The sequence below is a fragment of the Trichosurus vulpecula genome, chromosome 4, assembly GCF_011100635.1.
Source record: "Trichosurus vulpecula isolate mTriVul1 chromosome 4, mTriVul1.pri, whole genome shotgun sequence".
NCBI classification, from domain to species: domain Eukaryota; kingdom Metazoa; phylum Chordata; class Mammalia; order Diprotodontia; family Phalangeridae; genus Trichosurus; species Trichosurus vulpecula.
Window position 1 is genome coordinate 291476724 of NC_050576.1, and position 576716 is coordinate 292053439.

General features: G+C 37.3%; 6 protein-coding genes across 19 annotated transcripts; 2 read left to right on the forward strand and 4 right to left on the reverse strand.

Moving 5' to 3' along the window:
* The first annotated feature begins 2261 nt into the window (after window positions 1-2261).
* Window positions 2262-161720, forward strand: KANSL1L (KAT8 regulatory NSL complex subunit 1 like). Of its 3 annotated transcripts, XM_036753199.1 has the most exons (15): window positions 2262-3394; window positions 47069-47210; window positions 66413-66610; window positions 75847-75968; window positions 101888-102092; window positions 125133-125298; window positions 129805-129915; window positions 131254-131391; window positions 140887-141005; window positions 143192-143316; window positions 145367-145418; window positions 152659-152771; window positions 157046-157249; window positions 158398-158575; window positions 160084-161720. In XM_036753199.1, exons 1-15 carry the CDS (start codon window positions 2286-2288, stop codon window positions 160312-160314), a joined length of 3213 nt encoding a protein of 1070 aa, XP_036609094.1. In that variant the 5' UTR covers window positions 2262-2285; the 3' UTR covers window positions 160315-161720. The 3 variants fall into 3 exon arrangements, with proteins under 3 accessions (XP_036609094.1, XP_036609093.1, XP_036609092.1); XM_036753198.1 differs by lacking the exon at window positions 157046-157249; XM_036753197.1 differs by lacking the exons at window positions 131254-131391; window positions 157046-157249 and having other exon boundaries at window positions 2263-3394.
* Window positions 15645-16764, forward strand: LOC118845967 (BCL2/adenovirus E1B 19 kDa protein-interacting protein 3-like). The gene is given in 2 exon segments (XM_036754072.1): window positions 15645-16315; window positions 16317-16764. Coding segments are annotated over 2 exon segments (744 nt in total). The 3' UTR covers window positions 16390-16764.
* On the reverse strand, window positions 49803-50261 carry LOC118845309 (60S ribosomal protein L31). The gene has a single exon (XM_036753204.1). The coding sequence runs from the start codon at window positions 50225-50227 to the stop codon at window positions 49850-49852; it is 378 nt and encodes a 125-aa protein (XP_036609099.1). The 5' UTR covers window positions 50228-50261; the 3' UTR covers window positions 49803-49849.
* Window positions 161721-161919: 199 nt separating the features above from the next.
* RPE (ribulose-5-phosphate-3-epimerase) lies at window positions 161920-185496 on the reverse strand. 4 transcript variants are annotated; one of them, XM_036753203.1, is made up of 7 exons: window positions 185350-185489; window positions 181678-181741; window positions 179225-179304; window positions 173579-173718; window positions 172807-172941; window positions 170001-170087; window positions 161920-163887 (listed from the first exon to the last, which is right to left on the reverse strand). In XM_036753203.1, the coding sequence occupies exons 4-7, from the start codon at window positions 173714-173716 to the stop codon at window positions 163765-163767; spliced, it is 483 nt and encodes a 160-aa protein (XP_036609098.1). In that variant the 5' UTR covers window positions 173717-173718; window positions 179225-179304; window positions 181678-181741; window positions 185350-185489; the 3' UTR covers window positions 161920-163764. The 4 variants fall into 4 exon arrangements, with proteins under 4 accessions (XP_036609098.1, XP_036609095.1, XP_036609096.1 ...); XM_036753200.1 differs by lacking the exon at window positions 181678-181741 and having other exon boundaries at window positions 185339-185496; XM_036753201.1 differs by lacking the exon at window positions 181678-181741 and having other exon boundaries at window positions 185350-185429.
* A 10628-nt stretch (window positions 185497-196124) lies between these two features.
* Window positions 196125-424082, reverse strand: UNC80 (unc-80 homolog, NALCN channel complex subunit). The gene is made up of 65 exons (XM_036755726.1): window positions 424033-424082; window positions 423649-423697; window positions 420398-420554; window positions 417659-417960; window positions 407025-407148; window positions 406189-406262; window positions 402396-402535; window positions 378890-379151; window positions 377306-377440; window positions 376403-376625; window positions 375389-375529; window positions 372625-372893; window positions 370005-370424; window positions 365593-365724; window positions 360111-360258; window positions 355707-355855; window positions 352736-352902; window positions 350581-350673; window positions 343593-343801; window positions 343119-343225; window positions 338521-338617; window positions 334808-334980; window positions 323939-324151; window positions 318503-318638; window positions 312629-312762; window positions 304800-304965; window positions 300194-300397; window positions 299116-299216; window positions 297851-298051; window positions 291162-291269; window positions 288405-288543; window positions 280194-280375; window positions 277812-277943; window positions 275478-275664; window positions 274528-274656; window positions 273354-273497; window positions 271359-271459; window positions 269105-269191; window positions 266126-266309; window positions 264760-264854; window positions 262141-262230; window positions 261539-261640; window positions 258979-259159; window positions 257805-258073; window positions 256326-256460; window positions 251987-252125; window positions 250342-250438; window positions 248656-248826; window positions 246811-246903; window positions 244897-244932; window positions 244300-244518; window positions 236677-236877; window positions 233952-234075; window positions 232879-233004; window positions 231513-231636; window positions 230528-230734; window positions 227958-228142; window positions 226482-226647; window positions 225343-225522; window positions 213261-213399; window positions 208559-208615; window positions 200327-200408; window positions 200121-200232; window positions 198846-199051; window positions 196125-196764 (listed from the first exon to the last, which is right to left on the reverse strand). The coding sequence occupies exons 1-65, from the start codon at window positions 424080-424082 to the stop codon at window positions 196489-196491; spliced, it is 9981 nt and encodes a 3326-aa protein (XP_036611621.1). The 3' UTR covers window positions 196125-196488.
* Window positions 424083-452537: 28455 nt separating this feature from the next.
* On the reverse strand, window positions 452538-550388 carry MAP2 (microtubule associated protein 2). 9 transcript variants are annotated; one of them, XM_036753765.1, is made up of 14 exons: window positions 550106-550388; window positions 515862-515975; window positions 512564-512641; window positions 498614-498871; window positions 492569-496396; window positions 492143-492349; window positions 491832-491966; window positions 486917-486978; window positions 481144-481291; window positions 473929-474269; window positions 455960-456052; window positions 454076-454157; window positions 453374-453486; window positions 452538-453208 (listed from the first exon to the last, which is right to left on the reverse strand). In XM_036753765.1, the coding sequence occupies exons 1-14, from the start codon at window positions 550365-550367 to the stop codon at window positions 452993-452995; spliced, it is 5937 nt and encodes a 1978-aa protein (XP_036609660.1). In that variant the 5' UTR covers window positions 550368-550388; the 3' UTR covers window positions 452538-452992. The 9 variants fall into 9 exon arrangements, with proteins under 9 accessions (XP_036609660.1, XP_036609653.1, XP_036609652.1 ...); XM_036753758.1 differs by lacking the exon at window positions 498614-498871 and having other exon boundaries at window positions 492569-496384; XM_036753757.1 differs by lacking the exon at window positions 498614-498871.
* Between the last annotated feature and the right edge of the window lie 26328 nt (window positions 550389-576716).

Consider the following 576716-nt stretch of genomic DNA (forward strand, 5'->3'; position numbering starts at 1 on the left):
ATTTAACAAGAAGATTGTGTGCACTTTAAAACAGATTTTGCTTCGGCCTATTTTATATGATAAAAGTATGAGAAAATAAAAGCAACTCAGACATTGCAGTGCATGAGGAATCTTTCCCAATATATTCTATGATAACTGATGCCTTAGAATATATATGCTCAAAATGAAATCTAGACCTGTTTCTAATTTATTGATACTTTAAAGCCTAAATGTAGAGGGATTGTAAAATCCTGTACACACATATATTATATACCTTTATATACAATATACGCCTTTAAGAAATGCATCATGTGTTAATTATATATACATATACATACAAACAAATATGTGTGTATACATACACACTTATTAAAGACATGAGTGGTTTTGATTTGGGGAGGTAGTACAGGAGGAGATAGAAGGCCAGGATGTATGCCTGGATGGGATATGCTGCTGAAGCATGGTGAGAGCAGGAGTAGTCAACATTCCCCTGGGTACCTAACCAGGAATGCTAGTGGAAGTTGGAGAAGTAGCCCCTGAGGGGATGATGACACTGTCAAGGTTTAAGCTGATATCATTTTGGGACCTTCACATTTGCAGGGACCCATTGTAGGGATTCTTAATCATTAAACTCTCATTTTTGGATACATTAGATAAAATTTAGCTTTTGTTTCTCTTTTGTTTGGGGATGTAACTGGACCATCTTTTTTTTTTTTTTTTTTTTTTGGGCTGTGCTTCCTTACAAGTCAGACCAGATTTTATGTGATATCTTTTGCTTGTTTGTATGCTTAAATGCTAGTATTTATTGTGTTCCTGTACCATTATGAGCATTTAGGCAAGAAGCTGTATAGATATTTGCATCTTTAAAATGCCAGTGCCTAGCAATTCCCCTTGAGCGCTGTATAATAGCTCATACCATAATGATGTATTGCTTTGTTAAAATATGAGCTTATGTCCATCTTATGGAGGCAGTGTGGATTAGTGTAAAGCATTCACTGGGCTAGGAGTTAGGAAACCTGAATTCTTAATCTGGAGTCTGCCACTAACTAACTTTTCAATTTCTTTATCTATACAATGAAAGTGTTGGATTAGGTAATCATCTAGGCCCCTTCCAGATCTAATATTTTAGGATTTTAAGTAATTCTTTCTGAGAAGTAAAATGTACTTAGAGGAAGACAATATGAATGATGAAGAGCATCCAGTTTTTGCCAAGTCAGGATCAGTTGGAGAAACTGGGGATTTTTTTTAAGAGATATTAGGAAAGACTTGAAGGGGTATGTAACAACTCCCTTTAATTATATGAAGGGTTATCACATGGATGGATTGTTCTTCTTGTCATAGAGAGTAGAACTAGGACAAACAGATAGAAATTGCAAAGAGGCAAATTTAAGCTTGATATCATATAAATCTTTCTAACAATGAGGGCTGTCTGAAAGTGAAATAGGCTGGCTCTCTCAGTAGTTAATTAATAGGTTCTATTTCATTTGAAAACGTTAAAGGCTAGATTTGTTGGTTGTGTGGTAGAGGCAATTCTTGTTTAAGTATGGTCTAGAAAAATTTGTACATTATATGGAATGGGAGAGTTTCTTCCAAAGGTTAAAATATGTTGGTTCATAGGTTCTAAGTTATGAATATTTTCATCGTCATTTTGTGTTTAGTGCAGATAGTTATTATAATAGAATATTTTGAGTTTTAGATGTTGGTCCAAGTGATTAAAATTAGTTTTAAAAGGGAATAGTATACTGATAAATGTAGGAATAAAACAATTCTATATATACATGCACACATATGGGTATTTTAAAGTATTTAATTCATGCCTTTGTTGAAATTATGTGATTACAGGTTATGTCCCAAGTAAAGGCCTAGATTCAGAGATAGAACATTTTTCCTTTGTAACTTATACAAGTTTGTTTAACTACAAAAGTCTTGATATATGCTTTCATGCATTTATTAATTCATTTACTCAGATATTTCTTGAATACCTGCTATGTGTGTGATATCTAGTTGCTTTGAAACTTTATCTGAAGTTTTAGGCCTCAGTCTTACAGAAAGAACAATACTTTCTGTCCATATTGCCACCCTTGTGAGCTATTTAAAGTCTTGCTAACATAGAAAAACTGAGGATGAGGGGGAGTTAGAAAAGGGGAAGGAGCTCCATTCTATTCTTTTAAATCAGAAATGTATATTTCTGTATCTAGAAAAGTTATGAGCTAGTGAAAAAACTTGATGTCTAAGTATGTAAATATTTAATTATTCATTTTCATATTTTATTTCCAGGTTTCCTACAATTACCCATAGGAGTCGCCATGACCCCAGCTTTGAGAGAGGCTGGAATGAAGGGACATGGTATCCACTTGTCATCTTCTCTGTCTAGAACCATGGAGTCTGACACAGTGCTTTGTATGGAAAATCCAGAAACTGTTGAAGAAAAACTAAAGGGAGACTCCATCACACAGATTAATTGCTCAATGCTGGGGTTTCCAACTCCTGAACCTGGCCTTAATACTAACTTTGTGAATTTAAAGCACTTTGGCTCTCCTCAGCCTTCAAAACATTATCAGACAGTCTTTCTAATGAGTTCTAATTCTTCATTAAACATGTATAGTGAAAATTATAAACAGAAGAAATTAGGGGACCCTAATTGCAATAAGCTAAAAAATGCGCTGAGAAATGGCACCAGCATTAGGTTCAGTAGAATTCGTCCTCCTAATTCTGAAGACTTCATCAAAAAGGAACCTTTATCAGAGACCACAAGCCAATGTATGGCTGATTTGCCAAGTGTTTTGGATTCCAATATAACCAAAGTCAGCAGTGTAGAAAACGTAGAGCTTCCAAACTGTAAATGGTACCAAAAGAATGGTCTTTTGGATAAAACTTCTGATGCTGAGAGTAAAAAGAGTTTTTTGCAGTGTGCTCAAAAGAAGGGTTGGCCTGGGCCCACAGATGTACTTATTACCTCCCCTGCCACTGAGAAAGAAGAAGAAGTGAATACTCGTTTACTTCATTGTGTAAGCAAACAAAAAATTCTCCTTAGCCAGGCCAAAAGAACTCAGAAACATTTGCAGATGCTACTGGCAAAACATGTTGTTAAACACTGTGGTCAACAGATGAAATTCTCTATGAAGCATCAGTCCCAAAGAATGAGGATCTTTCATGAACCTGCCAGAATTCTAGACAATAGTTTCCACAGATGCACTGAAATTAAACCAGAATTTTGCTTATCTAATTCAGAGAATGATTTGTGGAAAGATACAAAAAATGGTTTTGCGAGGTGCACCGTTGCAGAAATTCAGAAGTTTGCACTATCGGCTGCAGGATTGTTATCTCGTATTGAAGAGGGTTTAGACTCTGATGCAACTGACAGCAGCTCAGATGAAGATTTGGATGAGAAGCCCATTAGAAACAGTGTCATGGTGTAAGTGTGAAATTGTTAGATTTTTGGATATTTAGCAATTGTTTGGTACCCAGCAATGATATACATTAACTTCAATAATTGAGATATTATAGCAAACTTTTTTCTAAATTAGATCAGCATTTTGTATCCTTTAGGTGGTTAAGGAAAAGTATGCCCTTGTGTTTACGTTGTCTACCCAGTAAAGTTTGGTACGTGTATATACTATTTGCCTTATGTTATTTAGCTTCTGGTGATACAAAACAACAATTTTTTTTGGCAGTAATGAAAACTCTATGTAAGTGGATTTTTCTACCCTTTTAGATATTAATTTGTGTTTTATGTTATGCCAAAGGTAATCCAATCTGACTATTTTATATCTCGACTAAGATGACTCGCCAGTACTCAGGCTAAATTATGGGCTTAGGTGATCCAGAATTTAGTTTACTTAGGGCTCTTCTTTCTGGTTTATGAAAATTAACATATCAGCATTTTAACTAAATTCTTTACATCATTCTCTTCCTCTTCTATCCCGACTTTCATTTTTTTTTAAACAAGATATAAGCATTTATTAAGTGTCTACTATGTGCCAGACACTGTACTAAGCAGAAAAAACAGTCCGTGCTCTCAAGAAGCTCATAGTGTAATGGGGGAGACAATACAAACAACTGCATACAAATGAGAGAAAGAGATAGATGTGTGTGTGTGTGTGTGTGTGTATACATATACATATATATAATGTGTATATAATATTTTTTCTCACTTGCGTGTAAAAACAGTTTTTAACATTCGTTTTTTTTAAATATCGGGTTCAAAATTCTCTCCCTCCCCTCACCACTTCTTGATACAATAAGCAATTTGGTTTAGGTTATACATGTATACTCATGCAAGACATATGTCTGTATTAGTCATGTTGTGAAAGAAAACAGACCAAAAAAAACCCAATCCACAAAACAATAAAGTGAAAAGTAGTTTCCATCTGCATTTAGACTCCATCAGTTCTTACTGTGGAGGTAGATTGCATTTTTCATCATGAGTCCTTTGGAACTGACTTGGATCATTGTATTGCTGAGAATAGCTAAGTCATTCACAGTTGATCATTGTATAGTAATTGCTTCTACTATGTACAGTGTTCTCCTGGTTCTGCTTACTTCATTCTGTATCCACTCATATAATTCTTTCCAAGTTTTTCTGACATCATCTTGCTCATCTTTTCTTATAGCACAATAGTATTCCATCAAAATCGTATACCACACCTTGTTCAGCTATTCCACAAGTGATGGACATCTCAGTTTCCAATTCTTTGCCACCACAAAAAGAGCTGCTATAAATATTTTTGTACAAATAGGTCTTTTTCCCTTTTTTAAAAAAAACATTCTTTTTTTTTCAGTCAACAAGCATTTATTAAGCACCTGTTGTGTGTCAGACACTCTGCTAAGCACTGGGAATACAAAGAAAGGCATAAAAACAGTCCTTGCTCTCAAGGAGTTCACAGTCTAATTGGGGAGACAACATACAAACAACTACGTACAAACGAAATACAGATCTAGAATAAATTGGAGATAGACTCAGAAGGAAGGCATTCACATTAAGGGGGACTGGGAAAAGCTTCTTTTATTTCTTTAATTTAATTTATTTAATATATTTAGTTTTCAGCATTGATTTTCACAGCAGTTTGAATTACAAATTTTCTCCCCATTTCTACCCTCCACCCACTCCAAGATGGCATATATTCTGGTTGCCCTGTTCCCCAGTCAGCCCTCCCTTCTGTCACCCCACTCCCCTCCCATCCCCTTCTCCCTTCCTTTCTTGTAGGTCAAGATAAATTTCTACGCCCTATTGCCTGTGTATCTTATTTTCTAGTTGCATGCAAAAACTTTTTTTGTTGTTGTTTTTGAACATCTGTTTTTAAAACTTTTAGTTCCAAATTCACTCCCCTCTTCCCTTCCCACCCACCCTCCCTAAGAAGGCAAGCAATTCAACATAGGCCACATGCATATCATTATGTATAACTCTTCCACAATACTTATGTTGTGAAAGACTAACTATATTTTGCTCCTTCCTAACCTATCCCCCTTTATCCAATTTTCTCCCTTGACCCTGTGCCTTTTTGAAAGTGTTTGTTTTTGATTACCTCCTCCCCCATCTGCCCTCCCTTCTGTCATCCCCCATTTTTTATCTTCTTCCTCCTTCTTTCCTGTGGGGTAAGATACCCAATTGAGTGTGTATGGTATTCCCTCCTCAGGTCAAATCTGATGAGAGCAAGATTCACTCATTCCTCCTCACCTGCCTTCTCTTCCTACAGAACTGCTTTTTCTTGCCACTTTTATGCAAGATAATTTACCCCATTCTATCTCTCCCTTTCTCCCTCTCTCAATATATTCCTCTCTCATCCCTTAATTTGATTTTATTTCTTTTAGATATCATCCTTTCATCTTCAGCTCACCCTTTGCCCTCTCTCCCTCTCTCTCTCTCTCTCTCTCTCTCTCTCTCTCTCTCTTTCTCTCTCTCTCTCTCTCTCTCTCTCTCTCTCTCTCTCTCTCTCTCTCTCTCTCTATATATATATATATATATATATATACACACACACACATACACCCACATATATACATACATACACACACACACACATATATATATGTGTATATATATATATGTGTGTGTGTGTGTATATATATAAATATATATGTGTGTGTGTATATATATGCATATTGCCTTCAGCTACCCTAATACTGAAGTCTCATGAATCATACACATCATCTTTCCATGTAGGAATGTAAACAAAACAGTTCAGCTTCAGTAAGTCCCTTGCGATTTCTTTTTCTTCATTACCTTTTCATGCTTCTCTTGATTCTTGTGTTTGAAAGTCAAATTTTCTATTCAGCTCTGGTCTTTTCAATGAGACAGCTTGAAAGTCCTCTATTTTATTGAAAGTCCATATTTTGCCTTGGAGCATGATATTCAGTTTTGCTGGGTAGGTGATTCTTGGTTTTAATCCCAGCTCCATTGACCTCCGGAATATCATATTCCAAGCCCTTCGATCCCTTGATGTAGAAGCTGCTAGATCTTGGGTTATTCTGATTGTGTTTCCACAATACTCAAATTGTTTCTTTCTGGCTGCTTGAAGCATTTTCTCCTTGATCTGCAAGCTCTGGAGTTTGACGACAATACTCCTAGGAGATTTCTTTTTGGGATCTATTTGAGGAGGCGATCGGTGGATTCTTTCAATTTCTATTTTACCCTGTGGCTCTAGAATATCAGGGCAGTTCTCCTTGATAATTTCTTGAAAGATGATATCTAAGCTCTTTTTTTGATCATGGCTTTCAGGTAGTCCAATAATTTTTAAATTATCTCTCCTGGATCTATTTCCTATGGTTTTTCCAGTGGTTTTTCCAATGAGATATTTCACATTGTCTTCCACTTTTTCATTCCTTTAGTTCTGTTTTATAATATCTTGATTTCTCATAAAGTTACTAGCTTCCACTTGCTCCAGTCTCATTTTTAAGGTAGTATTTTCTTGAGTGATCTTTTGGATCTCCTTTTCCATTTGGCTGATTCTGCCTTTCAAGGCTTTCTTGTCCTCATTGGCTTTTTGGAGCTCTTTTGCCATTTGAGTTAGTCTATTTTTTAAGGTGTTGTTTTCTTCAGTATATTTTTCAGTATTTTTGGGGTCTCCTTTAGCAAGTTATTGACTTGTTTTTCATGGTTTTCTTGTATCTCTCTCATTTCTCTTCCCAATTTTTCCTCTACTTCTCTAACTTGCTTTTCCAAATCCTTTTTGAGCTCTTCCATGGCCTGAGACCAGTTCATGTTTTTCTTGGAGGCTTTTGTTGTAGGCTCTTTGATTTTGTTGACTTCTTCTGGCTGTATGTTTTCTTCTTCTTTGTCACCAAAGAAAGATTCCAAAGTCTGAGACTGAATCTGGGTACGTTTTTGCTGCCTGGCCATGTTCCCAGCCAACTTACTTGACCCTTGAATTTTTCAGCGGGTTATGACTGCTTGTAGAGTAAAGAATACTATGTTCACATTAGTCCTATTGTAAAGAAGAATTAGAACCAAAGAGAAAAACCACAAGAAAGAAAAAAAAAACAATAAAAAAGAGAAAATAAAATAGTATGCTTCAATCTGCATTCAGACTCCATAATCCTTTCATTGGATGTGGATAGTATTTTCCATCATGAGTCTTTTAGAATTGTATTAGATCCTTGCATTGCTGAGAAGAGCTAAGTATATCAAATTTGATCATTGCACAACGTTGCTGTTACTGTGTACAATGTTTCCTTGTTCTGCTGACTTCACTTTACATCAGTTCATGTAAATCTTTTCAGGTTTTTCTGAAGTCTGCCTGCTCATTATTTCTTGTGGAACAACAGTATTCCATTACATTCATATATGACATCTTTTTCCCTTTTTAAATTTTTTTCTTTAGGATACAGACCTAGTAATGGTATTCCTGAGTATGTACAGTTTTATAGCCCTTTGAGTATTGTTCCAAATTGCTTTCTAAAATGGTTAGATCAGTTCAGAACTCCACCAACAGTACATTAGTGTCTCAGTTTTCCCACATTCCCTCCAACATTTATCATTTTCCTTTTCTGTCATATCGACCGATCTGATAGATATGAGGTGGTAGCTCAGAGTTGTTCAGTTTGCATTTCTTTAATCAATAGTGATATGGGCATTTTTTCATATGACTGTAGATAGCTTTGATTTCTTCATCTGAAAATTGTCTATTCATATTCTTTGACCATTTATCAATTTACGAATGACTTGTATTTTTATAATTCTAACTTAGTTTTTTTATATATTTGAGAAATAAGGCCTTTATCAGAAGCATTTGCTGTTAAATTTTTTTTCCCTAGCTTTCTGATTTACTTCAAATCTTGGCTAAATTGATTTTGTTTGTAAAAGGTCATAAATTGTATAAATGAAAATTATCCATTTTACATCTTGTAATGCCTCTGTCTCTTGTTTGGTCATAAATTCTTCCCTTGTCCATAAATCTGACAGTTAAGCCATTCTGTGTTCCCCTAATTTGCCCATGGTATCACCCTTTATGTCTATATACTGTACCCATTTTTATCTTATCTTGGTATACTGTGTGATATGTTGATCTGTATCTAGTTTTTGCCAAACTGTTTTCCAATTTTCCCAGAGGTTTTTGTCCAATAGTGAGTTCATGTCCCAAAAGCTCGAATCTTTCAGTTTATCAAACGCTAGGTTACTGTGGTCATTTACTACTATATACTGTGTACCTAATCTATTTCACTGATCTACCACTCTATTTCTTAGGCAGTACCAGATTATTTTGATGATTACTGCTTTATAATACAATTTGAGATCTGGTAAGGTTAGGCCACCTTCTTTCACATTTTTCCCATTCATTTGTTCTTCTAGATGAATTTTATTATTTTTTTTGAGCTCTATAAAATTTTTTTTGGTAGTTTAATTGGGATGGCACTGAATAAGTAAATTTAGGTAGAATTGTTATTTTTATTATATTGGCTCAGCCTACCAATGAGTAATTAATATTTTTCCAGTTGTTTAAATCTTACTTTATTTGTGTGAAAAGTATTTTGTAATTGTGTTCACATAGTTCCTGGGTTTGTCTTGGCAGGTAGACTCCTAAGTATTTTATATTGTCTACAGTTATTTTAAATGGAATTTCTCTTTCTATCTCTTGTTGGTGGATTTTGTTGGTAATATATAGAAATGCTGACAATTTATGTGGGTTTATTATATGTCCTACAACTTTGCTAAAGTTGCTAATTATTTCAGCTAGTTTTTTAGTTGATTAGGATTCTCTAAGTATACTATCACAATTTTTGCAAAGAGTGATAGTTTTGTTTCCTTGTTGTTTATTCTAATTCTTTCAGTTTATTTTTCTTCTTTTATTGCTCTAGCAAGCATTTCTAGTACAACATTGAATAATAGTGGTGACAATGGGCATCCTTGCCTCACCCCAGTCTTACTGGGAATGCTTCTCATAATGCTTGCTGATAGTTTTAGAGAGAAGCTACTTAGCATTTTAAGGAAGCTCCATTTCTTCCTATACTTTCTAGTGCTTTTAGTAGGAATGGGTGTTGTATTTTGTCAAAAGCTTTTTCTACATCTATTGAGATAATCATATGATTTCTGTTGGTTTGTTATTGATATGGTAAATTTTGCTGATCGTTTTCCTAATATTGAACCAGCCCTGCATTCCTGTTATAAATCTCACTCGGTCATAGTGTATGATTCTTGTGATACATTGCTGTAATCTCCTTGCTAGTATTTTATTTAAATTTTTGCATTAATATTCATTAGATAAACTGGTTTATAATTTTTTCTTTGTTTTGAGTCTTCCCCGTTTAGTTATCAGCCCTATATTTATACCATAAAAGGAATTTTGTAGGATTCCTCTGTTTTGGCTCTTTCTGGTTAAGCTATCAGCACAATGTTTATATTATAAAATGAATTTTGTAGGGCTGCTTCTTTGCCTATTTTCCCAAGAAGTCTATATAGTATTAGAATTAATTGTTCTTTAAATGTTTGGTATAATTCACTTGAATCCATCTGGCCCTGGGTATTTTTTCTTACGAAGTTCATTGATGGCTTATTCAATTTCTTTTTTTAAGATTGTGCTATTTAAGTATTCTATTTCCTCTTCTGTTAATCTAGACAATTTATATTTTTTGTAGATATTCATTGATTGTGCTGAGATTGTCAGCTTTATTGGCATGTAATTGAGCAAAATAGCTCCAAATAATTGTTTTAATTTCCTCTTCATTGGTGGTGAATTCACTCTTTTCATTTTTGAATACTAGTAATTTGGTGTTCTTCTTTTGTTTAAAAATCAAATTAGCCAATGGTTTATCTATTTTATGGTTTTTTCCCCCATAAAACCAATTCCTAGTTTAATTTAATAGACCAATGGTTGTTTTTCAATTTTATTAATCTCTCCTTTGATTTTCAGGATTTCCAGTGTTTAATTGAGTATTTTTAATTTGTTCTTTCTCCAGTTTTTTTTAATTGCATGCCCAATTCATTGATCTGCTCTTTCTCCATTTTTAAAAAATTGAAACTGTATTTAATATATTTTTAAATTATATTTTGTCTTACTAAAGTAAGATTTTTCTTTTTCTTTTTTAATTTATTTTTTATTTTCAGTTTACAATACTCAGTTCCACAAGTTTTTGAGTTCCAAATTTTCTCCTCCTTCCTCTCTTTTCCCCTTCCCCCCCCCAAAATGGCATGTAATCCGATATAGGTTCTACATATACCTTCATATTAAACTTATTTTCACAATAGTCAAGTGGTAAAGAAGAATTATAACCAATGGAATGAGCCATGAGAAAGAGGAAACAAAACCAAAACAGAAAAAAAAGAGAGCAAATAGTTTGCCTCAGTCTGCATTCAGACTCTGTAGTTCTTTCTCTGGATGTGGATAGCCTTTTCCATCATGAATCTTTTGGAGCTGTCTTAGAACCTTGTTTTGCTGAGAAGAGCCAAGTCTATCAAAGTTAATCATCACAGATACCATGAGTTTGTAATCATGTATAATGTTCTCCTGGTTTTTTCCTCTATTTTTTGATGTAATCATTTAGAGATACAAGTTTTCCTAAGTACTGCTCTGGCTGCATCCCATAAATTTTGGTATGTTGTCTCATTGTTGTCATTCTCTTTAATGAAATTATTGATTGTTTCTATGATGTGTTCTTTGATCTATATATTCTTTTTTTAATATGTTATTTTCTTTTTAAAAATTTATTTATTTTATTCTGAATTTAAGAAATAAAACATGCATTTCCATAGCAAATGGAATAGAAAAACAGAGGATTGCACCTGAAATTGCAGGTCCATTATGTGTAACTTGCTATTCCTTTCAAATATACAACAAAGTTGTTATATAGCTTCCTTTTTTTCCCTCTCCCCAAACTTTGAGATGGCTACTATTAGAAACAAATCTGTGTGTGCGTGTGCGTGTGCGTGTGTGTGTGTGTATGTATGTATATATGTCAGCTCTTCTTTTGGATATAAACAGCATCTTCCTCATAGGATCTTTGTGGTTAATTTGGGTATTTATAACAGTCAGGATGACTTGTCATTAAAAGTTGTTCTTAAAACAATACTACTGTTACTGTATACAATGTTCTCTTGGTTCTGCTCATTTAGCCCTTCATGATTTTGTGGACAGCTCTCCATACTTTTCTAAAATCGTTGAGCTCATTGTGGCAGAGTAACATTACATCATGAACATATATCACAGTTTGTTAGCCATTCCCCAATTGATGGGCATCCCTGCAATTTCCAGGACAGCTGCTATATTTTAGAAATATAGGTTTTTTCCTTTTTCCCTAATCATCTTGGGAAACAGAACTAATAGTAGTATTGCTGGGTCAAAGTATATAAGCAGTTTAATAACTTGATTCATAATAATGATGGGGACCATGGATATGCCTGTATAGTGCGGAATTGCAAAGTATAAGAGACTCTCTGTATTGAAGGCAGAAGAAGTAAAACATTTATTCAGATACCACAGGATCAAATCCCAGAATCAATAATCCCAATTCGACATAGCAGTAATTGTATTACAAAACCAACAAGTGCACCTCAGTATAACAGCAAGGAGATTAAAACATAGTATCACAGCAAAGAGCCAAGCCATCCTGTAACCTTCCCTTCTGCTAGGGCCTTCCCATAAACACTTACTCATGAATCCTGTCTGCTTGCCTGCATCCTCTCCTTTTGAAGTTATGAAAGCCCTTGCAGTTCTCAGAGCCCTTCCAGTTCTCTCTTTGTCTCTCCATCTCTTCCAGTTCTCCATCCTCTCTCACAGTTCTCTCTTCTTTGTTTTCTTCTTCTCACAGCTCTCTGTCTCTGCAGCTATCTAGTCTCCGCTCTCTGCAGTTCTCCAGTTTGAGCTTAATGGCTACCCAAGGGTATATATACTCTGTGTAGGCCTGCAGTTTCGCACCTATTTAGCAAATGGGCCTTCCTACAAATGGGCCTTTCCTAAGCAAGCTTCCCTTAACTAGCTCCACCTGAGGCCTATTAAATGGGTGGGTGGGTAGAGGAAGATCTTTGATCACAATAGCACACTAATCAGCAATGATTTAGAGCATTTTTTCATATGACTATAAATTATTTTGATTTCTTCATTTGAAAACTGCCTGCTCATATCCTTTGACCATTTATCAATTGGGGGATGACTCATGTTCTTATAAATTTTATGAAGTTTTTCATACATTCGAGATATGAGACCTTTATTTGAGGAACTGTCTATAAAATTTCCCCTAGTTTTCTGCTTTCTTGGATACATTTGTTTTACTTATATAAAACCTTTTTAATTTAATGTAATCAGAATTATCCGTTTTACACATCATGATTCTCTCTGTCTCGTTTGTTCATAAATTGTTCACTTATCCATAAATCTGATAGGTAATATGTTCCATGTTCTTCAAATTTTCTTGTAACATCTCCCTTTATTTCTATAATGATAAGCAGGGTGGGACTTTTTTTTTCCTGTTTTCTCTTTTGGAATGCTAAGGCAATCAAGTGCCTTTAATGAGTCTTGACATTGTTTGAATAGGGCAGGTAAAGTGGGACCTTTTGTGTCTTTTGTTTTAGAGTGCTTCTTAGCACTGTGGCAGTTGGGTGTCTTTGAGGCTTGCATTTGTTTGAATCAAGAGTCCTTGATTGGAAACAATGTATATGATGTGGTGCTAGCAATTAAACATCTTTCCCACACCCTTTTGCTAAGTAGGTACTGAGCCCTCAGGTCCCTGAACAGGGTATATGTGCTCTGAGGTTGGCACTTTGCTTTTGGGGGCATACTCACTGGATAAGTGTTGGTGATTTGGCCAGATGAGACTCTGGGTAGCTGTTGGACCCCCCTCCCCCTTTGAAAACCCACATGTTGGTGCTTCTCTCTTTGGTAATTATGTATGTAATGTAGAGAGATAGAAGCCTATCTGTTGATTTGTGTTACTTTGCTCTGTTTATAATTTCTGCTTGTAATTTCTTTTTTTTTTTTTTTTGCTTGCTTCTAGGGCGGTACATCTTGTACCTTCTTTTATTTAATATATTTAGTTTTCAGCATTGATTTTCACAGGAGTTTGAATTACAAATTTTCTCCCCATTTCTACTCTCCCCCCCACTCCAAGATGGCATATATTCTGGTTGTGCTGTTCCCCAGTCAGCCCTCCCTTCTGTCACCCCATTCCCCTCCCATCCCCTTTTGCCTTTCTTCTAGGGCAAGATAAATTTCTACGCCTCATTGCCTGTGTATCTTATTTTCTAGTTGCATGCAAAATCTTTTTTTCTTGTTTTTGAACATCCGTTTTTAAAACTTCGAGTTCCAAATTCTCTCCCCTCTTCCCTTCCCACCCACCCTCCCTCCCTAAAAAGTCAAGCAATTCAACATAGGCCACATGCGTATCATTGTGTATAACCCTTCCACAATACTCATGTTGTGAAAGACTCACTATATTTTGCTCCTTCCTAACCTATCCCCCTTTATTGAATTTTCTCCCTTGACCCTGTCCCCTTTCGAAAGTGTTTGTTTTTGATTACCTCCACCCCCATCTGCCCTCCCTTCTATCATCCCCCCCTTTTTTATCTTCTTCTTCCTCCTTTTTTCCTGTGGGGTAAGTTACCCAATTGAGTATGTATGGTATTCCCTCCTCAGGTCAAATCTGATGAAAGCATGATTCACTCATTCCCCCTCACCTGACTTCTCTTCCCTTCCTACAGAACTGCTTTTTCTTGCCACTTTTATGGGAGATAATTTACCCCATTCTATCTTTCCCTTTCTCCCTCTCTCAATATATTCCTCTCTCATCCCTTAATTTGATTTTATTTCTTTTAGATATCTTCCCTTCATCTTCAACTCACCCTGTGCCCGCTCTCTCTCTCTCTCTCTATATATATGTATATACACATACATATATACGTACATACATACACACTCACATATATATATATATACATAAACATATATCTGTATATCTATATATATGCATATTCCCTTCAGCTACCCTAATACTGAGGTCTCATGAATCATACCCATCATCTTTCCATGTAGGAATGTAAACAAAACAGTTCAACTTTAGTAAGTCCCTTGCAATTTCTTTTTCTTGATTACCTTTTCATGCTTCTCCTGATTCTTGTGTTTGAAAGTCAAATTTTCTATTCAGCTTCGGTGTTTTCACTGAGAAAGCTTGAAAGTCCTCTATTTTATTGAAAGTCCATATTTTGCCTTGGAGCATGATACTCAGTTTTGCTGGGTAGGTGATTCTAGGTTTTAATCCTAGCTCCATTGACCTCCGGAATATCGTATTCCAAGCCCTTCGATCTCTTAATGTAGAAGCTGCCAGGTCTTGGGTTATTCTGATTGTGTTTCCACAATATTCAAATTATTTCTTTCTGGCTACTTGCAGTATTTTCTCCTTGATCTGGGAGCTCTGGAATTTGGCGACAATATTCCTAGGAGATTTCTTTTTGGGATCTATTTGAGGAGGCGATCGGTGGATTCTTTCAATTTCTATTTTGCCCTGTGGCTCTAGAATATCAGGGCAGTTCTCCTTGATAATTTCTTGAAAGATGATATCTAGGCTCTTTTTTTGATCATGGCTTTCAGGTAGTCCAATAATTTTTAAATTATCTCTCCTGGATCTACTTCCTAGGTCAGTGGTTTGCCCAATGAGATATTTCATATTGTCTTCTACTTTTTCATTCCTTTGGTTCTGTTTTATATTATCTTGATTTTTCATAAAGTCACTAGCTTCCACTTGCTCCAGTCTCATTTTTAAGGTAGTATTTTCTTCAGTGGTCTTTTGGGCCTCCTTTTCCATTTGGCTGATTCTGCCTTTCAAGGCATTCTTCTCCTCATTGGCTTTTTGGAGCTCTTTTGCCATTTGAGTTAGTCTGTTTTTTAAGGTGTTGTTTTCTTCAGTGTATTTTTCAGTATTTTTTTGGGTCTCCTTTAGCAAGTCATTGACTTGTTTTTCATGGTTTTCTTGCATCCTTCTCATTTCTCTTCCCAATTTTTCCTCTACTTCTCTAACTTGCTTTTCCAGATCCTTTCTGAGCTCTTCCATGGCCTGAGACCAGTTCATGTTTTTCTTGGAGGCTTCTGTTGTAGGCTCTTTGACTTTGTTGACTTCTGTAGGCTGTATGTTTTGGTCTTCTTTGTCACCAAAGAAAGATTAAAAAGTCTACGGCCCTCCGGAGAGAGAGCGGATTCGGAGGCCCCGGCTAGTCAGTGTCAGGGTCACGGTCAGTGTCAGTGGCTATGCCGGCCGCAGCCCGCCCCCTCCGACGTCACCGCGGCCCAGCAGCGGCCGCTGCAGCAGCAGCCCAGGCAGAGGCTGCCGGGGCGACCCCCGCGGTCCCCCGCAGTCCCCAGCGGCCCCGGGCCCGCTCCGGCCAGGCCCCCATAGGCTTGCCGCCAAACCCGCAGACCCCGGGCCATTGCGCATCCGAGGAGAACCTGCAGGGCTCTTGGGTGGAGCTGCACTTCAGCAGTAACGGCAATGGCCACAGTGTTGTGCCAGCCTCAATCTCAGCCTATAATGGCGACATGGAAAAGATTCTTCTGGACGCGCAGCATGAGTCTGGATGGAGCAGCTCCAAGAGTTCTCATTGTGACAGCCTGCCTCGTTCACAGACACCCCAAGACATTAACAGAACTTCTGAAATGGATACTCACAGCATTGGAGAAAAGAACAGCTCCCAGTCTGAAGAAGATTATATGGAAAGAAGGAAAGAAGTGGAGAGCATCCTGAAGAAGAATTCAGACTGGATCTGGGACTGGTCCAGCAGGCCTGAAAACATCCCCCCAAAGGAGTTTCTTTTTAAGCATCCAAAGCGCTCAGCCACTCTCAGCATGAGAAACACTAGTGTCATGAAGAAGGGAGGCATCTTCTCGGCAGAGTTTCTGAAGGTTTTCCTCCCGTCCCTGCTGCTCTCACTTCCTTGCCATTGGGTTGGGGATCTACATTGGAAGACGCCTCACCACTTCCACCAGCACCTTCTAAGGCAGTGGGCCCAGGAGTCTCGCCAAGCAGCAGGCTACTGTCTGAGCATGCAGAATGGTTACTGGAGGAAGTCCGTCCATTCACCCGTGATGGCTCCTGTGACTTGTTTTCATTTGTTGTGTAAATGTCGTGTTCCTAGTTCAGTAGAATGGGAGGGTAGATACCCGTATTCACACCTGGGCACCAGCCTAGGGAGCTGGTCAGACTGATTTACCTCTCCTCTTTGTAGCTCTTTGATGACCACCATTCCTATCCCAATCCTGAGGCTTTCTGGACTTGGATGAAATCCCCAAACTTCCAGGTTCCCCTAAACATTGCTACTCCTTTGAACAAGTGAATCATGTCGTTACTAAAAAGCATTATGTTTAGGGGCTTGTTACATATGGTCCCAGAAAACCCCCTGTGCCCATTTGCCCTGGCTGGAGCAGCCACTTGTTGAACTCCCCTCTGTTTTGCTGGGTGGTCTTTCTGGGCAAATGAGAAAAGAGAATGGAAACTCTCATTGTGGCTGACTCAGCTTGAGCCAGTCCATCCATCACTGACATTTGATGTCTCCTTTGGCCTCCTCCCTTTGCCCCAGAACTTGATTGGTTTCCTGTGTAGGGCCTGATGTGGCCTGTAGCAGTACCAGACGACTGCCCCTGCTAGGCCTGCTTACTTCCCCATGCTCTCTGCTAGGCCCATGCTCTATGCTCCTTTACCCTGCTCTTTATCTAGTTCAGCAACTGAAACCAGAATGGGAATAATTCTTTGTTTGCCAAATCCTCTGAGATGGCCTGTGTTTAGGTCCAGTTCACCAGAGTCTTGTGAGCCCATGAGAGGTTCACATCTTCTCTGTTTTCCTTGAGGCAAATATTTTCTGAAAAGAGGCCATGTCTTTGCTGTGCTGCACACACTCAACATTTGTTTATATTTGGCTCTGACATTCCTCCCTACCCCCCACCCCCACCCCTTCATCTGGACTAAATAAATGCAGCCTTCTAATTTGAAAAGGAAAATCTCTCCTTATCTGCCATCAGCCCCTTCTTCACGTGGAGAAACATGGCCCACGTTGGTTATCATCCTTCTCAGTGTATCCACGTTGGCTCCCCTTCTTTGGCCATGCCATGAGCAAGCACCCTCTGAGGCAGGTAGCACAGTCCCCACAGAGTTTGCCTCAGAGACTCAGCCCTATTTGCTAAGATAAGGAAGAGAGGTTCCATTCTGTGGCTAGACCTGTCCTTAGCCACCCTGCCGATCATTAAGCTAAGTTAACAGTAATTGCCATGTGCCCAAGCACCTTAAAAAAATGAAGGATCTTTTGTTTTTATATCCCCTTTACTACTGAGCAATTCCCTTTCCTGCCCAGCAAACCATTTCTTGTAACATAATAAAAGCATTTCAGCCAAATTAACACAAAAAAAAAAGATTAAAAAGTCTGAGACTGAATCTGGGTGTGTTTTCGCTGCCTGGCCATATTCTGAACCAACTAACTTGACCCTTGAGTTTTTCAGTGGGGTATGACTGCTTGTAGACTAAAGAGTTCTATGTTCCACGCTTGGGGGGGATGCACCAGCTCTGCCACACCAGCACTCCTCCTTTCCCAAGTACCCCCAACCTGGACTGGGCTTAGATCTTCAGCAGGCTCTTCACTCCCACTCTGATCTGCCACTTAATTCCTCCCACCAGGTGGGCCTGGGGCTGGAAGCAACTGCAGCTGTAGTTCTGTAGCTGCCCCACCTCCGCTGCCCCTGGGGTAGTGGCCTAGCCGCGAACTCCTTCCGCTTCTGCAGCTTTTCCCACTAACCTTCTCTGTTATCTTTGGTGTTTATGGGTTGAGAAGTCTGGTAACTGCTGCAGCGCACTGATTCAGGGCGCTAGGGCACGCTCCACCCGGCTCCTGGTCTGGTTGGTTGTGCCGCCCACGCTGGGCTCTGCTCTGCTCAACTCCGTGTGGGATAGACCTCCCCCAGAGACCATCCAGGCTGTCCTGGTCTGGAGCCCTGCTTCCCTCTGCTCTTTTGTGGGTTCTGCCTCTGCTTGTAATTTCTGTTCATATTTGCTCTGAAGTTCAGGGTGCTGACTTTTTCCCCTGAACTAAGTGAATGATATATGTATGTTTAATTAAAGTGAGATTGTTAACCCCTTAAAATTGGTTTTCTTGGAAAAGCAGATCAAAGAACATGTGCTAGCAGCCTTCCTGTGTGCTCTTGTTGGTCTTTCATCTCCACAGCAGCTGGTAGCAACATCGTTGTTACAATTTCTGGTTAATGTATCCATTTTGACCTTATCTTGGTAAATGATATGACATATTGGTCTATGCCCAATTTCTGCCAGATTGCTTTCCAGCTTTCCCAACAATTTTTTTAAGTTAAATAATGAATTATCTCTAAAACCTATGTCTTTACACTTGTCAAACACTAGGTTACTATATTCATTTGCTGCTATAGATTTTATGTCTACTCTGTTCCATTGATCTACCTTTCTTAGCCAGTACCAGATTGTTTTGATAATTACTGTCTTATAATATAGTTTAAGATCTGATACTGCTAAACTGCTTTCCTTTACATTATTTTCCCATTAGTACCTTTGATATTCTTGACCTTTTGTTCTTCCAAATGAATTTTGTTATTGTTTTTTCTAGCTCAGTAAAATATGGTTTTGTTAATATTTAAATCCCATTTAAGGGATGACATTGAATATATTCATTAATTTGGGTAAAATTGTCATTTTTATTATATTGACCCTGCCTATTTTATGTACTTTTTTTTTAGACTTAGATTACTTTGTTTCCAATTAATTTTTAATCCATCTTTCCATGGTCCTTTATTGAATGTAATTTTTATTGCCTTATGAACAGAAAAGGATGCAGTTAATATTTCTCCTTTTCTGCCTTTGGTTGTGAGTTTTTTAATGCCATAATGCATGGTCATATTTTTTGTAGGTGCCATGTACCCCTGAAAAACAGGTATAGTCCTTTCTATACTCATTCAGTTTTCTCCAGAGGTCTATCATATCTAACTTTTCTAAAATTCTTCACCTTCTTAACAACTTTCTGGTTTATTTTTTGGTTAGATTTATCCAGCTCTGAGAGGAGAAAGTTGAAGTCTCCCATTAGTAGAGTTTTATTGTCTATTTCCTCTTGTTTACATGGAGTATATGTCTGTCTGTGTATGTATGTATGTGTGTGTGTATGTATGTACATATGAATGTATATCTAGTTTGTTGTATAGACTAGCATTTTCTTAATTTAAAAAGCCAGGTGACATTTTTTTTCTGAAATTTTTTCTTTCTGAAATAAATGCAATTAAAGCAGTCATAGATTAAGTTTTTTGATTCCTCCTCAGTGCTGTTTTACTTAGGTCTTTAGTTTTTGCTATAAAAAAGAGTCTGTGGTCCTGATCTCAGGTATTAGTTTTCAAGTAACAGTTGCTGGTTGAAAAAGGAAATGTACTCATATTACTCTTTTAACTTTGTCATTTTTTCATTTAACAAACATTTGTTAAGTTCCTACTACTTGTATTAAGTACTGGGAGAGAGAAAAAAAAATAAGTTCCGTGTTTCTTGTTTTCTTTTAAATGTATTTTAATTACTGTATTTTAAAATCCATAAAATTTTGGTAATTTATTTAGAATATAAATTCTTTGAGGGCAAGGGGTGTTTGATGTTTGCATTTTGTGTCCTAAGCCTTTAACACAGTGTATTGCCCATAGTAGATATCTAACAAATATTCATTGAATTGAATCTATAATACTACTAATTCACTGAAAAAATCAGTTTATACTTCTGGGGATGGAGCCAAGATGGCGACTGAAAAGCAGGGACTTGCATGAGCTCCCCGCCAGGTCCCTCCAAAAAACTATAAAAAATGGCTCTGAAAAAATTCTAGAACTGCAGAACCCACAAATTAGCAGAGGGAAGCAGGGATTTAGCCCAGGACAGCCTGGATGGTTGCTGGATGAGGTCTATTGCGCATGGAGCAGAGGGGAGTGGAGCTCAGCGTGGGTGGCGGCAGGACCAACCAGACCAGCAGCAGGCTGGAACAGACCCTAGCGCCCTGAATCAGTGAACTGTGGCAGTTACCAGATTTCTTAATGCACAAACACCAAAGACAACAGAGAAGGTTAGTGGGAAAAGCTGCGGGGGACAGAGTTTGTGGTTCGGCCACTACCCCGGGGGCAGCGGGGGAGGTGCAACTACAGAACTACAACTGCAATTACTTCCGGCCCCAGGCCCACGATGGGAGGAATTAAGTGGCAGATCAGAGCAGGAGTGAAGAGCCTGCTGAAGATTTGCATCAGGTCTGGGTTGCTGGTTCTTGAGGAAGGAGGAGTGCTGGTGTGGCAGAGTTGGCTGTATAGAAATAGCTCTGAAATCAACAGCGCATCCCCTCAAGCTTGGAACAAAGTACTCTTTGCTCTACAAGCAGTCATACCCCGATGAAAAACTCAAGGGTCAAGTAAGTTGTCTGGGAATATGGCCAGCCAGCAAAAATGCACTCAGATTCAGTCTCACTCTTTGGAAACTTTCTTTGGTGACAAAGAAGACCAAAACATACAGCCTAAAGAAGTCAACAAAGTCAAAGAGCCTACACCAAAAGCCTCCAAGAAAAACATGAACTGGTCTCAGGCCACGGAAGAGCTCAAAAAGGATTCGGAAAAGCAAGTTAGAGAAGTAGAGGAAAAATTGGGAAGAGAAATGAGAAGGATGCGAGAAAACCATGAAAAACAAGTCAATGACTTGCTAAAGGAGACCCAAAAAAATACTGAAAAAAATATTGAAGAAAATAACACCTTAAAAAATAGACTAACTCAAATGGCAAAAGAGCTCCAAAAAGCCAATGAGGACAAGAATGCCTTGAAAGGCTGAATTAGCCAAATGGAAAAGGAGGTCCAAAAGACCACTCAAGAAAATACTACCTTAAAAATGAGACTGGAGCAAGTGGAAGCTAGTGACTTTATGAGAAATCAAGATAATATAAAACAGAACCAAAGGAATGAAAAGGTAGAAGACAATGTGAAATATCTCATTCGAAAAACCACTGACCTAGGAAATAGATCCAGGAGAGATAATTTAAAAATTATTGGACTACCTGAAAGCCATGATCAAAAAAAAAGAGCCTAGATATCATCTTTCAAGAAATTATCAAGGAGAACTGCCATGATATTCTAGAGCCAGAGGGTAAAATAGAAATGGAAAGAATCTACCAATCACCTCCTCAAATAGATCCCAAAAAGAAGACTCCTAGGAACATTGTCACCAAATTCCAGAGTTCCCAGGTGAAGGAGAAAATACTGCAAGCAGCCAGAAAGAAATAATTTGAGTATTGTGGAAAAACAATCAGGATAACACAGGATCTGGCAGCTTCCACATTAAGGGACCGAAGGGCTTGGAATAAAATATTCCGGGTGTCAACGGAGCTAGGATGAAAACCAAGAATCACCTACCCAGCAAAACTGAGTATTATGCTCCAAGGCAAAATATGGATTTTCAATAAAATAGAGGACTTTCAAGCCTTCTCAGTGAAAAGACCACAGCTGAATAGAAAATTTGACTTTCAAACACAAGAATCAAGAGAAGCATGAAAAGGTAAACAAGAAAGAGAAAACATAAGGGACTTACTAAAGTTGAACTGTTTTGTTTACATTCCTACATGGAAAGATGATCTGTATGATTCATGAGACCTCAATATCATAGTAGCTGAAAGGAATATGCATATATATATATATATATATATATATATATATATATATATATATATATATATATATATATATATATACGTATGTGTGTATCTATGTATGTGTATATGTCGGTGTGTATATATATGTGTATATATGTGTGTATACACACACACACACACACACGGCACAGGGTGAGTTGAATATGAAGGTATGATATCTAAAAAAATAAAATCAAATTAAGGGATAAGAGAGGAATATATTGAGAGAGGGAGAAAGGGAGAGATAGAATGGGGTAAATTATCTCCCATAAAAGTGGCAAGAAAAAGCGGTTCTCTAGGAAGGGAAGAGGGGGCAGGTGAGGAGGAATGGGTGAATCTTGCTCTCATCAGATTTGACCTGAAGAGGGAATAACATACACACTCAATTGGGTGTCTTACCCCACAGGAAAGAAGGAGGAAGGAGATAAAAAAGAGGGGGATGATAGAAGGGAGGGCAGATGGGGGAGGAGGTAATCAAAAACAAACACTTTTGAAAAGGGACAGGGTCAAGGGAGAAAATTCAATAAAGGGGGATAGGTTAGGAAGGAGCAAAACATAGTCAATCTTTCACAACATGAGTATAGTGGAAGGGTTTTACATAATGATACACATGTGGGCTATGTTGAATTGCTTGCCTTCTTAGGGAGGGTGGGCGGGGAGGGAAGAGGAGAGAGAATTTGGAACTCCAAGTTTTAAAAACAGACGTTCAAAAACAACAACAAAGAAAAAAGTGTTTGTATGCAACTAGGGAATAAGATACACAGGAAATGGGGGATAGAAATTTATCTTGCCCTACAAGAGAAGAAGGGAAAGGGGGATGGGAGAGGAGTGGGGTGACAAATGGGAGGGCTGACTGGGGAATGGCGCAACCACAATATATGCCATCTTGGAGTGGGGGGAGTGTAGAAATGGGAAGAAAATTTGTAATTCAAACTCTTGTGAAAATCAATGCTGAAAACTAAACTAAATATATTAAATAAATTAAATAAAAAAATAAATGAGAAAAAAAAATCAGTTTAACCGAGAAATTAGTAACCAATAGTAGAAGGTCAAACATTATTGGGAATCATGTGAAATTTTTAGGGTTATTTTGGATTTTATATATAGGCTACATATTATTATCATCTGAACATGCCTTTTTTTTTGGATGGCATCTTGGACAGTGCTGTTTTTTGCCACATTTCCCCCACCCAAACACAGCTCAGACTTTTTGTGGTTGGCTAGCATTCTCTAGCATCAAGGGTTCTAGAGTTGGAGGAGACCTTAGAGGTGAGGTTGTTCACAGTTAATAAAGATATCAAGACTCCTAGATGGGAGTTGAGTTGCCAAAAGCCACGCAAAGTTCTAAGTCTGAGAACATGAGTTTCATGCAGCTCTTCTGGCTCCAGGTTGAGGAGTCTTTTCTGTCATACTCTATGTAATTGCAGTGCAAGTCATGTCTTATCTGGAATAATGTAGTAGTACCAGAAGGAGGTAACAAGTGAGCCAAGAAGATTTGCTTGATTGGTATGGGGAGAGGGATAGATTTGGAAATGAAGGTGATATAAAAACAAAAAACTAACAATAAAAAATCTTAAACTCACAAAGGAAACTAAATGAAAGGTTTTGGCATATAAGGAAGAAAGGTTTGCACGCTCTGGCTTGCAAGGAATTCTTAGATCCTAGAATTTCAAAGTCTATTACTTAGATAAGCTCTGAGATCATACTAAATTAGGATTTGGCAGTGTTTGTTAAATATATTTGAGTAGTGTTGTGTTATAGAAGAAGAATTTTAATAGTTGCATACATGTGTCTACATGACATTCTCAAGTAGAATCTTTCCCTTTCAGTATTAATTGTAAATGAACATTTTCATGCCTTTTTTGTTTTCATATAAGTTTATATTAAACCTAAATCCTAAAATATAGTACATATATCTCTTATTGAGTCTTTTAAAATTATACATCCTAAAATAAAAGTATGGTAAAATCTGGTCTACCTTACATCCAGTCTTTCTGGAATCCTTAGAGGCTGCTGGGGAGTGCCATACTACACAAAAGTGCTAGGCCTGGAGTCAGGAAGACTTGAGTTCAAATATGGTCTCAGAGACTTAGGTGTGTGACCCAAGGCAAGTCACTTGACTTTTCTTTGCCTTAGTTTCCTCAACTATAAAATGGGAATAATAATAGCACCTACTATCCAGGGTTGTTGTGAAAATCAAATGAAATATTTGTCAAAGATTGCTCAGCATATTGCCTGGCACATGGTGGTGCTATATAGATGCTTATTCCCTTTGCTAGGTGAGACTTGAATCCTCAAGGATATGGAAGAACTAAAGTAGAGCCAATATATGTAACAATAAAACAGTCTCTGAATAGTAAGCAACAGTAAAACATCCAAGAAGGGTGGAAAGACCCAAGGTTTATACATAATTCTTATACATTGGTGAAATATTTTATTTTTATTTTATTTAAATTTCTTTTTGCATTTTGAACTTAAATACAAAAAGACAGAAAAAGCATTTCCGTATGCATAGCACCACACAAAAAGAGGATTCAATATGAAACATAAATCTCCATTTCACATTGTTTACTTTTTTTTGAAAAACTATGTGATAAATGCTACATATTATTTTCAAAGCTCCCCTGCTTTTATGTGCTTCCTTCTGAGTTTTCTTTTGTTTTCTGCTGTGTACTTTTTTAAAAAAATTTTTTCTCCCTCCTTTCCCACTCCATACTAGGGAAGGCTATCATTTGACACAGATCTGTGTGTATATATGTGTGTGTGTGTGTGTGTGTATACACACATATACACATATATATGTATATAAAATATGTGTGTGTTTGTGTGTGTATATAAAACCATACTGTACATACTCCTATTTATCAGTTCTTTCTCTGCAGATGGAGATCATCTTACTTCAAAGGTCCTTTGTTTTGAGTATTTACATCACTCAAAATAACTTAGCCACTCACAGTTGTTCTTTAAACAGTATTGCTGTTACTGTATACAATATTTTCTTGGTTCTGCTCATTTCATTCTTCACTACTTCATATTTTTCTAAAAAATCAATCATCTCATCATTTCTTATACCACAGTAATATTCCATCACAATTATATACCACAACCTGTTTAGCTACTCCCCAAATTGATGGGCATCCCCTGAGTTTCCAGTTCTTTGCCATCACAAAAAGAGCTGCTTTAAATACTTTATAATATATAGGTACTTTCCCTGATGACCTTGGGAAACAGACCTCATAGTGGCTTTGCTGGGTCAAAGGGTATACACAGTTACAATTACCTGATGATTTAGCCTGTGGTTTTGGGTGATCTTCAGAATGTGAAATATTTTTAATGTAGAGATTTCTTTAAAAAGCAAAGCCTGAATTAGACCTTTGAATCTCCTTAAAATGTTAGAAATGTAGTTTAAAATACTTTTTCCTAGAATTCTAGGCAAAATAATGAAATAATAAAAGAACACCTACAGAAAATTATGGCCTGGTATCATTTAAGAAGTCTCATATTCATATGGTGATAAAAAATTGGTGGTTTTTGTAAATTCCCTAAAATATTCTATGCAAGATTTAATTTTTACAAAGTTGTCATTGATACATATTATTTTCTTACATCAGTTACATCCCATCAAACAACACCCCCATAGTGCTTCCCATAAAAAAAATCAAGCAAAACTGCCCAATTGTTGTGGATAGTACACATTCCATTATGATTTTGTCGTTTATCATTTGTTAACAGTAGTTTATTATTTGTTAACAGCAAGGAAGTATGCCTAGCGCAAATCATTGAAGTGGCAAGGGGACATTCTTACTGTATTTTTTATCCACTAAATTAATGTAAGAAAAATAGAAGAAAAAGTGGGAGCCGAAAGGTGATCCCTTGTGTTAGTGATGCAGAAATGTTTTGGTTATGACTGGAAAGTTACAGAATACTGATAATGACAGTGAAGCTTAAGATATTTTTCTGGAGAATGAGAAAATCACTTGCAAGGTGGCTTTGGCTTTTAAATAAGTAAAATTTCAAAATTACTGGTGGTCATATAGCTGTGCTGCTTTCATTGCACTGTATTGAAAAAGAAGCAAATGACCATAACTGGACATCAGAAACATTTTAGCTAATACTAATTATAGTTAGCATTTCAATAGTGCCTACTATGTTTCACTCACTGTCCTAAGTGCCTTGCAACTTAGAAATAGGCCCAGCATTATCCACCATGCCTCTTAGCTTTCCATTTTCAAATACACAAGGTCTAAGGAAACTCCTGGGGTTAACTATTGATTCACCCTTTTTCTTATAACATTACATCTTTAATATTATAATAATAATAACTAGCATTTACATAGTGCTTTAAAGTTTACAAACCTTAAAAAATCTCATTTGATTCTCACACAATCCTGAGAAATAAGTGCTGTCATTATCCCTATTTTATGGTTAAGGAAATGGAAACAGGTTAAGTGACTTGTTCAAGGTCACACTTACTGAAGGTCACACAACCATTAAGTGTCTGCGGTAGAATTTGAACTCCAGGTGTAGCACTTTATTCACTGTATAGTTTAGTTGCTTCTCCTTGAGTCATTGTATGGCATGGCTAATTTAGACCACATAAATATTTATAGAACTTATTAATTTACTTTGTGTTTTGCATTATTTTTTTCTTTAGTCCTAACCAAACTACCCTTTAACAGTCCATCCCTGGATTGAATATCTATAGGATTAAATAGCTGTAGTTTATCTCACATGGTACCAACTCAAATCAGCACTTCAAGGGGCTGACTTGCCTTTTTTATTATTATGCTGCTTGTAGTAATATCACATTACTAATATCGTAAGATCATTTAAGCAGATATGGGTTGAATGAATTATTGAGCTAAAAAGCTGTATATTCCATCAATTTGCAATAAAACATGTATACATACATATGTATTTCAAAATACATTTTGTTGATATCTTTTGTTTTTATACCACCTACATTTCACCATAACAGATTTCTTTTATTACAAAGAATAAATTCAAATTCATAGTCTCCAACCTTTGCAAAGAGGAGAGGAAGATATTCTTCATGTTTCTTATCTGGTACAATTATAATTTCACAACAGTTTCAAATGTTTTGCTCTCGTTGTTACTTCCATTTGTATTGTAATCATTAAATCTGTTTTCTGGTCTACTCACTTCATTTTGAATCAATTTATATGAATCTTATATGATTCTTTATATGGTTTTTCTGCATTCATCTTTTTTTTAATAGCACAGTAATATCAATGGGCATCTTTGCTACTATAAAAAATTTGGTATATACAGGCTCTTTATCCTAATTAATGATCTTGTTTTGGTAATTTTTAAAATTTTAAACTTAAATACAAAATAGGAAAAGAAAAAAGAAACAAACTTAAGTACAAAATAAGAAAACAAAGCATTGCCATATGTACAGTAGAACATGAGAGGATTCACAATATAAAGCAATAAATTTCCCTTTCAAGAAGGCCTATATAATAAATATTACACATTGTGTTCAGAGCTGTTCATCTTTTCTTTACTTCCTTGTAGGTTTTATTTTGTTCTCTGTTGTGCACTTTTTATTTTGTTCTCTCCCCTTTTTCTCCCCTCCTCCCCAAGAAGGCTACAATTAAGCACAGATATACACGTGTGAGAGCATACACACGTATGTTTGTATATATACATACACAGACATACATATATACACATATACACAAACATAGATATACATACACTTAAGTGCACATGCATATACATAGATATCTATAATCATACACATATGCATTCATATATATCTATGTGAGACCATACAATACTTGTTTGTGCTTTTTCTCTGAAGGTGGATAACATCTTCTTTCATAAGTCCAAGTCTTTCCATATTTTAAAAATCCTTCAACTTATTATTTTCTACACCACAGCAATATTCCAACCTTACACTGTCTAGTTATTTTAGTCTAAAACAGTATCGATTAATATGGCTGACATATAGTGTAGTTTCCCTATTTTTCTTTTGATTAAATCTATTTTAGCTTTAACTTTGAGATCACAATTACTACGTCTGCTTTTTTTCCCTAATAAATTCTACTCCTGTTTATTTCATGTTTGTGTGTATCTCTTATTTCCTATCCCTCCTGACTCTTCTACTTTACTTCTACCTACTACCTTCCCCTCCTATTGTTTAACCTACTGCCCCTTGAAGGATCCCTCCCAATGATCTTAGGGCATATGCCTAGAAGTAAAATTTTTGAGGTCTAGGAATTTGGTTATTTTAGTCACTTTCTTTGCATAATTTCAAACTGCTTTCCTAAGTGACTGGACAAATTCAGTGCACTACCAGTATTAATGTGCCTACCATGTTTTATTTCTCAATCATTAGTTGGTATTCATCTAAAATTTAGAATGGGCTCTCTTTAAGCCCAAGAATTGTTTCTGCCTTTTTTAAAAAAAAAAATCTCTAGCATTTAGCACAGTACATGGCACATAGTAAGACCTTAATAAAAGCTTATTTATTGTTGATTGATTCATTGACCATTCTTTTTTAAAAAATGCTAAGTTAGGGATGTCCTCCTACTAAAAATTCGCTTTTAGAGGGAGGTGTCAGAACTATTAGTGACTCAAAACATTGTACATCCATATGATAGCAGATCATCTAGTCCAAATTCCTCCCAATAGAGTAATCTTTGACATATAGTCATCCAGCTTCTATTTGAGTATATCTACTGATAGCTTGCTAATTTGAAAGGCAAGGAATTACATTGCTAGACAACCCTGGATGTTAGAAATTCTTCCATGTTTTGAACCCAAATCTTTATTATATTGCTGTTTTTGGCTAGAGGAACAAGTTAAGAATAGTAAATAGGAATTTGAAATGGAGCGGAACGGCCAGAATCACTATATACTGTCCAAATAGAGCAGGATCAAAATCAGGATGGTAATGAATTAGATGGTGAGTTAGACATGAGACACAGGATTCTCTGCAGTAGTTCTGCACCTTGGTAATCAACAAGACATCAAGCCTGAGAAATAATTTTTTATGTTAAGATTTGTAAGTATTTGTATATTTTTTGTCATCATGTGTTATTAGCTCTGCTGTCCAGCTTCCCATGAATTCTTTTGGGCTTCTGGTAACTCCCAACCTCATTGTTCTTTGGGACAAAGACCTCAGATACCTTTCCTTGAGACAAGAAAACTGGGGCTTCAGACTAAGACCTAGTGCTGTTTTTTGTTTTTTAAATTTCATTTTTCTTATCTTTTTTTTTGTTTTTTTTTTTTCATTCAAGCCAAATTCTTTTTTTTAAGTTTTTTTTATTTTATTTAACATTTTCAGTTTTCAGCATTGATTTTCACAAGGGTTTGAATTACAAATTTTCTCCCCATTTCTACCCTCCCCGCCACTGCAAGATGGCATATATTCTGATTGCCCCATTCCCCAGTCAGCCCTTCCTTCTGTCACCACATGCCCCCTTATCCCCTTTTCCCTTACTTTCTTGTAGGGCAAGATAGATTTCTGTGCCCCATTGCCTGTATATCTTATTTCCTAGTTGCATGCAAAAACTTTTTTTTTGAACATCTGTTTTTAAAACTTTGAGTTCCAAATTCTCTCCCCTCTTCCCTCCCTACCCACCCTCCCTAAGAAGGCAAACAATTCAACATAGGCCACATGTGTATCATTATGTAAAGCCCTTCCACAATACTCATGGTATGAAAGACTAACTATATTTTGCTCCTTCCTTATCCTATCCCCCTTTATTGAATTTTCTCCCTTGACCCTGTCCCTTTTTGAAAGTCTTTGCTTTTGATTACTTCCTCCCCCATCTGCCCTCCATTCTATCATCCCCCTCTTTTTTATCTCCTTCCTCCTTCTTTCCTGTGGGGTAATATACCCAATTGAGTATGTATGTTATTCCCTCTTCAGGTCAAATCTGATGAGAGCAAGATTCACCCATTCCCCCTCACCTGCCCCCTCTTCCCTTCCTACAGAGCTGCTTTTTCTTGCTGCTTTTATGTGAGATAATTTACCCCATTCTATCTCTCCCTTTCTCCCTCTCTCAATATATTCCTCTCTCATCCCTTAATTTGATTTTATTTTTTTTAGATTTCATCCCTTCATATTCAACTCACCGTGTGCCCTCTGTCTCTCCATATATGTATATTCCCTTCATCTACCCTAATACTGAGGTCCCATGGATTATACACATCATCTTTCCATGTAGGAATGTAAACAAAACAGTTCAACTTTAGTAAGTCCCTTATGATTTCTCTTTCTTGTTTACCTTTTCATGCTTCTCTTGATTCCTGTGTTTGAAAGTCAGATTTTCTATTCAGCTCTGGTCTTTTCACTGAGAAAGCTTGAAAGTCCTCCATTTTGTTGAAAGTCCATATTTTGCCTTGGAGCATGATACCCAGTTTTGCTGAGTAGGTGATTCTTGGTTTTAATCTTAGCTCCATTGACCTCTGGAATATCATATTCCAAGCCCTTTGATCCCTTAATGTAGAAGCTGCTAGATCTTGGGTTATTCTGATTGTGTTTCCACAATACTCAAATTGTTTCTTTCTGGCTGCTTGCAGTATTTCCTCCTTGATCTGGGAGCTCTGGAATTTGGCAACAATATTCCTAGGAGTTTTCTTTTGGGGATCTTTTTCAGGAAGCAATCGGTGGATTCTTTCAATTTCTATTTTGCCCTGTGGCTCTAGAATATTAGGGCAGTTCTCCTTGATAATTTCTTGAAAGATGATATCTAAGCTCTTTTTCTGATCATGGCTTTCAGGTAGTGCAATAATTTTTAAATTATCTCTCTTGGATCTATTTTCCAGGTCATTGGTTTCTCCAGTGAGATATTTCACATTGTCTTCCATTTTTTCATTCCTTTGGTTCTGTTTTATATTATCTTGATTTCTCCTAAAGTCACTAGCTTCCACTTGCTCCAATCTCATTTTTAAGGTAGTATTTTCTTGAGTGGTCTTTTGGACCTCCTTTTCCATTTGGCTAATTCAGCCTTTCAAGGCATTCTTGTCCTCATTGGCTTTTTGGAGCTCTTTTGCCATTTGAGTTAGTCTATTTTTTAAGGTGTTATTTTCTTCAGTATTTTTTGGGTTTCCTTTACCCAGTCATTGGCTTGTTTTTCATGGTTTTCTTGTATCTCTTTCATTTCTCTTCCCAATTTTTCCTCTACTTCTCTAACTTGCTTTTCCAAATCCTTTTTGAGCACTTCCATGGAGGCTTTTGATGTAGGCTCTTTGCCTTTGTTGACTTCTTCTGTCTGTATGTTTTGGTCCTCTTTGTCACCAAAGAAAGATTCCAAAGTCTGAGTCTGAATCTGAGAGTGTTTTCACTGCCTGATCATGTTCCCAGCCAACTACTTGACCCTTGAGTTTTTTGTGGATGTATGACTGCTTGTAGAGTATAGATTACTTTGTCCCAAGCTTGAGGGGCTACACAGTTGTTTTCAGAGCTATTTCTACACAGCAAGCTCTGCCACACCAGTGCTCCTCCTCCCCCAAGAACCACAAACCCAGACTGTGACTCAGGTCTCAGCAGGCTCTGCAGTCCCCCTCAGATCTGCCACTTAATTCCTCCCACCAGGTGGGCCTGGGGCTGGAAGCAACTGCAGCTGTAGTTTTGTAGCTGCACTACCTCCACAGCCCCCCGGAGGGGGGGCGGCGGGGGCTGAATGGTGAACTCCTTTCACTCTGTCCCCCCAGTTTTTTCCCACTAACCTTCTGTGTTGTCTTTGGTGTTTGTGGGTTGAGAAGTCTGGTAACTGCCACAGCTCGCTGATTCAGGTTGGTCCGGGAGCAACCCATGCTGGGCTCTGCTCTGCGCCGCTTCCACCTCTGCGCAATAAACCTTACCCAGTGACCATCCAGGCTGTCCTGGGTTAGAGCCCTGCTTTCCTTTGCTATTTTGTGGGTTCTGCAGTTCTAGAATTTGTTCAGAGCCATTTTTATAGGTGTTTGGAGGGTCCTGGGGGAGAGCTTTAGGCCAGTCCCTGATTTTCAGACACCATCTTTTCATTTTTATTTTCTGTTACAATTTTTTCTTTCCTTCCACTCTCTCCCTTGCCTGCTGAGAAGGCAAGAAATACAATACTAATTATACATGTGGAGTCATGCAAAACATTTTTATATTAGTCATGTTCTGGGGGATGGGGAACAAGAAAAATAAAGTGAAAAAAAATATGCTTCAATTTCTATTCTGAGTTCATTAGCTCTTTCTCTGGAAGTAGGTAGCATTTTTCATCATCAGTCCTTTGGAATTGTGGCAGATCATTGTTCTGATGAAAGTTACTAAGTCATGCACAATTGATTATCTTTACAATATTATTTACTGTATACATTGTTTTCCTTGTTCTGCTTACTTTACTTTGCATCACTTCATAGTCTTCTCATGTTTTTTCTGAAATCACCTCCCTTGTTATTTTTTATAACACAATAGTATTCCATTACATTCATATACCAAAACTTGTTCAGCCATTCCCCAAGTGATGAGTGTCCCCTCACTTTCCAATTCTTTACAAGCCCAAAAGAGCTTCTATCAATATTTTTTTATGTAGGAGTCCTTTTTTCTTTTTCTTTGATCTCTTTGGGGCGTAGATATAGTATGCAGAGTTTTGTAATCCTTTGAGCATAGTCCTAAATTGTTTTCCAGAATGATTGGATTAGCTCACAGCTCCACCAACATACTTATTTTCCCACATTCTCTCTGGCATTTGTCACTTTTATTTTCTGTCATCTCAGACATTCTGAAGGGTATGAGATACTTCAGAAATGTGAATTTCTCTAATTATTAGTGATTTAGAGCATTTTAATATGATGATTGATAGCTTTTATTTCTTCCTCTGAAAACTACCTGTTCATAGGCTTTGACCTTTTGTCAATTAGGCAATGGCTATTTTTATAAAGTTTGGTCATTTCCCTATATATTTGAGAAATGAGACTTATCAGCATACTTTGATATAGTCCCCACCCCACCCCCCAATTTCCTGCTTTTCTTTTAATTTTGGTTTGGTTTTGTTTGAGCAAAAACTTTAAAATTTAATGTCAATCAATATTATCCATTTTCTTTCCTCTGAACCTCTCTACTTCTTATTATTGATAAACTGCCTATCCATAGATCTCACAGATAATTTCTTCTATGCTCTACTAATTTGCTTATGATATCAATCTTCATGTCTAAATCATGTCATGTTGTGTGCGAGATGCTAGTCTATGCCCAGTTTCTGACATACTACTTTCATTTTTCCAATGAGTTTTTGTCACAGAGTGAGTTCTTGCCACAGTAGCTGGGATCTTTTTGTTTATCAAACACTAGATTACTGTGTTCATTTGCTTCTGTTTGTTGTGTACTTAATCTATTCCTTTGATCAAACATTATTTCTTGGCCAGTGTCAAATTGTTTTGATGATTACCATTTTGCAGTATAGTTTGAGATCTGGTACCTATAGGTCCTGTACCTATAGGTCCTTTCCCTTCACATTTTTATTTTCATTAATTTCCTTGATATTCTTGACCTTTTGTTCTTCCAGATGAATTTTGTCATTTTTTCTAGCTCTTTAAAGTAACTCTTAAGTAGTTTGATTGGTTTAGCACTAAATAAGTAATTTATTAGTATTATCATTTTTATTATATTGGCTCAGTCTACTCATGAGCAATTAATATTTCTCCAGTTATTTAGATCTGTCTTTGTGTGAAAAGTTCTTTGTAATTGTGTTCATATAATTCCTGTGTGTGTCTCAGCAGGTAGACTCTGAAATGGAATTTCTCTTTCTATCTCTTCTTGCTGAGTTTTGTTGGTAATATATAGAAATACTGATGATTTATGTAGGTTCATTTTATATCCTGAAACTTTGCTAAAATTGTTAATTGTTTCACTAGCTTTTTAGTGGACACTCTAGGCTTCTGTAAGTATACTATCATATCCTCTACAGAAGGTGATAATTTTGTTTCTTTGTTGTCTATCTTATTCCTTCCATTTCTTTTTCGCGTATTATTACTATAATTAGCATTTCTGTACAATATTGAATGATGATGGAAACAGACATTCTTGTTTCACTCCTGATCTTATTGGAAGGGCTTTTAAGTTATTCCTGTTACAGAAAATGCTTCCTCTTGGTTTTAGGTAGATTCTAGTTAACATTTTAAGAGAAGTTCTATTTATTCCTATGCTTTCTGGTATTTTTAATAGTAATGAGTCTTGTATTTTGCCAAAAGCTTTTTTTTTCTACTTGTTGATATAATCATATGAATTTTGTGGTTTTTTAAATTGTTATAGTCAATTATGCTTGTAGTTTTCATAATATTGAACCAGCCCTGCATTTCTGGTATAAGTCCACCCTGAACATATATTTGTTATATATTACTGTAATCTCCTCGCTAAATATTTTATTTAAAAATTTTGCATCAATATTCACTAGGGAAGTTAGTCTATAGTTTTATTTGTTTTTGCTGGCCCTGGTTTAGATATCAAAGCCATATTTGTGTCATAGAAGGAAGGACTTTGGTAGGACTCCTTCTTTGACTAATTTTTTTTTTCAAACAGTTTATATCATGTTGGAATTAATTGTTCTTTAAATGTTTGGTGGAGTTCACTTGTAAATCCATTGGGTCCTGGAGTTTTTTCCTTAGGGAACTCTTTTATGGCTTGCTCATTTTCTTTTTTCTAATAGAATTATTGGAGTATTCAGAAATTTCCTCTTCTGTTCATCTTAGTTTATATTTTTGTAAATATTCATCTGTTTCATCTAGATTATCAGTTTTATTTACACATAGTTGGACAAAATAACTGCTAATAATTGCTTTAACTTTCTTTTCATTGGTTGTCAATTCACTTTTTTCACTTTTAATACTGTTAATTTAGTTTTCTTGTTAAAAAATCAAATTAGCCAATAATTTATCTATTTCATTGTTTTTTTCCCATAAAATCAGCTCCAAGTTTTATTTTTATTAGTTTAGTTTTTTAAATTCAATTTTATTAAGCTCTCCTTTGATTTTCAGGATTTCTATTTTGGTTTTCAATTTGTTTTTCTAGCATTTTTGTTTTTGTTTTTGGCTTGCCCAATTTGTTGATCTATTCTTTCTCTTTTGATGTGTATAGAGATAGAAATTTTCCCCCAAGTCCTACTTTGGCTACATCAAAAATTTTGGTTTGTTATCTGTTGTCATCTTTCATGAAATTTCTATGTTTGTTCTTTGATGCACTCATTCTTCCTGCTTAGTCATTAATAAATTTTCTTTCATCCTTGATTTTTTTTGCACTTTCAGACTGAAACGTTTTCTTTGAATGACGCTGAATTAATAGCCACCCTCTCTGTTGCTGATTGTCCCTTTTCTCATGATGAATTGTGCCAAGAGAACCTGGCATTTTCTTTGCTCCACAGTGCTAGTTCTAGATCCTCCCTTTGCCAACATTGCCCAACAATCTTTTTCTTTGAGGTTCACTTCATTCTTCTGTAATAGTTGGTCCAGATCCTTATTGCTCTTGTAGCCTGGACTCCATGTCACTTATTTCTCAAAGAATCCAATAGTTGGCTTACAGCCTTTCTTTTCATTCTGCTCTGTGTCTTTATACTTGGGGACTTCAGTATACTTATTGCTAGTCTCCGAAATCATCAACCTTCTTAATTCCCATAATATATCCCTTTATTCTACTTCAGCTACCCACAATGACGGTTTCAGTTCTCACTACCATTCATAACCGCCACATGTGTGATTTTGAACTCTGAAATTTTACTCTGGGATCACAATTTTCTATTCTTCCCACCCTCCTACCCTCCATTTCTCTCCCCTGCCCCATATAGTCTTTGTCTAAACCATAGCCACAAATGCCTCCATTCCCTAACTGTACTAGTCCATTACCTCTGTTTTCACCTTACTTTTCTTTCTTTAAAATCTTTACTTTGTAGTTGTCTAGTTCAGATATAAACCATTTTCCACTCTTGATTCTCACCTTACCACCATTCAGATCCTGCTGGTCCTCAAATCTAAACCATTGCTATTGTCTGCTTTCTTTGCTCATGCTCCAAGGCTCCTGAAAATTCCTGGAGAAGTAATTCCATTAGGTTGTCTGGCCACACTGCTAACTACAAATTAATCTCATCTCTTCTCAACTGGGGCATCACTGATACCGACTAATGCTTTTATTCTTCCCTAAATGACTCTATCCCACTCTTTTCCCCAGTTATTCAGACTTTTTCTCTTCAAGACACTAATACCTCCTCCACCTACCTATCTTTCAAGATGTTCTTGCATTTTATTTTAAGGAGGAAAGAAGTCCATTCCTCATGAAATTACCTCTTTCCTAAACTATAACTTAAAATCCTTCCACATCTCCCCCGTCCTATCCTTCTTTATTCCTGTCTCAGAGGAAGAATCAGAATTTCTTGTCAAAACTTGACAAGAACAAAAACTCTGACATTGTGCCCTCAATCCCATCTTCTTTCATCTCCTCCAAGAGCTTGCCCCATTGATAATTCCCCATGCCTTATCTTCAGTTTTCTCCTTATCTATTGACCCTTTTCATCTTGCCACAAACATGCTCCGATCTACCCAATCCTTTAAAAAGCTTCACTTGCTCACAGGGTCCCTTCAAGTTATTGTTCTATATTGTGTCTCCCTTTTACTGCCAAAATCTTAGAAATAATTATATATATTCCCTCCCTTGCTGCTTCCCAACTCTTTAGAATTTGGTGCTTAACTCTATCACTAAAATTGCTTTCTCACAGGTTAGGAATAGTCTTCTAGCTACTAAATCCAGTGGTATTTTTTTTAATCTTTATCCTTCTTGACTTTCTGAGGTTTTTGACAATGTTGGGTTTACCTTTTCTTGTTCCCCTGGATTTGGTAACATTGCTTTCTTCTGGTTCTCCAGCCTCTCTGACCACTACTTCTCCATCTCTTTTGCTGGATTATCATCTGCCTCTGATCCCACTTAGTAAGAGTGTTTCTCAAGTCTCTGTCTTGGGCCCTTTTCTCTCTATTCTTTCTCCCTTAATGGTCTCTCAGCCTCCCTGAGATTGTCATCTACACAAATGACTTCAAAATCTACATATCCACCTATAATCTCTGTTCTGAACTCCAGTCTTATATCATTAAACTGTCTGCTTGGATTTTCTAGAGTATTCAAATTTAGACTTGTCCAAACTAGAACTGATTATCTTTTTCCTTTAAAACTTCCCTCCAAGCTTTCTTATTTCTTAGGTACCACCATCCTCCTCATCACCCAGATTTGCAGCCTTGGAGTTATCATTGATTCTTCCCCTTCTCCCTAACCCTCCTTATGCAATTAGTTGCCAAATTTTGTCTCTTCTGTTTCCCCAGCATTTTTCACATCTGCGTCCTTCTCTCAACTCACCCTACCACAACCTTATTTTAATTCCTCATCACTACTTCTCTGGTTTGCTATAATAGCCTCCTAACTGGTCTCCTCTTCTCTTCTGTCTCCAGTATATTCTCCAATCAGCTGCTAAAGTAATCTACTTAAGGCATGGAACAACTTGTTCAAAAGCTTTAGTGATTCTATACTAAAATGTAATTTTATTTTTAGTCAGGCTTTTAAGACAGTATACAAGTTGGCTCCAGCCTACTTTTCTGGGCTTATTTCACATTCTCTGTACCAGCTAAACTGGCCTATTTGCTGTTCTGTGTTGTCCATATTGAATTTTCATATTCAAATTGTTCTTCATGCTTCCTTGGCTTATGGGCCAGGAGGAAGAGTAGGCAAACTCCTTATTCCTCACTCCCACTTCAGACCAGCACTGTCATCCTTTCCCTATTCTAGTTGCTGCTATCTATCGTGTCTCTCTCTCCTACTTTTCTTTTCTTCCTTTATGCCCAAATCCAATCATTCTCTGAACTTCCTCAAAGAGTTCACTGCCTGGCTCACAATCTTCATATCTACTACAATTTTTGCCCTCATACTTGAGGACCACAATACTCAGTTCAACAATGTTTATTCAGTGCCACCTGTATGCTCTTTGAGGCACTGAGTGATAGTGGTGGGGATACAAAGACAAAAAGGAGATAGTCACAAATCTCACATTCTACTGAGGGAAAATAACATGGAATAACAAAGGGCCAGTGGTAGTTAAGTGCTTTGTCCAAAATTAGTAGTAGTAGTAGTAGTAAGTAGTAAGTCAGTAAGTAAGTAGTCAATGTCAGAACCAAGATCAAAACTGACATCCTAGAACTCAAGTTCCCTGCTACTTCCACCGTACCATGCATTTCCCACTGTGGTCACACCTGGGCTATAAGAATATTGGTGGCACCTGTGTGGAGAATGAATGGACAGAAAATAAAGACAGAAAAGACTTGAAGTAGGGAGATTATCTAGGAAGCTCTTACAATGGTTCAGGCAAGAAATGGAGGAACTAAATTTCAGCGAGGACCGCATGAGCAGAGATTCTATGATCATGTATAACATCCCCAACGTGTTGTTGTGTAACCTCTCTTTGAAGCCCTCTAAGTGATGCTGCCTCTTGGTGCATCTTACTTCTCTACTGCACAGATTTGATTCTGATAAAATTTTTTCCCTTACATCAAGCCTAAATTTATCTCTTTGCAACTTCCACCCCATGCTCCTAATTGTTCCTGTGCTCTGAGGCAAGCAGAACAAGTCTAATCCAAAATCCTTCAAATACTTGAAGACAACTAATATGTCTCCTCTGAAGCTTCTCTTTGCCAGATTTCTCTCTCTAGTTCTTTGAAACAGTATGAAGGAATAGGTTCTGGAAATCAAAACAAATAGCTAGGGACTTAGATATGAGTGTGTGTGTGCGTGTGTGTGTGTGTGTGTGTCTGTGTATGTGTGTGTTTGTGTGTGTGTACATACATACAATAATATATACATATATGCTTCCTCTTGCTGAAAACATTTTCTGGTGGTCTTTCTGCATTCCTCACCCTGTTGCTCCCTCCCTCCCCAAATTATATTGAATTTATTTATTTGTGTACATGTTGTGTTCACCTTGTAGGATGTAAACTCCTTGAGGGTAATGCCTTTTTTCATTTTTGTCTCTCTAGCCCTAGTACAGTGCCTGACACATAACAAGAGCTTAATAAATAATTTCGTTGTTGAATGTTGCAGCAGAAAAAGCTAATGTGATCTTAGGCTACATTGAGAGGTGTACTGTATAGGATTTGGGAGGTAATATTCCTACTGAACTTGATCTCGGTTGATCATTTGAAGTACTGTGTTTGGGTGCCAAATTTTACAAATGAAATTGATAGTCTTGATAGAACCATGGCCATTCTAAATGACATTTGTTGAAAGCAGTGGAATTATCCAAGATAAAACAAGGCTTGGGGTGCAACATGATAGTGGTCCTGAAATTTTATGGACTTTTATGTGGAAGAGTAGTTTAATTTATACTGTTTAGCTCCATAGGGTAGTTAGTAGCAGGAGCAATGGGCAGGCATTGCATTGCAGAGGAACAGATATAACGATTATGAATGGACTGGCTCAGGGAACACAGGTTTACTCTCAGATACTTTCAAAGGAAGGTTAGATGACATCTACTTGGGTATGCTGTAGAGGTCATTTGTGTTCTGTTATTGGTTAGACTGGATGTTCTCTCAAATCTCTTCCAACTCTGAGATTTTGTGATTCTATAATTCTGCTAAGTCCTACTTATTACTGATGTTCTAGTGAGGTCACATGTGATTGCCTTCCTCCATGCTGATATTGTTATAACCTGCTCTCAACAACCCAAGAGTTTTGGAGGTGAAAGGGACAAGTCAATTTTGAATTAAAGACATCTACTTTTGTTAATAATAGAAAGCTAACTCCTTTATCCTATCATGACTTGTCTCCCCATTTCTGTCTGGAACTGAGTAGAAGGGCAAGTTATTGTGACACTGTCCTCCATTCCAGAGTGCTAGAAATCACTGATCTGTCAGTTCATAATTACAATGTTCCACGGATTGCTAAGCATGTAAGATCCTAACAGAGGGGACATTTGACCTAGGACTTCAACATTGGGTAGGGAGGCAACTAGGTGGCTCAGTGAATAAACTGTTGGTCCTGGAGTCAGGAAGACCTGAGTTCAAATCCAGCCTCAGACACTCACTAGCTATGTGACCCTGGGCAAGTTACTTAACCTCTGTTTGCTTTAATCTGCTGGAGAAAGAAATGGCAAACCACTCCAGTATCTTTGCCAAAAAAAATTAAAAACCTGTACGGAGTCATGAAGAATCCAACACGACTGAACGACTGAACAAAACAAGATTTCAACAGGTAGCATTAGAGTGATGTCATTCTAGATGTAGAGAATTATGTGAGTAAGGGGAATGATGATTAGCTAGTTTGAGATGTGTTTAAGCAGTGCTGTGAATAGTCCAGTTTGATTAGAACATAGTAGAATACACAAAGTGGAATGGTGCAGCATAAATGAGAAATTAGCTTTGAGCCTCTTGAATGTCATTCTAAGTAGTTTTGGTTTCATTTGGTAGGAAATGGGCAGCCTTTGAAGGATTTTAAGCCTGGAATGATTCTTAGAGAATAGTCAAACCTGTTCATTCTATTGATGAAAAACATGAGGAAAACATAGGGTATTAAAGTGAATGGTTAATCTTTTAGTGGGGTGGTATTGGGGAAATTTTTTTTCGTGGTTATTTAAAGTCTTTTTAAGCATTTAAAATCAGTTAAGCAATTTATGTTTCTGTTACCAGTACATTCTAAGAAACATTAAGATGTCAAATACATGTGGAAAAAGATGGAAACAAATTGAGATTTTTTTATGTCTACATTCATATGTTCAATGAAGATGCATATAGACTGTGTATATCTACAGAATACTGAAGATCTGGATGAAAAGTGCAGTTAGTTATTTAGTCTACTGAAATGAAAACATCCAAATAATTGACAATTCTTACTTTTATCTATTATGTGCTGACATCACATAAATGTAGCTAAGGTCAGGGTTTTTTAATGTAACTCTCTGGTGTTTCTGGGGTTTCCTCTGGAAAAGAAATGGGAAGCGACAGTTGACTGTTTGTAGAGGTAAAGTATTCCAAATTGTTTGTCATGAAGGTATAAGCACTGAAGAAAATTATTTCATGTTTAGACTCTATCCATCCACCCTTTCCCTGGGATTGTATTATTTCTACTAATAATCATTACATTTCATTATTGTCTGAACCTCAGTTTCCTCATTTATAAAATGAGGACATTATTAGTCTCTATTTCATGGCATTGTTGAGACATCACATGAAATAATCTATGTAAAGCACTTGGCAAACCTTAAAATGCTATATAAATGCAGGGTATGGTTGTTATTATTAATACTGTTATTTACTTTATACTTCAGCCAAACTGAACGCTATCTAGAGTATCCTTTCCCCAGAAGGAAATTTTCTTTACATTTTCATTCCTTTATTACGCACTTACATTGCTCTGTTTTGTTTTATACTTATTTGGGTCCATGTTATCCGCCTTACTAATTTGTAAGCTGCTTAAGTATAAGGGATCATCTTCTATTTATATTTCTTTCTCTTTTAATTCCTGGCACAATTCTTTGTGAGAAGTAGCCACTAAATAAACATTTATAGAACTTTTGGTTGTGATTGAACCAACACTGAGAATGATAAAAATCATCTAATCCCAACTTAGCATTAAATATCAGCAGCATTACAGTTATTTCTATAAACATTTTATGCCAAGTACCCAAGCATTTAATAACAGGAGATAAGAATTAGGTATCCTTGACATTATAGGGATTTTATAAGAGTAATTCTAAGTGAATAGTCTGCCTTTACACAACTAAACTTGTTAATCCTTGTAAGACAGTGCAGGAATATCTGCGAAATAATGATCTGTTCTTTTCAATCAATGGGAAATCAATAAACATTTGTGGAATATTTGTTTTGTGGCAGACACTGTTTGGCACCATCAAGGACTCATCACTGTCTCTCACTCCCACGTCCGAATTGTTGCCAAGACCTGTTCATTTCACTTTTGTAGTATCTCTCAAATATGCCCTCTTTTCTCCTCTAACATTATCACCGCTCTAGTGCAGGCCTCTATCACCTCACACCTTGATTACTGCAATAGCCCCCTGGTGGGTCTGCTAGCCAGAAATCTCTCCATTCCAGTTTATCCTCTATTTAGCCGCCAAAGTGATTTTCCTTGAACATGTCATCCCCATACTCAGTAAACTACAGTGGCTCCCTATCACCTTTAGGATAAAATACAAAATCCTCTACTTGGCATGCAAAGTAACCTAACACCCTTCTCCAGCCCACCTCACACACTTTTTCAGTCGTCTTACATATTACTCTCTACCACATACTCTTCAATCCAATGACACTGGCTTCCTTGCTGTTCTGGGAACAAGTCACTCCATCTGGTAGCTCCAGGCATTTTCTCTGCCTCTTTACCTGAAATTTTCCCTATACCTGAAATGCTCTCCTTTCTTATCTCTATCCCCTGCCCAACTTCTTGGAGTTCTCTCAAGTCCTAGATAAAATCTCACGTTTTATGGGAAGTCTTTCCCAATCCCTCCCAAATCTAGTTATCTGAGAGTAGTAATAGCAGCTGCCTTCTGGGGACCCCTTCCTCCAATTTGAACAGAGGTTGGGAAATGATACTCTTCTGCTTCTTCTGCTTTTCTTTTTCCTCTTCCTCCTCTTCCTCTTCTTCTTCCCCCCACCCCCACCCCAGCCTTTTACCTTCTTCATGTTTTTTTTTCCAAAAGCTGGGACAATTTACTTTTGTCCTGTGAAGATTTCATTTTTGATATCTTGAAATGTAGCTCTGGGAAAACAGGCTTTAAAAAAGGCCCATTGTGTTTTAAATGGAACTACTTGACTATACCTTTAAACCCAAATCATTCTGGTTTTCACTCAAAGGCCAATAATAGGTCCAGCCCAAGCCTCTGGGGCTCATTATTTAGATTTGATAGCTTAGAATAAATTTAAGTAGCAATTGTTTTCTCTTCTAGCCAGAAACTCTGAGAATCTTCCCCCCTCTGATTTAGAAAGGCCAAGGTGATCCATTGCATCCTGGGTTGATATCAGTTGTCTTTACCTTTGTCTTTCCACTGGATTCCAATGACTTGGGAAGAAGAGAGCAAGGCTGACATCTTTGCACTTTCTGCCTCACATAGATCCAATTCATGGGCAAGTCAAGAAATCATACTTGTGATGTCATTGGTCTTTTTTGAGAATTAGGATGAACTACAAGTCTAGTGCCTTCCCATATTAATTATTCCTCTTTATCCTGTACGTAGGTTGTTTGCATATATTTGTTTGCTTATTGTCTCCCCATTAGATTGTGAGCTCCTCCGAGGAGAGGACTCTCTTTTACCTTTCTTTTTTATCCCCAGTTCTTAGCACAGTGGGCCCCCCACCCCAGCCATGTCTAGGATGAAGTTCTTTTTCCCCTCAGCCTCTTAGAATCTCTCATTTCCTTCAAGATTTAGCACAGGTGCCACCTTTTACAGGAAGATTTTTTAAAATTTCCTCCACTTGTTAGTGTTCTACTCAAAATACTTTATTTACCTGGGTATATATTGCATCCTCCCAAGTAGACTATCAACTCCTTCAATCAGTCAATCCGTATGAAGGGCCTGCCACATGCCAGGTGCTGTTAAAAGTATTGGTTGCTAAGAATACAAATACAACTAATGAACCAATTCCCACTCTCCTGGAGCTTACATTCTAATGGGAGAGACAATAAAGACACCATCATAAAGAAAATTAATATAAATAAAAACAAAGTAGCTAAATACAGGCTAGATTGAGAGTGGCAAATCCAGTTATTGAGGGGAACAGAAGAGAGGCTTCAGGTTAGAAGGAGGTATCTTCATTCCTTCAAGGTGAAGACTCACTTTTGTCTTTGTATCCCCAGTGCCTAGCCCATAGTAGTAGATGGTTAATGAATGTTTGTTGATTTATGGAATTAATTAAAATTTAGGTTCTCCAAAACAATATGGAACCAAATTCTTTCCAGAGAAATTAGGTTCGTACTTTTTTTCCAGCTTGACTCAGTATCATTAATGTGGTATAAGTGCATATGTAAATGCTACTCCTTCCACTAAATCATGTGACTGACTTAGTTGCTAAGTCCTAGGGAGTCATGAATCACATAGAATTCAAGAGGCTTGCCTAGGGTCTGCCTACGAGTAAGTGTCAGAAAGAGTGTTATGTTTATACATGTAAGTTAATAAATGAATTTTTAAAATCCTCATTGTAAAAATAAAGGTTTGGGGGCAGCTAGATGGCACAGTGAATAGAGTACTGGCTCTGGAGTCAGGAGGACCTGAGTTCAAATCCAGCCTCAGACACTTGACACACTTGCTAGCTGTATGACCTTGGGCAAGTCACTTAACCCCAATTGCCCTACCTTCCCCCCTCAAAAACAAAACAAAATAGTGCAGTGGATATAGTACCAGGCCTGGAGTCAGGAAGACTCATCTTCATGAGTTCAAATCCAGCCTCAAGCACTTAATTAACTGTGTCACCCTGGGCAAGCCACTTAACCCTGTTTGCCTCAATTCCTTATCCATAAAATAAGCTGGAGAAGGAAATAACAAACCACTCAAGTGGGAAGACTGAACAACAAGGAAGCCCTACCATTAGTGCTCACTTTTAGGGGGCAACTAGGTGGCACAATAGATAGAGTGCTGGGCCTAGAGTCAGGAAGACCTGAGTTCAAATCCAGTCTCAAACACTTACTAGTGTGACCCTGGGCAAGTCACTTTAACCATGTTCATTTCAGTTTCTTCATTTATAAAATGAGCTGGAGAAGGAAATAGCAAATCATTTCAGGATCTTTGGGAAGAAAACCCCAAATGGGGTCACGAAGAGTCATACACGTCTAAAACTACTGAAGAGCAACAACAGTGTATCAATACAAACTTCAAAAAAAAACCTAATCTCTTTAATACCCATGAGATTATTCTTGCTCACATGTTATATTTGGCAATCAGCTGGCCATCTTATGAGAGCCAAATAACATTTCATCTTGGTGAATTTGTAGTGATATTTTAAAAATACTGAAATAATCTTTAAGACTGAGCATTTAAAATTGTGGGAGCCTTAGCATTTAGTCTCATTTCTAGTACAGAATCCTCAAGTTTGTAATCAGTTTATTTTGATAGGAATAATGCATATTAAGTTTAGCAGAGTTATGCCACCTTTATTAATACATCAATTCTTGAGCATCTAAAATTGATGTTATCCAAATTATCAGATTGCATGTATCTCAAATTGACAAAGACTAGAACAAAGGAAAATGAAAATTTTGAGTAGTACACCATTCTAGTGTCATCATGACATGTTTACTGATTCATCTTCTCTGTGTTTAAAAATTTTAGTAAGATGGCATTTAGGGAGCATAAAAGAATATTAGTATAGGCAAAAACTTATAATATCATTAAAAACATTTTATGTAAGAAAATTGTTTACAAAAGTGTGACAGGATATTAGAACTTTAATGAATCTTAGAGAACACCATGTCAGACCTCCTCATTCTACTAATATGGAAAGCCCAGAGTGCTAAAATATCTTGTTGAACTGAAGTGTTTTCTGTCTCCAAATCCAGTGTTTTCTTCATTCTGCCATGCTGCTTCATATCCATCTGCTTACACAAATTTTCTAGAGAAAATAATCATTTTATTGCATATTATTGTCATATACTTTCTTTTGTCTTATTTCCATGTAGAGGTTACCCGGTGGCTCAGTGGATAGAGTGTTGGGCCTAGAGTCAGGAAGAGCTGAGTTCAAGTGTGGCCTCCAACACTTCATAGCTTTGTGACTCTGGGCAAGTCACTTGACCTCTGTTTGCCTTAATCCACTGGAGGAGGAAATAGCAAACCATTCCAGTATCTTTGCCAAGAAAACATTGGACATTATTGGCGTTCTGTGGTCCATGGGGTCACAAAGAGATGGACACGATTGAATGACTGAACAATAAAAACATTTCCACATAATAGGCACTGCCTATGACAAAGTGATTAGATTGGGCAGAATTGGATTCTAGCTGAGGCTCTGATAATCTTAATATTCTTCTATCTAATAGCTGTCATTCTTCCCAACACCAACCATTTTACAAAAAGTACTTGTAAAAAAAAATTCACCAAACCTACAGGTCATCTAGTAAAGCAAATTAACAGCAAAAAGGTACAGAAGGAGAAACCTTTCCCCAAGTTTAGTATACTTATCTCCATTGGCTTTTTTATTTTTATTTTTTAAATTAAAAAGGGACTAGACGTTAACTATTTCATTTCTAAATCTTGTAGATTAGGATTGGTATTTCTAGCATTATGTTATATAGCTCAGTTTCATCAACAAAGCAATACAGGAATTTCACCCTAGTAGATAATCAGAATTTAGATAAACATTTAGAGTTGAAAGCAGAGGAGTGTTGACCACTTACTGTGTATGTTTTAGTAGGCATTCATTTAGGACTAGGAATATGCATTTTATAGGATGGTCATTGAGATCCCTTCAATACTAAATTTTGTGATTCTGAGCTTTGATAGCAAAATGTGTAGTTTGAACTTAAGACTCAGCCTGTTTAATATCTTAATAAGGTTATGTCTATTTTACCTTAAAATATGTATGGAAGAAATTACTATACCTTGCTAAAACTATTTGGGTCTAGTATAGGTCAGATAATATGCTTGAAAACTAATAAACAGTAAAACACTGATATAATAATTTTTAATATTTTATTAGTATTATAGCCCCTGTTTTCTGTCCTTTTTTGTTTTTCTTCTCAGAAATTCCTCTATAATATTTAAAAAGATTTATACTGCTGTTGTACTTAGAAAATGGCACATTAGGGAATACTAAAAATACAATGCCTTTAGGCTTTTAAGGGGTAGCTGGGAAAAAAGTATATCTTTTACATTTTTCTATATTTGTATGCTATTCAACCTAAGTGTTTTTTAAAGGAAATTTAGAATTAATGTTAAAAGTGAAATGTTAAAGGTATTTTTATGAAAATGTAATTGTATTTTTTCATTGGCTAACCTTGTTTTATCTTGTTCACAGTAACTATAGTACTGAATGGAAGTGGCTTGTAGACAGAGCTAGAGTTGGCAGCCGCTGGACGTGGCTTCAGGCCCAGATTTCGGAGCTAGAATACAAAATTCAACAACTAACTGACATTCACAGACAGATACGTGCCACCAAGGTATTGTCTATGTGCTCATAAATGGGCTCTTTTAAATGATTAATCTTTTGTTTATATAAAGAATAATAGAAAAATAAAAAATGATTAACTGAAATACTGTTAAGGAATTTTATAAAAATTGACATTTTTAATAGGTTTTCTAAAATTATGTTGTCATATTAATGTAAATTTAAACTCTTTGTATACTTTTTTCTACAGAAGTTTCTGTTACCCTCTCTGAATTATTCCTTGCTTCTTCAGTTGATTCTGTTTAGTTGAATTAGTAAATATTTTAATGTTATTCTTAAGTATCTACTTTATTGATGTTTAGTTTTGAAAGTTATTTGTGGGAAATTGTACAGAATATATTTTGCTAAACTATATTCCTAAATTTTTTAACAGCAAAGAACTAACTTAAAAACAATCAACTTAAAGGAGAATATACTTTAATATACTATTTTTATTTTCAGTGTTTAATTTAGAAAAGAACTAGAACTTAAATTTTAAGAACTAATAGTTTCCTTGACAACAGTGCATTTCCATCTGGATATTCAGCTGGCACGTCAAAATTTAAAAGCCTAACAGCGTTTTTTGTGTTTTTATACATCTTAAAATGTATAATTTCCTTGGGTACAAAATCCACGAATCACTCGTATTTAATCTTTCCCTTCTAAACCTGCTCCTCCTTATGATGTCTCTAGTTCTGTTTTGGCAGTGAATTTTTCTTGGTAGACTCCTTGGAATTATCTCGAACTTTGATTCATCTTACCTCATATTTCAATAGTTATTAAACTTCCACATATTTATCAAATCTCTGCTCTCTTCTTGTTTTCCCACTGCCGGCACACGAGCATAGACTCCCAGGACCATCCTTCTGGACTATTGAAACAACCTCCTAGTAGTCCTTCACACATTTCCTTTCCCCACTCCAATGTATCTTTCATACCACTGTCAGAATCTTTCCTTTACATGTATCTATCTGGTCTTGTCATTCCTCTGTTCAGAATTTTCAGTGGCATTCTACTGTTTGTCAAGAAAGCTTCAGTGCCTTTATCTGGACTTCTGAACCCTGCTACAGTCTGGTGCCTTCAGACTTATTTCATATGACTCCACTCCAGGTACTCTTTACTTAGGCCAGATGTACTAATATCTGCTCCCTGAACATGCCTCCACTACTGTGCTTATGTTCACAGTGTCATCTGTGCCTGAAATGTCTTCCCTCTTCTCTAGTCCTAACCATCCTTTTAAATTAAATGCACTAGTCACCTTCTCCATGATGTCCCCAGATGGTAATGACTTTTCCCCTTCAGCATCACATAGCATTTTGTTTTGCAATTCTCTATAAACCACTTAGAGTAAAATATTGTATTTTATATTTACACACTTGTGTATTATTCTTCCACTGTAAGCTCTATGACAGCAGGAACTATGTTTTATCTAAATTTTGTATCTGCTCCAGTGGTTAGAACAGTGATTAATAAATGTTTGTTGAATGAATTAATTCTCTGACTGTGCTTTGCATGTATGGGGAAGAAAATTTGGTCAAAGAACTCACAAAACATTACTTTTAAAAAATCATTTCTGTTTATAAAAATGTCTGTATGCTTTGGGAGCATCTTCCATCTTTTGTGGATATCAGTTACTTAGAAGTTAATTGTAATGGTTTAAAGCAATGACAGAAAATGAAAAGGAACGGTGTTTCCCAAGGAAAAGGTCCGAGTTCAGCCAGACAGAAGAGAATTCCTCAGATTATGAGTTTGGCCAAATCATGCTATTCTCTCATTTTTCACACACACACACACACACACACACACACACACACACACACTTATGATGTATAATCACAAGAGTTATGGTTAAGAGAAGAATAACCACCTGGCAAGAAGTCTTGAAATTATGCTATAGAATAAAGCTTCTTAATTTGGAGTCCTTGAACTTGTTTAAAAAACATTTTTATAATTGTATTTCTGTCTAATTGGTTTCCATTATAATCCTGTGTGTTATATTTTAAGCACTTAAGACATGATTCTGAGAAGGGATCATTAGGCTTCACCTGACTGCTGCTGGAGGGGTTCATTGTGCAAGAAAGGGGAAGCCCCCCCACCATGAAGGAGCTGAGGCTCTTTAGCCTGTAAAAGGGAAGATATAGGGGGAATTGTGATCATTGTCTTCAATACTTGACGAGCAGTGGTGCAGAAAGACTTACCTGTGCTTAACCCAAGAGGCCTAATCTAGGGAGAGTGGGTGGAAGTTGCACAGAGGCAGATTTAGAAATTGTAATGGAATAAAAACTATGTTCTGTTAAACAGGTCACATTGCTCAGATCTTTATTAAAACAGCTGGTCAGCTGGGGGAGAAATGTTTCTTTAGGAAGTGGCTCCTACCTCATAATAGATCAAAGAGAAAATGTTGCAATAGGAGGGGGCAGGATATCTTTTAGATTCAGGCTTTTCTAAAATGTCTATGGTGGAATATCCTCGGGTTGTGGAAAGAGTTAAAAAAAAAAGTTATTGAGATGATGGAATACTCTTAAGGGTCACCTAGGAATCCGTTGGATTAGGCTACCTTCACCAGCTGGATATCAGCTTCCTGGGCAAAGAAGAGTATAACAACTTTTTTTTTTTTTGACATTTTATAACTTTATTTAAACGAAGTTCAATTTAGTTTTCATCCACATTGACTGTCTGTAAGCTTTTGAAAGTGGTGACAGGTACATAAGTAACCAAGGTATACAGCTTGTTAGGTGAATCTTCATCCTCATTGCGTTTCCTGGACAAACGCACTCGGATACGGTATGGGACATTCCTTATTCCTTTGGCCCAAACAGCTTTGTTGAGTCTGGTGTCAATGCGTACATCTGGAGTTCCCATTTCTTTCATGGCAAATTTGCGAATTTCCTTCAGAGCCCGGGGAGCTCGCTTTTTGAAGCCTACTCCATGAATCCTCTTGTGAATGTTGATGGTATACTCCCTGGTCACCACCTCGTTGATGGCGGAACGTCCCTTCTTTTTCTCTCCACCTTTCTTCGCGGGAGCCATCCTGCCGGGGACCAGGTCGGAAAGGAAGGGCGCAGTGAATTGTGGGAGAACCTGATACCCAGCCCCGGTACTGCTTCCGGGTCGCGCGTCTGAGTATAACAACTTAATGGAGGAGGGAAGGTGAGGACTAGAATATGTGCTTCCCCATTTCAGGCTTAATGAAAATGAAAAAGATGATTTTAAAATGGCAGTACTTAATCTAAGCTGGCTTCTACAGTTTGATATGAAGAAAAAATTCCTAACAGTTTTAGCTCCCCAAAAATGGATTGGGAAAGGCTCCTTGTAAAAGGTAGGATTTCATCTAGGATTTGAAGGAAGCCAGGATGAGGAGTGTGGGAGAGGTATTCCAGGTATGAATATGCCAGCCAGAGAAAATGCCTGGAGACGAGAGATGGAGTGAATTGTTCCTGGAACAGCAAGCAAGCCAGTGTCACTGGATTGAGGAGTATGTGGTAGCGTGTAAGATGTAAGAATACTGGAAAAGGAGGCTGGAATTTAAGTTATGAAGGACTTTGGAATTTGTATTTGATCCTGGAGGTGATAGGGAGCCACTGGAGTTGATTGAGTATGGGGATGACGTGGTCACACCAGCACTTAAGGAAAGTCGCTATGGAAGATGGACTAGATTGGGGAGATTTGTGACTGGCAGACCCAACAGGGGGCTATTGTAGTAATCAAAGTGTGAGGTGATAAGGGCCTGCGCTGGAGTGGTGGCAGTGTCAGAGGAGAAAAGGGGGCATATTCAAGAGATGTTGCAAAGATGAAATCAAAGTTAATTCCCTTAGACATCTATGTTTTCATTGTGTGAGTACTCACTCTACTGATGAAACAAATATTTATTGAATCACTTTCTGTTAAGGATTTTGAAAGGTTTGTGATTTCATCGAGATCTGGATTGGACTTCTTTCTATTAACGTTCTTCTTTTCTGTCAGGGTACCACTCAAGTACCTCTTCCTTCATGAAAACTTCCCTGACTCTCTTAGAATATTCCCTTCCAAGTGACAATGATACTTTTCTCTTCAGATTCTCAGTTATCCTAGCCATCTCCTTTACTCTCTGATGCTGTAATTGATAGAATCCTAGTTTAAAGCTGGAATGACCTTAGAGATCAAATTTAACCTTCTTAATTTTACAGATGAGTAAGTTAACAACCAAATAAGTCAGGTGATTTGCCTGAGGTAGTTATTAACAGAACCAAGATTAGAACTCAGGTCTTTGGACTCCAAATCTAGCGTTCTTTCCTTTGTATTCAACCATGGATGTACTCTTTCCCTTCTATTAGATATATTGACAGTGCCTTGCTCAAAGGAATTTAATATTTATTGAAACAAACGCAATCATTTCTTACGTACTTTAAAAGACCTATGATTTCGTTATGTAGACATTGTTTCTACTGACAGAGTCCCCTTGCTTCTTAATAGACAGTCTTCATGAGTTGCCGTGGTCGAAAGAATTCCTCCCTGGTACCAATCTTCTTTTGATGATCCTCTTTATTTCATTAGACTGTTGAATGGACTAGCTTGAATTTTTTGCAGCCTTGTAGAACCCAGTCACTTGTTTTTCCTTCACTAGATGATACTTCAATGAGAGTGGAATTGATATCTCATCTCTTCTTTAAATCTTAGATAAGGACAAGAACTTTTTTTTTTCACTGAATGTGTTCTAAATATATGCTTTTTAAAAATAGAATTGAATTGTTGAGGCATCAGAGTAGTACATCAGTAGAAAATTATTATTCAGTTTCCAGTCACAGGAATTTAGAGATGGAAGAAACTTAGAGATCATCTTGCAGCTTGCATTGTACTTTATGGAGAAAATAGAGGCCATCTACCATGAGCACTTTTCTGAGTGTACCTCAGAGCCCTTCTGTGCATATCTTCTGAACTCTCTTCCTTTATTCCCATTTCCAGGGAATCTATCTTTGTCCTCAGTGTTATCCCCTACCATCTCCAAGACCTTATCATATCTTTTATTTTTTCTATCTCATCTTCAACTTCTCTCTGTCTACTAGCTCTTTTCCTACTACCTACAAACATACTGAGGTTCAACAGTTCTCAAACTTTTTGGTCTTTATACTCTTAAAAATTATTGAATTCTCTCCCCGACACTCAAGCTTTTTTGTAGATTACATTTATTGATATTTACCTTATTACAAATTAAAACATTTAAGTATTGTTATAAAAATAGTATTGGCCTCACAGACCCTCATAAAGGGTTTTGGGAACCTTCCCCTCTTCCTCGTCCACAGACTACACATTGAGGACCAATGCTCAAGTGTATCCCATTCTTAAAAAGCCTTCATTTAACCCTTTTATCCCTCACAAGCTATTGTCCTATCTCTCCTCCCTTTCACTGCCAAACTTGTAGAAAAAAAATCATCTCCACTCACAAGTCTAGTTCCTTACTGCCCTCTCACTTCTCAGTTCCTTGCAGTTAAATCTATTGGCCTCTCAGCCCTTATTCTACTGACACTGTTAACCACTGTCTCCTCCCAGATAATTCCTTCTGTTGCCCTTTAACTCCATGAAACTATACTCCATGCTTCCCTTTTGACCTGTCTAACCCTTCTTGCTAAGTGGTAAAGTGGATTGAGCACCAGGCCTGGAGTCAGGAAGACTCATCTTCATGTGTTCATAAATGGCCTCAGACACTTACAAGTTGTGTGACCCTGGCCAAATCACTTAACCTCTGTTTGCCTTAGTTTTCTTATCTGTGAAATGAGGATAATAATAGCATCTACCTCCCAGGGTTGTTGTGAGGATAAAATGGGATAATAATTCCAAAGTGCTCAACACAGTGTCTGGTACATAATAAGTACTTTATAAGTGTTAGCTACATTATTAATGTTGTTCACTAGATCCTTTGCTATAAAATCATCCAAGTCCTGCCTTCTTTGCTCTCTGTGTGTTTTAAATATCTTTCCAGTTGCTAACTATGACCTCTTTTCAGATGACTCCTAAAGTCGTATACTCAAGCCATAATTTTGATCCTTAATTCCAGTTCGCATCACTGACTGCCTGTTGAATATATCCTCCTAGATATCCCATTGGCTTACAAAACCTAACATATCCAGAATGGAACTCTTGTCTTTCCCCCTATAAACCTGTTCTTTTCTGTTTCTGTCTAGGGTTCTTATGAGTCATCTTTGACACTTCTCCCTCTCTAATCATTCGCTTAGTTTTTATTCTACCCCCACAAAATCCCTTTCATTTGTTTTGGCACAGCAGAAAGAGTGATAAATTTGGAGTCTGAAGATGAAGGTTCAAATCTGAGGCTCAAATTTTACTTACCTGGGGGCAGCTAGGTGGCTCAGTGAGTAGAGCACTGACCCTGAAGTCAGGAGCACCTGACTTCAAATCTGGCCTTAGACACTTGACACACTTATTAGCTGTGTGACCGTGGGCAAGTCACTTAACCCCAATTGGCCTGCCTTCCCCCCTCCAAAAAAATGAAATTATAAAAAAATTTACTTACCTGTAAAATTAGGGGGTTAAATTAGATGTCCCTTCCAATGCTAATTCTATGCCACTGTGAGAGACCTTAGTATCTCTTTCCTTCACTTACAGAACCATTGCCCTAATTTAGGCCCTCATTACCTGTTGCCTGGTCTACTATGATATTGTCTAAATTGGTCTCTCTGTGGCCCTTTCTAATTCATCCTCTACATAGGTGCCATCAGGCCTGGCCATATCACTCCCTTTTTCTAAAACATTCAATGACTCTCCATACAAATTTGTTAGGCTGACATTTGGAGCCCTGAATAATCTGCTGTTCCTGCGGCTTCCTGTCATTCCAGACTTAGACTTGTTTTCACACATTCACTGTCCTAGCTAGACTGTACCACTAATTGTTCTCTGAAACTGATCTTTTATCTCTAGTCTCCATGCATTTGAATATGCTGTTTTCTTTGCTTGGAATATACTTGCTCATCATTTCTGCCTCAAAATATCGTTGTATTCCTTCATTGCCCAACTCAGGGGCTGCCCCACAGTGAAGCTCCCTGTTAGCAGTCTCTTAGCAAAAGGAAAACCAGCCAAGTCTTTCTTTTACTCTACCCATTTGTATACACATTGTTTCTCTCCAGTAGAGTGTAAACTCTTTGGGGGCACAGACTGTTTTTCACTTTGTATCCTCAGTGCTTTACACCTAGAAGACATTACAATTCTCTGGTCATAATTGGCTTATTTGTAAAATAGTAATAAAAAGTGTCTTACTACTTTTTAGGATTGTTTTGAAGAATTTGCTTTATGAACTTTTAATAACATATAAATGTGAGTTTTTATTAATTGACTACTCACTATTTCAGTATTAAAAATGTCAGTTCTTTCCCTTCCCTATGCCATTGATCGTGTTTCTTGCCCCTCCATCTTGGGTATTAAAAACCCATCTAGCCTTCAAAGTCTTAACTCACATGCCATATCCTTTTTGAAATGTCCCCAGATTCCCAGATAATAGCTTTCAAGCAGCATTCTTTCCAGGTTGAGAGTGGCCAGAAGATATTTGATGGCTGCTACCCATTGCTCTCTGTTTTAAGCATGGAATCCCGAGCTTTCAGTGTGGAGACGTTAGCCTTCAAAAACAATTCAGTAAGCATTTATTAAGTGCCTAGTATGTGCCAAGAACTGTGCTAAATGCTCAGCATACAAAGAAGGTCAGAGCATACCACCTGCTTTCAGGAAGCTCTCACAGTCCAATGGGGACAACAACATGCAAAAAATTATATACAAACCATATATATCAGTATGCCTGTTCCTCTATCTATCTATCTTCTATCTACCTACCTATCTATTTATCTATTAAATCGGAAATAGTAGACAAAGAAAGGGTTTTTGCAGAGAGAGTTTAACTGAGACTTGAAGGAAGCCAGGAAAGCCAGTCAATGGAGAAGGGAAAGGAGTGAATTCTAGGAATGGAGGATAGTCAGGGAAAATGTTCAGATTTGGGAGATAGAGTGTCTTGTGTGAGAAATAGCAAGGAAGACAGTATCTCTGGATTACAGAGTATGTGGAGGGTAGTAAATTGTAAGACTAGAAAGGTTGAAAGGGGCCAGATCGTGAAGGGATTTAAAAGCCAAACAGAGGATATTATGTTTAATCTTGGAGGTAATAGAGAGTCACTGGAATTAATTGAATAGGGGGAGTGACATGGTTAGAAATTATTATTTATTTATTGAGATTAATTTAAAAACTGGGTGGTGGATAGAATATAGTGGGGAGAGATTTGAGGCAGTTAGACCAACATTCAGGCTTTTATAATAAGCTGTGAATGAAGGGATGAGAGCCAGCACCAGGTCGACCTACAAAAAACTATTTAATGCATGATATGGCTAAACTATGTGTTTCTCAGAATCCTGTTGTCATCAGAGGTCTTAGAAGAAGGCCTACTAAGACAGAGGCCTGGGAGTGGTTCTGTTAGGTTTTGATGGTCTTGAAAGAAGAAGAGAAAGAAGGAAGGAAAGGAAGACTAGGATGGAAAAGGGGAGAGAAAGTAGGGAACTTTTTCTTACATAATCAAGGTGTACAAGGAGGGAAGGATGGGAGGAGCAGACAACACTTGAACCTCACTCTCATCTGAACCAGTCAGAGGAAGGAAGAATACTTACATACACACACACACACACACACACACAAAATTGCATACAGAAATACATTCTATTCAACAGAGAAACTGGAGAGAAAGGGACTCATAGCGACAACTATTACAAAGGAGAGAAGGGAATAAGAAGGAGGGCGTATCAAGGGAGGGATTCATGCTGACTACTCATGGGAAGGCTGAGCCCATATAATAAAAATGAGAATATTATCTAAACGAATTTACTTATTCAGTACTATGCTAATGAAGCTACCAAAGGATCACTTTATAGAGCTAGGGAAAAAAATAACAAAATTCATCTGGAAGAACAAAAGATTAAGAATCTCAAGGTAAACAATGAAAAAAAATTGGAAGAAAAGGGGCCTGGCAGCACTAGATTTACAAAGCAATAATCATCAGAAAAACTGGTTTTTATTAAGAAATAGAGATATCATCAGTGAAATAGTAAATAGAAGCAAATGAGCTGATAGCTGACTAATATTTGAAAACTCAAAAAGATCCCAGCTATTAGGATAAGAACTTATTATTTGAGAAAAACTATTGGAAAAACTGGAAGGCATTTGGACAGAAACTACAAATAGATCAGCAGCTTATACCATATGCCTACACAATAGCTAGATAGTTCTTTAAAGTTTACAAAGCTCTTTATATACGTTAATTCATCACGATAACCCTGGGAAATAGGTGCTATTGTTATTTGCATTTCACAGATGAAGAAATTGGGGCACAGAAAATTTAAATGACTTGCCCAGAGTCACACAATTAAGCAGCATATAAGACAGGATTGAAACTCCGATCTTCCTGTCCTACACTTGATCCACTATATCATTTAGCTATCTCTAGATATGGATAATTGACTTAAAGTGTTACATCATAAACAAGTTAGGGGAGATGAAAGAAATTTCCTGCCAAATCTGTGTGTAGAAGAAGAGTTCGTGATCAAACAAGGGACAGAGAGGATCATACAAGGTAAAGTGGATAATTTTGATTACATAGAATATAAAAGTCTTTGCACAAATAAAACCAATAGAGCTAAAAGTAGAAGAGAAACATGTAAATGAGAATCAACTCAAAGACCAGCCATGATTCTAGAGGACTCATAATGAAACATTTTTCTCTACCTCCTGACAGAAAGGTGACTAGACTCAGGGTGCATATTAAAACTTTTTTGTTTGTTTGTTTGCTTGGACATAAACCCAGTGTGAGAATTTTTTTCTTAACTATGCATGTTTCTAACACAGTTTTTGTTTTTCTTTTCTTTCACTTGGGAAAAATGAAAGGGGAGTGGGAGAGAAGTTGAATTTTCATTGACTAAAAAATATCTTGGTAGCAAATTTCAAGTTTCATTTCTAAGATACATAGGAAACTGGTTCGAATTTTTAAGGCTAAGAGCCATTCATTCCCCAGTTAATAAATGCTGAAAGAATATGGATAGGTAGTTTTCAAAGGAAGAAATCTAACTATCCATAGGCATATAAAAATGCTTTTAAATCATTAATGAAATGAAAATTAAAACAATTCTGAGGTCCTACCTCATGCCCATCAGATTAGCAGTCTTGACAAAAAACGGAAAATGATAAATGCTGGAAGGGCTATGGGAAAACAGGTGCATTAATGCACTGTTACTGGAGCTATGAACTGGTCCAGCCATTCTGGAAAACAATTTGGAACTATGCCCCCAAAGCTAGTAACCAGTAATACCCCTGCTAGGTTTATGCCCCAAAAGAGATCAAAGAAAGAGAAGGGAAAAAACACATAATAATATTTATAGCAACTTTTTGTGCTGGCAAAGAATTAGAGACTGAAAGAGTGCTCATGAGTTGGGGAATGGCAGGACAATTTAATAGTATATTAATGTGATAAAATACTATTGTGTTTTAAGAAATGATGAAGGGGTTGATTTCAGAGAAACCTGGGAAGATTTATATGAACTGATGCAGAGCGAAGTGAGTAGAACCAATCAATTTATAAAATGATGAACAACTGAGAAAAACTTAGACACTCTAATCAACTCGAAGACAGCCATGATTCCAGAGGACTCATAATGAAACATTTATCCCCACCTCCTGACAGAAAGGTGAATAGACTCAGGGAGCAGATTGAAACTTTTTATTTGTTTGTTTGCTTGGACATAAAAGTGTGAGAATTTTTTTCTTGACTTTGCATGTTTCTAACAGAGTTTTTGTTTTTCTCTTTTTTCACTGTGGAAAAATGAAAGAGGAGTGGGGGAGAAGTTGCATTTTCATTGACTAAAAAAGAATTTTAATTAAAAAAGTTGCTTAACTAAAAAACAATAAAATAATTATATAGCTAAACCATGTAGTAATAACCATAGTTTAGAATCTGTCATGTATAACATTGTTTTTATTGGAATATAGGTCCCAAGGAGAACCCAAGGATATTATAGAACCAGATATGGTAATCACTGGTCTGAAAAGATAAAGATAAAAATGGCACATGACCAAGTTTCATGAACTTGCAAAAGGCGTTTATGTTAAGGGCAAATATGATGAGTTAACTAAGTCATCTCAAAAGGACAAATATTTTAGGACAAGTAAAATAAAGTTTTACTTTATGTAGCAGGTAATTTACCTGGAGGATAGCTTCTATCTTCCATAAAAAAATTACAACAGGGAAACTCTAAGATAGAATACTAGGCTGAACACATCATTGTCTTCATTTAGTATATCTTTAGTATTTTAACATTCAAATTTAAAGCTATTTAAGCCTAATCGCTAATGAGTAGCCAACTGCCTTATGCAAAAAAAAGTGTAATATGGGGAATGTAGCTTAGCATGTGGGAGAAATCCTAGGGACTGAACATAGTACTTAAAATCTGCACAAGTTGTGCATCTTTTATATGAATAAAGGGGGTTCCCATACCATATAAATTTATAAAAAGTTTCTCCCTAATTTATAACTCAGAGAATTATACTCATTTTTGAGGGAGACGGTTATGGGGGTTGAGACCAAGTCTCCGTATTTTGCCCAGAATCAAAGTGCAGTGGCCGGATCCCAACATGGGTGATTTGATCTGCTCCTTTTTTTGACCTTGGTTGATTTGCCCCCTTTTAAGAAAGCTGATGGCCTCCCACTTCTGGGGGTTCAGCATATTGGCGATGGACCAACACAGACACCCAATTGGCCTAACACACTACAGCTCATACCTTCTGAGCTCAAGCCACAGCCTACCCAGCAGCAGGGAGGATAGGCATATGCCACCACAATTAGTTTGCATTAACTACCCTAAGTAACTGCAATCTTTAGCAATCATCATAGTAATTAGTAATAATTTAGTAGTCATTATGGTGAAATGTAAAGAGCATTATCCTGGAAGACCTTGCCATTGTCCTGGCTATGACTAATGATTAAAACTTACTTACCTTTATGTAGTACTTGAAAATTTTAAAGTACTATGAGACAAGTTTTAAAGGTATTTTCATGTACATTTTACAGATGAGGAAACTGAAGCTAGGGAGAGGTTAAATGACTTGCTCATGATGGTAAGGCTATTATTTGTCGAAGGCAGGATCTGGATCTTAATCTTTTGATTCCAAGTCTAATGCTCTGTGTACTCTCATGTGATGAGAAACAAATCTAACATTGGACCTAATTTTTCTCATAAATAAAGTGAGAAAGACTAGATGATTTCTAAGTTTCCTGAAAGCTCTAAAATGAGTTCTTAAAAAAGCACAGAAGATATGACAAAAGCAGCAGCAAGTGGTAACAACTTAAGTGTTTTGGTAATCGTGATATATTAATAATGCATGAAAATAATCTATTTTGTTTTCATGGTCAACTCCTGATTATATTGAAACTAAGGACTTCTTTATTAACTAAACTTGTTGGTTAATACCACATCTCTATTTTATTACGTGTTTTCTGACATAGTAATACTAAAGAAGGAAGGACAGATGTAAAACCTTTGCAATTATTTTTATTGTGAAATTTTGTGTCGTTTTATTTACTTGTAGTTCCCTGATGGAGGTTACAGCTTAAATTACTGTAGTCATTTCTTTTCCTCAATAGATCTGTACTCCAATGAGATCTACAGCCCTGGTGATTTGCTTACTGTAAAAGATGAATTGATTGTATTAGCAGAAATCAGACAAGGGGCAGATAGTGCAGTGTTCTAGGAGTAAGTGAATTAAGACAATACATAGCTTTTAGCTATGAATTGCATTTGTAGACTGGTTTGTCATTATTTAGTTTGAGGTACATTTCCCTTGTAAGACCATCTGATAATCATAAAAGATTACTCTTTTTAAGGAAGCAAAATACTAAGAGCTTATTTGGATGACTAAAATTAAAAATAATTTGCAAGTAATCAATAAAGGAGGTTCTGAGTTCTCCAGTTTCTTTGGGACAATTTATAATCATCAATGTACGACTCCATCTGGGGCATCTGGCAGGTCTATTACGTTCCACCTCCAGAAATTTTTGCATACCTTCAATACTCTTTATCCTATAAGTTAAAATAAGTTGTTATGTTGAAATAAATTTAAACAAAAATGTGTATATCTCTTGATTTCTTTAGTGTAGGACAGATATGAGTTTGGCATTTTATTCTCTTTAAAAAGAAGCTTTGTGGTTTTTTTTTCCAAAATGCTAGACAATCACCTAGCCAGGTTTTTATATTCCTTTTTCTAGAATGATGCCTTTGATAGTTGCTATGTCTTTTTCTTTGAAATTAGCCAAAACTCCTTATTGGCGTTTTTACACTTCTGTGTAAGTTTTCACTTTTTTACTCCTGAAGTGGTGACTTTATTTAATTGTGCTACCTAGCATTTATCTAGCTCTTGAAGGCTTGCAAAGTGCTTTACAAAAATTGTCTCATTTTCTCACAACAACCTTGTAAGGTAAGTGCTATTATTATTATTGCTATTTTACAGATGAGGAAATTGAGGATGACAGAGGTTAAATGACTTGCCCAGGGTCACACAGCTAATAAGTGTCTGAGGCTGGATTTAAGCTTAGGTCTTCCTGACTCTAGTTCCAGCACTCATTCTCTAAACAAAAATATTCCTTGATATACTTAGTAAGTTCAATATGAAGGTAAACTATGGGGTGGAGAGGAAAGAGGCTGATGAAAATGTGGTTATATAACCAAGAAATGAAAAAGGCTAATACTATGTATGTGTATTATATAAATACATATGTGTGTTTATATATGTATGTATAAGTGTACATTACTATTACTATACATTCATATGTGTACATTATTGTTATTCTCTTTAAGAAGAGTGTCAGTAGGTGATGGAGATCGGTCATAACAAATATCAAAACAAAAAAATGAAATTGCATTTTGACAGGAAAGAATGGTTGTTGACAGGAGTGATTTTAGAGTCCTGTTTCTCCTTGTATAGTTGGAACATTGACTTGACAGAACACAGGTCAAAATCAGCAGAGTACTAGAAAAGAAAATGAAGATGAGATGTATGCTATATCTATAACATACAGTTTTTATAGTTTAATAAAGCAAGTAATCAACCTTGAGAAATGGAAAATGGATAAGTAAGGACATTGACTCTGATTCACCCTTTATTTCATTGAGAAATTTAACTTATTTTAAAAATTATTACACTAAAAAGACCCAAAGAATCCAGAAATCCTTAAGCCAGCAAATAATTAATCTTGCCAAGCACAGAAACCTGATGGATAATGGTAACACATCTTTAGAGTGCAAGCTTATTGGGCAGCCACCACAGTGGGGAGGATGTCACAAGCATTATTGCCTAACGGAGAGTAACAAACAAATAAACAAGCCTATAAAGGGTTTGATGTGAAACCCAACCATAAGCTAAATCATCTTCGAAACATTTTTTAGAGGATACTGGGATTACAACAAATATATATATATATGTGTGTATAGGAAAAAATCATCAGAACTGAAGGCATTTCTATTGTAATCTCTTTTCACCAGCAACAATATTTGTTTGAATTCTATCATCTTAGTAGCTGAAATACTAGGTGAGACAGTGGTAATGACATTTTTAAAGATGAATTTAGGAAGAGGGATTGGACTTGACAAAATCCATCTAGGAGTATGCTGGAAGCAACGTAATTTTAAAGCATGACAGTATGTCTTTTATGATAAATCAAAGAGACGATGAATGGAAAATATTACAAACAATTATAAGAACCCCCAAAAGATAACCAAGAGATGTCAGTAATTACTGATATACTTTCTCATCTCTAGGCCAACTTTCTCATTTTATGGAAATGGACTGTCTGTGCAAACATCAAAGTTGTCTTTGATGAAAGCATGAGAAAAGACCAAATAGATTTTCATAGATGTTTTTCTATAACTGAACTCATTTTCACAATCATATAACTTGACAGAAAGATGCAAAAAAATATAACATCCTACTTTGCCTACTTGTTGATTGAAAAAAAAGCATTTGACTTGGTAGAACAAAATGCAATCATAAAGGTTCTTCTCAAGAAACATGGCTTCCGCTCATAGTTGGAAATCAGATAAGAGTCTATGAAAATAACTTTATTCAATGATGCATTGATTACTGCTCTTAATCAAGGAATAAAATAGGAAGATATATGCATATCTATACATGCATAGCCAATGTCATAGATTTCTTACGCAGAGTCCAAATAGAAGACAATCTCCCTGTCAACATTTAGATTCTCTAAATGTTTCTATTTGTACATGACATTGTATTTTCATTGAGATATGGACTATTACAAAGCTTTCTTAATTAAAGGATTTTATGTACATTAGTTCATTTGAGCCTTACGTCCCCTAGAGATATTATTCTAGTACTATACATGAGCAAAGTGATACTCGGGTTAAATGAGTTGCTTGTAGTCACACAGCTAGCAAATGTTCTTGGTGGGATTTGAACCTAGGTCTCTCCTAACTATAAATCCAGCACTGTTGCATTATGACATTCAGAGATTATTCTAAACATCAATACTGAGAAAACAAAATGAATGACAAATGTATTACAATGTTCTTTCCTCACTTCTCAGTGAAGTAGTATAAATATGTTCAACCCATTTTACAGATAAGGACAGTTTCCATAATGTTATTTGTCTTACTACTTACTACACAGCTAGTAAGTATCAAAGTCAGGATTCAAAACCAGTTCTCTAATATTCTTCCACTATACTAGATTAGAGCATATCGTTAAATGGGCAACTTGTTGAGTTATTTTGTCAACATGTATTGTATGGATGTCTTAGACAAGCAGTCCATATGAACAGTGACCTAAAATACTTAATTTAATAAGAAGGTAATCAGACTGGATGGCATTTAGGGAATTTAGCAATACTTTAAATCATCCCAAGCCGCTCACTGCCACAGAATCCTATCTTTCTAATAATTACCCTCTGGCATCAAAGTATCAAGGACAAGTATAACCAGAAAGGAAAATGAGCCAGTCATATAATGAGAGTGAGGGATAATACTAATGGAATGGAAACCTGAGTGCTAAACTGATCCTCCGGAAATATTCAGAGAACTAAAAAAATCCTCTTGTATTATGTGGCACATCAAGGGAGACTTTATAGAAAAAACACGGACAAGAATTGTAGAAGATAAGGTATGTGGGATGGCCTGATATGTGGAAGATGTGATCCTGATCCATCTAAGCAATGGTGTTGACATAACACAGTTGTTGGCATTAAATGAAGTGACACATTTAACAGTACTCTGTTACTGTGAAGCACTATATAAATGGAAACTTCTTCTACCCATTGTAAGAATCCCCTCAACATCTGAACATTTGAATGCTTTGAGTGATGAAGAGAATAATTAAATTCAACAAACATTTATTAGGCAACTATTACCTGTCACATGTTGGGCATACAAAGACAAAATTGAAATAGCTTCTGATGTCAAGAAACTTACATTCTATTCACAGATATGCAGATATAAAATATATTCAAAGTAAATACAAGGTAGTTTGGCAGAAGAAGCATCAGCACTCTGGGAGAATCAGGAAGAGCCTCCTCTAGGATGTGGCATTTAAGCTGAGCTTTGAAAGAAACAAGGAAATATTCTAAGAGGTGGAAGTGAAGAGGAGGTACATTTCAGGCATGAGAGACTATCACTAGTACAAAGGCATACAAGCAGGAGGTGGCATGTTGTCTTATGAAGGACAGCTGGTAGTACACTTTGACTAGGCAGAAAGAGTGATTAAAGGAGGGTTGTAATAGGTAGTTTGGAGCCAGATTATGAAGGTCTCTAAATGCCAAATGGAAGAGCTTATATTTGATCCTAGAGGTAATAGGAACCATTGGAGCTTATTGGATAGGGAAGGGACAAGGTCACATTTGTGCTTTAGAAATATCACTGTCAGTTGTATGGAGTATGGATTGGGGAGTTTGAGCAAGGCAATAAGAACAGTTAAGAAGGTATGACAGTAAACTAGATGAGAGGTGATGACAGCCTAAAAGAAGACCTAGACTAGAGTGGTATCTGTGAATAGAGATAATATGATGGATATGAAAGTAGAATTAAAGCAGACCTCAAGTGGAAGTGGTGACCCATGCCTGTAATCCCTGCTCTTTGGAAGGCTGAGGCTGAAGTTGGTGGTTCATTTGAGTTTGGGAGCTCTGAGTTGCAGTAAGACTAAAGCCAATTTGGTGTCTACACTCAGTTGAGCACCAACAAGGTGCCCCCCTGAAAGAGGGGGCTTACCAGGCTGCCTAAGGAGCAACAAAACAGTGCACATAGGAAATGGATCAGGTTAAAGCTTCCATGCTGATCAGCGGTGATTTGGGCCAGGGAGTGGCCTCAGCACTTCCAGCTTGGGTGAGACAAGAAGAGCCAGACATTAAAAATTAAGCTCCTACCCACACATACACAAATTAGCAACTGAAAATATATGACGAGTGAGAATAAAGAGTTAAGGACAACTCTGAGATTGTGAAATAGGGGACCTAAAAGGATAGTGCCCTCAACAGAAATAGAGCAATTCCAAAATGGCATAAGTTCAGGGGAAGCTTATCAGTTCTACTTTGTACATATTGAGTTTAAGCTGCCTTTGGAACATATAAGTCAAAATATCCAATAGGCAGTAGGTGATATACGCCTGAAACTTGAGAGGAGAAAACGTTGAATGTATAGATATAGGAGTTATCTATATAGAGATAATACTTGAATCTATGGGAGCTGATGAGATCATCTAGAGAGAGGGAGGGAGTGTAGTCAGAAAGAGAAGAGGGCCTAGTACAGAACTATACCCACAGTTAGAGGGCAAGACATGGGTTCATGAACCAGGAAAGAAGACAGGGTCTGCTAGTCAGGTAGTAGGGAAAAAGAGAGTAGTGTCATGAAAACCTAGATGGGAGAGTACCTAGGAAGAGAAGGTGATTAGCAGCATCAACTGATAGAGAGCAGTCAAGAAGAATGAGGATATAAAAGGTCAATCAGTCAACTAGCATTTATGAAACTCTATGTACCAAGTATTGTGCAAAGTACTTAGACCTTGGATTTAACGATTAAGAGACAGTCAATCTGGAAAGAGTAGTTTGTATAGTTAAGTGATGACAAAGAATCCATATTGCGAGAGGTTGAGCAGTGAGTGAGAGGTCAGGATCACATTCTAGAGATGAAAATTACCTTAAATGTCATCTACTCCAAATGCCTTATTTTTGCAGTTGAGTTAATTGATACCCAGAGAGGCGTAGTGATTGGCCGAGGTTGCAGAGAGCCAGGATTCAAAGTCAGTGTGATTGCAGGTTCAGTGTTCTTTCTACTGCACCATGCTTTCTACTGCACTGAAGCAGTGAGAGGAGACAGCTTTGTCTAGGAGTTTGACTGTGAAAGAGTGGACAGATACAGGTGCTTACATTCTACTGGCAGAATTCAACATTTGCATAGATAAGTAAATATGAGATAATTTGGGGAGAGCAAGAGTTTTGATAACTAGGGAAAACTTCCCATAGGAGTTGGTCAAACTGAATTGAGCTTTGAAGAAAGCCAAGAATTCTAGGAGATGGTAGTGAGGAAAGAGTCTTGCCTCCATATAGGGAAAGCCTTTGCAAAGGCTTAGAAGTAATAAGAGATAGAATGTTGAGTTAAGGGGCGAGCAAGTTTGGCTGGAATGTAAAATATGTAACTAGGAATAATATGTAATAAGCCTAGAAAGGTATCAGAAGGGCTTTAAATGCTCAGCTGAAATATTTGTATTTTGTTTCAGAAGCAATAGGGATCCTTGATTAGGTGAGTGCTGTGGTCAGACATGCTTTGGCAAGATAATTCACTTTTTTTTCACTTTTTGGTAGTCACTGGTGTGGTGAATTTTGGCGAGTCACGTGACCTGTCAGACTCACTTTCCTTATTTATAAAATGAGACAATAGGACCAGATGTGTTTCTGGAGTCACTTTCAACTCAAAGTCCTTTTTTTGCTGATTATGAAGAAACAAAATAAATTACACAAATGATAGTCTGATTTCTTTTTCATTACATATGCTTTAATACACTTCATATTTTCAAAAAAAATATACTCTCTAAATTTTCACTTTCTATTGCTTCAGTATTAAGAAGTCTGCATTTATATGTTATTCTAAAAATCATATGGAATGAATTTTGTCCTTAATTGAACTATGTTTAATTGCTGTTATTTAGGGAACAGTGGTCCTAGAAGAATGTCAACTTCCAAAAGATATTTTGAAGAAGCAGATACAATTGACAGACCAAGGAACTTTATTAAACACCACAGGGAATTCTCAGGTTCCCCAGGAGAGACAAGATTCTTTACCAGAACAAGATTTTGAAATGTCACCAAGTAGCCCTACACTACTTCTTCGAAACATAGAAAAACAGGTAAAGTGAAGTAGGAGTAGAATTTCATGTGGAGTCAATTTTTTATAGCTTTGAAAGCATTTAAATATACTACAGTATATATATACACATATGCACATATATAATATATTATAATTAGAGATCACACTTTTTATATCAATTTATTAAAATTTCCATTTAGCATGTTGCTATAATTCAGATGTCTATAAATCTAAAATATAAATAAATGACAAAAAGCTGCTATGTGGTAGTTCTTTCATACTGGAGATGAAAATCTGTTTTCTTCTAAACAACTCTATTTCAGAGACTCTTTTCAGGCAATAGGCTGTTTTCTATACCTTACTCATTAATTTTGCCAAACATTGAATAGGCATTTTTCTTACATGAAATACTTGTGTATAAATAGAAGGTAAAGATGTGCCTTCTCTAGGTCATTTTGATTCTGAAGTCTCCCTCGTTATTTGGAATCTATCATTGGTAATTTCAGGGATTTCTTTTGATCCTAGGCTTTATCATGCCTGTGATCTTTGAATTAATTTAGTCTTCCTAAGCGGCCCTGTAATCAACCTGACCTTTTAGGGATCTTCAAGTGTAGGCCTAGTCTGAATGAGAATATACCTAGCACAGACCATAGGGATATAGTAGTCCTTGCTGGCGATCTGGGAAAATATTGTGGCTCATGCCTGGACATGTGACATCTTACATATCCCAAGGATTAGTTTCTTGATATGTCAGGTTATTATATCAACTTAAAAATATGTGTATAGCGCCTTTTAATTAATGTGTTAATAAAGCAGAGCAGTAGCACAGATAATCTAAAACTTCAGATTAACAATCCTATATACAGAACCAGATCCCCAGTTTGCCAATTAACCAACACATGTTCATAAAATTTATGTATAAGTCAACTACTTTGAACTATAAATGCATGGCAGCATGGTGTAATGGAGTCAGAACAATCCGAATTGAGGTACATCTCTGACAAAGGACTGGCTGTGTGATCCTGTGTGCCCAGGTAGTTCTCTAAGATCATAAATCACAAGGAAGGCACGGATGTGCTTTGGTCAAGAAGTTCCTTACTTCAGTTCCTTACACCAATGGAATTGTAGGTCCTATAAAAAAGAGAAGAAAAAGAATGCGTTGTCTTATAGAATCTGTTACAGGTTGTGGTTTTTAGGATTGCCTTCAGAAATCTAAGCAATAGTGTCATTGAACTGCATTATTAATAATTCTTAGTCTTTGCAGCAGGTGAAGTATATGATATAGGAAAGGAAGTACGGGGTGTTCCTAAAGTCTGGACATGCAGGCAATTGATGGTGATGTGGAGTTATTGCATCAAGTTCACGTGAATCTTGTGAAGTGCATCAACCTTTGCATCACGAATAAATTAAAGATGTTATTTGTTAATATTCCAATTAAATAAAATGTTGTTGAAAATTTCATTCATTTCTTTTCTTGAAAATACGCATTTTTGCCTATGTGTCCAGACTTTAGGAACACCCTGCAGAAGAAAAGGAGGAACAAGAGCTCTTTTTCTTTCAGAATCTGGAGATACCCACAGGTGGAGTTAGTCTTTGGCATTTTCCTACTTCCCTTTGAATGTCTCTCTCTTGTCTCCTGGTGCCACCCAGTCTCCTTATGCTGCCCAAAGTTCCTACTGTTCATAGTTTTGTCTCCATCCATGCCTTCCATCCTCTGGATATTGCATGTTCCCAAACTGGCTATCATATGCCTTTTTCTCCATTTTGCCTGAATTAACATTCCAGCCTATATCTGCAGCTTATCTCTGCTAGGTAGTAGAAGAAAAGTAAGGTGATGAAACCTTCACCTGTATATTTTCCTTTTAAAAGTAGTTGCTGGTGAACACAAATGAGGTTCAAATTCCACTTCTGATATTTACTATCTGCATGAACTTGGCAATGTCACTTACCCTACCTGGGACTCAGTTTCCTCAGCTGTAAAATGAAGGGGTTGGACCAGATGACTTTTGAGTTTTCTTCCAGTCTTAGACCTATGATCTTGTAACATTCTAATGATGGAATTTTAGGTAATAGATGGGAAGATATTTGAGGGCAATAAAGTCTTGCCTAAGAGTCTGCCCCCTGTTGCCAGCTCTGTAAAATTACTTGGTTTTTTTTAAATCTTTTTTTTTTTTTATTTTTTTTGGAGGGGGGAAGGCAAGGCAATTGGGGCTAAGTGACTTGCCCAAGGTAACACAGCTAATAAGTGCCAAGTGTCTGAGGCCACATTTGAACTCAGGCCCTCCTGACTCCAGGGCCAGTGCTTTATTCACTGTGCCACATAGCTGCCCCCTAAATCTAATTTCTTCATCTTCTTCTGAATCCATAGTTTTACTTCAAAGTTACTTTTTTCCTGTAACTTTTCTTCTCTCTTTGCCTACCCTACTCAATATCACTGGGTTACCTATGTGGTCCAAAGATCACGTCTTCATTTTTTTTTTCCAGATTTCATTGTTTGGTGGCTCTTACAAGAGAAAGAGAGGCATCGGGAAATTATGAGAGGAGGTTTCCCGTCAATAATGGCAGCTCAGGGGGCAGGAGGATGGCCTAAATCACTTAATCATATCAGTGATTCAGAAACTGGAATCTCATAAATCAGGGATTTGCTTACATTGGCTGGATTTACATGGATTGGGTGATATTTAGGTTCTTTATTAGGTGGTCCCATGCAAAGAAATCTTTGGCCAGGGTAACCCATGAAAAAATTACCAGTACTGAAGGGCTCCCAGTCTCTTTTCCAAATTCAACATCACCAATTGCCTGTTAGGCGTATTCAATGGCATGTAATATAGGAATGTCAAACTGAATCTTCAGAACCACCCCTCTCCGCAGCGTTACTATTTCTTTTGAGGGTACCACCATCTTCCCATTCATCAAGCTTTGTAATTTAGTCATCATTGAGCTTTTACTTTCTCTTACCTCCTCCACTCTCCATATCTAGTCAGCGATTAAGTCTTGTCCTTTCTAACTCTGTGACATCTGTCTTGGATGTGTCAATCACATGGCAACTATACTAGTTCAGGCACTTATCATCTCTTGCGTGGACTGTTGTAATATTCTCCTAATTGCTTTCTCTGCCTCAACTGTCTCCTTTGTCCAATTCATTTTCCACACAGATATTCCTAAAGCATAGGTCTAACCATGTCACCACTTTGCTTAACAACTTTCTGTGCCTCCCTACTGCCTATAGGGATAAATATAAAGTCCTTTGCTTAACATTAGCTTCAATATCCAACTCCAGCCTGTGTTTCTAGATTTATTGCACAGTATTCACTTCATGTACTCTATGTTCCAGCCAAACTAGTTTATTTTCTATACTCATACATGGCATTCCATTCGCAAAGTATGTGTCTCCCCCCACCCCACGCCCAGCCAATCTGGAATGCGTCTGCTCCTGATATCTGCCTTTTGGAATCCCTACCATTGTTTAAGGCTAAGCTCAAACACTATCTCTTGCACAAGGCTCTTCCTGATCTTCTCAGTTGTTAGCACTCCTTTAATTTCAATATTGCTTTGTATTTATTTTATACATATGTATTTTGTATTTACTTCTCTGTGTGCATGATTCCCCCTAATAGAATTTAAGTTTCTTGAGAGCAGACATTTATTTTGGTCTTTACATTTCCCAGGGCTTAGTGCAGTACCCAGCATATAGTAGGTACTTAATAAATATTTGTTCAATAAATGTATAAATCATCATGCAATGACCAATGTTAATGGACAAACTAATAAAGGATCTGGAACATATCAATATTGACATTCTTGCTATAAATTAAACCAAGTTACTAAAACCAGTAGTTAAATGGAAAGATGACTCATAGATTCTCTTTGGAGAGGCAAATAAATGAGTTAGCAGAGTTTCTTTTGTCAGATTCTCAAAGACAACAAGCTATATCTTTTCATGGGATGTTTGATCATCTATTGTACAGGGTGTTCCTAAAGTCTGGACACATAGGCAAAAATGCATATTTTCAAGAAATGAAATGAATGAAATTTTCAGCCACATTTTATTTGATTGGAATATTAACAAATAACATCTTCAATATGATTTCCATCATTTTTGATGCAAAGGTTGATGCGCTTTGGAAGATTCATGTGAACTCAATGCAATAACTCCACATTGCCATCGATTTTCCTATGTGTCCAGACTTTAGGGATACCCTGCAGTGCTCAGAATAAATATCTGAAAAAAGACCACATAACAATAATATCAGCTATACTTCATTATCTGTTGCAAGGAAGAATTTATTAAAAGATTTCAAATTAAGTCGACACATAATTTAATACTTGGTAACCTAAATGAAAAGGACAGTGAAAAACGTTAGAAAATGCAGTTCAAGATTAAGAAATAAGAGACACCAAAGAATAGATTCTATAAGACTCGTGTCTGTATATCATGAATAGTTTCCTCAATATAAGAGCTTGGAAGCACTGAACACTGTGAGCACCAAATAAAATCACAAAAAATGAAATTGTTTATATTTTGGCAAACAGGAAACAACTGTTTACTTTTTATGTGGCGGTCATTTCCAATTGAGCTGTCTTTATACTACCTTCTTGTTAGAGAAAGACCAAAATAAAATCCCAGTGAGAAGAAAGAATAAAAATGAGAAGATAATGGCATGCATTTGAGTAATTCCAATCTGACATATTTAAACCCAGTATTAGAGTCCTGACCTGCATTAATGAAGAGCTGAACCATTCAGTAATTCTGTATACAAGTGAAATCACCTCCATTCCCATTTAGGTGCCCATCAATGTCTCAAAATGAAAAATAGATAAAAGAGTGGATATTGGCATAAGCTATCATCATTTCCTCAAGAAAAAAGAAAGTTTAGCTGATGTAGTCATTTGACAAATTAAGAGACTAAAAGAAAATAGAAACCATCTTAATTAGCAAATGCTTGTTCTTTTTGCCAGGAGAGATAGGTGGCTGTAGAAGGCAATAGTGGTTTATAACATAAACTAGTTTGTGAAATCTTACAGACAAAGATGACACAAGATTGAGTTGTATCACCTCCTTAAAAAAGGAGACATATTAGAAGGAAAAAATTAAATCTTGGCAAGAGATCCAACTGAGGCACATTGTTCCCAATGGCATTTAAGAATGAAATTGGAAAAATTACAGTGGAAGACGTCTGGGGATGTTTCCATAGCAAATTCTTCCCCCTCCGTATTTTGATTCTAGCATCACAGTGTTACTTGAGAAAGTAGAAATGGCACTTAAAAACATAAAAATAAGATAGGAAGAACCAGATCGCATCAAATGGTCTGTCTTTCAAGATATCTGAAAGTGAGGATACACCCCTCCCACTTACCTCATACCTGTACATTTTGTATATGTGTACATTTCCACCCCTCCCCCTATAGACTCTTAAGATCTTTGAAGACAAGGATCTTTGCATTCCAGAAGCTAGCAGAGTGCTTGGCACATAATAACTGCTTAAAAATGCTTGTTGATTGATTGACAATGTTCTGATGGGCATCAAGCCCCATCATAGAGATTCCCAAATTCATAATAATTCAAGATGAAACTTCAGCTCAACTTTCACTTCAGTAAGAATGAATAAGAAAGTGAAGGTCTATTGTTAAACACATATAAATATTGTCAAACTCACATAGAAATGAGGCTTAGGAAACCTCAAATTAACTTGCATTTTATTTTTATTTATTTTGATAAATATCTCCTAATTACATACTGGACAACCAAGAAAGTATCTGGGGTGTGAATAGTCTGTAACATATTATGAATGAGGATTTGCTAGAAAAGCAGCATAAAATATGCATCATTAGAGGGAAGGATAAGCAAACAAGGAGATGGACTTCTTGTGTAGATAGGGCAAGAGATAACTTGGTGGACAGCTTGCAGGCTCTGTTGTTATCCATGTTCTGTTGCAAAGACATTGGCCTACTGGGGAAACCCTCATGAAAGATTTACAGGAGGTTTTGAACAGATGTCACAGGGGATGAAAAGGTGTGGGTAGGAATCTGTACCACTAGAGGGAATGTCCATATTCCACAGATCAGGAACCCATGGAAGTACTGGAATCATAGTGGAGGCTATTTGGCTTTGGAGTCATATAGGCCTGAATTTGAATCCTGCCACAGGCAGAATTACTAGCTGTGTGATCCTGGGCAAGTCATTTAATCTCTCTCTGCCTCAGTTTTCCTGTTCTACAAAATGGCAATTAAAAATAGCACCCAATTCATATGATTGTGGTGAGCATCAAATGATACATAAAATGCTTTGCCAACCTTAAATCCCCCCATAAATGTTAGTTTATTTCTGTTAATTTTTATTTGCTCTCCCTGAGCATAGATTAAGAGGAAGCAGCAGAGAAGCATCCTGAGTGACAGAGAAACGCATAGCTAATAATCAGTCATCAATATTCTGATTATCTAGAGATGGTTGTATATAAAATACTTAACAAGAAAGGTCACAAGTTATCTAGTCTTAAGTAATTTGAAAATATATCAAATCAAAGCATTATTCAAAAAATCACTGTGGTCTTTAAATGCAGCCAGGTGTACTACATAATAGGACAAGTGAATAGGGCACTGAACTTGGAGTCAGGAAGTTCTGGATTCAAATCCTGACTTTTAGACACTTAGTATCTATGTGACCCTGGAAAAGTCACTTAACTTCTGTGTGCTACACTTTTATCGTTTGGAAAATGAGAGTGTTAAACTCACTGGCCTCTAAGGGCCCTCCTGGCTCTGCATCTATTGTCCTGTTATCACACCTGCTCTGGAGGGTAGGGTCTGTTTTATTTTTGTCTTTGTATACCTAGTATTAGCCTCGTGTCTTGCATATAGTAGGCACTTAATAAGTTATTAAATATGTAAAAATTTGGGTAACTCAAGAGTATGAGTTAGGGAATCCTATGAGTTGGTTAAATTGATTTTTATTGGAAAATATTCTTGCAAGTGCATTTACCTTCTCTTTAAGAAATTATGCTGTTATGGCTCTCTGATTTGCTTTTTCACTACATCTGCATATTTGTTACTTAGTTTCTGTAGAATAAAATTGGAAAAAAAATTTTTACTCATTTTTTCTGAAATAAAGTATTCTTAAAATATTAAGTTCATATTGGTTATTGATTCATTCTTGAATAAAGTACATGGGTTGAGTTATATCATAGATTTTTGGCATGTGCATCTTTCTATACTTAACTTTATTTATTTCTTGAGTTAACTATTAAAAAAAAAACAAAAAGAAAACCCGGATAGGTGAGAATTTTTGTCATTGGAGGTAGTTTCCTACATCTATGAGTTAACAGATCCATAGAATTGTCATAGAATATTGTGTTCAAAACAAAGAATTTTTATCAGCATTATCTCTGTAGAAGAAAACTTCTTAGGTGCAGCTATTATGTTTCTGAACTTTTATTGTTTCCTTATTATTCATTCCTATGAGTTTTCATTTAGTGATTGATGTAACAAAGTGACACTGTTAAGACTGAAAGTGCTGTTTTTCAATTTTGCTTGTTAAATATTCATTAAGTCTTCTGCGTACAAGGCATTATTCTCAGGCCTTTGTTGTCATGTGTGTGACTAAGGTCTCTTCTCTCTTTAAGATCCTATTATTTTTATAGAGGAATAATGACAAGAACCTGACTTCTTCCCTTTCTTTTGAGAACCATAATCTATTAATTAAATTAAAAGGAGAAATTAATTATAATAAAAGATGTGTTTTTGGAAAGTGGGATTGTTTGTTTGCCAAGAAATTGCAATATAAAATGATTCACTGTCCTTCTCTTGAGGTGATGATCGGTGATCATGACTATATGAGTAGAATTAACTTTTCTTTCACATTCCCATAATCACAGAATTTTTAAAGCTGCGAGGGAACTTATAGATCATCTAGTAAATTCCCTCATTCTTTAATAATGCCATCCCTAAGAACAAGCTTAACTAGTTTCATACACACACTGACTTTCAAAAAGAGGTATTTTCTTTTCCACTCGCTTAACCCCAATTGCCCTGCCTTCCCCTCTCCAAAAAAAAAAAAAAGAAAAGAAAAAATCAAAGTAATAAAGTAATATAACTTTCCTATCTGTATCTGTGGGATTTGGGTATTTTGTTGGCCTTGTTGGAGATAGAGGGATGGGGAAAGAGGTTTGATAATGTGTGCAGGTAATATATTAGATTGAATAAATCACTTAAAATGTTAACAATAAATATACTTAAAATGTGTCAAGATAGCACAAAATCACAGGATTTTAGAGCTAGAAAGGATTCCAATGGCTTCAGTTTATTAAAATCCATATCCTAAAGGAACCCCTACTCTAGTTTGATAAGGTGATTGATAAGCTGTCATCAGCCTCTGCTAAAAGACATTCAGTGACAGGGTACCTACTAACTTCTGGATACAGCCCTTTCTGCTTCTGGATACTTTTCATGGCTGGTAAATTTTCTTGGGATCAAGCCTAAATTTGCTTTTCTGCGATTTCCACTCATCGTTCCTAGTTCAGCCCTATGGGACCAAATAGAGCAAGTCCAATCCCTTTTTCAAATGACATCCCTTTACTTGAATACAGCTACCATCTCCAAGCTTTCTCTTTTCTGGACTAAACATGCCCAGTTCCTTCAAGTGATCCTCATAGCATATGAAAGATCTTTCATCATCAAACATTCTCCAGGCTGTTAATTTATATCCTTTGTAGGTACTATGTAGCTTAGATCTGAACACAGTAGTCCAGAGGTGTCTTCAGTAGGGAGAAGTAGAGAGGAGCTAGCACATCATTTTCAGAACTTATGCCTCTCTGAATTGGGCTGAGATTGCCTTAGCTCTTGTGTCTGTTACTTCACACTGCTGATTGATTTGGAGCTTTTAGTCTACTAAAATCAGATTTTGTTTTCGGTCAAGCCACTGTCTAACCCTAGTGCGTGCCATTCTTACTTGTACAGTTGATTTTTTGAGAAAAAAAGTCTTCATACACTCTAAATAAGATAAGGATCAGCATCAAATAAATACATTTTTTAAAATCCAGCACAAATGTTTGTGGTTAGAGAGGACGATAAACAACAACAATAGCAGAGAAAGAGTAGTAGAAATGAGCTAATGCTTTGGCTGCTTACATTTGTATCAGTATATATGAGAAGATAAAAGCCAGTGCTAGTAGGAATTGTAAGATTGAAACCTTTACTAAAAACGTAAAGTTTACTTTTCCCAGGAGAAGGATAATGTTCAGATTCATGCATCGAAATACTAAAAAGTTGACTGTTTTCTTGCAGAGTGCACAACTGACTGAAATAATCAACAGTCTGATTGCTCCACTGAACTTGTCCCCTGCTTCATCACCCCTTTCTTCTAAGCCCTGTAAACATAAACGACTGGCTAATGGCATTTCTAGGAGGTAGGTAATGGTACGATACGTTTTTTTTTTAAGCCTGTGTCTCATCTTTCTTATTTTATTTTGAATTTTTTTCCCCACAAAATAATTTGGTCTACTTTTCCCTTCTAATTTGGTATACTGTGAAAGCAGAGCAATTATTGATTTAGAAATAATTTTAGATTAAATCAAGGGTTGGCTAATGCCATGACTCACAGGCCAAACAAAAACAGGCAGAGGGTTGAATTTAACCCTTTGACCTACGTTTGCCAACCTGGGTTAAATTAAACTTAATGGCATTAAAGTTAAACCTTTGAAAGGTAAAAGAAGTCTCAGGAATGTTTTAGTTTTCTGATGAAGAAATTTAATTGCTATGTTGGTATCACACTGTTATGCTGGCCCTAAATATGTAACTTATACCTTACCTTATTTATCCATATGTATGTATGTATATGTATGTATATGCATAAATGTATGTGTATGTATATATGTATGTCTGTATATGCATATGTATATATGCATGTGTCTATATATACATATGTATACATACATGTATCTGTGTATACATATGTATATGTATGTGTACATATGTATATATGTAGGTATGTATACAAATGTGGTATATTTGTATACAAATGTAGTGTTTTACAGTCACAAATGGTCGCCTTTCTATTTTGAAAAAGGAAAAAAAAATCTAGCTTCTTCTACATCAGAGGAATGCATAAACTCCTTAAAAGAGAGCTAATGCCATGAAAGGCAGTAGTAAAGGAAAACTGGTAGATATCTTTTATGTTTGGAATTCACTATACTAAAGCAACCTTCTAATTTGGCTTTTCAAATTAAATAGCAAATTTTGTAATGTGCAGTTTTCTGAAAATAGCTATGACAATTCAATTATAAAATACAAACATGAAAGATCTTAAATCATATGGTTATAATTTGATAATATATCAGTATACCTTTAAAAAGGGCATCAAGGATTAGAATTAAAAGTATCATCCAATGATCAGTATGGTCTTTAGAGGCATCATTTGAAAATGCATCAGTGAAAATGCACTGGACTTGGAGTCAGGGAGACTTGGGTTCAGATCCTTTCTTTAGACATTTACTAGCTGTGTGATCCTTAAAAAGTCACCTAACCTCTGTGTGCTTCACTTCTGTCATTTGTAAAATAAGGTTGTTGAACTCAATGTCCTCTAAGAATACTTCCTTGTTTAAATCTATGATCTTGTTATCACACCTATTTTATATTATTCATTTTTCCCCATATGACTTTATTCATAATGCATCTTTTTCAAATTAGTATTAGAATCCATAAGTAGATCACTGTATTTGTGATCTCATTAATGTAGGAAATAGTAATCCTCTCAATCAGTGCTGATTGCAACCTATCAATGCCTTCTTATTTTGTGAAGTTCTTGTCTGTTTTCTGCTTTAGATCCTCCCTACAAGATTTACCCAGCCTCCTAGTGGCTTTTCTCTGTGAATCTTTTTTTATTATTTTGGTTTTCTAGTACAGTATTTGGTCTGTTTAAATGTTATCTTTCACTTTTCCTACATGACTTGCCCGTTTCCTTTTTTTGATTATTTCTTCGTTAATATTCTCATACATCATCTTGTGAATAGAATACCTTTGATGACAACGGAGAAAGAAAATGTGGTGTTGTTTTTCCACAGGCAGATGAAAAGGTGAATAAATAAGTAAATAGTGGAGTAGGCACTTCATGTAGACAGTGAGTTGGGAGCAGAACCAAACATAAAGACAACAGTAGACTGGATCGCATTTGGCAAACTAAGTGATACACATCTCCATTGACATTTGAGACATCTGCAACTTTGATACTTTGGAAATTGGACAGTTCTAAGATTCATAACCATGCATTATTATGGGAGAGGATCTTTGAGTTTAAAAGATGAGTTTTTGTACTGGGAAGCAGTTTGGCGTTATTGAAATCATCTCTTAGTTTGCCAAATTAAATTTCCTCATCCACAAAATGAGCATGATAATATTACAAGTATATATCTCACAAGAATTTTTTTGTGAAAATCACAAAAATTTATGTAAAATGCTCTCAAAACTTTAAAGTACTGTATAAGTGCCACCTACCAGTAATATTTTAATGATATCTTTTGTCTTTATATTGCCTAGATTTCCCCCAACATTCCTCCCTTCCCTCTCCAAGAGTGCCATTTTTTTTTTTACAAAAAGGAAAAGATGAAGAAAAGAAGAAAAAAACCCAGCAAACCTGTCAGTAAATCAAAAAAAAAATGGACAGTGTATGCAGTTTTTCCACATTTGTGGCTCCCCCTACTTTTTGCATGGGAGGAGTTTCCTTTTCCATTGTTGTAGTCTTTGTGTATATTGTTAATATTAAGTTACATGGTTTATTTTTAAGCATTTTCTTTGATATGCTATGAAAGTGAAAATTATACCAAGACCTTAACACCAATTAAAACCAGCCATTAACCAAGCTTTGAAAGATAATCCATATTCTAATTAGTCAATCAAAAAGTATTTATTAAGGACTTACTCATATGACAGGCATGATTCTAGGTATTGTCATCTGCCTTTGAGGAGCTTATATTGTAATGGTGAGATAATAACATGGGTAAATGTGGTTTTATATATATATATATATATATACGTATATACATATACATATATGTATATAATGCACGTAAAAGATAATCTTAGAGGGGAAGGCACCAACAGCTGAGAGACTAGAAAAGGCCTTCTGTAGGAGGTGAAGTTTGACTTGAGTCTTGACTAAGGATTCTTTGAAGAGGAGGTTAAGAGGCAGAAGATTCCAGGAATTGACTACAGCCAGAGCAAAGGTAGCTACAGGAGATGGGGCACAGCAAGCAGTCCTGTATGCCTGAACCAGACAATAAATAGAGGAAGAAAGGGATGTATAAGATTATTGGAAACATAAGAAGGGACTTGAGTTTGAAATGTCAAACAGAGGAGTTTTTATTTAATCTTTGGGATTATAGGGAAACACTGGAGTTCATTGAGTAGGAGGATGACATAGTTGGAGCTGAGCTTTGTGGAAATCACTTGGCAACTGTGTGGGGAATGAATTGGAGAAGTGAAAGATTTGCCACCTATTAGGAGGCAATTACAATAGTCCAAGTGCGAAGTTATAAGGGTCAGAAGTATAGTTATGGCTGTGTAAGTGGGATGAAGGGGACATTCTTTGGGATATTGTGGAGACAGAAATAAAAAAAAGTTATAAATATTTGGGGTGAATCAGAATGAGATGTTGATAATGAGACCAAGATTGTAACCCTGACCGACTGGAAGGATAGGGGTGGGAGCTCTTGACAGTAATAGGGAAATTTTGGAAGAGATGTGAATTTTCAAGTCCTTTTTTGGATTTGATGAGTATAAGATGCTTACAAGACTTACAGTCTGAGGTGTCCCAATAGTTAGTTGATGTTTTGGGACTGGAGAGATCTATGTAAAGATGATAATTGCACCTGTGGGAGCTGATGAGACCAAGTGAAAGATTACAGAGAAAAAAGATGGCTCAAGATACAGTCTTGGGGTATAACTACAGTTAGGGGGCATGACATAGTTGAAGAACCAGCAAAGAAGACTGAGAAGTAGTTATACAAGAAGAAGAAGAGTTAAGAGATTAATATGAGGGTTTCTAGGAGGAGAAGGTGGTTATCATTATCAAATGCTACAGAGAGGTTAAGAAGGATGAAGATTGAGAAAAGTCCATTAGATTCAATAATCAATCAATCAGTCAGCATTTATTAAGCATCTATTATATGCCAAGCACTGTACAAAGTGCTGTGGGGGGAGAGGGAGAGAGAGAGAGAGAGAGAGAGAGAGAGAGAGAGAGAGAGAGAGAGAGAGAGAGAGAGAGAGAAAAGAGAGAAAAGACAGCCCCTGCCCTGCAGGAATTTACTGTCTAATAGAGGAGACAATGTGCAAACAAGTAGATATAAAACAGGCTATGTACAGGACAAATATGAAATAATTAAAAGAGGGAGAGCACTGGGATTAAGAGGGGTTGGGAAAGGCTTCCGATAAAAGATGGGACTTAAAGGAAGCCAAGGAAGGTCAGTAGTCAGGAGTGGAGGAGTAAGAGCTGGAGAAGTCAGGAGTGGATGGGATCTAGGGTACAAGTACAACAGAGGGACTAGCCCTGATGAGGAAATGGACCACCTCTTCTTCCAGACTAAAGGAGGAGATTATGGGAGATATCAGAGTTGTGATGAGAAGAGGGAGTTTGTGGAGACCAGTCTAGATTTCATCACTAAAGTAATAGGTGAAATTTTTAGGTGAGAACAGTGGGAGAGGGATTGGTTTGGAAACCTTGAGAGAGATTTCTAACAGGTTTTGTGGTGAGCGGGTTAGAGAATTAATTAGAGAGGAGTAAAGTGTTATCTTCCTGCTATGAGGGCCCATTTGAGAGTCAATAATTCTGTATTTCTCAAATGTTTCTATAAAGATGCAAGCTTTGAAGGTAACTGAAAGAGGAAGAAGCACAATGATGATTTTTCCCCCTAAATTTAATTTCCAAAATTCTTGATCTTAGATTTATGAGTTTGTTCATATTGCTATTTCCTTAATATGTTATTAGGGGGTAGTGGGCAAAAAGCCTTGTGTTCCATGTCATGTCAAGAAATCTAGAGGAAGTCTTTCCCCCACCCTTTAGTGCCCCTCCAACACTGGGTGGAGCACCTATTGCAGATATATAGGAGGATAGAGATTGTTCAATTCTCTGTTTGACATTATATGAAGGATGGCATTCTGATGATGGCAACTAGAATGCTAAAGGGCCTTGAGTTCATGCCATATGAGGAGCTGCTAGAAGAACTAAAGCCATTTAACTGGGAGTAGAGAAGATTTGAGGGACTACATGGTAAATGGCTTCAAATATTTTAAGGGCTATCAGATGGAAAAAGGATCAGACATGTCCTATTTGGTCCTAAAGGTCAGAACTAGAAGAAATCCAATTCAACACAATCCACATTTATTGAGTGCCTCCTGTGTATCAGGGCACTGTGCTAAGTTCTGGGGATACAATTAATAAAAGACAGTCCATGCTCTCAAGGAGCTTACAACCTAATGGAGGGAGACGACATACAAAAGGAGGCAAGAAAGTGAGGGACAACTGGACATACTTGGCATGGGGGACATCTTGTTTTAGGGAGTTGAAACCAGGCAGAGCAGTAAATGCAAAGTAGAGTGATCTGAGAGTCTAGTATCTGCCCTCTGTAAAGGAAGCTATTGGGAGGAGTTTGTTACTTTCTCCTCCAGCCTTCCAATCAGAAGGAAGAGGAGGCTGAAGTTGCACATTTAGGCTTAATGGGAAAACTTCCTAATTATTAGCACAGTCCAAAAGTGGAAAAGACTGCCTTAGGAATTAGTGGATTCTCGCTCATTGAAGGCTTTCAATTGGAGGTTGAATGGTCACTTAATGAGTATGCTGTAGACAGAATTCTTTTCCAGGTATGAGTTAGACTATCTGGCTACTGAAAACCTTTCCAACATTTAAAATTCTGTGATTCTGATTCTCTCTTATGTTATTTAGGTCCCAACATCAAAACTAAGCAATATTACCAGCCAAAAGGGAATTGACTTAATTCCTATATACTACTTTACTACATCTCAAAATACAAGGTTTATTTAATTAATGTTCATAAAACTTATTGAGATGTTATTCAAAGTATTACAGAAATGTAATGTAAAGTTGTTATAACTATATTTTTTAGAGGTTAGACAGGAGTGTTTATAATTTCAGGATTTTCTGATGCATGGAGGTAAAATCAATCTTGAATTATAATTCTAACTTTAGTTCATTAGCTAGGTTTCCCTCCTGTTAACTCAGTTTTTAGATTCCTACAATAGAAAATGGAGATTTTAAAGTTAACATGTGGGTTTTTTGATAGTATAACATTATTGTTATTATTGTAGTTCATGTTATGTTGAATAATTGTTTGACAGAGTATACCTGTTAATATCAATGCACCTCTTTTCATAACTCTGAGGTTATAGAATTAACCAAAGCAATGTTTTATTTCTTACACCTAGTTGAATTGGAAAGTCTTTTTTCCCCTTTTACTTTTCTCTGTAATTGCACTCATTGTAGGTTGTAAATTTCTGTCAGATTATAAGCTTCTCAAGAGTAAGGACTGTGTGTTTAATTTTATTTTATATATCTCCTAGCAAAGTGTCATGCATACTTGATTGTAGTTGGGAATGCAACATTCTTTTATTTTTTCTGTAATTAGTCTTCAGAACACAGGATATGTTACTTTTTGATGAAATATTTACTCAGAGAACACTTATAAATGATTCTGTGGGTGGATGGAATAAGGAGGAAAGAAGCCCTGAAAAAAGGAGGTCAATTAAAATGATCACAATCAAACACTTTTACAAAGGGTGAATTGAAGTGGTGTCTTTGATGGTTTGATACCCAAGTGATCTGGTCCGTCATAAACCTGTGAGTATGTTTAATTAAAAATGCAAACTTGACTACTCGCATATATGAAAGAAATTAACCATAGTGAAATCAGATTTTATAACAAAGTTAAATTCACATATAGTAATATGATGTCAACCTTTTCAACTTTAAACTGGAAAACAATTATTTTACTGTGGTCATATTACAGATAGTAGTAGAACATGGTAAGACAGTAAAATTGCCCAGTATTTTGTAATGCCTATTTTCTATCCAACCTGCAAATTATAATATTAAGCTAGTTGCTAAAGTAAGTGTTTTTGCTCATGTTGATGAGTCTATGAGTGTATTTGGCAAGGAGTCGGAGAATGATTAAAATGGAGAAGTTGTTTCTGCATACTTTGGATTAGGATATTCCTCTTAACAAATAAAACATGTCATTCAAAGCAGACAGATGATCGTGTCCAAATATGATTTTTTTTTGCATTTATGTTCAGGTGAAATATCATAATATAAATTTGTTGAGAATCACTGAAGAAAATACTAACAGTAAACATACAATGAATAAATTAGTGAAATAAAATAAGGAAAGAAAATGAAGGTTTTTTTCTTGTGAAATTTGCAAGAAATTAAGCAGTAATTTACTGTAATTACATGTCCTTGTAACATGTCCTTATATAATTTCAAGTATGCAAATTATTTAAAAGATTCTACTTGGTCAACAAAATTTGCAGTGCCCTCACCCAAACTCACCCCTAAAGTTTTCCCTACCCTTATATTTTCACCTTATCCAACAACATCATAGCCACCTAAAATGAATTCCTTGCATTGTGAAGTATGATATCCTTTAGACATTACATTAAACAGAGGAAATTTGTATCAAATATGTAAAATTTAGAAAATAGGATAGCCAAAGCATAGAAAATTGATTTTGGATCTGTGATCTGTGTTTTTTTTTTTTTAACGCAATCAGTGTTAAGTAACTTACCCAGAGTCACATGGCCCTAGTAAGTTATCTGAGGCCAGATTTGAACTCAGGTCCTCTTGATTCTAGGGCTGGTGCTCTCTCAACTTCACCACCTAGTTACCCCTTATAATCTGGTTCCATCCCCATCCCCCAGACCTTGGACGTTGCCCTTCCAGATCAGACCTGTAAGGGCAAGAAACAAGGACAGGGACCTCCAGAATAGAATGAGCAGTCCTTAGAGAACAACCTGTTGTAATTTTAAGCCAGGTGCTAAATGAAGTGTTTTTCTTAATAAAAGGATTGATGAGTTTCTGTGTGTATGTGGCAAAGAGGAGGAGAATGATTAAAATGGAGGAGTAGTTTCAGCATGTTTTGGACAACAGTGGGGAACCTATAGCCTTAAAACCACATGTGGCCCTCTAGGTCCTCTAGCGTGGCCCTTTGACTGAATTCACACTTTACAAAACAAATCCCAAAGAAAGTTTAGATTCAGTCAAAGGGCCACACTTGAGGACCTAGAGGGCCACATGTGGCTTCGAGGCCACAGGTTTCCCATCCCTGGTAGGCTATTCCTCTTTACAAATCATGCTGTGCAAAGCAGACAGATGAGCCTGTCCAAATAGGTATATTTGGAGCATGCCTATCTACTCTGTGCCAAATCTCTGTGTCAGTACAAGTGCTTATTTCCTGAAAACAGAGCCTTGTAGTCATACCTCTAGACATTTTCTTGGACTAGACTTTTGATTTTATTTATATAATGAATCCTTGATGAGGAACTTCCTTTCAGCAAAGGAGAGTGTTATCTGCTTCTCAGTTTATAATAGTAGAGAGTTGTGTGAGGTCACAGAGACAATAGGTGTCTGAGACAGGACTTGAATCTAAATCTTCTTGAATCCAAGACCAGCTATATCCATTCTGCTGTGCTGCTTCACCCCTAGGTATAGCCAGAAATTGTTGAATATGGTTCTTCAAACAATGTAAACATACCTTGACATAAGTTTCATGGAAGTACATGGCATCTTGATCATTCTTCATCTTGTGTGTAGTATATCACTGGCATTACTGCTTAAAATTTTTTTTGACGATGTGCTTCAGTAATTACAGGATACACACTTAACACTCTTCATGAGAAACTGAGGCACGTCGTCTTTTTTCTTCCCATGTTGCAGCTTGATTGGCTCTGAAAATATTTCTATAAACAAAATGTTTTATGTAGTATTTTTATATCTGCGATTATATTAGTGGTTGAAGTACATAGAAGATACATACACTTGTATAGTGTTAGATTTGTTAAAGCATTTTTGGAAATTATCCTTGGATAAGTAGCTTAACCTTTCTTGGCCTCAGTTTCCTCATTTTTAAAACAAGAGTGTGGTGAAAGATGATTTCTAAATTGTATTAAAGTTATATGATTTTGTAATTATTACAAAAAAGTGTTTGAGATTTTAATACATTCTGATTTTTTTTCCAGCAAAATGAAACAGGAACATAATGATCCCAGACCTATAGTTTTGAACATTATTAGTTTTTTTTCATGCTTTGAAAAAGTGTGTGTGTGTGTGTGTGTGCATGTTTCAGGCAAGGCTTAACCTGGGGAAATTAATAGCAAAGAAAGAATAACTGACTTATTAACTTTTTTTGAAAAAACTATTAACATTCTTTTTTTTTGAGTTCCAAATTGTCTCCTTCCCTCTAGTCCCTCCTCTACATATTGAGAAGGCAACTAAGATACCCATCATACATATGAAATCATGCAAAACATGTTTCCATATTAGCCATGTGGCCAAAACAAAACAAGAAAAGTAAAGAAAATGAAAAAAGTAGCTTCAATTTGCAATCGGAATTCATCAGTTCTATCTCTGGAGGTGGATAGCATTTTTCATCCTGAGGTTTTTTTTTAATTGTCTTGGATAGGTTGTATTGATATATACATATATATATACATATACATATGTATTTGTTATTTTCCCTTTCTGTCATGTTAGCCCATCTGATAGGTGTGAGTTGTTTTAATTAGCATTTCTCTAATCAATGGTGATTTAGAGCATTTTCTCACATGATTGTAGATAGCTTTGATTTCTTCTGAAAACTTATGCAGTTATTATAAATGGAATTTAATTTTATCTGTTCCTAGGTTTTGTTGATAATATATAGAAATGCTGATGATTTATATGGATTTATCTTCCATCCTTCCACTTTGCTAAAGTTGTTAATTGTTTCACCTCATTTTTTAGCTGATTGTCTAAGGTTCTATAAATATACCCTCAAATCATCTGCAAAGAGTGATAGTTTTATTTTCTTGTTGCCTATTCTTATTCCTTCAATTTCTTTTTTCTCGTCTTAATGCTATAGCTAATGTTTCTACTACAGTTTTTAATAATAGTGTTAATAATGTACATCCTTGCTTCACCCTTGATCTTATTGGGAAGGCTTCTAGTTTATCCCCATTATGGATAATTCTTGCTTTTGGTCTTAACATTTTTTAGAATATCTCCATTTATTTCTATCTCTTCTAGTGTTTTTAATGGGAATGGGCATTGTGTTTTGTCAAAAGTTAATTCTGGATCCATTGATATAATCATATAGTTTTGTTATTGATATAGTCAATTATGCTTACAGTTTTCCTAATATTTAACCAGCCTTGAATTCCTGGTATAAATCCCTCCTGATATTTGTGATATTGTGCTTTGGTCTCCTTGGTAGTATTTAAATTTTTTCACACAATACTCATTAGGGAAATTGGTCTATAATTTTCTTTTTCTGTTTTTGTTCTTTGTGGTTTAGGTATCAGCACCATATTTGTGTCATAAAAGGATTTTGCTAGGACTTCTTTGCCCATTTTCCCAAATAGTTTAAATAGTATTGTAATTAATTGTTTTTTAAAGTGTTTGGTAGAATTCACTTGTGAAATTATTGGTCCTGGTGATTTTTCCTTAGGGAGCTCATTTATGGATTTTTCAGTTTCTTTTTCTCAGATAGGGTTATTGACGCATTCTATTGCCTCTTCCATTGATTCTGGCAATTTATGGGGGGTTTTTTGCAAATATTCATTTCATTTAGTTTGTAAATTTTATTGGCATATAATTGGGCAAAAAAAGCTCCTATTAATAACTTTTATTTAATTTTCATTGGTGGTATATTCATCTTTTTCATTTTTGATACTGACAGTTTGGCTTCCTTTTTTTTAAGTCAAATTAACCAGTGGTTTATCTGTTTTATTTTTTCCATAAAACCAGGTCCTAATTTTATTTCTTAAATTTTTTTTTACTTTCAATTTTATTCATCTCTTTTCTGATTTTCAGGATTTCTGTTTTGATATTTGAGGATTTTTAATTAGTTCTTTTTTCTAGTTTTTTAAGTTGCACGCCCAGTTCATCAATCTATTCTCTCTTTTATTGATGTAATGCTGAGAGATATAAATTTTCCCCTAACTATTGCTTGGGCTACATCTAAAAAATTTTGATATATTGCCTCATTACTATCTTTGATGAAATTATTGATTGTTTCTATGATTTGCTCTTGGACCCCATCATTTTTTAGCATTAGATTGTTTAGTGTCTAATTTTAAATCTCTGCTTCCCAGGCCCTTCATTGAATGTAATATTTATTGCATTATGGTCTGAAATGGGTATGTTTAATATTTCTGCTTTTCTCCATTTGTTTGTGGGGTTTATATGTCCTAATATGTAGTCAGTTTTTATGACAGTGCTATATACAACTGAGAATAATATATGCTCATATCTATTTCCATTCACTTTTCTCCAGGGGTCCACTGTGTCTAACTTTTCTAAAATTTTATTCATCTTAACTTCTCTCTTATTTATTTTATAGTTATATTTATCTAGTTTTGAGAAGGATAAATTAAGGTCCCCCACTAGTATAGTTGTACTTTCTATCTCTTCCTGTAATTCATCTAACTTTTCCTTTAACAATTTGGATGCTTTGCCAGTTGGTTGTATATATGTTTAGAGTTGATATTATTTCATTATCTCTAGTACCTGATAGCAAAATATATTTTCCTTGTTATCTGCTTTAATTATAACTATTTTTGCTTTTACTTTGAGATCATGATTGCTACTCCTGCCTTTTTTACTTCAGCTAAAGCATAATGGTTTCTGCTCTAGCCCCTTGTTTTAACTGTGTGTTTTTGTTTCAAGTGTGTTTCTTGTAAACAACATATTGTTGAATTCTGCTTGAATTTGTTATGCTGTCTGCTTCTGTTTTGAAGAGTGAGTTCATCCTATTCACATTCAAAGTTATGATTGTGTATTTCCTTCCATCCTATTTTCTTTCATTTATTTTTCTCTCTTATCCTATCCAGACTCAAAAATCTTTTTTTTTTTTTTTTTTTTGCTTCTGACCACTGCCTCCTTTAATTGGATTTCCCTCTCACCCCAACCCCACCCTTTGTCTTAGTGCCTTCCCCTCCTACTTCTCTGTTGTGTTGGATGGATTTCTAAACCCAACTGAGTGTTGTGTGGAAACACACACTTATTTATTTGTTTGTTTGTTTGGTTTTTTTCTCTTTGAACCAGTTCAGATGAAAGTGCAGTTCAAGCATTGCTCGCCCTTCCCCCGTTTTCCACTCCATTATAAAAACTCTTTCTTGAATGTCTGTTTTATGTCAGATAATTTTCCCTATTCTTTCTCTCCTTTTCTCCTTCTTCTAGTGCATCTCTCTTTCTCACCCTTCCGTTCTTTTTTTGGAATCCCAACATAATAGACTCACACTTATCCCTTCTATGTAGACTCTTTTACATTTTAGAATTTAAATAGTTTAATCTTATTAAGTGCCTCATTATTTCTCACTCATGCTTACCTTTTTAGAGGCTTGTATTTGAGTCAGATTTTCTATTTGCCTCTTGTCTTTTCATTAGACTTGCCCAGATGGCCTCTATTTCATTAAATGTCCATTTTTCCCCCCTTCATATAGGGAAATACTCAGTTTTTCTGGAAATGTTATTCTTGGTTGTAATCCTAGCTCATTACCTTCTGGATTATCATATTCTAAATCAGGCCTACACAACATATGACTCACGGGTAGCTTTCAGCCTGCCAAAGGATTTCAGGTGGCCCACAAAAAATGTAAGGTTGCTATTGTGCACTCTCCTGTTTGTCATGTCACCCACAGCAATCAACAATTGTCAGTCTGTCTCTAGTCTAACCTTTCTGCAGCCTGAAGAAGCTTACCAGTTGTGCAGGTCTGTTCTAAGCCCTCTACTCCATTATCATGGTAGCTGTGAAATCTTATGTGATCCTAACTGTAGCTCCTCAGTATCTGAATGGTTTTTCTTTCTGGCTGCTTGTAATATTTTTCCTTGACCTGGGGGCTCTGAAATTTGTCAGTAATATTCCTGAAAGTTTTCATTTTCTCTTTTAGGAGGTCATTGGTGCATTCCCTCTGGTTCTAAGATATCTGGGCAGTTTTCCTTAATAATTTCTTGAAATATTATGTCTAGGATCTTTTTTTGATCAAGCTTTCAGATAGTCCAATAATTCCTAAATTTTATTCTCAATCTTTCTCAGGTCAGTTGTTTTTCATTTGAGATATTTCACTTTTCTATTTTTTTCATTCTTTTTACTTTATTTTATTGTTTCTTGATGTCTCATGGAATTGTCAGCTTCCGCTTGACCAGTTCTTACTTGTAAGAAATTATTTTCTTCAGTAAGGTTTGCACCTCTTTCTGTTTGGCCAAATCTGCTTTTTGAGGAGTTATTTTCTTCAGTATTTTTTGTGCCTGTTTTTTTTCAAGCTGTTGATCCTCTTTTCATAATTTTCTTGCATTATTTTTACTTCTTTCCCCAGTTTTTCCTCTAACATTCTTATTTGATGTTTAAAATCATTTTTTGTCTCTTTAAAAAATCTCTTTCTTTACCTCTTCTGGGAATTATTGCTTGGTTTTGTCCAATCTGTATTATTCTTTGAGGCTTTGCTTGTAGGTTTTCTCCTAAGTTTGTGTCTTGAGCTTTGCTATCATGATAATAGCTTTTTATGGCCAGGTTCTTTATTTGTTGCTCATTTTTTCAGACTGTTTATTCACTTTGAACTTTATGTTATGTTGAGCTATGCTTGCCTTTGAGGATGGGGTGTCAATGTCCTAAGCTTAGCACTTTTTCATTTTGCTGTTTCCTTAGCTGGTTCTAAGGGTCTGTAACTTTTGGGAACTTTCAAGGTGGTGTAATCCAGGGAAAGGTCTGATCACCACTCTCTTGTTTTGGGTTTTGATTCTTAAATTCCATTGCAATTGCAAGCACAGTTGCTCCTCCCCACCCTGGAACTGGGAACAGGACCTACGGCCCTTCCTCCCTGTCTGCCCAGAAACTGTGACCCCTAGGGTTCTTGCTCCCTTGTGACTTCAAGTGTTCCTCTCTGCCCTGGATCTTCATCCTGGAAGTGGGTAATGGGCAGGGGAGCTGCCAAATGGTGTCTGGTCTTGTACCTAGTACCTATGCTGGTGTTCCTTATAATCAATTTCTGTCCAGGTGTCCAATCCCATTACTGTCTCTAGGCAGTGAGAGCTCCCAGTATTGCTGTTGTACCTACTGCCTCCAAGGCTCGTAGCTGGTGTTGCCACTGGACTGTTCCTGGCCAGGCCTAACCCCAGTGCCACAGGCCTCTCTTTATGGTCTCTTATGTTGTCCTGGTTGGAAAAATGTTTCACTTTGACCTTTTAGTTCAGGCCTGCTCAGCCTGTGATCCATGGGCTGTAAGCAGCCCATGGGCACACCAAAGGATTCTGGGCTGCCTGTGAAAAATGTAGAAGCTGTTTTCCTCTACATTTTCTGTGGGCTGCCTGAAATTCTTCGGCAGGCTGCAGGTTGTGTGGGCCTGTTTTAGTTGACTATGCCAATTAAGAATTTGAATTGATACATTATTTTTAAATTATTTGGAGGGAAATGTTGGGAAAGTTTGGCTTGAATGCCCCCTCTACTCCACTATTTTGGTTCTGACTCCAAAAAATGTAACTTTGGAAGAGTGAAATTATGAGAAGAGAGATTTGAATAGTGATTAGTCAACAGGCATTTATTAAGCAGTTACTATAGTTATACCCCATGAGGTAATGAGCTGTTCCATATAAGTGCTTTTTCTCTTTTTAATTGAAGCCTGTACATCTTAAATGCCAAAAATTTTTTTAAATATTCATTATTCTTAATGGAATTAAAAATTTTTATTTCTTCTTTTATATATTTAATATAATTTAACCTTGTTTTGATGACTCAGGGTCATCATTATGAACATCAGTTATTGGAATGGGGTGTAATACAGTAATTCCCTCAGAGGCTATTCAGGTAAAACGAAACAGCCATACATACTTTAGTATTAAATGGTACAAACAGCCTTGCTCTTTGAGTTGCTTATGTTTTTTAAGGTTATTCTATTTTTCTCACTGCCAAGTTAATGCTTTTTGCTACTGTTGCTGTGTTAAAGTTGTGTCTAAAATAAGACACATTCTCTCACTTATCCTCAATCGCTCCTTGTCACCTGCTTCCCTCTTGCTTACAATCATGTCCTTGTCTCCCTCATCCTCAGAAAATCTTCCCTTGATCCTCAGTCCCTGCTAACCTTAATTGCATCTCTTCTGCCATTTGTGGCTAAACTACTTGAGAAGGCTGCCTGCAATAGGGGCTTCCCCTTCGCTTCTGCTCTCCTATTGTCTACAGTCTAACTCTCTACTCCTATGATCTAAAACTCTCCTAACTCTCTACAATCAGTTTCTGACTTCATTCCACTAAAATTACTCTCTCCAGTGTTAGCAATGATCTCTCATTTGCAAAAACCAATGGCCTTTTCTCCGTCCTCATCCTTCTTGACCTCTTTGGAGCTTTTTAACACTTGTTGACCACCCTCACTCCTCAGGTTTTTGTATCCTCAGTGCTTATCACAGTCCCTGACACATAGTGCTTAATAAAATGCTCACTGACTATGAAAAATGGACTGTGTGAATATGAAGCCTTGAGGCCTTTGCTGATTAGTAAATTAATAAAGTGAATGGTTTTTGTGGAATCCATTTTGCCCTCAGAAGTTTTATTTTTCTTACAGGTTCGCAGCTATGTTGTAGATGGTTGAGATTGCTAGATGTGATCTGTCAATGAGTGTTATTTTGCTTCTAGTCTAATTCATTAAACTATTTTATATAATAGCATAAGATTAGCATATAAGCACATATTTACATATATACAATTTAATATTTTCTTATACAATTTATACTTTTTAATAACATATACTATATAATTCTCAAATACTAATTATATATATGTGTATATATATATATTCATAGGCAGCCAAGGACTATAGAATTAAATTTTTAAAATTTGTTTTGTGACATATATATACATGTATACATATACATGTATATGATGTTCTTGCATCTAAGGATCTAAGCGGTAAGTACCTGATGAGGACATTAAGGTTTGTAAAAAAAAAAAAAGCATTGTATAACTTATTTTTACCATAGGAAAGAACAAATATGATTAGGATTTATGTTCTAAAATCAGTGAAAATAATGTAAATGACTTCTTCCTTTTGACTTCTATTGCTTCCAAATAAATGAAGTTTTAAACTTTGAAATAATGTTTGACTTTATCTTTTCTTTTGGGTTTAACGTGTTTTCAGATACAACATGAAATAAAAATGAAGTTTCAATGCATCAATCAGATTGTTATTTCTAATCATGATAATTATTTCACATGAGACATAACTATTTGCTTTTTTGAATAAGGTTTAATGTGTCAGAAATCTCAGTTAAACTTTCAAACTTTTCATTAAAAGCAATATATTTTGTTTAATGTTTTTATAATTATACATGTGCTTGTATTTGTCATTGTTGACTGTTTTACATTATAAATTCTCCAAGCACAGAGATATGATAATAAACTAACCTATGATAGATTTAAGTGTGGTAATCTGTGAGGCTATTATAATTTTATTGTGAAATTATGATTCTTCTATTATAAACCATTAAAAAAAACTAAATGTAAGATTAAATTTTGAAATGTTGCATATAGTTCCCAAGACAGTATAAATGTTCTTTGGCCATCCTTAGGTCTGTTTCTTACTTCTTGTTTAGCTTCTTTAGATTCTTGCTGTGGGTTAAGGAAGTGTGTGCGTGTGTGTGTGTGTGTGTGTGTGCGCGCGCGCGCGTGCGTGCGTGCGTGCATGTGTGTGTGTGTTTGTAGTAGTTTCCTTTCTGTGTCGATTAGTGTAGTTTATATGCTAAATCAGCTTCATTGAAAGGAATATAGTTTGCATATGGAATTAGACCAAAATCAGTCATTGTCAGTCACCTTAGGAACTGCAAAATATTGTGAATAATGTTTTATCTTTTTGTTACATGATAGAAAACAGTCTTGGCCATCTAACCCAAACATAAGTAGGGAATCTGTAAATTTGTTTTATTCAGTTACCTTGATTATAGATCTTATAACTATAGATATAGGTTATTGCTCTAGGGGCCATGTCATATAGTGGTTAGAATGCTGGATTTGGAATCAGGAAGTTTTGGTTTAAGTCCTCTCTCTGATAATGACCTCATTTTGTGACCACGAGCAAGTCATTAAATCTCTCAGAGCTTCCATCGTGAGTCTTTTGGAATTGTCTTGAATCATTATATTGCTGAGAAGAGCTACATCTATCGTAGTTGATCATTGCACAGTGTTACTGTAACTTTGTACAGTGTTCTCCTGGTTCTACTCCCTTCACTCAGCATTAGGTCATGTAAGTCTTTCCAGGTTTTTCTAAAATCTACGTGCTCATCATTTCTTATAGCACAATAACATTCCATTACATTTATATGCCACAACTTGTGGCCATTCCCCAATTGATGGGCATTCCCTCAATTTCCAATTCTTTGCCACCACAAAAAGAGCTGCTTTAAATATTTTTGTACATGTAGGTCCTTTCCCCTTTTTTATGATCTCTTTGGGATACAGAACTAGTGGTGGTATTGCTGGATCAAAGGGTGTGCACAGCTTAATTGCCCTTTGAGCATAGTTCCAAATTGCTCTCCAGAATGGTTGGATCAGTTCACAGTGCAACCAACAATGCATTAGTGTCCCAATTTTCCCACATAAAAGATAATGTTCTAACACTTTGGCTATTGGCTGAGTTGCATGTTTTTTTCAGACCCAAAGGATAGCCGGTTGTCAATCATCCATTGCCTCAGCTCCTCATTCTGGTTGCACTGGGTTCTGATGATAGTTTAGAGATATGTTTATACATAAACTAATTCGATCTCTTGACTAAACCCCATCTACATATCCATTTCCCTTCATTCCTAGACCTGTATTTTCATCAAATTATGCCTATTAAGAGTTATAATTTGAGAAAATATTTAATCAGTAGGAAAAGAAAACACAAGCATACCAATATTAGAGCATTAATTGCACATATATCAAACCACAGTTTTCAGTCAGGTCTGCTCTAATCCCTCTTCTTCCTGCACATCACTCTTCTACCCCTATCCCACATCCAAGTAGCAAGAAGGACAAAAACCCAGCAGTTCAGTTCTTGGTGGCTTACGGCTTCTGTCTCTTAGCTCTTCAGGAAGCTGAACAAAGGCAAATTAATACTCAAATGTAGTTTCTGCACTATTGAAAGAAAGAACCATTAGTTATTTGGGTATTTCCCCCAGACTCTTCATCAGCAGGTGCAGACAAGGGCAAGCATCATTTTCCATCTCCATGTCCCAAGACATTTTGCATCTGTAATGTACTTTTGTTAACTCGACTGCTCCTTTAGTGGTGCAATGAAGTCTGTTTAGTCTCTGCAAAGGGTAGTGGTCCTGCCTGGCTATTAAAGCTGAGATAAATAAAAGTGGCTGAATCAGTGGCTTTAGTCCTTATTATGTTTTTTTCCCCATTTTCTTTTTCTGTGTTTCATGATTTACAGTGAGGCAAACCACCTCAAGGCTTGTTCCACACCAGATCAAGTAATGACACGCAGCATTAGAGAGTTACAAAAAACACTGCACAAAATCTGAGTTTGAAGGGATCTCAGGCCATTTGTCCAACCTATACCTGGCATCTGGGTGGCATAGTGGGTAGAGTACTAGGCCAGGAGTCAGGAAGACTCATTTGACTGAGTTCAACTCCAGCTTCAGATACTTATTAGATGTATAACTCTGGAAAAGCCAGTTGCCCCTGTTGGCCTCAGTAAATGAGTTGGAGAAGGAAACAGCAAACCACTCTGGTATCTTTGTCAAGAAGATCCCAAATGGGGTCACAAAGTCAGACATGGCTGAAACAACAACAACAACACATTCCAGAACAAGGTTCTCCTTTTCAACATAACCCAACAAGTGGTCATCCAGAACTAAGCACAATACTCTAGAGTTGTTCTTTGTGCTTTTTATTGCATCTTTTAGATGCCGTCAAGTTCAGTCTAACTTGAGGTTTAAGCATTGAAACTATCATGAGTAAGATTTAGCAAAGGCAGAGTGAGCCACATTCTCTCCAAGCAAGATAAGATTTTATTAATAAGACACTAACCTTCTAATAAGAATGGGTCAATGGCTCTTCCTCAGTTTTAAACCAAAGACCCCAAGAAGAAGACTTAACTCATTTTTATAAGGTGAGAACAAAGAACAGAGCCTAGTAGGTGACATCATGGGGTTGAAGATGACATGATTGGCTACATAGCTGAGGCATGGGAAATAATATGATAGGTTGGAAGTTGGAAATGAAGGGCTGGCAATGGTGCCTCTCCTTCTGTCCTGTGACTAAGTGTTAATTGTTTGAGTTCACCTGCAAGGTTAAAAGGTAGTGTGCAAGACTGCTTTGGATAGCAAACCCGATATCCTTGAAGGATGGTTTCTGTGGTGTAAAGATGCTAGACCCAGCTCCCTGATGTCCACCAGCATCTGTTAAATACAGCAGAATTCCTTGAGGAAAGAATAGAACAGTGATAGCAGAAGAGCTGGAGTTCTGAACTTAACTCACTACAGAGCAGTTGAATTTCTGCACTGAGTTCAGAGACAAAGAACCATGATTTAGGCAGTTATAGAACAAAACCAATTAATTGTAAATAAGATCAATAAAAATGATACAGAATTACTTTAATCCTCTCAAAACTCATTTATGCAGTTCTCTCAGTATCTAGTACTCATTTATGCAAACACTCTGTGGTTTCATGGATATATTCCTTCAAGCAATGCAGATCTCAGCCCATTCGTGCCTATCCATCCTACACAACTCTTGTTAATATCCTTCCCTCAGTTTGTTACAGACAATCTAACCAGTATTCTGTGGGCCTTTTTTACTTTCTTTTGACATTTTGAAGATGCTAGTGCATTATGTAGGATGTCCGTCATGTCTTCTTCACCCTCTCCATGAAATCAGCCTTTCTTCTTTTTCTTATCACATGTAATCTTTCATCATATTCAACATACACCCTTTCTCCTTTGTATTCCCTCATTTGTAATGTAAAGCTACAACATGTTACAAACCCACTTCTCACACCTACCTTTCCATTGCACTTTGGGAGATCCTTAATTATGAATGTTTTGAAACTGTAGTATTCCATGACCTATAAGTATACAACACCAGAAGAAGAATATTGATATTTAAAAAGATAGATCTTTGTTTCAGTGAAGTTGGATATACTAAAATCATTTTGCAGCACCCCAAAGACAATCTAACTTACTCTCCTCAATTCTGGGCCCAGCTGATCTATCATCCATCCATCCATCCATCCATCCATCTATCTATCCATCTATCTATCCCCAATATTTAGCACAATGCTAGGCACATAGTAGGCACTTAATCTGTATTAACTATCAGCTACCTATCTACATAAATGGACAAACTCCTTAGGTTATCAGTTCAACTGCATATAGTCTGGACAATAGGCATTCTTTACCAACTCAAGTTTTCCTGTGTAGATGGTTAGGCCAAACTCTTTTAGACTGTTTGTAGATCTCATTCAGGGATTAATAGAATTTAATTACCACAATATTTTCTGTAAAGAGGAATATCTGGAGAGGTTCATCATCTATAGAAAACTCCTCATTGACTTGAGCAATGTGAGCCCATATTTCTTCCTTATCCCTTGATATTAATGATCAGAGAGTTGTTGAACAAGGCCATTTCTGTTGCTTTATTTTTCACAGAATCTTATGTAACTTTGGTATGTCCATGAGACATATCCTGTTGAATGAGAACATTTAAGGCAACATTTTGTTTTACTGAATCAAATAATTTAATCATCAACAGATAAGCACAGCACAACTTGTATTCTCCATATTTTTTCAGCCAATTGTGTGATGATAAAGATTTGGTCTAGACTCTATAATAGCACTTGAAAGAACATGTTTATTCCCTTCTATTACCTCATCAAGGATGCCTTTGATGTGTGTATAGATTATGCTCAGACAAATATCATAAAGATGGCAAAAGCATTTTGGTCAGTGATTATTATGTTCTCCCAGTCTCCTTTTTTAAAAAAAGTTATATGGTACAACATGTTTTCTGTATCTTCCTGTCTTCCCCTCCTGAATATTCCTTGAAAATTGACACTCTTCAAAACTGTATCATCTTGACACCAATGTCTGTACTTGGTTTAATCTTGATTTTTCCATTTTTAGTTTCTTCCCTGTCCTTTCTCTTTCCTACAAAAGCACTTCTGGGCTCATGATATTAAAATTGTAATTATGGTTTCACTTGATAGTGAAAAGAGTTTGTGATGCCAGTTTTTGAATATCTTTTTTTATCTTTTGTCTCTATGTTATTGTCTTTCAATTTCACTCTTAAGTGCCTTCAGGATGACTTTGCTTACTAAGGTCTTGAAACTGCATTTTCCCTTTATTGCTTATTACTGGTTTATAGGGCAGTATTAGTCATGATCTTCCATCATCTCTTTAAAATTTTATAAGTAAGTTTATATTATAAAGTGGTATTGCTCTTGGTTCCTACCTCTTTTCTTGACAAGTAAATGAAGAGTCTTTTGACTAAGGCAGTTTTTAGGTTCTTTTGGTCTCCTTGTTAAGGCAGTTGGTTTACATCAGTTAATTTCCATGCGAAACTGCTATCATTTGAATTGATGTCCTTTCCTCCTGGCAGCTAGGTGACTCAGTGGATAGAACATTGGGTTGGGAGTCTGGAAGACTCAAGTCTGGCCTCAGACACTTAGTAGCTGTGTGGCCCTGGGCAAGTCACTTAACCTCTATTTGACTTAGTCCACTGGAGAAGGAAATGGCAAACCACTCCAGTATCCTTGCCAAGAAACCCCTAAGGACAGTATGGTTCATGGGCTTGCAAAGAGTCAGATACACAATTAAACAAGAACCTTCCTATTTTTTGTAATCATTAATTTAAATAATTGAAGTTGAGGTTGTTTAAATTGCATACCATATCTTTTTCTCATTTTCATTCTGTCTTTGAATGATTTTTTATCATTGCCTTATCACAATGGTGGTATGACTATATATGGACAACTGATTAAGCAATTGTTCCCACCGCAAGGAGCAATTTTCTGTCAGATAAAATATGCTCAATTTTATTTTATTTTTGATGCTAGATAAAACATGGATTAACCCTTTATGTGCAAGACAATGTACTTATGTGCTGGAGATACAAATATAAACAAACCAGACAGTCCCTGCCCTCAAGGAACTTACATTCTAATAGGAGAAGGTAACACATAAAGGGGAGCTGAAAAGCTGGGAGGCAGGGAGGATAGGCCATTGCCAAGGAAGTCCAAACAGTAGAGTTGTGACTAAAATGGACCCTCTCCTGAAATAGTGTTCTGTGCAAGGATTTCATATCAGGAGAATGGGGCCTTGGAACAGAGGTTGGTGCTATTCAGTGCTTCCTATGTTGAATGCCTTTCAATTATTTTCTCAAAGAAAATATTCCTAATGTTTAGGTGTGAGATTTCTGTGTAGGCTAAAAGTCTTTGGCTTCTCTCATTTCTTACTCTTGAACCATATTTTTTACTAACCTCACCAATTCCCACCTTTGCACTGAAGTTACAAGTATAAAAATATATTTTTATTTCATTTGCAGAGTCTTAGGAAGCTCTTTGTATAATTTCTTTACCTCTTTGTTTTCCTCAACAAATGTTGGCTCGTAAGTTTACATTTGCTTTCATAGTGACCTTTTAGCAAATTCTTACAAGCACAACAATACAAGATAACCAGATTCCCCATGAAATGAGGATTCTTGTTGTCTTTGGAAAAATGATAAAATAAACTCCAACACTTTTATTTAGTTATTTTTCCTAAGAGAAGCTACGATCCCTCCTATTTAGCTATACCTTCCTTCTCTGTCTTCCAAGTTCACTTACAGTGAAAATGTTGAGATTAATATAGTTCATATCCTCCAATAATTTTAAATTTGTTGGTCACTGAATAGAGAGCTTGTGTTTAGAGTATAAACAGCTAAGTAAATGTTGTATGGATGGTCTAGAAACTGATTTTTAGCACCCTCTACTTCCTTTTACACCACTGCAAAAGTGGAAATTGTTTACACAAGATTCCTTTCATGGGATACCACGGCCAAAGAAGTCATTACCAAGTGGCCAATCTACTGGTGATGACCCTTTGCATGTTTAATTAAGCTAGTCAGAGCAGAAATTCTATAATCACATATAGTGTTCTTCTACATTCATAGGATCATAATTCCAAAGCTAGAAGTGACCTCTTACATATTTTCATTCTTCCCATCTAGTATCAATGGGTTTTAACCAGTTGATGGTCTAATTGCACATGATACCTGATTCTAGAATGATTCCTTGGTGTATATATGTGTGTATAGGTATATGTGTATATGCATAGATAGGTATATGTATATATATATACACATGTAGAAAATATATACAAAATTAGTAATTTGGAGGCATGGGGGAGGAGAGAAATAGTAGCAAGAGAGATCAGGAAAGGTTTTGTGTAGGCGGTGCTTAAGTTAGATTTGAAGTGAACTAAGGATTTTAAGAGGCAGAGGTGAGGAGGAAGAATATTTTAGGCATGTGAGATATAGCCTGTGAAAAATATGGTGGTAGGAAGTAGAATTTCCTTTGGGAAGAACATCAGGATGATAAGAGTGTGTGAAGGGTAGAGACATATAAAGAGGCTGTACAGGTAGGTTGGGGCCAAGTTGTGAAAGGCTGTAAATGCCAAACTAGGAGTTTCTATTTGATCTTAGAGGTAATAGAGTTAATGGAGCTTATTGTCCAATTTATTATCCAGTAAGTCAGCAAGTATTTTAAAAACTCCCATCATATGCCAAGCACTGTGATAGTTGCTGACAATACAAAGACAAAAATGAAACAGTCCCTCTCCTCAAGAAGTTTACATTCTAATGGGGTAACAACATGTACCTATATAAACTTAGAGAAGGTTCATACAAATACATACAAAGTTATTTAGGGGGGAAAACACTAGCAGTTGGGTAGATCAGGAAAGGTTTCATTTGTGAAGGTAGTGCCTACCATCTCCCTCCATGCTGCCTGCACATATGGCCATCCTTAAAAATCTCCTCGCTTCTTCCTACCATCCTTGATAGTCATTGTCCTATGTCTCTCCTCCCTTTTGTGGCTAAGCTCCATCCTCTTGAGTACTCTCTTCTCTAGGTTTTCATGACATTGCTCTTTAATGGTTCTCCTCTTGTCTAGCTGACCACCCCTCAGTCTCTTTAGCTGGTTCTTCATCCTTGTCATATTTATTAGCTGTAAATTTCCTGCACACCTCTGTCTTGGGCCCTTTTCTCTTTTCCTTCTATTCTATCTCACTTGGTGACCTCATCAACTCCCATGGGTTCAATTATCACTTCTATGCAGACAGTTCCCATGCATCACCAACCACCCTAATGAATGTCCCATAAATATCTTGGACTCGAACAGAACTCCAAAACAGAACTAATTTTCTTTCCTTCTAAATCTTCCCCTTTTCAAAATTTCCCTATTCCTGTCAAGGGTGCCAGCGTTCTAGTCACCTTGACTCCTACCTTCAGTGTCATCCTTAAATGCTCACTCTCACCCCACTTAACCAAATGATTGGCAAAGCTTGTCAGTTTTTACCTTTACAGCATCTCATTTATATATCCCCTTCTTTCCACTCACACAGCCTCCCCACTCTTTCAGACCCTCATTGCCTCTTGCCTAGATTGTTACAATGGCTTTCTCCCTGGTCTCCCTGTCTCAAGTCTCTGTCCACTTCAGTCCATCCACTACTCAGCCGCCAGGGTGATTTTTTTTCTAGTGTATGTCTGACCATGTTACCCCCTGCTCAATGAGCTCCAGTGGTTTCTGTTACCTCTGGATCATATATGAAGCCTTCTGTTTGGCGCTTAAAGCCCTTCATGTCCTGGCCCTTTCCTACTTTTTTAGTCTTCTTACATTTTACTCTCTTCCATGAACCCTGTGATTCAGCCACATTGGCCCACTGTCAGTTCCTTTGAATTCGACAGTCCATCTCCCATCTCTCTGCTTTTGCACTGGTTGTCCTCCAAGCCAGGAATGCTCTGCTCCTTTCCCTCCACTTGTAAGAAGTCTCTTACTTCCTATAAAACTCAGCTTAAATTCCACCTTTTTCAGTAGGCCTTTCGTTGTTTCTAAGCTTTTAATCTCTTCTCTCAGAGTACCATATGTAGCTAGTTATTGTATGTATCTAGTTACTAGTCTTCTCCATTATAAGGTACATTCTTCAAGAGCAGAAACTTTTTTGCCTTTTAAAAAATTAAATTTGGTTTTAATTTTTTAATAGTGAAAATTTATTTTCTCTTCCCCATTAGAAAAAAACTCACTCCTGACAGAAGGTGGGTAGCTTCATCATAGTTCCCTAGACTCATGAATGGTCATTGCATTCATCAGAGTTGATTAGGCTTTCAATTGTTTGTTTTTACGGCATTGTTGATATTATATAAATTATTCTCCTGGCCTGCTCACTTCAAACTACATCAGTTCATACAAATCTTTCCAGGTTTTTCCTAAAACTGTCCTTTTCATCATTTCTTATGGCACAATAATATTCCTATACCGTAAGAATAATATTCACATACCATAATTTGTTCAACCATTCCCTAGTACATGAGCACTGGCTAACTTAGTTTACAATTCTTTCTTTTTACAAAAAAGAGCCACTTTGCAGGATGGGCCCTTTTCCTCTTTCTTTGATATTTTTGAGGTGTAATTTGCTTTTCTTTGTATCCTCAGCACTTACCACAGTGCCTGGTACATAGTAAGTGCTTAAAATATGATTGTTGATTGGCTGACACATTTATTGTTATAGGAAATAAAAGGAGGCAGATACCCATTTCCATCATTAGCCATTTTTAAAGTCTTGCCATTGTAAGTCATATAATAATTATTTGGTCTAGAGAAGTTTTTGTTTCATAGGAGAAAAAAAGAAGTGGAAGTGATTTTTATAACACCAACATGTCAGTAGTAGGAGTGAAATTGGAATTTTTAATACCTAATTACTTTCTCTCAATTCTACCACTAACCATCATAACAGGATTAACTAGCATTGGTTTTCTGCAGTTGTAATAGAGTTAAGGCAATTTAAATTTAGTTTTCTTTTTCCTTTTTGTCTGATTTTTTCCCCAATTATTTCATGGCATTTCAGTGCTTCAGAGAATTTAGATGAGCTCTCTTCCTCCAGTAGCTGGTTACTTAACCAGAAGCACATTAAGAAAAGGAGAAAAGACAGAACAAGACTGAGATCTCCATCCTTGACTCTCATGAGCACAGCAGCCCGAACAAGGCCACTCCAGAGTTTCCACAAACGAAAGCTCTACAGATTGAGCCCTGCTTGTTATTGGATTCCAAAGGTAAGATTATTTTTGGTGAGAAGACATAAACAGAGATATCAACATTTGTACATATCATATAAGATAGGATACTCATTGTACACAATTTAAAAAGAAATCATTACTCATTCAGCGTGGTTTAGTGGTCAGACTTGGATTTGGAATCAAAGATTTGAGTTCTAATTCTGACTCAGCTACTTACTAACTGTATGATCTTGGGAAACCCTTTTGGGACTTTATCTATAAAATAAGGTTGTTAAACTAGATGATATATAAGGGCCCTTTGATCTTTGGGTCCTAAGATCCAGAAAGGGTTAGCCTTGATTGCCTTCAGAAATCACAGGGGATTCTGATTGGAGCCATAGGCCAGTGGCTGGATAAGAAAGACCTTAGAAAGACCTGGGTTTAGGTCTCACCTCTGAGATATACCGGCCACATGACCCTAAGCAAATCACTCCAGACACATTTCACTTTCCACGTACTCCACATTTTGCAGGAGGACTTTCTTGGTTCTTCCTTCTCCTCCCTCCAGCCACCCTAACAAGTGCCTTGCCTCTGAGACTACCTTCCATCTACTCTTAATATATCTGATATATGAACATTGTGATTTTCATGTTGTATCTTCCATTAGAATGTGTGCTTCTTGAGGACAGGGATCATGTTTTGTGCCTTTCACATGTCCCTGGTAGTGAGCACAGGGCCTGGTACATAGTGCTTAATAAATGCTTGTTGACTTATTGACTGACTTAACTTTTTAATGCCACAGAGATTCTTTCACTGTAAGTTGCAGAACAGTTGCCAGTTTGTATTGATAGAGGCAATTTCTTTTCTGGACCACACCAATGAAATTACAGTTTCCCCTAGACACCTCTTCCCTCCGTGTACTTTCTGTGGCAAAAAAAAAAAAAAAAATTACCACCTCCATTTTGTGTTGAAGTGATTTGCGCAGCACCATTTGTCAGTTGTTGATTGCACAGATCCCTTGCTTGCCCTCCTGGGCACTGTAGAGCACAAATGAATCTGTATTACACTCCCTGTTTCTTCCTTCATCTGATTCTTTTTTTTTTTTTTTGAGGGGGGGGAAGGCAAGGCAATTGGGGTTAAGTGACTTGCCTCAGGTCACACAGCTAAGTCAGTGTGTCAAGTGTCTGAGGTCAGATTTGAACATAGGTCCTCCTGACCCCAGGGCTGGTGACGTACTCACTGCGCCACCTAGCTGGCTCAGCTTCCGCCTGTTTCTTGTACTCAACAGGAAAAAAACTGAGTTCTAGTATTCAGTTTCTTTGCTCTCATTACTACCTGGCTAGTTTCTACCTACTTGCCTCCTACTTTTTCTTCCTAAGTATCAACTTCATTGTTTTTCAGACTGAATGTCTTCCAATTTGCATTCTAGTTGTCCTCGTTGCATCTTTCTGGGTCCCCAATTACCTACCAGATTAGCCATCCTCTGGCTCCTCTAGTAACACTGCTATGTGGACTGTGCCCTTGCTTTCTTGGCCTAGGTGTCAGACAAGATTAGGAAGCTAGTAGAGCACTGTGGAAAGACAGCCCTGGCACCAGCCCAAATGCCATTTTAAAGCAGCTGCCCCAGATTTAAGCCATGTGGCTTTGGAGACCTAGCTTACCATTCACATCAGAACTATGGAAAGGATAGGCAGTGCAGGATGCTATGGCAACAACAGAGTCAAAGGATTGCTTTGGAAGACCTGTGGGTAGAAAGGCTAGCCAGAGGAAGCTGGTGGCTAAGGAGAGGCCTAGTTGAGTTTCCTTATCTTAGTGGTTTCATAATAAGCTGGATGAATGGCACCTGGAGGACATAGGGGGAAATAGGCCTTATCTATACATCTTCATCCAAATATGCAAACACAGACTACTTGAGTGTTTTTCCATAACATGTCCTATTGCTGTTTCCAGTAAGAAAGCTTAAATTAGGGCAAAAACACACATTATAGTAGTAGAATGCAAGGCACTTTGTGAAAGTATGAACTCTAGAACCATGATCCAAGGATTCTTCTTTCCCCACAATGATTATGGATTGATGGGTACTTTTTTTTCTTCTCTAAACACTATCTCATCAGATGGTGATGGGTGTTCTGGCACTGAGCCAAAGAGGATCAGCCTATGACCTAAAGAGATAAAGACCTCACTCCTTTACAAATATAAGCGGTTGATGGAGAGCTTAGTCTGATCATGGGGGTAAAAGTAGGATGGAGTAAGAAGGAAAAAGTGAGACCAAGGGTCTAGAGCAGAGTTTTTAAACCTTTTTTGTGTCATGGATCCCTTTGGCAGTCTCTAAAGCTTATGGACCTTTTTCTCAGAATAATGTTTTAAGTGTATAAAGTAAAATACATAAGATTACAAAGGAAACCAATCATATTGAAATAAAGTTATCAAAATATTTTTAAAAATAATTTAATGCACCCTAGGTTAAGAACCCTATTCAGACCTAGATTAAAAAGAGATCTCTGGTATATGTGCACAGTGACAACAGGAAGCACCTAAAAGTGATTATTTGGTGATTTAAAACTTGTTTATCATTACTTTTATGTTTGGGTTTATGAGTCTAAAAAGCACAATAGTTTATTTTCACCTAATTTAAATAAGCTACTACTGTATGTGACTATAGTACCTGGTTTAAATGATGAGGCTTTACATATTTAACTGAGAATGCATCATCATCAACTTGCCACTTAATTGTATTTTCTTTCTGTAAAAACAAACCTAACGACATATAGCTACTATACAGTGTCCCAAGAGTCTTAGTGAAGTTTTAGTAGCTTAAAATATTAATTTAATGTCTTAAGTTCTAATAGCTTAAAACATCACAAAGACTTCTGGAACACACAAGGAGTAGAATACCATTAGAGCAAGGATTAAAAGAATATAAACACCTCAGTATACTTGTTACATTTATCAGTGATACTGTTAACAATTTCTGCTTTATCTAACCCAAGTAATATTTCTGAGCTTTGGAAGAACAACTCTTTTTTGATCTACCTTGGTTACTCTAAAATTTAGCAAAGGCTTTAAGATCCCTCGCCAACTTTACCAGGTGTCAAAATCCCTTTAATCTTTCATCCTTCAATCCTTTGCAAAATACTAAAAGTTATGCTTAATTCTAGAGCAGTTGAAAAGATAATAATCTTTCATTTAACAATCATCTACTATTTGCAAAGCACCATGCTAAATTTAGGGGAAATGCAAAGGTAATTAAAGATATGTTCCAAGTTCTCATGATGTTCATAATCTAATAGATTTTAGAATTAGTTAGGCATGTTGACCTATTGGGAACTGGGCAAAAATGGGCAGTGTGAAAGAAAGAGGTACTTCTAGTAGAGAAGAGATGATGATAAAATTCTGTATACACTTGAGCACAGTCTTTGTAAGAGAAACTTGATCCTGTGGGCTTTAACTAAGAACCTTTTGCTTTCTGCATTGTAACTCTTAGAACTGATGTCTCTCTAATTCCCCAGTCCTCTCTGCTCTTCATAGTTTGGCAAAGGATAGAAGTAAAGATGATAGCCACACCATGCTTGCCTAATAGTATGGAAATCCCTTAGTGATACTTGTTTAATGAAAAAAAAATAGTCATTTTTCCCTCTCCAGGGAAAGAACTTCTTCATCCCATATGATATTTGACTGGTAGGTATTATCTGGATCTGTAGAGTCTTGGTATGAACACTTCTGGCAGATTTCCATCTAACATCTAAACCGGATACTAATTTTTAAAGGGAATCCTTTTCAAAAAAAATTAACTCATTTAAACAATACGGTGCAATTCTCTGAATAGGTGAAAAGTTGTCTCCTTTTAAACTTGTGTCAAGAAAACAGAACAAAACATCAGACTGTATCTGTAAATTACACCAAGTATATACACAAATATGTGTGTATGATCTTGTAAATCAAAATGCCCAATAAGCTTATCATAGAGTCATTCATTCAACAATCACTTTTAAAGCATTTACTGTACATTACATTCTTAGGGAGATAAAAATAATTAAAGATATTGTTACTATTCTCATGGAATTTACAATCTAAAATAATTTAATTCTGCATGTGAGAGCTGGCATGGTGCAGGGGATAAAAAAATGGCTTTGGATATAGGAAGACGTGGGTTCTAGCCCCGTCTCTGACCTGTACTGGCTGACCCCAGAGAAGTCACTTAATTTCTCAATGCTCTAGGCCTGTGGTGTCAAACTCAAATAGGAACTCTTGCCAAGCATTTTCCTATTATATTTTAATCTGGACGCATCTACTTTAGGAAATTTTTAAGACTAGAGATTGCATAGTTGTTTACCTGCATCGGGAGACAAAATTTCCTTATGTGGGAGTTCCCTATACAAAAGAAATCACAGGGGCATTCCCCATCTCCATCTGTTGTGTATGGGGCAAAAGTAGAGAAAATGGACAAAGGATCATTGCTGGAGAAGAAGAGAAGGTAAGGAAAGCCTGTGAATTCAGGAGTATTGTCTTTGAAGGAGAAATTTGCCCTTATTAGAAGCTAATATGAGCTAATCAAGGTAATGACAGGTTCCTGCCTTAGAGCACCTTATGAAGTGCCCCATTATTTTCTTGAGTTGACTAATCTAGTGAATTGAAGTAGTGTAGGTATCTACTATGAAAAAATCATGGTCAAGGAGGAAGAGAAAAAGAGGAGTACATGGGAAGGGGGAGGGAGGGAAAGAGAGAATGGTGATGGAAGTGCACAAAGTGCTTAGAAAACATTTGAAGAGATAACATTTTTAGCTGGGGGGATCATGAAAGGCTTTCTGGAAGAAGTAGCACCCAAACAGAACCTTAAAGGGATTGCAAAAAGAAATTATGAGGATAGCAGAGAGCATGTAGGAATTATAATTGTGGAGATGGCATGTTTAGTTCAAGAAACAACTAGTTATCCATTTGGTTGGAACATAGAATGTATGAAAGTGAGTAAAGTGAAATGAAGCTGGAAAGATAGTTTGAAGCCATCTTTTTGAGAGATCCAAGTGCCAGGCTAAGGAATTTGCATTTTGTTCCAGGTATGTTAGGGACCCACTGAAGATTTTTGAACAAGAGAATGACATGGTCACACTTGTGCCTTAGGAAGATTATTTTGATAGCTGTTTAAAAGCTGGGTCAAAGAAGAGTAAGACTGGAGGCAGGGAACTCATTTAGGAGGCTATTATCATATCCAAGGGAGTAGTGATGGAGGGCCTGAACCGAGGTGCTGACAGTGTGAAGAGGGAGAAGGGAACAGTGAAAGCTATGTTGTGAAGGTAGAATACACAGGATGTGGAAACTAAAGTGAAGGACAAGGAAAAGAAAAATGTGTCCGAAAATGCTAGCCTCATTTCAGACCTGTGCCCTTTGTGTACTCCTTGTTCTATTTCAGCTAGAGTAGCATATCTGCTCCCTCATCCCTCCTATTCTCTACTTTCTTTGTGATTTGCACAGCCTGGCCATCCCCTGCTCTTAGAAAATACTCTGACTGTTGATAGCCTCTTCCTTCGAGACCCAGCTCAAATTCTGCCTCCTCCTTAAAGTTTGCCCTAATTTCTCCCAACTGGAAGTCATTCTTCAAACTTTTCTTACAGCTCTCTTTTGCATTCTACCTTGTATCATATTTGTTTTAATAATACATGTCTCTCCAAATTCACTTATAAAGTCTTTAGGAGCAGGAAGCAATTTTTTTTATCTCTACATCCCAAATTCGACTACAGTGCCTAGCACATAGTAGGTGTTTATTAAATATTTGTTGAATTGAATGGAATATGTTTAGACCTTGTCAGTGTGTTTTCATTTTCTATGAAATACATAGTATACTGCCATTTTAAACATATTATCATGGTTGTTTGTATGTCTTTTGATATACCACAGGTTTATAAATATGAATAAACACGTATGGCTAAAGTTTTTACAAGCTAATGAGTCAAGGTTTTCACCTGAAATGGGAAGATTATCATCCAAAATAATACTACTGCATGATTCTTATTTTAGATATTAATAATATTAATAATCTTTCTTTCAATCAATATTTCTCATTTATGTAACAACTAAAGAGGAAAACATTATTTACCTAACTGTGAACTTATAATATTTTTAAGGAAGCACCTTCTGTGGATTTAACATAGCACAATTGTCTGCCTTTACTATATCAGGGAATAACATAAAGTAGATAATACCATATGGCAGTTTACTATATTTCTTTTTAGGTTAGGCCAATGAATTTGAACTTTGTTGAAATACGGGGGTGTGTGTATGTGTGTGTATAAATAAGTGTTCAAAAGAGATTAATAACATTTATTAAGTACCTACTATTTGCCAGGTACTGTGGTAAATGCTGAGGATACAAAGAAAGTTATGACAGTCCCTTCCATAAAGGAACTCACAATCTAATGGGGTGACAACACATAAACTGAAAAGGAGAAGGGAGAGGGAGAAGTTACCCAGCACAAGAACATGATGAAGTCATGAGAGGTGGGGAGGTGAAGAAATAATCTGAGGAGGTGTGATTTCTGTGTTGATTTCATCTTGCAGAATGCTGAGTACCTGGAGATGATGTAGTCCAGAAAGCAGTGTGGGAAATGATGAGGAGAAGCATTATTTAAAATGTTTGGTCACTTAGCTCATTAGTTCATATATGCCCTAGGCAAAAATGTGAAGTTTCATTGTCTAAAACATCTCCACTTTCCTTTTTGTATCTCTCTACCTTTTCAGTGTTTCCTTACAACCCTTATGGCCTAGTGTCCTCATGTGTCATCAGATGGCATTCCATTTAAACTTGTCCTCTCAAGCCTTGCCACAATCTGACCAATATATCTTCTTCCCTGCCCCTCCAAATCATAATTTAAGTATTCATTTTTTAATTTCCTTTGGGTTCCAATAAATTGGTTTGCTAATTTAAGAAAATATTCATGAATAATTTTGAAAATTAGTCTTCTTAGGGCACTTTAATTTTAATAAATGACTGCTATGGGAACAGTGATTATTTAACCCAATAAAATAAATCTATGCTAAAGGAAATTCACACAGTAGGACAGAATGATATTTGAAGGCAGGTTGTACAATAATACCATGTAGCTGATTATCTATTTTCTTTCTCATATAACTGGTTAGGGTGGATCATATAACTTGTTTGCAGCATGAAGGAAATTTTGAGAAGAATTAAGAAATGTATTTTACTCCTATGAAATAATCAAAAACAGTTCTTTGGCTTTAAATATCCTCCTCTTTGTTGACCTAGATAACTTAAATTGCCAAGTCATTTTTCTCAACATTTAATAAAATGTCATATGTACTGTTGATGTTCCTTAGATGTATCATACCAACAACATTAGATGGTCATAAAGATAATTGCATAAATTATGAGATTTTATTTTTTTTTTTAAGGATCAGTTAGGGTAAATCAAATGATGTTGCTAAAATTTTGCTTTTACAAGTATAAGCTAATTTTTTAGATATAAATATACACACATACATATATAGATTGTTCAAAAAGTCTCAGTGTGGTTTTAAATTTTAACTTATTATGAATTTTATCTTATTATGTATGAATTTCAGCTGAAGCTTAAAACTACATTAAGACGTTTGGGACAGCACATAAATAAACATGTACTACAGATATAAGTGGAGATATTGTAAGAATCATTTTAAAGAAAAAATGAAGTCTTTAATAACTGACCCATTGAGCCCAATTCTTATAATGCCTAAGTTAATACATGGCACTAGATAGACACATGAGGGAAATGAAGAAGAGAGAAAATCTCTAGCCCATAGGTTTGATTGAGCCCTAAATTTAATGATACCTGTCCTGTAGGGCCATCTAGCAGGTGACCTTGGGCAAGACATTTAGATTCTCTGAAACTGAATTTCTTTATTTTCGAAAGGAAGGGATTGGATTACATGAATTCTAAGCTCTCTTTCTATTCTGGGCCAGGAGTTACAAATAAATTAACACTATTTTTGTTATTTATTTTGTCAACAATGTTTTTTGCTTATTTAAAAACTGATAACATTTCTTTAAAATAAAAAGTCACACATTAAGTTGCTTTTTTAATTATGTGGATATTGTTTGATTCCCTTTCCTTTTCCCCCTACATCCCTCCTTGGTGGCTTCACAGCCCTATAAAAATAAAGTTTTTCCTACCCCTTCTTTAAGAGATATATACATTCTTTGAACTCCTTCAATTCTAAGTGCTCCAGGACTGTTGGGGTATGTGATTACAGACACCCTCGCACCTTCTCCTTTATATGCCTTTATATGGTTTATATGGTTCATGTCTACCTTACCCTCTAAAAAAGTATTTGACTTATTCTCAAGCACTGATTTTGAAAGAAGCGACACTATATTAACAAATACTAAATAATAATTTTCCAAGCATTGGGAAACTTCAAAACACTTGCCAGCAATCTCAGACCTTTTGTTTTTTATCTCTTAGCACGCCGGTTCCCAACCCGGGGATTTTGAACTTGTTCTTAAAAGTTATTTCAATAGCCATATTTTTATATATAAAGTTTTTATCAATGTCTTTTATATTTTATATAATCATAGTTTTCCCTACTATTTCTTTCCTTCTCTCCAGGAAGCCATCCCATTGGTCAAATAATATTTTTTAAAGACAAAAAAAGAAAAGAGGAAAAAATCAGCACAACTTATCAATACATTGAAAAAGTCCAAAAGCATGTGCAGTTTGCAATACCTTCCACTCTTCACCTCCACGCAGGAGTGGATTGGGAGTGGCCTCTGATCTCTCTTTATTTGAGTCATGTTTGATCTATATAATTTTGCAGTGTTCACTTTTGATTTTTTGGATGTGTGTGGTTGTTCTTTCCACTTGCATTGTTGTAGTCATTGTGTATATTGTTTTCTTGGCTCTGTACACTTCATTTTGCCAACAGTGCATATAGATCTTTCCATGATTCTCTGTATTTATCACGTCATCATTTCTTGCAATACAGTAATACTCCATTACATTCATATACCACAATTAGTTTAGCTATTCTCCAGTTGATGGGCACTTACTCAAAAAAGTGCTGCTATAAATATTTTAGTGTATATGAAGACTTTTTTTTATCGATGGCTTGCTTCCTTGTGGTATAAGCTTGTGGTATAAGACAGAGGCTCTAGTTCAAAGTGTATGGACGTTTTAGTCATTATTTCCATAATTATACATTGTTTTCAAAATGGTTTTACTATTTCACAGCTTCACCAACAGTGTATTAGTGTGCCTATAATTTCATAATCCTTCCAACATTGACTTGCTTTTTTTGGTCACTTTTGCCAATTTACAGGGTAGGACGTGAAATGTCAAAGTTGGTTTAATTTGTACTTCTTTTATTAATTATTAGTGATTTGGAGCACTGTTCTTTTGAGAATTGTTCATATCGTTTGACCATTTATCTATTGGAGAATGGCTCTTAGTCATTACCACACACACACACACACACACACACACACACACACACACACTTGTGTATGTGTATTAGTTATCTTGGATAACAACTTTTAATTAGAGAAATTTGATACAAAGGTTATTTTTTCCCTATTCAGTTGCTTCCCTTAACCTAGAGATACTAATTTCGTTTGTGCGGAAGCTTTTTAGCTTCAGGTAATCAAAGTTATATGTTTTCTTTTGTAATTGCCTCTATCCCTTGTTTGGTTAAGCATATATCCCCTGCTGAAAGCTGTGAGACAGCTGCTTCTCTTCTAATTTTCTTAATAGCTTGCTCTTTAATATTAAAATCTTAATTATATAAAAATATATCAGAGTTTTCCGATCAGAAGAATTCCATGGCTGCCTTACTAATTAGATATAACTTTTCCTGTCCCTTCTGACATTTTCCTTTTATCTGCATATGAGCTGGTTCAACTTAATTCACAACTGATACATGTTACCAACACATTTGATGGCCACTTAGGAACACTTAGAAAAACATACTTGACTAAGAAATATATAAACCTGAAGAGACAGGATTGAGGCAGAGAAGCAGTTAGCATGGGTTTTAATCATCTGACATTTCCTGTCACCATAAAAGTTATGGGTACTGGCTGATAAAATAATCAGTGTCAGGCATGCTGCTGATCTGCTGAACTAGTATGCCTGTTTACCTCTGTTTTGGCTGGCCAGGTTATTTTTTAACTTGTTTTTCAATTAACAAATATATAGCCAGATTATTGTTGATAATAAATATTTCACTGCTTCACAGTCAGCGTTTGCCTAACTGTGTGATTCTGGGCATCATCTTACTACTTTTGGGGATACTGCACCCTCTTGTTTGGTGATTTTATATATGTCCCTTGGAACCTGCCAGTTAGTGTCTGGATCTGGTTCCAGGGAATCATGTTTTTTTCTGTATTTTTCTGTATTCCTAAAGAAGTACCCATTTGAAAAAGAATCATAAGTCCTACTGATATGGATGAGATCCAGGGACCTGACCTGAGCAAATCATACTCCCTTATTCTATGCCAACACTCATTCTTGGCATATATTAGGTACTTAATGAATGTAATTGACAAATCAACAGCATTTTAAATATTTTGAATTTAAAAAATGCCTATGGAGAAATGATATAGGCTGCTTGTGGAAGGGAAAAATTAATGTTGTCAGGGGTCATTGATGAAAGTTTCTCAGAAGGGATTGTAGCTTTAGCTCTAACAAATGACCAGAAGGTAGGAATAAAAAAAGAGTAGAAGATGATGGAGCATTGCAGACAGAAAAAGCAAGAACAAATGACACAGAGTAAACATAGTATTTGGGAGAATCAGTAAGGAGAATGACTTGATTAAAGCAGAATTCATTTAAAAGATAATGGTGGGTCATAGAGTTAGATAAATTAGGAGCAATCAGATTATGGAGGGTCTTGAAATGAAAGTAATGCTTAAATTTCTTTTTTTTTCTAGTTCTAAAACCAAGCAAAGACAGTTGTTTATTTAGATCAAATATAGATTCTTCATCTTCCAACTCCTGTACATTAACAAAGGAATTGTCCAACAAAAAGGATAAAATAAGATCTATTTCAGCAAAAAAAAAAACCCAGTTATTCTCTGTTATACATCTTCACAAGTACTAATTACTCTTTGGTTGTCATTTAAAGCTTGTGCAATGAATAAATCACAGAAGTAAATACACTCCTTTTTTAAATGTATAGATTTATTTGAGCATGTTTCCTGTCCATACTGACACCCTCTACCCCTCAAAACACACACGTGCAACATTCATAAACACCAAGATCAGACCACTTTGGAAGGTAAAGAGGTGTATATACAGGCTGGTAAGGGTAATGCTTAGATTTCCTGTAGGTTCTTGAGTAGGCAACTCATTTCACAAGAAGATTAAGGATTTGGTAATTCAGTGTGAGGGTTGAAGGAGAGGGAAGAGTTCAAGATGCCTTCAAAATTTTGAACTTTTGAGAATAATGGTGTCATTAATATAAATGAAGAAGTTATGAAGGAATTTGATTTTTGAATGTTTTAAATGAATATTTCCATTATTGGAAAGTCTCTCTTACTGATGGGAGTTCATTTGTGTAAGCAGCTGTGGTAGCATGGTGGATAGAGTATCAGTCCTGAAGTCTGGAAGACTCCTCATCTTTGGATAGAGTATCAGGAACACTCATTTTCCTGAGATCAAACCTGGCCCTGGATACTTACTAGCTGTGTGACCTAGGTTTCCTCATTTGTAAAACAAGTTAGAGAAGGAAATGGCAAACTACTCCAGTATCTCTGCCAAGAAAGCCCTAAATGGGGTCACAAAGAGTTGGACAATGCTGAAAAAGAACTGAGCAATGACAACATTGGTTATTTTATTAATTCAGGTGTGTAGAAGAGCACCCTAGAGTTAGGGGCTGGGTGGGGGGGCTTTTTCATATGTTATAGACAGTATGACCAATTCCTCATTGATACTTAAAAGCAAAGCTATTTGTATCTTTTCAAATAAAGTTATCTAGCTAGTGATAAATATTTTAACTCTAATGAATGAACAATAGAAAGGTTTAAGGGAGCCATATATCTGATAAGAAAAATACTGTCAAGTTGTTTAAGCCAGAACATCATTGCTAAAGCACCAGCTTCTGTAAGGGATATAGGGAGTCATGTGAAGCAGACCACAGCAGCATGTTCAAAATGACATTAGAGAAAGCAAGCAAGACAGTATTATGATGATTGAATTTGCATATGGGCTAGGATAAATGCAGCAAGGGAACCATGTTTTTAATTGCTGTTTTGATAAACAGATATTTCTCTTCCAGCACCCAGACATGTTTCCCCCATAGCAGTTGGCAGGACTTTCTAGTCATAGAGTGACTACAACTGAAAAAATGTCTGACTTCCCACTTCTGTCACTTAAAGACTGTTAACAGAAATGAAGACTGTGCTTTAATTCTGTAGGTGCCCACCAGCTTCATCTTAGATTTGACCCGAGTTTCACTGACTGTTAGTGTTGTCCCATTCACATGTTGTGTTTAGTGTCCTTTTGGTTCCACTTTCTTCGCTTTGCACAATGCCTTGCACCTCGCACATAGCAAACACTTAGTAAATATTTATTGAGTTGAATTGCATTACTTTGTACATTTTCCATGTTTCCCTGAATTCTTCATATTCATATTCCTTCTGGAGCAATAATCTCCTCTTCTGTTCATACAGTATACAATTCGGTCCACCATTCCCCATAGTCATTTGATACATATCTTGTTTCTAGCATTTTCTTATCACCTACAGGGATTCTGTGAATATTTTGATACAGAAGGGGCTTTTCTTGTTAGCATTAACTTCTTTGGGGTAGAATCTCATTAAATATCTTGAGGCCTAAACATATGAACAGTTTAGTAATTTTTCTTGCATAATTCCAATTGATTTTCACATTGATTGGAGCAATTCATAGCTCCACCAGCAATGAACTAGCATACTTATTTTCCCAAAGCCCAATATTGACTTTATCTTTGTTAATTTCATAGTTTATGGGTATGAGTTTTGATACCTTTGAGTGGCTTTAATTTACATTTCTCTGATTGTTAGTGATTTTGCACAGCTTTTTCATACGGTTATTATTTGTTTGTATCTCTTTTGAAAACTTCATATTCTTTGAGCATTTGCCTTGAATGGAAAGTTGTATTTTTTAAATATTCTTATGAAGAATATGATATCATACAACAGTCATTTATGGAAATGTTAATTATATTCTGCCTTTTCTTACAACTTTTTAAAAATTGTTTTTCTGACCTTGATAGTTCCCTAAGAGTAATCTCCATAGCTCAGGAGAATCTTTTTTGTTCAGGATGTACCTTGGATTTTGAAAGATCTGGTTTTGTTTCCAATTTTATATTACTTTACTACATATATTCTCCAGTCTGTCCAAATTGGCCCATATTCTATTTCCTGTGCATGACAATCCCACCTCCATGCCTTTTCACAGACTGTTCTTCCCATATGCTTGGAATATTCTCTTTCCTCATTTAATGTCCTTTGGAATCCCTAGTTAAGCTGCTGCAAAGAAGGCTTTTCTCATTCTTTCAATTGTTTGTGCTTGACCCCTAAAAATTGTGTGTTTATTTGGTATGTATCTAGTATTTATTCATCTATTAACCTGTTGTATTCTCAGGGAAGGAAATATCGCACTTCTGAATTTTTGTCAGCAATGACTAGCACATAATGAAAGTGCTTTAGAAATGCTTATTAATTGATTAACTTAAAATTTTCTTCAGGCTAAAAGTGTAATGACTATGTTGCTAAAAAAAAATACATTTTCCTCTGCAGAAAACTATTTCTCAGTCCATCTCTGTCCCTGTGTAACAAATTGCCAAATGAAAAGTACTTGGAACATAGTGATAATATAGGCCTTATACATACACATACATACATACATACACATGCTTACATATGTTAATATAGAAAGTCTAGCAGCAGCCATAGTTAACACTGGTTGCCTAAGAACTGACAGAAGAAATGAAGTGAAGGAAATCTTGGAAAGGGAAGAAGGAAGGCAGAGAAAAAGGGCAAAGAATAAGTACATTTTGTGAAAGATGGAATAGTGGCAAATTTCCTAAGGTACCACAAATAATCCACCCTCAAAATAGGAAAAATAATAAAAGATGAAAGAATGAATTCGGAGAAAATCTATCCTGGATCTGATCTTATCAAGAAGGAAGAACTGGTTGCTTTTGTGGCAATTATGGGCACATTGAGGCAAAGTGATCATGTCATGTTAGAATTTGTGGTAAAGGAGAGCAAAGTTGGGAAGTCATATTTTGTCACCTAGATTTGGGGAGGACAGACTTCAAAGGGTTCAGAGAAAAGGTAGGCAGGGATCTTATTGTGTAAAATTCTACAGGGGAAGGAAGCCAAGTAGGTATTTAATGTTCTCAAAAATGAAATTCAGAAGACACAAAGAGAAACAGTTTCAATGTGGAAGAAATATGGGATGAGGTAGAGGTGAGGGGAGATGGATGATCTGGAGAGACTAATGTGGACACATGAGAACCCACCAACCAAAAAAAAAGTTCAAAAGATGGAAATAGGATCAGGTAACAGGATGAATACTCAAAGTATTAGCATAGTCTTATAAGAATATCATCAAGAAGCTCAAAATCACAGGTAGAGTATAGACAGCAGTTTGAAAAGCATAGGTCTTACTGTACCTCTAGCTCAATAGGAACCCATAAAGCTCATGCCACTAGGATTCATTAAAAGAGGCACAGTATCCATAGCATCCAAAACATCCAGCTTTAGAGCTGGAAGAGGACTAAAACTCAATGGACTCTAACCTCCTCATTTTACAGATGAATAAATAGGAAGGAAGGAGGGATAGTTTTCAAATGTTCTGTATGTGAAAAGCACTGTGCTAAACCATAGAAATACGAATAGAAAAACAAAATGTTCTAATGGGGGTAACAAGTATGTAAGAGGTTGAAAACCAACTTGAAAAGGTTCCATTGTCCCTTGACCCAGCAATTTCACTGTTGAGAATATACCTTGAAAGTACTATAAAAATTATATAAGCATTATCCATTATTGTAAAAAACTAGAAACAACCTAATTGTCCAACAAGAGGGGAATGGTTAAAGTGAGGTCATTGATGTATTAAAACAAACAGGTATAAGAGATAAAAAGAACTGAAAATATCTCTACAAAATAATGTGAAACCGAAAGCAGAAGTAGAAGAATGGAGTATATACTATAACCATATAAGAAGAAAAGTGAATGAGAATAGATGGAAAACAAAGAATCCTGATAAGCACTTAAGAGGAGAGGTTCTTAACTTTTTTGTATCATAGACCCCTTTAGTCATCTAGTCAAACCTGCTGACCCCTTCTAAGAATAATATTTTTAAATTCATAAAATAAAATATATAGCATTGTAAAGAAAATCAGTTATATTGAAAAAAGTGAATGCAGCCCAGGTTAAGTACCTTAAGTGGGAGTAATTATAAAATTATTGTGATGCTTTATAAATTGATATTAATTTAAATGTAAATAATTGCTAAGTAATTTTAGCTGTATTGTTCAGTGTTAATCTTTGAATAAAACCTTTTTTAAAAATGTAAATTTTCTTCACTTTTGTAAATTCATGACCATAAAAGGTTAAGCGAAATGCCCAGGTCACACAGGAGGCAAGATTTGAACCTAGGTCTTTCCGACTCTAAGTCTAGTGCTCTATCCATTGCCCTATGCTGTCTCAATTCAAAAATAGTGAGGAGGTGATGATTCTACTCTACCCTGCCCCAGTTAGACCTCATGGAGAGTGCCGGGTTCTTGTCAGTATACCACAGTTTAGGATGGGCATTGAAAAGCTTGAAAGGATTCAGAAAGACATCAGTATTGTGAAGGGCCTTAATTTATGCTACGTGAGGACCAATTAAAGAAACTAGAGTACAATTTTTAGCTTAGCCTGGAAAATAGAAGACTTGGGTGGGGGGGATATTCCTGATAATTGTCTTCAAGTGTTTGAAGGGCTGTCAGGCAGAAAGGAGATCAGGTTTGTTCCCCTTGGCCCTTAAGAGGAGAACCAGGAGAAACAGGTAGAAGTTGTGTTTAAAAAAAAAAAAAGGTACATTCAGGTTTGATTAAAAGAAAAAATTCCTAATGATTAGAATTGTCCAATGACAATTTGAATGGGCTGCCACAGGAGATAACAGGTTCTCCATTCTCAGAGGTATTCAGGCAAATGTGGGATGGCCATTTATTGAATATGTTATAGAGGGGATACTTTTTTCAAGTGTGGATCAGAGTAGATGGCATATGAGATTCCTTCCAACTGTGAAATTCTGTGATAACTCTTAGGTTCCTAGAGCCCTTGCAGTATATCATTTTTTTGTGAGTAATTAAGGATTTTTGAGATTGGGAGTGGTGAGAATAATGAAGGATTATTGTTGAACACAAGATCTCAGAAGCCATATACTTGCTTTTATTAGGATTTTGCCTGTTTGTCTTTTTAACCTATGTACAACCCTCAGCACATTATATACTCTGAGTACCTAAGAAATATTATTTGTTGGTTAATAATAAAATTGTGTTACTGTATAGTCAATGCTGTAATGGAGAGCCTGTCTGTATTCCCATCCTGATGAGGAGTGATCAAAGTTTTTAAAAGTGTTTTTTTTTAATTTGTTAATAAAACCTACTAAAAGGCCTTATTCCAAAGGTAGATTTTTCCATTAGTGGTAATGGACTGTCTAAAGTGTTTCCTAGAGTCAGAAAATTGTATTCAAAAGGTGATGGTCTGAAAAAACAAAACAAAACATGAACTTTGTTTATATTCTGTTTATGGTACTCTTTCCCTCCCAAGAAGGCCTAACATTCTTTCTTTGTTAATTTTAAATCTTATGCTTTGTGCTATGCCTCATGGAAGTATACCACCAAATGCAAAGAACAACTGTGGGGTGAGTCAAAATTGTTAGTGTACCTGTTAAAGAAGAATAGTATTAGGTCCTAAGCATAAATGTCTGTTCATGCACTCCTGAATTGAGCTTTGGAAGTGGCAGATGGCACATAGCAGCAAGGAGAATTTGACTGAGCACGGGAGCTTCCTAACATCCCTTGAGGGTGAAAAATAACTTAGTCAAGGAATGAGTTTATTTGGGTTTGGGGAAGACTTCTGGACAATTCAAGAAATTTGATAAGTCTAAATAAGATTAGTGGTTGAACCTATAATTTTTAGGAGACTCCCAGATGAGGAAACTTCATCTGCCAATAATAGATTAATATCTGTTTCATACCTTAAAAGTTTTAAAGAGCTGTCAGACTACTGAGAGCTTGAGTGACTTGCCCAGGGGTCCCCAGCCAGTAAGCATCAGAGTCAGTAATGAACCCTGGTCTTCCTTTCTATCTACTATGCTGTGCTAGCACTCAAGGCTAAAAGTATTTCAAAATAAAAATTAAAAATATCATCAGAATATGGTTTCATGAAAAAAAACCCCACTAGACTTGGTGTCAGGTGACTTTGGTTAAGTCATTTAATCTTCTTTTTATGACTCAATTTTCTGATATTTAAAAATAATATAATCCTTGCAATGCCTGTGTCAGGGAATTATTGTGAAGAAGTTATTTTGTGACCATTTTTAAATGACAGCAGTCCTGTACAATTAAATGAGAAAATTCATGTTAGATAGATGTACTTTATAGATTATGTAATACTTATAAGGTTTTAATTAAATATAAACAACTTAAAATTTAACATAAATACCTAATATTCTAAGAAGAATATGGTATTGGTGAAACTCTTGCTATGAAATGAAAACTTCATGTTGAAAAACTTAGGCTTCTCAATAATATAATACATATTCATCTTTTGCTCTCATATTTTTATTTTAATACTGTTATGTATTTGAATGTGGTAAACTAGGCATCATTTCAGTGAAGAGATTGCCTGGCATTCTAATTTGAGGATGAGAGAAACTTGAAAGCCACCCAGTACAGCAGAAGGAAGAGTACATGAAGTTCCTCAGGCTCAATTGTATCTCCTGCTCACTGTTATTTAAACTCTGACTTGTTTGTTTAGTCTGTAACCTACTGCTTCTGTCCTGTAGTTCCTATCTACAACACTGCTCCCTCTGCTAAGATTTTCAGAAGGGACAAGGAAGACCCCCCCCCCTTTTTTTCTTTTAGAAAGTATGATTCCTCATGATTCCTAGAAGAGATAGTAAGACTTTCAGTGATTTGTAGGATCATAGATTTGGATCTGGAAGGAACCTTAGAGATCCCATCACTTTTTATGAGTCAGGCTCAGAATGGTAAAGTAACTGACCCAACATCGCCTAGGTATTACATAGCAAAGGTGAGAGTTGAAGCCAGGGCCCTTGATTTTAAATCTAAAGAGTTTAAATACTTTCCTACATTTAATCAGTTAGTCAGAAAATACTTATTAAGTGCTTTCTATATGCCAAGCATAGCTCTAAGGTGCCGATGATATGAAGAAAAAGCTGCTTTTGCCCTCAAAAAACTTATGTTCTAGTCGGGGGTGGGATGGGGGTGGATGTCAACATACACGTAACTAGGAATATAGAAAAAGGTAACAGTAGAGAGAAAGGCACTAACAGGTAGGGGGACCAGAAAAGGCTTCCTAAAAAAGTTGGCATTTTGGCTGAGTCTTGAACACAGCCAAAGTTTTTTTTTTAATAAAATTTTACTGATTTATTTTTTTACATCACTAAAATTTCTCCCAGTACCCCTCTCCCTCTTCCTCTTCCCACCCAGAGAGCTGTAAGAAAGAGGAAGAGGAAAAAACAGTCAGCAAAACAGATTAATTCATTGAAAGAATATGGAATATTCTACACCTCTGAAGGTCCTTTTGATAGAGTGGGTTAGGGACGTCACCTTATATCTCTTCTTCGGAGCCACGTTTGTTCTTGTAATTTTGCAACATTTACCTTTGATTGGTTTTTGGTTTTTGTTCTTTTTATTTACGTTGTTGTCATTGCACATATTGCTTTTTGGCTCTGCTTACTTTGCATCAGATCTTGTGAATCTTTCTATGCTTTCTGCAATCATATTAATCACTTCTTACAGCACAGTAATATTCCACTTTACATTCATGAAAAACAAGTTGCTTAGCTATTCTGTAATCAGTAGGCATCTACTTTATTTTTAATTCTTTGCTACCACCAAAAATGCTGCTCGAAGTATTTTTCTATATGTAGGAGTTTTCTTCTTATTAGTGATCTCCTTGAGAGGCTATGCCTTGTATTGGAATCTCTGGGTCAAAGGCTTTGGATGTTCTAGTTAATTTAACGAAGCCAAAGATTCCAAGTGGTGGAAGTGAGGAGGAAGAGCATTCCAGACATTGGAGACAGACAATCAGTGAGGGAGACTAGTGATGGCTTGTAGTATGAGGAAAAACTAGAAGGCCCTTTTGGCTGGACTGCAAGCTAAGTTGTGAAGAGCTTTAAAAAAAAGCAGGAATTCATATTTGATCCTAGAATTAATATGAAGCCTCTGGAGCTTATAAAATAGGAGAGAGTTGTGGTGCAAACAATGCTTTAGGAAAATTACTTGGCAGTATTTGGAGGATAGATTAGAGTAGGGAGAAACTTGAGGCAGGGGAGACCAATTAGGAAGTTATTGCAGTTATTGCCCAGAGAAGTTCATCAGCACTGTGCAACAATTTCATGACGGCATGCTTGCCTGGATTCTGGATAATGGACAATGCTCTTGTGCCTTTCCAGTTACCAATGGATTGAAACAAGACCGTGTGCTTGCTTCCATGCTTTTTAGCATGATGCTTTTAGCCATGTTGTCAAATGCTTTCAATGAGGATGAACATGGCATCGAGGTCAGCTACCACACTGAGATGAATTCTTCAACTTGAAAAGGCTACAAGCCAATAACAAACTGAAGGTAGTGTTGGTGCATGATTTTCTGTTTGCAGATGATTGTGTACTCAATGCAGCGTGTGAAGCTGATATGCAACAAATTATGGATTGATTCTCTGCTGCTTATGCTAATTTTGCCTTAACAATTAACACCAAGAAAACACAAGTGCTCCATCTGCCACCACCACACCATCCATATGTGGAACCATCAGTTACAGCAAATGGAGAAGTTTCGAATGCTGGGGTTAAGTTCACTTACCTTGGTAGTGTACTTTCCTATCGATGTACTCATTGATGAAGAGGTTGACACATGCATTGCCAGAGCTAGCTCAGTGTTTGGGAGGCTCTGAAGGAAATTATGGAGAGAAGAGGTATTAGACTGACTACCAAACTGAAGGTCTACGAGTTGTTTTTGCTGACCTCATTGTTGTATGCCTATGAAGCCCGGACAGTATACCAGCACCATGCCAGAAAAATGAATAGTTTCCATTTGAATTGTCTTAAAAAGATTCTGAAGATCACCTGGAAGGATAAGGTACCAGACACTGAGGTCCTTACTCAAACTAAACTGCCAAGCATTCAAACTCTGCTTCAGAAAGTGCAACTCCGATGGGCTGGTCATGTTGTTTGAATGCAAAACCTACGCTTGCCAAAAAGACTATTTTATGGAGAACTCCCACAGGGCAAGCATTCACATAGTGGTCAGAACAGGGAAACTCTCAAGGTCTCTCTTAAGAACTCTGGAATTGATTGTGTGACATGGAGACACTGGCTCAGGACAGCTCAACGTGGTGTGCCCAGATCGGAGAAGGTGCTGTGCTCTATGAGCAAAGCAGAATTGAGACAGGTCAAAGGAAATGCAGGATGCACAGATATGGAGTATTCACCCCAAATGTTCACATGGACTGTTTGTGCCTGATCTGTGGTAGACCATTCTGAGCTCATATTGGTCTGATCAGCCACAGTTGAACACATTGAAACTTGACTCTAGTATAGTGATGTCATTTTGGTCCTCTTCAAGAACAAAAGACAATAACCAAGCAACCATTGCAGTCATGCACATAAGAGGTGGTGGAACCCTGAAGTGGGATGATGACTGGACAATGTATTTGAAGAGATTGTTGAGGAAAAAAACAAGATTTAACAATAGATTAGACATATTGGATAAGTGAGAGTAAGAAGTCAAGGAGTCTAGGCACCTGGGTGCCTGGGAGGGTAGTGGTGGTGCTCTCATCAGTAGCAGAGGAATTCAGAAGAGGAGTGAACTTGAGGGGAGAGGGAAATAGTGAGCTTTGTTTTGTTGAATTTGAGATGCCTATGTGGCCTCCAGTGTGAAATGTCCAATAGGCAATTGGTGATGTTTGACTAGACCTCCCAAGAGGGATTAGGGATGGGTATCTAGATCTGAGAGTCCTCTTCATAGAGGTGATATTTGGACTGCTGGAATCTGATGAAATCACCAAGTGAGAGAGGATAGAGAAAAAAAGAGAAGAGGGCACAGGACAGAGCCTTGGGAGACTGAGAAGTGCTCTGACAGGTAGGAGGAGAACTAAGTGAGAAGAGTAATGAAAACCCAAAGAGAAGAGAGTATCCTGGAGAAGGTGATCAACAGCATCAGAACTGGACAGAGGTCAAGAAGACTATTACTTCTTTGTAGTCTGGCTTCTGACCAGATCATTCAGCCAAAGTAGCTCTCTCCAAAGTTACTAATGATCTCTTAATTCCAATGGCCTTTCTCAATCCTCATCTTTCTTGATCTTTGCGGCTTTTGGTATTGTCAATTACCCTCTTCCCCTTGATATTCTCTTTCTGCTCTAGTTTTCATGACACTATGCTCTTGGTTGTCCAACCTATCTGACCTCTCCGTGACATCCTCTGCTAGATTTTCCAGTTCATGACCACTAATTGCAAGTATCCTACAGTACTCTGTCTTAGGCGCTCTTCTCCTTATACACTATTTCACATGGTGAGCTCATCAGCTTCCATAAATTCAATTATTATCTTTATGCTGATGATTCTCAAAGCTACTTTTCTAGCCCTAACTACTCTCCTGATCTCCAGTCTCATATCTCCAATTGCTTATTGGACATCTCAATCTGGACATCCCACAGACATCTTAAATTCAATATATTCAAAACTGAACTCACCATCTAGTCGCCAAATCCTCCCGCCCACCTTCCAAACTTCTCTTCCTGTCAAGGGTATCACCCCTCACTTTCTCTTTCCTTCAAATCTAATCTGTTACCAAGACCTGTAGGTTTTAATCTTTGTAATATCTCTTGTATATAGTCTCTTCTGTCCTCTGAAGTTGCCACCACCTTAGTATAGACCCTCGTCACCTCATACCTGGACTGTTATAATAGCCTGCTGGTTAGTTTCCCTACCATAAGGCTCTCTCCATTCCAGTCCATCTTCCATTATGCTGTCAAAACAAACTTCCTAAAGCACAGGCTGACCATGTCACTCCTCTCCAACCCCCCCCCCCCCCGCCCAACCTTCCCCAGTAAACTCCAGGGTTAAATGTAGAGTCCTCTGTTTGGCCTCCAAAGGCCTTCCTAACATGCCCTACCTTACTCCTACCTTATGGTTTGCTTATCTTTATCACCTGACTGAACATTTTCACTGATTGCTCTACCATGCCTGGAATGCTCTTCTTCCTCATCTTTGCCTCTTTGATTCCTTGGCTTCTTTCAAGTCTCAGATAAAATCTCACCTACAGGAAGCCTTTTCCAACCCATCTTAATTCTAGTGCCTTTCCTCTGTTGATTATTTCCATTTATCTTTTATATAACTTATTTGTATACAGTTGTTTGCATGTTGTTTCCCATGTAAGATTATAAGTTCCTTGAATCCAGGACTTGTCTTTTCTGTTTGGGTGTCCTCAGCCCTTAGTATGTTGCCTAGCAAACAGAAGGCACTGAATGAACATTTTTGGCTAAGAGAGCCTTGGTAAACGTGAAGGAGAGATATCAGTTGAATTAACTGAGGCATTGGCAAATATCAACCCCTAGTAGGTGATAAATTTAGATAGAATGAACCTCAGAAAATTCACCAACTTTTCCTACCTTTTCTAGATTATTTGAAAATAGTCAGTCAATAAACATTTATTAAGTACCTACTATTTACCAACACCATGCAAAGGGATTTCTTAAATAAGCAGGACTCTATTGTTGTATGATACTGTTACTGTCATTTGAAGTTGTTCCTTATTCTGGATGAGTTTTAGAAAAAATTCTTATTTCAATTTATTACTTCATTTTATTTTGTCTTTTTTTCTTTGCAGGCTTTGCCTTCCAAAGAAATTCCATTTCATAATGCTACACCAATGTCTTGCATGACATCAGCTTCAACCTGCAAAAATTGTGATCACACTACAAAGTCTGAAATATTAAAACAACATGTACCAGAGCTAGACTCTTCTTTCCATTCTGTTTTGTCACTCCCATCAGGTAAATGAACTTATATGGAATTTCCAAGTAGACCAACAAAACTTTTCAGTGTTGAAATTTTTTCATCTTAAATGAAATATCTGTAAAATTATTGAAGTTTTCTTCTCAAGAATTCCTTTATCCTTGTTTACTAGTTGTTGGAAACATAATTTCTCAGAAATGGACAAATCTAATTCTTCATTGACTAAGTTAATATTCTAGCTCTGCTTAGTAAATTCATGAAATACATATCAGAAACCAATTTATTTTATTTTGGGTAAAGGCTCTAACTTTTGACTTCCTTTTGAATTAGTTAAATCTTTAACACTTTTTGCTAATGCTATTTACAATAACAAAATGTGTTTCTCAATGGTAGGAAAATGTGATTTTCTTCCTTATATTTTGGACCATTTTCTTTTTAGTAATCTGAATTCTTAATGTAATATTATGCATAGATATACTTTTCCTAACCAAATAATATTAATGGTCTGGTTTTTGCCCTATTTGAGTTTTTCCAAAGATGGAATAAGATGATCTCTGCCATCTGTTATGGTAGATGACAATCTTGTGTTATCTTGGAGTTCTTAAAAAGATTCTCTTAATCATAGGGTCTCTATAGCCTTTGACCTAATAAAGAAGAGCGCTGAGTGACTATTGGATACCCCTTTGTTTTTACTTTTTACTGGTCGTGACTTTCCATCCTGGACCACATTGGAAGTGCCAAGATTAGGAAAATGAAAATGTGTCTTGCCTTCCCTACCCACACTGGCCATTCCCAATCTCAGAGGTTGTATGGCATAGTGGATAGAGTACTGGATCTGGAGTCTAGAAACTAGGGTTTTGGTCTCACCTTATATGTGACCATGGTCAAGCCAATTAATCTCTCCTAGCCTCGGTTTCATTAGCTCTAAAATGAGGATAATAATACTTACACTACCAACCTACTACACAGGATTATTATGAAGAAAGAACTTTGGAAACTTCAAAGCTCTCTAGAAATGTCAGTTGCTACTCAATAGTTTGATCAGATAATCACCATGAGTTATTTATTCTTCTCTGCATTAGGAACTTAAATGTTAATTTTATTTCTCACATTAGGCAAGAGCTCTGATTATCTTCTTAGGGCTCCTTGACCTGGGGGTCCAAACTTTCTTATCCTTCTCTTTCTACATGGGAACTCCGAGATTTTTAGAAAAGGCTTCATTGGCAACTACACCTTACTATTTACGTTTCTCACCTTTAACTTCCTGTCTCCTGAAAAGGCTCTTTGCTAGACTTTCATCCAAGTGAACATCACTTTGATTCTTAACACGTTTTTATACTTGTTCAAGTTATCTCTTCTAGATTTTCTCCATGGTAATCACAACATCTGCCAGAAGGATTAACAAAATGCCAAGCCCTTTTACTTTTTGACAATCTCGAAGAAGAATACTATCCTTAGGACTCACAGTCAGTTCCCTTCCAGAGTAGTTTTTGATATTCATAGCAACTAAAACACAATTGTTCCCTCAGTATTTCCCAACCTTTTCTCTGTACCTCTGATATGAGGAGTTCTTAGTATTTTTTTACCTAAAGAAAGGTGAAACACATTAAGCAGCATCAACATCTCTGTATCCTTTTGTCATAAATTTTGTGGCCCAATTAGTGTCCAAAGTACCTTCTCCCCTGGCTACTAAATTGTAGTTTCTTCTTTGATGAGGTTGGATTTACTTTCTAAAGTCATGACATTCATTTAGGAATGAGTAAAACCATAATTGCAGCTCTTAGGGACTTCCTATTTGAAATCTGCAGGTCAGCCCCCTAGTTCTCCCCTAATATTTTCGTAAAGCACTATTGTTTGGACCTACCCTCCTGCTGAGGATGTCAATATAGTCTTATAGCTAACTATACGATGGTTGTTTTTAGCTTGACCTTCCTTTCAACCACCCTGTTGTCTTTTCTATTGAATAAACAGACATGATTTCAGCCTATCTACTTACAAATAAGCTTTTATCCAAAGATATGCTGTCCTTAATAACTTGAACAGATTCCTTCCCTGCTCTCCTCTTGGGATCACATTTTTAGGTCCCTTTTAACAACTAACAAGGGCATTTTTAGGTTTTCTCTAATCACAAACAAGGACTACTCTTGGTTGAAGAGGTATGTATCCCACAGGCACAAAATGTCTGTGAATTTTACGGAGTAGCATAAGAATGCTACCTCTCAAACTGACTACCACTAAAGATACTTCTTCAGAAAATAAGCTTATTGTTGAGTAATTGGGGAATCAACAATACTCATTGCTTAGTGAACATTTTTAGGGCGAATATAATTCTAATTTTTATTTGATTGCACTTGGGCCCACTAGAACTTGGGATGTTTGCTATGTGGTCTCTGGTGCTGAGATGAGGATCCAGGACTGCTGTAATTATTTTAGCCTGTCATTCTGAGCAATGACCTTTTTAGTGGACACATATAACGTGTGTATGCATGTATATACATATGCATGTATATGTATTGTATACATGTATATGTATATGTACACATGGTAGGCCAGCTAGGTGGTGTAGTAGATGGAGTGCCAGACCTGGAATCAGAAAGAATGATCCTCCTGAGTCCAAATTTGGCTTTAGGCACTATCTGTGTGACCCTGGAAAAGTCATTTAATCCTGTTTGCCTCAGTCTCCTCATCTGTAAAATGATTTGCAGAAGAAATGGCAAACCACTACAGTATCTTTGCCAAGAAAACCCCAGATGGGATCGGGAAGAGTCATGCATGACTGAAATGACCGAACATAAACATACACACACACACACACACACCCCTGCAGGCTTGTTTATTCCTTACCACAAGGCAAACTTCGCTTGGGTTTGGCCTGAGGATAAAGTTTCCTTTATCAGAGAGAGCTCCACTTCTAAAACAGTGCTCACTCTCATTTCTCTTTCTTCCTCTAGTCAACTTTGGCTTCTTTCTTTGAAAATCATTCTCTTAAGGTTAGAATTACACCTACATCATCTTTCCCTTCCCAGTAACTTCAAACAGTCTCTCCCAAACCAAGTACTCTGACAGATTCCCCTATTGGCTCTCCTGAATTTTGGTGTTATACTCAGTTTTTCAAAGCACTATTTCTTAAGTACCATTTTAAAAAATGAATATACATATGTATTCATTTTTCAAAAGGTACATCTCAAAACCAGATTAATTATCTTTGCAAATAAATACTTTTTCATTATTTTACTTTTGCCTTCTTAGTAGGGTAAAATGACTTAATACACAAAATATGTTTCATTTCCTAGTTGGTTCCTTTCTAACTGCCAGAAGACAGGTACTCTTGTATATAATGAAGCATTGCCTTTCTTTGTTCTTCTTTAAAGAGAGAAAATGTATCACTGCAGGCATTTAACGTTTGTAAAGGCAAAGTCTAAATTGTTGTAGTCTCACCATAGTATTAATATAAGTGAATTGTGACATCTGTCATTTCAGTAACTTTACAGTGTTGTAGAAATTTTAGCAAAACTTCATTGATTTAAACTGTAAAGCATAGTGGGTAATGAGCTCTCAGTCTATCTTATTTGCTATTACAAAATGTCACAAATGTCTTAGTGCAGTTTTAAGCTTTAATGACTTCAGAGCATGAATGCTACAAATTTATGAAGAATATCAATTTAAAGTTTACTTAAATTTCATTTAGACTTTTTTAGTTTTGTGAATTTTAAATATTTTTATGACAAACTATGCATTATATAAAATGAATAACAAATTTGTAATTTTAATTTTAGTGTATGAGGCACCTTATCCTTATGTACCACCTCTTGTTTAACCACCTCAGTCACTTTCTGTCTCCATTAGACTCTTTCTTGTGATGTCATGTCAAAAATGTCACACATGAATCAAGACTTCATTATTTGGATGATCTTAAGGCTAAGATTGCAAATGCAATTCTGTCATTCACTGAGTAGCAGCTGATAAGTTATTACAAAGTTCTAAAGTCAATTAGTGATATTTAGCACAAAACATTGGTTATGTTAAATTTTAATAAGAAATGTTCATATTTAAATTTAAATCATTAACATTTCAAATATTGGGGTTTTTTGTATGTTTGTAGCATTTATACTTCCAAAGTTATAAAGCTTTAAATTGCACTAAGACTTTTGTGACATCTGGCATTTTTAGTAGAATCATTTTGAACATTTAATTTTCCACTTTTCTAGAAATCAAACAAACATCAAGGAATTTGGATAACTTTGCATAATAATTTTAAGCTTCTGATATTGGCTTATGGGTTTTATTGTATTTTTCTACATTTATTTAAAAACATTATTGATCTTGAATATCAGGTTAGTAATGTAAATTTAAATAATTTCTAAAATGTTATTAACAACTCATTTAAAAAAGTTTTGTGCCAAATCTGATACTTATAAGTTTCAAAATTATTATTTTCCAAAATACTATGCAGTTTATATAGGGAAGAAAAGAACTAAATTTTCATCCAAAAAATGTAACTTTTAGTGGTGGAATGCATTTTTACTTTCTTTTTCATTTTTCAGATGTTCCACTTCATTTACATTTTGAAACTCTGTTAAAAAAGAATGAAATCAAAGGAGACCCAGCTGAAAGCACGTTGTTGGAAGATGAATGCATCTTATCTCCTTCATCTGGTATGTTCTATGTAAAAATCTTAGAGTTAGAGGTATTTTTGGCTCAATTCTATCCTATTAATTTCTACTTTCTAAGCATATATCATTTGAAGCAGGGGTGACAGTTTTAAGTTCTTTCTTCATTTTACAGACCATAATTATGAACTTTAGGTTATATTTCTGTGAAATATTTTTGTACATACTTGAACTTACTACTTGTTGTAAAGCACTAAAATTGAGGCAGTACAACTGAATTTAATCTGAGTGTTATCAGTATCCTATGACATGACATGTTAGTAATTGGGAAATTAACAGATGTTACTCAAGAATAATAATTTACCGTCTCCGTAGATGTAGTAGTGAAAGGGAAGTAATGTAAATGTAAATGTAAAGAATTTGCTGATTCTGATGAATTATTTGTTTCTATTGGTCACAATTTCCCTGTCAAATTTTCAGTCTTTATGTGCACAGGTAACCAGGATTTTGATTTTCTTTGCTGTTCATTATTTTTAACAGTTTGACATTGGCAGATTTTAAAAAAAATGTTAATATATTATTCTGGATATATTGCTGATACTTTTAGGAACTGAGAAACAAACATTTTGCCTGTGGAAGTCTTTGTATTTCTCTGTGAGCAGCGAAGGCTGACATTTTTCCATTTTGAGCTAAACAAGATTAACCTGCGAAGTGTTTGAAATGAGAAAGGGGTTACTGATGAGCAGAATGGAGATGTAGAAGCAAATTTGGCTGAGTAGTGGGGGTGGTTAGGGAAGGGAGTCTTCACCAATCTGAACTTTGCAGCAGGTTTGAAAAATCTGAGATTTGAATTAGTTGATGCAACGCACTTAGAGGACTAAAGGTTCCTAGTTTAGGGAAGGAACTGAGTTTAACATCAGACAAAGGAACTGGGCAGATTGCATTCTGGGACTTTATGTGCCAGCTGACCAGTCCCTGTCAGGAGGATAAGCTCTTTGCATTGCTTTTCCAGTTTGTTAGGAGTAATAGGCAAGATCTTCTTCCATAACAGTCATGAAAATATAATGGTGAATTGAGATGGGTTTTTTGGTGGGGGAGGGAGGAGGGCTAGGAGAAATCCAAGTAGAGGTGGATATTGCTAATATATACCTCCCCTCCATCTCAATAAACTTTTTGGGTGGATGTGGGCATGAGTTTCCAGATTCTATAGTTTTTATCATCTGTCTATTATGGTATTTAAAAATTTGACTTTTTTGAGCTGGTATATACAAGATATTTTTCAATTAAAGATTTTCATTGAACCTGTCATTTTCTATTTGTACTGATTCATCAAAAGGTCCTACTTGCTTTTTGTTTATTTATCTTTGTATGTTTTTTCTGTAGCACATATTATACAGAGTACTACTCTTACCCCATGGAGAAGTGGCTATTCCCCTGTATGCAAACCTCAGACCAGGTCAGAAACCTCAGCACAATTACTACAGGGAAGAAAGAAAAGGCACTTAAGTGAAACAGCAATAGGTAGGTTAAAGGAATAAAAACATGGGATATAAAGCACCCCAACCCTTTGACCGGTTATGCAGAATAAAGGAGGCCAAGACATACCTGTCTGTCATAACATGAAGAATGAAACTGTTGTCAGCTCTCAATTCTTGATGATTGGTGGCACCTCAGGACTTCCTGTCTTTGTTGCCTGGCTTATATGAGGATCATAGGTTGGCAACAAGTAAGGCTTTTCTTTCAAATGCAAGTGAATGCTGAGGAGGTCCTATTTATTACAGACATCTCTGAGATGTTCTAAAAGTTAATAAGACTCATTTAGAAGTGGTAGCCCCAAAATACAAATTATTTTCTTTCTTAACAGTCCTTGTAACTCCCTGGTCTTACCTGTAGCTCAGATAGCCCTGTGGCTGCTAAGAACTCTAGGAGGTGCAGTCTGGGAGCAGCTAATAGTGATGAGCAGGGATAATCTAACCTGCTGTTTACCCATTTGGTAATAAGCATGCTTTAGTCAATTAGCAAGCATTTATTAAGCACCTATTATGTTCCAGGCATTATGCTAGATGACAGAGATACAAAGGCAAAAATGATGTAGTCCCTGAATTTAGGAGGTTCTGTCAGAATATAATTCAATGTTACACCAATCTTAAATCAACCAATTTTTTGGTGTACTTCACTATTCTATGAAAGTGATTTGCATTTATAATAATTACACTTCAAAACTGTAATGGATCCAAAATTTCACTAATGTGAGTCCTCTTTCCCAAGCTGCATATCATCACCCATGCATACTTCTCATTCTCTAGTAGCTCATAAAATGAAATAAGTTTATAAAGTTCACAAACCTTAAATTCTTATATCCATGTGAACTCTGATTGTGGTAAATCCTCCAGAAGGGAGCATGAGGGCTTTTTTCTAGATCTCCTGCCATTACAGGTACCAGGGTAACATGCAAAATGTTCTGATATGTCAGAATGTCAGAGGTGTCAACTATGTGGCTCATGACACTCCCAAGCCACATTAAAATGAATTGGGAAATTTAGCAAAATAAATAAAAATACAATAAATATAGACATCAAATTTTAAAGCTAAATTAGTATGTGGCTCAAAGGATCCTGATGTATAGATTAAAGGCTCTAATTTCTATTTGAGTTTGGCATTGTTGCTTTACATGACTGGTTTGCCTCCATTTTTTCTGGTCATACATCTCTTTGATTGTATCTCTTCTACTGTTTAATGCACATAATTGATCAATCATAATATGCCGAGGCCTATTTATAGCCACTGCGTATCTCCTTTCCCCTTTCAGTGATCTTCAGTTTTGAATCTTCATAGACTGTGGTATTTAGAGTATATGTATGTGTGTTTGTCTATCTATAGACACATATATAATGTGTATGTATATATATATGTGTGTGTGTATGTATGTATATATTATACTTATGTACATATTGACCAATGTTATATCTATGTCTATTTTTATATCTATTTTTTATATCTATATGATGTAGACATAAAGTTGGTCTCTATGTGTGTATATCAGTACATTTATCTTAGAGGGATATTGTAGGTGGATAATAAACTGAGCTTAGAATCAAACAGAGGAAGGGAGTAAGTTGGATTTCACTTGGGAAATTGCACAACACTTTTAATGACCTCAGATTTTTCCCTAAAACATCTTGTTAACACCATTATTCGTCTGATACTGCTATATTACTGAAATGATGGAATATAATAAGTCATAATAGTAAAAGACCTAAATTCTGTGTTTGTTGCAGTGGTGCTTTGTTATCTATGATAACAGATGATCTATTCTCATCTGTTATCATTATGCCTGAATCCAAGAGATATGTTTAGAAATTAGTATATTACCATCAAGATATTTCTGTTTTGTCTAAAAAAAAAATTCCATATTTCAAAATATCTCTGCTTTCACTAGTGTGATCCCTTCTCTATCAAGTCAGACCACAACAACTCTATGCTTTACTAGATAACTTAATGAATTGCTATTGCCACAAGAATCTATCATATAGTATGTGTTTCTGGCTAACTGGGTAGTTAGAAGATAGAGCACCAATTCTGGAGTTGGGAAGACCTGAATTTAAATCTGGCCTCACATACTTAACTAGCTGTGTGACCCTGGGCAAGTCACTTCATCCTGTTTGCCTCAGTTTCCTCATCTGTAAAATGAACAGGAGAAGGAAATGGCAAACCACTTCACTATCTTTGCCAAGAAAACCCCTAATGGGGCCATGTATGAGTCAGATGCAATTAAAAGGACTGAACATCAACAAAGATGGATAATTATGTTGTTATGAACCTCCACAGACACAGCCTGGTTCTTGAATGACAGACATCCAGTCCTGTGCCAGGCTCGTACTCAAAGATTTCTCAGCTTGCTGACATAAGATGCTTATAATAGTTATGTTTTATTGTCTGCTGTTATAAATTAAGATTCTCTGCCCTGTGGATGTTAAATTAAGGTAGAAATGTCTATTAAGGGCATGTGCAAGAATTTTCCTGGATAATACAATGAAACCTCAATTCAGACTCTACTACTTTGAAATATTTTATGATTTAGGAATTATTGCTGAGAAGCACCAAGAGACTATGAGTTGCCAAGGGTCAGAAAGCCCTTATATGTCAGAGGTGGAATGTGAGCTCCAGACTTTCCTAACTCCAACGTCAGTGCTTGTACCCTATAGCATGCTAATTCTCTCAAAACAGAAGAGGCAGAGGAGTTGCTGTCCTTCATTAGTAGAAGATGTGTTCTACTATGGCATGCCATCTGGGGAGGGGGAGGAGAAGGAGGGGGAGAAAATTTGAAACTCAAAATCTTTTTTTCTCTTTATTATAATTTATTTTTTATTTTTACTTTATAACACTCAGTTCCACAAGTTCTTGAGTGCCAAATTTTCTCCCTCTCTCTCCCCTCCCCCCTCCCCCCAAGATAGCATGCAATTTGATATAGGTTCTACATATACCTTTGCATTGAATGTATTTACACAATAGTCAAGTTGTAAAGAATTACAACCAATAGAATGAATCATGAGAAAGAAGGAAAACCAAAAAAGAAGGAAAAAAGAGAGAGTTTGCTTCAATCTGCATTCAGATTCTATAATTTTCTGAATGTGGATAGCTTTTTCCATCATGAATCTTTTGGAGCTGTCTTTGAACCTTCAAGACACAACAAGAGACAGAGAGCATTACAAAGTGAGTGAGGAGAGCAGAACCAGGAGAACACTATACACTATTACAGACACAAGGTACCTTCGATGACCACTTTTGATGGACTTGGCTCAGTACCCTGTATATTTTAGAGATAAGGCCTTTATCAGAGACACTAGTTGTAAAGATTTTCTCCCAATTTTCTGCTTCCCTCCTAATCTTTGTTGCGTTGGCTTTTTTTATACAAAAACATTTCAATTTAACATAATCAAAATTATCCATTTTGCATTTTGTAATGCTCTCTGTCTCTTGTTGTGTCATGAATTCTTTGCTTTTCCATAAAGCTAATAGGTAAACTATTCCTTGCTTACCCAAATTGCTTATAGTATCAGCCTTTGTTCCTAAATCATGAACCCATTTTGACTTTATTTTGGTATACGGTATAAGATACTGGTCTATGCCCAGTTTCTGCCCTACCATTTTCCAATTTTCCCAGCAGTTTTTGTGAAATAGTGAATTCTTAGCCCAGAAGCTGGGTTCTTTGGGTTTATCAAAGAGTAGATTGATATAGTCATTGACTACTGCATCTTGTGTACCTATCCTATTGCACTGATCCACAACTCTATTTTTTATCCAGTACCAGGTAGTTTTGATATTTGCTGCTTTATAGTACAGTTTAATATCTAGTATGGCTAAGCCATAGTTTCTTCTTTGCCTATTCTAATTCTTTTAATTTCTTTTTCTTCTCTCATTGCTACAGCTAACATTTCTAGTATCAAATTGAATAGTAGGGATGATAGTGGACATCCTTGTTTCACCCCTGATCTTATTGGGAATGCATCTAGCTTATCCCCATTACAAGTAATGCTTGTTGATGGTTTTAGGTAGATGCTATTTATAATTTTAAGGAAGGCTCCATTTATTCCTATGCTTTCTAGTGTTTTTAATAGGAATGGGTGTTGTATTTTGTCAAAGACTTTTTTTGCATCTATTGAGATGATCATATGGTTGTTGCTAGTTTTGTTGTTGATATGTTCAATTATGCTGATAGTTTTCCTAATACTGAACCAGCCTTGCATTCCTGGGATAAATCCTACCTGGTCGTAGTATATTATTCTCGTGATAAGTTGCTGCAATCTTTTTGCTAATATTTTATTTAAAATTTTTGCATCAATATTCAATAGGGAAATTGGTCTATAAGTTTCTTTCTCTGTTTTGACTCTTCCTGGTTTGGGTATTAGTACCATATTTGTGTCATAAAAAGAATTTGGTAGGACTCCTTCACCTATTTTCCCAAATAGTCTGTAAAGTATAGGAATTAGTTGTTCTTTAAATGTTTGATGAAATTCACATGTAAAACCATCTGGCCCTGGAGATTTTTTTCCTAGGGAAATGGTTTTGCTCAATTTCTTTTTCTGAGATGGGGTTATTTGAGAATTTTACTTCCTCTTCTGTTAACCTGGGCAATTCATTTTTTTGTAGATATTTATCCATATCCCTAAGGTTGTCAAATTTATGGGCATACAATTGGGCAAAATAATTCCTAATTATTGTTTTAATTTCCTCTTCATTGGAGGTGAATTCACCTTTTTCATTTTTGATACTGGTAATTTGATTTTCCTCTTTCTTTCTTTTTAATCAAATTGACCAAAGGCTTATCAATTTTATTGTTTTTTTTTTCATAAAACTAGCTCTTGGTTTTATTTATTAATTCAATAGTTTTCTTGATTTCACTTTTATTAATCTCTCCTTTGATTTTCAGTATTTCTAATTTGGTATTTAATTGGGGATTTTCAATTTGTTCTTTTTCTAGCTTTTTCAGTTGCATGCCCAATTCATTGATCTCCTTTTTCCCTATTTTATTCATGTAAGCATTTAGAGATATAAAACTTCCTCTAAGAACTGCTTTTCTGATTTGTTCTTTAGCCCACTCATTCTTTAGAATTAGATTATTTAGTTTCCAATTAATTTTTAGTTTATTTTTCCATGGTTCTTTACTACAAATAATTTTTGTTGTATCATGATCTGAAAAGGATGCTTTGACTACTTCTGCCTTTCTGCACTGGATTGTGAGGTTTTTATGCCCTAGTACATGGTCAATTTTTGAGTATATGCCATCTACTACTGAGAGAAAAGTATATTCCTTTTTATCTCCATTCAGTTTTCTCCAGAGGTCTATCATATCTGCCTTTTCTAAAATTCTGTTCACCTCCTTAACTTCTTCCTTGTTTATTTTGAGGTTAGATTTATCAAGTTCAGAGATGGAGAGGTTGAGGTCTCCCATTATTATAGTTTTGCGGTCTATTTCTTCCTGTAACTCCCTTAACCTCTCCTTTAAGAATTTGCGTGCCATACCACTTGGTACATATATATTAAACAATGATATTGCTTCATTGTTTATGGTGCCTTTTAGCAGGATATAGTGTCCTTCCTTATCTCTTTTAATTAGATCTATCTTTACTTTTGCTTTGTCTGAGATTAGGATTGCTACTCCTGCTTTTTTTTACTTTAGCAGAAGCACAATATATTCTACTCCAGCCTTTTACCTTTACCCTGCGTGTATTCCCCATTTCAAATGTGTTTCTTGTAAACAGTATATTGTAGGATTATGGTTTTAATCCATTCTGCTATCTGCCTCAGTTTTATGGGAGGGATCATCCCATTCACATTCACAATTATGATTAGTATCTGTGTCTTTTTCCCCATCCTATTTCCCCCCGTTGATGCTTTTATTTCTCCCTTTCCCCTTCCACTCCTCAACAAAGTTTTGCTTTTGATTGCTGCCTTCCTCAGTTTACCCTCCCTGTTGAATCCCCTCCTGTATTTTACTGTTTTCCACTTGCTACTTCTCCCCTCCCTTCTGACCACCTCCTCCCTTTTTTTCCCCTTTCCCCTCCTACTGCCTGTAGGACAAGTTTGATTTCTATACTTATCAGGATATGTTATTCCCTTCTTTAACCAAATCCGGTGAGAGTAAAGCTCAAATACTGCTCTTCTCCCTCCCTTCTTTCCCTCTATTACGATGTGTTTTTGTGTCCCTTCATGTGATATTATTTACCCTTTTCTACTGCCCCCTTACCTCTTCTCCCAGAACCATCCCTTCATATCTCTTAAGTATATTTTTATCATAATATTGGTTATTTTATACTGATATCCACAGTCTATGAATATCCCTTTCAATTTCCATAATGAGTATACTGTTCTCAAAATTGATAAATATATATATATATATGTATATATATATATATATATGTATATACATAAAGCATATATGAAACAAAATAATCCTATATAAAATTAATTAGCCTTATTGATTAACTAGTGGGTTTTTTTTCTCCCCCATTTACCTTTTTATGTCTCTCTTGTGTTTTGTATTTGGAGATCAAATTTTCTATTGAGCACTGGCCTTTTCATCAGGAAGGTCTGGAATTCCCTTATTTCATTGAATGTCCATGCATCTCCTTGCCTGGAAAATTATGCTCACTTTTGCTGGGTAGGTGATCCTTGGTTGTAGTCCAAGCTCCTTTGCCTTTTGGACTATCATATTCCAATTTCTCCTGTCTTTTAATGTAGAAGCTGAGAGATCTTGTGTGATCCTGACTGTAGTTCCATGATATTTGAATTGTTTCTTTCTAGCTGCTTGCAGGATTTTCTCCTTGACTTGGTAGTTCTTGAATTTGGCTATAATATTTTTTGGAGTTTTCAATTTGGGATCTTTTTCAGGGGGTGATCGATGGATTCTTTCGATGACAATTTTGCCCTTTGGTTCTAGGATCTCTGGGCAATTTGCCTTAAGGATTTCATGGAAGATACTGTCCAGGCTCTTTTTTTCATCATAGCTTTCAGGTAGACCGATAATTCTTTGATTGTCTCTCCTGGATCTTTTTTCCAGGTCAGTTGTTTTTCCAATCAGATATTTCACATTTTCATCTATCTTTTCATTTTTTAGATTTTGTTGAACTGATTCTTGATGTCTTATAGAGTCATTAGCTTCTACTTGCCCAATTCTAATTTTTAATGTTTTGTTTTCTTCCTTTGTCTTCTCTATCTTCTTTTCCATTTGGTTGATTTTATTTTTCAATGAGACATTTTCTCCAATTATATTCTGAATTTCCTTAACCAATTCCCCGATTTTACCTTTTAGAGATTTGTTTTCCTCATTGAATTTTTTTTCCCATTTTTTCTTTTACCTCCCTAATTTGGTTTTTGAAGTCCTCCTTGAGTTCTTCCAGTAATGCTTTTAGGTCTGGAGACCAGTTCACTTTCCCTTTTGAGGTTTCAGATGTGGGTGTAGTGTCCATGCTGTTCTCTTCTGAATTGGTATTTTGATCATCCCTGTCTCCATAATGTGAATCTTTCGTCTTTGAAAGCTTCTTGCTATTCTTTTTCATGGTGTTTTTTTTCCTCCTGGTTTCTGAAGTGGATCTCTGCTTCTGGGGCTCAGGGGGTCTATCCCAAGTTTCTTGTGTTGGGATCTAGCTTTATGTGCTCTGACCTCTGGTTTCGTGAGGTGCGAGAGAGGGGTGATCTGGCTGCTGGGGCGGGGGGTCTCCTCTTCCCCAGGACTTTTCTACAGAATGGGTGGTCTCAGCTCTTGTCTGTGCTGGTGTCTGCCACTTCCCCCGGCTGTGCAAAGCCAACTCTGGGGTCCTGGTGTTGATGCTTGTTAGCTCCACCCCCCAGGGCTCAGTTACTGCTGTTGTTCTGCTGAGGTGGGGCCTGCTGGGACGCCTCTCTTCCTGCACTAGTCTTCTTCTGCCACCACAGGAAGGCCCCTCTCCCCCACTTCTCTCACTACTGAAGCCCCCCTTCTGGCTCCTCTGTTTCTCCTGAGGTTTTATTCTCTGGATTTATTCAAGGGAGGGATGTGAGCCATTTTACCTGGCCATCATGGCTCCCAGAAGTTCAAGAAGGCGAGTTTCAAACTGTGGGTTGGAGGCCTCTGGGCAAGCTGCTCCCACGGTCGCAGGCTCTGCGCTCCGACAGACTTGAAACTCAAAATCTTGTGGAAGTGAATGTTGAAAACTAAAAATAAATTAAATAAAAAAAAAAACAAGAAGTATCCTACTAGAGAGTCCCCTATACAAATGAAATTAGACATCTGGTTTAAAAAAAAATAAGTCCTTACCAAGGTCCTTAGGGCCCTTAGTTAGTCTGTGTGCTTTGTCATTAGAGTGTTGAGAAAGGAAGTAGTATAAGTAAGGGCTTGGGGAACTTTGGTAAGGACTTTGGAGGTGGGGCGTGAGGGGTGGGGCAGGGAGGCAGGGCTGGACTTGTTAAAGAACTTGACTAAATCATACTGCAGATCAACATGAAATAACAGAAAATATTTCAAATAAACTTGTTCATGTCAAAATGATGTGAAAACTGAAGAACATTCTGAAAAAGCCACTTATTTCCATAACTTGTTTAATACCTTCGGATGACAGGACAGAGATTAAAGAGACCCTACAGATGATCCAAGCCTACCTTCTAGTTTTACAGATAAGGAAAATGCTTATACAAAATAAGTTACCTTGTTATAGTCATTCACAAGTCATAAGTGCTCATCCATTTCCCCACTGCCCTACCCCCCACATAAATCCCATGCAGCAGGCAAGGCAAGTATTATTATCACTAATTTAAAAATGAGGAAATGGAATCTTACGTCACTCCTTGGCCACAGTCACATGGCTAGCAAACTGCAGAGGTGGGCCTTGAATGTGCCTTCTAATACCAATGTACTTGCCCTGGAGCTGGTTGGTTGTGCTACTTGTACTGTACCATGCTGCTTTTTGTACATCTTCTACACCTGGAGGTCTCTCAAGGTTTGGTGACAGCTCTGCATTTGGGACTCCTAGACCCTGGTTATATCACCACGTTTCTCTTTCATATTAACCATTGGTGATTTCTTTGGCCATTAAGATGCTTTTTGTTAAAATTTGTAACTACTGGAATGATCTTAGTAACTAATCTTAATAAACTATAAAGGCTGATTCTTTATACTATTGTCAATCCAGATTAATCTCAGGTATAAAATTGAACACAGTAATTTACAGGTGATAAATATTTCTCTGGAAGCAATTAGTCAGATGGAAAGTATTAGTGCTTTATAACATGTTGCTTACAAGCAGGATTTGTTTTTGGCTGTGACAGGAATTTGGAGAGAGAACATTGACTAACGGCCTCATCAGGTCTCTGCAGTCCATTTGTTCTCTTTTGGCAGTGGTATAAACAGGCTTGTACCTACTTGGTAATTTGGAACAAATCTATAGTTCTGATCTATTACTCTCTTTGAAATGTTAACTGTTTCACCTCCATTAATCACTTTTTAACTTGCTACATTCTTGATGTTTCCTTCTCTGACAGGAGAAAGAAATAGGTTTGAAGAATTTACTTTACAACATACAGCACCAGGATCCCAGAACAGTTTTACTTCGGTCACTAATATCAATGTGATATCTAGGTCAACCCAGAATTCATCACAAGTAGGTATTTTTAGTTGATTACTAGAATTGTACTACAAAGAATCTGAAAAATAAGCTATTTTTGTATATTTTCTTTTTGAGGGCTCTTTTTGTGCATAGAAAAGAGTAGTTTGCTAATCTGCAACAGCCCTCAGTTTTACTTACCACTAGGGTAAGTAGGGAGAAGACACCGTGCCACGGCATATAAAGTCTCAGCCTCTGGGTTAGGAAAACTCCAGGTTCAAAGCTCACCTCCTTTATGTACTGGCTGTATTACCCTAGACAAGTCACTTTTCCTCTCAGTGCCCCAAGCAGTTCTCCCAGATTATAAGTTATCAGACAGTTGCTGATTTGCATAATTTCCCTACAGAGGTGGGAAAAGGTGGGGGGGGGAAGGGTGTTTGGGGTCCTAGCTGATTCGAACTATTTTATTGAGACGTGAATTTGATGAAACCAAAAGGTCCTTTTTTTCTGTGTGAAAAAAGCAGCTCATTATCTTCTAGCCTCTTTTTTGAGATCCTTTTGCACTCAGAATTGGGCTAAAAACTATGGAAGTAAGTTCCCCTCCCTAGGTGCTACCTAGGCCCATCCTAATGTAGCAGCTACTGGAAGTAGACTGGCTGTAGACAAAGAGACTTGTTCAGAATTTTTTTCAGGAGCAGAGGTGGTGCAGGCCAGAGAATAGGAGCCCAGGCCACACTTGTCTTGATGGCAACAAAGTGAAGCTGGAAGGAGACTTTAGAAGTGATCTAGGCCAACCTAACCCTGAGTTTTAAATAAGAAAATAGCCTAGTGAGCCCAGAACTTTCATTACATAACAAACCCCAAAGATAGTAATAACACATATTTACCAAATGCTTTACAAAACATTTTCCTTAAAACAACCTTGAGGGGGAGGTAGTACCCAGTTATATTCCCATTTACCAATGATGAGCCTGAGGATCATGGGGATACACATTCACAAAGGACAAAGGCAATATAGGGTAGTACAAAACAAGCACCAGCTGGGAGATAAGGCCCAGGCTCCACTTACACCACTTCTGTTTGTTCCCTCTATTGCCTTGAGCAGGTTACTTCATCTCCATGGGCCCCAGTGTCCTCATCTATGAAATGAAGGACTTCCAAGAGCCTTTACAGCTCAAAATATATGATATGGAAGTAGGAAATGTAGGAACAGGGCTTTGAACCCAGGGCTTCTGACTCTAGAGCCACCTAACAATTTTTTTAAAAGACAAACTTTTCTTCTTTTTACAGAGTTGTCATATGATGCCCTAGGTCACTCAATCAATTAACATTTATTAAAAACCTACCGTGTGCCAGATACTGTGCTAAGTGCTGGAAGAAATGAATTATTCCAAATAGAAAAAAATGTAGGGATTTTGACTTTAGGTTAGTATCAACTGGCTATGGTAGGACATTCTTCTCCGCTTGATGAAACTTGATGAAACATGTAGCAAGGGTACCATTATCCCTTTCTTTGTTAGTTCTTTTCCCTTAAAAATGTTTTTAACCTACATGTTATTTATTCATATTTTGCTTTTAATAAGCTAACATGTAGTAAATTTGAAATATGGCAAATATCCACTCTAAATAATTGTATTGCTCACCCTATCAAGAGCCTGGACTATAGGACCAATTAAAATTTTAAAATGAAAAATTTAGGGGGAGACTTAGGATGCTTTAGATTTTTAAATGATGTCTACTCTGTTTCCTTATTCCTCTAGGTCAGGAGTCCTCAACTTTTCACAGTGTGGCAAAGCCTATGAACCCTTCTCAGAACAATTTGTCAAAATATATAACACAAAATACAAAAGAAACCAATTATATTGAAATACAGTTACCAAAATACACACAAACACACACACATACACACACCCTTCACGGATGCCAAGTGCTAGGGCTCTTTTGGCTTACATTGAAGGAGCTATGGAAAAAAGGTGGGTGGGCGCACAGAACTGGGCTTGGATTTTAATGTACAGGACAATTTTAATAAATTATTTGATCCAAAAAATTTAAGATATTTTGTATTTAGGTTGGGCTTTCCCAGTTCTTTCTGCTTCAGATTTTAGAGCCAGAGTCGAAAACCTCTTCATGTAACTTACGTAAATTTTAGAAAAAGAGAATCAGTTCCATTAATCTTTAGGTTTATCTTCAGTATAGTAGACACCATTCAACTATAGATTGTTTTGTAAAATCCTATTTTACAGAATTCTACAAGGCGACGATTAAGAAGTGAAAGCTCTTATGACATCGATAATATTGTGATTCCTATGTCACTAGTGGCCCCAGCCAAGTTGGAGAAGCTGCAATATAAAGAAATACTTACTCCAAGGTATATACATTATCTTTCCTGAATTTTAAAAAATTATTCTTAGAAAATATTGCTATATTTCAACAACAAAATAGTGTTATATTTCTTACAAAGTAATGTTGTATTTTACTCTTTTGCTCCCCTTATCATAAATGAAAAATTGAGGGTCAACATACAGGAAACCTCAACCAAATTTAAACATTTTCGTTGGTGCTAAAGTACTAATTCTTATGAAAATGTTCAATTCTTATTAAAGGCCCTTACTTATCTCCAGCTTTGTTTCTTTTATACCTATTCTAAATTTTATCTTTAATCAGCAGTTATTAATTAGTTGACTTACTGTGTGCAGGGCATTTCTACATAGGCAGTAGTCATAGTAGGGAAGGAATGGAAGACATCTCATACTCCTATCTAATAACTTTATAGTCTAAGTAAAGAAACAAGGCATTAATACATAATATTTTAAACAACGACATAAGAAGTAGCAAAAGAAATTGATTACCAGAAAGCCCATTTTCCATTGCTAGATTATTGGTATCAACAGTAAGATAAGTAAGTACTGTGGGTTCAGAGGATCTAGATACCATAGGCAAGCTTCATTAAAGAGGAGGGACTCAGCTTTGAAGAGGGCTTTAAACAAGAAGGACGAGTAGGATCTCTATAGCAGGAGAGAAAGAGGTGGGGGGGGAGGGGGCTGGGAGACATTCCATGAATGGACACTGTGATAGAAATATGCAATTTAGTATACAATGAATAAACAACTTTCCTTGGAAAGATGAGGTTAGGCTGTGGACAGACATCCTTGAATACCAAGGTAAGAAGTTTAAATCTTATGTTCTTGGCAAGGTTTGTTTTTCTGTGGCATTTATAGGGGAAGTATCATGGTAAAAGCAGCATGCAGAATGCACTAGTGGTGGCAAAGTTTAGGGCAAACAGATCAGGAGATCAGTGAAGAGACTATGGCAGCAATCCAAGCATAAGAGAGGAGTTGGAATTTATTTTTGGTGCTTAAGCCTCCTGGGTCTTGGATAGTGTGAATATTCTGGTAAATGATGAATTCCTTGAAGGCAGTGACTGTATCTTATTTACTTATTTATCTCCCTTTCCCCACCCTTCCCCAGCACAGTGCTTTCCACATAACAAGTGCTTAATGAACATTGACCACTGCTTCACCTTGATTTACCTTGTGAGATAATGAAAGAAAATCAGCAATGTTTATAAAATGCTTAGAGATAGCTAGATAAAATAACGTAAGTGGGAAATGAAATATTTCTGGTTATATTTTTAAAGAAGTGCTGACATGCAGTGTGGTTCAAAATTATCTGTGAGTTTAAAAATTAAGCTAGTCAGATTAGGATTCATTCTATTGGCAGAAATGAAGCCTCTACTTCTCTTCCCCAAACTTTCATTTGGAACTTCTGTATCTTTCTTAAAAATCTCATTACTTTTAAAAGGAGACTTGATTATGGAAATAACAAGGGAAGGCACCTATACTTTGTTATTTCTGCTTATATGCTCTGTTTAGCTTTTAAAGCTCTTCACAAGCTAGCCCTACCTGTCTTTTGAACATCATCGAATGTTCCTTCTCCTCCCGTATTCTGGGATCTGGCCAAACTGGCCTTCTTTTGTCTTCCGTACAAATGGCACTTATCTCCAGCCTCAGTAGCTTTGCACTGGCTATCCCCTCCTGCCTGGAATGCACTCCCTCCTTACCTCTGCCTCATGGAATCTCTCTTTCATCAAGATGTCGCTCAGCCATCCTCTATGTGAAGCCTTTCCAGATGCTCCCAAGCTCCAGATGCACCCGCCTTCCTCAACCACCATCCTTGAGCTCCCTTGTATCTCTCTCTGTTCTGCATATACTTGTAAGGACATGTTGTCTCTCCATAGAGATTGTAAACTTCTTGAAAGCAGGAATTGTTTCAGTTTTTGTCTTTGTGCTCCCAACACAGCCTGGTGCCTGGCATGTAGTAGGTGCTTAATAAATGATCATTGATTGATTTATTAGAAGAATTAAGACTTCAGTTTTGGTAAATGAATAATTTGTGAAACCAATTTATATCTTCAACAGCTGGAGGATTGTTGATCTTCAACCTTTGGAAGAATTTCATTTAGGTGAAGAAGTAAGTTGTCTTTTTATTGAAAGGAAAAATGCAAATTATAGTTATACTCTGAAAGTGAATTTGAAATTATAAAGACCTTGGGAGAGGGGTCTGAGGGAGGGGGCAGACTTTTAAACTAGCTGAGCTTGACTGGGAGCTCTTTTCATTTGTTTTGAATGCTAGATAAGCCACTGTTGTACCCAATTCCATTATCCCAGAAAATTCAAATAACAAATATCTATGTCATCTTTCTTTTTTTGTTGTTCTTTCTGAAAATGGGATGATATTAAAATACTTGTTTTTATCCAGGGATATGATAGGCCAGTCACTTTAAGTTTTGCTTTGGTTTGTAGTTCTTAAATTAATAAATCTGATAGAAAGCCACATCTCCTTATTGAACAAAGAATGTGGCAGAGCCTTGTTTTTTCTTAGACATCACCATTCTACTTAAAACAGTTTGAATTCAACAAGTTTTACTAAAGGAGGTTTTCAGAACTCAAGTATTTGCATGAAAGTTAGAAAAAGTAGCAACACCTTAGCAAAGAGAAATTTCTTCAGCAACCCAGATACTTTTCTTCTACAGATGCTTTCTTTCACTTCTAGCATAATTTAAACTATAAAGTCAGAGGCTTCTTTCTTTTGGAGGACACAGAAGTTCATACAGTTCATACTTCACGCTAACTTGTCAGCCAGCTTAGCACTCAAGTGAGTGAATGTCACAGCTGACTGACTTCTCTTCCACTCCCCCTATGCCCAATGAGGCAAGCAGGGCCATACTTAGAGAAAAGCAAAAATAAAACTTTTGGATTGTGTGTTTACTTGAAAAATGAATGGAGATTCTGCAGCCCATAAGTAAAATCATAGGAAGTTTGATTCAGGCATGTTTTGTACGTCAGTTTGCTGAATCATGAAGTTCTTTAGGTGCTTCGGGAATCATACTCCCTCAATGAGATACTAAATGGGCGTGCCTTATAATTAAATGCTTCTACAATGCGGCTTCAGCATAGTTAAACCAAACTTTGCTACCAAAGTTATAACAGGAGTGAGGACGATGATGATGATAGCTAGCATTTATAGAATACCTACTGTGTGCCAGGTACTCTGCTAAGTGCTTTGATCCCCAAAAGAACCCTGGGAGGTAGATGCTGCTATTATACCCATTGTACGCTTGAGGCTGGGGCAAACAGAGGTTATGCGACTTGTCCAGGGTCACACAGCTAGTAAGTATCTGAGGTCAAATTTGAACTCAGGTCTTCCTAACTCCATGCCCAGTGCTCTATCCACTGTGCCACCCAGCTGCCTCAAAAAGAAGAAAGTTAGGACCTACCTAAAGTATAGGTTCTGACTACAGTAACACTTGAGAGAGGCACTCCCCTATTCAATAAATCCCTCTTATCTCCAGAAACAAATAGAAAATCCTCTGGCCTTTAAAGACCTTCCTGTTTGCACATAGTTGTTCACATGTCGTCACCCTCTTTTTGTGAACTCTGTGACAGCAGAGACTGTGTTTGCCTTTTCTTTGCATCCTCAGCACTTAGCCCTGTGCCTGGAGCATGTAATGAATGCACGTTGACTTTCCCCAAAGAAACAAATAATGCTCTTTAAATATCTGAAAAGTATTAATCCCTTAGGAGTAAACCTGTGCCAAACACACACACACACACACACACACAATTTCTGGGAATATAACATATATTTCAAGCAGCAAGATTACGAAAATAAAAAAGTGTCATACCCTCTAACATCTCTAACATCTTCCATTCTTTTAAAAATGCTTTGAAAGAAATTATTTTCTGGTGTTAGAGACTGACAAACCTTTTGAAAGAGGTTTTAGTTGTTTAGTCGTTTCTGACTTTATGTGACTCCATGGACTTTGTCCCTGGAGTTTCCTTGGCAAAGATACTGGAATGTTTTGCAGTTCCTTCTCCAGTGTGCTTCTGTTTTACAGAACTGAGGCAAATAAAGGTTAAGTGACTTGCCCAGGGTCACACAGCTAATAAGTATCTGAGGCAGGATGTGAATTCAGATCTTCCTGACTCCAGGCCCAGTGCTATATCCACAGCACCATCTAGCTGGGTATTAGAGAGTTCACCAAAAATTGGCATTAATGTTAACTATAAAATTTTTGTACTTCTTCAGATTAGATTACAGCAAGAATAAATATAAATATCCAATGTAACAAGAAGACTCTTTGGAAAGGAATATGGGGCGGAAACATGGAATAACGTCTTTGGGTTTTAAAAATTTTACAGCATTTAGTTAAGTGATTAATGATTTATGTTGGTTCTCTCAGTGAAGTATCCTTTCTGCACAGTAAGTTCAGCCTTAAGTAGTAAAGGGTATAGTTCCATTATGGCAAGTGGCATTTCATGGAAGTATGCTATGCTACATTCTCTGAGCTTTAGATTTAGTAACAATATCCTTATGACAGATGTGGTTATTACTTACGTGGACAGGGACTAAAGACAACATCTTATTAACAAAAGCTCCTAATTATATACTTATTAGAGGATAGATAATTTTTCATAACTATTTTCTTCAACCACTGAATAGTAATTACCCTTTAATACGACACATCTCTTTTCACCCTAAATATCCCTAATAGGAATCACTTCCCATTGACACAAACAAGAAACATACAAAATGTACAGGAGTGCAGTGGTGCAGATCTGTAGTCCCTGTTCCTGGGGAAGCTCAGACTAGGGAATCATTTGAGCTCAGGAGTTCTGAGCTGCTGTATGGCTAACGCCAAATGAATGTCTGAACCAAGTCCAGCACCAAGACCAAGATTCCTTGCAGATCAACAGTGGGATCAGGCCCATGAATGGCTGCTGTGCGTCAGGCTTGGGTGATATAGACCAGTAACCCCATCCTTCCTTACCACCCAAAACATGGGCGTTTGGAGGGAAATGGCAGAGGTGAAAGAGTGTACTTCTGCCTTCTCCAGGGTTCAGAAAATTCTTTTTTTCCCTTGCTAATTAACTATAGAGATACTAAGTATCACCTCTTTTATCTGAGAATATAATTTCAAATGGTTTGCACATTAAAACAAAATTCCATCCCAACTCAAAAATGGAATGTTTCAATAGGATTTACCTGTCTGTCTGTCTATCAATCTATCTGTCTATCTATCTATCTATCTATCTATCTATCCTTTTAGAGAATTTCTTAAGACACATTCTTGAATGAATAGGAAAGTAGACAATGTTCAGGGTTATTTGGCATTATTAAAAAAGTTCCAAAGTAGTATTCCTAACTGGGAAACATAATATAGTTTATAGCCTTTATTTCTTATTATTACAGCTAGGTTGCACAGTAGGTAAAGTATTGGGCCTGGAGTCAGGAAGACCTAGTTCAAATCCACTCTCAGACACTTATATTAGTTGTGTGACTCTGGGCAAGTCACTCAAATCCCCATTTGCCTCAGTTTCTCCATCTGTATAATGGGGATAATAAAATGGGAATAGGTAAAAGCATCTCTCTCCCAGAGGTTGCTGTGAGGATCAGATGAGATAATAATTGTAAAGCGCTTAGCACACTGCCTGGCACATAGCTATTATTGTGGTGGTTGTTATTGTTATTATTTTAATACCAACTTTAACTGTTGTACTTCCTTGAGAAGACTAAGGTACTCTGACAGCAGCTTCTTTATATTCCTTCCCCCATCCCCCCTCTTTTCTTCCCTCTCTAATGGCCTCTTCCCAAACATGCTCAGGTCTTACAAATTATTTTTTTAAACCCATTTGCTATCCATTTTTCTGCACCTGTTTCCTTAGCTATGAAACGAGGAGCGGAAGCTCTAAGTTCCCTCTCAGCTCCAAGTCTATGAACCTGAAAGGGAAACGTATTTCACTTCTCATATTCCTTCCTCCCCAAACTCACTTTGATCATTTTCATCTCCCCTAAGTCTGCTTCTCCTCCAAGTTTCTCTGTGTTGAAGGCACCATTTTTTCTATCACTAGTTTTTGACTTTAGAGTCATCCATAACTCTTCTCTTCCCTCACCATATCCATCCATTTACCCTGTCTTATCAATTCTATCTCCATGTCATTTCCCACTTCTATACCCTCTTCACTCATACAACCACTACCTTAGTTCAGGCCCTCATAACCTGGTTGTTGCAATAGGCTCCAGATTTATCTTCCTGCCTTCAATCTCTCCCCTCTCTAATCAGTCTTCTATTTAGGTACTAAAATAGTCTTCCAGTGGTATAGATTTGATAATGTTCTCCCAAATAACAGTACAAATTCCTTAGCCTGGCATGTATAGTCTCCACAATCTGGCTTGCTGCCAAGCTCAATTCTTATTATTCACCTCCATGTATTCTTTTCAGGCAAGTTGGCCTTTCAAGTGCCTTGAGCTCCACAGTCCATCTCCTGTCCTCATGTCTTTGCACAGGCTGACACCATGCACTCCCCCTTCAACAAGAGTGATTAGAATTTAAGGCTTAGATGTGATACCAAATTCTACATGATGTGTCTTCCTTGTTCACCACTTGTTAGTAGTGTGCTCACTCCCTCTTCAAATTACCTTTTACTTAGCTGTATACATATTATATTATCTTCCCTTCCCAACCCCAGTAGAGTGTAAGCTGTTGAAGGCAAAGATTCTGTGTGTGTGTGTGTGTGTGTGTGTGTGTGTGTGTGTGTATGTGTGTGTGTGTGTGTGTGCGCGCGCGCACGCGCACGAGCACCCAGAGCTTAGCACAGTGGTAGGCAGTTATATTTGAACTGAATTTTTTGTTTAATGACCTCCTGACAAAGTAGGCCCTTTTCAGTCTATCTGCTCTTTGGATACTCTCTTCTACTTTGACATCAGAGATAGCATACTCTTCTGATTTTTCTTCCAAGGTTCTCTATCCAGTATTCATAGTCTATACTCTTCCCCTTAACAATCTTATTTCCTCCATCTCTTGCAGATGACTTTCAATTTTATATCTTTAGCCCTTACTTCACCCAAGTTCTGGACCTGTAGCTGTTGCCTACAGGACATGTCTTACCATGCAAGGAGAATATATGCAGTGCCTGATGTAGGCAAGGTACTAATCTAGGTGCTGGCAGAAAAAGTTAAATTAAAAAACCCTCCCTTCCCTCAAAGAGCTTCCGTTATACTAAGGGTGGTTGTGGTGGTGGCGGTGGTGGTGGTGGCAGTGGTGGCAGCAGAGGCAGTGGCACCACTGGCAGTTGTATACAAGATTTAGAAAAATTAATTTTTGGAGGGACAAAGCACTAACAACAAGAAAGGTCAAGAAAGTCTTTCCATAGGAAGAAGTGAAAGACTAACAGGTGGAGGTGAGGATGGAGTTCTGCCAAGCATCTCAATTACCACATATCCCAAACTGAGCTAATTCTCTTTCCATCTAAACCTGGCCTTCCTTCTAACTTCACTCTGCCATTAGTACTACCATTTACCACATCTACTGTATTTGAGAACTGTTTCTTATCTTTGACTCTTCCCTCTGCCTCAATTTATATGCAATTAGCCACCAAAGCCACTTGATTTCTCTCCCCCACCCCTGATGTCTCTGGCATCCATTTTCTCTTCTCTATTTCTATGGCCATTTAATCAAGTCAACGAATGTTTATTAAGCACTTACTATGTGCCCAGCACTGGGGATGCAAAGAAATGTAAAACCAGATTCTGTGTTCACAGAGCTCACATTCTAATGAATGTTAGACCATTATTGTGATATGATTTTTGTAAGAACCTTCTAACAAGATTTCTTACTTCCGATACATCCTTCATACTTAACCTTCCTTGTGTATATAGGGATCTCCTCTGCCGGAAAGCCTGGGCTGCATTTCTGGTTTTTTTTTTTTGTTGTTTTTGTTGTTGTTTTTTTTTTTACCTATCTAGTTTGGTGGCATTATGCAAGTCCATTCTTTGGACTTAACTTTTCTTATCTGTAAAATGAGGTAGTGGGACTTGATCTCTAAGGAAACTTCCGGTTCTTACATCCTCTGTGAGCTTGGTTTTTGGCTTCTTGGTGCCTTTTGAGTAAAGTTTAAACTTCTTTCCCTGGCATTCCAAAACCACAATTTGGCCACCTTCACTTTCTGGTCTTATCTCCTATTACTTCCCTGCATGTAGTCCACTGGTGTCAAATTCAAATGGAAACAGATCCCTGCCTCTGCATATTGACTTACAGTTACTCTGGATTTTGTGATTTGCAGCCACAAGTTTTGACACCTCTGATGTACTCTGTGCTCCCACCGAACTAGATTAGATAATTCCTTACTATCCACCACACTTATGTTTCATACTTTACATGTTTCACATTTTGTTTCACATTTCACATATGTTTTACACTTTGTGCCTTTACTTGCACTGTTCCATATACTTGAAAGTCTCCCCATCTTATCAAATCTTTCTTCATTCTTTAAAGTTCAACTCAAATGCTACTTTTTTCAGGCAATCTTCTCTGACACTACCTCCCCACACACTGACTCCCCAGCAATCATGAATTCTCCCTTCCCTGCCTTCACATATCACTTAGTATTTCTTTTATGCACTGACCATGTATTGTTTAGTATTATGGTTATTTGTGTGTCATATCCCTACCTTGCTCACTCCCATTAGATGGTAAGCTCCATAAGTGCAGAGCCTGAAGTCATTCACAGGAGAACTTGTGGAATCATAGGATCAGAGATCTGGGATCTGAATGCAGGTTTGACTCTAGAATGAATTTTTGAAAGGTAAAAAACTAATATACTTGAGGCACTCAGTTTTCATTAGCTTTAGTAGTTAATGAATTATAAAGTATTGAGTGATGCACACAAAATACCATACTAAGTGTTAAAGGAATATAAAAAAATAGAAAAATGATTCAGGAAGTCAAAAAACTTGCAATTTTGCCAAGTCTGAATATAGCTAAGATCATACAAGTTAAGCTTTCAAACCTCTCCTTTTTAAAGAATTTGAAGTCATCCTTACAAAAATGAGAATAGATAAGGTCTTATCATGTTTTATTTTAAACATATTTATTCTAGAGTTCTGGTATACTGAAAATAATGCTAGTTTTAGAGTCCAATCTGCTATCTGTATGATTGTAGTCAATTTCATTTTATCTAGATGGGTTCCTTTTCTTATCTGTAAAATTAGGAGGTGGGACTAGAAGACCTCTAAAGGTCCCTTCTGGCTTTAAATTTATGGTCCTACTATCCCACAAATTGTCTTGTAAAGGATGCACCAAAGCTCTTATTCTCATTTTTAGTAATCTTCCTCACAGAAGCAGCAGGTAAACGTTCATTTCTAATTCCAGATAGAAGATCTTTCTGATGAAGTCTTCTCCCTACGCCACAAGAAATATGAAGAGAGAGAGCAAGCAAGGTGGTCACTGTGGGAACAAAGCAAGTGGCACAGAAGAAATAGCAGGCAAGTGTTATCAATGAAAACAGACCTGAGAACAGAAGTCATAGAGGATCCCTTAGTGAGTTTAGCAAGTAAACATTCTGGAGAAAAGCCCTTGGCAAATAGGGTAGTCACAACATGTGGACACAACATCCATTCTCCTTGTGCATAAGAGGCAAAGACATTTCACGGCTGAGGTACTGGTATTATGGTTAATGGCACAATGATGAAATCCAAACTTCTGTATTGTCCTTGCCAAACATGCATTCACCACCAACTTCAGTGATAACTGAAGTTTGTATTTTAGTTCTCTGCAAATAAAATAGGATATTTCTTTTTTTAAAAAAAATTTTCCTTGTATGTGTAAAAACAATTTTTAACATGCGTTTTTGAAATTTTTGAGTTCCAAATTCTACCCCTCTCTCACTCCTTAAGAAGGCAAGCAATTTGATACAGGTTATCCCTATACAGTCATGCAAAACATATTTCCATATCAGTCATGTTGTGAAAGAAAACACAGACCAAAAAAGAAAAACCCAAGAAAAATAAAACCTTAAAAAGTATGCTTCATTCTGCATTCAGATTCCATCAGGTCTTTATCTGGAGGCAGACATCATTTTTCATTGTAAGACCTTTGGAATTGTCTTGTTTCATTGTATTCCTGAGAATGGCTTAGTCATTCACAATTGATCGTTGGTACAGTATTACTTTTACTATGTACAATGTTCTCCTGGTTGTGCTGATTTCACTTTGCATCAGTTCATGTAGGTCTTTCCAGGTTTTTCTGAGAGCATCCTGTTTTTCATTTCTTATAGCACAATAGTATTCCATCACAATCATACACCATAACTTGTTTAGCCATTCCCCAAATGGTGAACATCCCCTCAATTTCCAATTCTTTGCTACCACAAAAAGAGCAGCTATAAATATTTTTGTACATATAGCTCCTTTTCCTTTTTTTTTTAACCTCTTTGGGATCTAGACCTAGTAGTGGGTATTGCTGGGTCAAAGGGTATATCTGGTTTTATAGCCCTTTGGGTATAGTTCCAAATTGCTCTCCAGAATGGAGTTCACAACTCCACTAATAGTTTTAGTGTCTCAGTTCTCCCAAATCTATTTTCCTTTCCTGTCCTATTGGCCAATCTGATAGGAGTGGGGGGTGGTACCTCAGAATTATTTTAATTCACATTTCTCTAATCAGTAGTGATTTAGAGCATTTTTTCATATGACTATAGATAGCTTTGAATACTTTGTCTGAAAACTGCCTGCTTCGACCATTTATCAATTCAAGAAGGATTTGTATTCTTATAAATTTGACTCAGTTCTCCATATATTTGAGGAATGAGGCCTTTATCAGATAAACTTGCTGTAAATTTTTTTTTCAGTTATGATTACCATATATTTCCCTCTATCCTGTTTTCCCTCATTTATCCTTCTCTCTCTCCTTTTACCCTGTCCATGCTCAAGAGTGTTTTGCTTCTGACTACCACCACCCCCAATCTGCCCTCCCTTCTATCAGTCCTTCCTCTCCCCCCCTCCCTTATTCTCTTTTCCCCTACTTTCCTGTAGGTAAGGTAAATTTCTATACCCAACTGAATATGTTGTTCTCTCTTTGAGCCAATTCCATTGAGAGTAATGTTCAAGTACTCCCCTCTATATCCCCTATCTTCCCCTTCACTCTAAAAGCTCTTTCATGCTTCTTCTATATGAGATAATTTACCCTATTCTATCTCTCCCTTCACTCTTCTCCCAGTGCATTCCTCTTTCTCACCCCATAAATTTTTTTTTTGGGTGGAGGGATATCATCTCATCATAGTCAACCCGCACCTATGCCCTTTGTCTATGCATACTCCTTCTAACTGCCCTAATAATGATAAGGTTCTTAGGAGTTACATGTATCATCTTCCCATGTAGGAATGTAAACAGTTTAACTTTATTGAATCTTTTATGATTTCCCTTTTCTGTTTACCTTTTTATGCTTCTCTTGAGTCTTATATTTGAAAGTCAAAATTTTGATTCAGTTCTGGTATTTTAATGATTTTGCTGGATAGCTGACTTTTTTTTTTTTTGGAGGGGGGAAGGCAGCGCATTGGGATTAAGTGACTTGCCCAAGGTCACACATCTTGTAAGTGTGTCAAGTGTCTGAGGCCGAATTTGAACTCAGGTCCTCCTGACTCCAGGGCCGGTGCTCTACTCACTGCGCCACCTAGCTGCCCCCTGGATAGGTGATTCTTGGTTGTAACACCGACTCCTTTGCCTTCTGGAATATCATATTCCAAGCCCTCCAATCCTTTAATGTAGAAGCTGCTAAATTTTTTGTTATCGTGACTGTGGCTCCATGATATTTGAAGTGTTTCTTTCTAGCCGCTTGCAGTGTTTTGTCTCTTGACCTGAGAGCCCTGGAATTTGGCTATATTTTTTGGGGTGTTCATTTGGGGGTCTCTTTCAGGAAGTGATCAGGAGATTCTTCCAATTTCTATTTTAACCTCAGGTTCTAGAATATTGGGGCAATTTTCCTTAATAATTTATTGAAACATGATGCATAGGCTCCTTTTTTTTTAGTCTTGGCTTTCAGGTAGTCCAATAATTCTTAAATTATTTCTCTTTAATCTGTTTTCCAGGTCAGTTGTTTTTTTCAATGGGATATCTCAAATTTTCTTTTTTTTTCTTCTATTTTTCATTCAATAAAACAATGCTTTATTCTTTCTTGATGTCTGATGGCATCATTAGCTTCCAATTTTATAGTTCTAATTTTTAAGGAGTTATTTTTTTCAGTGAGCTTTTGTACCTCTTTTCCATTTGACCAATTCTATTTTTTAAGGAATTCTTTTCATCATTGAATTTTTGTATATCTTTTTCCATGTGGCCAGTTTGGCTTTTTAAGGAGCTCTTTTTGGTGGATTTTTGTGCCTTTTTTTTTTAACCATTTGGCCTATTCTGTTTTTTAAGGTTTTATTTTCTTCAGTATTTTTGTGCCTCTTTTACCAACCTGTTGACTTTTTTTTTCCATGATTTTCTTGTATCACTCCTATTTCTTTTCTCATTCCCCCCCCCCCCCCCCCCACCGTTCTTATTTGATTTTTAAAATCCTTTTTGAGCTCTTCCAGAAATTCTTTTTAGGCCTGAGACATTTCCTTTTGTGGCTGCAGATGTAGCAGTTTTGACTTTGTTGTCTTCTTCTGAGTTTGCAGTTTGATCTTCCCTATCACCATAATAACTTTCCATGTCAGTTTCTTTGTTGTTGTTGTTTCCTCATTTTTCCAGCCTATTTCTTGACTTTTAACTTTATGTTAAAGTTGGGCTTCTCTGGGATGGAGAGGGCACCGTTCCAAGCTTCAGGGATTTTGTACAGCTATTTTCAACACTGGTTCTGGAAATCTGTAAGTTTTCAGTTCTTCCAAGGTGGCATGATCTAAGGAAAGGTGTGTTTACTGTTCTCCTAACTTATGCTCCAGTCTGTGAGTGACCACAAGTACTCTTTTCTACCCTGGAAGCCAGGGTCCCTACTTCCCTGTGGCTTCAAGCTTACATGTGCTACTGTTCCTCCTCGCTTTGGGACTATGACCCAGATCCATGTATGAGCAATGCAACAGAGTCTTGTACCCCATCCCAGCAAAGGGACCCCTGCAATCTCCAGTTGTCCAACCTCTTTACCCTCTGTGGGCTGAGAGTTCTAGAAGCTGCTGCTGCTGATTCATTCAGGTGTCCCTGAGGCCTGCTGCTATGCACTGGACTGTGCTCAACTCACACTCTGGTGTGACAGATCTTTCCTACCCATCTTCTAAATTGTCTTGGGCTGGAAAATTTTTTTCACCCCATTCTGCTCCAGAAGTCATTTTGAGGCATTAGTTTAAAGTTGTCTGGAGGGGAATTTGAGAGAGCTTAGGTGAAACCCTGCTTCACCATTTTGACTCCAAAAAATAGGTTCTTTCAAATAACTATTAATGGACTTTTTTAAAGCATGAGTTTGATAACTTATGTGAATATTATTGTTGCATCAGATGTGTTTTTAAGAATATATCTTTAACAATGAACTGGCATAATAGAGAAAGACAATGCTTTCAATTAAAACTCAAATGGACATTAGTATATGAAATTTGTATAAAAATTAATTTTATATTTCAGATACTACAAAAAGGTACATATTTGGTAAAGATGATTATTTTAACATAGTCAAGGTATAAAAAGCAAGAGAATTCCTAGTTCATTATGTATGATATGAAATCAGTCACTTTTATTTAGTCTTAGTGGCATCTGTTAATATGATTAGCATTCTAAAAACATATTCCTTTGTTTAGGTCTCAAGATGTTCAGCCTTGCTGTAGAACTCTCACTCCAAGAGATGTCCTAGCATGTACAAGGCTCAATTCACATCTTTCTCCACAGCCTAGAGATCTATCCCTACAGAGGTGTAGGGGAAGATATGAATTGAGCCCTTCATGGGTGTCGTTGCAACCATCACAGAATACCATTGGAACACAGAGCCAGGCAATAGGGGTCAGGTAATTGCCATTTTAAAAAAAGAGTCTCACAGTATAATTTTAAGCACTTTGATTAAGTTTAGGAAAATTTAAGGAAAAAGCATATTTGTTACTGATTATTAAAGACTATATATTTAGGCAATGAGTATATCTAAAGTATTGTGTTCAGTTCCAGGCACATTTTAGGAAGGGCACTGAACACATTTGAAGGTTGTTAGAGGAAAATGGCAATGTTTAGCCACCTAGTCAGCTAGGTGATGTAGTGCTAGACCTGGTGTCAAGAAGACTTGAATTCAAATCCAGCCTCAGACACTTATTAGTTGTATGACTGTGGGCGAGTCACTTAACCTTTACCTGCTTCAGTTTCCTTATTTGTAAAATTGTAGTAACACCTACCACTCAGGGTTGTTGTGAGGATCAAATAACACATTTGTAAAGCATTTTCCAAACCTTTCAGGCACTATATAAATCCTAGCTATTATTATTCTAGAGAAAATAAGGCTTGGGGGAAATGATAGCTGATTTAAGTATTGAAAGGAATGTCAAGTGAATTTAGTTCTCTTTGACTCTAATCAGAAATAGGAGCAGAGAGGACTTAAGTTTGTTGTAGGAAAATGCTTTCTAGTGATGGAGATAGCCAGAGGTGGTCTGCAATGCCGCAGAGGGTAGTGGGCTCTCCATCAGCAATTTCCAAGAAAAAACTAGATGACAATTTATTTGGGATGTTGAAACCTTTCTATACAGGTATGTGATCGACTAGATAGCCTCTGAGGTTCTGTAATTTTGTTAGGAAAACAGGTGTAAAAAGGCCTTATCCCAATGATATTGGCCAATTTTTGTGTCCCACAGAGGCAGTGAGATCAGTGTAATGGAGTCACCTTGAGATGTGCCATTTCTAACAGTAAAAGGAAGTGATTTGAATAGCGCCCCCCTTGCCCCCACCATTTATCTTCTTTGCACAGTTGCCTACATCTAGTATCAGCTTGATAACTCTCTACTGTATTAATCAAATTGATCTTTATGGAAGGCTATACTTTGTCTAGTCATATTAAATCACTTATGAGATCCCTTGTCTTATTAAACTCTGGACCCAATTTTTTTGCTTTATGTAAGTCAAGGGAATAAGCTACAAATCATATTATTAATAATGATTTTGATTTTCCTGTTAGATCTTATGGCAAATATGCTGAAGGGCAGCAAGGACAAGACTCAGCATTAAAAGAAAACCACAGTGATGTTTGCACTGTTGAGAACTGTGCTTCTGAAGCCTTCCTAGAGTTTCCTGCTGAAATGCACAGCCTGTGTGTTGATGCCTCACCTTTCTTAGACAAAGATCAAGAAGCCAAGGTAGGGAACACATTCCTAGCAAAAGGTTATGTAATGCACACTTTCCCATACTTTTTACATGTATTTGCAGAAGGCAGTTATCTTGGAAACTGTTGTTCTACCTTAATGATTGGTGTTAAGTAGGAGTCATAAGATCTTGGTCCACTATTTGGTTCTGCTGCTGATTACCTGGGTAACCTGAAGAGTAGGAACTTCACCTGTTCTCTTTAGGACAGAGAACTCCTGCATGAGGAACCTCTCTACCACTGAAGTTAGGCAGCTTCTAGTGTTGCAGTGTTGCCTAAAGTATTTAAGTGACTTGTCTAGGGTCACACAGCTTCTGTCAGGTTCCAAAGTTAGCTCTCTTATCCACCATAACCATGCTGCTTCTCCTTAGCAATTGCAAATTAACCTTTCTAAAACTTGATCTTTGTACGTGAAATGTTATTAGCATCAAAAAAGCGATCAGTAGACATAGTGGAAGTTTACAAGCCTCCTAGTCTACGACTCACAGGTCTAAAAGAAAATAGGTGATTCATTATGAAAGTTAATGAAGCAGGAACTTTGTGGATATTATCTTTTTAAAAATTTAGAAAGGGCTTCAAAATTCTTAGACCCGTTTCAGCAAGCACAGTGACTAAGGAGAATATTCCGGTGGCCTGTAGACTATGCTAAGGCTGTGATTCTTCCAATGCCAAATAACACAGGTACAAAATTCAGTTTGGTCTCCCCTCAAGAGGAGTTGAAAGGATTAGAGGATCATCTTCCAGGCAACCAGGTTATCAGGGAGAATAGAATTTCTTGAAAAAATGTAAGTACTTAAATAGAGGAAAAAGAATTCCAAGAGGCAGAAATGAAGTGGTTAATAAAATATGCCACATAGAAAGGATAATTATACCCACTAGTGCATAGCATGTAGTAAATTTGAGTCTTAGAGGACTGATCTGTACCCCCGAAGAAGGTGCAGTTTCTTCTGCTCAAGTCTTAACTATACAAACTTTTACATTTGGTGCAAAATAAGTTGTTTGGTTGTGGGGGGCAGGGTCAGTGATGTGTGCAGTGGCAGTAGAGAGAAGCCTGTTAATAGGTGGGCTCCAGTTACTCTACGAGAATGGGGGAACCTAGGAGTATAGGTTTGATCAGGCAAGGGGATAGCCAAGTAGCTTTAACCTTCAAGAAGCACCTTCTATTCATCTCCCATCCCCACCCCCACCTCCATCATCACTATGTGCTCTATGGAAGTACAACCTGCAGTGCCCACTCTCCAGAAGAAAAGATCCAAGACTTGTAGTTAGTGTTACTTAGGCAGCCTTGACTTAGTGTGAATAATAGGGAACATGCACACTGACTTCCATTTCCTTGCTTTGTGATGTATTTTTCAAGGATTAGTAAAAACTTACGTGGATTAGTAATCCTTAATCTTCCTTTTATTAAAAGAATGTAATAATTCTGTAAAACTCAACATAAGACTTTAAACATAATCAGTTATAACTCAACTGAAAATCATATTTTTTCCCTTTGCTTTTCAGTCAGTGTGGTGGGAACGACGGGCTTTTCCACTGAAAGATGAAGAAGTAGCTTTACTGTGCCAAGATGAAAAAAACTATCAGGTTGAAAGGCCAAGCACAGTTTTCCCTGGTGAAGTCTTCTGTAGCACTGTGTCAGATCATAGTCATTCTGCAAAAAAGCAATCAGTAGACAGACTGGAAGATTACAAACTTCCTGGTCTAGGTCTTAGTAGTCTAAAGAAAAATAGGTGACAGGGAACTTAGTGGTTCATTAAGAAAGCTAATTAAACTGGAGAAAACAAGGCAAGCCCGTCCCCTCAACCCTGTTCAACAACAAAAGAAAACCCACAATTCCAATGCATTAGAGTAACAGCATGTAATGTATTAATCTTTCTTGCTAAGAGACAGGTTAAAAATAAAAAATGACACTTTCTTTCCTTCTTGAACCACAAGAGAAAATAGTTCTTTTGGTCTCCAGACCCCAGGTGCAATAGACATTTGCTCTTATTAAGCAAGGCCAAATCACTGGCACCAAGAAAATGACCTAATTATTTCCTAAATTCTGGTGTTAATGCCTGCTTTTTGGTACCAATACTTTCCTCCCCTTAAGATGTACTATATGGTCCTGGTGTGTCAGATTATAGCATAATGATTTGGTTTTTTTTAATATGCAAGAAACAAAAACACTCTATTCATCAAACTGCCTTAAATATACTACAAGTACTGTTATGTCTACCAACTCAGTTTTAAAATGCACATATGAATAACCCTGAAGATATGAGAACCAATATCTAGCTATATAGATACATAAACATATTAAGATTTTAAGGTCTGTGGGGGATTTTTTTTTACATGCATCACTACCATTAACAAGTGGAAGTCATTTATAAAATTCTTATATACAAATGAAATAATAATCTTTTATTTTTAAATCACTGATTTCTGTTAGACACAACAGGCTGTTTCCTGTTCACTCCTAAGTGAGTTTAATTGGTACATTAAGTCACCATGTCTTTTAAGATACTAACTTTGGCTTCACCTGTATTTACTATTCCATTCTCACTGTGCTACAAGAACCCAAATGGGTCTTTCAAATATATTTAAAATAATTCACTGAAAGGGAAATAACCATCAGTGTGAGCTCAAAAATACTGTTTTGTTATATTCCTGGCTGATGAATTTCTGGATTCCTTACCATACCTTGCTTTAAAAGCAAGTGATGATTCATCCATTCATATCTACTTGTATTCTAAAATGAGGCTAATAAGATTTATATCAAGTTGTATGCATTTTAAGTGGAATCCTTCTTAAGCTACCATACTACTAGTTTTGCTGTGTGGAGCAGTTGGGGACAATTTATAGAAATCACTTTTTTCTCAAGAAAAAGCTATTGCTTCAAGTTGTAGTACCCATATGCACTAAACTAACACTGGCCAGCTGGCCTAGTTTGTGTGATTTGACAGTTTTTGTCAGGGACTGAAAACTGATGCTGGACCCTTTGGGGGGAGGGAGGGAAGTTCAGTCAAATTTCAGCACTGACAAGCCTCTGCTTGTGGTTTCACTGTACATTTATTTTTAAAGAAAAACAAAAACAAAAGCCTCACAAACACAAGTTTGTCCAGAAAATTAAACTTGAATCTTGATGTCATGTCTGATACCATGATCTTCTATGTAAGTTTTTTAATTAAAGTTATTTCTATATGTCTTTTGTAGTGTGAATGTGATTAAAATACTAAAACGACCCATACTACCATACTTTCATAAGATATATATATATATATATATATATATATATATATATATATATATATGTATATGTATAAAAAGGGTCAAGGAAAAAATTTCAAAAAAGTAACATACTTGGTAGTACAATTTAATTTTCAATAGTTTACTTTGTGAAGTTTTGTCCTTTGTTTCAAAATCTTCCTTTTCCTGCTTCCCAAAACAAAGCAAGATAAGAGTCCTATTTTAAAACAAAAAACTACATACCTTATATGTTGCACACACCTTATACGCTAGGCCCCACACCCTATTCATTCATTCATTCAACAAACATCAAATGTTTACAGTAAATATACCTTAATGAAAGCCATAAAAATTCACATCAACCTGAGGATAATTAAAGTTCAGCTGCTCCGGTTTACTTGAAGTAGTTATTACAGCTATTATCTAAATATCTGATTAAGCACAGCAGTTATAAACTAAACCTCTGATTAGTGATCCACAACATCATTACCACCACCTTCTTTAGAGGGGAAAGAACACAACCATGTCAGACATACTCTTCCAAGGACCTAAGTCCATAGTTAAGGCTGTGAAAGACCCTGGAAGAGGACTTGGAGGTCAACATCATACAAGTAATGTAAGTTGACCCCGAATCCTAACTCTAGATCCCTGCACAAGTACCACTGTCTGTTGCCTTAACTTAGCGCTTCTGTGCTTTAGTTTCCTCAGCTGTAAACTGGAGACAGTTAACTGTTCCACTTCCTTTAAGTGTTAGATGAATTAAATCAGATGCAGGATGCAAGAAGTACCTGAGTGCTCTGTTAAGATGTAAGGATGTTGTAGGGTGCAGAGCGAAATGAGATTGTTCCTTACCCAAGCTGGCACTAGCATGACCAAATTATAAATTCTATAAAGAAGTGGTTGATTAAAGTCATTTAGAACAGTCTCCATTAGCTTTTTCCTTGTGACTAGCTGAGGACAGTCCTCAAGAAAGCTAGGTCTTACTCTTGTATTTTTGGATCCAGCCACCTGAAGGATCCTCTGAGGCCATACTTCTGAATCTCTGATCTGGAGAAAGAGACACGTAGGCTTCTGTCCAACAAGTATTGCACATATTTTGCTATAGGCAGACAATAACCTGAAATAAATGTCTTTTTTAATATATATAAAAAATAAACTCTTGTAAACAGTATCATCTTCAGTCGTCTTGTAAGTTTAGTTCCAAAGTAGGATACTGAGGAAAGTGAAAGAAGACAAAGAGGAATGGTTTGTATAATTTGGTCAACTAGGGAAAACATCAAGTAGGGTTGTTAGTAACTATGGGCAAGATAAGCATGAAGGGGGTGCCTGGAAGGGGGAATGGGAAGGGAGAAAGAATTTTAAAAGGAATCATCTCATTCCACTAAAAGCATGGAGCTTGGAATTTTCTCCCAAGAAACCAAGCCCAGTCATAAACAATATATGCAAAAAAATCAACTGATGACACAAACAAAAGGATAACTGTGTTTTTCCTAAAGAAAGCTAAAGAGCAAACCTTTTTATAATGATGCACAAACATTTGAGAGTTCTCTAGGAGTAGCAGTATTACCCATTTCAGTCCTTTTTAAGTTAGCAGCTGCCATTTTTTTTCTTCTGCCTTTGAGATGTAATTTGGCTTTTTAACCTCAGGACAAGGCATCATAATATATTCCTTTTACAAAAATCAAGTCTTCCACTAAAAACGGTGTGTTTTTTGCCACATGAAAATTTAATTCCCACTCTTAAAAACCTATAGGCATTTCCACTCTCAGCACATCTATGTCTATGTTGAAGTCAAGAAAATGAAGACAAACTGCTCAGGACAGACAGCGGTGCCACCTCCACAGCAGCAGCATGATTCTTGAGCTTGTGTTCTTGTGCACCAGGTGAAAATGAGGCTGAGTAAGCTGGTCTAGGAGAAGGTGGACTGGGCATGAGGAGTAAAGCTGCCTGGAAACTTCATCTATCCAGAGAGCGTTTCTGAGCTGCTTCTGAACAAACATTCCTCAAGAGATTAATGACAGATCTGGGGTCTTCACTCCTCATGATGGCACTACCAGACACAATCATATTAGCCCCTGCCTGAAAGAGAGGGAAACACCGAGGTTAATCAACTGCAGAAAAGAAGAGACAGAACCTAAGAGGTGAGAAGAGCTTGTCAAGATGAAGGTTTCAAACCTCAGTATCTGACTGACTGGAACTGATGTAAATGCCACCTTAATTATCTGAAAAAATCACTACATAGATGTTTACAGAAACCTCAAAGTATACAAAGGCCTTCAGGATAAATGGAATATTTTTAAAGGTCTTTCAATAAATATAAAGAAGTAATGATACACTCGCTAAGTAGGTGAATCTTATTTATATGAAGATATGTGTGTGTATGTGCACATGTATGCACACATGTATATATGTCGGAACTTTTTAGTATAAAAAGTCTAGACTATAATGATTGTTTCATATTTGCCAAGAAAGAAATGTCTTTTACTCTTCTACTTTGAGTCCTAAATTCCATTTGCAGAATCACAGGATCCAACAGTTGCACCTCGGAGGCTACTGTATCTGGAAAAAACTACCTGAGCCAGAATGCATTCAACAAAATCTGACCAAGAGTGGCCAGCCAGTGTTTGCTTGAAAACCTCCAGTGAAGGGGAACCCACTGCCTCTCGAGACTCCTCTTCCATATTCTTCAAATCCTCAATCCTCGTCATCTCATACCCACTTCCCTCAGCTATTCCTAATTTTACATGACCTCAAGGTCCTTCACCATTTTGGTAGCCACCCTCAACAATCACCAGCTAATCAATACCCATTTCAATTCATCAAAATTAAGTACTTGCTATGTTTAAGGCTTTGGACTTGGTGCTGGGGAGACAGATAAAAACCGACAGGGCCCCTTGTTCCTCTCAAGGTGCTTATATACTACTAGGGAAGCAACGTGTGCACAGATGAGTAAATACAAAACAGAGGAAAGTAAATACAAAGTGATTCTTCAGGGATGTGATGGAGAGAGAAAGAATAATTAGCTGCATCTAGGAGGTGGCATCGAGAACACTGAAAACAGCTGTAGGTTCTAAGAAATGGAGGTTAAAGAGCAAAGTCATTAAAGGCATGAAGACAAATACACAATCACTCTGGAGAGCTAGGCTGGAACCCGACTGAGTAGCTTTAAATGCAGAATGAGAGTTTGTATTTTATCTTAGAAGCCACAGAGAGCCACTAGAGACTCCTGTGTGGTGCAATGCCACAGACCACTATTTTAGGAATATCAATTAGGTAGTATTGTGGAAGACAGACTGGGGGCAGGGAGACCAACTAGAAGGCTATTACAGTAGACCAAGTGAGAGGTGAGAAGGGTGTGTATTGAACACAACACTACAGATGTGGCCCAACTACAAGCAAATTTAACAGAACTATCACCTCTTTTAAGTCTCCACTGCAGCCTAAGTTCACATTAGCTTACTATCACATCTGAATCACATTCACTGTGCAGTCCATTAAAAGCATTTTACGGGAAATACTATTTAGCTACACTGACCTGCCTGTACCACTGAAGTTGATTTTTTTTTACCCAAATGTAAGTACTGAATTTCTCATCACTATATTTGACCAAACACCTTAGCCTTAGATTCTGCCATCCTGCATATTAGCTCTTGCTCTCAGCTTTCAGTCATCCACAAATTCATCCCCTACCTTGGCCATCAAGTGTGCCTCTAACATTCCATTTCTCCCTATGTCTTATCCTTTTCTAACCTACTCCTCCTACCTAGGAAGGACCTCTAATCCCTCCCTCAATGCCTTTCTAAATCCATTTCATCTGCTCTAGAGTAACCATCCTCCTTTCCCAATCTTAAACCTAAAACTAACCACTTTAACTCTACACCACCCTCTTTCTCAGGTCTCTTTCCCCCACTGATCAATGCTCATACCTTGCCACAGCTAACCTTGGGGTCATTTTCCCTCCTTCCCCCCAACTACTCTGCTCCAATTCATTTGTTGCTGAATAAAACTGGAGGAAATAAGCATGTAGACTAAATCCACTACAAATTTGCTATCTAATCTCAGCTTGTCCCTGGCTGAAAGCAATTTTTTAACTCCTTAATTTATATTTTATCCCTCTTCCCCAGAGGCTGTTCTAAACCTCTCAATCCAACCACACCCACCCCTCCCTTTCCTCTGTCCATTTGTTTCACACTTTACTAAGAAAATATTGAGGCTATTCACTGAGTTCCCTCTTCTACCTTTCTCTACATCTCAGAACTCCTTGACATCATCCCCTGTTCTCTCTTCCACTTTTTCCAGTCTGATGGAGAGAACCTTTCTCACCAGTCAATAATACCCCCTGCATGTTCCTTTCCACACATCTTCTCCAGATTGCTCTTGCAATCCCCTCCCCACTCTAATCAGCAATCTGTTTGTTCCTTCCTTTTGCTTGAGAGTATGCCCCAATTTTCTCAATTCTAAAAACATTCCTACCATCAACCACCTCAAATTATATTCTTCTATTTCTTTCCTTTTAGTTACAGTGGTAGAAAAAAAATCTACCCATATCTTCTTCACTTGTTCTCCTCTATTTCTCTTAAAGTCTCTACAGGCTATGGTCTCTGTGTAACTAAAAGTTAACTGAACTATTAATGACAAGTGTTCTCTCCAGAGTTACCAATGACCTCAACCGTCAATTCTCATAGTCTTTCCTCAATCCTTATTCTCCACCTTTCAGGAGCATTTGACACTGCTCTCCATCCTCTCTTCTCTAGGTTTTTTTGGTGACTCTGGTCCCTCTTGGGTTGCCTGCTAGGCTGACCTTGTTACTATTATCATCTCCTGATCATGAGTTTAGCTGAAAGCTCTGATCTGGACCATTTTCTCTTCCCTCTCTGGGTTTGCTCCTTTGGGTTTCATTATTTTCTCTTTTCAGAAAGACTTGCACATCTATAAATCAAGCCCTAGTATTTCTCCCCTAAGCTCTAGTCCCATCAACTATTTACTGTACATTTTAAACCAGATACCCCAGAGACATCTGAAACTCAACTGTCCAAAAATGGAACTCACCAACTTTTTCCCTTTTACAAATTATCTAAGAGCAGAAATTCTTCCAGCCACCCAGATTCAAAGCCTAAGTGCCTCAACTCTCAACTCACTGCACCTATCCAATTAACTGCCAAATCTTAATTTCTATCTCTATAACAGCTCTTAAATCATTCCTTTTCTCATACATATACAACCATCACCTTAAAGTCCTCATAATCTCTTGCCTAGACTACTGCAAAAGCTTCCTAACTAGTATTCCTTCTTTACGTCTCTTTTCACTCTTACCTATCTTCCACCAAGCTGCTAAAGTGATTTTCCTAAAATGCGGATCTGAGAATTTCACTCCCTTATTCAATCAAACTCAACACTTTGGGGCTCAAATAAAAACTGATCTATTTGACTTTTAGAGGCCTTTTACAACCTGGCACTATCTTACCTTTCCAACTTCATTATATATCACCACCTTTCCCACACGTGGCCTTGTGTTCCTCAAAATGATGCTCCATCTCTCATCGATAGCCTCGCATTATTGGCTGTACCCCAAAACCTAGAATGCAACCCCTCTTCACCTCAACTTCTTAGAATCCCTTATTTCAGATCAACTGCCAAGGCTATGAAGCCTTTCCTCATGGAGAAAAGCTGCTAGTGCTCTCCCCTGCCACAATTACCTTGTATTTCTGTTGTATATAGGCTTATATACATTCGTAGTGTTTTATGTGATAGAATGTAAATTCCTCTGGGACAGGGACTGTTTCATTTTTTATTTTGTTTCCACAGAAGTTGAATTTTAAGGGGTAAGAAGGAGAAAAAGTGAAGGCATCTATTGCAGATGGTCTTTTCAGGGAGTTCAACCACAAGGGGAGGAAAAGATATATGACAATAATGGGGATAGAAGGATAAAGTGAGGATGGGGGAAGAAACAGGCACGTTTGAAGTCAGTAAGGGAAGAACTGGAAGATAAATAACAAAGTGGGGATGACAGAGGGGGCAATATAGTGGAGAAAAGGGGATAGAACAGGATCGCTTTTGCAGGTAAAAAGGTGGGCATTAGTAAAGAATAAGGCCAACTCTTAATATGAAATGAGAGTGAAGGACAGTGGCAGAAGGCATCTGAATGATATGAAAGGAAAGAGGGTGCTCACAGCAAATGGTTTCAATTTTTTCTGTAAAATGATGCAAAGTTCTCAGCTAAGAGACTGAAAGGAGGGGGAGTCACAGGGAGGTCCTGAGGAGGAAAAGAAAAGTGTCTAAGCAGCTACCATGGAGAAAATTTGCCTGGCAACAGTGAGGGCCCAATTGAGGTTGTTCGACATAAATATGCAGTGGACCCAGTCAGGATAGTTGCGTGATTTTCTCCACCTATGTCCAGCAGCATGTTTTTAGGAGCAAAGGCCGTGGAGCAAAAGTGGGAGTCAAAGACTGAGGCCTGGCAGGGTACATTTGGCGATAGGACTAAGCGGGCCAGAGACTCAAGAAAAGGGGACAGTGCACAGCTAAATGGTTCACCAAGGGTCAAGATGGGGAAAAGAGAGAGTGGCTAGTGCAGGGGAGCTAATCCGGGCGAGAACTAAGGGGTCAAAGTACTGAAGGTCACCACAGAGACAAAAGAATAGGGTTTGGTAAGGGAAGGCAGAGGGTGAGGTAGAAAGCCAATAGACTATGGTAAATTGAGGGATTTCAGAATTCTTGAACGTGGAGACTGGGGCAGTGAATACTTGGGTAAGAGTACAACCAAACAATGAACTGGAGGGCAGAAGATACCAGTTAGGAAGATCCTATAATAGTTGAGCAAAGAGGTTACAAGGACACAGTGTGGAATAGTACTGTGTGGAGAGATAGACCTATGTAGCAATACTTGTCAGGGTTTTACAACTGACTGACTATGGTGGGGAGGGAAAGGGAACAGTTCAAGAATCGGTTACCTCCACCAAAAAAAAAAAAAGGGGATCATCAGGGATGGGCATGCTTTGGGGGATAATATATATTCTCTTATATTCTCTTTTATGTATCTTTGATAGAATCAAAATGAAAATAATTGAACTGATAACTGAAGCGATGGCAATAGATATAAGCTCACCAAAGAGAGTGTAGTGAAGAAGAATCAAGGAAAATAACCCACATTTTATAACCTCTGATTCAAGTGAATTAACCATGGGACATATAACCCAAGAAGGTCAAAGACATCAATGTCCTCTATGCACCAAAATATTCATATTAGCATGTTTCATAGTGTTTAAAAGAATTAGTACTCATCAACTGAAGAAAAGCCTCAACAAACGGATAAATATCAAGATTTCAAAGAAACAATGCAGGACTTGTATGAATGGATGCAAACTGAAGAAAAGCAAAACCAGGTGAACAATACACACCATGACTGTGATACTATAAGTGAAAAGAACACTAAAACAGAAGGCAAACTCTGAATAATTGTAGTAATCAATCTTGATCTCAGAGAGCAGACAACAAAACTTATCTTTCTCTTGGGATAGGTAGGGAGTTCTGTCGTAGGAAGTCACCATGTAGTTGGTTCTGCTTAATTGTTTTTCATTGTTAGAAGGAAGATTTAAATGGTGTGATGGAGGATATCTAGAAATAACTGATTTTAAAGCAAAAGGTGTGAATAATTTTCAAATACATATATATATGTGTGTATACACATGCATGTGTATATATGTGTGTGCACATAAACATATACATACATATAGAAATATATATACACGCACATAGATACAAACACACACTCTTTTGGAGAAGGCTTGATGAAAGTGTCATCCTTATCTGCAAGACATAATCTCGGCTTTCAAGGGGAAAACACCTAAAGACTTGCTCTATAAAACGTCTTCTCTTTCTCCAGCAAATGTGGGAAAAGAGCCTAACGCATGGAAACTGTTCCCTCTGGGTCCAGGATGGGTGATGGCTGTCCAAAGTGTTGCTCGTATGAATCTCCTTTCGTATGAATATGAATTTAATTACCATGAAGGTAACCGGCCTTAGAATATAGCTTTGCAGGTTGCACTAAACCAAACCAGTCAAGGTCAGTCTGGAAAATGAAAGAGGGAAATTGGATTTGCTCTAAAAGTTTGACTCGCTTTACCCCTTGGCTACGGTTAGGATTTTTAAACTCCTAATTTATTTTGCCTAGGAACTTTTGAGAAGCATCTTACCTCGGCACATTTGTGAATTGTGTCAGGACCTACTCCACCATCTACCTCAATATCCAGAGAAGGGAACTGGGTCCTCAACCAATGAACCTAGAAACACAGGACAGGAAAAATCTGTGAATTTCAATCTGAAATTTGTAGAAACAGACTAAAACAGCAAATATTTTCCATTAGGCTTTTATAGTCATCAAATTTTCCACAAATTCGCCATTTTGTTTTACTTAGTCTTAGGTAAAAATTGCAAGTATTAAACTCCTACAGAAAAATAACCCAAGATATCGTATTTATCTAAGGTGAGGGGATGCTTAATATGGAGACCATCAACTCAGAAACCCCTCAGAGATACATTTAAATTGCTATTATTTGCAAAATATTGTTTCTATTTTACAAAACTGAAGATAATAATAGTTGACATTTATATAGTGCTTTAAGATCTGAAAAGAATTTTACACATAACATTTCATTTGATCTGTTAAGGAGGAACTGGAACACGGTCTGAACCTTGAAGGAAGCTGGGGATTCTAAGAGGCACAGGGGAAGAACAAGGGGTAGGGGAGGGTGAAAGACTGGGGTCAGGTTAGAAAGGGCTTTCAAAGCTAACCAGGGATTTACATTTTAACCTACCGGCAATAAGGACACACTGGAGATGATTAAATAAGGGAATGAAATGGTCAGATCTAATGTGTTGGAAGAACTAAAGTGAGGAGAGGCTTGAGGCAAAAGGACAAATTAAGAGTCTGTTGCAATAATCCAGATGGGAGGTGAAAAAGGCCTGAGCTAAGATGGAAGCTGGGTTAGGAAAGAAAAGAAGGGGTAACATGCAAGAGATATTTTGGAGGTACAACTAACAAAGTCGACTTGGCAAGTGATTAGATCCAAGTGGCAAGTCAAGGACAATGCTGAAGTCATGAACCTGGCGGAGCAAAGGGTAGTGGTGTTTTCACCAGAAATCAGGATGTTTAAGAGGGGAGGGTTTGAGGATAAAGATAATAAGGTCTGCTTTGAGTATGTTGAGCTTGAAATGTCTCACAGGCAACTGATTATCTGAGAATGAAACCCAGGTGAGAGACTGGGGCTGGATATATAGAGCTGAGTAATCTGCATGGAGATAATTAAAACTAATGAAGCTGTTGAGGTAACCAAGAGATTATATACAGAACAGGGCTTAGGACATAACCCTGTGGACCACCTACAGTTAGTGGGCATAGTTATAGAAGAATCAGCAAAGGAAGTGAAAAAAAGGTAGGAGGAACCAGAAGGAAGCAGTGTCATGAAAACTCAGGAGGGGGTAGTCAGAAGTATTAAATTCAGCAGTAAGGTCTAAGGGAGGAGAACAGGAAAAAGGACAGCAGATTGGGTGATTAAAAAGAGTGTTGGTTACTTTGGAGAGCAGTTTTAGTTGAATGTTGAGGTCAGAGGCCATACTGCAAAGGCAGCTAGTGAAGATAATTTTTCTAGGGGTTTGAAGAGATATAAAACGAGAGCTTGAGGGGATGGTAGGTTCTAATGCTCCCAAATGTGCTGAGTGCACTTGACAAAAAAACCAGACATCCATACACCAGAAGCTGAATACCACTGACCAGACACTAAACAAAGCCATGCCCCCACTTGCTTTTTCCTAGGTCTTCTGTGAGTACATACAGGACCTCACGCAGCAGAGCCCCATGTAGAATGACAATGTGTAGAGTGCCCTAATGTTTGGTCATGTACCACAAGTGTCAATTGTATCTCAACCATTCTACGACAGTCATTAACAGACTACCTTAGGAATTAAGTGGGATCCTACTCCGGGACACTACTACTAATTTACCAGCCCTTACTTGGACACTTGGGTAAAGAGAGCATGCTTGAGCCTGTAAGAAACAGATTTTACTGGCCCTAAATGTCAGCTGATATCTTTAAGTGTGACATCTGTGTCTCAAGTGTTCAAAGGAAAGTGCTACTAAACTTTATGCACCACAAAACTGCTGGAAATGAAAATTATGTGCAACTTTCTCTTTCTGGAAAGAACCATTTAGGTTCCTGATGAGAGAGTGACATGATCAGATTTGTGAAGATTATTTGGGATTGTATGGAGGCACTGTAGAGGAGGAGAAAATGGAAATTGGAATTAAAAAAAGACTGTCCACCAGGAAGAATGAGTGACTAAACTGGGATATCCAGTGGCCTTGTGAATAGAGAAGGGGGCAGATAAAAGAAGTGCTGACAAGACTTAGCAATTGAACATATATGGAGGATGAAGAAGTGTGTGAAGAGTTGAAGATAACTCCAAGTCTAGGAGTGCAAAAGTGTTAATAAAACTTAGCACTTATACATATACGGGAGATGAAGAAGGGTGAAGAGTTGAGGATGACTTCAAGGCTGAGAACTTGGGTGAATGGAAGGGTGGTGGTGGTACCCTCAATAGGAAAAGACAAGAATTTGAAAGAAGAATGGGTTTAGGAAGGGTGGTGGAGGCTACTGTTCATCCCTCAGGGTTTTTGTTTTTTTACAATCTGTCCTAGAGATGATAGCTATGGAGAAGAATCAAGTATGGCTGAATCTGAGGAACAGTTTCAATTAGGTCTCTATTTGGAGGAGAGGCTAAAAAGAGCTAAGGGAGAGAGTGGCTACTAAGAAAAAAAGAATGGGGTCACAGACTCAGCAACAGTGTGTACCCAAAATTTCATTAGCAACAAGGAGGAAAAAAGAAAATGTTCTACTATGCACAAAAAGGCCAAAGAGCAAAACTTGTGAAACACAAGAAATCTTTCTCTGATTTCCAAGACAAAAATAGAAAGCTGCACCTCAGTACCACACCCTTTATTACCTTTGGCATCATATCTTCCATGAACTTTTGCCCTCCAAACCCAGGTTCCACTGTCATGACTAAGGCCATATCTATCTGATTGGCCCACGGTGCCAAATACTCAACTGTAGTGCCAGGTTTAATAGCAAGACCAACCTACAACAAGAGGATACATGTTAACCTATGAATCACTATTCTCATCTTTATCAATGAAGTACTTTATATGTTAGGCACAAAACAAGTCTTCTAGGGCTAACAAGGCTCAACCTCCGTAAGTAATGTTTTGGATACCCATGCCCAGCTGAAAATCTCCAGGGGCATTCTTAATATTTGGGAAGATATAAATTACTGAAGGCAAGTAGAAACATAAAGAGTATTAATCTCAACATTTTCCAGAAGTAATTTTTGGAAAATGTCGCTAGAATAATTTGTGTTTGAAAAAGGATTAAGAAAACACCAGGGAATGTTAAGAGCTGAAAGAAATACTAGCTGCCATGTAACCCTTAACCATTCATTTTATGGTGACCTGTCCAAGGTTGCACCTAATTAATGGCAGAAGATGTACCAAAGCTGAGACTTCCTGAAACACTACAATGTGAATCAAATGTTTGTTAAAGTTTACCTGAAAGACAGGTAGTATCTTAGACACTGGCAAAGCCAAAACAAGCCTTATTTTCTCCAAGTAGCAGATCGTTACTTAGTTACTTATTACAACTTCTTTCTGTCACTTCTTACATACTCCCAAATCTTCTAGTCATAAAAAGAGGAACAAGGACATATCACTGCTTCTTACTTTCATCCCATTCTCTCGAATGTCTTTAATCAGTGCTCCAGGGTTCTCAGTAGCTTCCAGATGAAAGGTATATTGATTTGCTCCTGCGACAGCCATTGGCTTTACCCACTGTTCAGGTCTGGAAACCATCATGTGCATGTCTGAAAGGAACAAAAAATTAAATATGAAGAAAGAGACACAATGATTGATATTCCCCGAGTCAATCTGAAGCTCCAGCTATTACATACTCTGTGTATCACCAAGTAGGGATTATTAAAAGTGTTTTAGTACCTAAGGCTAATGTTATTTCAACTACCTTTGGGGGCTAATAACAGTATGATTTTCTTCCTACTTCTTCATATTCCTCCCTTTCTGAAATATTTTGAAAACTGACATATGGTTTTTAAAACTGTAACTTTCAGCAGAATTTCTTTATATGTACTTAGTTCAGTCCAGCTGCTTTGCCTAACTTATTTTCTCATACAGCACATCAGGTATTAAGGTGTTAGAATCCCAAAAGTATAGTTCCATTATCATAGCTATATAAATGATGGAAAATCTGTTCCATTTTGAATCTCCATGTTGTGTTCCTTTTTGGTTTCATGATCCTAGAATAATCTGGTTTGAATCTCTTGCTAAGAATTTCTCTGGGCTCATTTTCCTCCCTATTATTCTCTAATAATGCTGTGGATAATCTTCCACTATACTTTTTCATAATGGTTCTTTAAATGAATCAATAAGCCAGTGTCTCTCCACTTAACGAATTACTTGCTTCCTGGCAGAAGCAACTGCTGGGCTCTTTGGAACCTGAACTAGTTAAAATGCTCTAAGATATGGTGATAATCAGAGTCAATATCTTTACCTTATTTCGTTTCTTATTTTTTAGCCAATGACTTGTTTAGGTTAGAGCTCTTTTATATGTACAGTGCCTTATTCTCATTTTTATCCTTTGTTCCATTTTGGTGTTGATACTGGCCTATGCATTAATTAATAGCTTGACTGATTCTAGAAAGGAATCTCATGTCAGTAACTCATAATGTCTATTAAGATACAGCAAACTTATTTTTTTGGTGAGGATATTTAGTGTTCACCAGAGCTTTATGACTTACTTCTTGAAGAATTATTATTTTTTTTTGCAGGGGGGAAGGCAGGGCAATTGGGGTTAAGTGACTTGCCCAAGGTAGTACATGTGTCAAGTGTCCGAGGCCAAATTTGAACTCAGGTCCTCCTGACTCCAGGGCCAGTGCTCTACTCACTGCGCCACCTAGCTGCCCCAGAATTAGTTTTTTTATGACATGGCTATAAGGCTTCTCAGTTATCTATGTCTCTGGCCTTTTTCATTTCCTAACCACATACTATATTTTCTTAATATTTTACACTATGCCCACCTTCCTATCACAGAATCTCAAAATAGAAGGGACCTAAGGGGCCATCTACTCCTGCAGAATCCATTCCACAACACAAAAAAACCAGTGATCCAACCTCTGCTTGTGGACAGCAAGGGGGAACCCATTACCTTCTAACGCAGTCCACTCTATCTTTAGACAAAAATTTATTTTTCTTACACTGAGAGAAAATCTGTTTCTTTGCCTCTTCTACCTATTGCTCCTAGTTTTACCCTCCGGGACAAGTGGCACAAAATCTAATCAGTTTTCCACATAAAAGTCTTTTAAATGACTGACTATTGCTATTACCTCCTTCCTCTGCCCCCTTTTCTCTAATCTTAACTATCTCCAGGTCCTTCAAATGAAACACAAATGGCATTGTATTAGGGCTCTTTACCATCCTAGTCACCCTTCTCTAGACAGTCTTCAGTTTGTCAACTTTCCTTCTGAAATGTGACATTTAGAATTGAAGCATCACTGTATGCGATTAAATTCAATAAACATTTACTATGTGTAGCAGGACACTATGCTAGCCATGAGAAATATAAACAAAAGTTCCTGTACTCAAGGAACTTACATTCTATAGGATAATAACACCCATACAAATAAATAAAAAATAATTTCAAGATGTTGGGCAATATTTGGAGGAGGTGGGCCTTGAAGCGTTCACCTAGGTATTCCACTTAGACAGGTCAGACAAGACAGGGTTCCAGGAATGCGGTCCAGGTCACACAAAGGCAACGAGGCAAGAGATAGGATGCTATAAATGGGAAATACCAAGTAAGCCTGTTTGGCAGCAATGTAGGGTACATGTAGAAAAGTAAAATGAACCCCAGTATGGAAGATTCTTAAAAGCTTCAAATGCCAAAATAATTTGTATTTTATCCAAGAGGGAGCCGTTGCAACTTCCTGGGCAGTGATGTGGTCAGGCCTGTGTATGTTTGGATTGTCAATTTGACAGTTACGTGAAGGCTGGATTAGAGAAGGTAGAAACAAGGCAGGGAGACCAACTAGGAGACAAGGGCGATAGTCAAAGCCAGAAATGATGAGGGCCTTAACTAGGGTGGCAGACATATGTGTAAAAAGAAATATAAGTTCGGGTAATACTGACTTGCTTTGGAGGAGCTCTTATAATACAAATTTTTTCCTCCTCAACCACAAGAGATTTTGTTATATAAGTTGAATAATGTTGTTGGGTTCCCCCCCCCCCCCCCCCCCCCCCCCCCCCCCCCCCCCCGATATTTGAGAACTGCAAAGTAAGATGAACAATGCAATTTCTTTTTGCCTTTAAGAGCACAATGAATTATCATACAATTGGGTACTGGCCCTACCAGACTGTTACAATGCCTTTCCCCTCCTCTTATTCCCCTACCCAACTTTTTTTTTTGCAGGAAACAGGGGGAGGGAGTGGAAAGAAAGACTCTTAAAAAAAAAAGTCTCATGCTCTGACCCAGAGAAAACTTGGGAATATCAGTAACTAAGGAGATATCGGCTTGTTCACAAGTCATCAGCTATAAAATAGATTTTATTTAACCCAGTCCCCCCACCCCCCCAAATCACAACAGCTCAAACTGAAGACTCAAATATCACGAAAACCTCTTCTCTCTTTTCCTCCACAGTGTCAAAAAACCCTCCTTTCTGGTGGATTTTACCTTCCCTTGGAATCTATACTGTTCCCATAATTCACAGCACTCGCAAAGGCCTCAGTGTCTAGGCTGCTTCTAGGTTTGCTGACATGCCAATCCTTCACTCTCTCATGGGTCACTCAAATGATTCAGGACTCTTTCCAACTCTGATTGAGACTGAGCAGCTCCCTCTCCTTTCTCTTCTCTCTCATTGAAGTTCAGAGTCCCCTGCATCTGACCATGTGGTCCCTCAGTGAGGCTACGGGTTTTCCTCCCAAGGCCAACAAGTGCTTGTGGCTTTCTGTAGAGGTCATGTGAATGTTTAGGTCTCTTGAAGCCTGCAACCCATGCTTCGTTTAGCTACAACATCTTTGTCTTCTAGTTTTACTTATAGCAAGAATGTCCATATGGATTACTTCAGCTCCTGCAGCAATATGCCATCAATGAATAAAGATCTCATATTTAAAGGTTTGGGGTTTTAAAAAATACCATTTTAACTGTGTAAAGAGGAACTTCCTCTGTCAATACAGAAAAGAGCAATTTAAGGTCTTGAGAGAGGTGCCTGGACCAAGAGGGTGATATGCCCAGGGTCACAGAGCTACCATGTACGAGGGGAAGGCCTTGAAATCAGGTCTTCCTGAATCACAGGTCATTTCTCTCTCCATTCCAGCATGCTGCCTCACACTTAGGGTACTGACAATTCATGCTTTTTAACAGGCTAAACACTGTACAGTTCTTAGAATCCCATATCCTCTTTTCTGCTACTTGGTCTTCAAAACTACAGAAGGGTGCCGTGTGGGACTGAGAGCCTCATTTAATTTTTCATTCTACTTCCACATCTTACTTCTGTCCTGTTCTTGCTAGCAACACAGTCATCACCTGAGTTCAGACCTGAAATGATTATTAATAAACAATAATTTGAGGAGAACCAAAGGTCTCCTCTTCTTCTAAAGACTCGATTTAAAAAGTTCAGCCTCTAGACAGACATTATGGATAACAACATGGAATTAACTCTCCTTGATTTTGGTCAGACCCCTCCCAACCTCACAAGGAATTTAATCTAAGGTGAAAAAGCCCATTATGTTCTGCTCAAAAGAGTGGGTGGAGAAAGATCCTTTTGTCTAGGTAGTCCAAAGCTGGGGCTGGTCTGAGTATAGAGACATTTTCTCTTCCAGGAGTGACATGGTATCACTCTCAGCCACACACTGAAAACTTACTATTTCAAGGATCTATAAACTGTGAGCCTGCCCCCCCGCCCACGACTGTCTTTGGTCTAAGAGAGATGGTCAAACGACCATCCTTTTATTAATAATGTGCTGGTTAGTGATTAATTTACCCAGAGATTATGTTTCTTGGATCTTTTTAATTGTCACAGACTCTGTTTCTGGAATTTTTTTAATTGTCACAGATCCTATGACCTTTCATGCAGACTATCACAATGGCCTTGCAATCGGGCTCTCTCAAAGTTGGCCCCAATCCAATCTATCCTTCACACAGCTGCTTTAAGTTCAAGTCTGATCATGGCACTCTCCAACTCAATGAACTCAATGATTCCCAATTACCTAAATGATAAATTCTAAATTCCTCTGTTTGGTTTTTAAAAATCTTTTATGACCTGACCCCAATCTCTTTTTAAACTCAATTTAGATTACCTTCCTGCCTTGCACTCTATGTTTCAGCTCTGCTTCTTACACACTGCACGCTTTACAAATACCTGAAGAAAGAAGGAAAGTGAAAGGTAAAAGGAGAGATACGCAACTGAATGCAGAATTCTAGAGAACAGCAACACTCTCCCAGGGTTTTCTTAAATGGGCACTGCAAAGAAATAGAAGACAATAGAATGGGAAAGACAAGAGATCTCTTCAAGAAAATTAGGGATATCAAGGGAACATTTCATGGAAAGATGGGCAAGATAAAAGTGTAACAGAAGTAGGAGAGATTAAGAAGCGGTAGCAAGAATGCACAGAAGAACCATACAAGGAAGATCTTAACATCACCAATAACCATGATGGCATGATTACTAATCTAGAGACACATCCAATGAAGTCAAATGGGCCTCAGGAAGCATTGCTAACAGTAAGGCTAGTGGAGGTAACGGAACCTAAAAGATGACGCTGTTAAATGTCAGAAACCTGAGGAATGAAATAAAAACTGTGAAAAGTCTCTTTGGTAACAATCACTAAAGTAATGAGTTATTCTATACAATATCAATGAGCGCAGAATTGTATCCTTAATTTGGGGGGGAAGAAAGGTGTCCTGAAAGTGGTGAGGGAAGACAGAAAACCTATTGTGCTAGTCTGAACATACAACTGAAGATACATAGCCAATATCCGGAAATTCTACATTTAAAAGAAATTTAAAATACAATGCATTGCAAATTATATGACTATACAACCTTAGAGGCTGTATTCCTGATAGGAGACATTTTTGAAGGGTGAAAAATAGAGGCATAGAGTAAAAAGTAACTTTAGGTCCATATCAAGGTTTTATAAACGGCCAGATTTAGGGGAGAATACAGCCTAAATTCAGATCATTACAGTATTTGAAAGCCATCCTTCACCCCCCACCCCCCAAATCGCACTGGATATAGAAGCAAACCGTTTTGAATTTAATTTGATTGGCTATACTACTGTGTTTAAGACTTTGTAAATACTTACCAAAGAAAGGGTCTTGGCCTAGCTGCTTTCGAAGGCTTTCTACCACAGGGTGACCAAAGGTGATATTGGGAACAAAATGCCTACAAAACAAAAAAAATTATTTTTTCAATGGAATTAATTCAATATTCTTAACATTTCAACAGTGAAGACTGGAGGGTTAGGTAGACAACATGATTGAACACATTACTGTATCAGTATTAAACAAAATTAAGCATGCTTAGAGTACTTCAATTTAGAAAATCAATGGTCAATTAGAAACTTTAACAAAGAATACATTCTTAGGACTATTTTACACCTTTCAAATAAAAACAATAAAACAATCCAGAGGCAAGTAGGGCAGGTAAAGAATGACCTTCCTTTGACAGATGAAGAAAATGAAACTTGGAAAGGTTAGATGGGTTGCCTAAGGTCACACAACTAATTAGTGGGCCAGCTAAAGTCCAAGTCCATACTGTGCATACTAACTCTAGAGTACGCTCTATCATGCTGGCTATATACCTATGTGTCATCTATATAGGAATATGGATGCCTACATATTTGCTTCCAAATATAATGCTAACTTTTGACCATAAACTATACCCTCCCATTGACTGGCATTCAATTTCAAAAGATTATCAATGAAGCCAGATAAGATTTTAAATCAGTAATTTACTCAGCAAGCATATGGCTAATGAATGAATTTGGACATTGTAAGCATAAAGGAGACAGCTGAAGTGGTGAAAGCGGGTTACTGTAAAAACAGCTTCATGGACAGTTCCAAACCGGCTAACTGGAGACTGGGTCACTCTGACACTACCACAGAAGTATTGATTCTCAGGGCTGATCAAGTACAAGACTCATATGTTTCTTTATTTAACTTTTAGAGCAAAAGAGATAAGAAGAAGCCGTAAAGTCTAACAATGAATAGTATACTAGAAAGAACCCAAAAATACTAGATTCCAGGCCCTGTTCCTCTAACATGTGGCAAGAGCTTAGGCACATGAACTGCCGTGTCTTTACAAATAAAAAGTGCTTTCTACCTAATTGTTATGAGAATTATTAACTGCAAAATGCTTTCCCCTGGCTGGAACATTGGAATATAAAATAAAGAGGTGCCAATGACCCTCAGTTTGTTGAACACTTGCAGATCAATATAATTTACAAGAACACATTCCAGGTGGTACACTGACAAAAAAGGAAACTAAACTGACCTATCCTCAGGTTAGATAAACTAAGTCTAACATGGATTTTAGGTAAGTGGTTTTTCTTTTGCAAGGTCACACTGGCTTATTCAATGGATGTACTTTATAATTAGCATTTCTGAAGGTTTTTCATTCTTTCTTTCCTCCTTTTAAACAAATAACCCCAAGGGACCAGAAAACATAGGATCACAAATTTAAGTAGGGTATTTAGAAGACTGTAGTAACTGGTGATTCTTAACTTTTCTCCCTTAATATGGTAAATCAGTAGTCATGATATAAAAAGTACTAATCCACTTTTAGGCCCTTCTCTCTAGCAGCAACTGAAAATTGCTCTCCCTTTGCTGAATAAACAACACTTAGAGGATGGGCTGTGAGTGCTCACTCACCCAAGGCCGTTTATGATAGACAGCATTTGAAAACTGATACAACTGAAAAATATACCACCCTGTGGTCAATGTGATAACGTGTCTTTTTGGACCTAACTGGGCTGATCCTCATTCAAAAGACAAAGTTAGTCCACTGTCAACATACATTCTACTCTAGTTCAATAACACCTGTTTACCAAGGGATAGAACTTGAAGAATGTGAAGAAACAAAAGCTCTTCTCCAAGTTATGAGGAGGAATTTTCCTCTCCCTAACTTGACCCTGGGTAATTCCTTGCCCTATTCAACAAGCACCACTCAACTGTTCACTAGTCCAGCCTAATGGAATTTCTATCTGGAAAACTCACTTTACATCTCAGAAACTCCTAACCCAGTGAATGAAATGGGACAAGTCTGCAAAGAAGAACATGCATCAACAATATTTAAAACTGTGTCTAATATGCAGACCCTTATTTTCTTTCAGTAGGTCCATTATGATAAAAATGTGATTGTTAGTCTTGTTTTAAGTTAGATCACTGACATTTTATAGTTTATAGGTCCCTTCAAAGAGTTAACTCTCTTGTCCCAAAATAATAATAATGTCAGATATTTTCCTTTACTCCTGCAGGGGACAGCTTCTCATAATAGAAGAAAACCATTTCAAAAAATATTGAATTTAACTGATTAGCATCCAGGAGTTCCCATAATCCTGCACTAAGCTCAACATGTTCTATGTTTCTGCCACTCTAGAGCTTCTCTGGCCATTCAGACATGCAACTATAATAACAGTTCTCAAATGTTCTCTTTCCACACACACACACACACACACACACCTCTTAAGAGTATTAACAGTGAAAGTGCTTTTGTTAAGTTTTTGTTCAAAAAACCATATGGATGGAGGGGACAGACCTGCAGAGAAGGGATCCAAGTTCTAATGGTGTATGAGGTAATGAAAGAGAATAAGCCAAGGCACCTAGAAGAAAAAGAAAACCACAGCGGCAGTACAGAAGTTCAGCCAAAACTCGGGGTTGTCACACCCACAGTTCATTTCCTAATGTCACAAACTGGTGAGTTGGCTTTAGCAGTGGTTACCTCTGCAGGGAAACACCTGACTAGGTCTGTGCTTAGAAACAAGATGGAGAGAAAGACTGTAAGAAATCCAGAGGATGTAAACATTGTCTCCTCATCCCCTCCCTCGAACCCCCAAAAAACTGCCAATGGAGTATAAAATTATTGAAAGATTATAAAACAAACATCTCTTCTCCTCCCCTCGCTCAGAGTAAACCTTCTTCAGTTACTAACAAATTGCAAAATTATGTGTGATGTTTTAACTGCTTTCCTATGTCTGATACAACACTAAAGCATTTGGGTTATTTCTTAAGTCATTTCAAGTCTATTTGTTGTCTTCAGCAATCTTGTTCCTCTGGCCCCACTCTCCTGAACAGTTCTGCTTTAAGTATAGTAGCCTTTGTTGCTTCCTGTTCTATGTGGGCTCTTACCACAATGAAAAAAACCTACACATTACTTGAATTTAGGGTATGTTACCAAAGACTATCGACTAAATGTGGCAAGGCCACAGGATAGAAAAGAGCCCTGGAATTTGGTAAGCAGGGTTAAAGTACAGGTGGTAATGTGCAGCTATATGTTTAACCATGGGCAAGTTACAACCTCTCTGAACCTCAGTTTCCCTTTCTGCTCGGCACATAGCTTTCAATAAACGACTTTTCATTCATTCCTTCATTGAAATGGAAATAGTACTAACAACTGGGTAGTTATGAAGATACAACGAAATGTGAAAATACTCTGGAAGCTTCACAAAAGTTAAGGTGAATGGAAACACAAGGAAATACATGAAAAAATCTACATAATCTAAAGGTTTACTGTTATTTTTAAAGAGGACTCAAAAAGAAATGTAAAAATGGCATCAATTGCTAGATCACAAAAAGAAGTTGAGGGACAAAATTAATAAAAGTTTTTGAGTATCTGAAAGGTTAAAAGAAAGGTGCTACAAAACATCCTTATGAAACAGTGACTGTTTACCAGTTTTATTTTTACTGAATACAGACTGTTAAATACCTATTGCTACAGCATCCTAATGGGTCTTCAGCCTTCACTTTTCACTCCGCCCCCCATCATTCATATCACTACCAAAATAATCTTCCTCATGCAGACATAGATCTTGTCATTCCTCTTAAAAATATCTTCAGTGGGGGCAGCTAGGTGGTGCAGTGAGTAGAGCACCAGCTCTGGAGTGAGGACTTGAGTACAAATCCAGCTTCAGATACTTGACAGACTTACTAGCTGTGTGACCTTGGGCAAGTCACTTAACCCCAACTGCCCTGCCTCCCCCCCAAGACAAACAAAAAAAAACCTTCAGTGGATCTCTATTGCTGGCTGAGGAAAATACAACCTCCTCTTACCTCCTATGCTATCATCAAAACTGAATACTCTGTCTCCTTAACAATCTGTTGTCTCCCATCTAGGCCTCTTCCCTGTCCCTAAACATCCCCCCCCCCTCTGCTGTCACCTTCTGAAAAGCACACTAGAGTGGAAGGAGGCACTGATCTATAATTGGAGGACCTGCATTCAAATCCCAGCTCTGTAACTTGCTACCTATGTGACCTTAAGCAAGTTATTTAATTCTTTCTGAGCCTCAGTTCCCGCATCAGTAAAATAAGGAGGCTGAAGCAGAAGTCTAAAGTTCCTTCTAGTTCTAAATCTAGTTTTGCAATCCCTTAGGGACCAACCTAAATGTTATCTCCTCCACAAAGTCTGCCCTGATCTTCCTGGTTGGTAAGGACTTCTTTCTCCCTTGGACTTTTCTATAGCATTAGTTGTGAAACTCCCAAATGAATGTATCACTGCAGCTTTTATGTTCCTACCTTATCCTATTACTAGAGGATAACCTCCAAGAGGATTACTGGCTATTTTTTTTTGAGGATAGGTGTTACCTAAACTTTGTATCTTCCTCAGCCAAGTAGTTTGCTGTTTGCTAAATCTCAATCTGTTGAACTCCCTTGAGCGGAAGGTAAACTGCAGAATAAAAAGATGACGGCAGAAAGTTGTCCTTATGTCTGTTCAGGTAAATACAGGCCAGTGAAGTAAGAAAAAGAAAAAGCTACAGGCAAATAGCAGACTTGGTATTATTAAGAGGTTTGTTTTTTTTTTCATATTCACACTGCACATAATATACATGAAACCTGAGCATGGTATAGAAAATGTGAAAACATTTTCCGGAGGATTTAGTTCTCTCAATGTTCAAAAAAAAGAGAGGCATTGCAGTACTGTGGATACAAAATTGACCTTGGAGCCAGGAAGAGCTGAATTTCAAGTCCAGCATCTGATATTCTGAGTCTGTGATGCTGAGCAAGTCACAGGCAAACCATCTAGGGGTATACGTTACGGAAGTGACAATTTGTATTGGCAAAGGGAGTTTCCTCTAGCAAAGAAATCAAAGGACCAGTTCCTATTCCTGTTCATATACCCAGTACTTCTATCCACGATCTTACCGTTAATAATCTGTGGGGCTCAGAGAAGCCATTGACAACCTTAGATGTACATTCTAATTCTGTCAAAAGCTTCAAAAAGAATTATTTCAACAGGAATATGTGTGTGTATACATAGTTTTTTTTATACTTACATATTTATATTCTAGGAGAACTAATATTAACCTCATTATGGTCCAGTGAGTGCTTATTATTTGGCCTATCTAAAATTGCTTAAGAAGCATGGTGGATAAGAGTCAGGAAGACCAGAGTTCAATGTCAGCCTCTGATACATAACGACAATAACAATAATAATAGCATTTATATCTTGCCACTTCATACCTATGAAACAAAGGCAGCCAGGTGGCACAGTGGATACAAGGCCCACCTGGAGTCAGGAAGGGCTGAGTTCAAATCCGGCCTCAGACATTTACTAACAGTGTGACCCTGGGCAAGTCACTTCACCCTGTTTGCCTCAGTTTCTTCATTTGTAAAATGAGCTGGAGAAGGAAATGGCAAACCACGCCAGCGTCTTTACCAAGAAAACCCCAAAGGGGTTATGAAGAGTCAGACACGACTGAACAACAACCTATGATTAGCTCATTGTCAGCTTGTACCAGCATTTTAAGCCTCAGTTTTCTTAACAGCTTAAAACTGCACTAAGACTTTTGGATCCCTGGTGTTGGCAAAGACGGGTGTATAAAACATGACCTCAAAGAATTTTCTGTAGGTGGTTTTTGGTTCGCGTTCATTGTCTTTAGTCCTAGCTGAGAAGCACAGGGAGAGTTCCTAAGCAGGGGCTGCCTTTGGGGTGGGCGCCCGGCGCACGGGGGGGCCTCGGTCTCCTCGCCGGTAGCATGCACCGGTTAGAGGTGTCGGATCCACGTCCAGCCCCTCCAAGCCCGAAGGATATCTGATCCATACGCGGTCCCTGCAAGCCCAAGTGGGAAGGTCGAGGGCCCCGGGCTGCTCGCACGGCCTGGCCCCCGCACTCTCCGCCCAAGCCTCCCGAGGGAGCACGTGAAGCAGCCGCCCCACACCGCCCCGGGCCCTGGCTCCCCGCTCCAGCTCCCCGGCGGAGTTACCCGTCCATTACATCCAGATGCAGATAATCGGCCCCGGAATCCAGCATCCGGGAACACTCGGCCCCCAAGCAGGCCAAGTCGCTGTTGAGGATGGACGGGCCGATTTTGCAGCCGGACGCCATGGTAGGTGCAGGTGCCAGGGACGATCCAGTCACAGCGAACGCAACGACCTCCTTCCGGCCCTCTCCCTCCCCTTCCTGATCGGGTCTTCCGGTGCCGCCGGAAAATGCCTCCCTTCGCGCACAGGAAGTCCTGCCCCCGCCTCCCTGAGCGGAAGCGGAATGAGAGGCGCGGGAGAAGCGCGGTTGCGTGTGCTGGGCTGGGAATGCTGCGACTACTCACCTATACGGGGTTTTAGGTTTATTTATTTTTAGGTACTTTCGTTTAGCTCCCTGTGGTTTTAGGTTTATTGTCATCCTACCGGTTTTCTTTGATGCTGTTAAACACAATTCTGAGAAGAGGCCCACGGGCGCCTCTCGGGGGTCGTGACTGCGGGGACCGTGTTTTCTCTTTTGTCACCCCAGCACTGGGCATGGGGCGAGCCCGCCGTGGGTGGTTAATAAGTGTTGGTCGACCGACCCTCGGTCATGTCAGATGTTTCTTGCTCCTGGATGCCAATTCCAGACCTGCCACAACCATTAAAAAGTTCATCGAAACTTGGCACTTTTTCCTGATGGCAGTTAACTGGTTGTTGTCTTTATTATTTTTTTTCAAGAACTTGCATTCATGAACTGCTTCAAGATCTTCCGCTCTACCCCAAACCTTCCCTTTTTACCTGGAGACTTCGGCATTAACGTGGGCGCTCCTAAGCACCCTTGCTTCTCAATTCTGCCATGATCTCTACTTTGAATCTACATTAACCATGCACTAGAGTGTTCACTTTCAGACTCATCACCCACAAATGTTCTTACTTCTACGTTTGAATCAGAACTCTGAAAATCTTCTGATGTACTCTTCTGATTTTTGCTGAACTACCGGTCTTCAACGTTCCAACTGTTTGAAAAATAGGATACCATCAGACCGAGTCAAATGATGTAAAAGATCCAAGCAAAAAAAAGATTTGTCCCTTGTGCCTCACGGTTCAAAACTTTCCCTGCGACTTCCAGTTCCTCCATTGCTCCCTTGGCTTATCACCTCTACTTTGGTCTTAATTCATACTTTCTTCTTGACCCCATACCGAACCAGTTTAGCTTTATGAAGATCTCTATATTTGAATTCCCTATTCCCATTGTTCATTCTTTTTTTTATATTCTAGCCCTGGATCCCTCCCAAGATCTTTTTTTTTCTTTTACTCTCTTGCTGTGGAATGCAGTTGGAGAAATTAGCTAGTCTCAACTAGGATCTCACTGCTGAAAACCAGTCCTTTTACTCTTCACAGCTCTTTCATTTGTTCCAAACTCCTTTTCTCCTCAAGCCATTTGTTTTCCCCTCATCCTCAACAAAGGAACTCATCAAATACTTAAAAAAAAATTAAGGCTATCCATCATAAGCTTTTTCTTCTTGCCATGATTATACCACAAATCCTGCATCATTCCCCATTCTATCCTTGGCCAGTGTCAAAAAAAAAAAAAAAAAGATGGCCTTCTTCTTTGTCAAAAACAGCCTCTGACTTGTATCCTTGATCCTACTGTGTCTTCTCCAACAGCTTGCCCCCTTAAAAATACCATCTCTCCTTAATTTTTAATATTTCCTTACTGGCTGCTTTTGTCTGCTCCCTTTTCCCAATCTCTAAAAACAAACAAAAAAACTTGTTGACTCTAATGTTTCCTTAAACTACTGGCAGCTAGCGGATGGATTCCCAGAGAAGAATTGAATTCAAATTAATTAGCTCAGATATTTACTAGCAATGTCATCCTGGGCAAATCACTTAACCTCTCTGTTCTTCAGTGTCTTTATCTGTAAAATGAAGAGGTCCCTTCCAGCCCTAAATTTATGATCCTTTATTTCTTTTCATTTTACAACCAAAGTCCTAGAAAAATCTGTCCCCACCTATTTTCTCCATTTCTTCATATCCCACTCGCTTTTCATCCCTTGCAATGTAACAACCTCACGACCGATACTAACATCACCAACTACTTCTTAGTCACCCAATTCAATAGGTATTTCTCAGTCTTCATCCTTGAACTCCGAAGCATTTGACCTTGTTAACCACCACCTCGCCTATATAGTTTCCTCATTGGGCTATCACTTTGCTCTTTCCTTGTTCTCCCTCCCTAACTAATTCTTCTTAGTCTCCTTTTCAGGATCATCATTCATTCACATTCTTGCCCTGGCCCATCTCTCTCTCTTTGTCTCTGTCAGTCTCTGTCTCTGTCTCTGTATCTCTCTCTTTCTCTCTCCTTTTGGTCTCATCTCCTCAGTTCCAATCCCAAATCACTAACTACCTACCATATATCTCTACTTGGATGTCTCATGTCTTCTAAAACTCAACATATCCAAAACAAAATGCATTCTTTTTTACTTCTAAACATGCCCTTCCTCCTAACATTATTATTTCTGTGGATGGTTCCATGGTCAGTCACCTTCTGCTCCTTTCTTACCCACCTCCTCCATTAAGTCAGTCTTGTTGATAGCACTTTTATAACCTTTCTTGAATCCAACACTTTTTTTCATTCACATAGCCACCACTGAAGAGGGTTTGGGGTTGAGGGGTGCTCGACACCCCAAAGTACCGACACACCGGGTCCTGCCGAAAGAATTCAACTCAGGCTTTCTCAGCCAAGGGAAAAGACAAAGTTTATTAAGAGTTAGCCAAATAGGCCTGCCCCAAGAGATCCCACCCCTTGTGACGCCTGTAATGAAAGTGGGCCAGATCAATCTGAGCTAGATTGGATCTGACCACCTTCATGGAGGCAAGATGGAGATTATATACACAATGATTGTGGGTGCTCTGGGGTGACCAGAGGAGGGGTCTAGGGAGGGACTTGAGGAGGAGTCTAAGGAGGAGGTTGAAGGGACTGGGATGAGGTCAGACTCCAGGGTGGAAAATAGCTGAAGGCTACATGGGACATACAGACAATGGAGGGCTGGGGTAAAAGGGATATAGATATTTTGATCAGGATTAAGGGTGGGAACAGCTGGACAATAGAGGGCTAGACAAGGTAGACATTTGGGCCTAATGGTTATAATCTCAGGCCAAGGCCAGATCAAGTGGGAAGATTCAAGGAGAGTTCAAGGGTTCAAGGGGTTCCCAGAGACTGTGCCCTCATCACCACCACAGGTGGTGTCTAATGTAGTACAGGCCCTGATCACCTCTCACCTAGACTTATGTAGCGACCTCTTAATTGATTTCTCTGCTGCTAGTTTCTCTTCCTTCTCTAATTTTTATATAATTGCCTTATTGATATTCCTAAAACTCAGATCTGACTGTATCACTGATACACAGAGAAGCTTCCATGGTTCCTTATTACCTGTGAGATAAAATACAAGCTTCTTTGTTTGGCATTTAAAACTCTTAACAATATGGTTCCGATCTTTTTTTTCAGTTTGATTCCCTGCCATGCTATAATAAACTGATTGCAGCAAACTAATCATTTGATCACTAAACATTTATGAAGTGCCTGTTCTGCACCAGACACTATGCTAAGTGCTGGGAATGCGAATATAAAAAAGAAAGGCAGTCCCTGCCTTCAAGGAGCTTAGAAACTTAAAAAATTTAAATTTATTTTTAATATTCATTTAAAAATTTTTTTGAGTTCCAAGTTCACTCCCTTCCTCCAGCTCTCCCTCCCACCCACACTGAGAAGGCAAGCAATCAATTATACATATAAAGTCAAGTAAAACATTTCCTTATTAGCCATGTGGCAAAAAATAAAAAAGCAAGAAAAATAAAGAAATGAAAAAAGTACACTTCATTCTTTATGCAGAGTTCATCAGTTCTGTTTCTCTGGAGGTGGATATAATTTTTCATCCCAGGTCCTTGGGAATTAATTTGAGTCATTGTCTTGATTAGAGTAGCAAAGTCTTTCACAGTGGGTCCTCTTTACAATATTGCTGTTACTCTGTACAAAGTTCTCTGGTTCTGCTCATTTCAGTTTGCATCAGTTCATATTAAGTTCAGGTTTTTCTAAAACTGCCCTGCTCATCGTTTGCTATAGTACAGTAGTATTCCATCACAGTCATACACCGTAACTTATTTAGCCATTCCCCAGTTGATGCTCATCCTCTCAAATTCCGGTCCTTTGCCATAGCAAAAAGAACTGCTAGAAATATTTTTGTATATATAGGATCTTTGGCTTTTTCTTCTGTCTCTTTGAGGTATGGACCTACTAGAGGTATTGTTGAGTCAAAGGGTATGTACAGTTTGATATCCCTTTGAACATAGTTCCGAATTATTCTCCAGAATGGTTAGACTAGTTCACAACTCCACCAACAGGGCATTAGTCTTCCTATTTACCCCCACCCCCTCCAGCATCTGCTCTTTTCCTTTTCTGTCAAGTTAATCAATCTGAGAGGTAAGAGGTGGTACCTCAGAGTTGTTTTATCCTGCATTTCTCTAATCAGTGGTGATTTAGGGTGCTTTTTCATGTGACTCTTGATAGCTTTGATCTCACCTTCTGTCTCTTCATATCCTTTAACCATTTATCAATTGGGGAATGGCTTATTTTTATAAATTTGGTTCAGTTCCCTATATATTTGAAAAATGAGGCCTTTATCAGGAAACTTATTTATTTAAATTATGCTTATAGTTTTCCTAATATTTAACCAGCCCTACATTCCTGGTATAAATCTCACCTGATGTTTGTGATACATTGTTTTAGTCTTCTTGCAAGTATTTCATTTAAATTTATTTTTGCATCAGTATTCATTAGGGAAATTGTATTCATATAATCTCTGTCACTTCAGTTAGACTCCCAAGTATTTTATACTGTCTGCATTTATTGTAAATGGAATTTCTCTTTCTATCTCTTTCTACTGGTTTTTTTTTTTTTTTTGGGTAATATATAGAAATGCCAATGATTTGTGTGGGTTTATTTTCTATCCTGCAACTTTGCTAAAGTTAATTATTTCAAGTATTTTATTTTAGTTGATTTCTCTAAGTATACCATTCATCACCTGGTAGTGATTTAGTGATGGACCCCTCTATCTTGAGAGTATAGTCCATTGCAGGTTACAATTTGTCAGAATACACAACAAACTCGCACTATTTGGCATATTCCTCTGGCCTCAGACCCTCATCAGCTGTGTGATCCTGGGCGAGTCACTTAACCTTTGTTTGCCTCAGTTTCCTCATCTGTAAAACAGGGATAATAGCACTCACCTCCCAGGGTTGTGAGGACCAAATGAGATAACAATTGTAAGGCACTTAGTGCAGTGCCTGGCACACAGTAAGCACTTTGTAAATGCTATTATTATCCTTATCAGTATTATAATTATTATTGCATTCTTCAAGAAGCCGCATAGTGAATGGGTATAGGCATAGACATGAATTTCAGAGTAGATAATATTAAGAGGCTTTCTAGGCCAAATGCCTTTGTTTTACAGATGGGGAAACTAGCCCCGAGATGAGGTAACTTAGGGTCATAGATTTAGAATTGGAAGAGACCTTAGCGGTCACCTAGTCCAATCTTTTATTTCACACATTAGGAAATTGAGGTCCAGCAAGATGATGTACATTGCCCGAGGTCACAAAGTAAACAACAGAGCCAGGACTTTATTCCAAATTCAGTGTCCTTTCCACCTCACCAAAGAGGTTCTTTTAGTAGCAAAGTAGGGTTTGTTTTTCTCAGTCCATTCTCAGTTTTTTCATCTTTGTATTTTCAGTGCACTGAGTGCTGGTCTTGGTTGAGGAAGACCTGAGTTCAAATGTGGCCTCAGACACTTGCTAGCAGTGTGACTCTGGCCAAGTCGCTTAACCTGTTTGCCTCAGTTTCTGATGAGGGCACAGTCTCTGGGAACCCCCTTGAATCTGGAATACAGTCTCTGGGAGCCCCCTTGAACTGTCCTTGAATCTTCCAACTGGATCTGGCCTTCCCCTAAGGCCACAGGCCTCATATCATCATAGGCCCAAATCTCTACCTAGCCTCACCCTTTGTTGTTCAGCTACTTCCCACCCTTAATCCCATTACCTCACCTTGCCCTCCTTGGACTTCCCCTCAAGACCCTCCCTAAATCCCTCCTCTAGTCACCCCAGACCACCCCTCAATCCCTCCTACATTCTTTGTGTATATAATCTCCATCTTGCCTCCATGAAGGTGCTCAGGTTCAATCTAATTCTGTAGGTTGAATCTGGCCCACTTGTGGAAACAGGCGTCACAAAGGGGGGGATTTCTTAAGACAGCCCATTGTGGTGAATCCCTAATAAATTTTGTCTTTTCCCTTGGCTGAGAAGGCTTGAGTCGAATTCTTTCGGCAGGACCTGGTGCGTCAATATTTTGGGGTGTCCACCACCCCTCAACCTTTTACCTCTTCATTTCCTCAACTGTAAAATGGGGATAATAATAGCACTTTCCCTCCCAGGGTTGTTGTGAGGATCAAATTAAATATACTTATAAAGCACTTAGCACAGTGTCTGGAACATAGCTTGAACTTAATAAATGCTTATCTGTGTCTTTTTCTAGTGTATTCTTCAAAATATATATTTAGTAAGTATTTGTAGAATTCAAGGCACCAAGGTAATACACTGATGAGGTCATATATGTCCATAAAACAAAATGCACTGAGAATGGAGATTTTCTAGGAGGGGTGCTTAACTTGGGGTCTGTGAACTTATTTTTGAAAAAGATTTTGGTAAATGTATTTTAATATGAATGGTTTCTTTTGTAATTCATGCATTTAAAAAACATTGCTCTGAGGAGTCCTTGGCATGGAAAAGGTTAAATCCTGTTCCAGAATGAGTCAGAATTGGTCTCTATATCCAGAAGTAAGGAAGTGAGGCACACTAAGACAATAATTTCAAGTGCTTTTATAATTACTTTATTCTATGTGCATTTTCAAACAATGAATTCTAATATCTTTCATAAACGTTTTTCAAATATTTTTTCATATGGTATTTGTCATGATATTTCTTCATTTCCATGCTCTTTGGTCATTCAATATACAGTCTTCACAGTTATTCATCTTGGGGAAAATAGATTATTTCAATCTTATGTTATTACCTCTAACATAAACCTTTGAGATGGCTAGTGGGAAAATGTTCATCCTATGTTGTAATGACTATAAAAAAATACTCTGGGACAAACTGTGCAGTAATCCGATGGGTTTTCTATTCTTTAATACACATACATTGTTTTCAAACCCACTCAAGTACGCTCTACCTTCAACTTGCTCTTATTCCCCTGAGTGAAAAATCAAAGCTTTCTGAAACATCACCATGTGAGTCTATTTGCTGATACTAGAAGCTGAGGCAAATGAGGAGGATGAAACTGATGAAATACTGTTCATCATAAGTATGGAATTATAAAAGGTAAATCATGTAGACTTCAGCATGAGTCACTGAGCCAGGCAGCAGATTCAGGGGCCTCTTGTTTCTGTTACTCAGATAACTTGAGATAAGCATTTAATCTGTGCATTGAGCTAAAATTGTATTCTTTTTTGACCCTTCCTCCCAGCCCCTTGCTTTTATCTTTGCTGCCTTCTGAGCCAGAAAACAGAGCAGAAGAATACCTCTTATTGACTAGAAGGCGAGCTCCTTTTCCAAAGCAAGGGCCATGTTGTTATGGCTATAATAACTGCTAAAGGCTTAAAACTGGGAACTGTGGATAATAGGATTTAGAACTGGAAGGGACCTTAGAGATCATTTAATTTGCACTCCTCTTGCCATTTTACAGTGAAAAGATGGAAGCCCAAAGATGACATCATCAAAGGGTTTGAATTGGGATCTGCCTCTAAATTCATTGCTCTTTCTACCAAGATTCACCCTGGTTTAACCTGACACTAATGCCCCACAGGATCTTTTCCCTGTTATATTTTGATAACTTTTGATAAAGTATATATTATCAGCATAACTCTACATGCATTACTAGAACCTTTTCTGTGACTCAGTTTCCCTCATTTATAAAATAGAGTATAATATATTAAGTCAACAGATTATGAGGTACATCATAGGTTACAAACATGCAGCCTATGGGCCACATGTGGCCCACAATACTCCCAAGTGTGTCCTGACCCATAATAAAATGTAATTGGGAAGTATTTAACAAAATAAATAAAAATACAATAAAACATAGATAATATAACATTTGCAAACTAAAAAATCAATAAGCCCATTGGGATCCTTAGGTACACTATAGTGGCCCCTGCTTTTATTGGAGTTTGACACCACTGGGGTACATGATACACTAGAGACAAATGTTTCACAATTTGCAAGTACGAGATTCTTATAAAAAATGTTCAACAATCTATCCCAGGTATTTGAACTGGCTAAATTAAATCTAATTGATCTGAATCATCATCTGTCATTATGGAATAGATATGTTCAAGTTCTCTAAAAAATTAAATTAAACTTTGACATTTTAATGTTATTTTAAAAAGCAATTTGTTGAATTTGAAGATTTTTTCATGATGGTGGACTCTTGTTTCCCCAATATAAATCAATAAATATTTATATACATGAATGTTTTAACAAATGATCCCCATACTTAGGAACAGGCTATTTACTCTTTCCAGATAAACAACATTTAGACTTCCATTCAATAAAAGCATCTGTTTTCAAATGTTTTGAACATTAAGCAAATAGTAAAAATTCTTAATAATTTTCTCCATTCTTCTTCCCCTACCCCATACTTTTAAACTCCAAGACAATAATATTCCTGAAAATACAACTGTGACAGTTTATGTACATACATATAAATACCCACACACATAGACATTCAACATAATTAACAGTATTTGGAAAAAAAAAAAACATGGATACACACAGCAGCAGAGATTTAGTCCCAGTAGGACAAAACTTCCTCTAAATAAGGCCATATTTCTCAGGATAGGGGCTCCTTTTTTTTTTTTTACTTAATATAGTGATACTTAAAACACTGAAGAAGTTTCTAAAAGACTTCAACAGTAGAATAGTAGAGAAGGGATTGGAGAATAAGTAGACAGGAATGATGTCACCATTAAAAATAGCTCTGTGCCTTGATAACTATGAAACTTGTACTTAAAGACACCTGTTGAAAGTAACATCATTCTTTAACAACTCACCTCCACCCTACTCCCCCCACCTTTTTTGCTTTCTTGTACAATTATGTTTGATTATGTCTAATCGTATCAATAAACTGGACTGCAACATGCACATAAATTAAGACACTCACACAACCCAGACACTTGGAAATTACATAGACATAAGGCCCCTAACACTAATTGAGCAGCAGCATATTTTCTAAATAGCAGAAATATACCAGCTTACTTAGAGAAATTCACAAAATCATTATAATAGATACATAACTGCATTTGAGGGTTAGTTGGCAGTAAGTGCAAGCTATATCAGAATACTGCAAAATGAACAAGAGTACATTTGGCCTCTCTAGTTTTTGAAATTCTACCTAATCTAGGTTTAGGTGGGTATTTGTCTCATCATTATTAGTGATAGATACCTATTCATTGCACTGTGTTCTTGAACAGGGCTATGAATGACTTCCAATTACATTTTTGACGTCATTCAAAATATAATTTAGGCCTATTCAATAAGTACCTAAAATAGAAGAATACTTTTTCTGTATTAGATTTAGGTTTAATAGGCCTCCTCTGTATATGTAGATACAGTTTATGACCAATAGAAAGTATGGACATACAGAATAATTTAAAATTCATTGTAATATAATTAAAGTCTGTGTTTAACTTCAACTTCAGGATTAGAGTTTGCAGTTATATACCACGTTAGTTTCGGTATGATTAGTCAAAGAATCATAGAAGCATGAGCTTGTGATTTGCCTTATAGATATGTTATTTTCTAATGTAAACAGTTAAATTCAGTTTTGAATTGTGAGATTCATTATCCTATGATCTTATAATGAGATTGACTTGCTAGGGATCTGATTGTCATAATCCCTGTCTTTCATATTTCTTTGAACACTAAAGATCCATGTGAAAGCCACACTAATAGGGGTGATCAGAACAAGGACAACTTATGAGTGGGCCTAATAGATGGAGAAATTTCCTCATTTATAGGGATTTATCTCATATCATGAATGGATGTGCCTTGAGGGGCACCTGGGAACACTACTATCATAAAGGAATGGCTGTTATGCTGTTTCTTATAATCTCAGTACAGTAATAACAGTAGCTATAGGAGAGTAGGTCTTTGAGGATAGGCAATAGATACTACATCTGAGAATAAACACATATTTCCAGTTGCCTGCATGGCCATGCACTGGTAAAATAATTGCTACAATAAGCAATCTCATCCCTTTTTAGCTGCTATTTTCACATTTGGCTTTCATATAATTGTATTCTTTGTCTTTTTGAACAACTTTTAGCTTTGTAAAGAATTGTACCTCTCCCTACTGGTAATACTATATAACCAATTAGCTATATTTCAAAATGGATGGAAGGCCCTTACAACATTAGCATCTTGATTTACAAAGTTCAATAAAAGGAACAACCCAAAGTAAACATTTTTGAAAGCTCTAAAAAATTGCCTTTTTCCTCAATGACCTTACTTTTGACTAAGAAAAATCATAAGTGGACTTGTTTTTCTCTGTATGCCTTTATGGTACTAATATTTTATTTCACTTTAAATATAATTTGCCAGTCACTGATGAGTCATATTATTTATTTTGAAACTATAAAAACAAAAATTCAGGTGAAATGTTAATGTGGCCAACATCAAAGGGTTCATTTCTTTTTTATAATATATTAATAAATTTGTTCATTTTCTTAGATAATCTTTACAATACATTTGTAACAGATCAAGGCTTGATGAATCATAAATAATATGCATTGAAATGGCTCATTTTCCCATTCTTCTCTGCCATTTATGGTCTTCACAAAACCAAATAAGTGTAATCATCAATTTTATGGGTTTTTTCTTTTTGCAATATTCTGCTAATTGGCAGCAAACTGTTTAGATTTGTGTCTTCTATGGATATAAGGTGCTTTTAATTGGCTAAATTTTTAATCGACAATTTGCCACCACAGTCTTACCTAGAGAAAATTTAAATACTTCAGCAAGGTGATTCATTCTCCTTCTAGACCCTCAACCCCTAGTAAATATAAAATTAAACATGAGACTCATCTAGGTCAATATCTGTCTCCCCCAGTTCAATATGAGTAAAACTGAACTGGCTTGTTAGTAGAGGATTCTCCATCCCATTTTCCTCACTGATATGAAGAATAGTGTCATCAGGCTGTAGCAAGCTTGTGGTCTCAAGACCTGCAAAGTCGTCAGTGTCTGAAAGCTGAGTAGATGAGGGGCTGTGTGCTGTAGCTCCTTGTGCTACTTCGGCATCATCTTCCTTTTCCTTTTCTTTCTCTTCAGCTGGATGGGCCTTACTCTAGAATCAATATAACCAACAAGTTTGAGGCCTTCATAAAGCAGAGAAAATATTCTTTCTAAGATCCTTCTAGTGCTAAAATTCTGTATTTTGAAATCAGAGGCAGCTCGGTATAATAGAGAGATTACTGGGATTTGGGGTCAGAGGACATGGGCCCAAATACTAGCTCTGCCATTTACTACGTATAAAACTGGGCCAATCAGTTAGCCTTTTTGCATCTCAGTTTCCTCATCTAAAAAATGAGAGAAGTGGACCGGATGACCTTCCCACTCTAAGATTATGATCCCATGTGTCACAGAAGAGTTTCAGAAATAATTATTCCACCACAGATACCTCTCTAGCTTCCTTAGAATATGACAGAAGAGAATATAATAATGATATCTAGCATTATCAAACCCTTTTATGCAATGCTTTCATAAAAGCATCCCTTTGCTTTTTCCCTCTCTCTTGAAATTACTTTATTTAACATGTGTTTCTGTTTAGCTGTATACTATTGTCCAGTAGAATGCAAGCTCCTTGCACTGTTTCATTTTAGTCTTTATATATATCCTCAATACCTAGTATGGTACTTTACACACACTAGGCACTTAATAAACGTTTGTTGAATGGAATAGACTGGAATTGCTTATTTTAAGTATAAGGTAGAAATTATAAAGGGACCTTTTATTTAAAGGCAACATATATATTAAATGTTTTCTTGACAAAATATTTTCTGGCAAATATTTTTGAGTATATATATGTATATATATTTGTGTGTGTGTGTGTGTGTGTATACACACACACATACACATTGATGTTTGAACCATCCATTTCAACAAAGGCAGTTGTGGACTGGTGAAAACTAGTTTAGCTGGGCCCCATCGCCCCAAGATATATGCATACCAAAGCTAATAAACCCAGAGACCGGTCATTATCTTCTCCTTCCTGTCCCCTTGATCTTACTGGATGGCACAGCTAGAGTTAAGCTCCCTTTATCCTTACACCTCATTCTTCATTCCTTATTAGGCGGTTTAGGAAATACTCTTACTTCACACACCTCAACTATACTTCTGTAGATAATAGGGTAGTCTCCTATTGGTGCCATGCTGGCTCTTTGTCTAAAGATCTAAAAATCTGAGCCCTGAGGGGCTCCAGGCTTGGAGTATAAAAACCATTTCATGGTTACAGGCAATGGGGGCTTCACGTGAAGACCGTTCCCTGGTGACATCTGTTCCCCTCCTCCCCTTCTGAGTAGTAATAAAGTTTTGTCAAATTCTATCCCTGTGTGGCTCTGCTGCTCTTCATCCAAACTCTCCTGTACTATGGGAATCATTTTCTCAGAAACATCTAATATCAAATATTTCTACCCATTACCTCAAAAAGAATAACATTTATGGCACTCTAAATTTTGCAAAGTGCTTTACATACGTTATCTTATTTGAGGTTCCCAACAACCTATGAAACAAGTACTATTATTATTAGGGCAGCAAGGTGGCACAGTGGATAGAGTGCCATGCTTGGAGTCAGGAAGAGCTGAGTTAAAATCCAGCCTCAGACACTTACTGGCTGTGTGACCCTGGGCAAACCACTTAACCCTGTTTGCCTTGGTTTTCTCATCTGTAAATGATCTAGATAAGGAAATGCAAATCACTCTACTATCTTTGCCAAGAAAACCCCGGATGAGGTCATGAAGAGTTGGACACAACTGAAAATGATTAAATAAAAAAACCAACAAAGTACTATAATTATCCTCATTTTACAAATGTGGATACAAATGTGCAGTAGAGCTGGTAAACAATTGAGGTAGAATCCAAACTTGGTTCTTTTGACTCTGGGCCCCCATCTATCCACCATGCCTCCTTGCTGCCTCAAAAGAACATCTTTGAGTTGCATACAAAATGTCCTCTTTCAAAACCTGTACCCAAAGTGTTTCTCATGTGGATTAACCAGTGATTTTAGCTTTACTAGTACTGTTCTCTCCATGGAATTAGTTAGCTCAGACTTGATTATAAAGTAATTCAGGAAACCAATGCATGTTCAAATGATACCTAAAGAACTACACACGAGGGAAGTCAATCTCAACTCATCATGAGAGCCATTACCTGGCAGGGACTCTGGCCATGGAGATCAGCAACTATCATGGCAGGGGAAGATGTGAGGACTGGTTTCTCCACTCCTTCTGATTTACCAGATTGACCAGGACTGCTCTTGCTGCAACACTGTTGCTGGGTGGTGGCAGGAAGGGTGTCTGCTGGGGAAGGTGCTGTCTCTGGCTGAGTTTCTGTGAAGGTCACTGATCGTTTTTGATCTGTTTCCGTGCAGGCAGAAAATGGGGAATGAATAGAAAAACACAATTGATATCTTTGGCTCTCATTTGTCTGAACTAAGTTCTCCCGCCTTTACTGGCATCGCTACTTTCTGTTAGTACAAGTAAATGCTTTGACTTCATGCCTCTTCAATATATCAAAAATTGTTCTAGTCAATATTTTCATAAAGTAAGGCCATTAATGTATAGGTATTAAGGTAATCATCCTTTACAACAATTGTATAAACTTGACTAATTCATAATCTAATTATTTGGTCTTTAGTGTGGCAGATGGACACATATGGCACCTAATACCTCAAGCATTTATGCCTTTTGGTATTTTGTGTGTGTGTTTGCACAATGGACCTGCCCTAGAAAAGGGTCTGCCTTATGTTAATCTTTGTATCCTCCCCCTAGAACAGTCCTAAGCACTTACTATTTTAACAATTGGATCTCCTGTCTCTGTGTCTTTGCACTGGCTAACCTCAACGCCTGGAATTCTCTCCCTCCTCAGTGCTGCCTCTTGGAATTCCTGGTTTCCTTTACTACTTCAGCTCCAGTGCCACGTTCTACAGGGATGCGGTTTTGATCCCCCTAGCTGCTTGGGTCCTCCCTCTCAAAACTACCCTGGATCCATTTTGTATACATTCTGTAAATACTTACATTGGCACATGTAGTCTCCCTCCTTAGAACGTAAGCTCCTTGAGGGCAGGAACTGTCACTTTTTTCTTTGTATCTCCAGTGCTTAGCACAATGCCTGGCACATAGTAGGTGTTTAGTAAATATTTGCTTGCTCATGTGATTGAAAAGGTATCAGCCTTTTAAAAATAAACTCTCTTAACCAAATAGTATATTATTGTCAGGAGGTGGGAGGAAGATGGTTTGTGTACGGAGTCCCCAAACTCCTGGAAAATAATGGTGCTGATACGCCCGGAGCCTCTTCCTCCCATCTCCTTACACTAAGCAAAAGATAACCCTAAACTCTGTATCATCTTATAAAATCTTGGCACCCATTCCCCTTAGTACATATTATTATGTACCAACACTGTTGTGTGAATGAATGTTGCCTTACCTGTTGGCTTTGTTTTAGGTTGTATGCTTCGGCGAGTAGTTGAGAGCCGAGGTCCATGACGGCTTCGAGGTTCGGTCTGAGTCTTTTGACGAGACAGAAGAGGTCGTCTTAGCTAAAAGAGAGGAGATAGTGTCAAGTCAAGGGAAACTTGAGAAAACACATTGATTATATCTTGAACTTGACCATATATGTCCTTAGGTACTCACCTGCCTCAGGCCTCTCTTCCTGCCCAGTGGTTGCTGAATAAGGAGATTCTGTTGGCCAGGTTCACTCTGTATACTTGCCACCCTGTTAAGTATCAGCAGTATGAACAGAAACAAAGAAGTATAGAGAAATGACCCTAGCCAGTGTGATCACAAATCACTAACGTGACACAGTCACTTCAAAGACAGCACTATCTTTGAAGGCTAGGTGGGATAGGCATCCTTAGGTAGGGATTTCCAAATGTTTGAAGAATTAGGGCATTTGGCATAAAGCCCTGTATTTCAAAACGGCCAAAATTGAGATTCTTGGTTTTTAGCTATCGATGCTGTTGCACCCCATATCAAAATTACCGCTTATGTCACCCCCGGTTATGAAGCATACCATATACAGAAAGAGTATGAGATGGCATTTTGTGATCCCAGATTTTGGGAGGGATAGAAAAAGGAAATGACTCTCTCTGATATAAATGCCTAATTTTTTTTAAAATTTCAATTTAAATAAAAATAAAATGAACAAATGTCAAACACAACAGACACAGGTTCCATTTAGGTGAAGGGGCATGACACATGAACAGGGTCTACATTCAATCCATGTTTGCAGCCTGAAGTCTCTTTGAGACTTGTGATTAAACATAGTCACAAGTAGGTACACTCAAACCCTTTAAAACTTTTTGATAAAATACAGTCCAAGTGATTGAATTGACTTATTATTAGAGAGCTTTAAGACCCGCTAAATGCAGTGAAATTTAACATGCAATTTATAATATTGACAACTCATATTCTCTCTTCCCTTCATTTAACTTATCTTACATTCTGATTGTTTTCATAGCATTACTCTTAAACATAAAAGAGAATTACAGGGGCAATGGAATGTTTGTGTGATTGAGTCAATGATTCATGAGGGAAAGTAAAGATAGTGTCCTCTTTAAACTTAGTATCTCTCTCTGTACCTAACACATTGCTGTGCACACAGTAATTGCTTAATAAATGTTTGTTGAATCAAATTGAACCCTTTATATAAAAAAAGGCTTGGCAGTGATCTTTCTTTGTGGATGACTGATGCACAAATGTCAGTTTTTCCTTAAGTTGCATGTACATAGATAGTACTTTTAATAAGAGGGGAAAGTATTATAACCTTGGAATGCAACTTAATTCTGGGAATGAAGTCATCAGTACTCAACTAATATTTAATCTTTTTCATTGTGGCCTTAAAAAAGAGTTGTCACCTAATGATAGTTCAGTTAAGTATTTTATACTGATTCATAAGTAGAAGTGTCCAGGAAAGAGAGAAAACTTTCGCTGTTGCTATTTTCAGACCTGTGATTTCACTGATAAGGAACCAGTGAGAAAACGTCCAGGACCAATGCAGGTTAGTTAATACATTGCAGCTTAGAATTTTAGAGAATTCCCTGGAGCATGGACAAGTGACTTGCCTAGGGTGATACAGCTAGTATATGTCAGAGGCAGAATTTTAATTCATGCTTGAGGCTGGCTCTTTATCTGCTATCTCACATTGCTTTTCCACTTACTTTTCTTTTCTCTAAGGAAGTGGCCAAGTGGAGGGGTGGGAGAAGAATAGAACAAAGGAGGACCAAACTACAAAATGGCCAAACTAGTATTTGGGGTCATGTAAAAAAGACTCATTGTCATATAGTGAACAAAATCAATCCTAAACATGCTCTAATATTCCAAATAAAACATCCTATGGCCATATCAACCATCTTGCTTGCTCTTACTCATAGTTCATCTAAAATAGATCAGTAATTCCCTAGTGAGGCTAGTCTCAAAGTTTCCGAATGAAGAACAAAGTTCATTTATTTGGGGGAATGTTGCAACTGTCACTGAAATAAACAACTGTTGGAAAAAAATTTGTCTGAGGACTAGCAAAGTTCAGAGAGGCTTATTATCATGAGTGGGTAGGTCACCAGGTGATGAAGGTATGAAAGGACTGTGATCTACATTGGGAGAGGTGGTACTCACACTAAGGAGATGATGAATTCTTGAAATGCCATTAAAAAGAATGCTATACAAATGTGAATTGCCACCAGTATTATAATTGGAATAAGCCATATACTGGAATGTGAGAAAAATGTGTGAAATAAGAGAAAAAATCTATCTCATGCCAGGAGTGAAAAATATCATTGTACAGTGGTAGTGACATGATCAGAATTCCAAAATAAGGATCATAAACACAAGACTTGCCTTAAAGAAGTACATCAGGTTTATGATCATAGCAAGTACTTATTTTGTATAAATGATATATTTATCAGAGTTGAAAATATTAGATAAGTCCTTGGAAACACACTCCTGGCTGAGTAAGATAATAAGTGATCCTAATATGGTTATATTCTGTTACCAAGGGACTGACGTGTATACTTATACAGTTTGGACAGACTATAAATAGAGATTTAACAATGAATAAAACCATTTGTGCAGAATAGAATCTAATACCACAAGTTTCTTCTTCAGGGGCTTAAATTAGTCTCACATCAAAAGTAAAAAATGGTTTAAATGTAGGCATATCTATTTATCACATGATACTAAAGAAATCTGAAATAACTTTGTAGAATTTGCAATACCTGCCTAGGAATATGTATAGAACCAGAAATGCCAAGCTAGTGAAGATCAAGGTGACTATACAAACTATCAAGCTCCTGCCCATATTATGTCTTATGTTTCTAAACCAACTTATCTTTAAGAAGTAAAAGAAAATAAATGTATTGAACTCTGTTGATGTTTTTGGCTCTAAGAACTGCGACAACCAAATTTATTTCTTATTTCAAAGAAGAAATGTTACATTTTAAATTTTAAGTTTTCAAGTTAAAATACCTGAGTTCTGGCCATCTGCATAACTGAAATGTAGCTCAGTCATATACTTGCAACAAAAGTCTATAATGTACATCACTACTGTCCCTATCATAAATCAAGAAAGTCTCTACATTTGCACAGTCCCTAACACCAAGGATGCTTCAAAGAAGAGCAGTCAGTATTAATCTCATTAGTGGACAAAAAGCAAACCAAAACAAAACCTAAACCTGAAAACAAACTTTCCCAGAACACTTGTCATCTGAAGTTTTGAATCATAGAAAAGAACAATACCTAATCTCTTCTGCCTTAATGTTTAAAGGGAGAAATATTAACTTGTATGTACTAAAGTTAAAGCCCCATAGAGTTTTCTAACTTAAAGCTTACAACACCTTCAGAATTACATTTATAGAGAAAAATGTTCACTTGTATTTTTGAGGTGCTAACAAACATCACAATTGCAAACCACATAATTAAAATTTTATAGAAGTCAATAGAAGCATAAATCCAGTTGAAGAAATTGCTGGATGACAGATAATCAAACACCCTGGCCACCGAAAAAAATCTCACTCCATGTTTCCCGAAAAAGAAAAAAAAAAGAATAAATTACAGGGCCAGCACTTAATTGCAAAAAGAGCTAAGACAATCTTAGAAGGATTTTGTTATGAATTTTTTCTCCCAGCTGAATCATTCACTGTTTGTATTATTCACTATTCTGCAAGATACTATTCTAGCAAAACAGACACCCTCATGATAATTTTACGTAAAATAAAAGCTAGACAAGAATATGCATAAAGAATTGTTTCAGACTTCAGGATGGTCATCAATTCAGTACAAAATTTAGTTCAGAGATCACATTGCAAACCGCTTCCCCTAACTTAAAGACCACACTTGGCAGAAAGAGAATTAAGCAAACCACTGGGTGGGATCAATGCCAAAAACAAAAACAAAAATTAAAAAAAAAAAAAACAGGCGCTTTTCATTTTTTTTTTTAGTCTCACAGTTATAGGCTGAGTCTTGTGTACACACTGAAAACTCTGTAAATGGACCAGAGCACTTTGTACATTGTTCATTCATTTTCAGTCATGTTCAACCCTTCATGACCCCCATTTGGGGTTTTCTTGGTAAAGATACAAGAGTGGTTTGCCATTTCCTTCTCCAGCTCATTTTATAGGTGTGAAAACTAAGGCAAATAGGGTTAAGTGAATTGCCCAGGGTTATACAACTAGTAAGTGTCCAAGGCCAGATTTGAACTCAGGAAGATTTGAACTCAGATTTGACTCCAGGTCCAGAGCCCTAGCCACTGCACCACCTAGCTGCCCATCTTGTTACATAGGAAATGTTAAGTCTGAGGTGAGCTTTCCACCACAGTAACAACTATGGTGCCAGAGAAAATGGCCTGGGGTATTCACAGAGAAGGGGTGAAACAGAATCCCATTCTTCCCCATAAACAATGCTTCCTGTTTAATATTTATTGAGTACCCACAGTGTACAAGATGTTGTAACCTAAACAACCTATTATCATGGAATTTTGCCACTGGAGAGCTGATAACCTGCTTATTGCTAATAATTAGATGTCATTTCCTTTCATGGCCCCTTATATTTTTAAAACAGCCTAAAGTTTTCAATGTCCTTTTACATACATGATCTTTTTAGATACTCACAACAACTCTGGTTGGCAGGGAATTCACTTTTATAGATGATGGAAGCTGAAAATTAGAGAGGCTGTTGTTGATTTGCCCCAAGTCACACAGCTGGAGCTAAAGTCAGGACTATAATCTAAATCTTACTTCTTATCTCTTTTCCACTGAACACTACCTCTCACATAACAATAAGTTAGTTACCAGACAGATAGGTATGTATTTCAAAAGAGATTTTTAGGCACTTATTGTCAGCTATTGAAAAAGAAAATTCTTTTGCCCTTTATATCTTTCAGATACTTTGAAAAGTTGCCTGATCGTAAGATTTCAGTGGTGTCCAACTCTTTGGGACCTCATTAGGGGTTTTCTTGGCAAAGTTACTGGAGGGGTTTGCCATTTCCTTCTCCAGCTCATTTTACAGATGAGGAAATTGAGGCAAACAGGGTTAAGTGATTTGTCCAGGGTCACACAGCTAGTGTGTGCTTAAGGCTTGATTTGAACTCATGAAGATGAGTCTTCCTGATTCCAAGCCCAGTGCTCTATCCTCTATACCATGCACTAAATAGAAATATTTTTATTCTATCTTGGCCCTTCCTTGATATCTCATTAAACTTGAACAAATGTTCTCCTCCCCAATTATTATATTTTAAATTACCCTTTCAGGAGGAAAATATGTTCATTGACAAGTTTTCATAATGTCCTACTTTGCATAAAAGACAATTTAAAGTCAATAAAGTTCAAATAAACATCTATTCCCACAGGTATTAATAGCACACTAGAATCCTAACATATTGAAAGTGGAGGGAACTCAAAGATCAGTTATCTAACCCAACTCCCACGTTTTGTAAATGAGGAAACTGAGGTTTCTGAAAGTTAAGTGATTTGTTCAAATAGTAGCACAAATAGTAACAGAACTGGTCGTAGAATACAGGTCGGGTCATCGGACAGAGGGCAGTGTCCTAGATCTGTGAGATCTGATAAAAAGAAAATTATCTGCAGGGAATTTTTCACGCATTACTTAAGAGATTACAAGAACAAATAATTATGTCATAAAACCCCCAACTAGGTAAACTTGCAGTCTTCTCTTTAAAAAAATATCAAGTTGCTTATCAGTGGCTACAGAGCCTTCAAAATCTCTGACATTTTATTTTCCAAATGACTTTATTGTTGTTCAGTCACTTCAGTTGGGTCCGGCTGTTTGTGACCCCACTTTAGGATTTTCTTGGCAAAGACACTGGAGTAGTTTGCCATTTTCTTCTCCAGCTCATTTTAGAAATGAGGAACTAAGGCAAGCAGGGTAACGTGACTTGCCCAGAATCACACAACTAGTAAGTGTCAGAGGCCAGATTTGCACTCATGAAGATGAGTTTTCCAGACCCAGTGCTCTATCAACTGTGCCACCTAGCTGCCCTAAAATAACTTATAAAAGAAATGTCATCTTAGTTTTTCTTTGTATTAAAACATCTTGGAAGAAAAATTTCCTCTGCCTGTAAAGTTTTCATTGGTCTCTTCTCTGGACCTAGTTAGTTCTACTGGTCCCTAATGAATATAGTACATATATTCAGTATTTTCTTATAAACAGCCATTTTCATGAAAGTTAATGAAATTATGAGAGTTAATTAATTAGTCATGATGCTTAATAGTTTGCAGGCTCTATAGTCTGATTTTCTTTGGGAATGTTGCTCAATTTCTTTTAGGTTTTGGACACAAGTTAATTAGTGCTTACAAGACATGTGTCTTTGGGAATTGAAGATTTTGCCCCTTGAAGAGATGGCATGCAGAAAATAAGAACTAAGAACATTTAATCAGAAACATGCTCTTCTACCTAAACCCACCTCTTATAAAATGCTAAAAACTTGGTGACATGGTGACGTTCAGGTGGTATGTTGCTTCCAGTGCTAACTTGGTTTACTTTCAGCAAACAAAAAGCATTCCTGTTTTCTAGTTCAAGAGCTGAATCTGTAATTAGCTTCAAACCATGCATATACACAGAAGTGTGAATGGGTATAGTCAGACCATTCAACTCTCTATAACCCAGACTAGTCCAGTTCTAAATATTCTGACTGGTTGGCTTGTCTAGATTATTTTTGCGTGAGTGTAATCTTGGATATGTTTTCATCAGCAGTAGAGCCAGGGAAGACTGCATTGTGTTACTTAACTCCTTTAGAAAAATGCTCACTGCTGACCTAATTCCTGCCTCTCTCACTTTAAATGACATAGGGTAGTTCTTGACCACATAATTCCAGAGCAAATTTCACAGCATGTGATCAAAACAAATTGATTTCAGACGTGTAGTAGGTCTAAAGGAAATCTGATGTAATATACTGTACTCCCTCTAGGTCAGCAAAACTGTTTAGACAGTTATTCACTTTGAATCCACCAAGGCTTTTGTTCAAGGACACTTCAAGAGAGTTTTTCAGGAATGTTATCTTGTTCAAACATAAATGTAAGTGTAAACATATGAATTCTTTAAAAGCCAAGTTGCCTATTTTTAATCCCACTATAGACTATCTGCTTTCTTCGAAAATTGTGCACAATTATATAAAACCATCTCGAGACCTGTTTCTTTTCTGTTATTTCAGTTATGCCAAATAACCATCATTTGAGCTTCTGCCAATGGGAGCAAGCCTTAGCTCTACAGCTATTCCACAAATAGTAAGAGACTGAACTTTTGAGCCTAGGGCTGTCAAACATAAATGAATGCCATGAATCTGGTCTAACAAAAAAAATACATCTGATGATGGAATGAATTTCCCATATTCAACATGAAAAAAAGTGAAATCTGAACAAAACACCAAAAAACCAAATGTGACAAAATTCTAAAAAGGGAAAGTTCACAGGAACAGCCTCTCAACATCTCCTCATCTTTATTGATAAAACAAAAGACACAGGCACGTAACACTTGATAAAGGCAACACATAAAAGGGCAGATATTCACTTGAAATAGAACAAAGACACTAGTGATGGACAGGAAGCCCTGCCCCAACTAATGAGGATCAGTTGAGAGGTATGACTATGAGAGTACAATGGTAGGAACCATTGATGTCATTTATCTGAGTGTTAAAGGTGCAGTCCATCCCTTCTTTACAATCTTTAGATGTAAAACATGGTAACTGTATATTGTGTTGGCATCATGTAATTTTTCTAATTCAGCCAACGAGCAGTTGTCTTCCTGATTTTACTGGACAATTGTCAGTTAGAGGAGTTGGATTAGTTCTGAATTACAAATTCCCTATATAAGTGCTATTTGGACAAGGTTCCTAGAGGAAAATACCAAAGAAATTCCATAAAATAAATTTAAAATGAGAGCTGATATGTACATAAAATTGACATTATTCTTACAGTATTTTTAAATGAGTTATGGTATTCACTAATAATGTGTCTCAATGTTTTAATAAAGTGTTTCTTGACTGTGGAGACCTGTATTTAAATAAGTGAATACATATTGATGATGGTCCTAGAAAATTATTAACAAATGTCAATGTAGAAAGGAAAATATTTAGCAGGGAAAAATTTAACACCTGGTACATCAGACTGGATTGACTTAAGAATTGCCCATAAAACTCTACAGAACTGTTCCTGGACTTTTTTTTTTAATAGACTTGCCATCTATAGCTGAAAATCTAGGAAGGTTTGCTACACCTTTGACTTGCAGACTGGAGTATCCATGAACAACATGGGGAAAGGAATGGAAATAGAGGGAAGGAGGGGGTGAAGAAGAGACAGAGAGACAGGGAACAGGTAGTATCCCAGCACAGACACTGACAGACAGGTAGCATTGACACTGTACCTAGAGAGGCTGCCCTCAGCGGCCAGGCACTGGGAGTCATCGAGGACATTAGGTTCACTGCAGGAGGGGTAGGGAGATGAAGCATTTAGGGAAAGAAAATGCAAAAAAAGCATGCAATTGTTTGTTTTTTCAAGGACTAAAAAGGGAAAGAAAAAGAAAAATCAACAGAAGAAGGAAGGGAAAGGAGGACAATCAACCATTTGGCCTTACACTGGGTTCATCAGGACATGGAATTACAGGGTAAGGAAAAACATTGTCTGGATACTAATTTAGAGGAGCAATCTATCTAGTCAGCTGTTGGGACCTAGAGTGCTCCAAATCAATGCAAGAGCTTTGAAATGCTTTCTAGGAACAATCTATAGAAAATCAAAACTAATACGTATTTTGAAACTGTTTGGTTGAGTTACTTGCAGCTTCATTGAAAATCATCCTCCTTAGGATTATTTTTTTTGTCCTTGGTAATTAGAATTTAGAGAAAAAAACAATCACTTACCATGAACTCTTAATACCAACTTTGAATTCTGACCATACATTTAAAACAAATAAACAAAAAAGCAAAAGCAATATCAGATGCCTAAGTGAACACTATAATGAAGATGCAAGTAAATTGGAGGGAATTGACCTAGGAAATCCTTATGAACTCAAATCATCTTCTCCTTCCTCAGCAATTAAAATTGCATCTATTGTAATGATTGAAAGATAAATGTCTATAGAAGAAAGCTGTCAGATGGGCAAGAGACAAATAAGATCAACAGGCCACGAGTTTACTTGGCTGCAAAGAGACCTCCTTGAGGATAGGGGAGGTGTCTTATACTTTGCTTGTAGAATACAGTGCTGGGCACGTGGTAGGCACTCAGTAAATACTTGTTTGATTGTACTGAATTAAATTACCCCTATTTAGGAAGTCTAGATGTGCTTCAAAGTTTGCACAAATGCACTAAAAAGACAGTATTTTAGGAAATGCTCTACCACTCCAAATATGGGGGGAAAACCCAACCCACTTTCACATGAAATGAATCAAGTAGAAATGAATGAATATAGATATCTCCATCAGCCTTTCCAATTTCAGTCTGTCCAGATTGCAATTCTGTTCATCCATATGTTCAGATGGATGACAATATAACATATTGCCTGCCCCCATTTTTTCTCACTGGGTATAAACTCCTTACAGAAAATGAAGAAGGGAATGTTTGCATTTGTTGAGGACTGTAGAAAACTTTGTATTTTAAGTCTCTATAAAAATGGTTAGTGAAAATGGTTGGTCCTAATCTTCTTTTTAAAACCTTTGTGCTTCAAGTGTTATTCTGAGAGCTTTCATCCCACTGTTTATTCTGTGTTAAAGCATACCTAATTATTGGTGTTCAAAAAAGGAAATGCTAATAGGGTATTGGAACATCAGATTGACCTTTTCTTATTCATTCACTGTTCATACTCAGTGCTCTGATTAGCTCAGAAATCAGATTTTTAAAGACTTACTAAGGAAGCTGAAAAATGGAGAGCACTAGTGCTTATCTCCCAAGGCTAATCCCCACAGGGACAAGCCAAAGTGACATCCTTATTGTATATGGAAAAGGACAAGCAATCCGTTTACCTGGTCAACTTTTGCCAGAGCTCTGATGATTAGTTAATAGTTCATACATCATAGATCTTGAGCTTGAAGGGACCCTAGAGATCATCAAGTTTCACCCTCTAATTTTATATGAAGCTGGAGAGGTGAACTAACTTGCCCCAGGTCATCCTCTGGGTCTTTAGGAGCAGAGAGGGGCCCTTTGACTCCAGATCCCTTCAGAGTTCCTGCCATCACACCATACTTCCTACCCTGTTTACATGAAAAAATGAAACATTACTTTCTTTATGTTTGATCTACTAGGATTTTTCCTTCAATTCTTTTTTAAGTAAAAATCTGAAAAATGTTAGGAAAATGTTAAAAATTAATTGTTGTTAGTCTTTTTTTAGAATAATACATTTTCTCTCAATGATAGCCATAATAACTTACTTTCATATGCTTTATAGATATACAATACTTTATAGATGCAGTCTTATTTAAAAACTAATTATTAATTTTCTCTTATATTTAATCTGCTTTAAAAAATCTTCCATTAATTTGGGCTTCATTTTATGATTTAATTTCATCTTTTTTTTGGTTGGCATTTGTAGAACACTTTATGGTTTGCAAAACACTTTACAAATATTATCTCATTTGATATTCACAAAATAAAACCCCTGGGAGGGAGGTGCTATTCTTTTCTTCACTTTACAGATGAGGAAACTGAGGTAGACAAAGATGACGCCCAGGGTCACACAGCTATTAGTTTTCTGAGGCCAGATTTGAATTTGGGTTTTCTTGACTCTAGGTCTAGCACTTTATTCACTGAGCCATCTCACAGGATTGTAGAAATGTAGATTTAGATCTCGAAGGGACTATACAGGTCCACACTGAGTCCAACCTCCTCATTTTACAGTTGAGGTATCTGAGGCCCAGAGAGGTTAAGTGATTTGCTTAGGGTCATGCAGGTAGTAACTATCTGAGGAATGATCTGGACCCTGATTTTCCTGACTTTAAGCCCAGTGTTCTAATCACTACTGCACCATGCTACCTCATTGGTTTGGTAGAAGCTTTTACAACTTAAAAATATTTGACACCAAACTATGAGAAGTTTCATAATTATATTTAACTAACTTTTAAAAATCTGAATTACCATGTCCCCTGATTTCCATTGCACATATCTATATCTGTATCTATCTATCTATCTATCTATCTATCTATCTATCTATCTATCTATCTATCTACCTATCTACCTATCTGTCTGTCTGTCTGTCTATCTACCATCTATCTATCTAATCCATCTATGGTTAATGCGAGGTCAGAGTTAAAGAGAGGGAGAGCAGAGAGTAATTCAATACCTACTAGACCAATCCTTTGAAAGGTTTAGCAAAATAGAGTGTAATTTGATTTTAAAGGCAGTTAACCTTCTGCAGTAGACTTTTAAATTGTTCAATTGTGCTAGGATTTTTATTGTTTTCACTCACACATGTTATTGACACCATGAAAGAAACGGCTTTTCAGAAATGCTTTTCATCTGGGCCTGTGATTTCATCAGTGTAGGGAACTCTCTTTGTTGTGAAAACTCCCTCCACTGAGACAGATAGACGACTTATCTGCAATTTATAGTCTTATAGTTTGTGGCTTGAGGTCCTGAGAAATTAAGTGACTTGCCCAGGGTTACACAGCCAGTAGGTATCAGAGGCCAGATTGGAACCTTCTACCTACTACAATCTATCATGTCAAATCTCATCTTGAAGAAACGACTAAAAGAAATGGACAGAACCTTAAAGAGTATCTTGGATAATTCCCTTATTTTAAAGATGAGGAAACTGAAATGCAGTGAGGATAGGTAATTTGTCCAAAGTCAGAAATCTATTTAGCATCAAAATTCCTTTCTTGTTTTATTCACTACTAAAGACTGAACACAGGTGCCTGCTAGAGAAGACACACTTGACCAAATTCATCATTCCAAGAAAGTCCTCAGGCATTACACTTCTTATGAACCCTGATACTGAGGGATCACAGATGGATGAGAAAATGTCATTCACCAAGAAAGGAAGCCATGTGCCTATTTGATACAGAATTATTTCAGGTGTAAGGGTGAGGGTTGACTGAGACAAACAATCACACTTTTTCACTCTGATACTTTTGTCAGATTCAAGTAGGATAGAATGATAGGTTGATTGCATCAAGCAAAGTGGGGTAAGGAGATACACTGGTTTAATTGACCCTGCCCTTACACAGGAGCAATGCTCAGAGCAGAAAGTGTGTCTCCATGTCTGTTTAAAGTTAAATTTATAAAATTTAGACAACCACTTTGCAAACTGACACATGCTTATTGTGAAGAATCCTAACTTTAAATTCTCCCTAAAATCATGCTAGCAAGGGTAAAGCAAACATCAAATCAATCATTTTTAAAATTAGCATAACTTTAAATTGAGCTGGATATAGGTAACATACAGTAATAAATCTATACCTAAAGGGATTGTTGGAACTTAATATTTCTAGCAATGGAGTGGAGTTCTAATAAGAGAGACATATATATGTGTACATATATACATATATTTATGAAACTAAAGTGGCAAATACCTGTTTGATAAGTAGGTCTAAGATCCCAATGCACTCTCCCCTTCTCATTTTTTTTTTTGTGCTAAGTAGACCAATCAATCAACAAGCATTTATTAAGCCCTTACTATGTGCCAGGCACTGTCCTAAGCACTAGGAATGCAGAGAAAAAGTGAGAACAGTCCCTGGCATCAAGGAGCTTACATTGTAATGAGCGAAATAACATGCACATATACAGGTATATACAAGATACATGAAGAATAGATACAAGTTGAAATTAGAGGGAAAGGCACTACCATTTGGGGAGGGGGAAGCAGAGCATTCCAGGCATGGGGGATGGAGTGCACAGGCACTGAGATGCATGAGATCTTTGTGTGTGTAGAGGGGATTGATATGTAAGAGGCCAGAAAGATAGGAAGGGGGGAAGTTATGGGGAGCTTTAACTACCCAGCAGAGTAATCTATCTTAAAAATTAATAGGGAGCCATTTGAAGTTTTTCATGGGAGGGGGTGGATATCATGGTCAGAGTAAGTCTCAGAATTTCTACCTTAGGCTTAAAATAGGAAATACACAAAATAAAAGGCTTTTTACCTCTGACTGGGCAACATGCCCACCTCAGCCTGAGGTGCAGACATGCTGGAGACATGACTTGAGAATCGTCGCCTTCCAATGGCGCTCATGAGGTAAGCTTCTTGTTCACTTACCACACTGGGCATGCTCACCGAGTCATCTAAAAAGGACATGGAGGGAAATGAGGTCAGAAGTAGCAAAATTGGTATCAAAACTTTTGTAGAAAACCTCAGACTCAAGTGTTCAGAAAATCAAAATCAGTTACATTCATGTTTAGTTCCTTCATTGTTCACTTGAAGGAACTATTTATGGTCTCTTCATTGACAAATTAGTGATGAAGTTAGCACTTATAGAGCACTTTATGGTTTGCAAAGTGCTTTACAAATGTTATCTCATTTTATCCTCACAACAATCCTGGGAGGTAGGCGCTATTCTCACCCCTATTTTATAGATGAGGAAACTGAGGCACAGAGAAGTTAAGTGATTTGCTCAGGGTCCTAACCAGTTGTGTCTGGGGTAGGATCTGAACTCAGGTCTTCCTGACTCCAGGTTCAACAACTTATCCACTATGTCACCTAAAGCATTTTTTAAAATCTCTACAGAAAGATCCAGTGGTATTCCATTCTCATTCTATCCCCCATATAGCAAAATAACTCATGAGAGTATGTCAATTTCTTGCACAGTTTTTGTAATTTACCAGGAAGTCAATTGGAAATCTGAAAACTAAAGAACTGTGATGTGAAAGAAAAGCTAGACTTGGATTATATTTTTGTAAGATATTTATGGGAATCCTTTATTGAAAAGAATTGTATAAGGTTACAGTTAACAGTTGTTTAACATTTTAAAATAGTTAATTTCCTTGGCATAATTTTGTTAAAACATTAGAAAACCAGGAGTATTAATTATTTCAAACAACTCAAGAACTTTTAAAAATAATTTTTATACTTTTACTATAATTTGCTATAATTACTCCTACCTGAGCAAATACATTTTAAGTACAAGTGATTGTAAGCAGATATTATAATTTTCCTTTAAATTAAAATTGTCACCTTATTATCTCTATATGTGCAAATCCATTGTGTCAATTAACACAGCTTGGTCCTTCTTTAATACATATATATTTAAAGATCTTCTACTGTCTTGGAAAAAAATATTGTCCTTTTTGGAAGCGAAAACTATCAAAACAAATTTTTAAGAGGAAAAAACATTCAAAGCCATAAAACACTTTTATTTTTGAAAAGGTTCATTTTTACCTAAACTTTATGTATTTCTCTGCCAAAATGATAAGGTTAAATAGCTGATTTGAAGTTGGTATTATACATTAAAAATGCTAGCAAAACTGGGATTTGGACCGAGTTACCTCATTGTGCATGAATAAGTTTCTCATTTGTTTTCAAAGACTAAATACATTTAGAATTGTTGTTAGAAGGGAGAAAATGCTCCGAGACAAGTTCATTGGTCTGCCCAATTAGTACCTAAGGAAATTTCACAAATACTTTTCTTTACATTGAATATAGCTTGAATGGTCAATGGATATCTGAAAATTAGTAGAGCTACGAATTTACTGAGCGATGACTATCTTGAAAGTTGCTTTCCTGGTTTGTGTCCAAATTAGAGAATGAGAAATGGTATTTGTAAGCAGGCTGATGAGGGTCACAGTGTGGTTTAAGCCCCAGTTATCAAATACCAGACCAGTGACATACAAAAATACTCTCAAGTGTGGCCAGAACCAGATTAAAATGCAATTGGAAAATATTTGGTAAAATAAATAAAAATACAGGAGAACATATAAAATAATAATATGTGGTTTTCTAAGTGTTATGTGGCCCTCAGGGATCCTTTTATATGTTGCAGTGAATCCTATTGCTGTTTGAGTCGGACACACGTGGTTTGAGCTGTCTTTAGAGAAAGAACTTCTTGTGTGATTGTAGCCCATCATGTTGTCAGTTATTTACTAGAGTCCCACAGCACAGAGGTTTTCAAAGTGTGGACCAGGGATCAGAGGGTCCATAAGGTCAAAACTATTTTCATAACAATATTAAGATATTTTGGTTTCTAATGTAGTAAAATATTGACAGGCATTATCCATATAAACAAAAGTTTTTTTGGGGGGGGGATCTTCAATAATTTTAAAGAATATAGTAGCAACCTAGATGAACTCTCCCGATGTTACCCTACAGACAACTTTAACATAACTCCTCAAATCAAATTTTGGAGCAGCAGAGCAAACAAAAGGTCAGAGTGAGACATTTTTCCAACCTAAGACAGCTTAGGAGGTTGGCAGGAGAGATCTGTAACACCCCGGCGGGGCCGTCCTTGAGCAAGGCAAGAGTATCAGCAGTGGGCCTTGGAGGCAGCTGTGACAGCAGCAACAGCAGCAGCTTTGGGAGCTCTCAGCCCAGAGATGGTAAGGGATTCAGACAACTGGTCAGAAAGAGATTACAGGGGGCCCTTTGCTTGCACTGGGTGCTGCTCGTGCTGATTAGCTACTCTATTGCCTATATGCAGTTCTGGGTCACAGTTCTATGGCAGAGAGGAATGCTGGTGATTGGTCACAATGGAGCCAGGGGCCCTGGTTATAGTTCCAAGGTCAAGAGGGGTACTAGCACTTGCAGCTAGAGGGAAGCAGTGGCCCTTCTTGGGTAAAGACCAAAATGTAGACCAAGAGAGCAATAACCACACCTTTCCCCAGATCACACCACCTTGGAAGTACCAAAAACTTGCAGGCCCCCAGAACTAGCTCTGAAAATAGCAGAACAAAAAAGATTGAAGTTTGGCATAGTGTCTCCAGGTGAGTGGTCGCCAACTTTAACATAAAGTTCAAAGTCAAGAAATAGGCAGGAAAAATGAGCAAATCACAAAGAAGAATTTGACCATAAAAAGTTACCACAGTGGCAGAGAAGACCAAGACATAAACTTAGAAGAAGATAATATTGTGAAAACAGCTATAAGCAGAGCCTCAAAGAAAAATGCTAATTGGAGCCATGACCAACAAGAATCCTAGGAGAGTTAAAGAGATAAGAGTTGTAGGAAAAATTGGGGGAAAAATGAGAGTGATGCAATAAAATTTTGAAAAGAGAATTAACAGTTTAGTAAAAAGGAATAAAAAATACTGAAGAAAATAATATCTTAAAAACCAGAATTGGCCTAACTGAAGAAAAGAACTCCTTAAAAGGCAGAATTGGCCAAATGGAAGAAGAGGTGCAAAATCTCACTGGAGAAAATAATTCCTTGAAAATTAGAATTGGGCAAATGAAAGCTACTGACTCCATATGACATCAAGAAACAATAAAACAAAGTCAAAAGAATGAAAAAAAAATAGAAAAAGTGAAATAGCTCATTGCAAAAACAACTGACCTGGAAAACAGATCAGGGAGTGATAATTTAAGAATTAGTGGACTACCTGAGAGGCTAGACATCACATTTCAAGAAGTTATCAAGGAAAACTTCCCATATATCTTAGAGCTAGAGAGCAAAATAGAAATTGAAAGAATCCATCAATCACCCCCTGAAAGAGATCCCAAAATGAAAATGCCTAAGAATAATATAAGCCAAATCCCAGAGTTCTGAAGTCAAGAAGAAAATATTACAAGCAGCCAGGAAGAAACCATTCAAATATCTTGAAGCCACAGACAGGATTACATGAGATTTAACAGCTTCTACATTAAAGGAGTGGAGGGGTTGGAACATGTTATTCTGAAAGGCAAAGGAGCTAGGATTAAAATCAAGAATAACTTGTCCAGCAAAACTAAGTATAATCCTTCAGGGGGAAAGTGGCCATTCAATCAAATAAAGGATTTTCAAACATTCTTGATGAAAACACCAGAGCTGAATAGAAAATTTGACTTTAAATACAAGACTCAAAGAAACATGAAAAAGTAAACAGGAAAGGGAAATCACAACTTAATAAGGTTAAACTGTTTATATTCTTATATGGAAAGATGATGTATGTATCTTCTAAGAACTTTATCATTGTTAGGGCAGTTAGAAGGAGACTATACAGACAGAAGGCATATGTGTGACTTGATTATGTTACGATGATTCCCCTCCCTCCCCCCTAATAGTGAAGGGGCAAGAAAGAGGGATACCCTGGAAGAAGGGGGAAGGCAGAGATAGAATAGGGAAACTTTTCTCACATGAAAAAGGCTTGCAAGGAAGAGCTCTTATAGTGGAAGGGAAAATGGCTGGGGGTGGGTGGGGGGTGGTGGCAGATGATGCTCAAGCCTTACTATTATCAGAATTGGTTCAAAGAGAGAAGAATACCCTCTCTCTCTCTCTCTCTCTCTCTCTCTCTGTCTCTCCACACACACACACACACACACACACACACACACACACGCACATGCACACACACACAGGTATAGAAATCTATCTTACACAGTAGGGAAATATGAGTAGAAGGAGATGAAAGATATGGGGGGTGATAAAAGGAGGGCAGATTAAGGGAGGCAGATGATCAGAAATGAACCAGACTTTTGAGAGGGGACAGGGTAAAAAGAGAAAGAAGGATAAACAGAAGAAAATAAGATGGAAGGCAATACATGTTTAGTAATTATAATTGTGAATGTAAATGGGAAAAGCTTACCCATAAAACAGAAGTGCATAGCAGAACTGATTAGAGACCAGAATCTAACAAGTATACACACTTGAAACAAAAACACACACACAGAATTAAAATAAAGGGCTCGCTGAAGTAAAAAAAGGCAGGGGTAACAATCATGATCTCAGACAAAGCAAAAGCAAAAAAGAAAATCAAGGAAACTACATTTTGTTGAAAGGTACCATAGACAATAAAACAATATAAATTTTTTTATAGAAAGTTTCTGTGATAAAGGCCAAATTTCTCAAATATATCGGAAAATGAGTCATATTTACAAGAATAAAAGCAAAGGCCGCATTTCTCAAATATATCGGAAACTGAGTCAAATTTACAAGAATAAAAACAGTTCCTCAATTGATAAATGGTTAAAGGATATGAACAGGCAATTTTCAGAAGAAGAAAAAAGCTATTCATACTCATATGAAAAAATGCTTTAAATGACTTGATTAGAGAAATGCAAATTAAAGCATCTGTGAGAAGATGGTGTCTGGAAAGCAGGGACTCACTTAAGCTCTCCCCAAAATTCCTCCAAACACCTGTAAAAAATGGCTCTGAACAAATTCTAAAGCTGCAGAACCCACAAAATAGCAGAGGGAAGGAGGTCTCCAGCCCAGGACAGCCTGGATGGTCTCTGGGAAGTGTCTATTGCACTGTCCTGGAAGCAGACCACAGCCCAGCGTGGACAGAGCAGGCTGCAGGGCCATGAATCACTTAGCTGTAGCAGTTACTAGAATTCTCAACCCACAAACACCAGAGACAACTTAGCAGGTCAGTGGGAAATCTGCTGGATCAGGGTGAGAGCATCCTGCCCCAGCCCCAGGGCGGTGGAGGTAGTGCAGTGCTGCTCCTGCAGCTGCTTCCAGAGCTCCAGCTGGGGCTGCTTCCAGCCCCAGGCCCAGCCTGTGGGAGGTCTCAGTCAAGCAGCAGATCAGAGCTGGAGTGCAGGGAGCACTTTGCTGGCACCGAGGCAGGGTTCTCTTGCTTTGCCCTGCTTGGATCTGGGTTGTAGTCCTAGTTGGCCGTTATTGGAGGGAAGGAGCACTGGTGTGGCAGAGCTTGCCATATAGAAGTAGCTCTGAAAACAGCAGCACAATGCCCCTGAAGCCTGGGACAAAGCATTCGCCATTCTGAAGCCAGTCATACCCTGACAAAAACCTCAAGGGACAAGTAGTTGGCTGGGAACATGGCCAGGCAGTGAAAGATTCAGACTATTGAATCTTTTTTTGGTGACAAAGAAGATCAAAACATACAGCCAGAAGAAATCAACAAAGTCAAAGAACCCACATCAAAAGCCTTCAAGAAAAATATGAATTGGCCTCAGGCCATGGAAGAGCTCAAAAAGGATTTGGAAAAGCAAGTTAGAGAAGTAGAGGAAAAATTGGAAAGAGAAATGAGAGTAATGTAAGAAAATCATGAAAAACAAGGCAATGACTTGCTAAAGGAGACCTGAAAAAAATACTGAAGAAAATAACACCTTAAAAAATAGAGTAACTCAAATGGCAAAAAAGCTCCAAAAAGCCAATGAGGAGAAGAATGCCTTGAAAGGCAGAATTAGCCAAATGGAAAAGGAGGTCCAAAAGACCACCGAAGAAAATACTACCTTAAAAATTAGATTGGAGCAAGTGGAAGCTAGTGAGAAATCAAGATATTATAAAATAGAACCAAAGGAACAAAAAAATGGAAGATAATGTGAAATATCTCAATGGAAAAGCCACTGACCTGGAAAATAGATCCAGGAGAGATAATTTAAAAATTATTGGACTACCTGAAAGCCATGATCAAAAAAAGAGCCTAGATATCATCTTTCAAGAAATTATCAAGGAAAACTGCCCTGATATTCTAGAACCAGAGGGTAAACTAGAAATTGAAAGAACCCACTGATCACCTTTTGAAAAAGATCCCAAGAAGAAAACTCTTAGGAATATTATAGCCAAATTCCAGAGTTTCCAGGTCAAGAAGAAAATATTGCAAGCAGCCAGAAAGAAACAATTCAAATATTGTAGAAACACAATCAGGATAACACAAGATCTAGCAGCTTCTACATTAAGGGATCAAAGGGCTTGGAATATGATGTTCCAGAGGTCAAAGGAGCTAGGGTTTAAACCAAGAATCACCCACCCAGCGAAACTGAGTATAATGCTCCAAGGCAAAATATGGATTTTCCATAAAGTAGAGGACTTTCAAGCCTTCTTGAAAAAGAAAAGACCAGAGCTGAATAGAAAATATGACTTTCAAATACAAGAATCATTAGAAGCATGAAAAGGTAAACAAGAAAGAGAAATCATAAGGGATTTACTAAAGTTGAACTGTTTTGTTTACATTCCTACATCGAAAGATGATGTGCGTAATTCATGAGACCTTTCTCAGTACTGGGGTAGTAGGAGGGAATATACATATATATATAGACAGAGGGCACAGGGTGAGTTGAATATGAAAGGTATGATATCTAAAAAAAAATAAAATAAGGAGTGAGAGACGAATATATTGAGAGAGGGAGAAAGGGAGAGATAGAATGGGGTAAATTATCTCACATAAAAGTGGCAAGAAAAAGCAGTTCTGTTGGAAAGGAAGGGGGGCAGGTGAGGGGGAATGAGTGAATCTTGCTGTCATTGGATTTGACTTGAGGGAATAACATACACACTCAACTGGGTATCTTACCCACAGGAAAATAGGGGGAAGGGGATAAAAAAGGAGGGGATGATAGAAGGGAGGGCAGATTGTGGGAGGACGAAATCAAAAGCAAACACTTTTGAAAAGGGACAGGGTCAAGGGATAAAATTGAATAAAGGGGGACAGGATAGTCTTTCACAACATAATTATTGTGGAAGTGTTTTGCATAATGATACATGTGTGGCCTATGTTGAGTTGCTTGCCTTCTTACGGAGGGTGGAGAGGGGAGACAATTTGGAACTCAAAGTTTTAAAAGCAGGTGCTCAAAAAAAAAGTTGTTTTTGCATGCAACTGGAAATAAGATATAGAGGCAATGGGCCATAGAAATCTATCTTGCCCTACAAGACAGTAAGGGGAAAGGGGATGGTGGGGGGAGTGGGGTGACAGAAGGGAGAGCTGACTGGGGAATGGGGCAATCAGAATATATGCCATCTTGGAGTGGGGAGGAGGGTAGACATGGGGAGAAGATTTGTAACTCAAAATTTTGTGTAAATCAATGTTGAAAACTAAAAATACTAAATAATAAAATATGAAGAAGCAAAAAAAAAATCTGTGAGGTACCACCTCACACCCATCAGAAATGACCAGTCCTGGAGGGGATGAAGAAAAATAGGTTCACTAATGAACTGCTGGTGGACTAGTCAACTGGTCCAACCATTCTGGAGAACAATTTGAAACTATGCCCTAAGGGCAATAAAACTGTGTATACCCTTTGACCCAGCACTAGATCAGTACCAGACCCACTACTAGATCCATACCCTGAAGAGATAAAAGAAAAAGGAAAATGACCTACATCTATAGGATGTTTATAGCAGCTCTTTTTGTGGTGGCAAAAAATTGGAAATTGACAGAATTCTCATCAATTGGGGAATGGCTGAACAAGTTGTGGCATATGATTATAATGGAATACTACTATGCTATAAGAAATGATGAGGGAGGTGGTTTCAGAAAAAAAGACCTGGTAAGACATCTATAAACTGATGCAAAGTGAAATGAGAAGAACCAGGACGTCATTGTGCACACTAACAGAAATGTTGTAATGATGATCACATGTGAAAGAACTGGTTTACTCTGATCAATACAATTATCTGAGACAATTCCAAAGGACTCACGCTGAAAAAATGTTAACCAGCTACAGAAAGAGAACTACTGAACTCTGAATGCAAAATGAAATATAATTTTCGCACTTGATTTATTTTGCCTTTTTTTGGTGGTGGTGGTAGGAATATGGCTAATATGAAAATATGTTTTGCATTTTTCACGTGTATAAATAATTGATATCAATCTGCTTGGTTTCTCAGTGGATGAAGGAGGGGTGAAAGTAAGGAGAGAATTTGGAACTAAAAATTTCAAAAGAATGTTAAATAGTATATTTTTAAAAAGAATATAAGGGGGTCCTGAGACCAAAAAGTTTGAGAAAAGCTGACATAGCACTCATGATTTACTTGCCATTCACTTGGCAATTAATCCTATATTATCTAGCAAAGTTCATAGAATCACAGAATTTGAGTTTCAAGGAACCTCAGAGGCCAACCCCTGCATGAAAGGAACTCTGGCTGTGACATACTCAACAAATGTCTGTCCTCTAGCCTCTGCTTGAAGAAGACCTCCAAGGGGTGGGAATCCACCACCTCTTGAGGTAATCCATTCTACTTTTGGTCAACTGAAATGGTTAGGAAGTTTTTCTTGACTTGAAGCTTAAATTAGCCTCTGCAACTTGTAGCCATTGCTATCAGTTCTGACTCAGGGGCCAAACAGACAAGCCCAATCTGTCCTCTACGTGACTTTGCTTCAGAAGCTTGAAGACAACTATCATGACCCCGAGTCTTCTTTACTCTAAAAATGCCCATTTCCTTTAATCAATCCTCATGTGGCATGGTCTCATGACCTTTTACTATCTTGGTTGCCCTCCTCTTCACCACCCTGGCTGCTGTCCTCTGGATACTCTCCACCTTATTCTTATGTTATTGTCTTACATGGTTAGCTCCTCTCAAATTTCCTTTCCATAAGTTTATGTCTCATTCATAATTCTAAGTGCCCTGAGGGCAAGGATCAAATCTTGTATGTTTTGTCTGATTCCTGTTATCTAGTAGGGAGTCAGAATAGGTAGTCAATATTTATTGATGTGATCTCACCTGATTCTCAATCACCCCAGTGGTCCTCAAATCCTACCCCTGCTCCCACAACAAGTGTGATATGATGGTAAAGGCAGGGTAAGGGCAGCCCTGTATAGAACAGTTATGGGCTGGAGCTTGTCACAATCTTGGGAAAGGAGCATTCTAACAAAATATGTTTCCCCACCCTCTGCTAAGTGTCAACTCTTGGCCTCTTTTACTGCAACTTCCACTCTTCTTTTTCTCCAGTTTCTTTCCTGGGTGGGAGGAAGACTTCACATTCACCAGGAAGGACTGACATTATTAAAAAGAATCTGGGATGACTTCCAGTCTTTCATAAAAAGTGTCAGAATGGTGCTTTACTTCTCCTGCCACCCTTAAATTTCTGATAACAAAAAACAAATAAAAAAATAGCATCTACTTACAAATTCTGAGTATTACTTGGACTAAGGAAAATTATTGTTACAGCCCCAGTGCCTGCCTCTGGGCATCAGGAATGAATAGTTCAGACAAATACCTCTGGGTCAGCTCAAACCCATGCTTACACCATTACCTATCCTTCCAGATCTTGGTCAAGCTGTGTGCGCGCACGTGTGCGTGTGCGTGTGTGTGTGTGTGTATGTGTGTGTTTAAAGCAGCGTCACTGGTGAACATTCAGGCACAAGGACAGAATACAAGTGTGCAATTGCACCACGACTCCCACACTTGACTGGTCTCTCCTCTGCACTCATTTTACTCACTTGCACCATTACAACATGGGCTTATACATACTTAATCCCAATGTCTAACTCCTTCAAATTGGTGGCAGAAATGCTGGTGCAATCAACAGATATGTGATTTGGCTACTTCCAACAGCCTTGGCATTCAGGAACATCACAGGAAAAACTTATTCCTGTATGTGCCCTTCAGTGCCCCATCGTCTTGCCATAACGACAATGACAATTTTAGACTCAAGTAGGTTTGTCAGGGTTTTTCATGTTAGAATTCTAGGTGTTTTTCCATGAGAAACTTCAGAAAGAAATGCACCTATAAGTTTGATTTAGTTTAACATTAAAATATCTTACTTTTTTGGGGATCTGATGACATCTGTTACTGGGTTTTGAAATAAAACTAATATGGATTTTAATACTATATATCTTCCTATCAAACACCTTTAATTCATTTTTGTTACTCAAAATTCAATCTAGAGTCCCCACTTTTAAAGTTTTTTTTAATACTAAATTCACAGAAGTCATACTGGTGTAGTGAATAGAGAGGGAGTTGGGAAGATCTGGGCTCAATCTGCCTTTGAGACATACTGATTGTCTCTATGGGCAAGTCACTTAACCTCTCACTGTTCTAGGCAACATTTTAAGTCCATTAGTTACAGAGAAGTAGTTGACCTACATTAGTAGACAGTGTTTCCTAATTTAGTGAAATCCTAATCTTCTAAATTCAGAAAGGGCTTTTTTCTTTTTTAAGTGTTCTATATTCTGTGCTGGTACTTTGTTTTAATGACATTTCTAGGCACAACTTTCACACTTGGTGTCTTATAGTGGCCTACAATATATCCTAAGGCCCAAGGGTATGATGGAACAGCTCAAAATGGCTTGAGAGAACTGCTTATTAAATTTTAATGGGGAACTCTTACACTTGGGGCAAAGCTACAAATGACCTTGATTTATTGTCTCATCTAGATTCTTTGTTAAGTCTAGACTATAGACTTAAGGAAATATTGGAGAAAATGTTAATGATACAGACTAAACTTTAAAATGTGTCATGTATACATTCTTTTAAAGACAACTGTTAAATATTTACCTGTACACTTCTGCTTACATCCTACTTTTATCATTAAAAACCTTCCCTTATGATGTACACATGAGATAGATCAACCTACTTCATTATGCTGGATCTGTGATACCTACAAAAAGACACTTTCAGAGTTCATGTCCTTGTTTAATGCACTATCTTCCACTCAAACTCATGTTTTATTCCTCCAATTCTTTGCTGGTATCTTATGTTACAACCAGTAACGCTAGCCCCAATTATTTAGGGATTACTTTCCAGCCTCCTGGCTCCATCTCCTCATTTCCTTTGCCTTTTGGGGGGTTATTTTGGTGGTTTTGTGGGGGTACATGCATTTCAAAATAAAAGCTCATGTATAGAACATTTTATGACTTATAAAGTGCTTTCCTCATAACATCTGTGATCTACATAGTGCAAGTATCATTATGGTCATTTTACATATGAGGAAACTGAGGCAAGTTAAAGTTAATCTGCAAGTTAATTAAATTGGCCAATTTTCCTAGTTAGTGTAAGGAGGAGGATTCAAACCTAAGGTGCTTGATTCCCAAGTTCAATGTTCTTTCCATTATATTATACATAGTATTTCAGGAAAGAAAGTGTGATTCAAATTGTTTTACTTTGTTATTTTTGTTTTTAGTACAAAAAACTTATGGTTGGTGGAACAGGTTGAACCTGTGAGCAAAAATGCTGTTTGGGACTTTTCAGTGCATTTATTTTATATACACTATCTCTGGATAATTAACATGAAAAATTAGAATTTAACTACTTGGAACAACTTAGGAATGATAGAAATAGTAGGGTTAATACATGCTGATTACTCTGTGCTGGGACAGAAACAAGAGCTGGAAAATACACAAGGGTCAATACATTCCCTTCCTGCTTTCGATATTTAGCCTGAAGAAATCCACTTTCCAAATCTTGTCATTCTGCTTACTTTCTTCATCTTCCTCATCAGTACGACTCAGGGTGTCCTGGGAAGCCTGCTGGGAAGGCTCACTGTCCTGCTCCCAAACAGTGCCAGTGCCGGTGTTGGAGCGGGACATGGTGGCCAGGCTCAAGCGGTAAGCAGAGGTAGAGGTGCCCACTGTGCTAATGGATGTCTTCCCTTGGTAGGCTGTTTAGGGATGGGAAACAAAGTAAAAAAAAATGCATATTTAGAAATGCTAAAACAAAATACAATATAGGTTTTCTTTACTCAAGTATGTTTGCTTATAAAAGGTGAACAATGCATTAGAGCTTGAATTGAAATGTAAGTAGGAAAAAAGTAAGCGGGAATGAAGAAAGATAAGAAAAGTAAGTAAGTGGGACTGAAGTAAGAAAAAAAATAAGCAGGATAAATGAGGGGGAATATGAAGACTCAATCTTGGATAAAATATGCTTACAAGTATATAAAGTGAAGTTGGCACAGGTTACCTAGGGTATTATCTATAAAATGCTTTCATATTGCTTTCTTCACAGATTGCATTTCTTTTTCTCTGGTTGGTAGGATATTGGTGCTGCCAACTTGCCAATGCTTACCTTACATACCTTGATAAAAATATGTTCAAATTTGTGTTTTCCAATGCAGCTCACATTTAAAAGAATACAAAATCCAAGAACAGCTTCTATTTTTTTACCCCAGAAAATTAATTTTAATATCCCTCAATCCCGTATTGGTCTCTTTAACTTTAAAGCAAAGATCTAAACAGTATGACTATTATGTCACCAAGCCTGGATTTAATTCTTATCATTTTTTTCTTTGCCACATTGTCATATTGAGCAATGAAGGCACAAATGTGTCATTTATTTTCCACATGTGCAGCTTATGGGTGCCCCCTATCGACAGGAAACAATGTTTTCTGCGGGTTCAGTTCTGTGGAGTGCAGGAAATTCTTAGGAAACTGTAGACCAAGAACCTTCTTTATTCAGTTGAAGTATGTAGAAAGGAAATGCCTGATACATAGTTTATACATATTTATAGAATATTGAACCTAAAGAGGTCTTCTTCAGATGAATTAGATTATCTAGATGGAGAGATGTTTTGGAATGACCAAAGAATGTCCAAAGATAGTGGTTCCCACCAACCACCCTTACCTGACCCACTGTGCACAGCCTCTTTTAGAATCTTCAGTTCATTGTTGAATTCAGTAATGAGTGAGCTCTTGCACAGGGGCCGTGGGATGAAGCGCCTCTCCAGCTGGTCAGCGATGTGTTGTCGGGCAGATAGCTCCTCATGGTTCTCGGCAGGTTGAGCTAAAAGCTGAAGGGGGAAAAAAAAGCAACAGGATCTCCTCTGTTCCTAATGCTGACTCATTGTCCCAGGAAAGTTGTGCGCAGAGAAAATGGGAAAACAAGTTACTACTAGGCGTTTTTAAGCTCTAAATATTTTAAATTATTTAGGGCAAGTGTGTACTAAATACTAGCTGTCATTCGTATAGTGCTTTCAGGTTTACAAAGCTCTTTCTAGTTAACTCATTTGACCCTTACAACAAGCTCTAATGGAGATTGCTATTATTAACCCATCTTACAGTTGAGGAAACTGAAGTTTATAGAGGTTAAATGACTTGCCAGGAGTCATATCTCTAGTAATACAGGATTTGAACTCAGCTCTTCCTGACTACAAGTCCAGATTTCTATAGACTTCTATGTCGCTTTGCTTACAATGCAAGGATTCTTAACCTGGGGTCTATGAACTTGTTTCTTTTTTTAACGTTTTTGTAACTACATATCAATGTAATGAGTTTCCTTTGTAATTCTATGCTATGTATTTAAAAACATTATTCAGAAAAGGACATTCTTTAGGCTTTATGGGACTGTCAAAGAGGTCCATGAGGTAAAAAAAGGTTAAGAACCCCTGCTAGAGTGGATACAAGTCCTACCAGAGGAATCAGAAGGCTCAAGTTCCAGTCTCAGCCTCACCTCTGAGGTAGACCTTGCTGGTCATTTGACCTTTCATTTTGTACATGAGGAAATGGGGTCCCAAACAGGGAAAGAAACTCGCCCCAAGTCCCACAGATAGCAAATGGTACATCTGGAGTTTGAACCCAGGTCCATAGCTTCCCACTGGATAGTACCATTCACTCCAGGTTTTCCTTTCTGGCAAGTGGATCTGCTGGAGACTCACAGATTTTTATTTTGTTTGTTTGTTTGTTTATTTATTTATTGAGGGGGGGAAGGCAGGGCAATTGGGAGTAAGTGACTTGCCCAAGGACACACAGCTAGCAGGTGTGTCAAGTGTCTGAGGCTGGATTTGAACTCAGGTCCTCCTGACTCCAGGGCTGGTGCTTTACTCACTCCACCATCTAGCTGCCCCCAGATTTCCGTGACAATGGATGGTTTGTGGAGAAAAGTCAAATTTGGGATGTTAATTCCTTGAGTGTTTCCTGAGTCTCTTGTTAGTTGGCATTCAGGATATATGATACAAAACCTTTATTTCTTCATAGACCCTTCATCTAATCATTATAGTAAAAATTGCAACAGTTTAATAACATTCTTTTCCATAGAGAATGAATGGTCAGCTACTAGATACTATTTAATAAGTTGACCAACTTCAGTAGGAGAAACACCCACCTTACACTGAATAAAGGGCCTTAGGAGAACAAAGATGGGAATCCGAGTTCGAACGATGAAGTCGAGGAAGTCCCACAGGGCCAGCCCTCCCACCTTTCTTAATGCCATCTCTTTGACTTGTAGACTCAGCCAATACCACTGACTGCCAAGCTGCCTCTCAAAGCAAACAAGAATCACCTTCAGAGCTGGAGGTTGGGAAAATCAAAAAATGGCATAATTATCTTGAACTGCTATTGGGACAAGAAAGAGGTTACAGCAAGCACACTTAGTTACCAAATAACTCCTGAGCATTTCAACGAAGTCAGGGACTCAGAGGGAGATTTTTTTCCTCCCTATTTTATAAGTGGTCAAGCCTTTTTGTAAATGTAGCAAGCAGAAGAACTAGATTCTAACTTTTGCACTAAGATAACCCAAATACTCTTCTCTGATATAGTTAGTCAAAATTTTATAAAACCCAGAGGTAAGTAACTTAAGGTAAGAACAGAAGGGGATTTTTCAAAACATGATTTATAATCTTTTATTATCTGAAAGTTGTAGAGCAGCTCTGTCACAAATAGCAATGTTATCATTGACCTCCAAAGCAAAAATGTGTGAGCTCCTTCTAGAACCTTCATTTTGAACAAGAGTCCAGACCAGTCATATTTTACCCTCTGGACTATGCTACCATGTGTCATCTGCCTTTATCTTTTGTCCTTGAAGCCCCCCTTCCCCTACTGGTGAGCTCCTCTCAGGACCTCCATTCTAAGGAAGGGCTCAGACCAGCCCTCTTTCATTGTCTGGACTTTGCTCCCATGCCTTCTGCCCCTTCTTTTCAGCTTCCTTTTATGTATTGTCTGTATTCCCCCATTAGAATAAAATTTCCTGGAGGGTAAAGACTTTCCTTTTGTGCCTTGTCACATAGAAACACTTAATAAAGACTTGACTTGACTATGGCTATTTAATCAATCAAGAAACATTTATTGGGCACCAACTATGTACAGTGTGAAGTGTTGGGGATATTAAGAGCCTTGCGAGTAGTGTTTTTTTCATCCTTTGTCTTTATATTCCTGCTATCTAGCACATATTTGGTGCTTAATAAATGGCTATTGATTGGTTGACTGTTAGAAAGACAAAAATGAAACAGTTCCTGTGCTCAGATTCCTTACTGCTTTTACTTGTGCATCAACTTTTGAAGCCATCCTTTCCTCTCTATTTCTGAGGCAATCATTTCAGTCAATTCTGAGGTTAGCTTCTATCTAGCCCAGATTTCCCAATTGAAGTATGGAAAAAACCTCATTTTAATTAGCAAGATGAGCTTTTTCTTATGGTGTCCTCTGCAAAAATTGTCACTAGGTGAGTAAAATTCCATGTTTATTTCCTTCTTCCCTCTTTTAGCAAATCAGAATCCAGCTCAGCTGAAAACTGGTGGTTTTCACTTCCAATTCTGAATCACACAATTCTATTTTCATGGCAGCTGAGTCACCAATACTGTTTATTTCTGACTATACATACTTTTGCCTTCTCCTTAATTATCAACTGCAAACATATTCTTTTTAAAAAAAATATTTTTAATTAAAAAAATCTATTTTCTCCCTCTCCTACTTTCCTCCACACTGAAAAAAAGGAAAAAAAATCCTTGTAAGAAACATGAATAATCAAGCAGACTAACTTATTGACTATGTTCAAAAAAAGTCTCAATTTTCACCTTGTGTCCATCATCTCTCTGTGAGGAAGAGGGTAGCATGGTTTCACCAGGGGTGCATAAGCATGGGTGGCCAAATATATTCTTTCTCAAAGTGTGCCTACCACAAATTCTCTCAACCATTGTAGCCTTGCCCAGTCTACTGCCCCAACCACCATTTTCTTATCCTTTCCATAAACTCCTTTATCTCCACTAAGTTTTGCCTCAGGAAATGAAAAAAAGTATGCTCCAGAAGGAAAAGTGCTGGATTGCAGCAGCCTTGGCTATTGCACTATTCTCTTCTTGAAACTTCTTTTTTTCCATTACTTCTTGCCTGCCAGTTTTCGTTTTTGCTCCCATACACAGCTGAGTTGTTTAGCGATGGACCTCACTTCTCAAAGCCATAATAGTTGCTTTTCATTGCTATGTGTATCAGTGTTAACATTATAAAAGTTAGAGAGGTGGAGAAATAGCATGGCACGGGTGGTGGGAGATCAGGTAAAATGGCTTCTCTAGAGTGAAGGTTGTGTTGGATCATAAGGAGAGATTAGTTTGGAGAGGCAGGTTGGTCAACTAATAATGAACCTACTATTCTAGACTAGGTTGAGATTTCATATTATTCAAGCTATAACTGATTCTCATTTGTGATTCATTGCTCAGGCATGATGGGGGTCAGGGAGCTCATTTCAGCTGCCTTTCCTACTTTTCCAAATGCCATTTAAAAAAATCCAGCAGGCCTTATATCGTTGAAGATACTTTCACAGACAGTAATTGGGCCAAAAAAAATCTGTTTTAAAAAATATCTTTAAAAAAAAACTACACACTTTGGACTAGTTTGATTTTTATTCTTTCAAGTGTTGTTTACCAATGTGCCAACTCTCTTTTTGCCATGGTAAAGCTGCTTACTTACCTAAATATGCAGCCTGGCTGGTGGACTCAGCCAGACCTTCCCTTCGTAAGTCCTTCCCAGCATCTCCAGGGGTGGAGCAGTGGGCTGGGGAACTCTCCAGCATGAAGTTCTTGCTGCGAGATGTACTAATGATGCGAGGAGGTAGGAGGATATTGATAACCGTCTGGAGCAGCAGAAGGACCTCAGGCTGCTCTAACCATGGGCTATCTGAAGGGGGCAGAATTTGGGGTGGGAAAGTGGAAAGAAAACTAATCAAAATGCATGCTTTTCTTCCCCCATTACACATAGTAAAATTCAGCTCTGTTTTCCAATTTCAAATTAGAACATCTATAACTGAGGACTCATCCTCCATCTCATAAGGTGCACAGCTTCTCCTACGGACAAAGACAACATTATTGGTAGCCAGGCACATTTTTCATAGCAGAAAATGAAAGGCTCAGTGGTCTCAGACAAATTACCTGCTTTCTCCTTTCATATACTCAATGACTGTTTCCCCTACATTTGAGATAAACTCTTCCCCAATAAGGGCAAATCCCCATAACAAGTGGAAGGAGGAGAGAGAGAGAAAGAGAGAGAGAATGCAAAATGATTATGTGACAGTTGCCAGGTTTTAAATCAACTCCTTGGTAGCAAAAACATTAATTCACAGTCTCTTCCCCAGAAAAATCCCACCCTCCAAATTATTTTCCCATATTGATACAAATCTTCAATCAATCTAGTTAAGTTTAAGCATATCCTCCTGACTCCTGAATCATTGCCAAAGGGAAAAATCTCATCCGGAAAGTGAAGTGGAGAACGTTGTTCCATATTGACTCTACTGAAAAGAAAGGAAATGTTTCCTAAGGTATCTTTGGTTAAATACCTCAAGCAACCTCCGGCGAAAGCCTTAGAAGAAACTCACACATTGGTCATTTAGGAAGACAACACCAATAACAACAAAAAAACAACAACAACAATGTATCTCCTTTCATTAAATTAATCAGACCTTTGCTTCCAGATCCTACTGTGAGCACAAATGGGATGAGCAGATTTAAAAGCATCCCTTCCCTTCTCTCCTGATTGGTGAATGGGGAGATCACATGGCTTAAGGGGAAATCTTCTTTTAAAGCCTGTGCAGTAATAATAAGAAAAAGAGATATTAATTGACCTCTGCCCCCTCTTTATTAACAGCACAACACAGGTGGTGATTTCCCTGTTGCTCCTGTAAACTATGAACATGGTTGTGGTCTATGCAGGACACCGGATTCACTCACAATTGGAATCTGACCATGCTCTTGCCATAGTAAGTATTAATATGACTAAAAAGAGAGTGGCAAGAAATACAACTTTGAAAATGGCATGGAAAACAATATTCATGCTGTTGATTAAACTAATTCCCCCCTTACTTTTCCCTCTCTCCCCACCAATGCCCTCCATTTTAGAAGTGAATGAAGAGGAAGAGAATGAGAACTTGCCCCTTGAGAGTCATTCAGGTCAGGTCTGACTAAAAAGTCCTCTTACCCCTGAGCAGGGCACTCTTCAAGTCAGAAACAGCTAAGCAACATGGGAAGAAATAGATAATATCTTCACACTGGCAATTGAAATCGCGTCATTTCAGGGATGTCTATCCCGTTCTAAGTGACAAGGATAGCTCTGTGTTTACCCTCTCCTCTACAATCTGTACATGCTCTGGGTGACTTCAAAGTGGTGGCTGCTGGATGATCAATGCACCAGTGACCCCCTTCACACCGGTTTGTCAGCTATTGGTTGAGCACTTCTTTGGGACAGAACATTCCTGGAAGGTGACTTTGACCTCTCTGTAATTGAATGAAACACAGACAAGCCAAGGAGCTTGCCATTCTGGTGGAGATGAAATAAATAGGGATAAAAATCCTAAGCATACACAGATACTCAACTGACAAAAAAAAAAAACTTTTATTGAAGAAAATTAAAATATTCAAAGTCTGGTGATAATCTCCAAAAGACGAATTATTTTGTAATTATCTTTGAATCTTTTTGCCAGACTTTCAATATTTAGTGCAATAATGGGCTTTTTAAAAACAAACATTGTGAGTTGATTATCTGTGGGTGGTATTTTCTTTTCCTGTGATATCTATACTGGAAAGGATTCCTGTAGTGTTTATAGATCCAAATGATTCTGCTATTTTTGTTTCTTCAGAAGAATGAAAGAAATACAAGTGAGGGCTATGCTCAGGGCTGATTGCTTTAAGCCTACATAAGGTAGGTAGTATTTAAATATGTATTTTTTTCCACAGATTTTGCCCAGCCTTTGCAGCAAAAAAGAGAGCACTCATGATCTGGTGCTTCAACTAAAAAATTAATGAGCCTGACAATAGGCCAGGCAGTCACACCTGTATCTGCAATGCTACAAGCCGGACAACAGCTGTGCTGAAGGGCAGAGGTGGTGAGAGATAAGGGCTGAGATGAAGAAGGGGTAATCCATCAGCAACACTGGAAGGTCCTACTACTCCCATCACCTGAAATACAAACAGAGCACATGACCAGCCTTGACAATTGCATTTTCGTGCAGCTACAATTGAAGGGTTAAATTCATTGGAAAAATAGAATTACAAGGTTGGACATTTTGCTTTCAATTATTCTATTTGCTTTCTTCCTATAGTGTGTAATGTCTGGAGTCTGGTCCATTTATTTCATTCAGTCCATCCTAAGTATTGTACAATGTTTAGATCCAGCTAAATATAGAATGAGATATGAACTGAAAAGCCATCTCATTTTTCATGATGAGGAGGCTGGTCATACTTACTCCTTAATTCAAAACTATTCAAAATATATTTTGTGGTGAATGTAGTGATGAAGGTGATAATGGCAACTGATCTATTTGCATCAGGCATTCCAGCGATACAGAGTTTATTACTCTACAAATGAAGCAACAAGCTAATGTGCTCTTATCTGATGAAATGTTCTAACACGGCATCTACACATTGCACAAAAACTCAAGACCAGACTCTGGATATTACTTAGCTGGTAGCATAATTGGTTTCATTCATATAGACCTTAGCCTGGCCAACTCATAGTGCCATTTTGTACTTTCTCCCCTGAAGAGATTCCTCTGGAGATTTGAAGTATCCCTTCTGATACTAATATTAGCCAGTTGTGCAGTCTCCACCACCCCACTCTCCAACTCGCAGCCCTCAACTCTCAGCTCAACATACCGAGGCAGATTTTCAAAGTAGTGTGTGGGAAGCAACATACCTGAAACCCATTACCACAGGGATCAGTCCCAGCATCTCCCCATGCACTACTTTGAAAATGTACCTTATCATTTACAGTGTCACCTGAGCAGTTTGCTTTCATGGATGGGCAGGGATGGGCAAAGTGATTGATCTGTAATCTTCAGTCCAAAGAAGTCAATAGCAGAGTGAAGTTTAGTAAAGGTTCATAAGATTGCCACTTGGCTACTCACCAGATTGACACAGACATTGATCAGTGACCTAAGGTGAGGCAGGAAGGATATGATTGGCTGCCTCTGAAGTGTCAAACAAACCCCTTCAATCAAATTGCTGGCAGGCTCCCACTCAACCTGTCGCCTGGAATACAACAGTAGGTGCCATTAGCTGCTTGTTCCTCCTTCCAAGATGCTTGGAGACAAGGTGAATGCGACACAGTGGTTCTGACAGGAGGAGGAGACATTTTAAGACAGGATGGGTGTCCGAGACAACAAAGTGCATTACACGGGATGGATTTTACCCATGTTGTTCCAAAAGTACAGAGCACACTGGGAGGGGAAGAAGATATTGGAAACGTAGCAGAGGCACTCCTGCCTCACTTGACTAATGACACAAAATCTATTGAAGAAAAAACAAAGATGATGAATGGGTTGTATTTTAAGTTCTTAATATTTTGTTCTGAAAGAGGGTCCTGAGAATGCCATCATGGAAAACTCATCATAGAGTGAGTCATCAGAGGGGTACCCACTTGAATGTATGTTTTATTTCTGAGCTAGCCTTGTCACACATGGACAGATACCGCTGGCTGATACATTAGGGATTATGAATTTGGGCACATATTAGCTCCTGCTAGCATGAAGATCGTATTCAAAGGCAGTTAAGTTTAGAACTATTATTTTTTTGGCCTTCATAAAAATAATATTTTGGGGGAGGGAGTTACATAAAGTGATTTCTTCATGCAGGTTTTTTAGTTTTGTTTTGGTAAGCCTAGTGTGCATGGTGCCCCAGGACTGAGAAGTTAATCTTCATACTCTTTTACTTTGACACTAGTAAAATAAATGGATTTTGGCTTTGCCAAAATCAACATCAGCTTCAGATGTTCCCATGAAGTGGGGTTACGTGACTTGTCTTTTCTTCCTCAAATAATCAGAATATCATTTGACTGCCTGTCTTGAAATGGAAATGTATGCATTGTGAAAGAGCTAAAACTAACATACGAAGAAGCTGAAACATTCTAGCACCCCACAAAGAACAACACAGTTAATTTCATCCCCTATAAGATCTGGGGGCAAGCTAGGACAACGGTGGGTTAATAGGACCCATAAAGGGGAAAAACTCAGGAAGTAACTTAAGAATTGGCATTACTGGTTTAGTGAAATCAACCAATCCTAGTCTAGCACTCCAGTAATAAAGTGGGAGCATCAAGAAAGTGAGATAGAAGGTGATATGGTAGGTAAAGAAAATGGACAAATTCCAAAGATTAGGAAAGGTTTTTGTCATTTCCTTTTGAAAGTACAGAACTCCTGAAGTTTACCTAAGTGAAGGAAGAGCAGAACCTGAATTAGAGTAATTCTAGATAATGGGAGGAACATGAAAACTATCACTACATTTTGACCAAAACTTTGGGTTTAGTTGGAAAGGAGGAGAAATGCACTTACTAACTTAAATGGAGTTCTTCCAAATCAGCAGGGTGATTTCCATAGTCACCATGACCCTGACTTGCCAGACCTGATTGATGCCTTGCTTGATTAATTGAACTCTCAGCACGAGGGCATAGGATTATTGGAAAGAATTAGGTTTCCACTTGGTTTGGTACCAGAGACATTAATCCCACAAAGGGAACTCATTTTTCAAAGGACAAAGTATTTGTTACCATTTCTGAGGGTCAACCTGTCTTCACTTATTACTTTACAACTTTACAAGGTTATAACTGCACTAAGACTTTTGGGATACCCTGTACTATCATTTGGTATAACACGTTCAATACTTTCACTAAACTTTGGAGAGTTTTTATAAAGATCAAATATTCCTTACCACTGGAAGTGATCCCTCCCTCATCTGATCTCATAGAACTTCATAGTTCCCTTATGCACTTATACTTTCATTTGTATTATACTTGGATTTTACTTTTTGTATTATACTTTGTATTTGTATTTATACTTGGTATTTATTTTATACTATATGTATGGCAGTATGGTGGATGGGAGAGAGATGACCTTGGAGACAATATGACCTGAGTTCAGGCTCCATCTCTGAGATATGGTGCCCATGTGACCCTGGGCAAACCATTTAAATTCTCAGAGCCCCAGGTAACTCTTAAGACTATAAATTGCTCAGCAAATGCTGATCTGCATTGGAAGAGTTTCCACATGGGGAGTTCCCAGTGAAATCACAAATAACCTCCCCTCCCCAAATTGTTTTTACCATTCCAACTAGGCTGGAAGTTCCTTAAGGGAAGATATTATTTCTTATTCATCTCTGTATCTCCCCCAGCACCTAACTAAGGTCTACACAGAGCAGGTGTTTAATAGGTGTCTGTTGTTATTGAAATTGAACTGGCATCCAAGTGGTTCTAATTTCAAATTAGTTTCATTGATGTGGTTAAACATATTTTAGTATAGGATTCAGTCTGTCTCCTAGTATAATTTTGTATATAGTGTACTTCATTTCTTTAAAACATTGTTTTCTTTGTACCAGTAATAATAAGAGGTAAAGAAAGTAGATTTCAGGATTACCACTTTAGCTTCTTTAAGCATTTTTTTCCCTATTCCTGAAGCTGAGAACCTGTCACTCAGGCAATTGTAAAGATAACAGTATATGATATGATGCCAGCAATATTGCATTTGACCCATTGTTTCGATTCAGTGCGATACATCAACATCAATAAAATGGCATGCCCGGACATCAAGGCTTGTCACACCACAGACAGACCAAATATTCGTTCCCATTACGCCTGCTCACCTCAAGGTAGGCATCTTGTGGATTTTATTAAACATACGATCCAGTCTCTTTAAGATGAGGATAAGAGCAGGCCTCACTGCTTCAGCAGTCCAGTCAGTGATTGGCAGCATCTCCATGATGTATCGTCGGAGTCCACGGCTTTCCATCGTCTGGGTGTCATAAGGTGCCAGCTTCAGGAGGGAATGTGCTATTTCTGCCAACCTAAAATTATTGCCCATTAAGATGAAGCATGGGACTCCACAATGTGAGTTTCTCCATAGAGCAGCATGATAACCACCCACCTTTCAGGAACACCCACTTTTTTCATGACTAGTTTAAGTGAACTAACAATACCCCATCTTACACTCTCAATCTATATGATTGTGCGCTCCCGGGCTATCTAGTCTTCCAATAGGTCAGGCTTATATATACATGTATTGTATCCATAGTATACATATATTTATGCCGATAAGTATACATGAATTTATACCTATAAGAATTTACAAGCATGTGCATGTAAATATGTGCAAAATTCATGTGCATGTGCTTGTATCCAAGTAATATTACTTTTCATTGAGTAAAAAATCATATTTATTATTCAAAGAATCAGCATACCTAATTTAATATATAGCAAATTCTTATTCTCCAAAATGTTTGGCAATGTGCTTTCTGGGTAATTTAATATTCTGATTAGTTAAGAGTTGAACATGGATGAATTATTAAACATAACCTGAATTGAATGAAAAACATGAGATGGAAATATAGCTGAACATTACTGAATTTTTGCGGTTGTTGGCCCACAGTCCACAGTAGGATTTTGCAGTGCCACTGATGTACTTGACAATACTTTCTATTGCCAAATCAAGCCTAGGTTACTTTTGTTTGGCATTCAAGACTTTCCACAGGGTGGCTCCAACATTCATTTCTAGCCTTATCTCCCACTTTTCCTGTTTATATACTGTAATGATTCTGACATGAACTGTTCCCCATTTTCTGAACTCTTGCCACTTTTTTTTAACTATGTGGCCCCGGAATCTAGAATGTACTCTACTTTCCTAACTCTCCCACCTGTGTCTCTTGAAGTCCTACTCATCTTTCAAAGGTCAGCTGAGGGACCATCACTTCCATGAAGCTTTTCCTAATCCCAGCCAGTTGAAAAAATGTTTTTCCTCAATGTATCAGTTAAAAGCACTTCTTTTTTGGGGGAAAGCTACCTATCACATTCATTTAATATTATAATATCCTATTTTGTAGTATAGAGTTGGTGCACATAGCTCCTCTAATAGACTGTATGCTTTTTGAGAGTAGGAACTGTGTTTTGTTCATCTCCGAATCCCTCACAGCACCTACCATATATTTGGGGATCAGTACATGATTGTTGAATACCCCAGGTTGGTATTAGTCATAGGCAAAGTAGGCAGTCACCTACATAATATGATCTGAGGGGCAATAAAATGCCTTCCTGTTCTGTACTTCAACTCTTCCACTCTAATATTTCCATTACAAGTTGTAAAATCATAGCATTTCAGAGTTGGAAGTAGTCTCAGGGGCCACTTGGTCAAACCTCTAGGTGAGAGGTTTGAGTCTCTTATAGCACCTACCTGATAAGTGGTCATCCAAAGACTTTCCTCAAAGGCTGAGGTAATATCTAAAATTTCTACATATCTAAAACTTTTGAGTTACTAAAGGCCTCTATTATACACATCATCGCCATTAGACATAAATACCTGTGTGACTAGCTAAGAAGTTACTTAGCAGAGCCCTTGGCAAATGGGGTATGGGGTAGGCAAATTTTGATTAGGAAAGTGACCAGGAAAAGACCAAAGCTGTCTGAGAGGGCTCATATAAGTGCACTGTGATCATGGAAGAACCTGGATAACTAGGTAGGAGTTGTAGGAAGGAGGGTGAGACTGGGCTTGAAAGAGAAGAAAGGGTTCAAGAATGAAAGAATGGCAAAGGCAAATCTTTCTTCATCTACAACTTTGCTGAGGCCAGGTTTTGAATGATAATCCCTGGAAGTCGCTTTTAAAATAAATAAATATTTTCTGGATATTAATTTGTTTGCTCAATACTAATTTCTTATAAATAAATGTGTACAAAATTCTAATTATTTAAGCTTTTTGATGACGTTTGTGATTCCTTTGTTCCTCCACAGAAAAAAAGCAAAACTTTATTGAAAATGAAGTATCTGTTCGCATTACTATCAAAGAATGAAGCCTAGAACATTCAAAACAAAACTGCAAGAAAATAGAACGGAGCAATGGAGGGAAGTTTTCTGAATCCCTATTTAATCTTCTTTTCATTAGGATGACTGCCTTATTTCTTCCACACTTTAGGCATGTTTCAAGATACAATGTGTTTTGAGTTTCAGAATTAAATACCTAATTTTCCTATCAGAATGATGCATGTCTTTAAGATTAGATGATGTAGAAGGTATTAGTCTTTTATTGCATAGACATGGATGAGAAGACATGCAGTCTATCCCTATTGAGATCACATGGAATTCTCTTTCTGGTTGAAAACTACAGTGTTTGCACATTCTATTGCTTTTTGCATCTCTGCCTGGGTATACTGGATGATAAGTTCCTTTAGGACGAGGATCATGTCTAACAGCAAATGTGCCCCAGCTGCTGGTGTTAATGGAAAGAACATCATATTTAGAGTCAATATGACCTGGCTTCAAATCCCATCTCTACTATTGATGACCTATGTGATTTTGGCCAAATCACTTCACTGGGATTTGGTTTCTCCTCTGCATTATGAGGGGGTTGGAATAAATGATCTCAAGGACTTCTTTTGGCTCTAAATCCAATGATCCACACTGTGGGAAAACAGTACTGATTGCCTCAGTAGGTTCATATCATGTATTTTCACTCTCTTTGGGCCACTATCCACCCATTAAACTTTTTTTTTAGGTAGAAAGAACAGGTGACTTGGCAAATTCCCTAAGAAATTAGCTCGAATTGAGCTGCCATATTATTGATGTCCACTTTTGATATAATAATAACATTGCTCAGCTAAATCGTATTACATTATTCCTAAGAGTTATATTTCACTGCGCCCTTGTATGATTTCTTCTGTTCATTTCCCAGTTCTTTGTAATTTTCTTCTACTTGAGATCACCACAAAATGGTTATTTAGAAGTACTGGTGTCACAAAAGTCTCCTTCTCTAGCCTACCAAACCTGAATTTTGAGAAGTTTAGTTTTAATGAATTATAATATAGGATCTCAACATAAGAATCCTTGCTTGGCTATTTGATATTAAATAAGACTCATTTGATATTACAGATGGAACTGAAGCAATTATATGTATTTATATAGGAAATCTAATTCTCAATACTCATGAGTTCTTATTTTAAATCTTTCCTCTTTCGCCCTAATCATTCTGCACTTTCTGTCTTTCCACTATTCTAGAATAACAATGAAAGAGATTCAACACAATTGAATACTATCAAGTCTACTACTATAAATTCCATTGATGCTGGTAATGATAAATAAAATTTTTCTTGCAATTAACAACTTTATTTTTTTCAAACTATTTTCACATTTGATTCTTTAATGTACCATAATGGATTAGTCTAGGGCCACCTAAACCTATGTAGTGATTTGTTATATTCCATGTTTTCAGAAGACATTGAAAATTTAAGTTTGGTCGTAATATGGTTTTGATGATTTTTACAAATATTTCTCTGTGAGATTTACATTATTGTACTGCACTGTGGCTTAATGTTTTCCAGCTAGAGTGTGTAGTTAATAATATGGATGATAAAACATAGGTACCGGTCCAATAGAATTTTGATTTGGAGTCTTTTGTTTTTGATGATCATTGCTTTGGTATTTGCCCAATTTACTTTAAAAAAAAAGAAAACATTTATGATAGATACTAAGGATTACACTTTTGCAATTCTTAAAATAGCTGAAAAATGTCTCATGTCCATTTTTGAACACCAATCATATTCTTCAGGGCACTGACTGTGATGGTGACTGTGAAATCTAGAAAAATGTCATTAAATTTTACACCTTACTTTTCTATATTCATTGATAAAGAATATGAGCCCTGATTATCTGTCTCCAGAACTTGTTTTCCTTCACATATATTGCTCTCCCAATGCAGGAATCTTCCCATTTTGCTGGGATAAAGCATAACATCATAGAAAGCCTAGCAAGATAAACCAGTGTCCCAGACAATAAAATGTTCCCACCAAATCTTCTCATGAGAGGGGGCAGAGCCAAGACGGCAGCAGGAAAACAGGGACTCACTTAAGCTCTACCCCAAATCCCTCCAAACACCTGCAAAAATGGCTCTCAGCAAATTCTAGAGCTACAGAACCCACGAAACAACAGAGGGAAGCAGGTCTCCAGCCCAAGACAGCCTGGATGATCGCTGGGAAGTGTCTATGGCACTGTGCTGGGAGCAGAGCACAGTGCGGTGTGGGCCACACCAGGACAGACCAGGCACTAAGGAAATCAGGCAGAGCAAGCCAGAGGACCCAGAATCACTGAGCTATGGCAGCTATTAGACTTCTCAAGCAACAAACACCAAAGACGACTTAGCAGGTCAGTGGGAAAACTGCTCCAGCTAAGGCTGCTTCCAGCCCCAGGCCCACCTGGTGGGAGAAGTCAAGCAGTAGATAAGAGCAGGAGTGCAGGGAGCACTTTGCTGGCACAGTGGCAGGGTTCTCTTGCTTTGCTCTGCTTGGATCTGGGTCTCAATCCTGGTTGGTGGTTCTTGGGGGAGGAACAGCGCTGGTGTGGCAGAACTTGCCATGTAGAAGTAGCTCTGAAAACAGCAACACAATGCCCCTGAAGCTTGGGACAAAGCACTCATCATTCTAAAGGCAGTCATACCCTGACAAAAACCTCAAGGGACAAGTAGTTGGCTGGGAACAAACATGAGCAACCAGGGAAAGACTCAGACTATTAAATCTTTTTTTTGGTGACAAGATCAAAACATACAGCCAGAAGAAGTCAACAAAGTCAAAGAGCCCACCTCAAAAGCCTTCAAGAAAAGTATGAATTGGTCTCAGGCCATGGAAGAGCTCAAAAAGGATTTGAAAGGCAAGTAAGAGAAGTAAAGGAAAAATTGGAAAGAGAAATGAGAGTGATGCCAGAAAATCACAACAAACAAGTCAATGACTTGCTAAAGGAGGCCCCAAAAAATACTGAAGAAAGTAACACCTTAAAAAAAAGACTAATTCAAATGGCAAAAGAGCTCCAAAAAGCCAGTGAGGAGAAGAATGCCTTAAAATGCAGAATTAGCCAAATGGAAAAGGAGGTCCAAAAGACCACTGAAGAAAATACTACCTTAAAAATGAGATTGGAGCAAGTGGAAGCTAGTGACTTTATGAGAAACCAAGATATTATAAAACAGAATGAAAGGAATAAAAAATGGAAGACAATGTGAAATATCTCATTGGAAAAACCACTGACCTGGAAAATAGATCCAGGAGACATAACTTAAAAATTATTGGACTACCTAAAAGCCATGATCAAAAAAAGAGCGTAGACATCATCTTTCAAGAAATTATCAAGGAGAAGTGCCCTGATATTCTAGAACCAGAGGGTAAAATAGAAATTGAAAGAATCTACCAATCACCTCTTGAAAAAGATCCCAAGAAGAAAACTCTTAGGAATATTATAGCCAAATTCCAGAGTTCCCAGGTCAAGGGGAAAATATTGCAAGCAGCCAGAAAGAAACAATTTAAGTATTGTGGAAACACAGTCAGGATAACACAGGATCTAGCAGCTTCTACATTAAGGGATCAAAAGGCTTGGAATATGATATTCCAGAGGTCAAAAGAGCTAGGACTGAAACCAAGAATCACTACCCAGCAAAACTGAGTATAATGCTCCAAGGCAAAATATGGATTTTCCATAAAATAGAGGGCTTTCAAGCCTTCTTGAAAAAGAAAAGACCAGAGCTGAATAGAAAATTTGACTTTCAAATACAAGAATCAAAAGAAGCATGAAAAAGTAAACAGGAAAGAGAAATCATAAGGGACTTACTAAAGTTGAACTGTTTTGTTTACATTCCTACATGGAAAGATGATGTGCGTAATTCATGAAACCTTTCTAAGCATTAGGGTAGTTGAAGGCGATATATATATATATATATGTATATATATGTACATATACATATATATATACACACATATATATATACACACATATATATACACACATATATACACACACATATATATATACATACATATATGTATATATATATATAGACAAAGGACACAGGATGAGTTGAATATGAAGGGATGATATCTAAAAATAAATAAATGCAATTAAGGGGTGAGAGAAAAATATATTGGGAGAAAGGGAGAGATAGAATGGGGTAAATTATCTCATAAAAATGGCAAGGAAAAGCAGTTCAAATTGGAAGGGAAGAAGGGGCAGGTGAAAGGTAATGAATGACTCTTGCTCTCATCAGACTTGACTTAAGGAGGGAATAACATACATACTTAATTGGGTATCTTCGAAAGTAGGGGGGAAGGGGATAAGAGAGAGGGGATGATAGAAGGGAGGGCAGATTGGGGGAGGAGGTAATCAAAAGCAAACATTTGAAAAGGGTTGGGGTCAAGGGGATAGAATCGAATAAAGCGGGACAGGATAGGATGGAGGGAAATATAGTTAGTCTTTCACAACATGCATAATGATACATGTGTGGCCTATGTTGAATTGCTTGCCTTCTCAAGGAGGGTGGGTGGGGAGGGAAGTTGAACTGAAAGTTCTAAAAACAAACACTCAAAAAAAGTTGTTTTTTATATGCAACTGGGAAATAAGATATACAAGCAATGGGGTATAGAAATCTATCTTACCATACAAGAAAGTAAGGGGAAAGGGGATAAGGGGGGGGGAGTGGAGTGACAGAAGTGGGGCAGATTGGGGAAAGGGGAAATCAGAATATATGCCATCTTGGGGTGGGGTAGGGTAAAAATGGGGAGAAAATTTCTAACTCAGTGTATTAGCAATTTTGATTTGAAGATCTTTCCCACCCATTAATAGGCTATGTGACCTGTTTATGTCACAGGAAACCTAAGTTACATGGTGGGAGGAGCTTCCTGATAGGAAAAGGAAGTTATGTTACAGAAAATGCTGAGAGAGAGAGAGAGAGAGAGAGAATATGGCTGTTGGTGGCTGCTAAGGGCTACCCTTGTGATTGTTAGAACTGAACAGGCTGACTTAGCTGTACTGTGAGTTTGTTTTGGGAAGACCCCAGCAGAGGGTCAGACAGGTTTTGAGAAGTTGAGGCTCCATGCTGTGATTTTCTGTATTGAATGTTTTGGGTTCCTTGCTGTTATGATGAAGTGGACTGACTGACTGTGGGAGCTGAGCATTTGGTTATGGGATATGGTTCTCTGGTATCTGAATAAATGGTTTACTTCTACCTTCTATGTGGAGAGTCTCATATACTTTGTGATACAGAACTACATAGGCATTTTGACAACTATCATCTATGTTGTTATTATTGCCTTTTTCACTCAAAATCTTGTGGAAATTAATGTTGAAAACTAAAAAATATTACATAAAGAAATAGAAATCTTCTCATGAAAGACAGTAAATCATGTTTTTTTACCCCATCCTGTCACTGTGGAGTTTTACATACCCCTAGGACCCAGTTGGACAGTAAGTACCTCATATGAGATTTAACATCTAGCAGCTCCAAGGCAGTGACCCGAGGCTCGCCTGCCAGATTCTGTAAGATCTTTAGTCTTGGTCCACAGTGTTTGTAGAACTCGGTGCAAATGTTTAGCAGAGATTCTCTGGGTCTCCGGAACTCCTCCCTAGCAATTCGTTCGTCCAGCTCCTCCCGGGGAAGACCCTGCCCTTCCTCCAACAGGTGTAGGTTTTCCCTACGGAATAATAATAATAATAATTTTAAAAAGGTTGGCAGAGTGGGATGAGCTTTGTGGAGCAGGCAGCTGCAGGTGACCAAAAAGAATAGATAGTGATGAACCCCTCCTGCTGAACTGACAGAACCACATCTGAGAGAATAATTGTAAAGTGATGCCCATTCTGCAAGAGCAAAATAAGTGAGAAAGCTTAGGAAATGAGGGTCACTCCAACCTGAGAAGTTCTGTTAGTTTTCCTTGTCTTAGACACCTTCCATGGGTTTAACCAGAAAAGGTGTTACCTTGCCTCAAATCATTGAATTTCGATGTACTGCAGCTCAGAGGAGTTCATCCTGTGATGGCAGAGTGAGGTGAGATAGGATACAAGTCTTACTGTACCTGATAAAGTGTAGCTTTGCTCCTTGCTCCTGGTACCTGGCAAGTGAGAAATGTAGCCTGAATCATTATTGAAACAACAGGTCCCTTCCCTGGAGCAACTTAGAATTTGATCAGTGCACACACCTTTATCACCACACACAATGACACATCTATTAAACCCAATGAAGTTTAAAACTGCCTCATTTGGGGAATGTGGATGGCAACTACAACAATTCCTGTCTATTGTACTAGGTCTGTACATTTTGGAAATAAATGTTGCACATACAACTTTAGCCAGAGGGAAGGGCAATTGAGACATTTTGCAAATAAAGTACATCTAAGAGAAGAATTTATTACAAGGTGTTCAAGGGAAAGAGAACTGCTTTGGAGACATTTTATTCACCAGCTGATGATAGCTGATGATAGTAGAGATGCCTGAGGAAATCTTTCTTCCCAAATAAACCCCCTCAAAATGCATTCAGCCACAGCTTCCCAAAAGATCTCCAGAAAATATTATTTAAGTAATAGTAAACTCTTAATTATTTGTATTAGTGAACAGATCAGAGCTTTGAATTATCTAAAATATCAGATAATTTGAATGTCATTTATATTTGGTTTATGAGTGTGTTTTTATATTTATGTTAGGATATAGGTATATTTGATGTTTAGAAAATTAACTCTGTTCATAACAGTTATGTCATACAAAATGATGTTCTCATACATGGAGGTGTGTGACTCTGCTTGGTACAGTGGAGAGACCACTGACTGTGAAGCAAGGGGACCTGAGTACAAATCCTTCTGTTGTCATATGTGCCTAGTTGTGACCTTGGGAAAGGTATGTAGCTTCTTTGGCCTTGCGTTCTACACCTGAGAGATCATAGGATCATAGATTTCAAGCAGGAAGGGACCTTCAAGGCCACCAAGTCCAATCCTTTCATTTAACAGATGAAAAAACTAAAGGTAGAGAGAATGTCTGAGCAAGGACTTGAACCCAAGTTTTCCTGATTTCAAGTTTATTTGTCCAGTATCCTAGGAGGGCTGGAGTAGATGGCCAATGAGGGCTTTCCAGCTCTACATCTAAAAACCTTTGATGATGAAAACATAATTTAGGAGCGAGATCTAGAGAATTTCCATTTCCCCTTATTTCTATTCCTTTGCCACCTTCTCCATGCTAGAAAAAGGCAGGTCTTTCTAAATAATTGTCATCTTTTAAGAAGGGGAAGTGAACACACCATAACTTGCTTTAGTTATTAAGGGCTTCCCTCCAGGGTACTAACATCCTGGGGAACACACTCTTCCATTGGCTCTACCCTATTTCCCCTGATTTGGTCACCTGGAGGCCACCTTCTTCCCCAAATACAACAGCTTGATTAATCCAATAAGAGAGGACTGCCCACATTAATCGGGTTATCTGAGTCTCAAAGGATTTTAAGAGATTGATAAAAATGTGAAAAAAAAACACATACCAAAACAACAACAGATTGGACAGTGGTATGTGTCTAAGTTATCAACAAAATATTCAAATAAAATGCAAGCTGCCAATAAACTTGAAAGCAAGACTTAAGAAGCTAAATCAATATTTGCATGAAGTATAATGTGGTTAATTTGCCCACTGACATTAAGGAATTGACTGTTCTTAGCAGTGACTAGAATTGGGGATCCCCTTCCTGTTTCTTAACCTCTGCCTCTGAGAGGCAAAAGAAATGAACTTAGAAAGGAGACATATTAACCATACATGCAAATACATACAAGGTCATGGAGGCTTAATAGGTATTAATTAAATATCTATTATGTGCCAAGAACTGTCCTTCACATGAGCACTTCCCAGAACTCCACTTAATGAACTACAGGGTCTAATTTAGACTGAACCAATAGCGTGTAATGATGAGAGAGGTTGGTAGAAACAAAGTGGAAGAATAAATCACTGAGAATTACCTTGTATTCACTCCTGATGACATAGTGTGGTTAGCAGTAGTGGTCCCTTTATGGCCTTGATCACACCTGCTCATCTGAGGGGCTGTCATAGGCCTATGAAAAGATCAAGCCACAACCTCTGAGTGGCATCTACATCCAAGGAGCAGCCTGTCTATGGTGGAGAGCATTCTAGACTTGAGGTGAACTTATAAGATCATGGACTTGAGCTGGAAGAAACCTTAGCCATCATCTAAGCCAGTCTCCTCTCCCACCCCTTTATTTTTTGACGGATGAAGAAACTGAGTCGCAGAGAAATTAAGTGACATATTCCCAGGCACATATTCACAGGTTGGCAGGTAGCCAAGCTGGGATTTGAATCTAAGTCCTCTGACTCCAATTGAAGCACTCTTAGGTGACCTAAATTGAGGCTCATTCACTTACCACATGTGTGACCCAGGAAAATATCATCTAACCTCTCAGAGCCCCAGTTTTCCCACCTGTATGATGGAGACAATATTTACCATACCTACTCCACAGCGTAGAAAAAACACTTTGAAAATCTTAATGCACTGTATAAATGTGAGTTATTGTTAGGCTTTGTTCCCATATTGGCAAGATGATAATCTCTACCTTATGAGAACTCTGTAATTTTTACAACTGTGTCATTTAGGTTCAACTATAAATCATGATTATTAAAACAATAGTGAGTTTTAAAATTAAAACAATAATGAATTTAGGTCCAACTATAAAAACATGATTATTAAAACAATGTGAATTTTAAAAACAATTAGGGAAATTTGTATAAATGAACATAAACTGTTCATCTTGGAGGCTTTGAGAGCTAAAAATTCAAATCCCCAGAAACTTCAAATTTAGTGACTCTAGACAAGAAAGAGAAAATATGTGTAGGTGACTCTAGCCATCCATTCTACACTCGGCTCTTCCACTCACTTGTCTTAATAAGTGACTACAGAATAGATAAGTCAGGGAAGAACCATCAGAAATCATATGGTCAATTATTTCTCTTCTTTTAGGCCATGTCTAAAACAACTAGGACAAGTGAACCCTCTAAAATGATAACAAATTAACAGTGTAGGCACTTTTAGGGATTGTAATGATGCACCAATTACTTACTTCATTCTTACTATTTACTTAAAACCTAGGTAAGATTTCCTTCTGAACTGATACCTCAAAGGTGAAAGGGATACATCAATAGGAAAAGACAATGATCTTGGGTTTGTGTGTGTGTGTGTGTGTGTGTGTGTGTGTGTGTGTGTGTGTGTGTGTGTGCTCCCAGCTTTTTAAACCTGGTTTTGGCTTGTTCATTTCTTTTTTACACATGCATTAAGTTGCCAGAGTTTGTATTCCACTGGTATAACCTCTGAAAACCCAGAATCACCTCCAAGTCACGAAGATGCTTGAATAGAACTTTAATTCATCTAACTAGCTGAAGGAAAAAATTCATAACTATGAGCCATTGAAACCCAAGTTTCCATTAACTTGGATATCCGGAAGTGAATCATGGTTTGTGCTTTGTTTTTGAGTCATGGAAAATTGTTGTTGCTGAGTCATATCTTACTGTTTATGACCCCATGAACATGTCTGTGGGGTTTTCTTGGCAAAGATAAACCACTGGAGTGGTTTGCTATTTCTTTTTCCAGCTGATTTTGCAGAAGAGGAAACTGAGACCAAGAAGGTTAAATGACTTGCCCGGGGTCACATAACTAGGAAGTGTCCAAGGCTGGATTTGATTTTCCTGACCCCAGGCCCAGCACTCTATCCACTATACCATCTACTGCCTCATGGCATTTTCTTACTTACTGTTAACATGATTTAAGCCTGGGCTATTTCTGTCAATGGGATTACCTGGTGAGAACTTCCACGCTGTACAAGAGGGCCTGCAGGGATGTAGCCAGAGCAGCTGTGGCTGCAATCTCCTCTCGGGCAGCAGGCACTGTTTCCACTTGGGACGTCTGTCTTTTTAACTTTTGTAGGTAACATGGAACTAAGGCTTCTAAGACCATCAGCATCTGAAGGCTTCATCAAAAGAAAAGTAAATCACATTTCACATTTTGTTTTCATACACTTGCTACGTTAAAGCAGTAAAATACACAAGAACGCTGCAGTTTAAGAGTCCCTAATAATCCTTTCTTAGGATCATAGATCTAGAGTTGGAAGGGAATTCAAAGGACATTTAATCCAAACTCATATTTTACAGATATGGAAACTGAGGCCCAGGGAGGCTCTGACTTGTTCAATCTCACATAGATAGCAAGCATTACAAAGGAATTTTGGACTCATATCCTTGACCAATGCTCTTTTGGCTGCTTCTTACAATACATACAACCTTCTTTAGCTATGATCCTATGCATTTCCATAAATGAATGTCTGAGCCAATTCAGCATTATTTTATCTGTATCGACTCTGTCTATGGCCAAAACTGGGCATTCTGATTTCACATGAGAAATTAATGACTTGTAATGTAGTTTTGATGTCATGAGACTAAGGAAAAACAAAAAAAATATCCAAGATATGAGGTCTAAATCATATTTTGTTGTTTGGGAGTAGAAGTTCATTTGATGGAGACTGCTAGTGAGTAGAGAATTAGAGTGATTCTTCATGGCATGTATGAAGGCTGGGTAGAGAAGCAAATAAAATGAGAAAAGAGTCGATGGACTGATGAAGAGAATGAAGGGAGGAAGAAGTATAAACATTGTGATACAGAACAAATTTAATAGGGGTAAAATAGTGAGGAGAATAGTGGGCCATAGAGTTGGAAATGTGCACAAAATGAAGCTCATAAACATGATATTCAAATGCAAATACTTTCCTAAATAAACATACAACTTTTTGGTTTGGGAACAAAAATAATTTCTAATTGAGGCATTCCTTCACCATCTACAAAAAGTGTAATTTCTTTGCTCCATTTCTTTGAAGTATATATAGCAACTCAAATTAGGTTGGCACAGTTCATTCATTCAAATGATTGCTTTGCTCTTAGAGATCTTTTAAGATGAATAGCCAGTATGGCTCTTTTATTAGCTTGTCACTTATTTTTATGTGAATGGATGTTTCTGTTTGCTTGTATGAATGTATTTGAAAATAGTTGTTTCTCTTGTATAAGTTTAAATTATCCTCCAAATAATCTTATTTATATTAGTAATTTGTGTTATATGAAAGAACTTCACTCAGTCCCTTTAAATTATTCCAAATTTCAAATTAGGGGCATTTAGATGAATGAGGTATTACTAGAATCTCTGATAATTCACCTAATTGACATTAGGTTTTTAAAAAATATTTTCCTCAGTATATAGTACACCAGATATTGAGTCAGTAGAGTCTAAATGTGAGGGTTCCACTACCATGCTATCCAAAAGAATGACAATTTCTGTTATTCCCAAATGTAACCTTGACTTCTTCACTCCATTTGGTAAGCATCATGCCTCCTACATCATTTCTTCCCCGCTTCCCACATTTCCTCAGGTGACCTTAGCACCAGGCGCAAAACACAGAATGGACAATACCAGTGAAATAACAATTAACAGTTGTTACCTTCGGAATGATTCTGGAGCATAGGCCACCACAGTGACACAGAGCTTGATGGCTTCGCTAATAGAGAAAGTCAGATCCTCATTGCCATAGCAAAAATCTGAAGGGGCAAAAGTTGAAGGAACCCAGCTCAGTGAATTCTGCTGGTGATAATGAAGAGTTTGTTTTCCTAACAGAAGATTTATCTCAATAGTTGTGTTTGGATGCCGCATCCCTTTTAGATCTTAGTTCTTAAAAGAAAACACTCCTTCATTTCTTCACCCTACCAGTCTCACAATTCTCTAGATTAGGTGCTCCTTTATTTTTAATTATTTCTCTATGGATTAGAAAAGGGAGATGACACCGTTGGGCATTCTGCAAGTCTAAGGTCTGGTATTTCATTAGTGTAGGAAATTCCTGGTGTGGAAATTCCCTGAATCAATGCAAATTGGCAACTCATCCGTAACTTGTAATCTTAGACATGGGGAAATTAAGTGATTTTCCTATTGTCACATAAAATATGTGCTGCAGGCAAGTCTTGATTCCATGTCTTCCTGACTCCAAGATCAGCATTCTATTTACTATTCCAACCTACCTCTCTAAGTCTAAGGATGAGAAGAAAAGATGATTTGTCTTTTAATCATGTAAATAATTGCCTTCCTCTGAACCAGTTTTTTTTTAAAAATAATATTTTATTTTTCCCTAATTACATGTAAAGAAAAATTTTAACATTAATTTTTAAAAAAAATTTGAGTTCCAAATTTTCTCCCTTCTTCCCTCATCTTCCTCCTCCCTAAGACGGTAAGCAATTTGATATAGGCTATATATGTGCAATCATGTAAAACATATTTTCATATTAGTCGTTTTGTGAAAGAAGAGATAGACCAAAAGAGAAAAAACCCTGAAAATAAAGTGAAAAATAGTGGGTTTCAATATGCTTTCATACTCCATCAGTTCTTTCTCTGGGTCTGGATAGCATTTTTCATCAGGCGTCCTTTGGTATTGTTTTGGATCATGGTATTACTGAGAATAGCTAGGTCATTCACAGTTGATCATCATATAATATTGTTGTTACTGTGTACAATGTTCTTAAACCAGGAGCTCCTAACTCTTTTTGGTGTCATGGATCCCTTTGGTAATCTGGTAAAGCCTTTGGACCCCTTCTCAGATTAATATTGTTTAAAAGCGGAAAATACATTTGATTACACAGGAAACCAATTATGTCGAATGTGATCATCAAAATATTTTTAAAAAATAAGTTCATGAAACTGAAGTTAAGAACCCTCCCCTATATAAGATGGTACTGAACTTTGTGACCATAACAAAGACACATTTTATAGGGATATTCCCTCCAAGCAAACATTCAAAGATGGTTCAAAAGACAAAGAAGCAAAGTATTGTCCAATGTGATTTTTCTTTTCTATAGACTGCAGTGTTACTTAGTAATCCATATTGCATAGTTTATAGAGCAATTTTTCATGGCACAGGCTATATTAACTTTCTAGAGGTGGTACTTCATGGCACTCAAGAGAATACAGGAGAGGTGGAACGTCCCTATCCAATTCACATCATTGGCCTATATGTCTCATGCTGTCTTATTGCCCAACTCTAAATTTTAAAAAATCAGTGCTATGGGAAAAAATGAATTTTAAAGAGATTTGCTTTTTACCTAAAGATTTCAGAGGCTTTTCTGCTTTTACCAGTTCTAAGATGTCCAATATATCAGTGGTTTCTCCCTCCAGAGACTGCAGCAAGTCAAATAAGCATTGTGCTGACACACCTTTACTAGGCCCATTATTGGCAGCATCCTGTGTAAATGACAAAGTTTTTTTTTAATCAAAACCATGGATTTCCACTTTCATATTGAAGTCTCTGTTTGCACAGTATAGTCAAGATTCAAATGTCAAATGAAAAAAAAATTCAAAGCACACGTTTACTTACCCATTTTTATATGAAATAAAGCAGCAGGATGGTTTGGGAGCTATAGTCTTTCCTTTTATTTATTTCTCTTTTAAAAAACTTCTAGGTCATGTTTGGGAAACAGCACACTATTTTCAATGATTGCTACTAATCATTGCTTGCTGCCTAAAAAGACCATTTCAGCACCAATATTTTATTAATGGTGTTAGAAGGCTGTGGATCATAGAACACCAGAAGCTTGAACAAATCAAAATTATGTGTGACTCAGAGGATATATTGTGAGTCTAAGTCAACTGAAGCATTCTTTATCAACTTTGACTTTCACAAAAAATGTCAATAAAAGGCATTATCTAGGACATATAAGACTGGAAAAAAGAAACAGGCCCTTTCAGTGCAGTGAACATGAACAAAAGAGCCATACTGGAAATCTCCAAATTTAAAAAATTAGAACAAGGTCTCCAGCATGTTGCATGGATCTTGTATGAGCAGATTATTGCAAGACATGGCCAAGACCTACACAGAATAAGAAGGGGTAGGGAATGACAATCCACATGAAATTGCTTCTGCATTGAAGTGTTGAGGGACAGTGAATAGATCTCTCCTCATCCTCTCAGACACAGGGCTATCCCTTATAATGAAGAAAAAAACAAGAGAAAAAAGAAAAAGCAGCAGCTTGGCAAAACTAACTAGCACATTAACAAGATCCAACATTGTATAAAGTATTCCATACCTAGATCCCAACTCTACAAAGAAGGGAGATGGCCCATCCTTACATCTCTTCTTTGGGAAAAACTTGGTCATTATAAGCCATTATAATTTCACAGAATTCAGTCCTGATTTTTGTTGTTGTCCTTTCCATTCATATTATTATAATCATTGTGTATATTGTTTTCCTGGTTTTGTTTGCTTCTGTTCGCACCAGTTCATCATGTACATATTCCCATGTTTCTCTGTATTCTTCATATTCATAATTTCTTCAGCGTGGTCATAGTCCATTGCCATCATATGCCACAGCTTCATTAGGCATTTTCTAAGTGACAGAGATCTACCTTGTTTCCAATTATTTGCTACTATAAAAAAAGTCTCTCCCTTTCTCTTAAAGAAATCAGTTGAACACAAAACGGTGCCCAAATAGTTATTGCGAAAAAATGTAAATATACCTTCACAGGGGGACTTCATGGGAATAGGTTACCTTATCTCTCTGGTTCTAGGGAATGGTATGAAGAATACAAGAGAAAAAAAGGGATTTATATAATTGTAGAAAACTGAAACTTAATTCACAGAGAATAAATTTGTAGTAACTACTCTAGAATAATCCATCCTTCAATAATGCCTTCTATGTTAAAGAATGCCTGAATGAAGCCCCTGATTTGCAATTTGAAGGCTATGTAAAAATAAATCTACTAGCTGTTTCTTGACATTTTGATACAGCTGCAGTTTCATGTGGATTGTCATCCCCCAACTCCTTATTCTGTGCAGTTCTTGGCTATGTGTTGCAATAATCTGCTCATACAAGATCCATGCAACATTCTGGGGGTCTTGTTCTGATTCTTTTAAAGTCTTGAGTTTCTAGTATGGCACTCAGGTTACCCACATCTTCTTGAGCTCTTTGCATTGAAAAGGCCTGTTTTCCTTTTCCAGTCATATGCGTCCTAGATAATGCCTTTTATTGACTTTTTTGTGAAAGTCATAGTTGGTAACGAATGCTTCAATTGACTCAGACTCACAATGTGTCCTCTGAGTCACATATAATTTTGATTCATGCAAGCTTCCGATCCATGGCTGTGTAACACCATTAAGAAAATATTGGTGTTGAAAAGATCATTTTGGGCAGCAAGCAGTGATGAGTAGCAGTCACTGAAAGCAGTGTGCTGTTTCCCAAGCATGACCTAGTCTGATCTTTCTCCTAAATGCTGGGAATACTTTGTGGATATCTGTGGCACCTAAGATATTTTTGTTGTTGTTAAGTTGTTTTAGTTGTGTGTGACTATTCATGACCTCATTTTTAGAGTTTTCTTGGCAAAGATACTAGAGTGGTTTGCCATTTCTTTTTCCAATTCATTTTACAGATGAGGAAACTGAGGCAAATAGAGTTAAGTGACTTGCCCAGGACCACACATCTAGTAGTGTTTGAGGCCAAATTTGAACTCACATCTTCTTGGCCAGGCACTCTATCCACTGCCCCACCTAGCTGCTCCTCAGATCTGTATGATATATATTTCTATATGTATAAACATACATTTACATGTACTTATAAACACACATGCATATGTATGTATGTATCTGTGTATGCATGCACACATATATGTAGTGACAAATTTACCAGTCTACCTGTTCATCTAAATCTGGGAAATCTGGGCAATATGCATTTTTATATCTACTTTGTTTATACTTACAGGTAGTTAGAACAATCTCTTTTGCACTGTAGTCCATTACATTAAGGAGTTTTTTTAGTGTTTGGGGATTTAGTGAAGCCCCTACAATGTGATTTGTGAATAAAATCATCAGGAAAGTATAACCATTAAAAGAGAATCCTTTTATTCTTACTTGATGTAAGACAGTCTCCATGATATCAACCTTCAGCGAGTGTGTGTCTCCTCGTTTGATACCTCACTCAATGTCAATACCCAGAGGATCCTTGAACTAAGTTATCTCTTTGGTAATGTCCCTCACAGAGTCTTTTATAACTTTACGATGTTCATGACAGATCTTTGGTTTGAGGAGAGCTTTTGAAAATATTGATCTATTGATTATAATTTTGTGGAAACATAAACAATAAACACAGAGGGATTTTATATTTTTTATACCTTTGTCGGTTGTCCAGCCATAAAGTTGTGGTCTGCTATAGGAATTCATATACAAAGGCTGAGTATATGGCTCAGGTGATGCAGTGGATAGAGCCCTGGGCCTAAGGACAGGAAGACCTAAGTTCAAATCTGGACTCAGACACCTAGTAGCTGTTTGCCTCTGAGAAAGTCATTTAACCACTGTTTGCCTTACAGTGCACCTTGCAGGGTTGCAGCAAGGATCAAATGAGATAATCACTGTAAAACACTTAGCATAGTGCCTGGTACATAGTTAGCACTTCATAAATATTAGCTATTATTATTAATCTCATGCTTTCATCAAAGATTCCTCGATGCATGTGTGAACTTTCTCATAAGACTTTATAGGGATACAAGGAGATAGTTATTGATGTTTTCTTGGTTTTCTCCTTTTTGTTGGGGATGGGCGAGGCAGAAAGTACTGCTTTTCATTTTTTCCGTTCTTTAGGATCTTCCTCTCTTTGAGATATCTTTAAAACTGATCCCAGAGTTCCTTTAAAATTGTGTTTCAAGAACATATTTCTAATATGTATATTTGGTCATATTCAGCTGCTTTCCTCCCTCTTCTACAAGTGTCATTGCTTTACATAATTCATCAGGTACTGAGGAGGTACAAATCAAAGGTAGTGGCTCCACGATAATTTCTGAGGAGATAGATTGCTATGGAGAAATATTAGCAGATCTGTTCTACTTCTAATCTATTTGTTGACCTACTTCTGGTTTCATCTAGAAAAGGCTCTTGGGATGGTTTAGTTTTATAGAGTCTCATTCTAGGTTGCCTACAGACTCATTTTTTTTTCCTTAATAATTTTTTTGTTCTATGAGATACTACACATAGATTTCGTCACTGTCTATTGTGTTTTGCAGATAAACGGACTTTAAACCAACGATGCTCTTGAATGCTTTTCTCAGCTTGACAAAGAGTTTATGTGTTTGACGAAAAAGGCAGCTTCTCAACTCTTTCAACTTTTTTGTTGTGATGACTATTTCTTCAGTTAAGTTTCTTTAGAAATGTGGATAGTCAGAAATATCTTTTCTTTTTGACCAATTCCCTTTTCATAATAATCGATGGTTTGTTTAAGTTGGGTTGGAATCCCTGAAAAATATTCTTATATTTACAATGAGAAACTGCCCTTCTGCAACCTAACGGGGCACAGCAGAAGCCAGCCTAGGCTGTGGGATATGTTTGTCTGGATGAAACAGAAAGGAACTGCTCTATCGCTGTTGTTTCATAGATCAAAGAAAGGGAGAGACTCTACTCACAGGAAATTCTAGGAGAGGTGCCACACTAGCAAATAACTGTAGGACAAATGGCTTTCGATGAAGAATGTAGAATTGATGACAGGCAAATTCAATGGCTTGACGCAGCTGTGGGTTGCTTTCATAATCAGCATACACCTGAGTAAAATAAAAGGACAAAAATAATTGCTTGTAATAAGTTACAGTCTGTAGTATAGAGAACACTGGATTCAATGTCAGAAAAACCAGGGTTATGATCCCTATTCTGCCAATTGCTGATAGTGAGACTTTGCATTTAAGTACCTTAACCCTTCTGGTCTTATGAGGCAGCTAGTGGCCCAGTGGATAGGGCCCAGGACCTAGTGTCAGAAAGATCCGAGTTCAGATCTGACTGGAGACACCTGCCAGTTGTGTGACCCTGGGCAAGTCACTTAACCTCTGTTCACCTTAGTTTCCTTAACTGTGAAATGGGGATAATAATAGCACCTACCTTGCAGGACTATTGTGAGGATCAAATGAGATAATATTTGTAAAAAGTACTTAGCACAGGGCCTGCTATGAGTTGTTGTCCTGTCACTTTTCAGTCCTGTCTGACTTTTTGTGACCTCATTTGGGGTTTTCTTGGCAAAGATGTTAGAATGGTTTGCCATTTTGTTCTCCAGCTCATCTTACAAATGAGGAAACTGAGGCAAACAAAATCAAGCGACTTGCTCAGGGTCACAGAGCTAGTATCTGAGGCCAGATCTGAACTCAGGTCTTCCTGGTTCCAGGTCTGGCACTCTATACACTGTGCCACCTAGCTACCCTGGTACTTAGTGGCTGCTATATAAACGTTTAATACCTCCCTTATAAAATGGGAATAATAAATACTTTACTAACTACATACTTCAAGCCTAGCACTCTTATCCCACAATACCACCTAGCTGCCTAGAATTATAACAATTTATTATTAAAGATGGGAAACAAAAACACAGGGTAGAAGTTGTTCTATCAAGACAAAAGGGGAATACGTGCCTAAGGCTGGGGGAAATCCAATGAGGAAGACCCAGGAAGCCTTTCTTCATCCCACAACTACCAGTGCCCTCCCATTCAAACTACCATGAATCTAACTACTTTGTATTTATTTGTGTTTTTTCTTTGTTGCTATTTTGTTTTATTTATCTAGGGTCTCATATTCCCCTGCATCTCCGTTAGAATATAAGCACCTTGTGAACCGGGTTTGTTTCATTCTGTGTATTTTGCCAGGTCCTAAAATGCTGCCTGGCACATGCTAAACAGTAATAAATGCTTGCTGTTATCAGGAGAACTCTGTAAGGTACCTTATTATGCAGCAAAAGAACAAAGTTAAGCAATTTAAAGCCTTTAACAAAGTTCTTGCTTGAATATCAGATAAAGATATTTTCCTCAACTGAAGTGGGAAGGAGGAGAAGATTCAGATTCACCTGCAGCATGAAAGATATTTTCCTCAACTGAAGTGGGAAGGAGGAGAAGATTCAGACTCACCTGCAGCATAGTAGGGAGGATCCATTGGTATCCACTGAGAGAGAAAAGATGGTTGAAGTGCACAGCCGTGTTGATGACAGTGGCCGCATATTGCCTGAGCAAGGCACTGTCTTCTGGATGTAAGATCAGGGCTCCATTAAACACATTGAGAAAAAGCATGATTTCATCTCCCCAGGGAAATTCGCTAGGCATTCCCAGGAACATCTCCTCCAGAAGCTTAATCCATAGACTCTTCTGAAGAGTGTCAAGACCAAATAGTTCCTTCCCAGCTGTTGAGGGCAATAGAGACAGAATAATGTGCTAGCACAGTCAGCTCGAGAAGGCAATAACAACTGACCTTCAGCGGACTCTTCAGAAGTAGTGTGGCATAGTAGATAGGCAGCCAGGCAGCCAGCCTTGGAATTGGGAAGACCTGAGTTCAAATTCCACCTCTGACATATACTGCTTGCTCATGGCTGGGCAAGTCTCTTAACCTCTCACGGCCTCAGGTGATTCTCTAAGAGTACGAATTGCAGAACATTTGCCAGTCTCTTGGTACAGGGAGTTTTCTTACCATGGGTTTTAAACATCAACATCAATGAACAAATTCTATTTAAACTTACAAACTATTTTCCTCACATCATGTCCATGAAGTAGATAGTGCAAACATCTCCATTTTATAGATGAGGAAACTTAGGCACAGAGAGAAGTGAATTGATTTGCTGAAGCTATTTCTAATGTCTAGTTACTTAATGGTAGAGCCAAGATTCAAATTTGTATCACCTGAGTCCAAGGCTAGGGCTCCTTTTACCATCATGATCCCATTCAGGGTCTTGCTGAAGATACTGGAGTGGTCTGTCATTTCCTTTTCTAGATCATTTTCCAAATGAGGAAACTGAGGTAAACAAGGTTAAGTGCCTTGCTTAGGCTCACACAGCTAGTAAGTGTCTGAGGCCAGATTGGAACTCAGGAAGATGAGCCTTCCTGACTCCAGGCTGGCACTGTATCCACTGCACCACCTAGTTGCCCTTCTACTATACACACAGCTTTTCTCCTCTGCAGTATAACCTTATACATCATGCATTGCTGAACAGGCAATGAGCTTCCTGAGAGCCATGATAAAGCCCCCTGAAATCAAGGAGAGAGGGTGGGAAGCAGGAAAAAAGGAGGTTACAATGGCCTCCTCTGTCTGTACCTTGAGGATCACTGAAGAGTGAGAACTCAGCATCAATAGCACTTCGAGGGAAGGAAGGAAGGCGCAGAAGATCCTCCTGGAGCATTGAAACATGAGATTGCTTGTGGGCGATGGGGATTTTCTGGGTGAGGGATATGAGAAACAGGACTCGTCCTACTTCTTCAAGCTTCCGGGTAAACACCTACTCAGACAAATAACAGAAAAGCCAGAGGATCAGAGTTAAAAGCCCTGAAATGTAAAAAAAAATTTAAAAAAAGATCTTGGTGAAAACATTTTTTCTTATTGTACAGAGAGGTTAAAGAATATCTGTATTGACTCATTTCTTCTATTTCTCTAGCATAGAAGAGAGTTTCTTATATATTTCAAACTCCTATGGGGTACAACATTATACATTAAGATTATGGAATTCCAGCTTCCTTTTATATTTTGTCTCCTAGTAGTAGTAGCTTCTCAGGGGTAGGACTACCATTTTTTTTTCTAGTATTTGTATACCCAGTGCTTAGCACATGGCCTGGCATGTAGTATATGCTTAATGAATGCTTTTTTTAAAGAAAAAAACATGCCATCAAAATGGTATAATTTTGACATAGTGCCATTTTGGGTTACTTAAAGTTTTTTATTAATATTTTAAATAATATTGGGTGTCCCAACAGTTGGTGTGCAGCTTTAAGCTATTAAAGCTTTAGCTGGGATTAAACTTCAGGCTCCCTAATCCAAGTCCATTGCTCCTTCTCATCTCACCACCCTGCCTCTTTTTCTTTTTCACCTAGGTTGATCCATTGCATGGGACTGGCTTTTCTTGTTCAGAGCTATATGCATTCTGGCTTTAAGGAAAAATAAACTATGACAATCCAAATTTAGAAAACAGATAAATACGGTGTGAAGTTATTAAAACTATTTAAGCTATTAAAGTTTCAAATTATACTAAGACTCTTGGAAAACCCTGTATATCACTCTTCCCCCTAGAACCAACTTCTATAATAAAGTATGCAAAAAGAGGAGGAAAAAAATACAGTTCAACAAAATCAGCACATGAAACAAATGTGACAATTTGTAGATGTGCCACATTGGGTTAGGTTTAAAAAAAAGAGTTTTTTTTTTTTCCTGACAATATCTTATCTTGAGTACTCAGTCTTCTATCTATTTTCTTCTTATACAAACCCATACTTACATATACACATGTGTCTGGATGGTCTTTTATTTTCCCTTTTCAAAAATAGTAGACTATGTAAATTAATGGTGACTATGTTAGGGCAGAGGCTCATGATATCAAAGTCTCATTGAAATCCCCTTATAGCTGGCCTGTATTTAATGCTCTAGCTTGGATTCAACTAATTTGTTTTTTTATATGCATAGGATGACCAAAGTGATAAAAAAAAGTTTAAAAAATTTTGACTTCAGCTCTTATTAATGTAAATTTCAATGATATACTCGAGGTGTCACAACAAGGTAGTATTGATACTTAAATATCTGATTTTAATCATTTTATTAAAAAATAATTTTTGGTTTGCTGTTAGAGTTATCTTTTCAACTTATATTGACCCACTGCAGAGCAGTTAAGGGGCTATTAAAAAAATCACTGAAAACCAACCTCATTGGGCTGCTTTTGGTGCTTTCCAATTAGATTTATATATATTTATATATTTTTCAGTTAAAAAGAAATACCTCACATCACATACCAGGATAAGCTTCAAATGGATATCTGACTTAGATTTAAGAGGTCAAATCATAAAAAAATTAGAGAAATAAAGAAGTTACTTTTTGGATCTATGGATAGGGAAAGAGTTCATGACCAAAAAGGATTAAAGAAGTTAATACAAGATAAAATGGATAATTTTAATTACAAAAAATTGAAAAGTTTTTATACAAAGAAAACCAATGCAGCTAAATAAGATTAGAAAGGAAATAATTAAATGGGAAAATGATTTGCAGCACATTTCTCCGATCTCATTTCCAAGATATATAAGGAACTGATTCAAATTTACAAGAATTAAGGGGTCATTTACCAACTGCTAAATGGTGGAAGGAAACCAAGCAGTTTTCAGAGGAAGAAATACAAACTATCACTCATGTTCAGTCATTTTTTCAGTTGTGTCAGACTCTTTGTGACCCCATTTGGGGTTTTCTTGGAGGGGTTTGCCATTTCCTTCTCCAGCTCATTTGACAGATGAAGAAACTGAGACAAATAGGGTTAAGTGACTTGCCCAGGGTCACAAAACTAGTAAGTGTTTGAGGCCAGATTTGATCTCATGGATATGAATCCTTCTGACTCCAGGCCCAGCCACATGAAAAAATAATCTAAATTAGTAGTAGAGAAAGTCAAGTTAAAATAACTGAGTTTCTACCTCACAGCCATCATCCATATGTATGTATGTGTATATACACACATATATAGTGTGTGTATGTATATGTGTGTATATACATACACACACATATGTGTATGTGTGTGTATAGAAATACATACATATTTTTAAATGTTTTATAACTTCCTATAAAGGATCAAAATAGGTGACAAATTTTATGCTTAGAATATAGAAGAACACTGTAGCGTTGAGGAGACCTGTTTTTGAATGAGCTCTTGGCCTTTTTCCGGATGCATATGTACAAGGTTCAGCTGAGGTGATACGGACCTCCGGAAAGGATAAATGTCACGCACATAGGTCTGTAGTGGGAATATATAAAGAAAGAAAAAATAAAAGTTTCAAAAGGTTATTTTTTTCTATATTAAAGAGAAAGGGAAAGTGAAGGTCAGGCAAACAAAAAGCACATTTCTGTGTCTTCCTGTTACGTAGATTCTTCCTGTTCCAAATGAGCCAGAAAAACTCAGGTACCCTCCTGGAGTAAACTGGATTAGCTTTTCCAGGTCACTAGGGGAATATGTCAGGCACAGAAATACCCAAAGAGGTAGGTAATCCACTGAGTGATCATCTCCAAAAGAGGAGATTCACTTCGTTCATATGTTAGTCATTTCCCTGTGGCTTTCTCCCAGCCCACTAGTTGGAAGCATTTAAGTTTAATGGCTTAAGAAAGTGAAATAAGAATTTCACAGGAGATAAACTTATACAAGTTAAAATTTGGTCCATTAGATGAAGGTGAGTTACAAGGATGAGCTATGAGCAGCTTTAAACATTGTTCAAAATGACTCATAACAGCCGTCCATACCTTGTTATAGTGGATAAGGTTCCATCGTTTATCCATGAGAAAGTAGTGTGTTGATTGGGTTTCTGGTATGTTAAAAAACTCTAGACACTCCTAGAAAAAATATATTTTAGTCACTTATATACTTGTCCATATCCTGAGGAAAACTATGTAGGGTAACATGTCATTTATCCTATATGGTTGAGCAATGAGCTATTTCATGTAGATCAATTTTCCAGAAAACTGAGGCTTATCTCTTTAAGTTATAAATATTTAAAAAATATTTCTGTGGAAAGAAAGCCTGGCACATAATAGGTACTTAATGAATGACTTGGAATCTTTCCAAATCTTATGCTTCATTTCCCATCTCCATACTTTTGTACCATCTGTCCCCTAGGTCGGAAATGTTCTCCCCCTCACTTCAGCCTCTTAGAATCTCTGTCATCCTTTAAAACAGCTCAAATGACAGATTTTGTAGGATGCCTTTCTGAGTCCCTCTAATTGCTGGAGACTTCCAATGTAAAATTAACTTCCATTTATCGTGTATGTACCTAGTGATTGGCGTGTTGTTTCCCCCATGTAAGGTCCATGAGGGCAGGAACTATTTTTGCCTTTATTTGTATCCTCAGCTTAGCATTGCCTGGCACGTAGTAAGTGATTAATAAATGTTTGTTAATTGACTGATTAAACAGATAATTCTAAATATAATGAGTACATGAGAACATAATTAGAGAATTCAGCACCTTCACGATAAACATGGATGGTAACGGGATTTAATGTAGAGGCTAAAGAAGTGTCAAGCTGTCTCTACGTGGTTGTGTGCTCATTGCTTTTCTGTCTGCTTTTTATAGTTTCTGTCTCCTTCTATTGAATGCTATCACATTTTAGGACTCAGTGTTTCCTTGCTGTTTCTAAGCCAGTGTTGTGCTTTGTATACAGTTGTTTGGGTGAAGGACTGAAAGTGGTTTCATAATTCTCCAATGAAGTAAAATACATAAGCTTATTTTCCCCTTGGCCAAAAGGGTTATCTATAACTTGCTGTTTTTGAATTCTAATTTGTACTCTGGTTGAGGCTGCTTGCAAGCTGACATCTAGATAACAAAAGGGTTGTTGTACGTAGAGTTTAATCTTGGTTGAATTCAATTAAATTTGACAAAGATCTACTAGGTGGCTAGTCCACTATTCTAGGATACAAAGACACAACAAATCAATTACTGCTCTCAAGGATTTACACTCTTCTAGTGGGTATGACATGTAACCAGAATAGAATATACAGACTAAATTGAACTAGAAAGAGTCCTAGGACTAGGGTGATAAGATAAGGCTTCAAGGACAAAGGAGTACTTAAGCTGAGCCTAAAAAGAAGACACGTATTCTAAGAGGTAGATATGAGATGGTAGTGCATATTCTACACTAAAGGGAAGTAATAAGAAACACAACTAGAAAGGTAGGTTGGAGACACTGAATATTTTTGAGTGAGGGAGTGACATTGTCAGACCTATGACTTAGAAAGATTATTCTGGCAGTCATGCAGAGGATGGATTGAAGAGGAAAGAGGACTGAAGCAAGAAAGCCAATTAGATTTCTAAAAAATCAGAGTATAAATTATATAATTTCAGAAAAGATATAAAATTTCCTTTCCTTCTCCCAGTAATTTTTCCTTCCTTCCTTCTTTCCTTCCTACCTTTCTTCTTTCCTTCCTTCCTTCCTTCCTTCCTTCCTTCCTTCCTTCCTTCCTTCCTTCCTTCCTTCTTTCCTTTTTCTTTCTTCCTTTCTTCCTTATCTTCTTTCTTCTTCTTTCCTTCTCTCTTCTGTCTCTTTCTGTCTCTGGCTCTTTCCTGTCATATCATGGGCTCCAATGTGTCTTTTGTATCTAATGCATTTTTTTCCCTTGTGAGGTGAAATATAGGCTATCTCACATCCAATTCTCATGTGCTTTCTTGGGAGCTTATATGAAGGCTGCAGACCTATTTTATTTATATTTTGGGAAACCAAGATATAAACTATGCCATTAGTGTATTATAAAAGATTTTCCGGTAGTAACTTCAGGTCAGGGCAATGAGTCAATGAGAGAAAAGTGATCCATCGGTCCCCAGATCTGAATCCAATCTATGAGCTCAGAGTTACTATTATGTTGGAGAGTCTGGGTTAACTATCTATGACTATGTCTATGTCTATAGTAATTAGTGATCTGTGTACATGTTTCTCCTTAGTAGGATACAGATTCCTTGAGGATAGTACCTTTCATGTTTCTGTTTTTGTATTTCCTGTATATAGTACAAGGCCTCATATAAAGTGGTCACTTAAAAATATTTGTTGAATTCAATGAATTTAATCTGATGGGCTTAGTATAACCAAAGTGGTTATACCTTGGTTTCTGGATCCATTGTTGCCAGGCTGCTTTTATATCTAAGAGTGTGCACAGGTTCCAACATTCTAATTTAAAGTTAAATGTCAGCAAAAAGTCATATGCAAGGAAAAGCAATGAGCACAGAACATTACAGTGTTTTCTTCCTAAAGCAAATGAATTTAGAGATTTGTGTGAAGTAGCAAGGACACCATGGAATTCTAAGCTAGATTTTCACCGAGATGAGTAACCCACATAAAGAGGAAATTATACACTTGTCAATAAGTCATTTCCACCTTCAAAAGAGCTTCAAATTGTGTATCTTCATGTACAGGTAACTGGGTTGGGATATCACATTCGTTCTGCCCATGTACAACCAAAGTCTTGGTACCTAGGGAGAAGAAAGTTTTCATGTGCTGTCATTTCCATGACAGAAATGGGATATTTCTTCCATACAGGTACATAAGATCAACAAGAGAACTCTAGTCATTAATAGCAATCAGTTCTTGAGAAAAGCTATTTTAATTGTTGGTACTTACATTTCACTTTAAAGTCATTACTCCAGACAAACAACCTATCGTTTAGCACATATGGAACCCTGATTATAAAGAAACTGAAAAAAAAACCCAGACCTAAGCTCTTCTCACAACTAAGGACTTGAAACATAGTTCAAACTAGGTTTTTTCTCTCCTCCTTGGTTTATGAACTTATGCCCATGCACTTCCCTTTCTAACTGTCAATTTTTTCATATAATTGATATATTTTTGATATAATTTTGAGCTATGTTAAAAAGTAAATAGTGTTAATAGCTACAGATTACTTTGCAATAATACCAATTGATCCTTTTCATTGACAATTAATAGTCAGAATATAATTAGAATATTAGAAATGATGTTTTATTTTTCTACTCCAACTTATACAGGATCTCATAATCACTGTGTCAGTGTAAAAGACTTTGTAAAATTCTTCAGAAAAGTAAGTCATCCAAAATGTATTAAAAGTCTAGAGTTTAGGTCATTCTCCTCACTCTTTTCTAACTGTTCCTTTCTTCGTGATTATTAATCTTTACCTTTTTCATTGAGTAGTATGTAGGTTAGAAATCTGTGGGACCCCTGCCGTGGACATAATACTTTACTCCTTTTAGTGCCAAAATTCCAATCAGAAAGCCTTTCAAATTCAGCAGGTCTCCCTGTGATAGACTTTTTAAATGTTCAAAATCAGCAGGTCCTCAAGGACTGATTCACGTGGATCTTAGTTCTCATGTCTCCATTTTGATCTGGCAACTGCTGATTTTTTAAAGGCACTATTGTTATTCCCCCCGGATTGTATTAAACAAGAATTCTTTAATGCGCTGGATTCTAGGGGGATATGACTTGGATCATTTTTGCAGGAAAGGGGCTCTCTACAGTTTCCAATCTCAGGGTTGGTCAATCTGCAGTTTAAACAGAGTAGATATAATCTTAAAAAAAGAAAAAAATACACCTACAGTAATGCAACATGATATTTGTTTGCATGTTGTCTCCCCTATTCCATTGTAAGCTCCTTGGGGGCAGTCACTGTCTTTTGCCTCCTCTTTTCATATTCCCAGTGCTTAGCACAGTGCCTGGCACATAGTTGGTGTTTAATAAATATTGGTTGATCACTTGAGACTGACAGGCTTACCTGGCATGGAAGCTGTGACCAGGAGCTTTACTTCACACTGCTCCTTCTTCATTGTCTGTTTGAGGTCTTTGAAGAACAGACCTTCCACATACCCTACCACTTCCCAAAGGAAAGTCAGAGTGGCAGAAATGGCATCCATTCCCCATTCACAGGGCGTGCGCACAAAATACATGATTAATCCTACCTGGAAGGCATAAAATGCAAAGCATTTACATGATCATGATGGACCTTCTGTAACACATCAAATGATTTCACTGGTGTGGGTAGTGCTCCAACCCACACAAATTGTAGCCTTCTACAAATGATTGTAATTGTGGTTAAAAAAAGGAAAAAAAAAACCACAAGTCTCTGACCATCCAGGCCATGAGTCTCTGATTTTCCTCCCCTTTCTATTAATTATAATCTCACTGGTAAAAACAATACTAGGAAAACTAAAATCTTGTGGGTGAAAGTATATGCCCACGGACACTAGATCTGGTTAGCTGACTGACTTCAGATTATGTTAATATTTCTTCAGCCCTTCAAAATAAAACAACTCTCTTTGTATCCTTCAAACTCTTTGTTCTATGATTTCTTCGATTAGCAGATTTCACTATGGCACTCTAGTGAACTGGTAACTGGGAAAGTGATCTTAGAACTAACCAGTACTTGTCTAGAGAAAAATCATTCAGACAAGAGTAGAATTTCCTGTTTCCCTGTTACATCAAGGTTATTTTAGATGCTGCAGATAGATATTTTGTCTAGACACATATTTGCCTAGATGCGATCAGTGTAGTAAGTGTTCAATAAATTCTTGTTGAATTGATCTGCATTTCAGATTGTGTCTGCCTGTCCTTGGAATGGTTCTGACCGGTGGTGTCAAAGAGCGGCTCCTAATGTCTTCTTCTGTTCCTCCCTTACCTCTCCCCTCCCACAAGATCGGGAAGAAATGTGTCAATGTTGCTTATTTTTCCTTTCTCCATCCTTGCCATTTGTGCAGAGTAACTTATTTCTAAGTTTCTGTGATATAGTGCAAAAAACCTTGACTTTGGAATCAGAAGACATGGATTGAACTCCTGGTGCTCCCACTTGATAGCTCTGTAATACTGAGTAGGTCATTTAATTTCTTACTGCCTTTATTTCTTCATTTTCAAAATGGGAACAATAATGCTCGTACCACATCCACCACAGGTCGTTGTGAAGAACAAATGAGATTAGATCTATAAAGGAATGAGATTAGATACACAAACTGCTCCTTAGAGTTCACACAATATCAAGAAATCTAGAGCAGGGGGTCTGTGAGCTTAAAATATTTTGACACCTGTATTTCAATATAATTGGTTTCCTTTATAATTCTGTGTATTTTATTTTATGCATTTAAAAAACACTATTCTGAGGAGTCCAAAGGCTTCCTTCACTAGACCGCAAAAGGGGTCCATGACATAGAAGGTTTATGAACTTCTGGCCTAGAGGAAAATCCCCAGAATATTGAATGGATTGGTTATGACAAGGGTCATAGAGTCATTAAAGAGATCATGAGATCTTAGTGTTGTAGCTTTTAAACTGGAAAGGACCTCAGAGGCCATCTAGTCTAACCACTTAATTTTACAGATGAGAGGGAGGCCCAAAGGAGTTGGGAGTCAAATGACTTGACCAAGGCCATACAAGTAGTAGGAAGCACAAGCAGATTTTGAACCCAACTCCTCTAACTCCAGAATTAATACTTTTCATTGTGCCATGTTGACTCCCAAGGATAAAACCAAATGGATAGATTGAAACTTGCACTTTTGGAAGGAGTGGGAGTGCTCACACCTGTGAATGCCCAGATCACTGCAGGAGTATACAAATCTCAACATTTATTGTTATTGGCCTTTAATTTTCAGGCATCAGAGGGGAGAGTCCTATTGGTGTTATGCTTCTATTCTCCCTCAATGCTGGTTAAAAATGATGGGGAAAAAGGATATGGGGTACAGTTTCCTTTATTCCTCAATGTACACTAGGCTTGCCACTTGTCTCCCCTCCCATCAATTGCCTCCATTTCTTTCTATAGGTTTCATAGATTCATAAATTGTTAGAAGGAATCTTAGAGGTCATCTAGTCTAATGCCTTAATTTCATAGGAATGAAGAAACCAATCTTCCCAAGTTCATACAGCTACTAAAAGCAGAGTTGTTTTCAGTAGTGAGAACATAGCAGCCAGACAATGGAGGGGTGCCAGTGACAGTGGAAGGAAGGGATCTATAAAAATAACATTCATTTCACATAATCATCAAAATATCTCACATGTCAGTGGTGCTTAGAAGTTTTCAAAGTGTTTTTTTCTCACAGCAATAGATGGTGAAAATAATATCACCACTGTAATTATGAGGAATCTGTGATAGTGAAGTGACTCGCCCAAGGTCATGCCTGCACTATGGATTTGGTGTCCAACTCTCTCTGTCTCTCTGTATTAGTTACCTTTCCAGTCAAAATTACAAAAAGTTATCTTCAATTACTTTAGGTATTATTTTCATGTCATGAATTACAAAGTTGATTTGAGCACCCAATTCCTGCTGCTTGCCCCAAGTACCTATTATAAGGCTGGCTCTGTATCTACTAACTGTATTTCTTTTCGTCTTCGTTTATATATTTTTCATAAGTGTGATGCACCTTAACTGCTAAGTATACTCCTAACTCTCTGTAAAATACTGATAATCCCTCTACCAGTTTTTCCCTATCAGTGATTACCAGTAATCATCATTAGCTTTCTTATGACATGTTCTTTCCATTTACTAATACAAAAAATGAGTAGCAATGTGAATGACATTGTAAATTTCCATGATAATCTTTATTTTGAAAATCAATCCATGATTTTTCCCAAACAGAAAAAATCGTAGAAGCTGTAGTAAGCAAGTGTATTGATGCTGAATACTGAAAGAATATACATCTTTACTGGACCTAAATGCTGCTCCTTCCTAGTGGGAAATGGGCATCCACATACTACTTCACCAACAAAACTCACCAGGTAGTTAAACAGGATGTGTGATGTCTGAGCCGGAAAGTCTCCAATATTCAAAAGAAGTTTTCTCAACATATACATTAACTCATCCTGAAAGACAGAAAGTTGTTCAGATACTAACAAGTTTTAAGAGACTTGATTCTATAAAGAATTCAGTAGGAGTTTTTCCTTACTTTTTGCCACATTACAATTTTACTTTCAACTAATGAATCCTCAAAATAATAACTCACATTTGTATGGTGTGCTCTCACGAACATCTCTTGATATTGGTAGGGAAAATATAACACTCATTTTATAGGTGAATAAACTGATTTGTCCAAGACTACACAGCTAGTGGGTATCAGAAGTGAGTCCCCTGAATACAATGCTATATAGCACTACCTGTCATAGAGAGGTGCTTGATAATCATGAAATAATATTTAGACCTTCTACAGCATTGCTCTTTTTCTAGGAGCTAATTTTTCAGAGCACCCAACCACCAGAGGTAGGTAGATTATTTCATTTTAATACATAAAAGTTAACTGAGGCTATTTATGCTACAGAAAAATCAGACTAGAACAATAAAATATAGTCTGGTTAATTTACTGTCATAATTAGAAACAATACTTCTACTCATATGGGTTAAAAGGACTCAGGAAACCAGGCAGACTGAATTCGATCATCTTGGCTTCGTTTTTTTCATGGCCACACAGAAAGTCACACTCATAAAAGGTTAAATAAGGATACGAGCCCATGGGTTCACAGTGTTTTTCAGAAACCAGATGCAGTCATACAGGCACAATTACTGTAGCCCATCAATGGACAAACAGCTTCTTATCACTAACGTTGAATACCATTGCACAGGAAACTCTCTTTTATTGTTTACCTCAAGGGGTTGTTGTGAAGAAAATGCTTTGCAGACTTTTAAGTTTTTTTATTATTATCTTTGAATCCCCAAAGCACAGCAAGTGTCCTGCATAGACTAGTTACTTAATAAATGTCAGCTGAATTGAATTGAGATTTACAATAGACTGTACAGAGTAGGTATATTGGAAATTCTCAAAAAACATTTAGAAAAAATGTACCTATGATTAGAAGTCTATAGAATACAAATTAATATTTCTCTGGTGATGCTTTATGAACTTCTATGACTCATGTGGCCATCAAGAGAAAAAGAAGGTAGAAGAACAAGTTCTACGGCGTGAGAGAGGATCAGGAATTCAATCTTGGACATGTTGAGTTTGAGGTGCTGATGAAAAATCTAAGCTGGGCTATCCAGCAGTTATTTGGAGTTATGGATCTGGAGTTCTGGGGAGAGGTTTGAGACAGAGATAGTGATTTGGGAGTTATTGCATGAAGCTACAGAAGTTTGTGAGATCACCCAGAGGGAGGGTATATAGATAGAAGTTGAAGATAGACAGAATCTTGGAGGATATATGCATCGCAAAAGAGTGACAGTGCTCTTTTTGAGGAAACAACAACCTAGCAGCAGATAACAGCCACAGCTCAGTGAGGAATATGAAGGCTGGTAACAGAGGGCAGCAGCAGGAGGTTGGTACTTCTCAAACTTTTTCTTCTCAGGACCCCTTTACTCTTAAAAATTGAGGACACTCCCCCCGAAGATCTTTTGTTTATATAGGTTACATTTATCAATATTTATCATATTAGAAATTGAGACATTATCATAAAAATAGTTCTGATCTGATAGGCACCCTGAAAGGATCTCAGAGACCCTCAAGGGTCCCTAGACCACACTTTGAGAACCACTGTAATAGAGAATTAATTTCAGGAATTAATATCAGTAGCAGCTCTGAGCAGCTTCAGAGTCATAGTGGAACATCAGTGAGGCTTTGTTGTCCGAAGAGAAATATTATGGGGTTGCTGAGGGAGTGAATGGATAGAATCACAGGAGCTGTTCCAGCTTGGATGCAACCTGGGAGTGTGAGTTATCCAAAGAGTATTTCCTCTCCCATGGTCACTAGCGGAACTTGTGAGTGAATGTTTTCCTTTTCTTTCCCTTTACCTTGCTAGACCATTTAAATAAATGCCCTTTGCTTTGAATTTATGCAGTATCTGGCTTGGTGTAGGATAAAAAGACATATCATTGGGTACTTGGATTTATGAATTTTTTTTAGTAGATAACAATCCCAACAGTACCATAAGTGGTGCCATAACTTTCAAGGTAGCATGTTGCTATATTAATAACACCTGTGAAATTAGCTTTGTAATGACATATTCTGATTTCCTTTCCTATAAAGACAACAGAAGATTAACTTACCTGTCTATTGCTTATGGTGAGTTTTTCTAGGAAATGTCGAAGGACTGTTGAAGGATCTTCAATTAGACAGTTCCACAGGACCTGCTGGGCTACCGCACTCACTTTTAAAGAAACAGAGCATCATCAGAGGGAGTAATCTGGAGAGGCTTATTAAGATTATAAATACTGAACTTTTTCTATGACATCCTGCCAGTTTTCTTTTTGCCTTTGAAAAGGTCTACAGAATGGTTACTCACCATTAAGTGGACATGCAAATTCTTCTTCATGGAGAAAGAAAGTAGTAGACTACATGACTGCTATTGTGACATGTAATCATTTCTTTTACATGGAAAATATACAGGAACATATGCTTTGTAGATTTTTTATGAAACATGTATCACAGAGGCATTGTAGTAGAGTGGAGTGAGCATTGGGAGACTGGGCTTCAGATTATACCTGTGACACTTATTAATTGTACAACTAGGGCAAGTCATTTAACTTTACTGAACCTCAGTTTCTTCTTCTGTAAAATAGCAATAATATTGGCAGGATCTAGGCAGGTTATGAGAATCAAAAGAGATAATGTGCATAAAGCACTTGGTGAAAATTAAAGCACTATATGAATACCAAGTATTATCATTTTAGAAAATTGTCAATCAGTTAAATGAACACATTAATATTAAGAAATAACTTTAATAAATGAAAATGAAAAAAAACTTTGGGGAAAAGCAGCACAATTAAGCAGAAAGAGGGCTAGACAAATGGTCAAGTACACCTGACTTCTAACTCTTACCAGCCCAGTCACAAATGTTTCAAAGGAAAAGGAAATTCAGAAGTCAGGATGTATCAGTACAAACCCATCACCATCATACCATCACCACCATGAACTAACAGTTCAATAAATATACTCTGCAGATGGTGGAGCCAAGGCTAGGAGTGTTGCCTTAATTTATGGTGAATGATAGCATGATTGTCAGCTACCTTTTGGGAAATTTGAGCCTCTTTATGATTGACTTTAAAGGCTGCTATATAGAGTCCATAGATCATTTTTACTTCTTCCAAGCTTCCCTGGCTTATAACCTGGGCCTCATCTTTGACCCCTCACTCTCATTCACCTCACATATCCAAGTCATTGTCAAATCTTGTCATTTCTTCCTCTGCCACTTCCCCTTCATTCATAAAACCATCACTTTAGTTTATACTCTCATCATCTCTTGCCTGGAAAATTGTAATAGCTTTCTATTTCATCTGCCTGACTCAAGTTTTTCCTCAATTGGATATAATTTTCATTCTGCTATAAAAGTGATTTTTCTAAAGTAGAGATCTGACCATATCATCTAGCCCCTCCACCCCACCCCTAAATCACTAAACCCCAGCGGCTTCCTTTTACTTCTAAGATCAGTTATAAAGTTCTCTTCCTGGAAATGAAAGTTCTTATAAACTGGTTCCTTCCTACCTCTTTGGTCCTTTTATACTTTGCTCACTTCCAGGTATTCAACAATTCACCTACAGTGGCTTATTTGCTATTCTTGAACTCATCTTTCCATACCCCATCTTCATACCTTTGCATGGGCTGTCTCCATGCTTGGAATGCTCCCCCTCCTTACCCAGCTGGACCTCTTGATTCACTTGGCATCCTTCAATATTCAGCTCAAATTCCCCTTTCTGTAGGTCTTTCCCAATCCTGCCAGCTGCTACTGCCTTCCCCTCTGAGATTACCTTTCATCTATTTTGTGTGTATTATATATGTACCCAAGTATTTACATGTAAGTACCTCGAGGGACTGTTTTTGCCTTTCTTTGTATCCCCAAGGCCTAGCACAGTACTTGGCGCACAGTAACTGCTTACTCAGTGATTATTGACTATCTGGCTGGAGGTCACTGAAGAGCTCTACATGAAATCAAGAGAAAGCTCTAAAGGAAAAATAGAAGTGATTTGTGCAAGGCAGGGTGAAAACATGGTGGATCCTTGGCATATTTTTAAGGCACCATAATAGTATAATTTTCCAAATTGTACCTGCTACACCATCTTCCCGAACCTCTCCATCTTCCATCAAATGAACAATGGGCAACACTGCAGCACAGATGCATGCTGGGAATACCGCCTGAGGGGGCTGTGGCACATGGTGGTTTGGAGTATGCTCTGTAGTGTGTTCTTCATCTGAAGGAAGGAAGGAGGCAGGGACATTACATATGTATATACCTGTATCTATATCTACATCTACATCTATGGCCATATCTATACCCATATATCTAAACTTCTCTCTCTAAGTGCTATTCTATTTTTAAAGTACAATTTTTAAAGCAGTGTAATTCTGTGATAACTTAAAGAACATCAGATTATAACAACTTCCTTCTTTCAGATGTTTATAGGAAAAATATTAAAAAGGTAAGTAGTAAGAGCTATTCTTTTTTTTCAGAGATAGAAACAAGCACGAATGAATTTCAGAAGCATTCCTAAGTGAACAGAGGTCAGCTTATAGGAGTGATTTGAGGAGAATGGGATCCAAAATAGAAATGGAAAGCTTTCTCATAGCTTTAAAGCTAATAACAACCGTATGTGCATCTTTTGAGGTCCATAATGCTGCCTTGTGTGACCCTCAGAAGTCAGAAAGGTCTAGTTGCCCACTAACTCCATGTGGTTTTAGATGTTTGAGTGAAGCTCCTAGGTACACAAGCTCTGCCTAGTTTATTGGCGACCACATTACAAATCAGTTGTCAGCTTACTGGAGCCCAGAATTTGGTTTTCCATCCAAGGGACGTAAGATCTATGCACATTCTATAGGCCTTTCTCAAAATAGAAATGTAACTAAGTTTGACTTTAAAAATGTGCAAAACAATGCCAAAACAGAATTCCAGAGCAAATCCTACTCAGCAGAAGTTGTCGTGGTAGTAGTGGAACTGCCCTCAGCAAAGGTGGGCATTCGTTGTAGTAATGGGATTGAGCCCTGTAATAATAATTTTTTTTTAAAAATTGGCTCCACTTGTAAAGGGTGATTGTCAGTTTGAATGAGAAATCATCCTATAGCACAGGATCTTATGTCGTTGTTTCTAGATTACCAAATGTGAAAAATGTTCTTTATCCATGAAAATGCAATAACGAGAAATGAATGAGATTAAATGAGAACATTATAATCCATGAGTATTATGAAGAACAGTAAAATATAAGGCATATTTCCAGCAGGGCTCACCTTCTGCACTGACAGCTGAGCGCACTGACCAAACAGAGCCACGGCGAAAGGAATAATTCCTATGGGAAGTACTTGATGTGCAAGATGGACTGACAGAAAGACGTCGGGATGCCAGATTAGTGACTTCTTCTACTGACAGAGAAACCATAGAATGTAAATTTTGGTTTTCTGCTAATGTTGATATTACAATGATTAGGATTTTCATTTTCATAGTATCCTTCCTCTCCACAAGACTTGGGTGATGTAGTTTGTACTTTTGGGGAAAGCATGCATATGTGCACACATACACACACTAACCCATCTAGACCGAAAGACTAAAGAGTTCTTCCAAAAACTCTGTGCAATATGACTGATCTTAAAGTAATTTGGAAATTGTTCTCCTGCAGCCGTTTGCCATATTTCCCTACATGTTGTTCCCAGATGCCTTGCATAGTTGAGCTATGGACTCAAACTTCTAAACTCAAGGGGGCTGTTCTTCACTAGGAAACCTCTCAGCAATAAGTCGTTGGTTGTGTTTGCTCCATGTGCACCGAAATGGTCTGTTCTGGCTTTACAAATCCTCTATGTTGCTCATATAACTTGGTACATCATCATAAGAGTAGCATTGAATGAGTTAACTAAGACTAGCTCTACAGTATTTCCATTAAACAATAACATAAGCTTTCCATTGCTCCTTAGAGGATTTGGAATTCCTCTCTAACCTCATAAAATTTTTATTAATTTAATTGATTGGTTTCTTCATTGTGGATAACATATTTCACTTAAGACAGAACTACTGGCTCCTTAAAAATTCTTCCATTTCCCTTGAAGAAGCATAATGGAGGATTTGATTCTTTAGCTTCACCTAAGTAGTAGGAAATGGTGAACCATTTTTAATCAAGGTTTTATTCCCCCAATGAATCACTATCTCTTCCCATAGTCTTAAACTTCTAAGAGAAACTAAAGCGCACCTTCTTCTTCCTGCTCTGAGTTGGGGGTGCAGGTAGGCTCATAGCAAGCCTCCTGGGTGATGGGAATGGCGGTAATGAGGCTGGCTTCTCGACCAAGTCGCTTCTTCTCTTCCTCTTGCTGTAAGTTCTTGAGGATGTGCTCTGCTCTCTGATGGGATCTTGATACAGCTCGGGCAGAAAAAGATTTCTGCGGGTAAGTGAAGACAGAAAGAAATTTATCTTACAGCTACTGATGAGAGTTTTGAGAGGTAAATAGATAGCATACCTCAGAGTCAGGAAGATATAGGTTTTAGCCTTGTGTCTGACATACACTATATAACCTCAGGTAAACCACTTAAATTCTCAGTGCCCTACACAACTTTCTAAGACTGTAAATTACAGAACACTTGCCAATCTGCACTGGGAGATGGAGTTTCCTTAATTAGAGTTCCTTACATAAATGATCAATATGTCTGAACAAAAAAATAAATCAGGGTTTCACACAAAGGAATCAATGATAGGCATCAAGTCCAAATGAACCACATAAACAAAATAGCCATGCATTGGAGATTTTAAAGTGATAGCTTCAGTTATCCCATATTTTTCTTTTAAGTACATTTCTAGGTTTTGCACAGGTAAAGCTGTCCCACTTAGTATCATAGGATTTCAGAGCTAAATATAACCTTAGCTGTCATTTAATCCAATATCCTCATTTTACAAAAGAGGACTGAGGAACCAGAATTAAGGAATTTGACCAAGGTCACACAGGTTACTAGTAGGTAGCTTAGCCTGGGTTTGAACCAGGTCTTCTAACCCCAAATCCAGTATTCTTTCCGGAAGAGCTCTTTGGGAATGGTTGTGATTTTCCGACAGCATTCACTTTGCTTTTCACTGAGATTTAATTAAATTAACGACAGTTATTTCTCAAAGCTCACCTTTAGGAAGTTTTTCCCTCAGAGATTACCTTCCTTTTTTCTGAATATGTCTTGTAGGTGCCTATTTATGGATATGTTATCTCCTCCATTAGAATGTGAGCTTGTTGAGGGCAGAAACTGGGGGGGTTTGTTTTTGGTGGGAATTTTTTTTGCCTTTCTTTATATCTTTAGCAGCGCTTAACATATTGTAAGGGCTTAATAAATTCTTTGACTGACTTTTTAGAGGACTTATTCCTACTAACCTTTGAAATCTTACCATAGGAAGAAAAGATTTCTTGTGACAAGAGGCACAATGGTATGCTATGACCTGTCTCTCTGTGATACTTTTTTTTTTGATTGGACCTATGCTTTCATTGTTATAGGCCAAACTTCTAGTACTAATGCAGAACATCACCTTTTCTGTGTCTTAGATTCTTAGAAAACTATGTGAGACATGAGTCAGTAAGTCAAGAAACATTTATTAAGCACCTACTATGTGCCAGGCACTATGCTAAACACTGTGGATACAAAGAAAGGCAAAAGGTAGTCCCTGCCTTCACGGAGCTCATGATCTAATGGGGGAATGAACAAGGAAACAAGTATGTACAAACAAACTATATGCAGGATATGTAAGGTAGTAGAATTAAGAGAAATTGGGAAGGCTTCCTGTGAAGGTGGAATTTTAGTTGAGACTTGAAGGGAAACCAGGGAAGCCAGGATGTGGAGATAAGGAAGAGCATTCCAGCACATCCATAAGACAGTCAATTTTGCATTAGGAAATCAAGCCAACTATTGTGTTGAAAGTTTAAATTTTAAAAAGGTATTTCTTAAAGCTTCTCTAATTTAATATGCAAGGTGTCCCAAAAGCTATTAAAGGTTAAAACTGCACTAAGACCTTTGGGACATCCTGAGTGTGTGTGTGTATTTCTATGTGTGTATATACGCCTATATTTTATATATATACATGTGTATGTATGTGTATACACATAAACACATGTATTTGTATTCTTTCTGAATTGCATGGTTTTCTAAACATATATTTCGTGACATACTATAACTCTACCAGAGCAGAGTTAAGACCTAAGATTACATGGAAGAAGCTCAAGGAACTTTTAAAATAATAATGATGATCCCTGATGGCTACAAAATCTATAGCCATATACTTTTAACATATTCTCTGTGGTGATTATGTGGTTTACTAACTAGAAGAAAACTAGTGTGCAACATTCCTAGGTTCCATACTTAGTACTAGTCTTTTATACTCTCAATAACAAAAAAATTCAATTAACAAAATAAAAGACCTCATGTGCTTACTATGTATTGCTTAATGTGCCTTTTTTAATTAAAAAAAAAGGAACACATTAGCAGAGTTTGCATTTTCATTGGTCTCCTTGTGACTCTGTCACCTGAAGCTATAGCAACTAATTTATGTGTCACTTACCGACTGATCTTCATTAATCGGATCCTGTACACTCCCGCTGCATTGTGGTACCCATGGGGGGTCAAACATGGGGACAGAAGGCATTCCCAGTACTGGTGAGGGCAGGGTGAAATTTATACTAGGAGGAGGAATCTGTAAGGAGACATAAATAGAGACTCAGGTAGGAAGAGAAAAGGTTGTAGGAAGAGGCAAAGTTGTAATGGCTGCCTCTAGGGGTCGCAATGGTGGTGAGGCTCTGGCAGTAGCTCCTTAGCTACTTCAAGATTTTGATAACAAGGAAATATATTTACACATCATCATTAGACATAGGATGGGTCTCTAGTGCCAACTCTGTTAACCAGCTCTGTGACCTTGAACAAGACGTTTAGTTTCCCTGGACTCCAGTTAACTGCTATGTAAACAGAAATTGTTGGACTAAATGCCACCTTTCCTTTGCATGAATTCTTGCAGTTTACAAAATATTTTTCATCCTTTGTCTCATTTTATCCTCCTTATCCCTGTGAGATAGATGGAATCAACATTATCCCTACTTTATAGAGGAAGAAAAAGTAGGTTGAAAAAACCAACCACACTTGCTTAAGGTCATGAAGCATATAGATTTGAGACTTATGCCCAAGTCTTCCAACTACAAGGCCATTGGTTATGGTCACTATAACAAACTACAACAGACCAGATGATCTCTAACTAAGATCCTTTCTAACTCTAAAATGCTTTATTTCTTGTTCAGAGCTCTGGAAGGCTCCATAAACATGGCATTTAAATGTAACTCCAATTTAGCAAAGCCCCCTAATTTGCAGATCAGTTATTCAGATCTACATATCCAACTCCTTCCTCTCTCCTGTCAAATCGATCTTCACAAAGCATACTTCGGATCATATCCCTCCCTGAACTCAATAAACTCCACTAGCTTCCTAGGATCAAATATTAATTCCTGTCTAAGCCCTTCACAATCTGGTCCCCACCTATGTTTTCCAGCCTTATTGCACATTATTCTCTTCCGTGTTCACCCAAACTGGTTATCTTGCTATTTTTCACCCTCAACACACCAATTCCCGCCTCAGTGACTTTACTCTGGGCCATCTCCTGTGGCTGGAATGTATTACCTCCTCACTTCTCTCTCAGAGTTCCTAGTTTTCTTCAAGGTTCGGCCGTTCTTCTATAAGAAACTCTTCTGTCTTCTGTAAGAAGTCTGTCCCCTTAGCTGCTAGTACCTCCTCACTTTGTATCTAGTGTCAATATGTGTGTGTGTGTGTATATATATATATATATATATATACACATATACATATATATGTATATGTATATGTATATGTATATGTATGTTTAGATATGTATATATATATGTGTGTGGGTGTGGTGTGGTAGATATATATACACATATGTACATATACATAAATACATACATATACACACTCATCATATAATGGGTGTACCGAAAATCTTAGTGCAGTTTTAATCTTTAAAAGTTTAAAGGCAGCCCTTGAAAATTTACTTTATTACTCAGAATTTATAGCCATGTTACCAAGGACAGTGGTTTCTGATATAAGAAGAGATTTTCCAGGTGAAATTCATTTCATTCTCCTTAGTATGACACAAGGAGTTAATTTTGGCTATAGCTGAGCCTCACAGAGGGATTACAGCCTTCTGGCTCTTTGTAATGGAAAACTCTGTAATTACAACTATGAAATCAACACTGAGATACCAATGGCAGGTGCTGTGTTATGATAGATGGACCTGGAGTCAGGGGAGACCTGGTGTTGTACTTCTAGCTATATGATTATGGGCTATATGATTATTAACCTCTGTAAAATAGGGATAATAATAGCTGTTGGGTTATTGGGAAGATAACATGAGAGAATATATAAGAAGGTGTTTTGTTCTCCTTAAAGTGCTACATAAATATTGTTATTATTAATGAAAAAGCAGTGTTTAGCTAAGCTCTATTTATAGACCACTGTTTTAGATTAGCAGGTGTCAAGAAGTTTGAATCCTTAAGAATTACTCCATTAAATGTTTTGTATGACTTCATATGTACAATGGATATTATATTTTTTGTCTTCTCAATGGATAAGGGAGAGAGTGGAGGGAGGGAGAGAATTTGGAACTGAAAATAAAAATTTAAAATGTATATAAAAAGTTCCTCCACAATCACTTTCAGCAGATGACCTACCATTTTTTAAATGGAATTGAAAAAAAAATTTGAAATTTGAAATGATTTCATCAAAAAGTTGAAAGCATTTCATCAAAAGAGCTTAAGATTATTTTATTCTGCTCACCAGAGAAGTTTCTGTCCAGGTTATATTGGGTGGATTTGAAAAGAAAAAGGCTTAGAATAAAGTATAGGGCCTAGGAATGTACCTCCCATAACTGACCCATCCTCACCTTAAAAATCTGCTGAGCTCCTTCCTCCATTCGAGGCCATACCTGGTAGCGGAATCTCCAGAGCGTATGGAACTTGAGGATGGCATTGAGCCGTTGCACAGTCTCTGGGTGATGGAATTCTGACATCAGCATATCAGACACAGCCTCTGGGACTTTTACTGCACATAGCAGGAACATGGCAGCTGGAAGAAAGCAATCCAGCATTAATCAGGGACATGTCACTGGGTTTATGTGTCTGGAAAACAACTCTCTGGCTGTGGTGAAAAATTCCCTTAGGGGAAATGAAACCTGTCCAACTATGTTGGCAAAAAAGCACCTTGTTTCAGACAAGGGCACGAGGCACCATCTTTCATTCCACCCACTGGCTTCCAATTTATGGTTTCTTAGTGCGATGACATTTTGACAGGGCCAAATAATGGTGACTTTTGCTAGAACCACTCTATGAGTTCCAGTTAAATAATTCTAGCCACTGACCTACTTAAAGCAAACTTTTACCTGTTATTTCTTTTAAGATTGGATTCCTGTTTCCGTCATTTGATCCAAAGTGAAATTTTATTTCAAATAAATGTTTTGCTGAAATTTTATGAGATTTTTTTTGATGAGACAGCCCTTCAAGTGAAAAAGTACATTAAAAAATACATAAACTTTTGGGAAAAAATTTTAAAATTCCACATTTCAAACTTAATTCAGGCTTTAGGAACATAAAGGAAAACTCATAATTAAAACTATCCAAAAGTGGTAGAATGAGCTGTCTTGTGAGGTAGTGTGCTTCCTCTTTCCAGAGACTTTTAATCAGAGGCTAGATGATGACTTATTAGGTAGGTTGCAGTGGGAATTCTTTTCAGGAACAGATTAGACTACATGGCTTCTGAGGTCTCTTTTAATTCTCAAACCATGTAATACTATTATTCCCAAATAATGAAGAGAGAGAAATGCTAAAAGAGATTTTATGAGTCTTAGTAGTGGCTTTTGATCTAAGAGAAAGCCAAACAGTGATCAGAAACAAGATCATGAGCCATGATAAGTTATATAGCAGATGATAAATCATGAGCCACATAAATCTGAATTGGAAGAAGGAACCAGTGGTTCTGGTGGAAATAGAATTATTTTTATTTTTCTATTGTTTTTACTTTTCACCTACAACTATTGTCAGGGCTTGCTTATCTTAAGAAATTTTCCCTTGACTCTTCTACCTCCATAGCTACAATTTCATTTTACAAATGAGGACCCGAGGATCAAAAAGGTTGACTTGGCCATTGTCATATAGCTAGTAAATGTATGACATGGGATTGATATCTATGTTTCTTCTGGTATGGTAGAAAGAGTACTTCATTTGAAGGCAAGGCCTTTACAGCTTGAGTGACTATAGAATACTATAGGATCATAGAATAACACAATTTCTATGGGGTTCAAGTTCTTAAATTTTTAAAATGAGGGATTAAATGGTTTCTAATGTCTCTTTAAGTTCTGAAATCTATAATATTTTTCCTCTGCCATTAAACTTCTATTCTATCCTCACCCTCCCCACCCCTTCCCAAATTCAAGCAACATCTGTAAGGCATGTATCTGCAGGGCACTGTTCTAGGGACTGGAAATTTATAGGTGAAAGCACAATGATTTTTGAACTGGATAACAATGAGTTGTTACCCAGGATGAGTAAAGAGAGTGCAAGAACTCATACCTATCCTTGATGAATCCAAGTCACTTGGATCAAATGAATTTCATCCTCAGGTTCTTAAGGAACTACTTAGTGTGATTTCTGAGAAATAATGTGGATAAAGATAGAGGAAGCTCAGAAACAAAGAACTCAATTTTCAGCACAGCCTAGAGAACAGAGCCTACAAACTATAGGTTCATGGGCTTGACTTCAACCCCTGGCAAAATTCTAAGATGTATTATTATAGAGATGGTGGTAAATATCTAAAAAAGGAAGCAGTGATCACAAAGATCCAGCATGGCTTAATCAAGAATATATCATGCCAACTTCATACAACTTCCTTTTTATTTTATTTTTTTAATTTTTAGATAGGATTATTAAACTGGTAAGTCAGGAGAATGCTGTAGATATAGGTGACTTAAATTTTAATACAATGTTTGATAAATTATCTCATGCTATTCCTATGGGAAGGATGGAAAAACGTGGAATAGATTATAGTACAATTATCTGAACTAAGAACCTCAAGAATAGTTATTAATGGTTTGATATCAACTTGAGAGGTCTCCAATGGAGTGCCTCAGGGATCTGTGCTTTATCCTGTGCTATTTCCATATTTTTATTTTTAATAATTTTTACTTCTTTATTAAATTTTTATTTTAAATCAGTGATTTGGCCAACAGCATAGATAGCATCCTTGTCTAATTTGCAGATGCAAATTTGGGAGAGATAGCTAATGCAATAGATGACAGAGTCAGAATGCAAAAAGACCTTGGCAGGCTGGAATTCTGGGATGAATCTACTAGAATGAAATTTAGTAGGAATAAAGGTAAAGTCTTACATTTGGGTTCAAGGACTCTCCCCTTCCACCCAGTACAAAATAGAGGTTAGGTTGGATAGCGGTTAACTGTCAAATGTAAGAAATGATTATTTCTGTCTGGCATTAATAACTAATTATTGTGTTAGGACCAATGTTTTTCTCCTTTTCTACTTCCTCATCCAGAAATCAACCAGTGTGGGAAGTCTCTCATAAAGATATACCCAGGCCAAGATCTAACCAGAGAGTAAAAGAAATTCTAAGTTTGGACTAATGGGTGCATTCCTGCTCACTGTGTTTGCTCAGACAGGTCTTCTGGGAAAATGTGGATCCTCCCTTTTGTCAGACAGGTGATATGGAAATTGAGAAGTCTCTTCGACCAAGATTTGGGTGATCCAAGTCATGAACCCCAAGACTCTCACTGTAATATTAATTTTCTCACTAATTGGTAACCAATCAGTGTTGATTGCCACCCTGAGGAACACCTCCTTTTTGAAGGGCATATAAACTGTAGGCCCACAGCCATGAGGGGGTCTTTGGTCTAAGAGAGAGGGCCAAATGACCATCCTTTTATTTATAAATTGCTGGCCTTATAAAATGATTAAATTACCCAGAAGCTATGTCTCTCAGACCTTTTAAAGTGTCACAAAAAGATGCAAGGGCTTTATTGGACTCTAAGAAAAATAGGAGTCAACAGTATGATATGATTGCCAAAAAAGTTCATGTGGTATTAAAAGAAGCACAGCTTCCAGGAGTAAGGTAGAGATTGTCCCATTATACTTTGCCCTGGTCAGACTGCTTTTAGAGTATTGTGTTCTGATCTGAAATATCATTTCTTTCCTTTTTTTTTGGAGGGGGGAAGGCAATGCAATTGGGGTTAAGTGACTCGCCCAAGGTCACACAGCTAGTAAGTGTGTCAAGTGTCTAAGGCCAAATTTGAACTCAGGTCCTCCTGGCTCCAGGGCTGGTGCTATACTCACTGTGCCACCCAGCTGCCCCTGAAAATGCATTTTAGAAAGGATGTTGATAAGTTAGAGAACATCCAGAAACAAGCAACCAGAATGGTGAAGAGTTAAAAGCTTTTGCCATGGGTGAATTGGTTGAAAGAACTAGATCTGGTGAGCAGGAAGGAGAAAAGGATAAAGTGGGTGGCCATATTATCTGTCTTGACGTACTTCAAAGGCTGCCAAGTGGGAAGGAAATTATACACATTCTGTTGGACCCCAGAGGGTAGAACAGAGAATGAAGGGTATAAGTTGAAAAGGGGGGCGGTTGGGCTTGATGCCCTGAAACATTTCCTAAAATCCAGAGCTATCCAAAAACGGGATGGGCTGCCTTGGGAGGGAGAGATTTTCTCCTCGGTTGAAGTCTTCAAGAAAGGCTGCATGACTACTTGTCAAACGTGTTGCAGTAGCAATTCCAGTTAGAGTCTGGGCTGGATTAAGAGGCCACCAAGGTCTCTTCTACCTCTGAAATTCTGTCATTCTGTGACAGCATTGACTACTCTCAAGGCACCCACTGTCAAGTGTAAGAATAACATGTACACAAATAAATATGTTCGAAAGTTATATGTACCTAACAAAAACAGACTGAATTTATGCATATGTTCTATGCATGCAACAATGATACGTTGAATTTATGTAAAGCTTGATTTATGCCATCTCATTTTGTCCTCACAACGACCCTCTGAAGTAGATGCTATTATTAACTCCATTTTACATAGGAGGGGACTTTGATAGAGAGAGACGAAATGACTTGCCCAGGGTCACATATTTAGCAAACGTAAGAATCAGGATTTGAACTCAGGTCTGAGGTCAGATGGGCATAAGAGATTGGAAAGGGAAGGGACCCTACCTGGGGGATCTGACTGTCCTCATTTTACTAGAATTTTTGACTTAAGCTTCTTGCATGTTAAGTTCCCATTCACCAAGGGACAATGTCCCAAAGCTCTAGGAGAATGAGTTTAGTATGGTGTAGTAGAAAAAGAATTCTAATGGAGCCAAGAGATCTGGGTTTTTCACTCTTTGCTCTCTTGCTGAATTTTTATATAGCCTAGAGCATGTCCACCCCCTCTCTGGGATTCAATTTCCTTACTTGAAAAATGATGTAATTAAATTACTCTTCTGACAATTCTCTGAATCTGGTCTCTTCTAGCATTTAAAATTTCCTATTACTAGGCACTCAAATATTCGATTCCCATCCCACTCGGGATGGAGGCAGGGTGTGCTGGAGGCAGCTCTTACTGGTTTGCAAGAGCCAACTGTTAAATTTTCAGTGTGAGTAGTTACACCTCAGAAATGAGCAAATGCTACAAATCAAGGCTTGATTTATTGTCTAATTGTCGAGACTTTAGAGAGTGATTGAGAAAATGTTAACAATACAGATTAAACTTTAAAATGTATTCTGCATACACACATTTTTCTCCTCAAGAACCAACTGTTTAAAAAAATTTAAGCAGCAGACTATCAGGTAGAGGCCAAAAAGCGCAGTACCTTGAGATCAACTTCTTAAAACAAACTCCATTCTCTGCTACCAATTTCCCATTACCCCTCGACTTGTCAATCCTTTGCAGTAGAATTCTTTCCTAACTGCTTTACTGAAAAATGCTCTTTCCAAGGTTCTGCATGCACCAAAATATTTACAGTGGCATGTTTTTGGTGGGAGCAGAGAACTGGAAACAAAGACAATGCTGGTCCTTCTCTTCTTCCAAACTTCAATATTTCAGTCAAAGGCACCATCATCCTTCCAGTCTCTTAGGTTCATAACCTTAGCATTATCCTTGGCTCCTCACTCTTGCTCAACTCACATATATCAATTCAGTTGCAAAAATTTGATGTTTCTGCCTCCACAACATCTCTTGCATCTGGCCCTTTCCACTCACGTGGCTACCACATTATTTCAGCCCTTTGACACCTCTCACCTCGACAATGGCAACAACTTCCTAATTGATCTTGATGCTTCCAGTCTATCCTGCTTCCAAAGGCACTTTCCTTTACACATGATCTGATCATATGACTATCCTACTCCCAATTACTTCCTATCTTTCACCCTGAGATACAGCCAAAACGGCCTTCACTCTGTTCATCATATAACATCTCCTGTCTCTGTGCTTTTCTATTGGCTATCCCAAATGCCTGGAATATTCTGCCTCCTTTTATCTCTACCTCTGTGGTCATTAAGTGGTACAATGGCTAGAGCATTAAACCTGGAGAGAGCAAAAGCTGAGTTCCAATTCTGCCTCTAATACTTATTAATTCTGTGCCAGTCGTGTAACTTCTTTCAGTCTCAGTTTCCTCATGTGTAAGCTATGGTTCATGAATGTAATGGAACATTATTTCACAGTAAGAAAAAGATGAATATGACAAACACAGAAAAGCATGGGAAGACTGCTGCTATAAGATAAACAAAACCAGGGAAACAATATACATAATGATTGCAATAATGAAATGAAAACAAAACAATGAAAGTTAATGGCATGAAATTATAATAACCAAGCTTAGCCCCAAAGAAGAGCTATGAAAAAGTGCCTCCTCCCTTTATTGCAGAGGTGGGGGGACTAAAGGTAATCTATATATACTATATACTATAGTGTAGTGATACTATATGTAATAATGGATTTTTTTGATATGTTGGTTAGTTTTGCAAACTTTTTCTTTTTGTATTCTTTGTAATAAGGCATGGTACTTGAAGAGGGATAGAGAAAAGAATAAAACAAAATATATCAATAAATATTTGTTTTTCTTTAAAAGAAAAAAAAAGAAAAACATTCTTTCTTATGAAAGAGGCATCCTGATTTCTTAATACCAAACCTGTCCTTTCTCATTTCTTATTCTCTTTGACTTCTCTAGCCAATAACACTCTTAATGATCTTCTCCTTGAAACTCTCCTTCTTTGGCTACTATGGAACTATCCTCTTATTCCATCTCTCCTTGGAGGAGCGGTCACCCCTTTTCTTTTCTTTTTTTATTTATTTTTTATTTTTTTTACCCCTTCTCTTTTCTTCCCAATGCCCTCTGCTTATCCTGATTTCTCACAACAGGAATATGTCTCTATGTGGGCATGCTTGAATGCTCAGTGCTCTGTTCTTCTTGCTAGCCTTACCTCCCTTTTTAGGAAAGATTTCATCCATCCTCATGGCTTCAAGTATCACCCACAGACAGGTGATTTCTCAATGTATCTCCCCTTCCTGCCCTCTCTTCCGGGCTTCTGTTCTCTATCTCCAACTCCCTTTTGTACATCTTTACCTAAATTTGCCCTGTCATCCTTTTAAACTCAGAATGTCTAAGATCAAGGTCATCATCTTTCCCCCCAAATCAGTATCCCTTCTGGAGTCTCTTCTTTAGTCAATAATACTATTCTTTTTTCAAGCACTCAGGCTTAAAGCTTTTGACTCATCTTTGACTCCTCTCTTATTTCCTACTACTCCCATAACTTCTCCTCATTGTTCTGTAAACATGCTATACACACTCCTGCCTCTACTCTTTTGCTCACAAGGTTCCCCTAGCCTAGGATGTTCTCCCTATCTTTGATTGGCTAAGTCCTGTTCTTCCTTCATGACTCAGGTCAAGTCCTATCTCTTCTATTTTCATTTTTCCCAACTCTAAGTAATCACTTCTTTCTTTGAACTCCTGTTTTGTTTCTTTGCCCCTTATCCATCACCGAGCTAGCATAGGCTATCTTACATTATTATTTTATTTCTATACATAAATAAAGCATTGGGAATGGAAGGTCAAACTCAAAGATAGTTCTTAATGGTTCAGTGTTGACATGGCAGGAGGTTTTCAATGTAGTGCTCCAAGCATCTGTTGGTAAGTGGATAGAACATTGTCCTGGAGTTAGGAAGACCTAAATTCAAATCTGGCCTCTGATGCTTACCAGCTGCGTAAGCCACTTGACTTCTTTTTGTAACTGTGTCCTCAAATGGGACAGCTGAGCAATGCTAAACTGGAAAATGAGGATAATTATGGAACCTACCTTGTAGGGTTGTTGTGGGGATCAAATCTGGTAATATTTGTAAAAAAAAAGTGGTTAGCACACTGCCTATCACATAGTAGATGCTGTATAAATGGTTATTCCCATCATCATCATCATCATCATCATCATCATCTCATCATTATTATTTTTATCAATGCTTGGCTTTAATATTTTTTGTCATTGACATTTGTGGTCAGAGATCTTTCTCTATCTTGAATACTTTGCACAGTGGCTTGCACATGATTGGCACTCATAAATATCCACTGATGCTGCTGCACAGTAGATACAAGGGAGGGAAAGTCGATTAGAATTGTGTTTTATACGAAAAATACATTGAAAGTATGGCTATAAGGCAAAATCATGTTTTATATCTCCAGAATGTCTTTGATAGGCCAGAAGTGAAAGCCAGTGGGTCCAATCCTTCATGCTGAGAGATAGCATCATGGCCTCCAGAGGCATGGGTTTCAATCCCAGGACTTCCATCTACTTCTTATATGATTGTTGAGTAAGTGTTGATCTTTGAAATCCAGCTTTCTCTTCTCTACAATGAGAGAGTTGGACTAGATAATTTCTAAGGTACTTACAGCTCTAAAATCCTCTGATTCCTAGAACCTAGGAGCCATCTCTCAGCTCACTGCTGTATCTAGAGCAATACGCCATGCTATCTGTTTGATCTAGGAGATCAGCCTGAATTCATAAAACTCTCATTTTAAAACATGAGCTGCCACAATAGATGACTCCCTGGGTGGATCTTGTCTTGTGTTACCTGCAGCTCCAGCCATGTGCTCATCCATACTGAGCAGGAGCTCCCAGGCTGCAGGCTGGATGTCTCCATACATCTCTTCTGTCAGAATTGGTGCTGCCTTGATTAGCAGAGACAAGGGAGCTGGGGACAGGCTCATTACCTTGGGAAAAGAAAAAAAAATCCCATCACATTTCAAAAGCATTTTAAATGAGGGTGAATACTGACAGTCTCACAAATTTGACAGGCTATCTGATTTGCTTTTTCCTTTCTCTAAATGAGAATAAAGCATTATCTAGAAGAGAAGCTATTTAGATGATGAGGTATATTAGGATTCACTATCATACCAAAGAGCAACTAGTTATTCACAGACTGATTAAAAATAAATTTGTATTTTAGATTTTTTCTTTCTAAAGTTCCAGGGTAGAGTTAGTATAATAAACTGTTTTCTGGTTAGTAGAATGATGCTCAGTAAGAGGAAAATATCTTGTGTCCAAATTCTGTATTGCTTTTGGTCAGGGTACATCGAACTGTTATAGACAGTTTTGTACCATATTCCTACACTTCCAGAATATTAGGAATGATGGTCAGATGCAAGGAATAGTTCTTACTGTTCCAATATCAGCATGGCAGGAGTTCTCCAATGTAGTACACCTCAAGGATCTGTGCTTGGCTGTGTGTTGTTGGACATTTTTATAAATGACTTTAAAAGTTAAGTGACATGCTTATAAATTTGTATATGACACAAAGTTGGAAGGGAGAGCTAATGGAGTGGATGAAATATTAGGATCCAAAAGAATCTTGACAAGACAAGCATTGGGTTGAATATAATGTGATAACATTCAATAGGGATACATGTAAAGTCTTGTGCCTGGTTAAAAAAATTATTTCACAAGAATAAGAGCAGTTTTTCTGCTGCCCTCCCAACTCCTTTCCACAGGACTTACTCTATCATGCCCCTGCATACCCCCTCCTCCCCAGCTCTCTTATATGTGTTGTATTCCTCCATTAGAATGTAATCTCCTTGAGGGCAGGGGCTATCTTCCTCTCTGCTTGTATTTGTGTTCCTGGTGCTGAGTATAGTGCCTGGCAAATAGTTATCACTCAATAAATGCTTCTTGACTTGGCTGAAAAGATCGGGGGATTTTAACCAGACTATGAGCTCAATATGAGTCAGCACTGAGATGTGGCCACCCCCCAGCCCCCACCAAAACTAATGAGATCTTGGGCATCATTAAGAGAGGCAAAAAGGAAGATAGAAGTCCTACTGTCCTCTGCTCTTGTCAGAATGCCATGCTCCATTCTGAGCACCATGGTTTAAAAAGGGCCTCGACCAGCTGGAGAGAGAATGGAGAACCACCAAGATGGTGACAGTTGAGCCCAAAGAGTCATCTGAAACCACTATCTTTAGATCAGAGCAAAGAAGACTCAGAGTGGGGCAACGTGATAGCTGTCCTCAAGGATTTAAAGTGCTGTCATGTGAAGGAGCAATCAGACCAGTTTTGTCTGGCCCCAGAAGGCAGAACCAACTGCAATGGGTTTGAGTTACAAAGAAGATAATTTAAGCTGATGTCAGGAAAAACTTCCTGATAATTTGAATTGTCCAAAGAGTTGAATGGGCTGCCTCAAGGTGCAGTGGGTTTCCCTCAGCCTCCTTCCTCCCTTCGAGTACTATCAGCTGAGGCTGGACAACCATTTGTATGTAGGTTGTTTTAGTAGACCCCCAAGGTTCTTTTTAATTCTTAAATTCTGTAATTATATGAATTTATTTCATGTCCTAAAAATACAGGCTGTCTCCAACTTACAAGTGGGCTGTTCCAAAATTTTATTTGTATGTCAGTTTCAGGGTTCAAATGCATTCTCTTATTGAAATAATATTATAAATTTTAATTAGGTACTAAGGGTAATCCATCAAAAAAACTATTTAACACCAGTTACCATTTCTGCTAAGTTTTTAATGGGCTCCCAGGCTCAAAACTTAGGCATCATTCTAGCCTCCTCACTATCTTTCACCCCCATATTCATTCTGTTGTCAAGATTTTACAATTTCACTTTTGCAACATCTCTTAAATATATCCTGTTCTCTGCTCTGATTCAGGGCCTCATCACCCCACTCATGATCTATTACAACAGCCTGCTCGTTGGTCTGCCTGCCACGTCTTTTGCCACTCCAATCCATCTTCAATTCAGCCACCTGCTTTCTTGGGCTCTGAAAAAAAATGAGCCAGAGCTCATATCACTCTCCCCCATACTCAGCAAACTCTGATGGCTCCACATCACCTCTAGTAGTAGATATGAAATCCTCTATTTGGTATTCAAAGCCCTTCATAACTTAACTTCCTCGCCTCCTACCTTTGTAGTATTTTTGCACCTTAATCACCACCACATAGTCTTTGATCCTGTGACACTGACCTTGCTGTTCCATGAAGAAGACACTCAAGCTCTTGACTCTGGGCTTTTTTCCTGGCTGTCCACGTCTGGAATACTTCCCCCCCTCAACTCTGTCTATTGGTTTCCCTTAAGTCCCTAACTAAAACCTTTTCCAACCCCTCTTAATTCTAATGCCTTCCCTCTTTAAAAAAAAACTTTCTCATTTATCCTGTATAAGTTCAGAGGCTTTTGCTCTTTTTATATCCCCAATGCTTCTCATGGTGCTTTATACAAAGTGGACATTTAATAACAGCTTATTGACTGACTGAGTGTATGCTTATATGTTTGTGTATTTTAATTTAGAAATGACTGTAAACATGTTACCAACAAATGTGAGGCAATGGTCAATACCTGATGTCTGATGTATTTTAACATCCCAGAGTCCTTTTTGCCTTCTAGGTTAGTCTCTGTAACTCTCTTCTTCAGAGAGGGTGTCCTCAGGCATGATTTATCTGAGCACTGAAAAGAATGTGAAATGTAAGTTTAAAAAAAAGAAAGGATTTCAGGTGAATGCACATCTGAAAACAAAGTAAAGCCACTCTCCAACATCAACAAATCCCTCAGATCTCCTTCTAGTCCAAAAGTTCCTGAAAGTCAAGAGCAGACATGTTCATTAACAAAAAGGCCACTTAAGATTTACTCAACTTATCACATCTGGGTGAGTTCTAACCTGGTTGTAGAATGCAGAAACCATTTCCTCCCATTTTCTTGCTGAGCAAGCCCTCAAGCCAGGTCAAGTCGGGTTTGATCCTGCCTCAGACATTTAATAGCACTTTCTGGTTGGCAAAGCATTCCACGTTCGATCCTCACGATAGCCCTATGACATACGGGTTATTATTGTCCCAGTTTTACAGATGAAGAAACTGAGGCTGAGTGATTTGCTTAGGGTCACGCAGCCAGTCTAATGCAGGATTGAAACTAAGTGACCCTGATGCAAGTCACATAAACCAGCTGTGTGACTTTGGGTAAGTCACTAAACCTTGAAGAGTTCTTTTCCTCTTCGATAAAACGGGGATAATACTACCACCAGTTTATTTGTGTAGACCACATGAGATATAATAATAATGTATCTAAAATAATGTAAAGTATTTAAAATAAAATAATAATGGATATAAAGTGCTGTGAAGACCTAAAAGCTGCATATATTGTTTCTGTTGCTGTATGTTTTGTTTTTATTCTAGCAGTAGAAAAATCACTGGTTTAAGCTTTGTAACTTTAAAAAAAAATTGTTGGTTGGCCCTACTAAAATCAGAGAAGCTGCTGGAGGTGTTATTCCTGAATGAGAACCTGATCTAAGTCTTTGTGACCTTCAACCATGTTTCAGGGGCTACCTCATGTGGGAAGAGGATAAATAACTCTCCCTCCCCCGAGCTGGTACATGCTGGTCGTTTCGGTATTCATTCTCTTCCCTGGGCGTGGGATGAAGAGGGCCTATCCTTCAACCCACACCAAGGCAGAATTGTGCTTCTGGTTCACTCCTGAATGGGGTTGCAGGCAGAGCTATTGAGAGAAGAGGTAACACTGAGACTTCCCATGAGTTCCAGGAAAGTCTTTAAAGAGTTTCACCCCAAGGGCTTACAGCATTCAGTTTCTGTGAATAGGATGGCTCCATCTTTACCAAAGAGTAGGCTTTGAAACAAGTGAGTCAGAACTCATGCCGTGCTCTCTAAAGACAAAAAGAATGCAGGTGCAGACTTCGGAACATTTATAATTTGTGCAAAGGAGATTCATGTACTGCTTTTTTTCTGGGAATGCAAAAGCAATTTGTCACATAAAGACTGTGCTTACATAAGTTAATTTGGAGGCTGCTTTCAAATCATCCGTATGTACAAGGAGAGTCATTCCCCTCACTTTTGAATAATGGTAATAAAGACAACAGCATAACAACTTGCATTTATAGTACATGTCCCAAAAGACTTATTACAGTTTTAAGCTCTTAAAGCTTAAAACTTTTGGGACACTATGTAGAATTTTATGCTTTACAAAGTGTTTTCCTCGTAATGATACAAGGTAGACAGGACAGGTATTGTTATACCTGTTTTTTGTTTGGATAAGATCTACACTTTCATTGGGTTTCATTGGATTGCCTCGCAAGGAGGCAAGTCTCTGTATCAATAGAGCTTAGCATCGACCTTGAAACTTGGGAGTCTTACAGAGTTTCCTTGGAGGGCCTTGAGAAGTTAAATGACTTGTCCAGACTCAGACATTTAATGTGTGTCAAAGGTGGGGACAGAATGCCACAGTCTTGTTCACTCTTAAATAAAACCTTCATTTTACAGGTGAGGAAAATGAGGCTCAGAGAGGTGAGATGACTTCTCTTCATATTTAAGGAAAAGTTCTCAGGCCAGCCATGTTTTCCTTCCTCTATATGCCCTCTCCACTCCAGAGTTCTCCAGGCCTCCTCCACTTTTTCCCAGCATCCTTGCTCTGAAAGTTCATTCTGGCCCTGAACTTCTCACAGTGGAAGCAACAACCCCTCCTTGCATTCCCTTCCTCTGATTGGTCAGTTCCTCCCAGAACCTCCATTTTAAGGAAAGTGCCCTAGCCTGTCAGGCTTTTGTTCCTCTCCCAGCCCCACACCTGACTCTGGACTTTCTCCATCATGTCTCTACATGGTTACTTTCTCTTTCCACTCCCTTTGCCCTTTCAGCTTTTAAAAAATGTTTTGTCTTGCCTTATTAAAGTGCAAACTCCTTGAGGTCAGGGACTATCTTTCTGTTTGTATTTGTATTTTCAGTTTAGCACAGTGCTTGGCACGCTTAATAAATGCTTGTTGACTTGACTTTTCCCATAATTTCCAAAAGTTTTTAAAAAATAGACAACAGGAAAATACTGAGTGATGATGGAGTTTCAGGAGGGTAGAACAGCCATATATAAAAAAGGTCACCTGCTTAGATTGCCGAAAAAGTTCATCCCTGGCTGTTCTATTGGTGATACAATTCTTTAGCAGGGGTTTTGTTTATTTAAAAATATTTTAATGACTATCTCAATATGATTGATTTCTTTTTTTAATTATATGTATTTTATTCATTTAAAAATATTATTCTGAGAGGGGTTTCTGTAAGCTTTGTCCACATTTGTCTGTCTGTATTTCTCTCTCTCACATGGACACACAGACACACAGACACACACAGACACACACACACACACACAGTTAAGAATCCCTGGTTTAAGGTTTTCTGTTAAAACAAAGTGGTTCTATGAACATCTGGAAACTTCACAGGTGTAGACCAAGCAATGACATGGACCCAGGATATATAGCCAGGATTTATGTCAATGGAGGCCCAAAGTTCAGACATTATTGGACCAATGCTCCCAGATGGGATTTTGGCCCAGGGGGAACCATTTGAGGAAGTGTTCTGAAGAAGTTACAACACATCAGGAGGATACGATACACTGCCCCCCCCCAAAACTGGAACCTTCCTCCAATACTTCAAGAGACATTATGGAATGCTCATTGTGGGATTTTTAGAGAACTGTGTTTTGGCTTTTTGCAGAGGGCTTAGTAGTTAGGATCTTGGTTTCTAAAAAAATATAACTTCATTTTGGAACATTGTGACTAGGATAATATCGAGTGATATAGTTGCTGCCAGTACTACTTGACTTGAGGATTTTCCCAAGTTCTTGTGGGGAGTTGAGCCAAGAGAAATGTTATAGCCCTAAAAGATAATATTGGTCTTCTATGGTATGGTCATCCCTAATGCAAGTGTTAATGTATGTTTTAATGAATCATTAAAGAAAACTAGTGGATATTTATGCTGCTCTACCATATTTAAAGCTAATGTGGATAATATATCACTTAAACACAATTTTCAAAAATAATTACATCTGCAAACATTTTGTTTGATTTCTGTAATATGAATTGTTCTTCCCAGTAATGACCAGCACCATTTTATCTCTTCCTTTGTAATCCTCAGCAACTTCAGCCCTTCCCCATATTACTATGCCAACAATATTGCCTCATATTTATATTGTACCTCAGGGTTTGCCAAGCACTTTCCTTTCAAAAATCCTGTGAGGTTGGCAGTGTAAGCATTATTATTGCTTTTTTATAAATAAAGAAAATGAAGCTCAGATAATTTTGATGATTGCCAAAGTTCACACAGCTGGTAAAAGTATCTGAACTGGTATTTGAATTCAGTTCTTCTTACTACTTGGGCCGAAAGTCTTTTTACTTATTCAATAAATATTTATTATGTATTATAAAATGCAACATTATAATATATAATGTTATTATTAATTATTCTATATTAATTCAATAAATGTTTATTATAATATATTAACATGCTATATATTATAATGTATTATATATAAATATATAATATTAATAATAGGTATATTATATATATACCTATTATATCTAGAGCTCTATACAAGAATATAAAAGAAAGAGAAGAAAAATCTTGTGTTTGAGGAGCTTCCAGACTAGTGGGATAAGTGAAAGACACCGACAAAATGACAGAAGTAAAATGAGGCTCCGAGTGCAGAGATGTGAATTAGAGGAGTGATCAGAACCAGATGGGTTAGAAAATACCCTCATTTTCCTCATAAATACAGTTTACTCTACAAATATGTCTGAAGAAGAGCAAGAGTGAGAAACAGAGTGATGAATAATCTATTGCTCATTAGACCTTTGCCTGATTCTTATTAGCCCACTGCTTTATTACTTTGCTGTCCTGTTTGCATTGAGGGTCCAGGCACATAGTCCAGGGTTCATTTTTATGGTTGATGCAGAATGGATAAATGTGAGAGTATCATGAGAGAATAGATAGATTGTGAGGAAGGATATCAGGATTTGGAAAGACTCAAGCGAGAAACGAAGGACCATAAATGCCATATGGGATTGGTTTGGGAATGGGCTCATAAATGCTGTCGACAGCTTTTGAAAAGAATCAGATAGAAATGGTTTTGTTTTCCTCTGGGGAACATAAACAAAGATCTAGAACCCTTCCCAAGTTTCCTGGAGCCCAACTCTTTCTTTGTGAGAATGACCCTGAGGTCAACATTGGATGAGAGGCACATATAGGTAATCCACGGCTCCTACTGCTGATCATCTAAGAACAAACAGGAAAGAAAAGAATTTTTATCACTAGTCATAGACTGGTTAAAAATAACAACCACCACCAGGAAGGTAATTTGGTTTTTGTTTATACGTGTGTTTAATGTCAAACAAACCTCTCCATCTCTCTATATTCTATAAACTTTGGAATAAACAACACTTTTTTTCCCTTTAGCTCCTGAAACTCATTGGTAACTCATGATGCTATTCTTCTTGTTTTCTGTTCCCTCTGAATTTAGGTACATTTTGTCCTGTGATATCCTGCATTTTCTAAACTGTTCTCTCATAGCTTGATGTGGGTGTGTTTTTCACTCTCAGCTGCATCATAAACTTCAGGGCAGGCTCTGTCTTCTCTTTTGTACTCCCCACAGCTCCTGGTATAGTGCTGAACCTTTGGCAGGTGAACAGTAAATATTAATTGAATTGGATAATTGATGAAGGAAAATCCTTTGGTGAAGCCACTGGACAAACGCAGATGTATTAACAGAGTTTGTAATGGCTAGGGGCAAAAAGCAACCAGTATTGGCTGCTTTACCACTAAGCAGAAGACCTCCTACTTTTCATGGGGAGGCTTAACATTTTTGAGTTTCCACTTTTGAAAAGTTCAGCTGCTCAAATTTGGTGTTAAAATGAGATTAATATTGAGAAAATATTCTCTTTATATTCTTCATAGTTATATTTAAAGAGAATATTGTATTCTTTTTAAAGCATTTCTTTCAGCTCAACCAGCATTAGATACTCTATCATTTGTCAGTCAACAGTCAAGCACTTACTGGCAGCATATAAGGGGAAAAACACCCCTCTGATACAGAGAGAGATGCTTCTTCTTGTTTGTGGAAATGAGGACAAAAACTTTGTCTTTGTTCAGAATCATGCAGATATTATTTAAATTGTTGTTATGATCTATAAATCCCAGTTCATTTATAAAGAAATTTCTAAGGCAGGGGTACATAAGCATTTTAATGATGTCTGGTGAAATGAATGGATCCCTTTTCACAATAATGTTTTTAAATGGATTAAATGAAATACGTAGGATTACAAAGGAAACCAATTATATTGAAACATAAAATTTTAAATATTCATTAATTATTATTAAAATTATTAAAAATATTCATTAATTATTATTAAAATATTAGATGTTTTTAAATAGTAAGTTCGCAACCCACTAAAATTATCCATGGTCTCTTGGGGTCCAAGGACTGCAGATTAAGAGTCTCTCTTTTAAAGGCTTTATGTGTGTTTGATTAAAAACCTAACATGGAACTTCATTAAAAATAACTAAATTTGCTTAGTAACAACTTAAGTGAATTTCAGTGCATAAAGTATTATAAGATTTATAGTCAGTCCTTCTAAAATCCTGCCAGAATCCATTCTCTGTCCATTAATTTTCATTTACATATGTCACCGTTACATGAGTGTTGCATTCTTCTCATTCTTCTTTTTTCACTCTGGATTATTTCATGAAGATCTTTCCAGATTTCTTTCATTACATTAATGTATCACAGCTTATTTAGTCATTCTTCTGTTATTGGACATTCAGGTTGTTTCCAGTTTTTGCAACCACAAATAATGCTATTGTAAAATCTTTTAAAGGACAGCTCCTCTTTGTTTGTTCATTTTTGATTATGCTTTCCAGGGTACATTCCCAGCATCAGATTGGTAATGGGTCAAAGAATATGACTATTTTTTATAACCTTTACTGGGTACTGTCAGATTTACTCTTCTTCAGAAAGAGTCCTACGAATGTACAATTCCATTAGCAATGAGTGAGAGTACCTGTTTCTCCACAGTCTCAAGAGAAGTGAATTTTGTTGATTTTAATCTTTTGACATTTTTTGAGTTTTAATTGAGTCAGAGTTTTAATATGTTAATATTCATTTGGAAGAATGCTCTACCTCACAAATTATCAAAGAAATATAATAATTATAAAATAATATAAATTATAACATATGCCATATTAATTGAATTTTAAGTCTCTCACCTCTTTTTGCTTCTTGCCCCGAAAGGCCACATTATGAACTGTGTTGTCTTCCCGAAGGGAATCCACAGTGTCTCCATATAGCAACTTGATGGCCCGTACCAGGCGAGCACAGGAACGACTGTGATGGAGATAGCAGTGAGGGTGGCAATAGTCGATGTGTGTGCAGATGAAACTTTGCTGATTGCACAGTAAGATCATGACCTGAAACACAAAGAGCCCACAGATGTGTCCCAACAGCCAGCGAATGTTTGGAAAGAGAAGCGGCAGGTGTTTGGAAGAGAGTTAATGAGCATGCCATCTTTCTGGCGATAGAATCAGTTTCTATAACTGTGTAACTAGTTTGTTTTTATCTTTCTGCATTAAAACTTGATCCAAGAAACCATGTGAAGAAGCAAATGAAGGCTTGTAGATGACCTTCAAGAACTTAATCCATTCAATCATCCATCTATAATAGATTTATATTATTTATTATTTTATTATTATTGTTACTTATATTATATATGTATGTATATACTGGTTTCCAAGTATTGATAGAGAGCTTAAACTTAATCCATTCAACAATCCATCTAAAATAGATTTATCATTTTTACGATCATATTATATATATTTATGTATATACTGGTTTTCAAGTATTGATAGAGAGCTTAAACTTAATCCATTTAATAATCCATCTATAAAAGATTTACATTATTTATATTATGTATATATGTATGTATATACTGGTTTCCAAGTATTGATAAACAGAGATCTTAAACTTTGAAGCACACACTTGACCTATAATTGTAGAAGAAACTATGTGAAAAAGTATGAAAATGACCATAATCAAGCAAAACTTAAAAAAAAAACCTCAGGAAAGGATTCCTAGAGACTGGAAAAATCTGGTCTTTGACTTCTTGTGTTAAAGCATATTTCCTATTTCTATGTACTGGTCATGATACCCAGTTTCTACTCCCATTAGCTCTAGGTGGTTTATGACATTGGCCTGTGGGTTGATCTTAGAGTCATAGCTACTTCAAGCTGAATATGTCAATATAATATCAGCTTCAACTATTCTCAGGTCTTTAGCTAAAATAGATACAACAGATATTTTTTGCCACTGTCTGGTCTATGGTGGTGATAAAACTGGACAGAACATCTCAGTGAAATTTCTTTCCTTTCAGTAGAAGGCCAAACAGTTGATTTAAAAAAAAAAAACAAACTACTACTTACAACACAGTGCCTAGCCCTCTGTAGGTGCCTAATAAATGCCTGTTGACTTTACTTACATGAAGCCATGACATGTTCCTGTGGTAGTTTTCTTCAGTGCCAGTGTTGCTCAGACCCTCAGGCTCAATGCTTGGCTCACTTGCACTCCAGGGGCTCCCTTCTTCAAAAGAAAAATACCAGAAAATATTTTATTTTTCTCCTGTTGGGGTGAGTGTGTGTTTGTGTATGTATTTAGTAGAGCTGTCCATGCTTGTGAATCCAAGGGAAAACACTTGTAGTCAGACCATCTTTGCCCAGCTGGGTACCAGAGAATCCACTGTTTTTAGAGATTGTAAGGAGGATCTCCCCACCCTTGGCCACCAACATAACTGGCAGTGACAAGGAGAGTTCAAGTTCATGGTTACCAGAAGGGTAGGCCATGGCTCACATATGGAGAAAAGGTGAAGAAAGACAAAAAAATCAATCCAGTTCCTTGTGTTGTTGAGATGCACAAACTATTAGAGTTCACTGTGATCAAATTAGTCATTCATTGGCCAGGCTTTGCAAGCTGAAGTTGAACAAGAACACCAACCCTCACACAGTGGCCTCATAGTCTGCTGCTGCTCCTGTTCCTGCTCCTGCCCTGACCTCTTTGCTTATTGTGTCTATGACGAGAGCTATCACCCCAGATGGCCATCAATGCTGGAGTACACAGAGCTAAGTAGGGAAATGAACCCTGTACTTAAACTCACCAGGCTAGTCTTCTCCATGGGAACTTGTGAGGGAGAAATTCTCCTAAAAATATACTATTCTAAAACTTTCTATGTTTTAGCTCTTCAACTTCTGTCAGGTATCTCCATTAGTGTCCACACAATGCTTTTAGGTTGACTCTTGACTGAATCATCTAATGAATCCCATCAAACAACTGGTGAAGAGTCCAGTAATGAGTTAACGGTAGGGCTGCTTTCTTTACACTGGATCAGCTGTCTCGCTGTGGTGCAGTCAAAGTCTCAGACTGATGCCTAGTACCTAATCCTCCATTATTAAATTACTGCTATTTGTTTACTTAGGTATTGGCAACCTCTTCAGACAAGAGGTATTAGAGGACACTGTCTTTTCTCCTCCCATTTCCCTGTCCACCCATGTCCTCTATGTTACCTATATCAGTGACAGTGTCCCTGCTCTGGCACAGCTGCAGCTCCTCATTCTCAGACTCTGAGTCCTGCCGTGATAGCTTGGTACTCTTTAAGCTGCCGGCCCGGCGAATACTGGATAAGGAACCCCCCTTCTTCACCCGGAAACTGCGGGTTCCTTTAATCTGGAGCAGGCGGGAGCCTCCTATCCTGATCTTCCTGCTGGGAACTGCATTAAAAGAATAAGATAGGACTTCCCCCACTTAGTTCTCTCCATTCCAGGTTGAAATCCCTGCCCTCCCCATTTATCTCCCTGCCCTGCCCCTTTCTGTTGGCCTGTATGGAAAGAAACTTTTCTCTTGGCTAAGTGGCTTCCTCCAAAGTCATTGCCATTGAAGAGCTTGTGAATCAGACTTATGGCAGGGTCTACAGTGATGATCTGGGAAAAAAAAAAGTTTTCCTAGGAAACAGTGCTTATCAATACAGGACCAACCTGTCCTCTTCCTAGCCACGGGTTCACAAGCATGAGTTTGTCTTTTGCAGTAGAGTTATCTAGGATATTTAGTAGATTCACATATCATTATTGTTCTATCCAAGAGAATGAATGATAACCTTTAAATAAAATGTTTGTAATGGGACTTACACGGTTTTTTGAGCTGCCATGTAAACCCATTCATTTTGGAATACCTTAAGTAATTAATACCCCAAGTGGTTCCTCTCTCTCCAAGCCAGCAGTAGGTCTCAGCTTTGACTCTTCAGCAAGGCCGCTAAAGGATCTGTTTTCGTTCTGGTGTTTTGGGTGAGCATGAATATGAAATGGTTCCATTTCCAATGCCCCTAGTGATTTCCCATGATCCTCCTCTCAGTCAAAAGGCTTGGTAGCATGTGAGTCCAAATGTTGCAACACCCTGAGTCACCCTTATAGTCTACATGTACTGAGAAGAACATGCATTATTCATCTTTTAGTGTTCTGTGAGTAAGAGAAATTGATCAGTAGAGGAAAAAAATAAACAACTTTAGACGTGAAAGCCTGACCTGTGCATTCAAGCCTTCTCTTAATATATATGTATATGTGTATGTGTAATATACATACACATATACATATGCATTTTATATATATACATATATATATCTTTTGAAAGCTTTATCCCAGTTCTCATTAATTCTTCAGAAGGATTAGAGGGGAGAGTTTTCAGAATGATGGTACATTAATGAACCAGGTGATGAGTTATTCCTCTCAAGGAACAAGGAGAACCAGATACTTAACTAATTATTGAGATGGATATACAACTACAAACTAACTGAACCGAATTTAGAGTCACATTTTTCTGTTGAGTTCAAATCTAACAAAGAACTGGTCAGAAAAGTGGCATTTTTTTCCCATAGCTATCTACCACATAGGCAATTGTATAAGGTAATGTAATGGAACTGATACTAAAGTGCCAGTTAGATATACAGGTTTATTGGCATATAGACCACCCAGAGAAATTACTTTGTACCAATGTGGATACTTTCTTCTCTGATTCATTCTTGCAGATGACTAAAATTATCTCTATACAGCTGGCAAATTCCTTGGGGGACTCCTTTAGCACATCTGGATGGAGCTGGAGAAGATTATAATTCCCATAGCACAGTTGGATATAGCCAATGAAGACTTTATAACATCAGGATACATTTTAATTATAGCACAAAACCCTCCAGTGTATGTTTTCCACAGTGTTGTTTAGGCTTAATTACTATATCTTTGTTTCTACCTACCTGCAGCAAGGAGAAACAGAATAAAATTGTAATTTGCATCACTGCTAATACATGCCTCAGTCTATCAAAGCAGTTTTGCTACAGTGGATTTGAAAGGAAACAAGTAGATTTGTAGGAATTCCTAATAATGGCAACAACCCACTAGTGTTTGTTTAATTTCATAGAATCACTCAACCTTAAACTTCACTGTGATCACTTAAAGAGAATTAAAATATGCTTTGTTTTGAGGATTGGGTGATATCCCATAAGATAAAGAGGGATTCTCTTGGGCATCCCAAAATAAGTATTTCAAATTACTGAAGTGGTAATTTATAACTGGGAAAGCAGGGACTTGCTTGCATGCATGCTCTTTTCTTACTCCGAATTGCACATAAAAAAGATATGATTATGCTCAAGCAAGATATGATGAAATTTAATCTTTCTTTTTATGATAGCAAATAATCAGCAGGAATGTGAAAAAGAAAAAACTCATTGAATTGGTTAATACAGGGGTCTTCTTAATGAACACAAATGAATTAATTTACTCTTAAATGTCTACTTTGACCATGAATTCTTAACTAGGTTCAGTGGATCTTAGGCATGTGTAGACAGATCACCTGAATTTAGAATTCTTTTCCCTCTGGTACATGTTCTTACGCATACTACCTAACAAAGTGATATTGGATCTGACTAATGGGTTCCCAAGGGTGATTAGGAGCTACCAGATCTAATGCCCACCAGAAAGGATCTACAGTGACCACATGACTACATCATTATTACCACCCAAGCTTTCTGTCATTTATTCTCAGAGGAAACTATAGCTGGTGGTATTCTCAGGAGAGGAATTCAAGGTGGGCAGTTCTGAAACAATTTGCTTTTCTAAGAATACCAAGGTAGATTGGGCAGGGTCATGGTTGTCCACACTGGAACCATTTGAAGAGCTCATTTTAAAAATGTAACTAAAATATAGTTTGCCCAAAGCAAACCTAATTTGGGATCACCAATTTGGAACTGACACAGACTTGTTCTCTGCAGCTAAAATTTCCTTATGATTGACCCCCCAGTAATTACTTCTTAATCATTCTACTAATTAATCACAATCATTGCCACAAAGGCTGGTATTGCAAACCACATGGAATGACCCAATGGACACTGGGATGTGACCTGGTTTGACAGTCACAAATCTTAGGCAATTCTTATCCCTAAAGAGGATCTCCCATTACAACTGTCTTTGGTAGGATCAAAATGGTCATCAGAAGCAGTTTATTCAGCCATTAATCCTATCCAGTGCTTAGCTTTTGAGAAAACAGGTGGTATGGAATCATTTAAATCATCAGGGAGTTCTGGTCTTAACCTTCAAGTTGGTTTTAGCAACTGATAACAAGAGCCTGCAAAATAAACTAATGGAGGTTTAAAGTTTTTATCTAGTCTGCTTGATAAAGAGAACCTTTAAAGAATACTCTTTCCTTATGTGTGTGTATATTTACATATACACACATATATATTTATGTGTGTATATTTACATATACACACATACATATTTATGTGTGTGTTTATATGTATGTATAGTTTAATTTTGATGTTATATATGTATATATATGCATACATATATTTCATTTTTATGCTAATTATTTCTTGAGTAACCTTCCTATACTGATGTACCAAATTTACAGGGGAGAGGAAATGGGCATTAATCATTATAGGGTAGGTATCATGCAGATTCATCCTGGCAAAAATCTATAATGTTTTAGTGTCCTTGATGAAAATCATGAAATTAAAATAATCTCTAAGATAATACTACCATAATAAAAAATTATTTTAAAATAGCTTAGCCTTTACATAGATTTGTACAAACTCATTATGGGATCTTAGGATCATAGGTTTAGAGAGAGAAGGGTCCTTAAAGGCCACCAAATCCACCTCTCTCATTTTATAAATAACAAAACCAAGATTCAAAAAAGTTAAATGAGACCAATTGTCTCACTACAAAGTAAGAGTCTGAGGCAAGATTTAAACTCAGGTCTTCCTGAATCTCAGCCTAGCGCTATCTATGGATATCTTTCCCTCCCCTTCCTCCCCACTACTCTATCTAGTTTAATTAACTGAATCACTATATAGTCTTTGAGAGAATATACCAAATAATCGTGACTGCATTTTGTATTGCAACACTTGTATTGTGACAGTGTATGGAGAAATTAGCATGAGATGTGCTTAAAAAAAAAGATGGAAGGCATTCTGTTGTCCTTACCAAATATAGTTGAGGCTCTAACCTCAACTTTATTTTTAAATTAAATTTTCTTATTTTTTTTAAATTAACAAGCTTTATTTTCTCTTTCCCACCTCTTCCTCCTCACCTTAATTTTCCATTTTCAATGATTTATGAGCCTTTAGGTACACTATAAAATCCATAAATGTCATACAACAACCACATGGATTTTATTGTATGTCACCAGCTTCTGATATACACAAAACTTCCATCTTTTTTTTCCCCAAATAACAGAGTTATCCCTTATAAACAGTATGGCAAAGATGGCCCAGGACCCTATTTTTTACAACAGACACTGAGAATACTGTTTCGAAATAATGCAATGTTTTCTTGTTTTCATTTATGGAGGAAACCTTGAAAGGGCAACTGAGATTAAGAATAAATGCTAGCCTTGCCTCAGTTTCCTTTGTTTTTACTTCCACCACTGGGAAACAATTCCTGATCTCAGTGTGCCCATGACTTGGTAAGCAGCATTGGTCTCCGCCATTATACAAGGCCAGCCCTAGAGACCAAAGACAAATAGTAGCTTCTTGGGAACATTCATGGTTTCCTTTTGGTACACGTTTCTTGTAAGCTATATGCCCCACAAGAAATACTGAAACAAGAAAGTGTCTGGTTTTTTACCTACCTTTCTTCTCCTCAACACCTGTGTCAGACTTGAGGGTATGACTGCTGCTGTGGAGGGAGTCCTTTGGGTCTTCATTGTCATCCAGGATTCCAGCAAAGCTGATCTTCCTCTCATACCTGTGCCGGTCTAACTCAGGATCCAGCCGAAGTCGGCAACTCTCGAGGTCCTGAAACACCAAGGTGGAACATTTAAAGGTGTATTCCAAGAGGACAACTGGATTTCTTTCCAGATCAGAGCTTTAAATATCTATTCTTGAATTTGTAGCATACCACTTGCCATCCCCCAATAATCTTGCAATAATCTAAAAGCCCGCCATCACAGTTCTAGCTGCCTATCTCATTTCCCAGTACTGGGTCACTAATATTGGCTGCAATCTTAGTGCAGTCTTGCTGTTGAATTTGATTTTAGTATTGGTGAGACCATAGAGACTATAACCTAATCTCCTCACTTTAAAGGTGGTGAAACAGAGGCTCAGATACTGAAAGTGACTTGTCCAAGATCACATAGTGTAGTAAATGGCAAAGCTGGGACTTGAACATAGGTACTCTTACTCCAGATGCAAAGTTCCTTCCACTGTGACATGCTGCCTTGGGAGAACCATTTTTTACTCATTAGGCAATGTTACTACTAAATGAGGCCAATTAAGACATGTACTTATTATATTCTGTTGGGTCAAATGATCCTATAGGAAGCCACTTCTGCTTGATACTTTCACTTTGAAAGTGATTTAGCTAAGAGTGTCAGAATGGTTGCTGCCACCTTGAGTATTGTGAGGCTCTAAAAAATGGCTATTTGCTGATGGCAACTGAATATGACTTAATTCATCTAACAAACAACTAGTCGAAAGATCCTACTTTCTCTGCTATCATCTTATATCTCTTCTCTCCTTCTCAGCTAAACTCCTTCAGGAATCCATCTACACTAGCTGCCTCTACTTCCTCCCCTCTTATTCTCTCCTAAAATGTCTGCAGTGGCTTCTGATCTCCTCACTGAACTGGCATTGTTCCCTTACTAACACTACCAAATACTCTTTTGCTTGCCAAATCTAGTGACCTCTTCTCAGCCCTGCTCCTTCTTGACCTTTGTCCCATTTGACAGTGTGGATTACCTTCTCCTGGTTACCCTCTTTTCGAGGTTTTAGTTACATTGGTATTTTCTCATTCTCCTCCTTCTCTGACTCTCTTGGTGGGTCTTTAACCATCTCACACCTGCTAACAGTGGAGGTCCCCCAACGTTCTGTCTTGGGTCTTCTCTTTTCCCTCTATTCTACCTCATTTAGTGATCTTATCAGCTCCCATGGGTTCAATGATCACTTCTATATTAATGGTCCTTAGATCACATATCCAGCCCTAGTGTCTCCCCTAAATCACTGCATCACTAGTTACCTTTTTTGACATGTATAATGAGATATCTCATAAGTACCTCAAACTTAACCCAAACAGAACTCATCTTTCTCCCCAAATGCTCTTCTGAATTTCTCTATTATTGTTGAGGCAATCACCATCCTTTCCACTTTGGTATCGCCCTCAACACTCCTCATCACCAAGACAATGCCAGCTCTTGAAATTTCTTTCTCCACCATGTTTCACACAGCTACCACTTATTTTAGGCCTTTATTGCTTCCCCTCTGGCCTCCTGAAGTAGTCTTCTAATTGATCTCCCTGCCTTAAGTCTTGCCCCACTCCAAGGTAGCCTCCATTATACTACCAAGGTGATTTACCTAAAGCATAGGTCTGACCCTATTACCCCCTTACTCAGTAAAACACAATGGCTCCCTATTATCTATAGGATCAAATATATTTGACCATCGATTTGACATTTAAATTTCTTTATAACCTGGTCCCTTCCTATTAGTCTTTTTCCACCCTACTTCTCTCCATGGACTCTATGATCCAGTGATATTGGCCTCTTTGCTCTTCTTGGCACACAACACTCCACAAGGCTGTTCCTTGTGCCTGAAATGCAATCGCTGCTTACTCCTGCTTCTTACCTTCCCTAACTTCGTTTTGGATTTAGCTCAAATCCAGCCTTCTCACGGGGGGCCTTTCTTCTTCCTCTGATTGCTATTACCTTCCGCTCTGAGGTTGCCTTCTCTACTATGTATATATCCTGTCTATTCCTCGTTATTTGCAGGTCATCTCCACTAGAATGGGAGCTCCTTGAGGATAGGGACTGCTTTTGCTTTTCTTTGTTTCTCTTGGGCTTGGCAGGATGAGTGTCATACAGTAAGCACTTAATAAATGCTTGCTGATTGATTTGCTGAGAGATGTTTAATAAATTTTTTAATGAAAAATGAATTATATTACCTAATAAGATGTATTTGATTTCAACAAAAACTTGAAGGAGAAGCTATTTCTTTTCTCAGTGTTGGTAGTACGTAACAAACAGAATTTGACTGCTTTTAGCAGTTTTAAATTAGACAAAATATCATACTTGATATTTATGATTTTAATCCTCTGTAGAAGAATATAAGAATTACACATTGGTACTTCAGAAATGCTTAAATTTATGAAAAAAAGATGTCTAGAAAAATATAAATATCATATGGAACCTATTAGAATACTTTCAAAAGAAGTCTGGAAACTCAAACTGCCTCCCTGGAATTAATCTGTTAAAAACATACAACATAATCTCATATTTAATTTCTAGTCAAAGGTAATTAGTATGCATCCCTTATTTTGGATACAAAATAAAAATTGGACAATATTGTGCTTCAGTATGAATTATCTCCCCTCACTGAACATTTTTTGTGTGTTTCTTATATCTAAAAATTAGGATTGCATTTGGACTCCATTACTGTAATTTGTTCCACATAATTCTTTATGATTAGTCTTTGCTTAGTTTTGTAGGGTTAGCTTGTGCACATATGTGCCTAGCACAGTGAATCACCAAAAAGGAGGGGCTGAATAAATATGCTGGATGAACATGTGTTTTCTTTCTTTGTTATTTGAGTGGTATTTGCTTGCTTCCTGAGCATTAATGCATTTTAATAATATAGCTTATATTTACGTAGCTCTTCATAGCTGCAAAGCACATGATTTCACACACATGATTTCATTGGATCCTCTCCAATGTGCGGTATGTAGTCTAAATATTATCCCTATTTTACAGGTAAGCAAACTGAGACTCACAGAAGTTAAGTGACTTGGATATGTCTGCAAATCCATTAGATGGCCAATCCAAGGATGAACCCAAATCTTTTGACTCTTAACTTTTGTGCTTTTCACATAAGACTATGCTTCCTTTTATCATTACTTGGTTTTTTATATGCATTCAATTAATTTTATTGGGAACATTTTTAATAGGATATAAGAACTATAATTAGGACTGAGCTCATTATTCTAAAGAATTTCTTTGATGGTCTATTTGGAAATTAAATGGTTTAGAATCCAAATTAAAATATCAATTATCTTCCCTACTCAGATGAACAATCTTATAAAAATTCGGCTTTTCTAGGATTTGGCAGGGAAGGGGGAGCAGAGTGGTGGGTGGAGATTGTATGCATGTGTGTGTGTGTGCGTGTGTGTGTATCATGTATAGTATGTATAGAGGTGGGGTAGTGGACAAGATAGAACTAGAAGAATCCATTGTCAGGGTTTATTTAAAATGCCAATGAAAAATCCAATCCTGAAGTCTCTTTTCAAAACTAACTTCTAATTAGGCTATATAGAGTGCTAGCCCTGAGCAAAATTGTGAAACAGAAAAAATGTGCCTGGTACTTGATATCTGCTGTCCTTCCTGTGCATTTCCACTATGCTCAAAGTATTTAGAGATCTCCTGTTACCTTTATGCTACCTTACATATACATAAATATCACGCACACACAAATATATATATGTATATGTATATATATATATATATGTTATACATGCTCATATCCTTTTCTTATCATAGTACTTATTATTCTCATTTATGGTAATTTGCACCTTAAAGGCAGGACTTTGGTTGCCTCTTCTTTCACTTGTGTATGACCTTGAATGTTTTAACCAAACACCACATATCGGCAATGCCTTCTATTGTGTAACTGACCTTGCCAAGTCTTTTTTTAATTAGATATGCCTCTTTCTTGGCAGCAGACTCAGATCCCTGCCAGCCTCTAGAGCCCATCATTTTCACTGCTTCTTCTTGAATTTTCTCATTGATCCACTCCCATGCCTCTAGAGATTTTGGTGTTATTCCCTACACTAAGTCAACTGTAGGTTTCCAGTGCTGTGAAAATTTTATTACATTAATAAAATACACTAGAGGTTTGCAAACACTCCTGCTGCAAGTGTTTTTATTAAATCTTTAGAGTATTTTCATTTTGGCAATATTTATGCTCAGCTCTCAATTGTTCATTCTGAGTTCAGTACCATCTCCTAGGAAGCAATTTCAAGCATTCACGACCCTTCGTGTTGGCTTAATCAGGTTTAGAATGCTAATTTTCTCTTCATGACAAATTTAGGATTTTGCTGCAGAGCATTCATTAATGTTAAATGGAGTCATGCAGTTTAAACGCATGCACATTTAGTGAAAGATTTACATTTTTAGAAATGATTAAATCCATGTTCAAAACAGAACTCATTAACTCTTACCCTAAAGCCACCCCTCTTCCAAACTTCCCTATTTCTGTTCAGGAGGGTACCACCAAGTCACCAAGGTTTAGAATCTTGCTGTTCTTCTTGCCACCCGCCTCTCCTTCATCCCACATGTACAATGAGTTGCTGAGTCTTGTCAGTTTCTACCTAAATGGCATTTCTCCCATTTGTCACTTTTCCTCTACTCACACAGCCACCATCTTTGTTAAAGCCATCGTCGGCTCTCACCCATCCCGACTATTCCAAGAGCCTCCCAATTGGTCTCCCTGTCTCTCCAGGTCTCTCACCTCTCCAGTCCATCCTCCGCAAAGCTGATTACCAGTATCTGGCATATAGTAAGGACTTAAATGCTTACAGACTGATTGCCCCTACAGCCTGCATCTGGCTGAGCCATTCCTCTGCTCAATAGACTCTAGAGGATCCTTGTTAACCCAAGGAGTAAACAAAGTCCTCTGTTTGGCTGCCAAAAACCCTCTATCGTCTGGTTTCAAACTCTGTTTCCAGTCTTATACATTTCTCCTCTTCATGCACTCCACAGTTGAGTCAATATGGCTTTCTGCTGTTTTTCACATATAAATCTCTGTGATTTTGCCTTCCCCCACCTTCTGCATAGAAGGTACTTTCCTTATCTCTACCTCTTGGAATTCCTATTTTCCTTTAAAGCTCAGGTCAAGTACCATCATCTATGTGAAATTTTCCTGATGTCTCCTCCAGGTGTTAGCACCTTCCCTTTTCTCCCAACCAAACTGACTTGTATTTATTTTGTATGAATTTGTATATACATGTCATTTTCACTTATACAATATAAGTTACCTGAGGGAAGGCATTGTTTTGTCTTTGCATATACAAAGCCTGAAAATAGTTTTCATATAGAGGGAATTTAATAAATCTTTGTAGAATTTGATTAATTTCTGGCCATGGCTTCCCAATGCGACTGTTATAAAATGAAGTGATGCCCACTTCGTTCCCAGCTTAACTCACTCTCCTGACTGATCCACCCTGCCACCAGCTGCCTTGTCCCTGTGGGATGACTCTTTTTTAAGTCCTACTCTCTTAATTGGTGAATCCTTGGCCTTGATCACTTTTTCTTGAGGACCTCCAGCCATACTGCTCACTTTACTCCCAGTTCAATTCGCTCCCTGGACTACCCCACCTGTCCATCAGCTGCCTTTAGCCCATGTAGATACCCTGATGTCCCTTTACTCCTGCATCCCCACCCTGCCATTTCCACCTCCCCTTTATGTTTTTTCTTCCACTAATAGAATATATTATATTTGTATCTTTGGCATTTAGCACAGTGCCTGGCACATAATAAACAGTTAATAAACGCCCTCTCAATCTGTCTGTCTCTTGATTTATCTCACAAAATCTATCTGATCCAATCTCCCATGTGACTGTTTCATTTCCTGTTTGTTCTGTTTGCTTCTCTCATGATCTCATGTTTTTTTTCCAGCCTGGCAACTCGACCCTGACTTCTTTGACTCCTTTTGGTTTTATTGTCTTTGGACTGCAGCCAAATTCCATTCAACCTAACTACAGTAGCTCACCTTGAAGGTCCTATGTCCTACAACCCACAGATGTTGATTCATATAAAGATACATTATATTGTCAGCAGGAATCTATAAAACATTGCTATATATTCTGAAGTTTAGGGCAAAAAACAGAAGAACTTAGAAGTACAGTTGGTATTTTTGTCACTCATGCTGACCCAAACAAGGAGATGGCGATAACAAAGAGTGAATAAAAAAAACAGGAAACAGTCCTTCCAGAATGGTGTTGGGGCATGAAAACTCAGAATGAGACTGGGGAGGAATATAAGTATAAAAATAGCTTTGGGGAGAGGGAGAAAGAGATAAGATCTCTGCTTGAAATAGATGAGTTGACCATGATAGAACAATTACTGCTCTTCTATTTGGTACCTGTTTTCTCTGTCATGGAGAATGCTATATGGCCTGGAAAGGACAGAACAACTACAAATGCTCGAGGAGGTGGATCTTAAACTCAGTTCTTCCTGACTCCAAAGCTATTTCTTTATCCAAAAGGACAATATGAAATGTAGTAGTGATAAATGCAAAGTCTCACAACTGGGCTAAAAAAAAATCAATTTCACACGACTGGGGAAGTGTGGTTAGCCTACCATTTAGTTGCAAAAGATCTTGAGACTCTCAGGGACTACAGAAGCATAGTGGCCAAGACTGGGGATGTAGTATTATCCTTTCCTCTGCCCTGTTCAGATGACATCTGAGTATCGAGTTCAGTTTGAGATGCCACATTTGAGGAAGGACATGAATAAGCTCGAGAGCAAACAGGATGGTAAAGAGACTCAAAATCATGCCATATTAAGATCAATTGGAGGAACTAGGAGATGTTTAGCCTGGAGAAAAGAAATCGTAGGCAGTAGGTGGCTAAGTGGATAAAGCACTGGACCTAGAGTCAGGAAGACAAAAGTTCAAATCCTGCCTGAGAAACTAACCAGCTGTGTAACCTGGACAAGTCATTTAACTTTCATTTGGCTCATTGTACCCATCTGCAAAGTGAGGATAATCACAGCACCTACCTTCCCAGGTTGTTGTGAAAATGAGATAAAATCTGTAAAGCTTTGCAAACCTTTAAGTGCTATGTAGACACTGTTGTTATTGTTAGCATTATCATTACTCCTCATGACTTGAATGATAATGTGCTTACTGGGAGAAACATTTCCCAAAGGGATTAAAAACATAAGCAAAAGTACAGATTTTATTGTTTAAAAATGGGTTCTTATTGTTGTCATTATCACTCATAATGATAATGTGTTTATTGGGAGAAACATTCCCCCAAAGGAATTAAAAAGCAGGCACAAGCACAGATTTTATTTTAAAAAAACCAAAACCAAAACAAAACTGGGTTTCAGTTATGATGCACAATCTGCCATTTTGGAAAAGTTGGGGGCCCATTAATAACAACAGCATTTCCTTATTAAAAAGGCAACCAATTGGTTCGTGGATCTTCACAGAGTAACGCCAATAGCAGTGGGTCAACTCTTTTCTCCAGCAATGCTACCTTTTGCAAAATCTCAGCAGAAAATTCACTTTTGATAGGATTTTTGGGAAAAGAATGTTCCTTTTCTTTCTTTAATGAGAGTCATTGGATTGAATTAGCTTATAAAATTATATTCATATGTTTGCCCATAGAGAATATAGAAGACTGAGAAAGCATATGAAACTATGGGTCTAAGCTATTTTCTTATTTTCAGTTTCTGTGTGCTTTACTTACCACCAGAGGTTCAGTACGTGGGCGAGGCAAGCAGGAAAAGGTCTCTCTTAAGAAGGTAGTGATCTCTAGTAGAAGCTGGCAAGCTGCCATCTTGAGGGCAAAGGGGCAACCACATTTGGTGGGGTTCACAGTGCCTGTGAAGTAAGACATTTTTTTTTTTTTGCTAAGAGAGCCCAGTAGACAACGCAGAGGTATAGTTTGATGGACACCATTATGCATGTGTAAAATAAAATCATATGTATATGAAAACATTATCAATCAATGTTAAGTTGAAGACTTTAATTCCTTGGAGGGTTGTCTATTCACACCTATAGGAACTGATCTTCTATTTTGTAGCTTTCTCAAGAACAGTCTCATGGCATTGGCTAAACTAAGATAATTATTTGAGTACTTTACCTGCCATACCAGAGAGTAAAAGATCTCAGGTTCAGGAACCAAGTGATCGAGTTAAAGAAAATAAAAATTGAATGAATAAAAATTGAAAATTTAGCCAGATTCAGGTTATCCTAATTACATGTGACAGGCTGGCAGAGTAAATAGGATGCTGATCTTGTCGGAAAGGAAGCTCAAGGGTTTAAATTCCACTTTTTATACTTACTAACTGTATTACCATGGAAAAGCCACTAGGTGGTGCAGTAGAGAGAACATTAGGCTTGAAGTCAGGAAGATCCAAGTTCAAATTCCACCTAAGACTATGTGTAATGGGCAAGTCACTTAACGTGTCTGCCTTGGTTCCCTCAACTGTAAAATGGAGATCATGACAGCACCTCACGGAGTTGTTGTGAGGATCAAATGATTACAAATTGGTTACAAATGATTATATTGCATTACAAATGGTTACAAATATTTGTAAAGGTCTCAGTGTGATGCCTGACACATAGTAGGTGCTTAATAAATGCTTGTTCCCTTCCTGCCTCAGTCAGCTCTCTAGAATCTAGCCCCCAAATTTAGCTTCCCTCCATAGAAAGTCATGGTCCTTGGTGGCAGAAGAATTCTAATTTTACGAGTTCCTGTGCTAAAGAGGTAACAGATCCTTTGCATATTTGTGTAACACAAAGCAAGAAAACTGTAGGTTTAGCTATAAAATAAGATCTGCTTTTTGGGCAATGGGGTATTCCAAAAGCCTCCAGTTGTGTAGTCCTGACATAAAGAGAAGCTCTGCTGACCTGAGCCTATTCTATGTTACCAGGTTTTATCCCATTTGCTTGATATGTTGCCATGGCTACAGTACAACCATGAAACGTTCTTTACTTTTATGCTGAAGGATGCTCAATATAAATTGGTTCAGCAGCTCTAAAGGGCTAGCTTGGTATAGGGGAAAGAATGATGTTTATGGTGTCAGGAAGCTCTAAATTCAAATCACATCTCTGAGATTTGCTAGTTGTTTGACCACAGATGAATCAATCAACCTCTCTAAACAAAGGAAAGAAGGAAACAAGTATTTATTAAGTGCCTACTATGTGCTAGGCACTATGCTTTACAAATATTACTTCACAACTCTAGAAGGTAGGTGCTATTATTATCCCCATTTTAGAGATCAGAAAATTGAAGCAGACAGAGATTAAATGTCTTGCCCAGAGTCATACAGCTAGTGAAGTATCTGAGGCCAAATTTAAGCTCCATTCTTCCTAAGTCCAAGTCCAGGCTCAGTTTTGTCTTCTATAGCATGGAGATAATACATCACATGGTTTTTGTGAAGCTCAAATAAGATAATTAGTGTCAAGCACTCTGGAAATGTCACTTCTTGTTATTATTAAATAATGGTTTTTAAACTTTAGGCAGGTAACAGCCCAAGTGGCAATGTACAAAATCAATAGTGATTACTAGTCATTCTGTAGAAAAGAGAAAAAAAGGCATGTCATTTGCATAAAGGTTTAAAAATTGTTTTAATTACTTTATTATTTAATTTTGCAAATAAAAATCTATATTGGAAGAACATATTTTTCATGACTCAAGTCATTGGTAGCTGGGAAAATCATCAAAGGTCAATTTCTCTTGGTTTTCCAATTAAGTAACGATCCTTCCCCTTTCAAACCTTTCCTAAAACCTATGTGTTCCTTCTCTCCTGAATTATGTCTTATAGTTATTTGGTCTGGTTACAGACTGTGAGCTCTATGAAGGGAAAGGACTGGGTTTTATCTAGTCTTTGTCTCTCTCCCAGTGTCTAGCACAGTACCCTGAACATTTTATTTTTGGTTGTTATTGTTCAATCGTTTCAGTCATGTCCGTCTCTTCATGTCCCATTTGGGGTTTTCTTGGCAAAGATACTGGACAGGTTTGCCATTTCCTTCTCTAGCTCATTTTACAGATGAGGAACTGAGACAAACAGGGTTAAGTGACTTGCCCAGGGTCACACAGCTAATAAGTGTCTGAGGCCAGATTTGAACCCAGGAAGAAGAGACTTCCTGACTTCAGGCCTGGCACCCTAGCCACTGCACCACCTAGCTGCCTCATATGCTTTTATCTATTACTATATATTAACTATATACCCAACCTCCCAGTTTATTTTTGGACCAGACCTCCAATTTCACTTGTATAGCAAGAACTTAGTGAGGAAACTCTGTCTTACCAATACAGATAAAAAGGTATTGTGTAACTTACAGTCCTAAAAAGTTGCCTGGTCACACTGAGGGGTTAAATGATTTACCCAGAGTCATGAAGCTAGTATGTGTTAATGGTGGGTCTCCCTAACTCCAGGCTAGGTCTGTATTCACTAGGCATGTTACTTCTTTCTCTGGATATAATAGACATAATGTTTATTAACATGAACTGAATTAAATTAAACAGGACTTTCTTAAAAAGGTTGAATGACAAAGTGGATATATAGCTCTCCTAAGAGTCAGAAAGACCTAGGCTAAACTTTCACCTCTGATGTATATGGATCATGACCCTGAAAAAGTCAGTCAATCTCTTGGTACACTAGGCAACTCTCTAAGACTGTAATTTGTGAAGTCCATGCCAACCTGCACTGGCAGAGAGAGCCTTCTTACCTGGCAGTTTCCAATACCAGTGAAAGTGACTGGTTCCGTCTCTTTCCTAAAAATATGAGGGAGATTTCCCTGAGTACCAATCTGTTTTATGGAAAGGGAACAGACTACCTTTAGGTTATATAGGGGGTGATAGTTGGCGATGGGCATTTAGGGCATCTAAGCTAAGCAATTGCTTCTTTAAGACACTTCTTTATTGTTACTTTAAATTGACCAATGGTGATGTCATGTGGTCAGCATCCCTTTCCTTCCCATCAATGACCATGAAGACAGCATCTAAAAGTTCCCTAGCAACATGATGGTGGCAAAGAATACAAATCTACCATTTTAGGAAATGCTTTTCATGTTCTGTGGTTGAGTCACACTAGCAATTATTTCAGATGCTAGGCTTTTCAGATGTTGCTAAGTGACATTTACTAGGCTGTTTGCATTATTTCTTCTCTCTGCTTTTTGTTCTCAAGGCTGCCATCCTGACTCATCCCGTCAGCACTACAACCATGGAAATGTTTCAGAACAAAGGGCTTCCAATTGAGGTGCATTAAGGACCTAGTTTATGCCAAGGTCTCCTTTGAATTTCTTTGTACTGTTTCTGGGAGTCGTACCATTGAGAGTTCTCAGAGCCAACACTACTGAACACAAAGGTACTTACATCAGGGATTAATGCATCAGAGCTCTGCCTGGAATAAAGGGAAAGGCACAGAAGCTTCGGTCTTGATAGCTACCTTAGTGTACTTCCATGTAGAAGGGGCTTTAAAAATCAAACCTTACTTTAGGTCTCCCTGGGAAGAATGACCTCTGGAAATCCAGAGAAGTTCTAGGAATCACAGAATCATAGCTTTGGATCTTGAAGAGACTTCAGAAGGCCCTGAAACCAACCTGCTCATCCTGAGTATGAGGAAATGAGGAACAGAAAAGGTTGGATGCATAGCTTGTGTCTGAAGCAGGATTTCACCAAAGTACAATACCTTATCCACCATGACACCTTGACTCTCAATAAACATTATTATCCCCTTATTGTAGATGAGAAAAGTGAGGCTCAGAGAGGTTAAATGATATACCTCCAGTCACAAAGACTTCTGCTCCCTTCTGTAAGAAGCCTTTTCTGGTCTTCCTTAAATGCTAATTCTTTCCTTCTGAGATTATCTCCAGTTTATCTTGTATGTACAGATGTGCACACACACGTGTGTGTATTACTTTGCATGTTTTCTTCCTCATTAAAATGTTAACTCCTTGAGAGCAGATAGTACCTATTGCCTTTGCATTTCTTTGTATTCTCAATGTTTAACACAGTGCTTGGCACCTAGCAGATATCAAATAAATTCTTGTTGACTTGACAGCTAATAAGTGGCAGAAGAAGGCTTTGAACCTGGGTCTACCTCATTTCAGGTCTAGGACTCTCTCTATTGCATTATGATGCTTCTAAATGATTGGAGATCTAGGTCTGTACCAGAAAGGGTCTATATGGCCCTTTGTCTTATATGGTGGTGGAGATGGGAATCTCAGTTGATGTGTGAAATAGCACTATGTAGTGTTCTTCTATTACTGGCAGAGATGGCAACCAGGTGGCACAGTGGATGGTGGGACTTGGGAGTCTGGATGACGTGAGTTTGAATTCTGTCTCATATCCCTCACTAGGTATGTGTCTTTGGGCAAGTTACTTAATCTTTCCATGACTCAGTTTCCTCATCTCTAAAATAGGGATAATAATAGCATTTATCTCCCAGGGTTGTGTAAGGATTAAATGAGGTAACATACACAAAATGGTTTGCAAACATTGAAGTGCCATGTGAATGGTAACCATTAAAAGGTGTGCATTGAGCTAAACCATAATCACATTCTTACAGTTCATGACTCTATGAACACATACAAAGATATTCTAGATCATTGATGTCGGCTTTTGTTTTCTTTTTGGTCCCGACTTGTGATTTCATTGGCAGAGCAAACTCCCAGGGTGAAAAGTCCACCTACATATGCAAAAAAATGGGGAGAACTACTCCTCAACTTAGAGTCTTAGAGGGTTGCCTGTAGCAATGAGAGGTTAAGTGATTTGCCTGGCCTCACACAGCCAGGAGCTTAAACATGAATCAGTAAGTCTTCCTGAACCCAAGACCAACTTTCTCCTATTAAGTCACACTGCCTCTCATCAATGGAAGAAATGAAAACCTAAGCATAATATTATCACCTTACACTCCAGATAAGGCAGCAGTACACTCATACACACATGCCAATATGGTGCAGTAAACATATATACATATACAAATGGTCTTGGAAATGTACATATATGAATCTTGGAACTTCTATGGGAAGAGAACTGAATTTGATTTCTAGTTATAAATACAGGATGACAGGCATTCACATTTTTAATATTTGTGAGCTTCTTTCTTTTCTTTCTTTTTAGGTTTCAATTGGATGTTGGACACCGCAACATAATTCAGTTAAATATTTCAGTACTTCAGTGGCCTTGGTGATTTGGAAGATATTTCATTTTTTCATCTCTCTCTCTACACTGTCTGGCTGCATGTCAGTCTCAAAATCACAAGGGAGATAGAAGGGAGGAGGTTTCTGAAGCACCAGTAATTTTCCATAACTTTAAGCAATGATATTCCCTCTGAAGGTGATAGAAACAATTTTAATATTTGTGCAATTGCAAAAGGACATACCCAAAGGCGAATGGGGGTGGGGGGCACGTTGCCCCTGTTTTGTAGCCCCTTATCTTTTCAGCGCCCCTGTCCACATGCTTGACAAACATGCACAGCAAGAAAGGGTGAAGCGTGTGGGGAAGACAGGGAAGTGGCAAGAATATGAAAGAGAAAAGAGAATTAAGTGCTCTTTCTAAAGCAGAGGTTCTTACAAGCAGGGGTTCTTGTAGTAAAGGGAGTCTCCTTACTGTCATCTAAAAAGTCTTCCTCCTCATCCTCTTTCCTCAGTTTCCTCTTTGTCTCTTCGTCATAAATGAGACCCAGCAGATTAGCTGGGCTCTCACTCTCTCCATGGCACAGTTCATTCAGTCGGACTCCAATCGCCTGCCATAGAGAGGGAAAGAATTAAAAAAAAAAGCCCACACAATTTAAGTTTCTGAGAATGGGTCCTTGGTGTTAGAGCAAATATAATATTAGTGAATCATTCCCTCCATGCTATATCTTGGCAGTACCATTTTCTTGACGTTACAAATATGGAAACTGAGAAATGGAAAGCATTAATGGCATCTCTAAGAAGTGTTAGACCAAAGGTTTATCCACGCAAACAACCTGCACTTTGTTAATTCTATAAGGATGGGATAGGCACTGGACCTATGATAACATTGGTTAATCAGGGCCAAGTGAGGAAATTCTTTGTCAATGCAGACAGCTTAGATTCTCTGCAACTTGGAGCCTACAGAACTGCCCAGAGCACTAAGGGGTTAAGTGACTTGCCCAGGGTCCCACAGCTTTGCCCCAGAGATAAGTCTTGAATCCACATCTTCCTGGTCATAAGACTGGCTCCCCAGTCATGAGAACAGGTTACTTAATGAATATTCTCTTTTGTCTATGGATGGTTTGATTTATAGCAAAGATCCAAGAGAATAGGCTATTGCTACAAACAAAAAAAATACCAAGTAAGCTCTCAGAGGATTCCCTTAACGGCAGTATTACCGGGGGAGAAATGACCTGGGAGGTTTGCATGCATTCTGCCATGGAAGTTATCTGTGTATAAACCACTCAGTGGAGCACTTTCCCTAGGCTGCTTTTGTATAATCCAGGATATTTTCTTATGTGATGTTACAAAGGAGCAAGAAAAACAAAATGAACTCAAAACCAAAATAAATTTTGTACGTCACTATTGTTCAGTCAGTTTTTCAGTCATGTCTGACTCTTTGTGACCCTATTTGGGATTTTCTTGGCAAAGATACTAGAGTGGTTGCCATTTGCTTCTCTAGCTCATTTTTACAGATGAGAGACGGAGGCAAACAGTTAAGTGACTTGCCCAGGGTCACACAGCTAGTAAGTGTCTGAGGCCAGATCTGAACTCAGGAAGATGAGTCTTCTTGACTCCAGGCCCAGTGCTCTATCTACTATGCCACCTAGCTGCCCACACATAGCTATAATGCCCAACTATTACATCAGGAATAGGAGTTATTTAAAGTAGTTCAATAATGCACATGGACAGAGTTTTGTTTTATGAAGGTTTAAAACAACAGATGCCATCCTCTCCAGAAACTCAAAATTGTCATCTTATTAGAGCACCATCATAAATTACCCAACCACCCCCACTGCCAAATTTGCAAGTAGAAACAAATTCACCAGATGGCAGTTGATAGCTAAGTGGATAGCGAACTGGGACTGGAGTCAGGAAAACCTGAGTTCAAATCCAGCCTCAGACACTTCCTAGCTGTGTGATCCTGGGCAAGTCACTTCGACTCTGATTGCCTGACAAAATGAATTGACTGGATCTACTGGAGAAGGAAATGGCAAACTACTCTATAATCTTTGCCAAGAAAATCCCAAGTGGAGTCACAAAAGGTTGGACATGACTGAAAAAAGAGTCAACAACAACAAATTCACCAAGGCTGCCCAAATTGTCTGTTTAATGGTCCTGCCCTTTACAAAGAAATGAACTGTGCTGTGAGTAAATCAGGGATATGATTATAATGAGCAAAGTATTGGAGAGGCTCAGATGTCTTGGAAAGTGGTCCATCAATGAAATCAAGAGCTGAAATCCAGTTATTCTTCCCTACCCTATTCCAATATTACCACCTTTCAATATTCAAAAACATTCTAGGTAAATACCCCAAGAAGGTTGTTGGAAAAAAAGGCTCCATTTCTGCCAATATGTTGAGAACAGCACTTCTGTGGTATCAAAGAACTGAAAGCAAAATAGACGGCCATTAATGAGGGGAATGACCAAATACATTGTGTTGGATGAATGTATTCAGTAAGGAATGATCAGTATGATGAAGAGGGGGAAGTATAGAAAACTTCCAGAAATTGTTGCAAAGTGAAGTTGAAAAGCTAGGAAAACAACATAGGATGACTACAACAATGTAAATATGGAAAGAAAAACCACCACAAAATAATCAAATATGAATATTGTGGAATTACAACGAAGAAGCTTGGCCCTGAAGAAGAGATGAGAAGATACCTGATCTCTGGGTGGGGGAAAGGCCATGAATGTGAATCATTGGATTAAATGTCAATTTCTTCCTACATATCGATGGTATTGCTTCTTCCGCTTCCTTTTTTTTTTGCTTATATCTTTCAAAGCAAAATTTTTTTTTTTTGGTCATGAAAGATGGCTCTTTGGAAGTGGGAGAAGAGTGATAATGGGAAGAAATCCAGGTAGACCAATAGAAAATATATCAATAAATTCTATTTTTATAAGAAGCATGATGCCCAAAAAGGTTATGTGACATCCTAGTTTTTACAACTAGCGAAGAAGAAAGCTAGGATCTGAATCCACGTGTCTCTTGATGCTAAGCCCAGCTTTCTTTCTCCTATACCACGTCTAACTACTGAAGCTTTTCTTTACTTCGAGGTCCAGCTAAAATGCCACCCTCTTCACAAAGTCTTCCTTAATCCCACTTATCTCTCCCCTTTCCTCTCTCTACCACCCCTCCCCTCCAAGGAAAATGAAATCTTCTTTCCTCAAATTTCTCCTAGCATTTTGCCTTTTCTGAACTTCTGGCTCTTTTCTTTGTCATATCTGTGTCAGAGACTGGCAGATCCTTGAGAGAAGAATCTGTCTTATCTTGCCTACCCAGTGCCTAGCAAAAGAGTAGGTGTTTTAATAAATATCTCTTGCGTTGAGTTCAATTGAATTCTGCCCACATCAACATTTTAAGCAAATTCCTAAGTAATAATATTTTCTTTGATGAATACCAAATCAAGGCAGGCATGGATTTGGCTGAAGTGCCCTAAATAAAAAATGCAATTAGTGTTGAAATCTTTGTACCCAGGGAGAGCATGAGCTGGTCTTTACCTTTCAGATTAAGTGGCAAACTCAACAATTATCAAGAAAAAAGAGCTAACTGGGCAATTTAAACATTTCCTGCAAAATAATTCGATTTTAGCTCCAAATCTGATAAGCTCCAGCCAAGCATGACTAATAAGGGGAAAATGCAAAAGGAAACCCATAAAAACAGGCAGCTGGTGATGAACTTTTCATAATAACATCTGAAGTCTCATAACTTCTTGGTCTCAAGAGCTCAGCTTCTCTTCACCAAGGTGATGGGCTTTCAAATTCTCTTGTGCTCAGTAACAAACTTAATCATACTGGGAGGAACTAACTAGCTACCATGCTCAATTCCCATCTGCTAAAACTCTCAAGGGAAGACAATGACTGAATAGACTTTCAGATGGGGGGGAGGTAAGGGCTTACTGGGCTTCTCTGAAACATTTTGTGGCCATTACCAGTGCTTTAGTGGGAAGGCAAGGAAGGAACATGATCTCCTGAGGACTTCTAAACATAGTTTCGGAAACAATTTGTTCATTTTAAGCACGTAACAGTAGCCACTGAGAGGCAATATGATGAGTGGACAGAGAACTAGCCTTAGCTCCAGGATGGTCTAAGTTCAAATGTTACTTCTGACTCATAGGTTTTATGACCCTAGGCAAACCATTTGCCTTCTCAGTACTCTTAGCAACTCTTTAAGGCCATAAATTTCAGACAAGATGCCTACTTGCATTACTAGAAGGGTTTTCTTATCCAGGTTGTTTATGCCAATAATTTCACAGGTCTAGACCCTATCCTTAAGGGTAACCACATATTTACAGTGATTTTCACTTTCTAAAACATTGTACCCCACTATTTCCTTTTTCATTATAACAATCCTAGGAGAGAATTTGGAGCTCTGGATTGCAGGCCAATGATCACCTTGGTGGAGAGCAGGAAAGATCATTTAGAGCTCACAGTGTAGTAGGTTTACAGAGATAACTAAATCTATTTTGATAAATAGCAGCAAGGAACAGGTTGTAATTAATAGAGCCAAGGACCAGGCAAAGGTGTTGGGGCAGCCTGGAGTTGACTGAAAGGTAATGGCCTTTCTTCAGATATAAAGGAAAGCAAATGTTTAGATAAGCAGAATTTATAACAAGTACTGGGCAGCTAAGTGGAACAGTGGATAGAGTGCCAGGCCCGGAGTCAGGAAGACATCTTCCTAAGTTCAAATCTGGCCTCTTATACTTACTAGTTCTGTGACCTTGGACAAGTCACTTAACCCTATTTGTCTCAGTTTTCTCATCTGTAAAACGAGCTGGAGAACGGTCATGAAAAGTCAGATAAGACTCAAAAATGACTTAACAATCATGACAGGTGCCCAATTTTTAGCTGGGAATTTACATTTCTTTTGATCTTTGTTCTATTTTGAATATTGAGTTACTTACAAAAAGAAATGTTAAGAAGAAGCATATGGATCCATCTAATTCTAAAAGCCAATGATCTATATCCAAAGATATCAGAACTAGAAGGTTTTTTAAAATAAAATTTTATGAAAGACATCATATTGTCTTTTGTGTGCTAGATAACTTGTTTTTAAGAATACAAAAAGAATTCATTTAATGCAAAATATGGATTCACACACATATACACAAATACACATAGCTAGCATAAGCCTCAAAATACTATGCATAGTTGACTTTTCTTGGCATGATTCAGGAGAAACTTAGACAAAAAGAAGACCCTTCTATATTGTGAGACATTAACAGACACACTAGAATGGATTACTAAGGGAAATTAGGTATTTTATTCCAGTTAATCATTTTTAAAAGTATATGCTTTCAAAGATTTGTCAGGATAGCATAGGGGCAGGCCAGTCTCTTTGCTGGGACAAAGTGGGGAATAGTGGAGAGCAATGGCCCTGGAGGGAAAGAACTTGAGTTTTAATTCTACCTTTGATACTTACTCCCTGTGTGACTTTGGACAAGTCACTTCCTTTCTTTGGTCCTTATCTGTAAAATTAGGAGATTAACTAGATGGACTCAGGAATCCTTTCTAACTCTGAATTAACAGTTATAATCTTTGCATCAACCTTGTCAGAAAGAGGCAGGAAAGGTATTAATATTTCTATTTCAAAGAGGAGGAAAATAAGCCTCAGAAAGATATCATAAACCATATAGTTAAGTGGTAACCTGGAATTTTAATTTCAATCTTCTAACTTCTTTTTGCAACAAACACCATACCAACTCTCGTAGAATGAACTCTAAGACCACCCCATTTGATTTTTCCTTTGAGTTTATATTTCAGTGATTAGGGCAAATAATTTAAAATCATCAGTGTCCCATTCTATGAGAAGTCTTTACTAACTCAATTTCACTCAGTTTTGACAAGAGAAGAAACAACTGTGGCTCACATCTCCCCACTGGTAGAAGAGCTTGGCCGCATTCCACTGTAACTTTTGATTCCGCTTGTTGCCCACGATTGGTGATCGGCCTCGGGAAAGGCCTTTCTTCGTGATGTTGACATGGTGTCCCTTCATCCACTCAGGCCAGTTGCCACGGTTGCAGCGGTGCACAAAGCGAGCACACTCCAGGAACAATGCTGCCCTGGCCACCACTGGAGCTTCCTGATTCAAATTGTTAGGAAAAAGAAAATCAGATATGATTAAAGCAAAGAACATTAAGTTGCCCAAGTAGGAAATAAACGCGCCATTTGGGAACCAGTAATTTTGTGAGGGCCTCAGAGGGAACAAATAGTTTTTAATCTACTTATACCTCCATTATTTTTCATTTCTCTCATATTGGACTTCCAAAATGGTGTCAATCTAATGCAGTGGCATGAGGTCCACAGGCTTAAGAAATTTGAATCAAGGAGAATAAAAATTCAAGTGAGTTTTTGCTTTTGAGCTCATTGATTTCAGAAATAACTCACCAATTCTACCTATATCCACACCCACCACCCACCTTTGTACATTCAGCGGGGCAGCTGTGTCATGCTTTGGCATGCAAACCAAGGTATGTGGTTAAACCAAGGCACGTGGGAGAGTGCTGGGTTTCACTGAATATGTGGAGGAAGAATGATCCTTATCATGAAGCACGCAAACACTCTAGTTCTAGAACTTTATGCCCTTATTTCAGTAAAATTCTTGAGCATTTAGTTTCCCTCCAGTGATTCAACTTGTGTGAATAAAAATAAATAAAATACAATAAAAATAAAGTTCGTACTGTCCCACTCAACAGAAGATCTTGGCTGCATTTCACCAAAGCTAATTGTTCAGTTGGTTTTCTTGGCCCCTGAGACTTAGTTTAATCATCTGTGAAATGGGGATAATAATACCTGCTCAATCTATCTCACAGAGTTTTGAGGGTCAAACGAGATGCTGAAGTGCTTTATAAACTGTTGAGCACTACAAATATGTAAGGTATCATTATTGTTTTTGTTATTTTAGCAGAGTGATGTGGCCATTGATATCATGAAGAGTAACATGGGGAAATGGAGACTGTACTGCATTTAGAATTTTACAATTCTGGCTTCCAGATCTGCCATTTGATGCTTGATAGCTCTGTGATCCAGGTCTAATCACTTAACTTCTCCCAGCCTCAGTTTCCTCATCTGTAAAATGGGAGGATTAATTCCTGTACCTACAGGGCTATTGTGAATTGTGAATGAAATTATGTATGTAAAGCTCTTTGCAAAGTTTAAAATAAATATAAACATGGTTGTTATTATTCCTACAAGTTTTATTAGCCCATAAATACATATGAAATATATGCTATAAACACTACCATCAACCTCATCCTCATAATCATTATCATAACATTACTATCTGTTTGTACCACAAGATACCTTCTGGCTAGTGAGAAAATAGAACATATAATCTTAGCATGAGTTGCTCTGTTTTTATTATACTATATGAAGAATATAAAAGATGTAGGTCATGATTTTTAAATGTGTTAAAACAGGAAACTGTCCAATTGATTCATAAGAGACAAAGCATTTGGGGGAAACAAATAAACTATTTCCTCTAATCTCTCCAACAGCAAACTGTTGTAGAAGATATTTTAGAGATATGTTTATAAAAGATATGTTTTATAAGGGGATGAGCAAGAGAAAGAAGGCTGCAAATGGGATTCCGAGAATACCAAGGTTCATACAACTCTGCTGTGATCTTAGAACCAAAGACATTATAATCCTTCAAGGGATTATGAGATCTGAAGTTCTTCCTATAAGGCTATCGATCACGTCATGGTAATTTTTTTAATGAGGTATTAATTGAAGACAGTAAGTACTAACAAACTATCATTTAATCTCTTTTAAAAACATTTTATATTGTCAGCTGCCATCATCAATAAAGAGATGTTAGTGATTTGGAAGTTATTATCTCACTTCAGTTGTTAGCAATATATTGTCACAATGATCCGTGAAGAATTAGGCAAAAGATCCAAGAGAAGATGGGTAAATGTGGGTGGTATTTTTGGATTATAGAGTAGAAGGGACTTAATATATTTTTTGGTAATGCTTTGAAACAAAACCCCAGGTCCAACATGTTGTTTTTTATCTCTCCCCCTATCCACTGGATTCAATTATGATTGATTTGTATTACCTTTAGGAAACATTTTCATATGAAATATTTCCTAGGCTATAGGTAGAATTAGAATACATTAAAAAATAACCAAATAAACAAGCATAGCTCTTTAATTTCAAGACTATTATATACATATATATATACATATATATACACACAGTTTTAGGATGGATAGTTTAGAGGATTTTTTTCTTTCCTCAGTCCCTCCCTCCCTTCCTCTCTCTCTCTCCTTTCCTCCCTTCCTTCCTTCTTTCCCTCTCAATAACTGAATATACCATTCATTTTTGACCATCGTTCCAACCTTTCCCTTCTCATGTAAGACTGTTTTGTTCTTAAAGCATCCAATTTTTAAATCTTCATTTGCTTTCTCATATCTCCTAACATCCCCTCTGTCATTTATCAGCATTTTAATATCATGCTATAGATATCTCCTCGCATTTCTTTTTTCTCTTTCTTTTATTCCCTTCCCTTTCTATTATATTTTTGGGTGTCCCATTGTTTCCTGTCTTAGCTTTCATTGCTATTGTACAATTCTCCTCTCTTTCAACTTCTTATTAGTAGGTTTCCATCTTTCTATCTCCTCCATGCATCACCTACTTAAAAGAAATCCTTAATATTTTCAAGGTTGATTGGACTAGTGACTTCCCCCATTCTTTACCACAAGAAGAGTGAGGAATCAGAGCACAATTCTATAATATATTACCTTCCTAATTGAGTCAAGTTACTATAAGGGTCCATATAAACTATTTCTTGTCTCTAGAGCCTAGTGATGAACTGTCAGCTCCATTAATCAGCACATGTGCTGAGTCCTCACTAAACAGAGAGTTAAGTAAACTCCCTGCTATAAACAGCATGATGGATAGGACTCTAGGGCATTTCCAGGTGGAGATAGGTGTGGGGAAAATAATTTTTTTAGGATTTGTTTTGTGATAGTGTAATGACTACTTGAGGATCACTTGAGAAAGTAGGTTTCTTCAAAACTTTTCCTTTGACTATTTCTTATAATGCCCAGAAATATTCTTTATGAGACCAAAGTATATTTCTGTACATTACTTACTTTCATAATTTTTTAAAGGATTAACTAAGAATGTACAAATAAAGCAAACAAACATCAATTCTAAAAATCTGTCACCAACTGCATTGCGTGTACAAGGTTTGAGACAATTCTCAGGGACTGATTTTAAGAGTGTGATGATGATTGCATATAACAAACAATGATCTCATGGGGGCAGTATACCTATAAAATAGATATTAGACATGGACACATATATATCAAAGGAGAAGCAGATAGCATAATGGGAATGGTTTAAATTCCGTATATGATAACTACCTCGGTGACCGTGGGCAAGTCTTTTAATCTTTCTAAGCCTGAGTTTTCTGAACTAGAAAAGAAGAGGTATTGGATTTTATAGCTTCTGGTGTCCCTTTTAGCTTGAGATATATGATCATAAGATCCTATACTTATTTGACTAGTAGGCTGAGAGATTTTTGAACTGGATATAACCAATCAACTTCCTTAAAAAGCTGGTTAAGAAGACAGTAGATTGAAAGGCAACGGAGGTGACGTTTATTTCTACTATGGCATACTTCTGACACTTGGGGATCCTGGTTTAAGGTAGGATGACTAGGAGCCTGAGGAGATGTTTCACACAAATGTAGAAGGAGAATATTATGAGGTAGATATTTTGACTTCTAGAATTACTGAGAGGGCTCTCCTCCGCCAATCCAAATCCATGTAATAGTGATTCTGCCTTTACTTCCTTTTAATCCTCAGATGGCAAAATAAAGGTAAAAAGGTGAGAAATTTAAGGGCTGAATAAATGGACCTAAGCTTTGGGTCTTAGGTGATTATTAGATGCTGATTACTTCAGCCCATTAAGGAAAAAAAACATCCTTGAAACCAATTACTTTCCAGAATGGCAGCAACTGCAGAAAAAATTCAAGACCCTACATTAAAGTTGTTAACAGTACCAGCTCCTAGTTTTTAGGAACTTCACAAAGTAAAATTCAGGTATTGTAACTAACTGATCCAGGGGAACTTCTTGCCCAAGCTTACTGGTAGATTGGAGACTACTTTCTATCTTAGCTCCACCATACACCTTTAATGACAAAATACTTGATTCTAAAGTATTTTGCAGTAGGGTAGATTTGACATTTAGCTGACTAATTTAATTGTGTATACAGACAAACTGGGAAACATTTGAAAACATTTATACAATGCTTTAAGATTTGCAAAGAGTTTTTACATACATTATCTCAAGAGTGAGGTGGTGTGTATAGTAGAAAAATTTCTGGATTTGGAGCCAGGGAACCTGAGTTCAAATCCCAGCTCTGCCATTTACTGCCTGTGTGACCTTAGACAAGATGCTTTACCTCCCTGAACCTCACTTCCTCATTTGTAAAATGAGAGAGTTGAGCTAAATGACCTCTAGAGGTCTACAGCTTTAACTCTGTGACCCTATGGTGCTATGATTAAGGAATAATCACACAATCCAAAAGTTGTACTATTATTCCATTTCCACAGGGGTCTGGTGAAAGGCTCAGCATTCTGGAGCTTCGTACCCAGCGAAGCCATGTTTGGTACAGATATCCTTTTCCCTTGCTTTGCAGCGTGCATGTTACTTTACAGAAGATGGAGAGTCAATCAAGGTGCAAAAGTAAGGACTATGATGTGTGGTCTAGCAGAACAGCGGATGATCTGTTACATGGATTCAAAACTCAGGGTGTGCAGAGGAGGAAATGAGGCACTCAAGAGTGAGACGGAACTAATGTCTTCAAAAGATCCTCATAAAAAGGTGTGTCAAAGTGCTGATTTTCAGGCAGAAAAACGGAAATCCCTGGAGAGAGGATTCTTCCTGGACTTAAACACAAGTACCTCCTTTGATAAATCTTACCTCTTAACACGCAGTGCAATCTGAAGAAGCAGCAAGAGAAAGATGGAGATATGACAGAATGGACAGGGATGAATTGACATCACAGAGAAACACATCACAAATGGAGAGAAATGAATCAGGAGAATGTTGCATAGCTGAAAAGAACAGGTTACTACAGTGCAAATTAAAACTAAACACCAAAGCAAAAATTCTACTCTACTACCACTCCCCAAAAGAAGAATTTTGCTTATTATTTTGAAATAAAAGTAGGCCATATTTTTGAAAGTCATCTTCTGAAAACATTTCTTCCTTTACCTCTTCTCTATATTGGATTGATGCCGCCTGAATGCTTGTATTCCAACAATGAATGATTCATAATTCCCAGAGTAGCACCGAAGGAAAAACTTAACAAGTGAGTGAGTGAAAAATACCTCTATCATTAAAGTTATGTAGTTCAATTTCAAAGCCATCTAAAAATATCACTACGCAATACAGCTCTTTACCGGCTAACATTTACAACCAAATGACTTCAAATGTCAAGTTTTCCTCTAAATTTTTTCCATTATTTTATCTTAAATTTTGCATCACAAGCAGATGAATGGAAGGTAATATTCACGTTGCCCTGCAGATGCTGTTTAAGAAGACTTTCTTCTTACCGTAAGAAAAATCCATTGAATCTTAAGAGGAAGTTTAGTTGAAAAGTACTGATTGATGTCTCCAGAGAAGGAAGTGCCCTTTCCATTCAAGGAACAGAGAGTACAGACCTTGGTCATCCATATCATTTAAGGTTAAGACTCATTCTAGTCATATTTGTGGCCATCAACATCGTTGGACAAGGCATTTCTATGGGAAGAGAATTGTTCATCTTCTGGCCTGACTCTATGCACAGTCAGTTCCATTTTCTGAGGCCATGTTGACATGGTCAGATTGGAGCAGGCTGAACCACAAAAGCCACATCAGCCCACATCAACTGCCTGGGAAAAGCTCTGTATACAATTCAAGGGCCTAGGCCTAGATGATTCTGAAATGATCTGGGACTTTGGCTTTTACAGAAATGCATGATATTTTCCCTTAATAGTTTGGGCTAAGAAGGAAAATGCTACAGTTTCTTTTTCTGAATGTATTCAATCTTGGAAGTATCTGGAGTAGTTTGTAGTTTCTTGGGGATCTAGAACTCTCTAATTTCTATCTCAATCACATATTATGTGGATATAAGACAATAAGGAGACTAACAGATGGTGTCACTGGGGAGATTCCTTGGCAAATAAGTTAGAATATTACATTCCTTTTTTATTGGCAGATGTGACTTCACATTGAAGATATGACTAATAAGCTGTGGATAATAAACTCAGAAAGAATTATGTATATTACTTAAGGCTAGTGGAGAAAGAGTGGAGAATCTACTGAAATTGTTTTTAGGGCAGCCAGTGTCCCACTCCAAGTAGGAAAGGACCAGTTCTTATAAACCTGTAGACAAATCATTACTCTACGTGCTTTATTTCCTCATAAAATAAATGAACAGTTTTTCAAGAAGTTACCAGTATTAAACCTTAATGGAACAACAAGGATATGCACTTAAGCTATCACTAGATAGTAGAATTTGCTAGCTCATATGCATTTTTTAAAGATTGATCTTGCTTCTATAGATTTATCTCTTTTTTTAGTAATTCTAAACCTATTTGGGAATAGGTTGCTGGGAAATTCGTTATTTTTTGCAGCACTCTAGTACTTTTTAAAAAAGCACTGTATGAAATGTACAGTAGAATCCTGTTCTAATAGCTTATTATTTTAAAGTAAGTCAAATCCTGCTCTCTTCAAATGTAATAATTATATACAGTAAATGTATGATGAGCATGATAGTTATCCATGTTATTCATGTGAAAAAATTCCTACTCTATTTACAAACATGAAGTCAATTAAAATTAATTTTGAGAAGTTTTTGAGGATTCCTATATGATCTTTAGTATATGGCAAAACCAGAGATGGAAATCACTATTCTTTTCATATTGTTTGAGCTGGATCCTAGTTTTCCAAATGAGAAATTAACCAGAATGAAATGGCTGAAATTACCATCTTTTAAAATTACCAGGTCTCCACTAGTATTTTAAAGCAGAAAAATGTGAAATAATCCGATTCTTACTTTATTTCCCTAGAAAGTTCTGGCAAGTATTGTTGTCGACTGGAGGTTATAACACAGAACCTTTTTTTTCCTAGTTCGAGGAAGTATATTTAAGTTGTAACACCAAAATGGCCACTAATTGATCTTTTTATTACCAGAGCACAGTGGTGAACAGACTCTATTATGTAAAATCCAATCTTGTATGTCACCCTTTGGGCAGTTACATGGATCTTTTTGACCTCCCAACTAGAATAATATAATACATTTAATGCAGTAGGCTATAGTTTTAATGAGTACAGCATGCTAACCTACTTTAAATCACTGACAGGAAAGGCACTGACAGCAAAGAAGAGATATGTTTCTGGCTATGTATTGACTCCATGCCTTCTGCAGGGCACAAATTTGTGATTCCATATTTATTACTTAACCTATATTGAGTCCTTTGCCTGAATGAAGCATCAGGTATCTGATAGGCTTTCTCTCTCTCTGTCCACTCCTGGAGTAGTTGTGGTCAAAAGAAATATTGTAGTTGACAGAGATTACTTCTAGAGAATGGGCGTTGGTGGTGATTATTCCTCAGATCACATATTTTTCCAGCCTGGTCTAGTAAAAAGGGTGCTGGTATCAGAATCAGAAGATCAGAGTTCAAGCGTTGGTTTTGACATTTACTAGGAGTATGAACTTGGGAAGCCACTGTACTCTTTAAGCCTCAGTTTACTCATTTGTAAAATGAGGATAATACTCAGATTTCCTATCAGGAAATGAAGTGGATTTTTCAACCTTAAAACATTTTAAAAATGAGCTGTTACTGTTAATATTATCACTTGACTTTTTGTATAATTGTCTTTGCTTCATTTTGTATATACACATAGAGCTTTGGCCATAAACGAAGGTCCTTTCAAAAACATCAAATGTCTTTGAAATGAATTACATTCAGTTCTTTTCCAGCAAGAAAAAAATGTCAGGAGAGGCTGGGCTGAACCTGAAAATGGAGCTGATTACCCCTAATTTTTGTCAGTTGTCATAGCAACAATGCTAGGGGACACATTTAAAATAAATAAAAAGCTTTTCATTTGCATAAATTTTGAGCATAAACATTCCAGAAGTCTGTACATATGTTTCTGTAACACTGTTATTTGACAGAATTTTTCTTCCTAAGGATATTGGAAATGTTTTTTTTTTCTAAAAAATTTTTTAAACAATCAGATTATATGGCTAAGAAAGCAAAATATCATTGCTGTTTTTAAAAATAAAATAATGAGAATTATTTTCTTCAACTAAAAGACTGTGTTGAAACTTTAGACTTGAAACAAATGCAAAGAATGGTTTTATGTTTACTCAGATCCAGACCTTTGGACTGAGCTCCAGGGAACAGCTGCACAATATCTGCATTTTAGCAAACAACATATTCTGGTATCTACATTCCTTAGAGCCACAGGCACATGGCTATTAAGCCCACTTGGAATGGACTCTCAACATTTGTGTTATATATGGACCTCCTTTGTCAATAGATACAACAGGGCTTTGGAAGCTTTTTGCCTCAGAAAAACATTTGCATGAAAACAGAGGCTCAAACCAATATTTACTCATAATTCAAACTTGATTGATTCGGCTTTGGATGTCGAACAGTAACTGAAGAAAATTGAGTTAGTAATCCGGTTATAATTAGTCAAGAATCCATCAATAAACTTGTATTTTGGATTAGGGGATTCAGTTACTCCATACTTCTTAGTTGAATCATGTTTTAAGGCTCTATGTCATCTTCTACTATCTTAAAAGATAAGATTTAACAAAGATTTACTTACTTCAGTCAGGGAATAAATAAGTCACCTAACCTTTTGCTGGTTTGAGGATACAAAATCCTCATCTATAGGTCTAACTACATTCTAATCCCTGGGACCAATCTGATTGGCTGGCACGGGAAAGAGAAGGACCCACAAATGCATAACCCTGGTATCTCAAGCCTGTTTCCATTCCTGCTCTAATTTTGTATCCTGGGTTTTATAATTAGGCTCTTACCTCAGTGCTTGTGACCAAGTCCCAGTCTTGTACCCCCATTTAGTTCCACCATTTCTGTGCCCTTACCAGTATCCCTGGCCTGATTTCAGGGTTAGAACCCACCCATAGTCACCCCAACATCTAGAAAATGAGTCTTTGGCACTTGGCTTTCTCATCTGAAAGTTTAAAAAGAGCAGACAGCAATCACTCTGAGATTGTATAACTTTAGTTTAGCCTGGAGGTGGAAGGACAGACTAGATATTTCAATGGGTCTTCTAATCTTATGATTCTGATTTTTTCATTCACTATAGCATACTTTCAAGAAAGAATGATGAAATTTTAAATATCTTCAGAGATAATTTTTTTTCCTTTAAAATATGGACTACCCCAATCAGACTGTACTGAAATACTGTCTTCAGTTCCAGGTATGACATTTTAGAAGGAGAGGAGCAGAAAAGGGCAACCTTGATGGCAGACGTACTGGAAACCATGCAAGGAAAATCCATGGAAGCAACTGATAATGTTTAGCTTAGTGAAATCTTAGGGAGAGGAACATAGCTGACTTCGAGTATTTGAAGAATTGTCACATGGAAGAGCCATTAGGACTTGTTATACTCACCACAAGGAAACCAATAGGCAGACGTTACAAAGAGCTACTAAGATCAGTAAATGGAAGTTGCCAGGTGGCAGACTTGGCTTTGATGTAAGCAGAGTGGGCCATCTCTGGAGGCATGAGTTTCACTTCACTTAGGAGAGTTCAGGTGAAGGTTGGCCAAGTAGCCATTTGCAATGTTGTAGAGGGGAATTCCTGTAACATTAGGGGTCGGACTAGGTGACATTTGAGGTTTTTTCCAATTCTGAGATTCTGTCATTTTTTGAATGCCAATTACAGACATTACATGATTACATTTATGGTCTTTGGAGGGTGAAATTCTATTTTTGAACAAATGGAAAGATTTTTGCCTAACATAAAATTTAGCTCAATGAGGTTGTAAATAGACTAAAATAATTGAATGAGTTATATTATAAGGATTGGATGACTTCCAAGATATGACCCAGAAACTAAGATAGTTCTAAGAACTTTTTAATCCATTTTAATAAACACTTGAAGCAGTAATTTAATCTGATGAAGTAGAAAATAGCATTGAATTTGGAATTAGAAGACCAGCATTCAAATACTGGCTCTGCTATTTACTATCTGTGTGATCTGGACCTTATTTAACATCTCTCATCCACAGTTTTCTTATCTGTAAAATGGGAGGAGGAAATAAACTCTTAGCCCTCTGCCACCTCTAGAACTGTTATCTATGAAGGTACAAAGTTATAATTATATTAGATGGTACTGGTTTGTTACAAAGTTTTCATATGCTTTAGTTTTAATAAAAGCAAAAATTTCCAGAAAGACTCTCTCTTCAAGTTTTCAAATTTCATATCTACTATTATCATGGGATATATCAGTGTTATCACTATATCACAATTCTCAAGAGTTTCAAAAGTAAAAGGCAACTATAAGAATTGGAAACTGAACTTGAATCACATATGGAAGTGTTTACCTAAAATGAAATATTTCCACTTGATACCCATTTTGACCAGTCTTTGCTTTGCCATGCAGAGAAAGCTTTGAGGTTAGCTATTTGTTCTTATCTCAGTTGACTGTGTCACTTGGGAAATGAGGAAAGGATTGGTTAGACCCTTAAAATTACTTACCAGATCTAGGGCAGCTGCCAGGATCGAGGCATCAGGAATAGTACCTGGTTCACAGCAATTTAACAGAAACTGAAATCTCTTCATGCCTTGTCTTATTGCTCCCAGATTCACTACATTCTTGTATTTTGCCCCCTCCTGGTTGGAGGTCAGATGGTCATCAAAACTATGGCAACCTGAAGAGGTAGACAGCATCCAGCCAGAGAGAAAATTGGAGCAGAGATTTAAAAGAGCTGCAAAAATAATTTGTTTCATTCATTCCTACTCCCATTTCCTCCTTCCCAATCTAAATTAATAACTAATAAGTATCTATCAATAAATATCAATCACCTAATATATGGCAGGCACTGTTCTAAGTGCTGCTCTAAACAGAGCTATTGACTGAGATCACAGGTATTTAGTGAATTTGGTAGCAAATAAAAATGTGAACTCATTTTAAAATATATAAGGCAAGCATATATTAAAATATGGGTCACATGATATAATCTGAGGCTAGAATACAGGAAAAATCCTAAAAAACAAAAATTATAGCACAGAAGTCAACCTAGGAGGAATGGAAAGCTCTTAAGAGTAGAATTCTCAAGACCCAAAGAGAATTAATTTGATAGCAAGGAAAAATGGTAGCTTTTCAAAGAGATTGATGTGGCTGCACAGGAAATTCCCCAACTAACTTAGATCTTTAAAAGCCATATACGGAGGATGAAAGTAAGAGCAGATAATGGGGGAATTAATACAAAAGCATGGCATGATCCTGTGAGAAAAGTGCTAGGAATACTAACGTTAAGCATGAGCTTTAGCTGGCCAGGAAGGCTAAATATGATGATGATGATGATAATAATAATAATAATAATAATAATGATAATAAGGGGTTGTTGTTATCCCAGTGTGGCAAAGAAGAGGATCAAAGAAATAAGACCATTATTTGGGGTGGGTGAGATGAGGATGAGAGATAATACAAAGAAAGAAGGTTATTTAATTCTTATTTTTCTTTTGCTTTTCTTAAAGAAAATCTTTTTGAACTGGAAAAGACAGAATGAAAATGACTAATAGTCAGCTGATACCCAAGATAAGTAAGGATATAAAGAAGCTAGAGACCATTTAGATGACTTTGATGAATTCAAGGTAACTCCTTCTGATAGGAAGTTCTTTGAAAGATGGTGGCAAATAGAAATAGTACGAAACCGGATAAGACCAGGTGTTGTCTTGATTTTCAAAAAGGGAAAGAGAACGGAAAGGAAAAACTGCAGGTCATTGATACTGATTTCAATCTCTAGCAAAATTTTAGCAATATTTCTAAAAGGAAGATTACTGGACACCTAGAAAATTATACAGTGAACATAAGAGGCCAGAATAACTTCATCAAGAACAGGTCATGGAGAGAATTTGGAGCTCAAAAATTTTTTTTTTGGAGCTCAAAATTTTTAAAAAAGGATTATTAAATTTTTTTCACATGTAATTGGAAAATATTTAATGAAATAAAAAAATAATATTACATCATAAAAAAAACTCATACTTTGCTAACCTGGTTTCTTTCCTGCTCTTTCCTTTTTTTATTTTTCAACTAGGGCTAGTGGACTGATAGATCTAGAGAATGCTGTATAAAGGGATTACCTCGATTTCTACAAAGATTTTGATAAAGTATCATGCTAGTCTTGAAAAAGATATGGAGAGATGTGGACTACATAAGAGTTCACTTATGTGACTACAGTACCGGCTGAATGGCTAGCAAAATGAATAACCATTAATGATTGGAAGTCAACTTGGAAGTTGTCCTGTGCAATGCCGTGGACAGTAGGGAACCTGCAGCCCGGAGGCCACATGTAGCCTTCTAGGGCCTGGGGTGCGGCCTTTTGACTGAGTCCAGGTTTTACAAAACAAATCCTTTTATTAAAGGGATTTGTTCTGTCAAGTTTGGATTGAATCAAAGTGCCACACTTGAGGACCTAGAGGTCCTCATAGGACCCCATAGGACTCCTTGGTCATCTCTCTGTGTGTGGTTCTGTGCTGTTTAATGTTTTTCTCAATGACTTGGATACAGGCTTAGGTGGAATATAGATGTAGATATATATATGTAAAACTTAAAGAAGACACAAAGCAGAGAGGATATTTTAACACACTGGATGACAACATGAAGATTGAAAAATAATTGTGCTGAAACTAAAAACATAAAATTAGTAGGGATAAATGTAAAATTGTATACCTAGGTTAAAAAAAATCAACTTCAGAGATACAATACAAGGGAAGAGTTACTAGACAGTACTTTGTCTAAAAATGACTGAGTTGTCTGTAAGATTGATACAAGTTCAATTATGATGTCAGTTATGAAAGCTCTTACAATCTTATGCAATAGGCATAGTGCCATCAGTTTAGAAAAGAAGATTAAAAATGGAAATGATCAGTGTTGAATGGGCTTTAGGCATATGAGTAAGTTCTTGGTAGGGTTCTGATTTAGACTAACTTCTGTAAAATAATGTGAAATGATATAAGAGATGTCATTAACCTATTCATACTCTTTCACTGAGCAATTCCACTACTGGACATAAATCCCAAGGAGGTAGAAAACAGAAAAAGCTCCCGTATACATGAAAGTATTACTAGAAGTCATTTTAATTGTAGGGAAAAAAACTGGAACCAAAGTGATTATCAATCAGCTGGGGAATGATTGAACAAACTATAGTATATGAACATCATGAAATGATATTTTGATCAAATGTCATAACATTTGTTAAAAAGTGCTTAGTACAATGCCTGGTACATAGTAGCTACTACAAAAGTGTTTTTTTCCTTTTCTATCCTTCCTTACCTCCCTCTCCTTTTGCCCTAAAAATATACAGCCTAAGCCAGCACAAGTATGAGTATACATATGTATATATGCATGTATATATATATATATATATGCACATGTATAGAAAGAGAACATTGGAGAGAGTAGTCACACTGTATTCTGATGAGGCTCTATTTTGAATATTATGTTCAGTTGTGGGCATATTTTACATGAAAACTTTATAACTTGTAATAGATCCAGAGAGCAATCAGGACGGCCATAACAATAGAAATCGTGTCATATGAAGAAGAATTGATGGATCTAGGAATGTTTAGTTCAGACAAAAAAAGACTAAAGGAATAGATAATATTGTATTTTAATATTTGAAGGTTTGCCATGAGAAAGAAACAACAGTTATTCTCTATAGCTTTAGAGTACAAATAAAGGGTAGGACTGGTCAAAGTTCCAGGGAGGAATATTTCAGCCATATTATCACGGAACAGACTGCACTGTGAAGTAATGAGCTTTCTAACCCTAGAATTATTCAATCAGAGGCTGGATAAAAATTTGCCAGGAAAGTTGTTAAAAATACATATGTATGTTTGCATAAGTAAAAAAAAATAGATATCTATTTATCTATACATGGAAAGTTAAATCAAATGACCTTTAAGATCTATTCCAATTCTCTGATGCTATGGTACTATGATTCTAATAACAGATCAGGAGGAAAAATGCTAAAGGAAAGGAAGATAACTAACTAATAGAAATGATATAAAAGAAATATGAAATGTATTTTAAAATGAGAGAAAATGGCAAAAAGGGAGAGAAAGGAAAGCAGAAAGAAAGGGAAAGAAATACAAAAGGAGAAATGAGGATAGATTGTTCAATTTAACCATGCTTTTTTTAATGTGATGAAGCCTAAATGAATTTCTGAGGGCTACATGTCATTTACCAAGTCTTTTGAAGAAATTCTCTTCATCATCTCGTCCATTCTCCATCCCGCTTCCTGGCCCTCCTTCAGATAGTTTCACTGCACTGGTAAACTTAACCTGAGAAAACAGAAAACTGGTCTTAGGAATGAAGCTAAATTAGATGGCAGCATGTTCTGGTGGGACTCTACTCCTTCCTTCGGAAATGAATTTTTTTAAGCACATACATTTATTTCAGGTCCTTCAGGATTCTTCAATAGGCTAGGTTAACCATTGTAGTATATTCTCACATTCTGATAAAGATATTGCAAAATAAATGCCATAGCCAGAAAGCGGATTGTATTTTTGACAATGAAACATTGAGAAAATTATTTAGTGAACAATGGTGATATCATTTTCCTAGTGTATCATTCAAGGGAGCTTCAATGCAAAGTCATCGGCAAAACCACAGTCTTCCTTCATATAAGCCACTTCAAATGAATCATTAAATACTAAAGAGAGCCAAACAGAGTAAAATAATTCTCCTAGAAAGGCTCAGCATAAATTATTTTGTCACTAATGCACTATGCTTAACCTTGAAATCATATGTTTCTTGTTCTAAAAATTAAAGTATATTTCTCCTTGGCCCGATAGTTCTTATTTTTTTTTATATACTTCAAAATCCCAAGGCAGGAATGATAACAGCAACAAAATACATTTAAAAAAAAACAAAGAAAATGAAAAGAGATGAGAGTGGAAATGGAAATTAATCACTTTTTGTTGCCATTTTCTTTTGTTAAAGTTCTTTATTCTCTTCTTTATTTTCTCCAGAGCTGTGATTTCATCTGTGTAGAGAGCAACTAGTGAGGAAACTATCCACCAATGCAGAGCGGCTACTGTTTGGCAATTCATAATATGAGAGAGTGACTTGGTTTGAACTGAAAGTTTAAGTGGGGTTTCACAGCCAGTATATCAGAGACAAGTCTGGAAACCAAGTTCTTTTGGTCTTGCAGGCCAGCTCTCTATCTACTAAACTAATTTTCTTCTCTAAAGTGAATCTTATACACATTATTAAGTAATTTGAAGATTGTGGTTTTATTACGATCAATTGAAAATCTTTTATGTTTGTTTGAAGACTTCTTTTGGCTCATAGTTACTCAGTCTGGAATTAAGAAAAAACAACCACAACCAAAATATCGTATCCCCAGGAACTAATATTGCCTACTATAACATAGGTACTTAATTAAATGCATGTTAAATGATTGAAACAAACAACAAGAAAGGACTCCAAGTTAAGGAAAGGATTCCGGACCAGAGACAGTGGCTTCTTATTAACTCTAGGAGCAAAAGCAAATGCTCTGTTTGGCCTTCAAAGCCCTTCATAACCTAACCCCTTCCTACCTCTCTAGTCTTCTTCTAGCTTATTCCTCAACACATACTCTTGGTTCAGTGACACTCGCTTCCTGGATGTTCCTTGAACAATACATTCTATCTCTCAGCTCCGGGCATTCTCTCTGGCTGGCCCCCATGCCTGAAATGCTCTTCCTCCTCCACTCTGACTACTGATCTCCCCAGTTTCCTGTAAGTCTCAACTAAAGTCCCACCTCCTACAGAAAGCCTTCTCTAGCACCTCTTAATTCCAACACCTTCCCTCTGTTAACTATTTCTTATTTATTCTGTATATAGCTTGCTTTGTCTGCATGTTGTCTTCCCCATTGGATTGTAAGCTCCAGGAGGGCAGGGACTATCTTTTGTGTCTTTTTCTGTACCTAGTGCTTAGCATAGTGCCTGGAACACAGTAGGTGCTTAATAAATGTTTATTGAATCTAGAGCTGGATGGGACAGCAAAGGTCATCAAGTCCTACTTCATTTTACAGATGAACCAGGTCTTCACATCCTGGACCCTTCCTACCTTCCTAATCTTTCTTTCACCTCACTCCTTCCCATGTACTCTATAAACCAGTGACCTTCATACTGTTCCTCATGCAAGACACTGCATCTCCCAACTCTAGAGTAGGAATTTGAGCTCAGTTCCTTTGATTCCATATCCAGTGCTTTTCCCACCTCATCCTGGGCATAAGGAAGGTCCAGGGACATTAAATGGCTTGCCCATGATTAAGAGTACGATTTTTTAGCTCCAGAGCCAATACTTGTATATACCCGTATTTCCTTTAGCGAAAGCTTCACAGAAGCAACAGAAAAAACACCACTTTTACCAACGTACTAATGAAGGGAAATGCCAGTAAATAATTCATGTAGGAAATAAAGTCATTTTTGTATTATAAACTTTAATTCTAAAAGGAACAAGCCCACATACTACTTGAATGACACCCTTTGTTAACAGCTGTGGAACCTTGCTTTTTCCCTACCAGTTTAATGTAATGTTGGTGTATCATGGGGTCCTTGGTATGTTGCTTCATCTTCAGTTTCCTCACTTCCTTCTGTCAATTTCTGACCATGAAGATAGAGAGTAAAGGCAGTTGTAATGATTATGGAGCAGAGAGTATATGATTGGTGTATGTATGTATGTATGTGTGTATGTATATGTGTGTATGTATGTATGTATGAAAACATCTTTAGAGGCATATGTGGTCCTGTTGACAAGGTGATTAAACTAGCACATGACAGTTTGGAAGTATCCTAGCAAATTCACAGTTATATCATGGATTGGAAAAGGTCAGGAAATAACTCCCATGGTGAGGTGGAAAGATCACTGAATGGAATCAAAGGAACTGAATTCATATCCCAACTCTGGAGTTCTGTGAGTGTGAGTAACAACAAGGAGGCCAGTGCCAAAAGCTGCAGAGAGGTCAAAAAGGACTAAGATTGAGAAAAGGTCATTTGATTTGGTAATTAAGAGATCAGAATCATTTGAGTAATCAGACTGGAAGACAGATTGCAAAGAGTTAAGAAGAGAGAGAGGAGAGGAATGGAGGCACTGATTATAGATGGCCTCAAGAAATCTAGCCAAAGGGGCAGCTAGGTGGTATAGTGAGTAGAGCACTGGCCCTGGAGTCAGGAGGACATGAGTTCAAATTTGGCCTCAGACACTTGACATACTTACTAGCTGTGTGACCTTGGGCAAGTCATTTAATCCCAACTGCCCTGCCTTCACCCTTCAAAAAAAATCTAGCCAAAAAAATTGGAGGAGGGAGATATGGGACAATAGTCAGCTGGGATAGATGGATCAATTAAGGTTTTTATGAGGCTGGTAGATACGGGGGGGGGGGGGGGTATTTGTAGGTAGAGAAGCAACCAGTAAGCAGGAAGAGATCAAAGATTAGTCACAGAAGGATGATAGAAGAAGCAATATGCTGGAGAGGACTGGATGGAATGGGATCACCTGTGCACATAAAGGCGTTAGCTTTGGCAATAGAAGAGTCACCCCTTCCTGTGGGACAGGGACAATGGTAGTGGCAAAAGGCATCTGAGTAAAGTGAGAGGAGAGGAGAAGAGAAAGAAAGTGTCCTCAAATGTTTTCCCCCCCATGAAATATAAGTCAAGGTTTTCAGTTCAGGGAGCTATGTATGACAGGGTATGAATTTGTTGATTGTCAAGGAGTAAATTCAGGTAGGTGATCACATCCTCAGGAGTCTGGCCTCAGGGTAGAGAATTTTCAGGGCATTAGATAGTAGTATGTAAATGGAAAGCTAGAAGATGGAAAGGAGGGAAAGTTACTGGGCCTACACAGGTGACTAGGAAGCACAATGGAACAGGATCTCCTTCCTTCCAGGGCAAGCATAGGCAGAGGAGTTGTGGAAGAGGTGAGACGGAATGTCAGAGAGACTAGCCAATTACAAAATCTGTTTCTCTTCTCTTCTAACAACAAACTATTTACAAGGCCAGTGCCTGAGTGGCCAGCATGACTGTGGCTTCTGTATATGCTAAGGCCATGTGGGAAATAACTCCTATTCAGAAGGTAACATCCTTCTCTATGTGCCAAGTGATGTTTTTCCCTGCTTTGGCTTGTAACAATGGATCAAATAGAACTTTTTACTGCTTTTTATTCTAAATTGTAAATAGTGTGCTCTCTTTCCACAACACCAAGATTCCCATAAACTGTTTATCTTCAACATTAAGAACCTGCCAAATTATAATTATAGACAGAGCTGGAAGGGACCTTGAGGCTAGAGCCTACAAGCCTCTCATTTTACAGACTAGAAAACTGAGATTGGATGAAGTTAAGTGACTTGTTTCAGCTAGGAAATATCTGAGACAGGATTTGAACTAGCATCTTCTTGATTCTAAGCCCAGACCTCCATCTGCCATGCCAACTAGCTGCCTCTAAAGTGTATACCTACAGACTACTACTACTCATCCGTTGTCACTTTCAATCATTCATTCATCATTGCTTTTCTTTGAACTTTTCCAAATTTGTTCACTTTAAAGGCCTCTTTAATCACCCCTCAGTGAACTCCTGGGGTGAATAGTGGGCTGGAATTGAAGTCAGGCAGACCCAGGTTCAAATCTTGCTTTTTCACACTCACTAGTTATGTGACTAGTCATGTTAACCTCTCTGACTCAGTTTCCTCATCTGTAAAAAGAGGTCCCTTCTGGCTCTAAATCTATCATTCCTATGATATTCCCAGCATTGAAAGTTTTATTAGCTCATTTAAATTTCACAACGTGATGGTTAGTTTACCTTCGAGCTTTGCCTGATGAAAGACAGACGGTCTACTGAGCTAATGTCCAAGAGATCTTCCACGCCATCCGCTAGGCCCGAGAGAGATGATCTCTTTAGCCAGTTTCCTATTTAAGAGACAGTCTATTAACATGGCTCAATATTCCCTCCAATCTCAGTCAAGCAAGAATCCCAGCATATGTCCTTAAAATAGGGCAAGCACCTCAACATGATAAGATATGAAAGGGGAGAAATTCTTCAGTCTATATACTTTGGATGACAATGTGCCGGACTGGGCTTTAAATAATACGGTTATGCCCACTGGCCATACCTAGGACATAGTAAATGCTTGGTGAATGCTTTTTGATTAATAGGATGAATTAGTAATATTCTCCCATTAAATTGGGTGGAATTTCTGCTCCCTCTTACAATGCAAGCATGCTATGTACAAAGTAAATAATAAAGAAACAAATAAATAAATAGACCTACTTTTACCTATGGGGAGTTTAAGTTTCTTTCGGAGTGAAATCCGCCTGGACCGTGAGCGTGACCGCCTATCAGTGGTTGTTCCTGAGTGAGCTGTAGTACACTCGGATGTGTCCTGCTCTGACTGGCTGCTGGTGTCACTTGCCGCACTCTGAGATTTGAACATCTTGCGCCAGAAATCTTTGCGTCCTAGGTTTGCCCCTTGCATCTGTTCATCACTGTGAACAAACAAAATCTAGGATTAATAGCAGCAGAACTCACTTTCTACACCTTCCACAAAGCTACCTTCATTTTAATCTTTCTCCCAAACTTGCCAATGTGCATTATCTCATATATAATTTTATATAACTGTATTATTATTGACAAGGGAAGCATCACAGAGTGGGGAAAAGTGAAGATCTTAGAACCAGAAGAGATCTTAGAACTTGGGTATACCTCAGTGATATAGACAAGTTAAGTGACTTGCTATGGGTCATAGAGTTGGTTAGAGTTTAAGGTGGGATTTAAACTAAAGTCTTCCTGACTGTAAGTCTAGCACCCTTTCCACTATAACACTGTGCCTCTCTCAGAAGGCTTGCTCTGATATTGGCTCAGGGGTGTTAAGTCACTCAAACTGTTTCCTGAGAGATGATTATTAAATTTCCAGGATGAGCATTTATATCTCAGAAATTATTCTGTTGATTATAGTCTAGACTTAAGAAAGTGAAGGATAAAAAATTATGCAGATTAAACTGAAAAGTGTACATATTGCATACACTATTTCAAAGCCCCACCTCCCCTGAGACCTGGTTGTTAAATATTTACCAGTACAAGATTTTATTGATTCCTCCCAAAGACATATTGTTACATTGTCAAATGGATGTGCCTTCATTTATTTGCTTTTACTCTTTAAAAAATATGTAAGTGCCTCATTCGACAAGTGTTTTAGTGCCTGTGAGTCATGATAGCAGAGACAATTCATTCTAAAACACCAGTAACTATATAATTCTCATTCTAGTAATAGTTATTGCCAAGCTTAGGGACTGAAACTTCCAACTACCGACAAATGAAATCCAAGACACTTAAGTTTAGGTTTTGGAAATCATCATGAACCAGAAACAAGTAATATGGTCTGTGTTTAGGGGATTTTAAACAATAATTCTAAATTTGCTTGTAGACCTTGGAGGCAGATTTGGAATCTTTCCTAGGTACTGTGTAAGATATTCATTTTTTTTCCTGCAGGTTTTATGGAGAAACATATACAGAATCCAATTTCATCTCCCCAAAGCTTACAAGTGATTCATGACCTTTGAATTCTTATTTGTTAACCTGCAGTTGTATTTTTCTATTCTAAAATGAACCTATGCTACTTGCTAGAAGTGAATTCCTCTGTAGGGTCACATAAAATATTCATGTTTCGTGCAGTTTCTCACCTACTGAGAATTCATGACATTCTGATCAGGGTATGAGTAAACTCTCTGAAGGGGAAAAAAGGATCCAGTGGGATCATTTATCAACTTTGCCTGAGAGGGGGTGGTACATTAGCTTTGTCTAATGGGTTTATATCAATAACGAGTTCCAGAGAAATGAGAACTTAAAAACCACGATTAGTTTGAGTATTACTCAGTCAATGTGACCTTTAGAGAAAGAAAGAAAATTAAAAAGAACAAAGGGAAAGGAAAAAAGAAAAAAAAAAGTAAGTACGTATGTGCAGAGCTGTAAATAATGTGGACCACTGAAGCTTTGTCTTACAGGGTCAACAGGAGAGACCTAGGGGACATGGGTGGGGTCAGTTGTGGACACAATTCAAGGAGGAAGCAAAGAATCACCAACCAGTCTCTTGTCTCATGTTGTCGCCATGGGTGGAGGAAATCTACTGTGTCCTGGCTGTCAATCTCCCACCCCTAGGACTCATCACTATCATAGTATTCCCCTAGGGGCTATATTCCCTCCCTCTCAGGCCCTCCCCTACTTAATATATTAAGTGCAGACTGGATAACATTTGTTGGAAATTCTCATTCATGTAGGGATCTGACTAAATGGTCTCTGTTCTACCTCTGAGTTTCTATGAGTCTGAGTACAACTCCTTTTCTTGGATTTGCCTGGGACCTTCTTTGTTATTATATGCCTTAGTCTCCCTTTCCTCAAAAGAAAGGCTACATACGATATCTGCTCTGTTTCAACTAAAACTAGCTGCTGATTTAAGACATTGCTGAAATACATGATCATGACTATAAAAGATGATTACAAATCAAAAGAGGTGCATGTTTATAGGACATGCCATCAGAGCCACCTGCAGTTAAATAACAAATAGGTTTTCCAGTATAACTTGAAAGGACTATTGATGAGTTTTTCTAATTTTTAAGCACTTACCACATCTGTCACATCATGGGAACACTGATTTGATATCTTTAAGCTTTGCCAGTGTGAGAAGTAGAGAAACTGATTAAGGGGCATTGGGCATGGGGCCCAAGTGGAAAAGGCTCAGAATTCAGGGAAAGAAGGGAAGCTATGTTTATTCAAAAGTAGGATAATGTAGTACTTTTATTTCATGACTGGTACTTCATCATTCAATAGACTCACTCATTCAGTATGTCTTTGAGTCTTCATTCCCTAGAAGTACACAGAAGGCAGTACAAAAGAAGCATAACCCTTATCTTCCAAGGGGTTGAAGGGAAGTGTAGTTTTCCCGGTTTGAAGAGAGGACTGAAATATCAAGGGAGTGAGGTAGAAGCCTTGAGGCACTGGGCAAGTCCAAGAACTTTTAATCTACAAGGAGAGGAGAGGGGGAAGGATGGATTCAGTGATCAGCTGTAGGCAAGGAAGGGTGTTGCTACTCCACATTGAAAATAATGACAAGTGGGGTCAGGTTCTCATTGATTGGACAACATTAGGTCCCTGCCCAAGCACCACTTAATGGTTAATTTTTGGGCCCTCAAGCCTCACAGTGAATGTAAATAAATGTTTCTCTTTTGCCCAGCTACCCTGAGGGTTTTCCCCTACCAGTTTTTTGTTTTGTTTTGTTTTTTATTAAAGGGGCCATCCCTTGACTAACTTCTTAAACAGGCCTATTTGCTGAATGGACATTGCCTCACTCTAAGTGAGAATTCGGAAAGACCTTAGCTTACAAAGGCCAACGTGTCCTGCTGCATCCTGGGTCATCTCTAGTCATCCTGATCTATATCTGGCCACTGAACCCAGATGGCTCTGGAGGAGAAAACGAGGCTGGTGACTTTGCACAGATCTCCCTTGTTGAAATCAAATTCAAGCGCAAGTCATATCATCATCTTCCTGATGTCATGGTCCTCTTCAAGAACGAAGAGCAAACTGCAGTCATGAGTGGTTGAAGCCCTGTCTAGTTTATTCACCCACTTTCGAGCAGTCCTGCCACATAGAATTTGCTGCTTGTCCAGACGTATCTGTTTGTTGTGCTGTGGGAGATGGTGAAGTTATCCCCTCTTCATTCTTTCTCCCCTATATCACTGATGCCTAGTCAACTGGCATTGCTATCCTCTGGAGTTTCTGACTCTATTTGGACCTTGCTTATTTGCTCTGTTTTTATATGAGGAGCTTTGTCTCCAGATAAAGCTAAGTCGATTTTTCTTGCATCCTAAGTCAAGCCAAGAAGCATTTATTAAGCACTTACTACGTGCCAGGTTCTGTGCTAAGCACTGGGAATACAAATACAGGCAGAAAGTTAGATAATCCCTACCCCCAAAGAATCTATTTTGTGTTGGTTGGAAGACAATCTATAAAAAGGGACTGAAAAGTATGTAGATAGGGTAAAGGTACCCAGCATGGGGATATGGTAGAGAAAGTTCTGTGAAGGTAAGTCAGCAATGCACTTTGGAGAGGAATGGAGACACAGTTGGCCTGAGTATGGATATCCTTGGAGGGATCAGTCAATCAGAGGAAGAAGTCACTGGGTCAGAAACTTCTCCAGTGCTTCCAATGTGAAAGAGTCCTATGGACATGAGTGAATGTCTGCCAAAAAGAAGTGGAACACAAGAGGAAGGGAAGGGGAAAAGGGAAACTCAGGCCAAATGCCTTAGATTTAAGAGTGATATTCTATTAAGATTATTTGTTACTGAACAAAGAGGGATTTCAATGTGTACCACCTAGTTTGTAATTTAGGTGGGGATATTATATAGATTTAAGTAAGAATTATAAACTAACTTAGGAATTTTTTATCTCAGTAAGTGATTTTGTGCTATGCTATGAAATCATATCATAAAAATAATCATTGTTAATAATTGGTAGGATATTGAGAGGTATACATGATGTAGTGAAGAGGCACCAAATTGGTACTTGGCCTACAAAAATCCCTGATCTGAAAAAAACAGATTAAAATGTAATTGGGAAACACTTAACAAAATAAATTAAAATACAATAAACATAGATAATGTTCATTTGTGCTTTTCCAAGACAATATGCAGCCCATAGGGATCCATTTCTATTTGACACCATTAGTCAGGCATATAAAAAAAGCTGGTCTTGGAATCAGGAAAGCCTGGTTGCAAGTCTGAACTCAGCCACATATTAACTCCATGATCTTGAGCAAATCGCTTAACCTTACAGTGCCCCCCAAAAATCTATAAGGCTACAAGTTGCAGAGAAGATGCCAATCTGTATTTTTAGAGGAAATTCCTTCTTCAGTCATAAACTGTTCCTCCATCATATCTGAAAGGTGATTTCTTCCTTATTCTTCTAATTGTTATAAACTGTCCCCCTGTCATATCTGAAACATAATTTCTTCCTCATTCTTCTAATTGTTTATGTCACCACTTACATCCAGGTCAATTATCCATTTGGAGAATATCATTTGGAGAATTCCCATTTGGGAATATGGTGAAAGATGTTGGTCTATACATAGTTTCTGCCAAACTGCTTCCCAGTTTTCCTAGCAATTTTTGTTAAATAGTGACTTCTTACTCCAGAGGTCTTTGGCCTTATCAAATACTAGGCTTCCCACACCAGTGAAATTACAGGACCAGTTAAAAAAATGACTGGCATCTTTGTAACATTTCAGTGTAAAGTGTTTTCACATGCATGTGTGATAAGGAAGAAGTGCTATAAGAATTCAGGGAAAGGGAAGAACAAGGGAGATCACAGTACTCAGAGAAGGGATAATAGTGACAGACTAGCTCTATATTGAAGAATGGGTAGAATATGGATGGGAAACAAGAAGGGTGAAGGGCATTCCAGGTGAGCAGAACAACAGACACAAGGCATTATAGTCAAAAAGAAAGATGGTATAAGTATGTCTGGGATATAGTAAGTAGGCCGGCTGGATTGAAGTTCTCAGGCTGAGAAATAAGACTGATGGAGTAGATTAGGCACACAAAGAAGCAAAAAACATAGTAGCCTAATGTTCAATAAACCCAAAGTCCTCAGTTCCTGGGGTAAGAACTCATTATTTAGCAAAAACTGGTGGGAAAAGTGGAAAGTAGTCTGGCAGAGACTAGGTATAGGCCAAACATCTCACACCATATTCCCAGATAAGTTCTGGGATAAATGGATAAATGACTTAGACATAAAGGGTGACATCAGATCATCAGATCCCTGTATGGGGGAATAATTCATGAACAAGGAAAAGGAAAAGAGGATCACAACAGACAAAATAGGTAATTTTGAACACATAAATTTAAAAGCTTTTGCTTTTTTCCATGCAGTTAAATTGGAAGGGAAACAGGTAACTGGGGGAAAAAATGTTTTCAATGAATTCCCCTGAGAAAGTTATATATATGAGACTGATTCAAATTTATAAGATACATTTCCCAACTGATAAATGATCAAAGAATATGACCATACAGTTTTTGAAAGAATGAATCCAAACTATTGATAACTATAAGAAAAAATTGCTCCAAGTTACTAATAATTAGAGAATTACAAATTAAAGCACTCTGAATTTCTACCTCACACTCATCAGACTGGCAAAGTTGACAAAAAGGGAAAATGACTCATTAATGCATTGTTGGTAGAGCTGTGAGTTGGTACATTAATTCTAGAAAGCAATTTGGAACTATACCAATAAATTTACCAAATTATGCATATTCTTTGTCCAAACAATGCTATTATGAGGCATAACCTAAATAATCAAAGAAAGGCAAAAGTCTTACATATACAACCATATTTATAACAGCATTTTTTGTGGTGATAAATAATTGGAAACCAAGGAGGTGCCAATTAATTTGGGTGAATGGCTGAACAAATTATGGCATACGAATATAATTGAATGTTGTTGTACAGTAAGAAATTAAGAAAGGAGCAGTTTCAGAGAAGCCTGAAAAGACTCGTATGAGTTGTTTCAAAGTGAAGTGCGCAGAAGCAGGAGAAAAAAATTATTTGATAGCAATAACAATGTGAAGATAAACAACTTGAAAAGACTTATGAGCTCTAACCAATATTATTAACCTTTTCTGAGGCCTGATGATGAAGCCTACTGCCCATCTCCTGACAAAGGTGTGATGGACCCAGGGTACAGAATGAGACTTTGTTTCTGGATATAGATAACGTAGAAATTTGTTTGTTTGACTATGCAAATTAGTACGAGTGTTGGAAAGAGAATAGAATTTTAAAATGAGATAAAATTAAGTAATAAAAAAGGCAAAAAAGAAATAAGATTGGACAGTCATGAGGTGTATGACTGAGAGGCATTTCTGGTCACCATGTTGAACAGTTTGATTTTTATCGTATTGGCAATAGGAAACAAATGGAAACTTTTGAGCAGAAGAGTGACATTAGAAACAAAGTGGGATCTTGAGAAAATTAATTTGTTCATAGCATGTAGATTAGACTACAGGGTGAATACAATATAGGCAGAAGTCAAGAGGCTCTTAAAGTAGTCTAGTTATGAGATGATTAAGGCCTAGGATGAAGGTGGAAGAATCAGAAAGAAACAAATGAATGTGAGTCATTTCAGCGGACAATTCAATAATTCTATAGTAGAATTTTTCCTTCACTGAAGAGTCATTAACTACTGGGATATGTCTCTGGGACCCTGTCTTCTGATACTTACTGCTCTGGAGTTTGCAAGGGACGGCCAGACATGTAGCTGCGACACTCATCAGGTGCTGATGATACTTGGCCTTTGTCAAGTCCAGCCTCTGACCTGAGAGAATAGTTCATTACATCAATTAAAATGTGCTAATTTCCATTCAATAAAGTAGGCAGCCATTTTGTAAAAACATACTTGATACTGATAACACACACAGTACTAAAACACAATCTCCAACCCTCTTGAAAATGCCATCACTTAATAATGTGTACTTGAGATTAACAAATGTGAATTTAGCTCTTGGCTGCCCCTTTTAAATGTAGGAAAGGGACTGGACCTGTTATTTTATTGATAATAAGGAATTCCTGGCTGGGGAAGCTCCCTCTACCAATGCATATGAACACCTTCTCTCCAACTCAAGTCTTAGAGAGTTGCCTAGAGCAGAGACTTTTTGTGATCTGCCCAGGCTCATACAAACAGAATGTGTTAGGGGGAATCTTGAACTTAGCCCTTCCTGGCTCCAAGTCCAGCTCTCTATTTACTACATAGTCCAGCCTCTGGCATTCTGGGAGACACTGGAACTGTGATTTCACTCTTATGTAGAAATCTTAGATGAGGAAACTGTGACTCATAATCCAAGAGAGTTATCTAGAGCAGAGATGACAAACATGTGGCCCATATGGCCTGTAACACTGCCAAGGCCAGAATCAGATTAAAATGGAATTGGGAAACATTTAACAAAATAACTAAGAATATAACAAAATGAAGATAACATTACATTTTAAAACTAAGTCAATATGCAGCCCACAGGGATCCTTATGTAGAGATTCATAGTCCCCAGTTCTTTTTGACTTTGACACCACTGGTCGAGAGCACTAAGATATTACTGACTTGCCCAGGAAAACACAGTATGTTTCAGGGGCAACGCCTGAACTGAGGGTCTCCTGGTTCAAGGGCTAGCTCTCTACCCATTATGCTATTCTCCCTTTGACATTAAAATAATATATTCTCCAAACAAAGTAATTAACTCTTACAACATGAAGAACCTCAAATTTAGGTATTTCCAGATTATTAAAAGGAAGAAAAACTGAATAATTGAAAAACAAATTCTGGTCCTAGAGACTAGATAACTAAATTTACCTCTCTTCTCTTGCTAGAGAGGCTGAGGACTACTTTGGTTGCATATGGCATACATAATATGGTTTTTGGCATTTTAGACAAACTATTTTTCCTTGCGGGAGGGTTTAATTTAGTTTTAATAGAGATTTAGTTGGAATGTGAGATGTGACAGTATGTGATATTGATAGTATGTCCAGAAATGACCGTGATGCAAAAACAAAAGACAGGAAAAAAATTTAGAGGTTTCTCTTTGTATCTACTAGGGTATAGAATTTTTCACACAACATGCATCAAACTAAGTTTGATATTTCTAATAGAAAAAATAATTTAGGAAATTGCCTTTGTTTATCAATCATATTCTGCTACTTTGCTTCAATAGTGTTTAAAAAGGCAGCTATGACCTAGTGGAGAACTAATCTCCAAGCCAAGATCTGGGGCCAAGTCCTGTTTTTGAAACGTACTGCTCATGTAACCCTGGGCAAAGCCCTTAACTTCTTAGCGCTTGAGGCAATGAAGGCTAGAAGTTACAGACAAGGTGCTCGCCTTCATGAATAGAGGGAGTTTTCTTGCCTGGAAGTTCCCTATATCAATCAATCCACAGATCCAACCCCTCTCCTATTACAGAGAATGGAAACTGGTGCGTCTTAAACTGATTATTACTTCTGGATCAAAATGATAAATATCACTGACCACTGGGTACCCTTCACTGATTATTACTCCTAGATCAAAATGATAAATATCAGGAAATACTTAATAAGATGCATACAATTTTGCTTCATTAGCTAATTTCTTCATTAACTGGAATCAGAAGTATAGGAGAGTTGATGCAAATCATGTGTCTTTTTAAAGGGAAAACAGATAACCTGAAGAGTTTTGATTATTTTACTGAGACTATTATCTACCAAAGACACTGCCATTATTAGTGAGAGAATTGTCTACCACTCTTATGCTTAGGGACCATCAGGATCTGAACACAAAATGCAAAAGAGCAAAATAGTATATTTTCATAAGATTGATAGAAACATTCAAAGAGTTCCCTTCCCGCAGACGGACATACCTTTTGCTCCCTGATGGTTTTGAGTCCTGCTCTGCCTCCTCTGATCTTTTTCCTGGGGCTAACTTTTCTGCACTGTCTAGCAAGGCACTCAAGGCAACCCTTCTGAAAACATTTCCATGAGCTTCTTTGATGAATTGAACCAGCTGCCGGATGTCACAATAGAGTCCCTATGTAATGACAAGCATGAGGTTTAGCAGGAAGGAGAGGAAACTTTATCAACAGTTTTCTCATGGAGCCTGAAAAAGAAGGCTTAAAATAGTGATGAAATTAACTAAATGGGTGATTTCCCACTGGGCTAATGCACACAGAAATCTTTCAAGTGAAAACTTGAGGAACAATTTCATCCTACATCTCTAGAGGTCTTAAAGTTGTGTCGCTACGCCTATACCTGAAAGATCAAAGAAATTTGAAAAAGACTCATATGTATGAAAATAATTATCATAGTTCTTTTTGTCATATCAAAGAACAATTAAGGAAATTGTAAATGGTTAAACAAATTTTGAAGTTTGTATGTATTTATATGTACATTTATATACACATGCATACACATATACAACATACATGTACACATGTAGTATATGTAATGGAAAGCCATTTGTGCTTTAAGAAATAGTGAAAGACAGCTTAGAAAAATCTGAGAAGACTGGTATGAATCAATGAAGACTGAAAAGAGCAGCACTAGGAGAAAAATGTATATATTAACAAAAAAACAAAAAGACAAAACTTTGAAAAGACAACATTGATCCACACAATAGCACAATTCTGGAGGACTGATGATAAGCTTTGCTACACACTTCCTTTCAGAGAAGTTACAGACTTTGGGCAAAAAAATGAAAAAAATATACTTTGGATACGGCCAATGTAGGAATAGTTTTTTTCATAAGTATGCATACTTATTACAACTTCACCCCCCCCCCCAGTGGGGAGATGAGTGGTAGGTAGAAATAATAGATTTTTGATAATTAAAAAAATTAACTTAAAAATAAAGTCAATTGTACTTTAGACTTCACAAAGATCATCCGATATAACATAATAATTATAATACTATAGCCCTAGCTCTCTAATTTCCAGGCTTCTACTGACAATCCTTAAATTATGATCATAGGGGGAAATAGAGGGAGGCTACTCCTTTGGGGTTCTGGTCCCTGTCTTTGACTTTTGTCCAATAGCATTTTTTTTAAAAATCATCTCTACTTCTGCTAAAATTGGCATAATTCTCCTAGAAAGGTCTTCTGCAATAAGCTTCATCATTTCAAAGATGATATGGTACAATGGATAGGTTCATGGATACGTGCCACTCTTATAACTCACATATAAAAATTTGTCCTTTTCTAGCCCAAGCTGCTATCTAATTAGGCAGATTTGTTCTATATGTATCTAAAGAATTATTTTGGTCAGTCAAAGCCCAGTTGGTGTGTTACCACACTTTGAAATATGGATATTTGTGATGAAATTGTCTTGCTTGTGATCAGCAGAGGGGAGGGAACTAGAAGGGGCTAAGCAAACCCTCTAAAAGATATTTATGAGACACTTGGTCACTGAGAACCTTGCTTTGATGATTTTGCAAGTCAGGAAAAATAGCTTTCACTCAGTCCTGCTTTGTTTATTCTCTTTTCAAATCTGAATCTTTAGAGTTCTAAATGATTTTCTGAATTTGGGCAGGAATTGTGCTACATTTCCCCACAGATTCACTTAGCTGCTAATGGGCAGATTGTGCATATGAGGCTGTCACATATATAACTGGTTAGAATGCAGCATGGATCTACAGGCACCTATTTCAGTCAGCTTTGGCTGAACTATCCCAAGCCACAATTTCTTCTGAAGCAATTAAAGGATCAACTCTTGCAGGCCATTCTCAGTTGACTGTTTAAGGCCCTGAAGGGAGTTTAAATACCCAGTCATGCTATTAGGAACAGTAGATGTCAGATTATAGCCTTCAATTAACATATAATGGCAACCATTCTATAGCATATTTGCTTCAGTTACAAAAGCAAATATGATTTGGAATAGTGTTCATAAAATTATTAGGATTTTGTTGTAAACCATGGCTTCTTTATTATTTTTAATTTTGTTTGTTATTATGAATGCAACACACCAAAAACGTGAACATTTCCCCATTCAAAGAGAAAAAGAGGACAGCATACAAAACTGTGAATCTTCATTATGTATGGCTTGTTTCATCAAATATATTTAAAATTTAACATGTTAGTTCCCACAATGCCCTACTTGTCTGTGACCCTTCCTCAACTTCTCTCTACTCTCTTCTATGTATTTTTAAATGATTAACATTCTTCCCTTTCTTTCTCTTATTTGTTTCAGTATCACTGCCCCCTCTATAAAACCTTCTTGTGTAGCAAATACGTATAATCAAGCAAAATGAATTCACATACTTGTCTTGTCTGAAATGGGTCATTTTGCACCTCTATCTATTAAGAGGGCATTCTGTTTTCCAAGATCTTCCTAAAATTATCAGGTTTATAATTATAGGGTTAGGGGCAGCCTCCTATACACTATTTCATTGCAGCTTCCTGGTTATTTGTAAATTCATTTTCAGGATGGAGTTCACTCAAAACTTCCCACACTCAAGCCAGGGCTGGGCTTAACAATTTTGAGTAAATCCATACCTACTTTAGAAGCCTTTTTTGATGGAGCTCAAAGTCCACTGCAAACACCTCACGAATGATCAGAGGACCTCATAAGATGAGTGGTTAATACCTCCTCCTCTACTTTCCTCTTTCCCATCTCAGCAGTTCTTCATTTGGGAAAGTGGAATAAAGAGAGGGTAAGTGTGCTCTTAAGGTTCCCCAGTGCTGGCTGCTGGTGCTGAAAGGACAGTGACAAAACAGAAGACTTCTCTCCAGGCTACCATTTCCCCCCAAACCTCCCTCTGTCCTTTCTCTTCTTTGTTGTTCTGGTTTTAAGCCCTCTCATGCATCTGAGATGGCATACCCTTCTGCAGAGAGATCCTCACCAGGTTTTCAGGGCTGTGTAGTTCATGCGTAGTAGATGCACAGCGGGTGATGAGGGATTTAAACATAGCACTGACAATAATACCTTCCACATTCTGGGCTGTGGATTTGTTGTCCACTGTGGTGAAGTTATTCCCAAACCCAGCCTTATCTGGAAAGCAAAGGTACAATTTAAAGGCAATTTGCCCAGTGGAACAATGGGATCTTGTGAACAATTCACTAGCAAAAGGAGACATATAATGAAACAAAAGTCATAATAATACCCTGCGGACTTTGAAACAAATAAACAGCACTCCCTTTACAGCCTCTTCTCTTAGACAACTATTTTATCTTGTTTATAGAATCTTTTGATGGCATCTAAGGGTGAAAATGGAAATAATGCTAGGTCAGCCAGAGAAGCAGGGTTCAAATCTGAGCTTTGTAGTGTACTAGCTGTGTGAACTAGAAGAAGGCCCTGGGCTTCAGTTTACTCGTTTGTAAAACGAAGGGGTTGAATTAGATGATCTCTAAGGTTTCCTTCTGCACTAAATATATGATCCTGTAATCCTAATCTTTTTTGGGAAATAAAGACTTTCAGATGTAGAATTATTTTTAACAATGATCTCTTCTGTTTGAAATGGTATATTATAGAGTTCACCAATCTATTTAGTGAGGGGTTGCTAAACTCCTTACCGAAATTGCTGTTGAAGGAGTAGGAAGGAAATGCTGACAGGAAATGTGAAATGAGTCTAGAAGGCAAAAGAGCAAGAGAGGTCTGACATGGAAATCAATCTAATCCAAAAATTAAATATTAGGCACCAACTAAGCAAAAGGTAAAGTATGTACACAGAAGAAGCATGGGATAGTGGATAGTGTGTGGTTATGTTCAGATCTTGCCTCTAACAATCAGTAGTGGTGTGGCTGTGGGAAACTCATGTTTTCTGGGCCTCAAACTACTTTTAAAGGCAGGAAGTTAGAGGCTAAGCCATCAGCAGTTAATGGTGACATTTCTCACACTGGGAGTTCCTACACCTATGAAGACACAGGTCTTTGATGTGAATGTATTCACAAGGGACTGTCGCATGCTGCAGATACAATGCATGTAACTTAGAGAAGGGAGAGATGACTTTTAACTGAGAAAGGGGAACATGTTGGTGGAGAAGGTGACACAGGAACCAGGCCCTTTAAATAAGAGGAATTGAAGGTAAAAAGGAATTAAAGGATTAAAGGTAAGGAGGGAATCTAATACAGGATAATTGGAGGATCAGTGGGAACAAGGCTAATTTGACTAGACAATAGGGTATATGAAAGGAAGTAATGTATAATAAGGCTATATAATAATACATAATGAGACTAAATAGGTTGGAGCCAGGCTATAAAGATTTTTAAAAGCCGAGAAGGTATTTGTTTCTAACCCTCATGGTAATAAGAAACTACTGGAGTTTATTGAGTAGAGAAATGACAATCAATCCTGTGCTTTGAGATTATCACTTTGGGAACTGTGTGGAGAATAAATTGGAAAAAAGGGACAAAAAGAGATTGATTAGGATGCAGTTTTAATGATCGAAGTGAGAGATGTTTTTACTATTGCAGCGAATGAGGGCGGCGGCTGTATGTGCTCAGATATGTATGCGAAATCTCCCTGGACTAAATTTAAGCTCTGAGGGAGAAAGAGTGGTTTATATTTACATAATAATGCTTGGTGAATAGAATGGAGATAGCTAGGTTTTAAATTGGATGGAGGGCTGGACCTGGAGTCAAAGAGGACCTGAGTTCAAATTCTGATTCCTATATGAACTAGCTGGTAACCCTAAACAAGTCACTTAATTTCAATCTGTCTGGGTTTCTTTATCTGGAAAGGGAGGATAATAATAGCACCTGTCTCCTAGGGCTGTTGTCCTGATAAAGTGATGAAATATTTGTAAGCACTTTATCAGCTTTAAAGCACTATATATACACTAGTTATTATTATTATTAATTGATCGGGAAAGGACAGGATGAAACTATGAACAGGATCAAATGAGATAACATGTAAACGTCTTTATACACCTTAAAGTGCTATAAAATGCTAGGTAGTAGTACTAGTAGAAATGGCAATGGTTGTGGTAGTAGCAGTAGCAGCAGCAGTAGTAGTAGTAGTGGTAGTGTAGACTAATGTGAAATTATGCTAGAAAAATAAGAAGGAAACAGGTCACAAAAGGGCCTTCCTTAAGGATGGGACTAAGGAAATTGTATTCTACCTTACAGGCATTAGGAGTTACCAAACAGAAAACCAATTTTTGAACATAAGAGTAATAGTCAGTCTTGTGCCTTAGAAAATTAGCATGATTATTGAAGAAGGATGCATTTGGAGGGGTTCGGGAAGAGACTGTGACACAGAGACAAGATATGAAGCAATTACAATAACACAGAGAGAGATGATGTGGGTCTGAACAAGGATGTGATGAGAGAGGAAAAGAAAGGTGAGAACCTTTGTGGAAATAAACCACAGAGGACACCAGGGAAGGAAGTGTAGTGGTATATACTAACATTTCATCTTTAGTGGTTTTTAGCCATAAAAGCCCAAAGGATATTAGAGGAGGGATGTGCTAGCAACTCCTAGATACCCTCTCCTCATATCTGGGGATCCATGAAGTATCAGTGAGCTGTGGACCTCCACAACCTTTCCTCTTTAGCTGCACCCCCAAACTCCCATTGAATGCCCAAGGGTGTAGAAAGGGAAGCATGTCAGTAGGAAATGGCTTCAACCTGTTTTTAACAGGTCATCAAAATCTCAATCTAGCATTTAAATACCTATTAATAATGCATATTCATTAGAATGTAAATGCCTTCAGGGCAAAGACATTTTTTTTTTGCTTTGCTTTGTATCTTCAGCACCTAGAGTAGTGCTGGTATATAGTGAGTGCTTAATAAATACTCATTGACTTGACTTGACTATAGGCTGCAAAGAATGGGGAATGACCAAAAGCTGAGGCCCTAGCTTTAATCAATTGAGGTCCACCATCAACTAATCATTTGTAACTAACTTTTGAAATAAACTTTAGTTAATCCATCTCCCTAAAAGGAAAACTTATTGCTTCCTTTTCCATGTTAGGAACCAGCTTGCTAATTGTGTACTATGGACCTCAGGATTATTAGAAATCATACCTAGTACATTGCTGAATACAAATTATTTTGTAGCAAGTGCCATTTTATCTTCCTGCAGTGATATAAATTTACATTATTTTGCAATCAATAATTTTCCCATTGGTACATATTTGGCAAATGCATGATTGCTTTTCTATTTGGTGTGATGTCCATGGTGTAAACACATTTAACAAAGTCTTTCTTCTACCATTGAGGGTTAGATGGAAAAGAGGCACCCTAGTGGTAAGGGAAATACTGTAACCAGGGACATGAAAAGAAAGCTTGCATTTATGTACATCAAATAGCTTCTTTATAGCACCTTGGATAGATCCCACTATAAGCATTGTTTTACGTAAACTATAAAAACAGCATGAAAAACAGATGTGTATGTGTATGTGAGTACATAGCTGAATCTGCATCAAAAATATATTTGAAATGTTTGTCTATTCCAGATGAAGTTTGTATACAGTAAGCACCTACTTGAACAGTCATAGAAGAACCAAATATTTAGTGCTAGAAAGGACCTCAAGGGCCATCTAATCCCATATTTTCATTTAACAGATGAGAAAACTGAGGCTCTGTATGCCCAAGCTCACACGGGTTGTACGTGACAGAGCTGGGATTTGATCTACTGTTCTCCATGGGAGTTTACCTATGGTCATGTACGTATGAAACAGCTTAGAGCACTATATCCACATAGTTTTAGTATAATTTATTTATTCTGGCCAACACTGCAATGGAGAAACAATTAAAGGAGATCTTCAAGTTGAAGTCTCAATTCTGTTTCATTTATTGCATTTAGATACATGCGTGTGTGTAATTTCATATATATTTACATTATATATAACACATGTTATTTAGCTATATACCTGTATGTGCATCTGCCTATATTTCCTCTTTTATTTCTTAGAGTCCTTTAGTACTTGACTCAGTTCCCTTGCACCAGAAAGATAAGGAATGTGGAAGAGAGACCAACCACCTGAGAGGCTGAATAGTGGTTGAGGGACCAAGATTAAAGACCTACAAGAATAAAGACCTGCCAGACCACTGCTAGTTCACCCATCACAGTTTACAGACCATTAATCTAGATATATTTTGCGGAAGAACATTTTCCATAGCATCTTTCCCAGAGTATGTCCTGAAAGATAATACCCTTCTTTTCCCCACTTCACTAGTACTGGAAATACCTGATGATATATTTCTAACTAAGTTTACCTAAAGGAACTTGGGAAGACCCCCAAATGTACATTGCCTACCTCATCGTGGTCTCTCCTAGTGCTTACGGTGGCAGCCATACTTACTGTCAGTGACTGGTTCCATACAGAATCCTAGCAAAGCATGCAAGAAATCCACTACGTTATTGAGGGAGTCCTTGTTCACATAGTCCCTCATGGTTTGTCGAAACTGCATTTTATCTAGCTTGTAAAGCTTAGTGAGGCAGTTCTGGGCCTGCAATGAAGCAAGAAAAGTAAAAAAGTCAAGAGCATCTACTTAAGTGACCTTTATCATTCCCTTCTGCCCACCCTGAATCACCTGGAAGCCTGCTGAAAGTAGGGGTACAAATTCATTTTGTTTTGGCTAATGCTGTCTGTCTATTCCATTCAATCCCAACAAACATTTAAGCAATTCCTATGTTCCAGGTCCTCTAGTGGGTGCTAAGGATAGTATGGTAGAAAGTGTGCTGGATCTGAGGGTCAGAGGACAGAAGTTCAAATCCTGAATCTATCCTTTTTCACTTGTGTGATCTTGGGTAAGCCATTTTACTACTCTGGATTTCAGTTTTCTCAACTGTAAAATGAGTTGTTTGGACTAGATGACTTTGAAGATTCCTTTCAATGATCTTAAATATAGATCTGACATAGCCCCTGCTCTCAAGGAGTTAACTAGTAACCAAGCATTCATGCCTGAATTAGAAATTCTTAGCAGAGAAATTCATGAAAAGCATGAGTATTATCTTCAGAAAATGACCATCAAAATGATGGGGTTGTACTAGTCTCTAAGGTTCTTACTAGCCCTTATTCCTAAGATTCAATGTACATAAATCATCTCGGAGTGACAGAAGAGCCTTTAAGCCCCACCATTAGCATATTAGTCTCTCTGTTTGCTTAGTTAACATCTTAGGAAATGCAATGATCCTGGCTCTGAGGGATAAATATAAGACCAGTAAACTACAAATTTTATTACAGGCAAATGGGAATTGATAATGATAAGGATAATGATAATGATAATGATAATGAGGGAGTGTAGAGAAAACAACATAGGGAACCAACAGAAAAGGGAAGACTTGAAGAGGGATGTTACAGTAGCAACCCTGGGCCCTAGAAAGTTAGGGACCAACACGAAGATGTCCGATTATAGAAGGCAGATCCAGGGCAATGGGACATATTAAAGACTTCATTGAGTGTGAATGCTAAAAACCAACCTCTTCAATACTGAAACCTGGGCATCTTTTAAATTGCCTAGGAAAAGACTAACATTTAGAATTATTAGGAAGTTTCTTGCTGTAGCCTTAAGTCACAGTTGTGTATAGAAATGTAACTTGTTTAATAGGAAAATAGGAGGGGAAAGGGATAAGACAAAGGTGAGGCATGATAAAAGGGAGGGTGGATTAAGGAAGGCTGTGATCAAAAGCAAAATAGACTTTTGAGGAAGGATAGATGAGAGATAAAGAGAGAGAGAGAGAGAGAGAGAGAGAGAGAGAGAGAGAGAGAGAGAGAGAAACCAAAGAAGGATGGAGGGAAATACACAGTTAGTTAAGTTATCATCACTGTGAATGTGAATGGGATGAGCTGACCCATATAAAGGAAATAGACAGCAGAATGGATTAGAAACCAGAATCCAACTATATGCTTGACACACTTGAAACAAAAAGACAAGCACAGATTTAAAATAAATGGCTGGAGCAGAATCTAATACGCTTCTGCTGAAGTAAAAAAAAAAATCAAGAGTAGCAATCACAATCTAAGACAAAACAAAAGCAAAAACAGACATAATTAAAAGAGATAATCAGGGAAACCACATCATGCAAAGAGGTACCATAGACAATGAAGTAATATCAAAAATTTTTATGGCAATTTTCTCTGATAAACACTTTATTTATCAAATAATAAAATACACTGAGTAAAGAATGAGTCAAATTTATAAAAATACGAGCAATTTCCCAATTGATAAATGGTCAAAGAATATAAACAGGCAGTTTTCAGAAGAAATCAAAGCTATCTTATAGTCATTTGAAAAAAAATGTTCTACATCACTAATAGAGAAACGCAAATTAAAACAACTCTGAGGTACCACCTCACACCTATCAGAAATGACAAATGCTGAAGGATATCAGGGAAAAATAGGTACACTATATGCATTGTTGGTGGAGTAGTGAACTGGTCCAACCATTCTGGAGAACAATTTGGGACTATGACCAAAGGGCTATAAAATTGTGAATACTCTTTGACTTACCAATACCACTAATAGGCCTGTACCCCAAAGAAACCAAAGCAAAAGGAAAAGGACCTCTATGTACAAAAATATTTCTAGCTGCTCTTCTTGTAGTAGCAAAGAATTGGAAATTGAGGGGATATTCATCAATTGGGGAATGACTGAACAAGTTGTGGCACATGATTGTGATGGAGTACAGTTGTGTTAGAAGAAATGGCAAGGTGGGTATGGTTTCAGAACATGGTAAAAATTATATGACCTGATGCAAAGTGAAGTGAGAAGAACCAGAAGATCATTGCGAGCAATTGTGAAAAACTTGGAAACTCTGATTAATATAATGATTCAAGACAATTCCAAGGGACTCATGATGCAAAAAATGCTATCCACCTCCAGAGAGAGAAATGATGAACTCTGAGAGAAAATTGAAGTATAATTTTCTCACTTTCTTTTTCTTACTTTTTTGGGAACTATGGTAAATATGGAAATATGTTTTACATCACTTCACATGTATAATTGATATCATATTTCTTGCCTTCTCAGTGAGTGGGGAAGGTGTGAAATGAAGGGAAAGAATTTGGAACACAAAATTTAAAAAGAATGTTTAGTTAAATAAATAAATTAAAATGTTAACTATATGATAAAGCACAATGTCAAATCTAACCATTCAAAGGTCATTAGAACTTCTAAACAATGTTAGGGAGATTATGGTAAAGCCTAAAAAAAATAAAGTCTTCAAACTGGGTACTTTGTTCCTTTTAAAAGAGAGTTTTAAGAAATTCTGAAGAGTTTAGCACATTGAGTCACTTAGGACAATAGTAATTAGACTACTTTAGAAGCTGCTATATTATTTTCTTATCCAATAGCTTTTTCAATATTGAATAACAATAGTTCTCAGTTTCATTCGAACACATTTGCTGGAGGTAGACAGGACTGATGGGGAGTGTGAAAAGATTTTTAGATTCTGAAGTCTAAAACACTAGAGAAGTCCCCAAATTAAAAAACTTGGAAATGCCGAGTTTCAAAAAAACTAATGATTTTTTTTTAACAAATTAGGGTTAACTCTGGGAAAATCTACTTGTCTAGCCAGCCAGTTCATTATTACTATATTTACTTAAAATGTATATGCAAATCTTTTTACTGTTATTAATATAGAAGTTGGCCATGAGTTAATGCATCAGCCATTTGCAGACGGAGTTATTAATACTCTGTTAAGTACTCTATCTGCTCCTCTGAATTTCTGACCTTTTTCTCTCTTTGTACCCACATTAGGACCTAGAATTTTGCCAATATGGGGGACTCCTGGTAGAGCAACTTCTACCATCAATATAGATGGACAATTTGGTAGTAACCTTTTTATAGTCTTAGAGTTGCCTGGGAGAACAATAGAATTCAGGTATTCCTGACTCCAAGGCCAGCCTTCTATCCATTATACCAAGCTACCTCTCTAACACGGCCTCATTTTCCATGAAAAGATCTGGGTGGTGTCAGTAATGATAATGATCCCTCCTTTTTGTGTTGATACTGTTGTATACTCCCTAGAGTCTAGAAACTTAGGTCAAATGGTTTGTTGCAAAGGAGTTCTTAACACAACTCCAACTAGAACAATCACTCATTAACATTCCTCCTTTAACTCCAATATTCTTTCTTATGTAACTGACCCTTTCCATAGTGAGATGGTTTCTTAAGCCCAAAACATGGTCACTCAAATTGCAAAGCAAAATAAAGGTTAAAAAAATAGACCTGCAAAGATGCAAAGTACTGGTCTTCAAGTTTATCATTATTATTACCAATCAATTATAATTACTTATACTATACTTATAATTATATAATTGCTTAATAATTATAATTACTGCTAATAATAATATACATCAGAATCTAAGACCAGTTAAAGTGTCCAGGACTCAGAGTTGACACTCTACTGTAAAGCTGAAAATGTTAAAATGAGTACAAATAAATAAAAAGTCATTTTACAATATAACAAGAGAAAGAAACAGGCTTGACCTTAAATTAATCAAAGAAACAGCATGCTAATAATGTTGGGTGAATGTTCCATGATAAGATCTAATATTAACAAAATTGAGCTGGCATTGGGTTTGGCAAGTTCCTGAAATTGTGACCAGATTTGTGGAGTGATCTCCTGGATTTAGGTTTGTCTATTTCCTCTATTTTTAAATCAAAGGTCGTGAGAAAGAAAGCAAGTAATCAATCATGTTTCAACTTAAAACAACAGGTGAGAGCTATTTCAGCACACACTTGCTTTGTTTTTCAGAGTTTATTTTGGTCTGAAAGTGAAAGTTTAAAAAAAGGACCTAGAGCAGGGGTTCCCAGTCTGTGGACCACAGGCACCTGGGGGACCTTGGACTTGCTATAAGGGGTCACTTGCAAATCCAAATATGCACCAAGCAGCATCATTTTGTAGACTAGACAATACTTTTCAGATATAGATGTTATTTTACATATGTACATGGATGCTGTTGTGATTAATAAGATAAAAATTCATTTTAAAGAATTATTGAATACAGAGTAGCTTTCTGCCATCATGTACTTTCCCAGTCAATGGATGACACTAATTGTCCAGCTACTATTATGTAAGGTCCCAGAAGATTTCTGATGTTAAAAAAGAGTACTCATACTAGAAATTTTGGGAACCTCTGATATAGAAGATTAATATGCAAATGAGTCAGGACATGTCAACATTTTTTTTTCTAGAATTATGCCCACCAGACCCAAACTGTAGAGTTTCAAGTTTGTTATAGGTCTCAAATCTTGAAGTAAAGATTCAGTTCAGTTCTGGAACAGAACCATGGGACCTAACACTGCCTACTGGAACTATTTGTCCACTTTTTTCTACTAAATGGCATTTCCTATCAATATTACAACAATATTTTAAATAAAACAACCGCTAAATATTTAATCCACCCACCCTCTCTGCCCAATAGAGTTAAAACATATGACTACTATATTCAGCCAGGTGATTAAAAAAAACACTTGGCTTAAGACATTTGAAATTGATTAAATTTATCCAGTCTTACAATGTTTATTTCAAGCCACTGTTCACATATTCCAATTATAAATCTTTTCACCAATTTGGAGTCAGCTGGACTGTGCTAGGCAAGTGGCAAAAGCATTTTTTTCTCAATTAAACTTTCCTAAGTCTGGGTTTTGTAATGCCCTGACATAACTAAGATCATTTATTTTCCAGGACATTCTATTATATATATTATTGCTGCAAAGCATTCAACTGAATAGGAAACTATGGTGCTTCATTGTAAGGGATTCATTTCTAAGATGGAGGGGGATAGGGAAGGGAGATGGAATCTACTTTAATTCTCTTACATTCTCTCGGAATACCTGGTGTCTCAGACGATCCCCAGAGAGCCCTCGGTGTCCTTCTCCACAACCATAGGCACAACCCAAAGATTTTACAATTTTGATGAGCATAGTTAGAGCAAGCCTATGGGTGCTTACAGGTGTGCTTTCATCCTGGTACCCATGAGAGAGAGAAAAAAAATGACAATGGTTTACACTCCCATTAATGTCCTTGGGCCAATTACCTTGAATCAACTAACATATGTGAAGCCCATTGTGTGTGTGTGTGTGTGTGTGTGTGTGTGCGCTACAAGCAAACACTCACAACCTAAAGAATGCTAGTCAACTGTTGAGATCCATGATGGCTGCCTTTTCCAAAGTTAGCTGGTATATATGTTGTGTTTTTTAAAAACAAAACAAAGCAAACTCTTCTTCATATTTGGTATATCTTTCTATGAGTCTTCATGTCCTTAGTGGCCATGAAGAATACCTGGGTATGATTGTGATGGCAATCAGTGAGGAAAGCAAATAAGTTCTTCTTGAAGAGGATAATTCCCTGGAAGACACTTGTGCATGTCAGCATGAGTTGGGGAAAGTTAAGTTTTGAGAACTCATCTCAATTTTTTTTATCTTAATTTCAGTTCAGCAACAGACTCTCCCCAGTGATCTCAGAGCAGAGGTTCTTAATCTTTTTTTTTTTTTTGTATCATGGACTCCCCTCCCCAACCTTTGGCAGTCTGGTGAAGCCTTTGGAACCTTTCTCATAATAATTGTTTCAAATACATAAAACAAAATATTAGAATTTCAAATGAAACCAATTATATTTCAATATAGTTATCAAAATATAAAAAAGAGTCCACAGACTTCAGGCCAAGAACCTCAATTTTTATGTGGTCAGTATCTTTAAATTTTCACAAAATGCACATTCAGAAGCAGAATGAGATGTTGAACCTTCAATTCAGGTTGGTTCTCTCCTTGGAACTCAGGGAAATGGTACCAAGGTGCCTGTATACATGTGGCCCCAACTCCAAAGTTCCCAGCCAAACGGGCAGGGGTGGGGGTGAGGTATTTGTGATGTGAATTACCAGCAAAGGGGCTTCCTAAATAAAGCTGCTTTAAAAGCAGCATAACCTATTGCTCCTGATTTAGGCAGCTATGTGGCTCAGTGACAGAGTGCTGGGCTTGGAATCAGGAAGACTCATCTTCCTGAATCAAATCTGGCCTCAGAGACTTATTAGCTCAGTGACCCTGGGCAAATATAACACTAATATTTCAGGGTCATCTGGTTAGAAGAATGAGCTTTGTGATCACATATAGAAGAACCAAAATAGTTCAGATATTGGTAAAGAACTCTTAAATTCTCACTTATATAAGTTTATTTATCCCTTTGGGGTAAACATTGATAAACTAGGCATTTTTGTGCCTTACTATGGGAAAGAATGGTATCTCCTACCTATAGGATATTGACTTGCCAATTTGTTCTACTGTGTGCAGACTTAAAATATAAGCACCTTATGAGTAGAGATTAGTTCATTGTTTTCTTTGCATCACAGGTGCCTAGTACAGTGCCTGTCATACTGTAGGTGCTCAAAAATGCTGATCCATTGATTGATTAAGCTATCAATGCAAATAGAGTAATTCCTTTTGGGCCCAGTTATTGACAGTGCAGGGAATTAGTTCTCCGTTGGGATGCAAACTTAGTGGGAAGGGAAAAGAGAATATTAAGTGTTTTCAACTCCCCTCTATACTCAGGAGAGTGCTTAGTAATGTATTAAAGAGAGAATGGAACATATTCCTCACATGTTTATTTCTTTTAAGAATAAATTATAAAAACATACTAACTCCCAAACCATTTGAAAGGCCACCCTATCTGTAGAGGCACAATATTAAGACATAAAATGAGGGCAGCATTTGCTTCTATTCATGCTAACAGACATCACTAGCTTTGGGTGAGTGCCCTGGGGCCATTTTGAAAAGTGATTTATATGTATTATTTATTGATTGATTTTTTTGATAGAATATAAACTACTTGAGGCCAGTGAATGTTACATTTGTGGCTTTGTAGCCCTAGCATTTGGCACAGTGCCAAGCATATAGTAAGCATTTAATAAATGCTTGTTGATTGATTTCATCGGTAAATTTTGATGTACTTTCTAAATATTAAACAAATTCTCATTTCTTCTTTTCTCCACATGCAATCCGGAGTCACGGTCATGTCCATAGAAATGGACAGAAAAATCTGTTTATGTAAAGATAGGGAAAGGAGTCTATATAAAAGTTGGTTATATGACTTTTCCAAATCCTGGAGCAAGTTAATGAAAACATAGGGAAAAATCTGACATCCTGCCTTTCTCCTCTTTTTCTTTAATCACCAGAGAATTTACCCGATGTTACCAGCCTGCCTAATTATATCATCTTTCAAGTTCTAATGAAAATAATATGCTGAGGGAAAAAACCAACTTCTATAATTAAAGTAGTCAAAACCAAATATTTCTTGGGCCATAAGCTGATTATTTTAGGGGAGGCATTCATGAAGAGATCCTCTTATTTCAGATAGCTGACCACAATGCTATTCCAGAAACTACTAGCTTGGCTTTTTTGTTAAACTGCACAATCATCTTAAAAGGAAATAACATCTAACTTATGCCTAGAAAAATATTCAGCAACCTAGTCAAACTAGTCAAACACGAAAGACCCACAAGTGACAAGTGTTTTGTCCTTTTTCTTTCCAGCCTCTTTCGAACATGTTTAGCAACCTGGTACCATTTCTAGGGCCAGACTCTCCCTCTTGGGGCACAGCCCTCACTGCTTTCTAAAAGACTATGGATATACAGAAGAGATATATAGCACATGGAAGATAAAAGAAATCAGAACTATTTGTAAAGAATTTATAAATTTGGATCTCTAAAACCTGAGTTTTTCTTTTTAACCCTATGTTACTACTAGATGTGAAGTTAATTGTTAACACCAATGGGCTTCTCAAACTGAATCCATTCCAACCTGTATTGAAGTTCAAATCACTGTTGCCCAAAGTAAAGTCTGGGTCATCCTTGAAGGTTCCTCTAGGAAGTTTGGGAAATTGGACGGGAAGGGATAGACTTTAGGACTCTTCGGGGGTAGAAGATGATGTCAAAGGTAGGGAAAGAATGAAATACCAAAGAGGAGGGATACACAAAAAGAAAGATAAGAATGAAAAATGAGAATCCAAGGGACACAGTGATTGGCAGTCAGGAAGTAGTAGAGGAAGTAATCAGAATCTAAAGGCTGACTCAGGAGGAATATGGGATGAAGGAAGAAAAAAGAAGAAAATTTAGTCATAAGGAGCACTTTGATATCTATTCAGATGCAAAAAGAGAGAAAATCACTATTTTAGATCATAGATCATAGTATGTATCAGCAATAAATATTATGTAAATTCTGAACTTTGCATAGTTGATTTCTACTCCTGAACAGACTTGTGAGTCAGAATTGGCAGAAGGAATGTGAAAGTTGTATCCTTTGGCTATTAAATTAAAACCCAAATAGAAAAAGAAAACTAATGCATGAATTAGAGTTAGGAATGGTGTCTTCAAGGCATGGGAATTAGGTTTAATAGCATCGAACAAGGCTTTTATCCCTAAGGCTAGAGGAACACACTGAGTTTGATAACAGAATGGAGCAGCAACCAAGGACAGAGAAGAGTAGATGAATGCTCTTCCCCTTTGCCCAGAGAGAATTTCTTAAGACAATGGTTGTCAATGGCTCCTAAAATGTGCCATGAATTGGAAAAAACAAGCAGTAAGAAAGGGCAAATTGATGCAGTTTTGGGTTTGTTTGAAATAACCACAGTCCAGAATACGCTGAAGGAAAAATAATAACTCACAGGGATTTAGCTGTCCAGAAAAATAAGAGCATGTGATTTATGACAACATTCTCATGCAAAGTAATAGAAAGGCATTCTGTTACTGACACTGTCTGGTTGGCAATACTTTTAAAATTTAGAATTCAGAATTTCATCTAAATAATTTACTGAGGTATCTTTGGGAAACCAAAGGCTTGTTTTCTCCATAGACCATGTATTTATTAGCTAGTGGCCAGGGTGAGAGCAGGCCCTTAAACTTCATGTCCCAGGCAATTCTGAAGGACTATAAATTACAGAAGAGTTCCCAAAATACATCAGTAGAGGGAGTTTCCACATCTGGAATATCTTTAGTAGAATGTTCCTTGAAGGATAGGGACTGTTTTCATTTTTTGACTTTGTATCTCTAGCTCTTAGCATGGTGCCTGGCATATAGAAGGCACTTAACAAATGATTATTGAATTCAATTGATGAAATAACATGTCCAGACCCAATTACCAAGCCCCCCCAATAGTCAGTAGTTATTGGTCTAATTCAATAGACTTTTTGCCAACAAGCAGTGAACATAAATGAGAGATTATATCTGAATACAACTTGTAAGGGAATTCAACCATACCTTCTCTTGGTTCTTATCATTTTTTTCATAAGGGCCACCTCCTCCTCCTCCTCCACCACCTCCTCCTCCTCCTCCTCCTCCTCCACCTCCACTTCCTCCTCCTCCTCCTCCTCCATCACCTCCAGCAACTCCTCCATCACCACCTCCACCTTCTTCTCCACCTCCATCTCCAGTTCCACTAACCAAGGGACCCCCAAATCCACAGGTTGTGCTTCCAGAAGGTCCTTTGAGCTGAAAGGTTCCTTCACTAGGCCTCTTTTCTGAAGTCTCATTTTCCTTGTTCTCACTTTTCTTTCTGTTCTTTTCTACACAGGGGACCACACCAAGCTGGAGCAAGCACTCGACAATGTTCAGTGCCACATCACAGATGCGAGAGCTGATGTCATGGTTTAGGACGAGATAAACAGCCTTCAGAATCACCTGAGAAGAAAACAAGCAAACCCCTTACAAAATTACTGAATCACCCAAATTATTCCAATTTGGTAAAATAGTCAATCGGCCTTTATTAAGTTCCTACTATGTTCCGAGCATTGTGCTAAGGACTGAGGATACAAATAACATTAAAAGAAAAAAACAGTCCCTACTCTCAAGGAGCTCACAGTCTGAGGTGGACGAATTTTGTTAATTTCCCTTAACACAGTTCTGAGTTAAGACTTCTTCATGGTTTATGAATTTGTACCATTGTCCAAGCAGTGTTGGACAGGGTTGATATTGAATAGTGCCACTCCTGGGGTCTTTTTATGGTGTTGTGTTTTAAAAGCATTTCATTAGTCAACAAAACATCACTTCTAAAGAACACCAAATGTATTATCGATACTATTCTGCTAAGCTTTACCAAAATGTCTGGAAGGTACAAAGGATATTTTTATTTTTCTTTTTCTTATGGGCATTCTGGGACAGAGTATCAGTAGACTTACCAAGTTCTCTATCTAAGTAGAAACTAGTTCTTAAGTCTTTCTCTGCATTTAGTCATCAAAGTCAGAATAGATAGAGATAAATATATATGTACTTATAGGTGGAAATATGTGTATGTGTACATATATATATACACATACATATATGCACATGCATATATACATACATACATAATACATATATGTATGCATGCTCATATCTCCACCTATGCCTATAACTACCAAGTATGCCACCTACGTGGCTCAGTGATTAGAGTACTGGGCCTGGACTCAAGAGGACCTGAGTTCAAATCCAGCCTCAGAAACTTACTAGCTATGTGACCTTGGGCAAGTCATTTAACCTCTCTTTGTCTTAATCCACTGGAGAAGGAAATGGCAAGCCACTCCACTCTCTTTACCAAAAAACCCCCACCAACATGAGATCATGAAGGGTCAGACACAACTGCATGACTGAACAACAAAAATACATATAGAGAGATATGGATATAGATATTGATAGTTATAGATTGATATGGATAGACATAAATATAGATAGACATAGATACAGGCACAGCTATATAGACAAAACACATGTATAATATACATATATAATTTACATCTCTATGTCTCTTTTGGGGGTGGGGGAGACTATATCTGTGACTTTGTTGGCAGAGAGAACAGGTCAGAAAACTCCTTTCACTAATACAGATCAGTTTCTCTGCAGTTTATAGTCAGAGACAGTTGTCTAGTCCACTGAGAGGTTAAATATCTAGCTTGTAGTCACATGGAAGGATTTGAACCCAGATCTTCCAGTTTTGGAGGCCAGCTCTCTATAAACTATTATACATAATATGGAAGTGTGTGTATATGTACACATACATACATATACATACACACATATGCATGTATACACCTATATACACATACATATTATATACATACACACACATACATACATATTATATACATACACACACACATATATATATATATGAAATACATATACAATCAATTTCTATCTATCCATCTAGTGTCCTAAAAATCTTAGTGCAGTTTTGAGTTTCAATAGCTTAAAACTATAGTAAGAATTTGGAACACCCTATACACACAAACACATGAATATATCTATATATAACTATATGTAAAATTCTATCTATCTCTAACTATAGTTCTAGATTGTGTGTGGACTTCCTAATACAGAAACTCCCTCCACTAGTACAGATTGACAATCCTTATATAAATTCAAGTCTTAGAGAGTTGTCTGGGACTCTGAGATGTTAGATCTGTTGGTCAGTCAGTAAGCATTTATTAAGTGCTTACTATGTACCAGACACCATGCACTTGCCAGGTGACATGACTAGTCACATAGCTACCACGTGTCTTAGTATGTGTCAAAGGAGGGACTTGAATCCAAGTCTTTCTTCCTTGAAGGCCAGTCCTCTCTGTACACTGATGAAATCACATATACTTAAAGTTTTCTGTAGTATAAATACTCTACATGCTAGGAGATAGTTTTGTAAAAAGAATTACATATGCAGATTTATTCTTTTAAAGTTTGATTTTCCTTGAAATTAATACTTCTCCCTTTATTTCTGGTAGCTAACATAACAATGACAACAAGAATCATTCTTATTTGCTCACTTTATAACATAATGAACCATTGTAGCATAATGAAATACTCATTTGTCATTTTATAACATGAGAAACCTTTGTCTTTTGCTCCTTACCGAAAGATCCAGCATGCCATTCTTGTGGACAAAATTGTTGGTCCCATCAATATGTTCAGTATCCTCTAAATAGCTGTAATTGATGCAGGAGTCAGTTAGGCTTCGGGGTAGATTGGCACATGCCAGAGGTTCATGGGGCATCTCTGGGATAGGCACTTGGTTGCATAACTTCCTCATGTGCTCACTGAAAAAGTCTGCATAGCCCACGTTGAATGATGCCAGGGTAGTGTTGAAGGTTGCCACTGTGATGGTGGAGATCTGGGATCGTACTGGGAAAAGGAGAACAATGTCTTAGCATCCTTTCTGAGACCACAACATTATTTCTTACCCAGAGTTATTAAATATGATGGTGATCATAGTTCTAGCTTCACAGATTCCTGATTTCTTGCTGCAATATTGAAACTGGCCTAAACTACCACAGAAGTCACAAAGATATCACCAATTATGAAATATGCCAATACACAAAGCAGAGGTCCCTAATTTTTTTGTGTCATGGATCCCTTTAGCAGTCTGGTGAAATCTGTGGTCTTCTGATAATAATGTTTTTGAATCCATAAAATAAAATATACAAGAATACTCAAGGAACCAATTATATTGAAATAATCCACATATCTCTAACACTCTGGATTTCTTCTCTTTCTACCCTAACCACCTTGAGAGTCCCCAACTCTACCCATTATCTTCACTCCTGCTTTTATGTTGCTGAGCATTGCCAGGGAGCGTACAAAATTTGTTACCACATTAGACTCAGCCTAACTTTCTAGGCTTATCTCTCTCTACTTTCATACTTTATGATAGACTACTCAACAGTACTGGAGCACATCCCACCTTTTTTCATTTTGGGATCTTTGTTTACATGCCATCATCTTTCTCTCAATCATGCACACCTCCTTTTGCATCTAATTCCTACCTGCCTTTGAGAGCCCAGATTGAAGGCTATTTCCTGCATGGAACCCCTCTCTTCCAGTCCTAAATCCTATTTCTGTGATTCCCCATTGAAGTTTCCTGCTTTGAACTCCCAGAGAATACAGTTTGAGGTTTTCATTACACTTTTACATCCTACCTTATATTATATTTATTTGTACAGATGACATGTTCATTCTTAGACTCTATCAAGGCAGAGACTGTGCATTGTTTTTCTTTATATTTATTATTTCTTAATAGAGTATAAGTTCCTTGTGGATAGGGATTGTCTCACTTTTGATTTTGCATCTCTAATACCTAGTAAAGTGTCTGGCACTTGATAAATGCTTGTGTATTGATTTGCATTTTTCACATTACCTAGGACAGTGTCTAGTACAGAGGAGGTATTAATGTTGATTTATTAAATTATATATTATAAATATAATATGAATATATTGAAGAAATATTATAAAATTATAACATAAAATTGGCATAAATTTCAAATTAAATAATAAATCAAGATTGAATCATAATTATAAGTCATTTTACTATTACCCCTCTCCCCCTAAGAATACTTAGATGGTATATGATGGTTGTCTGAGTATTTAAAGGACCATAATGTAGGAAGTAGATTTGTTCTACTTGACCCTAGAGGTCATGAATTAGGTGCAATGTGTGAGTCGTAAAGAGGCTCAAGGTAAGGGGGAAAAATAACCAAATTTAGTAACTGTGCCCAAGTGGAACAAAATGTTTCAGGAGGAAGTGGGCACCACCTTCCTGAAGGGCTTCAGGTAAAAGCCAGATGGACACTTGGTAGGGATTTCTAGAGGGGCTTCTTTTTCACTTAGGAACATTTATATCTACTCCAGATGACTTGTGAGGTCTCTTCCAACTCTGACACTTTGGGATTCTCTCATATTAATTGGTTTCCCTTATCACAACTGATCAGTTTTATCCACTGCTAGATCACTAGCTGAATACATGTATCCAAATTTTATCTGTTTGAGCTAAAATATTTCATTCTGATCACATCCATTTTGTCCTTCTAAATCACAGTTATTACCAACATGACTCAGTTAACACTAAAGAAAGACTTTTTAAAGTTGAAGGACTTTTTAAAAGTTGAGAGTGATTGGAAACAAATGTCTTGATGGAAGGTATTAAGCCACTATTGAATCACTTAGCAAATAAGAAAAGGGTAAAAGAGGTCAGAGGTGCCTGTAGCATGGGAGTGTGCCATGATATACACTCTGCATTCTCCTTAGCAGCCAGCCCTGCTTTGTGTGCTTTCACTTTAAGGTAAAAACCCTTGTATTTCCATTTTAGTGTCCTAGAGAACAAAGTTGAAAAGTGCATGGGTCAAATAGGGCATTTGCCCCAATGTGCCAACCTCTAGGTATCATGCTTCCTCCCTGTTGCCACCCCAATTATTACCCAGGGGTTCTTCACCCAATTGCTTCCTGGGATATCCCTCCCCAGGGTACTATCCCCATGGTGCTCTTATCTGCTCCCTGTCACAGTATGACCATACATTTGCTCTGACTATCTACCACCTCTTACTCTACCTCTCCCCAGGAGTTTTTGCTCCAGGTGGAAATATTAGTCTCTGTGTCTTAGTTCTATTCTCACTGGCTCCATGTGCCTCTAGTTTTGCCAGGTGCTATTAAGGAGCTACTGCTAGGGAGATTCAGGGTAAGAATCCCTTTAGGATGAATGCTTATGAGATATACCTAAACATAGAACAGAAGAAGGCATTTTCACCGAAGGTGTTTACATATGAACAATAAAGAAATAGAAAAGGAACCCCAAACTCCCCTCAATTCCTACTTTCTTTAGCTCTCCTTTTCTGTATAGGACATACCTTCTTTGACGGTATTTTCTCCATGGCTGTTTGAGTGATCTGGTAAATCACTGACCAGTGTGTGATGGGAGTGGGAGTGCCTGGCACTCAGACTTTCCATTTCAGTGGCTGCATCAGAGCTTCCCCGTCTGGTGAACTTGCCTAAGGTAAATGAACAAAAATAGGGTTTTAAAAATTGTAGAAGATTCTGTTTAACTTCTTCATTATGCTTTATCTCTGAAAGGAGATGTGGGAGGAGGTAGGAGTAGTGAGAAGGGGGATGGAGCTTCACTGAACCATAGAGAATCTTACTGTCTTTAACATTTAGGATTCAGTCTTCTATACGAAGCTACCTGAGGACAGGGCAAATCCAGTCTAATGTAGATTTCAGCAACTACCTGTTCTACAATAAGCCTTAGTCCTTAATTTCAACTGAGGTTACTACTTTTTTTTTTAAATTTGGACTAGCGATTTCACAGGTGGGGGAATTCCTGGTGAGGAAACTCCCTCAGCCTATGTAGATCAGTAAATCTTCAATTTATAGTTTCTGAGAGTTTCCCCATGGTACAAAAGAGGCATGTTATTTGCCCAAGGGTACATAGTCAATATATCATGTTAGGAGCTGGGCATGAACCCAAGTTTTCCTAATTCTGAAGCCTCAAGTAACCTCTCTATCCTTCCATTCCTTTATTGTTTCCATTATTATATTTTTTTAAAAAGGTATTTCTATATATCAGTGTTATTGGCCTAACTTTAGATACACAATGCCTCTTGGGCTTTTGGAACACTTTAATACTAGGTCTCCAGAACCAAGTGACTTGACAATTTTCAGTTATCTAGATTTCTCAAAGAAAAATCCCAGACAATTGCCTGTGCTCTGTTTTGGTTATGAAAATGTGGCATTATTTTATACTTGGGACTTGTACTTCAGTTCAAGATCTTTAGCCTAGCTTCTCAACAAAGACCTTGAATCTCTACATTCTTGCAGTTATAGGTTGGAACATCAAGAAAAAAACACTTAAGCCTTGCAGTCACCTAATATGGTGGTTTGCCAGCCTCCTTTCTCAATGCCACGTCTATCTTCTCCAAGCCCAGAGAAGCTCCCAAATGAGAAGGTGCTGCGTGTGGGGGACACATCCAGGTGATCTTCATGGAGCAGGAAAGGTACCCCCATTCGACGCTGTCTTCTCTTGCCCGTGTGGTGAAACGGGATGGAACCTTTGCGTTCTCGTTCTCGGTCTTCTTTGCGGCTTTTAAACTACAAAATACACACAGACAGAGATAGACAGGTGGTATTCCAGGAAAGGGACAGACCCAGAACAAACCATTGATGCTATCCAAAATAGTGCAAGGGAAGAAGACATATATTTTTCATTGAAGAATTGACTAGCATGTGTCTTCCCTTGCTCTATTTTGGACACCAGTGACTCATTGTCTGTCCTTTTCCTGGAATGCTGCCTACTGCCTAAAAATAATGAACAAGGATAGGCACAGGTAGATTTTTTCCATTCATTTATACTTGTGGTCTGTTAACCCAGTTGAGTAGAACACAATAGCAATAAAGCTAAGGTAACGGGTTTAGTACCGTGAAGGCCAGTCATCTTTGTTCTATACTAAAGCAGTCAATTTGAAAATATGTGACAGTCACAAGGGGAATTGGATGAGATACAAGAAATGGCTACCATGAAAACACACTATTAGCTCCATTGGTAGAAAAAGACTCAACCAAATGCAGGCTAAACCTATGTAATTGGCTTGCCGTCTTCTCATACAAATAATGGTACTCAACAAAATTAGAATTATCATTCTCTATAGGGACATCTGTACTCTTTCCACTGGACAATATTGCCTCCCATCAGGTACCCATAAGGTTTTATTTTATTTAAAAATTTTTTTTTCATCACCAATACATTAGATATCTTTGGTAGCTTTACTCACCTTCTTAAAAATGTTCATGCCCAAGTCTGAAGAGAGATCTGGAACAGCAGATCTGCGCAAGTTGGTCAAGGACATTTTGGAAAAGGCCTCTGCACTCAGAGATTTTTCCTCCTCATTACATTTCATAGTGAGATCCTTGAAAAACAATAAAGGCAGATGTAGCAAAATCAAACTAATGGATACCTCCTGTAAGCAATATTAAGATGATACAGTTCTTCTTGAGGTCTTATTTGTGGTTAGTTATTGGGTTATTTGCTTTCAAATGGCCTGTTAAGTACTGAACTTTAAACTTTGACATTTCATAACTATTGCATTTTGTCACTGTAAGGAGACCTTATTTCATGCATTGTTAACTTTGTGTCCTGGTTTCCGGGGGCCAATCAGACTGTAATGCTATATATTCTAGAAGCCTGGAAGTCTCATTTCCTGGTTGTATTAAAATGGAAGACTAAGACATTTAGGTGCAATGAAGACTTTTCACCACAATGATTCATCCAAGTAGCTACCTACTTTGGCTAAAATTATTTTCCAGCAGGTGAAAGTACGTATTTTGGCTAATTCAGACTGCTCTTCTATGTAATTACTCTTTCAAGCTTTGCCTTCGGAACTCTGTAACTTATATCCACTGCTAGTATTTTTTCAATATGCTACTTTCAATTATCTGTAATTTGAAATATTAGGAAGTTCAGATAGATTTTCATCTGTACAATGAGAAGGAAGGATTAGATGTTTTCTAAGGTTCCTTCCAGCTCTAAAACTATATTCCCATGAGCCCCCTCACACTACGTCAGACTTCTCTGTACTTTGTAATTTTATAGTAAAAGATAAGTAAATAATCTAGTGGATTCATTTTAACAAATTTTAGGATCTGTCATTGGGTAAGGGTAGACATTCAACAAAGTTTCTCAGATTATCTATGTCTACAGACCCATATAATGATCGTTAATGTTTCTTAGTGATGACCAAGAAGCACTACAAAAACTCAAGTTGCTGTCGTTCAGTGCAAGTATAAGATTCATTATTTATGTGACCCTGGGCAAGTCACTTTAAACTTTCTTAGTGTACATTTTCTCATTCTTAAAATGGCATCATTAAGTTTTGCTGATACCTCATGGAACTGTTGTGAGGAAACTGGCTTGTAAATATTAACAGGCTCATAAATATGATCATTATCATTATTTTTATTGTTTTCAAATGCTTTGAAAGTTGCCTATTTAATTGTGATATATATAGTTAACTCAGTTAACCATATTATTTTCTTTAGAAGAGCATTCCATTCTGGATCAATAGAGCCTTAAATGTATGTTAGTGAATTTAATAGTTATGTGTTCACACATACATACATATATACATATATATGTATGTATGTATGTATGTACGTATGTATGTATGCGTATATGGTAAAAAGGCCAAAAGTCTAGGGCAAAAGCCAGAGGAAGAATAAAAGTTTCAGGGCAATCCTCCAATAGTAATACACCCTCAAACAAACAATAGTCATTTGCAGAAAACCAGAAGAAAACAAATAGTTGTAATTTGTAAAGCCAGTGCTCCAAAGTGTAATGAAGGAGAAAGAATTTTTCTTACTTGGGTCTTGTGAGTGTTCACGAGCGAGGGAGTTGCTGCCACCATGGAACTGCTGCGGGGTCTCGGCAGGTGCAGAATCTCTGGCTCTGGGGACTTTTCCGGCTTCTCTTCTAACATGTGCCTTAATCTCTGCAGGTAATACATCAGGGACCACTGAGTGCCTTCCTCTGACCAATGGGGCTGGAGCAGGCAGCGCAGTACCGCCACATCAAAGTAGGTGGCGTAGCGGGACCTTTGGCAAGGAGGTATCACCAGAGAAGCTCTGTTCCAAACCAAATCAAACAATCAGCAATCATTCAAAAGATATTTAGGAAAAACTTATCATGTGTCATGTACTGAGCTAGGTGCCTGGGATACAAGGACAAATAACCGCTGTCCAGAAGGAGCTTGCATTTTCCTAGGACAGGGGGTTCTAATTTCATTTGTTCATTCATTTACCTACCCACTCATTCATTTATTTATTCATTTATTTATTTTTTGTATCATGGACCCTTTGGCAATATGGTGAAGCCTATGGAAATCTCAGAGTATTTTTAAATGAATATAATAAAAGACATGGGATTATAAAGGAAGCCAATTATATCAAGATTTTTTTTTAAAAAGGTTCAAAATCCCTGGGTTAACAACCGCTGTCCTAGGAGGATACAACTTAATCACAAGTAAATCAAGACATATTAAAATAAATATAAAATGATTTTTCAGAGAGTAGGGGATTAGTAGCTGGGAGAATCAGGTAATACCTCTTGAATTCAATCTTAACAGAAGCTAGGGGTTCCAAGACAAAGGGTGATTGATCATTACTAATTACCAATTACCATTACTAATCTTAAGTTAGCAAAGTCCAACTTAACCATATGCCTCATAGGACCCGAACAAATATCAAATGTAACTTGTATGATAAATTTGGAACCATCTCCATTTTGCAATGGGATAGATTTCTGGTTTACCCAGGAAATACTTGTGGAAAGTCACATTCTAGATTTAATTGTTTCTCTGTATGTGCTCATCCTATTCCATCTAATTAAGACATTATAAACTCTACTCAGATTTTCTTAATTCTTTGACATTAGGTCTTTCAGCCAGACAACATGTTTATGATGGGTTTTCCTTGGCAAATTCAGCCATTAGAAGGGCTATCTGAGGGTTCAAACTAGCTGGAGATGGTCTTTTCATCTCTTTGGAAACCCCCATTGCTGCATTTGGAACCCACTATTCTGTCCAGATGTCACCACTTTCTGAGCCTCCCCAGCCTTCTGTGTAGACTTTTGGTTGTTATGCAAAACAACTTACGTAACAGATTCTCAAGGCTGAGCCTTCCAAAATACTCCCTCCTTATGGAAGCATATTTAAATCCTGCCCCCTCTGCCCTTCCCAGGCACTCCAGCACTCTAGGGTGTCCCAGACTACAATTCCCTTGACTCGATTGAAGATGCTGGTTGTTGATACTTCGGTAATCCTTTTTTATGTCACGCTGACATCATCTACCCCTAAATTCATTGACTCATGGCTCTAGATCAAAGACTCTTGTCTTTGCTAAGGGTATGGGCCAAAAGTTATTTTTTCAAGAGCCAAGTACATTTTGTGCTTAGAAATGGGGCAAATAAAAATACCCAAAGTTCCTGAACTCTCACCTCAATTTCTGCCCCTACACCAATTTCTATATAGATTAGATTGGATTAGAATCTGGAAACTTGAAGGGGAGAAGTCACAAGAGGGAAGGAGTCTAAGGAGGGAATATAGAAGTGGGGAGGCCCAGTCCCACAACTTTGGCTTGGAGACTTAAACCTTTCTTGGGATCAAGATGGCCTCTAGGAGCTATGAGTCCTTCAAAGGAAGAGAACATTAGGCAACTAATCTAATTTCTCATATTTAAAAGACGATTTTTAGGTGAAATATAGCAAATTAATAGCACACATTATAAATCAGGGATAGAAACTAGACCTATGATTTCATTGGTATAAGGAACTCCCAGGTTAGAATACTTCCTTTATCCATGCAGGTGGGCTGGCACCTTCTTTGTAGTTTAGAGTATGAGAGTATTACATGGAGTATGGACAGGTTAAGTCCTTTCCCAGAGTCACACAGACAGTATATGTCTTGAACCCAGTATAGGACTTGAACCCAGGTCCTCTTGGCTTCAAAGCTCTCTAACCCCTATAACATGCTACCTCACTTCATAATAACAAGGTAACCCTCTCTCTCTCTTTCTCTCTCTCTCTCTCTCTCTCTCTCTCTCTCTCTCTCTCTCTCTCTCCCTTTTTCATCTCCAGGGAATATTTCACAAGGTCAAGACTATATCTATATAATAACAAATATTTGGATAGAAATTTAAATATCAATCACCTCACATTAGGGTGATTCTAAACATCCAAACATTTACTATCCAGTAGATAAAAAAGCCTGGATACTAGGCTGAATTTTTAAAATTTCCCTGACATCTGGTATTCTGTACACATGGAACATTTTGGCTATAGCTGAATCAAATCAATCTCAAGATCACCCCTCAGCACTAGATGAAGTAATGTCATGCCTTCCACACATTTAATGTAAGTTCTCTTAGACATCCTGTGTCTTGGTTTGTTTTTCAATTAAATTCAACAAGAATTTATTTGGTACTTACTATGTATATTGTACTGATGAAACAAAAATGAAATTAGTCCCTGTCTTTAAGGATTTATAATTTAATATTTACAATAGATCCATGATTTTACAAATGTAAATATTCCCTTCATCCATGTAGACTCCAGTCTATCCATGGTTTTTTTCCTCCTTTGTTAATTTTACCCAAATCTTTCCATAAATCTTCCAATGATGATCTATCCTACAGGACCAGAGACCTTCTAGGTATTTTAATACAACAGACACAAAAACATGAAGAAAAACGATAGTCGAATGTGATGAGTGCTTTTCAAAACTTAAATGTCTGTATAAATGCCTGCTATTATTCTTTGAGCAACAGAGAACTGTAAAGTGCTCTAAGAAAATTTAAGTGGGGAAATCCATCATAGGCATGGGAGACGGCAATAATAAAGATGTGGAGACATGAGCAGGATAAACAAATACAGCAAGTAAGGTAGAATAAACATAGAAGAATAATGTGGGATAGAGCTGGAAAGGAAGGCTGGAGAGAGACTGGAGATAGCCTTGAATACCAGTGTTAGGCAAAAGGCAGTCATTAAAGGTTTTAAGAGAAGAGGAGAGAGATGATTAAACTGCTGTATTAGGAACATTGCATTGGCAGTGCTGTGAAGGATAGGTTGGAGAAATGATTAGAAAGATTAGTCAGCAGGCTATTGTAACAGGTGAGAAGTGATGAGCACCTGACAGAAAACCTGGTTGTAGTAGAAACAAAAAAAATGGGAAGGAAATGAGATATCAGAGAGGTACACTGAACTGGGCAGCTAGGTGGCGCAGTGGTTAGAGTTCTGAGTCTGGAATCAGGAAGACTCATCTTCCTAAGTTCAAATCTGGCCTCAGATACTTCCTAGCTGTGTGACCCTGGGCAAGTTACATGACCCTGCTTGCCTCAGTTTTCTCATCTGTAAAATGAGCTGGAGAAGGAAATGGCAAAGCACTCCAGTATCTTTGCCAAGAAAACCCCAAATAGGGTCATGAAGAATCAGACCACAATTGAAAAAATGACAAAAAGTACCAAATGGCAAATACCCCTCTCTCTTACACACTCCTAAGAAATGATATGGATACTGTTAGAATTATGTACACTGCAGCAACAATGCATTACAATATGTACACTGAAGTAACAATTCATTACCTATTCATCCAGGGGCTGGAAATAGTTAATGAGTCCCTCAAAATAGATAGGAAATTGTTTTGAATTATAGGATAATCACATTGAATGTTTTTTTTTTAGAAGGAATGAACCATTTATTCAGATACCAGAGAACCATATCCCACAAGCCATTTATCCAGTCTATCACAGTAGTAAAACATTCAATACACAATATCACAACATGGAGCCTCACCATCCCAAAACCTCTCTGACTCCCTGCTGGGGTCTTCCCCAAAACAAACTCACAGTGCAGCTAAGTCAGTCTGTTCAGTTCCAATAATCATGAGGGCGGCCATTAGCAGCCATTAGCAGTCAGAACATCTCTCTCTCTCCACATTAAATGCTTAATAATATTAATAGCCATTGCAATGGGGGAGGGGAGAATGAAACCAATTCTTGTGAAATGTTTTCAACTTTTCCAAATACTTCTATTTTTTTTTTTGCCTAGATATCTTCTTGGCCTCCATTCTCTCTTGCCTTGTATTATACTTCGTACATGTGATATCCCTCCCAGGAAAATCTAATCCCTTGAGGGTAGAGACTATTGAGTTTTGTCTTTGTATCTTCACCTAGGATACTGTTTGACAGGCACTTAAGAAATGCTTGTTCATTAGAATTAAGATTACATACAAAAATCACAGTAAATGTATTTGGATGGCAAATACAAGAAATTTTTTTTCACTAAAAATAATAGTTTCTATATTACCTTAAAGTAATCTAAAAGTCATGTGCATCAATTCCAGAAGACCAATAATTACTACATATGTAACCAGCCTGACTTCTATTTATACTATTCTTTTTGTGTAGAAGGTCAAATCATAGTTATACTTTACTGATAGGAGGAAGAGTGGATCAAGCTCTGGCCATGGAGTCGCCAAGACCTAAGTTCAAATACTATCTGGTTAACTCTGTGACACAGGGCAAGTGACTTAGGTCAGCTTCAGTCTTGTCCTCTCTGTAAAGTGACTTGCCTAGGGTCACACAGCTAGCAAGTGTCTGAGTTGGGATTTGAACTCAGGAAAATAAGTCTTTTTGACTTCAGGCCCAGCGCTCTATCCACTGTGCGCCTTGCTGCCCCACCTAGGTACTCTATTGGCCTAAATTAGTTACCATCTGTCTCAGAAGAACTACCTTAATTGCTTTGTCCACCAACTTAATTAATTTGACAACTGCGAGTAGAACTGAATGCTTACTAACGGGTCAGTGCAAACTTAGAGTTATCAACTTCTAATTATATAATCCAGTAAAACATGTGACTACTGCTTGCTGTTTCATGTAGATATAGACAATAAAAGAAAATGTTCTGAGCATTTGGGAGAAGAGTGTCCTTTTACTTTTTTTAAATTTAAAAATTGGTCTATTTTGTTTTTGCATCACCATTATTTTTAAATATATCCTCCCCCCAACCCAGAGAGCCATTCTGCATAACAAAGAATAAAAAAGAAAAATCAATTCTGCAAAAAATTAACCATCCTTTGAGTTCTAAAACCATTGTCCTTTGCTTTGTTTGTTTTTGGAGGGGGGAGGGCAGAGCAATTGGGGTTAAGTGACTTGCCCAAGGTCACACAGCTAGTAAGGGTGTCAAGTGTCTGAGGCTGGATTTGAGCTCAGGCCCTCCTGACTCCAGGGCTGGTGCTCTACTCACTGCACCACCTAGCTGCCCTTTTTTGTTTGTTTGTTTGTTTTTGTTGGGTTTTTTTGTCCTTTGCTTTAAGAAATATATGTTTTGTTGGAAGGTTGAATATAAATGAATGCATATTTGAGATCGACCAGGGACCTATGATTTAAAGGAACTTTTTGGTGTGATAAAGGAGACTCTTGCAGTATAAAATACTTTTATAAAGTGAAATATCTTTGTTTAACTTGGTTATTACTCTGTTTTATCTATTTTATAAATTCAGGTTTTCACATATGGATTTCTTATTAGGGGCCACATCATATATACTGAGAAAGTAAAGCCAAACCATGTATGATTAATAAAACTTTTTGTACACTTTTCTTAGGAGAGAGTCAAAGTGAATTGACAAGAAAAGAGGAGAAAAGAAGAGACTCAATTTTCTAAATGTCAAAGATATAGAGAAGATTTTTTTAAAAGGAAATTTAATGGCTAAATATTTGTCTGTCATTGGGTCCCCATTTAATAGATTTCACAAAGCCCGACTGTTGGATTACAAAATGTTCACTCTGGGACTAAGAGACCACCTTCCTGAAAACAAGAAGGAAATTGATGTAAGTCCTGAACCATGAGAATCAGCCGTGAGCCCATGAGGTGTTCTGTAATGAACCAGAAATTAAAACCTATGCTTTTAATAATTAAGAATGAAACTTCTTATTAATTTAAAGGACTTGCACCATAGTTAAATGAGTGTGGAGCTCAGGGAATAGTTTGGTTCACTCAAGGTTAAGATGAAAGAGATGCTGTGATTGGATTAGGTTGGTAGGAGTAAACAGCTTCTGTTGCCAAGACATACACATTCCTCAGTTATTAAAGTTCTCCTCTGTTCTTTCCTGTGATTAATAAACGGGCTCCATCAATGTAGGGACATTAACTCTCCTTCAGAAAAGCCTGTAGGCTTTGTCAGCTCCATGGCAACGAGCTAATGAAGCTTAGTGGAAAGACTCCATAGTTCATTTTCTCTAAAGGGCCACTGACTCAATTCTAATTCACCAGTGGTGTGTGTGTGTGTGTGTGTGTGTGTGTGTGTGTGTGTGTGTGTGTGTGAAGGCCAGAGCACAGAAAATGCCATTTTCTTCACAAAGACCTCTCTGCTGACTTTCTTTGCCCTTTGTAGGGAAGCAATTGAGAGAAATACAAATTTAATTGTGTTAAAAATAAAAAGCAAATTTCATATATATATACATACATACATATATACAGACGTATACATATATATGCATAGAGATAGATATATAGATAGATACATTCTATTCAAGCTTTCTCAATCTTCAGTTGAGAGGTCTTTCTATGTGGAAATGTAAGCTTTTAAATTTTATGGCTTTGAAAATTTTGCCATGAAATTCAATTCAATTTAATTTAACAATGATCTGGCTTGCTCTATGCCAGTGGCTACACCGGACTCTAGAGCTAGAAAGAGAAAAATGAAACAGGTCTGTCTTCAGTAATGATAACAGCTCACGTTTATGCATTGCTTACTATGTGCCAGTCACTGTGCTAAGTGGTTTTCTCATTTGATTCTCACAATGACCTGGGGAAGTAGGTAATAATATTTTCCTCATTTTACAAATTAGGAAACTGAAGCAAGAGAGGTTAAATGACTTGCCCAGTGTCACACAGCTAGTGAGTGTCTGGGGCTGGATTTGAACTCAGGTCTTCCTTATTCCAGGCCTGGTCCTCTATCCACTGTTCCAGCAGGGGCAGATAACAGATATACAGGTAAGTGAATACAAAATATATTCCAAGTAAATTGAAAATAATTTCAGGGGATAGAATCAGAAAACACTACCTGGGGAAATCAGTAAAAGCCTCTCATGGGATATAGCACTTGGGCTGTTGTGGAGGTAGCTGGGGGCTTCAGGAAGTGGATATGGGGATGGAGAGCACTCCAGGGATGGGGGATTCTGCAAAGGCATGGAGGTGGAACTGGAAATAGTGTGGTAGGGAAAGAGCAAATAGTCTGGATTAGCTGGAAGGTAGAGTGCATGATATGAAGTAGAAAAATGAGTATGGAAAAATAGGCTGCAGTGATCATGAAGTGTTACCAATGCCAAGCAGAAGAATTTGTATTTTTTGTCTATAGCATTAGGGAGCCACTGAAGCTTCTTAAGCAGAAGAATGACATGGTCAGAACTGAGCATTTAGAACAGTGATCTGATAACTGTGTGGATAGGAGATAAAGGGAGGCAGATTGTACACTGAGAGATCAGGTGGGAGGCTACTGCCATAGTCCAGGGAAGAGATAAGGAGGTCCTGAAACAAAGTGGTGCTTATGTTAATGGAGAGAAATTAACAATAAATGACATATGAAGGAAGACATTGTCTGCGTTCAGAGAAATAACTGATAAATAGGAGTATGTATAGAATGAATTTGCATATTATGTCTAATGGTAGCCATCTCTAGGGCAGGGAGGGGGAGAGGGAAGAAAAAAAAGGGAGATAAAAAAGAAACTTACATGATAACTTTATTATATAGTTAAAAGGAATAGCAAATTGTACATAATAGATTTGTAATTTCATGTGCAATCATATTTTTGTTATACTATGTTATAAAAATGCTTGTTTCATTCCAGAAATTAAATAAATACATCTTTCTAAAGAGAGAGATGTTGTGAAGGTAGAATTGGAAAGACTTGGCAAGTGAACGGATGTGGAGGGGAGGATGGTGAGGGAAGCATAGAGGACTACTCTGAGGTTGAAACTCATAAGTGGAAGTCTACTGGTGCCTTTGACAGATGTATGGAAGTTAAAGAAGAACAAGGTTTGATGGAAAAAATAAGGAGTCCTTTTTGGATGTGTTGAGTTTGGAATATCCAAATTAGTATGTCCAGGAGTCAGCTGTTGATGTGGGATTGGAGCTTAGGAGAGAAATGAGGGCTGAATTTCTAGATCTGGGAGTCATCTGTATGGAGATGAAGATTGATTCCATGAGAATTGATAAGATCACCAATAGAAAAAGCAGAGAGTAACATGTGATAAATTACTTTGTTTTTCAAGGATGGAGGCAGAAATAATTAAAAAAAACAGATTACTTATTTTTTCTAACAATAAACTGTGGAATAGTGGAAAAATCCTCGTTACTACTTTTACTTCAATGATTAGTATTATTAGTACTATTACTATCTAGTGACTTAATAAACTAGTACAGAAGACTATTACATGTAAAATGATGATAATATCTTTGTTCCCCACAAAGGAGAAAGAAGACAGGATTTTAACAGTGCAAATTGGATGGAATGCCATTTTGCTTTATTTTGAATGTAAAAGTAAAGTTAGAAATTATTATTAGGTCTAGATTTATGGAGGGTATTCCTCATGAGAAAACTCATTCTATCAAAGCCAATCAGCAACTACCCTGTAACTTATGGTTTTAGAAATTATGTATTAGCGTTCATTTTTTTGATATACATATTACATTCTTTAGCAATGACATAAGATTGAATGGAAAAAATAATCACTAGGCTTGTTGATGACATTGATTTATGAGAAATTGCTAAGACCTTGGGAAGCAGGAATAGAAGTCAAAGTGACCTTGTTAATTATAGAAACTCTTCACAAAAATAGGATGAAATTCCATAGGGGAAAATTCAGATGAATACAGTTAGAGTCATGGAAATATGTGGGGGTAAAATGAATAGGGACTGCCTAAGCAAAAACAAAAACAAAACTCCTTTGAAACAGGCTCAGGAGTATTGGTAAACCATAAGCTAAATGATTTAGCAATCTATCACTCAATCATTTAACATTTAGTGGAGGTGGAGCCAAGATGGTGGAGGGAATCGAACATTTCTGCTGACCTCTCCTGACTCAATTCTCTTAACAACTTTTAAAAAATGCCTCAAATCAAATTCTGAGCAGGATAACCAAATAAAAGTCACAGTAATTCATTTTTCTAACCTAGGACAATTCAAGAGGATTAAAAGGTCTGCCAATGAACTTTGGGGCAGGGGCTGGCTGGGAGCAGGGAAGGAGGAAGCAGCACAGCCTGTGGGGCCCAAAGGCAGGAGCAGCACCCTCTGTGGCTGGCAGTAGCCCTGGCAGTCATGGCACCAAGAGTGGTAAGGGGACTAAACTCCTGGTCAGAAAGACCTCTGTGCTAGCACTGGGAGCAGGATTGGGAGCCATTTGGCAGCTGCTTCTCCCATTACTCAGTTCAAGGTCACAGTTCAAGGGCAACAAGGAGTGGCTATGGTCTATAGTCAGGAGGGAGCCAAAGTCCTAGCTTGGGAAAGACCAGAGTATAGACTAGGAGAATAATGACTAGAATTGTCCCCAGAGCACATCACCTCTGAAGCACCAAAAACCTACATACTCCTAGACCTAGCCACAGAAGGTCAGGTTAGTCATCCCCACCATCTCCCTGAGGTGAGTAGAATTCAACTCTAACATAAAATCCAAAGACAAGAAATAAGCTGGAAAAATGAGCAAATGTGGCAATTAAAAAGGTTTGAGAGACATAATTTAGGGGTAATTTAGTCATTTTATTAATAATGCCAGCATCTTAACAAAAGGATAGTCACTTGGTTATCTCTCTCAGACCAAAGACAATCATGGCAGGGATGGGATGGATCATGGCTTATATGCCCTTTCGGAAGAGGGGTGTTCTTGAGGGTTACAATCAACTCTGATTGGTTAACAATTAATGAGAGCATAAATATTACAATGAGGGGCTGGATCTCATCTTTGATGATATTGTTTGCTTCTTAAGTACCCCCAAGCCTTGGGCAATCTATTCAAAGAATTTATCGCCACCTGAGTGGAACACAATGGCTGCCCCACCTAGGTGGGGTCTGGATAAAGAGGAAGGTTAGCTCAAACTTCAGAGACTAAGGTCTTGATATGAGAATAAAACAAAAAAGGGGGAAATCTTAATCTCCCCAAATCATTGGTTATTAATAATCATTTCTCTCACAAACAATAAAAAAAAGGAACCTGACTATAAAAAGCTTCTATGGAGACAGGGAAGCTCAAGATAAAAACTCAAAAGAAGATAATGACATTGAAAATATCTACAAGAAAAATATAAATTGGACACAAACCCAGCAAGAATTCCTACAAGCACTAAAGAGACTTTTAAAAAGAGAAAAAAACATGATTTTGAGAATCAAATAAGGGTAGAAGAGGAATAATTGGGGAAAATAACTGAGAGCAATGCAGGAAAATTATGAAAGGAGAATCAACAGGTTGTAAAAGAGATACAAAACCTCACTGAAAAAAATAACTCCTTAAAATTGAGTTGGTTGAGTGGAAGCTGATGAAGCATCAAGAAACAAACAAAGTCAAAAGTCTAAAAAAAAGAAGAAAATGTAAATTATTTCATTGGAAAAACAACTCACTTGGAAAACAGATCCAGGAGAGATCATTTAAGAATACTGGACTACCTGAAAGCCAGAATCAAAGAAAAAGCCTACTTATCACATTTTAAGAAATTATCAAGGAAAACTGCTCTGATATCTTAGATCCAGAGGCTAAAATAGAAATTGAAAGAATCCACCAATTACCTCCTGAAAGAGATCCCAAAATGAAAACTTCCATGAATATTACGTAATATTATATAAATTCCAGATCTCCAGGTCAAGAAAAAAAAATAGAGCAAGCAGCCATAGAGAAGTTATTCAAGTACCACTGAGCCATAGTCAGAATTACACAACACTTAGCATTTACCTCTATAAAGGAGTAGAGGACTTGGAATATATCATTCCAGAAGGCAAAGGAGCTAGGATTATAACCAAGAATAAACTATCTAGAAAAACTGAGTATGATCCTTCAAGGGAAAAAGTGGAAATTTAATGAAATAGAGGACTTCCAGGCATTCCTGATTTTAAAAAAAAAACCAGAGCTGAATAGAAAATTTGACATCCAAACACAAGACTTGAGAAAGGCATAGAAAAGTAAACATAAGTGAGAAATCATAAGGGACTTAATAAGGTTAAACAGTTTACATTCTTATGTGGGGGGATGATATATGAAACTCCTAAGAATTAAGAGTTAGGAGTCTATATAGACAGAAGACATGAGTGTGAGTCAATTATATTGGTATTATATCAAAAAAAGAATGGAAGAGGGAGAAAAGGGAATGCACCAGGAGAAGGGGGAAGAGAGAGGAAGAATGGGAAAAATTATCTCACATAAAAGAGGCATATAAGGAAGGCCTTTCACAATGGAGGAAAAAGTGGGAATGGGGATCAGGCAATGCTTGAATCTCACTCTCATCTAAATTGGTTCAAAGAGGGAATAATATATATACACTCATGTACTTCAGTATAGAAATTCATCTTACCTCAACAGGGAAGTGGGAGAGGAAGGAACTAAGAGAAGGGAGGTGGTAAGAGAGGGGGTAAATTAAGGGAGGCCACAATCAAAAGCTAAACAGATTTTTGAGTAAAGGACAAGCTAAAAAAAAATTAAAGACAACTAGAAGAGAACAGACAGAAATACACAGTTAGCAATCATAACCGCGAATGTAATTGGGATGGATTCACCCATAAAATTGAAGCAGATAGCAGAATATATTAATAACTAGAGTTCAACAAGGTATTGTTTACAAGCGACACACTTGAAACAGAAAGATGCACACAATTGAAATAAGGGGATGGAGCATGATCTATTATACTTAAGCTGAAGTAAAAAAAAAAAGCAGAGGTAGAAATCAGGTTCTCAGACAAAGTAAAAGCAAAAACAGACTTAATTAAAAGAGATAATCAGGAAAAATATATTTTGTAAAAAGGTACTGTAGATAATGAAATAATATTAATACTTATTAATACTAATTCATGAAGGAAAAGTTAAATGAGTCAGAGGAAATAGACAAAGAATTATTGGTGGGGGAGGGTGAAGAACCTCAATTTTCTCCTCTCAGAACTGGATAAATCTAGCCATAAAATAAACAAGAATGAAATTAAGGAGCTGAATAGAATTTTAGAAAAGTTAGCTATGATAGACCTCTGGAGAATATTGAATAAAGATAAAGGAGTATACCTTTTGCTCACCTGTACATGGCATTTCTTTACAAAAACTGACCATGAATTAGGACATAAAATGTCACAAACAAATTTGGAAAAACAGAAATATCAAATGTACCTTTTGGGGACCATAATGCAACAAAAATTACATTCAATAAAGGGCTGTGGAAGTATAGATTAAAATTAATTGGAAACTAAATAATCTAATGGCAAATAATGAGTAGGTCAAAGAACAAATTATAGAAACAGTCAATAATTTCATTAAAGATAATAATAATGAGACAACATACTAAAATTCATGGGATGCAGCCAAAACATTATGTAAGGAGAAATTTATATCTCTAAACACATCAACAAAAGAGAGAAAGAGCAGATCAACAAATTGGATACAACTAAAAAAAACCAGGAAAAGAACAAATTTAAAGTCCTCCATTAATCACCAAATTAAAAATCCTGAAAATCAAAGGAGAGATTTATACAATTGAAAGTAAAATAAAATAATATGAAACAAAAACCCATTGAACTAGTAAATAAAACCATGGGCTGGTTTTATATAAAGAAAATAAAATATAAAATTCTTTATATAAAGAAAATTAAAATAGCTAAACTATTGGCAAATTATCAGTCTCAAAAATGAAAAGAATGAATTCACAACACATGAAAATTAAGTTAAAGCAATTATTCAAAGCTATTTTGCTCAACTGCATGCAAACAAAAATGATAATCTAAATGACATTGATGAATATTTACAAAAATACAAATTACCCAGACTAATAGAAGAGGAAATAGAACATTTCAATAACATTTGCCTTGGAAAACGAAATTGAACATTCCATAAATGAGCTCCCTAAGGAAAAAAAAAACAACAACAACCCAGGACCAGATGGATTTAGAAGTGAAGTCTAACAAACATTTAAAGAATGATTAATGCCAATATAATATAATCTGCAAAAATAGGTAAAGGAATCCTACCACATTCCTTCTATGATAAAAATATGGTTTTATACTTAAGCCAGAGAGAACAAAAATAGGGAAATAATACTACAGGTCAATCTCCCTAATGAAAGGATCATACCCTATGACCAGGTGGGATTTATAGCAGAAATGCATGGTTGGTTCAGTATTAGGAAAACTATTATCACAATTGACCATATCATAACATAAACAACAACAAAATAACATGATTATATTAATAGATGCAGAAAAAAGTTTTTGACAAAATTTAATAACCATTCCTATTAAAAACATTAGAAAGCATAGGAATAAATGGAGCTTTTCTTAAAATGATAAGTACCATCTCTCTTAAACCAAGAGCAAGCATGCATCATTTGTATTGGGGATAAACTGGGAGTATTTCTAACAAGATCAATGCCATAACAGAAATGTCCATTATCACCACTACTGTTGAAAACTGCACTAGAAATACTAGCTGTAGCAAATTGGAGGAATTTCTCATAGGCAATGAGAAAAAAAAATTCTCACTTTTTGCAGATGATATGATGGCATACCTAGAGAAACTCATAGTCAACTAAAAAACTATTCAAAATAATTAACAAATTTAGCAAATGTACAAGATATAGAAAAACCCACACAAATCATCAGCATTTCTATACATTACCAGTAAAACCCAGTAGGAAGAAATAGAAAAAGAAATTATATGTAAAATAACTTCAGACAATATAAAATACTTGGGAGACTACTTGCTAAGCAATACTTTTCACATGAATAGAGACAGATATAAACAATATTAATTGCTCATGGGTAGGCCAAGCCAATATGATAAAAATAACTATACCACCTAAATTAATTTACTTATGCAATGCCGTACCAATCAAACTATTGAAGAATTATTTCATAAAGCTGGAAAGAAAATAATAAAATTCATCTGGAAAAAACAGAAGTTCAAGAATACTGAGAGGATCAATGGGGAAAAAAAGTAAAGTAAGTTTGCCTAGAAGTACCCACCTCAAACTATACTAAAAAGCAGTAATTATCAAAACAATTTGCTATTGGTTAAGGAATAGAGTGGTTGAGAAGAAGATTCTGGAAAGATGGTGGGGTAGGTCAGGAAATTCGAAGCTCTTAAGATTTTCCTCCACAAAAGAGATAAAATAGCACCTCAGCGTGAATATAGAGCAATAAAAATAAATAAGAGTAGGGGCAGAACAGTGATCCTCCTAGGACAATGGGAGATCTGAAGAAAAATCCCAGGATAAGGTTTCCTACGAAGAGTAAACACCTCCAAGTTAGAGACTACTTAAACAACAAGTGGCAAGCCCTGGGGTTAGCTGGGTTAGGAGGCTGCCTCAGTCTCAGCTACAGGAACTTTTACCCCTGGGGACAGTGAAGACAGTTGGACTTCTAAGCTGGGGAAGATCACTCTTCTGACAAGGAATGGGAGACCCAGCTGAGCTACTGAGACATGGTAGGAGTGAGAAGGAACCAATACATGCCCGGTGAGCGCAGAAGCAGTCAGGCAGGGATGCCCACTGACTGTGGGCACTTACCAGAGGCTGGAGGTCTTGGTCTGGGTTCAAGGTCAGAGGGGAGAAATGAAGGAGGATCTGATGCCAGAGGCACCATCCTTCATACCCTAGGACTAGAGGTGATTACAAAAACTAAACTATTACAAAAAAATAATGCACAGGCAAAGGAGAAAGAATCCGACCATAGACAGTTATTATGGTAATAGAGAAGACCAGGATTCATCTTCAGAGGAGGATACTGAGGCAAAGAAACCCTCTTCTACCCCAAAGTATAATGTCAAATGGTCACCTGCCCCAAAAGAATTCAAGAACTTAAAAAAAAAAGACTTAAAAATCAAATGAGAGAGATTGAGGAAAAACTAAAAAAAAAAAAAATGACAACCCAAGAAAAACAAGAATATTATGAAAAGAAAGTCAACCAATTAGAAAAGATCTAGAATCTTGAGGAAGAAAATGACTCCTTGAAAATTAGAATTAGGCAAGCGGAAGCCAGTGAAGTTATAAAAGACCAAGAGCCAAGATGGCAGAGTAAATAGTAAGTTACCCTCACCCTCCCTTGTTGACCTTGAAAAACCCAGAGAATATTGCCCCAGGAAAATCCCTGGAATAGTGGACACAGGAGAAAGAAGACAGTCTTTTGGCTTGAGAGGCTATGGGGATTAACAGGAAAAGTCCCTCTTGCTGTGGCTGAAGTGAACCATTATAGGACAGGAGGCCAGCAGCAAGCCCCACCTTAGCAGACCAGCAGAAATCCTGAGCCCCAGGGCGGTGGAGCCATCAAGTGCCAATACCAGGACCCCAAGCATGCCTTTGCACAGCCAGGGGAATAGGCAGACACCAGCAGAGACAGAAGTCCACCAGCAGATGAGCTTACCCATGTTCTAGTGCAGCCCTAGGGGAGTAGGAGACCTCCAGAGGCTGTGAGCTTCAGTGTGACCCCAGGGAAACACAGGAAGACTTTGCCTGGCCTCAGCACACACCAGCCAGCTGTAGCTCAGTACCAGGTAAGCTGCAGCTTTATATATCTTCCAGTTGCTAGATCCAGAGGCCACAGCACACAAAGCCAGTAACCAAGCCCCTAGCCCCCAGCAGAAGTGTGAGACAGAGCCCCCTGTGCCCCAGAAGCAGAGATCTACTTTAAAAGCCAGGAAAAAGCAATCACAATGAGCAAAAAGCAAATTAGGAAAGTATAGACCATAGATTCTTATTATGGGGTCAGGGAAGATCAAAATATGAATTCAAAAGAGGACACCATTGATACTATACCCACATCTAAAAGCTCAAAAGGGAATATGAATTGGCTCAAGTCCAGAAAACATTTTTGGAAGAGCTCAAGAAGGATTTTAAAAGTCAAATTAAAGAGGTAGAAGAAAAATTGATGAATTCTTTTAAAAATACAATTGACAAAATGGAAAAAAAATCACTAAAGAAAACTCCTTAAAAGGTAAAATTGGCCAAATGGATAAAGAGGTACAAAACCTAACTGGAGAAAATAACTCCTTTAAAAAATTGGCCAAATAGAAAAGGAGGTACAAAAGCATTATATTTATATAATGATAAAAAACCCAATTAAGGCATGCAAAGGGATTTTACTGGGAAAAGAGGAAAGGAGGAGGTAGAAAAGGGTAAATTATATCACATGAAGAGGCACAAAAATATTATGGTAGAGGGAAAGAAGGGAGAGAGATGAGCATTGTTAGAACTTTACTCTCATAGGATTCAGTACAAGGAGGGAATAACATACTCAGTTAGGTATAGAAATCTAACTTGCCTTACAGGCAGTAGGAGGGGAAAGGGGAAAGGGGAAAGAAAAGGGAGGGGGGCTGATAGAAGGGAGGGAAGATTGAGGGAGGCAGTGGTCAAAAGCAAAACTCTTTTGAGGAGGATAAGTGAGAAGGGAGAAATAAAAGCATAAATGGGGGGGGGATAGGATTGAGAGAAAGACACAGATAGTAATCATAACTGTGGATGTGAATGGAATGAACTCTCCTATAAAAAGGAAGTGGATAGCAGAACGGATTAAAAACCATAATCCTGCAATATCCTGTTTACAAGAAACACCTTTGAAACAGGGGGAAACACACAGGGTAAAGGTAAAAGGTTGGAGTAGAATATATTGTTCTTCATTTGAAGTAAAAAAAAAAGGAGGGGTAGCAATCCTGATCTCAGACAAAGCAAAAGCAAAAATAGATCTAATCAAAAGCAATAAGGAAGGAAACTATATCTTGCTAAAAGGCACCAGAGACAATGAAGTAATATCATTACTAAAGATATATGTACCAAGTGGTATAGCATCCAAATTCTTAGAGAAGTTAATGGAGTTACAGGAAGAAATAGACAGCAAAACCAAACTAGTGAGGACTTCAACCTCCCCCTCACTGAACTTGATAAATCTAACCTAGAAGTAAACAAGAAAGAAGTGAAGACAGTGAACAGAATTTTAGAAAAGGTAGATATGGTGGACATCTGGAGGAAATTGAATGGGGATAGAAAGGAATATACTTTTTTCTCAGAGGTACATGGGATATATACAAAAATTGACCATGTACTAGGGCATAAAAACCTCACAATCCAGTGCAGAAAGGCAGAAATATTAAATGCAATAAGAATTATATGTAATAAAGAGCCATGGAAAGATAGACTAAAAATTAATTGGAAACTAAATAATCTAATCCTAAAGAATGAGTGGGTCAAACAACAAATCATAGAAATAATCAATAACTTCATTCAAGAGAATGACAATAATGGGATAATATACCAAAACTTATGGGATGCAGTGAAAGCCATTCTTAGGGGAAGTTTTACATCTTTGAATGCTTACATGAATAAAATAGACAAAGAGGAGATCAATGAAGTAGGCAAGCAACTGATAAAGATTGAAAAAGAAAAAATTAAAAATCTCCAATTAAATACCAAATTAGAAATACTAAAAACCAAAGGAGAGATTAATAAAATTGAAATTAAGAAAACTATTGAACTAATAAATAAAACTAAGAGCTGGTTTTATGAAAAGACCAATAAAATTGATAAACCTTTGGTTAATTTGATTAAAAAAAATAAGAAAACCAAATTACCAGCATCAAAAATGAAAAGGAAATTAAAACAATAATTAGGAATTATTTTGCCCAATTTTGTGCCCATAAATTTGATGATGATGATATAAATTTCCTAGATTAACAGAAGAGGATCCCATAAATCCCTTAAATAATCCCATCTCAGAAAAAGAAATTGAACAAGCCATCATTGAACTCCCTAGGAAAAAATCTCCAGGACCAGATGGATTTACAAGTGAATTCTATCAAACATTTAAAGAACAATTAATTCCAATACTATATAGACTATTTAGGAAAATTGGTGAAGAAGGAGTCCTACAATTTCTTTTTATGATACAAATGTGTTACTGATACCTAAACCATGAAGAGCCAAAACAGAGAAGGAAAATTATAGATCAAATTCCCTGATGAATATAGATGCAAAAATTTTAAATTAAATATTAGCAAAAAGATTATGGCAACTTATGAGAATAATACACTTTGATCAGTAGAATTTATACAACAAATGCAGAGTTGGTTCAATATTAGGAAAACTATCAGCATAATTGATTAATCAACAACAAACTAACAGAAACCATATGATTATCTCAATAGATGCAGAAAAAGCTTTTGACAAAATACAACGCCCATTCCTATTAAAAAAAATAACACTGGGGCAGCTAGGTGGCCTCAGACACCTAGCTAGCTGTGTGACCTTGGGCAAGTCACTTAACCCCAACTGCCCTGCCAAAAACAAAACAAAAAGCACTAGAGAGCATAGCAATAAATGGAACTTTCCTTAAAATGATAGGTAGCATCTTTCTAAAACCATCAGCAAGCATTACGTGTAATGCAATAAATTAGATGCATTTCTAATAAGATTGGGGGTGAAGCAAGGAGGTCCATTATCATCCCCATTACTCAATATGGTACTAAAAATGTTAGCTTTAGCAATAAGAGAAGAAAAAGAAATTGAAGGAATTAGAATAGTCAAAGAAGAAACTAAGTTATTCTTTGCAAATGATGTGATGATATACTTAGAGAATCAAGTAAAAAACTACTTGAATAAATAAACAACTTTAGCCAAGTTGCAGGGTATAAAGTAAACCCACAAAAATAATCTGCATTTCTATATATTTCTTTTTTTTGTTTTTTTTGGTTTTTTTTTTCATTTCTATATATTTCTAAAAAAAACCCCAACAGCAAGAGATAGAAAGTGAAATTCCATTTAAAGTTACTGTAGACATTATAAAATATTTGGGAGTCTACCAGCCAAAAAAAACCCAGGAACTATATGAACACAATTACAAAACACTTTTCACACAAATAAAGTCAGATCTAAATAAATGGAAAAACACCAGTTGATCATGGTCAGGCCGAACTAATACAATAAAAATGACAATTCTACCTAAGTTAATTTACTTATTCAATGCCATACCAATCAAACTACCAAAAATTATTTTATAGAGTTAGAAAAAAATAATATCAAAATTCATCTGGAAGAACAAAATGTCCAAAATATCAAGGGAATTAATGAAAGAGAATGCTAGGGAAGGTGACCTAGCCATACCATTTTTTCGTTTCTTTTGTTTTTTTTTCTTTCTCATGGTTTCTTCCATTCATTATAATTCTTCTATACAACATGACTGATGTGAAAATATGTTTAATAGGAATGTAAGTGTAGAACCTGTACCGGATTGCAGGATATCTTGGGGAGAGAGGTGGGGGAAAATTTAAAACTTACAAAGGTAAATGTTGAAAACCAAAAATAAATAAGTTAGCAAATAAAAAAAAAAGAAAAAAAAGAAATGATCCTTCATACTTTGGTTGAAATCATGAGGTTGAATGATGATTGGAAAGCAAGTGGAAGCATAGCTTGTAGATGGTCTTATCTAGGAGTTAAGCCACAAGAGGAGGAGATATGGGACAACAGCTAGTGGGGATGGATGGATCAAGGAAGGTTTTTTTTTTTTTGAGATTGGAGGAGGCACGGGCATGTTTGTAGGCAGTGGGGAAGTAGCCAGTAGACAGGGACAGAGTGAAGATAAATGTCAATCTGCTAGAGAAGATAGCATGGAATAGTATCACTTGTGTATGTAGAAGGGTTAGCTTTAGCAAGGAGAAAAGTCACCTCTTCATGTAAGAAATAAGTGAAGGCAGAAAGTGAAGGAAGGCATATGGGTAATGTGAAATGATCAGGGGCAGAGAAGAGAGAATTCTTGGTGAATGGCTCAGATTTTTTTCCAGTGAAATATAAGGCAAGGCCCTCAGCTGAGAGGCTTGAGGAGAGATGAAAATATTTGGAAGAGCTGCTGTCGTGAGTGGGAAAATTAGGAAGCTGAAAATGGATGTAGTTGAGATTCTATAATATGAGTCTATAGTAGATACATTTAGCATAGCTTTGTGATTTTCTCCAGCTTCATTCAGCAGCATATGAATAGAAGCAATGATGGTGGATGGGGAAGTGTAATCCTGGACTAAAACTTGGGAAGGCAAGATTGATGATAAGATAAGGGGCAAATTAAAAAAAAAAGATAAGGGGCAAAATAGTTAAGAGAAAAGGACCAAGTACAGCTGAAATGGTTCACTGAGAGGAAACAATGGGGAAAGTATTATCAAGGTTCTTGACATAACACAAATTAGAATTGGTTGGAGAAACTGGGAAATGTTTCAACTGGAGAGAAGATTGGGGGGAGGGGGAGGGGACTTAATAGTTTGCCTGCAAGTATCTGAAGGATTATCATGTGGGAAAGGGGATGCTTTATTTGTGTAGCTTCAAAGGGAAGAAATAGCAGCAACTGGTGGATGGTGTGAGAAAAAGACTTTAGATTTGATGTTAGAAAAAGCTTCCTAATAATCTGGGCTATCTAAAATTGACTTGACACAGCCTTAGGAGATAGCGGGTTCTCCTCTCATTGGAGGTTTTCAAGGGAGAGTTGAATGACAATTTACAGGGTATACTACAGCAGAGATTCTTGTTCAGGTACAGGTTGAATGAGGTGGCCCCGAGGTCTTTTCCAGTTCCTAGAGTTGATTCTGTGATAGCATTGAGCAAATTGTGTAATGCTTTCAATGATCCCAAATTGCTCTCTGCTGGATGGCCTATCTGTTTAACAGGCAGCTAGCCTGTTGTTATCAATTGTTGTTGGGACAGTGGATAGAGTGCAGAGCCCGGGGTCAGGAAGACTTGAGTTCAAATTTAAATGCAAACTCAATCTCTGTTTGCTTCAGTTCCCTCATCTATAAAATGGGTGCTAATGATAGCACCTACCTCACTGGGGTGTTGTAAGGATCAAATGGGATATTATTTGTGAAGCACTTAGCACAGTACCTCAACAGGTACTTAATACTCAGTCTTAGTGATTCCATATGGCTACTTGGAACACCATCATCTTGAAAAAATAAAAATTTTATAAATAACCCCAAAGGTCAATGGAAGGACACATTGTGATCCACTTGCTTCACCCAAAATGACTTGAGTGGGAGAAGTAGCAAGAAGAATGTCTTGATGATGTATTGCAAAAAAGTCGATGAAGTAAACATGGAGCATGACCAAAGGTTGACATATAGCCAGCCCTAGTACTATTTTCATATTCATGAACCAGTAAAAGAACCAGAGGAAGGGCTCGGGCTCAGTGGGTAGCTCCTCTATTACATATTTATGTTAAGATATGGACAAGAACTGCCCAAGCTGTGAGAGTGTGATTTATGTGGTTGGGCATTATGGTACTGGAGATAGAAACAGTCTCTGCCCTCAGGGAATGTACAGTCTCATAGAGAGAAAAGATATGCACCCAAGTAATTAAAATAGAAGTTAGTACATTTGGTAGATCAAACAGGTAGAGATGGCACAGTAGATAGAGTGCTAGACCTGGGGTCAGGAAGACCTGAGTTCAAATCTGGTCTCAGATACTTATTAGCTGTGTGACCCTGGACAAATCACTTAACCTTTTTTTTTTTTTTGCCTCAGTTCTCTCATCTCTGAAATGAATAATAATAGGACCTACTTCCCAGGACTGCTGTGAGAATCAAACTAGATGATACTTGTAAGGTGCTTAGTACAATACTTGGCACATAGTAGGTGTTATATAAATGTTAGTTATGCTGTTATCATTTTGTCATGCGGGCATTTGTACACAACAACCATCAGACACATATTCATCTCTTTCCATGAGCCAGTCACTGGGGATAAAAAGAAAAGCAAAAACAGCCTTTGCCCTCAAGAAAGGCACTCTAATGGTAGAGAAAAATGTAAACCACTACATACCTATGAGATATAGACAAGGTAGATATATCATACAATAATTTTAGAAAGGAAGGCTCTAGTCATCCTCACACTGGGGACATGCTAATCTTCACAAAATTATTCCAGTTACTGTACACATATTACTGGAACGATATTCATCCTTCATTTTCGAAGAGGACCAATGGCATCACCAGGATGATGGCTTCACTAGAGAGTGAATTGGATTTAAGTGAGGCAGAGATGCATGGGACAAATTCATTGACTATTAGGAGTTCTCTGCCCATTGTTATTTTGAAATATAGCACAAGGAGATTCTCTGAGGTGCAATGGCATGCCTCTGACCTCTCCTATTCAGTCATCATGTTCTAATCTATATTATCATTTGTCTACATGCCCTTTCTCATAAAAGACTGTAAATTATTTGAAAGTAGGACTGTGTCATTTTTCATCTTTGTTTTTCCAACACTAGCAAAGGGCTCTGTACATAGAAGGTAATTAATATCAGTTTAATTAAATTGAACCATAAAATAATACTAATTCCAGAATCTACTAATTCAGACAGGAGCTTGATAAATGTTCACTGAAGAAAATGACTATATTAGCTAAGCAAATTAGTTTCATAAACAAGATCATAGAGAAAATATTTAAATTTTATAAAAGAACAGTCTCAAGCAGTTTAAAAGTACCTATTTGTGTCTAATTGGTATAATAAACTCATTTTTAGTTATTGTACTAGGCAACATTTTTTAAGCCTCATGTGAAGCCTGTTTATTTAACTGAAAATAATAGAACTGTATTTCTTTAAGAATATTCTTCAAGTGGAACTTTTCACTAAATCAGACATTTCTCCCAATTCACCTAAATAAATGAGATTTTATTATATGTAAATATGGAATCTAAGGAGCAGAGTTGTGAAATTTTGAGGGATTTACTCTTTTCAGTCAGCTAATTCACATGTAATTACTGATTTTATTTACTAGGAAAAGAAAAAATATGCAGTACACAATTTTTTGTAAGTTGAGCCAAAAGAAGTATCAAAATATTCAATGTTTGTGATGTATACACACACATACACACTATACATATCCTGTCTATCCATTTATATTTTGGGTGGCATATATATTATTTTACATATAAATATTATATACACATGTTTTTACATATACATACATGTGTATCATGTATATATATACATGCATACATATGTGTACACAGATGCATATATATGCATAGGGGTGTGTATGTATATTTATATATATACAAATATATACATATTTTATATATATATTTAATTTTCAGCATCAAAATTCCTTACCTAGAATGTGCAGGGCCTCTGTCTAGGGATGCTTGTGAGGACACACTTCCATCAAAGGAATTTCCTCGATGGCAGCCAGAAATGGTGGCCCTGGGCGAGATGGAATCTGACTGGAATGATTCACCCACTACCTGCAGACCCTTGGGGGTTGGAGAAACCAACAGAAATTAATTATTTCCATGTTTATCTTCTAGCATTATCTAGTATTTAACATACACGGACTCTTTATATTTGCTAAGTATTTTCTTAGTTGATCATTGCAGTACATGTACAAATTTAGAACATCCAGTTCTTCAGATTACCCATCTGTTGCATATTATAAGACAGGCTGGATATTCAGCAAGTGATTGTGCTTGTCCCAGGGTTTTTTTTTTTCCTTTTTTAAAAATAAGATTTAATTTGATGTTTTTTAAACAAAAATCCTTTTAAAATAAAATCTTGTGGCTATCTCATTTTATACAATTTTTTAAAACAATTAGACAATTTTACACAAATATCCCCTGTGTATTCCTCACCTTCCCCCTCCTAGATAACTTCCTTTATAAGACAAGCTTATTTAAAATAAAGAAGAAAAAGAGGTAGAGAAAAATCAGCAAATCTGATCAATACATTACAAAAAAAATTTTTAAAAACATTCTGGCATAAATGCAATGTCCAAAGGTCTTCTGTTGGAACTTTTCCAAGTATATGCCAAGATGATACAGTACTTGGAAGACAAGAGCAATCCCCAAACAATTAATCAAACAAAGATCAGGTGAATTATATAAAGAAAAGCCATTGAAAATAGATACAGGATGCATTGGAGCAATCCTTACAAAAGCAGGAGCTGCACATTAAATTTGAAAGACAAGGTTCCCTCTGTTGAGTCATTCATCAAAGGTAAGACCCAATCCATCTTTCTGGTTGGATATTTAACCTTTACCATCATGGTTAATCGCACATGCATCAATCTCCTCACAGATAAGGTTATTTCAACAACATAAGAGTTCAATCTCATGGGCTTTGGAGATAAGAGTCACTGACAATAATGATTACTGACTCTAGTTCATTGGTATTCAGAACTGCTTCCTTCAGGATACTTGTGGTATTTTCCTTCGATAGGAGAGCTTTGAATTTTGACCATGACAATCCCTGGGATTTTCCTTTTGAACTTCCTTCAGAAGGAGTGACTACCAGGCTTTTTCCTATCTCCATTTTGCCTTCTTCTAAATGATTAAGATGGTTTTCATTTCTTATTTATTGTAATATAGCATCTAGGTTGTTTTTTAAATTATGGCTTTCACAAAGTCCAATAATTCTTAAGTTATCTCTCTTTAGCCTGTTTTCTAAGTCTGTTGTGTTTGAGATAAGATAGCTTCCATTTTCTTCTATTATTTCTATCTTTGGATTTCATTTTAGTATTTCTTGCTGTTGCACAGAGCCATTCTTTTGTTTGGTCTATTCTAAATTTCAGGGATTCTACTTCTTAGATAAGATTTACCAGTTTCTTTTCTTAGCTATTAATTCCTTTTCTAATTCTTTCTTCCAGAGCTTTTATTTCATGTTTTAAAAAATTCCTTTTCTTCATTTCTTCTAGATATTCTTAGTCCTTGTGGAAAATGCATCTTTACCTCATGGGAGTGTCCTGGTAAATATTTAACCAGCTCTTCACCCAACCCTCCCTACCACCAATTTTCATATAACACGTTTTAACATTTAACTCTGCATTATATTAATCTTTTCTCCATCTCTTTCTTAAGTCTAGACAGTCAACAAAACAATAAATCAAACTGACATATAGCATTTGTCAATTTCTAAGATGCAAACACTCCTACTGAACATTTAACAACCTGCTTTTGCAAACCAGTTTGAGCTGGTTCCAGCACAGCCTTGCTTTTGAGTCTACTTGCAGCTGTTACAGAGTTACTCCATATTTTGGGTGATCTGTATTTTTGTATTGATGGGTATGTTCTTTGATTTATTCATTTCTCCAGCTTTAGTTCCTCAATTGGAGTTTTGTGCCAGGAACTGGCCCTGCCCCCTGCTGTACTCTTGGATGGGTGGTCAGTCCTACTTCATCTTCCTGGGTTGCTTGGGTTCCTGCACAGACCATCACTTCCTGGGTTGCATTTTTCTCCCAGATCTTTGAGGGTCAGAGGTGGATATTCAGGGCCCTCTTTGACATCTTAGGAGAGTGTTAGGGACCTCAGATACCCTGGGTCTGGGCTGTCCTCATCTGAGGACTGTCATGCAATATTGACCAATATCCAATGGCATTATTTGAGATGTCTAAGGTACCCCCACCACACTGTCTCCAGACACAGAGCCTTGTAGGCTACATACATTTATGGGGGACTTGTTTAGTGGTGAACCTCCTTTCTATTGCTTCTTGGATTCTGACTAATTTTTGTACAGTTCAGAGATGGAAGAAATCATCTACTATACTTTATCATTAGTTTTTTTTAAAAAATCATTACTTGATCTTACGTGAACTTCAGGACTTTTCTGGACTCAGAATGTGGGAGTTCAGTGGTCTGACTCCAGTTCAGGTAGCCTTTTCGGCCACAAATCCTCCTTAAATAGCTTTCAAGGCCTTTTACAACTTTGCCCCATTATATCTAATCCAAACATACTATTCACAATTCCCCAAATCATAGCTTCCACCCTACTTAGGCTGTCTTCACTGTCCCTGGATCACTTTTTCCCTCTTGTCTAAAATATTCTTCCATCTCTATTCCATTTACACAAAATCTCCTCACTCTCCAGGGCCCAACCCACTTCTCGTTCCCTCCATGATGCCTCCCTAAATATATATTAATCTCATTTTTTCCTTTTATAAATAGAAATTCAGACAACATCTTAATTTACCTGTTGGCTATAGCTAGTACATACTGGTTAGATCCTGAGTCCCCAAGAAGACTGTAAACTCCTGGGAGATAGATTAGACCACCTTATACTATTTTTCTGTATCCCCTCACAGCATCTAGCACAATGTTAAGTACATAGCAGGTACTTAATTAAAACTGATTGAGTGAGTAGATAAAGAAGATAATGAAGCATTTTAAGAGAACTTCTAGGGATATTCACGGTATTACTTTTATTCTCATCATCATCATTACTTCAATAATTCAAGAAAATATAATGTCCTTAGTGTAAGCGTTCCCTCTGCCAAAGGCTCTGGAATCAGAAAACTTGGGTTCAAATCTTACTTGACATTTACTACCTATATGAATTGAGGCAAATCACTTAAGCTCCTTGACCTCAAGATAATCTCTGAAGTCAAAGGATCAGAGATTTAGAGTCAGAAAGAAACTTAGAGACCATCAAGTCTAAGACCTTCATTTTAAAGATGAAGAAACTGAGGCATAGAGGCTTTAAGTGACAATGGTATTTGAGGCAGGATTCGGACTCAGGTCTTCTAACCATTATACCATGTTTCCTCTCAAAATTTCTGCCAAAATTTGGGAATGAACCAGGGAGCTTTGAATCCTTTTCAGTTCTAGATCTACCAACTTACCAACTCAACCTTCTTCCCCTAGCAAGTGATCTTCATAAGTTTCTATGGATCAAAACTTAATCGCTTACAGATGAAGAGATGATAAGCCTTTCTAAACTTGAGTAGACTAGGCCTTGGATGATGGGAATCTAGGCTGTTTCTAAGCTTGTACTTGAAGCCTTTCTAGCTTGGTTAGGACCTTCCCCATTTGTGTTCTGCTGGTATAGTCTTGGAGGAATCCCGGTCACTTTGATGCTAGGAAGGGGCTTCAGAGAAGGATTCAGTTGAAAATCATCAAAATTTTAATAATAAACCTACCTCTGAATGTCCTGTGCCCTGATTGGGTGACTCACAGGCCTGGCTCTGACTGTTGATTGGAGAACTTCTCTTGGCTATAAGGATGAAAAGAATTCCACAGAAGGGTTGAAGTAGGGACTTAGATAGCACTTATGTAATTTCATTTCAACAGTAAAACAAATGAATATGACATGTTATGTAAAAACATCTCTGAAGAAATAACAAAGATATTTTCACGAACAAATGTTCTGAGGTCATCCAAATGTCCACTTTTAAAACTTATTTTAGAATTTCCATTGTTTGCTACTGTAGAATTTTGTCTTATCAATGATTCAGCAGCTTAGTTTTCTAACAAGAAGAGACTATTAACACTAGAAAGCTCACCCCGCATTTGAGATAAGCTACAGTCATACCATCATCTCAGGGTAAGGGCTAACATGAGTGCCTTGCAAATAATAGCTACTTGTTGGCTTGAATCAAATGGTGAATAATCAGGAAGGGCTTCATTTTACTTGTGAAGAAACACAAAGAGAAATGCTAGCTTACCGGTTATAAAATAAGACAAAACAATGTATGACCACTATTGATCAAAATTTACCATTACTTTCTTCCTGCAAACACATTTGCTAAGCTTTGTATCACTACTAAGTGTGCTTAATAAATATTTTATTGATTGATAGATTCTGCATAAGATTGCAAAAGTCATCTATCAGAAAGAACTGCCTTTTTGAGGGCCTCTTCATTAAGAGAAAATCATCCTAATATCCTCATGCTTACATGAGAAAGAAGCAAAGAAGCAAAGATTCCTCAGAGTATCTTATTTTCACTCTGCCTTATTGGGACTCTAAATTAGTTACCTGTAATGATGTTCCGGATAGGTTTCACCAGAGCTGTAAAGGCAGAGACCTCAGGCTGTCTGTGCTCCCACATTGGCTGCCAAATAACGAGACCGCTGGCCAATCGGAAAGTCAGGTCAGATTCCTGGTGGAGAAGAAAAGCAAGATCCTTTGACCAGATCCTAAGAAGTGGACAAAGGGCTACTCATATCAGGGGTGAATTGACAAAAATGTCATATAGTAAAGAATAAGAACATGGTAGGGCAGCCAGTCTAGCTGAAGCAGAGAAAACTTGTGGGAGAGACAGGAGGCAGTACATGTCAGGAAAGTAAAATATTCATTACCACAACCTAGACCACCACGTCTCCTCAAACCCTGATGGAGATATGGAGATATCCCAGCATCCTGAGACCAAGAGTCTTGGGAATAGCAGTGTTCCCTAAACAATTGTACCTGCTTCCCATCTAGCCTGGCACATAATGGGCACTTAATAAATGTTTATTGTTTAATTGACAAATAATTGTGGGGAGAAGGCCCACTTTCTTCATTACCAGCAGTATGGCCAACTGCAACCAACAGGCAGAAAGGCACAAGACTCCTGGGAGTGGCAGCACTCCCCAGACTACAGCTTCTGTTTCTATTCCAGCCCTCTCAGCTATCGTCTGAGGAAACAACTGTTATGGAAAATGGGGTATTCCAGCCCTCTCAGCTATCACCTGAGGAAACAACTGTTATGGAAAATGGGGTAGGGGAAACAGCCATCCCTGCCATCAACTAACGCAGTCCAGGTGAACCAAAGCAGTAAGACACCCTGAGAGAGAGAAGGGAGGTAGCATTTGTCAGGCAAGTCAACCTACTACTATCACCTTGACCACTATCTTCCCTCAAACCCTGATGGAGACAGTTCAGCGCACTGAGCCCAAGAGCCTTGGGAACAGCAATGCGTCTAGCCCAGTGCCTTCAGTCTTGGTCCTGGGAAGGGACCCTTGGGGAGATGCAGCTGCATAACTGCTCTTACAGGTATTACATGCACAGCTGCTGAAGACCCAAAAAAAGTTCTTGCCACCGAAGTGCTTGGCATAGTCAAATGGCTCAACATCAGAAACTGGCATTTTACCAGGGAACATGCTTTTAGAGAGGCTACATTAATATTTACTTTGCCACTGTACCAAAAGACCAGAAGACTTTCCCATCTGATTTGTAGCTGGAGCACTCTATTTGTGTTTTCTTTCCACTAGAATGCAAACTCTAAGAACAAGGACTGTCTTACTTTTCTGTTCGTATCCCTAGCACTTAGAACAGTGCTTTGCAAACACTAAGCACTTAATAAATGCTTTATTATGTTATCAGAAGACCTAATTCTTCTTATCCCCATCTAGAAACACTACTCCATGGGGGCATGGACCATACTCATTGATTTTAACTCCCCTAGGAGTAGGCACAGTGTTCTTACACAGGGTGTCCCTACAGTCTGGACACATAGGCAAAAATGTATATTTTGAAATGTTTGGAATATTCTTAGCCCCCTTGACTTCTTTTGCTGGGATATGCTAAAGGAGAAGGTGTACTCAATGAAAATCACAGATGCAACACACTTGATTGAACGAATAGAGAGTGAACGTGCTAAAATTGACAGCAATATGGAGTTATTGCATTGAGTTCACATGAATCTTGCAGAGTGCATCAACCTTTGCATCACAAATGATGGAAATCATATTGAAGATGCTATTTGTTAACATTCTGATTAAATAAAATGTTGAAAATTTCATTCATTTCATTTCTTGAAAATATGCATTTTTGCCTATGTATCAAGACTTTAGGAATACCCTGTACATAGAAGGTGCTCAATAAATATTTATGAGGTGATTGAATGTATTGGTGGTAGGTGGAATGCTGCCATTTTGCTGTATCTCATAGGCTAAGTGGGAATTCTAACCTGTTGCCCATGTGTCTTTCACCACCAACAGTACTTGCATCAACAGTATCATACACCCTGAGAGCAGTACAGTCATCTTTCCTGTCCTAGTTGGCTTTCAGTCCATTTTCAGGAAAGCTAAAATAGGAACATGAAATGCTAAATGCTTGTAGAAATTGTTGGGTGAGAGGGAGAAGGGAAAGAAAGCTTTAGAAAAGCTTTATTTTTACTCTCCACCTCCAGATAAAGAGTCGGAGTGAAGATTGAAACATGGACGTGGCTAATTTGGGGATTTGTTTAGCTTGACTACACATATTGGTAATGGGTTTTGGTTTTCTTGCTTTCTGAATGGGAGAGGGGAAGGGAAAATGCCAGGGAGAGAATTCAGAACTAGAAATAAAATGAAAATGAATTTTTAAAAAGTCTATTTTTTTGTTTCCTCATTTTAAGATTTTTTTTTAAAAGAGGGTGACTGATTTATGTGTATAAGCTTTTTAAAAGAAAAAATTCCAAGTGGTAAGTAAGCACACCTCTTAGTTATTTTTTAAGGTTGAGGGGTGGGTAAGTAGTGGGAGGGAGGAGGACATGCTTGCTTTAGAAACATTGTTTACTAAGGATTATTTTGTGTTGGAGACAAGCTGACAGACCAAAAGCTTTTTTTTAAAAAAAATTGGATTTTGTGTCTGGGGAAGTTTTCATTACTCACTGTCAAGACTTTTTGTTTATATTTTTGTTTTTCAAGAAAAAAAGTAGGGAGAGAATTCAGAACTTAAAATTTTAAAAAATAAATGTTAAAAATAAAGAAATAAATTTATTTAATAAGAAAAGAATGTAGAGGTTTTTATTTTATAATCCTGAAAGATAGAGGCAGAAATGTGAAAACTTAATAAGTGACTTCTCTTAAAAAAAAAAAAAACCCAGAGCAAAACTTTAAATCTCTTCTTTAAAGTCTTTCCAACTGATCCTCACCAACTATTATTACTCATACCCCTGCTACCATAGTTTGCCCTCATTCTCTCTCTCCTGGACTACTGCACTAAGTTCTTAATTGGCAACCCCATCCACTGTGTATGTCTCCAATCCATCTTCCACACAGCTCCCAAAACGAGAGTTTGATTTGTCCATGTCCCTTCCCTGCTCAAGAAGTTTTTCTGATTGATTACACATTATTCCCCCTCGCACACTCTATGCTGTAGCCAAACTTGGCTGTTCTATTCCCTGCACACAGCATGCCATCTTTTGTCACTGTGTCATTGCTCAGCTGCCCTTCACACCTAGAATACTTGTCCTTTATATCTCCACTTCTTGGAACCCCTGTCTCCTCTCAAGGCTCAGCTCAAGTACCTCTTCCTTCCAGGGGCCTTTCTGTTCTCTTCATCATCCTCCTCCGATCATTGTGTATTTAGCGTATATCTCACATTTACTCATCTGTGAATGTCATACTCCCCTTTCCCTAACAAAATATTAGCTTTTGTAGAACAAAGATGTTTTCACTTTTATACTTGTATATCTAGAAGTTATAATAGGGTCTAATCAATCCACTTTTACCTAGATTACTGCCAGAGCCTCCTACTTGGTCTTCCTGATTTCAACCTTTCCCATTACGTCTCCACATACCAACCAAATTGATATTACTAAAGCACAGGTCTGACCCTGTTAAATCCTGCTCAGTCACCCCCTGAGCTGTTGATAAGGAACCCTAAGCCATTTTACCTGCTTCAGGGACTATCAATGGGAAAATGAAGCCTGTGGAAAGGTAGTTGTTGTTTTTCTGTCCTTTGTTTTCAAGGAGGACCAATGACAGCACAAGGTGATGTCTTAACTCAGGCATGGACTGGATTTAAAGGGAGTAGAATTTTACAACATTGTCAGCTTCAGTATCTCTTCTAGAGACACTAAAGCCCAGTGGCAAGACAAAAGTCAAGATGACTGATGGTGGCTCAGGATGCAATAGATAGCCTTGGTGTCTTCGACATCTGATCAAACTCTAAGCACTCTACAGCACCTGCTTCAGCCACCTTCATAGCTGTTGGAACAAATTGTTCTCATCCATTCATTCTGCTGGGGGAAATCATCACATGCTTGTCATAGATACCCCCCTAACTCACTGAAAAGTTTGTGGTCCATCAGTTACCCTCAACCTGGTTTAGCCTGTCTGATGAGATGGTTTACTGGTGTGTAGCCACTGTACATGCTATAGCTTCTTGGAGTCACAGTCTTCACAGCTGAGAGTTGGGTGCCAGGTAGATACCAAAGGTGGTTAAGAAGCCCTGAAAAGGGCTCAGCAAGCCGTCACACCAGAGGTGCTAGTCTTATATACCCTAAATGGTCAGGAAGGGTCAGAAAAATATCACAAATCCTTAGGGTATGATTATATTTTGTGCCATCTTGGGCTCGTGTTTTCAGTATTCTTGACATAGGGTCCATTGTTGTAGGTAGCACACCATTTCAATAGGAGATATAGAAAGTACCTTTCCACAGTTTTCAGATGAAGAAATCAAAGTCATAAGAAGAAATGCTATAAATCACTATTGAATAGAGAAATGCAAATTAAAACAACTGTGAGGAAAATGATAAGTGTTGGAGAAGATAAGGGAAAATTAGGACACTAATGCACTGTTGGTGGAGTTGTGAAATGATTCAACTATTCTGGAGAGTAATTTGGAACTATGCACAAAGGGCAATCAAACTGTGCATACCCTTTGATCCAACAATTCCACTACCTGGTCGGTATCCCAAAGAGATCACAAAAAAGGGAAAAGGACCTACATGTTTAAAAATATTTATAGCAGCTCTTTCTGGGGTGGCAAAGAGTTAGAAGTTGAGGTGATGTTTCTCAATTGGGGAATAACTGAATAAGTTGTGGTATATAGTTTTAATGGAATACTATTGTGCTATAATGAATGATGAGCAAAAACATGGAAGGTGGAGCCAAGATGGTGGCTGGAAAGCAGGGACTTGCCTAGGGCTCTCCCTCAGGACCCTCTAAACACTAATAATAAATGGCTCTGAACAAATTCTAGAACTGCAGAACCCACGGAATAGCAGAGGGAAGCAGGACTCCAGTCCAATATAGCCTAGATGGTTGCTGGGTAAGGTCTGTTGCACGGAGCTGGGAGCAGAGTGGAGCAGAGCCCAGTGTGGGCTGTGCCCGGACCAACCAGACCAAGAGCTGGGTGGAACAGGCCCTAAGTGCCCTGAATCAGTGAGCTGTGGCAGTTACCAGACTTCCCAACCCACAAACACCAAAGACAACAGAGAAGGTTAGTGGGAAAAACTGTGGGAGACAGAGCAAAAGGAGTTCATGGTTCAGCCACCGTCCCTGGGGCAGCAGAGAAGGTGCAGCTACAGAACCCCAGCTGCAGTTGCTTCTGGCCCCAGGCCCACCTGGTGGGAGGAGTTAAGTGGCAGATCCAAGCAGGAGTGCAGAGCCTGCTTAGATCTGAGTCCAGTCCAGGTTGGCGATTCTTGGGGGAGGAGGAGCACTGGTGTGGCAGAGCTTGCTGTGTAGAAATAGCTCTGAAAACAACAGTGCAGCCCCTCAATCTTGGGGCAAAGTACTTTCTATTGTACAAAAAATCATACCCAACAAAAAACTCAAGGGTCAAGTAGTTGGCTGGGAACATGGCCAGGTAGCAAAAACAGACTCAGATTCAGACTCAGACTTCAGAATCTTTTTTTTGATAACAAAGAAGACCAAAACATACAGCCAGAAGAAGCCAACAAAGTCAAAGAGCCTACATCAAAAGCCTCTAAGAAAAACATGAATTGGCCTCAGGCCATGGAAGAGCTCAAAAAGGATTTGGAAAAGCAAGTTAGAGAAGTAGAGGAAAAATTGGGAAGAGAAATGAGAGTGAGCTGAGAGAACCACGAAAAACAAGTCAATGACTTGCTAAAGGAGACACAAAAAAATACTGAAGAAAACAACACCTTAAAAAATAGACTAACTCAAATGGCAGAAGAGCTCCAAAAAGCCAATGAGGAGAAGAATGCCTTGAAAGGCAGAATTAAACAAATGAAAAAGGAGGGGCCCAAAAGACCACTGAAGAAAATACTACCTTAAAAATTAGATTGGAGCAAGTGGAAGCTAGTGACTTGATGAGAAATCAAGATATTATAAAACAGAACCAAAGGAATGAAAAAATGGAAGACAATGTGAAATATCTCATTGGAAAAACCACTGACCTGGAAAATAGATCTAGGAGAGATAATTTAAAAATTATTGGACTACCTGAAAGCCATGATCAAAAAAAGAGCCTAGATATCATCTTTCAAGAAATTATCAAGGAGAACTGCCCTGATATTCTACAGCCAGAGGGCAAAATAGAAATTGAAAGAATCTACTAATTGCCTCCTGAAAAAGATCCCAAAAATAAAACTCCTAGGAACACTGCTGCCAAATTCCAGAGCTCCCAGATCAAGGAGAAAATACTGCAAGCAGCCAGAAAGAAACAATATGAGTACTGTGGAAACACAATCAGGATAACACAACATCTAGCAGCTTCTACATTAAGGGATCAAAGGGCTTGGAATACGATATTCCAGAGGTCAATGGAACTAGGATTAAAACCAAGAATCACCTACCCAGCAAAACTGAGCATCACGCTCCCAGGCAAAATATGGACTTTCAATAAAATAGAGGACTTTCAAGCTTTCTCAGTGACAAGACCAGAGCTGAATAGAAAATCTGACTTTCAAACACAAGAATCAAGAGAAACATGAAAAGGTAAACAAGAAAGAGAAATCATGAGGGACTTACTAAAGTTAAACTGTTTTGTTTATATTCCTACATGGAAAGATGATGTGTATAATTCATGAGATCTCAGTATTAGGGTAGCTGAAGGGAATATATATATATATATATATACACATATATATATATATATATATATATATATACACACACATATATATACACACACACACACACACATATATAGATATACACATATACATGCATATAGACAGAGGGCTTAGGGTGAGTTGAATAAGAAGGGATGATATCTAAAAAAGTAAAATCAAATTGATGGATGAGAGAGGAATATATTGAGAGAGGGAGAAAGGGAGATATAGAATGGGGCAAATTATCTCACATAAAAGTGGTAAGAAAAAGCAGTTCTGTTGGAAGGGAAGAGGGGGCAAGTGAGGGGGAATGAGTGAATCTTACTCTCATCAGATTTGACCTGAGGAGGGAAATAACATACACACTCAATTGGGTATCTTACCCCACAGGAAAGAAGGAGGAAGAAGATAAAAAAGGGGGGATGATAGAAGGGAGGGAAGATAGGGGGAGGAGATAATCAAAAGCAAACACTTTCGAAAAGGGACAGGGTCAAGGAAGAAAACTGAATAAAGGGGGATAGGATAGGAAGGAGCAAAATATAGTTAGTCTTTCACAATACAAGTATTGCGGAAGGGTTTTACATAATGATACACATGTGGCCTATGTTGAATTGCTTACCTTCTTAGGGATGGTGAGTGGGGAGGGAAGATGGGAGAGAATTTGAAACTGAAAGTTTTAAAAGCAGATGTTAAAAAAAAGTTTTTGCATGCAACTAGGAAATAATATTTACAGGTAATGTGGCATAGAAATCTATCTTGCCCTACAAGAAAGTAAGGGAAAAGGGGATGGTTGGGGGGGGAGTGGAGTGACAGAAGGGAGGGCTGACTGGGGAATGGGGCAATCAGAATATACGCCATCTTGGAGTGGAGGGGAGGTAGAAATGGGGAGAAAATTTGTAATTCAAACTTGTGAAAATCAATGCTGAAAACTAAAAATATTAAATAAGTAAATAAAAAATATTTAAAAAAAGAAAGAAATGATGAGCATGTGGATTTCAGAAAAACCTGGACAGATTTGCATGAACTGATGCAAAGTGAAGGGAGCAGAATCAGGAGAACATTGTATACAGTAACAGCAACATTGTGTGATGATCAACTATGAATGACTTAGCTCTTCTCAGAAATACAATAATTTAATACAATTCCAAAGGACTCATGATGAAAAATGCTATCCACTTCCAGAGAAAGAACTGATGGAATCTGAATGCAGATGAAAGCATATTATTTTTACTTTCTTTCTTTTTCTTTGTGGTTCTTTTCTCTTGGCCTATTTCTTCTTTCACAACATGATTAATACGGAAATGTTCTACATGATTGAACAAATATAATCAATAACCAGATATAACCAGATATAATCAAGTTGCTTATTATCTTAGGGAGGGGGTGATGAGGGAGGGAGGGAGATCATTTGGAACTCAAAAAATTTTTAAAATGAAGGCTAAAAATTGTCTTTACATATAATTGGGAAAAATACTATTAAAATTTTTTAAATGATGTTAAAAATGCCTTCTCCCCAGATTGGGCTGGAGTGGGTAGGGCAAAAATGAACCCTCCTGATCCTGGGCCTAGGGATGTTAGAAACCTTTAATGCCCCGAATTAGCTTCAGGGATGAAAGAAGATCACAATTATACTACTTTAAGGTTCACAAAGATCTTTAAAGATAGTAACTTGTTCAATCTGATCTTCACAGCTACCATCCTCTAAAGAAGGTCTTATTATTATTCCCATTTTATAGGGATAAAAAACCCAAGGCATGAGGAAGTTAAAGATTTGCCTAAGGTTACTTAACTATTAAGTATCTCTGGAGAATTTGAACTCAAGTCTTCCTAATTCCAAGGTTTATCAACCACATAACAAAACTTGACTTTTGTGCGTGAGGAATTTTTACCTGAGAGAGAGGAAAGGCTGGGGTTGCTTTTCAGCAGTGTTCAGTCCCATGGGGAGAGAGTGGCACAAAGCAATGAGAGCAATCCCTTTGGGTGAAAACACACATAAAGGCAAAAGATCTGTGGATGGGTCTTATGTAATAAAGACTTAAGCAGACACAGAACAAGAGATTTAAATGGAGAAAACAAATGTTTTGACTGTTTTCTGCTAATCACAATGGAGGCCTTCGTTTTTATCACCCTCAGAGTTTCTGACATTCCCTTCCTTACCTCCAAGTTTGAGTAGTTCTATGGGACACCATCAATTGTTCTAATTGCAAAAGGCTTTTCTCCATGAAGCCTCACCTACAACTCTGTTTTCTTTTGAGGGCTGTCAATCCTGCTCCCCAAAATCAGGTATTTGATTTGCATCTACACACAATTATGTCTGTTAGCATCTGAAGTTGTCTCTAACAACAGATAGAGCACCCTTGGTTTACAGTGTGAATTATCCAGGGTCATACAGCTGGGATGTGTCAGAAGTAGGACTTGAACCAAAGTCTCTCTTAATCTGAGGCCAACACCTTCCTTGCCATGATATCTTTTATGCTCTTCTCTTAAGATGATAAAATGTATACCCCCCTTACTTATCATTAGGGGGCAGTTAGGTGGTATAGTGGATAGAGCGCTGGTCTTGGAGTCAGGAGGACCTGAGTTCAAATCTGACTTCAGATACTTACTAGCCATGCGACCCTGTCAAGCCACTTAATCTTGTTTACTACGGTTTCCTCATCTATAAAGTGAACTCAAGAAGGAAATGGCAAATCACTCCAAGATCTTTGCCAAGAAAACTCCCAAAGAGGTCACAAAGAGTTGGCTATGACTGAAAAATGACTCAATAACTACAACTTTATCATTGATACTCCCAATAGTCATTTTAATTATATTATCAATTAATTTGAAGGACAGGTGTGACTACATATTTATTTTTCTTTTATTATTATATTATTATTATTATTATTCTTTGGGGGTCATTATTAGGCTCAGTTTTTGTGGGGTATTTCTTTTCTTTTAGTTTTTTTGTTTTTAGCATAACTATAGCTTTGACACAACCCCTTTGGCTTACATTATCCAGGTAATTGAGGACTCTCAAGTAGATAGGTTAGATTAAAACTAGCTTGAGAGACGGCTTCTTATTCATTCTCTCACTCAAAATAACAGAATATTAGTGCTTGAAGTGCCCTTTGATCCTACAATGCTACATTGGGAAGGGGCCTTAGAACATATAATGTTAGAATATAGGACACACAAGGGGTAGCTAGGTGGCACAGTGAGTAGAGCACAGGCCCTGGAGTCAGGAGCACCTGATTTCAAATTCAGCCTCAGACACTTGACACATGTACTAGCTGTGTGACCTTGGGCAAGTCACTTAACCCCAATTGCCCTGCCAAAAAAAACTATAGATATAGATATAGATAGATAGATATAGGACACACACTGATGGAGCTATGGAGATATAAAGATCATTGTGAGTATAGACTTCTCATTTGGTAGAAAAATTTCCAAGTCCTCCTGTCCCCTAATACCTCCAAAGTGAGCTTATTAAGGAGTTGGTTTCTACCACTAGCAATCTAGTCCTCTAGGCTAAATCTCTCTCTCTCTCTCTCTCTCTCTCTCTCTCTCTCTCTCTCTCTCTCTCTCCTATTTACAGAATCACACAGACTTTGAGTTGGAGGGGACACAAGCAGCCGTCTAGTCCAACAAATTAAATGAAAGCAATCATGTCGATTACTCCTGACATCCAAACTCTGCTCTATAACTATGGGGGAACTGATCACCTTGAGATAGCCCATTCCATTTTTCCCTGGTTCTAACAGTTTATAACTTTTTTTCAACAATCAAATAGCACTTGAATTTAAAAGACATTTTCTGCCTATGCTTTGATCTGCAAAATGATTGTACCAGGACTTGGTCTTACTGAGGTGGAAAGGTGAGTTAAAGTGACTTTTCCTCTCTCTAGACATCTCCTTACCTTGATCCGGTGAACCAGAGGAGCAAATAGGAATACGAAGAGTTCTACAGTGGCCATGGAGTTCTGGAAGAATTTCCTACGACTGTTCTCTTCTTCTTCATGGGAGCTGCTTCTCCGTGGGTGCATTGGAGATCCCTGGTTTTCAACTTGATGGATGAACGCACTGCTGCCACCACCCCAGCTGGAGCCTCTGTCACCTCCCCCAAAACGATCATTGTTGCAATCCTGGGGGGCCTCAAGTAGCATCCAGTGCAGGGTGTGAAGTAGCTTAGTTTCTGCAACACCTAGTTTATCCTGGTGACCTGAATCAAAAATATTTGCCAGTGACATCTTTTGAGCAAGATTAGAGTGTACTAAGCAATCAGTTCCAAATGTAGGGGCTGTGAGACTTTTGCTGCTAGTTTACTAGGTGATAAGGGATGCACTCCATGGTATAGCTTCCCCTCCTTTCTATGGGTAGTAATAATAGAAGTTAAGTGGATGCAATGTAACAACTTGTTAAGGGTTTATTGGTTTTAAAGGCATAAAAGCTACCAAAAGCTATGGTGAACGATAATACTATAAAGCAGTGGTTCTTAGCCCAAGGTCCGTGAACCTGTTTTGTTTTTTAAAACATATGTTGATAAGTATATTTCAATATAATTCATCTCCTTTGTAAACACATGTATTTTATTTTATGCATTTAAAAACATTATTCTGAGGAGAGATCCATATGGGATGCCAAAGGGGTCCATGACACAAAAAGGTTAAAAATCCCTACCTTAAAAGGTTTTCTTTTGCTTTTTTTTTAAAATTCATGTAGGTAATAGAAACATATTACAAACCTTTTTAGTAAAATTGAAAATGTTAATAATGTTTTTCTCTAAAGTCCTTTCAAAATCCTTGGAAAAGCCCCTTTGAAAATAAGGCTTTTCTTAGGGAAATGGATTAAGGATGGTAACAAACTTTTTAACAAAAAATAGCTCTAGTCTGGTTTATGTTATTTCCTCCCCCACCCCTGAAACAATCTGGATGCATGACTCATCTAAGTTCAGTCTCCTTTACTGGTCTGCCAGAAATAATTAGTGAGCTAACTAACACTCACACATCTCCATAGGGAAAGAATTAAGATTTTAATGTAAGAGAGGAAGTCCCTTTGTGTAACCCCAGGGGTGAGGGAGATGGTCTAGGAGGAATGGGGTAGTGGTTTGGTTACTGCCTAATTCTATAATGTTAGCTCGTATTGCATTTTAACATATCTTTTCTTTCTTTAGGGTTTCTATAAATGTTTTCTGAAATCTTTTTAAGGCAGAGAGTCATCTTAAAGGATTGGAGTGTGGTGGGAGAGAAGGATGTTAGTTTGGACATTCTCTCTCTCTCTCAATGGCTTGGAAATAGATTAATGTCAATGAAATAAAATTGTTTCTGACATATTTTGAGCCTAAATTGTAGGGTACAGTATTACAGTATTTGTATTAATATATTTTCTTTCAGAAGATATAAAAAAGGGCCTCAATATTTAAACAACTACTATGGTAAAATCTTCTGTAACATGAATAGTCACTCCATAATTTATCCGAATTAACCTTTCAACTTCAGATATGAAATCTGCTCAAAGTGGGTAATAATTGTAATCTCTTTTTCAAAATTCCTTCAAGTATAAGGTAAACTATGGTGCTATGCCATTAAAATACAATTTCATTTTTAATTATCTACAAGAATCAAATAGACATTGAACTTTGGAGGTATCTTTTTCCATTTTACTTTAGTGAATTTTCAAAGGTAATTAAATATTTCCTAGATGTCAGCTAATTAGAGGTCAGTTTAAAATTATTAGATTTCAGTTCTGAGTGTTTCTCCATGTGGCAGTAGAACTAGTTCAGTTCAAAGATTTGCTGGTTCTGGGAACTGTCACTTGGGCAGCAAAGAGTACTACCAGATTCCCCCACCAGGTGATTTATATTGGTGGCCATTAAATATGAAATCTTTCAGTGTTGCTACCTCTTGGGAATACAAATACACTGATGATTACCTGAAGGAATGCATAGAAAGGCATATATCAAGTATATTCTGCTGAGAAATTCCTTTTGCAAGTGTGCCTATTAATAAATTAATAGGGATAACAATATGTGGTTCCATGGATTGCCCTATGAAACCCATGTGGTTATTTTCATTAATAAATTCAAGTAGAAAAAATATAGATTACAAACTAAAAACAAATACAATAAATGAACTTTTTTATATAAAAAAGGTATAGTCAACATTGATTATAGTTCATTTTAAGGAAAAGTAAAAAGAAACAGAGAAGCAGTACAGCATTGTGGATAATGTGCTGGACTTATAGTCAAGATGACTTGAGCTAAAACTGCACATCATGGGCAAATAAATTACATAACCTCAAGCTACTCTCAAGATTTTAAGATAGAGATTATTTATAAAACAGGTTGGTAGAAAGAGTTCCTGTTGGATCCAAATCACTGATCTAACAATATAACGGTTATCCAAAGTGATATAAATATTGTGTTAATAGCAGGGATTTTAGCAAATGGACTTCTAAATCCACAGTCACTGAGGAATGGACTAAATCCAAAGGCAAGAGTACTGTGCTGGTTATAAGAACAAAAATAAGGAGCTGCAGTTGTTACAGAATGAGTTGTCATTAGTTTTCTGGAAACCACCCTGGGAACACTTTGGTTTAGCCTGATTCTCATAGGTAGGTAATACTGGTATGGCCTAAATAGCGCATGGTGGAGTACCAACCCAGTTTATTCCTGTTGGAGAGCAGTGTTGCAGTGCAGTGCAGAACATGAGGCAGAGCAGCCTGGACCAACTCCCAGCGGGAAATGCTCTGGATGGCTTCAGAAAGGGCTGGAGAGAGGCCATGAAGCTTGTTTTCTACCAGAACTCGTTCAAAGGACTAAAAGATGGGGAAAAGCACGTAAATGATTGGACTAGACTATCTTAATACACAATGGAGAATAGAGTCTAAGATGCCTTCTACTAATGTATTTTATTTAAGAATGTTTTAATTTAATGTTTTATTTTCCCTTGAAGTACAAGTAAAAACAATTTTTAATATTCATTAATTTTTTTGAGTTTCAAATTCTCTCTTTCCCTCCCTCTTCTCCCCACCCCACCCTGCAGGTTCTCCTGCAATTTGATATTGGTTATACATGTGCAGTCATGGAAAACATTTCCTCTACAGGTATTTTTAAAAGATAAAAATAATAACTTACATTTGCATAACAATTCACAGTCTACAAAGCACATTAAATACATTATTGTGCTTCATATTCATAGTAACCTTATGATATAGGCAGGGCAATTATTGTTTTCTGGATTTATAGCTTCCTAACCTGAGGTTCAGAGGAAAGTTCTGTGTACAGTAGGGAGTGCATTAGATTTGGATTCAGAGTACCTGGATTTGAATTTTACTTAGCATAGATCTGTAACCCTGAGTAAGCCATTAAAATGCTCTAAGCCTCAGTTTCCTCATCTGTCAAATAAGAAGATTGGACTGTACAGTCTCTAAGGTTCCTTTGAGCTCTAACTCCAATGATCATATAGGATTTTAGCTTTAGAGCTGGAAATGGACTCAGAGACCATCTAGTCCAATGCCTTCATCTTACAGATGACTTTCTAAAGGTCATATAGTTAGTGTAATAGATGAAATTTAAACCACAGGTCTTTCAACCCCAAATTTTCTGGCTCTTTTCTACTATATCATGCTATCTATGATGAAAATTCCAAGGTCAAAATTTTTTCAATGTTGTCATCTTAGTGATTACTATATCTCTGTACGTCTGCATTCAAGTCAAAACTAATCTACTATAATTTGTAAGTTTCCAAGTCTGTTTCCGTAGTTTGAATGAACTTCATTTTATGTGTAGATGTTCATTTCTATACAATTGGGAAAAGAAGCTAGTTTGATCTTTTTCCTTTAAGTAACTTAAATGAGATAAGCTCATTCAAACATTTTTGAGTGATCCATGGGGAGTGTTTGAAGGTTGCAAAAGGAACCAAATGTTGTAAGATTCCTCATGGTCAAAATTGGCATCAATGAATGCTGACTGCTTTGGTGAAGCTTTGATTTTGAACATGATTTCTCCTTACTGAATCTAATCCTGGAATCATCTGAACTGACTCTCAAGTATCTCTACAGTCAGAACTGGTATTTGCTCCTTATGTAGGACACTCTGCCCCAAAATCTAAGCTGCTTTTGTCTTGATGGTTTCAGTTATTCTATGTTCTGTTCTGGAATGTCAACAGGGCAGCTTTCGTAAGCATTACAGAATGAGAATATATTATTTAACTCTTTCTGCTCCTTTCTGATTTCTGTGTAATGCTACAAGATATGTATATAGGATTAGGTTGGGATTGGGGGTGGGGAGAATTGGGATCAAAAATAAAAGACCAAATTAGTAGCTAATGCCCTACAAAGAACCAATTCACTGATTCAGTTCACAAGAGTACAAAGGATTTTCTTAAAAATAAAAAGACCTTGTAATCAAAGCTATTCTGTGATTCTGTGGTTCTGTTGTAGAAAAAAAAAAGAGAGAGAACAGAGTTGTGGCCTTTTGTTTTCTCTTAACAAGCTAAATAAAGGCCTTTAGATATTGCTTGTGTTGTAGGTCCAAATACTTTTAAATTCTTCAGCCTCTAAGCATCTGAAGCACTAATTAACTAAAGGATAAATGGTTTAGGAATTTAAAAGTATAAAAGATTTAAAAGGCTGAACACACCTAAAATAATCTTTGAGACTACTTCCTACAACAAAAGTTTAGCATTTAAAATGGCCTGTTAACAAATTCTGGATAATCAAGTCTTTTTTATTTTAAAGAATATTCAGCTAATGTGTTTTTTATGTTTTGTTTCCAGTCTGAGAATTTTTTTTCCACATATACACACATTCCATATATACATCCCCTCCATACACAAACCCCACCTCAGTTTGTGTATTTTACATTTATGCATCCATTTATTTTATGTAAAGACATTTGTCAAATAGGTATGACTAATTGTAGATGGATGGGCCCAGTTAAAGTATAAAGAGTTATTTAGGGCCATTCAAATGGAGATGAAGAATCAATGAACTTGTAAGAGAATTTATAGTAATTAAAATGTCAAATTACTTCTGACTTGAGCTAAGCAGATTCATAAATCAATGAACCTATGAAATAGCAGTGTGTCTTTAAGAACTTTGTTTTGATAATTTTGAAAAAAATGCAGATGAAATTCCAAATTGTTTACCCTAAGCAAAAGCTAATGGCTATAACAGATTTAAGTTACTTTTGATGTTTGTTGATTGAGCTAGGGCCCATTGTGTCATTTAGGTTTGGTGTGCCTATCTTCAAATAGACAAATTTTCATATATGTACTATGACAACAGATATGTAAAGATCTCAACTTGGCATCCCTATTTATAGCTATCCTGGTTTTATGTGAACTCCATGACCATTCTGCTCAGTGATCAGTGTTCCTCATTTTTTTTTTCAGTCTGTAAAGTGGGATGAATAACGCCTGACTAATTTTTTATTATGAGGAGTTTGGGAGGACAAATGTGATTATGGAAATGAAGCATTATCAATTCCCTGGAAAATATGCACTCTCCCATATATAAAAGAGCTACACAGTAGTATAACTGTTTGTTGGAGGATATACTGACATCATCTGCTAGTAGTCAAATAAGTTCACCAACTTAGTTTACATAAGTTATCATGTTGTAGAATTTATTGGACCAAGTAGGCTAGATAAAAACTTCTGACAACAACCTGAAGACTACCTTTTAATTATTAACATTCTTTTCTGATGCTTTGTATTTTTATATTTTCAACTTGTCACATAAATTTGATGATTCATATATAAAAACCCACAAGTTCATATTATTTTGCTTCGAGTATTTCATATATGTACCTCATATACAACTACTGCTGAAATTAATCATATGTTTTTCTTCTATTTATCACAGTGACTATGATGGATTTGCCAGTTAAAAAGTGAAAATCACATACCACACAGGAGGCTTCATATTGCTTTCCCAGTTTGGGCCTCAAAAAGGCACTGAAAAATTAACAAATTTTTAAAAATTGAAGCAATAACAAGCAAAGCAAAATATTAAATGTATTTATATATAATCATTAAATATCCTTTTTACTTTCACAGCTAACAATGTTAAAAGCATAGGATCATAAAACTCAAATGTCATGTTTAAGAACAGTAATGAACAAGCATTTAGTATCAGCTACAGTCATTGTTTTTATAGAGTAATTCTATATTCAAGGGTCTTGTGTTCAGTGTTAACCTAAAGGTAAGAGTGAGATTTATATCAGAAATGGTTATCTACTTGATGTACTTCAAATTTGCCACCAATATTGTTGAAAACTGAAAATGATTACACCTTCTTAGACTTAGAGTTGAACTGAAAGTCACAATTTTCAGAATCCATTTTTACGTCTGGCAGATATATATTTTAGAGGTTGCTTATTGGGAAAGGGTTTGGGCCTTTCCAAGAAAAAAAAAGCCAATCTTTGGCTGAAAAGCTTTCTCAAGGGCTTTAACCAGGAAGATGACAATCATGTCTAAGTAAAAGCAAAAATGGTAACAAGTGGTCATAACGGGCACTCTCTCAATATGTGAAACTGGACAAACAACAGGTCACTGGTCTAAAATTACAGCAGGAGGCGGAGGAAAAATCAGTACGTATAAGCACGTTTATCTTCCTTGTTCCTTCTCCCCCTCTTCCCTTTCCAGTGATCTTCCTCTATCTCCAAATAATATATATGTGTGTATATATGTATGTTTATGTATACACACACATATATAATGCATATATCCATATCCATATATTTGATAGCTTCCTGCCTGTATGTCATCAAACTTCATTAAAACAAAACAAAAAAAGGATTCCAAAGGTTTGCTTTTTTCCTTCCCAGAGGGGAAGTTGCACGCAGTGGTGCTGCAGCAACAGCAGCAGAGCATCCGGCCCCATCCAGAGCATCTCCAGTGGCCTAGGGAACCGGGGATGGGGGGAGGGGGGAGCGGGGAGGAAGTATTCCTAGGACCGCGCAGTGCAGCGTGTTTCTTTGCCCCTCACCTGGTTTGCCTCCATAGAAAGGTCTGGATGGGGAGGGGTATGCCTCGGCCGCTGTCCTGCTCCTGGCCCTCGGAGCTTTTCCTCTTCACCATGATGGTGGCTCCTGTGAGCCCTATTGAGGGGCCCAGCACTGCCTCCTCTGTAGCCGCCGCCGCCTCCTCTTCCTCCTCCTCCCTTTGCTCCCCCCAACTCTCATCCCCTCCTTCCCCGAGGCAGTGCCGGCTCTCTCCGCCCAGATCTCCCGTCCCTCTCCCCTTCCCCCGCCCCCCTTCGCCGGTGTAAAATGGCTGCGGGAGGAGGGGAGGATTGGAGGAACAGCGAAGGGAGGAGGGGGGAGGAAGAAGATGTCCGCCTCGCCCCCTACTCTCCCTTCCTTTGCTTTCAGCACCTCCCACTGTGGACAGCGACCCGCGTAGGGCAGTTCAGTTTAGGGCTATGGGAAGGCAGCAAGCAGCAACCGGGTAAAACTGTATGTAGGTAGTTTCCACTCTCAGCATCTCCCTCCTGTCCCGCTGCGTCTTTTCCTTTAGCCTAATTTAGCCTCTTCAGTCCGCAGTAAAACTGTTTCTTTCCTACTAGCTATACTTCAGGAGTGTCCACTGTTTCCTGACCTCCTGACAGCAGTGACTGGAGGACAGCACCGTTTGGGAAGGAGGAGCATTTGGGAGCTGCAAAGCTGTCATTGACACTAACATCACTCACACCTCTAGCAAGGAGATCAGGTGCACCCCTTGAGTCTCCACCTCCACCCCAAAACACACACACACACACACACACACACACACACACACACATACACACTCCCTGTCCCCGAAGCTCAGCAGGAAGGGTGCATGGAAAGGAAAAAAGTGAAAACCAGGAAGAGCTGCAAGCTTGGCAGGTCAGAGAAAACTGTAAATTACTATGATGTGAGAATTTCAAATGTCAGCAGGAAACTGACATTGTTTGTACTGTTTCCTTCTGAGAAAGACAAAACCCAAAGAAACCAAGATGAACCAGTTGTGGGTGAAAGTTAATTGGTGTGAGGAAGAGCACACATAATTATCTTGTGCAGCCATTTATTTTTTACTGTGGTCCATTGGATACATTTAAGTGACATTTTTTTGCTCTTTCCCGGGCCACTCTTTCTTTCTTGGGCTTCCAGAGTCAAAATGATGGAATATGAAGGTTTCAGAATTATACAAATTTTAGGAATATTGACAACTGTAAAACCAAAGGTGGAAAGAAGCAAAAATATGGGTAGAAAGCAGCATCAAAAGGCTCATTGACCTAGAAATAAAACATTAGAAATTGGGGGGAGGGGCAAGGCATCATGTAATCTTCACTCATATAAGCATTTGCATAGAGGCAAAATTACAGGTCCTGCGATGAATGAAGTGAATAAACACCAAGAGAACCAAACATATAGTGCTTGTTGTGGAGAGATCTGCAATATATGGATATTTTCAGTCACATGGATGTTTTCTCCATTTACTATTCATAGTGATAATTTTTTTTTAAATGCTTTTTGGTTTTTTCACATCTTGATAACTTTACCTACTGTATCTTCTTCCCTTCCAAGGAAGCCATCCCACATAATAAAGAGTACTTTTTAAAAAGAAAAAGAAGAGAAAATCAGCAAAAATTATTGTTACATTGAAAAAGTCTGAAAATATGTGCAATGTAAAACACTTATGGACTTCCTATCTCTACAAAGGGGGGGTGTGGGAGATATTATTCTTTATAATTTGTCAACATTTGCTTTTGATTTTCTTTGCAATTACATAGTGCCAACTTTTTAATAATAATACAAATCAATGAGAATATACCAAATTGAAAGTAAGTTATTAATTTAGATTCTATAAAATGAGTGAAAGAAGGACCAGAACAAAACAAATCCCAATTAATAAAATAGTGAGTTTTGGAAACCTTGTAAATAAAAAACAAAACAGGAATGAGAAAGCATAGAATCATAGATAAATGGTGTATCTTTTTAGAAATGTAGGATAAGATGGTAATAAGAAACACATATAAGTAGCAATGAGGAGAGTAATCATAAGAGTTTTTGTTTTTTATCCTTCATTCTCGAAGAGGACCAATGTCATCACAAAGTTGAACTCTTGCAAGTGAATTGGATTTAAGTAAGGCAGAGGTGCAGTGAATGCCCTTGGCCTTTCTAAATTAAGGTCTTTTCCAGGCCTCAGTTTCTCTGAGGCAACACCCACTCAATGACTAAGGGATAGGTAAAAACTAAGACAGATAAAGAATGCCATCAATGACTGTTCAAAACAGAAGGGCTACCTTGGCAATCAAGTCTCTCACGTGGACAATATGAACCAGCTTTGTTGTTTTTGCATTTATCAAGCACTCAGTGGTACAGGAACTGTTCAAGGTGCTCTTTCCAAAATGTTAATGAAGGCTTGAATAGAGGCAATGCAGGTGTCCCAATAAAATCTGTGATAAAGAAAACTGAGGCACAAAGTTCCAAGCATGTTCGATTTATTGGCAAGGCTAGCAATTACCAATGAAAGGGATCCAATGCTTTTTAGAAGCCAAGGCTGCATCGGAAGGTCAGAACAGCTTTTTTATACAGGTGAAAGGATAACAGTACCAAGAAATAGTCCCATGATTAAGATAATTCTTAATTATCTTAATCTTAATTAGTCTTAATTATCTTAATTAGTCTGCCACAGAGATGGAGGGTGAGCTATGCTTGGCTTGACTTAGAGGGGGGATTTTCATAACCTTTCCATAAATACCTTCTGGAAAATCTTTTGGTGGGCAAATATCCTGTGACCAAGTTGACTCATCTCTCCCCCAAGGCCAGCAAATTCACAAATATGAGTTACAGGCTTAAGGAAATTCAAAGTCACATAATGAGGGGGTCAACCAATAGCTAGTGGATTGCTTATTAATATATAATAATTTGACTAAACCTTTTAAAAATAATATAAATAAAAGGGGACATCAAGTTTTCAATTTCTCACAGTGTAGTAAAAAGAACACTAGATTTGGAAACAGAGCTTTCCTACTCATTACTAGTGTTGATCTAGACCAAAATACTTAAAGTTTGAGGCCTTGGTTTCTTCATCTGTAAAATTAGGAAGAGATACTAGATGATTTCTAAAGTTCTTTCCAGATTGATTTCCTACAAAGTTATCTGGATGAGAAAAGAGGCTGCCATAAAATGCCAAAATTCTGCTTTAGTAAAAATCTTGGTGGAGAGGTAGAACTATAAACATTTATTCTTTTTTTCTTTTTTAGATAGATAAAAGGTAGATTAAAGCATTCATTTAGTGCTTAGTATGTGCCCTGCACATACTGTGCTAAGCAGTGAGAGTACAAATATATACAGAAAGACCAACCCTGCAATCAAAGAACCTACTTTCTAATGGGAGAAAAAAAGGACTGGAAAGTGGGGACAGAGGTGGGGAGAGGTACCCACTGGGGCAATGTGAAGTCCTCAAGAACAGAACTGAGAGAAGTCTGAACATGCCTGGCTTGACCACTTCCTCAAATGAAAGTTCTGGGAGGGAACTTGCCAGCTGATGGAGGAGGAAGTCACTTCTTCCAGGGTGAGAAAGTGAAGTCTGGAGAGAATCCAAGAGAGGAATGAACTTACCATCAACAAATACAAACATCTCAAAATAAAAAGAGAGAAAATTGTATAGTAAACTTCTGTAACAGTTTAAAAAACCATACAAAGTATGTATACACATACATATATAATATTTCAACAAGGCAGTTACAAAAATTATTCCATTTGTTCCACCTTTTGTATTTCTTTGGACATTTATTGTCAATATTTTTGCCCTAAATTTACTACATACTAGCTATGTATTGGGTAATCTTTGCTTCTACAAAAAAGAGCTGCTATAAATAGCTTTGTACATATAGGTCCTTTTCCTTTTTTCTTTGAACTCTTTGAGGTACAGACCTAGTAGTGGTATTTCTGGGTCAAAGGGTATGCACAGTTTTATAGCCCTTTGGTTATAGTTCTAAATTGTTCTCCAGAATGGTTGAGCCCACTTCACAACTCCACAAACTGTGCATTAGTGTCCTGGGTCCCCCACATCTATTTCCTCTAGCATTTGTCATTTTCCTTTTCTGTCATGTTAGCCAATCTGATAGGTATGAGGCATTTCTCTAATCAATAGTGATTCACTTTTTCCATGGGACTACTGATAGCTTTAATATCTTCCTCTGAAAACTGTCTATTTATATATTTTGATAATTTATCAATTAGGGAATGGCTCTTATTTTTTAAAATTTGGCTCAGTTACCTATATATTTGAGAAATGAGGTTTTTACCAGAGAAACTTGCTGTAAAATTCTCTCCTCCCCCAGTTTCCTGCTTTCCTCCTAATTTTGACTTCATTAGTGTTGTTTGCACAAATGCTTTTTGGTTTCAGGTAATTAAAATTTTCACTTTCATTTTCCATGATATTCTCTACCTCTTGTTTGGTCATAATATTTTCTTTAATTATAGATCTGATAGGTAAAATTTTCTAAGCTCTCCTAATTTGCTTATGATATAACCTTTTATGTCTACATAGGCAGGTAGTTTAGAATTTTATATTGTCTGCAGTTATTTTAAATGGAATTTCTCCTTCTATTGCTTCCTGCTGGGTTTTGTTGGTGATTTATAGATGGGGTGTTTTGTTCATGGAACAGCCAAGAGGCCAATTGTAAATGAATTGAAGTGTATGTGTTGGGGAGCAAGGTATAAGAAGGCTGGAAAGACAGGAAGTGGCTAGGTGATGAAGGACTTTGAATGCCAAAAAGAGAATTTGTATTTGTTCCTGGCAGCAATAGAAAGACATGGAAGTTTATTGAGTATGGAGGGTGAGGGTGACATGATCAGACCTAGCTTTAGTCAGATCTCTTTAGTGGATGAATGAAGGAAGGTCTAGAGCAGGGAGACCCATTAGAAGGCTATTGCAACAGTCAAGGTATGTGGTAATAAGGGCTTGCATTAAAGTGGTGGCAGTGTCAGAGAATAGAAGGGGAGATATTTGAGAATTGTTGCGCAGGTGAAAATTGTAGGCCTTGGCAATAGCTTGTGTATGGTGTGTGTGTGTGTGTGTGTGTGTGTGTGGGTGTGTGTGTGTGGGTGTGTGTGTGTGTGTGTGTGAGAGAGAGAGAGAGAGAGAGAGAGAGAGAGAGGGAGAGAGAGATGAGGAAGCCTGGATGATTCCCAGGTTGGCAAGCCTGAGGGACTGGAGGGATGGTATTACCCTTTAAATTTATAGGGAAGATAAGAGGAGGGGAGAATTTAGGGAAAGATAATAAGTTCTGTTTTGGACATACTGAGTTCAAGATGTCTACTGCAATCCAGTCTGAAATGTCTGAAAGGCAGTTTAAAAAGCAAGGATGGAGTTTAGCAGAGAGATTGGGGAGGAAAGGCAGATTGAGGGTCATCAACATAGAGATGGTAATTTAATCCATGGAAGCTGATGAGACCACCAAGTGAAGTAGAATAGAAGGGGAAAAGAAGACCTGAAGGAAATTAAAGAATGAAAGAAAAGAAAACCTGAAGGACTCATGTGATGTGCCTACAAACACAGGCTCAGGTTTTCCCCTTCCTTGAAAACTCTCAGTATACACAGCCAGGCCCTGAAACTATCCTTGTCATAGCCAAACTCCTAGGAATATGTCTACACTCTCCTCTCTCATTAATCTGTCAACCCATGCTGACATCCTTACTCAAATGGAACTGTTCTTTCCAGTTATAAATGACCTATTATTTGACAAATCTAATAGCCTTTTCTTAATCATCTTCCTTCTTGATCCATTTTAGGTTTCAGAACTGTTAACCATCCTCTCTTCTTAGATATTCTCACCTTTCTGGGTTTTTGTGACAGTGCTTTCTCTTTATTCTCCTTCCAATTGTTTGATCACATCATCTGAGTTTTCTAGATCATCATCCGTGAGCAGTGGTGTCAAATTAAAATAGAAATGGGATCATTAAATTGCACATAAAGATCCTAGTGGGCTGCACTTTGACTTCAAAAACCACATATTAACATTATTTATGTTCTATTGAATTTTATTCTGTTAAATGTTTTCCAATTACATTTTTTATCTGATTTGGGCAACACTTGTGGTGGTATGTTTGACACCTTTAGCCATAGCATATTTCCTACCTGTGGGGGAGGCAAAAGGGGGAAAAGCCCATTTATTTGGCATCTGTCATGTGCCAGACACTGTGCTAAATACCTTACCAATATTATTTCATTTGTTTCTATGGTTAAACTTAAGGTTCTAAATAAACATTTGTTAAATTTGTGGAATTCTAGTGTTTTAAAAAGAATGAATGTTGTATTTTGACATAGTTGTATGATTTAAATTTTTTAATTAATATGTTAATTAAACTCAAAGTATTCTTCATGTGAAATAATCCCTGAATTCCTGGTAGAAATACAAGTGGGTAATTAGTGTATAAACTTTGTGATATGTTGTTTTAGTCTCTTTGTTAATATTTTATTTCAATGTTTTTAATCTATATTCATTAAGAATGTTGTTCTATCTATAGTTTTCTTTTTCTGTTTTGATGCTTCCTGACATATGTATCAATACCATACCTATTTGATAGGAGGAATTTTGTGGGATCTCTTTATTAGCTATTTAAATTTTTTGTTTATTCACCTCTAACAGATATAATAATGATAAGAAATTTTAAAATATTGTGAAAATTACCAAAATGTGAAACAGAGACATGATGTGAACATATGACATCGGAAAAATGATGCTGATAGACTTGCTTGATAGAGGGTTGCCACAAACCTTCAATCATGTAAAAAGCACAATATCTGTGAAGTACAATAAAGGGAAGTGTAATAAAATGAGCTATGGCTATAGGACAATGTTCCATCCCTACTTCATCCCTCTCCAGACTCTATTCCTGATTCTCCACAGGACTTCTTCTACCATGCTTTAGAAACCCTTTTACCTTGGAAGATCACTTCATCCCTGGACTAGCTCTCACCATTCCCCAATGGCTAAAGGGTCTACAGATATGAACAATTTGTTCTTAAAAGAATTACAGGCTTTTAACAAGTACATGAAAATTTCTCCAAATCATTAATAAGAAGTATGTATATTGAAACAACTGTCATTTTGCCTCACAACCAGAAAACTGATTAAGCTGAAAATAGTGGATGTTGGAGTGGATATGAAAAGATAGGCACACTGGTATACTTTGTTAGAGCTATGTATTGGTCTATCCATTATGAAAAGCAATTTGCAATTATTTTAAGAGAGTAACCAGAATTTTTAAACCCTTTGACCTAGATATTCCACTCTTAGGTACAAACCACAATGAAGACAATTATGCACCAAAATATTTAGAAATAGTTTTCTGTAGTGACAAAGAACTGGAAATAAAATAGATGCCTATAGATTAGGGAATGCCTAAACAAATTGTAGTACATGAATATAATGGATTATTATTCTGCTATTAAGAAACAATGAATGCAAAGAATACCAATACGTATGGAAAGACATATGAACTGATACAACATAGATTAAGCAGAATGAACAAAATACTATACAGAATGGCTAAAACAATGAAAATACACAGCCCAGTAGCAATACTGAAAAAAAAGAAACCAAGTGCTGGAAAGTATAATGTTAGGTCCTGATTAGTTTGATTAATGAATCCAGTGAAGTGGTCTCATTATTCTAATTTACTCTGCATATTTTCATTGGGCTAAAACCAATTACCATATTTTACATAGTTTTAACTTAGAGTAGTTTAAATTCAAATACATGTAAACACTTCATGGGATTCATTAATCACATTTAATCAAGACCTAATTGTATTGACCAAGCTTGACTCCCCAAAAGATAAGAATTCACCTTCCTCCTTTCTTTGCAGAAATGGGGAACTATGGGTAAGGAATATTACATGTGATGCCATACTTGTTTGATATGTTGGTTTGTTTTGCTGAATTGTTTTTTCCTCTTCTATATTCTTTGTCATAAGGGATGGCTCTCTTGGAGGGGGTGGATAGAAGGAAATGTTGGGAAATGTTCATGTTTTTAAAAGATAGCAATAAAGTTAGAATTTAAAAAGAGTGTTCATAATTCTTGAGAAAGTTGAGTGATGAGGTCAGAACAAATAACTAGGAAATTATTAACACAAATATACAGGCATCTGTGATATTTTATGATAGAGAAGTCCCCATATAGCAAGGGTTCATGACTTGAGCTCCATAAACTTATTGAATTTTTAATAACTGTTTTTAAATATAATTGATTTCCTTGTTAATCCTATGTATTTTATTTTATGCATTTAAGAACATTATTATATGATGGGGTCCATAGGTCCAAAAGAAACTCATCACATAAAAAAGGTTGAGAACCCCTACTATATGGGAACTCTTTCCACTGGTCCAGGATGAAACTGATCTACAACTTACTGCATAGATAAGTCACCTAGGAGGTAACTTGAAGCATATAGAGGTTAAAGGACCTGCCTATGGTCACACAACAGGTAAGTGTCAGTAGAAGGATATGAAACCAATTCTTGGACTCTTTAAGCCCAGAACTCTTTCCACTACCAACATGTCACCCCCAAAAAGACATCTCATAAACTTATTTTTAAAATGAAAGTTTTTTTGTTAGGCAGCTAGGTGGCATAGTTGATAGTGTCTTAGATCTGGAGTCAGAAAGATCTGAGTTAGAATTCTGCCTCATACACTTACCAGCTATATGACTATGGGCAAGTCACTTAGCCTCTGCTATCCTCAGTTTTTTCATTGGTAAAATGGGGATAATTGACTTCATTGTGATATGTGCTCAGGAGTGGAATATCTAGGTTAAAGAGTATAGAAATTTTAGTTACTTTCTTATTATAATTCCACATTGCTCTTCATAATGGATGGACCAATTCATAGCTATAACCAACAGTGTTATTGCCAGGTTCAAATGAGATCAAATAGGAGAATTACTTTGTAAATAGTAAAATGTGATCGAAATGTTAGCTATTATCTAACTCCTAGAACCTGTAAGCTGTTAGAGAGCAGCAATGGTGACTTTTTGCATGTCCCTTAGCCATATCCTGGAGATCTAATGAGTAATAACCACAGACTTCTGGCCTTCACCTTGTGTGCTTGTAATACAGGCCTCTGTAAATGCCAAACTCAGTGCCTAAATTATTCATTTGGATCGCTTATACCTGTTTATAACTAGATATAGTCTACTAAAGGGGTGTGAAAGACACTGCATTGGCTAACAACTCTCCTCAGTGTGGCCTGAATCAGATTAAAATGTAATTGGGAAATATTTAACATATTTAATAGAAGTAAAAATGCAATAAAACATATGGTATTACAGTTTAAACTGTCAATATGCGACCTACAGGGATCTTTACTATGATTTAGTGAACCCATGGCTATTTAAGCTTAACACCACTGGCCTAGGAGGATGGTGGACTTGGAATCAGAAAGACCGGGGTTCAAATGCTGTTTTTTGTAGTTACTGGCTCTGTAAAACTGAACCAGTCCCTTAATCACTTATCTAATAAATCAGGGATGATTTATGATCTCCATCTGTGTTGGTGGATGGAGTTTTCACATCAGGAAATTCCTCTGCCCATGAACTCATAGAATCTTTGCTTACTGATTTACATGAATAGGAAATGGGCTTTGTTTTGAGTTTTCAATAAGGTAGTGCCACAGAAAAGGAGTAATTCATTTTTTCCATCCTAGTTATCCTTTGAAGAACTGTTATTTAGTTTGTCATCTCCCACTCACATTTACAAAAGCACACACAGAGACAGGCATAACAAACATCATATTAAACACAGGCATAAGGTTCAACTTGCCTAAGAATCATGTTTACCTTTGGGTGAAAGGGGAGAAATCCTTAGTTAAAAGGATTTTTTTTAAAGTAGGAAAGGGGTTCATTGCTTTTCTGATAGTATTGTAGCTTAGATATTCAGAAAAATACTTACCACATGATGTGTGGTTGCCATGATTCCAAATTTTGTCATGGCAAGACACCAGAAATAGTCAAGTATCATCATTGTTGTTACACAAATGAAAATACCACAAGCATTTAGAAGATGTTAACCTTATTGTCGATGGGACTGGTTTAAAAACAGTTACTCCCTTATTTGAATAAAGTCTTTGTATGTGAAAAGGTCTTTGAACTATTTATCACCATATTGTCATAATAAGGTCCATTTATGGCTGTTTTTCATCTTTTAAAAATACATTAAACAGATCACTTTGGAAAACATTCTCTTTCTGATATAGTAATGATAACTCTCTTAAAGAGCATGGCTTTTTTTTAACTGACTGAATTTTTGAGTGGAAGGACTGCTTCTTTAAAAGTGCACAGAGAAAAATTCTGCTGAGATGGGAAATGTGACATTGATGGGGTAGGGCTTAAATCTGGTTAAGAAATTATTCGTTCTCTGCTTTGTAATTATATATACTCTTCTAGTAACCTAACATCATAGATAATTTGCATCTGTTACTTCTTAGTAAGACAATGGTAGTTTACTAAATCCCGTGATTTATTGTAATTCACATCTCTTTTTATACTATTTGTGAGTGTGTGTGTGTGTGTGTATGTGTGTGTGTGTAGGAATATTTGTTAATGTCCTATTCCAAAGCTATATCTTGGCATTTAAGTGACTCTAGATTCCATAAGATTTTGTCAATAGCTTGTTATAGCAAGTAGGAAAAGTTTTGAGGAGAGGAATAGAAGTGGTTTATTGTCCAAGAACTGAAATAGATAGTCTCTAGCCTTTGTGTAATTAATTTTTTCAGTCATAGAATTCAAAAGCTTAAATGGAGGAAGTGAAGGTTGTGATATCTTTTTGGAAAGGGAGTGCCCACACCAGTGAATTCCTGAGTCTTTGAAATATTATAGAAGAAATTTCAACCCCCTTCCTTGTTCCTTACTGTGAAAATATAGTAACATCCAATTGTGTTACAGAAAGACTCTCCATATTAACTGTGTTAATTTTACAGTATTTCCATTCATCATGAATTATCTGAAGATCTTTCTAATAGTCATGTTTCAATGTCCCATCTCCATGGACCCAAGAAAAATACATCCTGAAGGGCTCTGTGTATAGAGTAGGTATGTGTAAGAAGGGGCCAGAAGCAAGGGTGTGCCAACCATCGATTGACTACCTGATGTGGGGTATGAACCTAGTTGGTGGCTTTGAGAAATAAGGTTATGAACTTAGATTATGGGGAGAAAATTCCTATGGTGGATAAAGTCAGTATGAGGTTGTTGTTGTGTTAGAGTGACCCCAGATACTTTGGGTGAGAGTAAAGTTAAGGAGAAGCTATGACTGGGTGGCAAATATCATTTTATGTAACAGGTTTGATCAGACATGAAAAGACTGAAGTGAGGATCATCTAGGGGAAGGCAGCATTTGGAGTTTGCTAGAAAACCTTAGAGATATCAGCCATGTGCTATAGAGCTGTCTAGCTAACTCACATGCCTTAGCTCTATTATTGTTTTTCCCTGAAAGTGATTGGCTTTTCCTGAAAGTGATATGGTAGCTTTACATAATGGCTCCTGAACCTAATCAAAAATATGTATGCATAGTGTGTTTACAAGACAGAAAAATGTACAATTCAATACAGCAAAAATTTATGTTCAAGGTCATGTGCAAGATCTTGGAAATACAAAAATGAAAAGCGATTGCTAATGTCCTCAAAGAACCAACCGTTTGGTGGGGGAGGTGTGTGGGAGTATGGTATATAAAAATAAGCATGATAAAAAGTAGAATAAAATAGGGACAAAGAAGAGATCTAAACACAACACTCCTATACAGTGAATAGAATGCTAGGAGTCAGGAAATCTTGAGGTCAAATGCAGCATCTGATACTTGCTAGCTCTGTGACCCTGGGAGAATCACTAACCTGTGTCTGCCTCAATTTCCTCATCTTCCAATAGTGGTATGTGTCTCCCAGGGTGACTGTGAAGATCAAATGAGATAATATTTGTAAAGTGCTTTGCAAACCTTAAAGTGCTATGTAAATTCTAATGATGATGATGATGATTTTCAAAAAGAGACCAATTTCTGTTAGGGGATCAGGGAAAACTCCATGAAGGAAGTATCATTTGAGTTGGACTTTAAAAATAAGCATGACAGGACTCATGGTATGGATAGAAGACCAGGCTCAAAACCAGGAAGACTAGGGTTTAAATCCTACTTCTGACACATACTAATTGTATAAGCCTAGGCATGTCATTTACCTTCTTATAGTTCGAGGCTGTCTATCTAAATATAACTTTATTTGCCCATAAGACTTTCCTCTTCACAGTTTGAGTTCAAAAGATTATCAACCAAATCTCCTGTTTAGATTCATGCCTCCTTCTTAAGTTCATAGTTCCTATCACAGTTAACCCTCTAAGAGTTCAAGTTGAAGAGAAGATGCTGATCTGCTTTGGTAAAAAGAGTTTGCTAGCTACGAGTTCCTTATACCAATTAAATCAGAAGTCCAGTCTCTTCAGTTTAAAAAAAAGATTCAAGAGTCAGAGATAGACATCGAAGAGAAAGAACTATGGAGTCTGAATGTAGATCGAAGCATACTATTTTCTCTTTTTCTGCTTTGTTTTTTCTTTCTCATGGTTTTCCCCTTTTGTTCTGATTCTTCTTTCACAGCGTGACTAATGTGGAAATATGTTTAATATAATTGTACATGTATAGTCTATATCAGATTGCTTGCCATCGGGGTGGGGAGAGGGGATAATAGGAGAAAAAATTTAGAAGTCAAAATCTTGCAAAAGGGAATGTTGAAAACTATCTTTACATGTAATTGGAAAAAATAAAATACTATTAAGTAGGGGGAAAAGAGTCAGAGGTGGAAGAGAAAGCACAATCTAGGTTAGGGAAGAGCACAAGTAAATGTCCTTAAGTCTGAAAATGTAAGAGACAGAGAGTAGTCTAGTTTGACTAGAGAATAGTGTACCTGGAGAGGAGGAGTATGAGATAAAGTAAGTTGTAGCCATATCGTAGAGGGGAGAATGCTAAGGGAAAACCACTTTGAATTTTACTTAGAAGGCAATAAGGAACCACCGAAAAATTTTGAGTAGAACAATAAAATAACTTGATCTATGTTTAAAGTTATTTTGGCAACTGTATAAAGGATGGATTATGTTTATGTTTAGGGGCAGAGTAGAGAGTGGGTATTGGGGAAGTGAGATGTTTGTCCTTTGTTTTGGAAGAGGATCAGTGACATCATGATGTTGTTGGGGTCAGGGTACAGTATGTTTGGCTCTGGCTGATCAGTCTGATATGAGCTCAGAAGACTCTTCCACAGGATGGGCACAAGTGGTCCATTAGAACATTTGGGATGGAGATGTCTCTGGATTTGTGTAACTCATGTTTCCCTGGTGTTACTGAGATTCTACTTTGCTCATGGAGTACAGGGCCTTCTTTTATGCAACCATAACATACTGGGCAGTCCTGTGCCAGTGTGTCCATGTCTCACAATCAATACTAAAGTCCTTAAGAAAGACTTTAAGAATGTCTTTGTACTACTTCTTCTGAACACTTTGCCTTGTGGGAGGTCTCCCTAAAATAGTCTTTTAGGTTAATGTGAATTTGGTATTCAGTTTGTGGCTGGCCTGTGGGAGTTGTACTCTCTGTAATAGAGTTTGAATGCTTGGCAGTGCAGCTCGAGAGAAGATCTCAGTGTCCAGTATCTAAGCTTGCCAGGTAATCTTCAGAATCTTCCTAAGACAATTCAAGTGGAAGTGGTTCAGTTTTCTAGCATGGCACTGATAGATTGTCCAGGTTTCATAGGCATACAACAATGAGGTCAGCACAATGGCTCAGTAGGCCTTCAGTTTGGTAGGCAGCCTGAAACCTCTTGTCTTCTACACTTTCTTTTGGAGCCTCCCAAACACTGAGGTAGCTCTGTCAATGAGTACATCAACCTCATCTACATGGACATCCCTGAAAAGTACACTGCCAAGGGAAGTGAACTTAGCCACAGCATTAGAAATTTTCCTGTGACCAACGTTTCTACATGTAGATGGTGTGGTGCTGGCTGGTTGAGAACTTCAGTTTTCTTGTTGTCAATTGTCAGGCCAAAATTAGCAGAAGTGGCAGAGAACTGATCCATACTCTGTTACATCTCAGCCTCAGAAGCTGCATTGAGTATACAATTATCTGTGGATAAAAAATTACACACCAACTCTTCTTCCACTTTGGTCTTGGCTTGTGACCTTTTCAAGTTAAAAAGTACCATCAAACAGGGCAGCTAGGTGGCATAGTGAGTAGAGCACTGGCCCTGAAGTCAGGAGGATCTGAGTTCAAATCCAGCCTCAGACACTTACTAGCTGTGTGACCTTGGGCAAGTCACTTAACCCCAATTGCCTTGCCTTCCCCCCTCAAAAAAGAGAAAAAAAGTACTATCAATGTAATAGCTGACCTTGATGACCCTGGTGTTTTCATCATCATTGAAGGCATCTGATGACATTGCTGATCCCACCCCATGGTTGGAAAAATACCACCCCCACCCCACAAATGGGAAGTGAGGTACTGAGTGGAAGGAGGAAGACCCATTAAGAGGTTACCAATATAATTCAAATAGTTTATAATGAAGGCACATACAAAGGCAATGGGAATAAGGGAATGAGGAGATGGTAAGATGTCAAGGTAAAACTGATATGATATGATATGTGTGTGTGAGTGTGTGTGTGTGTAATGGTAGCCATCTCTAGGGGGAAGGGAAGAAAAAAATTTTTTAAAAAGTGATTTACATGATAAGTTTATTATATATTTAAAAGGAATAGCAAGTTGTACAGTTTCATGTGCAGTCATCTTTTTGATTATACTATGTTATGGAAATTCTTGTTTATTTCATAAACTAAAAATAAAATAAATAAAAATTTGAAAAAGTTGTATGACTTTGTAATTCTTCATATATGAAAAGTGAGGAAGATGGAAGAATCAGAGATAATGCACATATAGCACCTTAACGATTTCACTCTGCTTATGCCAAATCCTATGAGAGTACATTGCAAGTACTTTCATCCCCATTTGACATCCAAGAGCTTAAGTGACTTGCCTAAGGTCATTCAACTATTAAGTTTCAGAGGCGGGATTCAAACCCAAGTCATTCCTGACTATAGGTCTGGTGATCATTTTACCATACCATGTTGCTTCTCTCTCTACCTCAAGGTTATAAACATGAGAACCTCAGTGAATGTTGGTGCCACAGACAGAAATAGCCAAGCCAAAAGAAGGCAGAGCAGTTTTGAGGCAGATAGGTGGTCTAGTAGATAGAGTGCTGGACTTGGAGTCAAGAAGACTTGAATTGAGTTTGAACTTGAGTTCAAATCCCATCCCATATACTTCCTAGATGTGTGACCTTAGGCAAATGATTCCACCTTTCTCAGACTCCGTTTCCTCATCTGTATAATGGAGATAATAAGAGTATCTACCCCAGAGGGTTATTGAGAGAATAAAATGATATAACATGTCTCTTTGTAAACCTAAAAATACCACATAAATTCTATTATTTTTATCAATGCCTACCACATAATATTGGTGCTAGATTTTAAATATTTTGAGTTTGAGATGCTGGTGGTCCATCCAGTTGGAGATGTCTTATGGGAAGTTGTATATATAAGTCTGATGCTCAGAGGAAGTCAGGACTAGAGATATGGCTTTGATAGTGATAGGTGTATAAATGGTAATAGAAGCCATGGAAGTAAGCTTATGAAGGGAGAAAATTGAGAGGTATGGGGGAGGGGAGCAGAGGAGAGGAGAGAGAATAATCAAAGATAGACCCTTGACAAAGAAACCAGTTAAGGAAGAGCAGTTATGGAGATAGATTAAGGAGATGATGATGTCTATGAATTTAAGAATTGAGAGTATCTAAAAGAAGCATATGTCAAATGCTACAAAGAAGTCAAAAAATGAGGATAAAAAAATCACTTGATTTGACAATTAGGCCATTGATAGCCTTTGAGAGCATTATTTCAATAGAGTAGCAGGAATGGAAACTAGATTGCCAAGGCTTGAGGAGAGAGTCAGGTGTAAGAAAGTGAAGGCATTGGTTGTGGGTAAATTTTTCCAAGAGGCTATCAGTCAAAATAAGAAAATCTATTATCAGGATTAATTAGAACCATCAAGGGAAAGCATTTTTAGGATTAGACACATTTGAATGCATGTGTAGTGGAATTAAAAGGAGTCAGTAGTCATAACTTAAGGGTAGTAGCTACTGAAGTATTAAAGTGAAAGATCTTGAGTTTGAGGATGGACAAGTGAAACTATAGAAGGGAGTTGATTGTAAGAATCAGAGTGGATCAAGGTCAGTATAAGGTGATGGAATAAGCTTAGGGAGACAGAGTTAGGAAGAGGTGGAAGGGTGTGGTATGGTGTTAGGTTGTGGTGAGAGTAGAATTTCAGAGTGAAATTCTGTGAGATCCAAGGTTTGAGGAAAGGAGGTCACTGGAATTAAGAACATGGAAGAATTGTGTGGTAAGGTTGCTAGCTTGAACATTGACATACCCAAGGATGATAGCAGGGGATTGGGTGGAGATGAAGGCTGTGGGAAAGGTGCTAAAATCTTTGAAAAAAAATTGGAAGAATAATCTGGGAGTTAGTAGATGTCAGCGATAGGGATAGGGAAAGCATAACATCAGCAACTCTTTCTTTTCTCAGGGTGTATTTCCTCAGTTGGCATGTTCTACTTTCCAGGAACTGTTTTTGATGGTTATCGATTTAATTTAGGAGAATGTAGGGGTTTGATGCAATCACTGTGCAATTTACAAACAGAAGTGTATTAAGATAAATTACCTTTGGAAAAAGTAAAGTTCAACCAGACTGGAAAAACCAAGTAGATCGAGGCTTTCTTGAAGGTCCCGTTGTTTTCTTGCCTTGAATAGGACATCCTCTACTTAGTTAACCATAAGCTTTATTTTCATACACCTTAGACTGTAAGAAACCATATTTTATGAATAGATAATTCTGGATTGAATCTTTATGTGTCTTCATTTGTTTCAGTTGTGTCTGACTCTTTGTGATCCCATTTATGTTTTTCTTGGCAGAGATAATGGAGTGGTTTGCGGTTCCATTTTCAAGTTCATTTTACAGATGAGGAAACTGAGGCAAATAAGGTTAAGTGACTTGCTCAGGATTACACAGCTAGTAAGTGTCTGAGGCCAGATTTGAACTCATGAAGATGAGTCTTCCTGATTCCAAGCCCAGTGCACTTATCCACTCCACCAGGATCAAAAGAGGATTGAATAAATTAAAATGCAGTCTGAGTGTAATTTTCACATGAAAATCTAGCAGATTGCCATCAACAGGTTGTTCTCTCGTTTTCCTGGGTTGTTCTCTTCTTCTTCCACCATAAGTTACACTGATCTTGAAGCACATATCCAATGTTAACCAGTATTTTTGATGTAATTATCAATTTATATTTACAGAAGAGAAACATGTATGTAAGGCAAAACCAAAAAAGAAGGAAATACAACAGAACAGTGGAAAAAGGATTAGAGTTATTTTGTCTTGTGGAGCGAGGTGCAGAAGTAGGAGGAACAGGAAGGATGTTGTAATCAGGGAAATTTAGGCTTGATGAAAGGAAACACTTCCTTACAAAGTTATCCAAAGTGGAATGTTCCATCCTTTGAGGAGTGGGGTCCTCTTAGGACTCTGTTGGAGCCAGCTCAAATGGCTGGAGAGGGTCAATTGTTAAATTTTCAGAGTGAACATTTATAACCTTGTAAATCAGCAAATGCTACAAATCTGGGCTTGATTTATTGTTTTGTTGATTGTCTAGGTTTAAGGCAGTAATGAAGAAAATGTTAATAATGTGGGTTAAAGTTAAAAATGTGTCATAGGTTCTTTTTTTTGAAGAGCCAATTGTTAAATACTTACCAGGATAACCCTGGCTCCTCTCCATTTGAAGTCTTTGAGCTGGTGGTCTGGATGACTAGCTCTTGGGAATGTTGGAGGTGGGATTCTTGTTCATGGATGAGATGGACTCTGAGGTCATTCCAATTCATAGATTCTATGATTTGATTGAGAAGGGAGTCAATTTAGGTGGGAAAAAGATAAATTTACTTTGGGACTTGTTCAGTTTGAAGTGATGGTGGGGTGTTTGCAAGGTCAAACTGGAATAGAAAGGGACATGACAGAATATCGTAGAGGAAATAGCTATGTTCTGCTGGGGCCCAAAGGGTAGAAGAAGGAGTGATAATTGAAAGTTGCGAAGAGGTAAATATTTTGAAATTAGAAAAAGCTTCCTTAACAATTAGAGCACCCTCAAAGTTTAACAAACTGCCATGGGAGATAGTAGGTTCCCTTTCAATGGAGTCATCAAGCAAAAATAGGATGATCACTTGTTGGGAATGTTGCAGAACAGGATTTTTGTGCAAGGATGGATGGGACTAGTTTAAGGCATAATACATGTAAGGAAACATAGGACTAGAAAAGAAGCTGAGAAACTTTGACTTCTCAGTTGCTTTCTGTGCTGATTCCTAAATGTGGAAAAAGCTAGAATGAAGGTTTGGGAGTTAAGTAACGTTTGAGATATACTGATAAAATAAAAATAAACTCTCAGCTGTCCCATGAAGTTGAAACTGATTGGGCTGCTAAATCTAAGAAAAATGCTGTTTTGACATTGAATCAAATGAAAAATATTCTCTGTTTTAAATGAAAGTGATTTCCAAGAGGTAAGAGACCAAGTTAGCTTTTTCCCCAAACTGTAAATGAAAGTTGTCAAGTAATTGCCGTGGCCATTTCAAAACTAGCGATACTACTGCAGGGAGTCTGACTTAGCTAAGTAATCTGATTCAAGTCATTCAAATGGCTACAGAGGAAGAGGGAATGCAGCCCCTGTATTTATGACATACTATAAGATCATGGGATTTTTAGAGTTGGAAATGACATTAGAGACCAACCTCCTCAGTTTATGTAAGAGGAAATGGGGACGGAGAGGGAAAGTGATTTAGTCATTTTCACACAAGCAATAAATAAGTGGCAGAGCCCTGATTTGACCCTAGATCTTTTGGGGAAGAGAAAAGAAGGAAATAAGCATTAATATAACACCTACTGTATGCCAGGCACAATGCTAAGTGCTTTATGAATATTTTCTCATTTGATCCTCACAACAGCAATGTGAGGAGGTGCTGTTATGATTCCCATTTTACAACTGAAGAAACTGAGGCATGTAACTTACAAGGGGTTTAGTAAGTGTTTGAGAGAGACCACATTTGAATTCAAGTCTTCCTGACTCTAGGCGCAGCGCTCTATCCACTGAGCCACAATAGCTGCCAAATTATTAGTATTATTACCATCTTGTAAATGACACGTTCTTTTCATTACATTTAATTCTACAAGAATTTCTTGAACACTCAGTATGGATAAACATGAGACACACAATTCTATAGAGTTGGATTTGGAGTCCAGAGGAGAATTATGTTCAAGTCTCTCACAGTTAGATACAGTCTGAATGGCCTTGGAAGAGTCATCTACCTTCTCAATGCCAGAGTCAACTCTTTAAGACTAAACATTGTAGAACAGGTCAGTGGAGGGAGTTTTCTTCCGAATGCTTCACTCCATCAACAAAATGACCAAATGCAGTCCCACTCTGCCCTTCTTTCCCTAATAAATAGAAATAAAAATAAAAACACTTCTAGGTGCTGGTAATACAAAGTCTTTAGCTTATTTTTTCATCCTAGTGTCCAAAAAAGATCCTTTCTCAATGTTTTCAATCTTAGGCCTGTTAATTTCCTGCCAAGTGACTACAAACAGGCACCATCTGACATGTTTCACAGCAATTACCCACCTCGTATATTGGTGACCCTAATTTCCACCTATTTTCTGGGGTGAGAGAGAAGTGAGGGTGATAACTGACTTACAGTGGAGGCCAGATTTTCTGTAGATCACTCTTAGTTGCTGGAATGGTAATAAGCCAGGCTGTTGCTATGTGCAAAGAGGATAATGAGTATGCAAAATCTCTGACCAAGTGGAAAACAATATTGGAAACAAATACACGAAAAGCAGTGAAAGAAAAACATGTCCTGTAATAATTCTGTTTCTGTTCTGTTAAAGGCAGAGGGTTGGATGAAATAGTTTTCAATTCTATATGAGTTAATAAACATATATTAAGTTCCTGCTATATACCAAGCACTGTGCTAAAGGTTGGGGATACAAATTTTGAAAAGAAAGCTAGTCCTTGCCTTTAAGGAGCTTACTGACTAATGGAGGAAGACAATATATAAAAGGAAGCTGAAAAGGGGGTAGAAGATACCGGTGCTAGAACCTGAGGTGACAGTTGAATCAAAGCCAAGCAGAACAGCTGGTGGTAAATGAAGAGACACACGGGATTTTGATTCCTCTATAAAGGGAGGCTATGGGAGAAGTCTTTTGTTTCACTCTCCAGCCCTCCAATCAGAGGGGCAGTAGATACTAAGGGGACTGATGAAGTGTGAGTACCAAAGCTGAAGTAATCTCTGTGATGATGAGTCTTGGTGACTCAACCTTATCCTGAGGTTTAGGGGTGGGGCTGGGGCATGATGATGATCAAGGAGAGGAAACCAAGCAGAGCAGGTGGTGCATATTCAACTTTAGCTTTTTTTTTAATGCAAGCAAAGACTTGCCTTAGCTAAGTTAAACATGCAACACACCTTTTTAAATTTTTTTTTGTAAATAAAACTAGTGAATGAAATACCAAACCAAAGGATTATAACATTCCTCCTAGGTATAATAATAGCACCTTAATTTCTGAGGCTTTTTCTCCCTGAATAAGCTATGGAATCATAAACCATCAGAGCTAGAAGGAACTTCTGAGATCATCTTGTCCAACCCTTTTGTATGGGACGGAAAATTCAAATAATAGGAGAGACATCTTTAGGAAAAGCAAAGTGAATTTATTTTACAAACCTTGCAAAATTTGGGCATCACCTCCACTAGGGAAACTAGTCAGGGAGGCAAAGTAAAAGGGAAGTGCAGGGACAGATATATTCTTAATACAAAGATTCCCGCCCACCTCTATCCTTTCTCACCAGTAGCTGGGAGGCGGGCTTACAATCTAGGCCAGAAAAACTAGACAGAGAACTAGGAAACCAGGTAGAGCCTGTCCATTCATGCTTTCTTTATCTGGAACTCGATTGGTGGCATCCAAAAGCCTAGGAGAAGAAATGAGGAGGGGGAGGGGGCCAATTCCTTTGGCCTCATTCAATGTGGGTCACAGTGACCCTTTCCTCATTTGGCTACTAATATGGCTATGATATGGCTAAAGAGAAGGAATGAGGAAGGAGAGGGGGAAGGGAGGGGCACACCTACAGTTTCAGGCCCTGACTTTCCAGAAGCTAGCCAAGTCACTACAAGGTCAAATTCCAAGCCTCTCCAACTCCCTCAGACACTCCCCATTCCAGAAATATGAGAAGAGAGTAGCCCCTATATTCTTACCTTGTGAAGTCTTCACAAATTATATCCTTCTCACTCACTTTCATTTTACAGGTGAGGAATTTTGGTGAAGTAAGGGGACTTTACTTTACATAAGGTCACTAACAAATCACTGATTTACAGATTTACCACTGCACCACCTAGCCACCTTCTTCTCTGCTTATCTCTCCCACAACTTCCAGGGTCTGTATACTATTTCATTCCTGCCCAGTCTTGCTATAATCCTGGAACCATGAATTGATCAAATCAACTGTATCATCTTTCCTAAAAAAGGTATTTTGATCTATCCTGTGGTCCTATTTACCAAGTGACCACCATTCCCAAATGTGTGTTGCTTTCCCCTTCAGAATGTAAACTCCTTGAGAACCAGGACTGATTCACCTTCTGTATTCCTAAGACCAGCATTTAACATAGTGCTTTACACATTAATAAGTTTAGTTTGTTATCTTTATGTGTGCATTCATTCATTGGATGCCACAATAATTCTATAAATAGGTGCTATTATTATAACTATCTTATTGATAAAGAAATTGAAGTTAAGATGACATTTGCCTATCAAGGATGAACAGCTAGAATCTGAGGCACATTTTTAAGTCTAGGCCTCCTCACTCCAAGTTCAACATTCTATTTACATTTCTTGTTTTTCAATCATTTCAATTGCATCTGACTCTTCATGATCACATTTGGGGTTTTCTTGGCAAAGATACTGGAGTGGTTTGCCATTTCCTTTTCCAGCTCATTTTACAGATCAGGAAACTGGGGCAAATGGGGTTAAGTGACTTGCCCAGGGTCACACAGCTAGTAAGTGTCTGAGGCCAGATGTAAAGCCTTCCTGACTCGAGGCCTGGAGCTCTATCTACTATGCCATTTAGCTGCCCTATCCACACTATGGCACCTAATTGGACAGAGTACTTTATGGTTGTTTTCAGATTTGATTTTCACAACAACCCTCTGAGGGGCCATTATCTTCATTTTTTAGGTGAGAAAGTTGAGACTGAGAGAAGATTAAGTGCCTTGTCCATCTCCACACAGCATTTAATTCAAGTCAGCTACTTTCCCCCACTATATATCATACTCTCGTGGCTCAGTGGATAGAATGCTGGGCTTGGAATCAGAAAGAACTGGTTGACTGTGTGACCCTGGGCAAGTCACTTAACCCTGTTTGCCTCAGTTTCTTCATCTCTGAGCAGAGCTGGAGAAGGAAGTGGCAAACCACTCCAGCATCTTTGCCAAGAAAACCTCTTGTGGCAGCTAGATGGTGCAGTGAAGTCAGGAGGACCTGAGTTCAAATCCGACCACAGACACCTGACACGCTTACTAGCTGTGTGACCTTGGGCAAGTCACTTAACCCCAAATTGCCTTGCCTTCCCCCCTCCAAAAAAACAACCCCAAACCTATAATGGCACCATGAAGAGTTGGGCAGGCCTGGCCAACAACTTGCTTTGTAGTAGTAGACTGCAGCCTACAAAGTGGGATTTGATGTTCTGAAAACTACACCCCTGCCCAAAATTATTCACACATCTCAATTAAGGGCACTACTTCAGGGACTCTGGGAAAGTTGAAATGGGGTCTGTGTTCATTTCCTCATGGACACAAAACATAGCTGGGATCAATCCTCTAAGTTTCCTTCTAAATCTATGGTCTTTTGAAATTTCTACCACACCACAGAATTAGGGAAAGTATTGTACAGCAAATGCTGAGGCTCTGGGGGCCACAGCGACAGTGCATTCATTATGTAGTTTGCTTCCTACTTTCCCTTTCCCACTAGTCAATTCATTAGGAGGGTGTGGCTTATTAGTGAGGCCTTGGCCCAGGGGAGATGAGGCATTGAAGGACAAATTGCAATAGGTTACGTGTGGTTGGGGGAAGGGCAGGACGTTAGCCCAGTAGTGACAGTCCTATGGACTGTTAGGACACCATGTCAGCAGGTGGTGGCTTGTTTTTTTGTTTTTTTTTAACCAAGGTCTAGAGGATGTAGTCCAAGGCAATGGTATTAAACTCAAATAGGAATGCATTTCTGTGGGCAGCATATTGACTTAGAAAACCACAAATGAACAATATTTATGTTGTATTGTATTTTTATTTAGTTAATTAAACATTTCTCAATTATATTTTAAGATGGTTCAGCTACATGGAGGAGTTTTATGGGCTATACCTCTGGCTAGGGGAAGAGGGAAGGACAGAATTTAGGAACAAAAAACAAACTTCTTGGCCCTAATTAATGGTAATCAGGGTGGTGCTTTTTGCAGTTTTCTTAAGTGCCTTTAATGATTCTTGACTTTAAAATGTAATGGCAAGCAAAATGGAACTTTTCGTTGTTCTTTGTTTGAATGGAGGCAGGTACTGTGGGTTCTTTTGCCTTGGAGTATTTCTCAGCTATTTCTCAGCACTGAGGCAATCAGGAGTCATTGCCTTGTATATGATGTGATGCTGGGGATGGGGAACTTTCACACACTCAGCCTGGGTGAGGTCAGAGCCCTCAGGGCTCTGAACATGATATAATTGAGGGGAGCTTGATGTTTGACTTTTGGGGCTTGCTCATGGAAGGAGTGTCAAGACTCTAGGCAAGCCCTTGTTACTGCCCTCCGGCTTTGTAACCCAGACAGGTGTTGGTGCTTCTCTGGTAACTATGAATTGTGATTTGAATCAGACAAGGTCTGTCTGTTGATGTTTGTAATTTCTGTTTGTATTTGCCTTGAAGTTCAGGGGGCTGATCTTTTCCCCCAGAACTAAGTGATTGACACATGTATGTTTAATTAAACTGAGATTGTTAACCCCTTAAAGTTGCTTTCCTTAGAAAAGCAGATCAAAGAACCTGTGTTGGCAGCCCTTCTGTGCTGCTGGTTGTTGTTGGTCTTATACAGCCGCAGTAGCTGCTAGCCAGATTGTTTTTACACTCTAGGACTCTTCTTGTGTATGAAAAACATATGCAAATATAAGTACACACACACACACACACACAGGCACCCATGTGGGTGGAAGAAGTAGTCTCATGAGATAAGTTGTTAGATGACAAGCAATTTTATTTTGCAAAACAATCACTATTCAGCAACAAATACAATTGCAAATCTGATTGAAAAACATGAACTAACTACCACCAGCCACTGAAGAAATGCCTCTCTATGGTAACAGGCTCTAGAATTCTCAGAAAAAAAAACCCCATAGATTTGTAAGGTGTGTTTTAACACTTGGAATCCCGGCACACTGAGTGTGCAATTTTTGCTTGGTTTTTTTTTTCTTCTTTGCTAAAGTTGAAGTGAATTGTTATGATTAACCTTTTCTAAGTCTGAAAATAGGCAGCTTTGTTGTAGAGGGAATTGCTCCAGCTTCCTCACCTAGGCTAGAATCCTATCTGTATAATTTTAAACACAAACATGGAATTAAGCTGAAATATCCATATTTTTGAAGGGATATATGGAATCTGTCTCCACATATTATGAATTTACTTCCAAGTAGCAAATCTTTTTTTCTTCCACTTAAATGCTAAATGATTCCCTTTCCTCTTTCTTCTGGCATGAAAGACAGAAAAAATGTTTATATTTCCAGTTGTGTTAGAATCAATTATGAGGAATATTACTACATTAATACTAACATAAGATTATTTGGTGGCTAATATACCATTTCCTGTTGTACCTAGTAAGAAAAAATGTAAAGTCTACCATAGATTTTGTAGGCCAACTGCTTTTGCATTTTCCCAACTTTCAGCAATTTTCTCTGTCCAGTCCTTTTCAGGTCCTTGCTACCTGGTGCTACACAGGGCTTTTGCTTGTGGGTGGGACTGGAGCCCACCATCCTGCTAACACAGCAGGTGAATCCAGAGAGAGTTGGTTCAAGTGAACATGGCCTTTAAAACTCTTCATGAATCTGGATCATCATAATTTAAATGTTTCTCAGTTGCAGGTGATTCCAGAGAGAGTTGGTTCTTTTGTGAACATTGGCCTTATAACTCTTCATGAATCTGGATTACTTAGGCAGAGACTGATTCTTAGCAGCCCAAGCCAGAGTAAAGCTGAATATAGAGGATCTAGAATCTGAAGCTTTTAGAGCTCTTGATTTCTAGACCACCAGATGCATTGTCTTCCTTGTTAGTATTGTGTTTGTAAAGCTTATGTTGAGTCGTGTTCTTGAAAGTGAAGACAAGGCTTGGCTTTTTTCAAGGGCCTTCAAGAGCCCTGTAAGTTAACCTGTGTGTTTCCCTCAAGTCAGCAAAATCTTTTTTCTTTTTGCTGATTTTACAAAGGATCATGATTCGTTCTAGGTAAAGTAACTTATTCTAAAGACCTTGCTAGGACTGGACAAGAAAAAACTAAAGACTCAAATGCCGTCCACTAACCTAACTCTGGACTTTATACACAGGTAATTAACTTCATTATCAAGAATTGTTCTTTTTATTTGTTTTTGGTGTGTGTTTGTAATTTAAAAGCAGATCTAAAAAAAATACTTGAGTCACAGGTTAAATGCTGTCCTGACCAGCTGGTGCTCAATTTCTGTCGAATGGACGTTCCACAGTACCTTAGTTACTGGCTAACACTATCCAAAGGCTTAAGAAAAATACTGCCAAGTTATTTTTCACTCATTGATGGTACAGGGTCTGAGCAACGTGTTCCACACTACTAGTCTTCCTGTTTGTGCAACATAAAGGACTTTGAGGTGCTACACCAGGAAATATTTCTGTGTGAATGCCAGGGTTAGTTTAAGCAAACTCTACTCCGCAATTACAAGGCAGAAATTAGAAACCCATTGTCCCACTTAATTTCTAAATTCACAACATTTGCATCAAACAACTGACTGATAGACAGGGTTGGACAGGATTGGGGGGGTATATAAAAACTCTCCGTTGAAAACTAGTGGAGTGACGGATTTTCTGTGTTTCTAGGGTTTTTCCCTTGGGGAATTCACATTAATGACAATGTCAGATGGGTCATTATACTACCCCTACAGCTCCCTGCCTCTTCACCCTTTGTATTTTTGTTAGATGATACACACTAAAATGTTGCTGAAGCCGATACTCATCCTCTTCTTTCTACTGTCGCTCTCAAATTTTAAAACCAAATTAGCTCAAAAGAAACAATAAACCACCCTCTCTGACTTCAACACTGTTTTAGCTCAGTCACTAAGATGAGGAATCTTAAGAACACTTAAAATAGAGCTTCCATAAAACATGTCATCCTCTGGTCCTATTTAGGGGCAGCTCAGAAACGGATCATGGAAAATGTTTACTGATGAGTTTGAAATTAACAATCTGTGATTTGAATTAGTTGTTTCATGATTTCTAGGCAAGATTGCTGTATATAATATCAGTACAGCCCTCTTCCCTGAGAAACTATACTAAGTTGTGGTATTTTGTTTTGGTTTTTTGTTTTTAGTTGATGCAGTGTTATAGCAGAGTCCTGAAAAGTAAATCCATCAAATCAGATACTACAGCTCCACTTTTCGTTTCTATGCACACTTAAATGAAGTATTCTCCTAATTGAAAGTGTTTTTGCTTTTTTGGTATGTGGACAAATGTTTTATTTCAATGGGTGCCTCCTCCGATAGCCTAGCTAATTTAACAAGGAGATGCCATCCCGAGGAGAGGAATGACATTTTCTCAAATTCGCTTTCTTAGATTCAACTTTAGCAAAAGAAAAAAAAGTAAATAAATAAAAGAGGCTATCATCTCATAAGTATAGGAGTAAAATCCAAATTACTTCTTAAGTAAAAAAGTTCCGGAATCTCAAACCAACAGTTTTTACATAGATCCAGACGTCCCCAGCAAACTCTATGTTGGTGAAGAGAAACAGAAAAGGAAAATAAAAATTCTAGCATTACAGAAGAGACTTTTATCTGGCACTATAACAGGGGCACGGCTTTTAGTTGTTACAGAAAGCAACTTCATGCTAAAAGTTTTTCTCTTTTTAAATGTTTTGTTTTTTTTTTTACTAGGGAAAAAACCCTGCTAAATCTACTTTCACATACCTAAAATTTCAACACCAAAGGGTGCAAGAGACACAGATACTGTGAATAATAAAGAAGTATAATATTCAAGTATATGAGGGAGTATCACAAATGGCCACAGAGAAATATATATATGTATATATATATGTATATCTATAATACTGTATCAAACAGATGGAAAGGATGTGAAACTTGTAGTGTGGACACAAATCTAGCCAATTAACTGACATCCTAATCAGACACAAGTCCATAGTTGTGGAAGTGCTCCATGTTTAAAAGCTGCTCTTGTATATCACTTCCTCAAAAATACAGTTCAACTGTTCTTCAACTACTTTTTTTAATTAGTTAAATAATTTATCAGAATCACCTATACACTGATTTAATTATCCAGGCCCCAAATGTTAATAACTTAATTGAATCTTTCTTCCCATTTATACAAAATAACACTTTTTTTAACTTGGTTTTTTTTTTAATATGTTCTCCTCTTGTAATCAGACTCTTTCATTTTAATTTAACCTGTAATAAGTTACAAAAGGACAATCTTTGTTGCCCATAAACAGACCAGTGAAATGAGCAGCTTGGATATTAATGAGGCTCTTCAGAAAATAGTGGATGGCCTTCAGGCACATGAAAGGTAAAAATGCATTTTTATCATAGTACTCCATGCAAGACAGACCAGAGCAACAAGAATCATCGAATGGAATATATTGCAATTGTACTCATGTAAAGCCAATGAGTCTTCCTGCTGCAAATGAAAATCAGGTCAATTTCTGCACATACTTAAATTTGGGGGATTATTTTTATCGTAATGGTTACCATAATCTTGGGATAAGATTTATTTTAGAATTGGTAAGGATTGAATATAACACCTGCTCTGAGCCCGTTCCTGCCAAGAGCTCATGACTAAATAGCATTACTTCATTCAGTGTTAAATGAGACAGATTCATAAGCCCTGCTTAGCAAGGGCAGCAGTGACATCTTCAGCCAAAGTGGCAAGCTGGGGAGACTCTAGCAGGTTGATGCTTCCAGATGAGGAGACATTGCTCAGTCGCCTAGGGGAAGCCACGCTGGATCTGCCTGGAGATTGTGTAATGATCTCAGCACCATGGTCTACCCGAGCCTTAGCATGTTCTCTGAAGTTCAATTTTTGGCTGTCAATCTGTTCAGAACAAAGAACATTTATTATTGACTTAGTCATCAAAAATTGGAATAGGGGGTCCCTAGTCTATGGATCTGGTTTTCAGATGACTTATACATGCTGGGATATCCTTACCACCCCAGCTCTTTCATTTGTGGCTGATTTGGCTTCTAAGAGGTTCCATACCTTGACATTACCACCTCCAGGTATGTGGTGGGCATTGTCAAGTGACCCCACTTTAGCTTGTGCCTTCTCTTTGAAATCCAGCTTCACACTTTCAATTTTCACACGACCACCGCCTGTATGAGACAGAAAGATTGTATATGCAAAGATGAATTTGTTTTGGTTTTTACCCTTGTGAAAGAATAAGTAGCAATACTTTTTTAAAAATTAGGATCAGATAGACAAAACCAAATCACAGAATAGCATGCCACTTAACTTCACTGGCCTTGACTTTTTTTAAATCTGTAAACTGAAGGTTTAGACTAGAAGTCCCCTTATAGCTTTAAATTTGTGATTACTATAGTCTCTATGGTCATAGTTGTGTAAGGAATTTTTAAAAAGTCAACAAAGTCTATTTGCCTTTTGTCCACTCATATATAGTCTAACACCATTAAAAATATCCCTCAGAGGAAGTTACTGACATTATTCTTATGCTATATAGTTTAATATTTAGTCTCCAGTGTCTTTCCCCTTCTCTGCATTTCTAGTCTGACTGATAAGTTAGGGTCTTTAATGTTGTCAATTTGCATGTAACTCAGTTGCAGGAATTCCACAAAGACAACATTTGTTAGAAACTTAAGGAATGGAACACAATGAAATGCTCCAAAAGCACAAGAGGATATGAGCGTGATCTTCCATTCTTAAACTGTTTTTATAATTTGTTACCTGGCCGATGACGGATATTCTTTAGGGAACCGCATTTAGATGTCACGTGGCTTAAGTCAATCTTCTTGGTAACAATTTGTATCTGCATAAATCACATAAGGTATATTTTAGATGGTTTAAATATATGCACATAGTGATGTTCAAGCCCATACAGACACACACACACACACACACACACACACACACATGCCTGAATGAATACATTTAGTTAGAAAGAAAGGACCCAAGTGTAAAAGTCCTGGAACAGAAGGTTTAATTAGTAGAAACAGGAAACACCACAAGGAATGGAAACAACTGGATTAATGCAAGCTTTCATTCAATCTGAGCATTAGGTATCACCATGTTAAAACCTCATAAGCAAAAACCCAGAGAAAGCAGAAGAAGATGCATTGGTTAATACCGGAAAATGCTTTGAAGATTAAAAAGTGTCCATTGCGATCGGTAGATCTCAGATATAAGTAGAGTGTAATGAACAGGCTTCTATCCTAAAATATTAATAAGCGATCACACCTTGGTCAGTGGAACTTCCCTAAAGCACCATGTAATAGCATCATGGTAGTACTCAATTCTTTTTCCTCTGGTTTTTTTTGAGTGTTTCCCCCCAATCCTTGGAGGGTGGAAGTTTTTTCCTCGACTTTCAGGTCATTCAGATTCCCAATTCAAACCTTGCTGCTTAGACATTTTCATCTGCTGCATTTGCAGTGGAGGATAGGAGCAGCTGGTTGAGTTCATCCTGTCTTCCTTCAACTCTGTTATAACAGTATGCAGTATTCAGGTTGACTACACAAATCGTGGACCAAGCTTTGTCCTTATCAGTGTCCAAAGGAGTAAAGGGAAAAGGAGCCATGAGCATCAGTATCTGGCACCCAGCATTTAACCCATCCAACCCCTTTCATTAAGCACAACAGTGAGCAATGTATTGATCTCACAGTAATTATTCTCCAAAATGTGATCATTCCAGGAACCAGCTGCTGGAGTGGGGATGTTATTTTATTGCTTCCCTCCCCTCTCCTTATGCTCATTCGAGTGGTGAATGACCCATAGCTAGGAAAAACTCAGACATCTGTCTCTGGCTACCTGCCATTTGCTTGAGGGAATTTCAACCAGGAGGAAATCTGTATGCTGAAATATATAGAATAGATGGGACTAGTGTTTTTTCCCACCCCTAGAAAGGACCCTCCTTGTTCTCTGAGTGTAGACTCTTTCAGTTGTGAAACTGGAGACATTTAATGTCTGGCCTTTGGATTTATACTTTCCCATCCTGTCATACCACTTTTGTTCTAGTGAAGGAGAGAAGGGGAAACTCCTAAGGGACAGTTTACATTGGGATTTAAATTCTTTTATTTTGAACTATATGTAGAATTTACTTGATAACTTCTGCAATATTCCAAGTGAATAATGGAGGTGACTAACGGCTTTGAATATTTCTGAGAATATTAGCTTCTGTCTCCTGTGCAAGTTGGACCACCATAATTTCAATAGAACAGTGGGAACATGTGGCTCAGCTAGCTGATACTGTATTTTCACTGGAGCAGGAAGAGAGAGAGAGAGAGAGAAAGAGAGAGAGAGAGAGAGAGAGAGAGAGAGAGAGAGAGAGAGAGCATCAAGAAAAATGGTAAAGTAAATGACCTTTCTGTCCTCCTAGCTTCAGAGGTATACCTTACGCAGTTTAATTTGCTGGCAGACTCATAAGGGAATGATAGGAAGCCCATTACTGAACAGATAGAGTTGACATGCCACTAGACCAGGCTGACACATTAAACAGTAGTGAGAAGAGGGGAAAGTGCTTGGGAAGGAGCAAGGCAGGAAAGGTGACAGAGGGCTGGCTCTTCAGGAGCCTCACTCACAGTCAAGGACACCCTCCAAGTAGCAGCTTCTACTTACATTTCCTCCCCCTGCAGAATGTTTGATGTTATCCTTGGAACCACATCTGGACTGAACCTCGCTAAAATCCATCTTCTTGTTTAAAATCCTAACCTAAAAGGAATCGGAGGGAACTTACTCCAAATGGCTTTCATCCTGGGGGGCAGGGGAATGGCCAGAATGAGCCTACTTCTCCATGTGTGGTAAGCTACTTACGGATGTGCCTAAACGTTAATTTGGCAAAAGCAGGAGGAATCCCAATATTTTGTATCAGTCTCCAGAATTTAAAAACACAACAATGTTGTCCCTTCACTGTAAACTGCAGAAGACAAACGCTAGGATGAACAACATCTAGGTACATCAAGGCAAGCATACTCCTTGGACTCAGCACGGAATGCAGGATCTTTAACATTTTAGATAAGATCTATTGCTAAGTCAGGGATTTAGGTCCTCACTATGGAGACTGCAATAATTCAGTTCAATCTAAAACTTCAATGACTATGGCAGATTTCTTCTTCCTTATTTTTCACTTAATAAATCACTTGACTTCTCTGCTAGTCGGTTTGTCGTCCAAGAAGCCCATCTTGGCTTTACCTTAGGATTCCCTCTGACATTCTTTATTGCTTAGAGTTCTTCATTGCTTCAATGAAGCATAGTTGGTTACCTCTTAGGAATGCTAGGCAAACTTTAAGAAAGACAGTGTGAACATGTTAAAAGAGCATTGCATTTCAAAGCAGGAGCCCTGGATTTGAATCCTGAACCCATCACTTAACTAGGTGTGTGGAAGCTGTCTTAAATACTTTCAGTGAGTTTCACTCCTTTCAAACCTCAGTAAGATGGCGCTAATTAATATTTATACTATCTTCTTTACATAGTTCTTTTGAGACAAAGAAGAAAATGTGCTTTATAGAGTGCTATACAAATAAAAGCTATGATTATTATTACTATTTATTGTTCAGATGTTCAGTTGTGTTTAACTCTTTGTTGATCTGGTGGACTATAGCATGTCAATATCATCTATGGAGTTTTCCTGGCCAAGATGCTGGAGTGATTTGCCATTTCCTTCTCCTGTGGATTAAGTTAAGGGTCACACAGCTAATAAGTATCTGAGGCCAGATGCTTATTAGGTCTTCCTGACTGCAAGCCCAGTGCTCTCTCCACTGAGCCATCTAGATAGCTCCACTACTATCGCTATGACTACTATCATTGCTAACATAGTGGAAAGGATCCTGGTAGGTAACATGAAAGCATTCCATCCTAGCCGTGGTTTCCTCTTTAGAGACAGCTAACATGCTCAAACCAGAACTGAAAGACTAGGACCAAAGATGGGAAAAAAAGATTATAAACAATCTGAGATGAACAACCACAAAGATTCTCATTATGTACATACTACAGTCAACTGTTAAAAAGAACTGTTTACCTAGAAAAAATATAGGTATTCATTGATATAAATAATGGAGCAAAACAAAATCCTGCCTCTCAAAATATCCTTTTTCCCCAGTGGTTTCCATTAGACATGTCATTCTGTTAGTCAATAAGTGACTCCATCAGACTAGCTTTGTTGCAATGTCCTTCACAGTGAACACAGAAACCTTTTCCATTCTTTCCTTAGGTTACTTGTTCAGTAGTTTGCAAGATATGGGCTGGGTGATAACAAAGAGAAAGGAGAAAGCAGAGCAAACATCCTACAGTCTTATAAGTTATAATTGTGTCTCTGCTAGGATTTCCATTTTCCCTCTCCATCTCCTCTTGGAGCATCACCTTCTCTCCCCTTTTCAGCCTCCAGGTTTTACTAAGCAGCAGCAAGTGGAATGTGGCTCACTTCCCACTATCTTCCTGTTTTACTGTAGAGATATTGGACTTGGAACTCACTTTACTCTTTGAACCTGACAGGAAATTGGAAAATTGGCTCGCTGTTATGAGTTGCCCTAGCTGAACTTCTTACTTTCCATCCTCAATGAACTTGACTCTCTGCCCCCAAAACGGGGGTGTGGGATCAATTTTAAGATCTCTATAGGCCTTGCTGCTTAGAAGCCAAGGCAGCTATTGGTGTGAAAATAGGAAGATATGGGTTGGAATAAAAACAGAGGCTGAATGAGGGTCTCCTGATCTCAGCTGCTTTTCCTACCTTTTGCCCTGACATTGAGGAACAATCCAAATGTCACATGCACTGGCAATATTTAGGAGGAATTGTAGTCAAACAAAAACATGCCCCAGACTTACATTAGGCTTTAAGGCTGATGTCACAACATAGGGAGAAAAAATACGAAAATGCAAGATAAAATTGGATGGAACTGGACTAGCATTGCCCAGCCAGTCTGTCCCCTGCAGGGAACCATCACTAACACCTCTCTTCAGTGACTCCAAGAAAGAGCCTAATTTTAAAATGGGAATTCAGAAGGCATGATGACTAGACTCAGCTTTAGGGCATATAATAAAAGTCCCATTTTTTAAAAGGGATCACAAACAGAGTCTGAATTCAACAATCTGGCTCCCCTGGAAGGGTATAATATTAACTCTTGATAGTTGCATGGGTTTGCATTAATGAATACCATTATATTTCAACTTTCAGGGATAAACTGTCCTCAGAAAGAGAAACATGCTATTTGTTTTCCTAAAAATGCTACATTCAGATGATATCTCCAGGGACCTCATTAGTCTGGATATGCAATAGATGTCATCTGAATTCTTCCAACCACCTTTAGGAGCAGACTGGGGCTTAATAGATCCTTCAAAGATCTTTCCCTGTATTTGACTTGGTCTCTAAGGAAACACAATCAGTGAAAATAGGAAGTGATTAATTCAGTGAAAGGGCATTTTGGTCTTTATGAAGATAATGTTACTATTTGCTTATTAAATATTAATACTTTAAATGTTGATCATAGTTAATTTGCCTTTTGTTATCCAAAGAACTGGTTACTCAATGGGACAGGTTACTAAGTCATTAATAGGAAATGATTAAATATTAAAGGATTTGGTCAAATAAGGTGTCATCCTATGGAACTCTTCATTAATCCTCTATTTTCTCTGGTTTGCAGGTCTTACTGTTTTCCCTCTGTTGCAACTGTAATTCCGAATATGAGCTCTTAAAAATCTTAAAGATGATGGTAATTTTGTCAATGTATGTTGTGCTAAGGTTGCCATAACATGATATATATGTTTTATCATTGAGAAAGCAAAGGATCACTCATTTCCTAAGCCTAGAGGCTTGTTCCATTTTGCTGACATTGTGTTATCACTTTAGATGCTCATGTGAAGAATTGAATATCACAGTATATATGGGGTTGCACTTATCAGTCCCCTCCTATATACTGGAAGAAAGTGTGTTGTTTTTTTTTTTCTGTACAGGACTTCTCATCAGACATGACAAGTTCCAGTCTAATGCCTTTCCCTAATCAACTGACTACTGTGGAATTCTTCCAGCTTCGCTGGAGGAAATGTCTGGCTCTTCAGCACCACAGACTTCCCAAGGCTCAGTTAACAGCATATTTTGCCACTGGATGTACCCTTTCAGAAAAACAGAAAAAAAAGGATGCCTGGTGAGGATGGAAAGGTCCTATCACAGAACAATTTTCTGATAAGAACTGTCAGTTCCTATTCTTCAGGCTCTAAATAGAGAACAGTTTCTCAGGCACATAGATGTCAATTGTCCTCATGTTTTGTAAAATACATCTTAAGGGAAAAACCGATCTAAACAAATCTTTCAAATGTGCATGTTTAAATACCAGGCTAGAACAGAACAACTGGCTCTCTGATGTTTGTGAATGGGGGAGCAGGAGATGGAGCATTCATAGGAAAAGAGGGTAAGGGGTCTAGAGCTAGAAAGGAATTTTGAAGCTGTCTTTTCCAATCTCCTCATTTTCTTTATGAGGAAACTGGCTAACTGAGGTTAAGTGATTTACCCAAGGTCACATGGGTAGTAAGTGGCACATGTAGGATTTGAACATAGGGTCTTTGACTCCAGTCATCTCTCTTTCCCCAGTACCACAATGTCCTCCTTTCCCAGATGACTACAGAACAATTTTAACCTATATGTCAATTATTTAAATTCGACAGACATAGATGAAGCATCTACCATGGCAAAGCACTGTGCTAAGTTCTGGAGTTGCAAGAATAACATATGGCCCAGGGGTGGGAAACTGTGGCTTTGAGGCCACATGTGGCCCTCTAGGTCCTCAAGTGCAGCCCTTTGACTGAAACCAAACTTCACAGGACAAATCCTCTTAATAAAAGAATTTGTTCTGTAAAACTTGGACTCAGTCAAAAGACCCCACCCAAGGACCTAGAAGGCCACACGTGTTCTCGAGGCCACAGGTTCCCCACCCCTGGGCCCTAACCTCTGCTCTCAGGGAGCTTACTGGAGCGACATATCCTTATACAGATTAGTATAACACAGTCATGTTGTCGCTGACCAAGAGGGTAAAGAGAAGAGATTCAGAGTGCTCTAGATAAATCTGAGCAGAGACAAATCACAGAAATGTCACAGAGGAAGCGACTCTTGAGCTAAGTTCTGATAGAAGGGAAGGCGGAAATTGGAAAGGCAGAGATGAAGACATGGAAAAGCATCAAGAATTGACTGGCTGAATGACTGAGCCCTTAAGTCCCAGAGCTGTTGGTGAGGCTAAAATGAGGCAATGGGTACCAAGTGCTTTGTAAATCTTAAGGCTTTATATAGAAATGTCAGCTGTTATTGTTACCGGTTAGTCTTTTCACTTTCTGGTGGAAGAAGAGAGTGAGAAATGAAAGGCCTTTCATCACAACACTAGATAATTAAAAAAAAATTACCCGATCACAGGATCATTGAATTTAGAGACAAAAGAGACAATAAAAGTAATCTAGTCTAAGTTCCTTTCTTTACATATAAAGAAACTGAGTTTTAGAGAAGTGATATGACTTCCTCAAAATTAAGTAGGGAGTGAGACAGGATTCAAATTCAGGCCCTTTCGCTACAGATCCAGAGCTCTTTCCACTACACCATCCTGCCCCATAATGTCTTTCTTCAACTCAAAAACCTTCAATGACTCCTCTTTTTCCTAGTGAACAAAACCAAGACTCATTGGCTTGGCATTAAAACCTCTCTACTACCCAATTTACCTTCTCTGGTTTGTATCCTTAACGCATCAACCAAACAGGAACATTCTCCACTCCTCCTATATATCTGAAAGTTTTCCACTTTCCCACTTTTTGCTCATGCTATTTTCCCTCCATCAAGAGTGCCTTCTTTCCACATGTCCTCCTTTAAAAATCCTGCCCAATCCTGCCCATTCTCCAAAGCTCAGCCTAAATGTCACCTTAACTCCCCCAATTACATATGCAAAATATAGTTTCTCTCTACTCTAAACTTCTATAATATCTAGTCAAAATGATTTTTTTCACTCAAAGTTGTTCTTAAAATAACATACTGTATACAACATTCTTTGGGTTCTGTTCATTTTGCTTTTTGTTATTTTGTGCAAGTCTATCCATGTTTTTCTAAGATCATCACGCTCATCATATCTTATGTATGATCACAATCATATACCTTCTTTTGAAAACATGTGCTAAGATTTTTTTTTAATATGGGGGATGAAGATGTTATTTACTTTTATATGTTATCCCCATTCAAGTTGTTTGACTACTGAAAAGCTCAGAACGTAAGGGTGAAATAATCATGTTGTGCAACACTTGAAAGGTTAGGAATGTGTCCAAAACAATTATGGCCTTCTTTTCCTCTCTTCCTTTGCTAGCTTAATCAGTTGCTAGGAGAGTGCCATTAACGTGATCTTTCCCGTTTATCACACTGCAGTTGTCCCAAACAGAGAGATAATGAGCAATTTGTGTGTCTTGGACAAGCAGCTCAAATATCAGACGTGAAAAAAAGTTTTATTTTGTTTAGTTTTATCCTGTGATTTTTTTTAGTGTGGGGAACTACATTTTGGGAAACTACCTCTACCAGGGCAGATTGGCAACTGTTCTGAAATTTATAGTCTTAGAGCAGGGTTGTCTAAAATGCGGCCCGACTACAAGCATAGAAATTTACATAAATGTTTCCGAGCTACCTCAGAGCTCTCACTAAAATGGCAAATCAAAATATATTGTCTATTGTTTCAATAAAAACCTAAGGTTGGACAGCCCTGGTCTTAGAGACTTGATAGAAACACTGAGAGATTGTGATGTGCTTGGGATCACAGAGCCTGTGTATGTTAGATATGGGAATTAGCTCAGTATTCCTGACTCTAGAGCTGACTTTTTATCATGAGACCACACTAAATCTCATGAAAATAATCAAAATCTAAAATAATCTAAGTAATTAAGAGAAATTTACTTGAGCAGGAGGGGGAACTAGTGACTCCTGTGGCTTCTATGTTGCTTGCTAATATGCATTTAATTTTTCTGCCCTATAAAAATTGCAATGTTCTGGGTGCACAGGTGCACCAGTCTAACTTTAGTTCTGGTTCTGGTCTTATGATGGTCCCTGTTTAGAAACAGAACTCTGATACTAGTCTATCGTTCCCTTTATCTTTGATTCATTTAGACTTTACTTCTTTTTTTTCCATAATTTCCAAGGTATGCCAAGAATAAGATCCCCTAAAATTATTGGTAAAAGTGCTTTTCTTTCCCTGTTTTTGTTCAAATATTTATCTGAAGCACATTTTCATGGCTACAACCTTCATTTTTAATAATGACTTATTCATTCATATCAGATGAAACAGCAGAAGGTGTTTATATTGAAAAGAAACTCAAAAGTGAATACGTTAAATAGATTTGAAAATGGAAACCCAAAAAGCTCATTTTTGAAAAGCCTTGAGGTCAGGTTAAAATTATGTACGGGCTTACAGGTCTTTTTACCAGCTCTTGTAAAAAAAAACCCCAAAACTGTATGTTTTATTTTTTCCCAGTGTAAGATCATAAAATTGCATTGTTCTTCTATTCTAAAGCAACTCTGTGCTTTGGACAGTAGCTTCTTGTTTTCTACCTTTTCTCCTCTCTATCTGATCTTCATCTTACTTGTTACAATTTTGCTCCCTGGTCATGAGATTTTTATTAGTTCTACCAATGGTGCCTTCAACCACTTCTAGGTTTTGTAGGGATTTACAGTAGAGGCTTCGACGTTCCTTAATGATGTGCATTTCATTTTTTATGCCTTGTAAATGTCAATGTCCTGAAGCCTAGCATTGGAAGTCCCTCTGTAGTTATGTCTCTGATCCTACTAGTTCCTGTTTGGTGGCAGAAACCTCTTTGTTCTACCACGATGTTGCTGGTTTTTAAGTCTGAATCTGTTTTCCTAGTTCATTTTTCATGAAGCACACTTCCAAGCACATGGGAAGACTTAATGCAATTTCCTTGGTACAGATTTTGACTAGACTAGGTAAATTCCCTAAATGTCTTACTCCTAAACAAAAAAACTTAAGGGAAACAAATGAAAGAGACAGGGAAGAAGGAGAAGGAGAAGGAAGAAGTGATTTAGTGTTCTTTTAAAGTATTCTTTCCGGTTCTTTTAGGCCTTGGTCAATCTGTTTGAATAACTGATTTTAAGCTCACAAATTTATATGCTTCTACAGTTATCCTAGGTAATGAGTGGCCTTATTTCTTCAGGCATACACAAGGTAAAAATACTGCATGATCATATTAATAACAGCCATCATATGAAATAATGATCATAACTACTCTGAAAGTGTTAGACTTGGAGTCTGAATGATCTAGGTTCTGGTCTTTGATACTAAGTTACTATGTGATCATAGGAAGATAATTTAATCTCTCTGAGTCTCAGCTTTATCACACGTAAAATGGAAATAAAAATACTCTATCTAGACTATAAATTTCTGAAGGGCAGGGATCCTGTCATCCTCATTTATATCTTCCACACAGTGTAGAAGATTGTGCTTCAGTCATTTGATGAGAGGTAATGGGGTAATTTGCATTACATGGGATAATGCAAAGTGCATTGAATTTGGAGTCAAAGGTTCTGGGTTCACATTCTGGTTCTTGACTTTCTGTAGGTCATTTTAGATATCTCTGAGCCTCTACCAGTTCATCTGTAAAGGCAAGAGTTAGATTAAATGATTTCTATAGTCTCTTTTTGCTCTAAAGTTAGGATCATATGAACAGGATTTTTAGAAGTAGTTTCGTTTGTTGATTTGCCATGCCTTTCAATTCCCTGACAAAAAAGAAGGAATAATGGGAGAAAATGTAATCTAATGAAAGATTGTTTTAAAATTGCTTTCAGTCAAAGAGAAAATTGTCTGATCATTTCCCCACACTACAATGTTGATTATGTCTAGTGTCTCAAGTCTATGCTCACTTCACAGATAGCCGGTTAAACAATGTCTCAACTCATGAATGTCCTTTACAATGGAAAAGTCTTCTTGTTTTCTTCAGCAATTGCCTCTTACCCCAGAGTAATGAACTATAGTTCTGCTTTGTCTCACATGGCCAACCCAGGAAACTACACTGACATTCCATCGACTTTGTCCCATCAATGCTGCATTGATAAATTTATTTTAATGGTAAGAGAGCATCTTGTTGCCTTTCGTGAGTTCAAATCACCTGGTTCAGATGACCTGTATCTCAAGTAATGAAATAGCTGGCAGTTGTGATTACTGAGCACCCAAGTGATACTGGAAGGATTGCAGAAAACAGGACAGAGTCTACAAGGCTGGATAATGGCAAATGTTGCACCAAATTACAGAAGGGGAATGAGAAAAGAGCCTTCATACTAAAGACCGGGAAGTTTTGTTTTGATTCCTGGGAAAATTCTAGAGTGGATCATTATGTCACATATGCCATGTCACATCAGGATCATTTGAAGGAACTAGGCAGGGACCATGATAGCCTTGTTCTATAGCCTGGCTATAGAATTGTTTGGTCCTGAAAGGCAGAAACAGGAGCAATGGCTGGAAGCTGCAAAAAGCAAATTTAGGATTGATATTAGGAAAAGAATTAAAGTTGTTAAAAATGGAATTGGCTGCCTCAATAGGCAGAGGATTCTCTTTTCCTGGAGGTCTTTAGGTGGAGGTTGATGACCATTTGTCTTCTATTCTGGGATTTCTCTTGGGTATGGGTTGTACCAGATGGCCACTGTGGTCCCTCTCCACACTAAAATTCTGTGTATCTATGAGATCAAACCCATGAAGAGACTCATTTGCATAATTTCCCAACCAAGGCAACCAGTCATGGGCAAATATTTATCCATTAAAACTCACTTTACAAGTGATTTCCAAATACGACAAAGAAAAGGAGAGGGAATAAATATTAAGCATCTTCTATGTGCCAGGCACTGTGCTAAATGCTATACAGATATTATCTCAGTAATAACTACCCTGCAAGGTAGATACTATTATGATCTCCATTTTGTAGATGAGGAAACTGAGGCAGAAAGGTTTAAATGAGCTGCTCGGGGTCACACAGCTACTAAGTGTCTGAGGCTGGATTTGAACTCAGGTATTTTTGACTCCAGGCCCACTACTCTACTCACCATACCACCTAAATTGCCTCTAAGGGTCTAAGGGACAACAGTTTCATTTGTTTGCTACATATTTACAGTGCTCTCTCATCTTTGTCAAAAACTCTTTAGTCTTTCAACTAGGTCTCATCAATCAGTCTAAGTTTTGGAAAAAAAAGCAAGGCCCTAACTCTTCTTTATAAATACCCATTTCCATGAAAATGTAACATAGAAGAAAAGAAGGGTAGATGCAGTGTATTGAATGTGTTTGGCACCTCTTGCCCAAATAGGTTAATACCACGGGCTTATAGAGCCAGGCTCAGCTTTCTTAAAGGTGGTGGGTCTCTACAGAAACAATTGCCTTTCATCCAGATGTTCATATTTTGCCTAGTAGATGACTTGACTACACACGAGTGATTGCATAATTATTGAATTTAACGAAGACAAGTTTACTTTACAAGATCACTTGGGTTCTGTTAATTAATTGAAAACTCTGCATGAGACTGAGATTATATATTTTCATTTTTTTTCGCTCTAACCGATGAGTTTTACTCTAACTTACTTCACTTTAAAGGATTACACTTATGGCTTCCAGCAAAGCTCCATGTATCTTAAACGATTTCATCTATTCCATTAATCACAAAGTTATCTCTTTGAATGCTGCCATTTCTTGAAGAGGAAAAAAGAAATCACATGAACAGTGTGGTACAGGAGGAAAAATATCTACTGTCAGCCTAATTCTGTCTGTCTGTTGCAAAAAACTTTTGTATATGAGAATATCTGGGTGTGATTCAGCTTGGACAAAAATGAAGCTTTTCACTTCAGGATGTCATTAAGTATCCAAGACACTTTTATATCATCTTTGAGAACTGAATGTTCCCATCTATCTTAATTGCTAGGGAATAGATGATTACCTTTTCTTAGTTACTTGTATGCTTATCTGATTATAGGCTGCATCTCCTTTGTGATGCCTATATCCTGGAGAAAATCATTAGTTTGGCAAATGTGTATTGAGAATTTATGATTGCTTCATCAAGACTAAATGCTGTAAGGACAGATAAGTCATGATTCTTCCCTGCAATTTTAAGGCTACAAGTACAGTACTCAGCTTGTCTACCTGAGCAGCTCATCTTCTCTCCCTTTCTTTTCTGGATGACATCTTTCCCCTCTCTCAATTACTCTTCAAGGATCCACATTATTGGTTATATTTTGCAGGCTGATCATACTGTGTTTCCCTCTACCACTTCTCGTGGTGCTGATTTTCAGTTTTTTAGAGATTGTTGTGTTCCATTTTTTTCATAGAAATATAATGCCAGTAGAATATTGACATTAAAAAGACAGGTCTTAATTTACAGGAGATTTGAAATTTGTTGAAGGAAATCCAGCCCCTTCTCCTTTTTCTGTTTAAGTATTGGTTCAAAAGGTCTATTGGTACTGTCTGTGAGGATCAAGAACAGTTTCCATATGACAAATTGCAAGGGTTTGAATGAGGGTCTTTGTAGCAGAAATGGAAAAGAAAGGGGCCTTTAATGACATACTAAGCATGTAATCACAGAAGACTCCCCGAATCTATATCTCTAGTATGACCTAGGCAATTCTCCCTTCCACCTAGATACTCCATAAGTTCTTGACACTATACATATTTAAAACGGAACCTCTCTTTTTTTTTCTGCCCTCCAGTTCTACCTAGTTGGATCCTCCTCCTTGTTTATGCTCAAAACATCCTTATCTTCTACCATTACTCCTCCTCCTGTCCTTCCTATATTGTTCCAATTGCCAAACCATGACAATTTTATATTTTACTATTCAAGACAATTACATTAAACTCCTTGGAAAGCTAGGCAAACCCCTTGTGGAAGATTTACAGGAGAACATGAACAAGCATTGCACAGAATCACAAAATGGTGTGTGAAATATACACTAATGGATGGCCTTCACCTCAATGAGATCACAAATTCATCCAAGTATCTTTCACTGTAACTGCTGTGATGGCCTCCTAAGAGGCAATATAGAATACTGAAAAATGCAATAGACTGGAGTTGAAGCACCAGGGTCCAAGGCCCATGGTAGTCGTTCTTACAGCCTTGGGAAGGTTACAATCTCTCAGAGCTTCATTTTCCTAATCTGTAGAATGGGGATAATATTTACACCACCAGGTGACTGGATGTTCTGGAAAAAAAATGCTTTGCTTTACAAATGTTGGTTATTATTGACTAATCTACCTCATCTCTTCCTTCTTGGATCCATCATGTACATAAGACTTCTAGATTCATTTTTCCCAAATACCAGATCTGATTATGTTTCTTCCCATTTAGAAACTTCACTAGACTTTCACCACCTGCTGAATGAAATTCAAATTGATGAGCCTAGTGTTCAAAGCTCTGCAAAGTTGGGCTGCAATTTTTCCTTCCCAACTAATCTTCTACTATTTTCTAATTTCCTGTACAACTGTACTACCTTTCATTCCCAGAATACACTGGGGCTTCCTCACCTCTACAAGCATACAAATTTTGTTTCCCCTGCCTCATTTCTTTTTTTTCATATTTTCCTGACATCCGCCCAACCAATCTCCAAGTTATATAATAACCATGTTTTTTTTTCCTACCATGTTTCGTAAAAAGTAGATTATTGAAAATGAATTCTGAATGAAAGACTATATCTGAAGAGTATCTGACTAATAAGTAATATGGGTGCTCCTAAATTGTCTTTTGTAAAGCTCAGCAGATGTTAATAACATTCATCCATAACTGAGAGCAATGGCCAAGGATATTGCTGACTGATCTCTTAATTTCTAGTCAAATAAAATGCTTCCTGGGTGGGTGGACATAAGGTAAAGGAACAGTCTTTATAAGATGTACAAAGAAAGAATTGTTCCCCTTTGCATGATTACTTGAATTTGGTGTGAAAAAAAAGAAAAAAGTTCAAAGGAAATCTCTTATCTGACTTGAAAAATGCAATTGATGACATCATAGTATAGTCTTTTTTTTTTAAGGACAAAGAGTTGGAATGGTCACTGAATGGAAGAAGTAAAACCCAACTCAGCAAGGCTCTCAGAATGGTTTTGCTTGAGTTATTTGTGAATTTAGGTTTTATAACAAGGGGATTAAGCTAATGTACACCTTATTCTGCCCTGTACATTCTGTAGGCACAAATAATTAATTTGTTAATTTTGTACTACTACTGCTAATAATGAGTAATCATAGACCACTTTGAACAATTAACTATGTCTCCAGCAAATATAGATTGTGCTTTTAGTTTTCCCTGAAGATTTATTTTTCCTCTACCCTTACCTTTCTCTTTTCTATTTTCCATTGTTTTCTAAAGAAGCTTTAGCACAAGGGGGCAGATTTAAGACGTCTCTTCATACATGATCAGAGTACTAGGCAACTAGGTGGTATAACGGATAAAGCATCAGGAAGACCTGAGTTCGAATGTGGCCTCAGACACATACTGGTTGTGTGACCTTGAGCAAGACACTTTATCGCTGTTTGTCTCAGTTTTCCCATCTGTACAGAGGGGATAATAATAGCACCCACTTCCTAGGGTTGTTGTAAAGATCAAATGAGATAATAATTGTAAAGGGCCTGGCACATAGTAGGCACTATGTAATTGTTAGCTATTATTGTTACTATCATTACTGGGCTAGAACAGGTAAGAATATAACACTGAACTAGGCAACACATTCGGTACTGAAATTATAAAGGGAATAGTATAGTGGAAAGAGGGCTGGATCTGGAGTCACGGGATGTGGCTTTGCCATTTATTACATGTGTGACCTTGGACAAAGCACTTGATCTTTTTTCTGGGCCTCAGTTCCCTGATTTTTATTAGGAGGAGTTTGTCCTAAGATGGTCCTTTCTAGCTCAGACCTATGATTCTATTGATCTGTGGAATCTAGTATTTGAGGAAGCTATGCATCACTATCTCTATAATAAAATAAGAAGCATCCTCAGAGCCTTCACACATGTCCCCATGCATTCTTTCACTAATTAAGGTACTACTTCAGTGATGCCAATTGAAATCCTTCTATGCTCTAACAGCTGTCTCTGCCCACTTTCTTGTCCTGGGCCACAGGCACATAGTCCAATACTACTGCTGCTACTGTGACCCTGGGCAAGTCACTTTATTCTCTTTGTCTCAGTTTCCTCCTCTGTAAAATGAGCTGGAGAATGAAATGGCAGACCACTCCAGTATCTTTGCCAAGAAAACCCCAAATGGGGTCACAAAAAGTTGGACAAGACTGAAAAATTACTTGACAAAAACAACTATATGCCTGTTTTAAGCACACTTACAAATATCACCTCATTTGATCCTTACGATAACCTTGTGAGATAAGTGCTGTTATCCATATTTTATAGTTGAGAAAACTGATGTAACAGAGGTGAAGTGACTTGCTCAAAGTCACACAGCTAAGAATTATCTCAAGCCAGAATTGAACTCAGATCTTTCTAATGTCAGGACCAGTACTCCATCTACTGCACTTGCTAGGTGCCTCCGTCATACTGGACTGGGTGAACATAACCAGCTTGGTTGGATGTATATTTCTTGATTTAGGGTCAAGAACCCTAAATCCCCCTCATGCCTAGATGAAATATCAAAGTAAAATTTTAATGAAGGCTGTCCTACCAAACAATACTCAAATGAACTAAAGGCCAATGTCCCATTCTTCTTGCATACCAAAGGTTTTGTCTCACCATTCCCTCCACAGCTTACCTTCATAAGTCTACTTGCATTACGGTTTAGAATTATGTTTTTAGCTCTCCCTCTCCTTTTCTTCTACCTTTATTTCTCTCTGTTTTGACACTTTGATATCCTTTAGAAATATTATCTTAGGTGTGTTCATGGACCACCATGAAAAAGAAGTTTCTTTCTTTTGTATCACTTATACAATAATGGTTCTTCATTGCTTTCATGAAAGTTGAGAATATCAAAGATACACAATGCTTTTCATCAACCTTCCCCTTCATTTCTCTTTCCCCTGAGAGCCATTGCAAGAAAACAGTACAAGCAACATATTGCAAAGTCTTCATTATGTTCTTCCCCTTTCAGGGAGGGACTTTTATTCATTGGATAAGATGGGTACATACCTAAAGGAAGACTGATACTGAAATATTCACAGAGAAGACAAAGAAAAAGCGGGAACCAAGTAAACAAAAATAAACATTTCTGATAGAAGTGGGAAGATAACCAACAAAACTGGTAGGGAAACACTTCATCATTCTTTTTCATCTACACATTTTGGGAGCATTTTGGGAAAACAACAACAACAAAAATGACAAACTATTTTAAAATGAAAATTTAAAAATTAAATTAAAAAAATTTAAAAGTCAAATTCTACTAGAAATTGGTGTCCCAAATATCATACCATCTTTTAGTTCCAGTGACATTTCTTATGCACATTATACACATTTCTCTTAGGAGCATAAGCAAAAACAGATTGTGCTGAATTTTAACACTTTCTAGAATATAAATTGGAAACATGGAATCTGCTTAGAAAAATGACAAGAACTGAAAAAAATGATGAAAACGTATAGTCTCAAAACCATTGGTGATTTCCTAACAAAAAATCACTCAAATTAAACTTTTACCTTTGATCAAATAATGTAAAAGAGCTCAAGCTACTGTGAGAAATTAATTACACATTAATATAAAATAATCATAAATTTGAATATTTTCTAACATGTGAGTGTGTGCTTTCAACTGACAAGGTCCTAACTGTCATGATGGCAAGAATTTCAGGACATTTCCAATACTTACTGGTTTTGATCTAGTGGAAACTGGACTTGATTATACTCAAATCAAATACACTAGTGGATTCTGGTTTAATAGTAGTTTAAGTACTCATTTTCTTCTCCATTTTATATTCTCATTACTTATAAAGGTGAGTTTGATCTGAATTTATTCTGCAGAATTATTTTTCATCTCTTAGTTACGAACAGAGATTCTTACCTTCTTTTTATGTCATAGACTACTTCTAAAAATGATGTTTTTAAATACATAAAATAAAGGACTTTAAAGGAAATCAATTATATTGAAGTGTAGTTGTCAAACACAAGTTCAAGGGCTGAAGGTTATAAATTCCTAGTTAGAATAATACTATAAACCAACCAATTAGTAAGAAATTATTAAATGTTCATTCAATCTGTCATCTCTTCTTTCATTCATCAAGAGTCTACTATGTGCCTAGCACTGTGCTTGGAGCTGTAGGGTCCAAGGAATGTATAAATGACAGCCCTTAACCGCGCAGTCCTATTAGATTGTGAACTTCTCAAGGGCAGGGATTATCTTTGGCTTTCTTTGTATTCCCAGTACTTTGCACAGAGCCTAGCACATAATAGATGCTTAATAATTGCTTATAGACTGATTGGCTTTTGATACTTTAAATTATCAAAGTACACTTTGAGATTGTTTAATAATCTACCTGAGCACTCCCAAAACAAACACACAAATCTATTTCAACACTCCTAGGGTGACTTTCTATGCATAATATAATGAGTAGAATATTGTTTTTTGCATCTGAATTTTCTGATAAAGGACCATGAGAAGATATAGAGACAATAAAAGAGGCTGTCCTTAGAAGAAAGAATAATATCACACCCTTGGATGATTAGGGTATATTTAGAGACAAACAGTCTCTTTAGGCTCTGAGGAAATCAGTGATGGCAAACACCAATGGGCCATGGTAGAAGGTCTGGGAATTAGAGTGTAAAGAAGAAGGAGAAATATCATGGGAGACAAGAAAAGTAACATATACAACTGTGAAGTTTTCTCACATTTAAGAGACACCGCGGCAAGTGAAACAGGTACTCAGCTTGAAGTTAGGAAGGTCTAGATGTCTGACACTTACTAGGACCCTAAAAAGTTATTTAACCTCCATATGCTTTATCTAGTCATTTGGTAGATCTGCAAAGGAGGAGGGAAAATTCCATAGAAAACTTCCTCACATTGATAAAATCCCAGAATCTTCATATTCACTTGTGAACTGGATTTTTTCACCTATCTCTCTCATTCTCATTTTCTCCAGGATCTGATGGGTGAGCTTTTTAAGCCTGCTCTTTCTAGGGCTTAGACCTCTAGGACACTTCGTAGAAGTCTCTTCACTATATCCCATGCCCTTTTCTGTCTCTCCCCTTCCAGCACCCTTTTATATGTTGTCCCAGTCAGAATGCAAGCTCCTTGAGGGGAGGGACTGACTGTCTTGCTTGCTTGTATTGCCTCCTCAGCACTTAGCACAGCACCTGGCACATACATGGTAAGCAATAAATGTGCTCTCTCTCTCTCTCTCTTTCTCTCGCTCTCCTAGTCCATTTTTCATTACTTTTTTGGGGAACCCTTATCAAAAAAATTCTTCATACTTCCTTTGATATCAGAAAAAGCATGCTAGTCAACTCCCTCATGGCTCCATTCACCATTCCTGTGACTTCCCAAACCAAAATATTGCTCCCTTGGCCATGCTTTTATATATGTTATCTCCTTCATTAGAAAATAAGCTCCTTGAGGGCAGGGTCCACTCACTTTTGCTTTTGTTCTTCCAGATTTTACCACACAGTGTTTAGTACAAAGTGTTTCATAAGCGCTTCATTCATTCATTTGAGTATTCTTATTTCTTCTTGCTACCAGAGCTGTAATATCCGTGGGGTAGAATCACAATCAGGGGACTAGGACGTGCTTTTATAATACTGAGTAACACTTGCTTTATTCCTTCTCCTGAAGGAAAAATTGGCCGAGTGATTTTTTTCCCTGGCATGTAGCACATATGCTAATGTGAAACAAGTAAGCCAACTTAGAATCCCTTGGTAGCTCAGTAGAAAGCGTACTGACAACTTAGAAATTGCCTGCCTTCTGGTTAAAGATTAACAGTGTGACTTCGTCAACAGCGTGATGAAGTAAACATAAATCACAATGGAGGAGCTGAAACTGGAACTCCATCCTATAGAAAGAGCATACGGCTAGTCTTTTGTCAACAGCATAGTCAGCCAGTATTTACAGAGTTGAGGCCAAGTCAATTAAAGAGAGAACCTGGAGAATAGCAATATAACCCTAGCAGGTAAAAGAAAATTCTTTGTTGGGGTGGGAAAGAGCTAGAGAAAAGGGAGGGAGGTACAAACAGTAAGAGATCAGCAAAGGAGATCAGCAGCTACAACAAGAACAACAATAAAAACCAATTTAAATTGATATTAGACATTTAATTCAGGTCTTCTATACAGCAGTGAAAATTATTCAGCTCTCTTCCAACAGATTCAGCCAAGAAGAATCTCCTACAGGCAGCCAGCTTGCATGAGTGATTCCAAAGGGAAATTCAACACTTTTTTTGTATAACAACAACAAGAGCAAAAATAATTCATCTAATTTTCATATTCATATTTATTTCCAGGCTAGATATTCCAGGCAGGCTTCAAACTCTAAGGCTAAAAGAATCTTCAATCTATAATCACCTTTCTTTCTTTTTCATCTTCCCTTCCCTCTTCTTTTGTTTTCTACTTTCAAATTATGATATAGTGAGCTATCTCCTCATTTCCCAAGAATAGTTTAGTTAAGGTAAAGAATTACATATCCATTTAGTTCTTACCTGTCCACCTTTAGGTTGATATCTGATGTTGTCTGTGGATCCAATTTTGGACCTTACGTTCTTCAGGTCAGGTAGTGGTTGGTTAATAAGCCGTAGTTGTTTAGGCGTAGCTGGAGACTTTGGAGGAGTACGTATAATGGCAACCTTTTTCTCAGTGGGCACCAGGATGCCAGATTTGGGAGTTCCTGGTGTATGAGGGGTTCTAGGGTAACTAGGGGTACCAGGAGTGCCTGGGGTACGGGAGGAATAGCTGGGTGGTGTACCAGGAGTGATGGCAGTGGAGCCTGGAGTAGTAGGTGTTGATGTACCACTTTTTCCTGTTCTGCGAATTGGCTCGGACCCTAGAAGGAAGAAGCAACAGCAAATAGAATTCAGTTTTTCAAGGTGGATTTGTCCTTTTAGGTCAAGATAGTTATTTTAGCAACTGCGTGTGGTGGCACATGTCTATAATCCCAGCTACCAAGGAAGCTGAGGCTGGTGGATTTTTTGAGCTTGGGAGTTCTGAGCTGCAGTGGACTAAGTGTTCATCAGTGTTCATAGTAAGCACAACACCAGTGTGGTAAGTTCCTAGGAATGGAGGGCCACCAGGTTGTCTAATGAATGGTGAACTGACCCAGGTAAGAAATGGAGCAAATCAAAATTTCTATTGCAATTGAGAGTGGGAGAGAGGGAGAGGAGAGGAAAAGAGTGGAGAAAAGAAGGGATGAGATGAGAGAAAAGAAGAGAGGTGAAGAAAGGGAGAATTTTAGAGGTAGTGGACCCAGATTGAACCATGGTACTGCCACTTGGTGACCTTAGGAAAGTGTTCAAGGCCAAGTCTGATGCTGTCTGGTTAGGAATTAGAATGAAATGAGATACTTGTAGATCATTCAGCACTTCAACAAAAGGGAAGTTTACTAATTGCAGAAGGGAAGGAATACTCAGGAAAAACGCAGCACTGGCTCACCTAGACAGCTCCCTCATCTCCATAAGGAGATGCTTTTGGTCAGAAGGATATGGGACATCCACCAAGTCTGACTCAGACTCCTTGTGAACTTGCTTTTATATGTCTTAAGTGATCAGGAAACCATATCAATGGTTCAAGTCCTAGGTCTCTGGACTGATCAAGCCTCAGCTCTGCCTTTTATAGAAACACATGGCAAGGACCATAGCAGACAGTACTCCTACCACACAGTAAGTTACTTGACTTTCAAGGCTCTTAGTTTCCTCATCTGGAAAATGAAGGATTTGGACTAGAATACTTCTAAAGTTTCTTATACCTTTCAGTCTGATTGTATGGTCTTTTAAAAATGCAACAGTTTGAGTAAAATATAAGGCCATAAACAAGATTTAGGGGATCTAAGAATGAAACAACTTCTGCTCTCAAAGTTTGGTTACTCATAGACTCAAAATTTGTACTACCTTTCATTTCCTAGGATCTAAAAATATTCCAACTTACCATAATGGTATAAAGGATGTGAAAAAATAGGACTTTTCTTCATTATACATCTAGAGAAATTGAATATTATGGGGGATGATCTTCCCAAGGAACCAGAGGAAATTTAGAGGGAAACAGCTGGAAGCTGATATCATCATCACTTGCAATATCCAGAAAGCCTTACAGGCAAATGATTCTGTTTCTCTCCTAAATCTTCTCTTCTGCAGCTTCGGTATTCTGGGTGGAGTAATGGCTACAACACTGGACCCAGGGTCAGGCCTAAGACACTAGCTGTGCGACTGTGAGCAAGTCACTTAACCTCTATCTGCCTTGGTTTCTTCATCTGCAAAATAGCAGTCATAATAAACACCTACCTCGCAGGGTTGTTGTGAGGCTTTCTTAAAATATATACATTTGTAAAGCACTTTGCAAACCTTAAAGTGCTGTATAAATGCTGGCTATTATTGCTCCCAGTTTCTGTGAAGGAGTACAAATTCAATTTTGAAAAAAGCTTTCCATAAAAATTACATTTCAAAACTGTTTGTACAATTATACCTCAATAGGCCTTTTCGGGTTTTTTCAATAAATTAATTCAATCACCAGGTTCTTCAGAATATCATATTATTTGTCTCCTTTCCAAAGGAGTTCTCTCAAACTATCCTCCTCCCATCCCTACCCAAACTTGAAATTCTTGACTTTTGATTAGGTAAAGAAACTAACAACTTTTACAAACTCATTTAAGACTACGTAGGTGGAGGGAAAGTCTTCCTTTCTGGAAAATTCAGCAATTGCCCAGTATGAATGTGGAGAAAGCCTAATTAAAGACAGGCTATCCTCTCAGCTCTGGGGCAGCTCCTACTGAAATGATTTTTAGCCACAGGAAAAACTTACTAACTCTATAATCATTGTTAACCTTGTGGAAAACTGCCATAGGCTTCAAGACAGCTAAAAATCTGAGACAAAACCAAGAGCACCATATTTCCAGATCATGGAATGCTGAAATCTCAAAGTCTTTCTTAATCATTTCTTTGGCACTCAACTCATCACAGCTTTTGCGGAGTAATTTGGGTTTTGTCTGTCAAAGTATAAAGTTGTTACCTCCTCAGGTACATAATTTGAAGTTACAAAGGCTAAATTCACATTCTTCGGGCTGTAAAGTAATCTAAACACATGCTTTTACAGACCGAGTTGTTGACAAACTCTGCATGGCAATGCATTTGCTTTCTCTCTGGCTAGAAGACTTCCTGTAAAATAATTCCCTTCTCTGCTTTTAAAATAGCTTTACAAAACATTAGCTATTTTCTTGTCTGCAGTGAGAGAGAGGATAATATAAAAAAATAGGCAAAATGCTACATGGTCTAACTGCTATTGTGCCTGCTAGGTATTGCTATTTACTGACAAAGTATATTCTTTTCCCTCAAATTATAGAATCATAGGTTTCAAGCTGGAAGGGACTTTAGCTGCCCAGATGTTCAGTAATTTTCACCAATAGTGGTAAAATGATACAATACTGAGAATCTGAATAAGGATAAATTTTTCAAGAAAATTGATATTAAAAAAGCAAATGATACAAAAAGACTATATTTTACCTAGTTCACAATGAATTAGTTTAAAGGGATGAGATCATGGAGTCAATACAAATTTAGTTCTATCACCTGTTACTGTTTGGGGGGGGTGCCTGTGAATATAATTCAATGTATTATTAACATATCCTTGAAACCCTTCATGGGTTGATTCCAGTTTTCTCAGATTGCCTATCTTCTGGTCAACTCTTCTTCAATTCTTCTCTAAATAATTGAGGTGGATAGTTACGCAAAGAGGTATTCTAACTTGAAAATACCACCCTGGAGCCAGAAATCAAAATACATTAAACTTCAGAACATACTACACTATTCATTTTGAAAGATGAAGTCTGACTTGTCATTTTGAAGATTTATAATCTTTATGTGATATAACAGAGTAATATCCTAATGCTATTTTGATAAAACAGATGTTGATAAGAATTACAACCATGCCTGAACAACAGACAATTCTAGAAAACAATCTGATTTACTAGATGTTCTTAGAGGCAGAATGGTTGGAGGAAAGATTACTGAATTGACATTTGAAAGATTTGATTTCAAGGTCATTCATTAGCCAGCTATGTAGCCTTTAGCACTTACTCTTTCTGATTCTCAGTTTTAAATGAGAGGTTTAAACTGGATCTGCTCTATCGTCTCATTGGCTCTGAAGATCTAGGCTTCACTTTCCTACTGTTCAGGGCCATTTAACTGAGGCAAGTTAGAAAACTGTATAGTTAGTGTCTTAGTAGCAATATGCGCATACTTCTGTAGTAAATTTTTAGAAGATACTAAGGTTTCTATAGTAGATTCCTAAGAGATGGTAATTATGTTACAAAAGGCATGAACTAAAGAAAAAACATGACATATTTGGTCAGTACCAATTGACTACTAATTCTGGATGCCAGAATGATCAAATCTGCCACCTAGAACTAACTTTATTCTTTATTATTCATGTTATGCCTTCTGTATAGTACATATGTGTATATACCATCATGTTGTATTAACTCACATATATGTATATGTGCATATATGTGTGTGTATTTACACTGTTTCAGTGAATCACTAGGTAGTAACTACTACTCATAGGGGCAGCTAGATGGTTCAGTGGTTAGAGTCAGAAAGACCTGAGTTCAAAGCTGGCTTCAGACACTTTACTAGCTGTGTGACCCTGGGCAAGTCACTTAACCACGGTTTTCCTGAATCCACTGGCAATAGTATTTTGGAGAAGGAAATGGCAAACCATTTCAGTATCTTTGCCAAGAAAATCCCAAGGACAGTATGGGTCATGGAGAGTCACAACTATGTACAAGGAATTACTCCTTTGGCTTTTACAGCCCCAGAAATCAAGAGCTGGAAGGAACCTCAACAGCGGTCTACAACCCCAATCTCCCTTCATTTGACAGACACAGAAATTGTCCCAGAGAGGTTAAACGATTTCTCCAAAGTCCCATAGTCAAACGTAGGATTATTATCAAAGGTAGGATTTGAATCCAGGTTCTCTGGATCCTAAGCCAATGTTTGCACTATTTACTCTGCTGCTTGTCGTGTATACAAACTTCCAGATATCAATCCTTTAAAGCGGTGTAAATCATTGTTAAGCCAATTGTACCTCCTCCAAAATGTGCTTGATTAACAGATATTTTCTATAAAAAATTTCTCTGGGCAACCTCCCTGTGCAATATGTCCTTTCTCTGAGGATAAAGACAGTAGATTTTCATGGACTGAGATGACATGATTTATGTACAAATAGAGATTCAATATATACTCAACAACAAACAACAATAGCTTTAGAAATGGAAGGAACCCAAGACATCCTTTCATTCAATGTGCTCATTTTATGAACAAGGGAAGTGAGACTCAAAGAAATTCAATGTTTCCCCCAAGGTTTCACAGACAGTACCAGAGCCTGGATTTAAATGCATATCTTCTGATTCCAATTCCAGGGCTCTTACTCCTACACTATAGTGTCTCTAACATAAAATCCAGCAGTTTTAGATTTGGAAATGGCCAGAGTAATTGCCTAGCCTAACACCATGATTATACAGATGAAGAAGCTGCTACAGAGAATTTAAAGACATTAGCTCATCTAATTTACTATAATTTCAGGATTAAAATTTGGGTCTCTGTATTCTTAGTCAATCAGTGTTCTGTCCAAGCCAGAAAGGTTTTAATATACAGGGAGTCCCAAAAGTCTTGAGTTAATTTTAAGCAGCATTTAAAACTTTTGGAACACCCTGTATTTATATCCTTTATGAAGGCCAACATTGTTACAATAAAACGAGTCCCTATTATAATAAGCTCAAACTGAAAGAATGCAAACAATTTAATGTCCACACATATAATGTCCATTATAACTTCAATTAAGAGACCAAAATATCTGAATGTTCAATCATGTCATAATCCTGTCATCAGATTTTTGTTAAAGTTAAGCATATTTTAAACAAAAAATTTTCTACTGTTGAGGTAGCTAGATGGAGTAGTGGATAGAATATTGGACTTGGAGCTAGAAAGTCTGAATTTGAATCATGCCACTTATTAGGTGTGTGCCCCTGGGCAAGGCCGTAGCTCTCTTAGCCTCAATTTCCCCATGTATGGGATAATAATAGCATTCAACTTGCAGAGTTATTGTGAGGATCCATTGAGATAATATGTAAAGAGCTTTGCAAATCTTTAAGTGCTATATATTTAGCTATAATTATTACTGTTCTCCCAATTCATTTCATCTTTTGAATTTCCACTATCATGGGAACATATTAAACCACAGATGGTATATTCTTCTTTTATGAGAAAAAGATTTGTTTTTACCCCATTCACATCTACACAATGATAACATCAATAAATTTTGAACCAAATGGACGCTTTGTGCTCAATGACAGTAAGCATCTACTTGAGGGGGAAAATATCTCAGCAATCTGACTCCATTGAGCATTGAGAAGGTACTTGGGTAGGACTATTTATTTGCTCAAATCACTGAAAATACCAAGAGAAAAGTAGCTTTGTCTCTTTTTCAAATTTCTAAAAGACAAATTCATTTAGAGAAGACACAAAGAGCATCTCCCTAAAGCAAAAACAAAAATAAACCACAAAGACCTATAAGCTCCTCTACTTGCAGGGGAAAAAAAAGTTAAGTAATGCTCGAGGGAAAAGAGCTTGCTCAATAACCAGTAATAAACCAATTAAGCAGTATGCATTAGAGCGAAGTAAAACCCAATTCTTCTTGAACAGATTTGCCTGTCCTAACAAATCATTTTAGATGATCAATATTTTTTCAAAATAAAAATCATCTGAATTGTTTGTGATTAGGACTATTATAATGATCAGTAGCTAAAAGAAGAGGTTGGTTTAGTTGTTTAGATAGTTCCACAGCAAAAAACAAAACAGAACAAAACAACAGTCTACATCATTTGCAAGTTTATTCAATACTGAACAGATATACTCTAAATTTGTTAATTTTGACATACCAGGCAATGAAAAGCACTAGTCTGGTCATTATATCAGTAGTAACAATACTAATTTTTTGACTTATATTCTACTTCTTGTTCCTTATTGAATATTCTGAATTTTGTGGATTTTGAATGACAGAAATACTCTTGAACAACATGTGTTAAGAACAGTAATTTGGAAATCAGTAGGCTTAGTGTACAATTCCTCCAGAAATTTGGTTTTATTCTATACACAGCTCTGTAAGGGAAGCTGACTTAGACATGAAAGATAAAACATTATTATTGGTTTTAGATTTTTGGTTATTATTTAGGAAATAAGACAATCTTGGCCAGATATGTTTCTATGTATTTTGGTTCTGAAAAAGATTGTTGAGTCATTAAGTTATGCCATAGCAAATGTGGAAATGACCAAAGTTACTGATATTTTAAGGAAAATATGCTGCCGTACCAGTGTAGAATTATCAATGAGAACTAAGTTATATTAACACTCTTTTATGATAAACAGATATCCTCTACCCTAAAGAGCCCCAAATATGTTATTGCCCTTTGATCAGGGCTAAGAAGATGGGGAATATCACTTTATACATCAGAACTATGGCTTTCAGAATAGTTAGGGGGACTGGCCTTAGTCACAAAGTGTGTCTATTATAGCCTGCCTAGAGATCTTGTTAAATATTATCCAGTTCTAATTAAGGTTCTTCAGAAACAATTTTGAAAAAGTAATAAATTTATTATACAATCACCTGAGACATTTCCGTTAAAATGAGAGAAAAATGGATAGAAGTATACATACTAGTGGTTCGTCGTACTGAAGCAGACATAGAAGTGTTAAGAGAGAAGGAATTCTCATCTCTGTCTCCCGATACACCTCTTCGAGTTGGAAGGATGGAGGAAGGCCTGGGCAGAGAGGAGCGCTTTTCAGGGCTCTTGCTTACACCATCCTAGTCAAAAAGAAAAGTCAAAATCAAATGTACCATTGGATGGATCTCATAATTCATCCATTCATTCCTTAATCATTTATTGTGTCTACCATAAAGCAAGTATTATATTAGACTTTGCATATACTAAGATCAAAACAAAATGATTGATTATCTTAGGGAGCTCATATTGCATTTGGTTAAAATGTATACATGAATTAAAGAAAATATAAGGTAATCTCTGGCACCAACATCAATTAGGGTAGATTAGATTAGGCTTTTTATAGAAGTTAGCACTTGAGCTGAGCCTTAAAGGATTCTAAAAGGCAGAGGTTAGGAGGGATACATTCTAGGTATGGAGTACAATTTTTGGTGCAGCCATCAGAACTAGGGAAAGTTTCTGTTCCTTGCACCGTTTCCCTCCCCAAGCTTTATTCTCTTAAGGCAGTAGACATATAAAGGTTGATTATTGACCTGATAATTTAGTGAACCTTTTTTTGTTTTCAAAAATAGTAAACTTTCACCATGGTTAACGAACTTGGAGACAACTCAGTTGTTTTTGTATGTTGCATATGTTTTCTAGCAATTAGACTAGCACATTTATTAGGTTTCAATTTTTCATTGCCTGTATCATGCTGAAACAAAAAATTTTCCTTCCTTTCCTCCTCACATCCTGTATAATAAGGTAAATATCTTATTTTTACATCCATCCAAGTTTCTCTGCTTCTCAGCTTTAAAAGTCAGTGTTTTTCCAAGCAATTTGAAAAAAATGTATTATTTAGGGCAAAAATTCTAAACATGGATAATGCAATTAAAAGCTCAAGTGACAGGTTTTCTGAAGTATATTTACTTATGAAGATTTAAGTAAATCAGAAAAAATCATTGTGAGGCTGGTAAGCTATTAATTTATTCATTAAAAAGGAAAGAAGTAGGCAGTTTATCCATATATATATATATATATATATATATATATATATATGATGTCATTTTGAGAAATTAAGACTGTAAAGAATTTTCAGAAAAAAATGTTGGTTGTTGGCTAGCTTTATAATGAAAATAGAAACTTGTAATATGTTTTCTTTTAAATTAAAGTCTATGTTTCTGATTGTTTCATAATTTTTGGGAACCTTGTTTTCATATATTTCCTGATTTCATCTCCTATGAGCTTGACTTAGATCACATATCTGATTCTGAATAAGGTAAGGTGAGTCTATTGAAGAAGGTCATACCAAAATTGAAAATTGAGAAAGGGAGATGTTTTAGCATTATCAGAACAATCTGACCTGCCTCTCAGAGTACAAAATGATTTTGTCCTGTTAGAGGCAAAAATCTTTGACAAAGCAGAATTCTGGTCTTGCAAAACAAGACAAAGCGTACAATGAAGCATACAAAATTCCCCATGTAAAAAATATAAAAATATATAATTGGAAAGACATCTGATTCTAGAATGACATATATTTCCATATCTGGTAATAGGCATGGAAGCTGTTATAGAATTGAGGATAACATGATGTGTATTCAAGTGAAGACAATGGATTTTCCTTGCATCTTGCTTACGCTAGGCTGCCACTCTACGGCAAACACCAAAATGTCATAATGCTCATGCAAAAAAAACCAATAACAATAAAAAATACCTCTGCCTTATCTGAGGGCATTCTGAGAAGTAAAGTTTGGTGGTGAAGAGGAAGAGAGAGGTAGGGCAGTAGCTTAGTGAGGTAGAAGGGTTTAGGGCAGATAATATTAGATTTGGAAAAATCTAGCCATGTTTGTAAGCCAATCAGAAGGTGCCAAATGGAAGGAGACATAATGATGATATGTGAGAGAGGGGAAATGATAGAGAAGGGTCCTACAGGAAGGAAGGAAGCAAATAAGCAAGCATTTATTAAGGGCTTACTGTGTGCCAGATACTATACTTGGTACTTTACAAATATTAATCCATTTGATCTTTACAACAAACCTGGGAGGTAGGTGCTATTATTATCTGTATTTTACAGATGAAGAAACTGAGGTAGACAGAGGTGAATTGATTTGCTTAAGATCACACAGCTAGTAAGTGTCAGAAGCTGCATTTGGATTCAGGTCTGTCTGAATCCAGATTTGGTCCTCTGGTCCCTGTGCCACCTAACTGGGAGTAAATGCATAGTTGCAGCCTTGGAAATAAGTAAGTCCATTTCTTTCTCCTATAGAGCATGGAAGGAGAAGAGAATCAGTGAAGAAATTGAGAAGGGGGAAGTCAAGGGGACTCTCTTTGTTCCCATATCCTCAATAAAACAGACATCAAGAAAGTAGCATGGAGGAGGGGAAAATATGTAAACCATTTGCTGAAGCAAATGAGATAGGGAAATGAATAAATAGTAGAATAAATGAGTTGCTAAGCAACAGTGAAGCCACAGTTATGTAGCATATGTAGCATAAATTTATAGTGAATAAAATCTGCTTGATTTTGAGCCTGTTTCCAGCAATGCTTAACAGTCCAGAATCAAGAGGAAAGAAAATCAACAGCAGCTATTTGGGATAGAGAACTCACAAGATAGGAATAAAAGAATGGCAAAGAAATAATGAAATTTAGGGCAATGGTTATGAAATGATTTAAGTGCTTGGCTATGGGGCAAAGAAGCAAATAAGTTAGCATGGAAAGACCATGAGAAGTTGAGAGAGGGAGAATCAGAGAAGCTGGTATTTTCTAGCACAAAAAATTTAGAAGTGGCAAAGTTGTCAGGTGATGTAGGGTTTCTGATGTGGCCATGAGGGTATCCAGATGTTTTGTGCAGGACATGGAAGATGGACATGGATATAGGTAAGTGTTTGAAGACTCCTTAACAGGAATGCTGAAGTCTCTGAGGATGTTTGGAGGGGATGAGGTCTGTGAAGGAAGTTAGTAGTCACAATGGTAGTGATGATGATGATGGTAGCAACTGACATTTATATGGTGCTTTGCAGTACTTCCAAATAATTTACTAATTCGACCCTCACAACAACTCTATGAAATAGGTATTATACCATCTCCATTGCACAGATGGGGAAACTGAGTGGTGAAATGCATTGCTTATAGTCACATAATTAACACATGTTAGAGAAAGAATTGCAATCCAACTTTCCCTGACCTTAGAGTCAGTATTCCCTTCAGCACATCATTCTGCATCACACCTTTCTGATTCTCAGTTTATTCATATGTTGATAATTACACTGGTCCTAACTACCTTTCTTATGGGATCATTGTGAGAATCAAAGGAGATAATCAATGTATGTAAATGTAATGTATGTAAAGTAATGTATGTAAAGTCTTCATAGTTTTAAAGGATTGCATAAGTATGAGCAATTTTGCTTGCATGTTAATTATGTCAGAGGACAGTATCCCTAATATTTTTATTATATACTTGAAAATGAGCTAATTCACTCTATTAAGACCCTAAAAAGGAGGCTATATACAATAGAATCATATAGATGGCCATTGCATCTGGTATTCAAGGCAGTGCTTCCATAATCCACTGGGAACATTTGTCAAATATAGGGCACACTGATGTGCTGTTTATGATTTCTAGGATTGAAGTCAGACTGAAAGAAATTACATTTAAATCACAAGGCTAATATTAAAGGTGCTAGAGTCCCTGGGTAGTCTGTGTCTATATGTATGTGCTGGATGTACAACTTCAGGGAAAGACCTACGGCCAGTAGGACATCTCTCTTGGGAGATTATTAAAAATATAAGAATTTGTGATAGAAATGGTACTCTCCTCCACAAAAAAAGTTAGTAATAGTTGACAAGCAAAATCATGATTGGCATTTCTAGCTTTGCCCTCTCCTGATACTTCCATGAGCCAATGAGCACTCACAGATTGGACACTGTCTCTTCTCCTCCTACAGTCCATAGGAGCATGCGTGGGAAGTGTAAGTGGGTCAGCACAAGTCACTCCACTTGGCTGTTCCCACACATAATCAAAAGTGTGGTTTAGAAAAATACAGTAATGACATTGTCTTCAGTGCTAGAGGATGACTATCTCTGCCATAAATCTAGAAAATGCGACTAAGAAAGGATCCTAGGGGTCACAATTATTAACGAAGATCCAGTGGGAATCAATGGGGTAAAGCTGGGAATTAGGGGCAAATCAGAGATAAAAATGGGGTATTCAGAAAAAATGTCATCATTAACAAGATGTTCTCATGACATGAAGCTTAGCTTAATTTTTTACCTATTGTTGCTGACTTATAGCTCAATCAGGAGATGGAAGAGCTGAGATACTTATCTTTGGGACAAAATGTAGTCATATAAAGTCTAATGTTTATTGAAGCATAAAGATGACACTATTAGCCACATTGTAAAGTAATACATCTGAATAAATCACTATATCATTCACCCATGCCTTACTTTTATATGAGGATTCTTAATGTGAGAATAAATCAAATAAATGATGTCAAGTGGCTAAAAGTTCCCAAGTAAAAAAATGTTATTAGTGTTACAGGAAATATTCTTTTTTAAAAACAAGAACAACAACCAGAACATGGGGGAAAAAGAGAATTTTAGGCTTGGAATCAGGAAGATGCGTTGAAAACCTGCCTGACACTTAACCTCTGTGTATCTCAGGAATGTCTCTAGGACTCAGAAAAAATGTAAGTGCCTTGAAAGCAAGGGATATCTGACTTTTTTCCTTTTGTGGTCCCAGCCCTTGACATAGTTTCTGGCACAGAGTAGCCACTTCATGAATATTTGTTGCTTGAATGATTGACATCTCCTACATCATTTGGATGTAGATCTGCATGGGTGGAGAGAGTTTTCACATGGGAAGTTCCTCTGGGTTGATGTCACAACTCCTTCGTGTATTTACATATAGAGTCTTGCTTTAAAAAAATTCTGGTAGCTTTAAGGACTGAACAAAAAGTAGAAATCAATACATCCCAATGGATTGATTTGATTCTAATCTCCTAAAAGCAATTAAGATGGCTGTGATTTGTGAATCTATTCTGAAATGACTGAGGAGTCTGATTTGTCACATGGTTGTTTCAGCCAACCACAAGGCAACTTTTCCTTTTGCCCACAAAACCTCCTGGCCTTGGCTCTCCATTATAGATACACATGAGATAGGGCCTTAGCATACGTGTTTTCAATGGCTCCTAATAAGATTGAATCAAGAAATCTAGGTGCCCATTCCAAACCACACGACATACCAGATAATCAGATTACATGCCTCTTTCATGTTAGTTTGTTCAGTTTAAGATCATGTCAGAATAGCAGAAGTGAAAGGATCCTGGAAATAGGAAAACTAGATATTTTGTGCTTGAAACACTACCTTGGGACCTATCTGATTCAGAACAGTTTTCTCTACAAGTTAAGTTGATCATTTCCAAACCCCTCCCCCATTTGGTCTAACATGTGTAGCTAAACAGACTAACAGATGTTAATACACAGGTTACTTAGCAATTAATTTTTTATAATACTTTGAAGCATGGCACAAATAATGCATGATAAACCACCACTAAATATATTTAGCAAGACTATGAACACAAGGGAGCAACATAGTTTAAATGATTTAAGATTGCATTTCAAGGGAAAGGCATAAATTCTTATAATACTGCAATTAAGTAAACAAAATGTTTCAAGGAATACAGAAAGGAGAATCATTTCAGGAATAAGGAGAAAATTATTTTACTTACTGAGAATTTGTCCTTTGCTTGTTTATATATACCAGAAGCCTGGTTGGTTTCTCCACCTGCCGCTGTTGGACCAACAACAATAAGGATAAAGGTTAAAAGTCATAAGAACATTGAAATAATACCTCTAGTACAAATGGTTATGTCCATAGAGAAGGGCATGATGAAACTTTATTAGGTTTTATGAACCATATTTGGTAAATACAGGAACATGGATGAATGTATTACTGGCCACATGCAAGTAGCTAGGTGGCACAGTGTGTGGAACCCTGGGCCTAGAGTTAGGAAGACCTGAGTTCAAATCTAGCCTCAGATACTTACTAGCTGTGTGACCCTGGACAAGACACTTAACCTCTATCTGCTTCAGTTTCCTCATCTGCAAAATAGAGGTAAGAATCCTACTTATGTCCAAATTTGTAGTGAGGATAAAATGAGATGATATTTGCTTTACAACAAATCTAGGATGCTGCTGCCACCACAGTTACTACTACTACTATGGGTTGGTGAGCAGTCTCATTTTCTTTGATACAGTTTTATATAGCCCAAATTTTCCTCCTTATTAAGGTTCCCTACTCTCTTAACCCTTTCTAATATCCCCCCTACTTTCCCTATTCTGTGGCTTGAGGGTCTAAAATCCATCTTTTTTTTTTTAATCCAACAGCTTCCTATAACAAAATAAGTTTACAAGTTTTAAACATAAGTTCATAAAGTACAAGTTTATACAACTAAAAGTAAGTTATTGTCAAAATCTCTCTGGTTTCCCCTTCCCCACACACCCCAAGTGATCTCTATGACCTCTAGCTCAATTCCAAAAGGGGAAGTATCCAATTTAGATTTATATGGAATCATTGTGTTAAGAATGGAAGCAACTAAATAGCGACTCTGCCTCTTAACTCCCTTGGGCAAATCACTTATCCAATTCAAGCTTTGCTCTCTCCATCTCTAAAACAAAAGGGTTAAATTCGATAATCAGGGTCACATCTGTTAGTAGCAAAGACACGATTAGAACACAGGTCTCCAGTGCTAGGTCCAGACTTCTTTAACATGCTTTGTTTAAATTTTTTCAAACCAGTCCCCGGACTTTATCCTGAGACTTCCCCATGAACATTTGAGAACCCTAAATTCCTGCACAACCCCAAAATTTATGCACTGTGTTTCAGATATTCATTTACTTCAAGATTTTGTTTTATTGTGGTGGTAGCAAATAAAAAAGTGTAGCTTACATTTTTTGAGAATGACAATCCACACCATGAGGACTCATCCCCAGTTCTTATTCTGGATCTGTAAGGTTTTGCCATGTCCTCAGAAATCTTTGTCACTTCCCATCAAACCTGTCAATGTTGGTTTACCCCAAGCCTTCCTCAGCCCTCAATTCCTAATATTTGTATATACATGAAAATGCAGAAAACATTTTGCCCGACTTGAAAATGTCCAAAAAGAGAAGGGGATAGAGGGTAGGGACAACTTAGAAAGGGGAGAAAAGGAGAGAAACATTTTAAAAGTTTAGGATGTAAAGCAGGATGCGTTCTAAACATGCACTCCCTGCATTGTATGACCACATCTGTTACTGCTGTTTCTTTTTGCAGGTGTTGTGTGTCTCTTTGGTTTTTGAACTTCATCCTCTCTAATGCAATTTTTACAAAAGACTCTTTCTGTTCATGACTTACCTGATCCCACAACTTCACATGAATTAAACACCCCTCCAATCAATTTCTTGTGGCTTTGATGAAAATTCAAATAAGGTGTTTCTTGAGCTCTCCCCAAACCAAACAACAACAAATAACAGAAACAACAAAGACCAAACAGACAGATTTAATGCCAGGGTCACAGTGGTGCAATTTAGTAATAGGTGATTTCCTTCAGGTCACAAAGTGATAAATTGCACACTCTCTTCCCTGTGACTTTTGGGATATTAGTAACAATGGTAGTAGCATCTTATACGTTCACACTAGTAGATGGTGGTGTAGACACTGGAGTAGATGTTTAGATGATGAAACAAACTTTCGTGTGGTCATTCCTCCCACCCCTCCCAAGGATCTTACTTTTTTATTTCCCTTCCCTCTTTCATAAAATAGGAAAGCTCAATTTAAAAAGAAATTTTTTTTCTATTCCTCTGACTCATCTGCTAACAAGATTGTTTCACAATTCATGATTCTAATGATGAATTGTTGCTTACTGACAAAATTGTCAAGATAGTCTAAGGATTCCTTTTGTTTGAGGGTTGTTTCAACAACTTATGGATTAACTCTTCTAAGGGGCAAAAAAGTATCTTTCTACTTTTATGTTTTGGTTCTACGGATCTTAAATCACTGAGACTTAGATAAATTTTGCTTTGAAAAGGGGTTTCCATGTTCTGTCTATTGTTTTGGGCCAGTATCCAGTTTCGTAGTGATGATCAAAAAATAGTGTATGGATAACCTGAATACTGTGCTCTAGTACCCACAAAATATTGAAAGAATCAGAGGAAGGCCTCTAGCTCCTTAGGTTGTGCCTCTTGGAAGGATTTAATGAAAGGCGTGGCTAAGAATAATGCATGATAGGGAGAAAGTGTTGGGCTGAGGTATTACACATATCAGTGGATCATGAATCCACCCAAGTATTAAAAAAAGAATGCTAATTTTGGTTGGATGAAGGAGCTCTTAAATTATCCAATACACTTAACTTTAAAAATAAAATTAAAAAAATAAATGGGCAATTTTGCTCTGTGCACCAATGACTTATGTTTTTTACTGTTTCATAAAAGAAATATTTGCCAAGTTGTAGTTTCATGTTTTCCCACTGATGCCACACAACCTTGACACTTGAAATGTTGACTGTGTAACTATATGGAGTGGAATAAAAACTTATGCCTAAGGAAGAGGTAAATCATAATCTTTCTCCCCACTACATCTTAAATATTTCTTTTAAAACTATACATAAGGCTTTGCTAGGGAAACAAATGGTTTTTGTCTTTTTACTTGCAGTAAGAAAATGACCCTAAAACTCGGAACATACTATTTTTACAATGGTTAGATTTTTGTTAATACTGAGAAATCTAGCCTCCTTTTGGTATGACAATCCAGAAAGACTGACTTAACCTACTATTTCACACTACTACGTATTTTTTTTTAAAAACCCCACCTTGAAATGTACAGAGAAAATGACAAGTGATGGATATTAGTGCCTAATAGATGACATAAAACAAATACCAAACATGTGTCTTATTTCCTTTTTGGGGGCTTTTTAGCCTTTTAAAAACTTAGGGATATGTGAGTATTAGTAGCACTGACTATTTCTCGGCTCTAGACAGAACAAACACACACAAAAACTCACTATGCAAACTTCTCTGCTTAGTTCTGATAAAATCGTACAATCCTTGCCAGGACGGTATATGAAGTGATAAAGCTGCAAGTTAGAAGCTTGTGTGCTACAGATTCCCAAGCCAGGCCCAGGTGACTCACTAGCCACCCTTCTATCTAACTAGAAGAAATACATCAAAATGGAAGGTGATGAAAACCTAAAAAGGTAATTTAATAATACATGATTCCTAACAACCCATTTAATTCCTAATTCACCACAGCCCTGACAATGCCAAAACCCCAAATTCTAAGCTTTACCATCTGGGGTCCATATGTAATTATAACCATCTTCAAATATGCCCTAGATACACAGGGCCTGAAAGGAAGCATAGCTATTAATTCGTATAGGAAAAAAAAGCTCATGAAATATTTTGTACCTTAGAAGATGTCAAAGAAACCTCATAATCAAACGGATTCTAATACTCATAGGTCATGATTTGAGCTATAATAAACCTTCAGAGAAAAACCCTGCACAGGTTTATAGAGGGGTATATGTGGTTTGGAATGAAAGGAAAGGGAATTCTTTTTTAATTGCTTTGTACATCTGGTATCTCATATAGTAGTCTATATGCCTGCCAGCTAACAAAAAATAAAATGACAAAATGCAGTCCAAAATTAGATAGCATAGCATCATCATACATCTATAGTTCACCTACAATACACACAAATTATGTTTTAGGTTCCAGGGAGCTATATGGGTTCCCATCTACTATTGCTGTATGATATTTCTTCCTTTACCTTTCCAGACTTAATGATATAGATTACGGTACTTCACATAATAAAGACAAATAAGGAGGCAGTAAAAATAGACAAGGCTTCACAGACTCAGAAAGCCATGGAAAACCAGTTTTATCTTAGAGTTGTATGTGCTGACTACGCAGGTAAATTTCACTAGGTAGGCCCATCACATGTCTTTATTCCGATTTCAAAGCATCAGCACAGAAAATGCAGTGCTCTTGAATGGAAAGTCTTGCTAATTTTGGATCGTTGAGAAATAAAATCTGCTGAGATTATAATATACTCTCATTTTCCTTCCCTCCAAACAACAGCTTTTTGCAAATCACATAGTGCCACTTCAATTTACCATAATTTTTCTCTTTCATTTTCATTTAATAAACCCTGAGATTCTCTTGGTGGTTTCAATGAAATTCATCAACATCAGTAACAGATTTGGCAGTGCTGATGTAGAAAATATGAGAAATACATATGGTTTTTTAGGCATGAGGAGAAAAAAATCAAAATAAATGAAGATGTATACCATGGTGAAAGTAGTCACCATTTCCCTACCAGAACACACAAAATGGAAAGCAAGATCTGTACAAAAGAACAGTAAAACACAATGCTAGGATACACTCACGCACTGATATGTCTGAGCATGACAAGCATATATATGATAATGACTTCTGTCTGGGGGAAAATAAAACAAAACAATGATAAAACACGCTTAATAGCAATATTGTTTATGACACTGTAGGGTCTCAGAAGAAAAAAAATAAGATGAAGAAGCTGCTAAGGCAATGGGATTAAAAAAAAGATAGGTGTCTATGTTTGCCAGCCACATTGCAGAATTGAACAGTCACCTGTCGTTTTCCGCTTAACACAGGAGAGATGAGTTGGTCTAGTATATTTGATAGCAGGTTTTAAAATGATTTTCCTGGAGGGAGAGTGGGCCTGAACTTCTGTTTTTTTACCAAGTTCAGCCTTCTTATAAACTGCTATGGATAAGAAAACACAAAAGCACACAATCAGGAAAAAATGAACAAGTTCAATAAAACGGAATAAAATCTGATAAATTATTAAAGTTATCACTGTACTGGCCACAAAACAGTAACCGTGAAGTACTTGGCATTCATAAAAAATAAAATAAAATAATAATGATTGTTAAATGAACCTTTTTTCCTTCTCACTTCATCTCTGGAGACTGTGCTAGGTTCCTTTTTAGCTATTTTTCTTTCAGGAGTGGAAATTCTGCCTCTCCCAGTTTTAAAGGGTTTTTCTTTCCTATGTTTATCGAGAGATGGTCTCCGAACTTCCTTCTCTGCTTTCTCTTCTTTAGGAACAGTCTCTAACTGCTCTGTCATGATGCTTCTATCATCATCTGTGGGATCAAAGGAAATTATAACAACAAGACAACAGCAACATCAGAAATTAGTACGGGACATCAAAGGTCCTTGGGACTTAAAATATGAAATATAGGGATACTTTAAAATGTTAGGGTATTTATAGCTATTTGGGGCATTGGACATTTATAATTTTCGCCCATTAGGTTATTAAGTTTTGTTAGGTAGCAAGAAATAAAAAAAAGGATAATGCACACCTTGAGTATCCACCCAGAGGCTGTCAGCATCCATGATGGAGTCATCAATGGTTGTTTCATCTTTGTAATCGTCATATGTTTCTGTCTTGTACTCAGAGAAGCCAACTTCTTCCTTTTCTGGGGAAGCTGGGGCCTCAGGGGAGCCTTCTTTGGGTTCTCTAAGTGCTTCTGCAGATTCTAATATTTGTGGTTCTTCTTCTTCTTCTTCTTCTTCTTCAGGGGGAGAGGGCCTCCTTTCCATCTCTGGCTGTTCTAGGGCAGCAAAACGCACACTGTGGGAACCAGTTTCCCCTTCGTCTGTTGTGGTTTGCACTACGGTGATGAAGTCATCCTCAATGGTCACCACTGACTCAATTACTCCCTTGTACTCAGGCATCTCCGCTGCACCTGACTCCACCAATTGCTCTTTGACAGCTGGAACACTCAAGTCTGTTATCTGGAGAGTTTCTGAGCGGAAAAGCAGTTTATCAGCCTCTCCCCGGGCTTCTATTTCTTCCTCTTCTTCCCTCTGAGCCTCTTCTGGTTCAGATACAATCCCTTGCAGCAATGGTTCGATGACTTCTGAGGGAGTGATGGAGATGTCTGGAGTTTCCTTGACTTCTTCTTTTGGCTCCTGGACTTGCTCCATCTGGATATCAGTCCCCTCAGGCTGTCCTTCATCACTCTTGGAGTCAGTTACTGCTGGAGGTTCTTCTGCTGGCAATTTGATTGTGATGCCTTCCTTCAGTACAGTTACTTCTGGGCTCACTTCTTTCTTGCCTTCATCAGGTTTCAAGGACTCCATAGTCAGACTCTCAGGAGTGTGATCATGTTCCCCACTTGACTCATAGGATTCCTCTTTATCTACTGCTTCCTGGTGCACCAGGTCAGGCTTGGCCACTTTTTCTTTGACTTCTGTCTCAGAAACTTTGCCGCTCTCTTTCAGGTGGCTGGGCTCAATACTGGGAAATGTTTCTGCCTCAGGGGGTTTGGCTAAGTGGGTCCTGTCCTGTTGAGCAGCCTGGGTAGGAGGTTCTGCTTCTTTTTCGGTATCTGCTCCCAGTCCTGAAGCTGCCTGCCCAAAGTCACTGATCTTAGCATCGGATTGACTCTGCTCCATTTTCTTGACAGCAGCATCCAATCCATGGTCCACTTTGGGGGATGGCTCTGCCTCAGCCACCTCTGGCACTGAACTAAGACTCTTTTCTGCCTTTTCACTTATGAAAATAGTATCTTTTGGTTTGATGGGCTCTTTTCCAAATACTTGTTCAAAGGTCATTCCTGTGCCAAATGCTTCAACTTTATCCACTCCCTCTGCTACTTTTTTGGGCTGTTCTTTTTCTTCCGGAAGCAGCATTTCTTTGGATTCAATGTGTTCTTCACTCTTTTCTAGCACAGTATCCAATTTATCATTACTCTTCTTTTCATGATCAAACTCCCTACCAAGACCTGACTTATCACCAGAGATGGGCTGGGATGGCTCTCCCTCACTACTAAACTCTTCTTTGACTCTTCCAGCTGCTGCCAATTTCACTTCAATCAATGAGAGATCTGTGGCCAAATCTCTTCTGATCTTGTCATCAGAACCATCATAGAAGGAGCCACTTTCACCTGATAAATTCTCACTGTCCTGGACAGGTGATGGTAGAGGAACTGTATACTTATTGAAAACACAGTAACCTAGATCCTCAAGTTGACTGTCTGCTTTTGTGACAACATGGTTTTCATCAGTTAGAGTAGCCAAGCCGGTGCTGCTCTCTTCAAGCAGTGTCTCTGATGGTACTGATTTCCTTCTTGCCGCCTCAGCATCTGCACTCACAGAGGCTAGCCTGGACCTGGTGCCTGCTAGATCCAACATTTCAGGCAAGTCAGGGGCCATCACAGACCCATTTTTATAATAATCTTTGGCCAGGAAAGGTGACTCACACAAAGATTCCACCTGGATATTTTCTGCTCTGGTCACTTTCTCCTCCTCCACTTGTTCTTCTTCCTCTTTGCTTTCTATTGGAAAACAAGGAGCTTTCTCTAGGGCAGGAGTTGTGGCTGGAAGGTAATCATCCCCTTCGTCCAAGCTCCCACTAGTATTAGTTAGAATATCAGAAGCCAGTGGAGAGAGATCATGTCCCCGACCAAAGTTAAACCCAAGTGCTATGGAATCCAGGCAAGACATGGGTAAATTGATTGACATGCTTCTTTGTTCTATGGCAGATCTACCACCAAGTCCTAAACTCCGGCTTAGTGTCAAATCATCCTTATTTTTACTGTGGAGATCTCTTTTTTCTCCATAAACTTTTGGATCAATGGTGAACATCCTTTCTTGAGGAGAGCTAGGCTCTTCGGGTAGGTCAGCTGGATAGCTCTGTGCAAGGGTACTGTATCCTCCCTCTAAAATGGGAGCAGGCTGCTGCTCCTTTCCTGGGTAAAATTCCTTTTCAGAACTTTTATGTATAGGTGAAACTGTATCGTAGGATTCATAGACGCTTTCTTTTGTATCACTCAATTCATAGTAATCACTGCCAGACTGGATGCCCTTTGTGGTTTCTTCTTTCAACGTGGAGGTTTCAAAGTACTTTGACATTCCAGATTTGTCTTCATCCAGCTGCCTCTCATAATCAAGAGAGGTTGCAAGCCCTGTCCTATGGGCCTCAATGTCTTTGTCAGCAACTTCCTCTTGGAACAGTTCCTTGGTTGCACTCTTTTCACTGAGGAGACTTAGTTCATCAGGAGCTTGATCCAGCATTTTTGAAGTTGTGGCTACACCTGAGAGCACTTGTTCTAGGCCTTCAGGGAATGAATCATGTCTTAAATCATCAGTGGGAGTTTTTTGGTCTTTCTTCTCTTCCTTTTGGAATGTTTTCTCTGTTGAGACACTGATGATGCCCATCTCTTCATCTAATACCTTCTGGGCTTCGCCTTCTTTTGGCAAAGTTTCCTTTTCAGGAATAACATTTTTCTCTTCTGGTTTTGGATGAAGTTCACTGTCCAATAAAGTAGACCTCTGTCCATTGAATGTACAAGGTTCTTTTTTCTGCTCGCTTTCTTGTTTTAGTCCATCTTTTTCTTCCCCAACATCGGAAATTTTCTTAATAGGACTTTCTGCTACAGTTGGTTTATCAGCTTCCGTGGATAGTGTCATTTCTGTTGAGGTTGTCGTTTCCTCTGCTTTTAAGGTTTTTTCCACAAGGATTTGTTCATCCTTTGGAATCTCTTTGGCAATCTGTGTGCCACTGGACTCTTCCTTAGGCTTTTGATCTTCTGGCTTCAGTGTGTCTGGTGCCAAGGGTAGTGCTTCGGAAACAAGTTTATCTTTAGTGGCATCTGACAAATCAGCCTTAGGTTCAGAAGGTAAAGGAAAGCTCACGCTTCCAAAGGGAGTTGGCTTTGGAGAGTCTAATGGTTTCCCTGCCCATTTTGGGATTTCTTGAACTTCATACCTTTCTTTCGTGGATGTGAGAGGGCCAGGAGATAATTGACTATATGTACTCCATTCATCCTTGGGTACTTCAATGGACAAGTCTTTTTTCTCTTTCTGAAACACAGTCTCTGTAGGAAAACCTACATCAAGTTCTGCAGGGATTGGTTCACTTTTCTGTTGCATGTACTCTAGCTCTTCCCCGAAAGTCTGCTCAAAGGGGGTAAGAGGTGCCTTCCCATCTTCTTTGTCGCATACATCCTTTTTCTCTATGATCTCGGGTTGTGCTGGCTGGGTGACTAAGGCATCATGTTTAGGCAGTTCAGCAGGCTTACTTGCTTTCTCAGGTTCCTTTTCTTTCTTGTCTAATGGTTCAACTGTGAGAGGGCCAGTGCCCTGTTGTTCATGGAACTCCATCTTCGAGGCTGTAAGTAAATCTGAAGTAATTGGGTTGCTTTTTAAACAAGTCATACACAGCATTTAGGCAAACAGATTATAATCATTCTTTGACATGATTAATGGATGGGAGGGTAAAAAGAAAAAAAAACACATGGAAACATGCAGGCACATTATTTATTTAAAAATCAGTATGAAAATGATAAGACTAAGATGCATGTTCACTATTGCTGGTGGGCTCTACCTATGATTAAGTATCTTTGTGGAACTTCTCACCCCTCAAATCTGTATGAGAAATATGCTTTAGGTGAGGAAAATGTGCATTTACCTTCAGATGCACATTTCAAATAAAAAAAATTTACTTAGCAAGCCACAGAAAGCATGATACAACTTTCAGGGCTGAACAGAGAAAGGCATTGATTTCCACTAATCTTTTGCACTAGTTTTCTCAATACCAAATAAAATAACAGGTTGTAGTTGGAAGACTGACTACTTCCATAAAAGACAGAGATGTGATTATTTCAAGAATAAGGGGTTTCTAATAGACATAGGGCCCACTTTTTAAAACTAAGCAATATATCATTGATGTGAATCTTCAAATATAATTGTATATTTCATATTTGTAAAGAAATAACTGATATTGCTGTTAACCAATTATTTATAAGTTATCTCATGAAAAAGAGACAAGAACTATGAGAATAATTTAATTGGTCATCTGTTAAAAAGCTTAACTCTTTATGATTCAACATCTGCTAAATATTTTAAAATACTTTATATCACAGCCTCTCAATGAATTTTTTTAAACAAGTAATAAAGATTAAAGATTTGTGTGCTTAAACCAAGAAAATTAAAATAAATGTCAATTCTAAAATATCTCTTTAGGTTTTGGACAGGTTTTGATAAAAGCTATAAAATAGCCTACTCATAAGCAATCACGTGATGGAATTTTGAAAACTGAGGGAATGTTGCCTGTTAGCTTCAAAAATGCTAAAGTTATCATAATATTTTTCTTGTGGATGTGATAACTAGAGATAGCACTTGTGGCTTTTTTTGTTTTATTTTATTTTACTTTATTTTATCTTTTTGAGATTAGGTCTCCTTATCTCACATAGGCTGAAAATATAGCAGGCACTCACAGACTTGATCCCAATATGGACCAGGATAACCTGCTCTGTTTTTCTGACCTGGAACAATTCTCCCCTTTATTAGGCAGCCTGAGGGGCTCAGTTGTCAAGAGTTCACCAAGTTGGTGCTGGACTTAGCATAGATACTGGATTGGCTTGACCTCTACTTGAGTTCAGGGCATCCACCACCCTCAACCTATCTGGCAGTAGGGACTGAGTATAGCTGTGTACCACCATACCTGGCTCCACCTATGGTTTAAGGTCTATGTGCCAGTTGGACCAAATGGAATTATAGGATGGTCCAAAGGTTTTTATTGCAGTTTAAACTTTGATAGCTATTAGCTAACAATAACTTAGCTAATAACTCTTAAAGCTTAAAACTAGAGTAAGACTTTTAGGATACCCTGTACTTTGCAAAGTTTGAAGAAGAAGAAGAAAACTCAACCACCTCTCAAAAAGAAAGTGTTTTGGAACATCATTACCTTAAGGTGTTGTGTATCCTGTTGTGACTATAGAAAAGAAATGCTCTATGAACTTCTAATAAAGGTCAGATGGATGAAAACTCAAGAAATTTGGAAATGACCAAAGGGATGGGCTGCAATAAATGGAAAGGGTATGACACAAGAAGCATCAGCAGTAGCTCAAGGAAAACTAAACCAGAATGCACTAAAGCATAAAAATACAGCACGCTGCACTGCAAACAAAAACACGTCTATAGTTTAAGCCATTGGTACCACTGTCCAAGTCAACAGGTCTAGTTTTTGAAAAACAAAGCAGATGAATCTCTGCACCAAAAATTAAAAAATAAAATAAAATAAAAGTGTACACATATTAGCAATGTGACTGGCAAACATCTGAGATGGGGAAGGGAAAAGCACTCAGGTGACATTATCAGCTTAGCTGCAAAGCATATATATGTATCATAGCAAAGTAAAATCAGGAATTTGGTGCCACAGCAGGAAACCATGCGGTCACAGGGCACCAATGCAATGTATTCTTTAAGCATAACAATGGGAGCACCATAAGAATGAGAAGAATAAGAGATGGAACAGCTTTGGGAAAGTGCCAAGTTGGTAAAAGCTATAAAATAGCCTATTCATAAGCAAACACATGCAAATCCTAAAGAAGACACACCTTCCCCAGCAGAGAAAGGTGTTTTTATATCCAGAGACACTTCCTGGACCACTTTTATACTTTGCTCAAGTGGTTCCCCAGTGGAAACACTTTCTTCAGGAACTATTTTGGCTTTTGAACTAGAATCCTCTTGGACCTCACTGAGGCCCATTGGTTGGTCTGAGGACTTAGCGGGCTCACACTCTTTGCCCCATTCTTTTTCAGGAAGAGCAGCAGATTTTGCTTCCTCAGCCACTGGACCCTCTACTGTTTCTTCTTCTTAGGGATGAAAAAGATGTTGACATCAGGACTACAGACAATACACAGTACAACATTCAACTGAGCTCTTACAAAAATAACACTTTCAGCTCCATCTCCATGATAGAATGGCAACCTCAAGTAGACTTTCTTCTAACATTAGGAAGAACAAATTAATCTTATGATGAAAGACATGTTGTCTACTAGTTGCTATATCATAGGGTACAACCATTTAATGAAAATGCATTTTAATCTCCTGAAATGCCATTTATTTTGAAAATTGAGAGCTGAAAGAGTTTTATTGCTCTATTTTCCCTTAGCAGGAATGGCGATAGGTTGAAAATATGTTGAATATTTGCTGGAAATAAGAGATGATGCTGCTTGTTAATGGATGATTGTGAAATGTAGTGGTATTGATGTACTCAGAAAAGCGCTGCAATTGTTAGTTAGGTGCTGTTTTTTCCAATGCAGGAAGTCTCCACATAAGAATTGATTACACCTTTGGAGAGCCCTTAACAAAATAAACTGTTAAGGAACAATTTTTCTTGGAGGTGAAAAAAAGACAGAGACCAAGTACCTTGGTTGACTTACTGTAAAATCCACCAATACTTAATAGAATTTATTCAATATTTCCATTGTACAAGAGGCAGCATAGGATAATAAATAGGGAAGCAGCCTTGAAGCTTGGAATACCTGGGTTCAAGACTTGATTCTGACATACTGGCTGTGTGACCCTATGCAAGGGATTTATCAGTGCTCTAGATAATTCTCTGTGACAATACATGATAAAGAAGGTGCCAACCTATTCTGACAGAGGGAATCTCATCTGAAAATTCCATATATTAATGAAGTCACAGGTCTAATTTCCATCCTCCTCTTTCTAGGGCAAAATGTTACACAGTTGTCCTTTCCATTCTCTATGGTACGTAGAAGAAAATGAAAATTTCAAGTAAGGTTCAAACACCTTGGAAAACCTGGTTAGGGAAAGACATAAAATCCTATTATTTTGTAGAACCTGTTTCTTGTGTACAATTTCTATCACATTAATGGAACTCCTGACATAAATAATGCCATTCATATACTTCTTCTTGAATTCAAAAGAGTAGGGAAAATGGGTACGCTTTTTTGGGGTAAGCATTGTTTTTTTAGGATTTTATATCAAAAGATCTAAGAAGGCAAAATAAAATGATGCCTCACATATCCTAAGAGGAACTTTTAAAAATCACCAGGTCATAGTACAGGAATTTAAATTTTAAATAATAACAACAAATTCCCAAATCTAATAAAATGTTTTATCCATTTGTTTTTCCCATTTACATGTGAAATATAGGGGCAGCTGGGTGGCACAGTGAGTAGAGCACCAGCCCTGGGGTCAGGAGGACCTGAGTTCAAATTCAGCCTCAGACGCCTGACACACTTACTAGCTGTGTGACCTTCAGCAAGTCACTTAACCCCAATTGCTGTGCCTTCCCCCCTCCAAAAAATACATTTGAAATGTAAATGAAGAGAAATTAGTTGGAAAATATTCACATTAATGAAGAACCATAGTTGTAGTGAAACATTTTTCAAGTTGAAGTAAATCTCAAGGGGAGAGTTATACTGGAAGTATTACATGACCTTTACTTTTAAGAATAATATGGGGAGTAGAAATTGCTGGAACAAAATGTGATTTTTTTCACATTTCATTTCTGATAAAAAATTATTACTGATATTACTAGATGCACTTATTTATGAAGAGGTTTGGGGGTGTTGGGACCCCGAGAATGCCAAGGCTGAGTTGCTTGGAATGAATTCACACACTCAAGCCTTCTCTTAGTCAAGTGGCAAAAAGTTTACTATATGCAGGCAAGGGTTTGTAGGGAATCTGTTAGATAGTGAGGATGGTGCTGGGGTTTATATGGAAAAGGGACAAGGGAAAAGAATGCCATGGATGCTAATTAGGTAATCCAAGGACTTCAAGGGATATATCAGGGGTCCAGGTGTTTTGGATGGGAAAATGCAGCCTGTCTGCAGAGATAACTTTGTTGATAACAGACATCTAGGGAGAAAAGACAGGTTTTTGTTTAGTTGCCAGAGGCATAGACCTTGGGCATCTGGCATGAGGGAGAGTCCTTGGGTCAGCCAGGGACAAAAATCTTTGGGCCAGTATCCCTGTGCCTGTTTTGATAAGGGGAAATTAACAAGGGAAAATTTTCTCACAGGACAGGGGCTTACTGAGAAATTGGGAGGCTTCCAGAGACATGATCTTAGGGTTGGGGCCCAAGCACCTCATAATTTACTATGTTAATATTTAATCAAATTGACATTTTTACTTTGGGAGCTTATTTCTGTAAGTGGTGTTTTTGCCTTTCTGAGTCTAGTTTGCCAAGTTCATTTAAATTGCCCTTTCATGGTGGTATAAAGTAATTGATTTGTGTGATCAAGTTAAAGGAATTTTAGCGATACTCTCCTGTGCTACCAGACTAGATTCAATGTGACAAGCAATTAAAGTTTATCAAAATCTGTTTAGATTTCTTTGGTTCCCATTTTTCATAAATCACACTCATTTGTTCTATCCCAATCATCCTTTACTCAAGTCATTTATACTTTTCTTACTTTTACCATTTTATCTTCTCGATACCATTGGAAGATTGATTTTTTTTTCTATAAATATACACTCCTTTACTTTATCAGATTAGGATTGGTGATATACTGGTATATTTTAATTTCATGAAAGGTTGGCACATTCATTGTAGGATATGGACATCAGACTGTAGGATAGAGGATATTAGGTTGTATGACATAGGGCACTCAGCTATTATTCACAATAGTAGGATTGTCTACAACTGAATTTCTTAATATTTATAGTCACTCATACTTGTCTTTTCCATTGTCAGAGTAATGTCTTCCTTAAGGTTTAAGAAGAATAGTGGATTTTCCTTTGTGGCATTGATTAAATTGTTACTATATAATTAACTGTGTGCTTTATCTCATTCCATCTCAACAAAACCAATTAAAAACAAACAGCAATAATAATCATAGCTAACAAATATATAGCCATTTAAATTCTGCAAAACAATTGGAATTTGGCTCATATTACAAATTATTTATATGCCAAATATTTGAGCCTCACAATAACCCTTTTAGGCAGGTATATTTTTATCCCCATTTTATAGCTGAGGGAACTTGCCCAGGGTCACACATTGGTAGATGTCTAAGGCAGGATTTGAACTCATGACTTTTTGACTCTTGAATTCAATGCTCTAACCACTCAGTCATGTAGCTACCTCAACAGAGCAGCTAAGTGATTTCCTTCCCAGTTTCTGGACATAGGTAGATAGTACCTAGGAAAGAATTAAAGTTACATAATCAATTCTGACCCAACAGACGAGTGAAGTGACCTTTTCTCAAATTATACACTTATGTATTGTGAACTTGGCACATAGTTAAAAGCAGAATCTATTATATTTGGATTGTATTCTAATGATGTTATGTGCCTGGGCAAAAGAATACAAGAAACATATATACCTTTGTTAGCTTATACAAGAAGAGGAATTTATATACTCCCTGGTTTATCTATTAATGGTGGTGGGAAGAATTTATCCTGGAATCAAGCTCTCACCTTATTCTGTTGCTTTGGAATGAAATCTTCCTTTTAAACACATTCATTATATCTCTAAGAAAGCAGTGGACCTGATGTACACAAGGACTTCATTTCCATGTGGAAAAAACAGGTTGTCTCTGTTCCCTCCCCAACATGAAGGCACATGTAACATGATGAATGTGGTCAAGGTTTCAGGGTGGGGAGGAGGAGCAAAAAGGGACCATGCTTGGTTCACCTTTGTCATGGCTCAACAGGGCCTCTGCCATCTGCGTGGTGGCACTGGGGAGCATACTAGAGTCAGTCCACTCTGAGCTGAACAAGGGGTGCTCATAGTACTCCTCATCTGAATTGTAAGGGTCATCATCGGGCACAGACACTGAAATGGAGGGGGCTAGGAGCTTACGCCTATCCCCGCTGGTGGCAGGCAGAGGTCCCACTTTATCCTCAGCCCCTTCATCTACAAACAGACACACGGAAGAAACTGCAGGGAGAACTAGACAAGACAGACAGACACAAGATAAGACGGGACAGGATGGAGGCATGCACAGGGACAGAGAGACCCATGGAAGCCACAGGGTGGGATGAATGGATGGAAACCAGCCAGGCCAAAGCCAATGAAGAATGGGAAGAGATGAATGTTTCATGCTTCAATATCCAGGGAATTCAACTTATTCCTTTTGACAATTTTATTGCCATTGATTGATCTACATGAATCACAGGCAGTGTGCAGCATTAGTGCATTTCAGAAGTCTTCTATACCATCTCTTCAAATAAGCTCAAACAACCATAGAAACATTGGAATGGAAACACAGCACTAGAAAAATTAATCCACCATTTCCTTAGGGAGAAACCAATTTTCAATCTTCTCACATTTACAAATGTGTAAATTTCATCAGCTACAAAAAAGAAAGTTGTTAAAAATAGGTGACAAAGTAAGGGCAAAACTTGTTCATATTTGGAATACTATAAAATACTGAAATTAACTGGAATGCTCAGGGAATGAGGCATGCTGCTTATTTTAATTTTCTGATTAACAGAAGGTTAGTCAGAAATTACTTTTGTAGCAAAGAGCTTCTTGAGAATTAAATATTCAAAACTCATTCTAAGTATATCAGTCTCCATTTCTGCCTCAAATATGGAGGGCTCAGAGAACATGATGAAATTTTTCTTGGATAACTGAGGTTGGTGTAGTGCCTTGAGGGCAACCACTTTAGACATTCATCTTCACTGTATGTAACCGTTAGACGTAGACAGTAGAAGAGATGGGATTGAATTCACACTGATCCCTGGCAACCGGTATTTTTGAACATCTCTCTGATACAAACTTGCTTTCTTAGGATTTGTTTCTTTCTCCTAAGAGTAGTATTCAGGAAAAAAAAATCATATCAACTAGGTATTCTAGTTACTTGGCTTCTGGTTAAAACTTTACTATGCACATTATTTTTAGTTCATTATAATACTGACATTACCTATGTTTTCTAGTTTCCATTGTCCCTACAAGCTACTGCCTGTGTCCCTTTGAATTTCTCTGGAAGCACCTTTCATTCCTGTCCAAACAGGCCAGTATCTCACCCTTGCATAAGGTTAAGCAAATAAGAATACAAAAAACCAACTTTCGCCCTCCAAAGTGGCTAAATGTGAAACCACATAAGTACAATTAAAACAATTTGATGATAACCTAAATTTGAAAGATTTTCTTTTTATCTTCTCTTTTTTTTTCTATCCTGGTTTGTAGTAAATCCTGATGGAAGCAGCAATCCTCCAACCTTGTGGTTTTAATCTTCTTATAATTAATTGGCTCATATGATTACAGGGTCATTGGTGTTCAGGCAAACACCACCAGCACAAACCTTCCTTTTTTCTTCTCCACAAATGGTGGTTTACCTTTGGGATTTTTGTATTCTTGTGCTACAAAAGTTGCAAAAAACCCCACCTGCTTTCACCTCTGCTAAACCATTCACTGCAGAAATCAGACAGATGCTATACTTTCAGAATCCATTAGATAAAGTAGAGAAAATGAAGGAAGGAATGAAATCACTTCAGCCCCTACTTTTGCCTTTCTCAGCATGCCCAGAGCTTAGCCCAGTATGGTAAGCACTTAATAAATTATTGTTGACTGACCAGATAAACTGCATTGAGTAGATGGAAAAAAGGAAAATGAAGCCCTCACCTTGATTAAAATTTCTTGAATAATGCCTGTGTATGGATCTAATTTCACTGGGGAAAAAATCAATAAACTTTACATTTGAAGAGTGTTTCAACCTATTAGATAGGTTGTCAAGTATTTTGTATGTAACCTATTATATAGGTTGAATATCTATTCAAGTACTTCAAATATGTTGAAAGTAAGCATTTGCTTCCTGGGAAATAGAGGCTATATATGAATAGGACAGTTAAAAAATGTGTAATTATATTCTCACCTACCCTTAACTCACTCATTACTCATTAAAGGGATATAAGGACACTCTGGTCATCCCATTGAGGGGAAAACATTTTCCCAGAGGACTGAGGACCATAAGGAAGCAATCTATAACTTCTGAATACTATAGTGTCATGAATTTAGGGACACCTGGAAAGTTGACTTTGTGGGGCCACTGTAACCAGAGAGAGAGAGAGCTATCCATTGAATAGAATTTACATTTTTCCTTTAAAGAACTCTTCAGTCTCCCTCTAGTTTAACAAAGATAGGCATATTGCTGAAAGTGTTTTCCTTTTTAAGACAATGAGGATGGTGAAAATTCAGCTCTATATTTCTTTTCATAGCCTATTAAGACATGTAACTTTTGGTGGTCTCAAGAACACAGATTGATAAAACTTTAGAACTATAAGTTATCTTAGACATCATCTTGTCAAAGTCCCTTATTGATAGCATATAAAAACTTCTTTTTTAATATCAAGGTTTATAAACATTTTAAGATAGTAGTTTTAAACCATTATTCAATAAAAATAAAAGTACATTTATTTCTGTATTTGACAAATGATTACATAATTTAGAATGATCCCCAAATTTCTATCAAACCATTTATTGTATTCTTGTCCATTTGTCCCAAAAGGAACCATGATGTACCCAAATTTCAGGTAACCTCACCTTCAAGATAGGCAAGGAACTGACCAATTATTCAAACTGCCATGTGAGTATGTATATGCATGTGTCAGTGTGTTTCAATGAAATCTTTTCTTTACATTTATTGCCTTATCTACACATTCTTATTTAGAATCACTCCTTCACAAAGACAAGGCTGCCTCTGGTTTGATGTAATTAGGTATCCTAGGTATACTCTTAACCTTAAATACCACCTCCCTCCATAGACTTCCTAATCCATATGTAGCAATATCTAAATTTGTCAACCTGAACACATTTCTGAATGTAAGTATAATTAGCAACTGAGAAAAATTAGAATTTTGAAATACTGAATTTTCCATGAGAGTATGAAAATGAGTAATACCTTATAGTAGTGATGGTATGATATAGTAGCAGGCATCACAGATTTTGTTTTGTTTTGTTTGCTCTTGAAAAAAAAACCTTAAAATATCTTGTCCAGATCTTTCATTTTACAAATGAAGAAAATGAAATTTGGAGAAGTTAAGTGACTTTGCCAGTGTCACTCAGGAAGTCAATAATGGAGTCACAATTTGAACTAAGTTCCTATGACTAAAAATTTGATGTTTTTTTTATTTCCCCCACAAAATCATATTAAAACTGGTTCATACATTCCTCTGCTTAGGTTACTGACTGAGCTGGGCAACATTTCCTTTCTTCTTGGGATCAAAAATATAAATTTCATACCTATTGGTATAAACTTAGAAAAAAAGCTAAAGGGCATGTCTATAAATTCAATTTTCATTAGAAATTCAGAGTTAAGAATCACATAATTTTTTATATAACATATTTAGTTTCAGAGTGATAATTTATTTTCCACAGCTAAGTAATGAAAATGAAAGATAAGCAGATAATTATCATGATGGGGAGAAATTTTTTCCATTGCATTTATTAACTCTTAAAATGCTTCATTAATGGATGATTTCAAGGATTTTTTTTTAGAATAGATGCTTAGAACTTTCTTTGATTGCTTAATAATAACAATAACCCTAATAATAATGACTGACATTTATACAATGCTTATGGTTTAAGGGTTTTTTTAAGGTCTTACTTTTCTTTTTACTCTAACATAGTGAAGGCAAAAACCTAAAATTAAACATTTAATTATATATATCAATTTATAGTATTTATTATAGTGTTATAATTTTATATTAAAATATGTATTATATATTAAACATTTTAATTTTAGGTTTTTACCTTCACTGTTTTAAATAACTTCTCAGCTGACAGAAATTGAACTATAGAAAGTCTGTAACACTTGACTGAATTGTGGACACTGGTCTTGACCCATTGCAGAGTCACTAATATTTTGCAGTGACTAATGGGGCTATTAATCATTTCACCCTTCTAAAACATTTTCCATTATGTTAAGCAGGCTCAACAGAGGCGATGGATTCAAAAATAAGTATTCTGTGATTTGCTTTCAACACCAATTTCCTGGAAAATGAAGCTGAAACTAAAAACACTTAAAGCTTCAGAAATGGCAGCTTCAAGGCGATGACTCATCTGACTTGTTGCTCTTCCAGAGATTTGGGCCTGTTCCTGCTGCCCTTTTAGGAAGTTGCCACAACTTGGAAACAATCCAGAATGTTGCCTTAGATCTGCAACGTTTCAAAGGAATATTGTTTCATATTTTCAAAAACCTTTCCTTCTCTCCAAAATGAAAAGTTAGAGAAAAAAAAGAGATCTCTTTGAAAAGTTGCTCCTTCTCAGTTCTTGGTTGCCCCGAAGTCTGGCAACATCAAAAAGAATGCCTGGAAGACTCCAATGAACTCCTGCCTAGTATTATTGATTATTTATGTTTCAAGTCTCCTTTGAAGTCCCAAGAGCCTCAAGTATGCCTATCCAACCAGCCTCAGTATGTGTTTAGGAGGATAGGGTTAGTTACATTCCATCAGTGACCTCAAATCTAAAGACACTGGAATCCCACAGGGATACTATTTGTTATGAAGTAGAAAAAGTGGTGGAGCTTTGAAGGTGAGTCTCACCAGTCCCAATAGATTCTATCTAGCATAGCATGATCTCAAGACCGTTAGAAGGGGAAGTCAGTATTCCTCAGCAATAGCTTAGTTACCTTCCTTTCTCTTCATTTGCTAAGTCCTACGTGCAACTGCTTTTGATTTGGGGATAGTGGAACCTTTGTATAACATCAGGGTTAGTCCTAAAGAACAGCCACACGTTATGTTAGAATTTGACTATGAGGTATCCTGACTCATGGAATACTGAGCTGGGTTATAATGAGCTAGATTACACTCAGTTTTGTATTTGAATAGTCAATTTTTACATAAATGGAATTTTTAAAATTCAAAAAGTGTTTCAACTAATGGAATCAATTCTCTGAAATTCTCCTTAACACAAGATTTTGGTAATGTTCTAGAATTATATTTTGAAAATATTATTTTCAGTATGTGTTACTGCTATTTTACAAAGCATTCAATGTCCTCTACCATACCAAATGGTCTGTCTTGCTAGGGCCCTCCTGCCCAAATTACTTTATAGTTAACTACTGTATTTTTATTTGTTCTCATTAAATTTATTTTGCAGATGCTTACATATGTCCTTGTTGCTTCTCCTGTTAAGACATGGATTCATTGCTGGCAGGGGTTGTTTCAGTTATTGGTTTTCCATCCCTAGCATCTAGCACAGGCACTTAATAGGCACTTAATTATCAATTTACTGCTTGGCTCTAATCATAGTTGTCTATGGTTAAAATGGTCTGATGGTCTTCGAAGAATACATTTTCTGGTATTTTTAGTGAATCTGCATGGATTTGCTTCCCACAAAGCCCCAGGGCAGTGCTACAAAGCACAGAGCTGAAAGCAACAGCCTTTGGTACAACTACTACTCAATCCTTTCAATCTTGAAAAACGTGTGAGCTTTTCAGTTGGCACATCATCTGTGTTTGCTACCACAGGCTAACTTGAGAAGGAAAACTGTCTTCATGATACGAATGATACATTCCTTCCACAAGAAGACTAGAACAATAATAGTCTCAACATTTTAAATTTTTTAAAAAAGAGAGGGTGGAGAAACCCTAATTCTGACCTTTGCTGCATAGTGGTCCCTGCACTGACTTTTCACTTTCCTCAGCAATGCAGGCCAAATGTCCAGGACAGTCATGGGGTCAACAGTAAAAAGGAAGCCAGCTCAGTTGAAAAATAGGTAGCTTATTGCAGTAAGGCTATGCTAATCATAAGCTTGTCCAAGCTTCCTTAATAACCCCAGACTTATGGGTGTATTACTTGCTTATTTGATGAGTAAGTCACAAATCTTTGCAAGTGGCCCAGAGAATAAGTACAGAGAAATATAAGATTAATCATGATAATACATTAGCAAACAATATCAATTAACAACCTTAAATTATTATTTTTAACGATCCTTTATGTGCAACTTCTGAGGAAAGGATCAAAAGATCAAAAACAAAACCACAAAAACAACCCACCACAGTTAGTACAGTCACAGACCCCTTAACGTATGATAACTCTTAGCTCATTTCTGAAGTGTACTGAGTAGAAGTGTTGTGCTATGTCTCGGCCACTTTGTCACTTGGGTTAGAATTATAATTAAGGTAGCTTGGGCATGATTACTAACCCATCTTCAAGGAAAAAGAAATCGCCCTTTTTTTTTTCTATACTGACACTCACTAATTCAAAAACTCCACTGTAGTTTAGGCTGACTTTTCCTCCACAAATCAATGAAAAACACACATACCCAAACACTCCAGCAAATCCAATGAATCAGCTATTTAAAAAAAAGACTGACTAGTACCAAATTACTAATTTATTTTAGTTATCTAACAAAATAAAATTGCTTATTTTTAAAAGTAACTGGTTATTTTATTGGTTTCAACAGCTATTTAAACACATAAACATATCAGTTTGACCCTAGCCAATTTTTACCTCATAACTCTACACACCTGTTACATATTTGTGGCAATCAGAAGGGGTGAATGTTATCCAGACCCTCTGCCAAAGCTATAGATTTGCTTTAGCTTTAAGTGTCCGGTTTGTGAAATAATTTCTGCACTTTAAATGTCAATCAATTTCAATTATGGAAAGTAAGATGTTATGGAGAAAAACATGGATATGAGTTGATTTTTAAAATTGCTTCTTTGTGTGCTTGTAATTCAGTAGCTTCTCTCTTTTTAAAAGAAAGGCATTGGTTCTTGATGTAATTTCCTATGTGTGTGTTTTTTTTTAACAATGAAAATCAGAATCTGATCCCCAAACATTAAAAGTTAGTCCTAAAAACATTAGATAGTAAAGTCATTTTGATGTTTCATAGGATTTAGATCTAGAATAGACATTGATGACCATCTATGACCCACTCATTTTATAAGGAAGCTAAGGCTTAGAAAATTTCAATAATTTGCCAACCAAGACACCTAGTTAGTAAGTAGTGGACAGGAATGCAAGCATAGGCTTTTTTTCTTTCCAAATCCAATGTTCTTTCCAGTTATATCTTCAAGCTAAATTCTATTAAAAGTGAGATGACCTTATCTCCTCTTCCCCTTCCTTCCAATAAGCTACCATAACAAAAGCTTTTCAATTCAACTCCTGGAAATAAGCGGACAGGAATTATTTTAGAAAAGCGACAACTATATCATCAAATGTTTCAAAGAAAGGGTAGTCAAATCAAGCCAGGTTTTGTTCGTATTTTAACTAAATTTGTTCTAATTTCCGGGGTCAGATTTTTTTTTCATAAAGTAGATGCAAGGTCACTATGTAGAATTCCAAAGGGTGACTGTCCCTCACAATCCCAAATTGTGAAAAGAGCCCCTGGTCACGGAATACATTGCTGATAGAATGTGGAAGTCAGAACCTATTAAAGCTGTGATATTTTATGTCCTCAGGAAGGTACTCAGCTGCTCAATGACTACATCTGTCAATTAAGAGGATTAACTAGCCACTTAGATTGTACTTTACAATAAAATTACTTTTTATTGTTTTTAGAGTGGGCAACAAAAATGTTAACTCCTTGAGGGCAAGATCTGTTTCATTATTGTCTTATTTCTGCAGTACGTAGTATATTGTAAGAACTATGGTGAATCATTTTGTTTTGACATAGAGTTCAAAAGCTTGTAGATTATTTTGTATCTGGTCTGAGATTTCACTGGTATAGGGAACTCCCAGTGAAGAATCTCCCTGTACCGATGCAGATTAGCAGCAGTTCTGTCTGTAATTTATAGTCTTAAAGACTTCCATGGGGCACTAAGACGTTAAATGATTTGCCCAGGGTCACACAGCTGGTATATATCAGAGGCAGGACATAGACCCATGTATTCCTGACTCCAAAACCACTTCTTTGTCTACTATAACACACTGCATGATATTTTTTTAGAGGAGAAGAAAGCACTCAAACTCACTAAGAACTGAAAAAAGGATGGACGCTAACAAAAAATTGACCTCCTTAAAATAATTTCATCTTAAACTAGCTGGTACACATATGCTCAAATGGCTAAATATTTTAGTTTATTTTTATTAAAATCCAATCCAGATAATTTGTGTGTGTATAAATATGTAGAAATATACATACATATGGAGAGAGAGACAGAGACAAAGAGAGAGGGAGGGAGAGGGAGAGGGAGACAGAGAGATAGAAAAGACAGAGAGAGAGAGGGAGACAGAAGAGACAGAGAGAGAGAGACAGACACACACACACACACAGAGAGAGAGAGAGAGAGAGAGAGAGAGAGAGAGAGAGAGAGAGAGGGACAGACAGACAGACAGACAGACACAGAGAAGCAGTATGCTATAGTGGAGATAGTGCTGTATTTGAGTCAGAGGACCTGACCTATGACTGAATTTCAGGCCTATCCCTTACAACTTGAGGAACCTCAGACAAGTCAGTTAAACTTTTTAGGTTTTAGTCATGTAAAATGAGATTGGGCTAGATATATTTTAAGGTCCCTTCTAAGCTCAAATCTATGATCTTATAAAATATGTATAAAATAAATTTGATTTAAAATTATTCTAGAAAACCTCAGAATTTTGCTGTATCCATGATACTTTATATTTTTAAAGCATAATCAGATGTATTTGGCTTTACACACATATATATGTATAAATAGTCATACATATTAGTATCAATGCTTATCTGCAAGAAACAGCTAAAATGATCAAAGAAGAAGAAAGAAATGGAAAGGTGAAGAGTAAAATAAAAAATGAATTAAAACGCTAGCATGGATTTAGTGTGTCTTATACATATACACATGAATATGCAACACACTAAGACAATTCATTGTTGAGGTGTAACTTAATCTGTAACTTAATTCTGCTCTTTTATTTTAACAGCAAATGAATGGAAGCAGTTTAAATGGGCACTTCAAGCAATAAAGGGCTAATGGTAACATCTTGCCCTTAAACAGTGCTTTTCATTTGAGAGTCTGAAGGAATTATACACCAAGGCAGTGGCCTATTTTGCCACTGAGGAGAAGAAAGCTTACATAGTATTATCTTAATGCTTCACTGAGCTGCTGGTGAAGCGGATTCTTCAGATTCCAAGAACTGTGGTCTGGAAGGTGTCCTGCTAGGGATGGAACACAGTTTCTTGGCTCTAAATTTGTCATTTTCAATCCTAGCTAACATTTTCTCGGGGTGGCATATGTCTCTCTGCTAGGCTTAAGTCAGATTCCTGACATTACATAATCGACTTATGAACATGTTAAAAGCCATTCCTAAGCTATTTAGGAGTCATTAAACATCCCGGTTGTCCTTGCTGCCAGAAGAATCTAGTATTAGCATGGTCATTATTCTAGCTTCTTAAAGGCAAAGAATTATTTTTTCTTTCTTTGTTCACCACATACTCTGATTTCTGATTTTATTTCACTCAAATGAACATTTATACAGTACGCATTTTAAACCAATTAAATCTGAAGGACAAAATATCCTCTTAAAGCTAAGGCAAGGGAAAAAAAGCTAAGCAAAGCAAGTTCATCAACCAATATCTTGGAAAGTTTGACCCTTACGAATTGGAGCTTGGTTCCCCTTTATCTGAGGACTATGTCCCCAAATGTCTTATGCGTGCTTACCTTCCTCCACTGTTCCAGTCTGTTCAGAGGCTGGGGATGGAGGTGGAGAGGGAGGCAGATTAGCGGACTCTTCAACTGCTAGAGATGGAACAATGAAGAAATGGGATTGAGCAATTCATAAGCCATGCATATCATCCTAATTTTAATGAGGGCTTTCTAGTCAATTCAAAGAAAGATACACATGTAAAGTACAATTAATGGACTCAAAGATATTATGCTAAGCATGCTTTTTAAACTCCAATGAAAGCAAAGGACTGCTTTCTTTCTAGAAAGCATGTAAACCATCAAAATGAACGAGCAAATCTCTGTTGACAATGACCATCAGTTTATTCAGCTTGCCTTCTTTATGCCTGCTAGATTGGTAAATTATTTACTCCTTGTTCTTATAGATTATATCCAAACTTGCATGTTAATATCAACTTTGGATTTGATCTGCAAAGAAAAGATGAAGTTCTCTGCCTCACTGTTTTTTTGACAGTTATTTCTTTTTAAAGTACATGATAAAATTTCTGTTAAAAATTTTTTAAAAGTAAGTAGTTAAAACATGGAAGAGTTTTTATCCACTTACATTAAAATGCAAAATCCTGCTAGTATATGCCAACATTCTAAACAATTTGGGGCAGATAAAAAACACAAGTACCCTTGGAGGAAAGAGAATATGTTAATGAAAATGTCTGCCTATCCTTTGACCTTGACACTGTAGATAATTATGAATCATGTTGGAAGGTTCTCAGTTAAATAAGGGTATTTTTCTCTTTAACATCCTCATCTTTTTTATGGTTCTTACCAAGGGCTTTGCAGAGAAAATAATTATTGCTCAAGATTCTATCCATTTAAAATATATTATGAATTTCCATTTCATAGACTGAAATCAACTATGACTGTTGAAAAATATCCTTTAGACCTATTGGCTTATATATGGCTTTTCATAAGAATCAAATACAAAAAATCAAAACATGAATTAGACCTTCTATGAAAAATATGTGCCTATCAGTAAGTCAAAGTTAGAGTCATGTGTATGTGTGTGTGTGTGTGTGTTTGCTCCCACACTCAACAAACTTGAGGGCCTTTAATACAATTGCCTAATTTAAGGGCAATTTAACATATTTTATATATAATTTACCAGAGTATGTTATTTTATTTCTATCACAAAATTGAAAGTAAAGACTTGAAGCTGTGCAGATGAAAACCTAAACCCTAAGTAAGCTATATAGTTGGCTAGGAAAGGAAATCCAAACCTATGATGCAACATAAAACTTTAGTAGAGATGTGCAGGGGTCTACTGGTTTACTGTGTGTGCTTTGTGTTATATACAAATCTGATTCTTTTTCTTTCTCTTTCTTTCTTTTCTTTCCCTTCCTTCCTTCCCTTCCCTCCCTCCTCCCTCCTTTCTTTCTTCCTTTCTTGTTTGCTTTCTTTCTTTCTTTCTTTCTTTCTTTCTTTCTTTCTTTCTTTCTTTCTTTCTTTCTCTTTCTTCCTTCCGTTCTTTCTTTCTTTCTTTTTCTGTATCTTCACGACCCTCCAGTGGTGGATATCTCTCCTTCCCAACCTCCCACCCTTGCAATTTGATCCAAGGAATATATAATCAGATTAAAAAGTGTTTTTTTAAATGAATAGAAACAAAGATTTTGATAGTACTAGTGAAAATGGTTCTCTGCTGTAAAATTAAAACAAGTATGCAATTTGAGGCTGTTCTTAAGTATGAGACCGAAAATCAGCCTTCACATAGAAAGAGGAAGGAGAGTTGCTGCTTGCTCCAAAATAGCTTTGGACATGATTTTAGCATACAATCTTCTAAGGGAATGCAGCCAGGGATACGACTGGTGTTGGGTAAAGTACAACAAACAGGGAATTAGGTTCTAGAATTAAGCACCAGAATTAGATGTTTTAGCTCCTAAAGATTCCTTCCATCCATGAGTTAGGCCAGATGGCTAATGAAGTCCTTTCCCACCCTCAGATTCTGTGATTCTACAATCCGTGATCTGGCTTCACTTCTTCCTAGGTGTGTGATCCTAAACAAATTGTTTTGGTTTTCTAATCCATAGTTTTCTCATCAGTAAATTGGGGATAATAATATACTACCTACCTTACAATGCTGCTATAGGAAGAACACTTTGGAAAAGCATTATACAAATATGAAATGTCATTGTCATTGGAACTACATTTTCAATAATTTTCCTAGGTAAAAGGAAAATGACAAGCCGAGGTGATGGGCTCTTTAATTCAATATTTTCTTTGAAGATTTACTGTGTGAAGAAAAATGGTGGTTGGAAGAGGAGACTGAAAGTTAAATGAATTTCCTACCTTCATTCAGCTTAGTATGGGCATAAGGTACAAACATAGAATACTATATACAAAATAATACACATAAAGTACAAGACAAAGTGCTGTGTGAAGTTTGAGATAGTGGCCTTTTCCAGGCTACATAAGTGCTCCTGAAAGTGGACTTTATAGGTTGGGAAGATACTCAAGGAAAAGGTAAAAGGGTATGTTCAGGAAACAAAGAATAGTCTAATTTGACTTGCATACAGGGGAGCAGGGAGGCTGAAATGGCAGGGTATTACCAATGGGCAGAGAGCCTTGAATGACAAAGAAATTTGAATTTTACTTCACAGGCAATAAGAAGCCACTGAAGAGTTTGTTGTTTGTTTGAGTAAAGGAGGGATAAGATTGGATCTCTGCAACAGGAAGAGGAGCTTGGTAGCTCTCTAAAGCATAGATTAGAGAATGGACCTCTGGACCTTAGTTGCCCCATTTACAAGATAAGGGGTGAAATAGAGCAGATGGCCCTGAAAGTCCTTTCAACTTGTAGCCCCAAAATACTAAGCCCTGTTAGGATGCTATAGAAATAGTCCAGGATGTGGGTAATAAGGGCCTATACTGGATTATAGCAGTTGAAATAGAGAGGAAATGATGGAAGAGAGGTTTTATGGAAGCTCTGAAACCAAAATTTGATAACTGGTTGGAGGTAAGAAAAAAGGGGAAGGAGAAGGATTCTTTCTTTATGCTTAAAGCTATGCAGTTATAACATGACTTTTCCTGATTGAACTAGAGTTTTCTCTAATTGACCTAGTTCTAAGTGGATAAAAGAACTGAGGGAACTAATTAGGATAGAAACTCAAAATCTGCCTATCCCAAAGGGCACTCAGGATACTTGGAATTTCCTGCTTATAAAAGATGGCCTAAGGCCTAGAATGCCACGGCAACCTTAGCCACCCCAGTAAAGCAGAACTGATACAGATTGAGGACCAGATAGGGACAGGAAGTATAGACAACCCTGGCAAGCTCCTGGATTTACCTATAGGGAGTCCTGCAGGCTGGTCTTTATGCTGGGCTTCTTTCTCTTGTTCACCTTTCAGGACTGCAACAGCTTCCGCCGTTACTACTTGGACTATCCTTGCTGATACTTCTTCTGTAATAAACAGCGGCAAAAGGAGAAGCAGAGAGGAGAAAAATAATTTTTATCAATGTAATGAAAAGTGGGTGGAGAAAGGGGGAAATATCAGTACCAAAAGATAAGGTTTTCTAAACCTGTTTTCTCCAACCTCAACAAAAATATGTTTAAAAAAAGAGATTATTCAAAAAAGCTATTCTTAAAAAAAAACATTAGAACTCCTAGTGTAGGCAAATAAAAAAATATAAAGAATAGTAAGCAGGAAAATATAAAATGATATAAGCAACATCAAAGACTTACTGATTTTATTTGACTTAAAATTCAATTGAATTCAGTTCAATAAGCAATTATAGGTTGCCTACTATGTACAAAAATATTGTGGTAGGGTGCCAAGGAGATGACCAAGATCTCAGTACTGACCCTGCCATTACTGAGTGAATGCCTCAGTAAAGAAAATAAAAAATGCACACATGAAAATAACTCTAATAGAAAATAAAGCATGGTAAGTACATCATAACCTTTTATCTTCTACTTACAGGGACAAACCAGTGTTAAATCTACAAATAGTTCCTCTCTTAGGTAGATAGATGGGAGAAAGGTAGATATTTCCCTAATTTGTGTTCTTCTGACATAGGTTTTGAGCCCTGATGAAACCAGGCTTACCTTTATACAACAGGAGGAAGGCTTGAGTGAGGTGTTCTTGAAGGAAAAGTCCCCAAGAATGAGAAGGTTTTATAGGACCTTCCAGAGTTTGTGTTCTTCTGGCATAGCTATTAGGCCTTCATGAGCCTCGGTTTGCCCTTTTACCACAAGAGAAGGCCTTGAGTGAGAGGTTCTTGGAGTAAAAATATTAAAGGATAAAAAGTAAACCCGTGGAAAGCCTGTCTAGCGAAATCACCCTAGAAATATGAGAAAGGGTTGTTCATAGTAGGACTTCCTCACATTTGTAGAGTACTCTCTTTACAATACTCTGAGGTAGTTGTTTGCAGAACTATCATAACCCCTACTTTGCAAATCAGGAAACTGAGACTGAGAAACAGTTAGCGGCTTGTCAAAGGTCAACAAGCTAATATGTCATAGAGCTGGGCCCTTCATCCTAGGTCTTTTGATGGTAGCTTCCACAATCTTTTCCACTATGTACTATAGTGCAATTTTATTGTGATATGGGCTAAAGTTATCTATCCATGTTGCCTTTTAAATATAGAACTAAGCAGAGGAATAAAAAAAGTATCCTTAAATCTTGATTTCTAACCCAATGCTTTTGGAAATGAGATCCTGTGTCCTAGTATGCTACATGAGTATGCCTAGAACCTAAAAGAAGAAAACTACATGACCTCTTAAAGTTCATAATCAACTGAGCTGTGGGTTAACATATATACATATACATTATATATAATATATTCATATTGAGTATTCCCATGTATTTACTCTAGCAGATTTTAAAAGGAGCTGAATTGATGACCTTTTCCTATTTGCCTGATATTTCACCTAAGTTTAAGCAATTCTTTATAGCCATAATTGGTAATAGGTATTCCACAATTGGGATAGAAACCTTTAGGGCCCTGGTCACGGGTAAGCATATTTAAGCTAACTTGAGTTAGGATTTTCAATCCTTTATACTAAATTTTCCCTTTTATTTTACTCAATATTAATATAGTTAATTTAAAGATTATTCAAAGTCACCAAGTGTATATTGTACTCCAAAGTCAAGGCTGGAAGGAAAGGGTAAGATGTACAACTGACAAGCATTTATTAAGAGATTATTATATGCTGAACACTGTCTTTGGTGCTAGGGACATAAAGATTAAAGATAAAGATTATATAAATATAAAGATTAAACAGTCTGCCCTAAAAGAGATTAAATTCTATTAGAGGAAACATGTGCATAGAACACTAAGCACAAAATATATGTAAAATAATTTCTAGGGGGAAGACACTAGCAACTGGGGTGGGGCAGAATCAGACTAGATTTCTTGTAGGAAGTAACACTTGAACTGATCTTTGAAGAAATAAGGATTTTCTTAGGCAGAGTTGAGGAAAGAGTTCATTCAATGCATGGATGAAAGCCTTGGAAAAGCAAGATTATGGGAATTTAAATGGATAGAAGCCTTGTACACAAGGAACACCAAACAAACCAGTTTTGTTAGATAGTAGAGTATAGAATAGGGTGTAACAGTCCTGGAAAGGTGGGTTGGAACCAAATTGTGAAGCCAATAAGAAGAATTTGTACTTTTTTACAGCGGCAAGCATCATTGGAACTTCTTGAGCAAGAGTATGCTCTAGGAATGTCAGCTTTGTAGCTGTGTGAAGGACGGAGTGGTGAGGGAGACATTGCTATGACAATTAGGAGGCTATTGTAATAGCCAAAGGAAGAGGTGATGAAGCCTGAGTTAGCGCAGTGGCTGTGAGTAGCAAGTAGGACATGGAAGCAAGCCGTAACATGCAGGTACAACTGACAAGACTTGGTAACTAATTGCAAATGAGAGGCAAAGGAGAGGGAAGAGTTAAGGATGACTCCAACATCACACACACGGAGAAATTCAATTCCATGGTTAATGTTTGCTCATAGTCAGTTGGGTACAGTAAAGTACGGTTGTAGACTGTCTAACCTGTTTTTCCTCCACATTTTAATGGTGCATTTTATTTTTTAGACCCATTTTCCCATATGTCAAATCCCACTGAATTCTCCCTTGGAACAACGAAAAACAGTTAAGCAAAACTGACAGGTAAAGTGACAACATTTAACAATATAAGTATTACATAACCATTGTTTCCCACTTCTTTCCTCAAAGGAGGGGTATGATGACTTTCATCAACTGTTCTACAGGAATGAGATTGATTAGTTTCTTTTAAAGGGGTATGCTAAGTTTTTATCAATGGTTATATAAATCAAACGCCATCTAATCTATTAACGTAAAAGGTATGGGTTCTTAAATATTAGGGGGAAGAGTGGCGCATAGTGCTGTATGTGTAGTCAGGAATAACTGGGTTCAAGTCCCTTGTAGCTTCAGCTCCCTCATCTGTTAATGGGGATAGTAACAGCACCTGCCTCATAGGGTTGTGAGGATCCAATAAGAACAGTGCTTTGCAAACCTTAAAGCCATTATCATTATCATCAGGGTAGGGTAGAAAATGTATATGAACCTATGTACAGTTTCAAGCACTTGAATCTGATTTCAACCTTAAACCTTCTGCTAACTAATCATGAACAGAACACAATGATTACAAATGATTTTGTTCAATTCACCAAGTATCAAGTACCTACTATGTGCAAAGCTCTTCCAAAGAAGCTGACCAAAGCTCCACTTTCATGTCATTTCTTATCCCAGCATTCCTTAAAAATGGCGAATGGGAAATATGTCATTGACACACATTATAAGGTCTGGCAAGGCCCTGGAGATTTTCTAGTCCCAACTCCTTTTGCAGGTCTAAGAAGGTGATGTAACCTAGTGCTGAGGTCAGACTGCCAAATGGCAGGACAGGGACTGGAACCCAAAGAAATAATGTATCAGTGCACATATATGGAGAAGCACAGTTCAAAAAAAATGTTTTTCTAATTAAGTTTTGGTTAAAGTTGAAGTGTTAACCTGCTCCTAGATTCATTACTCAAAATTTGCATGCAAAAACAACAGACTATCATTTACAGAGAAGGTGCCAATGTGCGTCAATAAAAGGAGTTTTCCTGTTAGGAATTCTCTATACCAATGAAATCATGGGTCTTGTCCCATCCCATTCACAAATGGTGGTGGAGGCATTGTTTTGGATTTTTAAATCCCTGAAATGAATTTTTGAGAGTTATAAGAGCAAATATAATCAGTAGTAGTCCTAAAAGTAAAGTCTGAAATATCTGATAAATATTACCATGTCTCACAGCCTAGACATCTAGGTAGCTTGACCCAAAGTGAAATTAAATTTGATTCTAGGTCATTTAAAAAAACCAAACAAACCAAACCTCCAAATTGCTCCATCTTCAGAAGATATGTTTGGGGGGCATTTGCGGCGGGAGAACTATAATTAGGATAGAGGCATGTTTCCCATCTCAATGACTGGCCACCTGACTGAATGACTCAGTGAACCCCATCCCTCCTCCCCTCCTTCGACTGTACAAAAGAGAGTTTGGTGTTTCTCATTGTACTACCAGTAGCCATTCTGTATTATTTCTCCTTGGAGAAATTACTGAAACTCCTCCCTTTTCGTAATTGCCAAGGCAAATGCAAAAGTGAAATTAGCCCAGAGATTGAACGAAAAGGAGGATGAGAAGAAAGTAGTCACTTATTTGAGATCAGTGGTCTCTTCCTTAATGCACTGGAGAAAGAAATGGCAAACCATTCCATTATTTTTGCCAAGAAAACCCCACGGATAGCATTGGTGTCATATGGTCCCACAGGGTCATGAAGAGTCAGACACAACTGAATGCCTGAACAATAGTCTTCTCCTAGAAGCAACATAATCTGCCTGAGCAAATGTATTCACTTCTGGTAGAATGTTTATATGCTTATGGTAAATCACTTGTTTCTAAACATCAAGTTCAATATTGAGAAACAACCCTAAATTTCAGACAGGTGTTTACCTGTTTTAGTCTACCAAAAGAGTTCACCTTGACCTATGACCTTGTGATCACTTTATGGCCATCTAATAGTGATTCATATCCATGCAGCCAAAGTGGAGCCTTGGTCAACTTCGTCTACAGCAATGTTTTGCACCTATCAGATATTTATTAGAAGGTACAGTACTCAGTCTTTGAGAATAGGATATGCTTTATCTTTGATGTTTTGAATATGTTATAATTATTTTATTCTTGTATTTGGGGGGGATTGCCCAAAGAAAGTGTCTCCTTTTAACCACACTAAAAGTATAGGTTTATTAGATAAAATAGCATTATATAGCTTGTATAATATCATTTTAAAATACCGATATCTAAATCACAGATTCTTGCAGCACTGAGATTTCATGCAAGAACTTAAGGGCCTATAATCGCAAAGCCTGGCCCTTTTTAGCTTAGCAAATGGCCTTTAGGAGTTATGGTTTAAAAAATAATCACCTCTCTGCCAAGCTGTTGATAAGCCTCTTGAACACGATCAATTAGACAAATGTGTGGAATAGTAGATAGAGTGCTGGGCCTGAGGTCACCTTTGATGTTTATAAGCTATATAGCCATGGACAAGTCACTCACCCTCTGGGTGCTTCAGTAAACTCCCTGGGACTTATATAACAAGCCACAGATGGAGGAATCTCCCCACAAAATCACACAGATGTTCTGTGTATTCACAGAAGATTTGTCATCAAATGCTGGTTAAAAGCTAAGTTTCATCTCTCATGCTGATGAGTTTCTTTGGGAGATCCGGGGGCAGGGAAAGTGTACAATATTGTTGTTAGGAAGTTGCAGAAAGTTGCAGAAAATAAAATTTTAATCAGGGTAAATATAAAAAAAACACCCCACAGAATTTGTTTTAGGGCATTTTAGGAAGTAAAATTGATTCTGGAGTCTTCCCTGGATATTTTTGTGACAGAGAAAGCTCAGTCATTGTGGCAAAACAGTGAGATCACTGCAAAAAGAAGAGAGAGCCTCATCCTAATGGAGTCTATAAATAGGGAAGCTACTGTGGAATCGACATCTTTAGACAATGGCTGTAGGGACTTGGGCTTTTAGTTAGGGTTCAGTTAAAGTTCAGGAAAGAGTAATGACAAACATACAAAACAAAACAAAGAGATTCATAAAATCTGAACTCTGGAAGTCTGACAATTAAAGGAGTTTTTGTTTGTTTTAATTATGGGCTTTTGTTTCTCACTTGCCAAATTTAGCCTCCAGTCAATTCTCTTATTTTCTGCCTATTACAACTTCCTCCAGCTCTTCTGCCCTAAATAAATAACAATGAGGAGCCAACAAAAAGAGAAACCAAGAATTAACTCCAGGAGGGCAGGTACTTACTTATGTCTTGTCAAAATCCCTGTATATCCTTGAAGGCCTAGTACAGCATTCTGTACACAGTAGGCACTAGTACAGTACACTGCTAAAGGGTCACAGACAAGTCATGGGTAATCAATTTAGCTGACCTATTCACATAGTAGGTGTTTTGTAAAATTTTCTGGAATTAGAAGTCAGACCATAGCATTCCTTTATCCTGTCCTATGGGGGTAAAATGCTGGGAAGACTAATTTTGGCGGTCTGAAACTTCAGACAGAAAACTTTCTTGGTGACATAGCAAAGAAGAATGGAGGTGACATATATATATATATATATATGCTATTATATAGGAGGGGCAGCTAGGTGGCACAGTGGATAGAGTACTGGGCCTAGAGTTGGGAAGGCTCAACTTTGTGAGTTCAAATCCTGCCTCAGATGCCTATTAGCTGCTTGACCCTGGGCAAGTCACTTAACCCTGTTGGCCTCAGTTTCCTCATCTGTAAAATGAGCTGGAGAAGGAAATGGCAAAGCATTATCTAGTATCTTTGTCAAGAAATCCCCAAATGGGCTCAGGGAGAGTCAGACACAAGTGAAATCACTGAACATCCACAACATTACATAGGTGAATGAAAAAGGTAAGTGACAAATCTACTCATCCAAAGGGGTCCTTGACATCTGAAAAGCAGGGACAAACTACAGAAGGCAGTGTTCTCTTATTTGTATAATATTAATCATATCAATAAAATATGGAACTTGGCTCCAAAGATGATATTTCCTATGAAAAAAACACTCTTCTTGTCCTATATTTTGGAGACTTAATCATCATTTAGTTACTTCATCTTGCAATGCATTGGAAATTTGATAACAGAATACGTAGGGACACATTTGACCTACCAAGAGCTCCCTGCCTCTTTAGTAATGAACTATTAACTGAAGGATTGCTTCATCACCACTCTACTAAGAGTATTTCCAACTACTGCTATGCAATCTATTTCAACTGTAATGCTCTAAAAGGCACATCTTTTTGGGGGGTGGGGTGAGGAAATTAGGGTTAAGTGACTTGCTCAAGATCGCACAGCTAGTAAGCGTCAAGTATCTGAGGCCAGATTTGAACTCAGGCCCTCCTGACTCCAGGGCCAGTGCTCTATCTACTGCACCACCGAGCTGCCCCCATCCCTTTCTGTGAGGCAATAATATATTTTCTGCAATACCTTTCTTGGCATTATAAAAGGTCCCAAACCACCAAAGTGCCCAAACATTTATTACTACTTCAAGCTACTAGATTCTTCCATCATTATGACTCATTCTTCACGACTTCGGTGAGTATTTTCAATCCATACTAATACTGTCTTACAGCCCTAGTGAAATAGTCTCTTGATACCAGACATTTGTTACTTCATCATACACTGCTATCAAAATTGCTCCCCACTATCTCCCAGCAATGGAAACAGCAGATTTGGGACTAGTCGCATAGCATTGGAAAATTACAGCTAGCTTCCAAGACATGTCATTACATCTTTCAGCCTCAGTTTACTTTTCTGTAAGATGAAGGAATGAAATATTTGGACTAGATAAGCTCTAAGATCCTTTCCAGCTCTTATGTGCAATGATTTAAGGTATATGAGTCCATCTCAGGCACACAGAACTTTTTTTTCCCAATGTGTAACCTAAAGGTTATCATCAAGACCAGCTGTGATTGCTTGAATATTCAACAATTCCGCTAATTAGATTCAGAATGAGAAGTCCAAAGAAACTTGGCATATCCCCGAGAGGGTGTTTATGCTGATTTCTTGCAGGTTGTGGTTAAAAGATGAGAAGCAAGGTACAATGCAAGTAAATACAACCAGATGGAATAGAAGAGCCAACGATTTTGCTGTGTTTAAGGGGGAAAAGGTATAATAATGCTATGTGAAAAGAAATAAAATAAAGCAAGTCTACCATAAGCTCATGAAACAGGGAAAACAAAACACTTTCAGACAGAATGCTCCTGTCAAGAAAAGGTTTCTCTCAGTAGGGTACAGAACGGTTACCCAGGAAACCAATGCTAATTGCTGCCGACATGGAAACTTGTCAACAAGAAAACACTGTGTAGAGTGCAGCTCTCTGTTAAATAAATGCCCTTGATTAATTCCAAAAACAAGGAAATAAGAAAAATTCTTCGCTCTTACTCCTGGTTAATTTGGAAAAATAAATCGTTCCTATGAAGCTTGTTTCCTTGCATGCAACTGGTAATGAAGAAAACTCAAGGACCAGCTTGCTTTTGGTTTCCCTGGCACCTCTGCATTAAAAATTCATAAAATGTGCCAGATTCTATGGTCTCTTCTCCAACCAGACTCCTACTAATTATAAAAGGAGTCTGACCATAATACAGAATGAAAAGTTTGGTCCAGTAGCTTTCTCCAAGGACATTTACTGTTGAAAAGAGGCATACACATTTCTTTTTCTGGTTAACTGATATAACATGATGTAGTTTGGCTTATTAGTCAGACTATTAGGTATTCCATTCTGGCTTATATACAATTCCTCATATAGAACAGTACATTAGAAATTCCATTGACTGGCAATATTTAAATCTTTGACTGATATTTTAGGTAGAGGTGGAGGAAATATATAGATGGTTTTGGGAGATCATATGGCTTTGTCAAGAATATAACTTTTCTATGTGACATCTACTAGCTTACTATTAATGAAATGACAGGGAGCAGGTATGTACTCAACATGTGTCAGCCCTTTTCTAGGAAATGAAGCTTTTGTCTCAGGATCAATCAGATATCAATTTGTTCCTTGAACGAATATTTACTGAGCGACTATTATATGTAAGTCACAATGTTGGGTACAACAGAGGATATGGAGTTAAATAACATAATTTTTATTTTAAGGATCTTATAATTCAGTAGAGAGGGCAGGGAATATGTATTTTTCCCATTTTTCCCAGTAGTGTTGATGACATTGTGCTGATCTATCCATACTTCTGCCTGGATATTCATTTAGGGGGTGGACTGCCTAGGATTTGAATTGTAGTCTATACCAATGCAAGTTTTTTTTTTTCTTCTGTGTGCTTCTTTGTTGGGGCAAACCCTAATGCTAGCCTCGCTGTCACCATCTTCTTATCAAATGAAAGTCTTTGAGCACTACCTTAGCTTGCCAAGGATTTAATCTAAGGAATACACAGGTCACAGAAAATCTGTGAAAATCAGTGAAAAAATAGATATTTTGAACCATGCAAATAGCCACATGAAGTCTATAGTTCACAGAGAGGAGAAAAGATATATGAAAGATCAGAATAGAAATGGCTTCTTTGCATCATAGAGTAAGATGACCGCTAAGGTTCCTTCCAGCCTAAATCTATGACCCTCAAAACAAAGCTATCTATAGACATTTCCTAGGACTGGAGCCCAGTCAGAGAAAGGGAAAGACAGGAGCTCAGTATGTTGTGGTGGTAGCTAGCAGAGGTTTCTATTTGTCACATTTTTGTCTTATTTCTATGGGGTTTTTGGTGGAGTGTAAGTGTTCTGGGACTATAGTGGTTAAATAAAATACGTGTCAGTATATGTGTCAAAGTAGGGTCTTATTATTTTTCTGACCTGAAATAAATATGAGAAACAGAAATAACCTGTAACTTTTGCCCGTGAAATTTATAAATTGCTCTACAATGTTTTTAATACAATTCATTATTGCAAGATCATAGATTTGGACCTTGAAGGGACATTAGCTATCTGATTTCCTCATTTTATAGCAAACTGTAGACCAGATAGGGGATAGTATGGGGAGTAGATGGCCTAACACCAAAGAGGAAAGTAACAAAACTAGAATTTCAATGGCTTTCTTCTTACTACCAGTCCAGTATTCTTTCTGCTGTTCTGTACCATTTGGGCAAATAGATATTGTAGTGGATAGAGTGCCAGGCCTGAAGTCAGGAAGATTCCTCTTTCTGAGTTCAATTCTGGCCTCAGACAGTTACTAGCTCTGTGACCCTGGGCAAGTCACTTAATCCTGTTTGCCTCAGTTCCTCATCCATAAAATAAACTGGAGAAGGAAATGGCAAACCACTCCAGTATCTTTGCTAAGAAAGCCACAAATGGGGGCATGAAGAGTTGGACACAACTGAAAATGACTGAACAACAAACTTAAGTACTATATAGTCTAAAGCTTTCCGGGGATCTTTTAAATTCAGTTTCATTTGACTAAAATGTATCACAACTGTACAGGTTATAAAACTCTAGCCCAAATCTTGGTGCTTATTCTATTCAAACATATTTTTAAAATGACAATGTCATTATCATTAATAGAGAAGCCAAAGATTGCCTTGGTAAGAAGAAATGGGAAAATTTTACTATGAGAAAGTACTGTGGGGTGGGGAGAGGAAAGAGAAGGGCAGAAATTTGGAATTCAAAATCTTATGGAAGTGAATGTTGAAAACTAAAAATAAATCAATAAATATTTTAAAAAAGAGAAAAAATAGAAAGTACTGTTAGATGAAGGTAAAGCACAGATGAAGATCAGAATTAAAAAAAAGGGAGGTTGGGGATTCTGGGTTGTGAATGAAGTGCCTCTATGTTTGGAGGGAGATTAGTTTAAATTCTTCCATCGCACTAAGATATCTTCTAATCTTGAATTTGAAAAGAAATGGTTAAAAAGGTAGGAACATAAGAGGACTAAGTCCATGACAAAGCCTGATTCTTTAGCTAATAACACCTGACACAGTGTAACAGCAACAGTGATAGTGCTGTTAGTCATGACAGTGGTAGTCATAGGACAGAGCACAGTTAGCTAGAGCTTTAAGTTTGCAAAATGCTATTCATCCATAATTTTGTTTGATTCCCACAACAACTCTCCAAGATAAGGGCTAGAGCTATTATAACCCCCAATTGAATGATAATAAAACTGAGCTTGAGTGTCCAGGGTCCCACAATTAATAAAATTCACATGCAGCATTTGAAACCTAGGTCTTTCTGACTCCAAGGCTATTATATTATCTGCTATGGCATCTGATTGTCTTTACTGCTGTAACGTTGTGCAGATCTCACCTCTGCTTCCTGTTCACAATGGAAGGAAACCGTTGGTCCTGTAAGGATATTTTCATGGGACACAAGCATTGGCAGGTTTGCCATGCAGGCCTGAAGACCACCTGTGTGTCTGTCACCTGGTCACCAGAATGCTGGACACCTGGTGATACTATTTGGCCAAAGCAACTCACAAAGAGCATCTACAAAAGCACTGAAAGGTTGAGACTGGTATTGGAGGAGCATCCAAGCTAATGAAACCATGTGCCATTTGAAATGCTAAAGAATCTATTTCTTAGAAAAGGTCTAAGTAAATATATTGTAATTATTAGTAGAGATCACATTACCATTAAGTAGAGGTGGCAGACAGCCAAAGGATCTTAGGGTTGGAAGGGGCCTTGTATGATAATTCCCATTAATTAAAGCAATAAAAGAAATGCTGATATTTCGAAGTTCTGTTTGGATTTATAGTGATGGCAAAAAGCAAAGACATATATAAAGATTCACCTTTTCAATGCCAAATACTATCTGGAATGAAAGTAATTCTTTTGACCCTGAATTTATACAAAAAGTCTCATGAGAAATATGATTTTTAAAAATCTCTTTCACGAGGTGACACAGAAGTTCCTTTACTTAGAGTTCATAGAGAATCAGTGATAGAAAATATAAGTTTTTTTTGACAATTCATTTTAACATACAGATGCCTATTTATCAATTTTCCTTTTGAAATCTGCTGAACTAAAATTGGATATTAGTGATTTTACTTGGACATAGAGAATACTATATTGCCATTAATAAATGTGATAGTTTAATTATAGAGAACAGCAGGGTTCAGTGGATAGAGAGCTGTACCTAAAGCCAGGAAGACCCAGGTTCAAGACCTGTCTTTGACACATACTGACTATCACCCTGGGCAAGGAAATTAATTTTGGAGTGTTCTAAGCAACACTCTACTTTGTAGAGTCTAAGACTAAATATAAGTTGCAGAGAAGGTGCTAACTTGTAATGATTAGAGCTCACTACACCAAAAAAATCACAAATCCAGTCCCTATTCCCTACATTAATTATTACCGTAAAGGCAGCATGGTATAATAGACAAAGTTATGGGCTTTGAATGAAGAAGACCTGAGTTCAAATCTATCTGCTTATACCTACCACTCTGTGACCTCAGGCGAGCCACTTCTTTCTCTGTGCTCCAATGCCCCTAAGAGGGAGTAAAATGTCCACACAATCCTCAGACTGACAAAATCAGAAATCCTTTGTATATTGCCTATATTATCTTCTCACCATGATGAATCATCTGAGGAGGACTTTAAAAGATGAGACCTGGTGCTTTGCATGGTATCACATAGATTAAGGTGCCCCAACACAAATACTTTTGTATTCTGTTACTTCTTGGCTCTCCCTTTGTCAGAAACTACTAGAATAGTTTCAGGTGTGCTGACAATCATACACACACACACACACACACACACACACACACACACACACACATATTTTAAAATTAACTACATTTGTCTTCTTATAGTTCTTCCAAATAGATACTTATTCTATTTTGCATCATGGCATCTCTCCTCTATTCAATTCAACACCTATTGATTAAAGGCCTATGCTATGTTGAGTACCAGCCATACAGACACCTTGCGTACAGTTTTCAGTGTCACAATGGTGAAACTGTGAGGGATTTTTAAAAATGGGAGCTGAGCACAGGACATGGTTATATCATCCTTGAAATGATAACATTATTTATTTCCTTAAGACATTGAAGGCCTCTTAAAATTTAAGTTATCAAAGTGGGCCAACATACGAATCAGACATTAATGCCTTAGCTCTGATTGGTTTCTCAGATAATCCTATTCTGATTGATTTATCAGGTAATCAGGATCCTAATGAAATTGGTCACTAGAATGTCTAAGTTTCAATGATCATTAGAGAGTCAGAAAAAGTTGAGGAATGGAGAAATCTACATCAGCTCACCCATATAGTAGAGGATACCACAGTGCCTCTGGGGACTTGGGGATTTTAAAAGGAATAAAGAGAATTTTGAAAGGGGAAAGGCACTAAAGGTAAAGTCTGCTTACTAGGCAGTTTTGCCAGGGCTTGACTTTGATGGGCAAATGATACTGCAATCAAGTACAGTACTCCACATTTATAAACACAGGACTTTATTTGGCATATATTTAAAAAGTTTCAAAGGAGAGAGATTTGAGTTATGTTGAGAATGAGGAAAATTAAGCTCTTTAAAAGCATCCTAAATAACTTAGCAAAGCATAGTGAGACTGTATTCATTGGGGCAAAATGAGAGAAGGAATATTGTATTCCAGTCAATGGCCAGGCCCCTAGCAAGCATTTCTCCCCCTCAGGATATTATTATCATTTTCATGTTTCACATACATACATTTCTAGTCACATATTCAGAAACCATGAACCAAGCAAACAGCAACTTCCTTTGGATTCTAAAGAGGGACCTCAAAATAGCTCAGTTTCTCTGAGGCCATTTTCAGGTTCTTATGCCCTTCGGCAACCACCTCTCTCAAAACTTCCTGCAGTTTCAGCAGAATACTCCATGTTTTTATGGCTGAGCTTGTGGCTGGGTGATATTTTCATAAAGAAATTTTCATTACAAAAGTATAAAATCTCCTGAAACTAGAGACTTTGGTGGTTTCATTTTAAGTTAGAACTTTTGTCATATGGTCCTTGATCATGGCAGAAATTAACGTGAAAATAAGAGGCAGGAATCATACTACCTGAGAGCAATGAGAGGTCTATTGATATCTAACAGAAGTGAAATTGGAGTTTGGGTACTGTGACTATATTATGTTAACATAACATATCCAACAAAAATGTTTCTATGAAATCAAGAAAAATATTTTAAAAAGGGAAATGCATTTTTAAAAGATGTCTTTGATTAGAGAAATAAGAACATTTGTTAATGTGGGATTTTCCCCTAGATCAGATGAAAGCTACTGTCACTTTATTTTTATATCACATTTTTCATATCTAAAGAGATCAAAGAAATAGAATAATCTAAACTTAAAGCTGGCAAAGATAACACTACTCCTAGCTAGATTTTAATTAATTTCAATTAGTCTTCTCAACTTTCAAGAAGTAAATGTAACTTGGAGATTTTTTTTTGTCACTGGTTAAATAAGTCATGACTTCCCATTTATGGAGAACCTAGACAATGAATTATTCAAAAAAAACAAGCATTTATTAAGTGTCTACTATGTGCCAGGCACTGGGCTAACCAATGGAAATATAGCATGTGGATGCACTGTTAGACTTGGAATCCAGAAGACCAGGTTCTGAATTATAGGTCAGACTGCAGCTATATAGCCCTGGAACATATTTCCCCTCTTGAGGCCCAAATTTCCCCTTCTTTAAAATAGGTATAATAATATCTATAGTAAACCTACCTAAAAGGGCTACTGTAAGAAATGAAATAATGTAGATAAAATGATTAATAAATGTTAGTTATTACTATTATTAGGCAGCTCAGTTAGAGAAACTTTACTTAGCTTCTAAATTACTGATTCCAAGTAGAATGAGAACTCATGACTAGCAAAAACAAATCATAAAATGTACTTAGTCAACTCTTCAAAATTATGTCTTTTATGAGATGGAGGTTGAATAATTTAAGAAGATTCCCTAATACATCAATCACTTTATCTCAGACTCAATAGTAGAAAGTCTGATTTATGAATTATTTGTTTGGAATAAAAGTAAAAATTGCTATTTCATTGTGAGGGAAATATTAGCATATTTTAAATTACCATTAAACTTTCTTAATCACTATGAAGGCCTTTGGGAACTTCAACGGATCAAAGGCCTCATTGATTTGGATACTTCCTCCGGTGGTGCCGGTCACATCTTCATGGTTTCTCCCGCTGTGTAACTCTTGTCCGTGTCATTTCTTAAACCTCCCTCAGAATATTTCTCCAAAGTGTAACAGTGCACACTCAGACTATCCATCCCTTAGTCCTTGATCTTGTTATATAACCAACCAATCCACCTTCTTTCTGGATTATACATGGCCTACTTCAAAATATACAAAGGCAAAAAATCAAGACCTTACATTTGACGAAATCTCTCAGGTGACATGATATTATAATCATATAATCTGGGCTTTAAAAACAGATAATTACAGTTACATGACCTACTTGTAAAGAGAAAGAATAAGTAGCATGGGAAAAAAATCAGGTATTCATGTTAGTCAACAATATTTACTGAGAATATAATATAGAAAACACATGAATGGGCACTATGGAATCTTGGGTACCTTTTTACATTGGTGTCTACGATATGAATCAGTTCTTTACATTAGCTAATCCTAATTTAATTTTTTTCTCAATAGTGTTATTTTGCTACTTTCTTCACAATAAAGAAACTCCCTGTGAACCAAGGTTTTTAAAAATATTGGCTTTTAAAATAGTATATTTATGTTCTCTTTGAATTAAACTTTTTGCCTAATTTCAGATACAAAATTAAGATTCACAGCCATATGAGATTAAGATTCACAGGAAATCCATAGAATGTAGTCAATCTAGTTCTACAGATCCTCTGCATTATACTTTTATTCACTTAATTTTTTAAGAAGTAACTTCTTTCCATTTAGTGTCAGCATTTTCATGTCTATAATAAAGTTCTACAGGAAGTGACAGCCATTCCTTCTTTTCAATGTTTTTTTCACATATCTATGAATCGTATTTTGATGCCCACATGAGGACTTGAGGTACTAATGTGAGAAGAAACACATATTGTAGCTTTTTCAAAACCTGATGAATAATAAAAGTTTTTTTCTTTTATTTTAAATATTAGGATAAGTATGTAAAGGATGTGAGGGGTGAATATAAGGGTATCATTTTTGCAAATATTTATTTATAAAGATTGTAGATTTAGAATTGAAAGGGACTTCAAAGGTCATTGAATCCAAATCCTTCATTTTACAGATTAGGAAACTGAGGCCCAGAGAAGTTAAGTGACTTCCTCCAGGGTCACACAGCTGATAAGTTTCTGGATTCAAACTCAAGTCTTCCTGAATTCCAATCCAGTGATTTCTATATTACACTATGTTGGCTCCATAGGGTGGAAGAGATCTTAGAAATCATTTCAGTTTTACCTTGTAATTACTCCTTTTCTCACTGGAAGAAGGAAATTGCTTACTAATTAGAGACCTTAATGATTAGGGATGGAAAAAATGTATCTGATAATATTGATCCTTACAAGCAAACAAAGATCAGAGTGTTGTCTCTGGGAATGAGTATGGGATTGTTAGACAGGAAAACAGAAGAAATGTCAGAGTTTTACTTAATAATAATATGCAATCTTCAATTCAACAAAACCAGGCATAAAGGAATAGAAAAAAAAACTGGATGGTCCCTACCCTTCTCCCAGTGATGCTATATGCCTCTGAATCATGAGATGCTGCTATCTCAGAAGAATCAAAATTGCAGGTGACCCAAAGGGCAATGGAAAGATGAAGTTGGAGTGGGTACAAGCAGACTCTGGCACATTACTAATGATCAATACTCAAAGTGGCTTGAAATGTACTATCTAGAACATGTATACCTGGAAAAGGAGGTAGGCTGGTTATGAACTGAGAGTGAGGGATAAAAGATGAATGGCCTTGACACCCATAAAGAAGGCCACTATAGAGGAGGTCCTCTATAGAAGTCTGGAATATTGGGAATAAGCATTGCATAGCACAAACTACAACAACAACATGGTTAAGTTGTATCTATGCCAAAAAGAATTATCAGCATACAGAGATCACAGATCTGTTGAAATACTCAACTACTGACTGCATAAGAAGCATATGTTATTGATTTATTTTGCCCTACTGGTTAACATGTAAATCACAAAAGTTATTAAATTCATATGACTAACACAGTTGAGGAGGAAATACCCTAACATTCAAAGAATTTTTATCTGTAAATACTTTTAAAAAAGAAAGAAAGTGGCAATGTTGTTAGATGTTCCTTGTCTGGTATCATTCAAAAATACAAGATAAATAACAGTCTAAGATAATTTAGCTAAAATTTCCTAGAGAGTAATGAGAAAAGACTGAACATTTTGACTTCAGCCATCCATTTATTTAGTCCAAGACTTAGATCATCCATTTGCCCAAAATGAAATAAACCTTGGCTCAACCAAAGAGGAGATCATTCTTATTTTAAAGCTAGAGTCTTGAAGAAGGAAAAGAGACTTGTTTTTAGCATTTCTTTAGAAATATTTCAGGAGCATTTCAAATTTCTAACCAAATGCTGATCAATTTTCTAATAATGAACCATGAACGCCTATTTGGTAACTATGCTGCTTGGGCAATTAGGTCATGGATGATTCCTAGATCTAGTTAAGCAATCCCCAGTTCTTATTTCCTCTCCAGTTCAGTAGGTTTCACTCTCTATGGATCATATTGAACAAAAAGATGCTAACAACCATCCATCACCCTCCCCTACAAGTCACCACTACTTCCTAACTTCTTTATTACTATTAGCATTACTATCTGCCAGGTCCTTCAAGTCCATAGATTTAAAGTCATCATTAGCTTGTCTCTTTTCTTTTCCCTTACTTTTGGTCCATTCAAATTTTTCGTGTTTGCTGTTTCCTAAGTCATCCTCCTTTTTCCTTGCTCCTCCAGGTACAAATCTTGTGTGAACACTGAACATATGGGACTTAGATTATTCAAATGGAGTGTCGGCCCCACGCCTTGTCTCTAGTATTTGTTCTCTAGCCTCTTTCCCTCAAAAGCTATCTCTACAATCAGAATGACCTTCTGGAAATATTATTTTTATCTTACCATTTCAATTTCAGAAACAGTAGCTACTAATTGACTCCCGCATTACAATTAGCCTCTGATTGTGGACTTGAAAGATTTAAGACCATGAGTTCTGAGGTGGAAATGCCCTTTGAGATCACCTAGGGCTAATTTCCTGCATTCATTTTTGGGGGACAAAGCCTTGAATGGGAAAAGAGCTGATAAAAATTTGGTGGACCAAATTGAATTGTGACAGAATGAATGATCTTGGGAAATTATTGAAAGACAAATAATCATCCCAATTTATATAGTTTTTAAAAAAAACATTTCATTATAACTTGGAAAGACTCATATGAATGGATGCCGAGTGAGAGGAGCAGAACCAGGAGATCATTATACACAATTACAGGCATGTGGTATCTGTAAGGACTAACATTAATAGACTTGGCTCCTCTCATCAATACAAGGTTCAAAGACAGCTCCAAAAGACTCCTGATGGAAAAAGCTATTCACATCCAAAGAAAGAATTATGGAGCCTGAATGCGGATTGAGGCAAACTATTTGCTCTCTCTTTTTTCCCCTTCTTTTTTGGTTTCGTTTCTTCCTTTCTCATGATTCATGCCATTGGTTATAATTCTTCTTTACAACTGGACTAGTATGTAAATAAGTTCAATGTGAAGGTATATGTAGAACCTACATTGGATTACATGCCTCCTTGGGGGGGAGGGGAGAGGAGAGGGAGGGAGAGAAAATTTGGAACCCCAAAACTTGTGGAACTGAGTGTTGTAAACTAAAAATAAAAAAAAACCTTATAATTAAAAAAATCACTCTTCACCAAAATCTTGTAAAGTAGTTTAACTTATAGCATACAATGGTGAAAGGAGTTCAGGATTGGTTGGGAGTTAGAGGATCTGGGTTAGTTTTGGCTCTGCTACTTACTCTCTGGGTGACAGTGGGCAAGTCTGGCCTTTAGAGTTGGACTGATGATCTCAAATGTTGCTTCTATAGCAGGTTCGACGTTCCCAAGATCCCTATTTTTACTGATTCGGAAACAAAGACTCAGAGAGGGCTAGTGAGTTGACCAAAGTTGCACAGTAAGGATAAACATTGGAGTCAGGAGGTGAAGTCAGGTCTTCTGACTCCCTGCCTAGTGCTCAGTCTAGTCTACCCAGGCTGATTTTTGAGTCTTCATTTCACAAAGCCATAAGTGAACAGATGTGATCAAGGCATCATGAGTACCTTTTTACATAAGGTGATGATGCCAGTGGGAGAAGAAGAGAGATGGCAAAGATTATGAATCTTTTCAAAGCTGAAGACACATTTGAGAAGGGGAGGAGAAGCATTTGGAAGTGGAGAGAGGTCCCAAGTTGTAGTTAGAAGATCTTAGGGCTGAGTCAAAGCTCTACCACTTACCAGTGGTATGACCTTGGGCAAGTCATTTCTCTTAACCTGAGCTTCAGTAACATCATCTGAAAATGGGGAGAATACTTCTGCTCTCCATCTTCTTTTCGTCAGGAAAGTACTTGATAAATCTCGGGGTGTCAGAGAAGTGTGAACTCTCATGATTATGGTTTGTGTTCTTCCCTTTATTGAATTTGTTTCTGAACTAATGCTTGCTTAAGAACTATTGTGAATTAACAGTTCTTGGGATTTGAGTATAATTCAAACTAATCATAAATCCATGAGCTTTATTACTTTATGATTTTTTAGTGAGAAAAGGAAAATGTCAAGGAAAAAGCATACAATTCCATTTCTATTATATACACATCGACACATCAAGAACCTATGATGTGTGTTTTTAAAATAACTGCTCTGCATCTAAATGAAAAATAGCATAAGTATGGCTGTCCAGGGCATATGTTTTACTATTATATGGCTCAACGGTGATTCTGGCTTCTGAAATTCATTTTCAGTGAGTGTAGCTGGATTATGACTCATCCTGCTAGACTAGCTACAGTGAGTGCATGTAGCCATACGGCGCCCTTTTCCCTGGGGGCCTCACGATGCCAACTCAGATATTGTTTAAGCTATTAGATCTGCAATGCAGCACCAGCTGCACTGTTTATCTGCTCCCAAGATTAATTTCTAGACAATTCCCCAGACTGTTAAGGGACATGCTGCCATGTAACTTATTCAGGAGCAGTGAGAGGGTGTGTTTGTGTGTGTGCATGTGTATGTGCTATGTGTGTCCATGCATGTGCATTGGGGAAGAAGGGAGGGAAGCTTGGAACCCCAAAGGAGGAGGGAGATATAGTTCATCTTAATGGCTTGATGAGCAAAGAAAAGTAATCTGATTTGCTTGGCCCTTCCCCATTGTACCTTAAAATCAATCCCCAAAGGGTAAGGCAAGGTGATAGAGCTTGCCTTTCTGCACCAAAAAACTTAACAGGAAGGGTAGAAGGAAGGCTTTTCAGCACCAAGGAGAAATCCTTTTCTTAGCAAGCCAAATGCTGCTAGGTGTTTACATTCTGAGACAAGAAGAGAGATAACAGGATGTCTTCTGCAAGTAGAATCCTTACGAATCTCACTCATTGAATAACTAATGTCACTTAATGAAAATAAAAATACTTCTGTGAAGTTCTCTGCCTTCTTATTCTTAAATCAATTATTACTCCCTCTTTCCTAACTCTGTAGTGGCTAACACCTACTTCTTATATTACGTTGAGATCTCTGATGTATAAATATGAGAAGCTCTGTAATTATCTTTCTATTCTGTAGTGTTTACATATAGTAGGCACTTAAGAAATGATAAATTATATATTTTGGGGAGAGGGTGATATAGGGGTACAATTAAATGACTGAGCAAATAAAGATCAAAAATAGATTTAAAAATAAGAAGCTCCCAAGGGAGCCAAATGGCAACCAGCAAAGTAAAGATGGCTGTGTTCCTTCTCCTTATTCAATTTAATTCAATGTGCATTTATTAATTGCCTATTATGTCTAAGGTTCATTGGTAGGCAATAAAGGCAGTACTGGTCTAACATGAATAAAAAGTATTTCAAACAATTCAATATTCTTCTAAAAGGAGATAATAGAATTTTTTTTAAGCTAGAGAAGCTAGAACAAATGAAACCCCAAAAGGGTAGAGAAAGTAATGGGAGAAGTGACAAAAACAAATCAGAATATCAATTGACAAAAACCAAACCAAAATAAGACAGAAAGAGGCTGTGCTTTTTGGAAAATAAGAATGAAAAGGCAAAATCATGAGATAAACAACCCATGGTTACTTCTTCTAAAATGTCAGACTAATCCAAAATGGCACTGTAGAAATATTTTAGCTCTGCAGTCAGAGGACTTGGGTTGAAATCCTGCCTCTGATGATTACTATTTGTATGACCTTGAACTTAATCACTTAGTCACCATAGCCCTCAGTTTCTTCAGCTGTAAAAATTACAAGGTTGTATTAAATGGTTTCTGAGATTCCTTTCTGTTCTCAATCTATAATTTTATAATCCTGTGAATAAGGAATCAATTAGCAGGCCAAATACTCCTTGGAGGTAAACGGTAATTTTCTACCAACACATCTGAGCTATTGATGGCTAAAAGTGAGGAGAATTGTTCTTTTTGTCATGGGCAAACCAGAGGCAAGGTATAGAGGTTATGAACAGAACAAATTCAGGCTTGATGTCAGGAAGAAATGACCTAACAATTAGAGCTGTCAGTTAATGGAATGAGCTGTCTTGGGTAACAGTGGGTTCCTCCCTCTTTGGAGGTTTGTAAGGAGTGGCTGAATGACTACCTGTTATCTATGCTACAATGGGAATTCCTTTGCTGGCATGGGTTTGACTAGATTGCCACTGAGCTTCCTTCCCACTAAGAAATTCTATAATTTTGTGATGACAGCCTTTGTAAACCATCTGAAGAAAGACTATTAAAATCCAGAATACTCCATTCTTAATAGTTCAGGGTAAAACTATAATATAATAAGATTAATTTTTGTGGATGACATGAATTTAGTCTCATTGTTCAAGGATCACAAATTCTCTTAGCAGATGTAGAAACTGACCTGTATTAATATTAATCTTAATTTTTAAAAAATCCCCTTTGGGAGTGGGTTAGTCATGTTTCTTTCGAACAGAAATATATGAGGAATAAAACAAAAGTATTCTTTTTTATTGATGTAGCCTTTAGGTCTTTGGGTCTTATTTAACGCATCTGGAAGAACCAGACTTCTCTGAAGCTGCTTTTAAGGATTGTCGATTTTATGAATCCCTGGCTTTCTTGTCAGACCATGTATATTCTTGTCAAGATTTCAAATGCTTGATGAGATTTAGGTAGCTGGGTGGTATAGTGAATAGAATGCTGGGCAGGGAATCAGAAAGACCCAAACTCTAATACAGCCTCAGATACTTACTCTAGCTAAGCAACCCTGAGCAAGTCAATTAACCACTGTATGCCTTGGTTTCCTTAATCATAAAACAGAGACAAAATTAGAACCTGTCTCCCTGGGTTTTGTGTAAGGTTAATATGAGATAATATTTGTAAAGTGCTTAGCACAATGCCTAGCACATAGTAGGGACTTAATAAATGTTTATATCCCTTCCACCTCCATCCTTCCATTTGCTTCTTATTGGGAAGTGACAATGTATTAATTGGGCCTGGGTTTACCTTGCTTGGTGAATGAAGTTTCCTGCCCTTAATTGCTCCTTACATACATATACCTCATCAGGGGTGAACGAGTTAATTATTTACCATAACCTTTACCTAATCTAATGCTAAACACTGAGCTCTTGTTCATTTTATTGACCAACAGAATGGAAAAAAAAAACAGTTCATGTTGATAACTGAGGGCCACACATAGAGACCTGGTTCTTTCATCATTAGAGCAGAGAAAAGAGAATGCAAACACCCCTCACATATACCATATTTAACTTCTCTTGTCCTATTTATCCATATCTTTTCTCGCTTTCCCTAAGTTCCTTGGGCACCTGACCTTCAGAGGAAAGAAATGGAAAAGATCTTCCTTTTTTTTTTCTCCTCTACAAAGTCAGGCTCTGAACCTGCACACAGAGAGAGTTTGTTTTTCTGCAGATCCTTCCTTGAATGCTAAATAACTCCAGACTACATACTCTGTCTCTCAGTGGAGCTCAGGGAGAAATCTCAACCAGAGCAGTGAGTGGTTGGCATGGCAACAGAGAAAAGAAAATCTGCAGCCTCTAGAATTGCTGGAGTTGTTTATGAGAGAGAGAGAGAGAGAAAGAGAGAGAGAGAGAGAGAGAGAGAGAGAGAGAGAGAGAGAGAGAGAGAGAGAGAGAGGAGGGGAGGGGGGAGAGACAGAGAGATGAGGGAGAGAGAGAGGGGGGGGAGGGGGGAGAGACAGAGAGATGAGGAAGAGAGAGGAAATAGCAAGGAGAGACAGACATACAAAGAGAGACAGAGAAAGTGACAGAGACAGAGATGCACAGAAATTTTATTGCATTCATTCCATTTTGCACTGAAAGACTACCGCACATGACATATAATATAATAAATATACATACCCACTTTTAACATTATGTATACCTTACTGACAAATCCAAAAACTTGTCTTAAAGCACAATTAGGGAGACTGGAAGGAATGGAGTGAGAGATCAGATTTGAATCTGGGAAAAGTGCAGAATATGATGGGAGTAATGGCAGTATGCACAGCTCTTCGCTTATGCACGATGTCAATGTTATTCCCCAAGTTTTTTTCTGGAATTTTAAATTTGTAATTTTACTTAATGGCACATTTACAAGTGATTATTATCACCCAATTCCCAGCCATCTCTACACCATACTCATGTGCTCCTTCCCCCCAGCATTCCAGCTCTTTTTCCTATGTTGTTGTCCCTTAATAGAATGTAAACTCCTTGAGGGCAAGGACTCTTTGGCTTGTTGCCTTTGTATCACTACTGCTTATCACAATACCTGGTACAGAGTAGGCACTTGATAAGTGTTGTCTTTCTCTCTCCTACCTACCACCCCCAACCTCTCTCTGTCCCTCTCTGTCTCTCTGTCTCTCTCTGTCTCTGTCTCTCTCTGTCTGTCTCTCTCTCTCTCTCCATCTCTCTCTGTCTGTCTCTGTCTCTCTCTCATTTGTATAACTAACCAACTAAATACATTAGTTATTTGAAAGCCCAAATGTAGAAAGTTGTTTTAGATAGATACAGATCTCTGCACGTGAGCACTGAAAATAATGAGGTTAATTATTACAGACATGTACTTAATGCTTTAAGATTTGCAAATAGCTTTAGATACATTACTTCATTTGAGCCTCACTGATCTTTGGGGTAAGTACCACAATTATCATCTTCATTTCATAGATAAGGAAACTGGGCATGGAGACTTAAGTGATTTGCCCAAAGTAACACAGGTAGTAAGTGTTAGATGTGGGATTTGAATATGGGTCTTCTTGAATCCAAGTCTAGCACTCTAGCCAGTATGCCAAAAGGGGTGGGGGATTCTATCTAGAACTCATTCAAGAAGCAAGAAATAGCTAAGAAGGTCTCTAAGCATCTGACACAAAGTCCATGCACTAAAATTAAGGTATAGTCAGAGTCAGACTCTTTTTTTGGAATTTATTTACTTATGTTTTATATATAATTCTAACAAGCTTGTTTTAGGGAATTAAGGAAAAATCTTTAGCTGCTAACAAAGATGTATAAGTACTGAAGCGTTTAAAGACAATATTTTGATGTTTTGGACTACCTTGATGTATGATCCTTTGAATGGGCTAACAAAGAATTTATCATAAAGAAAATATGAATATGCCATAAAACATAACCAAGTTTTTACTTTATTGGTTGTCGTAGCCCCATAACTCTAACTATGTTGGTGGGGAGTGAGGAAGCTAATAAATATTATGAGGATATTATGATGAAACATGGAGACATTTAGAAGAGGCAGGTGGTTTACGTGAAATATCAGCTGTTGATCTCACTAAACCCAAATCAACCAAAGTCACTTCATCCATTGTACTTTCTGAGAGATGGACACTGTCTACTCCATCTCCTATCTAATTTTAAGGCTCATTCAAAGGATCATACGTCATGGTAGTCTAAAACATCAAAATGTCTTTAAATGCTTCAATGCCTCTCTACATCTTTAAACATCTCAGAACCGCCTCCTTCCCTTTCTTCCCTCACATTGAAATGTGGAACTAGCATTCTGGACTTCTGTCATTCCGAAAAACAAACTAACGTGACATTCTTCAGACAAGAACAAATTGGCCTCTGCTTGAAACTGCTATGGTTGGCTGTTTGGTTCCTTTCTTGGCAGTGGGGTATATCGGAAAAAGCCAAACCATACCAAACCAAACCAAACCAAAACATTGGATTTCAGTATCAGGAGCTTTGAGTTACAGCCTCACCAAGAATTAGCTGTGTGACCTTGAGAAAGTGCCTTTACCTTTCTGGGCCTCGGTTCCCTAATCTGTAAAATGAAGGAGTTTGCCTAGAAATTCTTATAGTTCTTGCAAACTCAATGATTCCATTTCTCCCTACCTGCTCCCGTGGTTTTTTTTTAAAGTAGCAATACCTATGACTAAGAGGAACCAGTAGCTTTGCAAAATTCAGTGTTTCCCAATGAGATGCAAAAATCTTTCTAGGAAGATCAAAATTGTAATAGATCAGAGGAGGATAGATTTAGAGATGGAAGAGATCATATATAGGCCATCTAGTCCAAAGCCTTCATTTTATAGATGAGAAAACTGAGGGCCAGAGCCTACGGTCACACAGGTAATAAATATCAGGGATGGGATCGAAATCCAAGTCTCTGGATCAAAATTCAGGTTTTTTTCCCATTACACCCTGCAGCTTCCCTCTCAGTCTTTCCTGCAGTTTCCCAGCACCAACAACTTTGCCTTACTCATATAACCCCCCTCCCCTCTGCTTCTTCTGCGGCAGCAGCTTGGCTCTGATACACATGCGTTCCTATTGTCGTGATATTTTGGTGAGGCTCTCACTTGCACCTATCTACATACAATAACCACCCCACTTTCTCACGTCCCCACCCCACCCCTCACATACAGGCCTATCTGGACTGAACATCCTTGGACACATCACATCCAACCATGCACCCACACACACACCACATTTATGGCCCGTTACCTGTGTAGGTTCTCTGTTTTTCTCTCTCTTTAGTGCTGTGTCTCTGTCTCTGTCTGGCTTCGTCTTCGTCTTTTCCTATCTGTCTCTCTCCCTCAGCCTCTCTCCCTCTCCCTTCCCCTCTCTCTGTTTCTCTGTCACACATGCACACACACACACACCCTCACTCTCACGTGTACACACCCACACCAACACACTCACCTTTACTCGTACAGAGATGTCCTGTTTTTCTTTCTCCCTCTGCCTCTGTCTCTGTGTTTCACTCTCTGCCTCTGAATGTCTCCCTCCCTCCCTCCATCCCTCCTTCCTTCCCTCCATCTCCTTTCCTTTCTGTTTCTCTGTCTCTGTCACACCTACACACACGGGCCTCCCCGCCCCCACTTTCGCTGTGCAGGTATACCCAATCTCTTTCCTCTCACTCTCTCTGTTTCTCTATCCCTCTATATTTATCTCTCTCTCTCTCTGCCTCCCTCCCTCTCTTCTCCTTCTTCATTCTCTGTTTCTCTGTCGCTTTGTCATTCACACCCCCCACATACTCCTTTACCGATGTAGGAATGTTTTATGTATCTGTCTCTCGCTGCGTCTGTCTATCTCTGTCTCTGTTTCCCCGTTTCTCTGTCATTTTCCCTTTCCCTGCCTCCCTCTCCCTCTCTCTTTCTTGGTCTTTTGATCACTCTCTCCCTTCTACCCCTTTATCTGTGTAGAGATGTCTTCTATCTCTGTCTCTGTTTCTGTCTGTCTGTGTCCACTTCTGTCTCTGTTCTCTCCCCCCACTTTTCTTTGTCTGTTTCTCTCACACACACCTCTTTACCCATGTTGTAATTCCCCCCCCTTCTCTCTATCTTTTTCTCCCTCCTTCCCTCCCTCCTCTTTTTCCTCCCCCCCAACTCTGTTGGAAATTAAATTATGTTCTTCCTATTGGGAAAGAATGAAAAATCTACATGTTCAACATGGCCAAGAAGTGTCTGTATGGTGGAACTGGGATTAGTACCATCCACCAATCACATTCTGTAGGCTGGCTAAGCACAACAGAAAGGATATATGTCTATACAGGCAATCTCTGGCTTATTTATATGCAATATAAGTACGTCTTTCCCACACAGATGGTTGTCTGCGACTGTCTGGTACCCACAGGAATTCCTCTTCCCTTACCCCTGCTACCACTTCCTTCCTCATGTCCTGCCACTTCCCTGTCTAAGGCTGCCTACTGCTCCATGACAATCCCCAATCTCTGCTTCTCCACAACTCAGGGCCAACTCAATGCAGCAGATTTATGACTCTGGGCATACAGCTTAACCCTTCAGTAACCAAGGCAATTCTCTAAAATCCTAAATTGTAAATACTTGTTGAGCTACCTACATTGGTGGGAGGTGTTTTCTCAATAGAATTGCTTACCCTGATGAAATCTTAGCTCTACACTCCTCCCCACACATCGGCTTCCTTTCATCCATTCATCTATCTATCTATCTATCTATCTATCTATCTATCTATCTATCTATCTATAGCAGTGACGTCAAACTCGACAGAAATAAATTCCTGCAGGTTACATATTAAATTAGAAAACCACAAATTACTATCTATGTTCAATTGCATTTTTATTTATATTGAATTGCATCTTAACCTGCTTTGGCCTGCACTCAGGAGTTTTATAGTCTGCAGCTGCAAGTTTGTCACCTCTTATCTAGATATCTTTATACATGGTTAGAAATTGAGGCATAGGGAGTTTCACTAATTTGTTCTGAATCTTATGGCAAGCTAGTGGGCAGGGCATTTGGCAATTAAATCAACTATCTATATGTGTATACACATACATATGTGTATCTAGGTATCTAAACTTGATTCAAAATATGTTTTAGCAATCCCTAAGTAATGGAAAAATTGAGGCGAAAACAAATCAGAATGTTTTCCCCTAGAGTTTGGTAGGTCACCAGTGGCAGAACCAGAAAGTTATGTGACTTCTGTACCACCCTTTGTTGCTCTGCCTCCCATTCCTCTCTGGAGAAACCATGGATCTGGACTAGAGATAACTGACAGAGATCATTGGTCCGTCAGTAATGTTGTCTTCATTTAAAGAAAAAAGTTCCAGAAATGATAGATCAGTTAACTTGAGTCTATTCCCCAGAAAAAAATTCAAGATGTTTCATGACCCAGATGACATGTGAGCACTCAGGAAGAGGAAGTAGCAATCACTAAGGGCTAGCATGAATTTACTTAAAACAAGTGAAGCAAAATTAACTTTAGCTCCTTTTTTGAGATAAGGTTACTAAACTAGCAGGCAAGGTGAATGTCGTGGAAACAGTAGATATTGGATTTCAAGAAGACATTTCACAGTCTCTCAAGATATAGAGATGTGGACTAGGTGAGAGGAGAGATTGATGGATCCTCAGGTGGTTGAAGTTTCCTGTGCTCTCCTGTTCCAGAACTTTATTAATGACGTGGATGAAGACAGGGAAGGTATGCTTATCAAAGAGAGCCAAGATATAAAAAAAATTCAGTATACTGAAAAAATGCACCTAAAATTACAAGATGAAATTTAATATGGATATATATGCATTTATATCCCTGGTTGGGTGGGGAAGACTATGTATAAAAGATAGGAAACGATTGACAACAGTAGTTATTCTACAATGAAACCAGAATTTTAATTGACAATAAGTGTCACATGTGGCAATCTGGCATAAGGGAGAGAATGCTGGATTTTGAATCAGAGCCAAAGGGTTTTACTCCTGGTTCTTCTTGTTCACTAGCTTTGTGACTTTGGGCTGGCCACCTCCCCTTTCTGTGGTTCAGTCTCCTCACCAGTAAAAAGGAAGTTGGTCAAGAAAATCGCGAAGGTGCTTTCAAATACTGTATGCAATGCTCCTATGAACAGTGTAACATGGATGACAAAAAGAGTTAATGCCATCTTGGGCTGTCCTGGTAAAACTATATTATCTAGAAAAGGACATTGGAATCTATCTTGATCAAGCCATATACATAAACATATATATACACATACACACACACATATAAAATGTTGTTACAGTAACCACATCTAAAGTAGGCTAACCAGGTTTGGTTTCTACAGCCCAAGGTAGTGGTTGTGTGCGTGTGTCTGTGTGTGTGTAGACGATAAGAGAAAAAAAGTTGGAATGACTGCTGAAATTTAAAAGATGGCACCATAAGGCACCAAAGGAATTGTACCTATGAAGATATCCAGTTTAGATATAACTCGATCGTGATTAGTATACTCAGATCTGTAGAACTTTGCTTATTTTAGACTTTGTTTTATTTGTAAGCATGCATAATACATTTTAATGTAAAGGGATATAACCCTTGTGGTAATAGGTCATACTATGCAGGACTACCTAGAAATATCAGTTCCTGAGTTGGATGTGGGCCATTAAGACAGGGACCAAGAGGTGATTACGCTGCTGATTCTCCTTATGGAGAGCTTGTTTTGATATCCAGTGAATCAAAATCCCCGATAAAGTAATCTCTTCAAAGAGACACTGACAAAGTAAAGTGCATTTAGAGGGGGGTGACTAGGTTAATGAGGGGTGTTGAAACCATTCATTTGAGAAATTCTTGAAGGGATGCCAGATGTTTAGTCTAGGGGAAAAAGACTTGGGATGGGGAGACATTATAGCTCTGTTAAAATATTTGAAGGGCTGTCAGGTCAAAGATAGAATAAGCATTTTTTTTCAAATGTCAGAGGACTGAACTAGGACCAATAACTCAGAGTCAGGGAAAGGTTGATTTTAACTTAGTACAAGGGGAAAAAGAACAATTTTTTTTTAAAAAAAGACAAATAGAGCTGTCTGAAAACAGAATGGATTGCTTTGTATAGAATGATATAACTGACTCTTGAAGTTTTCAAAGTAGAAGCTGTCAGAAATTTTGTAGAGCAGAGTTTAGCATGGGGAGAAAGACTGTACTAGGTATTGTTTCATTCAATTCTCCAGTTGGTCTGTTTCTAGTCTCTTCCCTTTAGAATCCATTTTTCATACAGCTGCCAAACTGATATTCCAAAACAGAGAGATCTGATCACGTAACTCACTTGCTCAAGAAGGTTCCACAGCTCTTTATGGCCTCTAGAATAAAAATGAACTTCTCCTTTCAGCATTTAAGCCCCTCCACAATCTCCAACTTCTTTTTCCAGATGGTTTCATGACTTCCTCTCACATACTCTACATTCCAGACAAATAGACTTACTACTATTCATATATGAGATTCCATCTCTCACTCTGGGGCTCTAGCATGAAGGTTGTTTCTCTATCTTTGAATACTCTTCTTTCCTCACCTCCACCTCTTGCAAACCTGACCTTTCAAGGCTCAGCTCAAGTATGGCCCTTCACTATGACTCTTTTATCTATCTATATAGATATGCATCTCTCTCTCTCTCTCTCTCTCTCTCTCTCTCTCTCTCTCTCTCTTTCTCTCTCTCTTATATATATATATATATATATATATATATATATATATATATATATATATATATATATATTACATTTTATATTAACTTATCTATTTTGTATTCCCAGGCTGAATGTAAGTTCTTTGAGGATGCAGAATCAATTTCTGAGCCTGCTATGATGCCTTGCAAGTAGTAGGTCCACCCAAGATCCCTTCTAACAATAGAGCCATGATCCTATGGTGCTAGGTATATATGTATATTTATAATAAGTATATGAAATATATCTGAAATGTAATGAGCCAGAGATTTATAAGCTTATAGTTAATCATTACTTTCGGATAACCTACTCTAGTCATTGGAAATAAATATTTTGGAAATTGCCTGTTCTATAGGCTCATATATAATCTGATTTAATATTAGCTGATTTAATATTAACTTAATGATTAACTTATCTGATTTAATATTTTAATTTCTTGATCCAATTTTGTCCAAAAAACCATCATGCTTTGAAATGAATACATATGTCCATTAATATCCAGCATGCTCCTTGCAGGTATCTTCAATACAATTTGTACACATAAAATTTTGAAATCAGAATCACAAAGGTGATAAGGATATGGATATGTATGTATATATAGATTATATATGTATACACACATATATTTGATTAATCCTTGCTTTCCCTGAACTCATTACTAATTCCAGAAGCCAAAGATATTAACCAGATACACTTCTAAATTATGTTTTGATCTATATTCTTTTCTCAGAAATGGAGGCAGAATGAAATGGCTAAAACCAATACCATATCATCATAGTCACAAATATAAGATCACCCCAAATTTGACTGCTTCATTTATTTACTTGAGTTACATGGTTTCACCACAGCTAGACCGAATCAAAAGGCCATTAGCAAGTAACCTACAATTAATATATCAACAGATTCAGTATTGAACGTGTGACATCTATCTAGCTATCTATCATATTGAAAAAAAATCAAGACAAAAGGCATTCCAAAAAATAGAATCTATAAATTGAAAAAGTTTCCATCTCTATTCCAGTTGGTAATTTGCACCATTTATTTGAGGTGCTCCTTCTTTCCCATTTCTTTCATCCCTACCTCGATCCATTCTTTCTCACTTCATGAAGACTGCATCAGTCTCCTAGCTGGTTTTCCTTCTTGTTGAGTACCAATTGTTGCAATTTATTCTATACTCTGTGGCTAAAATAATATCCCAAGCTTAAGAATTTCTAGTGGCTCCCTACTGTCTGCTCAAATTCTTCATCCTGGGTCCTTCAGGGCCTTTCTTACTGCTTCTCCCTGCTTCCCTTTTTCATCCCTTTCTTTCAGAGATCTTTCTAGCTCTCATGCTAATGAGCCTTGCATACAATTTGCTAATTCCTGCTTCTATCCCTTGGTACATACCTCATTCACCTTGTGAAGTAACTTGATTCTCCCATCTATTTCACTCAAGTTCTTAAAAACAATTTGAAAGTCCTTCAGGAATCCTCTCTCTACACACACACACACACACACACACACACACACACACACACACACACCCACACACCCCTATCTAAACCCAATTACCAACAGGTGGTCATTGCCTCAGTTTTTGAAATTCATGGATTTCTCCTAATTTACAAGGAGCAGTTATCCTATTCATCCTTTCCTTCTCAGGCCCACATTGATCATCTTAATTAGTTCCCTTATTCCTCATGCCTGGTCTGTTGTTCCTCTGATGCCGTTCTTCCTCCTCCAAACTACCCTGTACATCTCCATCTCTGTCCTTTTGCATATGCTTTTCCAGCTGTCTTTAATATCTTCCTTCTTTTTCCACTTATTGAAATTCTACTCACATTTCCATCTTTGTTCAAATGCCTTCCATTGTGTAATGCCTTACCCAATCATCCCAGTAAAAAGAGATGGCTTGCTTCTTCTGCACTCCTTTTATATTCAGGCTATGCTATTCATGTAATTATTTACCTCAGACCTGACTTTTATCATGGTTACTCATGTTCATGTCTTATCTGGGAGCGGAAGCGAGGTATAGTGATTAGGGCAGTAGACTTGGGGTTAGGAAGACGTGGGCTTAAATCCTGCCTTAGACACTGAGTAGCTTGGTGGATCTGGATGAGTCACTTTGTTTCTCTGTGACTCAGTTTTCTTTATGTTAAATGAAGGGGTTGTACTCTTTAGGGTTGCTTTCAACTCTGCTTCTATGATTCTATGATCTCTCCTAGTAGAGAGTAAGCTCCCTGGGAGCAGGGAATGTATCTTGTTCATGGCTTGGCATTAAGCAGGTACATGCTCAAAAATTGTGGAATGAATGATCTGAATGATAGATGATTAGTGTGTGTGTGTGTGTGTGTGTGTGTGTGCGTGCGCGCGCGCGCGTGTGTGTGTGTGTGTGTTCTTTCTCTCTACCTGGAGTGTAAATCTTCCTTTTCGTCTGTATTTTCCCCACATTACCAAGTATAGTGCTTCATACTCAGAAGGTATTCAATAAATTCTAGTGACTGTTTTAATAGCGACAGAGAATAGTATCTTACAGGTAGAGGATAATTTTGGGGAGAAGCAGATTCTCTTTCTATTGCCTGCCTGGGGTTGATTTAATTTTTTTAGAATAGCACCTATGCAAATTACTGTGCAAGTGACTGAGTCCTCATCATCAAAGGTACAGGAGCACTGAAATAATAACAGTATCAATAATAGGTCACAATTACATAGCACTTTAAGGTTGGCACACCACTTTACATATATTATCTCATTTGATCTCATTTGAAATGCAGATTGGGCCCCAATCTAGTAATTATTCCAGACTTATCTGTTATAGGTATAAGTGTGGATTGTCACTAAAGTAACTGTTAATGATATTTTTATTAATAGTAACAGCAAATAAAAGTTATTTGAGACTTTATGGAACCAGTTTCAAAAGGGTGGGTGACAAATTACTTAAATTTGGAAATATACCTCTCCAAATCTGAATCGCAGAATAATGCAATATACAAAATAACTGGACCAAAAAATGGTATGTTGCATTTTTTTTAAAGTTTGGAGCAGCATTTCAGTGGGGTTCCAGATGGAAATGGTCCCCCCCACTTATGGGTGAGAGAGCAACATGATTGATGGATCTCAGCCACTAAGTGAACTAATTAATAACCTAGATTATCTAGCATGAATTATAGTAGCATTTCATGTTCTTCTCACCTCAACAATTTTGGCAAAGGAATGGAACTTTCAGCTCACATAGTATTATTTTATCCTTGGAAAGTAATAAGGCTATCATTGATTTAAAAGTATCTTTTAGCTTTTAAACACAGCATTTTTAATGTAACTTTTATTACTCCATTGTGCTGTGTAATTTTAGGTCCATGATTTATTTGATAATTTAATTTCTACTCTTGAAGTCTTAGTGATTCTATAAGAAACTACACATCACTAATATAGACTTCTGTCATTCTATGCTTTGTTGTCATACATTGGGTAACATCTAAGAACATGGTCAACATCATTAAACTTTGGAAGGACTTTAAAATGGAAAAATTATTGCTTGATTAAGATATTTATTGTGACCTTAAGAGTAGAGGAAAGATATCATGAAAAATCACAAAAAATTATGAGAGACAAATAGATTTGAAATTTACTTTTTTCCCCAAAAATAATCATACAAAAACTCTTAAGTTTCTAAAATTTTGACCTTAATGGGGGATGGCTATGAATAGTTACCAGATTTTTAAAAAGTCACACCTAAATAACTCATTCACCTATTAAAATATAAAATGAAGCCAAAATAGTTAACAAAGAGGAGGAAGTAAAGGATAGAGTTATAGTCAGCTTATCTTATGAAAATATTTTCTCTTTTCCCCCATAACTGATCTCCTTTTTCAGTTTCTACTTCCTGGAATAATTTATATTTCAAACTCATTAACAGTAAAAGTAAAGTTGCTACATGAGTTCTTTTCAGATAAAATTAATTTCAAATCAGAAATCAAGGTGGGAGAAAGAAGAGTCTTTGGTTACCTGCTGTTTCCCTTTCAGCTGAGGTGAGCTCTCCATTAATCCCATTCTCTTTGGCTTTTGAATAGGTACCCTGTTGCCCATGATCTCCATAGCTACTTTCTTCTTCCTCTCTGTATGGAAATCCATTGGCACTTCGGACTATTCCGTCCCCTGCTCCTGCTTGTTCCTTAAGCTCAGGTGAATGTGGGTGGGAAGATGCCTCTGCCAGTTGACTTGATGTCCAGTGAGGTGCTTTAGCTTCATCTTTCCGGTCATCTGCCATTCTCCTCTCCCTTTAGACCTCTCCTACAATTAGAATAGGTTAAAACATTAGCTATCATTTCAGCAGTATTCCAGGTTTTATGTTACTAGTCCTACTGTAGAAGTCATCTCTAATGAGCAAAATTAGGAAATTATAGAGCATTAAAAGCTAATGTAGCAGAAAGATAATCAAAGTTATCTCCATTAGTATCAGACCAGCATATAGACATGTTAAATATTATCTACTGTATTAAAATACATGTGTCATCCTTCATTTCAAAAAACTTGTATTTGTAGATTTTCAGAATCAAAAAATTTAGAAAGTTGAGTATTACTTTAAAAAAAAAGCTGCTACCTTGAACGTAGAGCTGTTCAATGTAGAGTACAGTTAGATGATGACACCTACTGGTGAAATGTAATATTGTAACCTAGCTCTATTAGACATTTTAAATATTCAGACAAAAGAACAACTGTTAACTAAATACTGTAGCCTCTGAATTTCCAAGAGTACCCATATGTGGAGTTTGTAAGATATAGATGACAAAAGGGAAATGCTAGGTTGTGAAAATTGCTTCAAAAGTGTTTATTTCCCAGGATGCTATCAGGCAGATTATAATCTGAAAAGCTTCTTTTGAAAAAGATTTCAAGTCATTTTAATGTTGGATTTGTGTGTGACTTCATCAATAATTTTATAATGGAAATAAATAGAAAAATATGTTTAATTCTACGTAAATTATTTTATAACGAATTTTACTGAAAGTCATCAGAGACTGAGATGTAATCCTGTTAACAATCTAAATAGTGTTGTACAATTTAGGGTTAGGAGGGGTCTCAAGAAATTATCAGGTTTCCTCCTCTATCTTCAAAACAGTAGCGCAAACTATGTGCAAAGCTCAAGCTAGGGGCTAAGGATACAGTGATTAAAAAGAAGCAGTGCTTGTTTGCAAATCCAATGGGCTTTAATAAAGGATGTACACAAATATGTGTATTATAAAGGAGAATGTATTAAGTGTAAAAAAATATGCCAAACCCATTCCTATGAATGGTATAAGGAAGGAAGGAGAGTTTCCAGTATCAATACACAGAACTGAAGCCTAGAGAAGCTAAACGATTTGGCAAAGGTCACACAAGTGTGTAGTTAAGTAGAGATATGAAAGCAGATATCATGCCTCCTAGTACAGTGATTTTTCCACATTCAAAACATTAATACCATATCTGATGCTGCTTTTTAAAATTAATTTACCACCATGCATCCATCCAATTAGCTGTCAAATCATATTAATATTGTCTTGGCAATATTTCTTCTATCTGTTTCTTCCTTTCTCCTCTACTCTCACAATTTCAGATTCTCATAATCTCTTTCTAAGAATACTTTAACAGCTTCCTGACTGGTTTTCCTGCCTCCGGTTTATTCCCTCTTCAATTCACCATTTACACTGATAGCTGAGCAATTTTCCTAATACACCACTCTGCTCATATTAATTCACTTCTTGCAAACCCTCAATGGCTCCCCATCACCTACCAAGTAAAGATAAACTTCTTTTTCTAGAATTCAAGAACATGCATAATCTGGCTTAATCCTACCTTAATACCCATAATACCCCCAAATATCCCTCTTCAAAAAGTTAAGATTCCATCCAAATTGCATCAATTGCTGTCTTCTTTTCTGACTTGGCCCTTTGGTTAAACCATGAAATGACATCACCCTTCCTTTATGCCTGATGAAATGCCTCCTTTTCTTCAAAACCTACCACAGGCACCTACATCCACCATGAAATATTCTCATTGCTCCAACTGTAAGTGGTCTATGAGTTCTCAAAGTTCTTACAAAAATCTCATCTGGACCTCTCTTTTGTACCTATCTCAGTCCTTGTGCTATTATATACATATATACATAAATATATATATATATACACACACACGCACACACACATATATATATGTATATGTGTGTGTATTATATATCTCATATATATGTATATATACATACACCTACACACACACACATCGTACTTCCTATTAGATTATAAGTTTCTTGAGGACAGATACTATGTTTTATTTTATCTTTTATACTTAAACTCTTAACAAAAATCCCTTTGAAAAGCCCTGAACTTGCAATGCGACAATAGTGTCACCAGGTGGCAGTAGGACCTCAGTCAGGATTCTTTTCAACTCAATTCAAATTCTATTATATTCTGAAAATATTTATTAAACGTTCAAAAGCGCAATGAGTAAAAGATCATTTTCAACAAGGGAGATCAAGTAGGGCCTCTTGGAGGAGTTGGCATATAAGCTGGGATTCAAAGGGTGACAAGGTGTTCAACTGTCTGAGATGGATAGGAAAGGCATTCCAGGAGTATAGGATATATAGTATGGTTCGGGTGGCATCGAGAACGTATAGTGATCAATAATATGAAATAAGGTGGAATGGGTAGAGTTGTATCAGATTGCAAAGGTCACTGCATACGAAGTTAAGGTAATATACAATGGTTGAAAGCATTCTAGCAAAGAAAAAAACCCAAATCAGACCAATGTATAAGAAACATCATAGCTTAAGTCGTTGATATTTATAGATATTCATGGGAGATGGAGATGACAAACATTTTTCCCTCTTTAAAAATCTGATATTTAAATGTTTATTACAATAGATGATCTTAATACTTCTAAACTGTGCATTTAAAAATCAAAGACTCTCACAGAATTTCAGAGGCTAAAGAGAATTCAAGACCAACTAGCTCATTTTGTATCTGAATAAGACTCTTCTCTACAACATACCAGATGTGTGGTCATACTGCTATTGACTGATGGGATAGAGAAGACAGAGAAACCCATTATACCAACCCCTGGAAGCAGTCCATTATGCATGGGAATAGCTCTAATGTTAAGAGCGTTGCCCTGAGCCTAAATTTATGCCTTTGTAACTTTGACACATGGCTCCTGGTTCTTCCTTTGGGATCCAGGAAGAACTAATCTAATTTCACTTCTATATGACAACCTTTTAAATATTCAGAGACAGCTCTCATACATAAGCCCTAAATCTCCTCTTTTCCAAGTGAAACAACTCCAGCTATTTTTAATCATTTTTATAGGATTGAGCTTGAATCCCTTTACCGTATTGGCTACCATTGGCTGGACATCATCTGGCTTATCAATATTATACCTAAAATACTGTGCTTGAAATTGAACACAGCACACTCACAACATGTGGTCTGGCCAGGACAGATAACAGCAGAAACTATCACCTCCTTAGTCCCAGGCACCATGCTACCTCTCTTAGTGTAATCCAAGATCACATCAGAGTTCTTGATTGCTACATTAAACAACTGACCCATATTAAGCTTCCAGGTCAAATTATGAAATTCCAAATTATTTTTCAGATGAATTGCTATCTAGCCACCCTTCCTCATCTCATACTCATGAAATTGCTATCTAGCTGCACACCAAATTATTAAATTATTAAAATTCCAAGTAATTTTTCAGATGAATTGCTATTCAGCCACACTTCTCCATCTTATATTCATGAAATAATTTTTTGAGCCATAATAAAACATTTTCTATTTATCTCTATTTTATCTTATTAGATTCAGCCTAATGTTGTAACTCGATAATATCTTTGGGGGTTCATGACTGTGTTATTCAATGTGCTACCTATCTCTTTGAACTTCAGGTCATCTTCAAGTTTTCTAAGCATACCATCCATGCCTTTATCTAAGACACAGATATAAACATGAAATAGGAAAGGACCAAGCAATGATCAATGTGGCACTCCATTTGAGAGTTCCTTAGGAGAAGACACTGAAGCATTAATGACCACTCTTTGAGTACTGCCATTCAAACAGTTCAAAATCTAACTAATTGTACTATTATTTAACCCCCATATCACTGTTCTACAGGAATAGTATGAGAAACTTTATCAAATGCCTTGCTAAAATCTAGGGGAACTCTTGGCACAGCATTCCCTTGTCAAAAAAAATGAATGTGGAACAGATTGTTAAGGAAAATGAAGTTGAAAGTTGAATTCTATACATTTTCCATGAATACTTAACTGATATCAACAATGCTTAACGGAATTTTGGTTTTATCCTAACTCCCTACCTTTTCTGCTCAGGACAAGCAGATAGTTCACATGAATAAGTGGATAGATGGATGGATGGATGGATGAATGAATGAATGGATGGATGGATGGATGGATTAATGAATTAAAGCACTAACGGTATGTCAGGCACTGTACTAAATCTGAAGATACAAATACAAGTAAGAAAAAGATTCCCCGACCTCAAGGAGCTAACATTTAAATAGGTAGAAAACAACACAGAGATTTGTAAAGGAGGTATAGACAGGGAATGGGTCAAAACACAATGGTATAGTTTAGAGCTGCCCTCATTCTGGTCCCCTTATTCTAAGGTGCTAGAAATCAAAGTCTGAGTTCTGGTAGGAAGAGGAGGAAGAATGTCAGAATTATAGTGGCATAGTGTGGAGCTGACCCAGATTCCAGGCAATATAAGGTATAAATACACATGTTAGAGCACATGGGCTGCATTTTAAGATCTGCCGGGGGGGCCGGATTTGAATTGAACTAATTTGATGACAATACTTAAACTTATCTATAATTTACTTCCCTTAGCAACAGGCTCACATACAGAATCAGGTAAATTTCCTATCATTTTGCCCTACCATAACAGAAACTATTTTCAAAAAGGTGCTCAATTTCTATTTAGAAAACTCAAGTAAGATGTAAGATACATATGTACATACACATACACACAATATACATGTAGGTATATACACAAACACATATATACACATACACACATATGTATACATACTTAAAGTAGTTTGATCAATAGATCAAAGTCCAGCAGACATTTAAGTAGAATCCACAGTGTGTATCATATCCATAGAAAACATTATCCCTGCCTCAAGGAGACTGTAATCAATTAGATTAGACAAGACAGTATATAAGAAAAATCTCCAGCACCTTTACAAAGGACATCGTTGTTGAAAAGAAGTGTCTGTGACACCACACTAAGAAATAATCTGCTCCTTAAAATGGGTAAAATCATTTGCTTACCATGGGCTCTAGTCTATTAATTGTGTAGGACATGGAATGTGTTTACTTGGTTGGCAGTTTTGAGCACACAAACTCTAGAAAATCAAGGCCATTTCCAGACATTTACATTTCTTCAGCTGCATTTTCTCAGAAGTGAATTGCCTCTTACTTCTCTTTATTTTCTCTTCTTAATTCTCATAGTGAAAAACTACAAACACCCATTCATGATTTTAATTAAAAAGGAAGTTGCACATTAGTTGATCTGGGGACAATACACTTAACTAATACTAACAACTGAAGCATTTGAAGGGATAATGGTTTTCAACCTATGCTTTGAAATGTTCTTCCGCAGCTTCAAGCACTAAGCAGAAGGATAGGGAATCAGAAATCCTTTTGTGTGTGATTGAAAAGAATCTCTCCCTATGAAGAATGGTTTAACGCCAGAAATGAAAAAAATTCTTAGGGATTATCCAACCTTAAAGGCAAGACTCAGGTGAGGTAAATGGTTTGCTTCTGATATTGTGCAAATATGCATTCATTCATACCTATCCACTTTTCTGGGACAATGTGTTCTTTTAAAATGTACATTAGGAATGCCATATATATGTGTATATATATATATATATTGCATATATATATACATACATATATACATATATATTTTAAATTTTCTCCACTTGGTTCAAAAGAGACTATGTAATAGTGCTGCTAATTGCCAGTCAGGGGCAGCTTCAATCAAGTTAGGGTAATTCTATAATAGCAGGAAAAGAAAGACAGAGGACAGTGGAGAGAAAGTAAGAAAAAGAGAAGAAGAAAGAGGAGATGATAAGATACAGAGAGGTGGGCAGGCAGTTTGCAGAAGCAAAAGATTTGAGGACAATGGTAAACCATGAACAAAACTTCCAAAATATTCCTGTGAGATTTTAATAAAGTTCTCTAATCCCTTGGGCTTTCCATTAGAAAAATGAAAATGGGAGGAAGTATAGTCATGACTAAAAAGCAGTCATCTGTACCCAAGCTCTTACGCTGATTTGCTTCAGCTTTTTACTTAGAGGACTGGAACAGTTTAATTTAAAGTCAGCTTTCTACAGTGCCACAATTTGTTCTATGTATCATGTAAATACAGTAAATGGAAAATTGCACTTAAATAAATGTATGTTTTGCAGACTTTGCTTTGTAATTGCATTTTTGTAGTTTTTCCACATTCATCACTACCAGTGTAATTATTGAGGATTTCTCTATTATATTCCTTTTTAAAATCGGAGGAAAATGAGAAAAATATTTCAAGACAGCTTAAGTTCCAATTCTCCTTGGATCCCAGCATCTACAGGAATGACTCCTATGAACTGCTAAGGCACTGGCCATCTAGCCTACATATATGACATATGCCATGCCTCTTAGCCTTCCAACGTTTATATTTTGAGCTCAGGGAAGGTGTCATATAGCTATAGTCAACTTATTGCCTGAACCAAAATTGGTACTCATATGCTGGCAAAAGATGTTCTTGTTAAAATTATACTTCATCACTGGAGTTATACCTCACTACTTCCAGAGCTGGAAATGAGTTCAGAGAAGACTAGTCCAATTTCTTCATTTTGCATCAGGACTCAGTGAGGTTAAGTGACTTACCCAAGGTCACACAAGTAGCAAGTGGCAGGGCCAGCACTTGCCCCAGTCCTCTGACTTAAAATTTTGCACTCTTCCTACTGTATCATAGTGAATCTCCTAAGAATCTTCTTCCCTGTTGCTATTGTCATCATCATCGTCATCATCATCATCATCATCATCATCATCATCACCACAACCATTACTATTATCACTATCACCATCACCACTCTTACTTGATATTTTACCACATAGAGCTGCCCCCCAGCATGTCTTGGGTCTCCCATTATTCACTACTGGCCGTCTACTCACCTCTAGACTTCTTTATTTTTCTGAAATTGGCTGTGGCTTTGGAAATTGCCCATAGCACCTAGAAATAGCTCCTATGGTTTGTCACTGGTCCTTAAACTATATTTTATCAATTATTTGAGTAGATTTATCAATCCATATTTGTTAGAATATATGTCAGGTAATGTACTAAGAACTAAATAGTTTCATTTTAAAAGAATGTATTGTCTCAGAAAAGGGAATAGCTTTGATTATTACTCCCATCCTATTCCTCATTTGAAGCTTAAATAAGATAGGATTTCAACATGTTAGTTTTCAGGGAGGAATGAGAAGAAGCTGAGAAATGTGCACCTGGCTGGCAAGACAATGGATACATCAGAGGTCTGCTTCTTTCCATGAAAGCTATGCTGTCATTCACCCCTTCCCTTTTCCATCCCCCTCCTCCTAATGCACGCGCACGCACGCACGCGCGCACACACACACACACACACAGTCAATAAAGATATTATTCAGAGGAAACCAAGTTGTCTTGCTCTGTTGTCAAACCAGTCAGCAATTAATAACTATGTCATACTTAGGGATTGGGGGATTATATGCAACTCTCATATTCGTTTTTATCCCCCCAAATGAAGCTGGGTCTTGTTGAGTTTTGTTGTCTGGAAACTGAGAAAAATGTGAACAGCACTGGAATAGCAAAACTACAGAGAAATAAACAACCAACCTTCGCCCAAACAAAAAAACAAAATGAAATCAGCTTCTTTCAAAAAACACAAAATTTTTTACAGTATTTTATAAATTTTTACTCAAATTCACTGATTTTAGAAATGTACAAAAATATTAAATATCAATAACATTTTATCTAATGAATTTTATTAGAATGTTGTTTATCCGTTTATCATAAGTACTATTTGACATAAGCTTTTGTCTTTAAACTTCTGTGAGTCTTACAGAAAAGAAGAGAAAAGAAAGAGGAAAGAAGGAAAATAGGGTCATTGAAGCAATATTAAAAATGAAAAGAGATTATTAGGAGAAGGTTCAGAAGGAAATGCAGAAAAGCAGGATATCTGTAAAAGTTAACATGTTGAAGTTATTATGTACTTTGAACAAAATCAACCTGCTTATAAATGTAAATTGCATATATATAATTCTTTCTGTATATGGAGATTTTTTTAGAGGGTTGTGAAGCTCATAATTAAAAAAATAAAAAAAAATTAAAACCTCCTTTCCTTTTTTTTGAGGATATGCAAGCCCTCTTTCCTCTAGAACATTAAAGCTCTGAGTGGTGTTGCTCTGGTATCATAAGTTCTGCTAAGTTACTTGCTATTTTTTTTTGTTTGTTTCTGATGATAATGTCCCTCCATTAAAATCCTGCTTTGAAGCCAAATGGTAGTAGTGGAATATGATCCTAGCTTCTCCAAGGCCATGCTAGCCAAGCTCAAGCTATGGTAGGATATCCTCCTCTGCTCCTAGGTGGTAACAACAAAATGGAAAAATTTGTAGTACAGGTTCATCAATGACATACTAGATGTACATCAAAATCTGCCTATTTTTGGGGGGAGGAGCTATACATGTACAACCATATTAAACATATTTCCACATCAGTCATGTTGGGAAAGGGAAAAACATGAGAAAGAAAAAAATAGAAAATTATATGCTTCAAAGTGCTTTCAGACTCCATAGTTCTTTCTCTGGATGTAGATAGCATTTTCCATCATGGATCTTGTAGAATTGTCTTAGATCATTGTATTGCTGAGAAGAGATGTCTATCATAGTTGATCATTGCACAATGTTGCTGTTACTGTGTACAATGTTCTCCTGGTTCTTCTCACTTCATTCAACATCATTTCATGTAAGTCTTTCCAGGTTTTTCTGAAATCTACTTGCTGATCATTTCTTATAGCACAATAGTATTTCATTAAATTCATATGCAACAACCTATTCAGCCATTCCCCACTTGATGGGCATCCCGTCAATGTCCGATTCTTTGCTACTACGAAAAGAGTTGCTAAAAATATTTTTGTACATGTGGGTCCTTTTCCATTTTTTATGATCTCTTCAGGATACAGACCTAGTAGTGGCCTTGCTGCATCAAAGGGTATGCATAATTTTATAGCCCTTTGGGCATAGTTCCAAATTGCTCTCCAGAATGGTTGGATCAGTTTACAACTCCACCGATAAAGCATTAGTGTTCCAAAAATTTACTTAATTTTTGTAGACTTTTTAAATGCACAGCAGACCTTTGTGGAAATGTATGATTTCTATTAAGATAAAATACAATATTATTTAGCTTTTTTTAAAAAGCCATTCTTCATTGTATTTTCCTATTTGTTGTTTGCTACTGCTAATATGATCAAAAGGTTTAGAGCTGGAAGAGCCCTTACCTATTATTCAGTGTAACTACCACATTTTACAGATAAGGAAACAAGCCTAGAGCAGTTAAATATTTTGCCTAAATTCACAAAGCAAATAAATAGGCGTGAGTTGGTATCAGACCCTGTTGACTAGAAGTTACTTCACCATAGCATGCTGTCTCTCAAAAGTAAGACAAAGAACTCCAAAAGACTTACTGTACCAGAGATAATCAAACAGCATGCTTCTGTAGACTCACTCTAAGGGTTATGACCCTTACATTGGTAAGGTGTGTTAAAAACAGATGGTTCTCACCTGGAAATCCATTGTCTATTAAGAGAGTCAGATTGTTTGGATACTATAACCTTAGGAGAGAGAATCCCATCTTTCCTACTGTCAGCAAGGAAGAAATAGGTAAGTTTGTTTCCCCTCTTAGAATTCACTTAAAAAGCAATTTCCCTTGACATGCATCCTAAGGTCTGGTAGCTACAGGGAAATGATGCATAGCTGTCACATTTCTTCCAAAAAATTTACAAAGGGGAGAAATAAAATGCTTATGGCAAACAAAGCTCAAGAGTGATCAGAAGTGACATTTCTACTGCTTCTCAGTTTTGCTGCTGAATTTTACTTCTCATTGCCTAAGAATGCAGATCATGGGCCCATTACAACACAGAAATTACCTACTTATTCTTTTTTATTTACTTAGTTGTAGGTGGTTAGTACAATCTGCCACCTCCTTCCCTTCCACAACCCTGAGCTTAATGGATGAACAATGATCACACAGGCAAAATGCACACTCCTGAAATATCTTAATAATCTACAAAACAACCCAAGGGGAGGGGAATTCAGTAATATGGTTTTAAAACACTTGTACTGAGAAAATGACAAACACTGGAATTTAAAAGGTTAAGAGAAATTAGATTAGAAATTAAGAGAAATTAAAACACTTGTACTGAGAAAATAACAAACACTGGAATTTAAAAGGTTAAGAGAAATTAGATGTGGAAGGGACCTTAGTGACCATCTCTCATTTTCCCCTCTACTTTTGGATTCCAAATGAGGAAACTGAGTTCTAGAGAAAGGATTTGCCCACATGACACACAAATAGTAAATAAGCAGGGCTGTGATACAAACTTAGTTCCTTTGATTATAAATATACTGCTCTTCCCATTCCACCATGATGCCCCTGCATCTATCACTAGTTTTGTGGATATCATTAGCCTAGTGCAACGTGACACACAGGACTTAAATGATCTTAAGTGGCTCTCAAGACTGCAGTGGTCTAATATCCTAGCTCAAGTTCTAATTCAAAGTAAAGCATATTTAAAAAAAAACATAGCAGCATAAACCACTGTGATGTAGAATACGGTATATGTGAAATAGAAAATATTAAATATTGATTTTTAAGCCAAAATCATTAATTCCATCTCAGGCATTGTTCTTAGAAACATAAGGTTTCAAGAACCATAAAAGATCATTTAGTCTCCCTTATCTTCAGGCAAGAATACATCTTACATCTTAGAAAGTAAGAGAAGGGAAGAATGAAATTCAGAGAGAATTAACAGGGAGCGTTATGTACACCAGGGTCAAAGGCATGGCACAAAAAACATGGCATGACCCTAAGAAGTATATGATCAACCAATCAGAACTTGGGAAGATGAGTAACAGGTTGATCATGTCACTCCCTCACTCAAAAAACTCCAGTGACTTCCTCTTGACTCTAGGTAGGATCAAATATTATTTAATCTTTATCTTATCCTTTTCATGTAAGTCTTACAAAGTATACGATTATACTAATATGATAGTATATAGATATAATAAATAAATAGTAAATATGCAGTTATTAATGAAGGGTGTTCTAATATCTAATGATCTAATCTAATCTAATATCTAATGATAGGGGAGTACAATCAAAAAAGTTTGAAGATCATTACTATTGAGCAACAGTTTTCAAAGTGTGGTCTTAAAAACACTAGGGATTCCTTGAAACCCTTTCAGGAGCTTTGTGAGATCAAAACAACTTTTCATAATGCTAAGATGTTTTCATTTCTCATATGGTAAATATTGATAAATATAATCCACAAAAAATTGTTATGGGGGGTGGCTTTTAATAATTTTGAAGAGTGTAAAAGGGCAGGGGTCCCAAGACCAAAACATTTGAGAATGATTGCTTCCAAGCAAAAGGAAAAAGAAGGCTGAAGTAATGATCTGAGTGAATCAACTGACAATTCCAAAACAAACAAACAAACAAACAACTACTTTATTTTATGTTTATTATTAAGAGGAGGCCTCTGGTAATATAGGCAATAAGTTATAGCCCAGTAGAGGAAAAGACAGCCACTAGTCTTAGATTCTCCCAGTAGCAAGGCAAGACTAGCCACATTGTGACCTTGGAAAAGAACAGCAACAAAAACAATGCAACGGTGATGATAGGTAGAACACCTGCTCTCTCAGTCTGTCAATATTTTTCTCAGGGGTATCAAAATGTGTTCTATAGTGGAATAAGGGTAGGGTGGTCTTTCATCTACATTTTCTGCTTTATTTAGGACAACAAGGTGCTCAGAAGCAACTCCTAAAATGCAAGTACTGAGGACTTATGCTAGAAGCGCACTTAACAAATCTCAAGTTTGGTGCCATTTTCTCCTCCCCTTAATCCATCTCTTTTTCTTCCTCCCCACCTTGGACAGAAGGGAGAAAAAAAGTCCATAGGTAGCACAAGGAGAGAAGGGTTTCTTGGACATTTTTATGGAACGATTAAAGCCTAAAAAGGAATGGTGGAACTCCCTAATTGTCAAATTTAATATACTGTTAATGGAATGATTTGTCTGAAAATGGCATTAAGCAGAAAGGCACATGTTTTAGAAATTCCAATAACCATAACAGCTTAGCTTAAATTTCAGGAATGAGAAATATCTAAGCCCAGTCAGCCATCACTAGGATGGCATTTCATGGTGTAGAATGATAAAATATTACAAAATTTGAAGGAAAAATAAGCTAGTTGCTAAACTTGTATGAGTCTATATTTATAATAAATTTGACAAAGAAAAATAGTTCTAGAGTGTGTTTCTGGGGAATGTTCTGCCCAGCACTGGCAGCTCTTCTCAATAAAAACATTGCGATCATAATGTCCTGTGGCTTCACAGCAGGTGGGAAACAGTAAGAAAAGTCATGGGTTATGGTTGTATAAATATGTACAACATTTCTCCTGTAAGAACCTTCAGTAACAACTCAATAATTTTCATATCCTCTTTAGGAAGTCAAAGGTAACAATTTTATGTTGTGATTACTTGAATTATACATGACTCTGGGGATTCTTCAGTCTTAGCAGGTCAATATCATACAGTGTTAGGCACACAGCAGGCTCTCAAACAATTACTCTTAATGGATTGACAATAGTCCTGACTGTCTATTTTTAATACAAATTTTGATAACTTTTTACTTTTATTGATGCCAAAAGAAAGTAAAATGTTAAAGTTTCAATGCTTTGTGCTCCCAATGTTGTTTTCAAAAGGATAACTGAAAGCTGAAATTATGCAAAGAACATGACTAATATATCCATACTCTTCAATCCAGAAATTCCACTGCTAGGCATATACCCCAAGGAAGTTAAAGACAAGATGGTTCCATGTATATCAAAATATTCATATCAGTAGTTTTAGAGACAGTAATGAAATGGAAGGAAAATAGATGCCCATTCATTGGGGAATGACTAAACAAGTTGTGATATATGCATGTAATGTAATGTTACTCTGCCATGTGAAATGATGAATATAAAGAATTCAGAGAATCAGGGGAAGATCTATACAGAGGCAGAGCAAAGTAAGCAGAACCAGGAAAATGGTGTATATATGCCTAATAAATACTAAAGTAATTCTAAATAGGTAATTTAAAAGAACAGTAACAAAAACTGAAATGGTCAAGATCAAGACAAAAGATGAGAAAACATCTCTCTCTGCCTCTCTCTGGCTCTGGCTCTCTCCCTCCCTCTCTCTCTCTCTCTCTCTCTCTCTCTCTCTCTCTCTCGGAGATTCATGACCGTAGTTATGAAACACTGCATATACTATCAAAATCTGTTAATGTGTTCATTAATTTTGGCTAAAACTGTTTTTAAAAAAATCTTTGATTATTCCTTGTTAAAAAGGAAGGCTTACTTAGTAGGGAGATATTCAGAAAAGCATATGACCTAAAAACACAAGACAGCAATACATTTTTAAGAAATCAAAAGATAACAGTGTTTCAAGAAGGAGTCTCTCCCTTGCCAAAGGCTCTGACTAATAAACTATAATAAATTTCCATGACACTTAAAGTAAATGAGGTAAACGACTATAGTGATCTCCTGTTTGATAAACCCAAAGACTCCAGCTTCTGGGATAAGAACTCGTTGGGAAAACTGGAAAATAGTATGGCAGAAACTAGGCATAGACCAATGTTTCACACCTTCTACCAATATAAGGTCAAAATGGGTACATGATTTAAACATGGGTGACACCATAAATAAATTAGGAGAGCAGTGAATAGTTTATCTGTCAGATTTATGGAGATGGAAAGAATTTATGACCAAACAAGAGATAGAGAACATTATGAAATGTAAAAGAGGTGACTTTGATTACATTAAATTAAAAAGTTTTTACACAAACAAAACCAACACAATCAAGGTTAGAAGGAAAGCAGAAAGATGAGAAACAATTTTCACAGAAAATGTTTTTGATAAAGGCCTCATTTCTCAAATATATAGAGAACTGAGTCAAATTTATAAGAATACAATTCATTCTCCAATTGATAAATAGTCAAAGTATATGAACAGACAGTTTTCAGATAAAGAAATCAAAGGTGTCTATAGGCATGTGAAGAAGTGCTCTAAATCAATTTTGATTAGAGAAATGCAAATTAAAACAACTCTGAGTTACCACCTCATACCTATCGGATTGGCTAATATGACAGACAAGGAAAATGGTAAATGTTGGAGAAGAGGTGGGGAAATTGGTACACTAATGCATTCATTGTTGGTAGAGTTGTGAACTGATCTAGCCATTCTGGAGAGTAATTTGGAACTATGCCCAAAGAGCAATCAAGCTGTGCACCTACCTTTGATCCAACAATGTACCACTACTAGGTCTGTCACAAAGAGATCATAAAAAAGGGAAAAGGATCTACATGTACAAAAATATTTATAGCAGCCCTTTTTGTGGTAGCAAAGAATTGGAAACTGAGGGAATGTCCCCCAATTGGGGAATGACTGAACAAGTCATGGCATGAGAATGTAATGGGAAACTATTGTGCTATCAGAAATGATGAAGCGGGTGGATTTCAGAAAAACCTGGAAAGACTTATATGACCTGATGCTGAGTGAAGTGAGCAGAACCAGGAGAACATTTTACGGAGTAACAGCAACATTGTGTGATGATCAACTATGATTGACTTAGCTCTTCTCAGCAATACAATGATCCAAGACATTTCCAAAAAATTCATGATGGAAAATGCTATCCACATCCAGAGAAAGGACTTTGGAGTCTGAATGCAGATCAAAGAGAACTATTTTCACTTTTTTGTTTTTGTTTTTTTTTATGGCTTTTCCCTTTTGTTCTGTTTCTTCTTTCACAATATGTAATTGGAAAAAAATATTATTTACCTAAATAAATAAACAAATGAATAAATAAATAAATAAAAGCTACTGATCTTTGGCTCCTGAAGAGGGACCTAATGACTATGCATGGACTGGGAAAATGGCATTCCTATTATCTTCTATTCAGGTCAATCAATGAATAAATAAAATTTATTAAACACCTGTTTATTATATGCCATGCATTATGCTAGGTGATGGAGATACAAAAAGAAAAGTAAATCAGTCTTTGCCCTCAGGGAACCTACATGCACATGCATCCATCCATATACTGTGTGTGTGTGTGTGTGTGTGTGTGTGTGTGTAAACACACACACACATATACATGCATATATAACGTAGATATTTAGAAAAGGCTAAGAAAAGAAGGGCCCTAAGAGCCAAAGGAACATGGAAAGGCTCCATGTAGGATGAGGTGCCTAAGCTGAGGCTTGAAAGAAACTAAAGATTGATTCTAAAAGGTGGAGATGAAGAGGGAGTACATTCCAGGTGTGGTGAATGGCCAAAACTTATCTGAAACATCGTTATCAGTGCCAGGTGACAAACTTAGCAAGGAAATTGATCAACCAGACAGCGTGTAGACTAGGAAGGCAACCAGAACGATGAAGGGCCTTGAGTAAACGTCATAGGAGCAGGATTGGTTGAGAAAGGAAATGAGACTGTTTAGCCTGAAGAGGTTCAGACTTAAGAGGAACAAGATATGTTTTCAAGTATTTTCAAGTATTTGAAGAGTTGTCATGTGGAGCACCCATGAGATTTGGTCTTCTTAACCTGAGAGGACAGGGCACAGGAATAATGGGAAGAAGCTGCAGATACGCAGCTTTCGGCTTTAAGTAAAAGAAACACTTCCTAACAATTTTAGTCTGTGTTCAGTCATTTCAGTCATGTCTGACCCTTCATGATCCTATTTGGGGTTTTCTTGGCAAAGAAAGGGTGGTTTGAGGTGGTTTGCCATTTCCTTCTCCAGCTCATTTTACAGTTGAGGAAACTGAGGCAAATAAGATTAAGTGACTTGCCCAGGGTCACACAGCTAGTAAGTGTCTGAGGTCAGATTTGAACTCAGGAAAATGGGTCTTCCTAACTGCCCAACTCCAGGCCCAGCACTCTATCCACTGCCTTGCTGCCCTAGCAAGGCAGATGCTTTAGGTATTATTATCTCTGTTTTAGAGATGAAGAAACTGAGATTCAGAGGGGTTAATTCATCTGAGTAACATCACATTCACAGGTAGTCTTACTTGTAGTCAACTACTTTTCTACCATGCCAATAGGTCATGATCTCATTGCCAGGATGTCTAAGTTTTTTCGTTAGTTGAAAGAAATTACTATCTATGTCATCATACTATATACATCATCCTGGAACTGGCAGCTATGGGGTACCATAGTGTCCAAAGCACTGGGCCTGGAAGCAGAAAGACCTGAGTTCAAATCTGAGCTCCCAAAACTACCTATGTGACCCTGGGCGATTCACTTAGCCTCTGCTTGCCTCAGTTTCCTCAAATGTAAAATGAAGATACTAATAGTACCTATCCTCCCCCCCGGGTTGTTGTGAGGATAAAGTGAGATAATGCTTGTAAAGCACTTTTCAAACCATAAAGTGCCATATAGATGCTAGGTATCATTATCACTGTTCTTTTGTTTGTTGTTATATGAAGAGAGGGCTATGAAGCTGTGATAGCAGAGCAGCGACTCCTGAAATCAATTCCATCACTGAGTGAGTGAGTAGGAGACGTGGGATCTGAGCAACATCAACCCTTAGAGACATCTGGTAGGTATCACAAAACCCGATTGAAGAATCCTTGACATAGAACATGACTTCTAAACTTTAGGGCTCTTGAACTTTTTTTTTTAAATTGGAAAACTGTATTTCAGTATAGTTGGTTTCCTTTATAATCCTATGTATTTTATTTTACACATTGAAAAACATCATTCAGAAGAGTCCATAACACAAAAAGGTTAAGAATTCCTGTAGTAGACCAACGGCAGGAAATCTTCATTAAGTCATCTAGTCACCGAGAACACTTACCCTCTGCATGTTACGCACAGATATAGCAGGAAGACTTAGAGGTATTTTGTGTATGCAGGAAAGCCAAAGACTGGAGTCAGGTGAAACATTTAAATGATTTAGTAATGAGAAATTTATTTGGAAAAGTTTCATGGTGAGAAGGATTTTCATGACATTTCTCTAAAAGATGTCATGGGTTTGGTTGCTTCAAAAAGTGAGCTCCATATTATTTAAAATGACAATGTTTTGACAAGGCACAATGTTTTCATACATCTGTGGGATTTTATTGTACCAATCATTACAACCTTAGAATATTTTAGTGCTGTTATGTTAGACGTTAGAGCAATCTCTGAATACTGTAATGCACATAGGCCTTCCATATTAGATTAGCATTAGCATTAATTAAGGGAAACACATAATATGAAACTTGTTATTCTCTCCATACACATTTGAGCTGTACAATTTTGGATTCTTTTTACCATTAGCCTTATAATTAAAGTTAATCAAGACTAGAGCCCTGCTGACAGAAATGAAGAATTTTAAAAATTAATTTCTATAAAGTTCAACTTACATGCAGTTTTAAAATACCTGTGCTTACAAGATGGAAGAAAAAAAAGCAATGATTAAGACAAAAGCATTGGGATCGAGCAGAAGTGGTTAAAGTAAAGTGATTTTTAGTAAGTTTTTTCCTGATATCTGGCTTGAATTTGTTTCTTTGTAACGTATGCCCACTGATCCTAGAGCTGGGACCAAGAAGAATAAATCCAATCCTTCTTTCGCCTGAGCACCCTACAAATTAATATTTAAATACATTTATCATGTCTCCTTGTGACCTCTCTTAGCAAGGATGTCCCTACATGACATCCTTCAGCATCTAGGTTACCCCCCTCTTGAAGATACTCTCTAACAACATTGTCCCTAAAATGTGTCTCCCAGTACTAAGGGTTCTGAGCAGAGCACAGTGCTGTGGTACTATCAATTCCCTATGCCTCTCAAACTTAATGTGGCTTAAGATTATATTAGAGGAATGGGCACAATGGCACATGTCTATAAACTCTGTTACTGGGAAGACTAAGACTGATGAAATCTATTCAGCTCAGGAGTTCTGAACTCCAGTGGGCTAAGTCAATGGAGTATCTGACCTACATTTGGCCTTAATGAGACGATGCTTGTAAAGTGTTTAGCACAGTGCCTATCACATAGTAAGATCTACATAAATGCTAGCCATTGTTACTATAATTTTTACTTATTCATTCAAAAACATATGAAGAGTACCTACTTTGGGTCTAGCACATTAGCTATATATGGTCAAAGAACAAAGTGGTCCTGAAATACTGCTCCCAGACAGTTTTTGTGCATGGTTCTGCCTTTTTGTTGGATTCTCCAATATCTTGAACAAAAACTAGTTTCCAGTTTTAGCCACCTATGGTAGCCATTACTATTCTTCTTTTTTCTCTTTTCCCCTGGAGAAAGGTAGAATCTTACTTTTTCCTGCCCTCGCTGCCCAAAGCAGAAGATTATTTTCTTCCAGTCAGGGCATGCGATCTTTTGCTAACTTTTGGCTTGACTCTCTGGTGCCTAGAATTGTGACCCAGAAGGCCAATACTGAGTTGAAATGAAACTGTTCACCACGCCAACTGAGTTGGATGGAAAAGAGAACATGCAGAATTCTTATCAGCTGGAATTCCCTCACAATTCAGGCCTGATCCAACTGGGTCAGTAACCACACACCTCTCATCTTTTCCTTTTGAACAGAAATGTCTTTGTGAATCCTTGAGTGAGTCCTGGAAATTAGGTCGATTTTTATGAGTTGCTAATTTTTTTCCTGTTAGACTTTTTGATATGACACAAAGTTTGTGGAATGCTCCAGGCATGAAACACACACAATTAATGATTATATATTCGGTGATAGCAAAACAGAGGCTCAAAATATTCAAGTATACAAGCCTAGCTATTTCTACAAAAGGAAAATGTTCTGATCTTATTTTTGACCACAGAATACTAAAATCTTAACTACAAAAAGTTAGTACATACCAAAATTGTGTGCAGGGGCATGTGTATTCACTTTCTGGGTTTCTTCCTTATTCACGATGGGACTATGGACAAATCACTTCGTATCTGAATGTAATTTCATGCCACCAGGTGTTTCATTTTCCATTTGTTTTGTTTTGTTTTTAACAATCAGACTGACCCTGGTGACTCAAATGGATACTTTGGCAGCGCATAGTAAGAGCTTAACAAATGTTTTTTGATTGATTGTTTCCCTAATACCCATATCCACAATGTATACTTGGCACATAGTAGGATTTAAAAATATTTGTTGAATGATTGATTTGGAAACGGGTATATTTGCATGGGGGCTATCATTTGCAATGTGGAAAAGAAAAGAGCAGATACAAGCTTGGTTGAAGAACTAATAATAATTAAATGAATTAAAATCCCACAATCTATGATTCCAAACGAGGTTTGTCTTTTTGAAAAGACACTGGTTTAAAAGATATTCAGTAAAAAAAAATTCCTTGAAATTATATTTTGAACCATTTACAATTCAGTTATTAATTTTGTTAAGACCTGTGTTCAAGTCCTGCCTTGACGTAAGTTGGGCAAGCCTCTTATTCTCTCAGTACCCCAGGCAACTTTCTAAGTCCCAGAGCCTATGCAAATCTCTACATGTGGAGTTCCTACACTGATTAAGTCACAGATCCAGTCGAAAATAAAATTGGAAATTACTGGAATCTGGAATTACTGGAGTTGAAAGTTCAAATTGTTTTTTGAAACCAAAGCTTACTTGGTGTTAATATGCCAAAACTTAAACAATCCATTTTCTGAACTTGGGGAGCCCTAATCTACAAATGAGTCACTTTCTATAGAACAGGTACACTAATGAATATAGTTACAAGGTCATAGGAACACAGACTTAATGATTATCTAGTCCAATGCCTTCATTTTAGAGATGCTCAGAAAATGAAAATGAATGGTCCAAATAAACTAACCTCTGGCCTTACACAAGTTAGGCGTTTGCCCTTGAAAGGCAACAAAACTCTCTCTGGGAACTTAACCTAGAAGTCTAAGGCTGAGTTCCCTTGATGAGGCTTTCTGGTAGCTTCTGGCCATGGTGACATGGCTTCTATGTCATGTAAGGCCCTAAAATGGCCTACCCATGAGAAGACAGATCAGGTACTTTTGAGTCACTACACCCTGCTTACTAGACAAATTTCCACATGGAGGCGAGGGGGCCTTGTCTACCCCAGCTAGGTATCCTTGTTTAATTAAATATTCTTTCTATACTATGACTAAGTAAGCTTCCTTTTGTTGACTGTCGAATGAACTATGAGTGCCTCATGTCCTTCCATCCTGAACCTAAGCTAACAGGGGACCAGCCTGAGTCAGGCTGTCCTATTTACACAAAGGTAGTAAGTGGTAGGGTTAGGTTTTGGACCTAGGCTTCCCACTGCCTCACCATTTGTTGAAGAGATGTAAATTTATTCATTTAATTTTGAATGCACAAAGTGGAGAGGGCATGTAAAGTGAGGGTAACAGCATGGTCAAAGGCAATGAGGAGAGAAAACACAAGGTATAGGTTCATAGAAGCGACTGGTCTAAACACATCACATAATCAGTAGGTTGAAGTTTCAACTAGAATCCAAGTGTCTTGACTTAGTCCTGGTGATGCTATGTTTAAATCAGGGACAGCTCTAGGCAAGATTCTAAAATAGGTGAAATCTGTGGTGTCTCACACCCCATTTTTTGTACCCTATCTCTACCGTTTGACCCCTTCTCTCTTCTATCTCTGCATACTCAGGCAGTGACATTTCCTCTTGTGATCTGTTATTTCACTAACAATTTAGAATAAATAACTTCACAGAATCATAGAATGTTGGATTAAAAAGGGCCATTAGAGTCCGTCAATTCGATTTTTCTCATTTTACTGATGGGAAAACTGAGCCCAATACAGGCAAAGTGACTCGCTAAGGGTCATATTGCTAGTTCCAGTAGCAAAGAATCCAGCTAGTTTTCTGATTCTAGTCCAGTGTTATGTTTTGTTTTGTTTTTTTTTCAAACACTAAATATGTTATTATCTCCCAGGAATATTTACATATTAAAAACATATGATCCAAACAGAAAATCAAAAGGCATGAATTTCTAACAGTGGAATTTTAGACACTCTATTTCCTAAATGAGAAAGAGGCACCAAAGCCTTTCAGAAACCCTGAGCCATTCCCATGTAAACTGTTGACCTATGTTGGCTATGTGTAATACTGCTCCTTGCTGCCAGCTAAGGTCAGAGTTATAGGGATTAAAAATTCTAAGGAAATTGAGGGATATGGTCCTACATTAATTCGGCCTGTTCCCTCAAATTGTACATTGTCTCCCATCCTTTCTAGGCTTCTATCTTCTCAGTCCACGTGTTATAACTCTCAGTACTGACCTCCACCTCATTAGCTCACTCTGTGTTTGATTGTGGGCCAGAAGTCGAGGATGCTGGCACAGTGAAGAAAGAAATCACGCTTCATTTGGGGCTCACAGGGACATATGAGCAATTTTACAACATAAAATAAAGATAAGAACAGATTATAAAACCATGAAACTGAACAACATAAGGACTTGCTGAAATAGCTTTCTAACCACTTGAGCAGCCAACCTACCTTGTTCATTCATTGTATTTGTTTTCGGAGCCCAGCGCCTTGTGCTTAGTAGGTGCTTGATACAAAGTACTATGACCCTTCCTCTCGATAAACATTGAGCTGGTGAGGATTTAAGCTAGTATTTGCTAAAACGCAAGAGATTATTCTCTTTTGAGTATCTAATAAGAAATGAAAAGGCAAAGAAAGGCACTCAGTTCTGGGCTGAGAATGTTATTTGACATTTTCAACCACATGAAATAGAGAGGCAGCATTTCAGACAGACAGACTGACATGCATTTTCTTGCTAGATTCATGGTAAACCAAAGATTGTGATGCCCACACCTTCCCTAAGGCAATATAAACCATCTGCCCGACTTGTAAAGGAAACCAAAATTCCTCAGGAAGCTGTAAAATGCTTTTCAGGAATTATCAAAAATGAAAACAGGCTTTTGCTTTGAAGAAGACAGAGGCTGCCAAGCACAACCTTAATTAAAAGAAAATGAAGGGGAGCAAAAGAGAGGGAAGAAAGGAGGAAAGCATGGAGGGAGAGAGAGAAATGAAATTTGGAAATTTCCTGTGTCTGATGGAAAATTAAACCCACCAAATGTTTATAAGTCCAACTGCCTCAAGAGGAGAGAATTCTGTTTTCTGGGGCAGACTAGTATAAAGATTGCCAAAAGTTACACATTAAAAGACATAAGTATCTTTTTGTTTAAGTATTTTAATACTTGCATTATTTTAATGAACAACTATAGGGTTAAAAAAATCGATATTTGCTAGTATTCATTAAGGATTTTGGTATATTTCTAGAAACTAGTCACCTTCTTTTAACCCCTTTGCTCCCACAGTTACTTTAAGGCTACATGGAGAAAAAAATGTCAAGTTAACATCTCAATATGTCCTCTGCAAATGTGATAGCCTTGTTTAAAATTTCATCATTCATACATATAAGTGTAATAATATATTTGCAATTTATGGACTATACATTCTTAATACATTAAATATCAAGACTTTTCTACAATTTATTTAAGTGACCCAAGCAGATTTTTCTCTACACTATGCTTTCTGCTAACCAGGGTTTCTTTTTAATCCCCTTATTTTTAAAAAGGAAGTTCTCCTTAGAATCCTTAATTCTCTAAACAAGGCTCCCTCAGATTGTAAACATATGCAAGGCAGAAACACACAAGATGAGAAAACAAAAAAGCCTTATACACAGCCTCCCAAGCACTTTCTAGTATCACAGCAGAGTGCCTTGGAGAAAGATCTCTCAGGTCCTTCTGGCTACCCATTCTTTATTTAAGATTGATCATTACCGGATATTTTGGCAGACTTTGTCCAGATGGGTTTTAAATGACTGCCGTCTTGGCACCTAACGCCTCACCGAAGTATTTACTTTGAAGAAGACAAACTTTCCCTTACAGACAGCGCAGATGCCTCAGAAGCAAGCTACTTTTTTGTGGGCAACCGAGATCCATGGCATTCAAACAAATAAACAAACGAAAATATTTTAACCCTAAATAATTCCAGCTTTAAAATACAGTGAATCATCTAAGAAGTCAAGCTATGAAAAGGAGACTTGGAGAAAGGTTACCCATGTTTGTGACTGTACAGAGGCGCTTTTTGTTATCCATCAATCCCATCCTTGTGCATGCTGAACTATGTAATGACAATGTAACAGCATCACCCCCCACTCCTCAGATACTTCTAGAGAAAGGACAATGATTTTCTTCCCCCTGTGCGATGCACCATTTTTTAACATGGCTTGATGCCTTGGGAACTTGATTAAAATACCACCCACCTAAAGAAAAGGCAGAGGGGGCGGGGTGGGAAAGGACTTTTAACCTTTAAGGAAAAGCCAGTGGGCGCTCCCTACTGCAATGCAGCATTTCATGGAGCTCTGAGCATTCTGCAGTAACGGGAGGCTGGAACTCTGGCAAGTTTATTTTGCAGAGTACTTTATTTGGAAAATGTGTAACTGACAGAACAGCCTTCATGCAACATTACCTACAATGCACTATCCTGGCATCTCCATACAAACAGAAATGCCTAAAGAAAGACCAAATAGGAGAGCCACCACAAGGATTGCCTTAGAGGAATTTATGGGTTTACTAGGCAGTCAAAACTCATCTGGGAGGCTTGCTAATGCATAGAATGTGTGGAAAAATGCCTTTTGTTTTATTCTTCTGCGTTCTGATTTTTCTGTCTTATCCTTAAATGGACATATGGCTCTGTTCAAGCTGAGATGTTTTATCACTTTCTCGAATAATGCCACATACCTTTCTTCACATGATGACATTTCTAAAACAAGATAGCAAAAGCATCTTTTCTTCAATAAGCTCTTTGTATCTATTTGTTTTTGTTTTTCTGTTTTTAGCAATCATTCATATGGCTTCAATTCCAGTAGTTTTCTAATCTTGCAGGTGTATGAATAGTAAACATATATCATAGTTTTCCTCTCCCCACTGCCCCCAAATAGAATCAGTTATCACTTGACTGACGTGTCTGATAAATTTGACTATTGGCCCTCAATAAGAGAGTGGGGCTATTCCACAATCAGCCCACAATTAGATCATTATACAATTTGATCCCCTTTTAGTTTGATTGCTTATTAATTATTTTATTAGCGTGGCTTGTTTACCTAAGAGGTTCAAGTCTATTCATATCACAGGAGGGTCTTTACTTCATTTGACGGTGGGTCAGACTCGGGGAAAAAGGGACCTTGCAAAAACAGTATAATCTGGAAAGCTTCAGCAGGGTTAACTGAAACAAATATAGATAAATCTCTCCAATTCCTTGCCTGCACAGCAGATTCCGACAGCAACAAGAACATTCCGTGGGTGGTTGAGTGGGAGGATAGAGAGAGAAAACTCATAGGAAAGCACGCTTCCTGCTCAACTCTTTCCAAAATGGCCAAATGAAGCCGAAGGCACTGGTGAGGATGGGAAAGAAGATGCTGATTGCTTTTGTTATTTCTATGGCATCTTCCTGCTGGCTGATGTAGAAGCAAGACCTGCTTCCTGCAGCTTCTACACAATCTACATCCATTCTTGAGATAACTGAGGCCCTCCAGAATAAACTCCTTAACTCATCTCCTCTCCACCTCACAATGTCTTTGTTGCTACACTGTCCCCTTTCCTGAGGACTTTCCATCAATGGCTGCTTGAATACTTTATTGGAGATATAGCAGATGCCGGTTCAGGCACGGGTCCTTTCCAACTCTGAGGTTTTAGAATTTGTGATTCTTTGATTCCTTGATCACTCTGATGATGATAATGGGGAGAAAAACTGCCACAATGAAATGCTTTAAGAAAGATGTGCTACCTTCACCACAGCCATACTAATGACTATTCAGAGACACCTTAAGGATTATGAAGTTGTAACAAAGTGGTTTGACTTAGACATTTTTCTTCCTCTCTGTTTTAGCCCAGTCAAATTTTGGTTCAACTATTTTACCAATATTTAGATTTTAAGATCCATCTGCAGCTTACAAGTCTTTCCTTAATTCTGATATGATCTGTGCCCCTAATTTTGCTATGTGTTTCTGGGTTGAGAGCTCACATAGCATGGAGGATAGGAAGCTGGACTTCATTTTGGTTCAAAGCCTGAGCAACTCAGATAATAGCTATGCCATAACAGGCAAAGAATTTAATCCCACAGAGACTCAACATTCTCATCTGCAGTATGGTTAGCTAACTTACATAGTGGTTATAAGGGAAGTGCTTTGCAACTGAATATATATACATATATATATATATGTTATATATTAACATATATTGTACATATGTTATATGGAAATATATGGTATTATTACTTATTTTGTGCCAATTCTGGGGAAGTTTAAGCCACAATCAGGGGAAAAATCATTGCTAAGTTCATTCCATGTAACGTTTTATGTTACAATATGGCTAGCTAACTCACACAGTGGTTATGAGGGAAATATTTTGCAAAACTTAATATATAGAATATATTAACAAATATTATATATGCAAGTATATGTTATTATTACTTATTTTGTGCCAGTTCTGAGAAAGTTTAAGGCACAATCAGGGGAAAAATCTTTGCTAAGTTCACCCCCATGTAATGCTTCGATCTCAAAAAAAAATGGGGCAGATGAATAGTATCTCCCCAATAGGAATAATGGTCAAGCCTTGGATTGAAGGTCAGCTTAGCACCTTATGTACCCACTAAAGCTGGAACTTGTGCCCATATATTTGACTATGGCACTAGTAATTTCCCCTCTTGGGTTTTGTTTGTCTGTTTTGTTTTTTTGGACCAGACCTATGATTATAGAGATATAGTGAATTCCCAGTGAGAAAAGACGCTCTATCAATGCAGTATAGCACCTACTTTGCAACCTACAGTCTTAGAGAGGTTCTATAGGCAGGGAAATCTTTGTAACTTCATTTATTCTTAAAACATTGCTTTTTTGCTTGCTCTCTCAGGAAAGAAAAGCCACTTTAAAAGCTAATGAAGGGCCTAAGAAGGTTCTGAACATGCAGATCCTAGCATGGTGCCTGGCATGCAGTAGGCACTTATGAAATGTTTCTCCATTTTTGACAGGCTAAAATTGGTATTAAAAACATTGTCTGTTTTAAGCCTACAGCAAATAATTCAGTCATATAGGATTTAAATGGCCACCAAATACATATGTTTGAGAATCAACAGAAAAAATACTCAGGGAGAATATGTTCCAGTGAGGCTAATTATGTGATGACCTAAGCCTTGAAGAAAATTAGCAAGTTCTCACCTTTTTTTTTCTTTTGAGGTGGGGGCCAGGAGGGAAGACCGTTTTCTACATGAGGATGGAACACCCTGTCTTTCAGAGATATGAC

Coding starts and splice junctions, on each gene's coding strand:
- KANSL1L (XM_036753199.1), top strand. CDS start 2,286: ATGACCCCAGCTTTGAGAGAGGCTGGAATGAAGGGACATGGTATCCAC. Junction 47,211..66,412: donor GACAGATACGTGCCACCAAG/GTATTGTCTATG, acceptor GCTGTTATTTAG/GGAACAGTGGTCCTAGAAGA. Junction 131,392..140,886: donor CTTAAGTGAAACAGCAATAG/GTAGGTTAAAGG, acceptor CTTCTCTGACAG/GAGAAAGAAATAGGTTTGAA.
- LOC118845309 (XM_036753204.1), bottom strand. CDS start 50,227: ATGGCTCCCGCGAAGAAAGGTGGAGAGAAAAAGAAGGGACGTTCCGCC.
- RPE (XM_036753200.1), bottom strand. CDS start 185,460: ATGGCGTCCGGCTGCAAAATCGGCCCGTCCATCCTCAACAGCGACTTG. Junction 179,305..185,338: donor CATCTGGATGTAATGGACGG/GTAACTCCGCCG, acceptor TTTGTTTTGTAG/GCATTTTGTTCCCAATATCA. Junction 163,888..170,000: donor CAATTCACAAATGTGCCGAG/GTAAGATGCTTC, acceptor CCTCTCTTTCAG/GCAGGGGCTAATATGATTGT.
- UNC80 (XM_036755726.1), bottom strand. CDS start 424,082: ATGGATTCTGAAAATTGTGACTTTCAGTTCAACTCTAAGTCTAAGAAG. Junction 350,674..352,735: donor AAACCATCAGGGAGCAAAAG/GTATGTCCGTCT, acceptor CTATTCTCTCAG/GTCAGAGGCTGGACTTGACA. Junction 343,802..350,580: donor CCCTTGCAAACTCCAGAGCA/GTAAGTATCAGA, acceptor GTTTGTTCACAG/TGATGAACAGATGCAAGGGG.
- MAP2 (XM_036753765.1), bottom strand. CDS start 550,367: ATGGCAGATGACCGGAAAGATGAAGCTAAAGCACCTCACTGGACATCA. Junction 491,967..492,142: donor TGAAGTGAGAAGGAAAAAAG/GTTCATTTAACA, acceptor TCTTATCCATAG/CAGTTTATAAGAAGGCTGAA. Junction 456,053..473,928: donor ATCAACCTAAAGGTGGACAG/GTAAGAACTAAA, acceptor GATTCCTTTTAG/GTTAGGATTTTAAACAAGAA.